The sequence below is a fragment of the Stigmatopora argus genome, chromosome 3, assembly GCF_051989625.1.
Source record: "Stigmatopora argus isolate UIUO_Sarg chromosome 3, RoL_Sarg_1.0, whole genome shotgun sequence".
Taxonomy (NCBI): Eukaryota; Metazoa; Chordata; class Actinopteri; order Syngnathiformes; family Syngnathidae; genus Stigmatopora; species Stigmatopora argus.
Genome location: NC_135389.1, coordinates 9,692,668 through 10,261,194, shown reverse-complemented (window position 1 = coordinate 10,261,194; position 568,527 = coordinate 9,692,668). Strand labels below are relative to the sequence as shown.

At 40.4% G+C, this 568,527-nt stretch overlaps 43 protein-coding genes, 3 long non-coding RNA genes and 1 other non-coding gene across 82 annotated transcripts in view; 19 read left to right on the top strand and 28 right to left on the bottom strand.

Moving 5' to 3' along the window:
* chchd3b (coiled-coil-helix-coiled-coil-helix domain containing 3b) overlaps positions 1-5,739 on the bottom strand; it is a 6,813-nt gene extending 1,074 nt beyond the window's left edge. Inside the window, exons 1-8 of one of the 3 annotated variants that reach the window (XM_077596648.1) lie at positions 5,494-5,739; positions 4,279-5,026; positions 2,912-3,175; positions 2,728-2,845; positions 1,925-2,105; positions 1,742-1,756; positions 698-781; positions 116-186 (exon numbers count right to left, since the gene is read on the bottom strand). In XM_077596648.1, the coding sequence (XP_077452774.1) occupies positions 116-186; positions 698-781; positions 1,742-1,756; positions 1,925-2,105; positions 2,728-2,845; positions 2,912-3,175; positions 4,279-5,026; positions 5,494-5,571 (1,559 nt within the window). In that variant the 5' untranslated portion in view covers positions 5,572-5,739. The remainder of the gene's footprint in view (positions 1-115; positions 187-697; positions 782-1,741; positions 1,757-1,924; positions 2,106-2,727; positions 2,846-2,911; positions 3,176-4,278; positions 5,027-5,493) is intronic. The other 2 variants (XM_077596650.1, XM_077596649.1) reach the window with 2 other exon arrangements.
* On the top strand, positions 709-5,173 carry LOC144071486 (uncharacterized). The gene is made up of 4 exons (XR_013299649.1): positions 709-807; positions 2,024-2,116; positions 2,808-2,868; positions 2,966-5,173. It is a non-coding gene; the product is annotated as an uncharacterized LOC144071486 (long non-coding RNA).
* A 1,088-nt stretch (positions 5,740-6,827) lies between the features above and the next one.
* On the bottom strand, positions 6,828-10,602 carry slc35b4 (solute carrier family 35 member B4). The gene is made up of 10 exons (XM_077596651.1): positions 10,357-10,602; positions 9,849-9,962; positions 9,642-9,744; positions 9,205-9,254; positions 8,854-8,935; positions 8,657-8,717; positions 8,413-8,522; positions 8,203-8,278; positions 7,404-7,479; positions 6,828-7,302 (listed from the first exon to the last, which is right to left on the bottom strand). Exons 1-10 carry the CDS (start codon positions 10,431-10,433, stop codon positions 7,074-7,076), a joined length of 978 nt encoding a protein of 325 aa, XP_077452777.1. The 5' UTR covers positions 10,434-10,602; the 3' UTR covers positions 6,828-7,073.
* A 687-nt stretch (positions 10,603-11,289) lies between these two features.
* On the top strand, positions 11,290-18,551 carry LOC144071879 (vesicle transport protein GOT1B-like). 3 transcript variants are annotated; one of them, XR_013299764.1, is made up of 10 exons: positions 11,290-11,492; positions 12,258-12,349; positions 12,417-12,595; positions 12,675-12,756; positions 12,929-12,961; positions 14,979-15,061; positions 16,167-16,233; positions 16,307-16,352; positions 17,357-17,422; positions 18,425-18,551. XR_013299764.1 is itself a non-coding variant. In XM_077597355.1 (6 exons), the coding sequence occupies exons 1-6, from the start codon at positions 11,468-11,470 to the stop codon at positions 14,982-14,984; spliced, it is 417 nt and encodes a 138-aa protein (XP_077453481.1). In that variant the 5' UTR covers positions 11,290-11,467; the 3' UTR covers positions 14,985-15,341. The 3 variants fall into 3 exon arrangements, 2 of the variants coding, with proteins under 2 accessions (XP_077453481.1, XP_077453480.1); XM_077597355.1 differs by lacking the exons at positions 16,167-16,233; positions 16,307-16,352; positions 17,357-17,422; positions 18,425-18,551 and having other exon boundaries at positions 14,979-15,341; XM_077597354.1 differs by lacking the exons at positions 14,979-15,061; positions 16,167-16,233; positions 16,307-16,352; positions 17,357-17,422; positions 18,425-18,551 and adding an exon at positions 13,978-14,146.
* A 4,001-nt stretch (positions 18,552-22,552) lies between these two features.
* Positions 22,553-94,364, top strand: LOC144071395 (uncharacterized). Of its 2 annotated transcripts, XR_013299625.1 has the most exons (5): positions 22,553-22,705; positions 22,857-22,980; positions 66,248-66,416; positions 81,277-81,481; positions 93,884-94,364. It is a non-coding gene; the product is annotated as an uncharacterized LOC144071395 (long non-coding RNA). The 2 variants fall into 2 exon arrangements; XR_013299626.1 differs by lacking the exon at positions 81,277-81,481.
* LOC144071715 (potassium voltage-gated channel subfamily A member 1-like) lies at positions 27,327-32,514 on the bottom strand. The gene is made up of 2 exons (XM_077597050.1): positions 31,917-32,514; positions 27,327-31,489 (listed from the first exon to the last, which is right to left on the bottom strand). Exon 2 carries the CDS (start codon positions 31,279-31,281, stop codon positions 29,803-29,805), a length of 1,479 nt encoding a protein of 492 aa, XP_077453176.1. The 5' UTR covers positions 31,282-31,489; positions 31,917-32,514; the 3' UTR covers positions 27,327-29,802.
* LOC144071810 (shaker-related potassium channel tsha2-like) lies at positions 38,250-39,656 on the bottom strand. The gene has a single exon (XM_077597228.1). The coding sequence runs from the start codon at positions 39,654-39,656 to the stop codon at positions 38,250-38,252; it is 1,407 nt and encodes a 468-aa protein (XP_077453354.1).
* On the bottom strand, positions 49,794-51,833 carry LOC144070954 (galanin receptor 2a). Its single transcript, XM_077595550.1, has 2 exons — positions 51,722-51,833; positions 49,794-50,731 (listed from the first exon to the last, which is right to left on the bottom strand). Exon 2 carries the CDS (start codon positions 50,703-50,705, stop codon positions 49,794-49,796), a length of 912 nt encoding a protein of 303 aa, XP_077451676.1. The 5' UTR covers positions 50,706-50,731; positions 51,722-51,833.
* Positions 54,111-57,632, bottom strand: LOC144071392 (parathyroid hormone-related protein-like). The gene is made up of 3 exons (XM_077596451.1): positions 57,144-57,632; positions 56,911-57,030; positions 54,111-55,445 (listed from the first exon to the last, which is right to left on the bottom strand). The coding sequence occupies exons 2-3, from the start codon at positions 57,012-57,014 to the stop codon at positions 55,058-55,060; spliced, it is 492 nt and encodes a 163-aa protein (XP_077452577.1). The 5' UTR covers positions 57,015-57,030; positions 57,144-57,632; the 3' UTR covers positions 54,111-55,057.
* A 14,812-nt stretch (positions 94,365-109,176) lies between the features above and the next one.
* On the top strand, positions 109,177-115,398 carry tmpob (thymopoietin b). The gene is made up of 6 exons (XM_077596449.1): positions 109,177-110,265; positions 110,361-110,475; positions 110,738-110,893; positions 112,077-112,186; positions 112,259-112,362; positions 113,312-115,398. Exons 1-6 carry the CDS (start codon positions 110,032-110,034, stop codon positions 113,688-113,690), a joined length of 1,098 nt encoding a protein of 365 aa, XP_077452575.1. The 5' UTR covers positions 109,177-110,031; the 3' UTR covers positions 113,691-115,398.
* Positions 113,166-122,445, bottom strand: LOC144071394 (uncharacterized). Of its 2 annotated transcripts, XR_013299623.1 has the most exons (5): positions 122,358-122,445; positions 120,897-121,175; positions 119,475-119,665; positions 118,679-118,796; positions 113,166-113,781 (listed from the first exon to the last, which is right to left on the bottom strand). It is a non-coding gene; the product is annotated as an uncharacterized LOC144071394 (long non-coding RNA). The 2 variants fall into 2 exon arrangements; XR_013299624.1 differs by lacking the exons at positions 120,897-121,175; positions 122,358-122,445 and adding an exon at positions 120,214-120,321.
* A 31-nt stretch (positions 122,446-122,476) lies between these two features.
* On the bottom strand, positions 122,477-129,364 carry gtse1 (G-2 and S-phase expressed 1). Of its 2 annotated transcripts, none has more exons than XM_077596446.1 (12): positions 129,218-129,364; positions 128,945-128,987; positions 128,812-128,869; positions 127,030-127,666; positions 126,800-126,958; positions 126,583-126,715; positions 125,823-126,188; positions 124,744-124,813; positions 123,466-123,669; positions 123,065-123,389; positions 122,886-123,002; positions 122,477-122,681 (listed from the first exon to the last, which is right to left on the bottom strand). In XM_077596446.1, exons 2-12 carry the CDS (start codon positions 128,964-128,966, stop codon positions 122,592-122,594), a joined length of 2,181 nt encoding a protein of 726 aa, XP_077452572.1. In that variant the 5' UTR covers positions 128,967-128,987; positions 129,218-129,364; the 3' UTR covers positions 122,477-122,591. The 2 variants fall into 2 exon arrangements, with proteins under 2 accessions (XP_077452572.1, XP_077452573.1); XM_077596447.1 differs by having other exon boundaries at positions 122,477-122,678.
* Positions 129,365-130,699: 1,335 nt separating this feature from the next.
* LOC144071102 (plasma membrane calcium-transporting ATPase 1-like) lies at positions 130,700-156,073 on the top strand. 2 transcript variants are annotated; one of them, XM_077595922.1, is made up of 21 exons: positions 130,700-130,973; positions 133,789-134,083; positions 135,560-135,757; positions 136,730-136,987; positions 138,435-138,560; positions 140,191-140,370; positions 140,442-140,468; positions 142,011-142,157; positions 142,256-142,470; positions 142,664-142,906; positions 146,006-146,247; positions 147,341-147,575; positions 149,049-149,228; positions 149,297-149,384; positions 149,582-149,688; positions 150,518-150,709; positions 150,771-150,984; positions 152,079-152,290; positions 153,713-153,820; positions 153,896-154,084; positions 155,251-156,073. In XM_077595922.1, exons 2-21 carry the CDS (start codon positions 133,888-133,890, stop codon positions 155,614-155,616), a joined length of 3,723 nt encoding a protein of 1,240 aa, XP_077452048.1. In that variant the 5' UTR covers positions 130,700-130,973; positions 133,789-133,887; the 3' UTR covers positions 155,617-156,073. The 2 variants fall into 2 exon arrangements, with proteins under 2 accessions (XP_077452048.1, XP_077452049.1); XM_077595923.1 differs by lacking the exons at positions 130,700-130,973; positions 133,789-134,083; positions 135,560-135,757; positions 136,730-136,987; positions 138,435-138,560 and adding an exon at positions 139,806-139,944.
* A 2,075-nt stretch (positions 156,074-158,148) lies between these two features.
* bet1l (Bet1 golgi vesicular membrane trafficking protein-like) lies at positions 158,149-160,413 on the top strand. Of its 3 annotated transcripts, none has more exons than XM_077595942.1 (4): positions 158,149-158,195; positions 158,505-158,590; positions 159,615-159,671; positions 159,777-160,413. In XM_077595942.1, exons 1-4 carry the CDS (start codon positions 158,174-158,176, stop codon positions 159,942-159,944), a joined length of 333 nt encoding a protein of 110 aa, XP_077452068.1. In that variant the 5' UTR covers positions 158,149-158,173; the 3' UTR covers positions 159,945-160,413. The 3 variants fall into 3 exon arrangements, with proteins under 3 accessions (XP_077452068.1, XP_077452067.1, XP_077452069.1); XM_077595941.1 differs by lacking the exon at positions 158,149-158,195 and adding an exon at positions 158,226-158,424; XM_077595943.1 differs by lacking the exon at positions 158,149-158,195 and adding an exon at positions 158,228-158,378.
* A 418-nt stretch (positions 160,414-160,831) lies between these two features.
* Positions 160,832-171,669, top strand: deaf1 (DEAF1 transcription factor). 2 transcript variants are annotated; one of them, XM_077595934.1, is made up of 13 exons: positions 160,832-161,261; positions 163,203-163,300; positions 164,853-164,976; positions 165,081-165,230; positions 165,516-165,655; positions 165,754-165,819; positions 166,354-166,389; positions 166,503-166,626; positions 166,712-166,840; positions 169,016-169,287; positions 169,945-170,043; positions 170,251-170,337; positions 170,873-171,669. In XM_077595934.1, the coding sequence occupies exons 1-13, from the start codon at positions 161,081-161,083 to the stop codon at positions 170,972-170,974; spliced, it is 1,608 nt and encodes a 535-aa protein (XP_077452060.1). In that variant the 5' UTR covers positions 160,832-161,080; the 3' UTR covers positions 170,975-171,669. The 2 variants fall into 2 exon arrangements, with proteins under 2 accessions (XP_077452060.1, XP_077452061.1); XM_077595935.1 differs by lacking the exon at positions 164,853-164,976 and having other exon boundaries at positions 165,119-165,230.
* Positions 171,616-179,304, bottom strand: LOC144071108 (D(4) dopamine receptor-like). The gene is made up of 4 exons (XM_077595939.1): positions 178,641-179,304; positions 177,501-177,613; positions 173,382-173,941; positions 171,616-172,039 (listed from the first exon to the last, which is right to left on the bottom strand). The coding sequence occupies exons 1-4, from the start codon at positions 178,881-178,883 to the stop codon at positions 171,807-171,809; spliced, it is 1,149 nt and encodes a 382-aa protein (XP_077452065.1). The 5' UTR covers positions 178,884-179,304; the 3' UTR covers positions 171,616-171,806.
* Positions 179,305-180,230: 926 nt separating this feature from the next.
* On the bottom strand, positions 180,231-185,289 carry LOC144071109 (cytosolic 5'-nucleotidase 1A). Its single transcript, XM_077595940.1, has 6 exons — positions 185,040-185,289; positions 184,322-184,429; positions 184,099-184,231; positions 183,221-183,343; positions 182,448-182,569; positions 180,231-181,352 (listed from the first exon to the last, which is right to left on the bottom strand). Exons 1-6 carry the CDS (start codon positions 185,073-185,075, stop codon positions 181,116-181,118), a joined length of 759 nt encoding a protein of 252 aa, XP_077452066.1. The 5' UTR covers positions 185,076-185,289; the 3' UTR covers positions 180,231-181,115.
* A 177-nt stretch (positions 185,290-185,466) lies between these two features.
* On the top strand, positions 185,467-196,288 carry LOC144071105 (GRAM domain-containing protein 4-like). Of its 2 annotated transcripts, none has more exons than XM_077595932.1 (18): positions 185,467-185,695; positions 186,567-186,745; positions 187,351-187,456; positions 187,524-187,635; positions 189,319-189,504; positions 189,585-189,610; positions 189,943-190,034; positions 190,121-190,212; positions 190,306-190,354; positions 191,021-191,092; positions 191,178-191,221; positions 191,305-191,414; positions 191,653-191,807; positions 192,335-192,440; positions 192,508-192,601; positions 194,438-194,522; positions 194,595-194,663; positions 195,504-196,288. In XM_077595932.1, exons 2-18 carry the CDS (start codon positions 186,641-186,643, stop codon positions 195,609-195,611), a joined length of 1,611 nt encoding a protein of 536 aa, XP_077452058.1. In that variant the 5' UTR covers positions 185,467-185,695; positions 186,567-186,640; the 3' UTR covers positions 195,612-196,288. The 2 variants fall into 2 exon arrangements, with proteins under 2 accessions (XP_077452058.1, XP_077452059.1); XM_077595933.1 differs by having other exon boundaries at positions 185,467-185,762.
* Positions 196,289-196,645: 357 nt separating this feature from the next.
* LOC144071103 (cadherin-related family member 5-like) lies at positions 196,646-211,608 on the bottom strand. Of its 6 annotated transcripts, none has more exons than XM_077595929.1 (15): positions 211,570-211,608; positions 205,304-205,470; positions 205,208-205,241; positions 204,201-204,290; positions 204,043-204,132; positions 203,877-203,978; positions 202,765-202,950; positions 202,513-202,603; positions 202,335-202,432; positions 202,008-202,211; positions 201,631-201,741; positions 201,488-201,554; positions 199,700-199,984; positions 198,317-198,492; positions 196,646-198,173 (listed from the first exon to the last, which is right to left on the bottom strand). In XM_077595929.1, the coding sequence occupies exons 3-15, from the start codon at positions 205,226-205,228 to the stop codon at positions 197,682-197,684; spliced, it is 2,013 nt and encodes a 670-aa protein (XP_077452055.1). In that variant the 5' UTR covers positions 205,229-205,241; positions 205,304-205,470; positions 211,570-211,608; the 3' UTR covers positions 196,646-197,681. The 6 variants fall into 6 exon arrangements, with proteins under 6 accessions (XP_077452055.1, XP_077452053.1, XP_077452050.1 ...); XM_077595927.1 differs by lacking the exon at positions 211,570-211,608 and adding an exon at positions 208,011-208,250; XM_077595924.1 differs by lacking the exon at positions 211,570-211,608 and adding an exon at positions 207,583-207,990 and having other exon boundaries at positions 205,182-205,241.
* On the top strand, positions 208,171-215,232 carry LOC144071111 (peptidyl-prolyl cis-trans isomerase FKBP3-like). Of its 4 annotated transcripts, none has more exons than XR_013299551.1 (5): positions 208,171-208,608; positions 208,800-208,895; positions 209,553-209,642; positions 209,732-209,857; positions 210,982-213,910. XR_013299551.1 is itself a non-coding variant. In XM_077595944.1 (4 exons), exons 1-4 carry the CDS (start codon positions 208,516-208,518, stop codon positions 209,750-209,752), a joined length of 300 nt encoding a protein of 99 aa, XP_077452070.1. In that variant the 5' UTR covers positions 208,172-208,515; the 3' UTR covers positions 209,753-210,864. The 4 variants fall into 4 exon arrangements, 1 of the variants encoding a protein (XP_077452070.1); XR_013299552.1 differs by lacking the exon at positions 210,982-213,910 and adding an exon at positions 214,884-215,232 and having other exon boundaries at positions 208,172-208,608; XR_013299553.1 differs by having other exon boundaries at positions 208,172-208,608; positions 209,732-209,859; positions 212,575-213,910.
* On the bottom strand, positions 214,632-223,182 carry LOC144071104 (ceramide kinase-like). The gene is made up of 13 exons (XM_077595931.1): positions 223,055-223,182; positions 222,005-222,222; positions 220,184-220,318; positions 219,751-219,873; positions 219,557-219,682; positions 218,861-218,927; positions 218,639-218,784; positions 218,324-218,398; positions 217,993-218,251; positions 217,044-217,123; positions 216,022-216,239; positions 215,724-215,941; positions 214,632-215,051 (listed from the first exon to the last, which is right to left on the bottom strand). The coding sequence occupies exons 2-13, from the start codon at positions 222,138-222,140 to the stop codon at positions 214,964-214,966; spliced, it is 1,671 nt and encodes a 556-aa protein (XP_077452057.1). The 5' UTR covers positions 222,141-222,222; positions 223,055-223,182; the 3' UTR covers positions 214,632-214,963.
* Positions 223,183-224,505: 1,323 nt separating this feature from the next.
* Positions 224,506-230,335, bottom strand: LOC144071107 (zona pellucida sperm-binding protein 3-like). 2 transcript variants are annotated; one of them, XM_077595936.1, is made up of 9 exons: positions 230,170-230,335; positions 228,690-229,021; positions 228,261-228,376; positions 228,017-228,120; positions 227,777-227,954; positions 226,424-226,541; positions 226,270-226,352; positions 224,725-224,834; positions 224,506-224,600 (listed from the first exon to the last, which is right to left on the bottom strand). In XM_077595936.1, the coding sequence occupies exons 1-9, from the start codon at positions 230,276-230,278 to the stop codon at positions 224,530-224,532; spliced, it is 1,221 nt and encodes a 406-aa protein (XP_077452062.1). In that variant the 5' UTR covers positions 230,279-230,335; the 3' UTR covers positions 224,506-224,529. The 2 variants fall into 2 exon arrangements, with proteins under 2 accessions (XP_077452062.1, XP_077452064.1); XM_077595938.1 differs by having other exon boundaries at positions 228,261-228,343.
* A 4,702-nt stretch (positions 230,336-235,037) lies between these two features.
* On the top strand, positions 235,038-243,041 carry LOC144071826 (chemokine-like protein TAFA-5). Of its 2 annotated transcripts, none has more exons than XM_077597255.1 (4): positions 235,038-235,436; positions 239,170-239,319; positions 240,057-240,184; positions 241,139-243,041. In XM_077597255.1, the coding sequence occupies exons 1-4, from the start codon at positions 235,346-235,348 to the stop codon at positions 241,145-241,147; spliced, it is 378 nt and encodes a 125-aa protein (XP_077453381.1). In that variant the 5' UTR covers positions 235,038-235,345; the 3' UTR covers positions 241,148-243,041. The 2 variants fall into 2 exon arrangements, with proteins under 2 accessions (XP_077453381.1, XP_077453380.1); XM_077597254.1 differs by having other exon boundaries at positions 235,038-235,487.
* Positions 243,042-248,871: 5,830 nt separating this feature from the next.
* fam113 (family with sequence similarity 113) lies at positions 248,872-253,569 on the bottom strand. 3 transcript variants are annotated; one of them, XM_077596881.1, is made up of 10 exons: positions 253,128-253,569; positions 252,865-252,943; positions 252,608-252,687; positions 252,320-252,552; positions 252,005-252,155; positions 251,657-251,900; positions 251,532-251,588; positions 250,791-250,928; positions 249,668-249,799; positions 248,872-249,601 (listed from the first exon to the last, which is right to left on the bottom strand). In XM_077596881.1, the coding sequence occupies exons 1-10, from the start codon at positions 253,128-253,130 to the stop codon at positions 249,486-249,488; spliced, it is 1,233 nt and encodes a 410-aa protein (XP_077453007.1). In that variant the 5' UTR covers positions 253,131-253,569; the 3' UTR covers positions 248,872-249,485. The 3 variants fall into 3 exon arrangements, with proteins under 3 accessions (XP_077453007.1, XP_077453009.1, XP_077453008.1); XM_077596883.1 differs by having other exon boundaries at positions 248,873-249,601; positions 250,791-250,925; XM_077596882.1 differs by having other exon boundaries at positions 248,876-249,601; positions 251,657-251,897.
* A 417-nt stretch (positions 253,570-253,986) lies between these two features.
* rpgrip1 (RPGR interacting protein 1) lies at positions 253,987-264,621 on the bottom strand. Of its 3 annotated transcripts, none has more exons than XM_077596879.1 (31): positions 264,482-264,621; positions 263,284-263,407; positions 263,155-263,208; positions 262,982-263,099; positions 261,243-261,448; positions 261,025-261,127; positions 260,823-260,954; positions 260,622-260,727; positions 260,530-260,553; positions 260,294-260,440; positions 260,157-260,230; positions 259,877-260,079; positions 258,961-259,046; positions 258,832-258,882; positions 258,596-258,769; positions 258,405-258,522; positions 258,169-258,332; positions 257,745-258,084; positions 257,479-257,639; positions 257,180-257,412; positions 256,989-257,104; positions 256,691-256,857; positions 256,561-256,617; positions 256,381-256,487; positions 255,519-255,585; positions 255,366-255,447; positions 255,209-255,276; positions 254,933-255,122; positions 254,762-254,846; positions 254,531-254,658; positions 253,987-254,438 (listed from the first exon to the last, which is right to left on the bottom strand). In XM_077596879.1, exons 2-31 carry the CDS (start codon positions 263,369-263,371, stop codon positions 254,248-254,250), a joined length of 3,840 nt encoding a protein of 1,279 aa, XP_077453005.1. In that variant the 5' UTR covers positions 263,372-263,407; positions 264,482-264,621; the 3' UTR covers positions 253,987-254,247. The 3 variants fall into 3 exon arrangements, with proteins under 3 accessions (XP_077453005.1, XP_077453006.1, XP_077453004.1); XM_077596880.1 differs by lacking the exon at positions 264,482-264,621 and adding an exon at positions 263,575-263,814 and having other exon boundaries at positions 255,531-255,585; XM_077596878.1 differs by lacking the exon at positions 264,482-264,621 and adding an exon at positions 263,575-263,811.
* A 587-nt stretch (positions 264,622-265,208) lies between these two features.
* On the bottom strand, positions 265,209-279,156 carry brd1b (bromodomain containing 1b). 3 transcript variants are annotated; one of them, XM_077596351.1, is made up of 12 exons: positions 278,851-279,156; positions 273,777-275,151; positions 273,362-273,521; positions 273,140-273,268; positions 272,741-272,869; positions 272,246-272,558; positions 271,388-272,083; positions 270,068-270,197; positions 269,745-269,875; positions 267,671-267,765; positions 267,254-267,411; positions 265,209-266,457 (listed from the first exon to the last, which is right to left on the bottom strand). In XM_077596351.1, exons 2-12 carry the CDS (start codon positions 275,138-275,140, stop codon positions 266,277-266,279), a joined length of 3,486 nt encoding a protein of 1,161 aa, XP_077452477.1. In that variant the 5' UTR covers positions 275,141-275,151; positions 278,851-279,156; the 3' UTR covers positions 265,209-266,276. The 3 variants fall into 3 exon arrangements, with proteins under 3 accessions (XP_077452477.1, XP_077452475.1, XP_077452476.1); XM_077596349.1 differs by lacking the exon at positions 267,671-267,765 and having other exon boundaries at positions 266,292-266,457; positions 272,246-272,609; XM_077596350.1 differs by lacking the exon at positions 267,671-267,765 and having other exon boundaries at positions 266,292-266,457; positions 278,851-279,155.
* Positions 279,157-279,458: 302 nt separating this feature from the next.
* ftsj1 (FtsJ RNA 2'-O-methyltransferase 1) lies at positions 279,459-284,260 on the bottom strand. Of its 2 annotated transcripts, none has more exons than XM_077597401.1 (11): positions 284,179-284,260; positions 283,755-283,886; positions 282,747-282,816; positions 282,535-282,646; positions 282,225-282,303; positions 282,096-282,148; positions 281,958-282,011; positions 281,065-281,167; positions 280,895-280,978; positions 279,996-280,099; positions 279,459-279,926 (listed from the first exon to the last, which is right to left on the bottom strand). In XM_077597401.1, the coding sequence occupies exons 2-11, from the start codon at positions 283,873-283,875 to the stop codon at positions 279,765-279,767; spliced, it is 942 nt and encodes a 313-aa protein (XP_077453527.1). In that variant the 5' UTR covers positions 283,876-283,886; positions 284,179-284,260; the 3' UTR covers positions 279,459-279,764. The 2 variants fall into 2 exon arrangements, with proteins under 2 accessions (XP_077453527.1, XP_077453528.1); XM_077597402.1 differs by having other exon boundaries at positions 283,755-283,889; positions 284,179-284,223.
* Positions 284,261-284,643: 383 nt separating this feature from the next.
* Positions 284,644-288,307, bottom strand: LOC144071809 (serine/threonine-protein kinase pim-3-like). Its single transcript, XM_077597227.1, has 6 exons — positions 287,168-288,307; positions 286,892-286,995; positions 286,446-286,496; positions 285,783-286,146; positions 285,543-285,719; positions 284,644-285,131 (listed from the first exon to the last, which is right to left on the bottom strand). The coding sequence occupies exons 1-6, from the start codon at positions 287,226-287,228 to the stop codon at positions 284,968-284,970; spliced, it is 921 nt and encodes a 306-aa protein (XP_077453353.1). The 5' UTR covers positions 287,229-288,307; the 3' UTR covers positions 284,644-284,967.
* Positions 288,308-288,439: 132 nt separating this feature from the next.
* Positions 288,440-288,513, bottom strand: trnan-guu (transfer RNA asparagine (anticodon GUU)). The gene has a single exon. It is a non-coding gene; the product is annotated as a tRNA-Asn (tRNA).
* Positions 288,514-290,307: 1,794 nt separating this feature from the next.
* Positions 290,308-292,012, top strand: kbtbd13b (kelch repeat and BTB domain containing 13b). The gene has a single exon (XM_077595870.1). The coding sequence runs from the start codon at positions 290,387-290,389 to the stop codon at positions 291,785-291,787; it is 1,401 nt and encodes a 466-aa protein (XP_077451996.1). The 5' UTR covers positions 290,308-290,386; the 3' UTR covers positions 291,788-292,012.
* Positions 292,013-292,230: 218 nt separating this feature from the next.
* Positions 292,231-297,950, top strand: LOC144071084 (peroxisomal succinyl-coenzyme A thioesterase-like). 2 transcript variants are annotated; one of them, XM_077595871.1, is made up of 11 exons: positions 292,231-292,495; positions 293,393-293,594; positions 293,998-294,097; positions 294,315-294,502; positions 294,815-294,984; positions 295,631-295,750; positions 295,831-295,913; positions 295,998-296,091; positions 296,644-296,724; positions 296,811-296,952; positions 297,453-297,950. In XM_077595871.1, exons 1-11 carry the CDS (start codon positions 292,493-292,495, stop codon positions 297,551-297,553), a joined length of 1,284 nt encoding a protein of 427 aa, XP_077451997.1. In that variant the 5' UTR covers positions 292,231-292,492; the 3' UTR covers positions 297,554-297,950. The 2 variants fall into 2 exon arrangements, with proteins under 2 accessions (XP_077451997.1, XP_077451998.1); XM_077595872.1 differs by lacking the exon at positions 292,231-292,495 and adding an exon at positions 293,039-293,191.
* On the bottom strand, positions 297,599-303,998 carry LOC144071085 (uncharacterized). Its single transcript, XM_077595874.1, has 4 exons — positions 303,651-303,998; positions 301,390-301,543; positions 299,588-299,734; positions 297,599-298,610 (listed from the first exon to the last, which is right to left on the bottom strand). Exons 1-4 carry the CDS (start codon positions 303,803-303,805, stop codon positions 298,341-298,343), a joined length of 726 nt encoding a protein of 241 aa, XP_077452000.1. The 5' UTR covers positions 303,806-303,998; the 3' UTR covers positions 297,599-298,340.
* Positions 303,999-305,763: 1,765 nt separating this feature from the next.
* Positions 305,764-335,040, top strand: LOC144071082 (metabotropic glutamate receptor 8-like). Of its 2 annotated transcripts, XM_077595868.1 has the most exons (11): positions 305,767-306,162; positions 308,334-309,006; positions 313,682-313,898; positions 324,960-325,095; positions 325,741-325,895; positions 325,983-326,120; positions 326,634-326,834; positions 329,613-329,752; positions 330,331-331,269; positions 332,230-332,476; positions 332,779-335,040. In XM_077595868.1, exons 2-11 carry the CDS (start codon positions 308,500-308,502, stop codon positions 332,826-332,828), a joined length of 2,730 nt encoding a protein of 909 aa, XP_077451994.1. In that variant the 5' UTR covers positions 305,767-306,162; positions 308,334-308,499; the 3' UTR covers positions 332,829-335,040. The 2 variants fall into 2 exon arrangements, with proteins under 2 accessions (XP_077451995.1, XP_077451994.1); XM_077595869.1 differs by lacking the exons at positions 332,230-332,476; positions 332,779-335,040 and adding an exon at positions 331,819-332,051 and having other exon boundaries at positions 305,764-306,162.
* A 9,500-nt stretch (positions 335,041-344,540) lies between these two features.
* On the top strand, positions 344,541-365,381 carry pot1 (protection of telomeres 1 homolog). The gene is made up of 19 exons (XM_077596714.1): positions 344,541-344,649; positions 350,108-350,230; positions 350,360-350,432; positions 350,811-350,902; positions 351,581-351,688; positions 352,769-352,843; positions 353,023-353,140; positions 354,863-354,993; positions 355,069-355,362; positions 356,286-356,441; positions 361,716-361,900; positions 362,037-362,140; positions 362,309-362,338; positions 363,320-363,476; positions 363,592-363,806; positions 363,971-364,109; positions 364,212-364,297; positions 364,689-364,783; positions 364,864-365,381. Exons 1-19 carry the CDS (start codon positions 344,572-344,574, stop codon positions 365,074-365,076), a joined length of 2,472 nt encoding a protein of 823 aa, XP_077452840.1. The 5' UTR covers positions 344,541-344,571; the 3' UTR covers positions 365,077-365,381.
* A 155-nt stretch (positions 365,382-365,536) lies between these two features.
* LOC144071522 (prosaposin receptor GPR37-like) lies at positions 365,537-370,518 on the top strand. Its single transcript, XM_077596715.1, has 2 exons — positions 365,537-366,420; positions 367,486-370,518. Exons 1-2 carry the CDS (start codon positions 365,746-365,748, stop codon positions 368,323-368,325), a joined length of 1,515 nt encoding a protein of 504 aa, XP_077452841.1. The 5' UTR covers positions 365,537-365,745; the 3' UTR covers positions 368,326-370,518.
* A 2,231-nt stretch (positions 370,519-372,749) lies between these two features.
* On the bottom strand, positions 372,750-379,364 carry LOC144071767 (hyaluronidase-5-like). 2 transcript variants are annotated; one of them, XM_077597163.1, is made up of 5 exons: positions 379,134-379,362; positions 375,599-376,253; positions 374,464-374,733; positions 374,311-374,400; positions 372,750-373,570 (listed from the first exon to the last, which is right to left on the bottom strand). In XM_077597163.1, exons 2-5 carry the CDS (start codon positions 376,244-376,246, stop codon positions 373,139-373,141), a joined length of 1,440 nt encoding a protein of 479 aa, XP_077453289.1. In that variant the 5' UTR covers positions 376,247-376,253; positions 379,134-379,362; the 3' UTR covers positions 372,750-373,138. The 2 variants fall into 2 exon arrangements, with proteins under 2 accessions (XP_077453289.1, XP_077453288.1); XM_077597162.1 differs by having other exon boundaries at positions 374,311-374,733; positions 379,134-379,364.
* Positions 379,365-385,388: 6,024 nt separating this feature from the next.
* LOC144071784 (hyaluronidase-5-like) lies at positions 385,389-390,446 on the bottom strand. The gene is made up of 6 exons (XM_077597186.1): positions 390,196-390,446; positions 389,365-389,511; positions 387,657-388,311; positions 386,732-387,001; positions 386,579-386,668; positions 385,389-385,810 (listed from the first exon to the last, which is right to left on the bottom strand). Exons 3-6 carry the CDS (start codon positions 388,302-388,304, stop codon positions 385,478-385,480), a joined length of 1,341 nt encoding a protein of 446 aa, XP_077453312.1. The 5' UTR covers positions 388,305-388,311; positions 389,365-389,511; positions 390,196-390,446; the 3' UTR covers positions 385,389-385,477.
* An 892-nt stretch (positions 390,447-391,338) lies between these two features.
* On the bottom strand, positions 391,339-394,449 carry LOC144071787 (hyaluronidase PH-20-like). The gene is made up of 5 exons (XM_077597190.1): positions 394,404-394,449; positions 393,933-394,117; positions 392,966-393,700; positions 392,741-392,830; positions 391,339-391,722 (listed from the first exon to the last, which is right to left on the bottom strand). Exons 1-5 carry the CDS (start codon positions 394,420-394,422, stop codon positions 391,393-391,395), a joined length of 1,359 nt encoding a protein of 452 aa, XP_077453316.1. The 5' UTR covers positions 394,423-394,449; the 3' UTR covers positions 391,339-391,392.
* A 1,307-nt stretch (positions 394,450-395,756) lies between these two features.
* On the bottom strand, positions 395,757-407,433 carry hyal4 (hyaluronidase 4). 2 transcript variants are annotated; one of them, XR_013299731.1, is made up of 6 exons: positions 407,345-407,433; positions 400,841-401,419; positions 399,915-400,322; positions 399,176-399,265; positions 396,949-398,393; positions 395,757-396,423 (listed from the first exon to the last, which is right to left on the bottom strand). XR_013299731.1 is itself a non-coding variant. In XM_077597189.1 (5 exons), exons 2-5 carry the CDS (start codon positions 401,384-401,386, stop codon positions 397,854-397,856), a joined length of 1,584 nt encoding a protein of 527 aa, XP_077453315.1. In that variant the 5' UTR covers positions 401,387-401,419; positions 407,345-407,433; the 3' UTR covers positions 396,430-397,853. The 2 variants fall into 2 exon arrangements, 1 of the variants encoding a protein (XP_077453315.1); XM_077597189.1 differs by lacking the exon at positions 395,757-396,423 and having other exon boundaries at positions 396,430-398,393.
* Positions 407,434-414,610: 7,177 nt separating this feature from the next.
* On the bottom strand, positions 414,611-419,335 carry hyal6 (hyaluronoglucosaminidase 6). Its single transcript, XM_077596295.1, has 3 exons — positions 418,395-419,335; positions 418,212-418,301; positions 414,611-416,851 (listed from the first exon to the last, which is right to left on the bottom strand). Exons 1-3 carry the CDS (start codon positions 419,316-419,318, stop codon positions 416,381-416,383), a joined length of 1,485 nt encoding a protein of 494 aa, XP_077452421.1. The 5' UTR covers positions 419,319-419,335; the 3' UTR covers positions 414,611-416,380.
* A 4,178-nt stretch (positions 419,336-423,513) lies between these two features.
* On the bottom strand, positions 423,514-433,015 carry iqub (IQ motif and ubiquitin domain containing). The gene is made up of 13 exons (XM_077596405.1): positions 432,038-433,015; positions 431,880-431,924; positions 431,418-431,552; positions 430,898-431,065; positions 429,761-429,936; positions 429,532-429,687; positions 428,393-428,603; positions 428,006-428,181; positions 426,943-427,113; positions 425,832-426,008; positions 425,462-425,710; positions 424,464-424,649; positions 423,514-424,385 (listed from the first exon to the last, which is right to left on the bottom strand). The coding sequence occupies exons 1-13, from the start codon at positions 432,921-432,923 to the stop codon at positions 424,248-424,250; spliced, it is 2,874 nt and encodes a 957-aa protein (XP_077452531.1). The 5' UTR covers positions 432,924-433,015; the 3' UTR covers positions 423,514-424,247.
* A 429-nt stretch (positions 433,016-433,444) lies between these two features.
* On the top strand, positions 433,445-444,741 carry wasla (WASP like actin nucleation promoting factor a). 2 transcript variants are annotated; one of them, XM_077596583.1, is made up of 11 exons: positions 433,447-434,136; positions 436,393-436,527; positions 436,598-436,684; positions 437,712-437,808; positions 438,312-438,335; positions 440,832-441,015; positions 441,281-441,323; positions 441,605-441,758; positions 442,192-442,808; positions 442,871-442,979; positions 443,989-444,741. In XM_077596583.1, the coding sequence occupies exons 1-11, from the start codon at positions 434,032-434,034 to the stop codon at positions 444,048-444,050; spliced, it is 1,617 nt and encodes a 538-aa protein (XP_077452709.1). In that variant the 5' UTR covers positions 433,447-434,031; the 3' UTR covers positions 444,051-444,741. The 2 variants fall into 2 exon arrangements, with proteins under 2 accessions (XP_077452710.1, XP_077452709.1); XM_077596584.1 differs by lacking the exon at positions 438,312-438,335 and having other exon boundaries at positions 433,445-434,136.
* A 238-nt stretch (positions 444,742-444,979) lies between these two features.
* Positions 444,980-450,661, bottom strand: lmod2a (leiomodin 2 (cardiac) a). Of its 2 annotated transcripts, none has more exons than XM_077596585.1 (4): positions 449,121-450,661; positions 447,906-448,764; positions 447,315-447,730; positions 444,980-445,146 (listed from the first exon to the last, which is right to left on the bottom strand). In XM_077596585.1, the coding sequence occupies exons 1-4, from the start codon at positions 449,424-449,426 to the stop codon at positions 445,132-445,134; spliced, it is 1,596 nt and encodes a 531-aa protein (XP_077452711.1). In that variant the 5' UTR covers positions 449,427-450,661; the 3' UTR covers positions 444,980-445,131. The 2 variants fall into 2 exon arrangements, with proteins under 2 accessions (XP_077452711.1, XP_077452712.1); XM_077596586.1 differs by having other exon boundaries at positions 450,523-450,599.
* Positions 450,662-451,635: 974 nt separating this feature from the next.
* On the bottom strand, positions 451,636-458,137 carry asb15a (ankyrin repeat and SOCS box containing 15a). The gene is made up of 9 exons (XM_077597487.1): positions 458,007-458,137; positions 457,150-457,202; positions 456,945-457,076; positions 455,346-455,507; positions 454,260-454,505; positions 453,475-453,646; positions 452,795-453,317; positions 452,298-452,451; positions 451,636-452,060 (listed from the first exon to the last, which is right to left on the bottom strand). The coding sequence occupies exons 1-9, from the start codon at positions 458,135-458,137 to the stop codon at positions 451,894-451,896; spliced, it is 1,740 nt and encodes a 579-aa protein (XP_077453613.1). The 3' UTR covers positions 451,636-451,893.
* Positions 458,138-459,756: 1,619 nt separating this feature from the next.
* Positions 459,757-469,225, top strand: slc13a1 (solute carrier family 13 member 1). The gene is made up of 14 exons (XM_077597481.1): positions 459,757-459,861; positions 461,259-461,387; positions 462,607-462,922; positions 463,692-463,725; positions 463,801-463,897; positions 464,714-464,856; positions 464,980-465,099; positions 465,172-465,270; positions 465,750-465,851; positions 465,926-466,017; positions 466,095-466,189; positions 466,624-466,785; positions 467,401-467,538; positions 468,982-469,225. Exons 1-14 carry the CDS (start codon positions 459,757-459,759, stop codon positions 469,114-469,116), a joined length of 1,767 nt encoding a protein of 588 aa, XP_077453607.1. The 3' UTR covers positions 469,117-469,225.
* Positions 469,226-470,224: 999 nt separating this feature from the next.
* Positions 470,225-561,080, top strand: cadps2 (Ca++-dependent secretion activator 2). Its single transcript, XM_077595662.1, has 29 exons — positions 470,225-470,831; positions 482,957-483,070; positions 492,253-492,585; positions 494,288-494,368; positions 495,030-495,263; positions 495,660-495,781; positions 499,590-499,701; positions 499,778-499,917; positions 503,628-503,694; positions 503,810-503,918; positions 505,189-505,392; positions 512,294-512,430; positions 520,320-520,507; positions 525,916-526,017; positions 526,826-526,889; positions 527,796-527,919; positions 528,002-528,102; positions 531,742-531,898; positions 536,549-536,690; positions 537,363-537,467; positions 541,425-541,580; positions 541,660-541,807; positions 542,302-542,316; positions 544,409-544,483; positions 545,115-545,198; positions 545,326-545,358; positions 551,789-551,899; positions 558,581-558,685; positions 560,097-561,080. The coding sequence occupies exons 1-29, from the start codon at positions 470,466-470,468 to the stop codon at positions 560,265-560,267; spliced, it is 3,900 nt and encodes a 1,299-aa protein (XP_077451788.1). The 5' UTR covers positions 470,225-470,465; the 3' UTR covers positions 560,268-561,080.
* A 1,111-nt stretch (positions 561,081-562,191) lies between these two features.
* The window catches only part of fezf1 (FEZ family zinc finger 1), a 6,913-nt gene continuing 577 nt past the window's right edge, over positions 562,192-568,527 (top strand). The window contains exons 1-4 of the mRNA XM_077597478.1: positions 562,192-563,382; positions 564,454-564,588; positions 564,740-564,872; positions 566,957-568,527. The exon at positions 566,957-568,527 is cut by the window's right edge and continues 577 nt beyond it. Coding sequence (XP_077453604.1) covers positions 562,612-563,382; positions 564,454-564,588; positions 564,740-564,872; positions 566,957-567,228 — 1,311 coding nt within the window. The 5' untranslated portion in view covers positions 562,192-562,611 and the 3' untranslated portion in view covers positions 567,229-568,527. The remainder of the gene's footprint in view (positions 563,383-564,453; positions 564,589-564,739; positions 564,873-566,956) is intronic.

Genomic DNA, 568,527 nt, shown 5'->3' with positions numbered 1-568,527 from the left:
TAGGAGAGGGCGATATAGTTTTTCCAATTGGGCTCTCTATTTTGGAGCTTTGTGCCTAATGTTGTAGAAATGTACACCAATATCTGCAAACGTGTATTACTGAATGGATCCTCACGCAAATCGCCGGTGTGCGTCCTCTTTGCCTTTCTGGAAACTCTCAGCAGTCGTTTTGTAGAACTGGGTGCACTGAGAACATTAAAGGTTACAATCAAAACAGAGTAAAATAACCAAATCAGAGACAATACAACTTTAAAGGGGATGTAAAGTGGAGTAGCCCAATTCATTTTGTTGATTTTCTATTTGCTCTGTTCGTTAAAAAAAAGTTGAGAAATTAGGGTTGCCTAATCAGTCTAGTTTCACGAATAGGACAAAAAGTAAAGAAGCAAATGCAATAGAAAATGAGTCATAAAACGTATAATTTCCGATTTTACGCCCCAGAAGTCTAACAAACGAATACTACATATTGTAATATTTTTTTTTGTTTCAATTCATTTCAATGAGGAAACATCTCTTTGATTTATAAATACATTAAAATAAGAGCTTGCTCACGGAATGACAAAACTAGTCAGTCAAAGTACCAGTGTATGTACATTTTTTCCTATTATGTGGCTGTGGTTGGCTGACCACAAAAATGCTATTTCTAAAGGATAGCGCCCTCGAGTGGCCAAACACGAATATTGCATTTCCAAAGACTTACCTTTACTTGAAGTTTGGCAATGCGTTCTTTGTAAAGAGCGTCTCGTTCCTTGAGGGCTTTCTCCTTCTCCTCCAATTGGTGAGCCTGCACCAGTCAAAATTAGTTACAATGTAAGTTAGTAGTAAGTAGTTACTATGGTAACAAAAATATAACTACCACTGAACTTAAGCATTGAGAAAGTGCAGTGGTAACTTGAACCAACTATGTTATACGGGAGACAAGCTTAGTTAGCATGAAGCTAACGTATTTATGACATGAGGTGAAATTAGTGATTAGTTGAACAGTTATGTGTTTAAATATACTTAATCTTCTCATTTTTCATTCATAAAGTTTAAGAGGTGAGCAATAAAGAGCCTGAAGCAATCACACTGTATTTGGAGACTAAGTGACCTTTGTGACAGGAGGCAAACATAACTAGCTAGCATTAAGCTAACAAACTCGTATGATTGTTTACACAGTTGTGTTTAAATATATTTAATTAATCCCTTGTGTAGTTATGGCTTTTAGAATAGTACATGACCAATAAACAGCTTGAATCTTTAGTTTTCCCCGCGTAAACACAAGCTTTGTTTTTATTTCTTCAAAGGGGAGATAACAAAATTAGAAATCAACAAATATACATGAAAAAAAAAACAGGTTTTTTTTCCAAATGTAAATGTGTATACATGCACGAGTAAAGGTGTTAGTTTTTTATTTAATATGGAAATTTATTTTAAGGTGCCCAAATCCATAAACAGGAGTTCACAGTTTAAGCCAATTAGGGTAAAAACTTGGGAAGAAATTAAATTGTATAGTTAATTCCTCAAGAAACGTCTCATTAATTCACTCCTAGACAGCCCAGGTACGTTGAGGTAGTTAGTAATTTTTTAAAATAAAAACACAACCAATAACGGCAATAGACATCTGATCCGTTTTGACAGTCAAATTGGATTGTGCGTCTATCGCTGTCAATAGCAACCAAAGAACGACGGGATGATCCGTTAGTTTGGATAGTCCAGGTTGAAATCAAATTATAAGCACATTGTTGCTTCTCTGCCATCCTACCTTCATCTCCATCCACTGAGATGGGAGCAGGGCGAAAGAGAAAAAAAGGGAGGGTAAGACAGGACAAAAACAAAATCTTTGGCTTGTGTCTGGATTGTCAATGATGCATTTTGGAGTAATCCATTAAGGTATATACAAGACAACCTTATTCCTTATTCTAGACTGGCGTGCGTGTGGGCTTACGTAAAGCTGCATCGTCAGCCGCTCGTCTTCCGTCCTGTGGCGCTCCTTGGCGATGGCTTTGCTAATGTTGGCCGCGTGCGCCGGCTCGTCTGCTTTCAGTGCCGCTTTCACCCGCGCTGCTACTTCAACCGCAGCCCATGATTCGGCTGCCGCATGGGTCTCCGCCTGCATCGCTTTCAGCCTACAAAACAGGTACAAACACAAATGCTAGTACCACCAGTTGCTCTAAAAGAGTAATCTAACGCTGTTAAAACTTATTGTTCAATTATGTAGAATTGGAATATTTTCTTGAACATAAATAAAACTTCAAAACATTTTACTGAACTGAAAACCAATATGAAAAGCAGAATTGTATGCTACTATGTTCAGCTTTAAATCTCATTATACTTGTATAATGACAATAAAATCATTCCATTTAATTCAATTCATCTCATTTTCTGAACCGCTTTATCCTCATTGGGATCACGGGGGTGCTGGAGCCTATCCCAGCTGACTCCGGGCCAGAGGCGAGGTACACCCTGAATTGGTGGACAGGCAATCGCAGGGCACAAGGAGAAAAAAAAACATTCACACTCACACCCATACCTAGGGGCAATTTAGAGTGTCCAATCAGCCTACCATGCATGTCTTCAGAATGTGGGAGGAAACCAGAGTACCCGGAGAAAACCCCCGCAGGCCCGGGGAGAACATGCAAAGTCCACACAGATGGACCGACTTGGATTTGAACCCAGGACTCCCGCTGTAAGGCCGGCGCGCTAACCACTCATCTGCTGGGCCACCCCAATTCAATTAAATTCAATTACTGCAGCTGTAGCTCCGCCCTCCTGCGCTCCGTCGCCCCCTGTAACTCTCTCTCCATCTCTTCCTTGATTTTCTGCCTCAGGTCCTTCTCAAAATCTTCCAGGTTCACCACCGAGGCAGCTTTTGGAAACAAAATCAGTAATGTAAGTAAAGCTGTTGTGAACTATAAGACGGTGGAATGCTCACCAGCCGCAGAGGGCGCCGCTGAGACAAACGCGCCGACTTCTTCCTCCGCATCAGGTAACAGCAGCGAGGTGGCGGCTGGCTCCTGCGCAGGTGGTGGTGGAATACTTTTGCCGGTTGCCTCATGGGTTGGCGCCACCACAGCCAGGTCCTCACCAGAACAAAGTGGTGGAGACGGTGGGTGTACAGGAGCGAGAAGAACGGACTCCAAATGTGATGGACAAGGTGGTGGAGTCAGAGGTTCAGCTGGATGGAGAAGAACGGAGTCTACAGGTGTAAAAAGACAGTGAGTACCCCTTGAATTAAAGTTAAAACATAATAAAATGAAAACCGAGTGAACAATACAATCACTGTTTTAGCTTTGAAGTCATAACAATCATTGGAAAAAACAACACAAGAAAATGTTCATCAATATTTAGAACAAAGGGAGGAATAAAACTGCATCCATTTTGCTTGTCTTTAGTCCAGATTCACCTTTCTTTTACCCTATCTGGCACCGGCACATGGCTTATTAAAAGTCCTATTAAATACGGTAGCAAGTGACTTTAAAATGAGAGCAGAGCATTTTTTGGACAAAAATGACAGAAAAGTCTTAATAAGAAAATTATATTCCAAATAGTCTTCCTTTACCAACTACACATTTCCAAACAGAATATTATTTCACATGCAGAAAAGGCTGAATTTTTTTTCCAGTCTGCTATCCATAGTTTTTATTTCCTTTGTTTTGCTGTGTGACTGTTTTGTCACTTTGTTAACATGTACTAGCTAGCCCGGGACTAGAAAGCTAGAAATGAACACCAATTCTGGTTGTGATGTCACAACCAGAATTGCTAAACAATTCGAGGCATTCCCTTATGCATTATTTTAGGTGGAATAACTACCAAATGGTAAAAAGCAGCCGGATTTCAGTGCCAAATTAGTTTTCCACTAAATTATTATTTTTTTTGTTTTGTTTGTCAGGGTAACCAAATGGTGATCGGACCTGATTAAGGCTAGTTTGCAAGCGGCCAATTGTATTACAGTCTGCAGTGTGTAGACTCCAAAAATAACCCGTTTCAGTTTTGGGACATGTGTGGCCCGGTCGAGCGAGTGGTTAGCGGGTTGGCCTCACAGCTCTGGGGTCCTGGGTTCAAATCCAAGTCATTTCCATCTGTGTGGAGTTTGCATGTTCTCCTTGGGCCTGCGTGGACTGTGTGAGGACCGTGGAACGAATTTGAGAATTTACATATACAGTACTGCTCTACTTATGAAATTTTCAAGTTAGGAAAAAAGTTCTGGAACCAATTAATTTTGTAAGTAGAGTTATGACTGTATCTTCAAACTGGTTAACAACCCATGCCTAATCTCTAATCAAGACGTAGCAGGCTCACCTGAAGTTTGCACCACAGGAGGAGGAGGAAGTGTACTTGGCACAGATGGAGGCTGACAAATGTGTGCTACAGGTGGATTAATAGATGGAGCATGCTGTGCTGTGTTTGAAGATGCAATATCCACTGTTGGAGGTGTAGCAGGCTTAGATGGAAGAAATGGCTCTACAGGAGGAGGTGAAGAAGGCTCCGCTGGAGGTAGAAGAACGGGCACAACACATGGTGGATGAGGTGTAGATAGTTCTGGATGTACTGGTACTGTTTCCACAAGAGGAGGAGGCTTCGATGGAGGAACTGGCTGGACAGGAGAAGGAGGTAGAATCGGTTCAGTTGGAGGTACAAGGACAGATATTGTAGGTAGAGGAGGAGGTGAAGCAGGAACAACTGGATGTCCAGGATTTACAGGGGGAAGAGGAATTTTATTGGGCTCTGCTGGAGGTAGTAGACAGGAGTCTACAGCTGGAGGAGGAGCGGGCTCAGTTGGAGGCGCAGGTGCATGTTCTTCGGGTGAAGTAGGGGAGTGAAAGGTGACACGAGAAGGTGGGCACCCGCGTGCAGTAGTTGCTTCTTGAGGAGGAGGTGGTGAGCCAGTACTGAAACCAGGAGGAAAAGGCTGCTTCACAGAGGGAGACGGGACAATAGGTGTTGTAGTGGTGCCAGTGGTGGAGTCAGCATGAAGTGGAAGACTCGGAGATGGTGACCAAGGATTGATCAGTTTCTGTCTCATTCGTTTGATGACTCTGTCTGACAACTGACAACACACATAAGGTGACAAGCTTTATTATTGCTCCATTTCAAAATAAACCAACTAAGTTGAACACACTATACGTGTGAGTATTTTATGCACGCAGGAGGAACTTTGTGACTCCTCCTCCTTTTGTGTTTGATTAATAAGATTCACATATGTATATTGTTACATTTCGAGAATGAGATGTATTTGTTCTCCATGTAAAAAGTACTATAGCAATAAAGTATTTTTAACATGGTTGCTGATGTATTTTTTTTTCAAACCTAGTGTATATGTAACTCCCTCTATAATTAGCTTCAACCCTGTACCCCAGTGTCCCTCCAGGGTCACACTGCCGCACAAAAAGCAATTTGAGGTAAATTAATAATTACAATCGTTAATATACAGGTATGAATACCTTTCGATATATGTAAATGAAGCTGAAGACGAATTGACGCTTAATGAACCAATTTATAAGGCTTCCCACTCACCCGAATGCCCTCCACCAAAGTGAGGCCTGCAAATTCCCCATCAGCAGGATGGAGATGACTCGGGCTGTTTCCACCCATGAAACCACAATTTGATCTCCACGAATGTTGTTTTGTAAATCCAAACACTTTGCACGTCCAAAAATCCAAATCAAGCAAAAATATCCGCCCGTCTCCCCATGCAGCTGAGAAAGAGTAATGTCGATTCCCATTGGTTGGTAAGAAACGTAACTCAACCTTGTGCGTTCTCATTGGTGCTCCAACCATTGCGCCCGGAAGAGAACTCCGTGTACATAGTAATTTGAAAGAGGAGCTCCATTGGTTAAAGACTCATGTCAATCAATGTTGTACCTCCTGATTGGTCTTTTGTTCTTCCGCCCGAAGTGATTGAGAACATCGTGTCCTGAAGACCTTTTGCTTTAAATCAATTTATTTAGAGCTGTTATCAAAACAAACAATCAAACAAAAAAACATATATACACACACACATATATACATATACACATATACACATGTATATATATACACACATATACACATGTATATATATATACACACATGTGTATATATATATACACATATACACATATATACACACATGTATATATATATATACACACACATATATACACACATGTATATATATATATACACACATATATACACACATGTATATATATATATACACACATATATACACACATGTATATATATATATACACACATATATACACACATGTATATATATATATACACACATATATACACACATGTATATATATATATACACACATATATACACACATGTATATATATATATACACACATATATACACACATGTATATATATACACACATATAAAAACACATATATACACATGTATATATATATACACACATATATACACATGTATATATATATACACACATATATACACATGTATATATATACACACATATATACACATGTATATATATATATATACACACATATATACACATACATACATATACATGTATATTTATACACATACATACATATATATATATACACATACATATACATATATATACACACACATATATACACATGTATATATATATACACACATATATACACATGTATATATATACACACATATATACACATGTATATATATACACACATATATACACATGTATATATATACACACACATATATACACATGTATATATATACACACATATATATACACACATATATATACACACATATATACACATGTGTATATATATATACATACATACATATACATATATATATATATACACACACACACAATAAATGTCACATGTATTCAATTGCTGGATTGATTTATATGTTATCAAGACAAACTTATGATCCTGATGACTAATGGGCACTGTTCTGTTTGATCACTGTCAGCAATAGAAAGTACACATTTTAAAATGTACAGAATAAAGGTAAACAGGGGTCAAAAATAAATACTCAAGTACAACTGTCTGAGAAATCTACTTAAGTACAGTAAAAATACCACCAGATGGTGGCTAGTCTAAAATCTAAAAATGTCCACAGCAGCCATGGTCACTCGGCCTTCTTCTTTGCCGCGGTGATGCCGCTCAAGACTTCGGTGTAGATTAGCGTGCCCATGAAAACCACAGCTGTGCCCACCCAATGCCACGGTGTGAAGGGGTTTTGGAAGTATAGGATGGAGAAAATAAGGCTCAGGAACTTCCTCAGAGTCACCACCAGAGTGACGGTGAGCGAGGCACATTCGGTGGTCAGGATGAACACTCCACGGATGCACACGTACCTTAGGGGTGGTTGGTTAAGGGTAACAGCGTGAGGAAAAGAAAAACAAAACCGATTTTTGCATTTGCATCAAGGATCCTGAGAATAAACATAAAAGGATACTGTGTGATGACGTTGATGAACAGGTAGACCCACATAATCGGAACGTTCATTTGAATGACAGGAACCAGCACGGGGGCTGGAAAATAAATTGTGATCATTTTCTTTTTCACAGGTCACATTTCAGTCGTTATAGTTCAGTGCGTTTACAGCAATATCTTTGCTGATAAATGTTATGCTATGTGTGTCAATGCATTTGTTTTGAAGGGCTATTTTTTCTCCTGCTTAATGGTCTCTTTAGTGCAGCATTTTCACATATGACTACATGTTAACATAAATCCAAATTGTGATTCTCCCCATATTTTCATATAGGACAGAGGTTTCAGACTTTAGGCCAAAAGGCCAATTGTGGCCCACGAGGCAACATTTTACAGCACCCATTTGACCTAAAATAATAGTTTTAGTGTTGCTTGCACGCAATAAATCATTTTTTTCCTATAGAATCTCAAATTAAATGAAACAATTACTTGAAGAATCAATTTTGGTGGGAAAAAAGACAAAAAAAGGGGCCAAGAGTAATAAAAAAAGATCTAATCAATTCTAAAAAGAAAACATTAAAAAAAAGTAAACTTAAAAAAAGGAATACATTGACTAAAGAATGAAAAATTCATATAAGTATAGCCTATATGTATTTTGCTCTGGAATTTAAGGGATTTATTTATATACATTTTTGTTTTGATTCATAGATCTCGTGACCTCTCATATCTTAGCTCTTTGGCTACCACTGACAGCAATCAATTTTTTTTTTTTTTTATCTCTCGGGGGCTGAAATTTTATGATCCTGTCCATAAATATGACTCACTGCTATGACTGAAGTGGACACAGTGGTTGTAGATGTCTGTGGAGAGGAGCAGGAAGCCCGGCAGTGGAAGAAAATGCTGCAAGGGACACACATTCACAAAAAAAGACTGGAATTAAGATAAACCCAATAGGGATTGTGTTGTCCCTCAAAACAAACTGAAAAAAACATACCAGTTTCATAACTGTATGCAAAATTTGACGAACTACTCACGTTATAAAATAGAGCCTCTTTTGAGTGTTTTCCAAACTTCTTGTACAAGGTCTCCTGGAAAATTCCCATCCGCGCTGACATGAGCAGAGCAAACGTCAACATGGCAATTCCTGAAAAGACAATGAGGATGTACTGTGGAACTTTGTGTTACGAGTATCCTAGTTTACAGTTTTTTGCAGTTATCAGTGGCTGTTTTTTTCCATTTCTGTTGCCCTTTGAGTTCCACTGTGGCTTGTCTACTTACCTATAAGCCAGCGCATGAAGACATAAAATCCTTGCTCTTCTGAACCCTCGTTATCCATATTCTGCAAAAATAAAATAAACAGCCCATATTTCTGTGGTACATATATATTTCTTTTTTTACACAAGACACCAAATGATCACTTAAAAATAATTTGCATTAGATGGAACTTTGCAGTGTAAACTGAGTGACTGTCTCACCACTTGCTTTGCCGACATGATAGTGCAGATGAAGATGCCAGCAGAAACTAAAGCAATGGACAAATATTTGCTGGGTGGATACCTGCCGAAAGACCAAAAGACACAGTATTAGTTCAAGTAGCTTGATTAGAGCTCTGAGAGATATTTGGTACCGTATTTTCACGACTATAAGGCGCACCGCATTATAAGGCGCACCCTCAATGAATGACACTTTTTTTTCCCCATTTATAAAGCACACTGGATTATAAGGCGCCCTGTCTATTTCGGAGAAAATTTAAGACTTTTAAGTGCGCCTTATAGCCGTGAAAATACGGTAGGCAGCGAGAGGGAGAAAGTTTAAGCGATGCGGACCGTTTCTTCAAGATGATGATACCCAGGATCATGTTGGCAATGAGAGATCCCTGCAAAACCACAACACATCACACAATATTGGCACTTCAAGGTGGTATATTATGACAACCGAAGTCTTTTTATATTGTTTGTCTAAGAAGTTGAACCGATTGATCAACATTACTCCTTTAGATTAGATTAGATAACGTTATTCATCCCGTATTTGGGAAATTTCATTGTCACAGTAACAAGAGGGTGAGAATACAGACACAGGAAAATACATTTTAGATATAAATATATGTTTTGTAACCATGTTGAAAGGTGACTTATCACCTGTATTGGCATCTCATCTGCTAATGCATTTTTTGATTTTTAATTATGATTATCTTCATCTTATTTGTATTCTATTCAACAATTGTTTCCATCATTTCCATTTCTATCTATCTGGGATTTCTTACCGATCTGAAGATCATGTGTAGCGGCATGGCGATGTTGAAGTTGAGAGCGTAGTTGTTGACCACGCTGACCGTGAAGAACATGGTCACCATGATCACATAGTTCCTTTAAGGAAAGATGCCAATAAAATTAGGACCCAAACGACATTATGGCCCAAAATTGTTGTTCAATATTCAATTCAATGAAATTTTATGTTTTAAATTGCTTACTTGATGGCGATGACAGGCTTCTTGGTACCAAACCGTGTTTCAAAAATGAATCCCTCCAATGCAATGAAAACAAACTGTGCGAATGTGACAATGTTGCCAGATCCTGGGAATTCTCTGAAGACAATAAAACAGATCAAATAAAAAAAATAATTTGCTTTCACGGAGGATGACAATAAATAAGAGAATATTTTCTTTTGGAATGTTAAAATTTCAAGGATTTTGAAAAATTGAAATCACACGTAAATGAATCGCAATCAAAATAACTGGCAGTTAATTTGATTATCGATGACGTTCTGCAATGGTTATTTAATGTTGAATCAATTATCCTATGATACAGCGCATTTTTTCTTTTCTAATTACATAGATTGAGTTAAGAGCTTGGTGATGAAAGAAATACAACTCTTAAATCGAGGTACCACTTGCATTGTATATGTAATCGAACGCTTCACTAATGTGCTGCATGGCATCTAAAATGCAAGAAGTCCTTACTTGTTTGCGTGTCACTAACCTGACAAGCAGCTCCAGGGTCACCACATTGCTACAACACCCAAGAAACACAAGAATAATGGCAAAAACGGTACCCATGGCGGTCCGATTGCACGGGTCGATTGCAAGCTTTAAAAGTGACGGGTTAATAAAGTCATGATCATTGACAAGCTCGCATTTAACTCCACTTCAGCGGCTGTCAGATTGCTTTTAAATATTCTACTGAACCCGTCAAGGAATACGCGTTTCCGGGTCCCCCAATGCTTATGGGAGTTGTAGTTCTTTTTCCCCCCACAATTATATTTTTGTGTGGCAATTTTCTGGTCATTTGTTATACTTTAAAATGTCGTCATTTTTGTAAAAAAAAGTCTAAACATTGGGGAGAACAGTAAAAAAATGTTGCAAAAAATTATATTTCTTTTAAACTGCGCATTCTGTTTGGCCCAGACATTCACTCTGTTTATGCATGTGGGATTTCTCCATAGAAATGACATTTATGGAAATAAATGTAAAAATTCAGAGGCAGTCATTTTGGAACAAACCTTATACCGTGGCAATTATTCAGACTTTATTATTATTAGTATTGTTATATTATTATTATCATTATTATTACTACTATCATTATCATTATTATTACTACTACTACTATCATTATCATTATTATTACTACAATCATTATCATTGTTATTATCATTAACATTATTTTTGCTACTATTATTATCATTATCATTATTATTACTACTATTATTATCATTATAATTATAATTACTACAATCATAATCATTCTTATTATCATTATTATTTTTTTTACCAACTCGATAAACTAGTTTTAACTTTGACTGATTTACATAAAGGAACAATAAACAATAGTATCATAAAATATTGCCCAGTGGACTGGATGAACTCATAGTATTATATACTATAGCAGGAGCATCGATTTGGCCAAAATAGACGATCTTTGGACACGAGGACGTGGCGTCACGGAACGCGTCAGCTCGTTAGCTTGCAGCTAGTTTCTCCCCAACCTATGCCCGAGGAATCAACAGTTTAATCCCCGCCAACGTCAAGTAGCCACGGGCTTGAATTCGCCTGGAGCCTCTTTAACTAAAATACACACGCCAGCCGTGGCCATCATGATTTCGCTCACAGACTCGCAAAGTAAGAGTCGTTGCTTTCGCGCTTCTTTGTTTTTGTATTTTGGCGTGGAAGCCGGTTAGCCCTGCATTAGTGTATAGTTTACTGAAACGCTATTGGCTGAAAGACTCGTGACATCACTGCAAACGCGGAAGTAAACGAGGCCGCGCTATGAATATTACATATTTAACAAATATATATCGGTTTATCTGGGATATTTATTCGATGGTTTGAGGAGAAAAATGCTTGTTTGGTTTAAAAGAAATTCTTAAATAATTTATGTTTGTTATGTTATTTGTTTTTGTACTCTTTTAGATTATTTGTAATATTTTATTCACAGAAAAATCCTATTGATTGTCAGGGGTTTGTTGCAGACTCACAACTGGTTAGGGTTAAGTGGCATTTTTTTATTTTTTTATTTTTTTAATCATTATCAGTGTCGCTTTTCTTCACGAGTGTTTCTGGGGTGCTGCAGCATTTTCTGTAAATATTAGAAGGTTGAAAAAAGGGTAAAATATTATTAAAATATGTTTGGTTTAAGCGATTTATTTGTCAAATACAGTGGAGGTTTACTGTAAAACTGGCAGTTGAATTAAACAGGAGTTATTTTCATGCAAATCATATCATTTTGGTTAAAATAGTCCTCTTACCTTAATGCTAACAGATAATGAGAAATCCTGTCGATGGGCGAATAGAAATAGCATTGATGTGGTATATGTCTGGGTTTGTCGTTGTCACACATAATTTGTCATGTCCTTTCTTGAACATATTGTCACTGTTTTCTTGCAGAAATCGGAATGGGGCTGACAGGATTCGGGGTGTTTTTCCTGATTTTTGGAATGATGCTCTTTTTTGATAAAGCTCTTTTGGCCATTGGAAATGTGAGTTGATTTGAAAGTTCCCGATTCATACAACAGCTTCCTCATCTTCTACTTTTGCCTTCTTCAGATTCTCTTCGTCGCAGGTTTGTCTTTTGTCATCGGCCTCGAGCGAACATTCCGATTCTTCTTCCAGCGGCACAAAGCCAAAGCCACCAGCTTCTTCCTGGGAGGAGTGTTTGTCGTTCTGATCGGCTGGCCCATCATTGGCGTGCTTCTTGAGATTTACGGCTTCTTCCTTTTATTTCGGTCAATTTTAAACACTGACAAGATTTTCATCTATTTCCGCGTAAACTCTTCTCAGACTTTGCTTCTCTGGTTCTGACAGGGGATTCTTCCCGGTGGCTGTGGGTTTTATCCGACGAATCCCGGCGCTCGGCTCTCTGCTCAGTTTACCAGGGATCAGGACTGTAGGTATCCCGAGCTACATCAAACTAACCTTGACAGTTTGTATGTAAAAGACGAGTTAAGTGAGACCCTGTGGCTGCCCATCACTGATAGACCCTCGCTCCATACTCCTTTTTCCAAGACACGTCCCCATCATAAAGTCTTTATTGACCTTTGTCCCTTTTTCTCTTTCAGTTGGTGGATGAAATTGGCGAGAGCAACAACATGGTATGACATCAGAAAACGCATTTTTGAGCTACTATTTATTTTGAGATTGCCAATCTGGGACTGATCCTGCACATCCAAAAACATTCCTCATTTTTAAATATGTAAGAAAACATTTTGCTTGTTTTTTTCTGGACTGAACCTTGCTAGGGCACCCGGATTGATCTGTACAAAATTCTGAAAGTTTCCCCCGAAAAGCATTGCTTGTTCTTTCTTATCTTATATATATATATATATATATATATATATATATATATATATATATATATATATATATATATATATATATATATATATATATATAAGTGTGTGTCCAGCACATTATTCATGACAACTTGCAAAATTAAGAAAATGTGTTACATATTTCTCTTCATTGTGACGGAATACAATGAACTTTTGCACATTTACGGTTTGGGACCCACAGATTCATTTATTTACAGATTTTATTTGAAATAAGTATTTCCTTTTCATTACATTTTTGTATCGTTAAGCCTAATTCTTAGTGGTAGTTTTTTTTTGCATTTATTTAGAAAGTTGCACCCATGATGTTTAAAGTTACAAATTTATATACTATATACATATTACCATGACATTACCACTCTCTTGGTTAAGAAATGGCGACTATCCCGGACAAAAATTGAGTATTGTCTTCCGAAACTGTTTGCTTAGAAAGAGACATTTATTAACACCAAAAAAATAAGTGCCTGAATACCGGACATGTGTTATGTATGGGTCCAAAAAAAATTAAGCTTTGAAAGAGTGATTTTTATTTTACGTATAATACACGAGTGCATCGTGCAAGACGAGAAATGACTGTACCAATATTGGTTTGTTTTTTCTTATTGGACTGTGAGCAAAATGTTACACTGTTGTTGAAATACTGTACAAGTCTTCAGATTGCAGTCGTATGATGCAATTATGACAATGTTACTGTTACTCGTAAAATAAAGTGTCAGTTTTTTTTTTTTTTTTAGAAATATCCGTTCTGTATTCTTAATAATGTATTTTCTTCCTTTCAGCGTGAAATGTGGCTGAATTCAGAAGTAACGATCTAGTGCAGGGGTGTCAGACTCGGGTTGGTTCGCGGGCCGCGTTAACGTCAACTCGATTTCATGTGGGCCGGACCATTTAAAAAATATATTTAGATTTTTTTTAATAAATGAATTAAAACAACTGGATTAAAAGCCCTGAATATTCCGTTTTTTATAGCTCTAAAACAGTTTATTTTACCTTTTTTTAAATATATTTTTAGATTTTACAAAAGGATTTTTGAACTAAAAACACAGAAAAATTTGATTAAAAAAATTACAATTATTGATTTAAAAGGGGGAAAATCATGAAAATTAATATACATCTATACTCTTCATTTTAATTTGATCCTAAAACAGAAAATCGGCACTCATGGTTCCCGGGCCGCACAAAATGATGCGGCGGGCCAGATTTGGCCCCTGGGCTGCCACTTTGACACCTGTGATCAAGTGTGTTTAGTTGTAATCAGCAGCAGATATATGCTATCCTTGTACATGTCTATATGTATATATATATATATAAATATATATATGAATATATGCATATATATAAATTATATATATATATATATATATATATATATATATATATATATATATATATATATATATATGCATATATATGTATGCATATATACAATATAAGAACATCAGACTGGTTTTATAATGTAAGTGTAATCAGCAGCAGATATATGCTATCCTTGTATATGTCTATATGTATGTATATGTATATATATATATATAAATATATATGAATATATGCATATATATATATAAATAATATATATGCATATATATATATATATATATATATATATATATATATATATATATATGCATATATATGTATGCATATATACAATATAAAAACATCAGAATGGTTTTATAATGTAAGTGTCCTAGGATTTTAAAAGAGAAAGAAGTCCAAATTCAATTAAAAATGTATTTTCCTGTGTCTCTCCTAAAACATAAATCCATTTTTTATTTCCTAGGACTGAAGTCATTTGAGCTGAAGTCACTGACTGATCCATTTTGCGGTTAAACTCATCTTAATGTGTGACTCACAAAAAGCAAGGTACACTAATGAAGCTCTAAATGAGAGGAAATATATATTCATCCTTCAGAAATATCACGGTCGTCATCACAGAAATTGTTTTCTTCACTGTCTAATTGACGAGAACAAACAGATGGAGACAAACACAGCTTTTAATTCAGCATTCTATTTAGATGTCCCTTCATAGCTGTCATTTCGTCAATTTTTTTGCCAAGGTTTAGATGAAAAAAAACACTACTTTTTAAAATCCAGGAAATAAATATAAAAAACTCAATAAGGTAACTAAGTATTTGTACTATATTCCTTCTTGACCTCCCCACAGACCTCACAAATGTGTGTGATTAATGAGGCAGGTCAGTTTTCACAGCTTCTGTCAAACATGTCAACAAATGTCCAGTTGTGACGTCAACTCCTTAATTTGCCTTCATAAACGCAAATTGGCTGCTTTTTTCTTCATTTTCACGAGCAGCGAGCAAGAGGGAGAGTACAAGTACTAGATCTTTACATACTGGTAAGATTTTAAAAAATATATAAATATACTTGTTGCTGTTATTTTTCATGTTTCATTTTTTTCAAAACCAACTGCTCGTGTTATACTGAGGAAAATTAAAACAATTTCTTTGATACTGTTTTGTTGAAATGTCAAATTTATATGAAAATGTATGCATTTTAAGAGTTAATGAATTACAAAAGCAGGCAAAGCTGGTTTTATTCTATTATTTTAATATTAACCCTTGCAAATATTTGCATTTATGCTTGAGATAAATGTATTTTCAATTTAAAAAAAAACATAATATGAAAAATTAAATATTCAATAATAGATCCATTTAGATATTCACTACAAATGTCTATATTCATACATGAGTAATATATTTCATGTCGCCCCCATTATTTTGATGATAGCTTCTATTATGCAAAAACATATTTCAAATATCACACAAAAAAAATAAAAATAAAAGATATTTCCATCTAGAAGGTAGGTTGAAATTATCCTCATATAAAGAAAACATTTCCCATCTCCTGTAACTATCAGCTAAATCCATAATTTTCAAATCTGTGCTGTTAAATTGTTTCTCCTATTTTCTTATTTTGGTGTTTTATGTCACTGTCCAAACGTGTATTTCAGCAAGATGACTTTAATAGCTGTGTTACTGATAGTGATGTTGGCGTCTCAGTGCTGTGGCGCACATCAGGTAGGAGAACATAACGTACACAACATTGATATCATTAATGGCATTTATTAAATGTGTATTTTCTTGTTCTCAGCGACGGAACTGGACACCCCAAGCCATTTTATACCTCAGAGGCACACGTAAGAAAAAACAAATGACATCTTTCACAGTTAATGGAAAAATTGAGGATTTAAGAATCTTTAGCAATACTCAAAATTTGAAAATTTCCCAAAAATATTTTTTGTCCTTTCCAGTTAAACCTGTTATAAAAATTAAAAAAAAATTAAACTCGGATTAAAATGGATTAAGAGTCACCTGGTTGCTCTTTTTAACAAAATCTACTTTAATGTCATCCAAAAATGGATAAAAAATTACATGTTGCATTTAAAAAAACACTCCTCGAGCTCAATTTTAACACATAACAAAGACCAGCTAAAAAATAGCATCTGTAAGATAACTGTTTTGAAACGGCCAAGCTGTTGAAGGTGGATCCCCAAAACAGATTCGGAGACAAGAAATAAAAAGCATTTATTACAAAAAAGGTAACAAATGTTCAATAACTACTTAAAAAACTTGAGAGAAAATTCTCAAATGTTCTCCTTCAAATTCTCATTTAGAAAGCATCGGCCTCACAGTGGGGGACCTGGGTTCAAATCCAGGTCGGTCCATCTGTGTGGAGTTTGCATGTGCTCCCCGGGCCTGCGTGGGTTTTCTCTGGGTACTCCGGTTTCCTCCCACATTCAAAAGACATGCATGGTAGGCTGATTGGACCCTCTAAATTGCCCCTAGGTATGAATATGAGCGTGAATGCTTGTCTGTCTCCTTGTGCCCTCCGATTGGCTGACCACCAATTCAGGGTTTCCCCCGCCTCTGGCCTGAAGTCAGCTGGGATATGCTCCAGCACCCCCCGCAACCCTAGTGAGGATAAAGCGGTTCCGAAAAAGAGAATAGTTGAAATTCTCATTTAGGATTCTAATTTGTCAAGGGGATCTTTACAGTGCTTATTCTGTAATTTATAGGTGTATTTATTAACAGGGTCAATATCACAAAAGAATGTGATACGTTTCACAATTGAAATGCGTCATATTGTTGATTATTCTGTGTCTATGTCATAAAAAGGTCTAAAAGTGGTTGTTGTTTGCAGAGGGAAGTCACTCACTGGAACACAATAGCAGCAAGACGTATGCAGATAAGGTCACCTTGCACTTGGGTGAGGGCGGCGAGTGTGCTACTGCAATGTACGCCAATGTGGCGTTCAGCTAATGATCTGACTTGTTTCAGTATGCAATACATAAAGACCTCCTGCCTATACTGTATTGAAAGATGTTGAGTGATGAAATACTTTTTGAGGAGTGAGTGTACCAAGTAAGTCAAAGAAAATGCTAGTTCAAATACAGCGATCCCTTGATTTATGAGTAAACTCACTGGTCCCCATTCATCTGATTAAAAATGAGGTATGTTTTATTGACGACACAGTAATTTTGGCATATTACCACTTACAATACTGAAATGAAGGAATCAGCAATCTTCCAATAATGTTGTAAGCGCCTAAAACCTTTTATTCTTAGTATCTGAAGTTATTGATGATTACGTATTGTATTTTTTTAAACATGACATATATATATATATATATATATATATATATATATATATATATATATATATATAATTTGTAAATTAAAACAATGTCCACACAGACTAAATTATTAAATAAAATTCATAAAAACAGAAACAAAATCTGGTTACGCCCCAAGTCTTACGATAAAGGTGCGTTTTTTCCCCCTTAATGTTTAACTTTAACTGTTCCATGCCATTGGCGTTAATAAAAGTCCAATTCATTTAACACTTCACTGCCCAAACAACTACAAAATAACTAACAGAAAATTAAAATTCTTTCAACTTTCATGGTGTCTCGGAACAAAAAGATTCCAACATTTTTAAATATAATATCTTATATTTTATGATATATCAGTTTTTATTAGGGAGAAAAAAACTTTAAAAATTACTCAGAATTCATGTATCAAATATACGTTGATACGTTCTTCTATATAGGGTTAAATTTGGAGGACTAGCTATGAATGATCACCGAATTTGCCCATTTTTGCTTTTGGGCTCTGTTGCTAATTGTTCATGAATTTACACTTTATATAGCACAAAAGCAGAATAACACTATTGGCGATTGGTGTAGTAATTTTTATTCTTATTTGCACAGAGACTACCAAACCGCATGACAGACTCCTGCTGACATCGTTAGTGTCCTCTTTTTACCAGAAACTCTTACAGCATAGGATGAGTAAAGGTAAAAACGTGACCCTGCACTGCCAAAAAGCAAGTACAGACACTCCTCAACTTACGAACGCAATTGGTTCCGAGCGATTGTTCATAAGTTGAATTTGTTTGTAAGTTGATTTAGTGCTATATTTTGTATTATAATTTATGTTTAAGGCCTATATAAGTATATTGAAGGTTTATATAAGTGCATTTGTATGTTTAAGGCTTGTATAAGTAACACGCATTGGTTTGTACTGAAAAAAAAAAACATTTAATAAAATGGAGAGAATATGTACAGTACTGTAGAGAGAGAGATAGATTTATGTATTAGAAACTGGCCAAAAGAAGCGACCTAATGACGATTGCAGTTTTCTTCTTTTTTTCATCATAAATGATGCAGTAGCACTGTATGGCATCATTCAATTGATTTGCAAACTTTGTGCAATGTTCAATATTTGGGTCCTGCTGCTCGATCTTTCTGTTTAGAAATGGTACTGAATGTGCAACGCTCAACCACTCTCACGCGCATCAAGCTTCGTTATTATTGCCACTCGTTTCAAATGAAATGGCTTGCCTCTCCCTTGCAACTCCCTCATAGAAGCCTTTAGCTTTTTACCAACCATATTCAATATTGGATGCATGAGATATTTAATGATACAAATGAAAAAGGTTCTTTGCACACTGGAGATACATTCACGCACTTCCGCATTGCAACGAAGAAGGTAGATGCTGGGTGAGCTGAGCTCTCACAGCGCCAGGCGTCGGTATTAGCGGCGGAAAGAAGTACTACTCCGAAAAAGACGCGAAATACAAAATTGGACTTGCGAACATTTTTGGACTTAAACGCAATTTGCAGACATGTTCGTATGTACCGTTGTTCGTAAGTTGAATGTTCGTAAGTAGGGGAGCGTCTGTACATGTTAAGTTTTTAATCAAATGTCTCTCCAACAGGAATAAACAAGCGGCGTGATAATGCAAATAAATATGATCTGCCTTTGGAATAATTTGTTCGTTGGAATTTCCTGATTTACTGAATGGCACCTTCAGTGTTTGTGAACTTGTATCGAAATAAAGGGAAAAAAATCATTGAAATATAAATTCTGCTTCTGTTCCACTTTAATAGCTCGATAAGGCAAAATTAGTAAGTAACAAAGTGTACATAGTTACTTCCCACCTCTGGTTTAAATGTTAGTACATAACACGTTTGTCACGATGTGTTATAACCAAAGCCCTGCAGCGACTATTTAGTTGTTGGCGGTATGTCGTGATCAACATGGATGCGGTCTGCGAACGTGATTGATTGGACATGGCAGCCAGAATTCTACTGAAATCTGTCGCGAAGACTTGAAATTTGTTTTTCATGTCAATGTAGTTGGTAACTAGGCCCTTAAGAAAACAACACACACATACGAACATTATGGACAATTTTGAGTGTCCAATCAGCCGACCCTGAATGTGGGAGGAAACCGGAGTACCCACAGAAAATCCACACAGGCCCGGAGACAACATGCAAACTCCAAACAGGAGAACCGACCTGGATTTGAACCCAGAACCCCAGAACTGGGAGGTCGATGAGCTAAACACTCATCCACTGGTTGTCCATCTCCTCGTACCCTGCAATTGGCTGGCCACCAACTCAGGGTGTCCCCCGCCTTGTGCATGAAGTCAGCTGGGATAGGCTCCAGCACCCCCAGCGAGCCTAGTGAGGATAAGTGGTTTAGAAAATGAACACAAGTTCTACTTTTCTCATTGAAAAATCGTTGCAACTGATACAACGTTGTTGTTGGTGTTTTATTTTGTAGGAACTAAAGTGAATGATAATTCATTGAGGGTCAGAATATTGAATTTGGAGTATGGTCATCAAACAAATTCAACTCCCAAACCAAGTTCGAACACTGCATTGAATTTGAATGAAACCGTTGAGTGCATGTGAGACGGTTTGTACGTGTCCACTCTCTAGAGAGGTATGCGAGTGCTTTCGCTGGATATTTCTTGCAGCGTGCACAACTCTCAGCTGAGCCTTTCCAGTAAATTCTGCCTGCAGTTGGCTTAATGTGCCCTGCATGGCCTGGAAAGCTTACATGCTCCTCCATCAATGGCCAAAATGGAATGACTAATAGCTACACTGCACTGTACACTATGTGAGCCCTGTCACAATGGTATTTTAGGGGTATACAGTCTTTTCACATGCCTATAACTAAGATTTAATAAATACACTTCTTGATAATTGTACTTGTGTACTTGTGTTTTTGCATAAGCACGAAAACATGTAGTATGGTATGTCGTAATTATAGATGTAGTTATAATAGAGGTGATCTTCGCGGTTTTTCGATTACCGCGGCCACGTCTGGTCTACATAATCCGCGTTATTCGAGGGATTACTGTACGTACTCATGTTTATACTCAGCACAGTTTGAAACTTGTTTCTTGTTAAATTCCAACTTCTTTGGTGTATAATGTACATTTTTTCTGCATTGTTTTCCTGACGTTTGCTCAATTTTCTCATTGCGCTGACGATGCACCTGTGCTCCGGACATCGTATGTAAACTGATACGTCGCAAGGACGTGCGGGAGGATCGGTCACACTGTTCCGTCCTGTATCCATACAAAAGCAAGGTTGGGAAGAAACTAAAGATTAATGTACTGGAGATATTTTTGGTACCTCCACTAAGGTTTCAAATCATATTTTGTCCCCATATTCTATTAACACTATTTCTGTTATGTGACCTAGGTATTTGTGATTGTCATCAACCCCTGTCCTTGTATTTAAAACCCGTGTTTTTGTACGTCGGTGAGGGAGTATTGTTATGATTTCGCCTCGGCAGCGGAGCGGAGTAGAACCCAGGGGCAGGAAGGAGGCAAACGTGAAGGAAGTGCTGGTGTACAATTTAGGATTTTAATGAAAAATAGCCATACAAATAATGAAAACCTGGACAAAAATGAAGAAAAATACAGACTTAACAGGCCGGATGCACACCGACGAACAGGAAAACATCACTCACCAGGAAACAATACACCCACACTGTCGTACAAAAACACGGGGTTTAAATACATAGACAGGGGTTGATGACAATCACAAACACCTGGGATGGAGAGCCAAAAGGGACACACCAGGTGAAACAAATACATCCACGCAGACAGGACACAAGGAAAACACCCATCCACCCAGAACCCCCGACAAAATATGACAATAGCAGGCAAAAAGAACACATGACACATGATCTTAATTAACGTGAGTTGCTTTCGCTAGCCGCAAAAAAAAGACGTAGTGGGCCAGATCTGGGCCCCGCCCGACCCTTGAATTTGACAACACAGAGCTCAGTGCTACCATGGCATGATGAAGCAGAAAATGGTCCAATACCAACTGTAAATTCAGACTTGCGTGCGTACTGTACAGTAACAAATTGTGAGCCGTCTGGCGCTTGCCTTTCAGCTCGCCGTGTGCATGCCAGGAAATGACGGTTGCGTTCTTAATTATTAAAAAAGTGTGTCAGCGAATGCAGAGACAAAGTGTCTCAGTGAGAGGACTTTTAAGAATGGGGGCTTCCAAAGACAGCAGGGACAGTGGGTTGTCCTCGATATACTGCCCACTCAGCACAAAATCAACTCCACTGACACTGTTGACAGGAATAGACGTCCAATATATTTTAAATGGGAGTTCTGGCATTGAATCATCAACTATTACTTATTTATTTATTTATTATTTATTATCATTATTTATTGATTTGTATCTGTTCGTTTGTTTGTTTTTGTCTTTGTGCACTTCCCTACTTCTTACAACATAAATAAGCACTTATTGTGTGACTGCTTATTTATTTGTTTGTTTGTTGTTGTTCTTTGTGCACTTCATATTGAAGCTTTAAATCTCATTATACTTACATAATTACAATAAAAGCATTCAATTCAATTCAATTCAATTCAATTCAATTCAATGCGAATGCACTTCAAACCTCCATGAGATGGGCGTGGCAAATCAGGCGTCTCAATTCACAGTTGCAGTGGAAGTGTAGCACCAGTAGATGGTGGTAGTTTTCCACCCAGCTGGTTTCCCAAACTCCACAGAAGAAGAACAGTGATGAAGAAAACGTGTGCAGAAATGTTTTTTTTTTTGAAGAACGTTAATGGTGTTTTCATACTAAAACTATTGAATGGAAATTTGTTTGTGCAGAAATGAAATTACGATTCATTTCAAAGGGGAAAGCTACCTTGACTCATTTGAGATGTGAGTGATGTCTTGCAATAATAGAAATTCGTATCTCAAAGTAAAACTAAAATGACTTTTATTGTCCTTTTGCAGTGTCGCCGAGCTAAATTGTGTCACATTTGACAATATTTCCTTTAGATTGTGTAACATATCAACCTTTTTTGTGAAGGTATTGTGTATATCTGCTGAAAGAGTGAGCACTGGAGGCTCTCACTTCATGTTGAGGTCAGAAAAAGAGAAAAAGAGAAAGAAAGAGAGACTTGTCATCCGCCGTTCTCAAAACATTACCACAAGTAGGAATGAGTCATTTTGCCACCTATTTTGTGTGTGTGTGCGCGTGCGTGCGTGCGTGCGTGCGCGCGCGTGTGTGTGTGCTTGCCCACACATTCTGCCCTTATGGTCGCATTTCCTCAAATGCTTCTATTTAAATACATAATGGGGCTATATTGTCATTTCTCATAAATAGGATTGATTTTTTTACTAAATGAACCCTAAACAAACCATGGGGACTATTATAAATGAGTTCATGCAAAATTATTAACACTTGCACATTCAATTGTCTGTCTACCTGTTTATATATTTATCCATATATTGTGTTCCACATTCTATTAATGATAGTTAGACAGGATGATAAAATATTAGCACAGTACGATCTCCCTCCCCACATTTCTTTTTTCATGTTATTTATTTTTAAACCACATTGGTTTTCATCACCATACTATATTATGTATTTTACTTTCTTGCAATGCATGTGGATATATTTCACATATTTGATATTGCATTGTTTTGTCATAAGTGTTCGTCCTTATACTTAAGTCTTCAGACTATGAGTATCTTTGCTGCATATCGTCAAATTAGCAGCATCAACATCTGGCTTGGCTAAACAAGTGGCAGAAATCTAGCTGAATATTTCATGCGGACAGCTGTTAGTTCGTCACTGAGTTGCATGGAGATGATCAATACGAGTACATTTGTCTTACATGACAAGCGTATTGATCGCTTGAAATGCTTCTGAGAGGACAACATGCTGACACAGGGATTCTTATAATTATAACTTTATTCTTTTGAGATGCAAATATATTCTTTCTTGATATTGAGCAGCTTTTATCTTCTATAAATATGTAAATAATTGTGCTAATAATGTTGCACAAATGTTTTTGGTAAATTGATGAAGCCGTGGGAGCATAACCTCATAATATGGGATCCACGGGATAACAACTAAGACCTTTTATCTTATAAATGACTGACTTTTAATATTCCAAATATGTACTTATTTCTATGTCAGATTTGTTGTGTGTAATTATACATTTTTTCCTCAGAATATAACACATTTTTAGACTGCCTAGAAGGGAGGTCTTAAGTTCTCAGTCACTTAGCCCTTGTTGTTGTTGTTCAGCTTTTTGGTAAGGACAATAGTAAATAAAAATGTTAGTCCTTTATTTAAAAATGCATCAGAATGAAATTTAGTTGGTACATTTTAAGAACGCATATGCAGCGATCTTTGGCGGCCTGTTTGATTATATTTTGTCTCTGGGCTGGTTAATCTGTTTAATATGGAATTTAATTACTATACTGCTGTTATTCGTGACAAATCAGAATGAAATTTCGTAGGTATATTCTTAAACATGTATACGGAACAAATTCAGAGGCCGGTTTTCTTTTTTTTGTCTCCGAGCTGATTCGTTACATTACTGAAATTTAGACTTATGGTTGCCTGTAGGTTCCGGGTTAGCAACGGTAGTGGTTTTCCTATTTCTGAGCTGATGATTAGGGAGCAAAGCCCGATGGTTGTATTTCATTTTGGACTTGTTTTGACCAAAGTTCCATTCTGTAATGCAACTATTATTAAACCACTCCCACAATCTGTTTTTGTTAGATTAGATTTTTAAATTCTTTTTAAAACGTCTTTTTTTGGAACATCACAATTTTTATCCTAGATTAGAAGTGAAATAACATCTTCATTTTTTTATGTGATATTCTCTCTTTTATGTGTTTCATCTATTTTCTAATCAAAGTAATTTTCTCGTGACATCACATATTAATACATCAATTTGTTGTGAAAATATCAAATGTATCACGACATCACATGATAATGACGTGTCTTTTCAAGAATATAAGATATTCACTTTTTACTTTCCCACTTCTTTTAAAAATCATTATTACTTTGAAACAACTAAACAGCAGCTGATCCTTAACAATTTATTGGAGTAAATAGAAGATGAAATTAAAAGTAATCTGTTAAAGAAGAAAAAAAAAAGGAAAAAAAGAAATGAGTACCCTTGCATAGATCACAGACCATGCCCCTGTCTTCACATACTATAACATAATCAGTCCTCAGTGAACATAACATGACAGTGGTGCTTGGATACAATCAGTTTGCTTTGCTTGAAAAGAAAAGTTCCAAAGTCCTTTTTTTATTATTGTCCCAAAGTGCCAACCGTCACCTCCGTCAAACGCCAAACTGCCCAAAGGACAAAGCGGCGTCGTTTGTATATTTTCCTGTAATTTTCATTTGAGAAAGTTCAGTGTGAGGAACTAGCCCTTTAACGTCCTTGCTCGCCTTTTTATGCTAGCGAAACCCTGAACGGACGCCACACTAGAAGTGCCACTGGCCTGCGTGCGATAAGGTCACAACTCCAGCAAGGTGGGGCTTACATGGGCGCAAGGGTTTCCTTGTCCAAATGCTAACAGGTGGAAAAAAGAAACCAAACAATGTGTGATAGTTGAAAGGCAAAGCTCATGCACTCTTCTGCGGACCATGCAGTGCGTTTCCGGAAGAGATTCAATACATTGGAGCAGCTTCAGTGACGGAAATATGCACAAAAAGTAAAAAATTACCCCCAGGGTAACATCTGGCTCATCCATGTAGGTGTGTCAGAACTGAAAAATCAATATAAGCAATACTGCCAAGCATACTGATCTTGTTGTTAAATCGGACTGCACATACCTCGACATTTTTATTATTTTATTATAATGACAATATTCCCTCCCTAACAGGTTTATTACACTGCTGATAAGTAAATATTGCGACGTAGTTCCCTTTTTGAATATCAGTTTTCTTCTTCTTCGAAACGAATCATCTGAAAATATATATATTTTTTTACCCTGCCCAATGATTTTAGAACACAACAAGATTGAAAATGATTTAAAAACTAGGGGCAGCTAAAATGTTCCTGTTTTCATTCTTCTTCTTTAGTCAAATGTTCACAGGGTTGTGATAACCCACTGCCACCATCTAGTGGTGCACAGGACAATTACATCAAAAATAAATGCAAGACACAAAAATAACACCGGAACCAAACTGTACAATAAATAAATTAAAATAATTTGGTAACATAAGGCCGACCCAATGCAAGAGAAATCCTTGTTTACAACAAGTATAAGGACAACTTGAGATACAGTAAATTGAGCAGCTGACTGAATTGGGAATCGTGAAGAAACATTGCCAATAAGGAGGTGATCGTTTTTATGAGGGTGACAAAAAGTCATTTGTTTGAAAACAGCCAACAAGGAGTTAAAGCCCACTTTACGTCTCAATTGCTCAATCCTACTCGGAAGCACTTGTTAGTGGCGTTTGGTGATGATGCAGCAATGTTTCAGCCGTGCTGCAGATGTGAGTAGCTCACACACTTTCAAGTAGCTCTCGCCCGCAGCTTTCAAAAATAGGTTTTTAGCTATTTTTTTCAGGGTAGTTGGACGCTTAGCACCATTCAAACACAATCGGAGCAGCTCAAGGAAAGAACCTATCCATCAAAATGACAGAATCACATGGATGCGATGTTGTCCATTGTACAAGGTTTTCCAATTGGTGATACATTATAAAGTTAAGATATAATACCAGGACTCCACACCCAGCTGACATTAATGTAAAAAAGTAGCGGGGATAAACAAAATATGATTCTGCTCGAGCACCATGAAGGGCATCCACTGCAGCAAGACTGTGACATTCAAATAACACTGCAGTCAATCTATTTTTATTTTATTTCTCCCTCCTATATATCAGGGACGTTGGTGGAAGAGTACATAAACAAAACCTGTCATTGTCATCAAATTAGCCTCACCTTCATCATTATTGTTAGGCGTATTTTATAATTGTTCTCATTATTATTATCACTCTTATTATTTGTTACATTTTACTACCTGCCTTCCTGGAGTAAGCTGAGCTTGTTTGGACCAAAAACATGACTACTGTAATCAATAAGTAATATAAAGCGGAATATAATAAGGGGGGGGGGGTGAGGTGGAGCCTGTTCCAGGTGACCACAGGTAAAAGGCGGACTAAACCGTAGGGGGCACAAGATACAGACAATCATTCGCGGTTACAATCACACCGCCATGATAGGGAAATCTCTCTCTTTATATAAATGCTCTTTCACTCCTTTTCCGTACCGCTTATACCTACATAGGAACCTGTTGCAGCCAACCGTGGGCAGTAGCCAGGGGACACACCCTGAATTGGTCGTGAGCCAATAGCATAGCACAGACGAACAACTATTCACGCTTATACTCATACTTGGGGACTTTAGAGTCTTCATTTTTTGGGGTATATATATATATATATATATATATATATATATATATATATATATATATATATATATATATATATATATATATATATATATATATATATATATATATATATATATATATGCAATTATGAAAAATAATTCACTTACAAAAAATTGAAATGCTATCCATAAAACATGTTACAGTCTTGCTGCAGGGAGTTTCCTTTTTAAAATATATAGTTAAAAAAATGTACAAAATACAAATTGCGAAAAACATTCAAAAGGAACACCTTTAAAGAACACAGAAAAAATACAGATATACAGGCATTGTTAAAGAATTAAAAAAAAAAAAAACTTCACTCAAATACAGAGCATGTGCAAAGTGTGCCCTGTTGTGTGTACTGTACTTTAATGCCCGACAGCTGCAGTGAATCATATCAAGCATGTGTGTGCGTACGAGTGTGTGTGTGTCTCTGCGTGTCACACACACTTGTGGGGAGCTGCTGTTGCCTTCAAGCAAGCAACGTACCAAACAGCCCCCCAGGGTGGAGGCGGTATGTCTTGAAATGAACATTCTGATTGTGCGCAGCTTTAGTGACAAAACGATGAAAAGATACACTGTGATGCAGATGCTATTTTCATTTTTTCTCTCGTTAAGTGCATATGTAAAGACGACCATGAAACTTTGGGATGCTCACATTCAATATTGCTCAGCTGCATTTTTGAGTGTTATGGCTGAAGGAAGCAAGGAAACAAGGTAAAAGGGAAATGATAAAAAAGGAACGAAGGAAGATTGATATATGGAAATAATGTGATATAAAGGAATGGAAGAAATAGTAAAAAAGGAAAGAAGGGACAATGTATAATAAAGGAAGGAAATGAGGGATGATGTAAAGAAGGAAGACAAGGGTAGAAGGAAGAAACCTTGGAAATAATAAAAAAGAATAAATGATGTTTTAGAAGGAATGAAGAAGCAGGGTGAGAATAAAGAACAGAAGGTAGGAAGGAAGAAAAAAAGGAAGCCCTGCATTGAAGCTTGCTTGCTTGCGCCTGTGCGACAAGTTTGCAATGACCTCTCTGAGGTAGAGACCCTGGAAGGACGTGCACAGCAAAATCAAAAAAGAAAGAAAGAAAGTAAGAAAGGCAGACATGAATAAATGATGACGCAAACCTGTAAATATTCCCTTTTGATTTGGATTGGTAAACATGGAAAGTACATTACGCCGCTGCTTAGTTAAGCGTCATGAAGCCAAACCAGCCTGTGCGTGAGAGCCTGGATGCTCTTTTGTTTTCATCTTCGGTCACTTGTCAGGCTCAGGATTGTTGTTCATATCCTTCATTTATGAATTAACAACTAAAATCTTAAGCAGCTCTGTTTAACCTCACACATCCAATGACTACGGAGAGGCACTTCCACTTGTCCTGGTGTGGTGAGCAGAATTAAAGGCACTAGCAACTCATGTCCCAAAAATTCGAATCATTCCGGAAACGTACAGTACGTCGTCAATTTGGCGTCCGAAACCAAAGCCGACGCGGAAATGGAGGCTCATTTTCTCATGGATTCAAGGCTCATGCACTGCGCTATTGTAACTTACTGTATGGTTAAATGCAGACTGGATAGTGGTTATTTAGATTTCTTAAAGTGACTAAATTGTTGCTTTGGATATATTTGAATGCAATGCATTTTGGGTTTCCTTAAGTTTCCCTGACCAAAAAAGGACACTGCAGAGTGCCTGAGTTGCAACAAGCTGCATACTCACGTCATGCATTAAATATGCCAGGATACAAAAGTACCTAATGTCGATAGACCATAATGCAGATTACTTTTTCTCATGCTATGATCCCATTTTTCAAGTGTCTGCTAAAAATTGAACCTTCCCCACTTCCAACGTCAACCCAAACCTTGTCTGGTGCATTAGGTGGGGGGAGGGGGGGGGGGGGGGCAAAATACAGAATTGGATGACGACCAGGGGTAAGGTGATCCAACTGAAGATCCTCTCCGTTATGGCAAGTGAGTATACGTCTGGTTACATGCGTCAAAATGGAAAGTCAGTCATCATGCGTGAAACTCGTGGGTGCTGTGCTGCATCTAAAAGGCATTCAGATCACTCGGCCGGCCTACGATTCCACTGCCGGTGTCCTGCAAAGCAAACAGATGTTTTCATCCATGTCGGTCGGTCTTCCTCCCATAAGGTGCTTTTTGCGGAACAGTTAGATCCTTTAAAGTTAGGACGGGGAGGAAGTGAAGTGAGATTGGGTGGCAGCGGTAGTGGCGGTGACGATCCAACGTCTACTGTAGTTTCTTTTTAGGTTAGCAATGACTTTTACGCTGCATTGGTTCTCGGTATTCCATGCATTGCGCTGCCTGACACGAGTCGGGTCTGCATCCTAACACCTAATTGTGTATATGTGAGCTAATGAATACTTCTTTATTTTGAGGAGACTGATCTTTGGGGGTACATACTTGCAGGGTTAAAATAATTGATTAGCCTATCTAACTGTTTTCTACTCTTAGATTGTTAGCTTCTCTATAGGGTATTTAGCAGGCCGCAAAGAAGCCTTGGCGAAGCTAACCTGTGGTCTACTCCACTGTGGTCTTGGAGCTTAAACATCTGTGAGCAGCTTGTTCTTGTTCACACAGTTCTGGTTGGCTATAGTGCAGTTGCCAGTTCTGAGGTTGGCCTCCCGAAAGTTGTCGATACTGTTGTTCAGGTCACCGTCAATCTCCATGTACTCCGATTTGCTGACAACGGAGGAGCTGCGACGACTAGAGTTGCTGTCGGACGGGATGTTGGGATTGCTGACGTTGAGCAGCTGAGCCTGCTCCTCTCCCTCCGTCTCCCTGTGGTAGAAGTAGTTGAAGTTGGACACGATGACGGGCACGGGCAGAGCGATAGTCAACACGCCAGCGATGGCGCACAGAGATCCTACGATTTTTCCGCCAATGGTTACCGGCACCATGTCGCCATAGCCCACGGTGGTCATGGACACCACCGCCCACCAAAACGCATCAGGTATGCTTTTGAACAAGGAATCCTCGTCCTCAACCTCGGCAAAGAAAACAGCACTGGAGAACAAGATGACGCCAATGAAGAGGAAGAATATGAGCAGTCCTAGTTCTCGCATACTGGCCTTGAGGGTCTGGCCCAAAATCTGCAGTCCTTTGGAGTGCCGGGAGAGCTTGAAGATCCGAAACACACGGACAAGACGGATCACCCTGAGAATGGCCAGCGACGTGGCCTGCTCTCCCATCCCTTCGGTGTCGGGGTCTTCAGCCAGTTCGGTGCCAAGTGTGATGAAGTAGGGGATGATGGCCACAATGTCAATGGTGTTCATCATGTTTTTGAAGAAGGCTGGCTTGCTTGGGCATGCCAGAAAGCGGACTATCAATTCGAAGGAGAACCATATAATGCATAGGGTTTCGATGACAAAAAAGGGGTCTGTAAAGATATTGGGCTTGTAGTAGATGGTGGTGTTGCCGACAGTCTCCATGCGGCCCATGGGGTCCTCCTTCAGCTGTGGTATAGTTTCCAAACAAAATATGACGATGGAAATAAGGATGACCATGACTGACACGATGGCGATTCCCCTGGCCATGCCCGAACTCTCCGGGTGTTCGAAGAGGAGCCAGATTTGACGCTGAAACTCCTTCTCGGGCAGGGGCCTCTCCTTCTCCCTGATGAAACCTTCGTCCTCTCGGAACCTCTCCATGGCATCCACCCCTAGTTCGTAGAACTTAATTTCCTCCGAGAACATATCCAAGGGCACGTTAACGGGCCTTCGCAACCTCCCTCCGGATTGGTAGTAATATAGAATGGCGTCAAAGCTGGGCCGGTTCCTGTCAAAGAAGTACTCATTTCGCAGGGGATCAAAGTAGCGCATACGCTTCTTAGGGTTGCCCAGCAGCGTCTCTGGAAACTGGGAGAGGGTCTTGAGCTGCGTCTCGAACTTGAGACCGGCAATGTTGATGACCACCCTCTCGCAGCACTCGTGGTCGTTGTGGTCAGGTGGCGGGTAAGCATCCTGGGGGTGGCCTGGCACGGCCGAGGTCTCGTCTACGTTATCTCCCGAGACCACCGTCATTTTGGGTGCGGGAATGCAGTTAATCTGGCAGGGCAGTTGTGCGGGTTGGGGGTGGATTGCGTCTTCCTCGGCTTCCTGCACCCCTTAAAGTGCTTGAAATGTCCCCCACCCCAGGGACACGAGGGGCTGCTAGGCTGAATTTGCCTCAGTGCGGCTCCACTGCGGTTCTCGCTGACTTGACCATTGCTGTTCTCCAACACCGCTGCCTCTGCCACCCAAAGGGAGAGAGAGTGAGAAAGCGAGAGAGGGAAGAGGCAGAAGGAGGAGGCGAGGAGGACGGCGGTGGGTGGGTGGGTGGGTGGATGGATGGGGGAATAATGGGATCAAACAGCGAACACAGAAAGATATTCGTTGGCTCAGCATTTTCTCCACTTTACTTATTTATTTATTTACTCCTCTCGGGTTCAATTAGTGAACCGCTTACACACGCTAGGAAATGCTTTGCAAAAAAGTGTCCCCGTCACTCCACCTGCCTCTTCGACACTGCAGTTTCGAGGCATGACACGACTAAAGTTTGGAGCTCAACGAGTACACGAGGGCCCGCCAATTTTTTGACGCATAACATTTGGCGGCGGAGCTTTGGCACGGTTACTTTCAAGCGACCAACATTTTAGAAACACTTAAGCGTGTCTTACCTTGGGTTGATGTTGGCGGACGGATGGGGGGTCTCTGAGGGGTCTACTCTGGTCGTAGCACCCATGTGAATTGTTTCACATGGCAGTTCCAAATCCAGTGGCGTGATGGGAATGGAAAAACAATAACAACAAGAGTAAAAAAACAAAACAATCACATGGCTGCCGGCCGGGAGAGTGGAGGAGGAGGCAGGATGCAGGCTGGAGCTCACTCACAGTGCACTGCGGGAGGAGATATGGCTTTTTGAGTGTGTTTTTTTTTCACGCTGCAATTCAAAAAGAGGGGAGGGTGGGGGAAGGTGGGGGATGGAAGCTGGTACGTGGGGGGGGCGCTACATTAAAGGAGCCATAAGCCAGCCCTTGACGTTATCCAGGCATCAGCAGAAACCGTTGGAGAGCCAGCGAGCGAGCGGCTTCCATCCACGCTGGTGGTGATGGTGTGTAAGCGTGTGTGGTGTGTGGGGTAAACAGATTAAAAAAAAAAAAAAAGGGAGAAACGACAACAAATGCAGTTGAGGGAGAGTTTCCGCGTAATTACACGCATGTGGACGCATCGACGGATGGATGGCTGATAACAAAAAGGAGGAAGCAGCAGTGAGTGAGCAAGAAGGGGAGAGGGAGAGAGAGAGAGGAGGAGTTGGAGCTTTCGACGCAATGCAGAGCGACTCTTGAAAGCTGCACAAGTTGTGTATGCTTGCACCATAGCACAGCCAGCAGGCACAGTATAGCACAAATGAGGAAATGAAACCAGTCTGATCCATATTTGTTGATGCACAATATTTGCTCTGGCATCTCTGTTGAAAATGACTGCGTTCAGGGTACGGGCTCGATACCCAAATTACTTTGAAATGACTGTTAATAGCTACATACATACAGTACATGATTCATAGAGAAAGCCAAAATAGAAGGACATTGGGAAGCTGGAAATCTCAGGGCAAGCAGTCAGTCATATTCATCACGTTGTAGCAGTATTATCAGTAAACCAACCTACCAATTATTAGCCCAGTCAATTAATAGGCCTGTATATCCCATTTGTATGTGTAGGCAGATCAATTATTCTGTAAAAGAATGCTTTGGGTTTTTGCATTGTTAAAATTACAATGCATCCTCATTCCAGTCTTTCTTTCCTGTTGATGTTAACCCAGTATCGCAGTGTAGCCTTTTTTATTTTGTACTACACACAATTTAAAAAACGAGGTTTACAATGATGTTTCCGTAGAAATAGTAAAAAAATATTATTACTTTTCTTAAAATAACTATAAACAAAAATACAGTAATTCCAAATAGAACAAAAATAAATAAATGGGTAATGCTAACTGATAAAAACCTATGGAGTACATAAACCCTTTTTTTTTTTTTGACTGGGCACATTTTAGAGAGCATATGGGTATGAGAGAGACTAAGTGTGATAGAGTAGTGGGTGCATAATTTACATGTCTATGCATGTGTGAAAAATAAATTTGTGCAGGTTTGAAGAGAGAGAGTGAATGTGTGTGTTCCTGTGTGTGTGTGTGTGTGTGTGTATGTGTGTGTGTGTGTGTGTATGTGTGTGTGTGTGTGTGTGTGCAAGTGAGTGAGAGTATTTTTGACGTTCAGTATTGAAGGGGATCGTGTGGTTGTGTGTGAGAGAGGCAAAGTGTGTCTGTGTGTGTCATTGCTGACTCATCAGGAAAACTTTGGCCAAAAATATGTGGCTATATGCAAGCTAGGACAAAATCATTCCACCAATGTCATTTTACAGTCACTTGTTCTTAGTGAGTGCATTTGTGTCATTTGAGGTGCAATCTCTGCTAATGGAAAAGAATACAATTTATTTCCACGCAGTCGGTGGCCCTAGGTCAAATCAACCTGTCGCCATTCATAAAAGATGATCAACATTTCTTATCCTACATACCTTTTTCTTTTGCTTTTTTTGCTTGACAATTGACAATTTTAAATATGAGTAATTGGAGAAACAGTCCCATGTCTATTAGAGTTGACCTTGCATTGGTCAGCACTACTGATTTGGCAGATAAGACAGACTTGACAACACAAATGGTTCTATTTCTGTCTCACCCATGCAGTGCAACCCAAACCACGTCGATTAGTTTGTTGTGTAGTGATCCCAGCCAATAAAGGCTTACCATCACAGCGAGGCTCTGCCCGTGACAATTTCATAGAAGAAAAGTGCATTTCTACTATAATGCTGGAGAAGGTTAGCGTATGGTTGATATTGCACACAGGTGTACAACCGCACAACACACAAGCAGACAACTTATGCAACTCAGCTGTCACGTGATGGTTACATCAACGCATTCCATTTGTAAATAGAGTCCATCGAAAGCCATGATTCTGTATGAATTCACACATTCATGAAATTATTATTGTATTTTTTTCTATTTTTAATTTCTTAAATTACCCTACTGATATGCGCAAGATTGCGGGTTGGCTTGGCAGGAGGGTCACACACGGACATCAGTGGTCATGGTGGAAGGCGGTCTAGAGTTTCCCATTTCATTGCGTAGATCTTATTGCCCAAATCAATGTGATCAGGTACTTTTATGTACTGTGTGTGTATCAACCTTGCACTGACCAAACCAATTTCAGAATATGCATTATTTAGTGGCACACTTGAATTCTTGGGTGTCATGTTGATTGTTGTCAGCTATTTCTATCTACTGTCTTTGTCTGTGTTAACAGTTGTTCCTAATAGCAAAGTTGTGAGTAAGGCCGTATTTAGTCAATTTCTTGAGGCTAACACAGTAGCAGTGTTCAGTGTTTTGCTTTTATCATTTTGTAAGTATTCTATAACCGTTTCGCATTTGTCATGATTCCATATTCCATTAAGAAGTTATTTGTCATGAAAATATCATTTGTATCGTAGTTAGGGAAAAATATCCCCAATTGTTGTATATAGTCAAATAGTCTCAATGTATGTTTTTGATTCCAATAATAATGCTATTTAAAATGTTATTTTGGGTGTCATTAAAGGGAATGGAATGAAACCTTCTTAACTACCATTAACCACTATTTCCATCCTCCTCCTTTCTCTCCCCCAAGACTTTCTGTACAGGGAATTGCCAAAATCTGGCCTAAAATAAAATGCCACTTATTTGGTGCAGACTAGCGATGTTTGGAATACAACAGTAGGGCAAATAAAACCTGAATCCCCCCAAATTCCAACATAATATAGGATTAGACATTCATACAATTTCCTGAAAAATATTTCATATCCCTGATGACTGAGCATTGATTTATTTTAAAAAAATCTTAAATTAAGTTCACATACACATTAGAAAAATAAATATGTATTACATCCACAGCGTGCTCTGAGAGGTATTTTTTGGTATTTAGCAAGCTGTGCCAAAATGTAGAAAATATGTACAATATTTAACAACATAAAAAAATCAAAAGTGTAGTCAATTGAGGCAATTTTTTTTCCATAGCATTCTTGTGATATGTCGTGATGATTCACAAGAAAAGTTTCCATATCTCCTCCTGTAAACAAGCAAATAAACAAACAAAACAAAATCATTTGGATAGTCAATCAATATGTATAGTGGCGTCCTTTCCACTACTTTGCAGTCACTACTATGTAATCATTTACTTTCTATCATCAAGCTATGATAAATGCTCTATTAAAGATATAGAATCAACAATCATTTCCTCATGATAGAGTTGACATGTTAAGCTTGAAAACATCCTGCGACCGACATAATCATAATACAATAAAAATGGAAACATTAGTATTAGAGTAAGTATTTTGTCCACAACTGTTATAGCCTCGACTGAAGAAAGACACAAACATGCAGTCCGTTTATGTATAGTTATATTAACTTACTCATATATTGGCCTATAATTAACATTCAAGGAAGGTGCCACTGTGTTTGAGTGGTCAGCATGTCTGCCTCTTGGGTTAAATCCGGTTCTCTTGCCTCCCAATGTTGTATGAGTGTGTGCCTAAATGTTGTTTCCCTCCTGCAGTTTATAGTGTACCCCGCCCAGTGCCCGTAGTTTGTTGGGAAAGGCTCTAGCACCCCTGCGAATCTGGTGAAGATAAATGGCGATGTACCGTATTTTCACGACTATATGGCGCATCACATTTTAAGACGCAGTGTCAGTAACGAATGGTATTTCTGTATTTGACACACACAAAAGACGCACCGTTTTTAAAGAAGCAACCAGGCATGGCAAAACATACACCAGCTTAAACATACGGACACACGCTAAAAACACGTTTTTAAAAAGCCAATGGAAGCAAAACTGAGTTCGGTTGTACTTTATTTAGCCATTTACAATGTACTCACGTCATCATCACCCACAAATCCATCAAAGTCCTCATTTTCTGTGTCCGAATTGAACAATTGTCCAAATGAGTCATCGAAAAGTTTTATACGTTCGTCCAGGCGGCCACAATCCATTCGCAAATAGTAGCTAGCTAGTAGCTAGCGTAACTAGCCCAGCGCTGCCTGCCACCGTTCGTAAAGCTGTGTTGATGTCGATGTCCAGGCCACAATCCATTTGCAAATAGTAGCTAGCTAGAAGCTAGCGTAACTAGCCCGGCGCTGCCTGCCACCGTTCGTAAAGCTGTGTTGATGTCGATGTCCAGGCCACAATCCATTCGCAAATAGTAGCTAGCTAGTAGCTAGCATAACTAGCCCGGTGCTGCTTGCCACCGTTCGTAAAGCTGTGTTGATGTCGATGTCCAGGCCACAATCCGTTCGCAAATAGTAGCTAGCTAGTAGCTAGCGGCAGGAGTTCTTTTGTAAATCCAGCCGGAATGACGGTGAGCACCAAATTAGTGTGCTCGCCGTCATACTGGGTGTATTGACAAAAGAACTATACATCCCAGCAGTCACTGCGCAGTACTTTTTCTACGGGGAAAATAGTAGAGTCGGGGGCTGCTTGCCGTAGTTGTGAGAGCTGTACAGGATGGTGTACCCTATCGACTGATTTATTTTATTTTATCGTGATAACAATTTTGCTATTGGTCCATATATAAAGCGCACTGGATTAATAGGCCCCCTGTCTATTTTGGAGGAAATTTAAGACTTATAGTCGTGAAAGTACAGTAGATGAAAATCTTTCAATAACCTTTCCTTACCAACTTGATTCAGTAAGCAATCCAACCTTGTGCAGTTTAACAAAATGTTTACAACAAACAACCACGTTTATTCAAAGCATTTAATTTCATTAATCCCTTTGATTTGTTTGTCTAACATTGTTATTTATTTAAAATCGGTCTTGATATTTTTTTCGATTAGATTTTTATGGTTCACATATTCTATACATTAATGTGATAGTTTTTAATGTTAATGCAACACTTCCAAGTCCTCCTTTTGCTCTAGTTGCACATCTTCAAATGCACATCATCGTTGTTGATTTTGGTACTGCTACTATGCCAACTGCACTGTGCTGAAGTGCTGAGAGCAAGAATCCACAGGGTGGTGCTCTCCCAACACTAATATTCTGCACAAGGTCACAAGGCAAACTGCAAAAACGACCTAGTCACGAGCACCATGTGGTCCGCTAAAAGGTGCAACTTGTACGCCTTTACTCAAAATCCAACAACCTGCAGTGAATTGTGTTCCTACAAACCCATTTTTAAAATATGTTCACTGCTTTAAAGATAAAGTCAGATACGGTCATGTACAACAGTTTAATGCCCAGTATTCATTGAATATCTTATGTATATTTATTAGCGGAGTCGCTAAAGAGCTAAATAATGTTTAATTTTATTTTATGAATACTATATGTTTCCCTTTTTAAACCAACGCAAAAAAGAACATGAATGATGCCACTTGGATTTTATTGGGATCCTACTTAGATTTTTGAGGTATACAACAATGTAAATTAATCCTTCGACTTCGTTTGACCAATGTGTAGTGATTGCAATTCCAATTTGACAATTTAGAGGAGTGGGAAATATTAAAGTGAATAGAATGAAGTTAATCATTTTTCTGTATGTATTGATTTTTAGTCATTACATGATTGAAAACTTGTCCAATTGGTGATGCACTTGAACTTTGATGGTACTACTGATTATGTAAGACCTGGTAAGTTACGATTGACATGACAACAACACAAACAGTAGGCAGCCGAAAAAAGAAAATAAAAATGTCCACATTCTTGTTCTGGAACAGCCAAGATAAAAGCTACCACGTGAAGAGATTGGACAGATAAAGATACATAAATCTAGTTTTACTTTGAGACATGCCCTGCTGTATAACCATAACCATTCCTGGTTCACTTTAATAGAATTCTAATAGCTAATCGTGTCTGATAGTGGAAGAAAAGAAGGCCTACAATGACAAGAACGGTTCATGTGACTTACCATAAAACTACTCGCACGTCTTCTCATACATCGGTCAACTTCCCCGTGTAGATCTCAATCTGCGTCAGGCTCTCCAGGTCGTCCTCCTGGTAGGACTCAGTCTTGGACAGGGACTGTTCACTTTTGCTGGAGTTGAAGTCACCGGAGGATGTTTGTGGCTGTCCACAAGTCACGTGCACGTACTGCAAGTTATCCTCATTATCATTCTCTCGATGGTAAAAGTAGTTGAAGTTAGAGACGATGACGGGAACTGGGAGAGCAATAGTTAGCACGCCGGCTATGGCACACAAGGATCCTACAAACTTTCCTCCAATAGTGGACGGGCACATATCCCCATAGCCCACCGTCGTCATGGTCACCACCGCCCACCAGAAGGCATCAGGGATGCTGGAAAAGCCTGATTCTGGGTCTTCCGCTTCCGCAAAATACACTGAACTGGAGAACAGGACCACCCCAATGATGAGGAAGAATATCAAGAGGCCCAGCTCCCTTAAGCTGGCGTGAAGGGTCTGCCCGAGGATCTGAAGACCCTTGGAGTGTCTGGAGAGTTTAAAGATCCGAAAGACTCGGACCAAACGGATAACCCTGAGAATGGCGAGTGACGCGGCTTGTTGGCTGCTGCCCTGGTGCTCAGCTAGATCCAACCCCAAGGTGATGAAATACGGTGCGATGGCCACCACGTCGATGATGTTCATGATGTTCTTGAAGAATGCTGCTTTGCTGGGGCATGAGAGAAACCTCATGGTGAATTCAAAGGAGAACCACACAATGCAAAGTGTTTCCACCATGAAGAAAGGGTCTGTGAAGGGACTGCGCACCTTCCCATGGGCGCTCCCGTTAATGTGGAGCTCCTGCACTAACACGGGGACCTCTCGAAATTCAGGCAATGTCTCCAAGCAGAATATAATGATGGATATCAGGATAACCACCACAGAGACTATCGCAATAATCCGGGCGGGTCCGGAACTTTCCGGATATTCGAAAAGGAGCCAGAGTTGTCTCTGAAACTCGTTGTTCGGCAGAGGTTGGTCCTCCTCCCTTGTCAGGCCCTCATCATCTCGGAAAAGCTCAATGGTCTCCTCGTCAAACTCGTAGAACTTGATCTCTTCCAGGAAAATATCCACGGGGACGCTCACAGGTCTCCGCAGCCTCCCCCCAGACTGGTAGTAGTACAGGATGGCGTCAAAGCTGGGCCTGTTCCTATCGAAGAAGTACTCGTTCCTCAGAGGGTCAAAGAAGCGCATCCTTTTGCGCGGGTCCCCCAGAAGCGTGCTGGGGAAGCGTGACAGGGTCTTCAGTTGGGTCTCAAAGCGCAGACCTGAGATGTTAATTACCACCCTCTCGCTGCACTCCTGCTCCTCTGAATCATCAGGCAACTGAGGAACAACCACCACCGTCTCGTCGCGATTCTCCTGGGACACCACAGTCATCTTTTTACCCTTCCAGAAGGGTCGCCACTCACCTGTCAAGTGTCCTTTCTCATGCAATTGTCACATGCATGTGAAGTCCCAAAGTTTTGAAGGTTCCCAAAGAAACTTCCCCCAGGAGAGGGACTTCTAGCCAGTACCACTGCGCTTGATTTACACTGTACTCTTGTCAGATTGGTGCCCGGCCGTGTCAGACTGATCTCCCCCTTGTATTAAAACACACCAATGGGCAGAGGTGCCTATCATATTCACACCATTTTAAACTGCTCGGCCCTCCCCAAGTTGGAAGACCAGATGACACTTACTGCCTGCCTCTACCGCTGTCTCTCCAGTAACGTTCGGCTTCAATAAACACGGAAGCTCCCACTATTGATGTTCTTCTCACTGACACTCCCAATGCCCGAGAGCCTTATTCTCGTTCGTGTTTCTGAGGGTCCCTGTGACAAATGTGCTCCCTCCTGGTTGCCAGTCCCTCATTCATGAAATCATGGTGCTATTCCTGTCGCAAGGGGAACCCGTCGGTGTCCCCTCGCTCACACTTTAAGAAACAGGACCGTCACCGCCATGATGAACTTATATTTAATGTGGCCAAAATAAGCTAAAATGGTTATGAGACGTGATTCCCCCCAACTGACTGGCGGGCCCTTGCCAATGGAAAATGCTAGCTTGACAGATACTTGAGACGTAGGGGCAAGGTTGTCTTCTTCAGGAAGCCCAGGGCCAAAATAACACAGCGCTAAAAGGGCTCAATTGTACAACCTGGATCACAGGGGGCAGTCGGTGGTAGGAGTGTGTAGGTTGGGGCGTACCCAATGAAGACAAGTGTCCTGGTGATTTTGGGCTTGGCTTTTCCACTTTCACTTTAATTCAGTCATAGAGCTTGGTCATAACAGTTGTCAATCATCCGGCAAGATTAGTCTTGATCCAGTATTCTTATGCACTCTAAGCATCCAGTCTTTCCAATCTCTTCACATTCACACTAGGGTATAACTACAACTTTTTGTTATTGTTTGTGTCTATGCAGGCAGCTCATTGCTACGGTTTATTCTTGACCATGTGTCCTGCATTCTCTGTACAAAGTTTACCAATTCTCATGCAAAATGAACCAAAAACACAGTTTCTACGTGTCACCAAAACAAAATTCATACTTGGTGAAGCAGCATGTGGCTCAATGCCCAAGATTGTTCTTGACCTTGCATGTTGCATTCGGCCATGTGCTTTTATGATAGCATATGGCTGTCAATCAATCAATGTTGCTAAAATTATACACCCATCTCAACTGTCTAGTACATGTCATCACACACTTTAATAGTCTGTTATTTGTATATGTCTATGCCAGCATGTGTGTGCTTACAACAATAACATTGCACTTTTCTGGCTTGGAACAAAAGAGAGTCTAGTGTTGGTGTAAGGAAGCATTGCCACTTACTAGTGGCTGCAGTTCTAGCAAATAGAGCGTGGGGATTTCGTTGAGTGTATCCAAGGTAACAAGCAATAACAAACAACATAGGAATGGACACGTGATTTATAATCTGGTAGGACGGGCGGGGTAAAGGCCGGTGTTATATTGGGGGTCTTCAGTCACACATTCATTCCGATGTTTTGCTGCCCTTTCTATGTGACACATGGACAGCCTTTTTTAAAGAGAAGTGTCTCATCAACTGAACTGAAATTACACGACAGCAGTAATTCCACTAGAAATCATCTTTTTTTTGTTTTGTTTTTTACATTTGAAAAAATATACAGTGGTACCTCGACATACGATCGTAATCCGTTCCGAGACTGAGATCGTATGACGAGATTCTCGTAACTCGAGCGGACGTTTCCCATTGAAATGAATGGAAAACAAATTAATTCGTTCCAACCCTCTGAAAAAACACCAAAAACAGGATATTGGATTGGAAAAAATGTTTTATTTCTTCTAATTCGCCATATATTGACAACGTAATAAATAACGAGTGTTTTAATAGTAATAATGTGTTAAATAGAAGTAAAATTAGACGCATTTCGCCGGGGATATAGACAGCGACATACACCCGGAGGCGGGGGGAGGTGTTGGGGGGGACTTTATCCACGGCAACGACGCACTCATGTAAAACATGTTTTATTTCTTCTAATTCACCATGTATTGACAAAGTAATAAATAACGAGTGGTTTAATAGTAATAAAATGTGTTTAATAGAAGTAAAATTAGACGCATTTCGCGGAGGGGAAGGCAACGACACACACGGAGGCGGGGGGAGGTGTTGGGGGGACTTTATCCACGGCACTCGTAAACGAACAAACACATTTTAATTAACTTGGATTAATATATACAGACACTCAACGTTTAATGTAACTTCACACAAAACTGAATTCTAATTTTGTTTTAATCTTTTTTACCTTTGTAACGGGTTGACCCCACCCAGACGTTCCGCCGGAGCCTTCAAAACGAACGCATCAAGAGTTGTTTGGAACAAGCTGCTTCCCCGTGTCTGATTACCAAGTGTATATTCCAGATCTTTTCTTTGCAAAACTCTGCCGATCCATTGTTGTTTACCTGGTATGTAAATGTAGACCAAAGTGGGGAGGGAACGGTTGTGGAAATGCAAAGTCCGCCCAGTGCGCGTAGATATATTTTATACACGAAAGAGATGCAAAAAAGACAGTGCCATGGCCACCTTGCTTGGTCGCATCACAAAATTTTGATCGCATCTCGGGCGAATTATTCGATCGAAATTTCCATCGTAAGACGAGAATATTGCATGACGAGCGGTTGTATGACGAGGCATGACTGTACATATACAGTGGTACCTCGTCATACGACCGTTCGTCATACGGAATGCTCGTCTTACGGGGGAAATTTCGATCGAATAATTCGCCCGTGATGCGGTCAAAATTTCATGATGCGACCAAGACAGGTCGCCATGGCATTTTTTTGTTTTTGCATCTCTTTCGTGTAAAAAATATGTCTACGAGCACTGGTGGGCGGACTTTGCATTTCCACACCCGTTTTCCCCCCACTTGGTCTACATTTACATACCAGGTAAACAATACGTATTACAATGGATCGGCAAAGTTTTGCTAAGAAAAGGCGACCGTTGACAATGGACATGAAACGCGAAATAATTGAAAAACATGAGCGTGGGGTACGTGTTACCGAGCTCGCTCGGCAATACGAGAGGAATACGTCAACCATATCCTCCATCCTTAAGCAGAGGGACGCAATTAAGGAGAAGAGGCCGACCAAAGGACTATCTATCATTTCCCACCGGCGCAGTGACATTCACGACGAGATGGAGAACCTTCTTTTATTGTGGATAAAAGATAAACAATTAGCAGGAGATAGCCTGGCCGAGTCTACCATTTGTGAAAAAGCCAGCCGAATTTACATAGATTTGATATCAACGAAAGGAGAGCCTTCAACAACTTCACAAACATTTAAAGCGAGTCATGGCTGGTTCGAAAAATTTAAAAAACGATCTGGAATACACTGTGTAATCCGACACGGAGAAGCGGCGAGTTGCAATTCAAAAGCTGCGGTGGAATTTATCAAGACATTTGCCTTGATTATCGCCCAGGAAAATTACACCCCCAGCAAGTTTTCAACTGCGATGAAACTGGTCTTTTTTGGAAAAAAATGCCCAGGCGAACATTCATCGTGGCAGAAGAGAAGGCATTACCGGGACACAAACCTATGAAAGACCGCTTAACGCTAGCGTTGTGTGCTAATGCCAGCGGTGACTGTAAAATTAAGCCACTACTGGTGTACAATTTATTCAAGAAATGCTTCGATGTGACAGATGACACAGAGCTAACCCTTCGTGAATTTTGGAAAGAGCACTTGATGAGGCAGATGTGAATGACCTAATCGCCGAGCACCACGAAGAACTCATGACACAGGATTTAATCGACCTACAGGAGCGTGAACATTTGTTGCCGGAACTTAGTAGCGAGGAGGCGGTGGAAGAGGCGACTACAAAAGATATCAAAGACATGCTCGCGAAGTAGCAAGAGGTTTCGGATTTTATAGAAACGATTCACCCTGACAAACTGGCAAGTGGTCGCACATCATCGTATTATGATGACATTTGTATGCGACATTATCGAAATATTTTGAAGGGTAGACAAAAACAAACAACTCTTGATGCGTTCGTTTTGAAGACTTCGGCGGAGCGGCCAGGTGGTGTCAACCCGTAGAACTAAGTAAGGTAAAAAAGATTACAACTAATTTAGAATTTAGTTTTGTTTGAAGTTACATTAAAGGTTGAGTGTCTGTTTTTTTTAGTTATCCAAGTTAATTTAAATTTGTTTGTTCGTTTAAGAGTGCAATGTTGCCGTGGAGAAAGTCACCCCGAACAGTCCCCCCCCCCCCTCCGCCTCCGTGTGTGTTGTTCTCTCCCCTCCGCGAAATGTGTCTAATTTTACTCCTATTAAACACATTATTACTATCAAACCACTCGTTATTTATTACTTTGTTAATAGATGGTGAATTATAAGAAATAAAACATGTTTTCCAATCCAATATCCTGTTTTTGGTGTTTTCTTCAGATAGTTGGAACGAATTAATTTGTTTCCCATTCATTTCAATGGGAAACGTTCGTTCGAGTTACGAGAACCTCGTCATACGAGCTCAGTTCCGGAACGGATTAAGCTCGTATCTCGAGGTACCACTGTATTTAGAAGATATAAGGTATTTTCTGTGTTCTGCTTAGGGTTGCCAACTCTCTTGAATCCTCGATCTCAGGGTTAGGGTCTACCGGTCCGCCTTCCTATTTGAAGTTGATTGTCAAAATATACATAAACAGACACATCTCATAGATTAAAACACCTAGTGTTATGGGTGGCCCTGTGGTTAAGTGGTTTACGCGTTTGCCTCGCAGTTCTAGGGTCGAGGGTTCGATCGCAGGTCCAGGTCCCGTGTGGAATTTGCATGTTCTTCCCCGGGCCTGCATGGGTTTCCTCTGGGTTTCCTCCCACATTCCATAAACATGCATGGTAGACTGGTTGGACACTAAATTGCCCTTAGGTATGAGTGTGAGCGTGAATTGTTGTTTGTCTCCTTGTGCACTGTGATTGGCTGACCAGCAATTCAGGGTGACCCCCGCCTCGTCCCCAAAGTCAGCTGGGATATGCTCCAGCAACCCCCGGGACCCTTGTGAGGATAAAGCGGTTCAGAAAATGAATGAATGAATATAATACAGTGCTCTTTTATTATTAAAGGAGAATTTGAGATTTGATTGTTTTGAGTTATGAACATAATCGCAGTGAAAAGAATTCCTCACTCAATTTACCACTGTATTTATGAACAATATTTATAACAGTATTTGTTTTGGCTGTTAGCATTCTCGTCAGAGCGAATACGTCACGCACGGATGCAGCCTTTGCTGCAGGTGCACATTTTCCAGAAGCTTCCGTACGTCTAGCAAATGTAGAAGGGTTTGTGCATGTAATGACGTGTTACGCGGGAAAGACGCGCATGCCAGGGAGGGCGATGTATATGAAGTGTGTGCCACTCAAATTTAGGACATCCCTGGCCCGCAGACCACACAGCCCCCACCCTCGTTGTAAGACTATATCACGAAGCAGTCGTGGGAAATACCCAAATCCCAATACTTGCTTACTCCAAGTTTTTTTAATCACATTTCAAGAGTTTGGTCTTTTGAACATTTATTAATATAAATCTTAAAATCAATGTGAATTGGGAGGATAAGTGTGTTAGTCCTCTGGAACTTACTGCATTCATTTTGGCATGAATTGGTCATAAAATATGGTCTGAACTCTAATCTAAAAGATTAGATAAAATAGATAAAAAAAAGATAACCCGAGTATACAGAAATTAGAACCACAGAAACAGTTATTATAATTAAATTTGTTCACATTTTAATATTGATTTAGATTAGATCACATTTTACGACCAGTTCATGTAAGAATTTTTTTGTAGTTGGTTGTTTTGCAGTTTATGGGCATTTTCATTTTGTTCTGCAAAGTTAGTTTCAGTGATATCAATCTAAATATATGTATTTATCACTGCTGTCAAGCAGTAATAATATTTTTATTACAATTAATCGCATCCCACAGTTAATACATTTTTATCCACCCGATGATGCAGTGGTTCTTCCGCCTGACTTTGGTGCCGGGCAGTCTGGGTTCGATTCCCACTCGGTAGCAGTGTGATTATGAGCAAAAGTGGTTGTCTGTTATATTGTGCCCTGCGATTGGCTGGCAACCAATTCAGGGTGTCCCCCGCCTGATGTCCGTCCGTGGTTGGCTGGGATAGGCCAACAGCCCCCTCCGTGACACTTGTGAGGATAAGTGGTATTGAAGATGACTAAATGAATATACTTTTTCAAATTATTACTATATATATATCTATATCTATATCTATATATAATCTCATTTTCTGATCCGCTTTATCCTCACTAAGGTCGCGGAGGGTGCTGGAGCCTATCCCAGCTGACTTCGGGCCAGAGGTGGGGAACACTCTGAATCAGTGGCCAGCCAATCGCAGGGCACCAAGAGACAGACAACCTTGCACACTCACACCCATACCTAGGGGCAATTTAGAGTGTGCAAGTTTTTGGAATGTGGGAGGAAACCGGATTACCCGGAGGAAACCCACACGGTTAGAACATGCAAACTCCACACAGATGGACATGACCTGGATTTGAACCCAGGACCCCAGAGCTGTGAGGCCGACGCGCTAACCACTCGTGCCAACCGGGCTGCCATATATAACCCTGGCGGGCAAGCGTGTGACAAGGATACGGCGAGTTGATTCCAAGGAAGCATTTCACTCTCGTTTCATTTTTCGCCGGGCGCCTCGATACCTTGGTGAAAAAAAAAACATCCTCCAGTGCCAATTTAGGAAGATAGCATGGTAAAAGAGTAGGAGAAGTGGTAAGTATATATATATATATATATATATATATATATATATATATATATATATATATATATATATATATATATATATATAACCTTCACTTACCACTTCTCCTACAATTTTACCATGCTATCTTCCTTAATTGGCACTGGAGGATTTTTTTTTCCACCAAGGTATCGAGGCACCCAGCGAAAAATGAAACGAGAGTGAAATGCTTCCTTGGAATTAACTCGCTGTATCCTTGTCACACGCTTCCCCACTAGGCTTAGCTTCTCAGGCCTTGATTAAGCCTTGGACTTTTTTAGCGGATGATGTCGTGCTTGATACGTGCCAGGGTTGGGGACTCCAGTCTCAGGAGGGTGGTGGTGTCTGTGGACACCTTTAAATCTTGCTAGTTTTTAACACTTTACTGCTATGGTAACAGGTGCAGTTAGAGTAGTGCCTGGACTTGAGTTTGATGAGTTAAAGGCTAATACTTCAACAACAAGGACAATGATTGAATGGTTGAAGAAAAAGTAAAACTTAAAATGAGGAATTAAATTAACAATTGAAACAGAATATAAAATACGTCATCATATTGAAAGAGGACTGCATAGAATACTCTTACTTGTTTTTTAAATGTAGTCAATTATTTTGATTAATTTTTTGGGGTAAATTAGAATCCAAAGAAAAATAGTAGCTAGTGAATTCAGTAAATTCATCAAAAGTCAGGTACAGATGTAATTTCTTACCTAAGATAACCATATTTGTTAATCTAATAAACAAACAAAGCTAAAAACATTTCTAATCATCATGATCTATTTGGTCTTCTTCTCTGTGCGGCAACTCTTTTCTCTCTTTCTACCGACGGCTTTTCCTTTTCCTGGCGAGTTGTCGAAGAACTCGCCGCCCGATCGTCAAAACATCGCGCCTGTGCAAATAATCGCGAAAATCCTCTGAAATGAACGGCGCTTTGCGATTATTTTCTTTCAAGGTAGCGGGCGAGGGAGCGGCGTGTTGACACTGGCACGCACAAGGCTTCGCTTGTTCAACATCGTCGATGGCTTTGCTCTGCGTTTTTGCGCTTCGTCACCCGCATGGCGAAGCAAGCCAAAATTAGGAGTAAAATCACAACTTGTTTCTCTTGAAAAGCCACAGTTTTCAGTTGCTTGGCGTTCGTTATGTGTTTATGTTATATCTTGCCTATTCATTTTCCAAGCTATCAATTACTAAGTAGTTGGACAAGTACTCATTCCTTATCTGCACTCTGGTATCCAGTTTTCACTTCATTGGCAAACATTTAAAGACTTTTTATAACACTATGAACAATTTTAAATAACCGACTGTCCGAGCTAAGGTCAAAGATACAACTCTTTTCATTACCATGTAATGTAACTTTAATTGCACTCTGACATTGCAGTTAATATTCAAGCCCTCCAGTTTAGATTATTTCCAAAGGAGGGATTTGGCCGTGTCTGTGGACGTTGTATTTTCAGCTTTCAGTGGTGCTGTAACCCAATCCCGTCCGAAGGCGGCGACTTTCAGGGAGTTCTATAAATAAACAGGCCACACTTGGCGACACGGCCCGCGCAGTGATTAGCTCATGGCAGCGCCCGTGTGAGCCCGGCGGCTCGCTCGGCCGCAAGTATTTTCTTCCACTCACTCGAGGAGTGTGTGTCAAGAATGCGGTCTCATAGGAATCCGCAAACTTCGCTTTATATTGTGTGTAGGGCTTTTAACACAAATTTGCTAATGAATGCTGCTTGTTAAGTGTCGAGCGGTTGGCTTCAAAGCTACCTGGCTTGCACGCATGTCTGCTTTGGTTATATTTGACAGCGTTGACTTTCGATTTATTGCCAGTTAACGCCAGCAAGGACCTATTTGCTTTAGACATTAACTTCATGTTCAGCTACATAGTAGTGACATGAGGCTGCATTTGAAGTCTGCGGGAAGCTTTAACTGCGCAAACAGTTACATCTTTGCTCAGGATAGACCCTTAAAAAGGCCTCATTCTTTGGGGGAGGTTGGGGCGGCACATGAAATGCACTTAAAAATTGGGCGTGGAATTGTTATTGTTATAACCCTTCAGACAGTTATTACTTTCCCCCATATTTCTGACCAATCCACTACTCTACTGTAGTCAGATCACTGTCACATCTAGCCAATTGTCTTGAATGGTGCACCAGCATCTTTTACCATTGACAACAATGACAGTATTTAGAGGACCATCCTTTAGGTTTCTGAGTTCTAACTACTGGGTGTGGCAAAAAGACGATCTGCTGCCTTTTTAATGTAAATCTAGGTATCAAAAGGTTAAGGGGCTAAACAAAAAACATGCTGCTGAAAACAGGCATTTTTAATGATCGCAACATTCATGCTCACTTATCACGCAAACGCTGAGACGGTGACGAAATGCGTTGTTAGGCGTCTTTTTCTACATTTTGATGTATCATCTTAATGCATTCAGTGTTTTGTGAGTGTGTTTGTCAAGGGGTGCAGCGATTTCATTAAGTTACATTTTGGCTCCAGCGTCATTGTTCTGAAAATAGCCTGACCAAATGGGATATAGATTTCTGTCTGAAAAAAAAGGAAATTACCGAATGTATTCGAGCATAACGCGCACCCATAATTTGTGACTAAAAATTGTCATGCTTTTTATTTTCTCACTATTTCTCAGCTCACACCAAGGATTGCACGGGTACTGGTAACTGGCCAATGCTGAACACATATCGCCATGACAAAACATTTATTCACAACATATAGAAAGGAAACCTGGTAAAACAAACTACCAGTATGAGCACAATTCTCAAATGGAATTTAGAGAGGACACTTCATAATAAGGCACAATGTGACATCACACTGTTACCAATTTCAAAATCTAATGTTTGTGGAATGAACTTTTTTTGCCAAAGCAATTACAATCAAATTATAAGGTACATAGATAACACTGTTAATTCAGGAAACACTCATGTTCTTATGCATGATTCATGTAGCATGGATGATTTTAAATATTGTAAAATGGGAAAAAAGTTATTTGTGTTTATTTTCTTATTTCACAGAAAAAGATCACATATGAATAAGAGCACATTTACATTTTCTATCCTTCCAAGGTTAAAATTTAAGATAATTCAAAGTCTTCAAAGAAGTGAACTGAATATTTCTAGAATGCGGGAAAACACAGATATGAAGTCCCTATCGCTGAACAGCGGTTTGAAAAGTCAATTATTTCTAACGATGCCCATTGTTAGTTGAAAACCAAATCAGTGTCCAATAAGGCTATCTTACTGGGGTGCCATCTAAAAACTGTCTGCATCCACACTGATGACTTGCGGATTCACTCTGTTCCCACGACATCCAAAGAGCCAGGCCGCCCTCCGGTGGCGGTATCGCTTGGCCAGCAATACGTACAGCACCGGGTTGATGCACGGGTGCAAGTACTGCAACACGGTACATAAAAAGTAGAAGAGCTCCCATGCCCACCCGTGGCGGTACAGGCCCAAGTAAAAGCACAGCTCCAGGATGTAGCCAGGCAACCAACAAACCGAGAAGGTGGCGGCAGCCAAGAACACCATCAGAGAGGCCCTCCGCGTGTTCCTGGTACTGGATGTCGACATCACCGGACTCCTGTGGAGAAAGAGAGCCAGCCGAATGTAGTTGAAGGCGATCACCAACATGGGGATGAAGTAGAAGAGCACAAATTGGCTGAGGACCACTTGGTAGTGATGCTCGTGGATGGTGGGCAGGCAGAAGGTGAAGCTGACAAGGCTCTCTTTGGTGGCGAACATCCGTAGTGGAAGACTGATGAGGAAGCTCAGGGCCCAAACCAGCACAAACATGAGGATGACCAGATCCATAGCCGGAGGCCGGTAGGGGTTGGTGATGATCATCGCACGAGCCACCGACACTGTGCACAGAGAGTAGATGCTGGCTGCCAGGCTGAACGCCAACATGAACTGGTAGACCTTGCAGGAAATGTTGCCCAGGGGCCACGAGTGGCTCATAGCTGAGTGTAAGGTGAATGGGATGAGCAGCAGAGTGAGGAAGTCGGCCAAAGACATGCTGAGGAGCAGGATGTCCAGACGATTCTTGCGCAACGTCTTGTACTTGGCAAACAGGTAGAAGACCAGCAGGTTGGCACCCAGTCCCACTCCCAGGATCACACCACAGGTGCAGGCGAACACCAAACCGTAGGTGTTGGGGATCGCCATGTTTACCTCTCGCTTGACTTCATCTGCTTGAAAAAGGAAGTGTAGACATTTCACATTGAGTGGCAAAAGTCACCTAGTAGCAAAGGTCTTGTGTGTCTCAACTATGACAAATGTCACAAAGTTAAATAGAATGTAAATCTAACAAAAAGATATTCAAGAGCTAATTCCATGAATTTTTTTTTGGCCTTTCATTATTCACCCGGAAAAATAATAGAGAGAGAGAGAGAGAGAGAGAAATTTGATTCAAGACAGATGTTTTGCGCTTTCATTCCAAGGAGGGAAATAGGAGTTACTTTTCTTTAACTAAACACATTTTTAAAAAAAGACTTGTTTTGCTGTTTCTCTGTCCTTGGTATTTATTGCAAGGTGGGTGGGTGTTGGGTTAGAAGAAATGGCAAAATAATGGTAAATTGATATCGGAGCAAATATTTTTAGGCCATATTACCCAGCCGTAATTGCGTGCGTTCAAAATGCACACCAGGAACTACTTATGTACGGGGTTTGGCAATGTTGCTCACTTCCTTTTAATTAACAAATGCCGAGTGTTTCGTCTGTCTAGTAAATTACTGTCAAAAGTCATAATCTGGTGCCGAATTACATCAAATAGACATATTAATAACAGATGTGATATGATAGCATATGTGTGGCGGCGCTTGCGAAGGCGCCACTATTTTTGATGAGCGGCTAAAATTCTGTCCCAGTATTCCTCAAACTTGAAACATTCAACATAACTGGTATGTTAGGAACTTCAATGTGACTTGCCAACGCTATGATGAGAACATATGTCATCCATACACCATCTTCAGAACACTAAGATACCGGCAAACATCAATACAATGTCACGTATTTCAACATTTCTCACACACTCAAATAAAATACACAGATTCTTTTCCTCATTAAAAGTGTTTGTGGTTGGAATAGCTTTCAAAGTCATTAGTATAACAAGAATCCTGCTTTTATCCTTTCATTTTCATACCATAAATCCTCTTGCAAATATGTAGACATAATACACTTACCATATCATCATTGCCATTGTCCCATTTTTCCAACAACACTTCATGATCAATTTCCTCACAGTCAGAAAAAGTGGGACTATTCATCCAATTGTAGGCCACCGGCTCTTCTCACTTCTCCGGATCACTGTGTGATTACTCAAAACGCGGAACAGCAAACATCACTAGGCTCCCATTGATTCTGGATGAGTGACTTTAAAGAGGAATGGCTAAAGCGCAGCTGTTAGGACGACAAACACCTGCTTCATTTCAGAAACTCGCTGAAGACAAATGTCCAAAATGTCTGGCTTGCCACTGATTTTTGACTTACATTAGAGCCTTAATAGGATTTTTAATAGCCTCATTCACGTTGCAATCCACAATCCAACAAAGCTACATCCATTCGTCATATGTCAGCATGCAAATATGCCACATACAATTCCTCATCATTGCTCCATCAATATTTATCTAGTAACAGGACATAAAACAGTATACAAAGCCGAATTAGAGACGTGATACTATCATATATGTTTATCCTTAAACTTTTCATTGACTATAAAGCAATCATTTTTCAGATGTGCTTTGTCAGTTTTTTCTCAGGGCTGGCATTTTGACTATTTAAAGAAAAAGTTGAATTTTTAATACAGTTTAAGCTACGTAAACCGCCTCTAGTGATTATAAGAGGCCCAAGCGGGATAGAGTGATACGGCAACCCATAGTGGTTGAAATTGAACTGGTCAAAATAGAAAAAAAGAAAATAGGCTATATGAACTTCATATAATAATCAGGGAACGCAAACTTCCTCAGAGCCTTATATCGATCATCCTTTTTGTTCCTCCCTTTTTTCTGCCGTTTGATTGATTTCCCCCGCTTTATCGGCCTTTTACAATGGCACGTTGCATAATGGCTGTTACTGTTAAACAGTGTACTATCCCTTGACTCAACACACTTCTCACTTTCAGTGTTGTTAACTCACTCGCTGCCATTAATAGGTGTCGACTCCATTTTAAAATGGGAGGGTTGGCAGTGATCAATCACTGATTAGCAGAGGCTAGGTCTTAGGTTAGGTTAGAACTTTATTTTATCCCGTATTCGGGAAATTTCTTGGTTGCAGTAGCAAGACAGACACAAGACATTGTAGACGTAGGTAAAAAAAAAAATATATATATATATATATATATATATATATATATAAATATATATATATACACATATATATAAATATATATATATATATAATATATCAAAAATATTAACTTATTCATTAAAAAAACACAAGAAAATCCTTGAATTTTCTTCATGAGTACATATTTAATGATTGCTGAATAATTGGACACACGTACATTAAGCTCTCAGTGCAAGTCAAGAACATTACATGACTGTGGCAGACTTCTATAAAAATAAACTATAGCGTGATGAGAGTGGGTTGGATGAAATATCCAATAAATTACATCCACTAGAGATCTTTAGTGGGCCCCAAACAAAAAAGAAAAGAAAGCAGGACCATTGAGACAACAACATCAACCACAAAAGAACATGTACATGATATAACTAAAGTGCATTATGGGATTCAGTCAGCAGCACCACAATACATTCACCAAATAAATATACACTTTCAAGATGAAATAAATTATGGCGGCAGAGGAGTTGGAGCAAATGTATTCAGTGAACGGTTTGTCCTTTCCAGGTTTGATTGGCAAGCTTCTCCATATAATGACAAAACTGCGAGTTGTTGCTGCGTGTGAGTTTGCCGTAAAACACTCAAATACAAAACTATTATATAAGCAAACAGGCCACAAAAGCAGCCTCGTCTTGCAGGTAGAGCCTGTGTCAGTGTCATAAGCGGGGTACACACTGGGGGTGTTAGCTCAATTTTACATTTTGGGAGAGGGGCCCGACATGACATCTTTGTAGTCCACAATCAAATCTGAGACATTTCGGTTTTGACCAGACAAATGAGGATTTGATTAAAAAAAAACATTAATTCATTTTCTGAACCGCATATCCTCACAAGTGTCACGGGAAGTGCTGGAGCCTAACTATTTAGGCACCAGGTGGAGGACTCCCTCAATTGGTGGCCAGCCAATCAGTGGGCACGAGGAGACGGGCAACCATTCACACTCAAACTTAGGGGGAATTTAGAGTGTTCAACCAGCCTACCATGCATGTTTTGGCATGTGGGAGGAAACTGAAATACTAGCTTCTCTGAAGAGAGGAAAATCTCCCAATTTGGACCAATTGTCAAGATGCATTAGTCATCAAAATTAAAAGACAATATTATTTTTGCTTCACATTTCAATTGACAATGATTCAAATGATATTAGAAGATAAATACTGAACAGGTTAAACATTGACGGCCCCTCTCACCCCCCACACACTCACTGAACAAACATCAACACATGATTCGGCTTCTGGTCTGAAGTATCAAAAGGGAAGGAAAATGCCCAAATTCAAAATGATTAGGAGATTGTGTGTATCCCGTTTCAGAAAATGAAAATCACAAAACAAAACAAAATCTCCAATTTACAATGTTATATGATTATAAAAGTTGAACCAGCTCAACAATTATGGTCTCACTTGTGACACACAGACACACAGACACACACACACATCACAACATGACATTAGTTGAAAATCTTTTCTAAGACATAATTGGGTCTTTTCCTCTTTAATCAGAATAGAGGGAAACGTTTTCAAATTTGCCGAAATTGCGTTTGTCCTTTTAACGTATAAAAATTCTGATGAAACACAACAGGAGGTTAAGTACTGTCTGAACTAGATCACGTACAGTAAAATGTTACCGTCATTAATAATGTAGAGGATTAATGTTAACATTCAAGATTAATTGCTTGTTTTTTCCAGCAGACAGTGGAAAGAGGGGAAAAACACTTTTAACACCCATCACTCCACAGACTAAGTTCTGAGGGTAATCTTAAAAAGACGTACAAGAATCGGGATTTTGGTCAAATTAATTGCAAGGGACAAAAGATTTTAAAATTGGGCCGGTTAAATGGGTGTATCCCGCGTTAGACATAAAAATACATATACATAAGTTTTGCCCCACATTCTGAAATAATTGTGAACAAACAAGAGATAAAATTGCAAGTAAAAAAACCCCAATGTTTTGTGATCGTAAATAATGGAGGAGTTTCAACATTACGATTGTCGACCTGTTTTCCACCTAGGCAGGAGTGATAATCAATCTGAGCATACAAAATACTACACCAAAAGACTTTAAGTCAGAATTGTCTTTCAGAGACATCTGAAAATCTGGCTTTTGGTGTGATTGGTAAAAACACTTTGGCCCAGTCATGTGTATCCCGCCATAGTGCAGCACCGCTCCGATGCATTCGTAGACTCTCACTCTTGCGTTTGAGCCGAGCGGGTCCTCCTCCGCTTCTTGTCGCCCTCCCTGCGCCGTCCCAGCTTGGCCTTTTTTTTCCTTTTGGTGGCCACCTTGAGCGGCTGGTCCTGGTCCTTATAAGCCATGGCCTTGTTGGTCTCCTGCGGCAGGACGGGGCCCTCGCGGTCCACCCCGAACCTGTGGGGCAGGTTCTTGGTGGCCTCCGGGGTCTTTTGGTGGAGGTCGTTCCCGCTGAAGTTAGGCGTCCTACTGTGAGTGGGCGGCGCCCGCTCATCGGCAGTGTGCACCTCCTCCAGGAGCTCCTGCAGCCACAGGCGACGCTTCAGTTCTTGCATGCTGCGACCTTTGTCGTGCATCAACTGGGCGTGGCTCACTGACCGCCGCCTGCCGCCAGAGAACAACTTGGCGTTAACACACACACACCAAGATAAAACTTACTATCTGCTCGAACCGAGTCTTTGCTGGGATTTTTAAAGGCCTTACTGTCGGGAATTCTGCCAAGTTCTAAGTATTATAGACAGTGTTTGCGTAAAATGTAAAATACATAGATCTTCAAGTTCATATCTTAATTGCTTCAGTTATCTGTTATAGTACATAGGTATAATTATTAGACATTTTTGCTGGGTCAGCTCGTGCAACGAACAAAAAATACTTCAGAAAAATAGTTGAACAGTAAATGTCCCCAACTGAGTACCACTGAGTTCTCAGTTATGAACATTACGCTAGCAACTAATATCCAAAATGTACAATTAAAAATTGACTTCCACTTTTCATGTGGTTTAGGAATCACGTATAGCAAACATTTGGCAATGACTCACAGCCATACTGAATTGATATTGGAAAAAAATATTAACACAAAAGTGTGTCCAGATTTTACTGCATTTAAACACAAATCTCGGAATTGAGTGCAAGGTCTTCAAAAAAACTAACAAATTTTGAGATGTACTGAACTACCAAAAAGTAAAATTGAACTTTTATTGTCAATCATTCACAGCATCTTGGCACATTGAAGGAAAAAATACATGTAACAATATAATGTCCCACTTTTATGAACTTTCATTGTGCTCGAACTGTAACGAAAGCACTGGACACAAAACGTTTCCATCGCTCTGCTACATTAAAAATCAAGTAACAACAAATGACTTTGTGATAGCTGTGAAATATGCATAATAAATATTAGCGAGTATTTTTTTTTTAATTTTATACTTAGATTATTTTGATTAATTTCTCAATACCAGTTTAATAATCCTCTATTCTCTAAATATGAAATAAATGTCCTCATCCATCATCATATTCTTTGAGGCTTCTTGGCTCATGCGGCACTTGTTTTAGTGCAATATCTTTACTTCATTGAATACCAACCTTGGAAATTTCACTAAAATGATTTTTCTGTGGTGGCTAATGTCCTACTTTGAATTATTTTCTGACAATTTTTTATTGACTGGGCTTTTTAGTTGTTTTTTTGTGGGGCTGAAATGTTTCCAATCACTATATTGGGATTTTTGCTCCGTGAATTACACAGTGTTTAACTTTACATCTCATACAAAGTTGTTACTTCGCACCCTCGCGTTTAGGTGTAATCAAGAGAGAGGTGGTTTAGACAGTTCAATACAGTAGAGGGCAGCAGAAACAAGTTTAAAATTAAACACATGACCACAAAAAGTCTGGGAATGTTTCTGTAGTCAGTCAATTCAATTTCCATTTGACGTATGAAGGAAAAGTAACGGTGGCCGAGCTAAAAAAAAAATAACAATCTGTGTCTTACATGAGGCAGATGACAAGTGAAAGACTACCAGCGGACTACAACATAAGCAAGTCAACAATTTTTGAAACTTTGAAAAAAACTCACATTCTGCTACTTAGTGCGTCAACTGGCCTCCCGTATGGCATCGCTGGAGAACACAGCAAGAACACAGCCAAACTCCATTGATGAAGTAGAACTATGGAGCACATCCTTCCACCCTAAGAACTATAAAACACACCATTTTTGTTAGGAAAAAACATGTAATTGATAAAAGACAATCTGTAATTGAACTGACTTTTTAGTTCCTAAGGTTGTAAAAACAACCAACTGTTACTTACATGATACTTTTGACAGTGAAAATCCCCCACAAAATCCGTCTGGAAGCTCCCACAGATGATCTCCTTGTTAATAAAACGATGTAAGTTTATTCGGGCTAATACAGAGAAGCCTGGGTAAAAGTTCTGTGTGTATCCATTGGTGTAAAGGCAGCCTGGGGAAATCCCCCGCTAGTCTTTTCCATTCATTTGCCTTCCAACGGTGTGCGCAGAGCTATTTATTTCTCCCTGATGTCCCAATTAGAAAAAAAAGCAGGATAAAGATAGTCGCCCAGCAGCAGTAGCAGTAGAAACAGTAACACTAAGTCACCCAAAGTTTCGGGCCAACCAGCTGCACTCCAACTTGAGGTGGTCTCATGAAGAGCAGAGCATCTTCTGCGGTGGTCCGCACACGAGCTTCTAAGAGGCTTTTTCACTCTGACTCAGCCTGTGTGTGTCTGAGAGAGGGGGGGACTCTAAACTCCTCTTCGGGTTTGAAGATGCCGGCACCTCCTCGGCTCCGACCCACAGAAGTTCTGTCCTTAACGCCCTCCCCGTCCTTAAAACCCGCACCCACCTCCTCCCATTTGCACTCACCTGCACAGACAAGTTGGTGGTGTCCTTACAAACAGCCCTACTCAGCCAAATGCTCATGTTCTTCAAACTTGTTTCTTTGGAGTCCTTATGACACCTAAGACATGTAGCCAAGGGGCACCAGGTTCGATTCTTACTGCGTTGCTGAATGGAGATGGTAAAATTTCCACATGTGAGTCATTTAACGAAGAAGAAACCCGTATGGGTTCGCAGGTTAGGGAAGTGCGACCAAAAACTCAAATTCAACGAACAGTTGTCAATGACTTGAGTTTTAGCCAATATGCAATCCCAGGAGAACTTTTTATACAGTAATTGTAAAGATAGTTAGGGATGGCAGAATTTGAGGCAATATCACCCTAAACTAAAACCACATTCCCAATTATACCTGCTTGGTTCTTTAAATAGTCTACAACTTCATTGGTGACCACTCCAAAGTGTTGGATTGGGTAATGCTCACCCCATGGACAAATTAAACAGAAAATGACCTCTTTCTGAAATAATCTGATCCATCTAAAATCCAAGCACAGAAATATTTGCGTATCCCAAACCACACTGATAAGTTACCCTTGATCAAGGCACTATTGTCAGGATTGAGCCAAAGAGGTATGACTAAATTTCACCAACTGTTTTACTCACATATATATAAGTGTCTGCTTTATGCAGACAGTTTTATCTGGTTTGACAACAGGGCATTTTTGGGAAAATTGCCAATTCCCAAACGCCCGCTCCGTCACTGTAATGAAGTGTCTTGTTAGATCAAAAAGCAGGTCATGAGTGACAGGTGTTCGACCACCGAGGTGGTCATGTGTTACCGTACAAGGCGGGGGGAAGGGCGGGCTTAGTCCAAAGTATACAACGAGGCCCTAACCACTTCCCCAGGGGAGAATGACCATAACCTCAGAGAAATCCAACCCATAGGCTCTCAGTGCCTGCCATTCAGTGGAACCCACGCTCCCCGCCACTGGTTACCTGAGCAAAGTGGCTCACCGCCACATGGTTAGAGCGGCTTCTGAGGTATCTCTCCATGCGGGTTGGGCAGAAAAGTGTGGAGTTTGACATGGACGAAACCGTAAAATGGCTCAAAATTTGACTCAAGCAACCTTTAGACCAACCCAGGAAAAACCACAGTATGGTCAACTCCCTGTGATGGATATCCACTTGATCATGTGGAATTAGATTAAAATAAAGAGATGCTCACTGATGTGTAGCGCTCGGCCGCGCAGGCTTTTGCATCTCCGATTTTTTGTCCAAAAGACATGCTGCTACGTAGAACTGCTTCCAACCTTTCCCTTTACTTTGGAGAAAATACCATGGTTTGTCATATCTGTTACCCAGTTTTCTTTTCTATTTGCTCCTGACATGCCATGTTTAGCCAGAAAAAAATTAAGGAGAAGTACCCTGTGACTCGTCACATGTCACTTTATTTTGAAATTAGTATTTCCCATGCACTTTAAATTTTTTTCTCAAAATTTCAGTTTGAATTAACACTATAGTACATCAGCCCAATACTTAATAGGTTAGCACGTCTGCCTGGCATTGTGAGATCAGTATTTCAACCCTGGCCTCCGGCCTTCCAGTATGGAGATTGCATGTTTTCTCTGTGCCTGTGTGGGTTTTTTATGGGTACTCCGGTTTCCTCCCACGTCTCCAAAAAATGCACGTTAGGTTGGTTGAACACACCATTTTTTTTCCTAGGTATGAGTGCGTGCATGAATATTGTTTGGTTCCTTATGCCCTGTGATTGACTGGCAACCAATTCAGGGAGTCTCCCGCAAACTGCCCGTGGTTGGCTGGGATAGCACAGAAGAGGAATGAATGAATTTCCACTTTGTTGTTGGGCAATTTGCGTTTTGTGCATTGCAGAGGGTAATGGAAACCCAGCTAATGTCTCCTTGGCATCCATGACTCCAGCAGGTCTCGACGATGTCGCAGAGATTTTTCCCCAGTGAGACAGAATAGTCTCGGTGACGAATCTGAAATGTCTCAGGAACATTGCAGGGAAACATCTCCCAAGAAATAGAAGAGTTACCGTGACTCCATGATGATCCAATAAGTGGACACTCAAGCTACACTTTAGTTGGCCAACTGGTCTCCAGCCCAGCGAAATAGACTTTGGCATCACGACAGACTAATAAAATCAGTTATGATTTTGTCAGAATTTTAGGAGACGCAATTCAGTCATAAGGGGTAATAAAATGATTTTAAAAGGATATTATGTAGGGAAAAAAAGGTAATTTCAAATAAAAAATCGATTAAGATTGTTCTCATTCATGATATATATAACAAAATTCATTCAAACTTTACTATCTTCTACGATGTAATGATTAAAAGTCTCAAATAAAATAACTGCTACTGGACTGAATATAGTGTTTAAGTAAATTACATTACTCAATTGTGATATGTTTTTAAAATAAAATAATTTAATATTTTTATTTTGGTATCATTATATTTTCTGGATTTTTGACTATTCATAAAATGTATTGCCGACTATTGTTAAAATCAATATCTTAAAACCAAGGGTTAATCTTTGTAGGAAAAAATGATGAACTCGTGAATTGAATTGAATTGCATTTATTGTCATTATACAAGTATAATGACATTTAATGAGGTTGTAATTTAAATATCAAATTTCGACTTTAGAGAATGAAGTATAGTATTTTTTATGTATAACCTAGAACAAAATGCTTAAGATTCTTAACCAAAAAATGAATGCATCTTGCCCATCATGACGTGAATACTGATTTATGATGGTGGGCACTCCCATAAGTGTGCAAAGTGTGACAGTGACATCAGCTCCCATCAGGAAGGGAGATGCTCGCCTCGCGCTAGGCGTCAACCAGTCTCCGATTTTATGAAAAACACTGTCTTGAGAGTCGAGACCTCAAACGTAAGAAGAAAAAGAATATTACAGTGATTTTTTTTTTTTTATAAGCTCAGCGGTCCTGGTCACTTCACATGAGCTTTGGACTGCCTAATGGGGGAGGGGGGTAGGAAAAAAGGAATTTTGCCGTGCTTCCCCAGTTGACTGCATGCCAAGTGATGTGTTGTTTTGTTTGGTCTGTCATGGTGACAGCCACCTGCTTCATGTGTCTTTACATTAATATAACTAACACATATTTTGCTAATGTTTTTGAAATGCTCATTTTGAAGGTCACTTAACAATGTGGTCCTTTTGACCCTCTTGGTGAATATGCAGTACAGTGGTACCTCGAGATACGAGCTTAATTCGTTCCGAGACTGAGCTCGTATGTCGATTTACTCGTAACTCAAATGAACGTTGTTAATAGAAATGAACTAAAGACAAATTAATTTGTTCCAACCCTCTGAAAAATCACCAAAAACAGGATATTGGATTGGAAAAACATTTTTATTTGTTCTAATTCGCCATCTATTAACAAAGTAACAAATAACTAGTGGTTTAATAGTACTGAAATGTGTTTAATATTACTAAAATTAGACGGATTTCGCGGAGGGGAGAGCGAGACGAAAAGAGAGAGTGGGGGACAGGAGGGGGTACTTTTTGCACAGCAACGCGCTCGTAACATAACATAAACAAATTTAAATGAACTTGGATTACGATGCCGACACACTCAAAAATAAATGTTATCTAACCTTACACTAAACTTAATTCTAATTATGGTTTAAAATGTTATACCTTTCTTCTCCCGGATTGGCTCTATTTGCCCCGCTTCCACCATGACTTTCAGATGCAACCTATCGAGGGTTGTTTGCTTTTGTCTTCCCTCCAAAATATTCCGAAAATGATGCACACAATAGGATAACGCATGACCACTTGCCAACGAGAAGTAGTCTTGTATTAGCGATCGCTCCGCCAAGGGGAGCTATCAGGCTAACGGGGAAAAAAAAACACTGAAAAAATGCAACGCTCAGCCCAGTGCTTGTGGAGACATTACACGAGGGAGTTGCGACCAGAGACATTACATGAGGGAGTTGCGGGGAAAGAGACAGTGCCCATGATGTTCTTATGAGCAGCCTCTCGCGTCCGTGGTATGCTCGTATATCAAAATTTGTCTCGTATCTCAAGATAAATATTTGCCCGAAATTTTACTTGTATCTGAAATTGCTCGTATGTCGGGGCACTCGTATGTCGAGGTACCACTGTACTGGGCAGAGAAAGGTATTCATCAGGCCCCAATTTCAAATTTTCATGATTATTATTTGTGCGTCATTTTCCTATGACTGCTTGGTTTAGGCCACCCAATGGTGTAGTGATTCTTTCGTCTGACTTTGGTGCAGGCAGTGTGGGATCGATTCCTACTTAATGGTGGTGTGATTGTGTGTGTGAACTGACTGGCATCCAGTCGAGGGTGTGTTCCACCATTTCTTGGAGGCCGCTAACCCAGGATTTTCTTGTTAAGAGCGGAAATCATGGTTCTGACGTAGGTTTGCAATTCTTTAAATGTTGTCCTGGGTTACGCTGATGAGTCGCGGCTGTGCTATTGTGGTCATTTTTGCCTGCCTGCCGGCCACTCCTGGGATGGTTTACCAGTGTATAAAACCAAACGCAAAGCAAAGACAACTTGTGGAATACTTAACGCAACATTCTGTTAGAGGTGAATCCTCTTGATAAATTGGCAGTTTAAATTTAACTACAGTTGGATTGTAACTTTGTGCGGACTGGGAGCTGGCAGTACATTTACTCAACTTATGAATGATTTATGCTTATGACCCCCATGAAACAGCTTCAATGGGAACTTTGCCTTTAGCCTTCTTTTTTGGTTTTATCGCCCACACTATCTTTTGCTTTCAAAATCTCACACTTGCTGAATCCTTTTCCACCTTTTTTTGCACTAATATTTTGATTGTATTCAAAACATGTGCTGCCCACTACAGTCACAATATTACGCAAACCTGTTCAATGTCTGAAAAGCCAATTAAAAAGCAGTAGTCAGGTTCATTTTTATTTGGAGAACAGTGGTGTCAGTGTGTCTTATAGGAAAGGTGTATTTAAAGATAATCAGCAATAACTATAAGAATATGCGTGTAAAATAAAATTATTTTCGAAGCCTTTTTTGTTTTAACATAAATGATTAAAATTGTTAGTACATATAAAAAATTCAACAAATTTTGCAGTTGCTGCCCTTAGAATAGGCTCCAGCTCCCCTGTGACCCCTGTGAGGATAAGTGGTACAGAAAATGAATGAAAAAGGTTGTTTTTCTCCAAACATTCAACATTCAATACAAATAAAGTCAGAGTTCGAACTCAAAGGACAAGACGAAAGTGTAGTAGTTGTAGTAGTAGTCATAGTAGTAGTAATAGTTGTTGTATGTATAGCTACACGTATAGTGTATGTGTATATGCATATCTATATCAGCCTTTCCTTGAATTTGTTTTACGAAAATATATGTTATATTTTGCTCAACTTGAAATCAGAATGTTACGTAAATAAAGAAATTATTGTTATGAAAAAGTCACATCTTTGTGATTGTTGGGAGAAATGGCATAAGTCCTCCCCTCCAAAATTGGCATTTTAAAAATAAATCCATATTTTTCTCATGGGAAAAAAGGAAAATAAGACCGAGTCAAATGTTTCCCAAAATATTCCCTTTTCTTTCCATGAAAAAATAACATCACTTTATGAAATTAAGAGAATTTTACAAGACTGAAGTCAAAATCAGCAATGTAAAGTCTCTTAATACACTTAGAACATCCCAAAAAGTTAATGAGTGTTTTTGTGGTTGTTGACATGTTCACCAAACATCCTATTCCTATTTCGCACAAGTCAAAGAATGAGGACATTTTTACGTTCTGCAGAACTTTGAGTTTCCTCCCTGTAAACAACTCCTTAATTCTCACAAGCTTTCGGCGTGGTCGTGCACCATCCCACACACTCAGGCGATTCCTCTCGTTCCTCTTGGCTTTTCAAGAATAAACCCTGTTGGAAATGTTTCCTCATGTTGTTGCTCTAGCTACACTACATGCACTTTATAAGTTTTTGAACTGGCTGGAATAACTTGATCAGGAAAATCCATCAAATATTGGCAGGAGAATGGATAGAATAGGTGAATGGATGCAGGCCAGATGCTGGAATGCTAAATGACTTGTGAGATTCACGATGTTGCCACCTACCATAATTCAATTTGGGGGATGACTACATGGTGGAGCCCACCACCAGGCCCCCCACTGTCTGTAGTGCAGTTTCCCTCTGTTTTCAATGATTTTGTTATTGTGTGTGTTTGGGTTTGCATCAAATATTTTACCTTGGAAAAAAGTTCATTTCCTGGCAGACGGTAGTGTATGACAATGTTTCCCAACCTTTTTTGAACTGCGGCACACGTTTTGCATTGAAAAAATCTCAAGGCACACCACTATCTGAAAATCTTTTAATTTAAAACTATGTTGCCTAAATTAACATTATAAAGCCATTCTCATCAAAGTTTTATTAACATGAATTAAATAACCCGCCCAAATGATTCGAAAATCTATTTTTTTCCCCACACCGATCTAACGTCATCAAAGTTGATGTCTGCAGACATCAGCTTTCAGTTCGACTTGTGTTAAAATAATTAATGCAACTTTTTTTAAACCTTATTTTAATTTTGACTTTTTCTCCCAATATTACGCAAAAAGTAATGTGCCCCTGAAACCAAACAACTTCTGTTTCACCTACCGTTAAAACAGGAAAATGACTTAAATCTTGTAACATTACGACTTTTTTTCCCTCCCAATATTACTTCAACCACCTAACATTACGCAAAGAGCTGTTTTGTGCTCAAACAGACTTAATGTCGACAAAAGTTGAAGCCCGGAAAACCAAAGAACTTCCGGTTTACTTTACATAAAAATAAAATGACTTTAATCTCATAATATTACGATTTTTATCTTGTTATAGTACAATCGATGATTTCCTATTTCAATTTTAACCCGTACTAGTTAGAATTTAATCTCTTAATATTGAAATTTCTCTCTTGGATTATCACGATGTGTGACGATGTGCGGCACACTGGTTGGGAAACACTGGTCTATGAAACTGGAGCCAGGAAAGCTACTTGTGTGTGATGCATGCTAAATTGCATTCAGAAAGAGTATCCAATGCTGCGCCCCATTCATCTGCTCCCCTGAACCCATTGCATCAATCTGGCGCCTTGATTTTGGCTGCTTGTTCCCCTATGTCGCTCCACCCTCTTATGTCATCAACAACTTTCGGGTGAAGGCGTCCTACGTGCAAAGTAGCCATGTGCGTCACAGTTTGGACTGGGACACTGGCCATTTAGCTATGTTCAAGTGATTGCCCTTTTTTGTTCATCTGAAGTGTGTGTTGCACAAATAAGTGTTTAAAAGTAACTGCACATAGCAAGAATGAAGTTGAAACCAGCATAATATTTTTATGTTATCATTAATTGGAACACGGGAGTGACAATTAGGCAGAAGGCATCATTTTGGGGGCGGCCCAGTGTATGAGTGGTTAGCGTGTCGGCCTCACAGTGGGAGACCTGGCTTTAAATCCAGGTCGGTCCACCTGTGTGTAGTTTGCATGTTCTCCCCGGGCCTGCGTGGGTTTTCTCCGGGTACTCCGGTTTCCTCCCACATTCCAAAGACATGCCTGGTAGGCTGATTGGACACTCTAAATTGCCTCTAGGTATGAGTGTGAGCGTGAATGGTTGTTTGTCTCCTTGTGCCCTGCGATTGGGGGGGCCTCAAGATCAACATCATCTTTTTTGGCCAATTGTTCCAGAAATACACATGGAATTAATCTTTTCAGCTACAACCCACCCGAAAACATCAGAAAAAAATTCAGTGACATATATCGGAGAAGACAGGCGACGAGTCTGCCAGGTTGCTATCAGTGCCCTGATTTCTTAGATAAGTCAAAGGAAAGTGTGTGTAGAAGAGGGAAAAAAAAACAACTCCCAAACTATGTTCATATGACGGTGGTGGTGGAGGGGGGGAGGTCAGAGAAACTGGAGGAAAGAAACACAAAATATTATGAGCAACAGAATAAGGTATTAATCGGCACAGTGAAGGCACAACGGCTATTGCTAACAAAGCATCGCATCTTGTGACTGTCAGTTCCAGTGATCCAAAATTGTAGATATTAAACAATTTTAACAGGTACAATTGCCAGGCATTTTACACTCAGATCTGAGAGGCGGAATAAAAAATCCCTCATAAGACACTCAAAAATAGATTCTACTGATAATTGTCAATCAGGGGCCACGCGCCAACCTTTTTCATTCGGCAAATAAAAAGTTCAAGCGATTCCCGGTGGTCGTGCTGTGCATAACGTGCTTGTATAAATCCATTTCGACCAAGGCCAAAGGCCTGTTATGACTAAACTTTTTTTCTTTTTTTTTTAACCGTATGTAACGGTGAACACGAGGCTGAGGTGTATAACTTTTTATGTTCCAGGGGGTACGTAATATTTGACAGCGCGGGTGAAGCTCGGACTCACTCTGCGATTTGTTGACACCAGAAGTCGGGGGTTTATTATCCTGGAAAACCTCAGCTGAAAAACGACGTTTTCACAATTGCTCCGGCCCACTCCTAATGGCTTTTTAACGGCAATTTTCAGGGCTCTCGCTCGGGATGATTGGACCGCCGGCGCGGTACAGACATGCATTGTGGGCAGCTGGAAGAGTTTTGGGCTCATCACTCACGACGACCAATCGTAACTGTCACCGCTGGAATGCTCCGCGCGCCCTCCTCGGCTTCGGCTTTTCCTGGCTCCTATGACTCAAGAGGTTGGTGATTTTCAACCATGGGAACACGCGCTGTAAAATAACACAATAAAACACAAAACAGTAAAACAGCATTACACCACAGTCAAACACAACAACAACAAGCAACATGTACTAAAAATAAGCAAAACACCACAACACTAAAATAAAGATGCCAGAACATAGTAAACCTGTCCAAAAACCACTGCGCTTACAAGAAGACAACAACATAGATCACAGTGAGGTTTTGAAATAGAATGACACAGTTGTCAAGTTTTACCAGATATCAGAATTGGAATCGTCCTTATTGGCCAAATACTGAACACTATGTTAGAAAAACATAATGATAAGGACACAACTCATTGCTGACTTAAAGAGCAGAGGTGGACTAACTGTTAGTCTGATGCCCGACTAGGGGCCATTGTTGGGGACAAGGTGGATATGGTAGCAGCTTTCAGGTTTAGATTCCTGGGCACCTGGGCAAGAGTTACCCAGTAGAGCAGGGGTGTCAGACTCGGGTTGGTTCGCGGGCCGCGTTAACGTCAACTCGATTTCATGTGGGCCGGACCATTTTAGACAAACTTAGATAGACTTTTTATAAATTGATTAAAAGAACTGGATTAAAATCCCTGAATATTCAGTTTTTTATAGATCTAAAACAATGTTTATTTTAGCTTTTTTTATATCTTTTTAGATTTTACAAAATGATTTTTGAACTAAAAACACAGAAAAATTTGATTAAAAAATTACAATTATTGATTTAAAAGGGGGAAAATCAGGAAATTTAATATACATCTATACTCTTCATTTTAATTTGATCCTAAAACAGAAAGTCAGCACTCATGATTTACTTTCCCGGGCCACACAAAATGATGCAGCGGGCCAGATTTGGCCCCCGGGCCGCCACTTTGACACATGTGCAGTAGAGGGTATCCACGCTCTACTTCTGCCTGTAGTGTGCTGTAACATACTCGTGCTTGTTGACCTCATTTAGATGGCGTTTTTGAAAATGCATATTGCATCTTAATCCCTGTGTAGAATAACTATTATTACTGCATCTTACTAAGTTATTTTAAAACTATCGTGTACATTATACTAAAACTAGGGGTCACATAAATCACAATGTTTGTTGAATTTGATTTTTTTCTTCCCATTCTCTTTTAATGTCATTAATTGCCCCCTACTCGCAACATGACTTAATCAATGTTCACAATTTGTTTGCTGTAGGGCTCTTACTTGTTTGAATGCCCAACGCCAAGTCAAACAAAAAAACTCAAAACCGGGTTCAAACATGACTTGTCACAAATGACCAAATCCTTGAAATGACTCCCAATGTGACAGATTAAGAAACCGCCTTGGGGTACAGTAGTGGGTTCACCTAATCTCGCCACAGGCGGCAAAATCACCGGCCAATCCAACATAGACGCAACTGCACGGCAAACGACAACGACATGCTCCATGCCTCTGCCTGTGCGTCCTAGCTTCTCCCTGATTGGCTATGAATTTGAAAGGAATTAATGTCTTTTTTTAATCAAAACTATGCAGAGGCAGAAGGTTTTGTGGAAAATAACAGATATTATTTCAAATTTAGCTGGATTAAAAAAAATAGTAATACAGTAATCCCTCGAATATCGTGGTTAATGTAGACCAGACATGGCCGCGATAATTGAAAAATCGCAAAGTAGGGTCAACCCTATTACAACTTTTTTTTTCTCTTCAGTGCTGAGTCCTAGTCGCAAGAGTGGCTTCCTCTTACGACTTTCAGCGTGGATTTTCACATTTTTATGAACTTAAAAATAGTAATAATTAATAGTGGAAAAAAATTGTGAAGTAGCGAATTTGCGATAAGTGAAGACGTGATAATCAAGGGATTACTGTAATCCTTGATTCAACTAGGATACTCAATGGAGAATACCAACGATTTTTCTATGCTCGCATGAGCTCGTATTCTTTCAAATGCACATGGAGTATTTGTCGCGTGTTGCTTAGCCGCGAGGGAGTAGGTGATATTCTTCTCATTGCGCTAATTCCATAAATTGAATACGAGCGACGTTGCCTCCCGTGTGTTTCACCTGTAAGTCCCATTTAGTGGCAGTGTGACTACGGTTGTCTGACTCTGTGTGTGCTGAAATGACTGACAACCAGTTTAAGGGTGTAGTCCACCTTTTGGTCAACGAGGTCAACGAGGATAGGCTCCAGAATCCTGTGATCCTGACAAGGATAAGAAGTAGTGTTGAAAATTGATGGATCGAGGGATGGCCAGATTTACAATTGGGACCAAGTCAATATATTACCCTACTGTGTTAACACATATGGCGTCTAAGGGAATAAGAAAATAACATTTATAGGAGCGATGGCGAGGTGTTTAAATTGTGACGCTTTTATTGAAAGGTACTGTCATGATGAATTCAATATTGAATGTCTTATTCAAACATTTCCAACTTGGGACACTATGAACAGGTTAGGTTTCTCCACATTCTTTCTCAGTTACGTACATGCACGCTGGAAAGTGTGCATCCACCTTCGAAAATGCGCACATCCTGCACATTACCTAACCGGTGTTCAGGGTTAGCCAAACATTTTTTGCCATTTATTTCATCCGAAAGCACCTCAGAGATTTGTCAGTCTTGCTACTCGGCTGCGTGATATATGATCATCCTCCTCCGCCTCCTCAAAGCGGCTTCTGGGCCCACTTCCTTATTTACAACTAAGCTTTTTTTTTTTAATGTTAACCATAAATGTCAGGCTGCTGGAGTCAGCGAGTCGGGGAGGTCCAAAGCAGGACAAAAGCGTGTTGTCCAGACTCAGTCTAGAGTGCAGGTACATTAAATCATTATTTTTCAGACAGGAAATATCTGCCAATGCACATTTTGCCTGTGAAATATGTTTCTAAGATGAAATGATTCCAGCTTGGCAGAGCTGTGCTCACGTCTCAACGGGAGAGTACTTTAAATCCAGTTCTGCTTCTTTTTAGGGAAACCTGAAGCAGAAGAAAGGTTGTTGTGCTTTTTTTCCTCTTTTTTCTTTAACCAGGCCAACACTAAGCGGCTACAATTGAGAAGTAAATAATGTACAACAAACAAAAATGTGTCACTTCACCTTGATAAATTTGTGGTTTAATGTGATATATGTCACATTTTTATCAAAGTTTCAGATTGTAATGTGATTAACGTCAAGATTTCAAACACTTGCGATTAACTCCAACAATTTTTAGCTCTCTGAGTAGGCTTTTTCAAGACTCGAGTTTTCATGGTTTCTATTTAAATGAACAGAATACATATGTATTTGCGCAAACATGTTTTATACCAGATACACAATTTTTTTTATGTATTTTAGTAGTTTTTCTCTGTGAGTAGGAATGGAAAGACAGCCAACTGCTTTGTGCATGTATTTATGATTTCATAGATAGAAGCCATCTGCTATGTGTGCATGTATTTATGATTTAATAGATAGAAAGATGGATGGATAGAAATATTCTTATGTTCTTTGTTTGAAAGAATAGAAAGAAATGCGGTTTGCTTCCTCCGATCCCGATTTTTGCACTCTTATTGAATATTTTTAAACTCGAGACAATCATTGAATTGCCTGTCAATAGAAAAAAACCCAAAAGAAAATATCTCTTGGGAATACTGAACAGACATAATGTCACTTTTTTTCAGGACAGCAATCCTGTTAAATAGCAAAAAAGAGAGTAAAAAACTAATTGTGATTTTTCGAACAAAAAATGTGATTTGATTTGCATTCCATTTAATAGATGCATCAAACAGCAATTTATTTGTTCTCGTACCTGCATAGGTTTTCTCTGGGTACTCCGGTTTCCTTCCACATCCCGAAAACATGGATGGTAAACTGATTGGACACTCTAAGTGCCTAACCAATAGACCGCGAGGTGTGTAGGAAACATTTTTTTTAATACTTTCCAAACCGATGGCGATATTGTGAGTGGACCCTTTCTTGAGGCAGTGAATTGCCTTTTAAAGACGAGCTACTCACTATTTTAAGGACACACCTTGGTGAGGATATTTTGAACACTTTCATGGGATTTGTTAGCGGGACAAAACTGCCGCTCTTCACATTTGATGGTGCGATGTCTATGGTGTGCCGCATTTAGGTTCATTGGACTGTGCAAAGAAAGTGAATCTTTCCTGGATATCCTGAACTATCATTGTGTAATTCACCAGCAAGTGTTGTGTGGAAAGATGTTAAATATGAAAGAAGTGAGGGATGTAGCGATGAAAATTGTGTGTTCAGTTGGAGCCAGGAAGCTGCAGAGAAGACTTTTCCGTGGTCACTTGGAGGAAAGTGATGCTGAGAGCACAGACCTGCTACTTCACACGGATGTTAGGTGGTTAAGCAGAGGTAGATTTTTGTACAGATTTCGTGGGCTGTTGCCTGAAATCAAGGACTTTCTGAGGCTTTCAAAACACAAGGATGATTTCACAAAGCTTGAGGACCAGCAGCGGCTTTTAGATTTAGCTTTCCTCACTGATCTCACCAGTGAACACAACCAATTGAATTTAGTGGGCTGCTGGGTGAGGCTGAAGATGTAGTCAACATGATGAGTTCAGTGAGCATGTTTAATAGCAAGATAAAGCTGATTAGGTTAGAACTTTATTTCATCCCGTATTGGGGAAATTTCTTGGTTGCAGTAGCAAGACAGACACAAGACACACAAGACACACAAGACATTGTAGACCTAGGTAAGAAACTGGAGCCACACACAGGAAGTCCACAAGGTGGGGACCTTCTGCAGACTGAGACTGAGGTTACCACACAGTCCCTCAGTAGTCTGGAGGTTTTAAGGTGTCAAACAGGCTGCACCTTGGTAAACTGTGCAACTTCCCTCACATGCATGCAGAACTACAAGGTTAAGGTATAGGTGTTACACATCTTGACAGTGGACGTTATGAGGAGCATGTTCAGAACCTCTTGTCAGGGTTTCAGAATGATTTACTGACATTTTCAAACAGAGACCTATCTGTTTTTTATCTGGACTATTTTTCAGTTTGGTTCATATGAAGGTCAGGTATGGCTATTGCTCATCGTGTGTGTGTGTGTGTTTGAGAGAGGGCAGTTTTGTGATGTCTTGTCGAATGGCTGTGTGACAACAAGGGTAGTTAATGCAGGCTGAAAATGATATGTGGAGCTTACGATGTTGAACTGGACAGGTGGATCGTGGGAGGTTGGCGACTTGAAAAGTAGCTCTTTAGACAAAAATGTTTAGACATTACTGCTCTAAATTGTTGAACAATCGAAATCTAATTCAGGGTGTCCCCCACGGTTGGTTAGGATGGGCTTCAGCACGCCCACACCCTGGTGAGGATAAACAGTACGGAAAATGAAGGAACGAATCAAACAAAACGGTAACGGTACGCAAATGAAACGAACATGCAAAACTAAAATGGTTCAATCCAACACTTGAACCTAATAGATACATATGCATGTAGATATGACATGCATGTTAGTTGAATATATATTTCAACATTTATGCCAGTTAAGAAAAAGCAAGAAGTTACTCGCTGCCCCTTATTGACTTGACCTCAAAGGCAAAGACCCATGCCCAGCAACTCGAAGAAAACCCCCACACAGCCACCACCGACCGGTCTGCCTGCCCACGACCCATCGCCCGAGACATTAGCATAAACCTCAGCCGGCCTGCCAAGCTACACACATTGGCAGACACACACATGCACACAGCCTAGCTTCTCGTCCCGCTGCAAAGACAGCTCTGTCTGGAGGCGGTGCGGGTGGGGGAGCACGGGGGGGCGAAGCTTTCGGTTTGTGATGGCATTTTACACGAGACGTAAAACCCCACTGTGGTGTTTTACGCCTTTGTGGCTTGCGGTGATGCCGTGGCATGGCCTGTGGAACGCTTTTTTTTCTGCACGCTGCAAATCGCTCACAGTCCGCTAAGGAGAAGGGGAAAAAGTGTCCGTCAGCGTGGATTCTTGCCACCGTTCGTGTCAAACTTAGGACCCGCGAGCGACAGTCAGTTTACTGGCGACATATTTTTTTTTATGTTGGCGCTAAAGCCAATGATCTATGCTCCACATTTCTTGTTGAAATCTTCAACAAAATTGTAATCTGAGCTGTTGAGAATTAGAGTGGGACATTTTTCAACATGTATACTGGTCTAAATAATGGGGTTTCTAATGTAGTGTTAGTCCGTTATTGGACTCTGGCCTTGCCTCTAACATTAGTATAACTTAATTTGCTTTTCTTTTGGACTGTTGTTATCTCTTTTAGATGCATCCATTGGGTTGGAGTTATACTTTTAAGAACTTTACTCCAAATATAAAAAAATTGAGTTGGCTCACACTGGTTTGCTACAACTTCAATTTTAATGATCCCTTGTCTTGCCTTATGAGTTCAAAACAGGTTACATCCATATTTTTTCCTTTGGAAAATTTGGATGTGCCAATTGTACATATTTTTCTACTTTCAGAATATTACAAGCACTGCAAGAAAAAAATGCCAATGTGGCCATGACCAAAATGCTTTTTTTTTGACTGAATGACCCACACATTTTTTGACAAATTCACAGCAGGACAGAATTAAATGTGCGGATATGCTGAAGTGATTCAACGTCTGCGTGATCTCCACACTGTAAACATCCCTGTGAGTGAAACCAGAGCTCCAGTGAAAATGGGCTCCTGCTTTACACGCTTGACAGCTCCCTGAGGTTTTTCACACGGTCTCAGTGAAGATAAATTCAATATTTCAAAAAGAGAAAAAAAGCCAAAAGCTGACAAATCAATAGAGGGATGATTGAGGAGGCCACACGCGTGCGGCGTTACGGTAATGGGGGGCCGTCTCGCTCTGTTTGTTTACACAAGTTAAGAGCAGGCTCAAATCATTAATGAGTGCTTTGCGTCCAGCGTGTAACCACAGCTAAGCCAGTGGGTCAACAAGGTTGGCCAGACTAACCACTTTGTGTGCGTGTGTGTGTGAGCTTGACTGTGTTGAAATCGTTGGAAAAATACGCCAAGTAAAACTTGAGAATGTAGATAATGTAGAATTTGCGTGTGAATACTGAAAAGATGACAGTGGACAGTGGACAGAAGGTTTGTGGAATGTGGGAGAAAGAAGTATACTATAATTTTATCAGGACAGAGATAGTGGAAAGGTTACATCAAGGGTGTCAGACTCGGGTTGGTTCGCAGGCCGCTTTAACGTCAACTTGATTTCACGTGGGCCGGACCATTTTAGATATAATATTTAGATTTTTTTTTAAATAAATGGATTAAAAGAACTGGATTAAAAGCACTGAATATTCAGTTTTTCATAGATCTAAAACTATGTTTATTTTATTTAGTTTATTTTAGCTTTTGTATATATTTTTAGATTTTACAAAATGATTTTTGAACTAAAAACACAGAAAAAAATTGATTAAAAAAATACAGTTTTTGATTTAAAAGGGGGAAAATCAGGAAATTTAATATACATCTATACTCTTCATTTTAATTTGATCCTAAAACAGAAAGTTGACACTCATGATTTACTTTCCCGGGCCACACAAAAGGATGTGGCAGGCCAGATTTGGCCCACGGGCCGCCATTTTGACATAGGTGGGTTCTTTTTGCAAAGTTGCTGAAATATGTGGATGGAAATATCTCTCTCAATGTCTCGATTGTTTCAAATATTGCAAAATGGGGAAGGTTTGTACTATTTTTGATAACTTTGAATGAGCTGGACAATTAAAGTTTGTTTGAGAATCATGAAAGAATTGACATACAGAAGGTAAATTATTAGTTCGTTTTATAACTTCATTGTGTAAAATTTGGGAATTTTGTGTTTGCTCAAATATTTGAATTATTTGTACATCCTGAATTAGTGGAAAGGGTTTGAATTAGTAGAAAAATCTGTGATGAAGGAAATATGGGAAATATCTACATTGATTTAACAATGTTGCCAATGTGGAATTATTTAAAAAAACAGCAACTCTAACAATCTTATTTTTTTAAATAATAGGGAAATTGTGGATTTTGGCATGATTTTTCGTGATGTTCATAATTCATTTTGGAAATGGTTTGAATAAGTCAAGAAATATAAAGAAATAAGAAATACTGTTGTGGAATTTAGGGACAGATATAATAACCCTCCAGTTTGCGTGAATAAACTCAACAGTTTATTATTGGAATGATATGAATTGGTGGAAAACTGTGGAAAGGAAACGTAAAAAAAAGGGGAAAAAAATCAGCTTCCACACAATGATAAGAATTTCCGCGGTCTGCATGTATATTTTAGTGCCATCGTAATACGCTCCTACATCAGCCATAAACACGTTCTATATTTAACTGCGCTCTATATATTTGGACGAATGCACGGCGTGACATACAAAGTGTCGTGTTTCCACGCCACGTACTGTACCTGCTGGGACCTTTCAGTGGGTATCCAAACACCAGAGAAAAGCTTCACTTTGACTTTCCAAAGGCTCCCAAATGCGCAGTGGAGTGTGCCAAGTGCACTTCAGCACTCGAAGCTGATCCATTTACTTTAAATGAGCTTGTCTCTGCTGGTTTCCTGGCCAATTACAGCACAGTCAACTTAGCTCCCCTGTTTATTTATCCATTGCTTATTTTCAATGGCGTGGAGTCAGCACGCAGACTTGTCCAACCGTCGGTCGTTCCTGGGACACCCGGCAGGGTGGCGGGTGCTTTGGGGTGGTACCGCTGTCTGTGCTTTGGACCCATTTATCATGCGTCCAACATGGGCCACCCTCTTGGCGCGGGTCTCGTTGTTTGAGTAACAACTACGCCTGATGGAATTTAATCGTTTTTTGTTTTTTTTAAGTGGGCATGCAACTCTGAATTTATAGTTTACCCCGTCCTGCACTAAGCTCTACTAGAAAAGATGTAGAAGAAGAAGAAGCTGAAATATATGTATGTATATCCATAACAATTTCTACTTGCCCTGTATATGTGGGTTGCTACTCCATTTGGTTTTATGTCACAGTTCCTGCAAGGCGTAGCATTTCTTGTCTATGACGTTTAGCATTTTAATATATATATATATATATATATATATATATATATATATATATATATATATATATATATATATATATATATATATATATATGTTTGCATTCATATTCTTTCAACTATGACGCTGGTTTTGATTGCAATGCTGCTTGAGGACTCAAAGTTCCAGTGTGACATTTGGTTTTGGCCTTGTTGCTTAAGTGATGGTAGATTTTTTTTTGTGAATAATTGTACATTTATTGTAATTAAGCAAGTGTGAACTGCAGACTGTATAAGTAAGCACTTGTCAGTAAGTATATTCCTAGAAAGTACAGAATCTGTATAGCATTTTCAGCTGAAATACATATTTATAGAACACCATAACATGCTTGTACAGACTACATACAGAAAGATCTCTGTCTTCAATTTAGTAAGTAGTGAGTAATGATTGCAAAATACTCTTCCAGTGTTGCTCGAATGCGTGCCTGACCAAAATGATTCAAATTTACTTCAAAAACGGAAACCCTAATGATAAAAAATTATGGATTCCAGTTGACATGAACTTGCACTATTCAGGTGCATCCCCAGAGTGAGTTAATTGTTAAAAGCTTGCAGAAATATTCTGTCCGAGACGGACAGAATTTGCTCCTTCTCGGCCACTTGCAAGAAAATTCTGCGTATGGGGCAAATGTTTACGACCAATTTGGAGCGAATCCAACCATGTTGGGGGTGTCATACCATTAAATATGCAACGTTAATATCTCAGATACTATAATGACACAAAACCTCATTTTAACAGCACAAAGGTGGCACAAACGTTTGGGACCATTTTGGAGCAAAATGGACAATGTGGGGGCTTGGTGGCGTGGTTTGAAATTTACAGCATGGCGGGTCAACCATTTATGGTCACACTCATACCCAATGGAAAGTGGAGTACCCAGAGAAAATCCACAAAATCCTGGGGGGAACAGGTAAACTCCACACGGGATGATCGAAACCCACCTGGGATTAAACCCTCGATCTCAGAACTGTGAGGCAGACGTTCTTAGGATTCGGCACCGTGCCGCTTATCCTTATTACAAATACAAAAAATGGAAGACACGACTGTTTTGGAAAGCGCATCTGAGTGCATTTGCTGGAGGCAGATGTGCAGAGATGGTGATAATCCAATCCGACGTCGGCCTGGTCTTGTCACTCAGCAGCATTCTGTCTTTGACCCCTGTCTTGCCAAAGCCTGGTGGCGTAACACTATACTATTTGTCAGTGCAAAATAGTCCCACCCTATGAGCGCAACTCTAAAATAAGCTTGGCTTTCACCAATTGAAAACACATGCCGGGCCCCGATGATGTAAATGTTCAAACGTGTTAATTCACTAATGAACAGTGAGTCCATTAGACATTGGATTACATACTCCGGGCAGGAGATAAATCAACACTGAGTGTAAGTCAAACATGGGGTTGGGGCCAGGCGGCTTGTTTTCTGTCCGCCTGCGGTTTTCCAACCGTCCCCGTCCGTGAAGCCCATTTTGCTCGCGACGGCCAACGCGCTCCTCCGATCTGCATCCCCTTGTAACGGGCCAGTGTTTGCTTTGTGCTGCACGCGTGCTGCTCACAGGCCCAGCTTTCATTGCTTCGCTGCCAGTGCTGGGAAGTAAGCGAGTACATGTTTCCTTCAGTAAAAGTCGCAGGTATTTCTATTTTGCAGATTTTTAAACAGTCGTTACAGGCTGAAGGCCTGTCAAGTCACCATTCAGGTTGTTGTCGTTCTTGTGGACACTCATTTCAAAGTCCTAATCCACTCTCATCCGTTAACCGATTGCCTTGAAACTTGATAGCTATGTAGCATGGGCTAGTATCTATTGATTCTCGGAGCCCGTTTATTTATTTATTTTTTTCATATATTTTTTGGCATCAGGTCTGAATTAATCTCAGAATGTTTCTTATAGTATTGGCCAGTGGAAGGAGACTCCTCTGAGTTAGGAATTTGCCAATAGTGTGGGCTTATTGTCTGTGACTCATGACTTTTTAATTTGAGGTCAGATCGAAATACAAAAGTACTAAATAAATAATACACAGTGGACCCGTTGTTACACACCATTTCGGGACCATATAGCGAAAGAATACGTATAGGAGCGCTGATCCAGAGATGCGGATTCAGGCGCTGGGATGGACCAGTGAGTCTGCACCACTTTTGCAGGTGGAATTAATGGATTGATTTTGTTTTTGAACACTAATTTAAAATGATTTTAAAGATTAAGTTGAGCTGGAAACGTTATTTTCTGTGTGAAAAGTGTAAAACTGAATAGCATAGTGAGATGTGAAAGAGAACTTCTATGTAGTTTTGAGGTTGAGGCATCACATCTCTTCATCAGCATTATTACATCGTGACGCAAATTCAGTCAGCAACCACTCTGACGCGGCTGGCAAAATTATCCCTAAGGAAGTGGCAATTGCGCCAAATAGCCATGAATGGAATTAAATTGCTCAGTTTGCATACTCAGCAATCATTAAACACATTTTTTACCACCTTATCTTCAACTATATTTAATATAGTATTCAGAAACAAATCGGGAAAACGACTTGACAGGGTCTATAAATTTCATTTTATCTTTCAACTTTACAGTTATCCTCAACTTAAAGAAAGTGACAGAATTAATGTAAGCAATCAGTGCGAGCTACTGAAAGCTAAGAATATTTTCAAGTACGTACAACTCAATTGACAATATTCAAAACAGTACATGAAAAACCTAGTGTTTATTTTAATACATTTTAATGTATTAGAGTTTGTGAGGTGCAAAACTAAAATATATTTTTAGAACATTCTGTCTTCACTGTACTTAGCTTGAGTATTTTCTTTTTCTGATGACTTTTTACTTTCTTGCTGCCGCCTGAGCCGGAAAAGAAAAAAAAAAAAGAGGGATTAATCTTTTGGAGTTTGTTTTGTGAGTGGTAAATAAAGCTTGTGTGATTCAGACAGCAGATCTCTTTTCTGTCAGATGGGCTTGTGTGGGTGGCTTCTGGAAACACTGAGGCACGCTGACTATGTTTGTGTTACACTGTCCCCAAGGAGAAGGGAGCCTTGTGGTTCGGATGGATTACGGGGAGGAAGGGGGGCTCGGGGGTGGTGTGCGGTAGATGCAGGACTGCTTTAAAGTTCAGTGTTAATGGCGGGAGTGAAGTGGCTGCGTGGGTGTGATGTGTTTGCTTCACAGGTCGCTGGCACCGTTCCCCACATTCAACAAAAGTGCCGTTTTGGAGGTGTTATAGAAGGAGGGGTCTCACGACCCGGTGGTAGAATATAGGTGGTTTTCATTTTTAAATGCGTCACTCACTCATCTTAAATGTGGAGTATCCTCTATAAAAGGACAAACTGGATGTTGGTGTCATTGTCAGGGGAATACGTGAGTGCGTGGGTGTCGATAAATTGACGGGTTCACGAGGGTGGACAGATTACGGTTGTGAGAGGAATGGAAAATAGTTTGTGTTTACTTGGGATAAGGAGACAGATCATGTTTGAATGTAAATAGGTAAACATTAGTATTGGGAGTGTGCGTGTGCATGAGAGGTTATTTGTTTCCATGACTCAGCAAACTGAATGTGAATAGACAAGCAGATGTTTCAGATATTTGTTTATATGCAGAGACAGATCTTTGTGTGTTTGTGAATGGAAAAAACATGTATTTCGGTTAGGTAAATGTAAAAGAACAGACACCTATTGTCATAAAGTATTAACTGTAAATAGAGGAACTGGTATGTTGGCTTTGTCTTTAAATGGACATCCACTCTATTAGTTTGTGTGAGTCTGTGTATATAATGGAAAAAACAGGTGTTGACATTATATGTACAGTACAGTATGCGTGAATGCAAGGAACCGTGTATTTGTGCAACTGCGATTTCCCCACCAGGAGCTAATAAGTTCGCTGGTTTGCATTGCTCCTTCCTCCTCCTACTTGAGCAGAAGCTGCCCGGCCGGCCAATTTGCTCAGATGGAAAAGTCAACAATTGCGGCCGAGCTGACCGATGCCAAGGCGCATGACAAACGGCGAAGAACAGAACCACAGACACTCAATGAATTTGCCACATTACGCTAAGCACACCCATTGCGAGTTGATGCATGCTTCGCAGTAGATGATCATAAAAGATGTCAATGGATTTATTAGGACGATGACCTCAGCTATACAGATCCAATAACAAACTGGAGTCCTCACTTCACCACTGTCTATCGCTATAAATAAAGTTATTGTTTATGGGAGTGTGTGTGTGTGTGTGTGTGTGTGTGTGTGTGGGAAAGCATGCCTGAGGTGTTCTGGTCGACATTCATAAGGACTTCCTTCCTGGCAGACTCAAGCAAACACCTGATCACTTAGCAAAGAGGAAGGACTCCAATAAGAAGGATCTGTGTGTTCTTTTGAGCTGTCGACATCCACTCTCAAATGCTTAACTGTCTGTGTTCTTTCCAGAGGTGGCAACAGTACTTCGACTCTGTACTCTGGTAGAAGTACACATAGTAGTTGCAAGTATTCATTTTACAGTTTATTGTTGGATTGTGTCTCACTTCGCTCAGATGATTTTTTCCCCACTTTAACTTTAAGCAAAGGTTTGCCTCCCAAACCATTCAGCAGACAGATTTGAGTATGTATACCTTCATTTGCTTTACCGATTATCGTAACAAAGGTGGTGGGGGGTGCTGGAGCCTATCCCAGCCAACTATGGGACAGCCAATGACAGACAACCATTCAAACTCATACCTAGGGGCAATTTAGTGTTCAAACAGCATACCATGCATATTTTTGGGATCTCTAGTCTCATTTTCTGAACCACTTTATCCTCATTAGGGTCATGGGGGGTGCTGGAGCCTATCCCAGCCAACTATGGGACAGCCAATGACGGATAACCATTCAAACCACCCTGAATCGGTGGCCAGCCAATCGCAGGCCATGAGGAGATGGACAACCATTCACTCTAACTCTCATAACTAGGGCCAATTTAGAGTGTCCAATCAGCCTACCATGTTTTTGGAATGTGGGAGGAAGCCGGAGAACCTGTAGAAAACCCACACAGGCACGGAGAGAACATGCAAAGTCCACACTGTGAGGACTGACTGGGGATCGAGCCCTCAATCTCAGAACTGTGAGGTGCACTTGCTAACCTCTCTTCCACCGGGCCGCCATCTTAGAGTATATGTAAACCAACTTGCAGTAAGTGCAATATCAAGTACTTGTTAGAAAAAAAATATTTGTACTTTATTAATTCCCACCACTGCTCTCACTTGTGTTTGCATGTAAGAAGATATGACGAGCGTTAAGCGCGTCCAGAAAGAAATACATGCGGCACCTCAAAAATTACAACTTTTCACGCCAAACGTAATAGAGTTAGACGTTTTTCAATAACACATGTGGCCAAGATACACCGGGGCAAAAATGTTCATTTTTACGACCAGCATAACCTAATTTTTCACTCTTTAAAGATCAGCTCTTTCTGTGCGCCGTCATTGTGTTGGACCGACTTGTCATTACGTGATGTCGAGCCAATGGCTTTTGCCAAAGGCGTGCCGAATTTGTTGCGAGACGAGATAAGTGAAGCTACGCCAAATGTCTCCTCCGATGAGTTTGTGACACATTGGCGGGGGGAAAAAATTGTTTTCCAGCTCAAACAAACATGCACCACACTAGTATCAGGTATCATTTAATAAAAGCTTGCGTTAAAATATCAAATGAAGTGCGCTTAAATCACTTGTGCATGTTATTAACTTAGCAAGTTGAGTTTATATGGTTTGTGGGTAGAGAAAAAGCATTTGAATGCAGAAGTGTGGCCGCAGCATGGGAGAGTTTTCACCACCGCAGACTGTCTGCTCTTCTCCACCTACGAGAATTGAATGTCACAATCCAACAAGGGGATTTTTTCTTTTTTTCCTTCTCTAGAGCGACTCGCCCATATTATTTGGTGCCTCACGTCACGATGGGAAAGTGTCGCCACCGATGATAAAAGTGTCGGATGAGTTACGAGTGCCTCGGCGTCAGATGATTTCCATTGCCTTAGAGTGTCATCATTAAAGATACAACAACAAAGCTAGATTTCCATATTGGAGATTCCCTCTGAGTGGAGACGGCAAAAGTAGTCACACTGGTAAGTATGCAGTCAAAATTCCAATTGTGGATGCGCTTTTTGCTCTTTTTTTAATCCCTGAAATTTTGGGTCCATCAACCCTAGACATACGAGTCTTTTATATAAAGGGTAGTTTTAATTTAAATTACAGTAGATAGCAGAGGGATATAAAATGGCAGCTCCCTGAAATGTCATTCCTTAAGCCGTAATTGATTAAAAAAAACATACCAAAGGGCTTCACGGACGCAATTACCTTAAAAATTTAATTTATATCACATCACCCTGTTAAATAAACAACAGTAAAAGAGTACTAGTAATGTTGAAATAATTAACTAAATAAGCAATTAAAATATTTTGTGTTGACACAACCCCAGGTGGGTTCTGACCTTCTTGAATGGAGCTCCAATGGGTTTTCTTTGGGTACTCCAGTCCCCCCCACATCCCAAAAACATGCACGGTAGGCTGGGTTGAATACTCTGAATTTCCCTTAGGTTTGAGTGTGAACGTAAATTGTTGTCCGTTTCTCTTTGAGTCTTGTGATTAGCTGGCCACCGATTCAGGGTGCCCCCCAAAAGTGGCTGGGATAAGCTCCAGCACCCCCTCGAACCTTGAGGATAAGAGGTAGAGAAAATGAATGAATAGCGAGTAATTATGAAAAATTACCCCCTAACTCACGTGTCAAAGTGGCGGCCCCTTCCTGATTTCTGTGTTTTTTGCAAGTTTTCAGATCATCAAACCAATTTCAGTCTGACACAGACGCACCCAAAAAATAGAAAATGCAGTTTCTAAATGATGATTTTGTTTACCAAGGCAGAAAAAATTCCAAACTTGTCTGGCCCTCTGTGAAAAAATAATTCCCCCCCTTTGTTAAATTACAAAATAACGGTGACTAATCACAATTGTAGGAAAGCTGAGTTCAATTTCACAGGCCGCACCCACACCTGATTAAACCCCATGTGTTGATTCAAGAAAACACTTAAATAGAATGTGTCAGACAAAGCGAAGTAGGCTACAAGATCGGAGCATCATGCCACAATCCAAAGAAATTAAAAAAGAAATGCAAAAAAAAAGGGATGGACATCTATCAGTCTGAAAAAGGTTACAAAGCCATTTCCAAGGCTTTGGGGTTCCAGTTTCATGGCACTCGATATATATTTATATATAATCAAAGTAAAACAAAACATGAAATAAGCAAAACTTAATGAGATTTATAAAATGCAAAAACAAAATTAAAAAGAAAGCACACCTAAAACTCATAAATTGAAAAGAATCTACATCACGTGTCAAAGTGTGTGTGCCGACTTTCTGTTTTAGGATCAAATTAAAATGAAGAATATAGATGTATATTAAATTTCCTAATTTTCTCCCTTTTAAATCAATCATTGTCATTTTTTAATCATTTTTTTCTGTTTTTAGTTCAAAAATCATTTTGTAAAATCTAAAAATATATATTTTTTAAAGCTAAAATAAACATTGTTTTAGATCTATAAAAAACTGAATATTCAGGGCTTTTAATCCAGTTCTTTTAATCCATTTATAATAAAAAAATCTAAATATTATATCTAAATTGGCCCGGCCCACATGACATCAAATTGACGTTAAAGCGGCCCGCAAACCAAACCGAGTCTGACACCCCTGCTCTAACCGATCTAGCGCAAAAGACGTGTTTTTACGTTGTTGTTGTTGTTGTTTTAAACGGGGAAAAATGGGAGACTAATCAAAGGGTCTCCACTCTGAATAAATTTGAAGTAGAATGGTGGGCAATGGAAATTGATTTGACGTCTGTCGCCGTCACTGGCAGCCAATGAGTCCAGAGGTGTATGAAGCGTATACATTCAAGGGCTAGGTAGCAAATGCAACGCTTGCCACTGCGTGTGCGTGTGCGTGAGGCTTTTCCACAGCCCCTCAGTTTGATTGGGGCGGCGCGCACAGGAGGTCCACTGCACTGCCACGCTGTTTTCTTTCCCTGCGCCCATACCTCTTAAAAACACACAAACACTTGGGTTGTAAATGACCTGTTCATCACACTGTGACAGCAGAGGTGATTCTGAACGCTTGGTGGGCCAGGTGCGCGGATCGGGACGGCGGCGTCGTGCCAAGAGCCCGTTGGCATGACGACGCGGCACCGTGGAAACTTCTGGAATCTGTCGCCGCCTGGCAGGGCCCCGAAACTCCCCGAGCCGGACCGCTGTTGGCTTTGCCTCCAGCTGTTTCTTTACAGACGGCGGCGGCGGTCGGGGGCCAAGATCAGCCCACACACGCGCCACTTACACGCACACATGCGTGCGCGCACACATGCTGAGCCAGAGTTACACAAGCGTGCAAGCAAAAATACAACATTTTCTGTAATCGCCTTGTCTTGGCCAGGGACTTCAGAAAAAAAAAAAGACCCAAAAATAAGTTTGCATGTCTGATTTCCTCACACGTTCATATTTCTAATTATCCACCTTGTACAAGAAAATATGGTTTTATTTACAGTGTGTTTTATTTGTTATGGTTCACCTCTCTGTGGTTTATTTAGTTTTTCAGGTTTTTTTTCTCCCCCAGCTTAGGGCAGTTTGGTTTATGTTTATAAATACAACATTTGTTCTATTAATTCTAATGTTGGCCGTGCTGTCCAGGGCAGGAAAACTGCCTGCGTAACTGCTGTGGTGACTCTCTGTAGATGGCGCTCTTTTTTTCAGCTTCTATATTGAATACACAGTAGGCTATAGATCCAGTTGCAAATTCGGTTTTAAGAAGTTTTATTGAGCCTTACTGGTAAATTCAAATGGGCTTATGTAAAACTATGTGGCAAAATTAAGTTTGGAAAAAAAAAAGTAGTTTAAGAAGGCATGTCCAACACAAGTGGGGAACGGTAAATCTCATTGGCTGGCAATGATAGCAACAGACATTTGATTAATAACCATTTGATGACTGTTATTGCATTAACTATAGGTCATTTTTAATATGATGATAATGTTCCAAAAACTTTTATCAATTGCAGTCTATGGTTTAGTGCACAACTACATCTCTAAATGAACTAGAATTGCTAGTATTATAAAGTGCTTTGAACAACATTTAATGTAAAGTATGATACTCCGACAAATTATGCTAATCTGACAGAATATCAAACACTTAAGAAAATTTGGATTACTGCTCAGGGTTTCTTCATGATACATTCTTGGACATTGTTATGACTTTTTGTTATTTAGAGAATATTAAATATAAATAGGAAGTAACGTTAGTGTAGTCTACAATTCACTTTCTTCTATATGTGCTTTGCATGAAGAGATTCCCAACAAAATTATTCAATTTTTGTCGCCAATACATATTTTAAATAGCTCTCTAAACCTGCTTATCCAAGTAAAGTACACATACATAAATCAAAATGATTATATAATATCACAATACCAAATATTTAAAATAGTTCTCTTCACCATGGCACTTTCAAGCTGAGCTAAAACGGTTAGTCCGAGGTTAGTAAAGGTAAAGGAGGCTAAACATAGACAACAAGGGTAAACTAAAAAGGTTCATCCAAAGTAAATTGGGTCCAGTAGATTGTCATTCTTAAGGTAAATAAGTGAGGTTGAAATAACTATTAAGCAGTGGCAGGCCGTCAGGGCCTTCAAGGCCTTCTCTGCTGGCCTAAGAAATATCTGAATCATATAGTATTATATTTTGTCCATCAATACTTATTAAATAATTCCAAATTGTCTGTTAGCTTCATTTCATTGCCTTTCCCCCTGGTTGCACTGCTTCCAGTTGTGTGTTTTCATATTGAAGCATTTAACCAATCACATTTCAGCCATTATTTGTCGCAAGGGTCAGAAATCCGTCTCAAGGCCTTCACAATCAGTTCTGCAGGCTCTGCTGCATTAAACAAGCGTCGATAAGACTGTTGCTTTAACCAATCAGATTTCGAGTTGGCAACACCACAATGCCTTGTCGCAGGCGTAGGGATACGTCATCGCTTTCACCAACTATGATTGGCTAGTGATTAGCCAGAGCTACCAAACTGTATCTGTAGCGAGCTGCACAAGCAAATATATTGTTGTGTTGATTTAAAGCCATTTTCAAGACGGACTATGCCAGAAATACGACAGGACAGGCTCGACTTTAATCATTAGCCTCAATGGCGATAGAAAAGAAGGAAGAAAGAAAAGAGAATGGATATTGTGTACAGTTAAAAAAGGATTTTTGGTGAGTAAAATATGGCTATATTCCTAAATAATATTTCAATTGTGGGCCCGGTTCTGATATCTGAAAAGCTCCAGTATTTGTATTTAATCATTAAATGCTGCTAGGAAGTGGATTTTACCCGTTGAAGGCGCTACGAGAAAATGCACGGGCCGCCACTGCTATTAAGAGGGGTAACAAGGCAATGTGAAACAAGCTTGACTAAGCTAAGTAGGCTGATCTAAATCTAATATTTATTTGTATTATGCGAGCTTAGTGTTGTTGTACTTTGCGAATTCAAATCTGTTTTATATGCCAGGACCACTTATGTTTCAAAGACTTTTCTGAGAAAGGCCAAGTATAATTTCATGAGCCTCCGTTTGCTTTTATGTTTTTCTTCACCCATCAAGATCCAAACAATGCCACTTTCTATTGCTGTTTATGTTTTCACATTGGCTTGCAATCTTTTCTGCTTGCTGCATTGACGTCACTTATTTTCACTTAAAGGCTGAAATGAATGCTGGCGTGCAGTGAAACCAGGTGTTCTGATCTCATCTTATCTGTCATCTTAGAATCCTTCTTTTGTGCCAGCGTGATATCACATGGGAAAAAAAGGACCAAAGCGATGATAATTACACTTTTTAAGAGTACACTGCCATTACTTTGGGACTTTTACGAATGCAGCAAATGGTGGCCTAATGAAAATGTAGAGCTTTACATGTGGGGAAAAGTGTTTTTTTCCAGTCATTTTCTGAACCGCTTATCCTCACAAGGGTCGCAAGGAGTGCTGGGGCCTATCCCAGCTAACTGTGGGCACCAGGCGGGGGACACCCTGAATCAGTGGCCAGCCAATTACAGGGCACAAAGAGACAAAGGACAACCATTCACGCTCACACTCATATCTAGGGGCAATTTAGAGTGTTCAACCAGCCTAACGTGCAAGTTATTGGGATGTGGGAGGAAACCGGAGTACCCGGAGAAAACCCACGCAAGCCTGGGGAGATCATGTAAACTCCACACAGGAAGGCCCAGGCCTGGGATCAAACCCTCGACCCCAGAACTGTGAGGCCGACGCACTAACCACTCGGCTGCCGGGCCACCATTCGAGAATTTTTATTACAGATTATTGTACAATTAAATTATGAAGCACCCTAGAATATTAATAAGTTCATATTGTTTCTAAATTATAACATATTTTCAGCTGCATTGTTAATTTAATGTATTCATCGGTGTATTATTTATAATTTCATATTTCATAACTAATTGAAAATAGGGATAGATTAGTTCATTATATATTGTATGGAATGTTTTGAAAGTCATAATCTAGAATGTGTAATCATTTTAAATTTATTTCAATGCTTGAATATTCAACACAATTGTGGAAGTGACCGGTCGTTTGTCAAAATGAGCCCTGTGATTGGCTAACAACCACTTTCGTTTTCGGCACCCCCTTGTACCATGTGAGGATAAGCAGCATGGAAATGAAGATGAACCATTCCAAAAATAATCTCAAACATATTTTTGAATGGATTCAATAATCCTATCAAATTTCAAAATGAATTATTTCTTTTTTCCAAAATAATGAACAACAACTGTAAGGAAACGCTTCGTAGGGATCCAGATTTCTCGGTTTCACAAGGTTTGGTTCCCTTTGACAAATGGTAGCTGGTCCTTAAGGAAGTCTGAGTGAAAATGGATGGCTGACAAATAGGGAACAATAAGTGTCAGGGTTTTTAAACAACCAGTTGACAAATCTTAAACACACATTTCTAACGCCCACGTGTCCCATTTAAAAATCCAACGTGACTCCAAAATTTGGCCGCCGCTAGTCGTCACCTTGATTGAGTAACATTTGAAGGCCGCCTCAGTGAATAATCGTCGTGTTGAAACGGGCCCACCGCAGCAAAATAAACTGGCCATCTTTTGTTTTCCTTGTGTGGTCTCCTCTTAATTCATTGAGTTTAAGAGGAACGGGAGGGCATTTTTTTTCCGAGTCCTTTGTTTTCTAATTCATTACCATCTCGAGACCAGAGCTTGCGGGTGTGTGAGTCCACAGGGAGATGAAGTGGCCACGGAAATTAAAATTTATTGAAATCTATTTCAGTGGTAAAGCTGGCTGTGTTTCTTGGAGCGGGTGGGGGGGGGGGGGTGCTTGGGGTGGCAAACTCTGTCCAATGAGGCATTGAGCCGCTTTTGTGGCTGCGGTGGGAGGAATGTGTACATTTGCGGCGAAGTGGAACATGCGTAAGGCTGAACGGCCGCCCGCCATGTTTTTCAGGAGAACGAGTAGTCGCTTCTGTGGCACCGCTGGAAGGCCTTTTTGTCATTTGTTATCAACTCGTGTAGAGAAAGCCATCATACAACCACATAACGCCAATCGATTGGTCCAACACAAGTGTGACAGAAAGTATTATCGTTCAGACAAATATTGCTTGAAATCTAGGTTTAGTTCCAATTTCAACATAGGCCACGCCGCGCTAAGAATTTGAATGTAGGTCTTGAAAGTTTAGTCAAAATGCTCTAAAATGGCTGGCAATTTCACTTCAATTTGTTCCATGGCTGACCTCACGACTCGATTTACTTGTACTCGTTTATTGTAATGCCAGCCAGATGTGGCATGTACTGACGCCATCTAGCGAGAGAGGATCTAAACCTCATTCTTACCGCAAATTTTGAAAAGGCTCTGTCTGTGGCTTGCAAGACAGATGTGGAAATGCACTTGCAAATATGGTTTGCCTCACTCATAAGGAAAGGTAACCATTGTGACTGGGAGTCCAAGACTATAGACTAGATGTCTTTCTCTTGGCTCACAGTCACTTTTATACAAACCCAAATGTTTTCCGGCAAAGGATTTCATCTCACCATTTCTTTACTTTTGGAATGGAGTGTAAAGCGGCAGCAGCAGACATGTTTTTATTGACTTAAACGTTGTTGGGTTGTGGTAATTAATGACTCTAGTGTGTGGCTGGGCTGTGGTTTCAAATACAGCAACTGCGCCTCATGGCTAACTCTTAAAACAGTGCTGTCAAGATAAAAATCCCACTTTCAAAAGTTTTTACACACTGATTAAATAGAATCTTGTCAAAGACTATTACAAAATATATGATCAAGACTCCAACAGATCCACAACTCTTGCCATTTTGTGATTAAAATATTTAATGCAACGGTTTTCCTCTGCATAGTTGAAACCGATAAGATAGTAGGAGGCTGAGATTCTGGCAAAGGACATATAAGTCAATGGAAAACAGTAGCCAAGACTTGTTGTCTTTATCGTGCAATTCGTCGGAATACAAAATTGATACAAATCTGGGGAGATTTTTTCATGCAAGTTTAAACCGGAGGCAGAATCATCTACCGTGGTGATAGAGAGGGAATCATCCGTTATTGTCAAATCTCAGGATGGTGAAAATGTTACGTTTACATATGCCCCTCGACTACAAGCGAGCACAGCAATTGGAATAATAATAATAATAATAATTCATTATCTGAAAATATTAAACCCGACATTTGTTTTTACTAATGCACTTTTGCAACGCCAGGGCCTACAACAACGGCTAATGTCATGTAATTGTTAACAGCCTTTCACTGGCAAGACATCATCTGTTACTTGGTCGAAGCAGTCTTTTATGAAATGTTTTGATCAAAACAACAGAATAGGCTACTTACTGGTTGCCCCACTTCTACGTGCTAAATCCATTTAGCTCACCACTTTGTCGGACTGAGAAAAATAGAGCCACTTATAGCCTCGGTGTTGGAGCAACTTCCTTCAAGACGTATCGATCATTATTCTGATTTAAAAAATAACATTTCCTGGAAAAAAAGAACTAAAGTGCGGCACATTGGAAGAGTGGTTAGCATGTCCACCTCACTGTCATTAGTGACAAAAAGACCCCGTCTAATCCATTTAGACCGGACAGTGATCATATACTGCAAAGCCTCCCAGTTCAATGGGTTTGGTCGTCTGTTGCTTTCAATGGCAGCCAACGAGTTAAACATAAACTACATGAAAGCAATGTAGTGCACTTTATTATATTTCACTTAGAGTATGATGAAGTAGGCGCTGACAGACTTGAGTGTCCCGCTCTCGCTTATGTGGCGAGCTGCAGTCATAACATGCATTTTTCATTAGTCTGATGACGAGCGGCGACGTCTTGAATGCGCTTCTGTTCTCCTCGGCGTGCACATACGCAGCTGGACAAGTCACGGCTTCCTTGCGAGTTTCGCTCAACTGACCCCAGTCGTTATTCTGTCACTTCGGCTTTAGTTGAATCGACTCTATTTCCAAGTGCACCGTTATGAGCCACTTAGAAAGCCCTTGACACTTACTGGAGTTCCTCAGGCAGAAAGAAGTACTGTGTGTATGTGACGTGACAAATAAAATGAAGCATGCCATTGTTGGGGATGCGATCCTTGTCAATGGCATCCCAGTTTACATGGATTGGACGTCCGTCCATCGTCTTTAATGGTACTGTGCGGCCCTCCCAGATTTTAATATTTGCTATTCTTCAGGAACAAACAGTAAAATGTAAAAGATGGTTTCGTCTAAATTCAGCTGATGTCTTCTCAGAAATCTCGTGGATTCAGATGTGGCTGATCTCATATCCAAATTAGTGCATTGTTGTCATCTGCTGGTGGTTGTGTGGCAGTAAAATTGGTTCAAACTTGAAATTGACACTGAATCAAACCTCAGATGATCCCCCAACCTTCCCCTCTGGTAAATATCTGATTATTCCATTGTTTTCTGTCACCTTTTAACCTATAAAGCGCATTAAGATTCTCTTTTTTTTCCAGATTCTTTTGCATAATGATTTTATGTTTCCGTCCACAGTTTCAGGAGAATAGTATACTTCTTCCTCTGCTATTTCTGAAATGAACTCAATAAGATGCTGTAATATTTAAAAAAAAGAATGTAGACGTTAATGACTATATTTCTGAGTGTTCTTAGATTATCTTTAGACATGTTTTGTTGTCCAAAATGCTCTGAATGATGGCCAAGATGTTAAAAAAACTCAAAACTGGGTCACTAAGACCCTACTTCATTTTACAAAAGTGTCTTTTAATAACTTTAAAGGGATATATAACTGACATACATGTAAAAAAAGCATTGCTTAAAGTAGTAAGTATCAAATGGTGTCTTTGAACGCTGATAGTGAAGAAAATAAAGTTTAAACATAGAAAAAAATGGCTGCTTGGGTGGCCATCCATTGTAAATTCTGGCTTTTATTTAGATTATTTTTCCCCAGATTTACACGATAGAAAATGCCATTATGTGTTTGTTAAATACGACGCACATGATAAAAATGTGTTGTGAGTCCCTTTCAGGACATTTGTATTGCAGGTGGAAGGGGAAAAAATAAGTGTTTATAAAACGGTGTATAAGCCTTGTAGTTGCGAGTCCTGTCCTAATTATTAACCCCATAGTTTGCTCTCGAGAGCGGCGCTAACGTGTATTTAGGGCCTTAAGTTGAGCTCTGAACGTTATAAAGCACCTCTTTGGCCGTGTGCTAATAAATCTGCAGCACACCGATCCTGCTTTTACTTTGTGTTGGATTCCTGTAGGAGTGATTTGAAAAACATCCCCAATTTCAACACTAATCCTTCTTAAACACAGAAAAGATTACTGAATTGATCCATTATGCTTTTTGGAGCATGTCAGACGCATTAAGGTTCTGTTCTGCCATCTGTTTTGATCGTTGAGCCTGGCTCAGGAATTCTCAAGGAACTCATTTGGCTCTTTATCAAAACCAGAGGTGCCTGTGAGACTCTAAATCCAGTTAGGCAGAAAACTAACTGGGAAGGATGTGATCCTGAAGGTAACTGGGTTAGCGTGCTTTAAGCGGCACGCGAGGTTCTATATCTCCCGCTCGTCATTCTTTCGCACCTGTGCGAGATTCGCCAGGAAAACATACGTTCAGCCCGGGGGGGGGCAATTCGTGTCCATCAAATATCGAGCAAAAAATTTAAATTGACATCCCCAACCAGGGCGGGTGGCAAAGTATTTACTGAAGCAGTCCTTCAATAAAAGTACAAAGGTAAATGCTGAAATGTATTCACGCGGGTACAAAGGCATGCAGCATGGCTTTTATAGACACAGGGGTCGCGGGGTGCTGGAGCCCATCCCATCTGACTTTAGGCAAAAGTCAGACTAAACGGGTCGCCAGTGAGTCATAGGGCACAGTTGCTTTATTATTACATCAAATCGGGGTCTGCAAATAGTTTTTTAAAATTATTATTATAAAATTCTTAATTGACCAGGTTTAGCCTATGAATTAAAACACAATAATTCGATTAGGCAATAACCTCATCTCTTTTGTGAAACGCTTTATCCTCACAAAAGTAGCGGGGGGTGCTGGAGCCTATCCCAGCTCACTTCAGACCGGAGGCAGGGGGCACCCTGAATACGTAGGTGGCATACCTAGGGGCAATTTAGAGTGTCCAATCGGCCTACCATGCATGTCTTTGGAATGTGGGAGGAAACCGGAGTGCCCAGAGAAAACCCACGCAGGCCCGGAGAGAACATGCAAACTCCACACAGGTTGACCGACCTGGATTTGAACCTAGGTCCCCCACTGTGAGGCCGACACGCTAACCACTCAGCCGCTGGGCCGCCATTAATAATAAAAATGAATAAGCAACATTTAAAAAAGGATCATTTAACATTGCGTCCCGGTGGCTGAGTGGTTAGTGTGTCGGCCTCACAGTTCTGGGGTCCTGGGTTCAAATCTAGGTCAGTCCACCTATGTGGAGTTTGCATGTGCTCCCCAGGCCTGTGTGGGTTTCCTCTCACATTCCAAAGATATGCATTGATTAGACAGTCTAAATTGTCCCTAGGTATGGGTGTGAGCGTGAATGGCTGTTTGTCTCCTTGTGCCCTCTGATTGGCTGGCCACCAATTCAGAGTGTCCCCCACCTCGTGCTTGAAAGTCAGCTAGGATTGGCTCTAGCACCCCCCACGACTTTTGTGAGGATAAAGCGGTTCAGAAAATGAATAAATGAATATTTATAACATTTCAGAAAATGAATGAATATTTATATTTAACATGAGAAAAGTCATGTTATTTGTTTTCACGCTCTTCGACAACATATATTTGCCAACCCTCAGTGTTGGCTTAATTTCTGATCGGTGGCCTGCCTCGAGACTTTCGACTTCCCGAAGTGCAGTAATGAAATATTTCGACTTCGTTCCTTTCCCATGTGCCACTGAAGGTTGTCCATTTATCACCGGAGCACGGGAGGCTTTTGTGTGTGCATACTGTGGCTACTCACGGGGCTCACGTTGAGTCAGTTTGATGCTCGGCCAGGGACAATATCTGAGCTGTGCCAGGAGTCCAAGCTGCGAACGCTTGTCTGAGAGTTACCGTAAATCCTTCGGCAGAAAGCCGCAGCCTCGCTCTGGACCACTCCTGTGGTCCGCGCAGGTAGCCGCTCAAATTTGGGGGATCTCGACGCATAGCGGAGAACAGATGAGCTCAGTGGAAGAGGGAACCTGCTGGCCTTCCTTCGCCACGGTGGACACTGTCACTTTTTCTCAGCTTTGATGAATCTGGAATTTTATTGGAGGTGATCCTGATGATTAATGGGATATTATCCTAAAAAAGGTTGGCTGGCTGATAAAACATCCAGCCTTCAGTTATTTCCTGGCCCAACGTGATATTTTTGGCCGTTTCTTCTTAAAGCGACCGAATGTGATAAATGCATACTTTCTTGCGCCTGATGAATCATTTCCACAGGCCATAAAGCGCCCCTTTTAAGCGGCCAGGAATATTGCAGCGCAGTCACGCCTTGTCATTCAGTGTAAACTGCGCAGAGACGTCAAGGCGTAACACGAGCGCCGCGGCCGAGGTGGTAACAACGTCTGCGGCAGAGAAAAAAAGGAAAAAATAGTCAGGCAGCTCATTAAGAGCCGCCACGCTGTTGTCGCAGATCTTTTTACACAAAACAGGAACCTTGGCAAAAGCCGTGCCTCCAGCTTTTGGGTTTTTTTTTTTGCATGACCTCATCTCTTTAGGCAGTCTCAGTGTCAAAGAGGCAATGGAAGCAGACTGAACTTGTTAGAATGCCATGCACCCATTCATCTGTTTTTATACTGTGCCGCTAAGCTTGTTAAATTTGGAGCCTATTTCATGCTAGCTTTCTTTGTCCCCAAAAATGCATCGATAACTTGCTGCTTCCCCAAATTTTTAGTTCGCTTTCGAAGTGAGAAAATGGTTTTTCGTTATCCCTGGGGATAATGAACTAGGATTCAACCGTCTTTTTTATTTACAGGTGTGTTGGAGACATGATTCTGATGCCTTACCTCTACTTTGAAGGATCGATTATGGCCTCTCATTTGAATTGGTAAGTATTTTCATTTTTGTTTCTTAGAATATAAATCCTGTGATTGGCTGGCAATCAATTCAGGGTGCCGCTGTTGTTGCCTGGGATAGGCTCCAGCACCCCTCGTGGCTTTCGTGAGGATAAGTGGCCTGGAAAATGTAAGGAAAATGTTGCTACTGTACCCATATCCCCAAAATTATCTAATGACAATATTTGATCAAGTAAAAAGTTGTCATCTTAGACCAGAGAAGTCCAAACTTTTTTCATTTTTCCTCAACTAAAATTTGACAGTTTACGACAGTTTTCAACATGTAAGGTTTTGACCCATGAGCTAATGTACGTGACTAGTTGTGGCTCAGAGGTGCAACCAAATATAGACTGAACTCAAGCTTCTTGCGAGGACCATATTCAATTATAGTTCCATAATTTGCTGCAGTCCAAATTCAATTGCAAGGCTGTCAGACTCGGGTTGGTTCGCAGGCCGCTTTAACCTCAACTTGATTTCACGTGGGCCGGACCATTTTAAATATAATATTTAATAAATGGATTAAAAGAACTGGATTAAAATCCCTGAATATTCAGTTTTTTATAGATCTAAAACAATGTTTATTTTAGCTTTTTTATATATTTTTAGATTTTACAAAATGATTTTTGAACTAAAAACACAGAAAAAAATGATTAAAAATTACAATTATTGATTTAAAAGGGGGAAAATCAGGAAATTGAATATACATCTATACTCTTCATTTTTATTTGATCCTAAAACAGAAAATCGGCACTCATGATTTACTTTCCCGGGCCACACAAAACGATGCGGCGGGCCAGATTTGGCCCCCGGGCCGCCACTTTGACACGTCTTCAATTGGGTGCACAGGCCATACTTCAAACTCCTGTCTTCGACCCCCAAAATTCAAGTTTTAAGAATCATTTTCCAGACCAAATTTCGGCACGCGACACAAAGGCCAAATGCGACCAACCGGTAGCTCGCAAATCAGAACGCTCACAAGTTGAGACGCTCGTAAATCAAGGTAGATTTAATGAGGAAAATGTGCGGTCACATGGGCAAGCCCAACATCGCCCCCAGCAGGAGTTCCCAGCAGGGTTCCGAGATCACACATACTGAGGTCTGTCGCTGGCCCTAGCCAGGCCTCAGTGGCAGGGCTTTGGGCCGGGGGTGGGTGGGTGTACTGAGTGGGTCGGCGGCGACAACACACCACGGCTGTGTGCGAGCGCACAGTGGCTCCTTTCGCTGGTTGCCACGCCGGAGCGGACCACAGGATTGCAGTGTTTACACAAGAGCCGGTGCATCAGAAAAAGGCGGACCACCGGCGGCAGACCTCCACCCGCCGGGCGCTGGGCTACGACCCGGGGGCTCATCTTTGTTGAAAATGGCTCTCGGACCCGGCGCCTCCCACTGGGCTGGCCTATATTTAGCAACAAGCCTCTTCATTCTTAAAAAGTTGTTTAGCTTTCCATTTAGGAGGCGGGTGAGCTTGTGATTCACAGGGGAACGGGTGGCGGTCTGTGGCGGGGGTCCGCTCTGCTCACCTGTGCTCTGTTTACGTTCATAACGTTCCGCACGCTCCTTCTGTGATGGTTGGCCAAGAGATGTGGCGGAATATACTGAGGATTCCCGGTAATAGGAAACACTGAGATGGACCGATTGCGGTGCGGTGTGGTGGTGGGGGGGGGGACCCTCTTAGACAAACATTAACACCCACATATCTGGCTTTGACATTGGTACCTTAAATTAGAAGTTTAATTATATGTATACATGACCATTAACCTGTTCTGCCCTGCCCTCCAAAAAACAACAACAAACCCAAATCCATGTTTTTTTAAAGAAAGATTTTCACTGGGAGCCCGGTGGAGCGAGTGGTTAGCGTGTCGGCCTCACAGCTCTGGGGTCCTGGGTTCAAGTCCAGGTCGATGCACCTGTGTAGAGTTTGCATGTTCTTGTGGGTTTCCTCTGGGTACTCCAGTTTCTCTTCATTTCTGCTTGTTTTTTCCCCCACTGATATTCATCATTACAGTTATGAAGTACAGGATTGCCTGGCGATTAATTAGACCACAGTCGTAACTCAGAACATCAATTCTCCGTGTGTGTGCTTTTTTTTTCCATGGCCTTTGAATTCATTTAAACGGGGAAACTGTACAATCAGACACTGACGCCAAATCAAAAATGTCAATCCAGTATTCCCAAAGCAACAACTAAGATGAAAGGAAATCTCCTAAGGACCTATTTTCACGCAACACACTCTGGTTTTCATCTGGTGATCTTTTCCCCAGCCACATCTGTTCCTCAGAAGACATTGTCAGAGAAACACTCGGCGTTCCCGCGATCTCTCCCAAAAATCAAGAAACCTGTCTTGCATGTTTTGGATCCTAATGACGTTCTGTACTAGCTCCTCCCACCCCTTTTTTCTAATCCAAGCCAGGACATGCGTGTTACATATTTTCATTTGCAGCCATGTATGCCCGAATCCTGAAACAATCCCTCTTTTCATGCCCGCACTTTCATTCAGTGGGTGGCGAGAGCACTGCGGCGTGATTGGGGATAAGGGGGCGAGAGTGAGCCTTTTTTCCCCCCCATTTTTTTTTCCAAGGTGAGCGCCTCATGGGAGATGACTGCTCGCTGCCATTAGTTTAAGTGCAGGAGTGTCAGTTAACCCGACACTGGCACCGGCGATACTTAATGCCAGATGGAGGGAGCTGTCCTTGAAGTCTTAACAAGCGCGGCGCACAGAAACAAGCCTTTATTCACAAGCGCGGGGAGGGGAAAAAAGGGATAACTTAGCAAGGTTACCACAAAGTGTATGTTAAATCCCACATAGGAGGCCGAGCGGAGATTGAAACGGCTCGGGGAGGGGGGCCAAAGTGGATGAAAACACCGTGTGCGATGTTGCTGACGGTCATTTTTTTATTGCGCGCAGAACACGGCGAGAATTGAAAACAAAGTGCTGCTTGTCGCGCCAAAAAGGGTCCAGCTGCTTAAGAGGTGTCAAATTATTGGAGCTCAGCTGGATACGCCAGGGGGCGAGCGGGCGGCCAAAACCAGCTGACTTTGGCACATTTGTCCTCCGACGCCGTGCCGCGAGGCTTTAGACGACGAGACCCCGGTCTAGTCGCTCCGGGCTGACTTTTTTTTTCGGTTTTCCCACGGGATGAGAGCGAATTTAGCCATTAATCGAGGGGGATTGGAAAGGAGTCGCGGGGACTGGAAATCATGATCACTGACTTTCAAGACGTGCATATCCCCAAATCCATTACAATAACAAATGGAGTTTTTCAAGCATTTCAAAAGAGGCTGCGTTCGTGCACGTGGATTCTGTAAAATGTTATTTTGGGATTTGACGGAACGAGGAGCTATTTCTCTGGGAATGGGAGGGAGTGAAAATCTCCTCCGTGCCAGCCTCAATTTCAGACCGTACGTTGGGCCAGGCTACCCAAGAGTGGAAGACGGGCTAGTACTTCACCATAGCACTTCCCTCAAAGACAGTCGACACCACAACAAGTGATTTTCCCACACGCCCCGCGAGGCCTTCAGGCGTATGAGCCAGCTCGGCCGTGCCAGGCAGAGAAAGTAATGAAGTGTTGGGCGTACGATAACATCAGCTGAGCAAGGACTTTTGTCTCGGAATGTGTGCTGACTGCTGGAGACGAGGAGGCGAGAGCTCCCGTACGCGTCACATAACTTAACACCACCAGGAGAAATAACTGAACATTGGCTACACCTGCGCAAATGCAAATTTTGCAGGGATGGCCAAACTTTTTCCACTGACGGCCATGGGCGGAAAAGTGAAAGGAAAAGGGGGGCTGACTTCGGGCCAGAGGCGGGGGACACCCTGAATCGGTGGAGACGGACAACCAATCCCGCTCACACTCGTACCTATGGGCAATTTAGAGTGTCCACTTAGCCTACCATGCATGTTTTTAGAACATGTGAGGAAACCGGAGTACCCGGAGAAAACCCAAGCAGGCTCGGGGAGAACATGCGAACCCAGGACCCCAGAGCTGTAAGACCGATGCGCTAACCACTCAGAAAAAAAGCATGATCTACATCACAGGTATCAAAGTGGCGGCCCGGGGGCCAAATCTGGCCCGCCGCATCATTTTGTGTGGCCCGGGAAAGTAAATCTTGAGTGCCGACTTTCTGTTTTAGGATCAAATTAAAATGAATGAGTATAGATGTATATTAAATTTCCTGATTTTCCCCCTCTTAAATCGATAATTGCTATTTTTAATCCATATTGTCTTTGTTTTTAGTTCAAAAATCATTTTGTAAAATCTAAAAATATATTTTTAAAAAGCTAAAAATAAACATTGTTTTAGATCTATAATAAACGGAATATTCAGGGCCTTTAATCCAGTTCATTTAATCAATTTATTAAAAAAAATCTAAATAATATATCTAAAATGGTCCGGCCCACATGAAATCGAGTTGACGTTAAAGCGGCCCGCGAACCAACCCGAGTCTGACACCCTTGATGTACATAATCAGAGCTTTCCTATAAGTTTATTGACCACAATTGGAGAAAAACTGAAACACACTTTTTCTGTGCTTGTATAATGAGAAAGTCAAAGAAAGAAATTCACAATTTTTTTTAGACTTGCTCAAGTCTGATTCATCCTTGGGTGGAATTTTCATCTAATCCACAAGCATACAGTCAATAAAATGTGAATGTCAAGCCATCATTTTTAGTAGGCCAGTTATAAATGTGTTTTGGTTGAAAATATGCATAGCAAGCGTTAAATAAGTAGAATCCCTTGTGAATGTTGATAAGTGTTGTTTGGTATACACATATACTCAGTGAATTATACCAATTTAGGCCAGTCTTTCAAAAAGGATCCATTCCACTAAACGTAGAATTAAAAAATATATTAGTACCTAAAAAGCACACGGGCACAACACCTTCATTTTGTGATCCGATGAACCACAAATGGAACAGTTTGGCCATAAATGACATTGACTGTATACAAAGAAGATGGCAAGCTCATGTCGTGGGGATGTTTTGGTGCATTTGACAAAACAGATGGCATCGTGAGAAAAGAACATTTGAGTGGAAATACTCAAGCCACATCTGAAGACATCAGCCTGGTCTTCCAAATTGACAATGTTTTGGAGTGGTTGCAAAGTTCTGTTCTCGGCTCGACTCAAACTTTACAGCCAGACCTGAAAAGGCAACTTGTTTTGTCTCAATTAAACAAGGTCAATTAAGGGTGAATGAGCCCAAATTCCTGTCAATTATTGTGAGGAGCTCGTGGAAGGAGACCCTAAAACATTAAAACCAATGAGTGTAAAGCATAAAGGCAATGCTACCAAATTCCTGCCAAGTCTATGTAAACATGTCATTGAAAAAAAGTCAGGAAGAAATGTCGAAACGCAATCATTCTCTCAGTATTCAGGCATTTAGAAAATATATTTGTTTTCTTAACCATTTTGTTTGATTTCATGTTGGACTGAGAAAAAACTGGATGTGCCTTTTCATATGCAGTAGTGTACGTAAACATCTGGTTTCAACTGTAGACGCTATTTGATCGCTAGTTTGATTTTTTTTTCTATAATTTGTTAACATGAAGCTTTCGGGGCATTTTTAAACCAAAGTTGTTTGCCAGCTTCAACCACATATTATGTAATTCTCTTTTACTTTAACACTAAACAAAAAGCAAAATTCAACTGGGATGAAATGAAGTTAGACAGCTTAAAGCTTCTTTTTCTCAACAATTGTTCCTATGAGCAAACCACTGCTTTTTCTTAACAAAGTTGAGCTAACTGAAGTTTGCGTTCTCAATTTGGGGTGGGGGGGGGTCTTTCTCCACGCCAACGCACTCCTAACCGAACAAACAAATTTAAATTAACTTGGATTAATATATACAGACACACTCAAACATATGTCTTATGTAACTTTACACAAAACTGAATTCTAATTTTGTTTTAATCTTTTTTACTTTTGTTTCTACGGGTTGACTCCACCCGGACGTTCAGCCGGAGTCTTCAAAATGAACGCATCAAGAGTTGTTTGTTTTTGCCTTCCCTTCAAAATATTTCGAAAATGACGCCCACAAATGTCATCACAATACGATAACGCGCGACCACTTGCCAGCGTGTCAGGGTGCCTCTTTTCTATAAAATCCGAAAACTCTTGCCACTTTGTTGTAATTTTCCTGGGTGATAATCGAGGCAAATATCTTGATAAATTCCACCGCGGCTTTTGAATTGGAACTATCTTTTATCCACAATAAAAGATGTTTTTCTCGTATCTAGGGCGAATTATTTGATCGAAATTTTCATCGTATCTCGAGCATCTCGTAGGTAGAGCTGCTCGTAGGTCGAGGTACCACTGTACTTGGAAAAACTCGTAAGTTGGGTCCGTCTTATCGCAAGGCAAATGGACGACGTTTTGCCGGAGCTTCTTTTATCGATCGGCTGTCCTTACATTGTGCAGCTGCGTTGCTTGATTTGAAAACGGAGCACTTAAAAAGTGGAATGTATCGAGCCGTGGGAAGGCTTCAAGACGCGTTGCTGCTTAGTCTCGCTCACGGTTGTCTGCCGTCTGCGAACAGCATCCGGTCAAAGCTAAATCTCCTGGACGGCGGCTCGCCCGTCATGAGCTCAGAACGCGGGCGCCCGCCGGAGAAAGGAAGCGGTCGCGGGCCACGGCGGTGTCACACCGACACTTCACAGGGGCCCTGTGAGGCTTTTGGCCGGTTCTACCGTCCCGCTACGCTACCGGCGTTACACCGCATGGACAGAAAAACTAAGCAGAGGCGAGCCTGCTTGTCGAAAGTGGCGGCCAAGCCAAGCACGGAAATGTTCTTTCCTGTTAACTCAAGACACTGGCACTGGCCTGCGTGAGGTCGCACTCCATGTTGATCACCCCCCAAAAAATTACTATTACGTACTGGTTGAAAGAGTACTCGCACTTATGTAAGTATAAGTACAAAAAGACTTGAAAATACAGACGCTCCCCTACTTACGAACATTCAACTTACGAACAACGGTACATACGAACATGTCTGCAAATTGCATTTAAGTCCAAAAATGTTCGCAAGTCCAATTTTGTATTTCGCCTTTTTCGGAGTAGTACTTCTTTCCGCCGCTAATACCAACGCCTGGCGCTGTGAGAGCTCAGCTCACCCAGCATCTACCTTCTTCTTCGTTGCAATGCGGAAGTGCGTGAATGTATCTCCAGTGTGCAAAGAACCTTTTTCATTTGTATCATTAAATATCTCATGCATCCAATATTGAATATGGTTGGTGAAAAGCTAAAGGCTTCTATTGACGGAGTTGCAAGGAAGAGGCAAGCCATTTCATTTGAAACGAGTGGCAATAATAACGAAGCTTGATGCGCGTGAGAGTGGTGAGCGTTGCACATCGTTCGACCGTCAGTACCATTTATAAACAGAAAGATCGAGCAGCAGGACCCAAATATTGAACGTTGCACAAAGTTTGCAAATCAATTGAATGATGCCATACACTGCTACTGCATCATTTATGATGAAAAAAAGAAGAAAACTGTGCAATTGTCATTAGGTCGCTTCTTTTGGCCAGTTTCTAATACAGTGGTACCTCGTCATACGACCGTGCGTCATACGGAATGCTCGTCTTACGGGGGAAATTTCGATCGAATAATTCGCCCGTGATGCGGTCAAAGTTTCGTGATGCGACCAAGCCAGGTTGCCATGGCATTTTTTTTGGCATATCTTTCGTGTATAACAATATTTACGAGCACCGGATGAGCTATTCAGACCAGGAAACGCACAACGCGCATGCGCGGTGAAAAGAGGGCTTTCTGGGTAATGAAGTATACTCGTGCTCGCAAAAGTATCCCCGGTAGCAACTCTATCATAGGCGCCGTTCGATGGGACGCGAACACAGATGCTACAAGCTAAAAGGAGCCGCTAGCCAGCGCCCCTGTAGCTCCCATGAGAAATCCGACTCGGATCGCTGCCGCCTGTGCGACGAGGAAACAGAGTCGTCTGAACACTTATGGCTCCGCTGTCCGGCCTTAATGACCGAACGCTACCATCGCGGCTTGGGCAACTCCCTGGATGAACTTATCCGTGTTCCAGTGGCAGCCCTAGCGCTGCTGAGGGTAATCCTCAGGCGCCTGAGGTGAAAAAGAAGAAGAAGAAGAAGATGAGCAGCGGGGCGATCGCTGATAAGACTGCTTGCTGCTCGTTGGCAAGTGGTCGTGCGTTCTCCGATTGTGAGGACATTTGTGTGCATCATTTTCGGAATATTTTGAAGGGAATAGTACGACAGCAAACAGCCCATCGATAGCGAACGTGAGGGTGGAGTGTTTGTTCTGTTTACGAGTGCGTTGTGTGGAGGGAAAAAAAAAAACGAAGCCCCTCTCCCCTCGGCGAAATCCGGCCAATTTTAGTTAGATTAAACACTTTATTTCTATTAAACCACTCGTTATTTATTACTTTGTCAATATATGGCGAATTATAAGAAATAAAACATTTTTTTTCAATCCAATATCCTGTTTCTGGTGTTTTTTTCAGAGAGTTGGAACGAATTAAATTGTTTCCCATTCATTTCAATGGGAAACTTTACCTCGAGTTACGAGTAACTTGTCATACGAGCTCAGTCCCGGAACGGATTAAGCTCGTATCTCGAGGTACCACTGTACATAAATCTCTCTCTCTCTCTCTACAGTACTGTACATATTCTCTCCATTTTATTAAATGTTTTTTTTTCAGTACAAACCAATGCGTGTTACTTATACAAGCCTTAAACATACAAATGCACTTATATAAACCTTCAATATACTTATATCGGCCTTAAACATAAATTATAATACAAAATATAGCACTGAATCAACTTACAAACAAATTCAACTTATGAACAATCGCTCGGAACCAATTGCGTTCGTAAGTAGGGGAGCGTCTGTACAATTTTGTGGGTTTTTTCTATCGCTAAATATCTAGATCAGGGGTGTCAGACTCGGGTTGGTTCACGGGCCGCTTTAACGTCAACTTGATTTCACGTGGGCCGGACCATTTTAGATATGATATTTAGATTTTTTTTTATATAAATGGATTAAAAGAACTGGATTAAAATCCCTAAATATTTAGTTTTTTATAGATCTAAAACAATGTTTATTTTAGCTTTTTTTTAAATATATTTTTAGATTTTACAAAATGATTTTTGAACTAAAAACACAGAAAAAAATGATTAAAAAATTACAATTATTGATTTAAAAAGGGGGAAATCAGGAAATTTAATATACATCTATACTCTTCATTTTAGTTTGATCCTAAAACAGAAAGTCGGCACTCATGATTTACTTTCCCGGGCCACACAAAATGATGCGGCGGGCCAGATTTGGCCCCCGGGCCACCACTTTGACACATGTGATCTAGATTCTTTTCAATTTATGAGTTTTAGGTGTGTTTTCTTTTTAATTTTGTTTCTGCATTTTATAATACTCATGAAGTTTTGCTTATTTCCTGTTTTGTTTAACTTTGATTAAATATAAATATATATACAGTGCCATGAAACTAGCCCCAAAGCCTTGGAAATTGCTTTGTAACCGTTTTCAGACTGATAGATGTCCATTCCTTTTTTTGCATTTCTTTTTTAATTTCTTTGGATTGTGGCATGATGCTCCGATTTTGTAGCCTACTTCGCTTTGTCTGACACATTCTATTTAAGTGTTTTCTTGAATCAACACATGGGGTTTAATCAGGTGTGGGTGCGGCCTGTGAAATTGAACTCAGCTTTCCTACAATTGTGATTAGTCACCGTTATTTTGTAATTTAACAAAGGGGGGGAATTTTTTTTTCACAGAGGGCCAGACAAGTTTGGAATTTTTTTCTGCCTTGGTAAACAAAATCATCATTTAGAAATGGCATTTTCTATTTTTTGGGTGCGTCTGTGTCAGACTGAAATTGGTTTGATGATCTGAAAACTTGCAAAAAACACAGAAATCATGAAGGGGCAAATACCTTTTCACGGCACTGTATTTAATGGTTTCAAATTTCAATTATGATGGAGGTTTTTCTTTTCTTTGGAAAACTGCAAGAAGTTATGTATTCAATTTTCTCTATCCTTTTTTTTGTGTTGATGATAACTCATGAACGGATAAAGAGATAATTACCAAACTTGCAATTACATGTTTGTAATAATTACATTTTGGGGAAATTATGCCAAAATTCGGAAAGAAATTTCACGGTAACTCAGCAACAATTATAATGAAATTTGTAGAATTGATTGTAATATAAAAAAAAACATGAGGTGATTAAATTTTCATCAGATCAGAAATATAATTTCACCATTAAAAAAAAATTAATACTTAAAGGGGGTGCCCACTCTACAAAATATGATATTTGTGTTCTCCCCTTTTGGATTTTTACTTAGTATTTAACAACTTTCCCTTCAGTTTTTCCCAAATATTACTGTAATTCCTTGAGATGCAAGTGACTCCACTAATTTTATTTATTTATTTTAGACATGCAGCAATGTCTAACAGATTTTTCTGCAAAAATTTAAAAACTCAATTCACTAGACCAAAAGCAAATGTGTGGCCAATGGCAAACAAGTTTTCAAAAAAGACGCATCAAGCCCTTTATGGCCATTACCATCTGATAAATACTCTCCCAAAAATAAAAACAAATAATCAAATACGACAATTCCATGGCTGCTGTTTAGAACTTTAACCAAACCAGGCTATATTCAATTAGCTAACAATGTTTACCTTTCCAAAGAAGTGTAGTTACGTAAGCCAATTATGCATGGCAGTGGAAAAGCTTGCACTTTATGTTCTTTTTTTTTTCAAGGGTGAAATAATGTGACTAATGTGGGCTGCTCAAAGGTTAACCCTGTTTTTATGGTGGCAAGACACAGTTTGACCCATGAACAACTTATTTGGCTGTCCTCAGTGGTTCCAAGATGAAGTTGAATTTTAAGAGCCATGCGCTAAGCAATCCAAACTACTGCTTTAAACGCAGGCTACACTTTCTTACACAAATGTGGCGCAATAATATTTAATCAGGGTGCTACATTTAATTGCCAAACTAATTAAGACAAGTCGTGAGTCGTTTCCTGTGGAGAAAAGTCGGTTCGCTTCTGAGCAAGGCGGGCGGCGCGGGATTTCAGACTTGTCAGTGTGTGTGTGTGCGTGTGTGTGTGTGTCCTGGCCTTGAGACAGCCCTTCCGCTCAAGTCGCACAATATTTTCATGTGTTGACAATCCAAAATTCGAGTTGAAAGGACACACGTCGAGTTGTAGACATGTCCGTCAGAAGAAAAATGAGACTCCCTTCCTGGCTCTCGCCGATGCCCATCGGGACGGCGGCCCGCTCGTATCATAAGCGCTCCTCCGTGTGTTTGCCAAACTATTATGATTTGGACCTTTTACGCTTTATTTGGCTTTCTAATACACAGGCATACTTTCTAATGTCCTTGCTGAACTTGGGGCAAATAGTACGGCGTGTCACTTTTCATGTAGCTGATGTTGAATTTCTATTGTTGGAGCATTTGAAAGGGAAAACTTTGTGTCAGGCATCAATCTTGTGTCGTCACGAACCGAGATGGAAGCAAATTTTGACATTGGCGGAAAGTGAAAGTGCCGGTATTGAAGATACACGTAGCAAACTTTGACGCGGAGGAAGTCCCATATGTGCAAGTCGTAAGTGTCAATTTCCACTGAGTCCGATGGAACGGTGGAAAATCAGACGAGTTAAGCCCCAGGCAAGTTTATTTGTAACCCTTAATCACAGAAGAAACTCAAAAGGCTTCACAGGCTGACTGTTCACAGAACAGAGGAGGGGTGCGTGCAGGGGTGATGGGAAAACAACACTAGCGTTCAGATGTGTGGGAAAAAAAGTCAACTAGCCAGAGAAAATGTGTGTAATTACGAGAAGCCGATTGAAAATCCACAGTGGAGCTGAGATTCATCTCCTAAATGCTGAAATTTTCTCATGTTCTCCCTGTTCTTGTGTTGCTTTTCCATGGGTACTCCTGCCAGAACACTTTTAATTGTCCTAATGTCGCAACGGTTGTTTGTATATATACTGTTCGATTAGGTAATTGGCTCCTCTAGCTTCACAATGAAAACATTGCATCGTGGTGTTTATCATTAATGAAGGGATGTTTTGAGATACAAGTTCAAATTGGCTGGGATCACACTCTTATCTCAAAGCGACATCTTCCATTGAAATAAAAAAATGTCACAACTTTTCCGTAAAAACTAATATATATATATATATATATATATATATATATATATATATATATATATATATATATATATATATATATATATATATTTTTTTTTTTTTTTTTTTTTAAATAACATATAACTGTAAATTTACTGCGATTGACTGGCCACTAATTCAGGGTGTCCCCCGCCTTGTGCCCGAAGGTAGTCGTGATTGAACCCCCGTCCCTGTGACCCTAGTGAGTATAAAACAATTCAGAAAAATGAATGAATGAATGTGCAAATTTATATTGTCTGTCTAGGTCACATGTGTCAAAGTGGCGGCCCGGGGGCCGAATCTGTCCCTCCGCATCATTTTGTGTGGCCCGGGAAAGTAAATCATGAGTGCCGACTTTCTGTTTTAGGATCAAACTAAAATGAAGAGTATAGATGTATATTTAATTTCCTGATTTTCCCCCTTTTAAATCAATAATTGTAATTTTTTAATCCATTTTTTTCTGTGTTTTTAGTTCAAAAAACATTTTGAAAAATCGAAAAATATATAAAAAAGCATAAATAAACATTGTTTTAGATCTATAAAAAACTGAATATTCAGGGATTTTAATCCAGTTCTTTTAATCCATTAATAAAAAAAATATATAAATATTATATCTAAAATGGTCCAGCCCACATGAAATCGAGTTGACGTTAAAGCGGCCTGCGAACCAACAAGGCCCCGTCTGACACCCTTGGTCTAGGTCAGGCATGGGCAAACCGGTCCTCGAGGGCCGGGGTGGGTGCAGGTTTTTGTTCCAACCGATATAGCACAGACAAATTAACAAATGAGATTCCTGCAGAAAACAAGAAGCACCTGACTGCAATCCACTGATTGCACTTGTAGGACACCGGATTGGTGAAAAGGTGCCCTCTCAATGGGTTGAAATGAAAACCCGCACCCACTGCGGCCCTTTGTGGAATAGTTTGCCCGCCCCTGGTCTAGGTTGTTATTGTTGTTCCTGCACTCTTTGTGTTCAGGCCACGGCATTATGCGAGCAGAATTAAAAGTTTAGTTTAATTTAGTTTGACAATAAATTTTAGTTTGAGCCTGCATGTAAAAGCAGAATTTAGCCCAAATGACTGCTTGTATCTTGGAAATGTCCTAAGTCAGATCATTCATATCTCAAGGCACTCCCGTATGCTGGTCCTGCTCTTGGATTCCGACTTGGAAAAAAACAAACAAAAACAAACACTATGGAGTTCATCCCTTGAGCCTTGCAGAACTGAGTTCTTGTAAGAAACACGTCTGGCGCGCCGGCGGCATATTTTTCCCAAAATATGTTTTTTTTCCACTTTGGATCAATGGATGCGTGCACATGGGCTGACAAGGTCGTGATCGTACGAGGAAATGTTCTAAGCTGAGGTGGGAACGGGTGAGAAGTTCTAATGGCTGACTGCTGTGGTTTTTTCCAACTCTCCAAGATCAACTAAATTGAGGAGTCTGACTTCATCGCTTCACCGGGGCGTTGCTTTTACACTTTTTTAATGAAAACGATCAATGTAACCTTCTCACTCCTGACCGCGCCGCCGTGTTTGTCTGCTTCCTAGCAGGCATTTAATTTGTTCCCCTGGTTTATTTTGCAGTTATCTGTCACGAAACATCATATCAGACCCACCGCCGGGGCCCATTTGCTTTAATAAAGTGAACTCATTCTGAAAATGGGACTGTTGACCATTCTAGAGTCAACTTTGATCATTTTTTTTTCAGAGGCCACGACTGTTATGCTTAAAGAGGCGCTCGCTATGATTCTTGGCCCGCACCTTATTTTCTGTATAAATTACACACAAAGAAAGCTTAAGAGGTGTTTCTCAAGGGCTCCACATTTGCAGCCTTTCGCTACACTGGCAGCTTGGCTGTGGAAAAGCTGAACTATGCTTCAAGTGCTGTATTAAGTGTGGTTTTGTAGCTCAGGGGTGTGTGCGGGGGTGTGGTGCAGAAGAGTTGTTGGTCGTGAAGGACAAGTGGGGAGCCACAATGCCTCAAACCACTGTCCCCACAGCCACAACCACACCACATGGCATGTCTGTCAGAAGAAGGGCTGCTGGGTTGTGTCAGTCGTGGGCCAGAAAGTTCTTTGCTGGATTAAATCCCATTGCAAGCAATGAGCTGGATTGACAACCTCGATTTGAACATTTCTCATGTAAAACTGTACGGATGTCGCCCTCACGCTTGTTTCTGTTTTTGGTTGTGTTTCATTGAAGAGGCTGTGGAATTGGATGGAGGTTACTGAAATTTCACGTGGCTTCAGGATCTGTAGTTATGGCTCGGCTCATTTCAATTACTATTAAATGTTGACTTAAAATCAGAATGACCTTTCAGATTTTTTTCTTGATAGATCCATTGCTTGGATTTTTTTTTTTTGCATGCTTGGACTGAGAAATTACATAGGTAAACTAAGCTTATGGGCAGCAGTTCTATAATGAGCAATTCTCCAAAAAGAAGTGTCAAGTGGTTGTTAATTTGCTAGTTAATTTTAGGATTAAAATTGCTATATGAAACAAAAAAGCACATAATTCTTTATTTTAATGCTAACAAAATATTCAAAGCAACATAGGATGGCTGTTGAACAGCATCCGTGTTTGAGTTTGATTTATTTAAGAAAGGGACAGCACATATTAATGATCACATTCATATTCATGTGAATGAACATACTATATGTAAATATGTAAGATTGTAGCTGGGGGCTAATTTCCATATATTATTCTCTGCAGAAAATTGTACTACTACTTTTGCGTTTACACAGGTACTTGAAGTAATTTTGCTCAAGTACAAATACATTTGCTCTTTTTTTCTTGTATTATCACTGTTTAAGATGTACACCGTATTAAGTGATGTTTTTGTTTGTCTTTTGGACCAGTGAAAGAGTAAAACAGGATTTATTTTTAATTTCAAAACGAGATTAAATCGTAGACATTTAATCATTTGGAAATGCTTATATTGCATATATGTTAAAAAATTAACTGTTCAGTTTAGTATAATTATTTTATTTCATTGTTGGCCGGAAGCAAAATATGACAAGCCAGAAGGGAAAGGAAGCGGCCATTTTGAAAACATAGCACGCACTGCTCTCTTCTGGTCAAAAGACAAGACTGCAGCTCAACATATTGACTCCGTACGTCAAAAGAAAATGCAGCGGTGTCTTTTTCAAAACACACTTAATGGCCCTCTAGCGGCTCCCATTTGAGAAACCTGGGGAGAATTAACACCTCTTTGACACTCCGAATGAAGCTTGCGTGTAGTAAACAAAAGGGCTGAACGCGCAGCCGCCATTCCTCGTCCGAGTCACAAATGGCGCGTTTCGTGGTAATGTTTGCGTTTGTCTAGCTGTTTTCTCAAACAACATAGATTAAACCAAACCCCATGTACAGTTTTCGAATATAAACAAAAGAAACTTGTGAAACGTCGACCATGTTGAGTGGGACCAAATGTAGTTGTAGTACTTTTCTTTCTGTCGGGCGGCTGGGCCTCCGCCGCACAGAGCGTCCAATTCAAAGAGCGCCAATCACAGTGTCGCTTACTGACACCGCTTGGCCAATAGCGAGGCGACAAACTTCCTGGTCGTGCTCCGAACACCGATAGACAAGAGACGAGTGGGCCGGTTGGAAGCTAATTGCTAACATCCGTTGGTTGCCATTTTTTGTCTTTCGCTTCTCTTTCCCACGAGGGAAAACGCGTGTAATTATATTAGAAAAATCCAAACAACCATAAAATACTGAGTTCGAGCGGCTAAAAGCGATTCGCGCGGATTTATTTGTCAAAATAAGCGAGACTCCTGCTAGCATCGGCGGCTAGGCGCCAGTCAATCCTGTTTGACAACAAGGCGCCTTCTCTTTCCTGTCGTTCCGTTATCCGCTAACACGTCCATAACACGATTAGTCCGGGCGTAAAAAAATGGCAGAATTTCTCGAGGATCCGTCGGTGCTCACAAAAGACAAGTTGAAGAACGAGCTGGCGGCGAACAACGTGGCGCTTCCCAGCGGCGAACACAAGAAAGAGGTGTACGTGCAGCTTTATTTGAAAAACTTGACGGTGCAGAACAACAAAAGTAGCCCGCCCGTCGACACCTTCTCAAGCGACGAGGAGCTACCCGCCCCCGTGGTCTCCAACAAAAGCCGTTCGGGGAGAGTGAGTATTACCATTGGAGTGGAACTTGATTTTTTGGGCATCTTTTGTCATTGAGCGCTGATTTAACCGGATCGATCGTTTTGAATGCCTCGCAGAAAGCTACCAGGAAGACGGATAAACCTCGCGTAGAGATTGAGGTGACAGATCTCACTGATGATGACCTTAAACATCAACTTGCCAAGTATGGAGTGGACGCAGGACCTATTGAGAGTAAGTAAAGCCTTTTGACCATTGGACTGTGACGTCAAAGAATCGGAAATATAAACATTCTCTGCTCCCTAAATAAATAGAAGCATGTACCAAAGATAGCTTTCAACAGAAATTTGTATTCCAGAATATATTTAGGTTTGGCTAAAATAGCATGTGACAATGGCAGTCGCTTGTTTTTCCACCTTTGGAAGGTTTTTAGCAGTGGCCGGCCATGCATTTCAAACCTACGCCTTCAGTGCTACCCCTTGTTGTCTCTGTGCAGATTTAACCCGCAAGTTGTATGAGAAGAAGCTGCAGAAGCTTCTGGAGGCCTCGGTAGTGGAGGCCGAGGTCCCTGCCGATGTCACCACCCTCCCAAAGGCTGACACCAACCAGAATGGCAACACCAACTCTGACCAGTATAGTGACAAGGAAGACGGTGACTATTCTTGATCTTGACTGCATTAATTCGTTGACACTTTGAGGGAACCTATTCCTGTATATTATACAGTAATCCCTCGAATATCGTGGTTAATGTGGACCACACATGGTCACCCCTATTAAAAAAAAATCTTTAGTGTTGAGTCTTAGTAGCAAGAGTGGCTTCTGGTTACGAGATTCAGTGAATTTTCACATTGTTATTAACTTATTAATAATCATAAATGTTTAAAAAATATATTCAATGCTGAGTCCTAATAGCAAGCGGAAGATGGGGAGTTGCTCCTGCTCTGGAGTTTCAGTGTGGATTTTCACATTTTTATGAACTTAAAAAAATAAAATAAATAATAATTCCCCAGAAAAAAATCTGCAATGTAGTGAAGCTGCGAAAGTTGAACCGTGAAATGGCAAGGGATTACAGTATGAGGCATGTACTGTTGTACCTCCTATATAGGAAATTTTTAGGTTCCGAAACCCTTTAATATGCAAAATACTGTTCCAATATACAAAAACAAAATCCAAGTTACGAAATCCCCCAGAACGTCAATACATTTCCTGTATCCGTTATTTTATTCTGAAATTGTCGCAGTGGCATTGCGTCCTGCTTGACAATCTCTCTCTGTAGCCTTTGGATAGAGGAGGAAAAAATTGCAGGACATACATGATCGATTATGTCTGAAAAGACAGCCATTTATTGCTAAATTGTTTTGAATTCATAATTTGACGTTGTTTAGATGTTTGTGTGCATGAGGTCATCTGCTTTGGCTTCCTTTTGACAGTTATACACCTGCGCACATAGAAATGTTTTTCTATGCTTGTTATTTATTTAATACATTCAATCATTTTCTTTTAATTTTCCCAAATTTTTGTTTCTTCCATTTTTCATACAAAATTGGGACATTGATCATTTTTAAAGGGTTTAATTGTTGTTGTTTTTTTTTGAGGACCATGAAACAAATTAGAGAATTTATTTTATTTATAATATACTTCTCTTGTTACGAAAAAGTTTTGGAATCAATTCATTTCATAAGTAGAAGTACCACTGTATTCTTTCTGTGACGTGGGAACAAAGGCTATTGAATTGGAAAAAAATGGTTCTGTCTGACACTGAAGGTCACAACATTTTTTTCTTGATATTACGCTGCATCACTAAAGCCGAAAAACTGAAATGTTATGTCTTTCAGAGGAAATTGCCAGCACCGAAGCGGAGGCCGTCCCCATCGTGGAGAATCCCGTGCGCAGCCGAGGAAAAACTCCGGTCACCGTGCGAAGCAGCAGCAGAAGACAGACCAAAGTTTGTCCATCTTAATGTGCCGTCACACGTGTGATGTACTGATATAAAATGGCTTCAAATCTGCCTGAACAGGTTATAGAAGAGGTGGCAGTGAGCGAAGGCACTCCCGTGAAGAACAGCGAGAGCGTGGTGGAAGATATTCTTGCCAATGAAATCAACACACCGACAGGCATCAGGTAAAAGGCGGTCCTTCTCCTTGTCTTCATTTCTTTTTTTGTATTCAAAACAAGCTAGTCCAATTTAAAATGCCCATAGAAAGAATATAAAAGTAAAATACATTATATTATACATCAAGAAAAATAGTTTCGAAATATTAAAATGAAAGTTTTTTTTTTTCATTAACTAAGAAAATAAAATATAAGAATTTATGGACTATAAATCGCATCTGAGTATAAGCCACACCTCCCAAATTTAAGAAATATAATCATACATGACTAAAAGCTGTAGTTGTCCATGTATTAATATTATATTTACATTGATTCATCTGCATTAAAATGTTTGATTGTTCAATAATATCTTTTATACACCAAATAAAGATGCGCACATTGATACCCATGGGAACTCTGCATAATGTGGTGGTCCGCCAAGCAAAATGAAATTTTCTATAAAAAATCTTAATTAACAAGAAAAATAATTCAAAAAAGGTGAAATCAGTAAGATGCTTTGTCATAAAAGCTGCAGGGTACCTATAAGTATAAAAAGATTTTAAGAAAAAATAAATTGATGTCATTTATATCAATCTTGTTTTGTTTTGATTTTCTTTGCGTTTAGCCTTCAACAGATTTCCTAACTAAAGTAAAAGTGTTTAAACAAATAGGAAAAAAATAAAATAATAGTCGGTGATAACAAAACAAAACGAAGTAATAGAACAAATTCATGAGTGTTTTTAATTTAGCTTTATGGAGACAATTTAGTTGTTTCATTTGACACATTCCATTCATTTTTTTACATGAATAAATGTAAAAGAAAAGACAAACAATAGAATTTTAGTGTCCTGTTTTTAATTTTTCATTAAAAAGGTCTTGATTTTGTAAGTAGATGAATGAATTGTCAGCACAATAACAGGCATCAAGAAATTAATCATTAATCCATATGGGTTGAATTTATTTTCTCTTTGACCCACAGCGCCACCTGCAGGCGTCCCATCCGTGGAGCGGCAGGACGGCCTGTAAAGCCCAGCGATTTCTGGCTGGACGAGTCCCGCGTGCGCCACAGCGTCTACACCGAGTCTCGCTCCTACTCGGAGTCGTTGTGCCGGGGTGGTGGCGACGTAGGTCTAAGCCCCTCCTCGGCCGCCAAAGCCCCGGCCGGGCGCGGGTTCCTGTCCCTCGCGCTCAGGTTCGTCGTCCTCTTGGCGCTCGTCTGTGGCTTGCTCTACTTGGCTCACCTGCATCTGGACGCGAGCCACCTCAGCGCCCTCGGAGGCCTCCTGGAGGGCGTGCTGGTTCCTCTACAGGATGCCGCCCAGAGAGCTGCCGCCTACCTGGGCCTCGGCGACAAGTGAAAGGTCGCTCCTGCCTCGGCTGCGCCCGCCTCCCCTGCCACGACCGTCACCAGCTTCAAACCACTTCCGGCAAGAACTGCGTCCGTCCCACCTGGAACCAAAAAAAAAAAAGAAAACATCAGGTTCAACCCACCACGAAGGAATTTGGCAAAATTGGGTTCAAACCACTCTCCACGGGAACTGGCTTTGAATCAATTCTCAGCAAAAAAAATAAAGACTGGCTACAAATCATTCTACTCAAGTGGATACAAATGACTTTGGACGCCAGTGGCTTCCGACGGATTTCGATTTACGGCTTAAAAACTTTTCCTCTAAAGCGGCTTTCTAAAACTGGCGTCAAACCCCTTTGAACAAAGACACTTAGTACAAAAGTGGCTTTTTGTTCAAACTGCACTTATTAAAACTGGCTTCCAAGCACACTCAAACTGTTTTATCCTCCCGTCCGTTGGGCGAGGGGGGGGGTCTATCCTTCGACACGAGCGGCAGGCAGGCAGGTGCCGCCACCAGAGACTGATTTTAATGTCCTCGTATTATTTTTCTAAACTTGTGAATTGTTGTCTTTTTGTGCTAGTAGAATCGAGTGGAGAAGGCCGCTGTATCCCTTTGCATGGTTGTAGTCTTCTGGCGGCCATTTTTGTAGTTTTGTGCGCGCACGAGTGACACGCCGCCGCGCCTAACGTGTCCATCGTGGGTGTTGAGACGTTTGTTAGTCTAGCCCAGTGTTTTGTAGAGGGGGAGGGGTTCATCTCCCCTTTTGGCTCCAAACATGAAGGTTGTTAAATTTAGACAGGTTTTATTGTAGGTTATCTTTTTACTTTCTGCTTAGAAGTTTCTTATACGTCATCATCACAAAAGGATTTGACTAAATTGTAATGCATGTGTAATCAATTTCGCCATATTCTATGGATAACGATTCGACTCTTTTCAATCTGATGTGTACACATTTAACATATTCAGGGGGATAAGTGGAAAAGTCCTGTATATGTCAACTGAAGTTATGGGAAAAAATACAAAGCAAGTTCAAAAATTTTGACAATTTCGGACATTTGAATAAAAATTCTTTTTTTTAACAGCACAACTTAAAGAAGGCGATGTTGATTGATTTTAATGTGCTCTGGTAAATTTCCATTCAGTTGTGCTTAACCAATCAATAGATTGATCCCGGTTCAAGGCCGAGTATATATATATGTATCCCTCAATTATCGTGTCTTCACATATATACATATATACGCGTGTGTGTGCGCGTGCGTACATACACACACACATACACACACACACACGCACACACATACACACTCTGAAATAATTTTTAGGTGGTGCTTTAGCGGCGTGTCTTTTTGTTTTGTTTACACTGCTTGGGTTTTACTGCTTTCTGCTTTTTGTTTTTTTGCTCTTGTTTTAAATGGCATTTTTGACCCTTGACTTCCACCCACATAGCTCATCACCTCCTCACTGCCAGGTTTATTGACTGAACCCATTTTTATATTTTTCTAAAACTTGTGCATCCCCACTTTTTTTCTAACACACCTAAAGGAGAAAAAAAGAGCAGTTTGACTTAACAATAAATTTCATCTCCGGGCAGCTTCCCCACAATGGACGCAATTGTTAAAAGTTATGTGGGTATGGATTTTTAAACGTATTTATGATCAAGTTGGTAATGTGTAAAAAAAAAAAAAAAAGATAAATAAACATCATCCGTAGCACATGATATCTTGTTTTCATTTTTTAAATCTGTCAGTAATTGAAAAGGTCTGGATATTCATATCCATTCACTAACAGAAATTTCAAACCTACACAAGATTAAATGTTTGTATATATAGTACGGCTTTTTTCTTTAAAAAATCGACATAGTATAGTAAGGCTAAGAAAGTCGGAGAATAAATCTGACTTCTGATTCTTCTCTTAGTTATTGCTGTGGTCCAGTGGCAAAAATATTGATTCAGAAATTGAGGTGGGAATCAGGAGTGAGTTCAATTCCACTCTCTGCAATTCACAAATTGTTTATTGAGGTAATGAAAAGGATAAATATAACTTCCAATCACTTCATTTCAGAAGTCACTGTGGTCCAGTTGCAAAGACACGGTCAGAACTTCTAGTGGACTCAAGTTCAAATCAGGAGTGAGTTCAATTCCACTCTTTGCAATTCTCAAATTGTTTATTGAGGTAATGAAAAGGATAGATATAACTTCCAATCTCATCATTTCAGAAGTCACTGTGGTCCAGTGGCAAAGACAATGGGTCAGAACTTCAGGTGGACTCAAGTTCAAATCAGGAATGAGTTCAATTCCACTCTTTGCAATTCTCAAATTGTTTATTGAGGTAATGAAAAGGATAGATATAACTTCCAATCACATCATTTCAGAAGTCACTGTGGTCCAGTGGCAAAGACAATGGGTCAGAACTTCAGGTGGACTCAAGTTCAAATCAGGAGTGAGTTCAATTCCACTCTTTGCAATTCTCAAATTGTTTATTTAGGTAATGAAAAGGATAAATATAACTTCCAATCATGTATAGGCGGGCCGCCTCGTGGTGTAGTGGGTAAGTCACCTGCCTGCGACGTGGGTGTCGAGGGTTCACGTCCCAGTGTCGCCAGTCAACGACTGTATGGCGTCGGCAGTCGGCCGCAGGCCGACTGTCGAACGCCACCAGGAACCCCCCCTCCCAACTGTCTTCCGGTCAGCCGAAGGGTGACCGGAAATATTGTTTTGCTGAAAAAAATGACTAAGTCTTTATTTGAATGAAAAAAGGATTACCCATTTACTGAACTACTAGTGTAGTGATTAGTCAAACGAGAGCGGGATTCGAACCCCATCTCCCACATGGCAGTCAAATCCACTAACTTGAGGTCTGTCTGACCCATTGTCTTTGCCACTGGACCACAGCGACTTCTGAAATTAGATGATTGGAAGTTATATTTATCATTTTCATCACCTCAATAAACAATTTGAGATTTGCAAAGAGTGGACTTGAACTCACTTCTGATTTGAACTTGTGTCCAACTTCAATTTCAACCCATTGTTCTTGCCACTGGACCACAGTGTCTTCTGAAATGATGTGATTGGAAGTTATATTTATCCTTTTAATTACCTCAATAAACAATTTGAGAATTGCAAAGAGTGGAATCAAACTCACTTCGGATTTGAACTTGAGTCCACCTGAAGTTCTGACCCATTGTCTTTGCCACTGCACCACAGTAAAGTTGGAAGTTGTATTTATCCTTTTCATTACCTCAATAAACAATTTGAGAATTGCAACAAGTGGAATTGAACTCACTCCTGATTCCCGCCTCATGTTCTGACCCAATGATTTTGCCAGTGGACCACAGCAACAACTAGAAGGTGAAGAATCAGAAGTCAGATTTATTCTCCGACTCTCTTAGCCTTACTTGCTATGTCATTTTTTAAAGAAAAAAAGCCTTACTATACTATGTCGTTTTTTAAGAAAAGAAGCCTTACTATACAATATCGTTTTTTAAGAAAAAAAGGCTTCCTCTACTATGTCGTTTTTCAAGAAAAAAAGCCATGCTATACTATGTCGTTTTTTAGGAAAAAAAAGCCTTACTATACTATGTCGTTTTTTAAAGGAAAAAAGCCATACTATACTATGTCGGTTTTTAGGGAAAAAGCCTTCCTCTACTATGTCGTTTTTCAAGAAAAAAAGCCATGCTATACTATGTCGTTTTTTAGGAAAAAAAAGCCATACTATACTATGTCGTTTTTTAAGAAAAAAAGCCTTACTATACTATGTCGTTTTTTAAGAAAAAAAGCCATACTATACTATGTCGTTTTTTAAAGGAAAAAAGCCATACTATACTATGTCGTTTTTTAGGGGGAAAAGCCATACTATACTATGTCGTTTTTTAGGGAAAAAGCCTTCTTCTACTATGTCATTTTTCAAGAAAAAAAGCCATGCTATACTATGTCATTTTTTTAGGGGAAAAAAGCCATACTATACTATGTCGTTTTTTTAGGAAAAAAAGCCTTACTATACTATGTCGTTTTTTAAGAAAAAAAGCCTTACTATACATGGTCTTTTTTAAACAAAAAAGCCTTACTATACATGGTCATTTTTTAAGAAAAAAGCCTTACTATGCATGATCTTTTTTGTAAATAAAAAGCCTTACTATACTTTGTCGTTTTTAAAGACAAAAAAGCCTTACTATACTGTGTCGTTTTTAAAGAAAATAAGCCTTACTATACTATGTCGTCTTTAAAGAAAAAAGCCTATACTATGTCGTTTTTTTACGAAAAAAAGCCTTACAATACTCTGTCGTTTTTTTTAAGAAAAAAGCCTTACAATACTATGTCATTTTTTAAGAAAAAAAGCCTTACTATACTATGTCGTCTTTTAAGAAAAACGCTTTACTGTACATGGTCGTTTTTTTAAAATAAAAAAGCCTTACTATACATGGTCATTTTTTAATAAAAACCCTTAATATACATGGTCATTTTTAAAGAAAAAAGCCTGACTATATATACATAGTATTTATTTTTTAAACAAATAAAAGCTTTACTTTACATAGACCACTTTTTTTTAAGAAAAAGCCTTACTATACTATGTCGTTTTTTACGCAAAAAAGCCTTACAATACTATGTCATTTTTTAAGAAAAAAAGCCTGACTATATATACATAGTATTTATTTTTTAAACAAATAAAAGCTTTACTTTACATAGACCACTTTTTTTTCAAGAAAAAGCCTTACGATGTCCAGCCATTCAAGTCATTTTGCATGCCAGCTTTACGTTTGTACCAAATCTTGGGGTATTCTTTGCTCAGTTATGAAGCACGTCTAATAAGATGAATAAATATTTGACATTATCGTCGACAAGGAAAAAGAGTGTCGCCAAACTTCCTCTGGATGTTATTTTTGAGTGAGCCTTTACCCAGCAAGTTTTTTTTTTCCATATGATAACGTTATTGGAAATCGGGCTGAGCGCATTTTTTTTTAAGAGGTTCGAAGTGAAAGTAAAAGATCTTTTAAGTCTTACCCATTGGTTGCGGTAGTTTGACGACTCCAGGCAAATCGGAATGGACGTCTATCACCGCCAGTTTCAGTGAGACATGATCGGTCGATGCTAGCCTCCCCAGTTGAAATAGATTTGACGTCTAGAAATGTGAATGGCAGTGAAGCAGTTAAGGGCAAGAAACATTTTATACAATATAGCAATTGTGGACCATCAGGGCCTGCAAGGCCTTCTCTGCTGGCCTAAAATATATCTGAATTACAGACTGATGTTAATTATATTTTGTCCATGAATACGGTGGGGCAAGTGGTTAGCGCGTCAGCCTCACAGCTCTGGGATCCTGGGTTCAAATCCAGGTCATGTCCACCTGTGTGCAGTTTACATGTTCTCCCCTTTGTGTGAAAACGGAACAATTACAAGTTGGAAACGGGTGTTTAGCACTCGCAGTGAAAACTATCATTACATACAAGACACTACGAACTAAGTCGTGCCTCTGGATGTTATTTTTGAGTGAGCCTTTACCAAGCAAACTGTCCGGCTTTGTTTGATTAGATTAAAAGTCTTTCCACACGACTCAATAATGGAGAGAAAACGCACAACATACTTTTAAGTCAAATTGGACGCTAATGCTAAGATAACTAGTCACACGCAACACACAGCCGGCGGGGAAAAGAAGCCCAAACTTAAATTATTGACGGTGTGTTCAACCTGGCATTAAACAAACACATTTGTTGGCATTTTTGGCTCAATTGATTCCTAAATAAATCTCCCGGTAGCGTGATAAAATAGATTTAAGCCAGTAAATTGCTAAACGACTTACCTCGTTGGCGTGATCGTCGTCCGTCAGCATGGAAAAGGCTTTTTGAAAGGATGAGCTACTGCACATGTGCTTAATTTACGCAGCTGCGTCAACAAGAGGCGTAACCACGCCCATATTGAATATGCAAAAGCTGGCATCCAGTTCAGGTTCACTCTGTTGGAGCCGGGATGGGCTCCAGCACCCCCACAACCCTAGTGAGGATCAGAGGTTTAGACAATGAATGGAGGAATTTGATAAAATCATTTAAATAAAGTAAGGTCAAAATATAATAAAAATAATTTGGAAAAAAAATCCTTTTCAAAAATTACATGAAAACAAACAAAACAAATGCTTTCTGTATCAATGTCCACCTTTTGCTAACTACCACAACACATACTCTGATGCCTAAACTGGAAGAGAATGAGTTAAGAAAACAACAACTTTTGAATACATGTGCACTGTAGTGACCGCTGTCCTCAAAACTGTTAAATATGTCCCTGACCACCGAGATCGAGGTGAATTCTTTTTTTTTTTTTGGCAAAGTGCCAAATGACAAACAAAAACGTCATGCTTAACAAGAAACATATTTTCCATTCTTTGGCAGATATTTAAGCACCAACATGATAATTATCCTTCATGAAATATTTTTCTAGCGAAGTGAACACACTTGTTAACTGATCAAAAATTTCATTTGAATTATGATGTCATGCAGATACAGGAAACATCATAGACAATAACAATAAACAAGAAAAAGACAGACCTGTAAAGTTTGATTCTCAATTGCAAGAAAACCCAGAAGATTGTCTTGTCTCTTTATTTGTGCGTCCATTTGGGAATCCCCATCGGCATACCTGTCAACCTCTGCCGATAACTGCCCTTATAAATGATTATTGATTCCCCTTACAAACCCCCAAAAAAACCTTACAAACACCGTACGAGTCGTACGGTGTTTGTAAGGTTTTTTGGGGGTTTGTAAGGGGAATCATAATTATTTATAAGGGCAGTTATCGGCAGAGGTTGACAGGTATGCATTGGTGAACCTGACACTGATAATGCACCAGCAGTACTAGGTGTCAACTCCATTTTCTTCCTTCATGGAAATCTCAGGTCGAAATGACCACACTCCAACTTCAAACTCTGCAAAGATGGGTGTCCAAAACGCTCAAGGGCTGCAACGAGTGCATGTTTCTATTCCAAGCAAGGACAAAGGTACATTTTCACCAATCTAGTGCCTTGAAAGTGGAATCAATTGATTGCAGTCAGGTGTTGCTTGTTTCAGAAGAAACTTAAATGGATGCAGAAAACGGTTAAAAACCTGGTTTTGAATATTCCACTCACTTTCTTGCACTGCTGACAAAATTGGTCAAGTAAGAATATTTAAATTGTGTTTTGACCTGTTCGTTTATAACAGACAATTGTGTTTTTAAGTGTACGTTTAGTCACCTGAAATGTTTCGGGCCGTTGCTTCCGCCTTCTTCAGTGCCACTGGTGTATTTGCAATGTGCCTTAATCAGCGGATGTGCCAGTCATCCGCACTGAAGAAAATAAACATCAGCGCTGGAAGCATCAGGGGGGCCATTGAGAGCCGCAAGCGAGGTTCGAAGACTATCAACAGGGACGAGGGGGCTTTCATGCTCTCTTCCACCTGGAGCAGCCTCCTGGGGGGTTAAATGGACAGTGGGGACGGGACTTGCCTGTCATTCCTGGCAGGTAAGTCGAGCCCTGAGGAAATAACAGATGATTCAGGCATGTTACAATAGGACAAGTGACACTCTGAAAAAGGCAGAAGCAACGGGCCAAAACATGTTATGACTAAACCTTAAAAAACCTGTCTGTCTGTTATAAACAACCAGTGACAACATAGATAACAAGACAAAAATTTCATACAACTAATATTTAAAAGATTTGCTAAATCGAAATAGTAAATATTATTACACCTAAATGGTAAATCCAAATGTAAATTCCAACTCTAAATGTTAAAACTCTGGAAATGATGCATGTTTTTGGAATGTGGGAGGAAACCGGAGTACCCAGAGGAAACCCACGTGGACCACATGCAAACTCCACACAGGTGGACCGACCTGGACTTGAACCCAGGACCCCAGAGCTGTGAAGCCGACACGCTAACCACTCACCCGACCACGCCATCTTACCAAATTTTATATTGCTAATTTGTAGTTGTTTCAGGAGTGAAAAAAGTCATCATGTAGTTAGATATTTTACACAAAGTAGATTTTCCTTTTTAAAATAAAAATATGTTAACAATGACAGGCTCTGGTTACGCAACAAAAGTCATGTACTAAAGCACGTGCATCACTTTAAATTATGCTTTATTTATTTATTCGCTGTACGCCCATTCCAACCGGTTTTCACATTGCCAACCACTTGCAATTGTAGTAATTATGGAGAAAGAACAGAGGGCATGTCACCGTCACATTCAAATTCTCAGCAATCCACTCTAATTCTAATCAGAAAACACCCGTTATTATTTATAATCATCTTAACTAAACAAATACTAAAAGGGGAAATAAATAAAAGTCATAGTGAAACAAAAACCTGGTGCGGCCTGAGGGATGAGTGGCTAGCGCGTCGGCCTCACAGCTCTGGGGTCCTGGATTCGAATCCAGGTCGGTCCACCTGTGTGGAGTTTGCATCTTCTACCCGGGCCTGTGTGGGTTTTCTCAGGGTACTCCAGTTTCCTCCCACACATTTCTGATGGAACAAGAAGCACCCGACTGCAATACCAGATAGGTGGAAAGGTTTCCTCCTATAGGTTGGAACGAAAACCCGCACCCACTGCGGCCCTTCTTGGAATAGGTTGCCCACCCTGGTCAAGCACCTTCAATTGAAGATGTTATGGGCCTCTTACCGATTAAGCATTGTAGCCTGCGTCCTAATACGTACCTTTGTCCGGCAGTTGAGTTAAGCATCCTGATACAATTTCATATACGGAAGGTTTCTATCTGATATCGGTTAAAGACTGCGAAAATACAAATCCTATAAAAACAAAAGTACAATGAAGATAAATGTACAACTTTTATTCAAATGAGAATTTTTAAGAGCAGCAAAACAAATAAAATCCCAAACAGCATTCATTGTTTTCACGGCGACACACACCGACCATGTCGTCTGTGTACTTTAGAAGGATAAATTAATGAGGGGAGCGCTGTTCTCCTTTTTGTCTTCCGGACTCCACTTGATGAGCGGTGAACTTAAATCAATCAGCTGCTGCAACACATAAAGAAACTTTGAATTAATCATATGTTACTTTGCAACCACAATGATCCAAGCTGAGAATGAGTTCGCAACAAAATTTGAAGAAGAAAAAAACGGCCGACAAAACAACTCAATTCAACACATGGATGGATTTACGAGTGCTGTAAACATTATAGTTCAAACTTGGCCACGTTACAAAATGAAAATATTTAGCACCTGCGTTCCGGCACAAGTTTTGCTGTTGTTGCGAATCAAGTCGGGAGTGTTGCTCAAGTCTATGAGCAGTTTCTCCACAGGTTGGGGCGTCAGCACGGGAAGGTCCAGCAGGAGAACCTGAGGACAAGGGGACACATTTAGAAACCAGGTCAGGTGGTCCAAAGTGCTCTTATGCCAACCTCTTGTGTGGCGCTTTCAGGCGGGATGATGGCTTCTTTGCTGGGCTCTGGTGGGCAGTGACCAGGGCGCTCCTCTGTCTCTGGACTATTTGGCCCACTCGGATTAGAAGGAGGCTGCTCCTTGGTCTCTGGACTATTTGGCCCACTCGGATTAGAAGGAGGCTGCTCCTCACACTCTGAACTATTTGCGGCGCTCGGTTGGACAGGAGGCTGCTCTTCACGCTCTAGACTATTTGGCCCGCTCGGATTGGCAGGAGGCTGGTCCTCCAGACAAAACGGTTGGATCTCTACAAGATCTGGCCCATTAGAATCTCCGGGAGCAGGACTACACAGGTGGAAAAAGAAATGTTAACACACCTTCCTGCAAAGAGTCAACCATCACAGTAGAATTGAACAGTCACCTTGGAGAGGTCCCGGAGGGGCCGTCGAAGTCACGGGTCACTTGCTTTCTGGAGGACTTGGAGGCTCTGGGGTGGCTGCCAAGCGTGTGAGCGGCGGTCTGACGTTTGACTGGCGTGGGGAGACCGGAGGGACGCTGGGAATGCAACTGCATGGGCCTGGTTACTCCTATAGGGGGTGACTGCAGGCCGTGCATTTGGGAAAGGCTAAAGGGGGCGGGAAGAACATGGGTGGTAATCTCATAAGAACCCAACCACAGGGATGTCACCATTAGTACTATGTACAATATGACAGTATGACTGACTGTCATTTTATTTATTTATTTATTTATTTATTTATTTATTTATTTATATATATATATATATATATATATATATATATATATATATATATACACACATATATACACACACATACATACACACATGTATATATATATATATATATATATATATATATATATACACATACATATATATATATATATATATATATATATACATATACATATATATACATATATACATATATACATATATACATATATATATACACATATACACATACACATACATATATATAGGGAAAAACAAACTTTCCATCTGCATTTTATCGGTTTATCGTCATTATGGCTGTTTTTTTAACTTTATTTTTTACTTGTCTTCAGTGATGGGACTCCATAATTCATAGTAGTAACACCAATCGGCCTCTTGGTGGCTTTGTCCCAATTTATTAGTTATACTCTTCATTTGTCACCAATTATTCTTTGTTATCAACATTTACACTGTCACCCGCGTATCTGGCTCATCCCTGGACATCATGCAAAATAAATATAGTATTGAAAGTCAAACACACAGTACGTTTTATGTTGCAGCACTACTTGATGAATTAGTCACAGGGGGAGTATAATGTCAATTCAAAAATAAAGTGGGGGAAAAGATTGGTTGTATAAACTTTCACCAAATAATGAAAATATATTGCGTGAAATAAAATGTCTAATATTGTAGAGCACTATAGTCACCGTTAGATGGGGCTAAACTATTGTCATAGAAAAGTAACATGCTCTAACAATTAACCATTTGCATCTATATGTAACAATAGTTAGCATGTCTAAAACTTGGGTCATTGGCATCACCTCATATTGGCTTATAGTTTGCATTTAACATTAAATGTTAACTTTTAAAAACGGTATCCAATAACAGTTAGTCGAAGCAAATATGTGCTAACAGCCATTATAATTGACTCAAGCTCCTGTTAGTTAGCCATTTAAAATAACAAACCCTTCCATGCAGGCCACCGACACCAGCCTCTTGGGTCTTAGCACCTTCGAGAGATCCGGAGAACAAAAACCTTAAACAAGTGAAGAGAAAAAAAACACGTTTTAGCAATAGCTGTAAAAGGTCATCATCTTCATTAATTCCTGTCGAGAAGGCACCATTGAATTGGTGGCCTTCTTCTATAACTTGTCATTTGTGACTTGGATCTTTCTTAAAAATCATTGTTTATGTCACATGGAAGTCAGAATTCTTTTGATTTTATATCAAAATGGATAGAGGAGTAAATACTCTTATTTGTGGATGCTGTCAATTCCAGAATGAAATATTTATTTTCCAGTGAGCTTATGTTGATAAGGAAAGTATTTAGTCATGGAGATAGAAACTAAACTCTGCTCATTTTAGGTTCTTTTGTCGGAAACACTGATTTGTGCACCGACTCAACGCTGGCGTGCGCTCGTTTCATTTTTGGCATGTAGTAGATAGGTTAAAGGATACACATGATCATTGCTAAGATTAATGTATAATTTGTTTGAAATACAACATTGTTCATGCAGCTTGAGTTGCAATTGTGTTAAGCTTATCTGGTAGCCAAAAACGGGAAGGTGAGGTTCTCCACTTTAATATTTTGATATGGGTTGCAGTACCACTTTCTTTTGGTAACCAATCTCAACGAATATGCCTCCTTGAAACAGGACAGTGACTCAATAAATGGCCGACTCGGGGAAACTGAAGAACATGGGGTCCGGATTCAGCTGGTGTAAAGTGAAGCGGGGGGCTCTGAAGAATTGACAATTTAACATTGTTTTGGTACATCTTACTTGCAATGATGCGATTGTTGCTTGTTTACTCTAAAAGTAAAAAGAAAGAGAAATAAGAACGCCATGCACTGAATTAATGTGACATCTTTGATCCACTGCTTTAGAGACTTCAAATCTTCTCGTCAACCTCTGACTACTGCCAGTAAGATTTTTTTTTAGATTTAGTTCATGTTTTTTTTTATGATGGAAAAAAATGCATGGATGGGTTCTCTGTAAGGCTATGTGAAAATGTTATAGAAAAACTTAAGTTGATATTTTCCTGACCTTGCCCTGATGCTTTTCCGCTGGATGCGACCATCTGATCTAGAGTCGTAGAGTGTCTTTTTATGCTCCGCCCACTTGGAGTCAGCATTGATGCATTGATGGGTGCACCAAGAGTCTTGTCCAAAGATGTTTTTGCAGGCGTGATTTGGCGTTGGGTCGGAGTCCTGAGACCCTTGACGGGCTCTGACAACTTTCTGTATTTACTGTTGGCTGAAGACAGCGGCGTCATTGTACGCTCTACGACCGTTGTGGCACCACCCTTGCTGGAGCGCCGTTTGCTTTGATTGGCAGGCCTGCTAACACCACCGGGGGCAACCGGGTTGGTGGAAGACCTCAGACACTGGTTCCCGGAGGAATTCATTTTACCTGTGAAGAGGACAAAGTTACTAAGATGGCGAACTATGAGCAGTTATCAGCTTTATTTCATTCAAATCGTTTCGATTAATTAGCACTTACCAGGCTAGCTGTACTTTCCTGAAAGTTGAACAATGGCTTCCTCATGCCCAAATTTCGAATTCCGACATTTTATATACAGTATTGTATATGCCAATAAAAGCAATCATAATTGGCCAGGCTAACAGATGGCCTTAGAACCTACAATACACACTAGCAAATAGCCTCAACAATTTGCTAATAGTTTCCACCCGGTGAAAAAATAAACAGCGTACCAGGTTTGGATTAGCAGTGGCACGTCATACAACACAACTTCAACATTTTCCGTACAGTTAATCATGAGTCAAGTAAGCAGCAATGAACAAACCAGCAGACGGGGACAAGGAAAGGCTGGAATTGAAGCTGGACACCGAGGACGAGGACGACGACGTGTTGTGCCTTTCTGTCGTCTTTCTGCTTTGAATTGGCGCCACCACAATGCCGGACTTCCTCCTAACCACCTTCAAGTGGGAGACACGACACACACATCCCAAGATGTTCACTAACCGTTAAAACACCATCAACAAATCGCAATGGTCAGGCACCTTTGTGGGCGGAGCAAGCGTGCGCTTCTTCCCCACTGCGTTGGAGTTGTGAGATGAATTGCTCATGTCGGATACAACGCTGGGGGAAACTGAAACAATATCAGTGCAGGACTTGGTCCGGCCGGCAAAATCAAGGCTTGGTTTATAACTTGACACGACCTGGACAAAGAAAAAAGTGTGAGGTCATCGCTTCTTGAGTTGTAGGATGAGGAAAAAAACAAAGAACCAACTTTGTTTGGCCGTTGCACTTTGATTTTTAGGGGGTCAGCGCCCTTGCTGACAGAAGACAAAGTCCTGGGCACGGTGGGCTTGCTAGGCAAGACGCCACCCAGTCCCGCTTTCCCCCGTAGCGGCGCACGGGTCTTGACACTACCAGCCGGGTTTGCTGTGCTGAGCCGAGTGAAGGCACGAGTGGCCGGGGCGGCGGAGGATCCCGAACTGGGGGCGGCACTTGCTCGCCGCAAGCGTTCTTGGAAAGCTGGGGGCAAGTCTTTCATAGGGCTATCCTGCACTAGGAAGGTCTGACGTTTGACAGGACTACAATGTCTGAGGGGCGTCGCCAACACGTTCAGTTTGGCAGTGGCGTCTTGGATGAAGCTCTCCTTATCTGCTTCGACTAGGGAAGGAGACTCCTGGGCGGCAGCCTCTTCCTCGCCGCTGGGACCCTTGCCACGCTGCAGCCGATCGGCTAGCCGCTTAGCCTCTTGACACACGATTTCAAGCTGGTCCCCCGAGAGCGGACTCCACCTTACTCGTGCTTCGCCAGACCCTTGCTCCAAGCAGGACACCAATTTGTTGGGCATAGGTTCAATCATATGGTGGGACATGTCCAAAAAAACATCATCCTTGTCTTTATCACTCATGGAGCTTCAGATGGAAAACATTGAAAAATATGCATTATCAGCCTCAGTATTGACTTACACTTTGCTATTAACCCAACCACCTGTGAGCATTGACACATTACAGTACCTTTTGTGACTCATTCGGTGAAAGTTTTGCATATATGATCGAGTAATCAATTAGACACGTTTTGCGGTATCAAATCACTGATCAATCATGAGTTTGGGGGGCCACTGTGACGAAGTGAGTGTGTGATAAAAAGCTAAATAAAGGGTAAAGCACCAAGTTGAATAAAGGGCGTAGGAAACCCATGCCTACATTTTCTGAAAAGTTGTCGTGTGAGGGACATTGTGAGACATTCTAAGGACAAGAGTGGTCTGAATGAAAAAGTCAAATATTCATTGAACCCTAACTTTGTGTTTTAAATACTTCAAAAATTACATACTGTATATCAGGGGTGCCCATTACATAGATAGCGATCTATCGGTAGATCGCCAAGGAACTATCGTCATCGCCAAGCTACTATTGGTAGAATGCATGACAATAACATTTTGATCCTCCCGTCTGTTGATTTCCTTAGCTAGACTCTAATGATTTTGGAAAGTCCATACATAATTGCTGAGCTTTGTCGGTGGCCTGTTCATACCTGTCAACCTCTGCCGATAACTGCCCTTATAAATGATTATGATTCCCCTTACAAACCCCCAAAAAACCTTGCAAACACCGTACGACTCGTACAGTGTTTGTAAGGTTTTTGGGGGGTTTGTAAGGGGAATCATAATCATTTATAAGGGCAGTTATCGGCAGAGGTTGACAGGTATGCCTGTTAAAAAAGGGTAGATGGTGGGAGGTTAACAACTTTAAATGTACGTAGATCTTGGAGCAAAAAAGTTGGAGCACCCTTGCTGTATATGATAGAAATTCGACCTAGAGTAAAGTGTGGCCTACAATTTCCTCCTACCACAGAAAAAAATGGCTGTTCAAGTGTTGTTGTTTTTTTGTCAAGATGTCATGTGGAGATAAAAAAATAATAATAGTAAGGATTACAGAGTGGAACTCTAAATACTACAGCTGTGATATTGTCAAAAATGTAAATTTGAAGAGGCGTACGAGTGTAGTCAAAGAGCTAAATATAGATCTTTTTTTCTGAAGAGGAAGGTAAAAGTTTCTACCTGTCAGGTGAGAGAGAAACATCAAAGTCGAATTTCTCGTCCATTAGAAAAATCACATCTGTGGAGAACACACACAAGAATTATTTAATCAGCCTTAGAATGATTTTCTGCATATGAAGAATGCTTGACAGACCGCTGTTAGCTCGATGCTCCATTTCGCCGGTGGCTCTCTTAGTCTGTAAATGTGCAATCATAATAATCACATTTTATTTCTTGTGACGATATCTCAACATATGGACCTTTTAATCAAACTCGACGAGAAACATGAATTTGGTGCCCACACAAGCTAGGTTGAACTGTGGTCTGTTAGTGGATTTACGTTAGTATTTCTCCTCCCAAAGTAAAACTACAAAATTCAATATCGACATCGAATTTAGCACACTTAATAAATTCAAGAATTACAAACCTTGTTTTTTAGTTTTGACGAAAGCTATTATAAAACGCTTTCTGCTCGAGACTCAACGATTCAAATCTGCTGCAACTGTGGTCACGTTACTATTGCGCTCGATAATTGGGCAAAAAATCGTGACGTCAGCGCAAGAAGAATTCTGGGAAATGTAGTTGATGTTAGCTTTTTAAGTAATCGTCGCCGTCCAAACCCCCCCTACGCGTGGGCAACTCGGCATTTGTATCTGTATTACGCGTTAAATGCTTTAATGTGAGAATTTTTCATCCTTTTTATAGTATTTTTAGAATTTTATTTGAGATATACTTTTAAATGTGATTTAGATGTTTTTATATATGTGAATACAAATCTAAATTGTTTGTGTTTGAATTGGTTGTATTCATTCTTTTATTTTCTAAACCATCCTCACAAGGATCCCGGGGGTGCTGGAGCAGATCCCAGCTAACTACAGCACACCCTGAATCGGCGGCCAGCCAATCGCAGGGCACAAGCAGATGGACAACAATTCACCCTCACACTCACAACTAGGGGCAATCTAGAGTGTTCAACAAGCCCATTCTGCATGTTTTTGGGATGTGGGAGGAAACCAGAGTACCCATAAAAATCCCACACAAGCACAGGGAGAAAATGCAAGCTCCACACAGTGAGGACCGACCACCACAAAGGCCCGCGGAGGGTGCAGGATTTTATTCCAACTACACATAACAGCATCTTTCACCAATCTGGTGTCTTACAACTCCAATCAGTTGATAGCAGTCAGGTGCTGTCCATTTTAGCAGAAACCTCATTGGTTTACCTCTTTGTGCTGGATCAGTTTGTATAAAAACCAGAACCCACAGTGGCCCTTGAGGAGCCGTTTGGGGACCCCTGTTTTAGACATTATTTCTTCATCCCCACTAAGTGTAAACCATGACTCTATAGACATGATTAGTGTTTTTTCAACTGTATTTTTAGCCAAAGAACCCGTAAATCAAGACCCCTTATACCTTGTCCATATTTACCTCTTTCTCATTAAATGCCTTGATGCATGTAGCCCTTAACCTTTTTAGAAGCTATTCCTTTCTCCCCAGTTGCTGCATACAAATATCTTGGAATCCATAGTCTTCAAAACGTGATCTATGTAGTGCTAGCTCTTGTCAACAAACTCCAAGGTGCCGTGATACTTGCAGATGTGGTTCCTTTTTCTGGAACTGTCTCTGTTTCCAGAGCAAATGGATTGTATCCTTTAGTCTAGACCAATTCCCTATACTAACCCTTTTTCTTGGCGCAAACTCCAACTCTTGATCCTTTCAAATGTAATTCCTTGATCCCAATACCTGGAGACCATGACCTTGGTATCCTAGTTCTGATCCCTGCGGACCAGGTCTGCCTGGTCCCTGTGGCCCTGGTGTTTGTGTACATGTGGGCGTTTCTCTAGGCAGTAGTGAGGCGGTGCCAATGCATCAGTGTTGACTGAAGCCACAGATTGTCTAATTAGATTAAGCGAGGCTTTCCTCAGATAATCATTTAGCCTCCTGTAGCTCCTGTTTTTGTCCTGGCCATGGAGAGCAGCCTGCAGGGAGCTCGCTGAAGGTCATATTGACTTCCTCACCCTCAACGGGACCACCTCGGACCCTCCGCTGAGTGGATGCGTGCATAGCTGGGGAGCATTGGCCAGGTTATGGGCAGTTGTGGGACGTGTGTGCGCGACCCTGCTCAGTGTAATCGGAACGCCACTAATTCCTGCTGCCCACCAGAAGCCATGGAGGAGGTTTGGGTAGGTAAAAGTACCTTCAGTTGTATTCATTATCACTTATTAAGAGATAAATTGGTGTTTGTTATTGTGGAGCTGCTTAGTTGACTGAGGTATTCCAGTGAAGATTTATTTCTCATGTCATACATGGTGACATGTACACTACTAAATTATCTTACCTACACATAATACATCATTATAATGCTTTCTTGTCTTTTAAACATGTTTTATGTTCTACTTCAAACCAATAACAAAAACAGTTAGAATAAACCCCAAAATATTGAGGTAATGTGATTGATTAAAAAAAAAATCCTATAAAGTGTTGTGTTGCAGGTCAAGGTAATCCGTATATAGTAACTGCTCCTTCTTTTAATGACTGTTTTTATATCCAAAATAATTTTTACTGTTTTCTTGCAGGACAAATCGACTAGTTTAACAATTCAAAAGTAAAGCATAACATCAACAATAAAAAAAAAAAGGTTTTTTTTAGGATAAAACATCTGCTTGCAAAAATATACTGCAATAGTTGTGTTTAATATATTTTAATTGGCATAGTAAAAAACATATCTCTTATTTTTACAGATTTGTGAACTCAGGAGACAATATTTTAAAAATTAAACTTGAAATCATAGCATGTTTAATTATTTAACTAGAAAATAGGAACAAATGTTAGATTATCATTCCCAACTCCTTTTTTCACGTGGGTGTGTTTGAATTGTATCTATGTGCAGCGCTAAGATTGCTCACAAGTAGAATACAAATAATATAGAGTTGAGCTCTTTTGACGTCAAGGAAGTGAAGGTACGTCTTTGCGCCTTCGTCTGCCGTGACTTCTCTCTCCCCTCCCATTTTTCGCTTGTCCATCCGTTTGTGCCCAGCTCAGATTAAGGCTGACTGATTGACACAGATTACGCCAGGTCACAGGCACCAAGTTAACATTGACACTAGTATTCAAGCCAAGGAATTTTTTTTTTAATGCGTCCCAAAAAAAGTCAGAGGATTAAAAATGAATCAAATAAAATAGACAAAATGTATGGAGGAGAGTACCTCTGTGATGGCAAACCTGTGTTGTTGGGACCAGAAGGTGTACACTGTACTGTACTGTATATTCAAACTGTTGGAAAGTCCATTTTGCTTTAGTAGGAGCAGTGTATGGGTTTGGTCCTGCCTATTTGAATGAAAGGGTGCGTGGAGATTATGGGATGCTGGACTCCAACATGCTGCCGATTAGGTCAGTCTTTACGAATTCAACTAGAGGTGTACATGAACATTAAGTAGAGGTATCTTTTTAGCAAAGACTATTTATTAACATGAATAAAACTGTTCCGGCATGTTCTCCCCAGGCCTGTGTGGGTTTCCTACGGGCACTCCGGTTTCCCCCCACATTCCAAAATCATGCATGTAGGCTGATTGGACACTCTAAATTTCCCCTAGGTATGGGTGTGAGTGTGCATGGTTGTCTGTCTCCTTGTGTCCTGCGATCGGCTGACCACCGATCCAGGATGTCCCCCGCCTCTGGCCCGGAGTCAGCTGGGATAGGCTCCAGCACCCCCAGCGACCCTAATGACGATAAAGCGGTTCAGAAAATGAGATGAAATGAGAAAACTGTTCCGGGCAGAGGCAGTTCTGGCAAATTTTGTGCCCTGGGTGGAAAAACCCCACACCCCACTCCCATTTTACAATGTTTATCGCACCCATGCTTGAATACAAATGTACATTTTCTTCAGTAGAATAAAGATTAGATTATTAGATTAGATTAAATTAGAATTTTAACTAATTCTAGCAACAACAACAAAAATCATTTTAACCCAAGAGATGAGTGTGCTGAATGTGACAACATAAAATGCACAGACAAAAAAAATAGAATACAAAATATTAAGATAATAATTAAAAAGAAAAATTAACATAATGAATTCAGTACCTAACCTGTAGTAGATATTTTACATTCATCCCTAACCTTAACCCTTGATGACGACGTGGGGAGGCATTGCTGCCTCTGCAAACGGTCCACACCACTAACTTGATGTGGAAATTACCTAGGTGTTTATAGTCTGGACAACTGCTTATACAATTGATAAAAACAATGGTGGTGCGCTCTCATGCACCCCCAAGAAGACTATGCCCTAAACAGTCACCCACATTGCCTAAAGCAAAAACCTGCAGCTGGCTCTGGGAACCAGGTGTGTTTTCTCAACTGACTACCGGATATATGCTCGAGCTCTGTCACATTTCTAACATTTGACTTTCAAAAAGAGAGGCACAGTGAAGGAGTGGTTGGCACGTCCACCTCACAGTTTGAAGATTGAGTGTTCAATCCTTGACCAGGTTCTCAACTTCCTGTGTGAAACATTCTCTCTGTCCATTTGTGGGGTTTGTCAGGGTGCTCAGGTCTCCCCTTCACCTCCCCAAAACTTGCATGGTAGGCGAGATGAACACTCTAAATTGTACCTGGGCATGAGCCCGAACCTGAATAATTGTTCATTTCCCTGTGGCTGGCAAGCAAATGAGGGTGTCCACCGCCTACTGCCCATAGTTGGCTGGGATAGGCTCCAGCACCCCCCATGACCCCTGTGAGCATAAGCGGTATGGAAAATGAATGGATGAATGACCTTCAAAAATCCTGTAATTTCAAAACTCCAATTTGCGAGGTCAATTTGTGGTGCAATAAATTTGAACCATGGCACAGCAAATTAATTCATAAAAAAATGAGTAAATAAATTGGAACAAATTCTAAATCGAAGAAATGTAACTCCCCCTTGTGTTTTTGTTATCAACATAATGTATCACAGGCTGTCACATACTGTAAAATGTGCAATTTGACTTCCCCACGTGTTCACAGTCACAGAATCCACGTCAACGCCTCACCTCACACCAAGACGACCTCTGAGTCTGACCTTCAAATTTCCCCGAAACGGCCGTCCGTTCACCCCGAGGCGACATGGCCAACAGCTCTTTCCGCGGTTCCAAACACGGGCGCCGTGGCTCGGCCTACCTGGAGGCCGAGTTCAGCTGCTCGCTCCAGGAGTTGCGCTCCCTCATGGAGCTGCGGGGGGATGACGCCCAGGAAAGGATACGACAAAATTACCAGGACGTCAACGGACTCTGCACCAGACTTAGAACTTCCGCTCTCGAAGGTCTGTACTCATACACTGTACAAATATCTGTGTGTGTGTATTTATAAAAAAAAATCTGTCAAACTGGTTAACACAACGTCATATGAAAATGCTTTTTTTTTTGTGTAAGTACAAGTCCGTAACTATCACTTATTTAGGTCTTTTGCCGAGTAAACGCAGCTTATGGAGAAGCACCACCAATTTTGTCACACGCAGTTTCTGGGTGTGATGACAAGTAGGCTTTTTGTGTTGTTGATAATGACGACAGGGCCTATGTCCGATTATTATTAAGTGGTCGAATATCCTTACATTATGCCTGCACAGTAATTTATATTTAATGGGGCTGTTAAAATGGATACAAACTGTCACCTAGAAAAAATATGATGTGTAAATAAATTTAAAAAAAGATTAAATATAGAAAATAATTTTAAAAAAGGAATATCAGATAAACAGACTTCACTCAAATAAATAAAGAAATACATTGATTTTAAAATATATTTTTACAATTGTACTAGTTTAATATGCTGCAGCCTAAACTACTTTTAAGTACAACATATCCTGGCTGTATTCACGTTATAGATTATTGAGCAGACTCAAAATAGCCCATCATATGTCATAGATGTGTGGAAAAGGTGTCTCTTCATCTTTGATGAATCATGTTCATGATATTGGCGTGTGACATTTTGCCTCCTGGTCAACATCATTAATTCATGTGCGAGAATCTCGAAGACGCTCAGTAAACACTTGCAGTCACAGTAAAATGTCAGCAACAGCTTGAAAAATCCATCCAACCCAACACATCACTTCCTCTGTCCTCGTACCAGTCCTAGACTGGTCATCAGTCACACAGAGACACACAAAAAAACATTCACACTCACGTTCTCACCGCCACCGAGCGGGAAATTATCTGAAGAGAAACTGACAGATTTATTATCTTGTTTGATGTCAGGTTAAAATGGTTACTATTTAAATTCATATACTGGATACTTTGTATTGAATCTGCCATTTTCAGTTGAAACAATCCTATAAAAATAAAACACCAATTTGTTTAGAGGCCGAATGATACCAATGGATTAAATTAGAAGTGAATAGAAATGTGCAGATTTTTTGAGGGCACGATATGTTACAGAATTAATTACCTGTAGATGGGGAATTGTGAATTGTCCGTTAATCAATTTCACCTTAGAGGTCCAAAGATTTTATTTGCCTTCATCTCGGTTGTTCCATTTTTTTTCAACGTGTTGCTACAGCAAGTCACAATGTATGAACAGGTCTCGCTCAGTAAAAGTCAGTAAGAAATGATGAGATATTCACTTCACTGACTTCATTGGGCTAACATGACAGTGAACAGTACCCAGCCGAATATTTGTGTATATAAAGCAAAATGACATAAAGGGCATAATGGAAATAAGCATATATACTGTATGAGATTGCAGTAGGTGGGAACATGTGCAAGATGTTGTGACATGCATGCATGTGTGTGTTGTGTACTTTAAGGTCTCGACGGTTCCTGGGAGGACCTGGAGCTTCGGCGGCAGGCTTTCGGGCCTAACTTGATCCCCCCCAAGAAGCCAAAAACCTTTGTGCAGTTAGTGTGGGAGGCGCTGCAGGATGTGACGCTCATCATCCTGGAAGTGGCCTCCATCATTTCACTTGGCCTTTCTTTCTACAGACCACCGCATGCCGACAGGGACAGTGAGTTCATCACTCTAGTTCGCTTTCCTTGTAACCACAGAACTGTGATTCATGATAATGCTTAACAAAAAAAGGAAAAAAAGGGCACAAAAGTGTCATCACACACTATTTACAGCTCAGGTGCTGCATTGATAAGCAGAAATAACATTATAATATTTGATTACACCATTCTAATTTTCTTTTCTAACATTTAAAAAAATCTGTTACATTTTATCTTTTCCTAATAGTAATATATTTTGTTTTAAAAAATATATAGCTGGCAGAGTAGTGTGTTAAGCACGTCTGCTTGAAATAATAAATAGTAAACAACACACAAGCATCTGGCCAGCACCTTTGTGACCCTTGTGACCAGCACAGGTAAAGGTTTTTTGTTTTTGTTTTTTTACTCTAATGCGTTTTTAATTTATTCTGGGCCACAAAACCTTGGCTAAACAACAGTAAATTTATATTTTAATTTTAAGGTTTTTTCGTTACTCATAAAGATTTGGTCATGTAACTTCTACTACTACTGTTGTTATTGTGTATTGTATTAAGAATCATAAGTAATGTTTAACCTGATGTACATAAGTCAAATGATAAATTAAACGACTATATCAGGGGTGGGGAACCTATGGCTCGGGAGCCATATGTGGCTCTTTCTATGGGTGCATATGGCTCTTCACTAACCTGTGAAGTCAAATATGGAAATCACTGGTGAGAGAGCTGAGTCCCGTGCATAATATAATTGATACTGATTTATTAGCAACAGCATAACAATGTTGTCAAAATAATTCAGACTTTTTGTACTTTAAAAGTGGTGAAATGACAAAAAAAAAATCACACATTTTCATGTATTTTTACTTTTCAATTCTGAGAATGGCTCTCAAGAAATAACATTAGAAAATATGAATTGTTTAGGGCTCTCTCTGTCAAAAAGGTTCCCGACCCCTGGACTATATGAATGTGTGTCTTTTTGTCCGTGGATGGGTATAGGTTGCGGGAGTGCGGCGGGCAGCATGGGAGACGAGGGTGAGGCAGAGACGGGTTGGATCGAGGGTGCGGCCATCCTGCTCTCGGTGGTGTGCGTGGTGCTGGTGACGGCCTTTAACGACTGGAGCAAAGAGAAACAATTTCGAGGTCTCCAGAACCGAATTGAGCAAGAGCAAAAGTTCAGCGTCTTGCGCGCAGGGCAGATGACGCACATAAAAGTGTCCGACATCGTCGTGGGCGACATCGCACACATCAAATATGGTCAGTATATTCAACAATAACAAAATACACAAAAACAAACAACTAAACAAACATGTTACAACGTTCTGGTAAAAACTACCCCGAGCAGAAAACTGGCTGTCTGACACAGCAACCAACATTCCCTCAAGAACCCCTCATCTACAAAGTACTATGACAACTAACTATTAGTGTATTGTCCCACAGAGAAACTAATATATTAGCTGATTAAATGATTCAAAGACTAACCAGAAAACATATAACAACTACCTAACAAAAACTGACAAACTTAAGCCAAACATTGTAACAACAACTGTTATACGACTACTCACTTTCTGACCAATGGACCGAATACATGAGTGACCAGAGAGTTCCTTATTACCTCACAAAAATTAAATGTCTACCTGACCAAATGACCAACAGGCCCACCATCAACACCCAACAAATGTCCAAGAAACAACTGACTAGTAGGCCACCCGGTGGGGCAGTGGTTCTTCCAACTGACTTTGGTGTGTGCAGTCTGGGTTCGATTCCCACTCGGTGGCAGTGTGAGTGGCTGTATGTCTCTCTGTGTGCCCTACGACTGACTGGCGACCAGTCTAGGGTGTAGTCTGCCTTATGCCCGAAGATATTTGGGTAAGGGTCTAGCAACCCCCGCAACGATTTCGAGGATGGGCGATATGGAAGATGAATGAATGAACTGACTAGTATCAAATTAACTGCTTGACTGACCACAAACAAATAAAATAATCCATCCAAATAAACAATTATTAACTCACTCACTGAGACCACGGGACTAAAGTCTTATGATGACCTACATATCTACAGTATCAAGAGTAAATGGCTGACTAATTTACACATAAAACAACTACCTGAAGGCGGCCTGGCGGCTGAGTGGTTGGCAGGTCGGCCTCACAGTGGGGGACCTTTGTTCAAATCCAGGCCGGTCCACCTGTGAGGAATTTGCATGTTCTCCCCGGGCCTGTGTGGGTTTTCTCCGGGTACTCCGGTTTCCTCCCACATTCCAAAGACATGCTTGGTAGGCTGATTGGACACTCTAAATTTCCCCTAGGTATGAGTGTGAGCGTGAATGGTTGTTTGTCTCCTTGTGCCCTGCGATTGGCTGGCCACCAATTCAGGGTGTCCCCCGCCTCTGGCCCGAAAGTCAACTGGGTTGGGCTCCAGCACCCCCTGCTACCCTAGTGAGGATAAAGCGGTTCAGAAAATGAGATGAGAGATGAGACAACTACCTGACTGGCAAACCAAGAACACATCCTAACCCTGTTACTGACTCACCAGTCATCCAACAGACCAACCAATCAACCAAACTTTTTACAGCAATCTACCTACCTGCCTACTGGCTAACCGACAGACTAGTGAATAAACCAAGACTCTTTACAGAATTACTAAGATAGTCATGTTCTTATCCCAACATATCTTTGTTACCAAGTCAATGCTCGTGGTTTTCCAGGTGACCTCCTTCCCGCCGATGGCGTCCTTATCCAAGGCAATGACCTGAAGATTGATGAGAGCTCCCTAACTGGAGAGTCAGACCACGTAAAAAAGAGCACAGACAAAGATCCTATGTTGCTTTCAGGTACTCTACTCTTTTTACATGACAGAAATATAGATGTATTGTATGGAGGGAGTCCTCGGGCTGTAATGTCTCCGAGATATGTTCTTTTAACATTACGAAGCCTGTTTTTTTTCTCTCCCTAAAACATTGTGCTGTTATAATGTTTTAGCTTAGCTAATGCTAGGGCTTGTCTGTGTTTGTGAGCCAGGACTATTTGTCTGCCTGTTCTTTGCCCTCTTTTTATTTTATAACGTGCCTCCAAGGAAGGTTTTCTGGTATTGCTGGTCTAGCCTAAGAAAAAGCCATTACGATGGAAATCAAGATGAACTTCATGAAAAATCAAAGAAATGAGACACCAAAAAAGATTGAAAAATTGTTAGGCCTCAGTCGATTGACAGTGGCGACCATTATCTAGGACAGCCCGTCAAGGGTTTTGTACCTGGAAGGCAGGGGTGGGCAAACCTGTCCTCGAGGGCCGCTGTGGGTGCAGGTTTTGTCCCGACCGATCCAACACAAAGAGTTCAAGCAATGAGGTTTCTGCTGAAACAAGAAGCCCCTGACTGCAATCCACTGATTGCACTTCTAAGATACCAGATTGGTGGAAAGGTTTCCTCGTATAGATTGGAACGAAAACCCGCAGCCACTGCGGCCCTTTCTGGAATAGTTTGCCCACCCCTGCTGTAAGGTCGTGAGTTTGATCGCAGTGATCATAAAGCAATGTTCTTTGACCTGTACTGAGGGAAAAATTACTTACCTCGCTACCTCATTGATTGAGGATCAAAATTAACATGGGCTCCATGTTCATTCAGGAAAAGGTAAGGCCTATTTTCTAAACTTTGAAAGGGCAAAAAGGCAAGAACGTGGAGGAGGAACTTACCGCTAGCAGGGGCTGGTTTATGTCATTTGAGGGCCATGCCAATCTTCATCATCTCAGGGTCAAGAGAGAAGTTCCTTCCGAAGATAACACAGGCTATGAATGTTATCCAGCCAAAAATAATTTGAGTGGTTGGGTATCTTGCGGTGGAAGTTTTCAACTAGGACAGACTCGATTTCACAATTCATGATAGAGGATTCCAACATCTAATGATTTTCTAAGGTTTTACTGCAGGGGTGTCCAAACTATTCCACAAAGGTCCACAGTGGATGCATATTTTTGTTCCAACTGATCCAGCACAGACAATGAGTTTTCTTCTGAAACTAGCAGCACCTGATGCTAATCAACTAATTGCACTTTTAAAACACCAAATTGGTGAAAGTGTATCCTCTTATTCAGTTGTAATGAAAACCGGCACCCAATGCAGACCGGTTTGGACACCTATGTTTTACGGGGTGATGGACAATGTACGGTACTACTGTGAAATCTGTGAGAAAAGAGGAAGATTTCTTACCATACAGACATCAGCAGGTACTTCCCCAAGATAGAGAAGCTTCATTCTCACCTTCACAGCCTCCTTTCTTCATCTTATTTTTGTATATTTTGCTATATTTGTATTTGTTTTGATTTTTTAAACATAAATTTCCTCTTTAACGGTGAAATTCGACTGATGGAGAAATTTGGGTTACGTCACTAGCATAGAAACAGAACTCTTTTATTAGTAAATTACCTAACAATAACTTATCCTGAGACCACAATGTCCCCATTTTGGAACAGGCACCCACGTTATGGAAGGTTCAGGCAAGATGGTGGTGACAGCGGTGGGTGTGAACTCTCAGACGGGCATCATCTTTGCGCTGCTCGGGGCCAATGAAGAAGGTGATGGAGATGATGACAAGACTGAGAAGAAGAAAAGGAAGGAGGAGCGCAAAAAGAGGGCGAAGAAGGACAAGAAAAGTACGTATGTGGACTCCCTTAAAAATAGGATGTAATAGAATATTTGCTAATATCCTGTTCCTATTTTGCAGGTAAAAAGGATGAAAAAGTCAAGAAAGGTGAGTGGCACTTCTTCCACCAGTCTAACCAGGTTTATCTTCAACTAACAGATACTGTCTGCTGGTGTCAAGTGGGAAACTGCTCCCTTTTGCTCAACCAATCAACAAATAGGTTGAATGATGAATGAAATGATCAGTCATGCCCCTTCTATCAGCTATCAAGGAGTCAGTCTATCACCAAATCTAGAAACAATCAACCACAAGTGAAAACAAAATGTACAAAAGGATTTATGACAAAAATGCCAAAAATAATCTATCAAGCCTTCAAAACAGCAGGTAACTAAAATGTGAAAATCAATCAAGAGGATTTTTTATTCCAAACATCAAAACAACTGTATTCAGGCATCAATCGACCTATCAGTCAGAAAAGCAATATACACTGAAAAATCAATCAATAGTCAATCAATTCCTAAATTGATCAAATTATCTTACCACTATATAATTAATCAGCCTATCAATCAACCACGAACCAATAATCCAATAAATCAATAAATTGATCGATCAATCAGGTAACTTCTAATTACTGATTGAAAAAAAAATACAAAAACAGTTTTTTCCAAACCTCAATTTCCTATTTAGGCATCCAAACTAAATCACCATCAGTTCATCTAAGAATCTGCTTAATTGAGAAAGTCACAACTATTAATGACGCCATCCATCAACCATTTATATGTTAACCCAAACAAACAACACATAAAGGAGGTGGTTGCTAATGCATTTTGGTCTTGTTTTGTTGGCATTGGACCATTTGCTTGAGCATAGTAACCAACCGAACATGACATTATTTCTAGGTCTTGGAATTTTCCCTATTAGGTTCTCGGTTGGGTTCCTGGGTGATAATGAATCACACGGCACCAGTTGACCCACCAATATCCCACCTAGACACAACTACCCCTCCCCCAGAAGCAGGTGCTCTTGACTCTATTGACGGTGATTAGGAGCAAGCAGATTAGCTTGCTTAAGCTCAGTGGCTTCTTTCTTTACTGTAGAACGGCCTGCTGTTGCTGCTACTTCTTCATGTCCACTAATAACCTATTGGGATCAAGACATACACACACAGGCACACACAACAGCTTGTCCTGTCACACCTGCTTAGCCAATGTTCAAACAGGAGAATGGTCCACTTTTTAGGGAAATGAACCATTGATTTATCTTCAACACATTGTCAGGGTTGCTAAAGCCTATCCCAGCTGGCTTTGGGTGAAAGGCGGAGAACACCCTAAACTGGTCGCCAGTCAATCCTAAGGCTCACACAGAGACAGACAACCATTCACTCTCACAACGCACCGCAAATGAGTGTGAAATGATCCAACACTACCCCCACCGAAAATAAGGCGAATGAACCACTGCACCACCAGAAATGATCCAATAGCATGAAGAAAAAAAGAAAACATACAGAGGAGTTAACTGAAGTGTTTTAATTGCTTCAACCTTCTCATGTAACCAGGGCACCAAAATATTAAGATAAATTACTATCGTCTTAATTGAAATAAACACATTGTTAAATTTCAAACCAAACACATTGCATTGTTTCCCTGGCAGGGAAGAACAAAGACGGGGCAGCCATGGAGATGGAACCACTTAATGAGGATGCTGAACCAGAGAAGAAGAAAAACAACCTGAGGAAGAAGGAGAAGTCAGTCCTGCAAGGGAAGCTGACCAAGCTAGCTGTGCAGATAGGAAAAGCAGGTACTAATCGCTACAGACTTTCTAACTAGGACCCCATCTTGAAATGTAGGCACAGCGTGAAGTTTAGTTGCACTGTGTAAAACCCTTTTCACCGCCAGGCCTCTTCATGTCAACACTTACCGTCGTCATCCTCATTGTTCGCTTCCTGGTGGACACCTTCGTGATTCAGGGCATTCCCTGGACCAGCGAGTGCATGCCTATCTATATGAAGTTTTTAGTCAAGTTCTTCATCATCGGCGTGACCGTTTTGGTAGTGGCTGTGCCCGAAGGTCTCCCTCTGGCCGTCACAATATCTCTGGCCTACTCTGTCAAGGTGAGTCCCAACCGTGCATAAAACTGTCCTCAAATTGAAGAAAGTCTGGTCACAAATGATTGGGGTACACAAAGTTGTAATTTTGCACAAGAGAAATGTAAAGTGTCAATCCACTCTTCTGCCATTAAAAAAGAACAACAATAATTGTCGAGTTCCTCACTAAAACTGCCAGAGGTCCTGTTTTTCTCTTTAGAAAATGATGAAGGACAACAACCTGGTGCGCCACCTGGACGCCTGCGAGACGATGGGCAATGCCACGGCAATCTGCTCAGACAAAACCGGTACACTAACCATGAACCGAATGAGGGTTGTACAGGCCTACATGGCTGGCTGCTACCACAAGACGGTGCCCGAGCCCAGTTTGGTCCCTGCAAAGATACTGGACCTCCTGGTTCTGGGGATTGGGGTCAACTGCGCCTACACCACTAAGATTATGGTGAGATGATAAATATAGGCTTTCTATTCAGGACCTTGAGCTAAGTTGATGTTGGATGGATGCCATCAGAGCTCAGAGAGACATTGATCGTAGATCAGTCTAGAGCAGGGGTCTCAAACATGCGGCCCGCGGGCCAACTGCGGCCCGCGGGACGATAATTTGCGGCCCCCGTCTTAATATGAAAGATCGATTTTTTTTTTTTTATTTTTTTTTTTTATTTTTTTTTTTTTTTTTACCCCTTTCCCCATGATGGCGCCGTTTAAGTGGCAGCCAGTGGCAGTAGCTCTGTCCACTCATGTTTTTCTTGTTTTACAGCATGTTTTACATGAAAAATTAGAGGGAACATTGACATGCACCTGCTTGTGGCAGGTGTGCCGATAGCGAGCAATGATGATGTCGTGACCGGATGATTCGCCTAAAGACGTTTCGCCGACGGACGTTTGACAGACGGACAGGTCGTACTAGTGTTTGTTAGTTTAATGATTAAATACAAATACTAGTATTTGTATTTAATCATTAAACGCTGTTTTCAGCTGGATTTGACCGAATTTGAGAGCATTTTGAGCCGTTTGGCGAATGGACGTCTATAGACGTTTTTTTGCCTCCATCGCGATATCATCCAGTATTTGTATTTAATCATTAAATGCTGTTTTAGGATGGATTTGACCCGATTGCTGTCATTTTACGGCTCGGTTCTGCTACATCTGCCTGCCCAAGAGTGCTTATTCCCGGACTGCCATTGATGGTAGACGAACATTGATTTTTACTATAATTTGGACAACACCGGCGGCGGGCCGGATTAAAAATCCTAACGGGCCGTATATGGCCCGCGGGCCGAGGTTGAAAAACTTGTACACACACGATCCGGCGGGGCGAGCGTTCGAATCCCGTTTCGGCGAAACCTCCGTTCGGCCGAATGAACGTTCGGTGGAACGTCCATTCGGCGACCTGCCCGTCTGTCAAACGTCCGTCGGCGAAACGTCTTTAGGCGAATCATCCGAGTACCGATGATGTCGCTCACACTGGTACTCAGTGCGCTCAGGGAGGTTGTCTTTCTGCTCAGACCAACAAAAAATTAGAGGGAACTTTGGTTCGGAGCTGAATGAACCAATCACGGTGAGGTATACGGCTCTGGAGGGCGGGACATCGGCCGGGCTGTCCAGTGCCTCGCTCACTCACTCATTCATTCCTCCAATCAGCTGGGCGGAGGAGAAGCCGTGAGGCCGATCCCTCCGCTCGGCGCGCACACTCCTCCGCTGCTCTCAGCATAGAACTGAATGAGGCGCTATGATCCGTGATCCAGCCTGTGTCAGTGTCTGTAGCCATCTCCGCGATTGAAACGGAGAGCGAAAGTGCACATGCGCCACAAACCCGTGCGACTGAATGTGAAAGATCAACCCGAGACTCATTCCAAGTGGAAAAACATATTACAGAGCCCCAGAGATGTCTCTTTCAAAGCCTGCCGTGAAGAGAAAGGTCGGTGATGAGCACAGACAGTTTCAAGAAAAGTGGGGAGTGCAATATTTCTTTGTTGAACACAGGGGCACCCCGACGTGTCTCATTTACACTGAAAAAGTTGCGGTGCACAAGGAATACAATTTGAAACGTAATTGTACTATGAGACATGCTGAGGAGTACGAAAAATACCAGGGAGATGAGAGAGCCAACCAGGTTGCCAGTCTTAAAACACGTCTTCTGAGGCAACAGGATCTCTTCAAGAAGGCTACCAAAGACAGTAATGCAGCAGTCAAAGCTAGCTACGCCGTTTGTGAGTTGATTGATCCTGTGCTAAGTGATCCCAAGTGGCTCATGGACTTGGCTTTTCTTGTTGATATCACACATGAGCTTAATGTACTGAACAAGAAGTTACAAGGCCAGGGGCAACTTGTCAGTGCTGCCTATGACAACGTGAGAGCATTCTGCACTAAACTTGTGTTATGGAAAGCCCAGCTCTCTCAGACAAACCTTTGCCATTTCCCAGCATGCAAGGCTCTCGTGGATGCAGGCACACCATTCAGTGGTGAGAAGTATGTTGAGGCCATTTCGAAGCTACAGGAGGAATTTGATCACAGATTTGCAGACTCCAAGACACACAAAGCCACATTTCAAATTTTTGCGGACCCCTTCTCCTTTGATGTGCAAGATGCCCCTCCTGAGCTTCAAATGGAGCTCATTGACCTGCAGTGCAACTCTGCACTCAAAGCCAAGTTCAGGGAGGTGAGTGGAGAAGCAGACAAGCTTGGGCAATTTTTGAGAGAGTTGACCCCCAGCTTCCCTGAACTTTCCCGAAGGTTCAAGCGGACCATGTGCCTTTTTGGGAGCACATACTTGTGTGAGAAGCTCTTCTCCACCTTGAACTTCAATAAGTCCAAGTACAGGTCCAGACTTACTGATGAGCATCTTCAAGCTCTACTGAGGGTCTCCACTGCTTCCTCCCTCAAGCCAAATGTGACTATGTGAGAAGAAGCGCTGCCAGGTCTCTAGCAGCAAGGAGTAGGCAAAAGAAGCCGTGTTCAGAATATTTCATGTTCAATGTTCCATTCAAGTTCAGAAAGTTAAAGGTTAAAGAGCTGTTAATACAGACATTTGAAACGGAATAAAAATAATTCATTTTCTCTACTTAGCCAGCCAGTGTATATCTACTGTATGCTCATTAGTATTATTTGGTTTTATATTACTGATTGATTTATTTTTTATTCATCTTTAAGTTAATTTATTTAATTCATTATTTTTTGTTAAAAAATAAAGATATTTGATAACGTTGGAAAGTTTTATCAGTGCTTTTCTTGTGGAAATCCTGATGCGGCCCAGTCTCACCCAGACTCGGCCTCTAGCGGCCCCCAGGTAAATTGAGTTCGAGACCCCTGGTCTAGAGGCTTCTCAGTCTTCTGCTTTTTTACGCTAAGTGAAATAGTGACCACCGATTAGGATCTCATTCTAATAATGGATGTCACACTCTGAAATCAAGATATGATGTCATACTTTGAAGATATGATATGATGTCGGAACCAATTTCATGATCAATTGACGAAAAGTGAAGCACTTGGCACGATTCACCTTCAAATTGGGAATTGTATTCTGATTCTTTGTTCTCCACAGCCCCCTGACAAGGAGGGCGGTCTTCCTCGTCAGATCGGCAACAAGACGGAATGTGCCTTACTGGGACTGAGCTTGGATTTGCGACGGGACTACCAGAGCATTCGCAGCGAGTTTCCTGAAGAGAAGCTGTTCAAGGTGTACACCTTCAACTCTGTCAGGAAGTCCATGAGCACCGTTCTCAAGAACCATGATGGCAGCTATCGCATGTTCAGCAAGGGAGCTTCTGAGATCCTGCTTAGGAAGTAGGTCCCACATGTCCCCAAGGAGATGATTTTTAGCATGCTGCTCTATTGATGTAGTCAAAATGAGAACAATAGAAGCTATAGTACAAAAACAAACAAAATCCTGTTGGGAAACATAATCAAAATGGCTTTTTTAATATTTCCTGAAGGATTTTGCTTTTGTAGATAGATAAAACCGTAACGAGTAAATTCTTCACCTCCTAGTACATTCGTATTAGGTCCGTTATGCACGCTTCCTATTTAACAAATATCATCTCCATTCCTGGCTCACGAATAGTCAATGGCCTGTCAATTATGGCTATTTGAAAATGGCGTTTAAAGTGGGAGATTTACGGTCTCGTTTTCTCAAGAAATAAACTGAGCCACTCAGTGAAAAATTGACAATTTTGACGCAAGATGCACTTTATACTACATCCTGGGAATTCATGCAAGTCCACCCTCTGCAGCTACAGTAGCGTCAGGTTGTCAGGAAAATCTTATTGGTAAATGGAGTTCATATTTAGTGCCTGATCTACATTTTTTTACACAATCAGAGAGATCAAAGTGTTTTAGGAATGCTCAAATTTACTTATTCACAGAAACTTTCGGGCATTTATCAGCTTCTGCTGTAATGCAGTGGGTTGGCAGGCTCACGAAAAGCAATTCAAGTTTACTTGAAGATGGTGGGCAGTTGAATTTGGCATTCGAACATCTGAGCCACACCCGTCCTTTTGTTGGAAATCTGTATATGGTCATTTTTATGACCATTTCTGAGGTCACATCTTGATATTGGACAAGACACTCGCAGGCTCTGCTCTGACTTATCCCAAATGGTATCTCTGTCATTGAGGTTGGGACTGTCTCATGTCAATCCACACCAACTTCTCATGTTTTTATGGACTTGCTGTGTAAATTTTTAGGGAAGGGAACTGTCCCAAATAACCTCCCTTCACTTGCTTTGTTTATTTTTTGTCTGAATAACCAGATATACCTGAATTCAATTTTCAATTTACTAATTGTCTTCAGACTGAAATACTCTCCCAACTTGCGTAGTGCCGAGAGCTGACGCTACCGCTCACATTCTGGTGACCGACCGGCTGCTCTGTTCTGACAGGTGTTGCAAAATTTTGACGGAGAATGGTGTGGCCAAAGCCTTCAAGCCTCGTGACCGTGAGAAGTTAATGAAGACAGTGATCGAACCCATGGCCTCCGAGGGCCTGAGAACCATTTGCCTCGCCTACCGGGACTTCACCTCTGATGACCAACCCGACTGGGATGATGAGGGAGACATTCTCACCGGGCTTACTTGTATCGCCGTGGTCGGCATTGAGGACCCTGTCAGACCTGAGGTACACGTAACAAATACTCAGTTTTCTGCGATACAGTGAACTGTAATTGTGCACTGTATTTTACGGACTATAAGATGATTTTTTTTTTCAATAGTTTGTCTAGGCTCGCGACTAATACTCTAGTGCGATTTATATATGTATTTTTTTTCTCTCTGACTACCAACAGCCTGTTATGTTTTTTTTGGTTTTGCTATAGTTATATGATTTTTTTTAACAGAAGCCTATTTAGCTTATTGTTCTCAATTTTACTATTGTTACCTTGACATATGTTTGTTCTTGATTTTTGATCAATTGAACAAAAATCCCTCCCAATAATTCAATTTATACTCCAGTGGGATTTATATATTTTTTTTCTTTTAATTGTGCATTCTTTGGCTGGTGTGACTTATACTCAGGGGTGATTTATAATCTGAAAAATATGATACATTTAGTTGAAATTCTCTACAATGACACTCACTTCGACCGCCACATACTGTATTCTTGAAAGCAAGTGACATCATATCGAAGACAGACTACCTTTAATTCATATAATGACCCAGACCATCAAATAGAGCAGAGGTGGTGAATAAGTTAGACACAAAGAGCAAAAATAAAATACTATGAGAGTCAAAGAGCCACACCACGCAGTGACCTGCCAAAACAGACAGGCAGACACACAAAAACACATATAAAACCATATTATTCACCATAACACTTTCTTCCCCTTACAAAACTTATAATAATATATAATTGATTATTTGTCGGGCGGCCCGGTGGAACAAGTGGTTAGCGCGTTGGCCTCACACCTCTGGGGTCCTGATTCAAGTCCAGGCCGGTTCACCTGTGTGGATTTTGCATGTTCTCCCTGGGTCTGTGTGGGTTTCCTCCAGGTACTCTGGTTTCCTCCCACATTCCAAAAACATGCATGGTAGGCTGATTGGACACTCTAAATTGCCCTTAGGTATGAGTGTGAGCGCGAATGGTTGTTTGTCTCCTTGTGTGCCCTGCGATTGGCTGACCACCAATTCAGGTTGTCCCCCGCCTCTGGCCCGGAGTCAGCTGGGATAGACTCCAGCACCCTCCGTGACCCTAATGAAGATAAAGCAGTTCAGAAAATGAGATGAGATGATTATATTTTTTTAATGGGCCCTGATGAATTTGAGTGGGTTTTAAGAGAGAATAAAAATAAGAGAGGCAAATATCCACAGTATCTACAAAATATAAGAAGCAAAGAGCCGCATTAATTTTGGCCGAGAGCCGCATGCGGCTCAAGAGCCGGGTGTTCGCCACCGTTGAAATAGTCTCGACTATGTCATTGGAGAGGGCAATGGTGTATGTCAGTAAAGGTTGGGAAATGTAATACTCTACTGTAATGTCTGACACTCTGTGGTGTTAAGAGTAATTTGTGCTGATGTTATGTGACAGCATTTTGAATTAATTCAATTTAATCATGTGTTGATGGTTCTGCTGTTGACCTTTCCGTGATGTCATCAGGTGCCAGAAGCCATCAGGAAGTGCCAGCGTGCGGGCATCACTGTGCGCATGGTGACAGGAGACAACATCAATACGGCACGGGCCATCGCCAGTAAATGTGGCATCCTGCATCCCGGAGATGATTTCCTGTGCTTGGAGGGAAAAGAGTTTAACAGACGCATACGCAACCAGCTTGGCGAGGTTCATGTCGTAGACGCCGTCAATCAAGTTGTATCAAAAGTCGTTTGATCGTTGTTTCTGTTGCACAGATTGAGCAGGAGCGTATTGACAAACTCTGGCCCAAACTCCGAGTCCTCGCCCGGTCGTCACCCACTGACAAACACACTCTGGTCAAAGGTCAGGCGTGCTCTCTTGCAAGTCTAAAAGAGCTCTGAAAACTTTTGCGAATTCTACGTACTTAATTTTGCCAATGAATTGATATGAATTTTACGGCTTGAGACGTGTTAGCAATAGTTGGTGTCAGTTTATTTTATAGTTAAACCTAGTACACAGAAATATCTCACTGTAAAACATGTGTATGCATTGGTCATCAGGTATTATCGACAGCGCAGTGCTGGAGCAGAGGCAGGTAGTTGCAGTAACTGGAGATGGCACCAACGACGGGCCTGCTCTCAAAAAAGCAGATGTCGGCTTCGCCATGGTGAGACAACACTAATTTCTAAAAAGTACTCACTCAAATGTCCGTACTCAATTACAAACCCTTTCACTGCTATGAAATGCCGGCATTTTAAGTAAATATATCAATACAATGTTACAAAAGGTACACGGTCGATTGGTCGCCGATCTTTTGGTGGCCGATCTTTTGGTCGCCGGTCTTTTGGTTGCCCGGAAGGTTATTGATAATTACCATTTAAATCGTTGCTCAAATTCCCTAAATACAAACTGCAAATTGCTATTTAGTCATACTTAATGCCCTAGTAATTATTAGGCTAAAGAAAAGCTCCAAATTTCCCGTACTTTTATTGTTTTTTGTTGGAGAACTTGTTAAGACTCTGACTGACGTAGCTTCTTAAAGGGACAACGCATGTACATACAAACTCTTATACACTCACACGTCGGCTCAGTGAAACTGCTCATGGCCATTGTTGGCTTTTATTGATGCGTAGACCGTGTTGTTTTAGCTTGTTTTGTCGCCGGTCTTTTGGTCGTCGGTCTTTTGGTCGCCGGTCTTTTGGTTCCCCGTTGTCGCGGTCCGGGCGACCAAAAGATCGCGACCAAAAGACCGGCGACCAAAAGACCGGCGACCAATCGACCGGACACGGTAACAAAATGACCACTCAATGCAGTTCGGCAATCCCCGAACCTATTGGTGGACTCCCGCTGTAATAGATGAAACTCGGGAAAGGCGTTATAGAAAATTGAAGTCAAGTCAAAGAAAATATAATTCCCCAAAAATACACCTTAATACTACTTCAAACTAAAACCAAATCACATATACTTGACTAAAATGATATTTTTTTCCTCATCAGGGCATCGCGGGTACTGACGTGGCGAAGGAGGCATCGGACATCATCCTGACTGACGACAACTTCAGCAGCATCGTCAAGGCGGTCATGTGGGGGCGCAATGTCTACGACAGCATCTCAAAGTTCTTGCAGTTCCAGCTCACCGTCAACGTGGTGGCCGTCATCGTGGCCTTCACTGGCGCCTGTGTGACGCAGGTGGGCGACTGCGCCCACTGCCGCTCGCTTTCACCTCACACATTGCCCTCCTCGTTTTTAGGACTCGCCTCTGAAAGCTGTGCAGATGCTGTGGGTCAACCTGATCATGGACACCTTTGCCTCTCTGGCGCTGGCCACGGAGCCACCCACTGAGGCGCTGCTGCTGCGCAGCCCATATGGGCGCAGCAAGCCATTGGTCTCCCGCACTATGATGAAAAACATCTTGGGGCACGCTGTCTACCAGCTTACCGTCATCTTCACGCTGCTCTTCGTCGGTTAGTCCTGCCGGGCCTAATTTGTCAGCGTTGGCCAAATCAATTCCAATCAAAGACAGAGAATGACTAACAGACTGTATAAAAGTGGGTTTACAGTAATCCCTCGATTATCGCGTCTTCACTTATCGCAAATTCACTACTTTGCGATTTTTTTCCGCTATTATTTAAAAAAGAAAATCTTTTTTTTAAATGTTCATAAAAAAATTGAAAATCCTGAAACTTGTAAGCGAAAGCCACTTTTGCTATTAGGACTCAGCACTGAAGAAAAAAAGTTATAATAGGGGTGACCCTACTTTTACTACTATTTTTTGATAATCGTGTCCATGTCTGGTCTACATTAACCACGATATTCGAGCGGTTACTGTACTAATTTCCCACAGGAGGGCCATTTCACAAAAGTCACAAAACAAACAAAAAAACTGTGTTAGTAAAAAAGTAAAGAAGTAAAAAAAATAGAGAAAAACAAAAGAATATTTTTTTAAGAATGAAAAAAATTAAGAAAAAGTCTTTGTAAGGAAATGTAAAAATGTAAATAATAGTTGGGGCTATTAACTTCCAAATATGCTGACAACAATACCAGAAAAATAAAATATAATTAGAATTGGAAAAATATAAGTCCATGAATCAAATTATTTTCTGTACCACTTATCCGCATAAGGGTAAAAGGGTGTACCAAGGACTGGTACACAAACAACCTTTTACACTTACAGCCAATTAAGCAGGTCAATCTTTAGTTGATCTACAATGAGTATTTTTGGAATCTGGAAAGAAACCAAAGTAGTCTGAGAAAACCCACACAGCTCCATGGAAAAGATCTCATCTCTGCTCAGGAAGGCTTAAAGCCTGGAGTTAAAAAAAACAGAAGAAGAAAAATAATGAATAAAAAATTAAATTAAATAAAAAATATGAACCAAAGATAATACAAGTAAAAATAAGATAAAAAAATAAGTAAAAATAAGGGCTGTGTTATGATGATTTTAAATCTGTCAAATTTAAATGGCAAATACAAAAACAGTAACAATAAAATTGTAAGCAAATGTTTAACTTCTAACAATTCCCCTGTCTTTGTATGATGCTGGGCTTTCTTCCCCCAGGAGAGATTCTGCTGGACATGGACTGCGGTCGAAACGCACCACTACACGCACCTCCGTCGGAGCACTACACCATGGTATTCAATACCTTTGTGCTCATGCAGCTCTTCAACGAGCTCAACGCTCGCAAGATCCACGGCGAGCGCAACATATTTGATGGCGTCCTCGACAACCCCATCTTCTGCTCAATCGTGCTCGGAACGTTCCTCATTCAGGTACTCGCCAAACAGATTCAAAATAGTACATGGTTGCTGTGTGAGTTTGTTTACATTTTACTCAAACCCAAAGCCCAATTCTGATTTAATTTATTTCTGAATAAAAATGTTTAATGAGATAATACAGCTCAGTTGATATTTTTGGGCAATATGAATTTTATTGACTTGACCAGACAATGGCGATGGTACTGTCTACATCAAGAGTGTCAGACTCGGGTTGGTTCGCGGGCCGCATTGACGTCAACTCAATTTCATGTGGGCCGGGCCATTTTAAATATAATATTTAGATTTTTTTTAATTATAAATGGATTAAAGGAACTGGATTAAAAGCCCTAAATATTCAATTTTCTTATAGATTATTTGAGCTTTTTTTTCTTAGTAAGAGAAAATCATTTATTTAATAATTGGTTTTCATTTCAAAAGGAAACCATTTTTTATTATGTTCCAAATTAAAGTGGAAAACAGAAAATATTTTTATATATTTTTAGATTTTGCAAGATGATTTTTGACCAAAAAACACAGAAAAAAATGGATTAAAAAATTGCAATTATTGATTTAAAAGGGGGAAAATCAGGAAATATAATATACATCTATATCTATCATTTTAATTTGATCCTAAAACAGAGAGTTGCCACTCATGATTTACTTTCCCGGGCCACACAAAATGATGCAGCGGGCCAGATTTGGCCCCCGGGCCGCCACTTTGACACCTGTGGTCTACATGAATAAACGCATGTCAAAATATATTTTTTTAAAACAACACAAGCTCATTTGATGTTAGTATCAGTTATTAACATTTTAGTAATGTAGGTATGATGGAATCATTAAATTCAAATACAGTAGGAATAAAATACAAAATAATTGCATGACATTAAAGTCGAGTTGAATCCGGAGGTTTACGTACACTGCAAAAACATCTGTTTTTGTTCCACTGTCTGAAACAAAAAAGACTACTTTTTCTGTTTCAACCCAGTAAAAATGACTGAGATTGTTTCATTTTAATAACAATCAGAGTATTTTGTGGCATTGCTTGGTCCAAAATACACTGTAGATTTATTTATTCCATCCGAGGAAGCCAGTATAATGATTTCATGACCAATACAATATGGTCCAGTTTCCTTATATTTGTAAAATCTGTGGTAGCAGAAATCTAAATTAGCAAAAAAAAAATCCTAAGGTTTTTTAAATATCTGTAAATGTGCCATTGCAATATAGTCAAATCTACCCAAAGTGAATGCATGGATACCTTTTCCCATGTTTTGTTTGTGCAGAAGACCTTTCATTTTGTCAGATTTTTAGGTGGTATAATAGGCAGTTGTAGTGATAAATGTGTCTGTCAAAATTCAGGTCTGAATAAAAAAATACAAGACTTACAAGATTTCTGGCTTGATAGGTGTGTGTGTTTTTTAAATGATCTATCAGGTGCTGATTGTGCAGTTTGGTGGCAAGCCTTTCAGTTGCGTGAGTCTGAGCATTGAGCAGTGGCTCTGGTGCATCTTGCTGGGCTTTGGCAGCCTCCTATGGGGACAGGTGAGACCACTGGGACTCCCTGCGATGGCGCCCTACCCTACTGGACTCTCTGACCCGTAATCCTATTTCTTTCAGCTGGTGTCCAGTGTGCCCACACGTTGGCTGAAGTTCCTGAAGACAGCGGGCCACGGCACCAAGCAGGAGGAGATCCCCGAAGAGGAGCTGGAGGAGATGAAGGACCCTGATGAGATCGACCACGCCGAGATGGAGCTGAGGAGGGGCCAGGTGCTCTGGTGCCGGGGGCTGCAGCGAATACAGACACAGGTCACTTTCCTTTAAAATTATATTTCATCATGATGCCAAATCATTAACAATCAACCATTACGGATTATTGTTACCGGGAATTCTACATTACACAAATACATCCACATTTACATATAAGTGTAAAAAAAGTAGTTCCAAGCAATATTTTCGGCGGACAGGTGGTTAGCATGTTGGCCTCTGAGTTCTGGGGTCGAGTGTTCGATCCCAAATCGGTCCTCACTGTACGGAGTTTCCATGTTTTCCGGGCTTGCGTGGGTTTTTTCCGGGTATTCCGGTTTCCTCCCACATTCCGAAGACATGCATGATAGGCTTTTAAGCATTCTAAATTGCCCCTAGGTATCTGAGTGTGCACGAATGATAGTCCCCTGCCTTGTGCCCTTAGTGGGCTCGGATAGGCTACAGCACCCCCCACGATTCTAAACGTTTCAGAAAATGAATGACTGAAATAATAGTCTGCTACTTTTTTTATTCCTGGTTTATTTTGGGTGTAGTTTCACTGCCAACCACTAAACAGCAGTGTGATTAACCGACGAGATTATTGAATGAGCTAATCCACTTCAATCCTGTTTATACTCCAAAAGAAACGTCTGTAACTTTATTTTAACTGATGAAAGACGTCACCGTGTAAGGGTCAATCTAAGTGAGAAATGATACTGCTTACAAACGCAGCCATTTTGCAATGTCTGTTATACAATGAGAAACTCAGGCAAAAAATGCAAGTGATTGTGAGTATTATGATGTCAGGAGGAAAGTAGACCATTTTGATCAGCTCACATTTAGGTGACTGTTTTTCTTCACCACTACACAACCAAAATAAGGTATTAAAATGTTCTTTTCGCTGGATTGCACATGATAATGGTGCTGTTCTCTTTGTAAAAATACTGTTGTATTGTTAGTACTTTTGCACTATTGGTAATGAGTAAGCAAATAATTTTAAGGAAAAGCCATGTCTTTTTTTTAATTGCAAACCTTAACTGCTAGTGGAATGATACACCTTAAAGGTGTTTCGAATTTTTGCTCTCAAGCCAAAGCCAAAAAAAATCACCTAGACAACACTTTAAACAAATCCTTCCAGTCACGTGTTTTAAGGCAGTATTCAAATCCCTCTAAAACAATCATGCACCAATAAAGTCAAGATCTCATGTTGTATTTTGTTTTCTTGGCAGATCCGTGTGGTAAACGCCTTCCGCGACAGCGTGTCCCCGTACGAGAACCTCGAGACCCCCGAGTCTCGCAGCTCCATCCACAACTTCATGAGCCATCCCGAGTTCCGGATCGACGACTCGGAGCCTCAGATCCCGCTCATTGACGAACTGGACGGCGAGGACGATCCACCAACGAAGCGCAACTCCACCGTGCTCCCCAACAACACCCTCGTTGCCACTTCACTGCCAGGGCGCCCCCAAATACCATCCCCACTCCTCAAGGACCAAGGCCCTCAGGCCAGAACAGCGGGGTTAATCTCTGCCAACTCTGGGGGGCTACCCCCCTGTCCCGGTAGCCCGCTGCACAGTTTGGAGACTTCGCTGTGAAGCAAAGGGAGCAGTTTCCTGATTGGCACAGAACCAGGAAGCAGCAGTCTTTGTATTACTAGACGTGAACTCTCGCAGATGTGCTTTAGAGGATTTGTAATCAATAATCTCTTAGATATTGATGTGATGGAGAAGTGATTTTGTGTTGGTAGACAGCCAGTTTGCTTGGTGTCTTAATTGTATGTTGTGGATTTTTTTTGTAAATAAATAAACAAGTTTTAGGTCATGGTCAAAGTAAGGGAATAAGATCAAATGATTTTATAAATTGGAAGTAAAACAGAAAAACAAACATCTTTCATAATTGAACACATGATTGACTTTTAAAATATGGGACATATAACGGATGCATGAAGTCAAGAATTGATTTGATACAAATATTTACCACGTATTGTCAGTGTCAACTTTTTCATCTTTGGATGTTTGTTTTTAAATAAATAGCTTGTCTGTTTAACACGGGCATTGTTGAGATTTTATCAAACATGTTTCATAGCTAGACTTTTTTGGTCATATGGTTAAATTGTTATTATTATTTGGTAAGTATAAATATTATTAATGATAGAATATGAATAGTAGGTTAATGGGCTTTAAATTGCCTGTTGATGTGAATCTGAAGGTTGTTTGTCGATTTGTATTTTGCGAATAGGTGGCAAAAAAATTGGTGTGTACCCCACCCCTAATCCACCCTACCATTCTGATGAGACGAATGATAGAGGGTGGATTATGGGATTTTTGCAAATTAAGGCCAACAAAAAAATGATGGTAGATAAATGATTTAAAACAGGTTAAATAAAAATATTTTAATTGTATTTAATAATTGCTCTGAAATAACCAGCCAAGTAATAAAATTAGGACATTTACGTACCAATAAATCAAACACTAATAAAGTTGTCTAATTTTTGGGGGATATTTTCATTAATAATTTATTATGTTTAAATACATCAATAATCAACAACATGGCCTATGCAGCCCTCTAGTGCAAGGGTGCCCATTACATAGATTGTGATCCATGTTGATAGAGTCTAATGTGAGGTATATCAACAGAAATAATTGCCGAGCCTTGTCAGTGGCCTGTAAAAAAGATACATGGGTTAACATGAAGTTAACATGAAGGTTAACTCTTTTAAAAGTAGATCTTGGAGCAAAAAAGTTTGAATAACCCTGCAGTAAGTCGTGGGTGATACCGTTCCACAAATGCGGATATATGAAGTTATATGTTCATATGTTAGAAGTGCAATCAGTGGATGATTGCAGTCAGGTGCTTCACGTTTCAGCACAGCCCCGTTGGTTAAAGTGTCTGTGGAACAAAAAGCTGCACCCAGCCACAGCGGCCCTCCAGGACCGCTTTGCCCACCCCTGAATTCGAAACCTATACTTCAGAGACATGCTTATTTATTTATATATTTATTCATGTATTTATTTATTAACTTACTTATTACCTATCTATTTATGTCTAAAATGCCTTTCCTATTTCTGCATCCTCACCCTCTTGCTACTGTGACAACGAAATTTCCCGAATACGGGATGAATACAATTATCCAATCCAAAATTATGTTAAAATAATCATTTTAAAAAGCTGAATAAAGTTGTTGTCTTAAAATTTCGTTGCATAACATTCACAATTTAGCACATCAACAGCCTTATCTAAATATTTACATAAATACATTATTCATTCAAGGGCGGCCCGGCGACTGAATGGTTAGTGCAGCGGCCTCACAGCTCTGGGGTCTAGGTCTCTAGTTCAAATTCACGTCACTCCACCTGTGTGGAGTTTTTTCTGGGTACTCCGGTTTCCTTCCACATTCCAAAAAACATGCATGGTAGGCTGATTGGACACTCAATTGTCCCTAGATATGAGTGTGAAGTGAATGGTTGTTTGTCTCCTTGTGCCCTGTGATTGGCTGGCCACCAATTCAAGGTGTCCCCACCCTCTGGCCCTAAGTCACCTGGCTTCACCACCCCCCGCAACCCTAGTGAGGATAAAGCGGTTAAGAAAATGAGATGAGCGAGAGATAAAACACAAATAATGTTATAGCATTTGGTGGGAAGCGCCACTCTAGGTGATATCATTGGCTAAAAAATATTGGAATTAAACTTAGTTATAATATATATCACTCGCATAGATAACACAAAGAGCATGGTGGAGAAAAGTCGGTAACAGGAGCGTAATAAATGACGGCCATCTTAGTGCAGTGGACTTCTCTGTCGGACTCCTTAGTAGCAAACATAAGATAAATGATTTTTTCCACTAAAATAAACTGGGCAAAATCTTGAAGCATTATATTTTACTTTGGTTCGTAACAAATTGTATGAGCAGGCTGCAAGTTGAACAAAAAACACTTTTAACTGTGCACTTAATAAAATACAGCTCTGAAGTTAAAATAAAAAATGAAATGTTGGAAAATCGGTTGAAAATTGAGCAATTTATACTTATTTTAATTTACAGTAACTTTTTATTTTACGTTTTTAATCGAGTTGTTTGTGTGAGTGACGTCACTTAACCCCCTGTCGAATCAGGTTTGGTTCCGAGCGTGAATTCCAGCGTGACGTCACCCCCAACATGGCGGTAGACTGGAACCGAGGTATATGTACTATTTGTTTTAACACGTCCAACCCTGGAAAATAACATCGACGAAAAAAATATTTGAAAGAATTTTATACGTTTTCACTTAACGACTATTTAGTAGCCGGAGAATTGATATGTCGTTTTGTTTGACGTATAATAAGACTCGGAAGTTGACGTGTTCCTTACCATCTGACGAAGTGTTCGTATGCGTGCTTTGACCATCTATTATTATTTTTTAATAAAACGTATGATAGGCGTTTTATGTGCTGTGTTTCATACAATGACCGCTTGTGTCACAGAGTGTGTAACGTGCTTTTTCTGATAGGGCATGGCTCCGTGGAGGACATGCTGGACGCTGATAACAAGCGCCTGGCTGACAGTTTGGTCACTAAAGTGTCCCGACTCAAATCTGTAAGTAACTCATGCTTCAAGTCAACACACAAAAAGACGTATAGGAATTATAAGTGTCATTATTTTTTTTAACCAACACCATTCATTGAAATGTTTAGTTTAAATTTCATGGTGTCAACAAAAAAAGCAGAAGAAGCAGTAAGAATATCAATTGCACATATAATCAATATCAGAAAGACCAATTAACACTAATCCCCAAATGTTGTATAAAAGGTAGTAGAGCGATATAAGAGGTGTTTTCAGTATAAAAAAAAATACAGAATTTGACATTTTCACCACCTAAAGTGTATGCATACAAAGATTTAGACAAGTAACAATCTGAGTAAGGGTGAAGGCCCAAAAAAAAGCAAACTGCATGCTTGACTTTTTTCCTAGATTAACCCGATAGCATTTAAAAATCAACAAATTTAAAATATGTTCTCAGCTTCGATCTGTCACCTATTTTTTTATTTAATTTTCTGATCCGCTTTACCCTCACTAGGATTGCGGGGGGTGCTGGAGCCTATCCCAGCTGACTTTGGGCCAGAGGCTTGGGAGACCCTGAATTGGTGGCCAGCCAATCGCAGAGCACAAGGACACAAACAACCATTCACGCGCATACTCGTACCATGGGGCAATTTAGAGTGTACAATCAGCCTACCATGTATGTCTTTGGAATGTGGGAGGAAACTGGAGTACCTGGGGAAAACCCACACAGGCCTGGAGAACATGCAAACTCCACACAGGTGGACCGACTTTGATTTGAACCCAGGACCCCCACTGTGGCCAGTGCTAGCCATTCAGCCGCAGGGCCACCCTGATCTGTCACCTGTTCTATATTAAAAAGCACTTGCACAGCATTGCATTCAGTTTTCACTTGGAATTTGTTCAGGGTCTTAACTTTGAATCTGGTTGTCTCTGTTATGCTATCAAATTATTTATTTTGGTTCTTATTATCACCATCAATTTTTCCACATTGTTACTTATTTTTCTATTAAGTAATGCACTCTCTGCCGTTTTAACTTTGTGGAACCTTCTTTGACAGCTGGCATACGACATTGACAGAGAGGCCGAAGATCAGAACGACTATTTGGACAGCATGGTGAGTTCAAACCATTTATCGCCCAGTGGACGTAATGAACCTACTTTCAGGATCAAAGTGGCAAGGTAAGATAGAACTTTTTAAAATGTTTTTCCTGTCCAACAGGACTCCAATTTCCTTAGCACTACGGGCCTGCTGGGCGGCACCGTGAAGCGCTTCTACAACACGATACGCTCAGGACGTGACAATCGGCGCATCATGTGCTTCATTGCAATGGGCCTGATTGTCTTCTTCTTCGTGGTCTACTACACCTATACAAGAATGCGCCGCTGACCAGCTAGGTATCTCTGAGCCACTCCCGCACTTGAGGACCCCAGGACTGAATGGCAAAAAATGAAGCTGAGGCAAGGAGATGACCTGCAGGGAGCAGCAAAGGAATGGAGTTAGCTGGAACCAAAAGACTTAAAAAATGTTTATTTCCAATTAGATTTAACAAGAACTGATGACACAAGAACATCTGTGGGAGAAATGTGGATTATTATTTGGTCAAATTGAAGATTTTTCTGTACATATGTAGTTTCCTACTAATACATTCAAAGATCATTTGTAAAAGGGAGAGTTATTAATTGTATATGTTTTTAATTCCGCATATGGCAGGTGACTGCTACATATTTATTAATGTTTTTTGTTCAAACCAACATGAAAATGCTCATTTCTTGCCAGATTGTTGCTATAGTTACCTTCCAATTTAATTCTGCTCTTGTTTACATGACTCTTCAAATAAATAGTTTTTATTACTAAATTACTGATTATTTGCTTAATGTTGTTATTTTCTTATGTTGTATTCACCAATGTGTAATGCTTACTTTGTTATGATAAATTCAGTTTCCCCTTGTTCAGTAGTTTCTTGATTTAAAATTAATATTTCCTGCTGGTTTTTCAGCAAAACTAGTTTTAAAAGATGACAAGTGCTACAAACTTGCTGGATTTGAAGTTTGTCTGGTTCCCACTGGTACAGAAAGCATGCATATTTTGCAGGGGTTTTATAGAAAAGCAATTTCCATTGAGCTGTTATTATGCATCTGTCAACATCTTGAACAAGTGTAAAGCAAATCATGACCGAGTCATTCGTGTAAAGAAGCACTCAATTCGGTTGCACTCGTGTGCGCTCGGCTATTTCCGGCGTGTCATGACGTCGTCATTCGTGTAAAGAAGCACTCGATTCGGTTGAACTCGTGTCCGCTCGGCTATTTCCGGCGAGTCATTGTTTCGTAGACTTGTAGACAAACAAGCAGCGTGGAGGCCTTTCCCGTCGAGCAACATTGTTTTGTTTCGCACAACTGTGCATTTTCGTTCATTTTACCTGCGTAGAAAAGGCAATATCGGCCACATTGTGACGGTGTGCTTCCTCGGCGTTCCCCGTGGCTCTTCGGTGGCATTCGGCTCTCGTCGTGCCGTTCGCCGGAGGAATGGACGAAACGGAGTCAGCCACGAAGGCGCTCGGGCTGGATGAACCGCCCCAGCGGGCGGGCTCGGATACCGAGTCGGAGGCCGAAGTCTCCACGATGTCTGTGATAGCGGCCCCGGTAAACATCGACATGGGAGCCGAAGTGATGCCGAACGCCGACGAGGCCGAGTCGGCTTTCTCAGGCAAGTCGCCCAGTTCCGAGCGAGGAAGCAGGCCGCAAATTCCGCAACGTCACAGCAATAGTTGCGGCGCTAAAAAATAAAAAAAAGTTGAACCACTTTCTGCATAACTCTTCCACGTTGTAGTATTGTAACACAAAATAAAACGAATTAATTTAGTTTTTATTTGAATGAATTACAATGACCTCGTTGTCATTTTAAGTTAGTTATTTGTCAGTGGAAGTATTTCTATAGACACCCTTTACTTTTTCGGTGATTTATAAATACTATTGAAACTACCTTTAGTAAGTATATTGTTATATTTATCTATAGGCATCAGTAAGCAGCTGCAATTACATTTTTTAAAGAGAGGATTAGAATCTGGTTTTTAAAATATAATTTACCTATAAGTATTGGTGACCCGAGTGGTTAGCATGCCAGCCTCACAGTTCTGGGATTGAGGGTTCGATGCCAGTGTGGAGTTTGCATGTTCTCCCTGGGCTTTTGTGGGTTTTCTCTGGGTCCTCTATTTTTCTCCCACATACCAAAACATGCAGGGTAGGCTGGGGTGCTCAACTCTGGTCCTTGAAGGCCCCCATCCCGTCTGTTTTTCATGTCCATCAACTTATACCTCAATCAAATAACCAGGATCGTTATCAAACTTCTGGACAGCTTGTTGATGCGTTGATCATTTAATGGTGTGGTAGAAGAGGGAAAACAGACTGGATTGGGGGGATAGGCTCCAGCACCCCCCGCGATCCTTGTGAGAATAGCCAGTTCAGAAAATTAATGAATGACTGCGATAGATCCAATTTGAATAGTGTCTAAATTGTTTGGACATCAGTTGATTACATTGGCAGTGAAACCGGAATTACAGCAGAAAACCGGAATAAAGCCATTATGTCCACCAATACTGGAATGACCTCAAACAACTTTTATGTTTCAATCATTATCCACACCCCCTATCCTTACAAGGGTTTTGGGGGTGCAAGGCGCTATTGTTTAATTACGGGCAAACTGAACAGTTTGCTAGCCAATTGCAGAGCTGTACAAGCACTCATCCAACACACTCATTTTTAGACTTACATTTTGGAGTGATCACTCAATCTAATATGCATGCATTTGGGATCAGAGAGGAAACAGGATATATCTGGAGACAATCTAATCAGAACTTGCGAAATACAATTGGAAAGTTATAAGTTTTATAACTGAATGTTCTTACTCAATCACTTTTACTTTGAAGATATCAATTGGGTTTAATAAAAAGAGATGGAATGCACGATTCACGCTAATAATAGTCAATGTAATTCATTTAAGATTTGCCAAAAACAAGAATGCCTGTGTTGTTCCCTGTAATATTAGATAACTAACCGATGTTCACTGATTTGGTCTTTAGAACATAACAAATCTTCTTGCTCTAGCGTCACAGGGTCTCGTAAAGAAACCCAGTCATTTACTAATTAGATCAAGAGTTCATTGCCATCTAGAGTAAATTAGCCTCATGCTTTGTCTGTAATGGTTAAACAAATACGATAAATAAAAAGGCTGCTTGACTGAACCATTTCCACACTGAATTACTACTTACCTGTAATTACATTTTTATTATAATCCTGAAAAAAATGTTGTCCAATCACGTTTATTTTGAAATTCCCCAATCTATGATAAGGAATTGAAATACTGCAAAAAAAAAAGGAATTAATGCGATTAGATGCACTGGGTGGGAAATATTTAGGTTTACAAATGTCCTCTACAGAGGACAAATTTGAACTACTGGTAGTCAGGAGGATAAATATAATTAGATTTAACTTCTCTGATGCAAACTATTTAATGGTACCATTCCTTTGTTTTTAGTCTACATCATGAAATAATGTTCGTGTGATATCCAAACCACAAATGTCATTGTGTTGTGAGGTGTATTTAACTTTTAAAGTACACTTTTTGTGATTTTATTATGTCCTTGTATAGAAGTGTCCACAGTAGCGGTGGAAGACGTTCAGGCTACAGACGACAGTGTTTTCACCAGCCCGGTGGACGGAGTGGAAACCCTTCCAGAACACGTTTTGGTGCAGCATCACACACGCACTTACACACAAATACATACAGTTCCATATTTGTTCAATTTTCGAATACCATACGTATTTCATGCCTGTCAACTTATACGGTTTTTGATCATTTCAAATTGTGTACCCCGTATAACAACTTTTGTACGGGATTTATGTTAAGTACGTTTTTGTAAAACCGATCTCGTTTTACCCATTTCGGCTCTGATCTGGATTGTCTCGGTTACGGGTAGCAGATGAAAACATCATCGTCGACTGCTAATTGTAATGTCATGCTTTAAGCATGATATGCGTATGAGCATTCCCCTTTCACCTGTCTGCCTTTTCACTATATAAATATAGCGCATCAGAAAATTTGGTGAACATTTTAGACTTTTACGTGCGCCCTCTGTGAGTAAATATGTGCCGCGTTGCATTTGTACGTTTATTTTTTTATCGCTTAATAAGGGGAATTGCAATCATTAATACGGGGAGCAATTGGCCAAAGTTGACAGGTATGATATTTGTTTGAATACTTTTGCAATTTGAATGTTTAAAATAGGGACCGTATTGATTATGGATAGAAGTTAAAAAAAAGAATAATTGAGTTCAGGCTTTCTTTAGATTTACATTTCTGTGATGAGACATATTGCAAGTTGTTGAAGCTTCTTGGAAAGCTTACAGATGTTTTTCCCCTCAAAATCCTGGTAAACATACAAACGTTTCTTGACCACCCTTTTGCCTTGGTTCCTTCTCTTTGTTGAATAGAGGCCTGTTTTTCTTTAGATGTAATTTGTGTCATCCTGAAAAACTTGTGACTGTGGTTCTGGTCATTTATGTAAGACAGCCACTCCTGGGAAGGTTTTCAGCTTTCATGTTTTGTCTAATCCTATTTGTGCCTACTAGAATTTTTGAAGAAACTGATTTTTTTTCATGGATTGGCCATACACACAGCTATCTCTGAACTCACTCCTTTCAAAAAATTGCTCAGGCTTGAGAGTGTGTATCAGGAAAGCTAGGGCTTGTTGCTTATCTGAGAATATACTGCACCCACTGGTAAACCTATTTGACATGTAGCAATAAAAAATACTGAAAATGTGGATGAATCTGGTTAGTCATATTGGACTGTTATTATTTTGAATACCATTGTGTAAACTGTAAACACTACATACATGTACACTGTCCATTTTCTGGACAATGAATTGCAGTTTTTTCATTTGGATAAGACTAGTAATACTCAAGTGCGACTGTTGTGTTTTTTTCTGTCTGACCACAGACACTTTGTTATGTTATTTTTTTAGGCTGAAAAACGGTTAGTCTAACACAGTGGTTGGAAAACTTTTGACAGAGAGAGCCATAAACAATTCATATTTTGAAATGTTATTCCTTGATAGCCATATTGAGAATTTAAAAGTAAAAATACATGAAAATGTGTGCGCTTTTTAGTCATTTCACCACTTTTAAAGCATAAAAAGTCTCTGGGTGCAACTTTTTGTGCAATGTATACTCAGGTGCGACTTATAGTCCGAAAAATAGGGTACATATGTGTATTTCAATAGAAGTTTGCGTGTGATAGAGTGGAAGGAGCAATCTTGAGCTTGGTGAAGGTCTGGGTAGCCCGAAGACAACACTGATGGTTGTCCACGCTGAGTCCGATATTGTAGAAGACAGACTCAAGTCCAACGCTACCATCTCAACAGGTGTCGTTTAGTTTTTGGGTGTGCATGTGTAGTTTTGTAATTATCTGTGTTTCCTTTTAAAATAATATATGTGCCTCACTAAGTCAGGGTGTTTTATTGTCCAGGACTGGTGACTCCACCCAACCTTCTGACTCCTCCACAGGACAAAGACCGCAACTCAAAGTACAACTGGGATCCATCTGTTTACAACAGTGAGCTTCCGGTGCGATGCCGGAACTCCAGTGGCATCCTTTTCAAGAGCCGCCTTGGTTCAGGTGATCACATGACCCACAAACTTGTATTATCCCAAAATGGAGGTATGCGATTCAAAATTGTGGCAATGATATACAAACCTGTAGGTAAACAACACAGCGTTGAGTGAAGACTCAACATTTTTAACAATTTTTGTATGCAACTGTGTGCTATAGGTTATGGGAATTCTTTGGATCTGTAGCATCATGGTGGTCCATTTTATACATTTGTACCCACTATGTCATGATTTGCTGTATCCACATGACCTCGTGTAGTTTAGCTAACCAAATGTTGTTTGTTGTGTTCAGGTGGTAAAGGTCGCTGCATCAAACACAATCAACAGTGGTTGACACCCACAGAGTTTGAGGGACTGGCGGGTCGTGCCAGCAGCAAAGACTGGAAGAGGAGCATTCGATATGCAGGAAGGCCTCTGCTCTGCCTCATACAGGTCCAAACATTTCTACTGTCTAACCACTTACATTAATGAGTAATCACAAGACTGGGACTGTGTGGTCTAATTCTTGGACGGCTCATGACTACGTACAGGATCGCATCCTGAACCCTCACGCTGCCTCGTGCACATGTGCAGCCTGCTCTGACAGCATGATCTTGGTGAGCCGCTGAAGTATCATTATATTCACTCAAATTTCACATGATGATTTATGGGGCGGGGCAGTCTTACGGATGAGTGGTTAGCGCGTGGGCCTCACAGATCTGGGGTCTTGGGTTTGATCCCAGGTGAGTCCTTCTATGTGGAGTTTGCATGTTCTCCACTGGCTTGCGTGGTTTTTCTCTGGGTACTCCGGTTTCCTCCCACATTCCAAAAACATGCATGGTAGGCTGGTTGAACACTCTAAATTGCCCCTTTGTATGACTGCGACCGTAAATGGTTGTATGCCCCCTCGGGCCCTGCAATTGGCTGGCCAGCAATTCAGGATGTCCCCCGCCTGGTGCCTGAAGTAACCTGGAATAGGCTCCAACACCCCCTGTGACCCTTGTGAGGATAAGCACTTCAGAAAATGAATGAAAAAAACGTGATTTGTTCCAATTGCCCTTCCTGGCAATTCATTCCCTGTATATTATTTATTCTGCTACCTGATATTCTCAATCATGCACATATGATATTTATTGTGTTTCTATTGCAAGGATGGAGACTCCATGGAAGAAGAAAATATCACAATGGTATTTTTCACTTACTTTTACTATAAATCTTTTGACTCTTGTTGGATTGTTTGTGTGTACCTAATATTGTGACTGTTTGACTCAAGTTTGAATCAACTTGTTATCGTCTTTAGAACGGACCAGTACGTCTCTTTGTCCCATACAAGAGGAGGCGTAAAGACACAGATCCATCGCCCGTTACCATCAAAAAAGAAACTCAGGCCAGCAAAAACATCACATTGACCCCAGGAACCACATGTGAGTTCAATCCCCAATGTCCACTCTCTCCCAGTGCGGTCACATGCAATCATACAAAAATGGTGTTCTCATGATTCTCCCGCAGTTACAGTGTCACCCGTTGGTCAGATCACCCCGTCAGGCACGTTGACATTCGAACGCTCGCCCACTGGCGACGCCGCCACCATTATCTCAGATCCCTCCGCACAGAGCGAGGTGTACGCGGACACAACAGGTAGAGTATAATGATTATGAATGCCATTTGTGAGACAAGTACCTCTAGATACAATCCATCTATCATATATTGTACTGCATTTTTTTACCGATTCACCAAAATTATAATTTATTCATCTTCCGTACCGCGCATCCTGGTAAGGGTTGCCGGAACCTGTCCCAGCTGACTTAGACCAAAAGGCAGATTACACCCTAGACTGGTTGCCAGTCAGCCGTAGGGCACACAGAGAGACAAACGACCATTCGCACTCGCAATCATACCGCCACCAGCGGGAATCGAGCCCGCGCTGAAGTCAAACAAGTGAACCACTACTCCATCAGGCTGCTACAATTACAATTCAATTAAATACAATACAGTACAATAACAGCATCAGTCACATTGAAGATTGAATATGCTTTCATTCATTTTCTGAAGTGCTTATCCTCACAAGGGTCGCTGGGGGTGCTGGAGCCTATCCCAGCTAACTACGGGCACCAGGCAGGGGACACCCTGAATCGGTGGCCGGCCAATCGCAGGGCAGAAGGAGACGGACAACAATTCAAGCTCAGACTCATGCCTAGGGGGCAGATTTAGAGTTTTCAGCCAGCCTAACATGGGATGTGAGAGGAAACCCGGAGAAACCCCACTCAAGCCCGGGGAGAACATGCTTTCTCCGCTACGACACCATTACACTAAGGGTGAAACTGTACTGTGTGTGGTTGCAGACTCAGAATTAAAAATGGCTCCATCTTGCCTATGTGCAACTGGAGTTTGTATGGAATGGATAGGGGACAGGAAATCTAGGAATTGTACTTGAACTCACGGCCCAATGACCTAGACGTGGGTAATTGGAAGAAAATGTATAGCTAGACAAATGGATGTTCTCCTGCAGTGGAGCACTTCTATAGGGTACTGCGTACAGAACATCATTCCTTTAGAAGACGCCTCGTCCTGATAGGTTACAGTCTCATTGTAATGAGATCTCGGGAGGCACCAGTCATGGACACGTGTCCCCTTGCTGAACGCCACTTGAATAATGAGATGTCATCTCATCACATTGCAAAGTGGACGACCCATATGAAACCTAACCTATATGAAAGATATCGGCGAATACCACAAGTTCAGAAGCAGAATTGGGTTTTGACTTTTAACAAACTACAAACAATTCTCTAGTCATTTTGTGGTTCAGGGTTCAAGGAATTGACTCGGTCTAGCAAATCTTTGAGTAGAATCTTTGTGCAAAAATTGTGTTAATACACCACCAAAGCATTGCTTTTCTGTGTTCCCGGTACTGATATTTTGCTTGAAAAAGCCCTTTCACACCATCCTTTTAAAAGAAAATGTAGGTCTTTATGCGTAAAATGTTGGAGCTGACTTGGAGAATGTATTAGTACATTGCTTGAATTTTTAGGGTTGTTTTTCCTGCCAGGAATGTCTGAGGGAGGGTATTGATTTAATGGATGATTTAATGCTGGACATCTGGTCAGGTCAGTGTGTTTGATGCCAAGAAGGGTACAGTTGCCAGAAGGTAGGTCAGCCAGCTTGGAGGCTGACACTTGAACCTGGATCCACTCTGGCCCAATTCACGCTATATCTCCATCAAATTGTAAAATTGAGAAAGTAGTCTAGTAGTTAAGTCAGAGATTCTTTTCTAAAGACATGACATGCATGAGGATAATTGCTGGAAATGTGCGTAGACTGGGGACTAAGTAAAAAGCTGATTTTTCAGTGATTGAAGGGTCAACGGTTGAAATCTCTGCACAGGCAAGTATCAAAGTTTCCTTTGGCACGACACTGAATCATAAATTACTCCCAGATCAGTGTTGTAAATGGGAATGTGTTCTTAACCTTCTTATCTAGTTTGAAAAAAGAACTATTTTTAAAAGGTTGTTTTTGTACATGAGTGCCGAGTTTCGTGGTCTGGTCCTATGAGTTGACTAGGGGGAGGGGTGTTTTGTTTCTAGTATTTGAACATTTAGGCTGAATATCAAATGTTATTAGCACCTTTTTTATATCAGTCATAAATCAAAGTAAAGGAAAATATTCCATTAAGTAAGTAAGATAAGTAGAGTTCAGAGCCTGACAACCTTGTTGATGATGAGCGGAAGTTCCTCAAAATTTCATAACAACTTGAGGGTAAAGTTTACGTGTAGACCTCGGATATGTCTTAAGATTTCTCTCTTTCTGTCTTCCCAGTGTTGACAGCCTTACCGGCATTGGCACTGTCTCCCCAGGCTAAGATGGCAGTGACATCCCCCTCAGCCTCACTGATGAGTACGCTGGAGATGAGGCCAATAGTGGGGCCAGTGGCCGGGGCCACCATGGCAATGGGGCCCCCGCTCTTGAGTGAGAGCCCAAAGAACACCTGGGTGTACCTGGAGGAGATGGCCAATACCCTCATGAGCAATGTGCAGAATCTCAAAGTCCTGATTGAACAGGCCAAGAGGGAGAATAAAGTACACAAGGAAGTAAGCATGTAGCATCAACACACCCTAAAACAGGATAATAACCACCCACAGGGCAATCACACGCATTAAAGCACACACACTAAAGATAACCATTCACAACGTGAAAAGAATCACTCTCAACATGGCCCGCATGGAAGAATAAATGCTCAAATTTGACACGATTATCATAGTGTATTGAATTGAATTGAACTGAATTGAATGCTTTTATTGTCATTATACAAGTATAATAAATATACTGTAATCCCTCGAATATTGCGGTTAATGTGGACCAGGCATGGCCTTTATAATCGAAAAACGGCGAAGTAGGGTCACCTCTATAAAAAATGAATAAATTACTTCAGTGGTGAGTCCTAGTAGCAAGATTGGCTTCTGGTTATGAGTTTCAGCGTGGATTTTCACATTTTTATGAACTTTAAAAAAAAATATATTTTTTTTTTCAGTGCTGAGTTCTCCGTCTTCCGCCTTTTTCCTAGTAGCAAGCAGAAGACAGGGGAGTGGCTTCCTCTTGCGAGTTTCAGCGTGGATTTTACATTTTTATCAACTTTTTAAAAAATCTGCAGAAATCTGCGATGCAGTGAAGCCGTCATATTCGAGGGATTACAGAACCTTCTACCTTGAGTACAAAGACCTCATTGGCTGTGCTTTTTTTCTGTTCAGTGTGTTGTCAGTCAGTCCTTCCAGAACCAGATTACATTCCAGACATCAGATGATTCTCAAACCAAACGCAGCACGGACATAACAGAGGTTATCCTTAATGTAGGTTTTTTTCATTTTTTAAAATTATTTTTAAATGTCCCCGTTGCTCAGCAACTCATCCAGAATTATCCAGAGTGATCTTGTATTTCTGTGTTTCCTATGTTTATACTAAAGCACCATGCATCCATTATCAATGCGTGTTTTTGTGATTATTTGAGATCTAATTAGACATCATCATCCAATGTGTCAAAATTTGTTGTCTTGCAGATGTGCGAGAATTGTGGCCGCTTGGCCCAGAGCGAATGTACGGGTTGTCGGAAAGTCAACTACTGCTCAACCTTCTGTCAGAGGAAGGTGAGTGAAGTTCATATGTACTGTATTTTCTGGACTATAAATCACACTTTTTCATAGTTTGGCTGAGAATGCAACAAACACTCAAGTGTGACTGGTACCTCTTTTGTTTTTCCCTGACCACTATGCTGTTTTTTTTAACTATACCTATTTGAAAACTGTTATGGTAACAATTGCCCATATATTCTGTTGTTTTCCATTTCACTATTGTTACTTCAACATATGCTTGTTCTTAGTTTCTGATCAAATAAAAACCACCCTCCTTTAAATTGAATAATTCAAAGATAAAGATGTACACTTGTAAGTGCTGGTGTGGTGTAAAATGTTAATAAAATTCCCAATAGTTAAAAAATATATTCCAAGATATATTTTTATCAATTAATTGGTAATCAGTAGAGGAGGGCATGTCCAAATTAGTGAAATTAAATCTAACCATGTAAAAATATGTCTGTGTGTGACCTTCTGTACTTGCTCTGCACTTTGATGTAACAGCGAGGGAAATTAATATGATAAAATCAAAAGTTGTGTTGCTGCACAGGACTGGAGGGAGCATCAAAATGCCTGCTGTCAATCAGGAGGAGGCGGGGTTATCCCAGAGGATGAGCCAATGGCATCTGTTGGCATGGACAAAATTAAATAAAAAGGACACCCCCTTCGACTTGAATTCTCCATTGATGTCAAGATGTCTACTGATTAAACCAAAGAATATTTATTTTTATGTAATTCTTCACAGAATGAATTTTCACTATTATAATATGATTATTATTAAATCCATTTTGTATTTTGTTTAATACCAGAGTGACTTTTTCTCCCTTACATCAGTTGATTCACGTTCAGTGTTTAGGATATTAAAAGCTTAGTGGAAAAGGTCTGTTAAAACCCAATTGCTTTAAAAAAATCTTAATATATTTGAGCAATAATTTAAAACACACACATATATTTTAAATACTACACATCCATATTTTCATCTATCAGTTCTTTCCATTGTTCAAAGGCTTCTCTAGTGCATATTCTTCTTTTGTTTCTAAATTTGTCATGATGGGAAAATCTTGAGTCAACCATTGAGAGCTGCGTTTGACATATTCCCCCCCCCCCCCCCCCCCCAAATGTTTCTTTAATGTCTAATGCGATATCAGGATTTAAAATATTAAATATTGGTCTTCTACAGATTGATTTCATTTTTGTCATTTTCTTACTGATGTCTTGACTTCCGTTTTATTTTTATCATCAGAAACATTATACATTGTTTTTTAGATGAACAGGAAGAAAGACAAATGCGGATTTGCGATGATTGCTTTTATTGTGAAGAGAATTAAAATTACAAAATGAAAAGGCGCACATCTCCATTGTTTCACTTTTTTCCTTCAACTCCAGCTTGTTTGCATCAAAACTTGCAAAGTAGGAATTCCAGACAGGAAGCGCTAGAAGCTAGAAAGTGGAAGAATATTCCATCTTATTAAAAAAAAAAAATCCTAACCCGCTGATGCGGCGTGGCAACGGAAGGTACAGCACTGTCGCAGAAAGTTTTTGAAAAAGCGTCGGAACTCCGTGTTAAAGACGGTGTAAATGATGGGATTGAGCGCGCTGTTGACGTAACCGAGCCACGTCGCCACACTCATGACGGCGGGCGGTATCTCGCACGCCTGGCAGCGAGCGCGCACAATGTGCAGCACGAAGAATGGCGTCCAGCACAACAAGAACACACCTAAGGGACAAAAATGAAAACAGGTGAGTAAAAAAATGGCGTTTCACAAAGGCTTTCTTTCCCCAATGAAGTGAACGTTAATGTCTGCTGTTCTGCAAAAAAACTCAATTTTTCATGCAATTAAAAAATTGAATTTATTCATTAATTTTCTGACACGCTTTATCCTCACAAGGGTCGCAGGGGGTGCTGGAGCCTATCCCAGCTGACTAGGCAGGGGACACCCCGAATCGGTTATCTTGATTTCATGATAGACTTCCTCTCACGGTGATAATTGAACAGGTCAATTAACAGAAACTAGAATTAAAGTGGTTTCCCGGGACCACTTTAAGGTTCCGTATGACGTCTGGGGGAAACCTTGATTTCCAACATTTCATACCTTCTGTGTCAGGTGAGTTCTTGAAATTTCCATTACATATTTTACATAGGGCCTGGCATTTGAGAAGCATTTACTTGATAATTGGCTTTGGGGATTAAAGGCCTGTAGGATTAGCCTTTTCGTGCTACAGCACTTCTATGCATTAGCGCCGACGATGACGACTATTCACGGGCGCACATTGATGGCTTGAACACTCATCGCAGGTGGAGGTGAGGCGTCTGTGCCACAAAGATGGAGGGATGACATTCAGTAGCTTCTATACGCAGGCACTAAACCTTTTCTGTCATTAACACTGAGTGTGGAAAATTGACGGTTTAGTTTCTGCCTTGCATTTCATGTCCATGACATTTACACAGAACAGTGAGAGAGAATATTCATTCGTTTTCCATATGACTTACCCTCACACGGGTCAGGGGGTGCTGGAGCCTATGATAATAAAAGTGATATTTTTATAAGCAGAGTGGAAACTACTACAGTATTAAGTAGTATTGAGGTAATATCAACTAGATTTGTAGTTGCTTATCATGTTGAGTACTTATTTATTGATTTATTACTTAGTCATAGTTTATCTCATCTCTCATGTTCTGAACCGCTTTATCCTCACTAGGTTCGCGGGGGGGGGGGGGGGGGGGGGGCTGGAGCCTATCAGTAGTATTAAGGTCATATCAACTAGATTTGTAGTTACTCATCATGTTGACTACTTATTTATTTATTTATTTATTACTTATTCATAGTTTATCTCATCTCTCATCTGTCGGATTGCCCACTTTGACAAATATGTACTTATAAAATATATGTATTTAATCATTTATGTACACTATATTGCACAACCGTATTATTAACTTTAATAAATACCCTCACAAGGGGATTATTTCAATTAACTACGGGCACGAGGTGGCCAGCCAATCGCAGGGCGATCCCAAAAAACAATCTACTAAAATGTCATAGTATATTATTCGTCCTCACCTACAACCACAGGTAGCACTTTCATGGCCTTCCTCTCTCGGGTGTTGATCTTAGCTCGGCTTCTCCGCCTTGGCTCCGGTTTGAACTTCATCTCGGCGAAGCTCACTGTCGGCACCCGGCTCGGGGGCGGGAACGCGGCGGTCCCGGTCGGGTCCGGTTCTTCCGCCGGCTCTCTCTCTATAACGGGCGGCAAAAGCGGCGGCAAGCCGGCAGGCAGGGAGGCGGCATTGGCCTCGTGGAGCTTGCGGCAAGCCTGGATGCTCCTGCGAAGCCTGGCCTTGCGCGCCTCCTCCCAGCGCCGCAGCCCGCGGAACATTCCACAGTAGAGCAGCAGCATGATGGGACACGGGATGAAGAAGGAGCACACGGAGGAGTAGAGCACATAGTCGGCGTTCTCCAGCTTGCACTCGCCAGGATGGCGGCCCGCCACGTTGTTGATGCCTAGCATGACAGGAGAGGCCACCGCCAGGGCCAGCACCCACGTGGCCAACAACAAGACAGTCTGCCGCAAGTCCACGTGCTTGCGGTTGTAGTTGAGCGGGATGAGGACCGCGATGAACCTGCAGACCAGCACACCATTGTAATCACTGTTCTTAGGCTTCACCATAGTCAGTTTTTGAGTTTCTTTAATCGCCCGAGTGAAGGCAAGCTATCTCTGAGTTTATTATGCCAAAAAATGCAGATAAATTAAGATACTTCATGTCATGTTCTCTCTTTTTTGTCAATGTGTGTGAGAACAAACTTATTATCAGAGAACATACTGACCCAGATAACATTTTTTTCCGCAATTATTTTAAAATGTTTAATACTCTTTTCGCACCCTCCTTTTTCCCCCCAAAAAGTACTCAGTGTGGTGCACTACAATAAATGACATTGTGTTTTTGAGTTAGAATTGTTTTTGACAAGCAATGAACTATATGGCTGCAATTCAGAGATGTCTATCCTCGACAATGGGGTTGAAATGGTACTCGGACGTTTCGTCGAAAGACGTTTGGTCCCCGGACTTTTGGTCGACCGGACGTTTGGTCGACCAGACGTTTGGTAGACCGGACGTTTGGTAGAACGGACGGTTGGTAGAACGGCCGTTTGGTCGCCGGGTTGTTACTGCTGAAACCAGCTCTCAAAATTATAATCATGAGAGAGAGAGAGAGTTTAATATCTAAATATCTAATATCAAAATATCAACAGTAAACTCTCTGTCATAATTTGACAGCAAGCGAACCCGGCGACCAAACGTCCGTTCTACCAAACGTCCAGTGGACCAAACGTCCGGTGGACCAAACGTCCGTTCTACCAAACGTCCGTTCTACCAAACGTCCGGGGACCAAACGTCTTTCGACGAAACGTCCGGTCACGGGTTGGAATGAGCGATTATTTGCTATCAGGCTTCCCAGGTAATGTGTATTGGACCTTTATCGCTGTCAATGGTAGTGAAAGAGTCCTCTGCCCCCCATCGCCATGTTTATCAAGTAATGGATCAGATACATTACTCCATCTTGAAATCTGTCATTTTATAAATGTTTTGGCCAGAGGGTAAAATGGAAATGTTTCCTGTTCAATTCTGTTTTCTTTTTTAATTTGCCATATTGCTGCAGAGGGCGCTCTGGGCGTATGTGGTACCGGACCACCCTGATAAAGGCCATTTGGTCCACGTACAGCCAGCGTCCGGTCTGTATTGTCGACAGGCATGCTGAAAGATTTATCTTATTTAAAGCTAAATCGTGATTTGCGACAACCTGATTTTGAAATTGCAAAACTTCAGATTTTTTTCATGACTTCTGACTGACACAGGATCGAAGCGTTATTTTAAAATTCATAATAGAGACGCTAGCAAGAGACAAGCCTGGGCTTCTCTGCACCTGAGTCCTGCGCTCACACTCATGCCTAGGGGCAATTTAGAGTGTTCAACCAGCCTACCCTGCATGTTTTGGGGATGCGGGAGGAAACCGGTGTACCCAGAGAAAACCCACACAAGACTGGGGAGAACATGCAAACACTGCACAGTGAGGATCAACCTGGGATTGAACCCTCGACCCCAGAACTATGAGGCCGGCGCGTTAGCCGTTCAGTTGGTGCTCCGCCTGGATTAGGGTTAATTAGTCCAAATTACAGGTGAAGTCATTAGATAACGACGCCTCTGTTTTTTGTTTTGTTTTTTTAACTACATTTAGACAAATGAAGGACTGGTTGCCACCCAATCATGGGGCCATATAGACAAACAAATATTGACGAATAAGTGTTCAGCTAACCTTTTTTTTATTAGAATGGATGACAAATTACAGTAAAAATCAAACAAGAACCAAGACCATTTTAGATATATTATTTAGATTTTTTTTTATAAATGGATTAAAAGAACTGGATTAAAATCCCTGAATATTCAGTTTTTTATAGATCTAAAACAATGTTTATTTTAGCTTTTTTAATATATTTTTAGATTTTACAAAATGATTTTTGAACTAAAAACAGAAAAAAATGATTAAAAAATACAATTATTGATTTAAAAGGGGAAAATCAGAAAATTTTATATACATCTATACTCTTCATTTTAATTTGATCCTAAAACAGAAAGTCGGCACTCATGATTTACTTTCCCGGGCCACACAAAATGATGCAGCGGGCCAGATTTGGCCCCAGGGCCGCCACTTTGACACATGTGCCTTAGTCCCTCAAACTCCCCCAATGATGCTCATCTGTCCTATTGGTATTTATCATCTGCTTGGCCACTGTCCGTCTGCGCCATAATCACATTTTCTGGCATAAGTGGTTAAGATTGGAGGCGCTTTTTTAGGTCCCCAGGCCGAGCGCCATCCCTCAACATGGCTGTAATCTCATTTCGCGCTCGCTATGTTTTTACAGGAAAAACATCCGAATGTTTTGGGGGCGGGCTGGGGCATATTTGCCGCCCCACCCCACCGCTACCAGCAAACGGTCTGCTTTGCAAATTCATTTAAGTGCAGCTGGTTTGCTTTGTAAGAGTCCTGATGGAATTGGATAAATAATAATACAGAATGTCAGTTCTGTATTCGCTCAGAAAATAAATGCTTTCTATTGTTGACCAAAACACTTCGCTTCTCTCCTAGCGCCACAAAAGTTATAAAACACTGCTGCAAGGATTTTTATTGACAATGTCATAATATATATAATAGTGCCCTAAAGGAGGAAGCAAGTGACAATGGACAGGTTTGTTGTACATTAGGTACACATTTATGTCTTTAAAGTTGTTTACGTTTGTTTATTGTGCCCTATGACTGACTAGCAACCAGTCCAGGGTGTAGTCTGCCTTTCACCCGAAAGTCAGCTGGGATAGGCTGCAACACCCCCTGTGACCCTGATAGGTGGTCTTGAAAATGAATGAATGAACATTTATTTGATATGCAGCACGGTGAGCAAGTGGTTAGCACGTTCGCCTCAATATTCAGAGATCTAGGGTTCAATCGCTGGTGGGTTCCTTGACAACCCGTGCCTTCGTGCTTTTTCTCTGGGTACTCCTGTTTCCTCCCACGTACCAAAAACATGCATGCAGATGACTGAGTGATCACTCAAAATTGTCACTAGGTATGACTGTGAATTGACTGTAATTGGTTGTACGTTTCTTTGAGCCCTGGGATTGGCTGCCATCCAATTCAGGGTGTACATATTAGCTATTGTGTGGTCATAGTTGGCTGTGATACGCTCCGGCACCCCTGCAACTCTTGTGATGTCATTTGAATTCCAATTCTTATCGAATCCCTGGATATATCTGACTCCATCAATACTCAGAACAGAAAAAAAATGAATTCCTTATTTTATTTGAGTGTGGTGTTTATTAATCCAGGATTGGAGTTAAACCGGGTGTTGTGTTTAACTGGGGCTTATCCTCAATAGTTTTCATGCTTAGACTGAAAAGGAATTTTCTCTGTTTTGCTCTTTTTCTGGCTTTCATTCTGTGTTTTTTGGTAAGCCACTTGTACAACTGCAGTTAAGTTTTTGGTGTATAATTAACTGACAGCTTTCAACTTCCCTTTAAACTAAGGAGAGACAAATTGACCAGCCACAAACACCCGCAAAATCTAGTGCTCATAGCTCAAGTTTCTGCCCAAAAGTCATTGGAAAGTTTTAATTGAGGTCACTTCCACATACCTGTCGACGCTGATGGCACACAGGTTGAAGATTGAGGCTGTGCACAGCATGACGTCCATGCTCATCAGGGCATCACACACACCGGTGCCCAGTGTCCACATGCCTCCCTGGAACTGGAACACACACATACACACGGTCAGTAGGGAGCACGCAAGACACTGTTCGCCAATACATAACATTAAAAAAACTAGCTTTTACAGGAAATGTACAACAATCAACAATCTGTGCACCATTTTGTTTGAGTCTTTTGAGTAAAGGTCAGCTGTACTAAACAGAAGTGTATTGGTGCCACGACAATAGGAAAAAAAACAATTTTATGTTGCACAGTAAAGTATAAGTAAAATTTTACTTCTAAATTTGGCAAAATAACCATGCGATTTCCTTCAATTCAGGTCACAGGGAGGTACAGTATTATATGGCTATTGAAGGCTTGAATCTTTAATTGTTCTTTTATGGAATTAGCTGAAATAGAAATTCCTGATTTGAAAAAAATGATAATTACAATGGATTAAACAATCTGGCAAAGTTTTGCTTGCATTTGTAAACATTTGTTTCCATGATAGCGGCCCGGCGACTGAGTGGTTAGTGCGTCTGCCTCACAGTTCTGGGGTCCTGAGTTTGAATCCAGGTCAGTCCTCCTCTGTGGAGTCTGCCTGTTCTCCCCGGGCCTGCGTGGTTTTTCTCCGGGTACTCCGGTTTCCTCCCACATCCCAAAAACATGCAGGATAGGCTGGATGAACACTCTAAATTGCCCGTAGGTATGAGTGTGAGCGTGAATGGTTGTTTTCGTCCTCGTGCCCTGCGATTGGCTGGCCACTAATTAAGAGTGTCCCCTGCCTGGTGCCTGATGTCAGCTGGGAGAGACTCCAGCACCCCGTGACCCTTGTGAAGATAAGAGGTTCAGAGAATGAATGTTTACATGGTCTAGAAACAAAATGAAGGAGAAAGTTATGGGTTGGGGTGGTCCGGTGAATGTGGTTAGCGTGTCGGCCTCGCAGTTCTGGGGTCTTGGGTTCGAATCCGGGAAGATAAAAGCGGTTCAGAAATAAATGGGTTGTGTTAGACAAATAATAGTTCAGTTGTTTGGTTAAATAACAGTGGAAGGAATTGGTAAAAGTTACAATTGATAGAAGTCATCACCTCGGAATAGACAAAAAGCGGCAGCACGAGCACTGCAAGCAGCAGGTCGGCCACCGCCAAGCTCACGATGAAGTAGTTGGTGGTGGTCTTGAGGGCTTTCTCGGTCAGCACGCTGATGCACACAAGCGCGTTCCCAGCGATGATCACCACGATGAGCAGCACGCCCAGCAGCAGCGCCGCCACGTTGTGCCCAGCCGCAAGGGGAGGAGAGCCCACGGGAGTGGCGTTGCCCGTCATCTCCATCCTCGCCGCCTCCACCACCGCGGCGGCGGAGGCCCCTCTGCTGCGTCCCCGGGGGCTCTCATGAAGGACGGCGCGGGTGGTGCTTGAGCTCCATGCCGTTGAGAAAGTACTCCGATTATTATTAGATGAAAAAAATCACCCAAAATATCCTCGTGGGCTCACTGGTGTAGTTCAAAAGGAACATTTTGACCGAGAGAAGTTGCGGGGAGTGAAAAAAAAGCTCCAGAAGACTCACGCTTCATGGGCTGAAAGTGCCCGGTGGAAAGTGCGCTCAACTCGGGTGTTATCTGTCGAGTCAGCCGCCGGCCACCGATGCCAGGGAGGCCAAATTAGCCGATTAAAGCCTCTTAAGAGTAGTAATTTGCGGCTGTCCTTCAGCCCTTCCACCCACTTGCAAACCCGCGCTCATGCACGCACATGCAGACACTCGCAGTGCGCATGCGCCCGTTTCAGTGCAAACCCACGACAACTAGGGAATGGCACATGCTTTATACTTTACTCTTTTAATCTTATTTATTTTATTGACTTCATAATGCAATGGAAAACACAGGCCATTTGTTTGGGTACTACTGTAAGATTGTTTCTAGTTTTAAAGTGATATTACCAAATAAGTCTTATTTATAATGTAGTTCTGAGTCTTTTTATGTTTAAAGTACTGTAACAAAGGTTATCATACATATTATCGCTAAAGTCTCCTTACAGTCTAGTCATGCATCAATTTGATCCTGTTTTTTTATTCATTCAATTTCTGTGCCACTTGCGCTCACAAGGGTTGTGGGGGTGCTGCAGCTGATCCCAGCTGACTTCGGGCACCTGCCGGGGGACACCCTGAATTGGTGGCCAGCCAATCGCTGGGCACAAGGAGACGGACAACCATTCACGCTCACCCTCATACCTAGGGGCAATTTAGAGTGTTCAACCAGATGCATACTGCAAATTTTGGGATATGGGAAGAAATCGGAGTACCCGCAGAAAATCCACACAAGTCCAGGGAGAACATGCAAACTCCACACAGCAAGATCCGGACCTGGGAGCGAATCCTCGATCTCACAACTGTGAGATCAATTTTCTAATCCAGAGGTTGGGCAAAACGGTCCTCGAGGGCTGCTGTGATCGCAGGTTTTTGTTGCAACCATCCAGCAAAGACACTTTAAACAATAAGATTTCTGCAGAAATCAAGAAGCACCTGACTGCAATCCAATGATTGCAATTGTAGGACACCAGATTGGTGAAAAGGTGTCCTCTTTATGGGTTGGAATAAAAAACCTCCACCAACTGCGGTCCTTTGTGGAATAGTTTGCTCTATCCACTCTATGGAGAGCATTGTTGAACCCAAATGCAGGAAAGTCATGGTCAACTGATGTAACTTTAATAACTAAGACCTATTCACAAAAACAACAAAGCCTTAATTACAAAAACAGGGGAAAGTGACAAATTAACAACGAAGACAAATGAACCAAACCTAAATGGAAAACACAGGGGCAATGAGGGCACAGGACGTGAATGTAGACCAGGTACAGGACTGAACAGGCATGATCGCCAGATAATCTGTCAAGAACACACAAATACACTGGGTTTGAATAGACAAACATGGGTTAACAAGACAATTAGAACCATCTGGGTGACATGAGAGGCAGTGAGCAGGAGAAACAACAGATTAACTCAATGGTCAATCACAAGGACAGGTCACACAGGGGAAAAACTCCAAACATCAAAACCCCAACAAAACATGACAGAACACATACTTAACACTGTTTTTTTCTTATTGAACAAAGGGAGAGCAATAGATGTGAAATTCAGTTCAACTAGAAGGGGAGGGAAGTGATCCTTCCATCGCAATGGGAGTTAGAAAATAAAAGATGAAATTCCCTGAGTAAAATACACAATGGCCGCACTCATTGGAATTTTAATGGTTTTATATGTATTCTATTAAAATTGTATTTCGCTTTATATATTATTGATTCAGTTGAATAAGAGTAACAAAAATTTTGACCAAGTGTGTGTACATACACAAACACTCACAAAAGAAATGATAAAGCAATACAAATGCTTAGGATTTTGTTACATCGCAGCGACAATAACAAGGACAAAACTCTCTTAAATCAAGACTAACATTCATATTGGCCTCAAAACAGGTACAGATCATTGATTAAAATCAAACGCAAGCAGCCATGAGCCATAAAAATTGTGGAAATGCAGCAAAGATAATGAGCGACATCGCCATAGACGTCATCACTTCAGGTCATCGTCACCAAGCAGGAAATGAGGCCGCAGCAAGTCCAAGACCGGCCCCTGAGGGGCCCCGGCCAGGGAGTAGGCTTCGTCGGCATTCACGCCATGGGAGCGAAGCGTCACCAATGTGTCGCCTAATTTTTGGCGTCCGCCGTGCGCTGTCATCACTAAAATGCTCACGGGACTGTCCAGGACACCGAAACGTTCCCGCATTGCGCCCAACTGGGTCCAGAAACGCTGTTAGGATTTGTTCAAACATGGGGCAACGTTAGCAGGTTAGCCTGTTACAAAGACAGTTTTATGTACTTATAAAAATATTCATTCATTATCTGAACCCCTTTATCCTCACTAGGGTCGCGGGGGGGGGGGTGCTGGAGCCTATCCGAGCTGACTTCGAGCACGAGGCTGGGGACACGCTAAATTGGCAGCCATCCAATCGCACGCTCACACTCATACCTAGGGGCAGTTTAGAGTGTCCAACCAGCATACCATGCATGTTTTTGGAATGTGGGAGGAAACCGGTGTACCCGGAGAAAACCCACGCAAGCCCAGGGAGAACATGCAAACTCCACACAGGTGGACCAATCTGGATTTGAACCCAGGACTCCAGAACTGTGAGGCCGACGCGCTAACCTCTCATCTGCCGGATCACCCACTTTTACAAATATGTACCCTTATAAAATGTATGTATTTAATCATTATATTGCACAATGTACAGCCTATGACAGTGTAAGATAAGATTGTAAGATAAGATGACAAAGATGCTTGGCAGTTGCTTGTTCATATTGTATCAGTTTTTGTAAGTATAGAAACATCGTAATCATAGAAACTTGACAGCGATTCATCAGACTTTGCCCAAAGTTTGGTCGTTGTCATGGAGACTTGCCACTGATTAATCAGACTTTGCCCAAAGTTTGGTCGTTGTCATGGATACTTGACACTGATTAATCAGAATTTGCCCAAAGTTTGGTCGTTGTCATAGAAACTATACTATACCCTGTTTTCCTATATAAGGACTGACCCACTGTTCATTCGGAGAGAGTTGCAAGGACAACAGACTGTGAGCGGTTCACAGCTGTTTGAGCTCTCTCCCCATCCTGCAGTCTGGTAATAAACCTATTTCCTATTAAATTGATCTCACTCTTTCTTAACCTGCTCTTGAAGCTGTTTTTACAGATCTATCAGACAGCACATTCAAAATCCATAACTTCAACTTTTCTTGGAAGAATTTGCGCATGTATCAAGATTGTGTGGGCAGAAACCTTTGTAAAACAGACTGGATAGGGGCCCTCTGGGACCGGAGTTGGTCACCCCTGCTCTTGTTATTGCTACCTGAGTGGCTGGCTTGAGGTTGGCTGGTGTTGTTGTGATGACGTCATTGTCGCAAAACAATACACGAAGCTGCTCGGACGGGCTCGACCAGCTTTGTTGGCCCAACAGCGCTGACAGAATACCTGCAAAAACAATAGGGATCAAGAACTTTTTCATGTATTTTGCAAGCTTCTAAAATTCCTAGAAAATGTACAAATGTACATCTTGGAATAAAAGTGTACGGTCAACAAAACAATTGATCAGATATGATTAATGTTGCTGATTTTTTCTGTAATCGGATTTTTGGGAATTATCTTTGTGTTTAGGGCAAATATAATTTTATAAACATTTCGGCTTGGTTGTAATTTTTAGAAAATTTATCAAATTTGATATAAAATGAGTCAGTGAGAGAACAAAAATCAGATATGAGTTTTAAATTTTGTGTTTTAGGGGAGGTACTGAACTAAATCTATAGGAATATTTTTGAAGCATTGACTTTAAAATTTGGTTACAAATACCAGTCAACTTTTCGAATGTTTTTTTAGCAAACCAAAAACAATGAAATCTATATTTACCACAAGATATTATCATTTTGGAGGATTTCATTACTGATTTGAGTGCATGTCGTAATTCGGAAGGTGGCACAAAAACACAACTTTCAAGACACTGCTGCACGTTTCACTGACTGTACACTGTTGTGAGAAAGGTCAACCGTTTTCCTCCATTTTAGAAATATACATTTGATTGCATTGTTTCTTTCCCGTGTTTCTGAAGTCACTGGTAGGTTTACGCACCTTTTTGCGAAGCCTGCGCCGCTTCCTGCGGTTCCGCGGTCAGGAAGAGCTGAACTTGATTTTCGAGTAAACTCTCCACAAAATCCTCCCTTCCCGAAAAACAGAAGCGGCTCACTTCTAGGCCTGCAACATCAAATACAAAACACAAAAGATGACAACTAATAAGAAGGGGCATATTAATTTGAATTATTAGTTATTCAACAGAGAACAGCTAGTTTATCCAACGACTACTTTGATAGATCATTAATCGTTTAGAGACAAAATTAACATCACTGCTTAAACCTTGGAATTTTAGTCTCTCAACGGTAAACATTTTCCAATTCCGCTGGTCCTCCAGAAACATGAAAGTAATCACTTAAAATACGACTTGTACTTTTACCATGATCAGTCGATTTTCTGACATGTTACTGACCAAAACAGTAATTGAATCATCATCAGTTTATATTTGTATTTTTTGGAACTCAACAAATGTATTTATTTTTTACATTCATTTTAAATCACATTTTTGAAAGATTGAACAACAATAAACGTATTAGTTCATGAAAAATAAAAATAAAAACAATCCTGATTTATGCCCATTATAATTTCACTGGAAATTTCAAAGTGACTTTAAAAAGTCTGCACACCCTTGTTTGAATACCAGGAAAAAAATTTAGAACTATTTTTTAACCATTTTTTGTTTTTTACCGTTACAGGTCATGTCGATTAAATTAAGCGAGGAAGTCAAAGTAAATAAAATACTGTAATATACTGTATTTTTAAATGAGGTTGTCCAGGTGGTAGGTTGCTTGAATGATGGAATAAATTATGGAAATTTGTGCCATTTTAATAGCACAAAGAGTGGATTCATTTGGATCAAGTGAATGCTCAGGGCGTACCGTGATGTTTAGTGCTGCTAACAATGCGAGCACTCTGCTGCTGACGCTCGTCCGTGGTTACCAGAAGCACATCAAAAAGCAGCGACTCGGCAGAATTCGCCGCCACGAGATGGCGATTCACAGTCTGCAGAGCCTAAATAATCATTTTAAAAGAGCAGAAATATAAATCTTGCTAATCTTTATTTAAAAAAAACAAACCTTTCTTCCTTCTGGTTGCACCTACCTCCAGCAGTGGAAGGGCCGCACCCAATTTTTGGCCATCACCTTCGTCAGTGTCCTCCAATACCGCCGAGCATGAGATGGCGATGACCAGCGCTTGGCTAGAATCTTTCTAAAAACATCAACAATACCATTTTTTTGATATTTAATTAACCTTTGTTTGATTTCAAAGCAAAAAAAAAGAAATTTACAGTTTGGAATTTGTGATGTGTGATATTTCTGGTTTTCCTTTCAAAAATGTGTCAACATTTTGAAGGACTTCTTTTACAGAACTAATATGAATTTTGTGAGATTGTGTGAAAGGTTGTTTGTCTTTTTGTGCACTGTGATTGGCTGGCGAACCTCTATAGAGAGGCTCCACCAGCCCCACAATCCTCGTGAGGAGAAGAGGTGCAAAAGATAAAAATCAGATATAGTAGCTTTAAAGGGCAAATCGAGAGCAAACATTTCTACAAAATACATTTAGAAGATCAGGTTTTTTTTTAATTAATTTGCAATGATGAAAAATAGCACGTCTGAAGTGGATTTGCATAATTTATCGACAATATAACATCTGAAAGGGGGAATCAAATCCACACCGATTTCTTGTATTCGCAAGCATGATAATAGAATTCTGCTTAATTCAAATATATCAAGAGAAAATAAATACTTATTTTTCAAATGCAGTTTGGTCGCGTGTTTGTTTTTGTTGTTGTTGTTGTTTTCTATTTAGGATTTCTCACCTGCTTCACGTCAACGTTCGCGATAGTGGAGACCATCTCAGCTCGTTTCCAGCAAAAGTAGGGCAAAAATAATGCAACTATTAAAAAAAAAAGTCACCCACTCAGTCTTGACAGATCCAACAGGTTTGGTTTCGGAAAGTTATTAAGAAAAGTTGCTCTATCACCACAAAAGTTAACTTCCGGCTTTATCTTTTCCACCTTGTTTTCTTCCTCTTCGTGATGGGCGTCGACCAATCACATTTGCTATTCAATACCACCACCTATTGACAAAGAATAAAAACGTGTTATTTAAAAAAAACATTGGTAACGTATAATATTTTAATATGGAATGATGATGATATGTAATTTCAGTTACAGAGAGAAAAATAAATCAACAGTTTAAAAAGTTTGGTGATGACGTCACTCACCCTATAAGACCGTAGCCACGCCTCCGAGCTGGCGTGATGGTTGACAGCTAAACTTGTTAGACGGGACTTTTTTTGTCTCCACGTTGCTAAACTTTTGCCACAACCGAGCTTTCGACCGAAGAAAAGCCGACTCTAAAACCTCCGAGTTGATATGGAGACTTCTCGGAGGCCCGATACTGAGATTTAAAGCAGACAAGTGTGCTTTGAAGAGACGACTTGTTTGCCTTTGTCCGACATTCTTCACTTCAGGTGTGTCCATTATGAGCGAGCACCAACTTGATTGGCTATTAACCACCATCAGCGGGCACAATTTTAGGTACACTTGTTCGGGTTTTTTGATTGACACTGTGTTAAGGGGTGGAATGGCGTGTAAAGTTGTTATTTTGTAACTGAGGGTCAAAATATGAGGAGCAATATTCATACATGGCAATTCATATTCAATACATGTAGCTGATATTGTAGCTTCTTCATCTTTGATTAATTATTCTGTGTGTAAAGAGACGTTAGAGAGGGTATTGGAGCCATATTAGAGACAAGTTTCTGGAAGAGCTGTTTCTGGAAATGTTGTAAATATTAGTATGTGGAGTAAACAGCCAACAGCGATTTCTTCCGCATGGTTGTGAAAACTCATGTTCTTTTGGTTTTTGTGTATTTAATACACCACAGCAGATGCTGACAGCATCTAATTTTGTTCATCTCTAAATGCTGTGAAAGTTCACTTAGTTGCAGATTGCTATCACTTATGAATCCCCTATGCCAGGGGTGCCCAACTCTGGTCCTTGAGGGGCACTATCCAGTCTGTTTTCGATGTCTCCCACCACCAACACCCCTGAATTAAATAATCAGAATCGTTATCAAGCTTAGGAGATATGGCAAACAGACTGGATAGGGTGATAGGGTCCCTCGAGAACCAGAGTTGGGGACCCCAACCCTACGCTAATTCCAAAATGACCAATAAATGAATATAGTGTATTTTAAATGAAGGCAACACAAGTTGATAGGAGAGTTTATGCTGCCAACATTCACTCAATTGATGTGGACCCAGGATATAACTCTTTGGAACACCTAACAAACAGTCTCTTCCGTCTAGTTCCGTCCTAATGTTAAATATTTTTTTCAGGGCCCCCTGTTGCTCACGTCCAAGCAAACAGTGAGCAGAGAGGTAGTGGCAGAGTTGGTCCACACGGCTGCACCATGCGGAGGCGTCTCCACCGAATTCGACATTGGAGCCACAGGCGGGGTGAAATAGTGGAACAGTCGGAGTCGCCCGACACGTCAGATACAGAATGCAGCGAAGAGGTGCCAAATGGAACACACCACTCACATGGCTATGCTAATGTTAGTGATGTCTCAAAAATGTGGCATAAGAGTAATCCCTGTTGCACATGGCTACAAATATCAAATATATTTCTCCGGGTATACCGGTTTCCTCCCCCATCCCAAAAACATGCAGGGTAAGCTAGTTGAACACAAATTGCCCCTAGGTATGAGTTTGAGCCTAAATGGTTGTCTTTCTCCTGGTGCCCTGCGATCGGCTGCCCACCAATTCAGGGTGTACTCTGCCCGGTGCCCGTAGTTAGTTGGGATAGCCTCCAGCACCGCTTGCAACCCCTGAGAGGATAAGCGGTTCAGAAAATGAATGTCCTTTTTTAAACGAATGTAATCAGTTTAGAAAATTAATATTGAATTAATTTTAAAAAAATGTTTTACATTTTTTTTCCCCACAATCCCACTGAAAAATACAAACAGTTTGACAATTTTATACTGAACTGGACCTACATGCTTTAAATCCAACATCAAACATGCTTTTGTAAAATTTGCACAAATTATTTTGTTGCATATTTTTTACTTACATTTTTTTATGTTTATGGTGATTTGACTTGACGTGTTATGTGTTAATTCAGGTTAATTCAGCAACACTTTCTGCAGCTGCTCCGGATGAACCTAAAACTTATTTGAATGAAGTGAAAAAAAACTTGGAGATCGCCTTGTTCGAGAAACACTTCTTGCGTGAGTAATAGATTTTTTTTATATTTTTTTTCTGCTGTATATTGTACATTACTACAACATTTTACAGAGGAGGAGCTAAAGAAATTCAGAGAGGAAGAGACTGGCATGGAAGTTCTGCGACAGGAGCTGGATCGGGAACGCCGCAGGAACAATGAACTGGAGCAAAAGCTAAATGACGGGTCAGGATCAAGACTGATTTTAAAGAGATCCCCATCCGTTTCACCCCAAAAATGACAAGACTCGTGTGTTTTTGGACATGGCTTCCACAGACTTTCGTTTGCTATTTATACTGATGATCAATGTTCCCTCTAAGCTGCGCGCGTGCGCAATTGCGCACTACTCTCGTCTTCTCTGCGCAGCAGCAATCATATGGCGCGCAGTAAAAAAAAAATATATATATATATTTTTTTTACCCCTTTCCCCATGATGGCGCCGTTTAAGCGGTTTACAGCATGTTTTACATGAAAAATTAGAGGGAACATTGACATTTAATGATTAAATACAAATACTAGTATTTGTTAGTTTAATGATTAAATACAAATACTAGTATTTGTTAGTTTAATGATTAAATACAAATACTAGTATTTGTTAGTTTAATGATTAAATACAAATACTAGTATTTGTTAGTTTAATCATTAAATACAAATACTAGTATTTGTTAGTTTAATCATTAAACGCTGTTTTCAGCTGGATTTGATCGAATTTGAGAGCATTTTGAGCCGTTTGGCGAATGGACGTATAAGGACGTTTTTTTGCCTCCATCGCGACATTTTACCGAGGAATTCACTTCCCTGGGCTCGGTTCTAATGTCCAAAGACCTCCAGTATTTGTATTTAATCATTAAATGCTGTTTTTGGCTGGATTTGACCGATTTTGAGAGCATTTTGAGCCGTTTGGCGAATGGACGTAGATAGACGTTTTTTTGCCTCCATCGCGACATTTTACCGAGGAATTCACTTCCCTGGGCTCGGTTCTAATGTCCAAAGAGCTCCAGTATTTGTAGTTAATCATTAAATGCTGTTTTAAGATGGATTTGACCCGATTGCTGTCATTTTACGGCTCGGTTCTGCTACATCTGGCCGCCCAAGAGTGCTTATTCCCGGGCTGCCGTTGATGGTAGACTAATAAATTGAGAGTGATGAGCGGCAAAGGGAAATGAATCATTGATTTTTACTATAATTTGGACAACGCCGGCGGCGGGCCGGATTAAAAATCCTAACGGGCCGTATATGGCCCGCGGGCCGAGGTTGAAAAACTTGTACACACACGATCTGGGGGCGGGGCGAGCGCGCGAATCCCGTTTCGTCGAAACCTCCGTTCGGCCGAACATTCATTCGGCCGAACGTCCATTCGGCGACCTGCCCGTCTGTCAAACGTCCGTCGGCGAAACATCTTTAGGCGAATCACCCGAGTACCGATGATGTCGCTCACACTGGTACTCAGTGCGCTCAGGGAGGTTGTCTTTCTGCCCAGACCAACAAAAAATTAGAGGGAACATTGCTGATGATAGACAAATGTCATGCTTAGCGAACGTCACATTACTGCGTTAACCTAGCTTCAAGTTTAAAGGCTTAATTTTCATAGATGTTCCAAAGTTTCATGGATCGTTGATGTGGCTTCTTGAGAATTTTGTGAGTGAACTCATGATGCACGTTTTCCAAATTTTATGTGACCAGGGGCTAAATTTTCAAATAAATGTATAGGCCAGGGATCTTGGAAAAATCTGCTTCAAACCAAAGTTATTCCTATTTATTTTAATCACAGCTTCATTTTTGTGGGTCTGTGTAGGCCACCCAAATTTCATGTGGCTTCGGCTATCTGATATCAGGGTTTTAATTTTTTTTTGTCAATCATTTTTTCAGATCTGACGAATTATCGTTCGTCACTCCGAAAACCCCACCCATTAATGATGTCACTGCTGGAAAAGTGGATACATACAATCGCGCCCAAAAGTTGCTTTTCCACTACTTGGGTGTCGACTTTAATGACTTTCAATTGCACCGGGCGGAGGAGGCGCCTGAGCCAGATGAGCAGTTTAGTGCCAGAAGGTGACATTTGGATTTTGAAAAGTAATACTGTATACATTCTGTTAATATTTCATAATCATTCCATTTTCACTCCTTCATAGGCTGACAGAAAACATGAGGCGGTTCAGTGAGTTATTTTTACTTTGCAAACTTTCTACTCGGTTTTGTAAGAGTGCTGAGAAAAACACATTGCTCGTCACTGACTGGTTAAGACCTTTATGTGAACTTTGACCCTGGTCAATGTCCGTTTAAGGGGATCAGCAGAAAATATTAAGGAATTAAAGCAGGAATCTTGAAAACGATTTTTTAACCCGGCTCCACATATTTAACTTTGATTCCTGAGTGCTGTTGACAATGATAGACGTCCAATCGTTTGACTCTTTTCATCCCTATGCTTTGAAATGACGTTAGTTTCCCACTTCTTTTACCAAGTGTTGTTCAACCCACAATGTTTTGCAGAAAAAGGACTCAGACCCATCACAATCTTTCTGCATGACCTCTCGGCCTTGTCCAGCTGGTACTCCGTATACACCACAGCCATCGCCTTCACAGTGAGCCTAACAGTTGGAAGCTTAAACGCTATCTACATGCTTAATGCTAACTCTTAGGCATTTGTGTGCGTTTTTGTCACTGGCAGATTTACATGTACGCTACATGGCGCGGCTGGTCTATCTCCATGTTCTTGTTCCTGGCTGTTCTCCGCCTCTCTTTGAACTACCTAATTGCTAGGTGAGACCACTCCCAGTCCTCTCAGGCAATCACAAAAAGGCAATGGAACAAAAAAAACAATGTCACAATGGCGTTCCAATCTTTCAATCTCAGGGGCTGGAGGATCCAGTGGTGTATTGTTCCACAAGTCTCTGATCCTATGGTAAGAAGATTGTGAGTTTCTGTTTTCACCCTACATGTATTTATGTGTGGGCGTCTGCATTTGTGTATGTTATGGATGAGAGTTTACGTATATACTATGCATTTGTGTATGTTTGTTGTTTTAGTGTACGTGTTTCTCTGTTGGTGTATGTCCGTTTTGTCTCATAAAAGTATAGTATTTACTGTGTATGTCTTTGTGTGTCTGTATATATTGTATATGTGAGCGCACCCTTTAAGTGTATTTGTGTGTGTGTTTGTATTTAATTTATGGGTGTTTGTTCAAATGTGTATTTGTGTACTTTATCTATCTATATTCTTTGCATTTGTGTATGAATGTTTACATTTCTGTAGAATAGAGTAAAATAAAAAATATTGTCATTTTGACAATGAACTACAAAGTTAACAAGCACTAACTAGTATTGTGCTTCAATAGGCTGAAGGTTGTGATGAGGAGTGTGCATGCCCTCTACTGGCTAACGCCTCACCAATCTACAAATATATGTGTGTATTGTAAGCGCAGGTGGTAGAATACAGTATATTTGGTTGCATGTTCGCTTGTGTATGTGTGCAATCATATGGGTCTAATTTTGTACATAGGTTGTGTTTGTTAGTGTGTGTGAATTTGACGAGAAGAAGTACAGATGTTCCCATTCTCCATCTTGTACAGGAGCCTCCCAGAGAAGAACTGACAATATCAAAGAAGTTCCAGCTAGTTCTGCACGTGGCCCAGAGAGCTCAGGTGGCTTCACTACCATCCTTGTGTTATGGCAACTAGCGTTCAACACAGCAACAGACTAATAGTGTTTGCTCTCCGCCCTTGACAGAATGTCTTTGGCAAGATGGCCGACATCCTCGAGAAGATAAAGAAGTAAGATTGTCTGTTCGATTGTTCTTTTGCTTCAGACTCAAGTTCATGTTCCAATTGACTTGTGTGTGTATACGGGCATGTAGTCTCTTTATGTGGGTGGAGCCTCAGTTGACAAAGAAACTCTATGTGGCTCTGTGGGTGTCCTTCATTGCTTCCTGCCTACTTCCTTACCAACTATGCGGATTCATCATTGGTATGATATTATTTTGTATTCATTTCACTCTCATGTTGCTTCCTGGAACACCAACATAACCACTAAACTACCAGAACACTAACCACACGTTAGAAATTACATCACAGTATTTTTAAAGGTACAAATTGGGTTGATAACTGAGTCGCATAACTCACCATAATATAGTAAACATGGCACAATATTACGAAGCGATTGCAAATCAGTCAACCGGAACACTATATGTTATCATTCCTCTCAGGTGTGTTTGTGGGCGTCAAGTTCTTCATCATCAATTTCATCTTCAGGAGTTGCCCCAAACTGCGTCAGCGTTATGACACGGTGCACATCATCTGGACAAGCCTGCCCACAGACGTCCAGATGAGGGAGCAAGTTACCTCCTCACCTAGCAGACGGGTTTGTAAACCGTCCAGCTCCTAATTGGTTTCTGTTATGACAAAAAAGGAGCCCACCTTAGCCAATATAGTGATTACAGTAATCCCTCTAATTTTGCAGATAATGTAGACCAGACATGGCCGCTATAATTGAAAAACTGCAAAGTAGGATCACCCCTATTCATTCTACCATACTAGATGTTTTCGCGCCCATATAAAAATACAAGTCCAGTTATCAGGAAGTGTATTTATTAAATGGTACAGTTATAGGCATATGAAAGAAAAAATGTTGTTCACGTGAATTGTTTTCTCATTCTTCTGTCATGATTGAATTGTCTATCATTTATCCATACTAGTTACCAAGACAAAATAAGTTGTTGGCGGTCAGAGTGGTAAAAAAAGACATACGTAAATCGCACTTGAGTATCAGTCGCAGGCCCAACCAAAGTGTGAAAACAGTGAGACTTATAGTCCGGATAATATGTTAGTTGAAATAAATCATCTGGCTTTGTCACACAATATTGTTTACATTATCTCCTTGCAATTCAGTTGCTTAGCGGGGTCGAGGATGGTGAACCAATTCGAAACCACAGCACCAAGCGAGGCACCTTCCACGAGGTCTTCAACCTACCCGAGAGTGAATGCCCCCTGCCAGGTAAACTGAATGGAAACATTCATTTTTGTGGCATTACAGCCTGGATAAAATGTTATTTGTTGTGTAGTGTGCATGAATGGCTGGCGCTGTTGCCTCATCAACCGTGACAAAAAGACGCCAGCTGACTACATCCGGAACGGCGTTCTCTACGTCACTACTAAGTATGTCGTGCATGCTTTGATGAACATTATAGTTTGACTGGTTATCGGCGCCGATATTTGGACATTGGACGTATATTGGTATTGGCCTTTAAAAAAAAAAATAAAAAATCTTAATTAATATAAAGAAATCCATTTAAAACTGGGTTATTTAACCTCAGATGCAGTCACTCCTCTCCCATCTCACACCAATTTTTACACTTTTTCCGCAAATCAGTATCGGTTCTAAATATCAGTTATCGGCCTCGTTTAACTACTACTAATATTTGGTATCGGTCCTGAAAAACCCATATCGATTGATCACTAGTGCAGTGTTTCCCAACCTTTTTTGGGCTGCAGCACACTTTTTGCATTGAAAAAAATCTCAACGGACACCACCATCTGAATTTTTTTTATGTAAAACTACGTCGCCTATATTAACAATAGTCATTCTCATCGAAGTTTTATCGGCAGGAATCACATAAACCTCCAAAATTATTCAGAAATCTAATTTTTTAGACTGACCTAATAATAATAATAATAATCGGACATAGGCCCTGTCGTCATCATCAACAACAAAAAGCCTACTTGTCAGTACACCCAGAAACTGCGTATGACGAAATTGGTGGTGCTTCTCCATAAGCTGCGTTTACTCGGCAAAAGACCTAAATAAGTGATAGTTACGGACTTGTAATTTGGCATTCTGCTGTTATGGATACAGGTCACTTACCTCTCACTGTCTTTCACTCACCTTCAGTCAGCTAGTAGGAGGCAGATCACCACCCAAACATCTTTTCATATTACCTCAGAAGGGAATGTGTGTTGTGTTACCGCAAATTTAGAGTTCTAATGGATGTGGGGGAAAAACTGTCCTTAAGCCTATTTGTCCGTACTTTGTGGGACCTATAGCGTCTGCCAGAGGGCAGCAGCTGGAACAGATTGTGACCAGGGTGGTAAGGGTCCCCTATGATGTTCCTGGCTCTGCTGAGGTAATTAGGGCTGGCAATGTCTTCCAGTGAGGGCAGAGAGCAGCCGACAATCCTCTGGGCAGTGTTAATCACTTAATGTCACCAAACGTTGATGTCTACGGACCCTGAACAACTTCTGGTTCGAATGATAGTTCAATTTTAATCTCGTTATATTCATATTCATTTTTCTCACTGGATATTACAATGTATGACTTCTTGAAATTTCTCGTGGTACACCTGACCATTGCTCATGACACACCAGTGTGGCACGGCACAGTGCTTGGGAAACACTGCTCTAGTGAACATGCGTCTCTGTAAAGTGATTTGATTGTGTGTGTCGGATTCAATCCATATACATTCAATAATTTCGAATCAGAGGAAGCACACAGAGGCAGCCGTGGTGAGATTTTCTAGCTTCAGCTGAAGGAGGGAGCCAGAGTAGCCAGGGCCAGAAGATGTGTCTATCCTCCAGCCTGACCAGTTTGAATCCCTGCCAGCCTCCCACAGCTCAGCTTACTTTATTGACAAAGATCACGTGACATAGAAGCGGGTGTTGGTACAAACTTTAGGTGGGAAAATGTGAACAAAGAAATGGGCGTGTCATGGTAGATGACACGCCCCTAACTCATAGGCGTCATGGCTGGAAATTTCCACTAGACTATGCAAAATTCTATTCTAGTGACTACACTAAATAAACCAATTGACTAATAAAAAGTATAAGAATACATTCCATACTCCACAGTGTGTGTATATTAAGAGCTGTGTCTGGTATTTGTACTCAATTTGCCATTTACACAACAACTTAAAAACCTCCAGGTTTAGGTTTGCACAAGTCAAGATTTTTTATACTGACACAAATCCATAAAGACCTTTTCTCCCCTCTCGTCCTCAGCTATTTGTGCTTCGAGTGTTCTCGCTCATCTTCCTCCAAAAGGGACAAAGTCATCAGACTGACGGACATCTCTGAGGTTCAGATGGTGCTGGCTCTTCTTCTACTCATTTTTTCTTACAAAAGAATATTATTTCAATGCATTGTTATCATCTTGCAGTACAAAGTCTTGTCCAAGTTACCTGGATTTGGGATGGGCTTAGCCATAACGACACCATCCACTCAGAAGGTGAAAAGTGCTTGTGCATGTTTGGACAATGTATGGTATGCCAATTAAGCATATACGTTAGTTGCTGCCTTTATTATGTCAATTTCCCCCTCAAAGCCGCTCTTCAAAATCTTTTTCTTTTTTCCCTTCATTCATCCAGCGCCATTGATTTTAATCCAAATAATGAAAGGCATTTAAAGAAAAATGGATGCATTATCAATTTGAAATAGCATTATCATAAATTATCTAAAGTTTACTTACACTTTGTCTATTTTTTAATTTTCATTTATGGTTATAGTATATGATAAATATCATTATTTTCTGTTAATGTCTATTAATAGTAAATCATAAGCTGTTAGTAAAGCGGGTAAAATGACTAAGTGATGAATGACTAAGTATTTAAAACAGAGGTGGGCAACCCGGTCCTCGAAGGCCGCTGTGGGTGCAGGTTTTTGTTCCAACCAATCCAACACAGACAGTTTAACCAATTAGATTTCTGCTGAAACAAGAAGCACCTGTCTGCAATTCACTGATTGCACTTCTAAGATACCAGATTGGTGGAGAGGTGTCCTCTTATGGGTTGGAACGAAAACCTGCACCCACTGCGGCCCTTTGTGGAATTAATTGCCCACCCCTGATTTAAAAGCATCATTATAAATAAAAATAGGTCAAACTATTTTTTTAAACAATTTTCATACATATTCTGTTAAATAAGCACTAAGGGTAATTATTATAAATATATTATGTATTCATGATCACATTTTTTCTCACCTTATTATAGACTATTTTTGATGACCTCACATTTATTGCCTAAATTTGCTTCTTAATAAATATTTCTTGTCTTTTTGTTTGATTCCTCAGTCGATGGTGTTCGGAGCCATGGCCAACACGGAAGAAGTCTATGACACTATTAATGCTCAGCGCAATCTTGCAATTGTCATGGAGGCAACTTCTAGCCTGGAGACGTAGTCAGTCACTCTTCCTGTCATCTCCTTCGACTTCCACACACTCCAAAATGCGCTGCTGCATCTCTGTTACGGCGAGGTAATAATTGGCGAACTGAAAAGTCGAAATGAACGGATAAAATTTACACTACTTTTTCGTCATGATGTTTAACAGATTCTTTTAAAATATCATAAAATGCACCCATTTAGATGAACACCTGATGACCACCCATCAGCCTGGATGTTGTCACTTTCATTTAATGTTGTGACCAAAAGGTACCAAGTGCAAATATCATATCAATACTTCAGGATTTTTGTCTTTTAATTTCTCCAACTTTTGATTGTTATTTTAGTACTGCAGATTATCGCCTTTGTGTCTCACCAAACTCTTTTAAGTTCTTCTGATGGTTTTACAATTTGCGCTGTACAGATGGCTTGATTTTTATCGTTTCTAAAATGAGATGTATAATTTCTATTTGATCTTTTTTTAATTATATAAGGCACACTGAATCGTTAAAACATTGCACTGTCAAGTTTTTGGGGGTTGTAGTAGTACCACTAGTCTGTCAGTAGAGGAGCAAGTAGCTGAAAGTTGTCTATTCTGCCATTGTAAAAGAAAACTACTATGCAGTACTTTCTGAATGTTTTCTCTTTTTTAAATAAGAATGGGAATACACCATAAAGTCATGATGGTAAGAATAATGATCACCTCTGCTCTGATTTTGTCAAATAGGGTTTTTACTGCAGCAGCTAACTTTTAATAACATTAACTCATTCATTCATCTTCCATACCGCGGATCCTCGTAAGAGTTGCGGAGGTTGCCGGAGCCTATCCCAGCTGACTTCGGCGAAAGGCTAGACTGGGCGCCAGTCAGCCGTAGGACACACAGAGAGACAAACAACTATACACATTCAGAATCATACCATCACCACCGGGAATTGAGCCCACGCCTGCCCGCACCAAAGTCAGGCGAGTGAACCTTTACAGTTTACTCCATCAGGCATCTCAGAAACAAAATGTTTCTCGTAATTTCAGATATTACATATGTCTGTTTTATTTAGACATAACTGGGAAACATCCACTTCTAAGTAGTCCTTAGTAACTCCAGATATTTACATGTAAACTAAGCAAACAATTGTGTTGATAAATACAAATGTATTTGTTTACTTAATTTCAAATATCTACAATTCAAAAAAAATCAAAATTACTCATTATAATTGAATCAAAAACAAAATTCCTATTGACTGACATTGCCAGATTTTTTGCTCCTAATATGGTGTTTTATTACAAAGATTGTGGTAAAGTAACAATTTCTGCAAAAATCTAAAACGTAAGCACACCTTTTCATATTGTTATAATTTATAGATTACAGAGATTTTCTCATTTCTCATCCGCAAACACCGTAATTTTATATCCATACATACTGTAACTGTGAACCTTAAATTGGTTGTTTACCTTGGCAATCAACAGAATATTTTGACATGAAATTAATATGTAAAAATGATAAAAGATCCACACGTTTGTTACATGCAGTATTTCTGGCCATTTAGATACAAAAATGCAGTAAAGCTATACCTGTACACGTGACTCATTAGTTGTACTTGCAAGGCTCATGGTATAATATTATTTCATTGTAAACTAAACAACTTGTAAAGATAAACTCTATATACACAGATTTAACATACTCAGTGAACAGCATCTGTTCATATTTCATTACTAACTACATAATCATTCTGTATTCGTTCACAAATTTGAATCGTACTACACGAGCTAAACCCCTCAAATTTACTTTTATCTTTGACTATATTGTAGGCATTGACTATATCACTGTAAATGATTGGTCTTGTAAACCCTTAATTTGTTTTTATGACGGTGAACTTTGCAACCTCACATTTACAAAAACAAACCATAACAAATCCATGTGCACTGCTTTTTGATCATGTAATCTTTTCACCTGGAAGCTGTTAAAATGACGATCTGATGACAATTACGTGACTTGAGTTTAGGCGTGGCTCATTTATAGTTCTATTTGTGCGATAAGGCCAACTCACTATTGATGAATCACCCGTTTTTATGACTTCCAACAATGCCTCCTCAGAGGTTGAGCTTCAAATTATTGTCACCGTCTGAGTCCTCTGCTGCGTCCTCCAACTTCACTCCTAGTCCGCTGTCCATATCAGATTCAGAAAAGACCACTTTTGAGGGTTTAGCGGGTCCGTCTTCATCTTCACCCTCGCTGTCGTCTTCTCTCCTGTCGGGAATGATGAGCACCTCCTCCTTGGCGTTTGGGTCAATGTCTTCCTTGAACCAAACAGCCTTGTAGCCTTCCTCCAAGCGCCGCTCTTTGGTCAGGATGGGCTTCACCTCCTTGTCCTTGTCGGAACTGGCTTGGCTAATATCGTCACCTTCGAGGAGAGAGCCCAACGCCGTCACGCTGGACTTGAAGACCAAATTTTCCGAAGGCCCCTCTTCCACCTTGGTGACGTACGGGCTTCCAGGACCTACGCTGTCATCATCTTCATCATGCTGGAAAGCTTCATTAGTGTACTGGACGCCCTGCTTCTCACCACCTAAATCCTGGCCCAGCTGTAGAAACAAAGCCATTTCAAGTGGTACACTTGGGTGAATTTGGGATAGACAAGATGGAAATATCCATTATAACACTGCTCGTCAAAGTCAGATTTTCCCTACTACAAAACCAAGACCAGCATAATTTGAGAGACACTCACGGAGCTTCGGAAATTGCTAGCTTCGTGGATCTTCTTCCAGTCTGCTTTTCCCCTCTGTAAGCGACAAGCTAGCACTCCGATGACCACCACGCACATGAAGAGAAGAACGCCCAGAGTCGCACCGAGTGCCGCCATGTCCCCTAGCCCAAAAGAACCCGGTGGAATAGGCACTTTCTCTGGAAGAAACAAACATGAGATTCAATGCTACATGTCCACCAAGTCAATAATAAATGTTACAAATCTACAAAGTTGAGTTGAACCTTCACTGACCTACAACATTCTGGTTGCATGGCGTTGAAAAGGAATGTTTATAGTTACTTTATTTAGGATCAAATAAGATATGTGAACTTTAATCTGGAACTAGAAGATGGAGAAATTGTGTGGTGCTTTTTATTCTCTTGAATGGGTCATTTTCTGTAGATTTTTGGTCACTACTATTAATTTGGGGCATTTCTGAGTCGCTTCCTAGAAATGCTGGGACCTCTTCAGGAATCTTCCTGTTGAGATCGGATCATTTATTTTCCAATTTGAAATGAAGAGAGGCCAGTGGGCAGGTTCGTTTCCCACTGCCAGCGGTGTGATTGTGAGCATAAGTGGTTGTCTGAAATTTCGGGTGTGCCCTGCCACTGCCCGTGGTTGGCTGGAATAGTCTCCAACACCCCTCGTGATCCTTGTGAGGATGAGCAGCATGGAAGATGAAAGAATGTATAGGGGCCATTGAAAATAAATCGAGATGTTTTTGTTAAATATTGGTGGAACAGTATGGTTTTGACCTTTTGTGCACCTAATGTCCTGATTTTTGTTTAACATTTTAACTCTTGGATAATAAAATCTGGTACATTTTGATATTTGGCCAAAATGTTTTTGCCTCTAGAAAAGTTTTTTTTCCTCACAAAAACTGTTTTGGATGCTACTGTAAATATTAGGGGGCACATTAATTTTTGAAGTATTTCCAACGTGGAATGGTGTCAATCGGTCAAAATCGGGTGGTTGTGCTGCTCTCCAAAAAGTGGACAGAAAAAAATACCAATATTAAATGTGGGGAGATTTGCAAACATCTCCATAACTAGATAATCTAATTCTGTTGTTTCACTTTTTCAGATGCTTTCGGAAAAAAACGCTAACAACACAAGAGCCCAGATCCAAACCTCAAATACTAACAATGGGAGACAGATGAATTAGGCCTTTCAACACCATGCAGCCTTGACCCCCTCCATCCATTTTCTATCATTATGAAAATGTAAATATTCTGTTCAGAGATACAGCTTTCTGACCCACTCTGTCTAACATGGAAGTCCGGTGAATGAAGTACTTGTAGTCACGCAGAGGGCAACCCTCACTGACTAGCCAGATGGCAATGAACAAGACAAAGCCAATCACCACCTGTGTCAGGTTCTGCAGTGCTGGTGGGACTTTCAGTAAAGGTTGAGGTCATTGACGATTCAGTTATGGCCGAAGTGACACTTTCGCTGATTGTGGGGATCCCAGTTGAGGTGCTGCTCACAGTGGGAGTAGTGGGGTTGGTGGTGGACTCTGTTGGTTCAGTTGTTCTGCTCTCTGTGGTGGTAGCAGGGTCACTGGTGGCTTTGTCCGTGGTTCTGCTGTCAGTGGTTGGGAAGCTGGTCACACTGTCGGTGGTGCTCAACGGTAAAGCGGTGGTGGTTTGACCTGAGAGGAGAGCAGATGTGAAGCTTAGGGTAGAGGGTTCACCTTTGTCCCAGAATCATGAGTTAGTCTTGCTCTTTTCTGGAGGCTCTGCTAATGACTGATGATCAAACAGTGAGTACCCCGGGTCTCCTCCCATGTCTGCCAAATCCGAGTGGAATGTACTCTGCCGTCTTTGAGTCCTCTACTTGTACCACTCTGAGTCGGGGTTTGATGACCCCATTCCATATCTTCTTTTCTTATTAGAAGAATCTAACAATTTTTCATACTCCACTAGCTTGTCCCCGGGTCCTGTATTTCTTTTGTGTATTGTGCTCGCTACTAGTTTCATTCCCCTGTGCTGGCCATCTAATGAGATCATTCCTGATCCTTTTCCTTTTCATCTTCATCACTCCAAGTACATATAAGCAACTCTACCGCTCTTAGCTTCGTCTCCCTTTTCTTCATTGCTACTATCTCCAACGCATACAACATAGCTGCTTTTCCTTCATCGTCTCACTCCACCCCGCACCCATTCTCTTATATTGGCAGCAACGTTATAGTAGTCCACAGAGACTCTTGCTCTCTCAATTGGCCCATCACCATACCAAAGTAGGTGCCCAGAGTCAGTCTTGACTATGTACTCTGAAGAAAACTGATGATTTCTCTTCAGGTATTTGACTTGAAGAAGACACTTTGTGATGTCTGTGTTCAGCAGCTTTTTCTGATACACGGAATGCCAGCTCATATTCCACCCCAAATGGGATTAATGCCACGAAACAGATAGGTGGCATTGATAAGGCAATAATGTAGGGCAGGTTTATTGGTTTAGTACCATTCATACTCAATACAAGTGTTTTCCAGAGGCAATAAATGATGTGAAATAAATTTAAATGAATGGGTAAAAAAATCTCCATTATAAAAACATCTGTTTTATTCTGTTAAAAATGTTTAAGGTCAGTGTTAAATGTACTGAGAGTTTTACACCGACATCTCGTGTTCAGGAAGTTAATTCCCCAGTTGAAAAGGAAAGAAAAAAAAGTGGCATCCCTTTGTTTGGTAAAAGCTCAACTCACTCTCACATGGGTTTAATATATTTTGGTGCTAAAAGGTTTGACGTACAACTATTCTTTCCATCAATCAAAGCCAGCAATTTCTGGCAGCTCTTTATAAGAGACCATGAACTTAAGCAAGGCTTTGGACGGAGGAGGAATTCAAAGTTTGTGATGTTGGTTATGTCACAATGAATAGAGAAACATTGAGAGATTAATGTTCTATGCAAGATTGGTTTCCATCATGTTCAGGTTACAACTAACAGATTGTTCTTAAGTAGTGGTGGTTTGTATCTGTTAAAACAATTTGTACATCAAGTTGAGTCACGTGGATACCATGTCAAGTTTAGTACTTGCTAAATTTTAGCCAATCAATGGAGCTTTAATTGAGTCTGACTCAAGTCAAGTCAGGTGACCACCAGCAATGTTACTTTCTCTTTTAGTGGAATTCTGTGTGAGAGCTTTTTTGCCTTACCCATTTTCACCTTCACAGAGAGCTCTGCTGTTGCCTTCTCTTTATTGGATGTGTCCACAGCCTCCACCTATAGAGTGAGGTCTGAGTTTAGCCAAAGGATTGGTTGACTTGCTGTCTGACTTGACTCTAGTTGACAAACCCACTTGCAGAGATAACGTGTCGTCCGGGAGGTCCTTGGTCATGAAAAGGTAACCTTGAATGATGGAGAAGTCGTTGCTTCCGATGATTCGATAGACAATGTGAGGGTTTTTACCCTGGTGGAAGAATATTTGGAGTTAGTCATTTTGGTAGATGTCAGAACACATGTACATGGAAGTAAAAAGAAAAAAGTCAGAAAGGAACAACTGTGGAATGGAACGTATTTGGTATCACATTTTGATGCATTCATGTAAAATTTCGTAACCTGTAAAATCTGAAGTAAAGTAACAGGTAGGTAAATGTAATTGGGATATTCAGATCATCTTCCGCAGCCCATACAAGTCATTTGGATTTAGAAAATACAGAATAATAACTGTTTTACCTCCATGCTGGCGTAATCCTCGTCTAAGGCAACAATCTGAAGTGGCTCATCATCGTTGTTTGGGTCCGTAGCCATTGCACCCACCGACGAGACCACGCTCTGGTAACTAGGCCTCTCAAATTTTGGTTTATGGTTGCTCTGTACTACAACACTGACCGTGAAGCTAGTGGTAGCAAACTGAGAACTGGTCGGTGTCTGGGCAGCCTACAAGACAAGAACAAAGGGGGCAATTTCTGAGATGCAAGTCCTAACTAATTTACATTGTTGAGATTGTCATAACAGTTTTTTAATTGACATTTATTTCCAAACAGAGTTACACAAATTCACCAGAATTGTCAGGCCGATGTTTCCTAGCACGTCGACTGGTCTTAGAACGCTGATGTTGCCAGTGTTTTCGTTGATTTGGAACAGGCCGTCCTCGTTTCCTGGTACAGACAACGGTGAGTTAAGCCGAGAGCATCACGTAGGAGAGGAAGGAAACTAATTGAGAATGGACCCAATTTACCCCCCAGGAAGGAATATTTTATGGCCTCATTGATCCCAACGTCGCCGTCAATGGCGTGAAGTGGACCCGGTGTCAGCATTAAAGGCTCTGCCTGGTATAAAGTGGAAATTAAATTAGAAGTTAAGTTCAGAATTTCCAGTAAAGAAGTAAAAACAAATTTAAAGCAAGTGAGGTTACGTTGGCAAACATCGACCAAGACGATTCGTCACTTTGGTTACCATAAGAAATTGAATCTTACTGAGGATTATTCACCTGCATTTCATTGAGTTTGACCAAGCTGCTATATCCAGTGTTCTGGCAGATGACTGCGCCAGCTACTTCGTATTTCTTGCAGGGCTGGAACCAGGGTGGTCTGTTGTCCACATCGAGGACAGTGACTTCAATGGTGGCAGTGCCGGTGAATGACACCTCACCATCTGATCCTGACAACGGCGTGTCCTTTTGGGAACAAAGAAAACACAATCCGGCTGAGCCACTTTCAGGTCAGAATGACCAACTCTTGTTCTTTAACTACCACCGTTATCTTAAACTCCATTGACACACCAACCCTCGAGATTAGACTGCACTGTAGGCTATTTGATGTTGGGCAGCAGAGAGATACTAAGCATTTTTTTTTTTTATTGCTCATCAGTGCATCGAGTGATGGATAGCTAGGGCTTCCCAACTGACATGCGCACTATCAGAAGAAGAGTGTACCCCTTAATCCTAATTTTTGTCATTTATACCCAATAGTCAACAACAGAGGTCTCAAACCGGTCTTTGTTCCTACCGATCCGATTAACCAATGAGGCGTCTTCTAAAATAATTAGCACCTGACTGCAATTGACGGATTACACTTGTGAAAGGTGTCCTCTTGTTTGATTTGAATGAAAACCTGCGCCTACCACCCTTTGAAGGACCCGTTTGAGACCCCTGGTCTACACAGAGAAGGCCTTACTGCAGGGGTTTCCAAACTATTCCACAAAGGGCTGCACGGGATGCAGGTTTTTGTTTCAACTAATCAAGCACATGCAGTTTAACCAATGACGATTCTTCTGAAACCAGCAGAACCTTACTGCCATCAACTGATTACTTTCACCGGATTGGTGAAAATCTGCACCCATTGCGGCCCTTGAGGACTAGTTTGGACATCCATGCCTTACTGTTCCTGACCCCAACTGTTTTTCAGTGAATCATGTTTTCGCCAGTCTATGCCAAACTGGTAGTACCCCCAAATATTTAGCTCGTAAGTGGTGGCAATTCTCTGCAACCGTCTATTTACACATTTGATTGAACAGCATTGTATTTCCTTCAAAACGAACCCACCGAAATTATTTCGAGCAGATAGTCTCCACGTAAAAGTGAAAAGTGTGAAATGTCCTCACTTGAGCCCGCAAGACCAGCTGAACGTTTTGGACTTTGTCATAGTCCATAATGTTGTTGATGACCAATCGAGGGTTTTCGTATGACTGCAGTCTGAAGTAATTCTAAAAAGAAAAATAGGTTTAGATGAAGTAATCAGTTAATCGACTGAAGACTAAAAGAACGCACCATTGCTGGTGTCAGAGTGTAGTAGAGGGTAGTGTCAGGATCACGGTCCGTGGCGGGAAATTGGTTAAGAAGCGCCCCCTCTGGTAGCAGCTAAAATTGCAAATGGCAATTTAGTCTGCGTTAGTTTTCCGACATAAAGATTTTTGGAAGTTGTTTACTTCGTTTACGCCAATCTGGTAAGTGGTCTTGTCAAAGACTGGGGCGTTGTCGTTCACATTCAGCACAATCACTACAATGACACGGTTTAGCTGAAAAAAACAACAACAAAAACCGTGATTAACTTATTTTAAACTACTGTTTTCAATCACACGCTATCTGTGGAATATCCGCAAATCTCGTATCTGTACTTTATGTACAGTTCGGTACAGTGGAAACTAGCAGATGCATACGCTATATAAAAATATATGCTTTTTTTGGAAGAATAGGTCTTCCAAATGGTTAATGACTCGATGTATATTGCTAAAGTGGTAATGAAGTCTAATTTAGGAGTGGCCTGAATCTTTGGCCTGATCTCAGTTTGCCACAAAACCGAAATGGAAGACATGAAAAAAGTAAACCGGTTCGACGATTCAGTCAGGCAGTTTAAAGGCAGCAAATACTTTAGAAATGAATGACTTTGAAAAAGTAAATTATTTCATAAATCTTTTGCACAATTTTCTGGCCTTTAGCAAAGTGAATTGAATGCTTTTATTGTCATTAGACAAGTATGAGATTTAAAGCTTCAGCACAAAGTGCACATATAACAACAACAAAAAAACAGACAAATAAATAATCAATAAAGAAGTAATAAACAAATGAGTAAACATAATACAACATACTAAGTAGTCAACAACATAAGTAGGGAAGTGCACAAATAAAAACAAACAAATGAATAGATAAATAATAAGTAATAATAAAAAATAAATAATCAAGAAATAGGTAATAAATAAATAATCATTTTGGTGATCACAATTCACCTAAAACTGTAATCTAAAATAATTTCCAAAGTTAGAGGAGCATACACGTCTTTATATAGCGTATGTACTGTACATTTCTGCTTTCAACTGCAGCCATAAAATATCATAAATATACATTATACAGTCTGCATATTAAATATAATTATTTTCATTTGTATTTGATAAGTGATGACGACATCTTACCGGTGAGATATTAGGGTCATCCTTACCGCAAAGAACACGGACCACATGTGTTTGGCTGGTCTATAAAGAAAGGCAAAAAAGTTGAGCTGGAGCCCACTTTGTCCCGTCAGGTGGGACCTTACCTCGAAGTCCAGAACCTCAGTGGCTAGCAGCCGATTTCCATCCAGAATGAAAGGGCCGGTGGGCTCGACCAGAGAGGCTGTGACGCCCTCCGCCAAGGTGAGGGTCTCCACCAGGTCGCCCACGACGTTGTTCTCGACCACCTCCACGGTTTCACGAGCGCTACAAACTGAAAGTGGTTGAGTAGGTTATAATCTTTTATTCTCATTATTTTGGTTAAAAAGGGTAACTTGTTTGGATTCTAAATTTAGGTTACAGGGGAAAATGTCTATTTATTTAGGAGAAAAAGTTGTTTCTTTGTTTTTTTAAAGGTTTATTCATGGAGAACAAAAATCTTTTAAGGTTTTTTTTGTATTTTGAAGTTAAGTTTGTTTAAAAATGTTTTATTTTTTAACTTAAAAGAGGGTCTGCTAGCCACCAATTTTAGGTGTCCCTAACCTGGTTCCCATTGTTGGCTGGGATAGGCTCCAGCACCCCGGCGGCCCTTGTGAGGATAGGCAGGACGGAAAATAAATGAATAAAAAAAACTAATGGATTTGATTTCAAGGAAAAAAAGTTGAATTTTAGGACATTCACCGCAAAATAATGGTGCACTGTATAAAAAACCCTTTAAAAACTAATTCTAATGAATAAAAGAATAATATATAAAAAATCATATATAATAGTAAGAAAAACAATTCAGAAGAAATGTTTTTGTTCTAAATTTCTGTTTGTTTGACAAGAAAATGACCCGATTATTTTTTTCTCCTAATACGTACTAAAAATGCATAATATTTATTTTTAGAGTATAAATAAAATGATAGAAAAACACTGTAGAGTAAAAAAAATCATTTTCTAGTTTATTTTCATTTTCTTGTTTTGAATACAGAAACAAAGATGCAAAACCTTTTTAACATTTTTTTTATTGTTTGTGAGTTGCTTGAATTTTACAATGTGTTTTTTTTTTTTTTTTTTTTTTAAATGAAGTGTAGTCAAATATCCACACAGTACAACATTTTCTGCCCGTTTGACCCCTTCAAAGGTACAAAACTCAAGCTTCATTGCTACTTTTATAAGGCAATGGAAAGGCTTTGAGAGAGTTCCAGGTTGCGCAACTTAGTACTTGTGCTTCCTCTCCTTTTTGAGTCCAACGGCATGCTAGGTAGATACACATGATGGCACCATCATTTTATGACCTCCACTCAAGTCTTACATAAACATACCTGTCAACCTCTGCCGATAACTGCCCTTATAAATGATTATTGATTCCCCTTACAAACCCCCCAAAAACCTTACAAACACCGTACGACTCGTACGGTGTTTGTAAGGTTTTTGGGGGGTTTGTAAGGGGAATCAATAATCATTTATAAGGGCAGTTATCGGCAGAGGTTGACAGGTATGCATAAATTACCTGAAAGCCACACTTGAAGGAAAGTATCTGAATGCATTGCAACTCTTGTAAATGTTCAAATCACGAGTGGAATTAAATATTACTCAACAAGTCTTTAAGTATCCAACATTTGCTGGACCTTATGATTGTAGAATACGAGTTGAGTATCCGTCCATTTTTACACCTGATCAGAGGCCCTGTATGTCAAAGTATTATGGAATAATGCAGGATTTTTTTTCCTCATTTGAGAATGTGTTTGTAATTTCTAAAAAAGATATTTAGCAAGTTTATGAATTTCACTTTATTGTTAAAAATATTTAGATTTGTTTAATATATATACAGTTTAAGTTAGCTAAAAAAAGGCTTTTGACTGTTTTTATTTTTTTATTTTTAGGTCTTTTCTTTGCTGTTTATATTTGTTCAATCCAGGTATATATTCATTATATAATTATTTTTTCAATGGATATTTTAGTATCCGGGGGGCGTTTTAGATTTTTTTTTTTTAAATAGAAGAAAAAGTCATGCTTTTAGACAAACATTAAGTATTTATAAGAAAATTGTATTTTCTCCTGCAATTTTTATTGATGTTAAAATTTTCAAGTTATTTTAATTTAATTCTCTCCTAAGAAATTTCTGGTTTAAAACAGTTCATTTTTTCAGCTTTCACCCTATTTGCTTGATATGAATATTATTCATTTTTACTTTTTCCATTAACCTTTTTTCCGTTTGCATGAGTGATCATACACACAACAAAAATCTTTTTCTAATATTGTATTGAGATTATGCTTGCAATTGCTTTAGTTTTAAACATGATTGTGACAAACACGCAAAATTTGTGTTTTTTTTTTTTCAAATCAAAAGTCATAACAGAAACACAAACAACCAAAATGGTTTGTCGATGAAATTACTCACGCTCCTCTGTTTTGGCAGTCGCCAGAATAGCGAGAAATAAGAAAATCCCGCGGGCGTCCATTGTGGTGCTTCTGCTTGTGCTTCTTTTTCAGGTTTTAATATCACCTTGACTTTATGAGCAAGATAGACTTTACCCTGCCATAAACCTTTTTTTGTGTGTGTACACAGGCCAACAAGATTTGATCAGGTACGCTTTTTTTTTAATTTGCTTGCTGCGACAAAATGTAACTTGCTTGTGATGACACAAGTGTGGAATTCATGAGCGTAAGGCTTTTGTTTAAAAAAAATATCAGAATCACAGACTAATGTTAATTATATTTTGTCCATGAATACTGTTATATATTCAAAGTATATTCTCACCAGCCTATAACCCTATTGACATGATTCACTGTAATCATATCATGTTCTTTTCCGTATTGAGAACTGACCTGGGATCCCATTTCTGGTTTCCGTGTCTTTATCAAATAAATCCTCCAGGACAAAAAAGAACACGTGGTGTTGTAAGTATGAGGTTGAAAAGGAACAAACGCCAATAATACTTATTAAACAATTCCAAATTGTCTGTCAGCTTCCTTTCATTAGTTTCCCCCTGGTTGCACTGCTTCCAGATGTGTTTTGATATTTAAGCATTAAACCAATCACATTTCAGCCATTATTTGTTGCCAGGGTCAGAAATCTACTTGGAAACCTTCACAAGCAGATCTGCAGTCCCTATTCCTTTAACCAATCAGATTTCGAGTTGGACTAGGGAAACGTCATCGCTTTCACTAACTATGATTGGCTAGTTATAGAGTGGACTAGCCAGGGCTACCAAATGTAGCGAGCTGCACAAACCCACAGTGAATGAAGGTGAAGAAATACATTTATGAAAACAATGCATTTGTTTGTGTCTATTTTTAATATGCATGACCGAGGTTAGAGGTCAAATGGCGGATGAGCGAGGAGCTAGTACGGGTGCAGCTCAGATGTGACGATTTACCGAAGAAAGCCCTGATAAATCTCTCCCAGGACAATGCAGCTCGTTCGGTACGTTGTCATTTGGGGATTTCGAAGCCCCATTTTTCATTTTATGAGTGCTTTTTGACGAGAGCGTGCTTCGTTCGCGTGATGTAGTCCACGTGGATGGAGACAGAAAAATGTTTGCTAACAAATTGGCTACAGCTACATTACGTTACATAACTTTGTTTGAAACTAAATCATTCCATTGTGTGTTTCAGGTCCACAACGAGCACAGACTTCTGGGAAACATCAAGAATGTGGTTAAAACGGCCCAAAAAGAGCAGCTTGTTGACGCCATAATGTTTGTCAGCAAAGTGAGTCATTTTCTATTTTCTCTATCCGTGTAATAATTAAGTCAGCGTCCAATATTCAAGGTGCTCAATTAGCTAGTTCTTTTTATGATGATACATTCAATTTATTAATGAAAACACTAACTGGTCTGGTGTTGATTTTTAATAACAAGTACCTGTGTGGATAACTCCCACCCACAAAAGTGCCATTGGTGGAGGTGTAAGGAATAAACACCACACTTATAGAATATACGCATACCTTTATCCTGGGCTTATTTTCCCATACCTGTCAACCAATCATAATCATTTATAAGGGCAGTTATCGGCAGAGGTTGACAGGTATGTTTTCCCTTCACTTTCTTAAAGGAAGACTTCAGGGCTTGGACCCTTTTCATTTTTAGTTTTAAATGTGGTTTGGACAAAACCTAAGTGAGACATTCATGCAACAATAGCGCAGGGGTCATTTTTGATCCGCTTAAACATGGTAAAATAACCATTGTTTTCCTCGGTGTATGAAGAGAAAAACGGAAGCAATGACAACTTTTTGGAATATTTATTTAAAAAAATGAATGAATGGGGAAAAACTAATCCAGGATGAAATAACATGGGGAAATGAATGTGGGTCATTTGTGAATCAAAATTGTTAAATGAGCAATTGCATAACCACGCTGTGTTTTGTAGCGGTTTAAAGCCACGGAGACGGGGGAAGAGATGACAAAGCAGGTGAAAGCTGTCAACATTGACGAGAAGACCAAAGAAGTCAAGGCCGAGGTAGGACCCAAATGTCTCAGGTTATTATTTAATTTATTATTTTCACATGATGTGCACTAAACCTAATTTTGCATCTTTCTTCTCTTCAGGGTTTACCAAATCAACGCTAAAGAAAGGTGACAAGACATACTTCCCCAAAAAGGGTGACACGGTGAGCTGCTGGTATATGGGGACATTACTGGATGGCACAGTCTTTGACACCAACATCCCCTCAGGTACTTATTGTTATAGAGCAGGGGTCTCCAACTCTTGTCCTCGAGGGCTCCTGTCCATTATGTTTTCCATATCTCTCACCACATCTGAATCAAATCAAGATCTTGATTATTTAATTTAGGTGTTGGTGTAGGACATAGGCCCTTGTTTTCTGGTCATGCAGGAAGACTTGCAACAACAAAAATCAAAAGTTATCATATATAGAGAGTGGAGATTGGATTGGATTGGATTGGATAACTTTATTCATCCCGTATTCGGGAAATTTCGTTGGCCCAGTCTTCTCTCCTGTTACCTCAAGGGTGCAAGTGTTCTGGGCACACAGGGAAAACTTGATTTAGCCAAGCTATTTGAGAGTTGCCAAACAATTATTACAGGAAAGAGAAATCTTACAAGAAATTTAATAAATGATCAAGATAAAGAATGAAAATAAGTTAGTGAGTGCTCCGTGCTATTTTCCCAGACAAGTAGATTAAATATACAGACTGACGTTAACATCTAGGAGAAAGTTGGCTTAACAATTTTTGTAGAAATTATTTTTGTGTGTGTGGAAACGGGTGTTTAGCACTCGCAGTGAAAACGATCATTACAGACGCTCCCCTACTTACAAACATTCGAGTTGCGAACAACGGTACATACGAACATGTCTGCGCATATGGCATATGTCGAAAAATGTTCAGAAAGAGATGCTGTAAGTTCGTAAGTTAGATTTTGTATTGCGCGCCTTTTTCCGAGTAGTGGTTCTTTCCGCCGCTAATACCGATGCTTGGCGCTGTGAGAGCTCACCCAGCATCCACCTTCCTCTGGGAGGGGGAGGAGGAGGAGGAGGAGGAGGAGGAGGAGGAGGAAGAAAGGCCTGTCCCCATGAAGAAATTCGAGACGAAACTAAATAAAGCCATCGCACTCTTCGAGCAGCAAGACCCAAATATTGAACGTTGCACAAAGGTTGCAAATCAATTGAATGATGCCATACAGTGCTACCTCATCATTTATGATGAAAAAAAGAAGAAAACTGTGCAATCGTCGTTAGATCGCTTCTTTCGGCCAGTTTCTAGTAAATCCTCCAAGGAAGATACTCATCAACCCTCATCTTCTTCTCTTCAACCCTCAACTTCTTCCTACATTGAAGTTATGGAGGAGGAAGTAACTTTTGAAGCCAATTCCAGCGACGACAAAGACCCTCAAGATATAAAATCCTCCTCTTCCTCCTCCTCCGCCATCATCTCCTTAAGCATCGAGTATATCTTCCAAAAGTAAGTTAAACTTCATTTTAACTTGCGAACGAATTCACCCTACGAACGATCGCTCGGAACGTAACTCGTTCGTTAGTAGGGGAGCGTCTGTACATACAACACACCAGGAACTAAGTCGTGCCTCTGGATGTGATTTTTGAGTAAGTCTTTACCCAACAAACTGTCCGTTGATGTCTCGGCTTTGTGTGATTAAATTAAGTCTTTCTACGTGACTCAATAATGGAGAGAAAACGGACATAATACTTTTTAAGTCAAATGGGAAGGGACACTAATGCTAAGATAACTAGTCACATCCAGCTCACAGCCAGTGGGGAAAAGAGCCCAAACTTTAATTATCGACGGTGTGTTCAACCTGGCATTAAACTAACAGATTTGTTGGCGTTTTGGGCTCAATTAATCCCTAGAAAATCTCCCGGTAACGTGATAAAAATGCACTTAGGCCAGTAAATTGCTGAACGACTTACCGCGTTGGCGTGCACGTCGTCCGTCTGCATAGAAAGGCTGTTTCAAAGGGCGAGACACTGCGCATGTGCTTAATTTATACAGCTGCGTGGAAAAGAGGCATAACCACGCCTATTTTGTCCCGCCATATTGAATGTGGAAAAGATGGTGGCTTGCTTACCGCGCTTCACGAGGTGGTTTGTCTTCCCAACTCAATGTTTTGAAGATGACATAGAACAGTGTTTCCCAAACTTGTTTGAGCTGCAACACTTTTTGCATTGAAAAAATGTCAAGGGACAGCACTATCTGATCATCTTTTAATTTAAAACTATGTCGCCTAAATTAACAAATAGTCATTCTCATCAGTTTCATCAGCAGGAATCACATAAACCTCCCAAATTATTCCAAAATCTAATTTTCACACAGACATAAAAGTTGATGTCTGTGGACCCTGAACAACTTCCAGTTCAAGTGATGCAAAAATAAGTAATGGCATGTTTTTAATCGCATAATTCAATTTTTTATTGAAAAATGATCATGTATAGCAAGGCTTTTATTTGTTGAAAAAATATAGCATGGTCTTTTTTCATTAAATAATGATCATTTACGGTAAGGTTTTCGTGGTGGGAAAAAAGACAATTTATAGTAATAATGCTCTTAATTGTTGAAAATGATCATGTAAAGGAAGGCTTTTATTTGTTTAAAAAAAGAGACATTATAGCAGGGTTTTTTTTTTCCATAAAAAAAGAGACCATTTATGGTAAGGCTTTTTTGTAGGAAAAATGACCACATATAGTAAGGCTATTTTTCATTTAAATAATGACTATATTAAGGCTTTTATTATAAAATAAGGCTGTTTGTTAAAAAATAAAACTATTATAGCAAGGCTTTTGTTCATTAAAAAAAGACCATGGGCTCCAGCACCCCTGAGACCCTTCTGATGATAAGCAGTTAAGAAAATGAATGAATGAAAATGCTTTAGGAACTGAAATGAACTTTGAAATATATTTATTTGATTTTTTCTGGGTGAGTTTCCAACTGGCAGATGGAGTGCATTGACGTCAAGAACTTGCATAGTAGCCCAGCAACTAGCATGCTAACCATAGCTAATTAGCATGCAAAGTGTGGTCGACGCCAGCGAGGTTGCCATTGTAACAATTCAAGCTAAATTAGACATTGCGTGAAACCTCGGAAGTGTTTCCATTGGCTTGTTCGTCCTGTTAGCCGCTAAGACATAAGGACACAAAAACACAAAGCGTGGAATGCTAACAGGTTTGCTGCTACTTCTCATCTTCATCTTGAGCCCAGCTCAGTCAGAAGAGATGGGAAAAAAAGATCCTAGACTAATACGTACACAAAGAAACAAATAATGAAAAGCGCTACATTAGTGGCATCTACAGAAGAGTTCCTTGGAGAACTTCCAACCTCATTCGTATAATAGCTAACTTTCAGGGGAACGTGGGGGGTGCTGGAGCCTATCCCAGCTGACTCCGGGCCAGAGGCGGGGTACACCCTGAATTGGTGGACAGCCAATCGCAGGGCACAAGGAGACAAACAACCATTCACACTCACACTCATGCCTAGGGTAAATTTAGAGTGTCCAATCAGCCTACCATGCATGTCTTTGGAATGTGGGAGGAAACCAGAGTACCCGGAGAAAACCCATGCAAGCCCGGGGAGAACATGCAAACTCCACACAGGTGGACCAGCCTGGATTTGAACCCAGGACCCCAGAGCTGTGAGGCCGACACGCTAACCACTCAGCTGCCGGGGCGCCTGCTAACTTTTATGGAGCCACCAAAAAAAGGTTGGAGTTCAACAAGACAACATCTCAAATCCGACTAGAAGCAGAGGTTCGGTTAGGTTTTGAGTAGTAGATTTTGTAACAGACACTAACAAATTGAAGCATTTTAAGTCATAATAGATATTTTCTCTGAAACTGTTTCACGGCAGAAACAACATTGTAACTATAAGCACCCAAACATTTGAAAAAAAAAAAAACTTTACACTAACCTCAATGAGAGTCAAAAGTTCAGCAATTGATCATAGTCATGTAACAGATGCTAACAGATTTGAAGAGCTGGATTTTAAAAAATATCTAAGAAAAATATGTCTCAAGAAAATGTATGTCTCATTTTTAAGCAGGAATTTTTGAAATGAGGTCTTACTGTTTTTCCTATTTCCCGACGTAAAACAGCATCATGGTTTTACCTTTAAAGGAATGATGGTCACTTTCGCGTAGCAGGCTCTAATAAATGACATTTAAAGAAACATTTTCTTAAATTCTCCATGTGAGACTTCTTGAAAACAGTCAATGATGCAAAAAAATAATAAGAATACGCAGCTGACATAAAATAAACAAAAATATATGAAGACTAAATGAAGAAATAAAAACATCTTTGGAGAGCCCCGAAATATCTGAACTCAGACTTAACTAAACGACAACATTAAGCAGACTAGACTTGATTTGCACTTGTTATTCATACTAGATTCTAGCAAGGCTTTCATGATTAGACTCAACAGTCAAACCTAACTGGACTCCAAATTTAGAGCAGACTAAACATGAACAAAATTTACGCTAGAGATAAAACTAGCAGGTAATGTACTTTACATGCAAAAGACTGAACACTACTTGTAGCGCACAACTAAACAAATGTGGACTTAGCACCAGGACTTGATTGAATTTGGACAGTGGTCTCTAACATTTCTTTCATATTTAAAATGACCTGCTTCCAAATTCCTTTATTTATTTATTAAATGAATGCTATCCTTCACGTCATTTTCGTCCGCGAAGCCCTTCGCTAAAAGGTCGCCAAAATATTTGGTGAACATAACGCAAAAATAAGTACTATTTTACTTCAGTCAATTTAAAACGCTTGTCCAAAAATGACTTAAAACTAATTTTACTCAAAGTAATTTTCTTTTGATACATTGCCAAAAGTCTCAGTCTATGAAACCAAACAACTTCTAATTCAAATAACATAAAAATAAAACTTTAATCTCGCAATACGAGATGGTATGATGCAATTCTCGTAATAGATTTACTTTAATCCCTTAATATTAGAATGTATGCCTTAATTATGACGACGATTGACTTCAATCTCGTAATATTGCCATATTAATCTAATAGTGGGATTTTTTTGTTCTCTTAGTTCCGGAGCCACAATTAATAAAATGAGAACCGATCACGTGACAGGAAAAGAATTGCGGCCGGCTTGAGCACAGCATAACGCTTCTCCAAATTCAAACTCGACTAAACTTGGGGCGTCAACCTAAGGCTGCCTGCCTTCTCCGTGTCCACGTTACCTTTCTGTTTGTTTTGCAAAAACACATTCAGCTTCCCTTGAGAACAGAATCTGATCGGACCACCCGAACCCGAGAGGAAAAGGCAGCGTCAGGATGTCCGAAGCGGTCAGTCTACACGGAGAGACCCGAGGCCAGCTCGTCGAACATGGGCGCCTCTTCGATGCCTCGGGCAAAGAGTTTGATCAGCTGGCAATGCACTCTGGGAAACCACAAGAGATGATGTCAGAGGGCACGTGTATGCAGGGGTGATGAAGCATCATGTGAGAGAGTAAAAAAAAAAAAAAGACAAAATAACGAATTAAGTTCATTTGATACACAGTGATCTCTTCTTTAGCTAAAATGGTTGTTTTTAATTAAAAGGTCTTTTTAAAAAAACGGCGTCACTTTTTTTTTACTGTTCTTGAGTTAACAAGTCGTAACTCTTCAAGAAGTAACTGTTAAAACGTGTTTAGAACAAATTATGGAAAAAAGATTTGGGTAAATTTTTTTGGAAGTAATGTAAGAGGCTAAATAAGATTTTGGGGGAGGTTATAAAATAACATTTTAAGTTAATCATTTTTCAGCGCTGCGGGTCAATATATATGAGTTGGAGAATATTGGACAAGTTAAAAAGCGCTCCCCGTTATATAAACAGGTATTATAAAGTTAAAAATTTAGATATTTTTCTTCGATTTTTAGATTCAGGGATTGAAAAAAAAAAAAAGTCTAACAAAATCGGTATTGTAAAATAAAGTTCTCTCAAGAAAATAAATAGTCTGTAGTCTGACCTGTCAGAATAGTCAAATACATTGCAGTTTGAAAGTACAAATCTGGAGTTTAAAAAACTTTCCAGGTGAAGTGAAAATCTCTAAAATTCAGAGGCGACAGTTACCTGACATCGATGGCGGTGTGCGGGAGGATCTCGCCGTCGCAGTTCCAGCTGCTAAAGGCGGGTGCGCAACCGCAGGCCGGGTGATCGCGACAGATCTGGCTGAAGATTTGGCGCTTCCCGTCCGGCGGGTTCAGTTCCAGCTCTGAGTCGCTGAGGCAGTGTCGCGGCGCGAAACTAAAGCGCCGCACCCGGTACACTTCCACGAAGGACAGGTCAAACTGGGGGTGGATGGAGGGAGATGCATGTGAGGTTGGACACCAGTGGCGACCGATTGCAAGAGGACGTCTCGGGCGCTCACCTGGTCATCCTTGCTGGTGTGGCGCAGGAGGTGTCGCAAAAAGTTGAAGCGGGAGCATTTGCGCACCAGGATGAGGTCGGCGGTGCCATCGGCCAGGTGGGCGGCGGGCGACAAGCCTTTGGGACTGCGGGGGCACGCGCAACTCATGCTGGCCGCGTTGATGGCCAGGAACTTGCCACGAATTGTCCGCCAACCGTCGTCATCGCCCGTGTCGTTTTCTGTATTGGAATCAGACTTTTGGTGCGTTTCCCCTCACAGATTCAACTGTGAAATCCTCGTCCGCTTAAACTGGCATGTTTGAACGGAATTTGAACTACCGGTAATCCTTTGATATGATCTCACTTTCTGGAAGGGGTTTTGCGATACGATTTTTTTTTCCCCGAGCTCATTTTCTCCAATACCAATATTTTTAAAAGCAGTAGAAATACAGTAATCCCTCGAATATTATGGTTAATGTAGACCAGACATGGCCGCGATAATCGAAAAATCGCAAGGTAGGTTCACCCCTATAACTTTTTTTTTCTTCAGTGCTGAGTCCTAGAAGCAAGAGTGGCTTCCACGTTTCAGCGTGAATTTTAACAATTTTATGAACTTTAAAAAATAAAAAATAAATTAATAAGAGCATTAATTAATAGCAGAGAAGAGAATTCACGATGAAGACTGTAATGCAAAAAATGGCAAACATTTTTTTATTCTATGGTGAGTCCTGCTGATACTTCAAGAAATGCTTTGTTTACAAATTTTACACGATACTCTGTTAACTATGGGGTAAATTCTAAAGAGAAGTACTAGTTCCACTTATCCGACGTGTTTGCCTAGTGGTGTAATTTACAGTAGCCAAAAAGCACGATGAAAACGTACACAACTACTGGATCAGATCATGCAATAGAATCCAATACCAAACTCAAACCACCGTGCCCTCTCCCCTTCCTCCACAAACACAAACCTTCTAGGCAACAATAAAAAAAAAATATATAAAAATGATTTCTAGAGAGTTTTGGAGTCAGCAACACCAGACCTACCGCTGTCGACATCGGAGTCCACTTGGTAGCTACTGGCCCTCTCCAACAAAACTTTCTTGTTGTCCTGACATACTAAACACCTGCAATAGAAAACAAAAATATAGTTCTAGTCATTTTATTTAAGGCACATTAATTTTCAAATCCTTAAAATCCCAAACCAGGATTTGTAACCTACCGTATTTTCACGACTATAAGGCACACATAAGTCTTAAATTTTCTCCAAAAAGGACAGGGCGCTATATAATCCGGTGCGCTTTATATATGGACCAATACTAAAATTGTTATCACGATAAAATAAAATAGATCAGTCGATAGGGTACACCATCCTCTACAGCAGGGGTGTCCAAACTATTCCACAAAGGGCCGCAGTGGGTGCGGGTTTTCATTCCAACCCATGAAGATGACACCTTTTCACCAATCGGGTGTCCTACAAGTGCAATCAGTGGATTGCAGTCAGGTGCTTCTTGTTTTCTTCAGAAATCTCATTGGTCAAAATGTCTGTGCTGGATCGGTTGGAACAAAAACCTGCACCCACAGCGGCCCTCGAGGACCGGTTTGGCCACCCCTGCTCTACAGCTTTCACAACTACGAAAAGCAGCCCCCGACTCTACTATTTTCCCATAGAAAAATACTGCGCAGTGACTGCTGGGATATGTAGTTCTTTTGTCAATGGTGTATGTTTTGCCATGCCTGGCTGCATCTATAAAAACGGTGCGTCCTTTGTGTGTGTAAAATACAGAAATAGCACTCGTTATTGACACCGCGGCTAAAAATACGATGCGCCGTATAGTCGTGAAAATACGGTAATTTAAAACCCTACACTATGATCGAATCCCAAATGAACTAAAACAATCAACATCAAACCTCTATCTTTCGCTTAAAACCCTAACCAAGGTGAAACCCTATTTCTAAAAATAATCTGAATAAATAAATCTGAAATAATCCTCACCCGGATCGACACCTGGAGGTGTCCCTGGGCGCCCCGACGCTGCTACCGGCGGGTAGGTAGGACACGGTGCCTTCGTAGTGATGGTGCGTGAGGAACATCTTGAGGCCGGCCAGATTGTATCGGGCGGGCCCCATCCAGCGCTTCCTCTCGCTGTCCGTCAACACGTCGCCATAGAAGCCGTACCCCAGCAGCGATACCGAGTAGCGCAGAAAGGTGTCGTCATGGTGCACCGAGCAGACGTCCATCGGTTGGCTGTCGCCTGTCCAAGTCATTACTTAGTTCGATTGTCGACATTCCGGTTGTCCTGCTCGACACGTGGCGACTGACTGACCCAGGATGATGTGCAGGGCAGAGGTCACGGGGTCATTGGTGCCGACTGTGGCGAAGCAGATGCAGTCTGTTGAACCTGTAGGATTTTAAAAATAAATAAAAAAGGAGGATGACGCGATAGTAGTGCCACTAATTAACTATTAATAACCACTGCTAGCCTTCACATTTCAAACAGATTTGACGAACATGTTTGTCAAGGGACAATGAGTCAATAGTAGTGCTGCACTATAAAATACATATGTCAAAAGCAAACAAAAAAAAACGAACGTGCAGATAGCCAGACATTAATTTAGTGGTGTGTACAAACAGCCATGACCTGCCGGTATAATTCCGATTCGCAGCGGGCAGGCGACGAGCGTTTGCTCAGAAGCGTTGACGTCTATGCCGGCGTCGTTTTGTGTCCTCCACACCAAGCCATGGACCATCTCGCTGAACATGCCGTCGCCGCCTACGCATACCACGCTGGGGGTGGAGGGCATAACGTTGTTCGTTAACGCGGGGCTGCGAGCTCAAACGGTAGTGGCGTTGGCACACTCACCCGTCATATTTGTTGAGCTCCGCTTCTTCCCGCAGGTGGTCCCGAGCGTGGTTGGCATACTCTGTAACTATAGCAACACATCCCTGGATGACTAAGACCAAGCCCCGCAGTGCAAATTTACCGTATTTATTAGAGTATAATGCGCACACGTCTATAACGCACAACCATCATTTGTGACTAAAAATTGGTAACATTTTTTTTTTCATTTTTTCTCAGGTCACACCAAGTATTACAAGGATACTGGTAATTGGCAAATGCTCTACACATCGCCATCACAAAACATATGGTACGGAAACCTGCTAAAGCAAACTACTAGTATGAACACAATTCTCAAATGGAATTTAAAATTTTAAATCCTTAAAGTCTAATTCATGATCATAATATTTAAAAAAAATTCAAAGTCTGATTCATCATCATCAGACTCACCAACAATTGATTCCATTCTTCTTGAATTACTTTTTTTAAGTGTGAGCACCGGCCAATAGAACGGGCTCTCGCGCCCCATCTGGCGGACAAAAACAGGTGGTACGTCTCCCATTAACACAGCTGCCGAGGGGACTTTTTCACCGGTGGAGGGCAGTGTTTCACCGGGATTCGTGTAAAACGCGCACCCGAACTTTGCCTCTGTTTTTTGGTACAAAATTTGGCGCATTATACTCGAATAAATACGGTACTTGACAGATACCACTAGCATACCCATGACGTGTGTGCCGATGCCAGCCAGGGCAAAGAGCGGCGCCACCTTCTGTTGGTAGATGCGTTTAGCCTGACGCTTGCCGCCATATGGGTTGATGTACACCAGAAGATGTGTGGGTCTGCAACCTGCAAAAAAACAAGAGCACATGACGCGCGACATCACCGGACAAGCGCATGCGTGTTGCTTTACATACTAATGGCTGCCAGCTGCTCTGTGATGGTGCTCACCCAGCGGCGGCACAACACCGCCTGTGGACACGTGAAGGTGACGTCAGCGCACCGCCAGCGGTGTTGCCGACACCTCTCCACGTATGACACTACAATGGGGAAAAACAAAAAAAATCAATGTGTTTAGCTAGGTGTCACTTTTTGGACCCGAATGTAAGACGACTGACACTTTTTCAGTCTTATTTCAATGCAAAAAAAAACCACCGTTGTATATTCGGGCCAATACAATATTTCTGAACAGTCTTTTTGTTCTTGTATGATTTTGTTGATGATATATATTCAAAGATGTGTAAATGATCAAGCGATTCCAGCTAAAAGATATATCCAACTAGATGATGAAAAATAATGTTGTACGTCTATTGTGCGTGGAGCAAGTCATTAAAGGTTTTTGATGGGCACCTGTGAAAGAATGGCTGCCTTGTTTGTTTGTTCTTTCTCTGATCTTCTTCCAGCTGCCATCTTCCCTGCTGATCTTCTCCTCTTCCTCTTCTTGCACGCTGATGATCTCTGACACACACACACTTTGACACACACCTGAAAAATTCACACAACAAAAACACAGCAGACTTCATTTCCTGGGAAAAGATCCACATTGCTCACGCGTGAAGTCACAACTTCCTCTGTTTCCTGATTGCGGAAATATATGTTTAATAAAGGGCCCAAGTGGCACAACTTTAATGTTGATTATTATTTAGGAAAGAAACCTTTGTCAAAATATAGGATCGATAAAATGAAGGCAAACTTTTAAAGATGATTTCTTACCTCTTTCTACAGACTAACAATCTAGAAACAAAACAATCCATGTTTTTCCTTGTTGATTTAATTGTAATATTAGACGGGTTGCTGTAGCGTAATCTAATATGAAAACCCAGCAGGTAGGAAGTGAGCAAACATTAAAGATTCACAAACCAGTTGGACTTTTTCAGGCTGTCGTCATGGCGACATGGCTGTGGCCAGTTAAAACTTTGTCGAGTGGAAAAGTCACCCTTTCATTAAGATTTTTTTTGTTTTGTTTGAATGTCCGCTATAGTTCCTAACCCCTTAAAGGGAACCGATTTAACCCAATGACAGCCATTGACGGCACTAGACATCCAATCCATTTTAACTAGGACGGGGTGACACTGAAACAGCAATGAGTTAAATACTATTAAAAAAACATCTTTAACAAAAAATAAGCACCTTAATGTAATTGAGGGATACAACCCAAGTGTATTTCTGCTTTTATTCATCTAAATTTTGAGCAAGGTTTTTATTGAAAATTAAAGACAAACTGATTAGGTGCCAGTGCATATTTTGGGCACAAATGGACACTTGACACCAAACTATGCTTACAATGTGTTTTTTCTTAAATAAATATTAAAATGTACTACTCGTTTACTCACCTAGGTACAGTTAACTTAATTTTAACACATTTTCATACCAGTCAACCTCGGCCAATTGCTTCCCTTATTAATGATTGCAATTCCCCTTATTAAGCGATAAAAAACATACAACTGCAACACGGCACATATTTTCTCACATATGGCACACTTAAAAGTCTAGAATTTTTTCCAAACTGGTGCCCAATCAGTATACACTAAATTCCAAGATTCTGTAGATGTATGACGCTGATGGCTTGACTGTCTGGGTACATTGCTTTCTGACGAACTATATTTATATAGTGAAAAGGCGCACAATTAAAATGGGAATGCGCGTGCGCGTATCTTGCCTAAAGCATTACAATAACAGCAGTCGACGATGACGTTTTCATCTGCAACCAGCGACCGAGACGATCCGAATTCGAGCCGAAAGGGGTGAAACTTGATCAGTTTTACAGAAAACTTACTTTTCAAAAATCCCGTACAAACGATGTTATACAGCGTACATAATTCGAAATAATAAAAAAACCGTTTAAAATACGGGAAAACGTATAAATTGACAGGTTTGCATTTTCGAGATGTTTTTGCTGTTATTAGCACGTGGCTAGTTACGTAAGCGGATGTTGGTAAAAATCCAAAAACAAATTTGAGACCCGTGGTATATATAATATGAATTAAATCTCCAAACACGTAACATCTGCAAATGGCATTTCAGATCTATTTTTTTACGACACAAATGTGCTATTTTCGTCTTGTTGTTAGCTACGCCAGAACGGCCAGAACGTTAAGAAGTGTGATTTGAGAGACAAAGAGGGACAACAATGGTGCTCGCTTCGTCGTTTCGGTTCGGCAGGGGTCTTACTGGGTCTGAACGGGTGGTACACCGGGCTGGAGGTTCTCCTCTTCCAGGTGAGCAAGGACTGGCACAGGCTAACCTCGTAGCCTACGTTGCGGACCCGCAGCTCGGAAAAGAGTCGCAGCCTCACCGGCCTCTCCATCAGACCACTGCGGTCAAGTGAGCCGCTGTTTTTCTCTTTCCGTAGTCAAGCCAGCCGCGCTTCAATTTCCGTTGCCCTCTTCCTTCGGGTTTTACGGTGGAGAGGAAGGACAGAGGAAAAAAAAAAAAAAGGAAGAGGAAGGCGTCACCGCCGAATCCAAATCGAGCGTTTCCGACAGTGGATTTCAACTCCCTCTCATTCAAATTGCAATTGAATTAAATGTAAAGATTCCCTATTAACAAATAAACGTCATTCTTTAAATAAACAAAAAGAAACTACTACGCCACTGATTTTTGTTCTCTACCTTGAAAGAAATTTCAGTGATGACGTCACTATGCCATTCCACCACAGCGTAATTCTTAAATCCACCAAAGTTTGAGTTTTATGTATTTAATAAGGGACAGCATATAAATTTACCTAAAATTGGTCAGATTTAATTCAATTTTATTTAGTGTTTTTTTTTTAATCTGTTGTTTAAAGGCAAGTTGAGAGTCAAGAGTGATTCCTACGTAGTATTTAAATTATTGAACTACATTGATTGTCATTATTCATAAATGGAGGGTGTCGTTGAACAGCTAAAATGTGTTATATTAACAAAATGTAATCAACTACCTTTTCTGCAAATTCGATGTCAATACGACAAAAGACTTGGGAGCTGTTGAACAAAATAGGTGCTAATAACAGTAATACATTAATAATTAATACAGTTTGTCATTGGAAAACCAACAGGCATTCGACTCGAAGGTAGGCACATTTTTCCTACACATCAAGATTTGTGTTGACTTTGTTTTATGATATATTTCAAATGAATATTATAGAAATATGGAGACTATTTGTTGTTTTTCCCTTTCCTTTAAAAAATGCATATTTTTTTCTCAAAATTGTAATATTCAATGGAATGAAGAACGGGTTACCTATGTTCGGCCATGTTTCAATTTGAGTCTCGTCCCGAACCCCGAAGAATTACATCGGAATTTTCGGATTCAATGGCCGCCGAGTAGCGGATTGTGCTTCAGATTGTTTTTGTCCTCCCGGATTGCGGTTCTTAACGGAAGTGGGAGTGGTCTAATGATGCCTTCAACTGCAAGCGTCAAACTCGTAGAGTTGTCTTAAACATCTTGAATGTACTTATACAGTATAATGTCGTAAAAAGGTACGTATTGAATATCATCTAGTTACTAGAATTTACTCGATTCTAGTAAACCTAAATGTTAAATCACAATTCATTGCCTGAAATAATTTCACTGAAATGGTGTCAGAGTTATAAGGATCAAATTTAGTAAGTATCTTTTTTAACTTGTTAAAACATTTTGAAACATGTCTTACTTTGGACTTTGACGAACGTAATCAGGAATTTAGTATCATTCGATGTTACCACACTGAACGCGAATCTGGAATTTCAACAATCCCACAGCACCTGAAAGCAACGGCAGTCAGTGTCAGACAATCACGTTTACATTTCATTTCATTTTCTCAACCGCTTTATCCTCACTAGGGCCGCAAGGGGTGCTGGACCCCATCCCAGCTGACTTCGGGCCAGAGGTGGGGGACACCCTGTATCGGTGGCCAGGTGATCGCAGGGCACAAGGAGACAAACAAACATTCACGCTCACACTCATACTAGGGGGCAATTTAGTGTCCAATCAGCCTACCATGCAAGTCTTTGGAATGTGGGAGGAAACTAGAGTACCCAGAGAAAAACCACACAGGCCTGAGTAGAACATGCAAACTCCACACAGAGCCGAGGCCGGCGTGCTAACCACTTGAGCTACGGGCCGCCCCACAATCACGTTTCACATCTAAAAAAATGATTTAAAATGATGACTTCAAATGAGTCTACAAAAAAATCTTAAACTAATGTTTTAGTTACTCGAATTGAAAAAAACATAAACAACTGAAGCTACTAGCATTTATGAAATAGTCAATTGAAATTTAATTACTCATCTCACAGAGGAATGAAATAAATTATTCAAATTTGCGCTTCATATTCAACCACAAATCATCCATCTATTTTTTGTCTTATATAGGTGCTATTAATCAATCTTGAATCCTAAATCATTATTTATATAGCTCCCTCAGATATATACTTTTTATACTACTTATTCCCGTTTAATTTGCTGTCCCTTTTTTTCCAGTGCTCAAAATTGGTTTTGTTGTTGACAAATGTTTACATGAGCAGACATTTTTCTCTTTTGGGATAATATGAATTATTTCAATCCCTTCAAAGGTTCATAGTGAACAATTTGCATTTTCCAGTATGGGAGTGTTAAACTGCGAGGCTTCACTACAACATCAGAAGGTGCTGTTGCCCCAAATTATGATCATCTGATATTTTATTGAGGCAAATAAAATAAAAGCCCCGTAATTAGGACATTTGATTTATTGCAGCTCAAGACATGTCATTAGGTCTTTCCTTCACTGTGACTGGACCGACAGCAATTTCTTCCTCCCATTTTGCACCTGAAATATTCAAAATTTAATTTTAAAAAAGATGCATTCAAAACACATCAACAAACTCAACAGAAATTTAGCAGAACCTCAATAGACACACCCCTTTTTTTCTTTAAATATATCCGAGACCTACCTGTTGGTTTCAGGTGACCCTTGTTTCCCATCACTCGCGCCCACCTTCCTGTTCCGCAATCTGTGTCGCAGCAGGAACATGCCTCATGCACTCCACTTGCCTCAGTCCACCTATAAATAGACACAGAAATAGACTGTTTTTTAAGTGAATATTTTACCCTTTTACTCATCATTTTCACTTACATTTTCATTTTACTACTTATATTTATGTGAAAGTCACTGATGGTGGAGAATAGATTGTGAATGGTAGATAGTCTAAAAAGTGTGTGAAGTTCAGGGTGTAGCCTGTCTTATAATTCATTCATTCATTTTCTGAATCGATTTATCCTCACTAGGGTGGTGGGGGTGCCGGAGCCCATCCCAGCTGACTTCAGGCCAGAGGTAGGGGACACTCTAAATCGGTGACCAGCCGATTGCAGTGAACGAGGAGACAGACAACCATTCACGCCCACACTCATACCTATGGGCAATTTAGAGTGTCCAATCAGCCTACCATCAATGTTCCCTCTAAGCTGCGCACGTGCGCATTTGCGCACTACTCGTCTTCTCTGCGCACAGCAAATCATATGGAGCGCACAAAATAAAATCCCTTTTTTTTAGCTGTGAGGACGATGCGCGGAGCACTCATCCGCTGGGCCGCCCATTCATAGATATTAATCATTACATTTTATTATTATTAAATCATTTATGTGTAGTAGACATGCACCTGCTTATGGCAGGTGTGATACTGGTGTGTGCCCATAGCGAGCAATGATGATGTTGCTCACACCGGTACTCAGTGTGCTCAGGGAGGTTGTCTTTCTGCCCAGACAAACAAAAAATTAGAGGGAACATTGCCTACCATCCATGTTTTTTTGGAATGTGGGAGGAAACCCGAGTACCCGGAGAAAACCCTGCAGACCCAGGGGAACATGCAAACTTCACACAGGTGGACTGGCCTGGATTTGAACCCAGGACCCCAGAGCTGTGAGTCCAACGTGCTAACCACTCACGCCGTCGGGCCGCCCCTGTCTTATAATATCAAGTATAGTAAAAAGAGCCCAAAATCATGGAAAAGAGAGCCTCCCACTTAAGTATAACATCCCTCCCAAGTGCCCATGTAAAAGCCTAAGAGTCCTTTGAGGCTTCCTTAATGGAGCTTGATGAATTTCTTTTTCTTTCTTCTCCTACTACACCAGTTCTGCAGTTCCGTCCATAATTACATAAAGTCCAAAAACAATAAAAATACAGAGGTAAGATACTGTATTATCTTAACTTTCAGGTATAGATTGAATGCAAAGTTATGAATTAAGTTGCAAATGTCTCAAAAATGATGACGCAGAGTATAAAGTAGAATAATGGAATTTGAGGTAAGATTGGGCCCCCCAAAAAAATCCAATATCGGGTTGCGCTGTGGCTTAAGATCTTTCCTCCAAATGGAAGGTTGTGGGCCACAAACCCAGGGCTTTTTTTCCATGGATTTAGAAACGTAATCAAAATTAAGGAATCAAATCCTCCACGTGCAATATTTACTAATTCAAGGACAATTCAGTGGGCGGCATCTCACCCATCAGCAAAGGAACAGGCCTTGTTGTCAGAATCCACCACGGCAGTTACAGGCATGGCTCTCAAGTTGCAGGTGATGTAGAGCTGAAGAAGAACCATAAGCCAAGAAGGACCAAAGCTCATAGAGAGCTCTTTACCTAACACTATTTTCTCACCACGCCTTGGTCATCCTGCTCAAACTTAAAAGCCTCCACCTCAAACCGCAACTGGTCATCCCTCAAACGAAAGAGGAAGAGGGAGCTCGAGCCGGTCACCCGACTGTCAAACAGGCACCTGAACACACAAAAGTCACATGAAATATGCAGTGGTGGAACATAGCCAAGTAAAAATATGTTTTAACCCTCACGCAAAAAGTCACATTTGATATGTTTGGACTTAAGCACCCTAAATTATTAATTTGGTTTCACTACACTACACAAGTTGATTTCAGTCCATCTTCCCAAAGAAAAACAAATACAGTGGTACCTCGACCTACGATCAGCTCTACCTACGACATGCTCGAGGTACGATGAACATTTCGATTGAATAATTCGCGCTAGATACGATCAAAATTTCATTGTAGCGCACTGTCTTTTTTTGCCGCATCTCTTTCGTGTATAACAGATATCTACGAGCACTGAACGATTTATTCAGACGAGTTTCTCCTACGTATCGACCAGGAAACGCACAACGCGCATGCGCGGGCAAAAAGAAGACTTTCTGGGTAATGAAGTATACTCATGCACACCACACCGATAAGCAATGGCACTCTTTCTCAGAATAAAACTTCATTACCCACAATCAATACGTGGGTAGACTGTTATTCCTTCTTTAGCCTGTTCTCTCCAGCGATCGCTCATTCAAGACTACTTCTCGTTGGCAAGTGGTTGTGCGTTATCCTATTGTGAGGACATTTGTGTTCATCATTTTCGGAATATTTTGAAGGGAATACAACAGCAAACAGCCCATCGATGGCGAACGTGAGGGTGGAGGCGTGCCAAACAGCTAACCCGCCCAGAACGAAGGTAAATAATTTTAAAACTAAATTAGAATTCAGTTTTGTGTAAAGTTACATTAAACATATGTTTTAGTGTGTCTGTATATATTAGTCCAAGTTAATTTAAATTTGTTTGTTCGGTTACGAGTGCGTTGTTGCCGTGGATGAAGTCCCCCGAACACCCCCCCCCCCCCCCCCGCCTCCGTATATGTTGCCTTCTCTACCCTCCGCGAAATGAGTCTAATTTTACTTCTATTAAACACATTTTATTACTATTAAACCACTAGTTATGTGTTACTTTGTTAATAGATGGTGAATGAGAACAAATACAACATTTTTTCCAATCCAATATCCCATTTTTGGTGTTTTTTTCAGAGGGTTGGAACAAATTGATTTGATTTTAGTTCATTTCAATGGGAAACGTCCGCTCAAGTTACAAAAAGCTCCACATACGATCTCAGTCCCGGAACGGATTAAGATCGTATATCGAGGTACCACTGTACAAAACATCACCAGCAGCAGAAGCACACACCCGTTGTTGCCGATTAAGGCGTAACGAGGGACCGTGTCGATGTTCTTGACCAAGGTCGCCACGCAGTCATCTACAGTCACCCTGAGAGGCATGTGGTGGAACTGCTTGACAGAAACTTCAAACTTCATCATGTTTCCCAGCAGGAATTCAGAAGATGGCCTAACAGACTGCCAGTCATCTTGAGAGAGGAAGAGCATCACATCAAACACGTCCAGTTTAAAATAAATAAAAGTAACCCACCAGTCATGAGTTTGAAAGAAAAGTAAAGGCTTTCCTCAGAGACTTTGGATTCGTGAAATGGAGTCCAGGTGGGATTCAGGAAGCCGAGGCTCACATTGTGTTTCCTGAAAACACAAAGCAAAGCTGGAGAAAAATGGACATGGATTAGATTGAAACTCTGCAACGTTAGCTTGACTTACAAAGACCCAAACTTACAGGTCTTTAAGTTACCACTGTACAGTTGTCCGGTTTAGGAGAGTCCCACCTCTGGTATTGACATTGGATGTTGACAGTGACGCTTCTGGTCCGGATAATGGGCGTGTCTCCCAGAGATGGAGTGTACTGCAACTTGAAGACATAGTCGAAGAAATCCTCAGACATCTACAATAGTTAAGATGAGGTCAGGGTCTTTTGTTCATTTAGTATCGTCTATGTCACATGTGTCCAAAGTAGCAAATCAAGTCAGCTTTATCAAATCAAAACAATGTTTTGCCCCAGAGCCCTAAATGTAAACAAACGAAATTTCACCCTAAAAATTAATACTATATGGTTCCTTTTAAGAGCAGTAGTCTTTTAAATGCCTCCAGGCTACTCCCATAGGAGGTGCTCCTGGATTGCCCAGGAGTTTTGGAGCCATAACAAGCTGTTTGGACTACTATTTCAAGTCTCAAGTCCGGGACCCCCAGAAACTCACCACGATTTGGCTTCCACACGCATGCAGCTCCGACTCAAATATCAAGACTTGGTCCTGTGTGTCTTCTCTGGTGGATGGACATGCTCCCAGGGTGATGTCCGCAGGCTTGATCAGCTGCCCGATGCCCAGAAGGTCTCGTTTGGCTTCCACCCTAATGGAGTTTTCCATGCAGGTGACCCGAATGCTATCGGGTGCCTCTGGGGGCTTCAGCTCAAAATGCGGGGGGAAGCGGGGATCCTCTTCCACGGGGGGTGGAGGAGGCCTCCAGGACAAAGGTTCACGCAAGGGTTGCTTCGTTAGTGTCACCGGAGGAATGGGTTGTTGAGCTTCACCTACAGACACAAACAGATTTCACTAAAAGCATGTGGTTTTCATAGAGGAGTCCCAGGCAATCAATGATGAATTAGGCTTAAAAGGTGTCTCTTTTGGAGGCTTTTACGCTCAAATAAAAAAGGACTCTTGTTATTCCGCTACTTAAACTTTAAAATTTAAAGGGCGATTACCAGACCGGGAAAAGAAGTAAACAAACAAAAGCTTTTCTTTAAACAAACAAAATTAACAATTCTGATGTTACCTTCCCGAGTCTAGTCTTTCTCACACTAAGATAAGGAGCAGATTGGTGTCAATACATGAAAAGTATATTGACACATTTGAATAAATATCTTCAGTAGACTGTGGGGTAACCTGGTCAGTTAACTGTTTGCTGCCATTGACAGCAAAAGACGTCCAATCTAATTGAACTGGGAACAGTGGCAGTACAGTAATCCCTCGCCATTTCGCGGTTCAACTTTCGCGGCTTCACGACATCGTTTTTGGGGGGAATTTTTTATTTTATTTTTTAAATAGGGATGACCCGCATTTTTTTCGATTATCGCAGCCATGTCTGATCTACATTAACCGTGATATTCGAGGGATTACTGTAATGGGACATGTTTCAACCCTGCTGATTCTTATGTTGTTTCAAGAGCCGAAAAATAAGTCACCTTTAGATATAATTTTTTTCCAAATTTATTATTGCTTAATATAATCAATTTTCTCAGTCGAGTATAAAAAAATATAAAAAAAGAGCTTAGAGCCCCAATTTCTATTTATTCATATTGTCAACTGCACTATGCATAGTTATCAAAGTACATATTTGACAATTAAATCAATTATCTAGTTACTCAATGAGCAACTTTTAAGCAAATAAATATTCAATTTGACTCCTGATAGCATAAACCTTTTTGTTAGCGATTTCCAAGATCAACGTTTGTATGCCGCTTAGCCAGGACCATCAAAAGGAATCATGTCTCTAAATGTTGCAAAACGAACGGAGAGGAACGCATAGGAAGACGTTCATCAAAGACGATGTTTGTTATAAAACCAGGAAACGGTAAAAAGCTTTCCCGTGTCTGCTTGTAAATGTTTAATTTAACGTAAAAAAAGTCATGAAATATTAACCACTGCTCAATTTATTAATGAGATCGTCAGAAATGCATACCTGCAGACAGCTGGACTTTAGGCCTCAACTCCAAGCCCTGTGAAGACATCAATAATGCTAATATTAATGCTGAAGCTACACATAAAGTAAGTGCATTGTTGGTAGTCATAGTAATGTTCTGTATTTCTTAAGGAACTGAGTCAGATGAGCAGCAAACTAATAAAACTATTAGACTCCGCCCACTTGGTGATCGCATCGCTTCTCCACCTGTACCTCGTTCACCTGCTGGTTGAAGAACTTTACAGGTGATAAAAACAGTTGGATGTCACATGCTGGAACTATAATGTTAGGTGGTTAGGTGGTCACTTCTTTCTTGTGTATTTTTGTAGGAAATTAACTACTGCATAGAGGCATGTCATAAATAAAAGGCAACAAAGGTTGACTGTTTTGAGTGAACAAATCTGGCTCACAATTTGCAGTAAAACTTTCATCTTAATAATGCACAACAAGTACACCTAGACAGCACACCTCACAGTTCTGAGATCGAGGGTTCAATCCCAGGAGGTTCTGTGAAGTTTGCATGTTCTCCCCGGTCCTGTGTGGGTTTTCTTTGGGTACTCCAGTTTCCCCCCACATCCCAAAACATGCATGGTAGGCTTTTTGAACACTCTAAATTGCCTCTAATTATGAGTGTGAACAATTGTCTTTCTTTTTGTGCCTTGTGGTTGGCTGCCACCAATCCAGGGTGCCTGTTACCCACAATTGGCTAGGATAGGCTCTAGCACACCCATGAAAGAAAATGAATAAATAGCATATTATATGCTAACGCACGTTTTAATGAATTTGATTCAACTGCAGTCAGTTGTGTTTTTTACCACCAAAAATAGCTTTTACTTCCAAGTTTTTCCCAAATAAGTCAAAGAATAATAACAAAAATCTGCCAAATAAGAGGTCGTATCTTGAAGAACTTGTTGATTTTAAATTTCCGTGCCGTCTGATTTAGTTGCAGTAATTTCATTGGACTCCTGGTATATTTGAATAGATGTGCTCGGTTTGAGTGACAGCTGAGACTATTTGGTGACGAGCCCGTGACATGTCGTCCTGACAACATGTCTGACGTGTCCAATCACCAGGCTGCCATCAAGGTGACCAGGGAGAGACAACATTAAAATACAGACCGAGGAACTTTCCAACATTCTCTGCAGTGTTGCCTCATCGAATGTGGTCATACTAAAATAGAGTAAGATTGCTTTTGCTACATTTTTGTTGTATGATTTACAGGTTTCCATTTTCTAACCCCTTGGATGACACACAGATTAAAAAATTTGGGTTTCTATTGAACCAATGAGTGCCAGCCATTTTGACCATGATCTTTCAAGGCCCATCGAATATTTTGTTCTATGACAATGTAGCAGCATATGTATATGAAAATACGCTCTTCCTTTTAATCTACCCTTTTCTATAGTATTATACAATCTAATGCAATAGTTGAATCTATTCAATTCAGTTATGTACCCCCTGAGGTGATCGTGTGACTTAAAAGGTCAGTTGTGCGTGTTGCTTAGGATTAAAAAAAAGACTTTCTGCTTTCCTGGACAATAAATGCTAACAAATGTTTTATACATTAGGAGAAGACTTACTTTACTTCTGTTCACTTCATCTTCAGTGACGTTATCAGTCTAAACCCCCTGGTGGGAGCACAAATAATAGAAAATGTAATGCAAAAAAAACTCAGTCTGAACGCACTTTATGTTGACTACTACTTATTTAGTATGTTGACTACTACATATCTATTTATTTACTAATGATTTATTGATTATTTATAATTATTTATTGATTATCTGTTTGTTGTTGTTATTTGTGCGCTTTCCTACTTATGTTGTTGTCTATTCTTATCATGTTGACCACTTATTTATTACTTAGGCCAGCCAATTGCAGGGCATGAGGAGACGGACAGCCATTCACTCACACTCATACCTAGGGGCAATTTAGAATGTCCAACCACGCTACTATGCATGTCTTTGGAATGTGGGAGGAAACCGGAGTACCCGGAGAAAACCCACGCCAGCCCGGGGAGAACATGCAAACTCCACACAGCACACCCTAGTGAGGATAAAGTAGTTCAGAAAATGAATGACTGAATTTATTTATTAGTTATTGTTATTATTTATTGATTATTTATTTGTTTTGTTGTTGTTATTGTGCACTTAGTGGTGAGGCTTTAAATCTCATTATATGTACTTGTATACTAATGACAATAAAAGCATTGAATTCAGTTCAATAAACTCAACACGGTGATATTGACGCATCAGCAATCGAAGACATCAGGGCCGACAGGTGAGAAAGTGCCCGCCCCCATCATGCTTTGCACCTCAGTGTGCCAGGTGATGTATCGAAAATATAAACAGAGTGATGCAACCACTGCCTCCAAGATGCGTCAATGGACGCTTACTCCTCCCTCCTCCACGGGGGGCTACCGCACACTATGAAATATTGACTGAGTTGAATATTCAGGAGGGATAACAGGAAGTTCCTTTGGGCGCCATTAAAAAAAAAAACTTGGTTACAACTGATATGAGAGTGAACTTGGCAAGAAAAATACAATTTTCTTTCACGGATCTATAGCCTTCCTCCCGGAAATGTCAGTTCTTTATCTCAAGGTTTCACCAGTCCCAGGAGATGCTGGGAAATGACCTCATTGGGACAAAAGCATGGCAGAGTGTTCAAATGTCACAAAGATGCCACCTTCTGGGTCATTGTTGGTGACATTTTTCAAAAACCCTCATGGGGTTTCTTCGAGTCTTTGCGTTGAGCTAATATATTAGCATAAAAGCTAACTCAGGAAGCAAATCAATGAGTATCTTCTAAGAACTTCATTCAATAACTGTTAAAACAATGACGTCAGTGTTCCAAAATGCTCATTATTTTAGCAGTAGAACATACTCGATCTCACGAAAATTAAATTTGTATCATTTGTGTGTAGGGGAATGGATAGAATTTTCTTGCTGATTGGTTATATTTGCTCTGTGTATTTAAATTTTACATGTTGCTACACCATGTGAAGGCATAAACATGTTTTTTGTGAGAGACAATGCACAAACCGACAGTGATTTTATGTGTGAGCAGATTGACCCAAGTGTGTCTGTGCGAACGATCCTGGTGGACTTTGTGGTCTTGCAAAGTGAAAACTGTGGCGGATTGTCACATTGGTCTGCAATGTTTGATGACCACACTTTTTTTCAGGTTTTCATTTCAGCAGTCACCCATTTCTGCACTTGACGGACATTTTCATTTCGCCGACTGGTCCAGTCCAGACTGGAGTGATGGCAAAACAGAACGTCACAACAACAAACCAAGGTGACAAGTCAATCATCGAAGTGAATGACAACCCACTTTGACTGTCAATCACTGTGATCAGCTGTCAGTCATTATCAGGACCCTGATAAGACATGTTTGCATTCTGTGAAAGGATGGACACAATAACTAATTCCTTGGCAGTGAATAATCATGTTTCACTGACATTGATGGCGGTAGACATTTATCCCATTTGAACTGGGAGGGGCTGGCAGTGAATGGTGATTTGAACTGGCAGGGGCTAGGCTAGACATCTATATCCAAACAATGACTTAATGTGAAGGGTGGAAAACCACCTGATAATCACATAAGCAGTATGCATCAGGAAAAACTGCAGTGTTTACAACATTTACTCTAAAGAGACCAATTGCTCTATTGCTGAATGGACCTTTCCGTAATTGTTATACCAACATCTCTGTGAATTTTAAAGAACACTTGGATATCAAGTGTCGCCATTCGGCTTCACTTTACCCTGATGCACACTTGCGTGGGCGTTCCCTAACATGCCAGTTAAGAGACCGCGCATAAAGAACAGGCTAAAAGTATCCTATGGAAAGTTTAAATAATTGATTCCTTTATGTAAAGCCATGAGTAATTAGAGCAGAATGGAGAGAGTGTCACAACAAAACCAGAGATTACAAAAGTAATATAAAAATTCCATAACCGTCGACCTCAGAACTGTGAGGCAGACCGATTAACCAATTTCCACCGTGCCACTAATTCATTTTTTTGTTTACCCATCGCTAAATATGTGTGGGCAACTCTAACACTACAATTGGATGTCAAATGGGGGTCCCATAAAATGTTCCCGATGCCACAATTGGCCAATGCACCGCAAGTTTGAGACTCCTGTCCAATATGACAGTAATAATAAAGAGGGGCTAAGCATATTTGTGCATGAAAGGGCCAATTTAAAGTTCTAGCCCTAAATGCATTATCCAATTGGCCCGAATATAAGACGACCCCCTTGTTTTTCAAGACTCAAGTTTGAAAAAAACATCTTTTGAACACCAAATTCCTGAAACAAATGAGTATAACAATATATTATAATAGACCTGTGCTACTTGTGTATATCTCATCGTTTCTATGCTATTTTCTGGTCTTTTGTCCTGTATTGTCTTCAACCTGCACAAGGGACTAAAGATGGAAATTAGCCTTTGGCTATAATCTTACATATATTTACATATACATGTTCATTAACATGAACATGTTTATGTTGATAATATGTATTGTCCCTTGAATGAACGAATCAAACTGCGTGGCTCTTTTAGGAATACTGCCGCCTAGTGGTTGAGATAGCAACAAATATTTCCGTCAGAGAACAGAATATCATACTGTATTTCTACTTATTTTTAGACAATTGGTTACCCAATTACTTTGTACAGTATGAAGGCGTTCTTCCTCTGGCCAAGATGCACCCTCCCATTCCTGTGTATGCGCACTACTGTGGTAGCCAAAAGGAGAAAGACAGAGAGAGAGGGAGAGAGAGAGAGAGAGAGCGAGAGAAAGTGAGAGAGAATGAGAGAAAGGCTGCTCCATTTTCTCGCTCAAAAAGCTCAGGCGTCTTACTCACCTCTACCCACTCGCTCGTCCTGCGCTAACCAGTCTGGAGGCCACCGGACCCGGCAACACCTAAAGAAAAATGCCCACGCCGGGGCTTCGGACTGGTGTTTGTTCCTCTGGGATTTGGGGGGAAAAATGTCTAGGAAAGATAAAAGTTGACACGTTTTTCTGTGTGGAGGGTGAACTTAAAAAAAAGTGAACTTAGAGCGTGGCATGCCGGTCACGCATACCTCCAACGGAGCGGACGTGGCGTCCAGTTGGTAACCCGCACTGTGGACTTCGGACGCCGGTGTCCTTTCTCCTCCGACCCCGGGCCTCCATGCAGCTCTACCGGCTCCTGTTACCTCTGAGTGCCGCGGGGGTCTGCTGGTTCCTCCTTTGCGCGCTCCACGGCCACGGCATCCGCCAAGGTACGGCGAGCTCACGGGCACATGCACGCGCACACGGCAGGGAGTCAACAGGTACCGCACAATTCTGAATTTCACTCACTCTACAAAACAACTCTTCACCTCACTTTACGGAAAAACTCTTCACATGGACTTACAAGTTCGATTCAAATAATCACGCTATTAAATATGCTCTGCATTTTTAAGTTCTTCAGACTTCAGAGGATGCGTCTTTTAAATTTTCTAGAAGACTAGGTTATTAATGGCAGGAAAAAAAAAGTTTCTTGTGTGTGAGACTGAAGAAGAAGAAAACATCCACTTTAGATTGTTATTCATTCTCTCTCACCTTCACTGTATAGTCCCTGCAGTTTACTAACTCACACAACCAAATACACCCTGGGGGTACTGGAGCCTATCCCAGCTAACACTGGGCACCAGGCTGTGGACACCCTGATTTGGTGGTCAGCCAATCACAGGGCACAAGGAGACAGTGTACCATTCACAATGACAGCCATACCTAAGGGCAATTTAGAGTGTCCAACTGGCCTACCAGTACCCAGAGAAAACCCATGCAAGCCCGGGCAGAACATGCAAACTCCACACAGTGAGGGCCCACCTAAGCTTAAACGCTCAACCCCAGAACCGTGAGGCCGACGTACTAACCCTTTGGCCACTGGGCCAACTATTAGACGTGACATATTTCAAAAGTAGTTATCAATCAATTGGGCGCTTTCATGTAATAGCAATATTTTTGTGGCCCAGAAAGAAAGGGAGTTTGACACAAATGTTAAAAAGTATTGACGACTAAAGTATATTCATAGTGTGTCTGCTGTTGAGTGCAATGTCTGTCTAAAAGCACTTCATTGGATCATACAGTACTTCATGTTTTATGAGTAAATGCATTCAAAGGATTCAGTATTGATCAGGCCCTTGAACTCTGCCTGGCAACAAGTGAGCACTAGAAGGGAAAACAATGTCAACAACAATATACATACAAGATACAGTATGTCCATAAATGAAATTAAATCATGATGTAGTTACTTCAGGATTTAATACAGATTAGCCCATCAATTTCCTTTCACAAGATCAGAACATGCAAAATTGTCACCTTTTATGAAAAGATGTTTGGGTGGTGTTCTGCCTCCTACTAGCTGACTGAAGGTAAGTGAAAGACAGTGAGAGGTAAGCGACCTGTATCCATAACAGCAGAATGCCAAATTACAAGTCCGTAACTATCACTTATTTAGGTCTTTTGCCGAGTAAACGCAGCTTATGGAGAAGCACCACCAATTTCGTCACACGCAGTTTCTGGGTGTGATGACAAGTAGGCTTTTTTGTTGTTGATAATGACGACAGGGCCTATGTCCGATTATTATTATTCTAACATGAAGAAATAATAAAATCCTTTCCCCCACAAAAAAACAATATATATTTTTTCTAAAAAAACTCATTTATCTTTATCATTGTTTGAACAGATTTTACATTTGGAAAGTTAAAGGGGAACCTTTATCGTGTCCATCCCAGTCCCCAAAAATCGTATTTATTAAATTGAAAAATCTCACTGTGTAGAGTTTGCATGTTCTAGCCGGGCTTGTGTGGTTTTACTCTGGGTACTCAGGCCAAAAACATGCATGGTAAATTGGCCCTAGGTATGAGTGTGAGCCTGAATTTTCATTTATACAAGGTGTTGAGTTACACTCTGAAATATAATAAATAATTATGACATTAAATATTTGAAAAGGTTTTGAAAAGTATGAAGCCATTTTGAGGGCATTATTTTAAGTGGGATCCAACATATACAACGTTGTTTAGCACCATAATGCTTTTTGTTGAATTATGTTATTTGACAATGAGAAGACAAAAGCGTAATCCTGCTATAATTCCTGCAAAATGAAGAATAGAAATAATTGTCTTTTTTCGTACGACAATTGCAATGGCCTTTGTACATCAACAGGCAAAAATGAATGACTTGTGCGTTAAAACTCGACTGAAAAAATACACTAACAAAGCGATTATTCTGCAGTTTTTTTCAAAATCAACCGCAAACATGACACAAATCTTTCACATGGGAAAGGACGAGCCCTTTCGCTCGATTTCCTGCTGTAAAACGCTTTACCGTTGACCCAGACGGCAGCATGGCAACTACATGTTCAATGCATCCTTGAATGAGTGGCTGCCACGCATGTGTGTACAAGCAGAACACCAGCAGTAGCCGTCGTCGTCGTCTTACTATTTAATGAGCGCTCTGAAATATGAACGAGCCGCACGCTGTCACCTGCGACCGATCCTCTTTGTTTCCTGCTGGAGAACGCGAAACGCTGCAGGTCAGAAAATGACACCCCAGCTGAATTATTGCACGACAACCCTCGTGCTTTACGATGCTGTCGTTGTGATGAATTATAAAACACCCCAAAAGGATCACATTTCGACTAACAAAAGCGTCACAGTTAGAGGTTCGCCTCAAACATTCAGGGCCTGGTTGTTTTAATACTAGTTTTGGGTTGTGAAATATGCTTTTAGGCTCGTATTAAGGATTTGAATTAGTCATAAGTAGGGTCAGGGTGTCAAAGTAGGTTTTAAGTTCATAGGTTAGGGTTTCAAATTAGAGTTTTAATAGTTCTTATCAAAGTTAGAGTTTCTGATTGGGATTTCAGGTCTTTCATAAAATAGCCATGAAGGCAAAATAAGGTATCAAGTGAAGTTAACGGTTTCAGGCCACAGTTAATGTCACATATGGTTTCAAGTTGCAAATCAAAACTTCTTTTACTTCTTAGTTGAAATACTATGGTTAGGGCTTTGTGCTAGAATAAGTGTTATAAACAAAGACTTTACAGCTAAAGTGTAAAAAAAAAAAAAAATCTACTGATTGTAAAGACATGAGATCGAAACATGTTGATTGAAGCCTTCTTAATACCTTGCAGAATATGCAAGTACTAATCTAGGGCTAGAAATCGGTTGGCCGAGGATTTATATTGTATTTATTTTCAAAACACTGCTAGCACTCACGTAACATCTATGACCAGTTGTACTGTTAAAAAACAGCAAGACTGTGCTCACCTGAAACTGTCAACGTGTTTGCAACCTTAAAATAAATGCCAAATTAAGTAGTGCTTTGAATTTAGATAAGCAAAGGTCAATTCGTCTTTCTGCTTGAAAAATATTCAGGCAGAAATGTTGCACTGTAATTGTTGTTTGTACCAACCTAATCCCTATTTTGTTAGGATACCAAAATAAAAGTAATATTTGTGAGGATTATTATTATTCTTTTTTTTTTTTTTTTTTTTACATTTTCTAACGTTTTTTTTTATTAAACAGTGCTCAGCAATAGGGTTAGTGTTTGCTTCCTACGGGCCAACCAAATCATAATTGTACTGTTATGAAGATAGCATCTTTGTATAGAATTGCAACCCAAATATTTCTATCATTAGGTGTGTATTAAGTTTGTCCTATGCCAAAAATTCCCAATCTGAAGGACTTTTAAGTCATCATTCTTTGGTTTTGTTTTCACATAGGGTTTTAAACCAGTATTTTTAACATTTTATATTGGCGCTTTAAAGGGCAAGGTGTTAAAAATCCATTTTCACAAAGATAAAAATGTCACTGGGTGGTCAAAATGTAAAAACAGATCAATTTTAGAGTAGTTCTGCTACGTCTGTCACTGCCAATTGTACCCAATGAGCTAGAATTTCAGTCAGAGGTTTTTTTGCCAACAAGAGAAATAGTCCAAAATTATAATTAGTGTTTTGTGCGTGTCGAGGTCACCTATGGACCGGTAGCTGCGAGATCGTCACACTGGAGCATTACGGCAGCCGGCCCAGACGGAACATCGCCCGCCAGACGGCTCGTTGCGCCTGCATTGAGGGCCAGACGGCCGGCACCATCCGAGGACGCCCAGCCTGTGTGCGCGGTGAGACACTAGCCCCCCCGTGCACCTACACAAAATAAAACTTGGAGATTTATGAGTTTGCCTAGTTGGCTAGCTTGTACAGATCATGACATTGAATTGTTAGGGCCCAAGCGGCGGTATATGAAAACTCGATAGTGGCCATTAGTGCCACCCATGAGATGACAAATGTGAAATTTTCAAGAGGTATGTATATGTCACGTGACATGGCGGAATGTTCCCGTTGGTCATGTGAAGGGCAGGATGAGAAATGGTGGTAAATAAAAACATTTATGACCTTTTCCACAGCGCTACTTTGGTATTTATGTCACTAGAGATTTACTTGTCTAAAGTACAGCAACACAAATATTTTAAGAAAGCATTTTTACTTTTGTCAGTGTACTCATCTCTGGCAAATTGGCCATACTTTTATTTTACACAAGCAAAGGGGCCCGGCTTCGAAATAGTAATATGTATAGATTATTTTTTTTCCCCATTTTCTTTCTTTCAATATTTTTGGCACTTTTCGCTTTGCTTGTGTCCCGATATTTTGGTGCAAATGTCCTATTTTAAAGCCTCCTCTGTTCCCAAATTTGTATTCTAGTTTTTTAATGGCATTTCCGCTGTGACTATCACTTACCATAAATGAGCATTTAGAAACAGGAAAAACTACCCAGCTTGCGTACATTTAGATTGTGGTCATCGTAATCCTAAGCAGCAATAATAATGTCAACGATTGGTCTCCCTTCCTGCCCCGTCAGCCGAAATCGTACTGAGTCGTCAGTGGTGTGAGATGAGTCCGTGTTTGGATGACGAGGGATGCGACCTGCTTGTCAACCAGTCGGGATGGACTTGCACGCAACCGGGGGGACGAGTCAAGACCACCACGGTAAAACCACTTCAACTTTAGTTTCCCAAATGAAAGCCATCAAGTCCACATTTATTCACTATGTCTGTCCTAGGTCCGGCACATTTTTGCAAAATGTTAATTTTATTAACCAATTTATTTTATTTCACCTTTATGAATTCAAATTTAAATCCCCAATAAAGTCCACAGGGCTCTGTTATAGGTTTGCTTGTTGATTTTATCAGTGTTATTATCACTTAAAGTCATAAAATTACCAAGTCCAGGGCATTAATGCAATTTCTATTCTTTATTTACCTTAACTTTCTATTGTATTTTCAGACTATAAGGAATCTTCAAACCCCTTAAGTTTCCCCCAAAATTGACTGTGAATACTTGTCGTACAAACTTATTTTGTTGGAGCACTTTGGCCGTTATCAAATGACTAAAATTAACGTATACAGCTACAGTAACGCAGAACATTTATCTATTAATACAAATGAGAATTATGTTAAAGCAGTAGAACTAGTTTAAGTAGTGTTTCCTAAACATGCATTTGTTAAAGCAACACAATAAATAAAAACTCAATCAAATAATTATGCTAAGAGATAAATAAAAAAAAGACACGAGCAGTGCATTAATGCATGTCTGAAAATAAACTACATCATTGCTGGTGTCCGCCAGAGAAATATAATCGTTCATTTTGTCTTCATAAAAGATAAAATTGATGAGCATAAAGTTGCTAGCAAAGGAGCAAAAAAAAAGCCATAAAAATGAATCATCCATTTATTTTGACCCTCATCTTAAAAAAAAAAAGTTGGGGGTGGTTATTATTTACAATAATCTTTCATTTTCAACTGTCTACACAAATCAAAGCTACACAATGAACAGGAGATCCCTCAAAACACAACAATAGATTCCATTCATCTTCATTTTTATGGGTAACGGGCACATTTTGAATTTGTTTGTAATCACCTATCGATTGGTCATGTCTGGCAGGTCTCCTGACAGTGGGGATGGGACCCAAGACTCTCATCATGCATCTCTAGAACTGAACCAAAACATTAAAAACCACACAAACCGGCAAAAGCAAGTCATCTTACTGGACCTTACTATGCTTTTCTGGAGGAAAAAAAATGGATTTTTGACAACAACTCCAGAAGACCACTGACCACCAGCGCCAATCTGGCAACAACAACAAAAAACAGGAGGCATCTCTATGGGCGTGGAAATGCCAATCATACTCTCACTCTCTTCCAATCAAAAGAGATCTTGCCATCATCCCCTATCAAATTGTGGCGCATCAATAGTCTCAATATGGCCAAGCACAACCGGACTTCACAAGAGAAAAAGAATGGATTTAGTTGTTTCATATTTCAAACCACAATAAGTATGTTTTTATATGGTCCTGCAAACAGACCTTTGCGTGGGATCACCAACATTGCGAATGAATCATCCTTCGATAACAGAGTTGCTGCGGTGCAGGAAACACTAAGGGACAACTATAAGCCTTGATCTCATCTTTCAGCCAACCACCATATACTAACTATAAAAGATCTCTCGCAATGGTGAGAAGATAATCTGAAGACCCGTCCCCACTACCTGACCGCCCTGACTGTGCCTAAAAGTGATCATTTTCAAACTATTTTAAATGACGTATTCCTGTATCGAACTCAACAATGATTTACGTATTTGTAAATTACATCCACGAGACATGTCCATGCAGTTGTATATTGGTCGGCCTGCATCTGGATTGCAGTCCCCATAAACCAGCATTGGAGTAAAAGGACACTTTTGGTTCTGGCCACGTTTCAAAAGACAAAGCACTGCGAGTTTATTCCCAGCTTCGCGCAGTGTGGTCTGACAAATTTAAAAACACGAGGCGTGAGGGACTTTCACTCAAATCTGTCTGGAGTCCATTTTACACAAGACGGCAACCTGGCAATACACAAATATTAAGCCGTGATAAAGAAGCAGTGACGTTGTATTTGGAACATAAGTGAATAAATAACAAAACGTTCAAATAAATCATGCCAACACCATTATTGATTATTATTACACATGCGGCATGTGGACGATGACTCTGCAGCCCAAACATGTGGAGTGATGTTTTTTTCTTTCTTTTTACAGTTGGAAAAAGATAATGCGGTAAACGCAGTAAGAATGGAGATGAAAATGGATCTGCCATGAAAAATGCAGCAGTTAGCTTTGAAAGAGCTTGAGAATGCAGTGTGTAGTATTAACATGATAAGATGCCGAATATATACACAAATGTGCACTTCATCAAAGACATACAGGCAGTAGAAAACACTTTTCCATTAGGCTGAAAGATGCTGCATTCTATGTACGGTATGAATGTGCGTGTGTGTGTGTGTTTGTGTGTGCTCGTGTGTGCGGAGAGAATAAACAAACATGCATCATATCCTGCAGACACGGCAGAGCTTCAACTCAATTATTCAAAAGGGAATTTCCTCCACTAACATGCACACATAATTAAAATTACTACCATAAAAAGTAAGACATTATGCAGGTTGAAACAAGAGAGCCATAAATCCCCTCAAAAGCCGTGCAATTTAAAACAAGAATATGTAAAAGACTCCAACGTTGTGCAGGCTAAAGACAGACTACTTAAAAACCTGAAGAAAAAAAACTAAACAGAAAAAAGTAGTATGTCTAAACTGTTTGAATGGGAGGGGCCAATGAAGGAATATTCATTCCTCCTTTCCCAATCAAAATGAATAAAAAAATTACCACACCTCTTCAATGGCAGACAATGGGTTAAATGAGTGGCCTAGAAAGGTTACCAAAAAGAAATCACTATCTGAGCATGAAAGGGTTTAACTTAGTTTTTTGACTTCTGATATGTTCCTCACTGATAAGAAAATAAAGAATTACTATGAATAAAAAGACCATGTTTTGAGCTTAATTTTGACTTTTGAGTGAAAAAGTTTCGCAATGTAACCTTCTTTGGGCTTCCAGCTATTCATAAAGCATGTTAACCAGTTTAAGCTAAGAGGTAGAGTATAAGGTATTTAGATTTTGTTGGAATAATGATTTAAACCTTTTAAATCATTATTAGTAATATTTAATTAAAAAAGGAAGAACATCTTTCAACAAATTCTGCTTACAACTTCGAAGGAGATGCCTTGTGACGTCGTCTCAGTCCACAGTGCATTCTGAATTGCAGTAACTGAATCATTGTATTTAATCGCGACATTCGAAAAACATGGTTATGTAATCAGTACAATAACACTCGATGGTTTAGAAAAACAACAGTGTGAGGAATGCATTATAAGGTCAACAAAGTAGTATTATAATGTAAGCAAAGCCGTATTTTCAAATCTCCTGTTGGAGTCTCGTCATAACAGTCTCATTGGGTCCTGCTTTGGCCTTGTAAAGGAGACGAGACGATGATGTGGAGGAAAAATGTCCATGTTCCCATGACTGTTTATAGCCTTACGACTTATTTAAAAAAATGCTTACAACACATATAGAATATTCCATAATAATTCTAACAGATTTCTTACAGTTAAGAGGACAAAGCTTAACTTTCTGAATTAAGATTTAGTGTTTGCGTGCGTGTATTGGTTGTTTGAGTGTAAAAACGTGACCAACAAGCTAATTGGGAGTATTTTGACGCTGCAACAGGTAATATTTTTTCGTTTTAATAAATAATTGATTGTATAAAAAGTTGTCTTTAGATATGATGTTTTAGTGGAAAGAGTAAGAAATGCGCTGCAACGTAAGAATTTGTGGAAATGAGGCGCTGTTTTATTTTTGTCCCGAAAAAGTAGGAACATCGGAGCATTTTGGCGACAATCTCAACAACCAAAAAGTTTGTCAGATCAACATGGAAAGGAGGCAAAACGCCAGCAAGGGATGCAAATTAAAATAATAATAATAATAATAATTAAAAATAATAATAATTAAAATTGTTAGTTGATAAAGCCAAAGTTGCCTTTTGCTTTTATCAGGTCGCCTTTTAATTTCTCGGGAGGTCCAATTAGTTCCATGATGGCGAGAAATGAAGCGAATGGCCAGTTGAGAGCCGCCAACACCTTGGCGGAGTGTAAAAAAAAAATAAAGTTCTAAAAGACGCTAAAAATAAAATGTTTCATGGTAACTGCGCAGCCAAATAAAACTGGAAAAAGTTTTAAAGTTTTGTCACACCGGCACGAGATCGTAACGTGACAACACACAATTTTTTCAAAAGGCACTGAATGCACTTCTGTCGATTTTTTTTACACAGGTGGCCGAGCGGCGACCATATGGCGACTTCACGGTGAACGACCGTTTGCTGCTACGACTCGCTTATGTCATCAAAGTTGTTTTCTCATCGCACATGCTGAAAACCGAATGAGCAAATGTCCCCTAGCCAAAGAAAATGCCTGAAAAAACCCCAATCGTAAATGGATAAAAATAAAATAGGATATTCTTTGCTACTGGCAAAATTGTACTTTGCATGGAGTTGAATTGGGGTATTGCTGCATTCCAAAACTTTTACAAGTCTTACTAAAAGTGTTTTCAAAATATTTTAGGTCAAGCGTGCTGTTTCAAGGCCTTCAAGAGTGAAGGTTTCAAGCCTCCTTCATGGTTTCAAAACAAGGTCAAGGTTTAAAGTAGATTTTGAATTATGGTTTCAAGACCGTGTCAGATTAGAGTTTCAAGCCAAGCGTAATGTTTCAATCAAAAATTGGGGTTGCAAGCCACGGCTAGGGTTTTAGGTTAACTCACTCACTGACACTGATGGCAATAGAAGTCAAATCCATTTTTACCTGAATGATCACTATCAGCCCTACCAGCCCCGATCAAAGTTTTCGCCCGAAAAATTGTGTTTGCAACGAAAAAAAAGTTATGACTTCATACCTAGCTTTCAGTTTTCAACAAAAGTAAAGACTCAAAGCCTTGTTTAAAATAAAACATCCACATACTAGTCGGATCGATTTTTGCTCATCGATCTCACGCTACAGCTTTGGAATGAGCCGCACTAAGTAGCAATTAATACCAGGAAGACCTTGTTAGCAAAGCCGCGGCTAAAAACAAACTCACTATTTATTGAGTTCACATTTACTTTGTCAAATTCTAATATGTTTGTACTCCTAGCTAATGAGATACCAGGCTTTCTTGTTACATAGACTCCATTTATCAATATATGGTATGCTGTCTAATACACATGAGACTGAAAATGTTAGCTGTGTTTCTAATTGGCATAAGTAAACTACAGTCCATGCTCTTCTGCCTCTCCCTCTGTGAACTTTGAACCCTTTCATTCATCCTTGCTGTGCTCAAAAAGAATTGCCAGGCAACCAGGAGTGAATAGCAACAAAAAGGAACCGTCTTGTATGGTAAAATCTCAAGTTCTTTTGGACTTAATTCTTCCTATAATCCCCTTTCAATTTCGTATACCAACTCATCGCACGATGAACACAACGAGTCTACTTGTCTACTTACACTCGGTTTCCTTGAAGTCATATGACCTCTGCCACAATCCCAACCTCTCAGCTATGCAGAGACAAACCGTTAAATACATTATTTCAAGTTATGCATCTGTCTTGATAATTTATTTTGGAATTTTCTTGGACAAGATAGTATCATTTAATTGGCGTGTAAAATGAGAGTGGGACTTTAAAAAACGTCTTACCTGTCAACAACTATTCACTGTAGTGAAAATGCCAATTAGGAGAGCAAGTCAAGTTACAGTTTTTCCTGTAAAAAGTTGATTACTGGCAGAGCAGATTTGGGCAAGTTCCGTCTAGGAGGCCATTTTCTGCATTAATTATAAGATTACGCAGTTTTTAATTGGCTAAGCACGACTGACTCCTGGAGGATAGAGCGCATATGTGTGCCACGTATTCCAGAAACAAACCATTCCCAATGGCTACCCCCATTGGGAACGCTCTGACCCCAATCAAGTTCCCAAACTTGTTATGGACACTTCATATTCACGTTTTTTACATAAATTACTACTAACATCTTGCAAACTAGGGTTTTAAATCAGGGTTCTGGACAAAGAGTGGATATCATGCTAATGTAAAAGTTTGAAGTTGAAATGATTGCGTGATCACCACCCTCCCTTGACCTCAAACAATTGAGATGGTAACGTCAACTACGCCAAATGCTAACATAGCTGCTAGCTTAGTCAAGATGTAATAATGGCGCCAAGTAACAACCTGCTTAGCATTTTTGTGCTCAGGCAGCACGAATAGGAGCCAATAACGGGGCCAACATCCCCACGATCTGCCATACTTTTCAGCGCAAATGGAATCCGATGTGGCTAACGTGGGAATTCAATTACACACCTCACTGGTGGCCAATCTTCATAACCTCGCTCTTAATTTTCGCTTCCAACGGCACAACCCTTGCGACCGCTATGTGGCACGCAGAAGGACAGCTCATTCGTCACGCCACCATAGATACGTACGGCTAATAGGTGGAGCAAGACCCCATCTATTAACCGCGGACGCTAAGGCTAACATGCTATGAGATCGAAAAAGAAAGAACAAGGCTGTGTTGGAATTGTACACAAGCTGCTCCAAAACGAAAGAAAAAAATTCAGGGAGCTGTTTTAACTTGTATAAATTGGACATCGTCATATGCAAATTAAAAGACCAACATAACATGGTAAGTTTCATTCATTCATTTTCTGAACTGCTTATCCTCAAGGTTTGGGGGGGGGGGGGTGCTGGAGCCTATCCCAGCTGACTTTGGGCCAGAGGCGGGGGACATCCTGGATCGGTGGTCAGCCGATCGCAGGGCAAAAGTAGACGACAACCATTCACACACGGTCATACCTAAGGGCAATTAAGAGTGTCCAATCAGCCTAAAATGCATGTTTTTAGGAGGAAACCAGGGCCCCAGAACTGTGAAGCCGACACGCTAACCACTCAGCCACCGGGACACCTTATGGTATGTTACATTATTTTGTTCAGTGATAAAACTCATGTTATAACATACTATGATTCAAATTGTTATGTAATTGACTTTTGTTAGACGTTTTGTTTTGAAACCGTAAATGGTAAAAAATACATTTATCCTACTTTTTGGCCTGTTTGCCCTAAATATAAGTGTAATTTTGACTTTAATATGGAGTTGAGATATTTAAGAAGGGAGTATACTCATTAAAGGCCACTGGTAAAATCATAGATTGTATAAAATGTTCATAGTAACTAAAAACCCTGTTTGTTTAATTGCAGGTTTTGTTTTCATATTTTCTTTTGAGTTTCCATGGCATTAGTTTTCAGATTCCATTTATTAAACAGAGTTTGACATTTAAACAGAGGAGTAATGATGCATATTAGCATAAAAGGTGATAAGAGCCTATTTTTTAAACATGGTTGTTGTAATAATGCCCTACTCAGGAAAACCAAAAGTACGACGTGAACCTGTGATAAATGTCCATTTGACAACCTTTGATAGGCATTCTTTGCTGAATGATGTGTGAGGCAGAAAAATGGTGTGCATGTCGATGTTCATGAGGAACGTTCGGCGGGGCTCACCCAGCCAACCCTCCCCAACCACCACAACCCCATTCCCTTTGAGCCCCTTCCTGTGTGCAGCAGATTAAAGATCAACGAGGTGTGAAATGGTCGAGATGATTGCTCAGAGGCATCCACTCCATTCTCGAACCCGTCAACTCCCTAATAAAGGCGGAGATTACACTCCACACCCAATATGCTGTCAACTCAAAGAACATGCTGCCACAAAAATGTATACCGGTATTTACTTGCTAACTTTTCCTTTAGAGTATCTTCAATACCACGTCATCGCAAAGGAGTGGTGATAATCATAAACATCATGTTTACTGAGATAGTTGTTTGACAATCTATATTAATATAATTAATGCGAGATGAGACAAACTTTTTTTTAATTTTCAGAAATTATGTTTCATTTCTTTGGCCATTTCAAGACACTCAATTAAAATCGCAGATACAAAAGTGAGGAGAACGTGAGGCGACTATGAAACAGCAAAAATAGTTGCACCACAGTTTTAAATGCAGTATATGTATGAGATAGTTGATACTTCCATCAGTGAAGGAAAATTCCACAGTGGTCACAAAAACATCCTCAATATGACAAAACCTGTTATTCAGGCATCCACTTTCGTTCCCAGGCGGGTAGCAACACTTGAAAGGAACGAGCCAAATAAGTCAGGCACGGCTTGCCTAGAGGATGAGCAGCTTGTCTTATTAGCAGCCTCATCAGCTAAGCCAGCTAATTCATTACCACGAGGTCGGAACTTGCCAAGGAGTTCCTGATTGGTTTATTAGCCTTCTGTCAAGTCCCATCATAATTGTCATTAATTTAAAAATTGTCACATGACTATTATTCAAATATTGATTCTTAGCATTAACAGTGGCAAACAAACCAATTAAGAGAAATGTCAATTAGTTCATTAAGGGAAAAATGTGTACATTTCTAAAGTATGAATACCATTATTAAAAAGTTTATATATGTTGTATTCAATTTTCATTCATTTTCCAATCTGTTTATCCTTACAAGGGCCGCGGGAGGTGCTACAGCCTATCCCAGCCAACTCCAGGCACTAGGCGGGGGACACCCTGAATCGGTTGGCAGCGAATTGCAGGGTCATATAATTTCAAGTTATAAAATTATTTCCAATATCAAAAATGCTAATAAATTTTATTAATTTAGAATTAAAATGAATATTCTTTGAAAAAAGTAGAGTATATTCAACACCAATCATTGTCTACATAACTATAATCCCTGGGGAAAAAAACTACAATTTGTAATATCAAGTATAAACTTTAATCAATAACATTCAAAATGCAATTATACATTCCTTAATGAGGAAAAGCATATCAGAAAGTGATATACTTTATTTTGAATATTGTCTAACACTATGAAGCTAAGCAATTGTAGCATTTTTAAAGTGAATTTATACTCTCCTATTGTTTGTATTCCAGGTTGTAGTATTCCTATTTTAACACATAATTGGAACTCATGACTGAAGAATTGATTATTTGGAATAACCAACCTTAAATGATCACAGTCAACATATTTTTAATGTAGAGTTTAAATTCAGACTACTAGCACCAAATACACTGCCTTTGTTTGTACAAGTTAACTGCAAACAGTAATCAGTTAAGAATAGTAGATGTGATTTGAACTTGCTTTGTTTGGGCCTCATTTTAAAAGAAGGTGTAATTGAAAACGTTATTCACACAAGTAATTAATGACCTTGCTGCTTGCATGATATATTTTTCAATGTGAAAAGTATATCAACAGGTGATAGACAATATTCAAAATGAACATTTTATAAAATGAAGCAACAATGTGAAAAAAAAATGCCCAAGCCCAATAGCTTTAAGTGTGTCTCAAAAGACATTTAGTAATGCAGGTAGGGCCTATGTTGAATATATGGCATGTACTTGTGTCTGGTGTACCTTGTCCTAACCACGTGTGGGTGCGTCATGGTATGAGCTCCAACATGAAGATGCCAGGCTGTAGAATGGATGCACAATGGCTGTCTAGCAGGCAGCAGCCGTTTTATAAAGAGGCAGAACTTACCATTTGAAAGAGGGCCATGATTCCAGGCATGCGCGTGATACGCAGCATCTCCGTAGTAATTTGGCGGTGCTCTGGTGTCCATGTTTCTAAGGGAGCCATGGTAGGGAAGATAAGGGTTCATTTCTGGTCTTACTGTGGAATACAAGAGAATCAAAAAAACAAATGTGAGATAGCAATATTTATGGAGGCAGGCGGAACTAGCGTTCAAAGTAGAGAATAAAAAACAAATGTGAGATAGCATTATTTATAGAGGGAGACGGAACTAGCGTTCGAAGTAGGTACTCAGTTTATGACACGTCACGTGATGGTAAGCCCCTGTGCTTAGGGTTTTTTCCGTTTAAAAAAATATATGTATAATCAAGAAATATTCAAATTGAAACAATATATAGTAAACAGGAAGATTGTTCTTTCTAGGCCATGCAGATGATTCAAGGCAAACAGAATGTTTAAGACTTCTTTTGAAATAAACAGGGCTCATTGAAAATGGTGTAACAACTGGCTCGGAGATGTAAAGAAAGCACGCAAAACTGCCTCAGATTTTAGGAAGCAGAGAAAACTAAGTGCACACCTGCAAAAAAACAACAAGAAAAATTTGATGATATTGAAACAGGTATAAGTGAAGCAGGTTTAGTACATTTGTACGCACGGGCAAGCACGAAAGCAAAAGGGATTGAGTTCACAAACACATGGGAACTCCATTATCAGCTAAGGAGAGCCATATTTTAGTAAGATTTAGAGGGGTTAATGACTCGAGTAACTTGCCATGGTACCAAGAAATTTAAACTCCCAAATTAGCACAATTTGAATTTTAGCATTCATCATTGTTAGCTGTTGTTGTAAACTGCTGTTTGGCAACCGGCAACGTAAGGATAAAGAGGAGGGAAGATATCTCTAATAGGGACGTGATCGGGCAAAGTGAGTAGACGCGCAATGCCAGTAACGTGGGGAACACAGGATTAGGGCACATCACCAATGAGCATTTATGACTCGATATCCTCCTTACGTTGTCTTGTTTTGAATGTGTGCGCCTTAACGATCACTTGACTGGTATCTTTAACCTCATAGGACTTCTGTTAATTCTACGGCTAAATATGTAACCACACAGAATTTATGCACAATATACCATTCCAAAGTGGGTAAGGATTTATCCTAGGTCTCTGGAAAGCAGCATCCCTTTGCCAATGTGGTGGCTCTGCATTAGCTTCCATGTTTAATATGTCGTTAGAGGATGGAGACCAGATGATTCTTTTAGGCATCACTGCTGAACACAAGAGAAATAAAATCAAGCATGCTAATATTTAATCCATTTTTTTCTAATTTTGAAATCTTTGTAGGCGGCCTGGCGGATGAGTGGTTAGCGCGTCGGCCTCACAGTGGGGGATCTGGGTTCAAATCCAGGTCGGTCCACCTGTGTGGAATTTGCGTGTTCTCCCCGGGCCTGCGTGGGTTTTCTTCGGGTACTCCGGTTTCCTCCCATCTCCCAAAGACATGCATGGTAAGCTGATTGCATACTCTAGGTTGCCAATAGGTATGAGTGTGAGAGTGAATGGTTGTTTGTCTCATTGTGCCCTGCGATTGGCTTGCCACCAATTCGGGGTGTCCCCTGCCTCTGCCCCGAAGTCAGCTGGGATAAGTGCTAATGCTAGTCTGCAAAGTCAGTCTAGTGAGGATAAAGCGGTTCAGAAAATGAGAGGAGATGAGATTAATTCATTGTCTATTTCAATTCAAGAGGAGTTTGGGTGAGTACAGAAGTACATTAACAGTACAAATCCCCCCAAAATGATTATTTTTATGAGTCATCATAGAGTTTTCAATACTCGTACTCAAATGAAATATTGATCACACTTCTAAAGGTTCCTCTTACCAACATCACTGCGAGCGCTCTCCAGGGTTGGCAGCGGATGTGCGACAGTTATATTTTCTAGAAGAACAAAGCTGAGTGAGTAAGCATGAATAAAACCAGCCGTATTGGCGATGCGTCTTCATCACCGCAAGCAGCAAGTGGCAGCTCCACGCCCCAGGCGTCTGCCGCATGGAGAGACAGCAGCGTGCTTATCCGGCGGTGGGCCAGAGCGTTCCAGTGGACGCCGTCTTTGGCGCGATGCTGCAGGGAGAAGCGAAAGTGGAAGTGGAGGTCCAGCACGTCCAAATTGTAAGCGGCTGCAAGGGTTCCGCTGTAGAAATTGGCTTCGATTACGTCGTGACGCAGATGGGAAGCCTTGTGAGAGATCTGCTGGAACAGAGTGACAACAACACTAAAAAAACCACAAGGAATACACTGTTTAAAAAAATCTATATATATAAATAATTTAATACATTATGAGGACCATGCTATACCTCAGGAACCAGGAATCCCCCCTTGATTCTCTCTCCTAGGGGCATGGTGAGGTTCCATATGACTAAGCTTTCTTCTGGAAGAATCCCTTTGAGTTCCTCAAACAATGTAATGAGGTTTTCCTTGTACGTGCTCAGCCATGTGTAATTGTACCTACAAGGAAGTGAAGCTAATGCTTAAGATTCCTCAACAGTTGTGAAATACGTAATTGCAAAGAGCGGCAGAAGGACCATTTACATGATTGCCAAATCATTCAACTACAAGTGATTGGATCTTTTTTTTTTTTTACTTTTGTGCACATATGATACACAACTTACCTTGAAATGTCCCACACACATGAGTTGACTATGACTAAATCTGGTTTCAACCCACGTCTGAAGTCCTCCAGGATACTTTTCATATAGTCAGAGTATATACACGTCACAAAGTAGAAGCGGACCAGGTGATGGTCACACTGGTACTGCCGGACCTCACGGTAATTTGTTCCATTGTGCATTGGGCTCAGGCAACCTCCTTCTACTAGAAGGTCCAGTTCAAAGCTCATCTCACCCTACAGAAAGACTCATGTAAGTAATGAACTGTAGGAATCATTCATCGTCACTTACCCTTTTTCTAAGCTGTTCTGAACAAAGGTATCTATCATACTGTAAGAGCAGGACAAGGTCTTTGTAGACGGACCTCTGGACTGGTGATATAAAGAGTATATGTATTACATAGGACAATTAAATAGGACAATAAGGCACACAATATAAGAGTAGTCATCAAGTAGGCCTCTCTGCTTTGGGGTTTTTATGATCAGATAGCTACTCACTCATTTTCACAGAAGATGGAAAATTTGTAAAAACATTTGTAGAATACTTACTAGAGTCCCCCAGAACCACGATGAATTTGTTGTGAAACAGTTGGCTGGCGTGCAGGTGGCTCACACAGTTAATTTTATCCTAGTCGTAAAATAAATATATATATAATTACAACAACAAAAAACAACACTTTGTCTCTCAATAACTTATTTCTAACATCAAAGCGTAAGCGGATCATTAGCGGGGACAAAACTTCGAGAATGGACCGTCAATAATTAATGATAGATTGTAATAGCAAACTTGCTATGAGACAATGCATACGTACCATTGTTTACGAGAAAAGCGAGCTTCAGCTTAGTTCAAAGTTTTCTGTTTGTCTCTTTGCCTTTAGCCGCACTTCATAAAATAAGGATTTATTGTGTTATCACCGTAAAAGTGGGCTTGATTTATCTGAGAACGTCAATCCTGCAGCATTGAAACTCCAATGTAGCTCATCTTGATAATTCAAAAATCAAAACCACAGGTTACTTGATTGGCTGAGAGGCGTTCATGGGTCACTGGGAAAAAAAAACATTTCCGCTCACACTCATACCGAGGGGCAATTTAGTGTCCAATCAGCCTACCATGCATGTGTTTGGAATGTGGGAGGAAACCGGAGTACCCGGAGGAAACCCACGCAGGCCCGGGGAGAGCATGCAAGATCCACAAAGGTGGATTGACCTGGATTTGAACCCAGGTCCCCCACTGTGAGGCCGAAACGCTAACCACTCAACCGCTGGGCCGCCCCATAAAATATTAATAAAAGTCAAATTGATAAAACGTAAAAATTATTGGACATCTAGCGCCGTCATTGGCAGCCCATGAGTTAAGTACTCGCCTATACTGAGCGCAATACCTCATAATGCCATTAAATCTTCTAATTAATATTTTAAAAAGACAGTTGTATTTTAAACCAATATTGTTGAACATTTCATAACATTGCATATATTTCATTTATAATTATTAACTATACCACATTTTACAACAGGAGCAATTTGTTTTTAGTTCATTAACTTATATAAAAGGTAACAATGAAATAATCGGTAAAACGTTTTCAGTAGATCTGTGCTTTTCAATTACATATGTCCACTGGCTTGAAGGAGTCTTTAACCACATTTTTCTAAAATGTCAATTATTATCCTCCATGAGTTTCCTCCTTTATATTTAGAGTCAGGTGCTACAACATACTCATTTCAGAAACAGATCTCTAATGTGCACCACCACAGTATTTCTAGCTACTGCTTATTTCCTACATGCATTTATAGAAGGACTTCAAAGTGTTAAGATAAAACAAGATAGACTAACGCATATACAACAAGAGGACAGAGACACATCCCCCTATGCAGAACAAGGTCATAGGCCTGGTTGTTAGTCAACCAGTTTTTTTTGTTTAATTTTAATGCCATTTATGTTTGCTCCTCCTCTTCACCCTCTTCTTCTTTTCCTTCCTCATGTTCTTCTTCCTTCTTGTCGTCATTGTCATCTTCAGTGTCGTCAGTCTGGTGAAACTCCCTATAAATACCGCTCAGGGTTTTTGCAGCCTCCAGTGACACTTTCAGGAATCCAATCACCTCCTGATCTTCGTCCACACGCACAACTGGACACAACAAGCAAGGAAACTTTCATTTGTTTCTCGAGCAAAGGGGCATCGACATCTTCGACAGCTAGAACCGATGAAGAAACACCTACTGTCAATTTGCCGTTCAAAGACATCGTTTCCTGTCAGTAGCAGCTCCTGCAGATCCAGAGAAGCATATCCAACATCCGCGCATTCCTCCGAGTCATCCATTGGCTCGCTGACAATTGTAAACTTTAACCTGCATGGACAGGCATGCAAGCTCGAATGAAGATATAGAATGATAGAATAAAGCTACAGGAAAGAAATAAACAATGCTTTTTAGATTATATAGAGGACTTTACCAGCGCTTATTGGGGTCACTGCTCTCCAACATGGCGTACAGATACTGTCGGAGTGGAGCCGACAGCGAACCATCCACGTAGATGACTTGTACGACAAGGGAGAGGCATGCCCGTTCAGCAAAAAAGCAAACTTTGAAACCGCACTTCCTCTTGATTCCTCTCTGCTCTCACCTCGAGTGAAGTTGTAGTGAATCTCTTCACCCTTGGTGGGCTTGCGGAGGGACATGGGCGTTTCGGTGGTTTCCATGGGTACACCGAGCAGGCGATATTCCACGTATACACGTTGTACCGAGTCATCCATCGCCACACAAGAGGAGGGTTCGAACGTCAAGGACAGGATCTCCACTCGAAGTTTATTGCCCTGCGCATTGTTTACAAATGAAGGAGAGAAACGGAATTTACCATACGGTGCTTTTGACATGTAGGCGCAAAATAGATGTACGTTACCATTCTTGTCCTTTGTTTGGATGGGAAGATGAGGAAGTCGCTTGTTGAAGTATCTGAAGACTCTGACCCTTTTTCACAGTAAATGAAAAAAATAAAAGATGTATTTTCCCTAGTTGTTTCAATGCAAAAAAAGAGCAATTGATAAAATAAGTTTTACCACTTTTGCGCCCATTCTCTTTTCTCTCTTGCTCCATCTCCTCTACTTCATCCACCGACACCACATCCTCAGAAGGAATGCTCTAAAAAAATCGCGAAACAATGGATATCATTTCTTACACTATCATTTAAGAGATTTCCCAATGATTCTTACAAGAATACCAGCCTCAGTAGCGAAGCTTTTTCTCAGCGATGACTCTCTGCAGGAGGTTTCTGAAGATCTAAAGAAATCAATGTAAGGTAGGAGTTGTGTTTTGTTGAAATGTCTATCTCAGTGTTTCCCAACCTTTTTTTTGAGCTGCGGCACAATTGTTGCATTGAAAAGAATCTCAAGGCACACCACCATCTGAAAATCTTATCATTTAAAACTATGTCGCCTATTGTAACGATATAAAGTCTTTCTCATCAAAATTTTATCAACGGGAATCAAATAAACCCCCAAAATTATTATTATTGTGAAAATAAGTCATGTACTGTCAGTAATCTCATAATTTTATGACTTTTTCTCCAAATATTCTTAACTATTATGCAAAAAGCAACTTTGTGCCCACACAGATTTTATGTCGCCAAGAGTCAATGCCCTTGTAACCAAACAAATCTGGTTCAAGTAACATAAAAACAAGAAAAAGACTTAAATCTCGTAACATTATGACTTTTTTAACTCTCAATATTACTTCAATATCCTGACATTACTCGAAGAGCAGTTTTGTGCTCATGCAGACTTAGTGTCGATAAAAATTGAAGCCCGTGAAGCCAAAGAACTTTTGGTTCACCAAACATAAAAATATGCAACAATATGACTGTTTTACGATTTGAATCTTTTCATAGTACGTATAATCTAGGATTTAATGATCATCTTTCTACTTCAACCTCGTAATAGTTCAATTTTAATCTCGTAATATTACGATTTTTCACTCGGAATATTACAATGTCCGACTACCCGCAAATAGTGGTTGGGAAACACTGTTCTATACTATGTATTTATCCCATGTTCATTTCCTACAGCTGTAACTCACTTTGTTGGCGACTCTGTAGACCTAATAGGGGGTCTCTTGCCATAAAGACCAGCTGACCTCTCGTCGGAACTTTTGTTCGTGGCTGTTTTCGTGTGGAGGGATGTCGGCTATTAAAAGAGGATTCAGGAAGTGAGCACTATTCCGATAACGTAGCATCATTTTGTGCTTCTAAAACCTCACGCAAGTTTTTGCTTTCTTCTGTCTCTGTTTGGGCTCTCCTGGCACGAGTTGTTGTGGCTAGTGGGTAGTAAAGCACGTGAATAGACACGCCGAATGGTTAATGTCAGTATGGGAAGAAGTGAGCAAATACCTTGACCCTCGGCTTCGCTATGGGCCTCTGAGACACTTTTGCTTCGTCTCGCCTCCTCTCTCTGTCTCCCATTGCATCTGCTAGTGGTTGAAACGGGTATTTCCATTTAATCAGCACTCTTATCGTCCCCCGAGGCCCTCCTGCTGGATCGCGCAGTACATAGTCGCCTAGAGAGGTAGAAGGTTATTGACCCCAAAAGCAGGGTAATTATAATAAAGAAAAGCATCATTTAGTTTCCGCCAAATTGTAGTCAATTGCATGGTTTGAATAAGTATATTCTTTCCTTGCGTGCACGCACCTGTGATGTCCTTCCCCGTCGCCAGTGCTCTCAACGGGATGGGTGTTTTAGCCAGGTAGGCCGGTGGGATCTGATCGTCGCTATCGTCGTACACGTACACCCAAAGACTGCTTGACCTGAACAAGTGAATGTACGTTTTTAGCCATCGCAAAAAGCCACCTTTTCTCAGAAATGTCGTTTTCCCTGCATACCGCAGATAACGCAACACATCTGAAGTGACTGCCAGTGGATAATTGGCGGTGTCATGGAATACCGGGTCCATTCCCCGGACAGTTTTGGACACGTGCGGCTGCAGATCGTAGAGCCTGTAGGTCAGGTATGCATCTGGAAGTAACCCCGGCCATCGCCCGCTGAGGCCTTCGCAGTGCTCCAGTAACAGAAGCACCTCATTGGGGACTCCGCTGCCATAGTCGAACAATTCTCGCTGCGGGTAAAAATTGACAAATTAGAGACGGGTGTCTTATTGTCAAAGTGAAAAGATCATATTTACCGTGTGGTTCCCTTCGTGCCAGCCCAGAGAGAAGTGAGCTGGCATCATCTTTGTTGCTGTAATTCCTCCGCTATCTCTCGCCACCATGTGCTCTCTGGGCTCGGCAGGTGGGAACAAGCGCACCCAGAAATCCACAATGCCAACGATTTGCCCTTCAGAGCCTTGAAAAGAGACAGAAGAGTACGAATGTAAACTTTTGGGTATTCACAGGACGTCTTCGGTCGCTTTTTTTAGCTCTGTGTCCCCCGATAATACCACTTCTGCACCTGTGATGTTGACAGAGTCATTTGTGCGTTCTCCTATCCTGTCCATGGCACCTACGAGGGACAAGTGGCCACTTCCGTGGGTCACAAAGCGGACACCTCCCAACGCCTGGTGGAGCTCTACTCTGATCCTTGAGCCTTGGACCCGAAGCCTGGCTAGATCGTGGACTGACAAAGCGTAGCGGGAGTTGAAGTCATACTTGGGTTGGCTTCCCGCAACCAGAGGCGTGGAATGAACTTCAAAGTCTAAAAGGCTGTAAGTACAGAAGGTCACCATGTCCTCCTTCTTGGCTCCTTGAAAATTGCCCATAATCTGAAGGCCACCTGGGGTAAAGGTGGCAGCCTAAAGTGAAAAGAGAGCAAATTCTGAACTCAAGATCCATAACTCGCGGCTCCCACCAAGACATTAATCCATGGATTATTTTACTTTAATATGAAGTTCCAAGAGGGATTCACCAAGCCTCAGTGGAGCGCACGAAATGTCGTCTTCAAAGGCCTGGACTACTTCCTGGTCTCCTGCTGGCCACGTGTACTGTACTGGCATGGTCCCTTTGTGGTTCTTGGTTCGATAAGCAAACGTCTTCAATTGGGCTTTATGGCACAAAATAGGAGCGTTAAAATGAATTTTCCTTTCCATGAATGTAAAGCTTAAGCAACTCCTACCTTGTAAAGTGTTGATCTGGAGCGCTCTTTTGGATATAATTCTGTCTTTCTCTTCCATTGACATCTTCACCTCCTTCCGTTCTAGTTCCAGTCTTTTTTTGAGAGTGTCCAACTCCCCCTTTGAGTAGAAATACATTTGGTTTAAAGGGAGCAACGATGGTGACTTTGTGAGATAGAGGTCGTGAAGGCACCTGAAGGTCTTTACTGATGTGGTGCTCCAACAAAAGAAGTCTCCTGGTCTTCTGCAACTCCAACAAGTTCTCAGCATGCGATGCCTGGATGTTTGTCAGCGGGGGGTCCCCATTCCCGCTGTCAGGCCCAATGAAAAGTAAACCCTCCCTGTTCTCCTGCTGCATTCGGAACGCCTGAAAATGGAAAAGTATCGGTAGAGATCCTACGTTCAAGGAAGAGAGACTTTCTTACGCACCTTAATTTGTATGAGTGTTTCACTGAGTTCCTCATCGGTCAGGTCGAACTCCTTGACAGCGGGAGAAAGAGCCAATGGATTGTTTTCAAAGAGGCAATGCAATGTGTCAGTGTTGTGTTGTGTATTAACCTTAGTGACAGAATCCAGTCTGGTCTGCAGGCCTGATATCTGTCCTTGGTACTGGAGAACCTCCTCTTCCAGGCGGTGTAGTTTGACTTAACAAAGGAATAATAGCTGAAACCCTTATAGGGCAATTATTTAGCTCATTATCTGCCATTGACAGCTGAAGACGTCCAATCCATTTTGGACATCTAGCACCGTCGGTGGCATTGAAAGATGGGAGTTCACTGCCAGTCCTTCGATTTTCTCATTTTAACGGCAGCCATTTAGTTAAATACTATGAAATTAAATCAATCAATCAGTTTTAGAGTGTATCGGAGTCAATAATTATTTTGATGATTTTATATCGGGATTTGATTATTTTAATTTGATTAATTTTCTTTTTATTCACATTTATTCATTCATTTAGCACGGATGCTGAACATATTCTGAAACCAATCGCATGCATTTGTATTTATGTACACAAACAATAACAACAACAAAAATACTGTTAATTAAAAAAACTTCATAATATAGACCTGGCATTCACATACATTGTCCTCACATTTTGAGTCATGTAAGACACAATGTGTGGCATATAAAGTTAACGTACGTGGACGCCGGGTCTTAATGGGGTTAATTTGATTTTTTTTAATGGCCAAACACAAATCACCTCCACTCGAAATAATTAGAACATTGGGTTTATTTATTTTCTGAACCGCTTTATCCTCACTAGGGTCGTGGGGGGTGGGGGGGGGGGTTGCTGTAGCCTATCCCAGCTGACTCCGGGCCAGACGCGGGGGACATTCAAACTCCACATAGGTGGGACGTGACCTGGATTTGAACCCAGGACCCCAGACCTGTGAGGCCAACGTGCTAATCACTCGCTCCACCGGGCCGCATTGGGTTTATTAATAAGGAGGAAATCTGTAACAGCTCACTTTACCATTGTAATGATCCTCCAGCATCTTCTTCTCTTTTATGAGCATCTCCATCTCTGCTTGCATTCTGCTTTTCTCCTCTCTCTCAGTTTGCAGCGTTCTGGCCAGATCGTGGCTCTCCTCCTCGCAGACGTCCTTTTCCGGATCCTCTTCCACGTCCCCGTGTTCTTCGATGTGGCTGTCACGGTGGTGGTAATTCGACAAAGTACTAGGACAGAGGAAGAAATACACTATTAATGCAGATGAAGCGTTATCAAGTGTGTTGAATATATTTTAAAGTTTTACCTCTCAAGCAGGGTGTCATAGTTTTCTTTTATCCGATCCCTCTCTCCCTCTAGGTCTGTTATGCGCTCTTGTAACTTTAAGGGAAAAAGCCTCGTTATTGAATATCTTTTCCGGTGAATTACTGGGTAACTCCAGACCTCGTCCAGGTTTTGTAATGGCAGGTTGGCGGTCGTATTCTGAGTCTCCAATTTGAGTGCTCTGTCCCTTTCCTGCTTCAGCTGCTCACTCAGTTCTTCCACTTTCTCCAGAAGAAGAGTCTGACTTTCCCTCAGGGGCCTCTGACTCTGGAACACCCCCCAAAAAAAGACAGCAAATGCGTAAATAACAAATGCGAGCAGTCGGGGTGATGCATTCATCAAGTGTGTGCATTTACCTCCTCTAGCTGGTTCTCATAGGCCTGAAGAGCAAAAGTGCAAATGATGTATTATTACATGTTCCTAAACCTCCTCGGCTATTTCATCCCACCTGTTGTAGATCAGCAAACTTCTCCTGCGTGACCCTCAGACTGGCGCTTTTCTCCGAAAGCTGCTTTTGGAGACAGATGGCATCCACGTTCTCTCTGATGTGTGTCCTAGTGAGATAAATAAATGCCATTTTTCGCCATCCTAAATGTGAAGACCTGACCTGTGCAAATTCTTAGTATCAGCATAATACAGCAGTCATCACCTGTGCCTTTCCGCCTGTTGCCTTTTCATCTCTCTAACAGTTCCCTCCATCTCTCTCTCTTTATCTCGGAGTGTGTCCCGGAGGGTCTGAGTGGTCAGCTCGAGCTCCATCACCCTCATCTGCTCGCCCGCGCTGCCAGGGGAAGGCGAGATGAGCCAAAGAGGAGTGGAAATGAATGGGTCTTATGATCCTTCCCACTCACAATTTGTCCGTGACTCCTTTGGTGTCCTCCATTGTGGGACAGTAGCGGGGTGGGGCTGTGTGGGTCGCCCTTCGGCCTCCCCCGTCTACTTCTGTACTTTTACCTTTATGGGAGGAGAAAAAAGGCAGTAGGGTCAAAAAGTGAGATTGTCCTGACAGGTTTACATTGTATTAAACCATGTGACCCATTGGGTCAATCAAGAATAATGAACAGTGTACCTTTGCTGAACTTATAAGGAGTGCGAGCCCCCAGGTCCAAAATTTGTTGCTTGGCCAAGCTGAGTTTGTTGTGTAAAGCTGCTTTCTGGCTCTCCAGCGTGGCCACACGGGTTTCTAGCTCCTGCAGTGTGTCCTCCATGTCCTTTTCCTTGGCACTGCTGGAACTGGGGTAAGTCTGACGCAGGCGTATAAGTCTGGTGGACATCCTTTACGAAGAAATGCAGGCATGTTTTTTTTCCATATATCAATGGAAACAATATATTCTTTGGAAGTTTCAACACATTATCTCTTTCAGGAACAGTTGTCACCGCAATAAACAGCTATTCAAAAGTTGTTACTGAGGAACTTTAACCCTTTAAAGGCAAAGTGACTACATGTGGTCATTGAAAAATAACTATTAGCAATGATATGTATTTAGTTATATTTTATTCATTCGTTTTCGGAGCCGCCTATCCTCACGAGGGTCTCAGGGGTGGTGGAGCCTTTCCCAGCTAACAAGGGCACTAGGTGAGGTACACCCTGAATTGTTTGCTAGCCAATCGCAGGGGACAATGAGACAGAAAAAACCCGCCACGCTGAGAACTAGGAACAATTTAGAGTGTTAAACCAGCCTATCACAAATGTTTCTGGGATATGGGAGGAAAACAGGCACGGGTTGACCATGAAAACCTCCAAACAGGATGGCCAGAACCCACCAGGGATTGGACCCTTGATCTAAAAACTGTGAGATGGATGTGTTCACCGCTATTCTACCGTGCTGCCCTGATTATTCGAATTTCTTCATGTTATTCGTATATAACTTTAAATTCATGTAAACATTATTGCAATGTTAATAAAATCTAAATTAAGGAATTCAAAATGAATAAAAACTCAAATATAGACCCTAACACCTTTTTCTTCCATTGTATTGTACTCATTGCAAGTCCAAGTTATTTAAATTTGGAAGACTGACAGTAAACGCTCATATTTCAGAACCATGGACAGCGCCAGACTTCCACTCCATTTTAACTACAAGGAGCCAATGAACGAATGACTGCCGACACCAAGGGTGTCAGACAAGGTTGGTTCGCGGGCCGGTTTAACGTCAACTTGATTTCACGAGGGCCGGACCATTTTAGATATAATATTTAGATTTTTTTAAATAAATGGACTAAAAGCCCTGAATATTCAGTTTTTATAGACCTAAAACAATGTTTATTGTAGCTTTTTTTAAATATATTTTTAGATTTCACAAAATGATTTTTGAACTAAAAACACAGAAAAAAATGATTACAAAATTACAATTATTGATTTAAAAGGGGGGGGGGAATCAGGAAATGTAATATACATCTATACTCTTCATTTTAATTTGATCCTAAAACATAAAGTCGGCACTCATGATTTACTTTCCCGGGCCACACAAAATGATGCGGCGGGCCAGATTTGGCCCCAGGGCCGCCACTTTGACATAGGTGGCCTATACAAAAAAACAAAACAAAAAAACTCCATTCGCCCCTGTCACTCTAAACGGATTGGACATCTAGCATTGCCCATGGCAGCCAATAAGTTAAATGACAGAGGAGGTAAAAAAAATCATAATTCCTACATGAAAGGTTAATTAAAAAAACTGTGAAGATGATTCATCAGCTACTTTTCCTGCCAAATAAGGCAAAGAATTAAGAAAAACGTATAAAAAACAATTAGATTGGACAATTAAATTGAAGACTCATTATCTGGTGCTTTTTGATTACATGGATCACCTGCGCATTTTCTGTTCCTGTGCTCGCGAGTGCTTTCTCAGAACGACATTCTCTTCTTGCACGTGGAGGCAAAGATCTTCCAGGTGCTCCCTGGGGAGGCGAAATAGCCTCTGGGGATCTGAGAAAATGTGCGTTAAAATCTTTTTTTAAAAAACAAGAAGAAGTGGTCTCACCTTTTGTAATCATAATGTGATGCTTCTTCCATGGCCTCACTTCACTTAGGGCAGCTGCTCAAACAAGACTAAGACGTGTTAATATCTGCAGTAATGGCATTTTTAACCTCGGTGAACCTCAAAACAAACCTGGAAGGGTGGGCATAAGTCCACATCTCATGAGACCCACATCTCGAACTGGGAGATCCCCCGCAGTTTCATCCACCATAGGCGACATCACATCAGTGATACCCAATCAGCCAGTTTAAAGGAGCTTAATGGGGTATTAAAAGACAAAAATACACCGTAAAGTCAAGTAGAATAAATACAATCAATAACTGAATGCTGATAGACGCAGTGTTTCTGTCATGGAATTCAATTAAATGTAAGACACTGTTCTTAGTCTCCACAAAAAGCAAAGTGGATATTTGGGAAACTCACCCTACTTTGTGAACAATTCCAAGATTTTCCTTCTCTGTTTTATTCTGACGGCGTTAGCATATTACGTTTGGACCATGTGCGTTTTTAATCCATCTTCATCTTGCTCTCATTGGCTCAGATGAAACCTGGAGACCACCTCATCGGTCCATCTGCTTCTGAGGGTAATCCTGCCTCTACACTAATCTGATTACATTTCTGTGCTCTCGGATCAGTTTGGTGGCAGCCAGGAGTTGCATTTTTAAAGGTGTGCTGGTCTTGGGTCTGTGTTCAAGCGGAGTTTTCTTCCAAGAGTTTCAATGCAGCAAACACAGGAAATAGCCACATAGAAAAGGAGACTCCAATTTTTTAGTCTAAAATTTTTTATGAGAAATATGTACCAAAATAATCTTCAGTGACAATCATTGGAAACAACATTTTACCGTATTTTCTGGACTATAAACTGCGTGGCCTGCGACCAACACTCAAGTGCAATTTATGTTTCTCTCTCTGAACACTAAAAGGCTGTTTTTTTAAAAGGCTAAAGTTATCTGAATAAATAAAACTAATTTAGCCAGTTTTTCTCCATTTTACTTTTGTTACTTTAACATATGTTGGTTCTTGGTTTATCATCAAATGAAATATTGCCCTCCTAAAAGTGTAACTTACTTTTTTTCCCTCTTCAGTGTTTTATCATAATTTTACAATATACCATTTTTTTTGTATTTTCGGGTTGTTGAAAGTATTGGTTGCACAAATGGCCAACAAAAGACTGTTTGTATTTAAATTAGTGCTGTGAGAAGCTTGAATTAAAATCAATTACTGGATTGTTTTTGTTTTTTTAATTGTTTTGAAGATGAAAGGCTCCAGCACCCCCCGAGACTCTTGTGAGGTTAAGTAGTTCAGAAAATAAATGAATAAATATACTTACCAGTCGGAAACTTGTGACAATCGTTAACACGGCTAACCACTAAAGTGATAAATGGACGTTTTGGAGTGGAAATTTTCAATTCTAAATAGTCAGATAGATCACTATCGCCCCCTGGTAGTCAAAAATAGACATCAATCTGCCCCCCCCCCCAAACATTTTGTCATTCTTTCGAGCAAGGATTAGCGTTAAATGAAATTAACACATTTCAAAGCCTCATATGTTCAATGGTTGTGATTGTAGACCTGGCCAGCAGGTGGTTTCATTAGCACTTACTGGCACAAAATTTTGAGGTTTAAAACTTGCCGTTACATGTAAATACTAAACTTTAAAAAGGCTATTTTAATATAAATCACATTTTTAACCCTTTCATGTACGATTTTTTTCCCATTAATATATTTTTTTCTTTATAGAGGAGGCATCTCAACTTGTGCCCACCATTTTTTAATGTCACCTGCTTTAAGTCTTTGGCTGCAATTGACAATAATAGATGTCCAATCCATTTTAACTAGGAAGGGCTGGAAGTGAAAGCAATTGCCATCTAATAGGCATTTTCAATACACATACATCAGTTTCCCTCTTTTACTAACTACCACAGCACATAATCTGACATGGGGTTGCAGTGAATGAGCAAAACTAAAAACTTTTGAATGCTCACTGAAAGGGTTCATTTATGTGGTTGGTGAAAACAGCTATTAAAATATATGAAACAATCCAATATGAGACACAATTAGTGATTCAATACAGGCTTTAATTTTTCAGTGTTTAGTATAAAAAAAAAGTCAGCACGATGGCTGGTTTCCACTCCCGTTGGTTATAATGACTTTGTTGTGTTTAATTCCCAAAGCTAAAGTACCAAAACTATTTACACACGCACTCAGGGGTGGAGAAAAACAGTCAATTGACCCGCCCAGCGCTCTACCCTGTCAAAACAAAAGCCAGCAAGCTACCGAGCGCCTAGTTTGAAATGTTTCTTACTATCGTCTATAAAGTCATTCTTATACATTTCCATTTATATATGATCTTCTTTACAATAAATAAGCACAGCCACATTTTGCTGCTTCCTATAGTTCTAAGACACACACACACACACACTCACACACCAAGGCCCAAAAAATGACAGAGAAACAGAAGTACAAAAAGAATGGAGAAGAAATTGTAAGGAGGCTGCAGAGTGTGAGGGATGAGAGGAGGCGTTAATTTATAAAACAAACGTGTTCCTATAAATCTGATATAAATATGTACAAACAAGTAGTCCTGTCAAAGCATATTTCAAAAAACAAAACAAAAATAATGCCAAAGATGTCATAGCTTGAGAAGTCAATAACTTAAAAAGTTTTTTAAAAAAAAGGTACAGTATGAATGAGATAGCACCACAAGATGGCGGCGGCCGTCGTCGCCTCAGTGCCGGATTAGGACGAGAAGAAAAACCAAATAAATTAGTGTCGGGCACGACTGTATTTACACCAATTGATACGCACATGGATTGTATGTATGAAGACCCTTTCACACACGGATGCGTGCATACATGCACGCACACACACACAAGCACACGGTCGTGGCAGTAAACTAGTTGCAGCACATGTGAGGCGGTCTTATGGGCACAATCGTTCGTTGTCTTTCTCCCGTCAGAAAAAAGTGTTACGGCGTTGCATAGCTTTTGGGACAAAACAACATGGCCGCCGCAAGCTACAGTATATCAGACGTTTGTGCGTAAAGGAGGCAGGCGCGGTTTTCCTGGCGGCTAGAACAAACGAAAACCGGGCGGGCGGTGACGCCAGGCGGCCTTGGTCAGTGTTCAGTTGCCGTCGCCCTCCCGCTGGCCGCTCGCGGCGCCGTCTTTGAGGTGCTCCATGGCCCGTTCGAAGGCTCGCCGCACCGACTTTTGCAGGTGAGGGCGGCCAGACTCCAGCAGCTTGATACGGTCCAGACTGCGGTCCAAGCCGAACGGAGACATCTTGGATCTAGGAAGCCATTGCCTGAATGAGGACAGGGGTCAGAATCAAATGCGTATAAAAACATACATGTGAATAAATAACATTACACTGCGTTTGTGCACCAAGCTTTCAATATGTCAGTCAATTAAGCTCATCTTAGGCGCACTGTATAGAAATTTTTCATTTTTTGGACATGACATATTTTTACAGAATGGGTCTACAATGGTCTACATTGTTATCATTTAACTTTAAATTCAGATGTTTGTAGTTCTTTGAGAAAAAAAACTTAAAATATTTTTGTATAAGAATACTATATTAATAATCATTTCAATATTTTGTACTTTAGTAAACATAACATTTAAATTTTTGTTGTGCTTGTTACAATTAACTAATATTGGACTCTTTTTGGACACTATTGGCTATTCACAAGACTATAGTTAATTTGCATCTACACAATATTTGGCTAAATATTTTGTGGCTGATGATGTCAATCTAAAATTGGCCAGCTCTCTAAATCTCCAAACTGTCTGCATTTGTGTTAGATATAGACAATGTATATCGCTTAGTTTTATCGTTATTTGCCGACACACAAATTTACCGGCACAATGAGTATTCATTCCACCTTGAGGAAAAAAAATGATACTTTTGAAATGATCATGCTAGAAAATGTATCAATTTTAAAGTGCCCAAATATTTTTTGTTCCTGTCGAACCTCCCCTCAAGGTTTCAGCCCATTTTTCTAGCAAGCGTCATGGCCCTCATTAGCTTATTTGCAACACAGAGCAAAAACAAAGTACCAATAAACTGGACCCTGTAGCTCGAACATTTTGTGTCTCACCAGCTGCGCTTGCTGTCGAAGAAGTGGACGAGGAAGAGTTTCTCGGCGGACCTGAACTGCATCCGCTCGCCGGTTCGCAGCACGTCCCGCGGTGGGAGGGGAAGCTCCACCGCCCCGTGGTACCGCCGCCTCCTCCTCGGTGCTCGAGGGTCCATGATCTGCACAAAAGGAAAACAACGCCCCAAAACATTAACACACCGAAACATGTGAGGCAGAAAGTCGAAAGTCCAAGTCCGGAGTCACATGCACGCAAAGAACGCCGAGTGAGCCAAGAGTCACCACCACAACTCCCGCCCGGCCGAGGGTGACCAATCACAAGCACTCACGATGGCACGGTGGGTGGTATGGTTATGGCAAGGGGGATCTGATGGGTAATGAGACAGGGCGAGCGGGCAGGTGGCTTAGCAAGTCACTCACCAGGGCAGGATAGGAGGGATATCCACTACACTTAGCCCAAACTAGCTTAAGAGGCTCCACAACAAAGGGGAAGATGGCCGAGGGCTTCCACGCCTCTACAGGAACAACACAGGTCAATTACGAACCCGTACACAACACGCACACAGGCGCGCACACACAGACACATAATGATGCACAACTCTTTTTTTGATCCAACCCACCAAGCATTATCATAAATGTATTGATTATTCTAGAGGGGCAACAATTAATCAGTTAATCACCTAATCGATTACCAAATTAATCCACAACTATTTTTAGATGAGCTCATTCAAGACCACATTTTACTTAAATTTGCAGGAATTTAAAAGCCTCTCAACAGTAACTCCCCTGACTTTTGTCGACCTCCATGAAAGCAAACTGATTATCCTTGCATTTGCAAACACCTGCCTTAAATTTGCAAAACAATGCTCGATAAAAAAAAAAAACAGTAACTCAAATTAACAATTGTGTAATAAGTTCTTTTTCTGCAGAGTCAATTTGAAGTTGTTAACATACAAAATTAGATTGCAAAATGAGCAAATAACCAAAATGTCAATGTCATTATAATGCCTTTCATATGAATTTGCCCCCTCCAATAGGGATGACATACAGGCAAGTCAGTTAGCTGAGCTACTACAACATTTTGGCCTGACTAATCTTAGGTCTTTTTGACAAGGAACTTTTCTTTCATACTGGAGTAAGATGGCCCACAAATAAATTAAGGACTCATTTAATTCTTAAAAAAAATGGAACCTGAATACAAACTTTAGGCCAACTTTCTTTAAGGTTGCTCATCTAGTAAAGTATAAATAATTAAAGCCATGGTCCATCATTAAAGTAAGATCCTGGAGACTAAAAATAATAATGAAGAAAATACTTTAGTTCTACAGAAAAATATAAAACAGTATTGCTAAACCGCACCAAGCATATGCCCTTATCAAAAGGCTGTAACATGAGTGCACTAATTGATTTACATATTGCATGACTATAAAAAAACTAAAAATAACTGCACAAACGCTCAGTGGTGTTACCAATAGCATTATCCGCTCCCCTCTTGTTGCTGCTCAGGGCACCGCTGTGACAGCCACAGTTTTTCGTTGAAACGCAGTTAAAGGGTGTTTGAGCGAGTACATTGCTTTCATCATTCCTACCAAATCTCTATTGTGCTCAAGGTTAAAACTGTACATTCAAGTTTAATTAGTTGCAAGAAATTATGAACAATGTAAAAAATAAAAAAAATAAATGAAAAAACAGACAGTAACGAGGTAGCGATGACGACTAAAATATAAATTTCCCAAATACGGGATGAATAAAGTTATTCAATCCAATAAACCCACCCTGACCGATTACAATGCCATGAAGCTATGATGTTACCATAAAATTTCAAAGCTTGTATCAGGCTCATCCTCATTACAGTCCAGGGCCGCCTTACATCTCTTCCTGTAATAAGTAACATCATTCAACATCTCAACAGCCACAGGAAGCCAAAGCAGAGGGATGAAAGAGCTACGTGTTGTTTCAGAGGCGTGGGATGCCAACCCCTGGTACATTCTATATAAAACTGCTTTTTTTAAAACAAAAAATAATAATGGTCATATTTAAAAGAAGAAAAAAAAATTCTACAACGTAATACAACAATATTTTTATCAGCCGTGAAATACTCTTAATGAGTCCAGATTTTAAATATAAAAAGGAGGTTTTGTTTCTATTAAACGTGGCCCTTTTTCTGGCTCAAGGATAGATAAAGCCAGGAAGGACAAATAGCCCAGTGCATTGTTGTTTTGTGTTTACGGAAATGGGAAAAATGTTTAAGTCCCGTAAACTTGCTTGTTGTATTTTGCAGGTTTGCATGAACAGGTGTTATTTTATTTTGATTTGGAATTTTCAAATGTTTACTTCAAAAGGAAAAAAAAACCTAATCCGGACTAAAGGTAAATCTGTCTTGGCAAGGAACAAAAAAAAATATACCAATGGATGGAGGAGTCAAAATGAGAGACCAACGTAGTTGATGTTTTAGTACGGAAAAGGGATGAGGACAAACAATTTGACTGATCACCTGACGACATCTTGACAGCGTGGCTGAGATCGCCATTCTCGGCGCAGGACGTCAGAGCACTTTTGTCATCCACCGTGTTGCGTCGGGGTGCCGCCGGTCGTCCTTTCCCGCTTTTGGAGGCCCCCGCAGTACTAAAAGTGGAGAAAATGTGTGGGTGATTGTTCAGTTGGATTCACAATGTATTTTCCATATCCACTGTAAATCTGATACACTATCCACTTTTCATTCACAATTGAGTGATATCCGATTCCAATATTTTTTTTAAATGACTGGTCTTCCAGAATGATGGATGCAGAGTACAAAGAATAAAGTAGGATGTTCACCTGGCCCCAGACAGGACACTGCCTCCCGAGGAGATACTGGACTCAGAGGCGCAGCGGCGTCGAGGTTCTAGTAATCGAGGCAGCGAGGTTTCCTCCTCCTCTTCCTCAACCACAAAACCATTGGTAATCCCTGCCAGGATAAACAAGAGGAAGATGATTCAGAAAAGTATGTTAAGGCAAAACAAATGTATAAAAATCCCCAAATCAAACATTAGCTGCCATTCATGTACAATGAATGTCCAATATATTTGAACTGAGAGGGTTAGCAGCAATTGAAGGGAGCGCTTAACTGAACATTCGTTGACTGTAAGACCTGCCAGTTCAAATGGAATGGAAGTCTACTAGTAAGGGAGTCATTTGAAATTGTCAACAGAAAGAGACACGTATTTAAATCTCTATCTTGGTCAATCGCACTGAAAGAGTTAAGCACCTGCACTGAATGTAAACATGCTCTTAGTCATTGGTCCCTTTATTGGCCTTGGGTCGTATTTCATTCATGTATTTTCCGTTCCGGACGTGCCAACCACTCGACCACCATGTCAGCACAGACTGTATTTCAATTTACGAATTTGAAATGTTAGATATATTGCTGACAAATAACATATTAAATTCAATAAATAAAGGCATACCTCTACTTACGAATGCCTCTAGGGAATTTTTTTTTATATGCAAATGAGCGCCTCAAGATAAGAAAAAGATCCAAGTTACAAAATTCCCCCAAAAATAAATGCACTTCCTTATCAGTTATTTTGAAAATATTGTCACGGATGCATTGATTCTCAGTTTAGAACATTGCTACCCTCTACTGGACTCTCATTTCATCGCTCTAATTCTATCTCATATAATGACAATAAAAGCATTCAATTTAATTGGCTGTCTCACGACAACCAGTATACATGTTTCAAGATTCTCTCTTACATACCTATCTACCTTGGCTGAATACTCCCCTTGTTAATGATGAAACATGGGTATTACGTCTCCCATAATAATGGTCCCGGAGGGAACTATTTCAGCGGTGCAGGGCACATTTTCATATGCTTTACAATTTTCTCTCATTTTTGTGTGTTTCCTCACATCTTTCATACAAAATTGGGACACTTTGACCAATTTTAAAGGGTTTAGTTGGTAGTGGTGTGAGGGCCGTGGAACGGACTAGAGAATTTACCTCTACTTACGAAATTTTCAAATTACGAAAAAGGTTCTGGAAACAATAAGTTTTGTAAGTAGAGGTACGACTGTATATGCTGACGCACCCTTTTCACAAACATATTGATATTTCTTTCCACTATTCTGCAATAATTCCATCCCATGAAAACACACCTGTTCCCAGACGCTTGATGGGCGACTCATCATCTTCACCGTCGACACTGCTACTCCTTGGCCGCTTCTTGGGCAGCAAGAGGGTCTCCAGTCGAGGGATGACCACTGAAAGGAACGTTTTGGTGCCCAGCGGCGAGGGAGGCGACTGCGAGGGGGTGGCGGAAACCTCCTTGCCTTTGGGTGGTGGGTTCTGTGGGCTGACGCTCTTGGAGGTGCACAATAGGACATTGTTCTGTTCCTCGGGTTCGTCGCCATTGGGGAGGTGCCCATTGAGCTTAGGGCAAGTTGGTGAGGTAGCTGAGGTGCAAGTGATGTCGCCTGGCTTCGTGGGGGTGTGCTCCACCGGCTTCAAGGAAGGTGGTCCCAAGTCAGGTGGTGGCGACGGCACATCTGATTGCATCAATTCCAGCGGCGCGTCTAACGTCGGAGGAGTGGAAGCGTTCACCTCCAGAGCTGGGAGAGACTCCGAAGGTTCAGGAGGGGGTCTCTGTACGGCCGTTTCTGTCGGCAGTAGCGATTTCTTGAGGCCCATCTCACTTCGGACCTCCATGATGGACTTCTTGAGGAGCTTAAGCCTCTTGCTACGAGACGGACTGTTCTTCATGGCTGTGCTGAGGTCCAGCTTTTCTAGGAGTTCCTTTAACTGATCCTCCAGTGGCGTCAGGCGGCGGTAGGAGGGGGTCAGCAGATGGTCCACTGGGGGAGAGGAAAACAAAGCCATCAGTAGAAATACTCTTGTCTTATACACTGCTACATTCAAGTATTTCAGTTATCCCCTTTGTTTATATCAAGTTAAAGGCTCAAAGGTGACCGCCGGGTGGAGCGAGACAATAAAGTAGTTCCTGGAGAATGACTCACCATTCTCCCAAGTGAAGGGGGAAGGCACCTCCACTTTGGGGGGGTCAGCAAGCAACAGGCCACTGGGGAAGTCGAAGCCAATCCTTTCAATCTCCTTGCGGGCACGGCGCAAGATGACTCCTCCATGGTCCTGCATCCTCTGGGCCACCTTGTAGAAGAAAGTCTCCTTGGCGTTGTACTTCATGCAGTTGGCAATGACCAGATCAAAGTCAGCCTCAAAGTCGTCCAAGTTGCGGTAGGCATGGTTGTCGATGCGTGACCTCATGGTGGAGAAGTCCATTGGGTGCTCGATGTGGTCCACGTAGTCTGGGACCTTTGTGAGAAGAAAATGATTGGTTTCAAGTGGCCGGGAAAACAGTCGGGCCTTGAAGAAGAAATTGCCAAAAATATGACAATTACAATTAGATAATAACAATCACTATGTAAAATGCATCAGACTGATTCGGTTAAATCCATCTCAATTAGCACCGGTCACTTTTATGTGTTCTGACTGACCTCCTTGGCGCTGACAGGCTGGGCAAAGACATTGTAGTGGTCCTTCTGCTGCAGCTGGCTAAGCACAGCCCTCAGCAAGATGTTGAATGGCGTTAATTGGAGCTCTAGCGCTGATTGCTGCAGCTTCATCTGGTGAAACAGGCTCGCATGAATATCGTTACCTTTTTATCTTGAATTTGCTGTGAATACGCCTGAATGACAGTTATACAGAATGTATGGAGGTGGTTGTTATGTTGGAACTGGTAACAACTCCGTACATCTTTTCCAATGTATGTATAATCAGCACTTTTGTCTTACCATAAACTTTTTCAGCATTTTGCACAACCAATTAAATTGTATACTAATATTAAACAAACTATATCCCCGTCTCTGGCATTGTAGATTGGCGCTGCTACCTACCTCCTCCCTCTTGAGCTTCTCTCTCTTCCTGATGAGCTCCAGCAGCAATCGTGCTCGCTCCAGGTCATGTCTGAGTCGGTGCCACTCCTTCAGCTGCTCTTTCAGCTCTTTGTTGGTCTCCGAGCGATCCTAAAGAAACAATTGTTGATCAAAAAATATAAAATACAATCGACAGTTATGTGCCGAGAGCTCAATTGATAGGATTTGTTGGTATCCCCTCACCGTTGACGAGGACTTAGGGGTCTGAGGTGGATTGGCCTGCAGGCGACGAATGAGTGGCACATTATTCCTGGACTGCCGCTTCAGCACCCAGTAGCTAAGAACACGTTCCACGAATGGACGTTTCCTCTGGACTGCCACTTGGTTCAGGATCGTGTCCAAACTGAAATGGAAGTTTTAAAACACATTTTGATGGTAATTCTGGCATAACATAATCCGTCAACCGCTTCGCTTTAGGTTAAACAACTGATTGTGTTAAATGTGCTCTTAGGATTGCGTTGAGCTGATTTGAATCCAAGCAAACTTTGTGATATCGCCAATTATATTTTATAATGGTAATATATTATAACTAAGAATGGATATCATATCGGTCACCCGAAACCTTTGCAAAAACATCCCTACAAAGATTTTGGCCTACCTGGAGGCCTTGATACTGGGTCCAGAGCTGCCGGGGCCCCCGGGCTCAGGTTGGGGTTCGGGCGGGGGCTCCGCCCGCTTGCTGCGCTTCTTGTACCAGGCCTTGGCACGAGCCCTGCCGCGCCGTTCCGTGCGCTTGTGGCAGGCGCCGTTCTTGGGGTGGTGCTCCTTATAAATGTTGAGTGGGCGGCGGTCGCAGCCGTCTGGCGTGTGGCTGCAGCAGTATGCCGTTTTCTTGACAGAGAAGGTGCCCGGGGGTGTCTCTTCTTTGATGGGTTCCATTTTCATGAAGAGGCCTGCCTTCTGGGCACAGCTGACATGAAAGGCGGCATAGCAGTTCACGCGGTCACACTGGATGCAGGCGCCCACCCCTTTCTCCTTACAGAGGTAGCACGTCAACTTCCAGCGGGCAGGTGGGATGTTGCATACGCCGTCAATGGGCTCAATAAACACAGTGTCCGAGAAGCCCACCTCAGGCACCCACAGGGCGCAGGCCACGTGGCCCCAGCGGCCGTCGTCCGTCTTCTTGAGGGCGCCTCCCCGGTTGGGGCAGAAAACACAGTCAGCAGGCCGCGCCGGGCGTTGTAGACAATGGCGGCACAGCCACTGGCCTTCGGGGATGTAGGGCACGCCATAGCACTCCTGGTGCACGGCGATGTTGCAAGCATCACAGAAGAGGATGACGTTGCTGTCGGCGCCGTCGCCGTCCATGCACACGCAGCACACGGCGTCCTCGTCCACCAGCGACTGCGCTTCGCTCTGGCCCTGAGTGGTGGCATACGACTCCTTCTCGAAGCGGTCCATGAGGAACTCGAACAGGTTGCTGGACACCTGGCTGATGCCCTCGCTCCGGCGCTTCTCGTTGAGCAGCTCCAGCCAGGCGTAGTCCTCCTCGTCCATGTCGTACTCCACTTCCTCATCCAGTTCCTCCTCTGTCCGCTCTGTATATGTATAGTATGCAGCTGGCCTCTTGGGTACCACAGGCAAATTGTACTCCACTGTTCTCACATTGGGTTCCAGCAGGGCGGCAGGGGTGTGCGGGGCGCCTTGCGGGGGCGCCAGTGCAGCGTTCTTCTTGCGCTGGCTGTTTTTGAGCCGCACCGAGCGCACCAAGACCTGCTGGGGCTTCTCGCTGTTCTCCTTATTGCTGTTGCACTCCAGGATCTCCTGCGCTGTTGGGTCGTCGTCGGTGATGACGTCCAGCTTGTCGAAGATGCTCAGCCGGTGCACACGCCCGTCCACTTCCAGCTCCACCATGCGTTGGGCCTGCGCGTATGTCAACGTCTCCCGGTTGGGTGACGGCTTGATAGGCGACGATTCCCTTTTTAGCGCCGCCGGGCGCTGGTGGCGGGCTTTTTTCTTCATGCTGCCAGACGCTGACAAACAGAAGTGGGGGAAATTGGTGAATGTGTTCGCTCATCATTAGATTTCAATACATAAAAATGGTTATTACACCTTAGAGACACCTGCAATTGGTTTAAATCTCCAATATAGACATTGTGGAAAAATATCCTGTCAACCTTCTACCCTAAAAATGTTCTCTAGCGCAAGGGGTAGGCGATATGGACTTAAAATTCGATCATGATATTTTAAGGAAATTTACGATGAAGATGTATGTAAACAAAAATACTGAAAAATAAGTACCTATTCACTTCACTTCATTGTGATGTGTTACTACACTAAAGAGGAGAAAGCCCCAATTGCCATGAATATTTTCCACATTATTTTTTAACATTCGCTTGAAAAAACAAGAAATGGCCCATCTAGTCGAGGCTGAAACCACAATGTAGCGTGAGCATGCTGTTGGTAACAGGTTAATTTAATTGGGACACAATGTTCATTGTGGAACCGGAGACCTGAGATGTGTCAATGAGGAAGGCCAACAGGCAAAGAATGGGGGGAGGGGGTCGTCATAGGAACTGTTGTTCGGCGGCTTGCAATACAGAGTGCAGTGGCTCTGACTCCTGGAGGACAAGTATCATAAATTCCAACCCCTGGCCTTTCCTGGGTGGAACAGGAAACTGGCTAAACCCACAACTAAAACTCCTTTCTTTGCACGTTTTTTTAACCTGCATATTATATTCACTTCTCTCTGTCCGAATTGGTTTATGGGTTTGTACACTTCAGTCTGTTACATCGTCGGGTTTCGACACCTGAAAGCACCACACGGCGTGTTGCAAAAGATTTTGTGTCAAAACTTAGAAATACAAGCCAGCCAAATGAGAGAAAATAGATGCCAAAATTTGGAATAGGCTATGTTAAGATATCCATTAGACCTGCTTTAAAAACTATCGTGATAAATGATAGTAATGTGGATTTTTTCCCCCCGTGCTGGCATAACACTACTATATCGGCATCGGATCGGCAATACTTGCCCGGAAGCCCTAATTTGATTACACAGGGGGAGAGAGAACAAGGCGGCATGAGTGAATGTTGATGAGATGCAATTTATTAAATTTATTGTGTCCAACTAAATAAAATTGCACCAATTTATATATTGAACGGCGACTCATAAAAACTATCATTAATTGTAATGTCTTATTTCCACATATATAAACAAGAAACAAGCCACCAGTTACCTGATGTGGCTCAAGTTGTCCATCAATATTTCTTTTATAAATGTATATTTTTGCAACATGGCGTAAGCCAGGGGTGTCAGACTCGGGTTGGTTCGCGGGCAGCGTTAACGTCAACTCGATTTCATGTGGGCCGGACCATATTAGATATAATATTTAGAATTTTTAAATAAATGGATTAAAAGAACTGGATTAAAAGCCCTAAATATTCAGTTTTTTTATAGATCTAAAAAAATGTTTATTTTAGCTTTTTTTTAATATATTTTTTAGATTTTACAAAATGATTTTTGAACTAAAAACACAGAAAAAAATGATTAAAAAATTACAATTATTGATTTAAAAGGGGGGAAAAAAAATCAGGAAATGTAATATACATCTATACTCTTCATTTTAATTTGACCCTAAAACAGAAAGTCGGCACTCATGATTTACTTTCCCGGGCCACACAAAATGATGCGGCGGGACAGATTTGGCCCTCGGCCCGCCACTTTGACACAGTGGCGTAAGCTATTCTGTCAGAGCTGCGCCATTTTTTTCATAATATTTATATTTTCAACTACCAACCGTGAGGTCTACTACCACACAATACCTCAGTTTGCGTGTTAGGTAACAAAACTTGTCAGACTTGCAGTTCTGTCCCTAACGATTCGACCTTAAGGCGTTTTTACACTAGCGACAGAGCAGTGTGAAAAAGTCCAGAGGTGGTGGCGGGCAAAATGACGGCAACGCAAAGCAGTGAATTGGCTGGATCAGGCAGTAAAGAGAGGGCACTCCAATTCCAAGAACACAAGAATGTCTTGACTTGTCATTTTAAGGCGGAAGGGGAGATTATAGCAGCCATAAAAAGGGGCAAACTAGTTTTAGCGGGAACGTGGAAAGTTCGTCATTCAAAAATTACAGTTCCATGCAAAGAGCATTGAGATATGATTTGAGCCAAATAAATAGAGGGTTTAAAGCCCCTTTCCCAAATTCACTCATCACTTAATGCGCCGTCAAGCTTTGTTTTTTTTGGCTTGGGATTTAAAGTTTTTCTCCTCAAATATTAAATAAAAAATGATCCAACACCACCATTGTAAAATGATCAATGCTCATTACAGCAGTTTATGAAATTGAATTTTACAGACAAGCTGGCTGGGACCTTCTGCCACTCATAATTAACATTTTGGTAGATTTATTCCCACAGACTAGCATCTAAGTATTGTTGTATGCTGGTTTATGTGTTCAAGATATTAGCATTAGCTTAAAAGACGCACAACTTCTATAAGACGTGTTTATTTCCTGTCTATAGTGTTTCAATTAGATATCAAAAGACGAGTTGATGGAAATTTGGTGAACATTTTAATGTTAAGAAGATATAAACAATATTTGATATATTGTGTGTTTCCTGTTTCCATCTTATGGATTCACATCAGCTTAAAAGACATACATAAACAGTTGGTACCTTTTATGTAGTTGTGCTAACAACTCTTTGGCTTTTTAAGTGTTGTCATACATACAATAACCTCCCATCTATTGACCACAATTGAGATGGAATTGATGGCCTAGGAGTACGTTAAAGGCTTTAACATCTATTTTAATAAGTTTACATTTGTTGAATAGCTAAAGCAAAAAAAAATCTTGGAATTCGAGTTTGTGGATTTCAACCGGGGAGCGCGACCGCCATAAACAAATTATCGGATACATCACTAAGATGATTACAAGTTTACTGGGTCAGTCCCATGAGTCTGCTTCCTCACTTGGCATCTTGGGCGTGTTGTGGAGGCAGTAACAACAAAGTGTAATCTTAATACTTCAAATATGACCCTAATTACCCTCACAATTCCCATACCCATATATTCACAACAAATACTCACTTCCAACAAGTTGCAGGACTACGTTTATTATTAAGCCTGCTGTTTCTCCAAATGCATGAAGCATTTTTGTTCCTTTTTTAACGCAATGTATAGTAGAAATATTAGAGGATTGTGTTTCTTCAAAGAAATATCTTGCATGCCGCAAGCTACTGGGATATGTGAGTAAAGAGGGAGGCGTTAACGCATTGCCCGGATGAATGAAAGGAGGCGGGGAGCTCGGCACCTCCATGCCGACCTCAGCGAGTCGATTCGGGCAGCGGGTCGCCCCCACCCCCGATCGACTGTGGACAAGCAACTGCTCGCAGATGCGGCTAAGACACGGCGTTTTGTGACGAAATGGTCCCTACGAACGGTGTTTCAATAAAGCCTGACCAGGAGGTGCTTGTTTTTTGCTTTTATTATGCAAAAAGGAAGCCGCAAAGACTTGGATAAAGGTCTAAAAACACACAGTTCACATCATGAGCATTTTTAAAGGAACAGAGGGGGAGGAAATATGGCGACTAGCACAACAAGAAAACCCACGGGGGCTTTAAAAAAGTTGTCCTTTCCTCGCAGCCGTGGGTTCTTTTGTTGTGGTAACCACAAATGTTAAGAGTCAAGGTGCTGTTTTGAAAGGAGGTACGCGGGGCAACGGGGACGAACCTACCTTGGGTTTCTCAAGAATTCAGCTTTTGGAGAAGCGGAGGAATATGCAATAGCAATGGCGGCGGCGGTGAGGCCTGCGGAGACCAAGCGGTGGATAGGTTAAGTTAACATCCAACCGATGCTTGGTGGTGATCCAAACGAGGCACGATTGAGGCCACCGAGGATCCAGGGCGACCGAAGGCCCTGGTCGGGGGGCTACAAATTCGATGGCGGCGCTGCCGATCGCTCTCGGTCGCTGCAGTGCTCGGGCTGAGCCGACTAGCTGAGCTGCTTCTCTTCCCCCAACAACAATGCGGCTGTGAGTCTCGTGCGTCATGACGTCACGCGTACGATTCCAAACCAGGAAGCGCTCCGACTAAGTCGGTTCGACAAAGTATAAACCTGAAGAGGCCCGACTTTTAATTAAATCACTTTTTTTCATCCAGATGTTAAAGAGACCATCAGAATTTATAATACAACACCCACCATCTAAAACAATTTCCATTGCAGGTTGGGTTTGTCAATGTTGTATTTTTTTCATAAATGATTTAAAAAAAAAATCACATTATACTCAGTAACAACATATTATTGTGTGAATGTAAACACTTCATAAGGAACAGAACTAATCCATCCATTCAGGATTGCCTTTAATCACCCATTATATTTTTAACATCAGGGACCCTTTAGGGACCCCAACATAATGTCTCTGTTCCTGTCAGGGCACATAATTGTGAGCAATTGAGTCTTCAATAAATGGAATTTCGATCTGCAAAAATAGCCAGATAAGACCAGAGATGCTTGCAAACTCTGCAACGGAATGACAGGATTTGATCTAAGACCGTTAAAACTGTCAGTGCAATCCACATCTACTATGCTGGCGATATTAAAAAATATTAAAACAATGTCATTTTACAAATAATAATAAAACTTGCTGGGCTAATCAGTCTTGGTCTGGTCTCCGCTCTGCTGTGATCCCGAGATGGAAGATTCTTGTTTGGAAAGCAGGTTATTTTTGCGAAGGTGACAGGCCTGCTGGTAAGGGGGGCTGATGGGCGGCTGGGTAGGCGGCGTGTACTGGTACTCTTTTCCTGCTTCCAGCTGAAGAAATGAAACAAAGTTGAATTTTAATAGGGGCTAACAGATTATTTTAATGAAATTTGACCTCACCTGCAGAGGGTAGGTTCTATCCGAGTCAAAAGCACTCAGGTCTCCGCATGCCAGGAAAGGCACGATGATGCGGTTCGGGCCTTCTAACTGGTTGAAATCGACATCTGTTTTAAAAAAAAAAATTGGGTGTACCCAATAGAGCACAGGTGTCAAAGTGGCTGCCATGGAACCAAATCTGGCCCACCGCATCATTTTGTGCAGCCCGAGAAAGATCATGAGTACCGACTTTCTGTTTTATGATAAAGTTCAAATGAAGATTATAGATGTATAGGGAATACTTCCTGTTTATGCCCTTTTTAAAACAAAAATTGTAGTTTTTTAATCTTAAATTTTCTTTTTTTCTTTTAGTGTTGTTTTTAATTTAAAGGCATTTTTAAAAATCTGTTTAGATCTATAACAAATTGAATATTTAGGGCTTTTATCCAGTTCTTTCAATCCGATTTTATTTTAAATATCTAAATATTATATCTAAAAATGCTCCTCTTTCCCCTTTATTTTTCCCTGTAAATAAACCGATTTTTAAAAATGCAATATTTACTCTTTTGTCTTTTTAAATAAAAAACAAAAGGTTAAAACATGATAGATTTAATATTTGCCTTTTTTCCTGATAATTTTTTTTAAATACATTTTAAAAATCCACTATAAAAGATAATTATTATTAAGAGGCTCAAAGAGGAGATTTGTACTCATTTTTAATGTCCAAAAATGATCCCTCCACGATCGGAAAAGCTGACAATTCAGAAATCGATTAATTTTGGCAACCTAATTGGAAGACATAACGGCCCTCCGGATAAAGCGAAACTACAACGTAGCCCACGACAAAAAAAAATTAGTTTGACACCCCTTCAATAGGGCAACACATATCAGGATATCTATTTTTGTTTATCAAAACGACCTACCGTAGGAGTGATCCAGGAGAGGATTGGACATGTTGGGCATGTAACCGTCTGGAGGATGGTAGTTCTGACACACCACAAATGCTTCTGCAAGCAGAGAGAACATGTTTTCAATTATATATTAAAACAGATGCATAAATATCTTGAAAAAGTTGACAAAGGTGGTCACTAACCAATGCTGGAGTTGCGGCTGCTACGAGGCTTGGCGCATGTCACGCCGCTGAAAAAGATCTTAAGCTGTGAGTACAGCAGCGTCACATCTTTGCCCCGGAAAATCTGTTAGAGGGTGAGACAAAAAGAAGGAAGAAAACCATGTGACTAAAATAGGTACATTAATAGATTTTATAGAATAAAGTGAGTTTAATTTGGCTTTGTCTTTTTGCCATAGTGCAAAAATCAGGCTCGAACTATCAACATGGCTGCAAACAGATAAGAAAAATCTGAATTCAAAGCACACTTGATGTTGGCACCGTGAAAACCATTCCAATCCCTTTATAAAGAGTGAAAACAAAAAAAGGGAGTGCTGACCTCACTTGGCCTACTACGATTATTTATTTGTCTGTGTTATTTGTGCACTACGTGGTGAAAGCTATGAATTTTATTATAGTTGAATAATGACAATAAAAGCATTCAATTCAATTCACATACAATGCTGAAGAAGATGCAGCGTCAGTGGGTTGCAGTTTGTCAACTCATTTTGGGCCGCTGACATTTTTCGATCCAAAATTATTTTCAAAATAAACTTATAAAACCAGCCTTGACAAAAATGTTAGGAAATATTCATTCAAGGCACATCCTCAAGATTGATCAAAAAGTAGTTTAGTCGTATGGTGACAAGCCAAAAGCCTCTAGGAGAATGTACAACAAATAGAGAAGAAAGAAGTACATACTACTACAACTTAAAAGACCTGAGGGTTGTGTGCTTTTGTTTTCACAGAAAGACAGAGACACTGGGACTTGAATGATTACTCAAAATGCTCTCAAAGAGCTGAAAAAATGGAAAACTCATCTGTGAAAACAGCTGAAAGTCAATGAGTCAATAGTTGATGGATATTAGCTGACTAACCTTGGCCACAAATGTTCCACCTGGTTTAAGTACGTGAGTAGTGATATTCAGCGCCTGAGGTAAAACAAACAAAACTAGTTCAAATCACTGAACTCGGTCCTCTTTCTTGATTCAAACAAACCCTAGCTAGTGACTTACAGCTAGTAGCAGCTGAGCCTGGATGTATTCGTCCACATCATGGAGGCCCGTAACTATGACGGCAAAAAAAAAAAACTTGAACAATGCATAATTTGCGGCAATGGCGGTGGACGCGGCTGAGGGTCTCACCATCAGGAGCGCCGTCACACACTACCAAGTCGGCCGGGTGACCCTCAAAGTGGCGCACAATCTCCTCGGCTGTCAACACCTAAGACACCAGGGAAGAGGATGTCATTTCAGTCACGTGACCCTGGTGAGTTTATCACGTGATCAAAAATAACACTAAATACGTAGAAACACATTCACTATTTGAATTGTGCGTTAGTTTTAAGATAGCTGACTTTTATTGGGGCTACGTTAAATGCTTTGGTTACTTCAACTATTTTAATGTTTTAAGATTTTGACAAACCATATACAGTGCATATAGTTCAAATGGCACCTTGGTGATGTCTCCTTGAATCTGAGTGACTCCCGGAAGAGGAGCCATTGCCTGCAGATCCACTGCCACAATCTTCACATCTTCGCCACTCTCAGACTTATCGCCATGGCATCTAAACAACAAACCTCATTCAATGACAACCTAAGCCAATGTTCAAGAGTGGGTGACCAACGTTCTCTATCAAATCACGATGAGAGTCAAACTCTGCCTACCTGAGTTTCCGACTGAGAACTTGACTCCAACTGCCAGGAGCAGCACACAGATCCACAGCTCTGTTCACTCCTAACATCGGCACAAATATTGCAACAGAAATAAGACAATTATGACATTTTACAGGACATAATCTAGCCTGGCCTAACAAACTTAACAAAACGCAATTTTCTTCATATATGTATTTATATTTTCCACATATAATTGATTCCTCTTCCAAAAATGTACAAAAATTTTGAGGACTCATAATTATTCGTTTGGCGGACCGGTGGAGTGAGTGGTTAGCACATTGGCCTCACAGCTCTGGGCTCCTGGGTTCAAGTCCAGGTCGGTCCACCTGTGTGGGTACTCCGAATTCCCCCCACATTCCAAAAACATGCATGGTCGGCTGATTGGACACTCTAAATTGCCCCTAGGTATGGGTGTGAGTCTGCATGGATGTCCGTCTCCTTGTGCCCTGCGATTGGCTGGCCACCAATTCAGGGTGTCCCCGCCTCTGGCCCAGAGACAGCTGGGATTGGCTCCAGCACCCCCCACAACCCTAATGAGGATAAAGCAATTCAGAAAATGAGAGAGACTGATCCTCACAAGAGTCGCAGGGGTGCCACAGCCAATCCCAGCAAACTGTGAGGAGCAGGTGTAGGACACCCTGAATTGATTGCCAGCCAATCGCAGCACACAATGAGATGAACAACCACTTACACTCATACAATTAAGTGTTGAACCGGCCTACCAGGCATGATTTGGAGATGTGGGAGGTCAATTGAAGACTGAATGTCAACCAAATGTGTAAAAGTGTGCAGAACACTACATAATGAAGGCCAACCAAAGCCTATTTAGTTGGTAAAACACATGATATGCTTCTCTCAATAGTGACTCTACCAAAACTGCACTACTAAAATAAAGTTGAGTGGTATACCTTGATTTATGAATTTCTGCCCACATCTATAATGCGTAAGTCAAAGCAATAGCTCAAATTCATTAACCATAACCATAACATAACAACAGACCAGCAAACAAGTTGAACTCCTCGTCCAGCTGTAGTAGCTTGAAAGCGCTTCTCGCTCTCCAGCCTTCTTCTTTGGCCAGGCGGTAGTAAATATCACGTTTGTCTTTGGATGAGCGACCCATTATGACCAGATCTGCTGAACATCAATACATACGTTTAATGGTGTTGTGACTTCATTCGGTATATAGCATTCCACTTCCACAATGGACACAAAGTAGTAAAATTCGACTCGATACATTAAAGCCAATACAACGGAGGGATTTAGTATTTTGTTTTTTAAAATGTAGTTTTGTCTTTCAAAAGTTTTCTGTTATCAATAAACACATTAAAAATTACCCAGACGTATATAATACAGTAATGCTAGTTTACATATTATACTTGTATTCCTCTTAACAATACATGTATTTTCGAAATATGTTACTTACAAAAACCACAATCGCATTAGATTTCGTGCATAGGTGTCCCATACGCGCCTGTTCAAAAAGGACAAAGTAGCAACGACATCGCCTAACTAAAATTAATCATTTTTATAAACCCAGAAGCAAAGACACAAGCAGATTAGACTATCTGTCCAAAATTGAAAGTATGTGGCCGAAATTGAAATTTAAAAAAAATACAAGTACATCGTTCTCACCCTGTAGTAACTCACTATAGCCACGTGGTGGCACTGCATTGTGCAGCTGCTGCACAATCAATCGATTTTTTGCTGTCAAAAGGCAAATTTCCACTTATTATTTTTAAAGTGTACCACTCCTTATATTGAACGTGGCAAGAAAATAAACTGATTGGTCTGTGACCTGTCCAGGTTGATCAAAGAGAAAACGAAAGATTAAAAAAAATACATGCAATGACTTTTTATGCAAAATATTTAATTGTAAAAAAAAAATGAATGTTTAAAACAACAACATTGCACATAAAACAGAATGTAATTTCAAAAATCCAAAAGACGCTCAGGTCAGCAAGAGTAAAAAAAAATCATTGTAACTTGAAACTCTTTTAGAAAAGTAAAAAGAGTATAAATAAAGAATGTGGAATATTCTCTCTTTAAATACAACAAATGTACAAAATAGAAATGCATAAAAAGCAAATACATACAGTAAATACACCAGTTTATCTTTGCATTGACTGTGCATGAAAATCTGCGAATTGCTACAAAATGAAAAATAAAAAAAAGCCCTGAGAACTCCAGCCCCCGCTTTCTGGCTTTAATGCTATCAGAGGCTATCCTGGGATGGGCCTTCTTGTGTGACACTTCCATCCTCTTCCTCCTCGTTGGTGCTACTATTAAAAGTCACCCATGGGTGCAGGAAGATTTGCTCAAGGGTTGGACGGTCGCACGGCTCCAGGCTAAGGCACCAGCCAATTAGCTGCTGGCAATCTGTTACAAGACAAGAGCAAAGTCTATGGATGGCATAAACCAGAAAATAAAAACTAACGATCGCTTGCCTTTAAAAAAAACATCTTTGAGGTCCTTTTATTGGGTTTCCAACATAATTTGGGTAGGAAATGCCATTTATGCATGCCCCTTTTCAAGATATTCTTGTTGGCAAAAAAAGTGATCAGAAATATTTTTCAGTATATTTGTATGTTAGGAAGCACATCTCCATTTGATCCATAGGTAAAAACAAATATATATATATATATATATATATATATATATATATATATATATATAAATATAGTCTCCGCTGCTTAAACCCAAGAAGTGTTTTTTTTTTTTTTTTTTTACATTTACGTACAGCTCAGTACAACTTCTCAAAGTGACACTTTGTGTAGTGGTGGTAAATACCTCCAGAAACGTTGGGGCTGAAGCATAGTCGCCTATTGACGATGTCATGATCATGCTCAAAGGGGATGTCACCGCAGACCATGTCGTACAGAAGTACCCCCAAAGACCAGATGGTGGCAGAGCGGCCATGGTAGCGACGCAGACGTATCCACTCCGGAGGACTGTACACACGAGTACCTAGACACAAAATAAGCATTAATTTGTATGAACTAGTTATAAACATAACTTTAACAAGCTCACCATCAAAGTCAGTGTAAATCCCATCTCGCAGCAGGGCACCCGATCCGAAGTCGATGAGTTTGATCTGGCCGGTGCGCAAATCCACCACTAGGTTCTCGTCCTTGATGTCGCGGTGGACGACACCGCATGAGTAGCAATGGCGCACTGCCTCTAGCACCTGGCGAAAGAAGCCGCGCGCCACTGCCTCATCAAGCGCCCCGCGCTCCGTGATGTAGTCAAACAGGTCCTGGCCCGACTCAGGACGCTCCAACACTATCAACCAGCCATCGACAAGTTCCTGCCAGTCCAGAAGTTGCGCTACACCACTGAACGCTTCTCCCACTTTCTTCAGAAGCACGATCTCCAGCGGAACCACACTGCCACACTGGCAGATTTATAGGGGTCACAAATAAAATAATTAAAATTAAAAAAATAAAAAGCATTCTACGCATCACTCACAGCTGTTCAAGTTCATGCTTATATTTCTGGCAAAAAGAAATGTGCAATATGCTAGAAGATTCATGGTCATTTGAAAGCACCGAAACCAATGAAAGGGCATATATTAAACTTAAATAAACGTGTGCTTATATTTCTGTAAAAAACAAATGCTGCAAAATAATACTAGATGATTTACGGTGATTTGCAAGCATTGAACAGGCATTCTTTAAACTTCATTACACTTACCAAAGTGCCCCACTCAACCACTCTGTCTCTGCAAACGTGTTTCACTGCCACCTGCAATGATGCAACAAAATAAAAACAAAAGTTAAAAATGACGGCAACCAAAAGTTGTGTTCGCCATTGTCAATATTTTCATAATTTGCTCCATTATGATCTTGGCAGCGGACCCCAGGTGGCCGCAAAATGTGGCATCACAGGAAACCACCGAGCCTTCAAGATAAAGGCAAAACGTCGTAACGTGACGACGTTACTACCCTTTTCCAGCCACTACTTATAATTCTTATATAAAACTCATAGGTAACATGACATGACCACAAGCAGGTCAACATTAAGTAGTGAGTTTTGGATGCGCGGCGATGTTGTTATTGTAAACCGGAAGTCTTGTCGCTAACCGCCTCGTGTTTCATATAATCCCACGTGCTCCGCATCAAAACAAAAGCAGCACCTACCGGCAAACCGTCTGCCACGCGGACGGCCGAGTAGACTGTCCCGAATCCACCGCTGCCAAGCACCGTGTCCAGTCGGTACACTTTCTCGAACGCTGTTACGTCCTCTGTAAATGAGGAATACAGCAAATTACACAAAAAACAACAACTTTAATATATAATCAGTGGCTAACAAATTTGAGAAAATACGGACACATAAAGAAGTATACGTCCAGCAAAAGCAATTCATAGCGAACTGTATGTTAGTATTAACATGGCGCTAGAGAAATGTTATGTTACCTTGTTTTACCGGCGGCAGGTCCACGCTACACGCCGCCGAGCTCAGTGTGGAGAGCATCATAATTCCTCGTCCTCTCTCCAAAACATGTGCAAAAATCAAACTATCCTTTAATAAAAGGCAAAAGACTCGTGCGGCAGTGAAATAAAATAAAGTTATTATTTATAATTCGTGTAAAGCGCGCCACCAGTGTAACCACGGCGACCCGCAGGGTGGAGGACTTTCAAAATTATCAATGCATTGTTTACAACTAAAATATCCCTCCGCTACAACACGCGCGCGGGACATCAATACTCATGGCTGTTTCTTACATGAACATGTGATGTGAAAAAATAAAGCAACGAGGAAAAATATGATTATTGTCTTGATTGTGTTTAATCCAAACTGACCCTTAATCGACAGTGAGTAACTTAATCGGAGCAACCGGACTACTTTTCTGGACTAGGATAAACGGAGGGATGGCGGAGGCAAGTGAAGGGTTTCGTCTGGACATTTAAAAAAAATACTGTCCATATTGAAACTGAAACCAATCAGTAAAATGAACGTAAAACAAGAAATTAGATTAACCACAAAGACAAAGTGTTATTTAATTAAAACAACTACAGCAATACGACTTTTTATACGGTAATTGTAAATAAAACAGACGTTAATTTGGACGACCATAGGGCCAATTGCGTTCGCTGATGTAGCATGGATTGACCAATGACGTTGCTTTTCTTACAGCAGTGTGACGTTTTGACCAATCGCAGGCTGATACTTGGGCTCGCGCACTCAGAATACGAAAATAATGGAACATGGGGAGCGGGTTTAATCCCTCTAAACAAGTCCCGGGTTGCAACAAGTAGCCGACTAAACATTTAATCTCCTAACTGATACAAATGATCTGTAATGTAATCAAATTCGGTATAAAGATGTTATTAGAGAGATGCCGACACCCCTCTCTGTTAGTACGTATTTCGCACGTTCGTTGCTTTAAAACAGGGGCTGAGACTTACTTGATTTCATGCACTTGTGTCCCAGACTTTAAAAGGAAAAATGAAGGTGGATTGGTCCTCAATGCAAATAAAATGTCCAAATGATGCCTTAAAACTTGATCTGAGATAAATAATTATCATATATTACTGGGTTTATAGGGGGCAGACTAGCCTTTGAAAAATGAATAGGCGTTGATTGTTTTTCAGCACCCCACAAAATGGCTAAATGAAAAAAGTGATTGAAGCTGTCATAAAGCTTGATTTGAAAGCGAACGTCATACATAGAAATACAAAACGGTACGTCCCTGGGTGGGCTCGAACCACCAACCTTTCGGTTAACAGCCGAACGCGCTAACCGATTGCGCCACAGAGACATGCTACCATTTGGCAGATAATTGCTTTTTATCCGATAAATAAAATGAATGTCTCATTACATGATCTGATGCTTGGCCTGTCAGTAAATATGGATTTGAAAATTAGCAGAATTTGAAATTACGTACTTTGATAGCTGTTCTTATAAACTGCTATTTCATTACCTTTGTTACGTATTTAAATGTATACTTTTACGAATTTATAACCCTTTTGACGTAACTCACAATGAATGTATCTAGTTTGTATTATAACTCAAATCATGTATGTGTTCACACTTTTATTTTAATGCCTAATCTTTGTAGCTGCTTTTTAACACAATGTTCCTTTGCTCTGCAAATTCAACCTTGTACTTTAGGACTCATAATTCTTCGTTTGGCGGCCCGGTGGAGTGAGTGGTTAGCACGTCGGCCTCAAAACTCTGGGGTCCTGGGTTCAAATCCAGGTCAGTCCACCTGTGTGGAGTTTGCATGTTCTCTCTGGGCATATGTGGGTTTTCTCTGGGTACTCCGGTTTCCTCTCACATTCCAAAAACATGCATGGTAGGCTAATTGGACACTCTAAATTGCCCCTTGGTAAGAGGGAATGGTTGTCCGCCTCCACCGATTCAGGGTGACCCCCAGCTCTGGCCCGAAGTGAACTGGGATAGGCTCCATAGGCTTCATAAAAGGAATGAATGAACAAATGAATGAATTGCTCGTTTGGAGCTCTGGTTGTCTCAAGCTTGAGATAGGATGGAGCGTGGAACGTTCCAGCTCTGGCATTGGTGCCAGGTACCATGAGAAGGTCCCTACCATTATTTCCTTCTAAACTGAAAAATGCCTACTAATATTTAAAATAATGCCCACTTTGGCTTGCTGGAAAGAAGATATATAGACTGGATCCAGATGTCAAATCAGTGTGTGCTTTTTTCACTAAAGCCTTCCCTGATGTGTCTGAATGCACCCTGAGAGTCTCAGTTTTCTTTTTTGTCTCTGTTTATCTTCAAATCCCCCAGAACAGAAAACGAACCCATGGCGTTGTGGGTTCTAGGGGAAGAGCAAACGGCAACACCATGTCTAACAGAAGTTTGAAATTGTTTCCTCTTACCATAATATCGTCAACTTCATCTGCCATCTGCCGTCTTATTTTAAATGTGTGCATTTTTGCAATCATGGGACTGGTGCTTTTAAGTAAATTAATTAATAGTTAAGGATCCTAATATCTGCTTGTTGTACATTGAGTCATTTGATTAGCAAAATCTGCACACCCTAAGTCACATGCAAAGTGGCGGCCCGTGGGCCAAATCTGGCCCGCCGCATCATTTTGTGTGGCCCGGGAAAGTAAATCATGAGTGCCGACTTTCTGTTTTAGGATTAAATTAAAATGAACAGTATAGATGTATATTAAATTTCCTGATTTCCCCCTTTTAAATAAATAATTGTAATTTTTTAATCATTTTTTCTGTGTTTTTAATTTAAAAATCATTTTGTAAAATCTAAAAATATATTTTAAAAAGCTAAAATAAACATTGTTTTAGATCTATATAAAACTGAATATTCAGGGCTTTTAATCCAGTTCTTTTAATCAATTTATAAAAAGTCTATCTAAGTTTATCTAAAATGGTCCGGCCCACATGAAATCGAGTTGACTTTAACACGGCCCGCGAACCAACCCGACTTGGACACCCCTGCCCTAAGTGAAAGGACATGTTGTCAGAGTGGCGACAATGTCACCTGATTGTGTTGTAAATGTGACTCTGCTCAGTTGTTGACTTCTATGTTTAGCCACTCTATTTTAAAATGGAGTCTCCTGTCAGAGTAAAGCCGCTCTTCTCTGGCCCCTCAACAGCACATCAGCGACCCACCCACGTAGCTCGATCCCTTTGAGGATATCTCAATGGCGTTAAATGAGAGTGAATCCGATGGCGACAACCGGTACGTCAATTTCGGCGGCGATCACCTAACAGTGGTGGTGGAGGACATTCGTTTTTTTGAGAAGAAGGCGCTGCTCGTCAAGGGCTGTGACTACTTTGGTGCCCTCTATCGCTCCGGGATGAGAGAGTGTCACCAGGAGGAGATCCGACTCCAGTGCTTACGCGCTCGCGGTTTCTGTATCGCCTTGGCTGTTATGCGGGGTGAGGTGCCTGGTTTAGATGCTGACAACATAGTAGAGGCGATCGAGTGTGCCGCTTTCCTCCAGGCGATGCCACTCACCAGGCACCTGGTGGAGCTCGTAGACTCCGACAACTGCTTCCTGATGTTCCACACCGCAGCAACTTTTGGCCTCCAGGAGCTATACTACGCTGCGGCACTGTACATTCGGAATATGTACGCAGACATGGAAGAGGAAATTAAGCAGATTTTGCCGTCCGAGCTCGTTTCCTTTGTGGAATCGCTGAACCCAAGTGTTTTCGTGGCCGTTGGCGCCCACGTCACCTGTGGAACAACTGAAAGCGTGCACGCTGCTTCCAGGACTGTCTGCTACCTGGATGAAACCGCAAACACATGGAACACTTTGACTGACCTCCCCCTTCAGGCTAGCACATCCATGGCGGGTGTAACCGTCCTGGACAACAAACTCTACATTGTCGGGGGTGTCCGTGGTATCCACCAAGGTGTAGTTGATGCCTGCTTCTGCTACGATGTTAACAAGAACATCTGGACAGAATTGGCTGGTCCAGCCCAGCTACGGTTCAACCTCAGTCTAATAGGACACGATGCCCACCTCTACGCAATCGGAGGTGAGTTTGAGGGTACAGTGATGTCGTCTGTGGAAATACTGAATGCTCAGACTGGAAGGTGGAAGTTTGCCGCCCAACTGCCACGGCCAGCGGCGGGCGTTGCATGCGCCAAAGCCACTGGAAGGATTTTTGTGTGCTTGTGGAAACCCTTGGAAACCACCGAGATCTACGAGTATATCCAAAGTAAGGACGAGTGGCGTCTGGTCACCAACCTTATTCGACGCCAGAGCTACGGCCACAGTATGGTGGGCCACAGGGACGATCTGTACGTGATGCGCAACGGGCCATCTGATGACTTCCTGCGGTGCATGATGGACTGTTATAACCTGAGCACAGGCCAGTGGACCGCTCTCCCAGGACACTTTGACAACAGCAAGGGCTCTCTCTTCACAGCGGTAGTTCGAAGCGACTCAGTTTTCACGCTCAACAGGAGTGCCACACTGGAGTACGTCATCCATGCAAAGACCTGGAAACCCCGCCGCCGGATGAAAGGTTTCCCCCGCAGTGGATCAGTGTGGACTTTCTTACTCAGGTTGCCTGTACATAATCCAGAATAGACTTTCAAGGTGATTTCCTTCGTCCGATGCCTTTTTGTATCCGCCACAGCTATCCAAAGTGACTAATACCCCTTTTCCACTCAATGGGAAAACCTGGATGTGACACATAACTGGCCAGCAGATGACTTCTGGAGTTTTTGAATCCTCGGGCCTGGACAGCTTTGTCTACTAACTTGTTGCAAAAGATAGAGAACACCATGGCCTGGTCACTTGTCTCATCCACGGAGCACCACGCTTCTTCAAGGGAAGAACTGTAAATACTGATGATAATAATGCATTGTGGCGGCCCGGCGGCTTGAGCGGTTAGCGCGTTGGCCTCACAGCTCTGTTCATTGTTTTCTCCGTGAGTTCTTATGTTTGCATTCCTACTCTTGTTTGTCCCATCTGACTTGCCATTCCACATGTGCAGCTGCGCGTCATTGAGAATTTGTTCCTGTTTTGTCTATTTAAAGCCCATGAATTGTTTTGCCAGTGTTGGAACATCCCATGCTCCCTGTTCCATGTTCTATGTTCCTTGTTTCCCCATGTCTTCCCGTCAGGTTTGATTTTGTGATTTGATTCCTAAGTCGTTGTTATTTTCTAAAGATCCTGCCTAAGTTATCAAAGTTTTTGTTGAAGTACTACTTCCCTCTCCTTGCCTGCTTCCCTGCAATTGGATCCTACTCCGTGTCTCCTTGCCTCAACGTCGACGAAAAGACGTAACACATGGTAGGCTGATTGGACATAGATAATCAAAATATAAATAATCACTAAATAGTAATAGATAAATAAGTGGTTAACATAATAAATAAGTAGTACAAGTAGTAGTAATAAGTCCTAGGTGCAGAACTCGAGTTGAGTATGCAATACTGCTTACGCATGGAGCAAATTTACTTCCAATTTTCTCCAAATTTAATCTGTAAAATTGCATAATTTTGAGTATATGAGTAAAAAGAGAGGTGTACTACTAGGATTGACAGACCAGGGTGGATTTTCACATTTTATGGACTTTTTTTCCCCAAAAAAATATCCACAATGTAGTGAAACTGCAATATTCGAGGGATATATATATATATATATATATATATATATATATATATATATATATATATATATATATATATATATATATATGTGTATATATGTATAAATGAAAACTACAAAAAGTTCAATAAAAATTTAAATAAGCCATGTGGCCCATCCCTTCACGCTCACCTTTTACAGGAAAAGTGGACTTCAGTCTGTCTGTTAAACATAAACTTGCCTGTTTGCTTGCATTGAACTTGGTACAACCAGCAAGATGAGTCTTACTTTTTCTAACTTTATCTGTCAAATAATATTTTACCTGGTGTCAATCTAACTCCTATGAATCAGTGACATTTTGTCATAGAGGGACTTAATTGCAACTTTAGCCAAGGACAAGCGGTAAGTATTTATTATTATCGTAAACTCAAAGCTTTACCAAAGACTTTTTTCCCCTAATAAGATCTTTTAGTCTTGAAAATATTTACACCACCCATTCACGAGACTCCTTTCCTTCTATCAGAAAGAAAAGTTATTTTATTTCTTGTAAGACACTACTTAATTCTAGTATTGTTTTCAAAACTTTCCTTGGTCCTGTGGCAGGTCATTATGTCATTTGGTCATTGCAACGTCAAGCTGTCGCTGAGTCCATGCAGAGGCCTGGTGGACGAGAAGTTGGTCATTTTGGTGCAAAGTGCGCTTCCTGGAGCCAGGCTTACTCTCCGTGCCTTCCACCGTTGTGAGGACGGACATGAATGGGAGGCGTTCGCTCACTACCTGACGGATGCTACAGGCTGCCTTGACAGTATGTCGGACCATCTGATGTTTTTTTTAAATGTACAGGAACATACAAGTCATTTGAAAGAAGTTAAGGGACCATTAGAATATTGCTAGTTCACTCATTCATTTTGCATACAGCTTATCCTCGCAAGGGTCGCAGGGTTGCTGGAGGCTATTCCAGCCTACTGGGGGCAATAGGCAGAGAACACCCTAAATTGGTTGCCAGCCAATCCCAAGGCACAAGACGAACAACCATTCACACACAAACACATAATAACAGCTATGGAAAATTAAGAGTGCTAAACCGGTCTACCACGCAAGTTTTTGGGTTGCGGGAGGAAACCGGAGTACCTGGAAAAAACTCACGCAGGCACATTTATCTGCTACTGGTTCCAGATACGTTTTACAGGAAGCTTACTGTCTTTCAGTATCTGAGGAACCCAGCCTGGGGGGCACGTACAATGGGGTGGAGCAGATGGGTCTTCTTTGGAGCATCAGACCCGTTCCTGGCAGCAAACCTGGACTCAGGTAGTCTAACACCTGCAATATCAAAGTTTAAAGACACGTTGACATAAACATCCTTAAAACTTCCAATGTCAGAGTAGATATAGAGCTCTGGTTCTCTGGAAACTTGTGGTTCATTCCACCATTTATTTTGCGCAAAACCATTATATAGCAAGATAATGGGACAAATCGGGATTTGACAAGCAGAGTGAAAAGGCCTAACTATGAATGTAATCACTAGGATGAGGAAGATGAATGTGGAGACCCCTATGGAGTTTACAATCTCCGTCTATCAGGACCACCTCACGGAATTCAAGGAGAAGGTTGTTTTGGCATCCCAGCTAGTGGAGCGCTGGTACATGGCACCTGGCGTCCTCAGGATGCCCATCGTGGACCACGGACTCACGGCGACCCTCTTCCTACCCTCAGGTATTCACACCACACTAAAATCTCTTAAACTCTGAATGCTGCTTCCGAGGTGTTACTTAGTGGTAGAAAAGTGGATGACCGCCATTTTCTGAACAAGGACGTCCTTTCCATGTAAAAGAGCTTCTATCAACCTTGAGGAAATGACTTAGGAACATAATTCCCCTTTTTAGAAGCCACTCAATCGTGAAACCCAACATAATGTCCCAGTTGATTGATCGTTAAACTTGTTTAAAAATTGTATTGTCATTGTATACATAACTCGGTACACAATGTTGATATTAGTATGAACAAAATCAAATGGAAAAAAAATAGGTCCTGGCCCATTCCCTGCCATCTTGGACCTGTGGGGTGGCGGAGGCCAGCTGGTGGAGTACCGAGCATCTCTGTTGGCATCACGTGGCTTTGCCTCGCTTGCTCTTGACTACATGACTCCAAAGATCAGCTTGGAGACTGGCAAGCCAGTGGACAACACTTATTTTGAGGTGAGGTCTTTTCCATGTCCTGATTGTTTTTCTTGGTGGTGGTTCGAAACCATTTATTGAATCTAAAATTCTTGTAGTAGGATGGTAGTAGTATTATGATGTACTATCTTATAATAGTAAATCAGTTAAGGAATACATGTTTTGGCCCTGGAACATGCCATACACCTAGGCCATATTCAAATTTGTTGTGATTTTTTTTTTTCGTGAGACCTTTCCATCCATGACGTAAGTTAGTTAGATATTGAAGTCTTATAGTCAGTCTATTGGTGGTAGCCTTTTATTAGCACAGATGACACTGGAATGGCCGTGACTATGAGTATGAGCCATGTTTTTTATGCCTGTCCTGATGGTGATCTGGGTCCATCCGGATATTCGTTCGATTCTCTGTCCTGGACCTTATTCTGGATCATGTCTTGTAGCCTACCTTAGTCTAATGTTAGCAGCATAGCTTAAGTTTTTACAGAGATACATATAGAGGTGGCGATAACATCAGCATAGTGTTTTACTTAGTTCATTGAAGACTGAATTCCTCGGCTAGTTCTTTACTGTGCTGTAATTGGCCAATCTGAGTTTCTGGATTGTGACCAAGCCTTATGCTGTTTTGTGTTGCCATATAAATTGATTATATCACATTCTATGCACACAGAAAGCATTCACATTCCTGCAGCAGCACCCTAGGGTGATGGGCGAGCGCGTGGCCATGTTGGGTCTCTCTTTTGGAGTCAGTGTCACGCTCAAGATGGCCGCTTACTCACACGTCCTAAAGGTCGGGTGATCTTAGGTCTCAATGTGTGTGCATGTATGTAGTTGTATTTTGATGTGCATTTGTGTGTGTACGTTTTACAGCCTAGGTGTGCAGTGTGCATCAGTGGAAGTCATGTGCAGCCCGTGGAAGGAACTATGGCGGACATTTTATCATACTTTGATCGGTAGTACAGTCACCATTGGAATTTGTCATTTTGTTAAGAAGAGATTTTGTGATTGTTAATATTATTTGTTTTTTGTCCAATTAGAAATGGACACAAGGCTCAACTGAACGACAAGAACCAAGTCATCATGAGAAACTTGCTACTGCCAATCCCTGCTGACCCTGCCTACAAAGTCGATGTGAGTTCTTGGTTTGATCCTGGTCAATTTAATGGTCTTATTTATATCATTGTTTCTAATCCAGTGCCACCTGATTTCTTATTCCTTATTTTTGCTGTGGTTCTGGTTCCTGGCCAAAACCTGATTCTTTTGTGTTCTGATGCTATTTTTGTTATTTCTTTCCTGACCTCTGCTTTTCTTCTTCTGGTATATATCTTGGTTTTAGTTTCTGGGTTTGTCACAATTTATGGGCTTGTTCTGTTCCATGCCTTTTAAATATCCTGGTTCTCGTCCATGTGCTGATTCTTGACTTGACCCTCATCTTGTTGTGGTGGTCACCCTGGTGCCTTTCTTGGTCAAGGTCTATTTATCTTTTTGAACGTGGTCTTGACCAATGCTTTGATACTGATATTGCTCATGATTAAAGTTTGTGTCTTTGTCCTGATTCAGGTCTAGGCCATGTACTGAATATAGTTCAACAGTTCCATGTTCTTGTCCATATCTTGATTCCGATTTGATTGTATTTTTGTAGCAATTTGGTGATTGTGTGTACAATATTTTGTGTTTACTAAGATGGGACGTGTGAAATGTCCTCTGTTGTTGGTTGTGGGTGAGGATGACCAGAACTGGCCCGCCTGTGAATCCGCAGCAGACGTAAGGAGCACAAGTTCCAGGATGGCATTCAAAATTCATAGTGATGTTGTTAATATGGACAAACAACTCCTCAAATTGTGTTACAGATGAAGGAGATGATGGAGCATGCTGGAAACCTCTACCTGCTGACCATCCTGTCTTATCCTAATGCAGGACACTTGCTTGAGCCTCCCTACTCCCCACACACCAGAGTCAGCTCATTCAGATCTGTAGGAACTCGGGAAAAGCGTAAGTTCTCAGGCAAACTCAGCAATTGTACTCAATAGTCAGTTGTTGTGTCATGGTTCTGATTCCATATATTTTGGTTCATGTCCTTTAAAGTTGGATTATGTCAGAGTGATTTGTCCTGGTTCAGGTCTTTGTCTTTTGTTTATGTATCTGTTTTGGTCAGTGTCTTCGACCACGTTCTTGTTCATACATGTATATATTTCCTTGTAATTGTTCTCACGTTATGATCCTTGTCCATTTCTTTGTTCACGTTCTAATTTATTTCCTAGTACATGTCTTTGGCCCTTCAAGATACATGTTTTATGCCTGCTCAAGATCCCCAATCTTGTCCTGTTCTATGTCTTGATTCAAATCTATATTGCAAGTTTCCAACCTTAAGTAGCCGGACACCTACGAAAGAAGACAGCGACACAACAGTTCTCAGAGAAGTTCCCAATCTAGTTTGTGTTACGTATTTTATAAGTTGGAAGTGATAATGGAGTTTTGTTGTGTGTTTGCAGTTACAGCTCTGTGGGGAGGCGAGTGTGTGGCGCATTCAGTGGCTCAGGAGGACGCCTGGAGAAAGACCTTGGAATTTCTACGCCACCATTTGTACGCCTGAAGACAGAACACAAACAATGTGTGTACTCGAGGCATTTAACCAATCTCAAGTGGACTGTCCATGATTTAATGCAAACAATTGACTTTGGGACAGTGCCTGTGTTTTTAATCTGCTTACACTTACATACAGGCATCAAATGGTTTTAACTGGTCAAATAAGGATCAAGAGAGGAAAGTTTGGAAAACTATCAGACAGCAGTTTTTCTTTACCCCAGGAATTGGGAATATCTGGAGGATAATGTGTTTGTACAGAAGCAAGAGGAGTAGCAAGTTAGTGTGCTGTTAATAGGAACACAAAGTGAGTGATCTGTACAAAAATGATAATGATATATCTACTCATGGTAAACTGGTTGGTTCCAAATAAAATTACAAATTAAAGATCATAATCTTTAGTATTACATCTTTGGAATTAATTATTAATTCTGCATATTATACTAGTAGTATATAAATTAACAAATTTAAAAATGTGAACAATATTGGGTGCAGGTTGCGACACGAGTTTAAAAAAAGACATCATTTGCATTTTTCAAAATTCTGTATTATGTATATGTATATGTATTGTAATGTTATGTATATGTATATGTATATGTATATGTATATGTATATGTATATGTATATGTATATGTATATGTATATGTATATGTATATGTATATGTATATGTATATGTATATGTATATGTATATGTATATGTATATGTATATGTATATGTATATGTATATGTATATGTATATATATATATATATATATATATATATATATATATATATATATATATATATATTACGATTCAAAGTGGTTTGATAAGAACGCCATAGGGCCGAATGGCTTTCTCCACCAACTCTTGCTCCTCATCCGCAGGAAAATCATCAGGGACAGGCAACAACCAGTACTTGTCCATGTTGTGTTTTTGACGGTATGCTGGGTTGACGCGATTCTGCATCACCACACGATACATCTTGCCTGTAGCTTTGGACTGGAATGTTTTCGTGTAGTCTACTGCATCCTCCAGGTAGGGTGTTGAATACACCCCACGACCATATTTTTGTCCAGGACCAGGCTGACAATGAAACAAATGTTTTTAAATAACAAGCCAAATAGCTTAATTCACCACAAAGAAAAAAACTATTGAACAAAGAGGTAAATGACTTTACAGTGTGCTATCAGCTCTACTCCCTCCACACTAATATTGTAGTTAGAAATATGCAAACTATGAAAGTTGGCATGATGAAAAGCTGGCAGACCGAACAATTTGAGTTAAAGATAGAAGTTTGAGGAACTTCCATTTTAAATCAAGAATTCATGGCTCGAACAAAATGTATAAATATGATCTAGTTGTTACATTTAAAATCACTGACATTTGCAGAGGATTTAAAAGAAAAATATACCAGTTAAAAGCTGTTATAAACTTCAGACCAACTTCATTCATACCGTGGGTCGTTCGATTTTTTTTCTTATATGCCAACATTTTCATGCAGTATTGTTTAGCTAATGTTTTCATATTACAGCTGTTATCAAGGCTGATATTTTAATGATCGACCATAAGACCTTCGATCAGCCTTAACAACTATTCCGACGTGCTGACATGGTAAACACTACAAACACATCTATCAAGGCTACTTGCGTCCAGCCAGTCAGAGCATGTTTAAGTACGGTAAGATGGCGACGCCCTGAGCGAGCAGTGGCAGGCACAAGTTAATGAGTTTTTTCACGTTTTGTGCAAGATACGATTTTTTCTTTCTTGAATTTCATTCATAGATGTCAAGATAAATTTTCTTTAGCGTTTTATTTGCTCATCTTTTCTCTATTTTGAAATAAATGTAGTATCGTTCGCATTGTCTTGCATTATGGCATTTCATCTTTGTTACCTTGCAGTTTCGGGCATGTCAAGTCAAATTTATGCACATAAGCCATACCCTGGATTCAGTCATCATTTTTTTAGCGACAAATACGGCTTATATGCGAGAAAATACGGTATGTGTGCACAAAAACAAAATCATGGGTTCTCACACAATGTGTCCAACAAGGTTAGTTAACCTTGTAATTGGTGACAATGATGGCCCTGGCTCCGTTCTTGGAGGTGCCGTGATAGGAAACAGGCCACTCTCCAAGTTTGGAGTGCGTGGTGGTGCAATGGCCACGGTTTCCCAGCCATGCGTTACCATCTGGATATTTATCCCACACCTGTGAAGATACAAAAGAAAAATGTGGTCCGGAATGTGTCGGTAATGAACAGCGAGCTTCCCTTAGGATGCCCAAAACTGAATATTTAACATTTAAATAACAGATAGTCCCAACACTTTGTTTCAACAAATGGTGTACAATGGAATTTCACATTTAGCTGCCAATCTCTAAAAGGTGGCTCTCTATGATTTCCAATGTATTAGGAAACTGTAGAATTTGAATGAATGACTAAATGTATTCATTTTTTATTTTTATATTTTGCCAATGTTCTTGACGTTTTCATTTTTCTGGAAAATTTGTTTCAGTAATGTAAATATTACCGCTCTCAAGCAATTATTTTTTAAATTGCTATTAATCACATGCAGTCAAATGTTCACTTCAAAATAATCAATTTTTTTCATGTTTTAAATGCCAAAAAAATGATATAGATCTATATATGTATATATATATATTTTAAATCCTACCCTACCCCATCACCTTGTGGATTATTTTGTTGCTAATAGTCCTTAACTCATTAATTGCGCTAATAGTCCTTAACTCATTAATTGCTATAGAGTAATCAAATCCACTTAAACTGCGAACTTGCTTTCAACAATTGTTTCACTGCCATTGACGGCGATAGACGACATTCATTCATTATATTCTGTACCGCTTATCCTCACAAGGGAGATGCCGGAGCCTATGCCATCTGATTTCTTGCGAAAGGCGGACTACACCTTTGACTAGTCGCCAGTCAGCCGTCGGGCACACAAAGACAGGCAACCATTCACACTCAATCACATGATCTTGAGCCCACGCTTGCCCCTACCCAAGTCAGGCAAGTGAACCACTACTCCGTGCCGATTGGACATCTATCACCATCGGCGACAAGCAATGAGTTCATTCTTAAAATGTATTCGAAGAACCAGATTTTTTTTTAAATCCAGGTCCGATCCTCCCTTTAACAAATGAAAGTGGAGGGATTTCATGTTGGCCCTTGTATCCTTTGATTTTTTGGGGGAAAGCAGCCCTCAGAGAAATAAGTTTGGACACATTTTCACTACAGACACTAACAAACATTCTGTATTCCAAGGGTGTCAGACTCGGGTTGGTTCGCGGGCCACTTTAACGTCAACTCGATTTCATGTGGGTTGGACCATTTTAGATATAATATTTCGATTTTTTTTAAATAAATGGATTAAATGAACTGGATTAAAGGACCTGAATATTCAGGTTTTTCGTAGATCTAAAACAATGTTTACTCAAGCTTTTTTATATATATATTTTTAGATTTTACAAAATGATTTTTGAACTAAAAACACAGAAAAAAATGATTAAAAAATTACAATTATTGATTTAAAAGGGGGAAAAAATCTGGAAATTTAATATACATCGATACTCTTCATTTTAATTTGATCCTAAAACAGAAAGTCAGCACTCATGATTTACTTTGCCACTGACACGTGCTGTATTCCATTCTGGGGAAGAAGACGCACTCAAAGACGGAAGCACACCCAAATGAGCATGCTTCTCCCAACTAAATTCAAAGCCAAGCAGTTACAGAGGGCAAACAGATTTAAAGAAACATTGACAAGTGTTTCTCTAAATCTCAAGTCAAACATTGAGATGCATATATACTTTAGACATGCACTTATACTGAGGTTGAGTGAAGTCACCTTGAGAGCAAAGCGCAGCCACCCGCACGGTCTGTGGTAGACTTCTCCTCCTCGGTAGTAAGTGCAAGTGTCCTTTACCTTGCTGAAGTCGAAATCAAACGCTTTGTCGAAGAACTCCTCCTCGTCAATCACCAGGCCCTTTTCGTCAGCACCGCTGCACCCAAAGAAAAATATTCTTACAAATATTTTCACTACGTTTCAGTCTCTCGCTCAATGCCAGTGTATCATAAATCATAGAAAAATGTTTATATTTCCCACTGAAAGGAATACTTGCAATGAAGGAAATAGCTGTGAGTGATCAAGAGATTCAATCTAGTGTCTTTTTACCATACTTGTATGATTTAGGGCAAGGGTGTCAGACTCGGGTTGGTTCGCGGGCCGCATTAACGTCAACTCGATTTCATGTGGGCCGGACCATTTTAGATATAATATTTAGATTTTTTTTAAATAAATGGATTAAAAGAACTGGATCAAAAGCCCTGAATATTCTGGTTTTTTATAGATCTAAAACAATGTTTATTTTAGCTTTTTTATACATATTTTTAGATTTTACAAAATGATTTTTGAACTAAAAACACAGAAAAAATTGATTGAAAAATTACAATTATTGATTTAAAAGGGGGGAAATCAGGAAATTTAATATACATCTATACTCTTCATTTTAATTTGATCCTAAAAGAGAGAGTCGGCACTCATGATTTACTTTCCCGGGCCACACAAAATGATGCGGTGGGCCAGATTTGGCCCCTGGGCCACCACTTTGACACGTGATTTAGGGCATATCCACACGTTAAATGCTGCTCAAAGTGCTCTATAAATATTCCAGTTGTTGATTTATCTTTGTAATTAATTGTAGACTAAGGCTGAACTGAATTTCATAAAATTTGTGGCCACCACAGTTTCTGTATTAACATCCTAAGACCCAGACTTTTGCCAGGCATGCATTTTTATTTTCTCTTTGATATTTAGGCTAATTGGGACCTGATGAGTGCAAAAACAAAGACTTATATCCATTTACATGATGTAGTTTGAGAAAAATATGTCCACACCATAAGTGGACGCCAGGCCCTTACAGTCAAAAATGTAACATTGTAGTCTTTGACAACCAAAAATGTGATGTCCACACGTGGACACCAGGTCAAATGATCTTAAACTGATCATTTAAATCATTGTTGTTGCATTGTTTTTGTTTAAATAACCATTTGATGACTGTCATGGTATTGGGTATATGCCATTTTTGTGGTCATCGATGTTCCATAAATCTGCATTTTTATAACAAAATACAACTTTGGGAAATTCAGTCTAGTGTAGGGCTCACAGATTAGTGCAGAACTATCTATAAAAATCTAATCGCTATAATTTAAAAATTATTATTAGTACAATATAGTTCCTTAAGCAACATTTTAAATGGGAAAAATTTACTTAGGATTTTTCTTCTTTTTCTAGGTCCACTTTCAGCACAATCCTGGGTTTGCACACCTCAAAAGAAATGTATTCTATTGTTCTTTAAAACAAAACAAAAATCATAGGCCTCCTGACTCTCGAAAGCCATTATCTCCCCTTTGTGTTGACCACCATTTTCCAATCATCTCATTCCTTTGCTGTTGACAAAAATACATATTTAAACCTTCTTTCTAAACTTCCTCCAGTCTTCAGTTGTGAAAGGGTTGATATAATAGGAAAATCTGACCAACTATTCTTTCATATCTTCACTGCCTGCCATTTTTTTGGGCTACTTCTTGCCATCCAACCAACCAACCACACACACACACTGAAAATATGTCAACAAAAAACTCTCCTGTAGCATCAAGATGTTCCATTTTTCACTAAAATGCTCACTTGATGTATTTTACGATGTGAAAAAGGAAGCTGCTATGTCATTCTGATTTCAAGAAATCTGCAATTATTTACCTCTGGAACATGCATTTTGCTGCAGGTAAAAAGATTAAATGCACTAAATTTATAGCTGGATCACATACAACAAAAGGAACAATTCTATGGTGCTCCCATAAGTTGACAACAAACCAGCAGTGTCTTTAAAAAAAGTATCTAGGTTTTTATAGAAAGACAACTTTCAACTATACCAGTTGCAGCATGTTTGTTGCTCACAACCGTTTTTGATCGAAAATAGACTCCAAGATGGTACCGGCTGGTTGAAGAGGAGAAAAAGTTTCAGCACATCCCTAATGACAATGGCTGTGCAAGGCATTTAATTATTTTAAATTTTGTGTTTTGATTTGGTCCACTGTTGTAGTACTAACCTGCGGCCCATGGCTGCGGACACAAAGCCAATCACGGACATGGGAAGCGCAGACACCAGTTGTGGGCCGCTGCCCAACACTTGAGCCTGGCAGGATGTAACTTGAGTGTTACATAGTGCAGACAGAGCCTCCAGGCGAATGTCACTGTCGATCATCTTGTTCTCGATCTCTGCTGGGATTTTAGGTCAGTCCCCATAAACAGTTAGACCTCTCGTATCAAGGTAAACTTGTAGATTTTCAAAGACACACATCTGTTTGTTCAGATAATGAGCACTCGTTAGCTCCATTGACAAAACCTGAAAGGGGCTGGACGTTCACATATGCCAATCTCCATTGAACTGCATCAAATCCAAATCTTGTTGTCTCAATGTTTTTTGGGGGGTCTTTGATAGTGTAGTGGTTCATTCGCCTGACTTTCAGTGCGGGCAGACTCAGTGGGAGTGTGATTACGAGTGTGATTGGTTGTCTGTCTCTGTGTGTCTTTGCCCTATGATTGACTGGTGACCAGTTTAGGGTGTAATCACCTTTAGTCTGATTGAATGTTTTTCCTTGATTAAAGTCAATTACAATCTCAGTCCAGTTCTTACCCTCAAAATATATATTTTTAATCTGTGTCTTTTTTCATCTCTGGATTAATCATTCGTCCTCCATGCTTCTTTTCCTGACAAGGCTCACTGGAGCCACCCCACTTGATTATGAAATGGGGGATGCATCATGAACAAAGAGACAATCAACAATTCATATTATTAGCAGCATTCAATCCAGAATGCCTGGAGAAAATCACACAGGCATGGAGAGAACATACTAATCCTACCTAGGAAGGCCAATTGATTATAATTAAAATACATATAAAAATAAAATATTTTCATTTTTCTATTTAAACAAAAAATATCAAAAACTGCTTTGCTATTCTTATTGAATGTAACTAATAACTAATTTTCAACAAATAATTTCTTCATCCTTCTCTTATATTTGCAGTACGCAAAAATGTTTGCTATATATATATATATATATGTATATATATATATATATATATGTATATGTATATATATATATGTATATGTATATATATATATATATATATATATATATATATATATATATATATATATATATATATATATATATATATATATATATATATATATATATATATATATATATATATATCTTGATCACACCAGCAGAGGACAGCAGCTACATATCTAATGCCCTCCAAAGGTTGCAAGCACCAAAAAGGAAATGTATTTGTGTTCTCCATTTAAATATGACAAACTAAACATGTGGATTAAAGAATATTTAATGTTGAATAACAAAACAAAATCAGTACAGAAGACATGTCATTACTATGATTATTTGGTTTCCAGTATGATATGTACATTGAATACAACAGAAATTTTCGATAAATATCATTGGAAGTATTATTATTATTGTTATTACTATTATTATTATTATTGTTGTTCTTCTTCTTATTATTATTATTGTTATTATTATTATCATTATTATTTTTATTGTTATTATTATTATTATTATTATTATTATTATTATTATTATTATTATTATTATTATTATTATTATTATTATTATTATTATTATTATTATTATTATTATTATTATTATTATTATTATTATTATTATTATTATTATTATTATTATTATTATTATTATTATTATTATTATTATTATTATTATTATTATTATTATTATTATTATTATTATTATTATTATTATATTAGATCATCGCATGAGCTGGTGTAACTAAATGAGTAACCATTGGATGTAAGTAAAATCTAATTAATGTATATAGGGAAAACTCAATAATAGTTAATATGGCAGCCCGGTGGCCAAGGGGTTAGCGCACCAGCCTCTCTATTCTGGTATTGAAGGTTCGATCCCAGGTGAGTCCTCACTGCGTGTAGTTTGAATGTTCGCCCTGCTCTTGCGTAAGTTTTCTTCGGGTGCTCCAGTGCCTTCCCACATCTCAAAAACCTTGCGTCGTAGGCTGGTTGAACACATTAAGTTGCCCCTAGGTTTGAGTGTGAATGTTTGTGAATGGTCTTGTGCCACCAATTCAGGATTTCCCCCGCCTGGTGCACATAGTTAGCTGGGATAGGCTCCAGCACCCCCGGCGACTGAATTAATGGATGACTTGGGAATGTATATACGTATTGTATTCAAATTCGAACGTGGATGAATGAGGCGAAATGTCATTGTCCTCCCTCTGGGGGTCGCCAGTCACGGGGGATTTTCCTTTCAAGAAAGCGTTTTTTTCAACCCACCTGTGCACGCGCGCGTCACTTTCAATGCTCGCGCCCACTCACGAGCCCATACCACCCCTTCAACACGCAGTCCGGGTCCGTGGTGGTGTCCGAACCGACTTTAGTGACCTCATTTTTATTTGTTTGCCATACCAAAGTCTTTCATTTGTGTGTGATTGTGAGGAGTGGCGGCGGAAGAAATATACGTGGATAATAGCAGCAGAGGCACTGGAAAGTCTGACAGGGGACAAGAGGTACGTGAACACACCATTTAACTCACTTTCAGTTAATTCATCAGCACGCATAATCAAATCTCATCTCTCATCTCATTTTCTGAACCGCTTTATCCTCATTAGGGTCGCGGGGGGTGCTGGAGCCTATCCCAGCTGACTCCGGGCCAGAGGCAGGGGACACCCTGGATCGGTGGCCAGCCGATTGTAGGGCACAAGGAGACGGACAACCATGCACGCTCACACTCATACCTAGGGGCAATTTAGAGTGTCCAATCAGCCTACCATGCATGTTTTTGGAATGTGGGAGGAAACCGGAGTACCCGGATGAAACCCACGCAGGCACATGCAAACTCCACACGGGTGGACGTGACCTGGATTTGAACCCAGGATCCCAGAGTCAGTGGCCAATTTATAAGACACACCTGTCCAGCTGCTCGGCAACGCAAATTTTTAATTGGCCAATCACATGCATTTTGGCTTGGAGACAGGGTTAAGATTTGCAACATTTCAAACAGGGCATCAGAATAAGGAAGAACGAATGGTGGTTTCAATGACTTTAAATGTTGCATGGCTGTAGGTCTGAGTATTTCAACAACTGCTGATCTAGTGGACTTCTCATGCACAACCATTGCCATGGCTTGCAGAGAATGTCCCGACAAAATAATTTAAAAATGACTTGTTAATGCTTGATGTATCATTACAACGCCCCATCCTAAATGAGTATTGTTCCTGACCATGTCGATTACTTAATGACCACAGTCTACTCATCTTATGATGCCTACTTCCATGTCATGAAGCCTCTTAGATTGGGTTCCTGAACATGACAGAGTTGACTGTACTCAAATGGCCCCCACATCAACAGATCTCAACCCAATAGAGAACCTTTGGAATGTGGTAGAAAAGAAGATTTTCATCATTAACGGGCAGTGGACAAATCTGCATCAGCTGTGGGATCCTGCCATGTTAAAATGGAACACAATTTTGCAAAATGTTTGCAGTACCTCCTTGAATCCTTGTCAGAAAGGATTAAAGAGGTCTGAAGGTAAACATTGGTCCATCTCTCGACAAGCAATGTAGTATACCTAATATAGTGGCCGGCCAGTGTGGGTCTATTGCTTTTGCAGACCTTTCTCTTGAAATCATTTGATTGAAATTTGAAACACTATTAAACAAGAGTATGGTTAAAACACTCGCTAGATTTGAATGAAAAAGGGCCATGTACAGCATATACGGTAAGGACCAATAGAGCATGCCCTGTTTATGTGGGCAAATAGCCTAGTAACTAACTGCATGCGGTAGTGGTCGAACTGGGCCACATTATTATGAATGAGTAAATAACCATTGCGGTCAATGGCCACAATTGGAAGAGTCAATTGCTGTATATTGGAAATTTTGCACCAGGGTTCCCAGTGCAGAAAGACAGCCTCCAGCTAAAAAACCAAAAACAAAAACAAAAAAAATACACTAGTTCAATAAAAAAAACACCCCAAATTACAATTTCTTTTCAAGATAAGACATTTTCCTGATAAACCTCAACTTGTATTTTGACATTATAATCAGAAAAAAAACAGTTGGAGATCATTGTAGAGCAGCACTCCCCAAGCATTTTCTCACTGCGAACCGGTAAAGCTCTTTCGATTTTCCTGTGGGTAAAATACTACTATTGAAATCGGCGTCAAATCCACCTGTCACAAGGAGTTGATTAAAAAGGATATATGCATCAAGTTCATTTTAATGTTACGTCATTTTTAATACAATTTGGTTGAATTTACCTACACACCTACAAATTACCTGTAGTGCACAGATCCAGGCGCTGTGAGGTGCTAAAATGCCAGATAAATTTAGACTGAAGTTGTTCCTGTGAAAAAGCAATGTATAGTAGCTAAACTTCAAGGTGTAGATTTTCAACTTTAACTGTTTTAACTCATCAAAACCATTCCTCCAAAACCTCCATATTTTGTAAAAAGTAGCTCAAATTTATTCAATCGGCCCAATGTATTTTATGTTGTATTTTTGCATCTGTGTGCATGCAGACATGCCCAAACAAAAAAGTAAAAAAAACGCCTCTTTTGCGTTTTTGCATTGTTTCCGTCTAAACTTGGCTTTATAATTTTTCACAAAAATTCGTTGCTTTGATTAAAATTAAATTATTGTCATCCAAAAGTTGCTGAGTTTTATTCCCTCTGTTTCAGGAAGTATGTGAAGCAGGTCCCACAAAATGTCCATCAAGAGAACCAGATCTTCAGAAGAACACAGAGCTCCAAGTTTTTAGGTGTGAGACCCCCATTCTAGATCCTCGTGGGGTGAGGGGGCAGCTCCCATGGTCCCTCTGGCTTCGTGCCCACTGACTACGCTGAGATGGCCCGTAACAGGCATTTCTTCCTGTCTTTACTGATAATAAAGAGCTGCCTCCTGCTGGGTTCCACCGCCCCCTCCCCAAACCCGGATTTTCAGCAGGAGTATGCGCACTCCATTCGCCTAGATGGGGACATCATCTTAGGTGGCCTGTTCCCAGTGCACGCCCGGGGTGAGCGAGGGCTGCCCTGCGGCGAGCTGAAAAAGGAGAAGGGCATCCACCGTCTGGAGGCCATGTTGTTTGCCATCGACCTTGTCAACAAAGACCCCGAGCTTCTCCCCAATGTCACTCTGGGTGCGCGTGTCCTGGACACGTGCTCGCGAGACACTCACGCCCTGGAGCAATCACTCACCTTCGTACAGGCTCTCATTGAGAGGGATGCGGGTGACGTACGCTGCACCAATGGACAGACGCCCATATTCGCCAAGCCCGACAAGGTGGTGGGTGTCATTGGGGCAGCGGCCAGCTCTGTCTCCATCATGGTGGCCAACATCCTTCGGCTCTTCAAGGTAGGAACACTGTAAAAAAAAAATCTAACTTCTTGTTTGTCAGGATAATTAAAGCTTCTGATAGACACAAATTATTCAGTTTCTGTATTTTCCCGAATATAAGACAGTGTTTTTTGCATTCAAAAAGAAAGAAAAAGTGTTGGGCGTCTTATATTCGGGGTCTAGACAATATGCACGCTAGATGGCACCAGATATTTTTATTTTACATATTTAAATGTTCAGATAGAGTAATACCTTGACATATGAGTACCCCGACATACGAGGAATTAGAGATACGAGTAAAATCGACATACGAGCTCAGTCCCGGAACGCATTAAGCTCGTATCTCAAGGTATTACTTTTATACGACAGGTCAGGCGTAGGGAACCTTTGTATTGGGAGCTTTATGTGGCTCTTTTGATGGTGCATATGATTTGCCCCTAACCTGAGAGGTAAAATATGGAAACTGCTGATGAGACAGCTGATTCCCGAACGCACCAATAGGAGCATGATGTCGGCACTGTGCCGTTGACACTACCTCTAGCACCTTTTAAATCATAACTCTTTTTTTCATTACTTTACTGCATGCAGGTTTGTTAGCAATGGTATAAAACTGTTTTCAAAAGAATTCAGACTTGTGGTGGAAAGTGGTTAAATGACTAAAAATGCACACATTTTCATATATTTTTACTTTTAAATAATAATATTAGAAAATATGAATTGTTTATGGCTGTCTCTGTTAAGAAGGTTCCTGATCCCATCAGTAGGCCAATATATATAGTATGTATTATATCGTATATATAGTGACATTATTTCATCCAAAATTAGCAGGAGTAGTTAGCAGGCTGGGTGTGGAAAATGACTAGATTCTGCTGATGTTTTCTCCCAAGCTTTTTTGAAAATGTGTTTGTCCCCCTTGAAAAAGTTGGTGTTGTTATAAGTGTCGCTAGCACTCATCGGGTGAAAATGAGTCGCAATGTTCACGCATCTTTGCAGTGTGAGAAGATCTGCTTACCGCAATAAATTTTCATCTTCTCTCTGTTGGTATTGTGAACAAGGAAAAAAGAATGAAGAATCTTTGATGCATTGCTTTTTAAACACATTTGGATAAAAATCTTTTCACGACTTCGAATAGTGAGATTTTTGCCCCAGGATTTGTAAGACTCAAAAGCTTTATGACTTAAGATGCTCCTGCTCCTGTTACTGCATGTACTCCTTGTAAAATGCTGTATAGAAAGAATTTGATTGAATAATGCCCTTTTATAATAACAGGGCTTCTCAAACCTTTTTCATAAAAAATCTTTAAAAAAAAATTACCATTCAAGTACTACCACCCAACCCCAAAATTAATTTAAAAAAAAGAATACTTTTTTGTAAGCCAAACCCACATAATGTAGAGTTCAATATCACGACAATATTAACTGTAGGAAATAGAAAATGCTGCACTTAAAAATTGGATTAAAAATCTAATTACTATGAACGCCAATTCTGATAAAGTTGATCGTCAATCATTTTCCATTGCCTTTATGTTCCAAAGCTATAGGGACGGGCAAAAAAAAAAAGACTGGGCAAAGCTGAGGAATGCTCAATAACAGCTGTGTGAAACATTTCTCAGGGGAGGTTGACAGGAAGCAGGGGCATGCCATGACTGAGTAATAAAGGAACACCCACTCCTAAAGGGTTCAGTTGCTCATAAGCAAGGATGGGATGAAATTCAAATTTTTCTGAACAAATGCGTGGGAAAATAGTCAAACAGTTAAAACAGTTCCTCAATGCACAGTTGTAAGGATATATGGATTTTCTCATCTACTCTCCATAATATCATCAAAAAAAATCAGAGAATCTGCATATGTATATATATTTATTCATTCATTCATTTTCTAAATCGCTTAACCTCGCAGGATCGCTCGGAGGGTGCTGGAGCCTATCCCAGCTCACTTCGGAACGGAGGCAGGGGGCACCCTGAATACGTAGGTGGCACACTCACACTCATACCCAGGGGCAATTTAGAGTGTCCAACCAGCCTACTATGCATGTTTTTGTAATGTCGGAGGAAAACGAAGTACCCGGAGAAAACCCACGCAGGCTTGGGGAGAACATGCAAACTCCACACAGGAGGACCGACCTGGATATATGTATACTATATATGAGCTATTGTATGTAAATTATTTTTTTCAGTCCAAACATATTTGTTGGCTTGAATAGACTCCAGCACCCCTGCGACCCTATTGAGGATAATTGGATAAATGAATGAATGAAAACACAACTAGAGCTTTTTTTTCTTCTTAAATTAAGAGCAACTTGGAATAATTGATTCTCTCTTCCAACCAAAATTTGTATACACTGAGATATTCACATCAACATACAAAATAAGTAATTATGAAGCCATTCAGAGATTTTTTTTTGGAGAATACACATTAAGGAATAGGAGAAATGCATCTTTCATCTTTGTTTCATGTAACTTTTTTTGGGACATATAACAGAAAATACATTGTGGCATTCAAAGTGTAAAAAAAGCATGAGTTTGAGGCAAATGTTTCCCTTTAGAAAGAATTATTGCTCAAAGTAAATGCAATTGAGCAGTCAGCTGTCACATTAATGATGCAACAAAGCGTAAAGGAAGTGATTTAAGTCAACTGTCTTGGACACAAGCTCCAATGGACATGAAATAACACAAACTTTTTTAACATCTATCATTTTGTTTGACAGTTGTTATTTGTTTAGAATTTTCTACGTGAATGCCTCAATGGCTCATTGTTTGACCACAGACGCCAATCCAACTACACTTATTAACTGCATTGATACATTTCTCCACATTCACGCACACACCCTTAACACTGGCGACTTATCTGCTCCTCTAACTAAGTCTTGCACAACACATTAAGTTTAATGTCAGCGTACTTTTTATTTTTACATGAGATCGCTCCTTTGCAAAAATGCTTATTTCAAAGAGTGCTCGAATGCGTAAGCCGTTGAAGTGAAGCAAAGGTTAACTTCTCTTTTATTTTCTGAATAGCTTATCCTCACAGGGTTGTGGGGGGTGCTGGAGCCTATCCTAACTAACTATCGGCACTGGGCAGGGGACAGCCTGAATCGGTGGCCAGCCAATCGCAGGGCACAAGGAGACGGACAACCTTTTACGCTCGCACTAGAGGCACTTTAGAGTGTTCAACCAGCCTACCCTGCATGTTTTCGGGACATGGGAGGAATCCGGTGTACCCCGAGAAAACCCACACAAGCCCGGGAGAACAAGCAAACTCCACACAGTGAAGAGGGACCATGGATCGAACCGTCGATCTCAGAACTGTGAGGCCAGCGCACCAACCACTGGACAGCCCGGTTAAATTCTCACATCATAAAAATTGGAAGTCTAACAAAATTTGTGAGGGGGGTTTATCCGTCTTTTCTTCACTCCTCACTACCCTGTTTTTTGTTTTGTTACTTGATGCATCTTTTGGTTTTCTTATTGTTCTTCTTTCACATCTTCATATTGTGGTGTTTTGTAAGCACACTTCACGCTTGATTTGCTTCCCGCCTTCGCCGCCCACATATGCTGCGGCCGTCACATCTCAGCGTGTCATTCTTCACTGTGGCCGCGGGGAGGGTGGAAAGCGTTCCCCTCGATGCCCGCGCCTTCATCCCTGTTGTGTAGAGTTCTGACATTAGCTCATCGCTAACGCTAACTGAGACGGCTGCCGCTCGTAACTCAGTCTGTCCCGGCGGTTGAATCACGGGAGCGACGACGGCCGGGTGTCAGCAGGCGCCTGTCAGTTGCCATCATGTCCCATCCTCCTGCAGCTTAACCCTAAAATGTCAGAGTGACTCACATCGACTTGTCATGGAACATGCCGCCTCTGTGATGATGTCATTGAACTCTCAGCCTCCTCCTGCTATGATGTCATCACCGCATCAGATGTAGGCTAAAAAGTCAACTGTACGAGGATGTGGAAGATGGTTAAAAAGTCAGTCAATACAACTGGTGGTGGAACAACTGTAGCCTAGCAGGCTCAGTCTCTTGCTTGAGTCAGCAAACACATGCTAATTGAATTGAAGGTTTATATTGTCATTATACAAGTATAATGAAATGTAAAGCTTCACCATAAAGTGCACACATAAACAATCAATAAATAATAATAAATAATAAATAAACAATAAATGAATAATCAATAAATAATAATAAATGATAAAAAACAATAAATAAACAATCAATAATAATAATAAATGATAAATAAACAATAAATAAATAATCAATAAATAACAATAAATGATAAATAAACAATAAATAAATAATCAATAAATAAGTCATAAATAAATAAGTAGTCAATATGAATAAGTGGTCACATAAATAAGTACAAAAAGTGACTAAAATGGTTAGCAGTCTATGGAGTTTTAATGTAAGTACACGAGTCTTGATTACGTCCTCCTAGGTGCTGAACTCGAGTTGAGTATGGTGACGGCTCTTGGGAAGAAACTGTCCTTTGTTTTGGCTGTTATGGGCCTGTAGCCCCTGCCAGAGGGCAGCAGGTTGAAGAGATGAAAGCCTATATACTGTCAGATGAATTAAAAACCTCATTTTAGCGCATCATCACTACGCTTTACAACAGCACTGCAAAGTGACTGAAAACTCAATACATAATGGGTATGAAATTATTTAGAAACTCAGAAAGTATGTCAAGTTATTGGTTGTCTCCCCCAGATTCCCCAGATCAGCTACGCGTCAACAGCCCCCGAACTGAGTGACAACACTCGCTACGACTTCTTCTCGCGTGTGGTTCCTCCAGACTCATACCAGGCTCAGGCTATGATGGACATTGTCACAGCAATGGGTTGGAACTACGTCTCCACGCTGGCCTCCGAGGGCAGCTACGGGGAGAGCGGCGTAGAGGCCTTTGTGCAAATCTCCAGAGAGTCGGGTAAGAACACAATGCTCAATACTTTTCAGCCATCTTCATTGTCTTGTCAACACTATTTTCTTAATTTTTATGTTTTTGGGTGTATCGTGGGCACCAATAGTCGTATCGCATATCATTTTCAAAATGCGAGACATGATTTTATGTAGTAAAAAAAGCACGATCGTGAACTTTTGAGAAGCATTTGAACACCTGAAGACTGTATTTCATGTATGAATCTTGCCTAATTCAATTTGAGAATTGTGGCACATTGGTAGTACCGTATTTTCACGACTATAAGGCGCACCGCATTATAAGGCGCACCCTCAATGAATGACACATTTTAATTTTTTTCCATATATAAAGCGCACTGGATTATAAGGCGCCCTGTCTATTTTGGAGAAAATTTAAGACTTTTAAGTGCGCCTTATAGTCGTGAAAATACGGTAGTTTGTTTTACCAGGTTTCTGCACCATATGTTGTGAATAAATGTTTTGTCTAGGCGACATGTGTTCAGCATTTGCCAGTTACCTGTACTGGTGCAATCCTAGGTGTGAGCTGAGAAAAACTAAAAAAAGATGTATACCAATTTTATGTCACGAATTATGGGTGCGTCTTATACATGGGTGCACGTTATACTCGAATAAATACGGTATTAACTGGCCTCTTTTGGTTAGCACTGATGGCGGGTAGTATCTGGTTGCTCACGACAGCATTTACATTTTGTGCGTCAGCCTCAAACCTTTCGAATTCAACCGCATTGTGACAAATCATTTCAATTTCTACCCTTTCATGTCCACGAAACAATAGACACTTGCTGTCTTGTAGTGTGAGAAGCAGCCTCATGGTATTTGGATAATGGTCCTAAAGTCTAAATCAGTCTTTCAGTTGTTTTTCAATCTTACAGTTGTTAAAATTCATGATGTCTTTAGCTGTCATATAGCATTGTAGTTCTTTGGAGTTTCTACCAGTCTGATCGTCTTTTGGTCTTTTGCCATTCACTCTTAATGTACTGGGTCTCAACTTTTTAGTTTTTTTAAATATATTTTATGTTATCTTATTTCAAAAGTGGTGCATTCTGCGGTGAACGGAGACGATCAGTACAAAATTCTGTAAAGGTTAACCTTCATATGTGACCCATATGGAAGTTAAAGTCTGCAGAGAGTCCCCGCAGAAATGGATACCATCACTGAGATGTCAGTCCTCACCCGACGAGCACGTCACCATGGTGACAACTGGCCAGGTCTCCAGGAAAACCCGCTGTGACCTCCTCTCAAGCCTTTAGCACAGCTTGGTGACAGCCGGCAGATGGATGTAACAACCCGGGGTGGCAATCTTAATAGCTGGCACAGATGTCATTATACTATGATCAACTGAAATACTATATAGTATATGCTGGTTGCTATCCGATGGCAGTATCCATGCAAATATGCAATTGGCAGGCAACAGCGTGTAAATATGGAAAAGTGATTATTCATTAATTCATTTTCCGAACCACTTATCCTCACTAGGGTCGTGGGGGGCCCTGGAGCCTATCCTAGCTAATTATCGGCACCAGGCAGAGGACACCCTAAATTGGTGGTCAGCCAATCACAGAGCATAAGGAGACAGACAAACATTTACGCTCGCACTCATACCTAGCGGGAATGTAGTGTTCGACCAGCCAACCCTGCATGTTTTTGGGATGTGGGAGGAAACTGGAGTACCCGGAGAAAACCCACGCAAACCCAAGGAGAACATGAAAGCTCTACCCTCAACCTCAGAACTGTGAGGCTGACGCACAAACCACTCGCCCACCGGGCCGCCCGTAAAGTGATTAGCAATCCCATATATTCTGTTTTGAATCAAACGAAATGAATATTGTTTTATATTTAGGGACAGTTACTTGCCCTCCAAATCTTACATGGATTTGTTGTTATGGAAATCAGAAATTGGTTATGAAGTGAAACTGTGAAGAAGTTAATCAATAAAGCCCGAGCCAGCAGGACGTCTATGCTTCCAATTGAAGCCTCTTTAAGCAATGGCGCTTCGAAGCCAATTCGTTTGCACATGGTTCAAAGATTCCCAGTGGTTTAGAAACCTAAGGGGTGTCAACACTGTTGAGAATTCTAGGGTTGTTTGAGAAAATTATATGAATGTGCTTGTGTTAGAATGTAAACAAAATGCAACACATGTTATAGGAATAATTATTCATATTTATTAACAAATAATAGTTTTCATCCAGTTTTTGACTTCAAAAGATTTTCTTTTTGGGGGGAAAACACTTTGGCAGCTTTTGAAATTATTCTTTCACAGCATGTTCTCAAAATGTGAGTTGGCAGGCGATCACCGTTGCATTATGCTGCTGCTTTTTTCTGTAGTCTGTAGTCTGCACAAGCAAGGCTTCACACGTCATCATTTCCAGGTTTTGCCCAAATGATGAATTTTGTTCCCATCATTCATGGAAGTGCAAAGCTAACAATCCTTTCTATATTCTTCATCCTAATTTCCTCCTTTTTCGGTTCGCTACTGCTTCCAAAAAATAGACAAAGGTGATGTGGTCTCACCACCACATCTCATTTCTCTTGAGAAGTTACTTTGACATATATAAGTTATATAATCTGTTTCAAAATTTAATAATTATTTTAAGGATCAAGTCTATTTTTAGACTGACAACATGGATTACACATGAAGCATGTTACTGTCATTCTGAGGAGGCTGCCCGGTGGACTCACAGATCTGAGATCGAGGGTTCGATCCCAGTTTCTGACCACAGTTGTAAAATGGAGGAATGAATTCTGATAATGTCAAGAAATAGTGGTTGAGGTTCCTGTGTCCGTATATATGCTCTAAATGTTTTATTTAAACGAAATTGCACATGGACATCGTTGGTCAAAAGAATTAATTAGTCGACTGATTTGCTAATGGCGGCCGTGCTGGCGAGCCACGTGACCAGGGTGCTGCCTCTAGAATTGCTTCAGCAGGACCAAAAGAAATGTCAAACACTTTGCATTGACTTCATTGCTACATTTCAGTTGTAAACTCCCTCATTCTTTGATGCCTAACACTGCGCTTTGGAAAGTGATGTCACAGAGAAACAATGATGGTTGTCACTTAGCCTTCTTTGAGGAGCTAGTGAGTTCGAGCCATTACATGATGACAACAACAAAAACAACAAGACAACAATGTACATTACGTCAGTCCTTCAGCCTGACCTCATCACGTCACACTTGGCTCGGCCAGCAGCAAAAAGCCCGACATGAATCAGACGGGTAGGTGTTGCCATAATTTGAAATATTAAATGCATGTGCACAATGTCAAGCGTGCAAAACCAATAGTGCAACAAGTAATTTATGATAATATTAGGCAAATTTGGCGGGATTGTTGGCAGTAAAGCTTTCAAATTAATATGGATATAGTTGCAATGCAGCTGGACGTAAAGAAACTGGAAAAAACAATCCCGACGTCCATAGCTTGATGTTTTTAACAACATCACACCACAAAGGAGGAGGTCTAATTTGCTTTGAGAGACACCCTAGTTGTCTTAAACATCCTCTAACATTTTGTTCATCCAGCTAATATTGATGATCATTAGTATGGTTTTAAAAATACTCGAAATTGACAAATATCCTCCCCCCCCCAAATCTGTAGATATTTAACACATTTCCACTCTTTGTCCACGCAGATGACTTAAAGATGTACAAAGGGGTGACACTGGGTGGAGTACATACCGTGGAGGATGTACTTGGCGAAGGTACCTTTGGCGTGGTGGTCAAATGTCGCAATACAGAGACAGACACTATGGTGGCCATCAAGGTTTTTAAGAACAAACAGAACTCTGTCAATGATGCCAAGGAAGAGATCTCCATCCTGAAGCAACTGTGGAGTCTGGATCCTGATAAGTGCAACATTGTCCGATGGGACGGCTTCTTCTTCCACAAGGAGAACATCTGCCTGAATTTTGAACTCTTGGATCAGAACCTGAGGGAGTTCATGCAAAATCACAGTGCACTTTCAGTCCAGCAACTGAGGCCCGTTGTCCACCAATTGGCTACGGCACTCTCCCACATGAGCAAGATGGGGCTCGTCCACGCTGACATCAAACCTGAGAACATCATGGTGGTGGACCGCCATCTTCAGCCTCTCAAAGTCAAGCTTGCCGACTTTGGCTTGGCCAAAAACGTGTTGGACATTGCACCAGGAGATTGCGTGCAGACATTGTGGTACCGAGCACCCGAAGTCATTCTGGGGATTCCATTCAATGAGACAGTGGACGTGTGGTCGCTGGGACTGGTTGCCGTGGAGCTTGCCACGGGCCAGCCGCTGTATCCCGGGAAGACAGAGTACGAAATTTTGAACTTTGTCACAAACACTCAGGGACAGCCGGCGGATTACGTGCTGGACCGCGGAAAGGAAGTGACCCAATATTTCCACAAAGAGTGCAATGGGGTACAGAGGTGGAGGCTCAAGTCACCCGAGCAGTTTGCCAAGGACACAGGATGCCAGCCCAAAGGTGGGAGATCACTCATACTCACCTCCCTGGATGAGTTGAAACTGGTTATGGTGGACGTCGTAGGACAAAAACGTACCGAGCAGCTCTTTGTCCGCCTTGTGAAAAAGATGTTGGACCTGGATCCCAATCTGAGGGTCAACTCCCAGAAGGTTCTGCTACACCCATTTTTCCATTGCTGCCTTTCTTGTAGCTGCCAGTCTGACAACTCCACGGACATAGTGTCTGATGCGGAGACCCAAGTAAACCCACGGGCGCAATCATCCGTCAGACACTCCTTTATTCCCGAAACACCCCTGACCCAAAATGATCCCGCCTCATTGGAGAATTTGAGGGACAATCCGGTTGGGTCTAAAACGCATGCAAAAAAGGGGACCTGCCTGGGAAGGTTGTCCAGAAAGATTGTAGCAGCCATACGGAAGATCACTTCAGTTTTTGCAAAGATCAAACTCTTTAACAACACGAACATTTCCTAACCATAAATTGTCATTTAACAGAGTAATATTACAACAAAAACACAAATATGGCTAAGTGGCTTTTGGAGAAGTTATAGTGTCTGCAGGTATTGGACTTGCAATGTGAACGGAATGTGGCCAACTGACATGCATGGTCAATGCAACGTGTTGCAGTCTTTGCGTAAATAAGTATTGGATTGGATTGGATAACTTTATTCATCCCGTATTCGGGAAATTTCATTTGGGTCCCTTTGGGTGGTCTTCGCTTATAGTTGTCTGGCAATTTTGAAGATTTTATGCCACCTGAGTCCATGTTTTTTTTTAACCCGATAGTCTCACATGCGGTCTCAAGAATGGAAAGTTATTTTACCTGCCTTTGTCCCCCATTGTTTAGAAGTAGAAGGATTTTCTCTGTTTTATTTGGTATTGTGACAGTCAAAATGCTCTAAATATTGTGAACTCTGCCTATTGTTCCTTTTGCCGAACAATGGTGATGTAGTTCATTCGTTTATAACATACAGGTTGCATTTTTGGGGATTTGCCTTTATACTGCAGAGGCATCGGATAAGTATACTATTTTCAATCATGTAAGAATGAATCTAGGTCTGATTTGAAAAATCGTTTCACACTGCATGAAAAAAAACAGGTGTCGCTTATTGACTAAGAAACTATTATTGGCTCGTGTGAACATAGCTTTGGATCCCTGCTTCCTGATTACTACCAATTGTCAGTGAATATTGATGAATTTTTTTGCAGGTAGCTTTTGATCATTGACAGTTTGAAAGCAAGTGCGAATGATTGTCTATGTGACTGATTGCCAGTATTTCCATAAACGCATTTGTTGGGCTACTACAAGCGCAATATGTGGGAGAAAAAAATGAAATAAAATAAAAAGAATGAGCAAATACTTTTTTGAGGCACTGTATAGAGAAGGTGGTGACAGTAAATGGTTGGATTTCAGTTGATGAATATAAATGCCCAGCAGTGAATTAATCCCTACCTATATAAGCCTGCATGCCTTTAATGTAAGGAGGTGCAGTGAGAACAGTGTTTAAATAATGACAAGGCGCGATAGGATTTTAATGAGCTGTGACGTGAAAATATATATTTTTGAAAGTGTTAAGCAAAATGAAGATGGCGAATGAGAAATCACTTGAACTCAGTGCTGTCATGTCAAATTTGCACCTGAAGATTCAGAAGCGAGCCGACGTCCCCGAGGGAGGGAAACCGATAAGGAAATCCTAAAAGTAGAAGGATTTTCTTTAAGCTCCACAGCAAAAGAGAGCAAATGAAGGGTGGAGGATGGTACAGAGCAGGCAATTTACTATTGAGCTCTCTCATCTTTCTTTACAGAAAAGGAAAAAGTCAGTTAATCTTCTAAAGGAATATTTAACATTCCTCCACTAGTTCCCGCTAAACAATGGCCATTTTTGAACATATACCACACAAAATGCTTACATTAACACTAAGAAATATTTTCTCTGTCTTATTTGGTATTGTGACAGTCAAATGCTCTAAATATTGGGAACTCTGTGAAGAATGTCCTCCTCTAGTCAAGAATTTAGCTGCCTTTTCTTTTCAGAGCATGTATTGGCTCTGCAAGACAAAGCTCCTGAGAGTTCAAAGAACTTCTTAAGACCATGACAATGACGTGAAGCAACTTTTCAATTAGTCTAAGCGAATGTTTTCCTAGCATGCAGCAAAAAGGTACATGCTGAGAACGTTCAAAGACAGGCCTTTCAATTGATGCGTCACTTCACTAACTGGAATTTATCACCACGTGGCAGTGAAGGACACCAATCGTTTCTGTTTTGTTGATGCAGCAGGAGCTTGAAAAGTTTCCCAGGTAACGGCAGCACGATTGCCTTGACAGGACAAAGCGCAGCACAAGTCAAGTGTAGTTTATTCATAAAGCTCTGAATCACCAAAACATCTCAAATGACTTTACAAACATATTTGACATTGAAATATTAAATGTTTTTTTTTTCAATGAGTAAATTTATTTTTCAATTCATTCACAACATACAGTTGTGGTCAAAAGTTTACATACACTTGTGAAGAACATAATGTCATGGCTCTTTTGAGTTTCCAGTTATTTCTACAACTCAGATTTTTCTCTGATAGAGTGATTGGAACAAAAAACATTCATGAAGTTTGGTTCTTTTATGACTTTATTATGGGTTAACAGAAAAAATGATCAAATCTGCTGGGTCAAAAATATACATACAGCAACACGAATTAGCAATTTTGGTGACTTAGAAAGTTGTGTCAGTGAAATGAAACCATTATTACTATTATTTCTCATGTATTGTACGAATCCTGTTTGCTCAAGTACAGTGAGAAGATTGCATATTAGTAACCACATTTGATGCTGGGAATTGCAAAAATACATCCTTTTCAAAGTGTGTGGTTAGCCATGATAACAAAGCTGACTTGTCTTCTTATTGATGATGAAGCAGAAGGGTTTTATCTTTTTTATTAATGACAAACCAACAGGACGAGATGTTAAATCTTCTCGTTGACGATAAAGTGAGAAAAGCAAGTGCAAAATGCTGATTGGTGCGTTTTGCCGCCTGAAAGCTGAGAAGTTAAGAAGGTTGAGACTCAGCCAGTTTCCAAACGAAATTCTTTTTTTCCGCTACTTTGTTCCTGCTATTTTGTTCCTGCTATTTTGTTCCTCTGAGAATCAGCAGTAGGCGAACAAAGACGTTTCTCTGAGCCAATTAGCTCAGAACGGTCACCGCTCCGATTTACCCCAGACTGGACATATGCCGCTGGTCTTCATGTGCTCTTTCACGCTTGATTTTCTTTGATGTCCTCAAAAAGTTGTTTTGGTTTTACAAGTCATTGTTAAGTTAAAAATTGCTTCTGAGTTCAGGACTCAAATCCACATTTTAATGTGGTTACTGCAAAATAAAGATGGAAATATCAATCTACTATTTTAAATTACTAAGTAATCTTAAAGTCTAAATTCATTTTATCTTGTTCATCTATTTTTTTCAATTTTGATAGTAGTTTAATTTTACCTTGTTTTCCCCACTAAATTTCTTTGCTTTTTTAAAAAGAAAATTCTACATTGACATTGAATGATATGATTTGAATTTATTTAAATTATTTGACATCACAAATTTTACACATTATTTTTTTTTATTTTTCTTGACCCTTTTTTAAAAATCTTTCCGTATTTTTAGAACATATTTCAAAAATATGCTTGTTTTTTTGCCCTAGACTCTAAATAAAATTGCCACTCCTCCGCTAATTTTGGACAGAGCGTAAGAATTAAATTTGGCAGCAATATTCTATATTTATAAGCATTTAAGGCTGTTTATTACATTAATTTAAAGTGGCGAAGTTCTATCCTTCCGTAATTAGTTGACTGATCTCAATAAAATTAGATGTATTCCAATGATGTACAGTGGTACCTCGTCATACGACCGTTCGTCATACGGAATGCTCGTCTTACGGGGGAAATTTCGATCGAATAATTCGCCCGTGATGCGGTCAAAATTTCATGATGCGACCAAGCCAGGTCGCCATGGCATTTTTTTGTTTTTGCATCTCTTTCGTGTAAAAAATATGTCTACGAGCACTGGTGGGCGGACTTTGCATTTCCACACGCGTTTTCCCCCCACTTGGTCTACATTTACATACCAGGTAAACAATACGTATTACAATGGATCGGCAAAGTTTTGCTAAGAAAAGGCGACCGTTGACAATGGACATGAAACGCGAAATAATTGAAAAACATGAGCGTGGGGTACGTGTTACCGAGCTCGCTCGGCAATACGAGAGGAATACGTCAACCATATCCTCCATCCTTAAGCAGAGGGACGCAATTAAGGAGAAGAGGCCGACCAAAGGACTATCTATCATTTCCCACCGGCGCAGTGACATTCACGACGAGATGGAGAACCTTCTTTTATTGTGGATAAAAGATAAACAATTAGCAGGAGATAGCCTGGCCGAGTCTACCATTTGTGAAAAAGCCAGCCGAATTTACATAGATTTGATATCAACGAAAGGAGAGCCTTCAACAACTTCACAAACATTTAAAGCGAGTCATGGCTGGTTCGAAACATTTAAAAAACGATCTGGAATACACTCTGTAATCCGACACGGAGAAGCGGCGAGTTGCAATTCGAAAGCTGCGGTGGAATTTATTAAGACATTTGCCTTGATTATCGCCCAGGAAAATTACACCCCCCAGCAAGTTTTCAACTGCGATGAAACTGGTCTTTTTTGGAAAAAATGCCCAGGCGGACAGGATTTAATCGACCTACAGGAGCGTGAACATTTGTTGCCGGAACTTAGTAGCGAGGAGGCGGTGGAATAGGCGGCTACAAAAGATATCAAAAACATGCTCGCGAAGTGGCAAGAGGTTTCGGATTTTATTGAAAAGACTCACCCTGACAAACTGGCAAGTGGTCGCGCATCATCGTATTATGATGACATTTGTATTCGACATTATCGAAATATTTTGAAGGGTAGACAAAAACAAACAACGCTTGATGCGTTTGTTTTGAAGACTTCCGCGGAGCGGCCAGGTGGTGTCAACCCGTAGAACTAAGTAAGGTAAAAAAGATTACAACTAATTTAGAATTTAGTTTTGTTTGAAGTTACATTAAAGGTTGAGTGTCTGTTTTTTTAGTTATCCAAGTTAATTTAAATTTGTTTGTTCGTTTAAGAGTGCAATGTTGCCGTGGAGAAAGTCACCCCGAACTGTCCCCCCCCCCCCCCCCCCCCCGCCTCCGCCTCCGTGTGTGTTGTTCTCTTCCCTCCGCGAAATGTGTCTAATTTTACTCCTATTAAACACATTATTACTATCAAACCACTCGTTATTTATTACTTTGTTAATAGATGGTGAATTATAAGAAATAAAACATGTTTTCCAATCCAATATCCTGTTTTTGGTGTTTTCTTCAGATAGTTGGAACGAATTAATTTGTTTCTCATTCATTTCAATGGGAAACTTTACCTCGAGTTACGAGAAACTTGTCATACGAGCTCAGTCCCGGAACGGATTAAGATCGTATGTCGAGGTACCACTGTATATGAAGTAATCCTCTGGGCCCAATATATATATTTATAGAGTTAAGAGTTAGCCACTGTCTTTAACAACTTTCCATCTATACTTCATACATATGTCTTAACCATAAATTTTTGGCTTTCAATCAATAGTCAAACATACCAGTTGTCAATTTTAAAAAATAATTTATCAATCTATATACTAGTTCTTAGTTATATTTAAATATATGTTCAATTTTATTTAGTCCTAAAATATTCATTTTCATTTTCCATCTGATTTTAACATACATTACTGTATATCAGGGGTGTCAGACTCGGGTTGGTTCGCGGGCCGCTTTAACGTCAACTTGATTTCACGTGGGCCGGACCATTTTAGATATAATATTTAGATTTTTTTTATAAATGGATTAAAAGAACTGGATTAAAAGCCCTGAATATTCAGTTTTTTATAGATCTAAAACAATGTTTATTTTAGCTTTTTTTAAATATATTTTTAGATTTTACAAAATGATTTTTAAACTAAAAACACAGAAAAAATGATTAAAAATTACAATTATTGATTTAAAAGGGGGAAAATCAGGAAATATAATATACATCTATACTCTTCATTTTAATTTGATCCTAAAACAGAAAGTCGGCACTCATAATTTACTTTCGCGGGCCACACAAAATGATGCGGCGGGCCAGATTTGGCCCCCGGGCCCCCACTTTGACACTTGTGCTGTATATCCTTAATATTCTAATCTCTGCAGGTTTTTTTCATTCTTATTTTACATCATGGGGAAAGCAAAAGTTCTAATCAGCCAAGCTATCGGGAACGTAATAGTGACTTTCATAGTTGTTCTTAACATTTGTGTGAAATTTCCAGGTACTATTTAAATTCTGCCATTTGGCAAATAGGGGTAATTATTTGGGAAAACGAGGAAAGGTTTAGGCTTTGTTTTTACATAGTGAACATAACCTTTGGTTCCTCATATGAATTTGATTGAATCCAAAGACTTCAAAAGTACTTTTTTCTTCAAGTGGGAGTCTGTGATGTGTTCAGGGAAAGTGGAGAAAGTGAAGTAGTATTTTCCTCTTTGTCTAAACCAGTGTTTGTGTGTTCTGCTGCATCAGGTGACGTGTGCATCGCTCAGTCACTGAAGATTCCTCGTGAGCCTAAACTAGGCGAGTTTGACAAGATGCTCCTACGTCTTCTAGAGACGCCCAACGCCCGCGCCGTCATCACCTTCGCCAATGAGGACGACATACGGTATGACTCCCGCCACACATGCGCAGTCACACACACTTCAAAATAGTACCCGGACATTTCGTCGACGGACATTTCGTCGATGGACAATTTCCGTTTTATTTATTTCCTTTTATTTTAATGCCAAAGTTCCTTTAAAAAATCTGATGTAAAAACTCTCTCTCATGATTATAATTTTGAGAGAGAGAGATTACCTGGTTGATAATAATTATTTATGCAACAAAACAATCGTTCGCGAGGTTGAGGTTAGGCTAACCCTAACCCTAATCTTAACCACTAACCTTAACTACTATCCCCTAACCCTAATTCTAACCACTAACCTTATGAATTGTCCGTCGACGAAATGTCCGGCGACGAAACGCCGGCGACGAAATGTCCGGTCGACGAACTGTCCGGCGACAAATTGTCCGTCGACGAAACGTCCGATCACGTTCAAAATTAGGCACACTTTGAAAATGTTTGAAAATTAGATGTGTTTCAGTGCCCTCACGGGTGAGCATGGCGCTATTTTACCATATGTTTAAGCATCATTCTAAGTATGTATATCCATATGCAATGTTCATTTTCAAAAACAGATATCTCCATTTTTATGACTTTAAAAAAAAACTTTGTTTCGTCTAATTAGCCGTCCGTCTCTGTCCCCACTAGTCGCATCCTGGGCGCGGCTAAGCGAAACAACCTTACGGGTCACTTCCTGTGGGTGGGCTCCGACAGCTGGGGCTCCAAAATCTCACCGGTACTGCACCAGGAGGTTGTGGCCGAGGGTGCCGTCACCATCCTGCCTAAGCGGGCGTCTGTCGACGGTCAGGACATAAACTACTAAAAATTACGAAAAATCTGAGAAGAAAGGTCGCCCCGGTGGTGACTGTCCAGTTTTGTTTTCATCACAGCGTTTGATCGATACTTCAAGAGCCGCTCACTGGCCAACAATCGGCGAAATGTTTGGTTCGCCGAATTCTGGGAGGAAAATTTTGGCTGCAAACTGGGGACGCATGGCAAAAGAACAGGAGCACCCAAAAAGTGTACAGGTGAGTGAACACATCAGTTGATCCCTCACATGGCCTGGTGGAATACAATTGTCAACAATGGGGCAAAAAATTCAGAATGTAATGTTTTTAAAATTTTCAAATATGTACAAAACACTTGGGTTGCCAATTGAAAAAGTACACTTGGGAAAAAAAAAACATTAACCGAAAAAAGGAATAAAGAAATACATCGGCAAATTGGTTAGTAAAATAATTTGTTTTTAAAATAATTTAGCAAATGGTTATTTTGACTGTTATATATTTGTGGTATTTGAATGTATAGTATGGTAGAAATGGCATTTAAAAAAAGATGATTTGCCTTGAAACATGCAAAAAGAGGCCCACTAATTATGCGATCAATTAGTTACTATCATATTTAATGTGCTCTGTTTTTTAATTCCATCTCTTCATTTTCATTATCTTACTTTTGTTGCCTTTTGATAGAATTTGTTTGGGCTTCTTGTGCTTGAATTGTGCGGGATGGAGGAAAATTGTCCGTCAACTTTATTCCAACAGGCCTGGAGAAAGTGGGTCGTGACTCTGCATATGAGCAGGAGGGAAAAGTCCAGTTTGTGATGGACGCTGTGTACGCCATGGCGCATGCTCTGGACCGTCTTCAGCGGCAGCTGTGTGCCGGCCACCCGGGTCTCTGTCCACGGATGGCTAACGTTGATGGCAAGGAGTTGCTGGCGCACATTCGTGCTGTCAATTTCAACGGTAAGACACAACTATGCATTATTTTCAGGAGAATATATGGACTAGTGGTTAACATGTTTGTCTTGAAGTTAGAGATGCTGCTCGCTCAGGGCGTTGACATCGTACCTAGGGCTACCTTAAACGTGCTCTGACTGGCCAGATGCAAGTAGCCTTGATACATGTGTTCGTAGCATTTACCATGTCAGCACATCCCAAAAGTTGTTAAGGCTGATCGAAGGTCTTGCGGTCGATTGTTAAAGTATCAGCCTTAATACCTGCACAATGTGTATCTCATGCTATTATTGGAGCCAGAGACTTGGTGAACATATTCCTGGTTGTGCGTTATTTTCCTTTTGAATTTGTCTAGGTGCAGGCAACACCCTCGCTTTCGGAACACAGAAAGGAAATGATTGTACATTTGTGATTATGAAATAAAACAAAATTCCGCTTTTCTTTTTTTCTTTTTATTTCTTGTTTGAAAGTGACAACTATTGCAGTAATATGAAACATCGAAAAAAAACCGAGATATTTCGCCATTAGAAGCAATTTGGCCGCCACAACATCTTAAACTTGTAAGAAAATTGTAATTTCTGTCATTAAAAAGAATTCTCATTAAGATAGACTTATTTCTTTTTTAAATTGAATAATTTGATATTTTGCATTTACAAAGACAGGTATATTGACTTCCTTTTGATATTGACCCTAATAATGTGCTTTTGATTCATACATTATCTCAGAAATACCACGTGCGATGATTTTTATTAAGATTTTCACTTCAAAATAACACATTTGTACTCCTTATTAAAACCATGAATATGGAGGTGAAAATTATGAAGCATGGCATGGCTTATACGCGAGAAATTGTAAAATTCAACGATTTTAAGGCAATTTTGAAACCGCGGCTTATACAGGGGCGGCTTATATGCGAGTAAATACGGTGTTTATTTTTTTATAAGCGTTTTTCTACTCCCGATAATCAAACCGTTCAAACAGCGCATTTAAGGCTTCCCCGGCGTTGCATGGCTGGCTAGGGTTCATCAAAGCGTTGAAGCGAACTAGAGCGAACGTTCTTCTTCTGTGCCACTAGACTGGGCGCGCTACTTACCCATCATGCTTTGCAAACAAACTAACAGAGGGCCGCCTGACGCTAATGGCTTATTGCTACTTCATCCATGCTGCTCGCCCATGTGTTTATTTCTAGAGAGGCATGCAGGGGTGTGCTCCAGTTGACCGCTAATGTTCGCACATTAGTTTGCGGTCGAGTTCCACGATGTGATTGTGTTGGACAGCTAACCGGGAGGCAGTAAAACGAAGAATCGTCTTTTTTTTCTTGTTGACTAGGGACAAGAAGTCCAAGCATAAATGCATATATTTGAGCATGTTGCTAAGGAAGCAGGAAACGCGCAGTAACGTACACATTTTTGGCAGAATTTTTTTTTTTTAGAGTAAGAGAAGGAAATTAGAATATGTCACATTTTTTACCTTCGCAATGCAGAAATATTATTTGGGTAAAATTCCTACGGCTCTATCAGATTTTTAGAAAAAATATTTCAAACATTGTTATCTCAGCTCAATATGAGAGGGTTGTTAGATGCATTTCTGGTAAAACATCTTTTTTTTGGTATTTGTTTTACCTACCAAGCCTAATTGTTGAATTTAGGACATCATTTATTTAAATGAGTTCTCAGCAGAAATTCCAACTGCTTTTTTCATGATTATTTTTTAAATACATTTATTCATCTTTCGTACCACTTAGTTTTTAAATACAGCCCAAATAGAGATGTCAAATTTGTGACATAGACAATGTTTACATTAATATCTATTGTCCCTTTATTAAATAAATCATACTCAAACTCAAATTACTGCAGCTTATTTCGTGAAAAATATTTGTATTTATATTTATTTTTTACTCTAGCTCAGTGCAAAAGATTGTTTGTCCACTTGGTAAGTATCCCTCCCTGCAGCTCCCTTGAGAGCGTCCTCTCAGCATTTTAATGGTAAAAGCTCCAGTTTATTTTATGACCTTATGGTTGACCGGAATGCTGGACAATGTTGTGTATAAATGAATTATTGAACTCTGATGTTTAATGTAACATCCAATGTACATGACGTGACATATACCACAAGTTGAACACATTAAAGCAGCACGTATGACTTTAACGTTAATGAAGGCACCTTCGAGGTCAATGGAGTAGGCTTTGATTTATTTATAAATCAAATGATGTTTTCCATTTTGCATTTTAGTAACATAAAGAGTCTCAGGGTGCCATCATAATCCCCAGTTCGCATCTCAACAGCTTTGTCTTTCCACATTATTTTACCTGTCTTGTATTTGTGAGAAAATCTGCTTGTTTGTTTGTCACTGCTCAACTATAGCAGTCACTTGACTTCCTTGATCTCCATGACCTTCCCTGATTTGGGGGTAATGCCACTGCACTTTTGATTTAAAGCGATGTTGAGGTCCTTGTAGCCAAATTTGTTGAGGAGGAACAAAATTATTGTGTGTGCCTGCTGTGAGCTCGTGTGCATCCAACATATATCAGCTATCGTAGATTGGCAGCGTTAAAGTTTTTATTCATTCATTCATTTTCTGAACTGCTTATCGTCATTCCCCATTCTTGCTCTTTTTTGGCGTGCATGCACGCAACACACTGATAACTTTGCCCCTTCCAGCTTAGTCTTCGTAGGCCTCTAAGTTCAAAGATCTTGTGTTTTCCATTTCATATCGCTCACGTTCACAGCTTTAAAATACTGTTCTTTTTTTGGTCATCTGTTCTAATTTACTTCCTGTCATGACAGGAAGTGCTGGCACACCGGTGATGTTCAATGAGAACGGAGACGCTCCCGGGCGCTATGATATTTTCCAGTACCAGATCAGTGAGCATTCGGGGCCAGAATATAAGGTCATCGGGCAGTGGACCAATCAACTGCACCTCAATGTAAGATCTGTCTTTTTTATCACCATCATCCAGTTATTCAATTTCTTTTCGGGAGCAAAATCATTTCAAATTTGAACATTTGTCTCTTTTTACAAAATCCTGTGATATAGCAAAAAATCATTCATCTTCTTAACTGCTTATCCTCACAAGAGTCACATAGGGTGCTGGTCACTTCGAACCGGAGGCGCGGGACAGCCTGAATCGTGAAGAAGGACAACCATTCACACCCACACTCACATTCATACCTAGGGGCAATTTAGAGTGTCCAATCAGCCTACCATGCATGTTTTTGGAATGTGGGAGGAAACCATAGTACCTGGAGAAAACCCACGCAGGCCCGAGAAGAACATGCAAACTCCACACAGATAGAGTGACCTGGATTTGAACCCCGGACCCCCAGAACTGAGGCCAACGCGCTAGACACTCCGATATTGCAAAAATGCACTATAAAATAACATCATAAGCTATTAAGTCAACGGGGGACAAATTCATTCACACAATTGAGTTTTCACAAGACATCTTAACAGGGTGGAATCTCTTGAATGGCTTACTAAGTAACATTGTCGCTCCCCCGACAGATATCTGCGCTGAAGTTTGACTCAGTGGGCAGTGTCTCACCCCCTGCTTCGTCGTGCAGCGTGCCATGTGGGCCAGGCGAGCGCAAGAAAATCGTGAAGGGCGTTCCGTGCTGCTGGCACTGTGAGCGCTGCGAAGGCTACCATTTCCTTGCTAGCCAGTTCTCCTGCCAGCTTTGCCCGTACGAACAGCGGCCCAACTGGAACAGTAGCAGTTGTCAGCCAATCCCAGTCATTCAGCTGGAGTGGTACTCACCCTGGGCACTGGTGCCCGTCCTCATTGCCGTCCTGGGTATCTCCGCCACTGCCTTCGTGATGGCTACCTTCATACGCTACAATGACACGCCCATTGTGCGGGCGTCTGGGCGGGAGATGAGCTACGTGCTCCTGACGGGCATCTTTTTGTGCTACGTGGCAACCTTCCCAATGATGGCCCCGCCAGGTGTCGCCGTGTGCTCCCTTCGCCGGATTTTCCTGGGTCTTGGCTTGTGCTTCAGTTATGCGGCTCTGCTTACCAAAACAAACCGCATCCACCGTATCTTCGCCCAGGGCAAGACGGCAGTGGCTGCACCCCGTTTCATCTCACCGACCTCGCAACTGGTGATCACATTTTCCTTGGTGGGTGTGCAGCTGGTAGGAGTGCTGGCGTGGTTCGCGGCCGAGCCGCCGCACGCCCTGGTGGACTACAGCGAGCAGCGTACGGCTGACCCCCAGCACGCGAGGGGGGTGCTCAAGTGTGACATTTCGGACCTGGCACTCATCTGCTCACTGGGCTACAGCATTCTGCTGATGGTCACGTGCACAGTGTATGCCATCAAGACACGGGGCGTCCCGGAGACGTTCAATGAGGCCAAGCCCATCGGCTTTACCATGTACACGACCTGCATCATCTGGCTCGCCTTCATACCCATTTTCTTCGGCACAGCGCAGTCGGCTGAGCGGGTGAGTGTATCATCTGGGGAAAAAGTTTAAAAAAATCTTTATTGGATTGGATAACTTTATTCATCCCGTATTCGGGAAATTTCGTTGTCACAGTAGCAAGGGGGTGAGGGAAATGGAAAATTAATGGAAAATAATAATAATAATGAAAAATGTAATGAATTTCCTTCATTCCTTTATTATTAATTGGTACATTCACTGCTCCACACAGTGATTTGATCTATTCATAAAGTGATATAGTTAAACCTCAATTCAACCGACACCAAAATAATGGCATTACAGTGGTACCTCGAGATACGAGCTTAATTCGTTCCGGGACTGAGCTCGTATGTCGATCTTCTCGTAACTCGAACGAACGTTTCGCATTGAAATGAACTAAAAACAAATTAATTTGTTCCAACCCTCTGAAAAAACACCAAAAAGAGGATATTGGATTGGAAAAAAAAGTTTTATTTATTCTAATTCGCCATCTATTAACAAAGTAACACAACAAAAAAGTGATTAAATCTAACTCAGTATGAAGAAAAACATGTCTCAAAACTTTGATTGCAGGTCCATTTATCCATCCAGACATTGATACAGCTGCCTAAACCTCCAGTGATTGATCCAGATAGTATTCCACATATCTGGGTATTCATCCATTATTCAGTCATCCAGTGACTGTTCCATCTTGTGATACGTGTACCAAGTGATCCATCCATTCATCCACACATTCTGTGATTCATAAATCCATGCATTCACCCACTCAAACATCCATTAGTCTTACAGCGGGTGTTCCAGCATTACACTCAACATTTACCCATTAGTGGATCCAACACTTTACCTTCATCCATCAATCGACCTGGCCTGTGCATGTAGTATTCAGTAATGAATTCATCCATCCACTCAGTAATCCAGTGATACCTTTGTCAAATGTAAAGGCATAAGGTCCTAACATGACCCCTTACACGCCCCCTTCCTCAGATGTACATCCAGACGGCCACACTGACCGTGTCGCTTAGCCTCAGTGCCTCTGTGTCGCTGGGGATGCTCTACGTGCCGAAGGTCTACATCATCATCTTCCACCCGGAGCAGAACGTCCCCAGGCGCAAACGCAGCTTCAAAGCCGTCGTCACCGCGGCCACAATGACCAATAAACTGTCACAGTTGGCAGCTGAACGACCCAATGGCGAAGTGAAGACCGAGCTGTTTCAAGGCGTAGAGGCAGGAGGTTAGTATGGGTTCTCGTCCGGTAACAATTACTTCTTATTTTAGCAAAACAAATGCAAAAAGATTGTTTTGAGAACAGAATGTTGCCTCGCCAATCAAGAACTTGCATTTTAAAGTACAGGACTTTAAGGTTAACTTTCCTTAAACATTACATAGATTCAAGACCGCTGTTTAGCCTTAATAGTCCTTCAGAGTGAACTGAGCGTAGTTAATGTTCTTCTCAATGGCATCATATCACTTTGCAGTTTTACAGACATCATTTCTACTGGTTGAAGTTCTTTCATGCCCTTTTCCTTTCTGCAGTCTTACCAACAAAAACCACCTACGTCAGCTACACCAACCACGACATCTGAACCAAACTCAAATAAAATTTATGGGACCATCTCCAGCCAGAATACGGAAAGTTACCATAACTTAGGTCTACTGTGAAAAGCGAAAACAAACATGAGTCAAAATCCAGGCGAGTCACAAGAGAAAATTGTCTGAGAAGATAAAAAAAAAGGAGAATTTTTTTTGGAGACCAATTGTATTTGATGTTATGGTCATTGTGAGTGGAAAAATTGTGTTATTAGATTTTGGAATCTTGTCCCACTTTTTGTCTGTATGTTCTGATGAATCTGTTGTTGTTGTGGAACATGTACAAATGGAAATGAAGTGAAGCATGCTGAGTTTTCTACAATTGATTTCGATTTCTAATTAAAAGGGAAAATACAACATTTGTTTCTTACTACACTTCAACCATACTAAAGTGAACCAGTTTCTCTCTCCAAGCACTGAGCAATCAATATAATGTGCCACAGCTTTGCCCATCTAAGGAAAGTATTCATGTAATGATGTGATCTTGTCTACAAATGATCAAATTTTAATAATAAGCTAGCTCTGCAAAAGCATGACAACAATCCTGATTCTTTGACTCAGGCGTGTTGGAGGATGGAGACCTAGAAAACAGGCTGGATATGTCCCCTTGAGGCCTGGACTCTGGGACCCCTGATTTAAATCAAGACAGCAAGGTGGTCGACTGACCTCATGGGCGAAGTTGCTCGCAAAAACTGAGGAACAGGAGACGATCAACATTGAGACCGTAGGAAGTAAAATGCAAATACAATTTTCTGTTAAGGCAGAGTGTTATCATAACAAACTTCACATAAAAAGTGATCAGATCAGGCTGACGTGTCAGCAGCACTATTGCTGTGAACGTTGATATTCCTCTTCACCACCCAGGGAGAGATCAATTGCTTTCTTCAATGGTCCTAACAGCCAGTAATCAATCCACCCATTGTGCTTTCATGGACTTAGCATCCCTCAATTGATGGATCAAGTTTTCCATTTATCGAATTATCAGTGTAGTATATCACCGTCTAGCCAGTCTCACACATTTTCCTGTGAACAGCATTACCGGATAGCCTTTCAGTCCTCATGCCATCGAATGATCTACTCCCCAAGTGATCCACCCAGCAAGAATTCTAGACAGAGATCCACTTCTGTTTAAAGATAATGACTTTACATCCCAACAGCGAGAGCGGCAAGCAGCTGGACTTGACCTTAAACAGAGCCAGCGGGAAGTTGGGCGTGCTGCGGGTCCCATTACAGATGAGGAGGAGTGACCAATCTATACAGTCGATTTTGGTGGTGGAACAGGAGCGCCAGATCAATACACTCTGCCAGCGTGAGCTCTCAATGCTTGTAATGAATATTTCTGCATCTCCTGGCAGCACTGATGAAGCTTTGCTTCTTCATGACTTGATTTCCCCTGACTCGGCTCCCATTGCTCGTACCGGAGAAGAAAAGCTCTTGCAGCCATGGAAGTGAAACCACATTCTAGACAAGAAAATTGTAAGTGAAGAGTGCAAAGTTAACGGTTATCTTGGTTGAGATGTTCTTTCTTAAAGACACCGTCAAGTGAACTCAGAGCTAAATGCATCAAACAATAGCTGTTTGAGTTTGATTTATTTCATAAGCGACAGCACATATTAATGCACATATTCATATTCATGTTAACATGAACATATATATGTAAATATGTAAGATTGTAGCCGAGAGCTAATTTACATCTTGTGCAGGTGGAAGGTAAACGATGACACATACTTACATACATACTCACGCGCACACACACACACTCACAAGTAGCACAGTTTTAGTCAGCGTTGTGATCGCAATTTTTCTAACAGCCAGGCTTTAAGATGATTGGCGAAGAGATTCAGAGACGGGAGTTCACGTATGGTAATTGGTATTGAGTTCCAGGTATGTGAGGCACGGACAGAGAAGGTACTTTGGCTGAATGCACTCTTTTTGAAGGGAACTACACAGTCACCTCTAGAGCCAGCCCTTGTTGATGTGTTGGAACTTTTTTTTTCACAAAATCTTGCAGTGGAGGAGGACCTAATGATGGAAGATTTTGTAAAGGTGGCATCTTCATATTTAACAGTATTGTTCCAGTTCAGGTGTTCGTGTTTTTGAAAATAGTTGCTGAATATAAGTAGGAATGAAAACTTTGTAGTACTCGGTTATGGAGATAATAGCCCTAAAATGTTTTCAAAAGACCCTAAAAGAGCAAATTCAAATGTGTTCGAAGATTCCATCATTTTGTCGATGCTTAAAACTTATCATATCAGATGTTCTGAAGGAAAAGACTAAATCTTTTCTTTATTGATGTCGAAACGACAAGAACACTGAGATTTATGACTCGAGATACCACAACACCACATTGGATTAGGCTTCACCCAGCATTTGGGGATTCGTTGCATTCTTAATTTTATAATAATAATAATAATCGGACATAGGCCCTGTCGTCATTATCACAACACAAAAGGCAACTTGTCATCACACGCAGAACTGCGTGTGACGAAATTGATGGTGCTTCTCCATAAGCCACGTTTAATCGGCAAAAGACCTAATAGTATAGGTTACGGACTTGTAATTTGTCATTCCGCTGTTGAGGATACAGGTCGCCTATGGCACTATCTAAAATTTAAAAGCTGAGTTGCTGCTTATTATTGAAGGACAGGCTGTTCTCAGTCAAATCTGTGGATTACCTGACAGTTATCAGCGAAACTGCAAACTGAACAACCAAGCCTTGGTGTCATTCTATACCACCATCATCTCCCAAGGTGATATGCTATGACATGTTTTATGTTATGAAAGATTCACTTTCACTTCTCATTTCAGCATTGTATTGTCACTTAACCTGGAATTATTCAACTTCTATACCGCTTATCCCAGGGGTGTCAGACTCAGGTTGGTTCATGGGCCGCGTTAACGTCAACTCGATCTCATGTGGGCCGGACCATTTTAGATATAATATTTAGATTTTTTTATTTATAAATGGATTAAAAGAACTGGATTAAAAGCCCTGAATATTCAGTTTTTTATAGATCTAAAACAATGTTTATTTTAGCTTTTTTAAAATATATTTTTAGATTTTACAAAATGATTTTTGAACTAAAAACACAGAAAAAATGGATTAAAAATTTACAATTATTGATTTAAAAGGGGGAAAATCAGGAAATGTAATATACATCTATAATAAAAATTTAATTTCATCCTAAAACAGAAAGTCGGCACTCATGATTTACTTTCCCGGGCCACACAAAATGATGCGGCAGGCCAGATTTGGCCCCCGGGCCGCTTATCCTATATGTATACGCACATGTTTCACTATACCAAATAGGTCTATATTTTTTGTACTTATCGCTAGTAAAAATGTGTGTGGGGGCTATCTTGGGGAAGCTATCAGCTTGTGTGTGACTATTCTTAATTGGGCCACGGGCACGGGCCTCAGGAGGGCTGCAGGCTTCAGACACGGTGGCTGTCTGTCTCACAGTTCAGCGGACTCCTAGTGCGAGAAGAAAGGGGCCCCTTCCACATATATGGTCTATTTTTAGACACATTTTCTTTACACGCATACACCTGTATATAGTCTCAGCATACAGTGGTATCTTTCCTGCGCCATGACCCAACTGATGACACACAAATGCTGTTCTGTTCAATTATTTAGTGTTAGGTTGTTGTGTGTGTGAGCACGTGTTTAAAACTGAACTGTGTAAAATCTGACACACAAAATTAACAGAATGGCTCTTGTTTGGTTTAAAAAAACATTTTTAAGTACAGACGCTCCCCTACTTACGAACGCAATTGGTTCCGAGCGATTGTTCATAAGTTGAATTTGTTTGTAAGTTGATTCAGTGCTATATTTTGTATTATAATTTATGTTTAAGGCCGATATAAGTATATTGAAGGTTTATATAAGTGCATTTGTATGTTTAAGGCTTGTATAAGTAACACGCATTGGTTTGTACTGAAAATTTTTTTTTAATAAAATGGAGAGAATATGTACAGTACTGTAGAGAGAGAGAGAGATTTATGTATTAGAAACTGGCCAAAAGAAGCGACCTAATGACAATTGCACAGTTTTCTTCTTTTTTTTCATCATAAATGATGCAGTAGCACTGTATGGCATCATTCAATTGATTTGCAAACTTTGTGCAACGTTCAATATTTGGGTCCTGCTGCTCGATCTTTCTGTTTATAAATGGTACTGAATGTGCAACGCTCACCACTCTCACGCGCATCAAGCTTCGTTATTATTGCCACTCGTTTCAAATGAAATGGCTTGCCTCTTCCTTGCAACTCCCTCAATAGAAGCCTTTAGCTTTTTACCAACCATATTCAATATTGGATGCATGAGATATTTAATGATACAAATGAAAAAGGTTCTTTGCACACTGGAGATACATTCACGCACTTCCGCATTGCAACGAAGAAGAAGGTAGATGCTGGGTGAGCTGAGCTCTCACAGCGCCAGGCGTCGGTATTAGCGGCGGAAAGAAGTACTACTCCGAAAAAGGCGAAATACAAAATTGGACTTGCGAACATTTTTGGACTTAAACGCAATTTGCAGACATGTTCGTATGTACCGTTGTTCGTAAGTTGAATGTTCGTAAGTAGGGGAGCGTCTGTACTTAAGATTTTTTTTCTTGAAAAAAGGGAGGCAGAGGTAGAAAGAGCAGAATTGTAATCTTTTTTTTAAATTTGTTGAAAAATAAATCAATATAATGAATTCGCTGGTTAATAGTGGAGAAAAAAAATCAATAAAGCCCAAATTTACAAGAAATATGCAACATTGTTTTAAGCTGCCATTTTAAATGCCAGAAGTGTTTCAGTCAATCAGATGCGAGTATCTCAGCCCGCATCGCTCGTGACGTCAGATGATGTCAAATGCACCCAATATTTCTCACGCTATTGAAATGGCAATGCTGTTTGCCATACTTTGATTTGGTGTGGCCATCTGCCGCTCGCGGGCTGTTGCTCTACAGCTGTGCTACCACTCAGTTGTGTAGTGTAGAGTAATTGTTTTATGCACAGATGCTATTTGGAAAAATGACAAAAAACGGAGAAGGCAGTTTTAATAAAGCTTGTAGCTGGACCATTGTAAACACATTACAAGGAAGGCAACGTGCAGAAGGAAAAGCGATCTAGAATGGAAAAATGAAGGTGGCACATGAAGAGATATTGTAACTTTACTCAGTGGTTTACATGGTCATTTAAAACAAAAAGATTACAGTTTTTTTGAGGCAAAAAGAAAATGTTTGCCAAGAAGGAAATACAACAATGTTGATTTCCTCAAAAGGTATGAAGAGAGCTGCAAAAGGTACTTATGTGGGCATTTTCCCCAGCAAATTGACTTATTTCTTATATTTTAAAAATGGGTGTGTGTATGTGAGAGATGAGATAGGGAGAGAACATGCGTGTGTGAAATAAGCAGATGGTGACACAGTCTGTTCCCAAGAAAGTTTTCAAACGTTCCATCATTTTGGAGCCCAGCAATGATTAGGAGAATGTCTGAGGCCAGAAACTTCTTCTATCACATTCTTTTTCCTTGTTTTTTCCAATCATAATCATCTTTTTTTGTTAGCATATTTTTGGTCTCGGCACATTTATCTTGTCTGCCATCTTTTAACAATCAATGCATTCTTATGCCTTCTTTTGTCACCCTTGTCTATTTTTCCTTTTACATTGTTTGCCTTAGCATATTTTTCATATTTTTACCACATTCTTTGTGAATTGTCAAAAAATGTATATTGTTTGACCGTCCAAACACGTGACCGGACGTTTGGTCCCCGGACGTTTGGTCCCCGGACGTTTGGTCGACCGGACCGTTTGGTAGAACGGACGTTTGGTAGAATGGACGTTTGGTCGCCGGGTTCGCTCGTTGTCAAATTATGACAGAGTTTACTGTTGATATTTTGATATTAGATATTTAGATATTAAACTCACTCTCTCTCTCTCTCTCATGATTATAATTTTGAGAGCTGGTTTCAACAGTAACAACCCGGCGACCAAACGTCTGTTCTACCAAACATCCGTTCTACCAAACGTCCGTTCTACCAAACGTCCGGTCGACCAAACGTCCGGTCGACCAAACGCCCGGTCGACCAAACGTCCGGGGACCAAATGTCTTTCGACCAAACGTCCGAGTACCGTCCAAACATGGCTTTTTTCTTTCTTTCCATGGCTACTTGCCTTCATTGTGTACAAGCATTGTTTATTCATTCAACATATTTATTTGAAATTGTCCAAGGTATTGCTTTGTTCTTTTTATTTACCCTTTTTTCATTATGAAGATGCTTGTGCCTGGCAAACACTCGGGAAGTTTTCATGCCAGCTTGACAAATGTGTTCAATTTACAGATATTGTGTCAAATTTGTCTGGTGGCTGGGAGTGGGCGGTGGCTGCTTGCAAAGCATCGTGATGCAAATGCAGATCTTCCCACGCTAATACTGCTAAACAGGTGCAGGGGAAAAAACAAAACATGGAGAACAAATTATTAAAGTGAAATACTGCTGTGTTTGGTCTCTTTGATTATTGGCTTTATATTGTGGCACCTTTCAAATAAGTATCCTTATCATGCGTGGTAGTATAACAATACAAAAGGTGCAATTGGCAAAATCAATTTGTCTCATTTTTAGGGTCCGTCACAATGCCACTTATTTTGTTTGTCTTCTTTTTAGGAAGGTTGGAATTCAGTTACTTAGTTTCTTCTGTGGAAAATTCAACCTCAATAACTTGAATTCTCCTTAGAAAAGTGTAGTCCTAGCAGTAAATTTTTGAGGAATGAGCAACATTAACTGTTTTCTGTTCATAAAAATGCAACATATTGTCAATCTTTTTAGGAACAGCTCAAAATTAGCAGTTTGTCACCATTTTAGGGAAGTGCGACATCAATAGTTTATTTTGTGGAAAAGATCCATCACTTTTTGTCTTTCTGGCAAGAGCCTCAAACTCAAACTGTTCATAGTGATAAAGGACCAATCAGCACATTTCTAAGGATGCTATCTATTGTTTTCTTTAATCACGGTTGTGTGACAACTTGACAGCTTCCACCACTGTCCAACACGACCATTTTCGTCAACGTCTTATTATGTCTTATGTCTGTATTATTATCAGGGCGCCTGCCAAACAGCTGATGATTTTGTATTTATTTTTACAGCAGGCAGCTATGTAATTTTTTTGCCCATATATTTTGCCACCATCCATTTTTTCTTAAACCCGTTAAACTGACCTGTTTTGAGTGTTATTTCTTCTCCTGACGGTCAGGAAAGTGAAAAATCGCAGTAATGTATAACTGGGGAATAAACAGCACTCATTAGCCTGAAAAATAATAAACCTTGTTGTCATGTTTTTGTTGCTGTTTATTAGTCAGCCTTGTCAAATGTACCTTTGCACATTGGGGAGTGTGTTGAGTTCCTGCACAGGACATCTGGGTGGATACAGGAGCCTCGTTTAATCCACAATGACAGATTTGGAACGGTGACATTGTACTTCTTTTTCCAACAGTAAATCTTTCTGTTTTTGCTGCAAATCATCATCTGTTTGTCAACATGAAAGTTAGGTTGGTAAATGACTTGAAATGTTCTTTGATGTTTAGAAAATTGTTGTCCTCAAACACTCATTTGTCTTGGATGTTTAAATCCTATTAAACCCATAGATTAGATCTATTTGCACTTCTCCGCTTGATTGAAGGAGAATGTTGCCTGAAATGTGTAATTTGGAAACCATATTTATGGGGAGGATGACATACTAATTTAGAGAGAACAATTCCAAAGCCAGGATGATTACAATTTTTTTTAATGAAATACAATATATTAACAATATTACACAAATGGAAGTTTTTTTGATGGAAGCTTTTTTTGGGGAAGTAACAGAGAAACTTGAGGGACGACTGAGGTGATGAAATAATTATTGCAGTACCCCAAAAATAGACATTGTTTAATAATAAACATGGTAGGCTGCTTGATGCTCCCTTATTACAGCAGTCTCCTACTTTCCCTTTTCCCCACATGAAGAAATATTTTAATGACTAAGCATAAAAAGGTTGAATAATTGACTAATCATTATCCCTTTATAGGGCACTCATTTGCTGCAATTGACGGCACTGGATATCCAATCCATTTTGAAGTTGGAGGTTGAGAGTAAATTATCAAATTTCTTAACTTTTTAATACTCAAGTCAGATTGTGACTTTTACTTTAACTTTACAGGGCACTTATTTAACTCATTTGCTGATGTCTAAGCCATTTAGTCTGTGAGAACGTTCATTCATTCACCCTTCCCAGTCGAAATGGATTGGACGTCTAGCGCCGTCAATGGCACTCAAACTTGAGCATTTGTACCCAGTTTTCGTGGTTTCAAAAAATTGGATGTCTATCGCAATCAATGGCATGCAATGAGTTCAATACCTCCGCGAAAAAATGTCATTTTGAATCTTTCTTGGGGCTGTTTTTATTCTATTCATTTAGCATTCAATTAACTTACTAATGTTTCTAGTGTTATTTATAAAGATAATAACAATTGTTTTTATTCAAGTTTCTTTAAATAGTCATTTATAAAGAGGCAAAGATCGTAAGTGTCAACCTTTGAATAGCCTTCCATAAGTAGTGAACACTTGGGCTCCGTCCGAATTGTTCACAAAAATCTGAGAGTTCTTTATTGTTGTCTTTGTCCTCGCAATAAACTGGCTACACTGAATAGTCTCTGATGTAAAACGCTGCTATTTCGTCGGTCTTTCTCTCCTGCCATGTTGGTTGTCCTCTGGGAAATGTTGAGGAGTGTCTCATCAGATGTAAAGCTTTGCTGATGCAGTCACCAGATCATTCCAGGGACTCAGATTCCAGCACTATCAATTATTAATCATGTTGGAATTAGAGACTGCCTTCAGACCTTTTTTTAGGGATTACGAACAGAAATAAACGAGCAGCCGCCTGACTGACAGACAGGAAGAATTCACCAGTGCTTTTATTTTTTTGCACCTTGAGGCCTTGACACTGCATGCACTCGCACTTGATGCAAGCGCGTACATCCCACCTCTGTGCTCCAGTTATATACGCACCACTTGTCATATCAAGACCTGGCTTGTGTCAGCCTGCGGCTTTACGCTTGTCACTAGGCTGAGGAACACAATTTAGCATCAAGAAAGCAGTAAAGTGTGAAGCTTTTTTTTTTTACCTGGAAAGAAAAACTGCATTTTTCCCCCTCCCCTTTGTGTCTGAACCAATTGTGTCGTGCGTACGCTTCAAATTATTTATTATTCATCCTCATAGGGTCACGGGGGTGCTACAGTCCATCCCAACCAACAGGTGGCCACCGAATCGCAGGGCACGAGGAGACAAAAAACTATTAATGGTCAGACTCATACCTGCGGACAATTTAGAGCAGGGGTGTCAGACTCGGGTTGGTTCGTGGGCCGCTTTAACGTCAACTCGATTTCATGTGGGCCGGACCATTTTAGATATAATATTTAGATTTTTTTAAATAAATGGATTAAATGAATTGGATTAAAGGCCCTGAATATTCAGTTTTTTATAGATCTAAAACAATGTTTATTTTAGCTTTTTAAAAAATATATTTTTAGATTTTACAAAATGATTTTTGAACTAAAAACACAGAAAAATGGATTAAAAAATTACAATTATTGATTTAAAGGAGGGAAATCAGGAAATTTAATATACATCTATACTCTTGATTTTAATTTGATCCTAAAACAGAAAGTCGGCACTCATGATTTACTTTCTCGGGCCACACAAAAATATGCGGCGGGCCAGATTTGGCCCCCGGGCCGCCACTTTGACACCTGTGATTTAAAGTGTTCAATCAGCCTAACATGCATGCTTTTGGGATGTTGGAGGAGACCTGAGTATCCGGAGAAAACCCACGTAAGCCTGTGGAGAACATGCAAACCCCACACATGAAGGTCCGACTCCGAACACCCCTGTGATTCAACCCACAATCTCAGAACTGTGAGGCGTGCTAACTACTCTTATCACCGGGCCAGTGGAGGAGGAGCTTTGTGATGGAAGATTTTGTAAATCAACCATTCCATTAGCATATTTAACATTGTTGTCTCAGTTAAGGCGTTTGTGTCTTTTCTTTCCAATACTGTCAGAGTGCGGCCCGTTGGTGCGAGTGTTTAGCGCCCCGGCCTCACAGCTCTGGGATCCTGGGTTCAAATCCAGGTCACATCCACTTGTGTGGAGTTTGCATGTTCTCCCGGGCCTGCGTGGATTTCTTCCGGGTACTCCGGTTTCCTCCCACATTCCAAAAACATGCATGGTAGGCTGATTGGACACTCCAAATTGCCCCTAGGTATGGGTGTGAGTGTGCATGGTTGTCCATCTCTTTGTGCCCTGTGATTGGCTGGCCATCGATTCAGTGTCCCCTGCCTCTGGCCCGGAGTCAGCTGGGATAGGCTCCAGCACCCCCCGCGAACCTAGTGATGATAAAGCGGTTCAAAAAATGAGATGAGATATATGTATATAAATATATATATTATATATTAATCACGATCGACCACCATTTTTTGCATAACCACAGTGTACGTTTCTGCATGTAAGCAGTAAAAGGTTCTGTATGATCAAAATACTGGTTCTTCCTGTCTCTTGTCCAGCACACTGGTAGACGACTGATGCCCCTGCCCAATATGGAACCGATTTTAAATGATGTTTTTTCTCCTTCACGTCACCTCTGCATTTTATTGGCGACATTCTTCATGGTGGCCCAGCAGTGCCTGCTGGGCGAGTGTTGCTGCTGCGATGGGATAAAGTCATTAATGCTGTCCCCTGATTGACGATGAGCTCTCGCTAACCCACCGATGCGCTCCATCACCCCCTTCAAAAAGTGTGGGGTGTTTGGGAGCATAATGAAACACTTATGTCTTGCAGTTATGGCTTTGTAAAGTCTCCAAAAGATGCCCATTCATTACCATAACAATGACAAGCCATTTTTAAAAAAATATATATAATCATTTAATCTGTTTTTGCAGATGAGAAGATACCAAAGATTACATTTTCAAAGATTTTCTTGGTTGTCGTCTTAATTGAAATATGCTTGCTGATAGGGTGCAAACTCAAAACTTTTTCCATTGATGCAAAGACTTGTTTTTACGTGATTTTGGGGCGCTTAATAAATGAAGTCTTTTTTATTTGACTTTAAAACGGGCTCAAAAGTAACAATATTCATCAAAAATGATATTATGCCACGTTTTAGACAATTGCCAACACAGGAGACATACAGGGGCAATTGGCTGTATTGTATGGCACTGCGGCAAAATGTGTGAATCAGTCAACCATGACAAATAATGTTGACAGCGTTTCAGAAAAAAATATATCTAATTATTACCCTGCAAAAAAGACAGTCCTTACTGATTCTGTTATTCAACACACAGAAATATGAACAGAAATATGAACAAAAATCTGGCATGCCAGGTTAAACAAATGTTTGAAAGTGACTGGCATGGGGTCAAAACGTATGAAGAATCCGTATAAAATACTATGCCATTAATACAATAATGTATAAAATACATATTGCATACAGAAAAAAAGCTGATAGCAGGTCTAAATTGAGCAAGAGAGAAAAAATAAAAATCGTGTGATATTCTAAAGACGTCACGATTATCTAAATTGTTTCTTCCACCAAATAAAATCTAATTTAATTTAGTGTAATGTCAAATGTTGTGAAAAAAATATATTATTTAAAATATATGACCTGCTATCTTCTAATCGCGGAGTCCTGGGTTTCTGCGCATGCGCATTTGAGCAGCTTCCGCATGTCATTGCACATGCGCAAACATCTCAGAAGCCTGCTTGTCTGTTTGAAAACAAAGCGGGGGAAACAAGCCTTAAAGGTCAGTTTTATCATTTGAATATTTTTACACATTCAAATGATCCGTGTTTACGTATAGTTGCATAGCAAAAATTGTCAATCATGTCTTTATTTTGTTCACAGATGAGAAAGCATTCATGCTAAAGTTAGCGCCAGACTTCATCCAAAATGTGTTTTCCATTTTGCTGTGAAATTGTTGTCGTTATTAAAAGCAAACACATCAAAGTGTTTTTCGTGGGTTCAAAAATCACAAGAAAAGCCACCGGAAGTAATAGAACCACTGTGTTCGTCTTTTGAGTGTCACGGCCGTCTGAATAACATAAAACCTATTACTAACTATATATGTAATAGCTGGTAGTTTAGAACAATATTTCCCTATCACTGTGCCGCGCGGAATTATCTGACACGAAATGTATGCATTGTAATATTCTGAAGGGATAATTCCAACCCCAAATTCTAACCCTAAATTGTAACCATAACCCTACATTGTAACCCTAACCCTAAATTCGAACACTAACCCAAACCCTAAATTCGAACACTAACCCAAACCCTAAATTCGAACACTAACCCTAACCCTAAATTCGAACACTAACCCTAAATTCTAACCCTAACCATACATTCTAACCTTAACCCTAAATTCTAAGCCTGACAGTACATTCTAACCCTAAATTCTAACTCTAACCCAACATTCTAACCCTAAATTCTAACCCTAAGCCTACAATCTAACCCTAAGCCTACAATCTAACCCTAACCCTAAGCCTACAATCTAACCCTAACCCTAAGCCTACAAACTAACCCTAAGCCTACAATCTAACCCTAAGCCTACAATCTAACCCTAAGCCTACAATCTAACCCTAAGCCTACATTCTAACCCTAAACCTACATTCTAACCCTACGTTCTAACGCTACGTTCTACCGCTACGTTCTAACGCTACGTTCTAACGCTACCTTCTGGCGCTACCTTCTGGCGCTACCTTCTGGCGCTACCTTCTGGCGCTACCTTCTGGCGCTACCTTCTGGCGCTACGTTCTGGCGCTACCTTCTGGCGCTACGTTCTGGCGCTACGTTCTGGCGCTACGTTCTGGCGCTACGTTCTGGCGCTACGTTCTGGCGCTACGTTCTGGCGCTACGTTCTGGCGCTACGTTCAGACGCTACGTTCTGGCGCTACGTTCTGGCGCTACGTTCTGGCGCTACGTTCTGGCGCTACGTTCTGGCGCTACGTTCTGGCGCTACGTTCTGGCGCTACGTTCTGGCGCTACGTTCTGGCGCTACGTTCTGACCCTACGTTCTGACCCTACGTTCTGACCCTACGTTCTGACCCTACGTTCTGACCCTACGTTCTGACGCTACGTTCTGACGCTACGTTCTGACGCTACGTTCTGACGCTACGTTCTGACGCTACGTTCTGACGCTACGTTCTGACGCTACGTTCTGACGCTACGTTCTGACGCTACGTTCTGACGCTACGTTCTGACGCTACGTTCTGACGCTACGTTCTGACGCTACGTTCTGACGCTACGTTCTGACGCTACGTTCTGACGCTACGTTCTGACGCTACGTTCTGACGCTACGTTCTGACGCTACGTTCTGACGCTACGTTCTGACCCTACGTTCTGACCCTACGTTCTGACGCTACGTTCTGACGCTACGTTCTGACGCTACGTTCTGACGCTACGTTCTGACGCTACGTTCTGACGCTACGTTCTGACGCTACGTTCTGACGCTACGTTCTGACGCTACGTTCTGACGCTACGTTCTGACGCTACGTTCTGACGCTACGTTCTGACGCTACGTTCTGACGCTACGTTCTGACGCTACGTTCTGACGCTACGTTCTGACGCTACGTTCTGACGCTACGTTCTGACGCTACGTTCTGACGCTAACCCTAAAATCTAACCCGAACCCTAAAATCTAACCCGAACCCTAAAATCTAACCCGAACCCTAAAATCTAACCCGAACCCTAAAATCTAACCCGAACCCTAAAATCTAACCCGAACCCTAAAATCTAACCCTAACCCTAAAATCTAACCCTAACCCTAAAATCTAACCCTAACCCTAAAATCTAACCCTAACCCTAAAATCTAACCCTAACCCTAAAATCTAACCCTAACCCTAAAATCTAACCCTAACCCTAAAATCTAACCCTAACCCTAAAATCTAACCCTAACCCTAAAATCTAACCCTAACCCTAAAATCTAACTCTAACCCTAAATTATAACCCTAACCCTAAGTTATAACCCTAACCCTAAATTCTAACCCTAACCCTAACACTAAAATCTAACTATAACCCTAACCCTAAATTATAACCCTAACCCTGCATTGTAACTCTAACCCTAACTTCTAACCCTAACCCAAAATTCTAAACCTAACCCTAAATTCTAAACCTAACCCTAAATTCTAACCCTAAATTCTAAACCTCACCCTAAATTCTAACCCTAAATTCTAACCCTAACCTTACATTCTAAATGTATTTTAAGAGCCAATGTTTTAAAATCACTTATTTAGCATATTTTAGTGTGGTTTGTGATTTTTACTTGAATTGGTTTAATTTTTTATATACGTATATATTTTTTATCTTTGATTGTAGTGGGCACTTTTTTTTTAAATGGCCTAACTAGCCCGATGCGTGTCTCTCAGCCTACGTAAAGATTATTCCCTCTGTGTTGGCAGTACTTTTTTAGATTATTTTGCAGATAGTAATGCAGGGGGATTTCTACCATGTACCAAACGAGCCTTGTAATAAGGCCTTTATTACATAACTACTAGATAAAGGAGAAACAATACCTACCAATGAAAAGATGGAAAAAGAAACATTAAAACAGATATTTTGACTTGTTGCCCGTGTATTGAATGTTTTTTAAACATTCACTCTTCCCACTACCTAACCCTAATTTCTAACCCTACATTCTAACTCTAAACCTAACCCTAAATTCTAACTAACCCTAACCCTAAATTCTAACTCTAACCCTAACCCTACATTCTAACTCTAAACCTAACCCTAAATTCTAACTAACCCTAAATTCTAACTTTAACCCTTCAATCTAACCCTAACACTACATTCTAACTCTAAGCCTACATTCTAACTCTAAGCCTACATTCTAATTCTAACCCTACAATCTAACTTTAATCCTAAATTCTAACTCTATCCCTAACCCTACATTCTAACTCTAACCTTAAATTTTAATTCGAACCCTAACCCTACATTCTAACTCTAACCCAGTGGTTCTTAACCTTGTTGGAGCTACCGAACCCCACCACTTTCATATGCGCATTCACCGAACCCTACTTTAGTGTAAAATAAAATATGATTTTTTTTTCAAATTCCACTCAGCATGATATTTATCATTTAGTAGACGTTTTGATTCTGTTTACAACAGATGTCCCGCTCTCCACCAATCAGCCAATTATGAGATCAGGTATTTGCTACGTAAAGCAAGTTTGCTACAATTCATCGTCTACCAACAGAGCAAAAGAAACTTCCGAATATCAAATAAGTTGTGACAAATTCAGAAACAAAGCATGGATATGCATTGGCGATACCTTCAATCGATGTAAACAACTTGAAAATAATTGACGAGTTGTACGCCTCCACCTCGACAGGTGGTCTCCATTCGACTCTAAATTCATTGGACATCTATCATTGTCAGTGTTAGTCAATGAGGTACTTGTGGAAAAACAAGTGTTGTCCTTACTCAAATTTATCATTTAAAATGGATGAATCACGCAGCTATAGCTTGATGTCTTTGTGATTTTCTTTTTTTCGCGGCAAACTGAGCGGAGAGAGTGACTCTTAGCATCCGGAAGGTCAGAGGTCGGGAACAACGCTCCGAGCGCAACAATGACTCCTTCCTTCTCTTAATTCAGCCTCTCGGCTATTCTCCCGCACTGCAAAGCACCAATGTTTACCCCATTAATTCATTTCTCTGCCCTGGCTTTTCCACTCAAGTGAGTCAGCGTGGTGTCGGCCTCGCAGGCTGTTCCCGTCGCACGGACCTCAACTTGAGTGACTGTGACAGGTTGCCACTCGCTACCTGCCGGGACCACTTTTCCGGGTTATTCTCCCAATTTCTCTGACACACCCCCACTTCCCTGTGATGTTCTTCTCAACCTTTTTCCTTTTAAGACACCATCTGTAATGCCAAGACGCCTGGAAAAAAAGGCTTGTCTGTTTTCATCCGCAGTGGTTCAGGTGATGAAAGTCTGTAAAGGTTGAATGGAGTCAACTCCTTTTTGTTTGTTGAAGATTTTTTTACGAACCTCTGCCCTGTACCTCCAAGAAACTGCTCTCTGGTGATCGGCTGATAATCGGTTTTGGCCGGTTCTCGGGACTGATATTTGGACATTTGACCGATATCGTTATCGGCCTTTTTTAATCCGACCGGCCGATATGATCAATTTTAAAACTGGGTTATTTTGGCTCGAATCTAGCTGCTTTTCTCTCTCTTTGCTTGGCTCAAAAATTAATGTGCAGCTGCTCGTTAAGTTGAGGGCTTTGACGTTGTTGCGACCGCTATGCTTCAATTCGCGTTGCCCTTGATTGGTAATAAACACACACCAGCAACAATGCAAATTTAACCCCATAACCTTCTGTTGCCTTGCCGCCATGTGTTTAATTGTACATTCAATAACATACATCAACATATATATTTATATATATATATATATATATATATATATATATATATATATATATATATATATATATATATATATATATATGCATATATATATATATATAATGAAGTTCTGTGCTTGAATTATTAACACAAATGTTACACTTTTACTGCAAATTTATATCGGCTTCCTCTAACTACTAATAATCAATATCGGTCCTGAAAAACCCATATCGGTCAATCACGAGTGATCTTCACCAATTTCGTCATACGCAGTTTCTGGGTGTGATGACAAGTAGGCATTTTTGTTGTTGATGATGACGACAGGGCCTATGTCCGATTATTATTATTATTATTATTTTGTAATGTTGCTTGTTCTGCCGAGTGTAGAAGTCATTGCACTCTTCACGACATCGGCCTGCAGAAAAATACACTTTCGGCTTGTCCCGTGAGGTGTCGCCTCAGCCAATCAACTTTTTTTTATTTTACCTGTCCTTTGCATCATCCTCCCCTTCACCGGGCACGTTCATGTCCTTTTCTCAATGAGTCCATTTTGGAGTATACAAAACTAGGGCTTTATGGGAACAGCTGTTTTTTTATTCTGAACATCTCATCTTTGGTTTTGTCTTAAAGCGTATTTGTTGCTTGGGGATGCAGCAAATCGCAGAAAGAGTACCATGCAACGTGTTCTTTGCTCGCTCGACACCGTGGGATTTTTGAATTTTAAATCTTTAAAAGCTGTACACAAAACATCAATTAAACATGAGACATGATGTAGATTAGAAGATGCTATTTTGTGTGTGTGCTGTAATGATAAGAAATATTTCTCTTCACATGATCAAGTTGTTTTCCTTTTTTCTTTTAGTTTGATACCGCAACCATGCCTGTCATCGTATTGCTGAAAAAGCCTTCGGCAGGCAACCAACCGGACATCATTCCAATCTCCCAGATCAGCTCAGGAAAAAACCATGGCCACCACTCGGTCGAGGTGAGTTCTTAATGCTCTCAAATGTAGTGTTTTCACAAATATATCACGTCAAATTACGTATTACACAAACTCAAAGAATATCAATTGCTCGAGCAAGTTTATTCTAAAACATGGCCTATTTTCACTTAGGGCAGAGTGGTACACAAAGGACCTCTTGTGTCGTCATCAAATTACCACTTCATCCTGAAGGGTGTCATTGAAGGTAAAAAAATGGGATTTATCTTGACATCATCTTGAAATACAGCAATTCCTCATTTATCGGGGTTAATGGGTTCTAAGATCTGCTGCAATAGGCGAATAACTGCAATGTAGGGGCAGTGTTTTTATGTTTTTTATTTTAATTTTATTATTATTTGAACTTTTAAACCCTCCCTGTACTGATCGTAGACACTGCATGCTAGTGGCCATTGAAATCCTCTCCAATTGTGCCTTTCCCCACCATTTCATGTTTGTATTAGTGTTCCTACACTATAAACTTTTCCAATCTATTTGGCAGCTCCAAGCAGTGATTTGGTGAATCCCCGATAATCGATTGTGATGTGGCGAGATATTACTGAACGTTTTTTCCTTTTTTCTTCAGAAGACAACTCCAAGCCCGAGGAGAAATCGTCCATCAATATCATCATGATGGGCATGCTGGCCAAAGAGTTCTCTCAGGCTGTCAATATAGGGGTACGTTTAGTTCACAGCTCAGCAAAGTACCACTCGCCAGCCATATCTGGCTCTTTTGTGTGAAACTGGCTTGTCTAACATAAGTAAAGCATTCAATTGATTTGTAGTTTGTTTAATCCAGGCAATTGGAAGGTACAAAGTGCTTTTTTTTACCGACCTAGGTTTTCCCAGACCGATGCACTTGAATCTCACAGCTCAAACCTATTCCAATAGCTTTCTCTGTACACCTGTAATTTGTAGCTAACGAGAACATTTATTGTAAATTGTCGTATTTCTATTGCGACCGCTTTTGACACTACTTTCCAAACTAATACTTCTGTTATTCGAGGCGTCTCCCATTACCCTTCAATTATTGACAATGATTTCAAAATATAGTGTCTTTTGAATTGGCATCAATGGTGACTGATTTTACAAAGTCAATATCCAGGCATGTTATCACCCTTTTAGCCGATTGCTCTTTCTTTTGTGTACACGTGCCCGCGGCCAAATGAGACTTGACTGTTTGCGGCAGCTTATCAGCGATGCCTTGTTCTGGAGTGTTCCATCAAACCTTTCAGAGTATCACATCTGCCACTTCAATCTACCCTCCTGCAGCGAAGGAGGAAGCGTGTTTATCTCCCTGCGATCGTTTGCTTTTAATCCACACAATCCTTTCTCTTTTTTTGTGATTCACATCAGGACCTTGTGGTGGCCTCAGGCTTCATGGTGGGCAAATCTCCTACGGCGCGCCAAGACAAACGGCACGTGTGCAACCTGATGCTGTCAGGAGACAAAGCCCTGATTCACGTGAGGATTTTAATTATGTCGTTTATTCACGTCGCCGTTGGTGTTAGAAACGGCATCAAGCATTGCCAGGAAGGAGATTGAGGAGGATCACAGAGCTGTTTTACTGCTGCTACTATTAACGACACAGTAATCCAATTAACAGTGAGGCCCTAATTAGCCTTCAAAAAGACAGTCTTTAACTCTCAAATCTGTAATTCATCATTGTTATTAATAGTAGTTAATATTGAATCAAAAATATAAGTGGCTCTTAAAGTATCAAAGCATGAAGTATATTTGAGGAAAGAAATAATTGACACATTTATACTATATTTAATAATAAAGTAATGCATAAATACCAGAAAGTAGCTAAATGAATTGTCTTATGCTCTTGATGAGCAATGCTGAGGTCTTGGCCATGAATGAATAAAAAACAATATACAGAGTTTTACAAAATAAGGAAAAATACAAATAGATGACAATAAAAAAAGGGTCATATGGAAAATAAAACAAAATGGTACAGATGAAAGCAGATATCAGAAAAGTAATACAAAAACATTTAAAAATGAATTGCCAATATTTCAAAATGATATAAATGCCATGAATAAACACAAAATATTTTAAAAGTATTGAAAACTCTTACATAATAATATCAGAAGAAATAATATAAAAAAAATGATTTGGATTTGACAAAAATATGAACATTTAAGATAATTTGACAAAATGCTAGATTTTTAGACAAAGCCAGACACTGGATGGAGAATAGACACATTTAAAAAATAACCTATATTCAAAATGCTGATATATTACACAGAGATATAAAAAAAAAGCTCTATTTTAGAAAAAAAGGAAACAATTAGACTGAATTGAGAAAACTAACACCAAAACACAGAAATATCAGTTCAAAATTGAAAAATTATTGGTTAAAAAATATTTTCTAAAAACTACAGAATTATGAGATAAAACAAGATACATTAATAGACACGTTAACTCACACACTATTGCTTGGATTGACTATTTAACATAGCATGTACTTTTTGATCACCAGCTTCTTGTCATGATTGTACTGCGCCATAGCAAATACCACTAACTTTTGTGCTTCAGGTTTGTCGGCATTCCCCCTGTGACCTCCCACCTCCTGGCCAAGCCGAAATGAAAAAACCTTCGCCCCCTCCTGTGGTAAGAAGGCCAAATCCTGATGAGGAAAATTATTCATTAATAAATGACTTAAGCCATCATTTTAGGGAGGGAACAAAAATTGAATGTGCCATGGGCAACGTTTTACTTGAAAACTTAAATGTAATGAATCCCTGCACCATAATGGTATTATTATGTTACAATGGTGCTTTCCCCCACAGGTTTTAACTACTCCAAAGTACACATACGTCAAACTCCGTGACTTAAAAGCTGGACAGGTCTTCAATGTGTACGGTGTGGTGTTGTTCTTCAAACAGCCCTTCAAGAGTCGCGGCACAGGTCTGTGTTTTAATGTGTGTGTCAATCGTGTGTCATTGGCGAAACCATGATTTCATAATTGAAATGAATGGTATCATCCTGCTCGGTAAATGTAGTGTATTTTAATATTATTTAAAAAAGAATAGATGATGTATATCATACTGTCATGATCAAAGTAACTTATAGTGTAAATAGGTCTTGGGGTAACGGGTAATGAAATAACTTATCGAAAAAAATTCAATTGTCTGGTTACGTTTTAAAAGCATATTGGCAGCTCTTACAGGTGAACGTTGGTACTACATGGGCAGTGTATAATAAATCACCTTAGGTTATTGCAGTGTTTCTCAAATAGTGGGACATGAAAATACCTGGGAGCATTTGACTTCGAAAAACATACCGTACTTTTTTTTACTAGAATAAAGTGAAATTGCACATTCACTCAGTGGATGGAAGTGGCGCGTTCACTGTCAGCGTTGGTTATTTTAATAAGGATACAATCTTATGAAGAAGTGTACATGGAATTTTAAACTAAAACTATACTATTTACAGTAATGGCAGAGTTCCAGGGCCGCATTTTTTAAAATTCTTTCTGGCGTGGGGGTGCAATAGAAAATAAATGAGAAGCACTGGGTTAATGTGAATTGTGATGTGTCTCACACAATTCCCGTTTTTCTATTGACTGAGTGACAGAGATTCAAACTGGGTGAGGAAGAGCCGTACTGATAATGAATGTAATATGACTAGATTAAAAATTACATATGTAAATTATTTAACTAGGCTAATTATATCCTTTATTGACAATGGATTCATGTGTTACAGAAGTTAAAATAATGATACGAGATTAATGATTACTTTTAGACAAAAATGTATCTCTTGAAAAAAATGTGAATGGTAATGAAGCAGAATTGAGAAATAACTTCATACACATCGAGAAAATCTGTACGGATATCAGCATTGAAGGTGCTTTTTATAATCTGACTGAAGCAGATGTTTGCCTGGATGTAAATCATCATCGCCTGTGAAGTGGTGAGGCTTTGGGGGTACGCTGTTATGGCAAGATGTATTTGCACTCTAATTATGAACGTGTGTGTATGTGTGTTAACAAGCCGCTTGCTTGGCATTCACAGATCCTGCTCTTTCTCACACAGTAAAAATAATCTTATCTCATAAACCCGGCTGAGTTTTTCCCCCCACGGTGACTATAACCAGGTTCTTTGTTCACATTAGGGCAAATGAAGTTCAGTCTTTGTAAACTATTTGAAGGCCTTGGAATATCTGAGTAATGTTTTGACATACTAAGGAAGGGACACTTGTTGGCAAGAGTCATTCATTTTTATTCATCATGAAACAGGTATTAAGGTAATCTGTTCCATTGCCATGAATTTTCATCCAAATCCAAATAGTATCAGAGGCGTGCTGGCATTATCTTAAGTGAAATATAATATTGTGTTTATGTCTGTAATAGACTTTCTGCAAATGTGAGGAATATCTGAAAAGGCTAAAAAGTTGCAAGCCCTAAAAAATTGAAATAAAGGCCTTCAAATGTGTGAAAAGTCATTGGATTCACTGATTTCTTGCCCCAACAACAGCAAAGACAAGGATCTAAGATTGAGGGATTTTTAAATTGTGCTTTTTTCAACCCCAGTATACTGTCCCTTCCCTTTGTGAACAACACTTTCTTGTTGGCGTTACAAATCAATAAAACAACCCCCTCTTACCAAACCCATTCTATCTTCTCTCCAGATTTTTTCTCCAGTCTGAAGATCACTGATCAGTCTGAGCAAAAGATACGCTGCACCCTTTTCTGTAGTAGAATGGAATCACACCCTCAAATCTTCCAGTCCGGCGACATTGTACGCTTACACAGAGTCAAGGTAATACATTGTTTTTTTTTTATTCATTGAAAGCCTGATTGCTAATTTCCACTTAACCGAAGTTTCTATCCACAGGCTCAATCTTTTAATGATTCCTTAACACTGATAAACACCTTCGGCTTTTCTGCATTGACCTTTGACGGGACTATGGATGCTGACACGGAGCCTCGAAGCTCCAGCAAAACTTTTCATTTTACTGAGGAGGACCGTCGTACAGTGACAGAGTTGCGCTCCTGGGCAGCAAGCCGGAATCTGGTATCCCAAGATCTTAGCATCCGTCTCGCCAACGCCCAACCCAAAATGTATTTCAACCTTACGTGCCAGCTGCTTGCCAAAGCACCTATTGACGCCACCTGCACGCTACTCAGGGTAAGCACTCAGGGTTTTTTGTTTTATTTTTAAATGGCCTGCAAAGGTTAATTATATTTCTTTATGAATGTTTAGCAGTTTTTCGTATGTACACTGTAATAATCCACAAGAATATTTTTAGAGTTGTGTTTAAAAGGCTAAGTCATTTCTGAACATCTTCCACTGTGAAACTTTGCTGAAAGTCTGCCTTGTATTTTCACCCCGCCCCTTAGAATTAGGACGTCCTAGTAATTAGGGCCCTCGAATGTAATAAAACAGAAAAGATGTGTAAGGTCAGAACGTAATTGGGAAGCTGTCTTAACGGGCGTTCTTGCAAGTAAAAATTCCAGAAGACTGTCTTTTCCTCTTTATTTGTGCGTGAATTTGGGAATGTCTAATGGTGAACCTGAAAATGGGAAAGCTGAAATTCAAAAACTTGGCAGAATTGTGTCAGTTATGAAAATACTGACCCTTTTTTAACAGATTTCACTTTCCTTCTAAATTTCAAATGTCATTTTCTCAGTATCATATTTGGTATGAATGAATACACATCACTAGCGATCAGGCAAATCTGTAGGTTTCACATAATTATTGGAAACAAGTCAAAATGCTAATGAGGATTATCAGTGTTTGTTTTTCTCTCTCCCAGTAAACCTACTGTGATAGAGGGATCCAATTCTGATTTTGTCTCCATATTGTTCTTTGACTTAAAGAAAACACAAAAAATGGGTTGGAAATTCCTATTTCAGAGTAGGTGGCTCTGCATTTTCATGATTGAAGTTGATAGACAAGGTCAATTTTTACCTTTCATTGTTCACCACTAAAATTTGACCATGTCTGGAGCCCTACTGTGGGTGCTGATCTTTCTTTCCGGACTTTTTATACATCGTCATAATTCTGTCATCTGTCATAATTTATTTATGATTTTTTTTTTTTTTGTACAGGTGTGGGATGGCACGCAGTGTCCTCATGCTCTGCTAAAGGTGACGGTGGATGCCAACATCATTGAAGGGATAACCTCCTTCTCCGAGGAACGTGAGAAGCTCATCGCTAACGTGCTGGTGTTTGACAACCATGTACAGTCCACAGAGCATCTCAAGGTTAGAATTCTCAGAGTTCAACCTCCGGTTTCTCAGATGTATGATAATGTGAAGTCGTAAAAGAGATACATTTTTACACAATTCCAAATATTTGTCAAAAGGGTTTCATAACATGTCAATGGTATTCCTTGCTGAAAATACCTCAATGATTGAGAAGTGAAACACTCATTTACAGGAAAAGAAAAAAAATATATACAAGTAGAGGAAAAAAAATACCTAAGAACTGCTCATTGACATTTCCCATTCGTGCATGTGTAGCATGTGTGAGTGGTAATAAGTGTGGTGGAGTGTCAATATCTGTTAAGCTCTCGGAAGTGTAAATGCCTTGCTCGATGTTGCAAAGTCACATTCACAATAGAGACACACAAGAAAAGTTTATTTCACTAGTGCTGCTGTGTTAAACCGCTCATACCTGGGATTATCTCTACAATTGGTTTTGACCTAGATTCAATCAATTCAGTATCTACTTTGTGGCATTCCTCCTCCCCCCTCCATCACGCATGCTTTTTTCCCCTCAATTTGCTAAAGTTGGAATTGCAAATTAGCAAATGTGTTTCATGCTCATTAGGTTTTACAACAGCTCAACAGCGTTTGATTTGAATCTTCTCAAAGAAGCTTACAGATTTGTCACAGAATTTCACGATTTGTAATTTATTCATTCACCTTCTTCAAAATTTCAATTAGACATCAACCATTGGTGTGGGAATTAACAGGTACAAGTCGGACGGATCATTCAGTCTTGAGAATATTGGACAGATGAATCAATTCTTAAAATATTTTTTTAGTTACCGGCCAGGTTCTAGTATTTATTTACCCTATTCTGCTAACCAACATTATAATATCAATTCTGTTCAGATCAGTATCGATTTGAAAATGTCCACTGCATCACCATGAGACCTGTTCCCAAAGAATGGGGGTCTTTCTCTTATCTGACTCACATTGGCCCTGCGGCTCTCATTCATTATCTCCTGTTTAGCACTCATGCTTGATTGGAGCGTACTCGGTGTTTCTGTGTCATTGAATGCTTTTGGGCTGACATTGTTTTTCCAAGTATTTCCGCTAAGATAATGTGGTACGCCCCCTCTTTCTCGTCTTGCAAGTACGGTTTAATATAAATGAGATTTTATGTCAGCCTGCCGGTGCAATTATTAGCCGGACAATAAAAACAGCCAGCAATAATGAGGTGACACCAAATGCTACCTACCGCCTGTGTTGAGGTTAAAGGCATCTTAAATTTACTTTGGAAAGAGGAAATATTTACTGTTTTTTTTTTTACAGACGATAAGTCACTCTTTTTTGTCTGCGATTTATTCTCAAGTGCGACTGATATGTCTTATTTTATTCACGCTGACCATCAACAGCTTGTTTTTTGGGGTTGTAGTTATTCCCCAAAACTGATTATGTTAACAGGTGCTTAGTCTGTCTGCTGTTGCATATTTTACTCTATGTTTGAAAACCATTATGAAGCTGCGGGAAACTTTAATTAATGCATTCAAAGCAAAAAAAAATGCTATTGACGAGTTTATTCGTCAATAGCATTGAACGTTTCAATTGGAAAAGAACAAAATTAAAATGTTAATGGCAAGTATAGTTGGTTTAATCTTTATCTAGCCAATCCCATATGTGTAAGGATCACCCCTCCCCTTTTTGTGCTATATTGGCCTGGCACTAGTTATTTGCATTGGAGTATAGATTATACTCCAGCATTGCCATTTCTGGAGATGGCAAATTAGAAGCATTCACTCCATACTGGTTGGTCCACAGGATGTGTCGGCAGTTGTGAGTTCACGTTTAGTCACGGTTAAATATGAAAATGGTTTATTGGCCTCAAGCAAGGCATTTTCCTGTCCAGCTCATCCCACCATCCCCAAACTCTTCCCCGGGGTGCTAATCTGCTCATTATAAGTAAGCATGGTCCCCACTGAACCTTCTTTATTGGCCTTAAATCTCCGAACCAGCCTAGGTAAAGCACTTAACATGCTGCCCCGTTGTTGGGTTGCCATGGAGATGCTCCGGTGACACTGCAACACCCCCATACTCTTTTAAAAAGATGTTCTTAATCCCTCACAGGCGGGAAGGGGAAATATGCAACAAAAAAGTAGGACATGCATAAGACATTTTATTCGGTACTAAGGATGTTACAGTAGAAGAAAGAAGGTTGGAATGGAAGTGATTTTTTTTGATCAAGTGCATTCCAGAAAAAAATAGTCTTTAAGAATAAAAAAAAAATCAGAAGTGCCTTTTTCTGATGTGTAATTGCAGAGAAAAATGTCAAAAGGCCACTATTTCTAGGAAGTAGTCAACATTACTGTGAATAGCTATTTTTGAATGCCTGAAGTGTTTAAGCCAATCAAATTTGAGTATTTCAGATAGTCTAACATTGCCTGTGTCGTCAGAGGCACCCAAAATTTGCTAGCTTGATAAGAACATTTAGTTGTTTCCTCACCTACTAGTCATAAATACACTTTGTGCAAACAAAAATGATATGTAAGGAGAATGTTATGTATTTGTCCTATTATGATAAGCGATTGGACCTCACATTGATTTCTTGGTCTATTAGGCTGGTTCTTCTCCCAATAACAATAATAAATTCAATGGTAGGCTCAGTTCTAACTGAGAAGCTTGAGGAAAGCCTTCTCGCACAAACTAAGAAACTTTCTTTGCCATTTTAATCTGCCTCTAGCCTTCTTTGGCATTCTAACATTGTGGCTAAAGGTATGGAAATTGGCACAAAAGAGCTTGATAGTATTTGATGTCAAGTTTGTCCCAAAATGTCAGCCCTTTAACGTGTTATTTTCCATTAGAGATGATTTTCTTCCTTATCATAGTTCGAAGAAATTCCTGATTTGCATATTTTGATTGTTTTACATGAAGGTTATTCATACTACTACAATGCCTTCTGGTCGTTGTTAGCAGGGATAGGCTCCAGGACCCCTGTGCATCGCAACCCTCATAAAAATAAGCGGTTCAGGAGATTAATGGATGAATATATAACGATTAGTATTGTGCTAATGTAACAAATTTTCATTCACATTAGGTTCATTCATTCATTTTCTGAACCGCTTTATTCCTCAAAAGGGTCACGGGGGGTGCTGGAGCCTATCCCAGCTGACTTCAGGCCATAGGCGGGGGACACCCTGAATTGGTGGCCAGCCAATCGCAGGGCACGAGGAGACGGACAACCATTCCCTCTCACACTCATACCTAGAGGCAATTTAGAGTGTCCAATCAGCCTACCATGCATGTTTTTGGAATGTGGGAGGAAACCGGAGTACCCGGAGGAAACCCACGCAGGCAAACTCCACACAGGTGGACCGACCTGGATTTGAGCTGTGAGGCCGACAGGCTAACCACTCGAGTCACCGGGCCGTTTGCTTGCAGTAAATGTTGATAAATAATAAACATTGAATCATTCATACAATCTAAAAATATTTTATTTTAAAGAAGGGGCTATAATAAAAGTGAATTAAAAGGTAAACATCTCAAGCTCATCTTCATTGACTGTCATAGTTTGGTTTTAGGGTGAATTTTGTATAAATAGTTTTAGTTAAGTGGAATGTCTATCAAGTTTGTCACCGTGGTAGGAATGTGGAATAGGTTTTTAAGGCAAGTGTTATGTTTGTTTTATTTTAATTATTATTTTGAGAACGTTTTCCCTGGATCCGCTTGTCGTTTCCTGACAGGTGTTCTCAGACATTTCCTAAGCACTCTTAATACGCCCAACTCAGCGTGTGCATGCTGGAAGCTGACAATCAAATACATTCAGTCTATATTTGTCTTCCCCCTGTATTTAGTTTCTGTGTGTGCCTCCTGAGAAAAAGCTTTTCTGGTGCTTTTCTCTCTTCACTAGCTGCTTAAACACTTGAGCTCTCCAGAGATGGCTCTGGAAACACACGCACACACAAAAATGGATTAGGAGACTAAAATTGTGTCTTCACGTCCCAACTGTCTTTGCTGTGATAGTGATGAAGGTACCGAATTCCGCTCCCCTCCACTGCTTTCTAGGCCTGGAACGCCCACGTTTTTTTATGGGGGTTACTGCATTAGCAGCAGTATTCAGGCTTTTGTGCCTATAGGCGACAAGGCCGGCCTCCAGCCTTGACGTGGGGAACATACATGACGCTTGGTTGAAGATGACTCACTTTTTCTCTTATTCTGCTGCTCCTCGGCTCTGATGCAATTACACTTCCAAGTTTGTGCCTCACTCGAGCATGTTAAGCGAAAGGCCGAAAAATGGCAAGGACAGTGTTTTATTCTTTCTGACAGCCAACATGATGCTTTAAATCTTCACAATGATGATGGGGAGGAGGAAGACATGTTTCTGTCATCTTCATCTTTTCGTGACAAATAATTGAGGGGGGAAGCAAGTGCTCTCTGGGCATCTGACTCACTCGGCACGATGCTCTGTTTGATGCAACAGTGCAGTCTGCTGGGGGCCGTAATAACAGCAGAAGGAAGCGATGAGTTTCCCGCAGTAGTACATCAATTCACACAATTGATTGCACTTTTCGAAGTAGGACATTTTCAAACAAGAAAACCAACCTTTGAAATGACAACATACTGTGAAATACAAAATGTTGAAGTTGAAAAGGTGACTATTTTTACATTGTCGTCTTAGAAAATAAACTTTTATTTTTACTCTTAAAATAAACTGAACGGTAGACGATAGGCGTTTAACTCTTTCAGTGCCATTGCCGGTGATAAGACGTCCATTTGTGCCTTTTTTCATTCTTCTGTAAATTGGAATTAGTTTTTCAGTACTAGACGTCCAATCCATATGAATTAAAATGGAATGGCAACCGATGAGTTGAATATCCGAAAAACAGACAAAACTATTAATTTTCTCCAATATAACACTAGGTTAATTTTGCACTCGCCTAAAAGAATGGGTGAAAAGTATTTTTATTTCACTTTCTTCAAAAGAGGAACTAGTCAGGGTTCATTTTCATTAAAAAAAATGGCAATCTATTATTAATCACTTTCCTGAAACAAAGTCATGCTAATAATGTTTCACTCTCCTAAGTACAATGTCCCAATTATTTTAAACTGAAAACCATGTAGAAACAAGGCAAATGTGTTTCAATTTCTTAGTAAAGAAAGTCAAATATTAACATTTTCTGAAAAGAAAACAAACTTGGAAGTAGCATTCTCCTAATTAGAATTGGAACTTCTTAAGTATTAAGATGAGTTTGAACTACACTGTTTAAAATGAAACTAAAGTGAGTAAACATTGGTATAAATGACCGTATATTCTTCTTGGATGTCTTCCCTTAGCCCGGAGACTTCTTGAGAATATTCAACGTGCGAGCAATCCCCGGTTCCATCAAGCGTCCCGGGCTGAGCAGCAACCAGGTGGAACAGAGCCACCACCTTTCCTTCCACCTGCACGGCGGCACGACGTACGGCAGGGGCATACGCATTCTGCCCGACAACTGCCCGGACGTGCAAGAGCTCAGGAGGTGAATTTTCAAAATCCCTGACAGTAGTTGACTATAATTCCTATGAAGAGGCTCCTTAGTGACCACTCTTCCTACTGTGTGAGTCGATGATCCGTAGATGGAGACAATCTTTGTTGACTTTCTGCATTGTGTGCAGGATAATGGATGTTGTCCACGAATCCATAGAGATAAACCAGCCTGAAGTCAACGACTCAGTTTTGTGGCACGCGTGGAACACGCCTCCACAATCTCCGAATAAGGGTAATGAACACATTTATTTAAATTTACATTTTAAATTTCTATTTCAAATCATTAATATGGTTGGCCAAAAGCCAAATATTGTCAGCGTATGAGTAATTTTGCAGATGTCAATGCTCTGGACTGAGCAACCACCACAAATGCTTTTTTTTTTGTTCCTTCTGTTTTTAGTGAACGAAGCTTCAGTGGGGTTCACAACAGGTATCAAACTAATCTTTTTAATTCAATTAATTGGAGTTTATTTGTCTGGGTGAATTAGGTGCGTATTGAGGATTTGAAATACTCAAAAAAGCCAATAGCAGCTCTAAAAAATTGTCTTTTCACTCACTGTCATCCTTCTGATTATTTTGAGCCCTTTTTAAAAAATCTTTTACAAGGCCTTTGACTTTGGATGTCCAAGTAATTCCTATTTTTTTATTTTGATTCATCCCTTTAACAAGCTTCAATGTTATTTTACCTGTCCTTAGTGTTGTATGAAATGATTACATCCAATCTTTTGAGTGGTAGTTTATGTAAAACATGTTTTCAATGATTTGGGTTTCATTCAACATCTTCTATCTAGGTAAGCACATTTCTCCAGTAGTCACTGCAAATTAATGCTCAGAAAAAAATCCCAAAGGTTGTTTGTATAGAAAAATCTCATCTCAAGACAAACAACCATTCACGCCCACACTCATACCTAGGGGCAATTTAGAGTGTCCAATCATCCTACCATGCATGTCTTTGGAATGTGGGAGTAAACCGTAGTACCCGGAGAAAACCCAGGCAGGCTCGGGGAGAACATGCAAACTCCAGACAGGTGGACTGACCTGGATTTGAACCCGGGTCTCCCACTGTGAGGCTGACGCACTAACCACTCTCCCCACTGGGCCGCGTACAGAAAAATAGATGAATAAAATGCTTGTAAATACATTTTTAAGGGAACATTAATTTTGGAGGAAAAAAAAACTAGTGCTCATTTGATATTTTTGTAATAAGCAAACACTAATAAATAAAAATGACTTGAGATTAAACTAAAGACTTAGCCCTCAGCTACAATCTTACATATGTTCATTAAAATGAATATGTTCATCAATATGTGCTGTCCCTCATTAAAAAATCAAAAATCAAACTCAAACGCTTGGAGACACGCACTCTATTTACATTTTTTTGGTCTGTGTCTGTGTTTGCATGACCATCCAGAAAGAACGTGTGGTCACGGACTTCAGCCTGTGTCTGTGAGCGAACTGAAGGTTTGCAAGCCAGGTGGTTACCATCATGTCAAAGCGCAGCTACGATCCTATGAACCACTGAGACTGCACCGAGCGCTCAAACTTTTCTGCAGCAAGTGCAAATCTATGTATGAAAACTACTGTGTATCATTTCAGTCAACGTAGCATCTCAATTCAAGTCATTTGTTTGCATGAAGTCATTTCAAAACAATTACTACCACTCCTACTCGTGTCGTACTGCAGGCAGGACGTCCCCGACAACAGGCTTGTGACAAAAGTGTTTTCCGACGCTTCAAACGGCGCAAGTGGTCTCTCCAACTCACCGCCCTGGTCCCTCTCCGGAAAGGTTCACTTGCCAGGGTACCTTCAGGCGGGGGGAGAAGGCCGCACGCTTAACGTCCACCTATCCGCACAGCTTGTGTCCGAGGGAAGGACCAAAGAGCTCATTTTTCTCTCGGGTAAATGATGTCAAATGTCACAAAGGGTGCAGGCAGACAGATTTGTAGCTGCGCTGCCGTTTAAAGAAAATGGTCGTCTGTCAGTGTCAGGCTGTGTCCAGACATGGTAGACCGATCGCTAGTACTATTTCTGCAGTAGACTCAGCATTTCTATTGTTTTTCAGGTTGCACGCCAGATGAAGCTTGTCACTTAGCCGCCACATACGCCAATGTGATCCCCGTCAGGCCGTTGCCTGGTGATCAGCTAGATTTTCTTGACCTGACGGTGCCGTTCCTTTTCCGAGGAAGCAAGCGGTTCTACGGGTCAGTGGTTCCCACATGACATCACTCCCGTTACATCCCCAAAGGAAATTATCATATGGTGAACTGACAGGGTTCTCTCTCTCTGTTTTTTACGGGTATCAGATGTAAGCAGTGTTCTAAAGGAGCTGTTGTCAGAGAACCAAAAGCAGATGGAGACAAAGTCTTAGATGAGCAGAACATCGCTGAAGGTTAAATTGCTATCTTTACAACTCTAACCGACACTCACTTTTTGTGGATTTACACTTTTGATCAAAACAGTTTCATTTATCATTCCTCCATATGCATACCTGTCAACCTCTGCCGATAACTGCCCTTATAAATGATTATGATTCCCCTTACAAACCCCCAAAAAACCTTACAAACACCGTACGAGTCGTACGGTGTTTGTAAGTTTTTGGGTGGGTTTGTAAGTGGAATCATAATCATTTATAAGGGCAGTTATCGGCAGAGGTTGACAGGTATGCATATGTCCCAATTACTTTTTCACCTCTTGTAATTATCCCAATATTACCACATTTTCTTCACTTTTTACAGTAAGTTGGTGTCCCAACATGTTCCAATGTTTTCTGTCATATATAGTATTTGGCATTCAGCTCCTGAAGTTTGTCATGCTACTGACGTTCTACCTGCAAGATGCCAGTGGCATGCTGAAGGTCTTCCTGTTGAGAGAGGCGGTTAGTTTAAACAGATGGGGCCATTGGAGGCATCGTCGCAAATCATGACGTGTCCGTTAACCATTGTGTCTTTTGATCAGGAGGACTTCTTCAATGTGTCTGCGGATGAGGCCGCGACCCAACAGGAAGCTCAAGACCGAATCACTCGAACGTTGAACTACTTTTGCCCACCAGAGGGCAGAACAAGCAAACGGCCATGGCTCGACTTTTGTTTGGCAGCATACAGAACTAATGCGGATAATAATCATCAAGACTACTATCAGATTACAAACACAAGGACACGTGAACTATGACCCAACATCGTTCTATGTGTATCATTTAGAAATTTGTAACTTCGTCTTAAAAATGTTCTTCGTCTTGAGGGTATGACCTGTCCATTTCGGGGTATGAGAATGTTAGGCAATAGCACTCTGACAAGCAAGGGAAAGTTCCTTTTAAAAAAAAAAAATCCAAATTTTTATGCTTATACGATAACAACTGAATAGGAAATGGGCTTTTATGTGTGTGGTTTATTGTACCCTGGTTACTTCATTTTTCCAAGTGTCAGATTCAACAATGTTTTGATATCATAGTCACATGTACAGTAAATAAAGGAGTTATGACTATGGCAACAAATGTATTGAAATGAGAATGAAAACCAATCGGAAGTAACACTGATCTCAATTAACACCCCCCTCCACTACCACCCCTACTGAACCTCACCCTCTGTAGTCCGCCCCCAATGTGCCCCTCCATTTCACCAGTCTTTTCCGTTTCGCCACACTGATCAGCGAGCGCCTCTAACCGGCTGCGCCTGCTGAGAGCCCCCGCCTCCGGTTCACTTATTTCATAGGTGCAAATGTAATAACGGATACCATGAGCTTTTTTCGAGAGATGATTTAAGCCAACTCCCCTGAAATAAAGTTAACATGGATCACGCGTCGTGGGACTCACGCCGTTTTTGGGTTTAACGGAACCGCGACATGGTGCCCCTCCTAACCCGGCTGCTATGCGTGTGGATCTGCGCCGAGGTCGTGGCCACACACGCGGCTCCGCACAATCCACGGTCGCGGGATGTCCTCGAGTCCGTGCCAGAGGCGTCCAAAGCCGCTACGGTCCGTCTATCGACGCCCGTGCGTCCTCCTGTTGGACAACCGGCTTTACGCGCGGATGTGGCGGTGCCCAAGAAGCCGAGGAGTAAGCGACTCCGCCGGCGAGCTGCCGCCGTCGCCTCGCCTTCCATCATGGCGCAGGAGCAAGACCCCGACGTTCTCGGGGCCACCAATGCTAGTGACTACGACGACTACCAGCCGTTGGGGTCGACCGGTGCGCCACCGTTCGATCCGGGAACCCCGCGGAGCAAAGTGAAGCGGGTGAGGAACCCCTTTTACCCCCTGGACGCCGCGGCTTACGGGGCCTACGCTTTGTTGGTGGCCGCCTTGGTGGTGGTTTGTGCGGGCGTGCTGGGCAACGTGTCGCTGATGTGCATGGTGTGTCACAACTACTACATGAGGAGCATCTCCAACTCCCTACTGGCTAACATGGCGCTGTGGGACTTTTTGGTGCTTTTCTTGTGCCTGCCGCTGGTCCTCTTCCACGCCCTCACTGACAACTGGATGTTGGGGGAAACGGCATGCAGACTCGTCCCCTACCTGGAGGTGAGCGCCTCGTCCGGCTAATTTTGAGCCCAGGCGGGACAAATGCAATTCTTTCATCTCAACTCATCTAATTTTCTGAACCCCTTTATCCTCATTAGGGTCGCGGGGGTGCTGGAGCCAATCCCAGCTGTCTCCGGGCCAGAGGCGGGGGACACCCTGAATCGGTGGTTAGCCGAACGCAGGGCACAAGGAGACGGACAACCATGCACATTCACATACCTAGGGGCAATTTAGAATGTCCAATCATCCTAATCATGCATGATTTTTGGAATGTGGGAAGAAACCGGAGTACCCGGATGAAACCCACGCAGGCAATGCAAACTCCACACAGGTGGACGTGACCTGGATTTGAACCCAGGACCCCAGAGCTGTGAGGATCTGACACACCTGCGCACAAGACTGGTTTTAACATTATGTTTCAATATGGCTATGCTCATGAACATTGTCATTTTTTTGTGTTTAACATGATTTTCTTTAGCCTACCAGAGGCAGTCAAACGAAAACATAAATGATTTGCATACTTCAGATAATTGATGGCAGGATGCATTTCTGCACATTTTTTTAAATGACAAAAGCAAAAATAGATGTTAAAATATTTTATTGTGATTATCATTCTCACTATCCTTGATCACAGAACCACTAAATTGGGCAAGGAGGCTCCTCTTTTCTTTTGGTGGGATGTTAATCCCCCCTGTTAAACAAGCATTAAGGCAACAATATTATTGTGGCCATTGCAAGATGGCAGACAGCATTAAAGCAGATTTCCCTGATTAATCTGATCAACATGAGGATAAGCAAAGCGCACACCTGCTATCATGTGATGCGCTACTGGGCATTCACAACACAGATAACAATTAATGAGAAGCACATCGAAAACAATCCTCCACTCAGATGTATTTTTTTGGTCTTTGTGTTTTAATCCTTCAAACCAATGTTAAATATTAAATGTCCTGTTGAGATAAACATTGAAGACTCTTTATTGTTATATATGTAACACATTTTGTGTTATTTTTGGCCTTTTTGTCATTTTTCTGATTTGTGATTTGGGTCCCTCCTCTTCCCCAGGTGGCATCTCTTGGGGTGACGACATTCACTCTGTGCGCACTGTGCATCGACCGATTCCGAGCTGCCGCCAATGTGCGTTCATACTACGAGATGTCGGACAACTGGGCGTCCACCACCGCCAAACTGGCCGTCATCTGGGTGGGAGCCCTGCTGCTGGCTCTGCCCGAGCTTCTCATCCGCCAGCTGGTGACAGAAGAAACCGACACCTCCGACGACGGCGTGAGGGCGGTGTTTGAACGCTGCGTGGTGCGAGTGTCCACCCACCTGCCGGACACACTTTACGTGCTGGGTCTGACGTACGGTGGCGCTCGCCTGTGGTGGTTCTTCGGCTGCTACTTTTGCCTCCCCACGCTATTCACCATATTCTGCTCGCTAGCCACCGCACACAAGATCCGCAGTGCCGAACGGTCTGAAGCGCCCACTCGCGGCACCAAGAAGCAGATACGCTTGGAGAGCCAAATGAACTGCACAGTGGTGGCGCTTGCCATCCTCTATGGCTTCTGCCTCATTCCCGAGAACGTGTGCAATGTGATTGTGGCCTACATGGCAGCGGGGGTACCGCCTAGGACACTGGACATCCTGCATCTGCTGAGCCAGCTATTATTGTTCTGCAAGTCGGCCGCCGCCCCGCTGCTGGTCCTGTGCTTGTGCGAGCCTTTTCGGCGAGCGTTCCTGGACTGCTGCTGCTGTTGCTGCCGAGAGTGTGCCAGTCCAAGCCCTGGGTCCAACGCGAATACTGGTGGTGACGCCAACAACGCGCTGGAATTAACGAACTGTGATACCGTGCCCAATGATGGGGAGACGTCCACCACCTATGCAACTGTGGGGACACACTGCTGAGAGACTTATCGGTTCGCCTTGATAGATCATACAATTTTCCCTTGATGTTATTTGACAAAAATAGTTTGTTTACACTTGAAACAGAAAGCATCCGTTCCTCTAGTTCAGGGGTGTCAGACTCGGGTTGGTTCGCGGGCCGCGTTATAACGTCAACTCGATTTCATGTGGGCCGGACCATTTTAGATATGATATTTAGATTTTTTTAAATAAATTGATTAAAAGAACTGGATCAAAAGCCCTGAATATTCCGTTTTTTATTGATCTAAAACAATGTTTATTTCAGCTTTTTTTAAATATATTTTTAGATTTTACAAAATGATTTTTGAACTAAAAACACAGAAAAAAATGATTAAAAAATACAATTATTGATTTAAAAGGGGGAAAATCAGGAAATTTAATATACATCTATAGTCTTCATTTTAATTTGATCCTAAAACAGAAAGTCGGCACTCATGATTTACTTTCCTGGGCCACACAAAATGATGCAGCGGGCCAGATTTGGCCCCCGGGCCACCACTTTGACACATCTGCTCTCGTTAATAACGGTGCCATATGGCAGGACTTGGAAACTGGTAGTCAAACGCGGGCATAAAGTCAAGCAGAAGTCACATAGCAGTCAGTCATTTTACAAATCACCGCTCTCATGGTCTGCAATCGCTAAAAGAGCAATTTTGACCTGTTTCACTCAAGAAAATTTACTTGGAGCTATATCAATGATATTCATTAACTAAAATCGTCCCTTTGTGCTTGTTTATATTTGTGGTTTATCTAATTACAACCAGACAAAAATGAGTTAAAGAGGAGAGACAGAACTAAGTAGAGAACAGGAATAAACATTACATGAGAATAGGCAGTGTGACAGAGTATGACACATAGTAGTCATAATTTTAATTTATGGAGCAGATTACCAGTGAGGAAGTTGCACACCAGCCAACTGATTGACCCGATTGAGGGAGGATAGAAAAGGATAGATCAGATCCAAAAGGTATTCACACCACTTCACTTTAACCACATTTTTTTGTGTACAGCCTTATTCCAAATGGATTTGCGGACACATCAGCCTGATCTTCTTAGTTATCTATTTGTTTTTTTTTGGTGGGGGGTGCCAGGTCATCTCGTCACTGCTTGGACCATTTTTGAACTCCACCCAGCTGGCAGTGTGAGTACAAGGCCCACCATTGTCCTTTTGGCCCGCCCGCCACCGTGTGAACGGGCCCACAGAGCTCGGACACTGATGTATTGTGTTCCTTCTGGATGGCAAACAAGCACCAAAATATCCCAAACAAGCATTAGTTGGCATTGAAATTGCAGCACTCCATGTACAAAATGTCTGTGCTGTGACTCACACAGAACACATTCAAATGCTGAAAAGTTATTGTTACCGTGTTAATTGGTTAATAATTATTTAATGGGATAAAATTCTATTGAGAGCCATTGTTGTGGCTTTGGAAAGCCTGCGTGGTTCGTGTTTGAGTCTTTGTGGTCCTGGCTGGTGCCCCCCGCCTCTGCTCCAGCAATTAGACAGGCCCCATTTATTGGTTTCAATGAGGTGCCTGGGACAGCACTTGTTGCTCATACATCGCCACAAGCACATGGAGGTCCTAGTAGGTACAGTGGGTTGTGGTCTGAGGGAGTGTTCACACGAAGCGAACCAGATGGTGATACACCTGAAAATCAGAATCAGGTGAATGTCCATTTTTTTTTTAAATCTTATAACTTTCAATGACCGGCGGCCCGGTGGTTGAGTGGTTAGTGCGTCGTACTCACAGCCATGGGGTCCTGGGTTCATATCCAGGTCGGTCCACCTGTGTGGGTTTTCTCCAAGTACTCTGGTTTCCTCCCACATTCCAAAAACATGGATGGTAGGCTGATTGGACATGCTAAATTGCCCCTAGGTATGAGTTTGACAATGAATGGTTGTCCATCTCCCTGTGACCTGCGATCGGCTGGCCACCCTAGTGAGGATAAAGTGGTTCAGAAAATGAATAAATGAGTGCCAAAATGAGCTATGCACCACAAGCTCAGTTTTTCCATTTTGTCCTCCCTATTAGCTATTACTTTATTATTATTGTTATTATTATCATTATTATTATTATTATAATTACTATTATTATTGTTGTTTTTATTCCACATATGTACTTGAACTTCATGGGTGCTAATAATGGTGAGGCTGTTATTAAACCTTGAAGAGAACGTTCCTGTTGTTTTCACAAATAAATAATTTTAATAAGCCCCAGCACCCCTCACGATGCCCCTCCCGCCATGATAAGCGGTTCGGAAAATGAATGAATAAATATATATATAAAATAATGTCACAATAAACCCTACATACTGTCCTTAAACATTGGCAACTGAAAATGGTTAGTGCATTGTTAGATTCATTTCTCAATATGGGACAATATTCTAACAATACTTTAAAAGCACAGCAAAACTATGTACAATCATGTACAAATTAAAGCAGGGATATTAGGGGGGTAAAGCTATATTAGGCTATTTCTAAACCAGCAACCTGGATGCAACTTTTGTCTATCTTGCCATGTTTGATTCCCAAACCAGCATCCTGCCAAAATAGTTGCACATGTACATGTCAAAGCTGCAATATTGCAATATTTGGCCTCTTATTTTAGCAGCATGATCAAACACCTTCCCTCTGACCCACCCTGGTCCCCCTCCAGTGCTGCATCGAGGCGTAAATCAGTTTTTGTGCGAAATATCTGTGGGAAATGTTCCGACGGTCCTATTAGCACATGAAAGAAACTTGCAAGGAACAATGGTCACTAGTGTATTCGCTAGTCCTTCTCTTGTGTTCTTCTGGATTCATGATGGTGTCACCCCTCTCTAATGGTACAAGTGGTTTAATGATGGGGGTTGGGAGGTAAATTCCCTTAGTGGAGCATCACTTTGGGCAGCTGGTGACCTAGAAAGCTTACCGCCAAAGAAGAACGGGGACAATTAAGCTCTTCTAGAGCCCCAACGACCCCATCATCTTCTCAGAAGAGATTACCCACAATTTATAGATTTAAATAACACTGCTTTTATTGGAAGCATTCATGAAAGAAATATTGTAGTCAATGATTAAGATGAAACTCATGTTCTCTGATAAACAAAAACTACACTGTTGTGGACTCTTAGGTTTGCTAACTATTTAAATAAGAACAAAAGAGAAAAAGTCAAGTGTTCTGTGGAATGTCATCTTCATGCTCTCGAACAAAGACTGTGTTTCACTACAGTTCATACATTCTATAAAGCAAATCCTTTGTTTTTGTCTGCGGTTACCCCACCATCTTTGGGGGAAAAAAAATCTAACAAGTTGCATAAGAAAGGAAGCGTTCATTTACTCTTTGGTAAAAGCTTATAAAAACATAAGAAGTTACTGCTGGGGTGAAGCTCTGTCTCCCGCTAGTGGACATAAATCTCCATTACAAGCTCTGGTTTCTTCTAGCAGAACTTTGACACCGAAATCAAACTACTGTGGCTAACGCGTCATTCATGCTCAGAATACATTTCATTTTCTAAATGCCCTATGTGAGTAAATATGTGCCGTGTTGCATTTGTAGGGTTTTGTATCACTTAATAAGGGGAATTGCAATCATTAATAAGGGGAGCAATTGGCCGAGATTGACAGGTATGCCAGAATATAATATATTATGCTACTTAATGTTCAATGTGACGCTCCTATTGGTGCATTTTTAGGCACGAGTATCATTAGATGTACTATTCACAATTCAAATGTGTTTACTACCTCTATAAAAAGGCGCTGCTGTTGGTGCAGTGGTTTTTCACCTGACACAGCAAGGGATCGATTCCCTTTGCTGGCAGTGATTGTCGGTGAGGATGTTAATATGTATGCAGTATACTATGTAGTATGCCATACAACTGACTGGTGAGCAGTTTAGGTTGTAGTCTGTAGTCTTCACTCGTGTTTTTAAAACTAATTTATACCAAACAAAACTAGAACATGTAAATATTGCCTGATGGCTAGACACCAGGCCAAGGTCTATTCCACCCCTCGCCCAGGATTGACTACATTATGCATAGTACAGGGGTGGCGAACACGTAGCTCTCGGGCCACATGCAGCTCCCGGGCAAAATAAATGCAGCTGTATGCTTATATTTGGTATATACTGTGGCTCTTTGCCTCGTTTTATTTTCTCTTAAACCACTTAAATTCAACATATCCATTAAAAACAAAAATACATTAGAAAACTTGATTGCATTTTTTATGATGCTTCTGGCATAGGGTGTGGCTTTTTGACGGTTTAAAGTTTTGGCTGGGTGTCTAACTTGTTCCCCACCCTTGGCACAATGTGAACATACTAAGAGATCGTAGCGGGAAGTTACCAAATCATTAATTCTTAAGTCTGCACATAATTCAAGCAGTGGTGTGAATGCACACGTCAAGGTTTTCCATCTAAGAGACGGGCTTTAGTTCAGAGTAAAATGCTTTTATTTGGGGTCAGAGCATCCTAAAACAGAAATTGAGTTTGTCGCCTCATCTACAGAGATTAGAATACATCCTTGCAGTTCAGCTTTTAAGGTCAAATGCATGTACAATTAAGTGCATTTTTGACAGGATAGAACATTGCTGCACATACAACATAAAATAATCCTTAGAAGCAACCAGACTGCCAATAAAAGAAAACCCAAGTTCAGAACCATACATAAATATTTTTAAATAGGCTTCAAAATAAAACACTGGACACAAATTAGTAAATAGGAGCAACATGGAAGACCAATATCAGATTCAGAGAAGCAAGAGAGAACAGATGAAGTGAATTTGCAAAGTAAGCAGAAACTAAAAAAAAAAAAATCATCATCCCAACAGATGCTGGGCCCAAAGCGTAGCAGCAACAATCAGGATGAAGTGAGGCTCTACGACTGGAAGACACGAGCTTGAGTGACTTCCAGCATAGAAGGAATTGTCATGGATGACATTCAGAATCTTGGGAGAATAGCATGGCAACTCGTTGTAGCACATGCAGTCAAAATGGTGACGGAACCAGTCCACATCATCTTGGGACAAGCCACCGCCGCTCACTGTAAGCGGGCCAAGACGGTGCCGTTGCTCGATGCGGTAGCGGCGCCGGTCCAGGTGGAGGTAGACATTCTCATCCCAGCGCTTACGCACGCAACGGCCACGACTCTGGCATAGTGCTTCACTGCACAGCCTGGTCGCCGTCGTGACGTTGAGGATGTACGGGTTCATCACGTTCTCCAAGTGGCGACGAGCGTCAAAGCACGAGTCCTGCGAGACCGACGAAATGGTGTCAACTCAAGGTAAAGGATGCTAAGAATGGTCGCTTTTCAACTTGCTGCCATACTTTGTGTTAATCCGTTAGGCATGTGGCATGAGCTGTGGCCCTGAGGTTTATTTATTTATATTTGGCAAACAGTCCCATGAAGTCCCACCTTCCTATGCCAATCAAGAGAATGAGATGGTCCAATCTTCCATTGTGAGAACTAACTGCATACCTGTTTTTTTTTGTTTCAGTAAACATAAAATTTAAAGTTCTTAGATCAAGGGTCACCAACTCTGGTCCTCAAGGGCACTTATCCAGTCTGTTTTCCATATCTCTTATCTGGCTTCTGGAAAAATTAGTCCTTTGATTCAGGTGCATTTGAGGAGGGGAAACATGGAAAACAAGACGTGCCTTCGAGAACCGGAGTTGGTGACCCATCTTAGAGCGTAGCGATTACAACAAATTCGGGTTGAAAAGTCTCACTGGAACTCTTTTGACCTGACTGTGCTCACATCCTGTTTGCTTTCCATTTACAGAAAAAAACATGTCTGAAAAGCCATGAAAAATGTGTCTGATGGTTAGCCAAGTGCATCGAAAAGGGTCATAAATCTAAGGTGATGTCACTTTGCGTGAATCACGACCACACCTGACGCCCACCTTGTGAGATAGATTCACTCAAACTTTTGAACCTAATACAATATTTGCTTTGTAGACATCCGATAAGAAAGGTTATGCAACTTGGTACCTCGGTTTCAGGGACGTCCATGTCTCCCCAGGAAACCACACCAGCGGCACCTAGCGCTGCCGCCTCACCGATGGTGTTCACCAAGTCCATCTGACAATGAAATAAAACCGATGAAATGGGGTGGCTAACCGTTATTTTTGGCAACACACTAACCTCTGACATGTATACGTCTGTGCTGTCCTTGTAGACGGGACGAATGTAGGGATAAACAGGAACGGAATAAGAGTTGTTTGCGAGCGTCGACACCCGGGCTGCTTCGGCCAGACGATGGCGCACAAATTGTCGTGCTTGAACCGAGTCTCTCAGTGCCACCTCCAGGTAGATGGACGGGTAGAGGGCAGTGGACTCTCCCCAGAGCCACAACAGCTCATCGTTGCGCTCCTTTTCAATTTCGGGACACTCGCCGCTGAACTCGGTCATGTCCTGTTTGTAAGTAGGTGTAGAAGTTAATGATTTCATGCCGTTCCCCTGACAAATCTTTGTACAACGATACAATCTTTTTTTAATATTACAGTTTGACACAATGTTGCCTTTAATACATCTAATACAATTTCGACCTTTAAGCAATTGCTTTTTCAATCCAGATGGCTGCATTGTTACATTTGTACTAAATTTATCATTGTGTTTTTGGATATTAGATAAATACTAGGGTTGTGTATTGACTCATTTCTGGCGACATGAGTCTCATCACAATTTGAGCCTTATACTATATTTTTAGACAATTATATTTTTAATATTACAGTGTGACACAATGTTACCTACCTACCTAATCAATTTGATACAATTTTGACCTTTGTGAAGCAATTCATATTTCAATCCAGGTGAATGCATTGTTACATTTGTACTAAATTTATCATTACTATTGTGTTTAAATACTGGTGATGTGATTCGCATCACAATTCGATCCTTCTACTATATTTTTTAGACAATTGTGATTTTTCTAGATTACCTTGGAAAAAAAAGATCAAAATGGACAAGCAAAGATATAGCAGTTCATTTCTAAAACTGTATTTGGCATTAAAGTAAAAAAAAGTTTAAATTTTGAACTTATAACCTTATAACTATTTTGTGCAAATCATCCTTGTTCCAAACCTGCTTAAATTCCAAGTATGAAAGGATGCATTAAAAAATAAAATTAAGTTATTCAAGTTAGAAACATCTACATTGTTTACTTCGACCAAAAAATACACAAGTTTTCAGATGGATTTTGAATCCATACAAGAATTGTGCAATGTATCGCAGAATCAACTTTTTAAAGCCACTTACATACGGAAAGTACTCTCCTTACCTGGTTGTAGTCGTAGTTGTAGCAGTCGGGGTAAAGGTAGTAACCCCACAGCCGATTGGGCCTGTAGCGCTTCCCGATAAGCAGCGAACGCAAAAAGTAGCGCTTGGCAGCACGCTCAAACAGCATCTTGGCCCGCTCCTCTGCCTGCTCATCGGTCAAGCTGGCATTTCTAGCCTTAACCCTGTCGATGGAGATTTGCCTGTAGATATCTTTGCTGCCCCAGTTGCGAATCCACTGCGGGCGCCACTCCTCCAAGTCCAGCACGGCCAGACCCGGAGAGTCATCCGGGATGTAGAAGTCAATATCGTCCTCGGCCAGCTCGCGGTGCTCTTTGAGGTCCACCAACTGGGGCAGGCCCTCGTCCACAAATTCCCCAGTGTCTTCGTCCACGTACGGGACGATCCCAAAGCGGTCGGTGTAGAAGATGGAGACACTCTGGTTGGTGGCGGATTTGAGCGTGCTGCTCACCAGATGGAAGTGCGATAGGTCGAGCGGTAGACCGAAGCGACTCTCGCATAACTCGGTGGGTGCGTTCCACATGAACAAGAACGGGTGGTTGGACTTGATGGGCGGAGATGTCCATGGAGATGCCCCACAGGAGCCCAGGAAACAACACATTGCAAGCAGAACTGCCAAATTTGGCTGCATTGTCAAGCTGCACAGAAATAACACATTTTAGTTCTTGAAAGCTCCAAGATTATTAAGGTTGCCTTATTAATCGATTACTTTGTGTCCAATTGGATGAAGATTTCCTATAGAAAGTTAGACTTGTACATTACCTTAGAAATGACTTGCGTCTTTGTGGAAGAATTTTTGCCCCATCAACTTTTAATTACTTTTAATAATAGAAATGAATGTTCCAGGTACAATTATGAATAAATAATAACAGATCTGGTTTTGTTTTGGTAAATGAGATCTGTGCGAGCACAAATCTTAGCTGTTTTGTCCATGTTTTGGAAAAGCTCTTGTTCCTTGGATGATTTGTGGAGTATAGACAAACCGATTTATCTTTTCATGTTGTATCCCAAAAAATATTTTGCACTTCGGCCTCCCATACACTTGAATATTCAGAATACCCATAATTGTGTAAATAATAAATCTTAAAAATAATAAACATCCAAGTCCATAATTGATTTGCTGATTAGTAGCTACTTTCCACAGTCAAATTCATTATGGATTCATATGCAAAGTTTTACTAGAAAACAAGGTGATTTCTTTTTATTTTTGCTCTTTTTCAATTTTTTTTTTTTTTTGGGGGGGGGTGTTATTGGTAATTTATTTATTAGTTATTGTTATTTTTCATTAGTTATTTGTTTGTTGTTATTGTGCACTTTAAGGTGAGGCTTTAAATCTCATTCTACTTGTATAATGACAATAAAAGCATTCCATTTAATTCAATTCTATTCTATTCTTTGATTCTAAGGGAGAAAAACATGAGTCGAATGACTGACTTGTAAAAGCAAGTTTTTCTATTCACCACTTTAATTGTAACCATTACTCACTCAAATGAATATTGAGTGATTGGTGCCACAAAATAAAAAATATTAGGCCACGGATGTTCCCTAAGTCGGCATTTTTGTGGTACATGCCTGAACATAAGAGCTCACATTTATTTCATACTTTTTGCCTCTGGCAGTGTCTCACACAGTTAGTCGTAGAAATCCTCCCATGTGTATTGCCAAACAAAGAAATAAATGTGAGCCCTGGGGAATAAAAACTAGCTATCCAAGTCTAGTTAGCGGAAAAAACACTTAAGCATTGCTGTATTCCAATCAACGCTTGAGTGACTTCAAAGCGGAGGTCGTAAATTCTGCATTGCAGTATTTTTTTCCTGAGGGCTAAACAAGACTGTACATGGCAAAATTACTAATGAATTTTTAAATTAAAAAACAATGTATTTCTATTTATTTGTTTCCGTTTTAGTGTACTAGCACAAAACTTTAGTTTCTTGTAAAACTTATTTACTGGGAAAACCCGCTTTGTAGCACCACCAATTTCGTTATACGCAGCTGTGTATGACAACAATAAAGGCTTTTGATTTTAATTTGATTTAATTTGCGCACTTGATCATAGTCACACATTATTTTTGAATGCCATTTTTGGGAGCTTTTTCCTCTCATTCTAGACAAGTTAAATTTTACTGAATTTCATCAGAAATAAAAGCTTATTAGTTAAATTAGCAATACACTGATTTCTTTAGTTGTTTTTATTTTATTTAAAATGCTCATTTTTATTGTTCTAGTCAATTTATTCAAAACGTTTTAATGCCCTTAATATTTGAGCACTCCCATTATGTAATTATTAAAATTCATTTTACTCAAGTTTTAATTGCTTTGATTGACCTTTTTTGCTGCTAGTAGGAGGCATGTCAATTAACTCATCACTTAATCATTGTTGTTTGGGTATATTGCTTAATTGCAATTAGATTTCTTTTACAATGTTGAACTTTATAAAAAGCTGTTCACATTAAAAATAGCCCAATATAACAGTTACACAATTCCTGATGAAAACATTTATGCCAGGGGTCGGGAACCTTTTTGACGAAGAGAGCCATAAACAATTCATATTTTCAAACATTCATTGAGAGCCATACTCAGAATTTAACAGTAAAAATACGTGTGCATTTATTCATCATTTGCCACTTTGAAAATAAAAAAAGTCTCTGAATTCTTTTAAGAATATGTTTTCACTGTTGCTAATCAATGAGTATCAATGTGAGTATGCATGCAAAAGAGTACAATGAAGAAAAATTATGATTAAAAAGGTGCTAGAGATAGTGTCAGCGCCACAGTGTGAAGCTCCCATTGGTGCGTTCAGGGTTTAGGTGGTCTCTCACCAGCGGTTCCCATATTTTATCACAACTCGTATGGTGTTTGTAAGGTTTTTGGGGGGTTTGTAAGGGGAATCATAATCATTTATAAGGGCAGTTATCGGCAGAGGTTGACAGGTATGCACAAGTTAGCAGAGAGCCATATACACCCATCAAAAGAGCCAGATATGGCTCCCCAGCCATAGGTTCCTTACCCCTGATTTATGCGTTTGTAAAAAAAATGTCTCCTGCAAGCCAACCTTTTTTTTTCTTTTTTCAAAATTGTTTTCCCTTCCCAATGTTAAAAGTCTACTAAACTTCAGAGTTTAGTTCTATTGAATTTTATTTCATTTCTGCCGGATGTTTATCAAACAGTATTCATTTATTTTTACTGAATGGCATTTCAATTAAAATGAGCCCTTTTACTGTACCCCAAAATAGAAATGTTGTGCTCTACGCTTGTAATTGAATGCAAATCAGATTGCAGTCCAAATCTCATTTTAATTATGGACCAATGATTTCCGATCATTATATGGCAATAAATATTCATGCTATGAGGCAATTGCATATCTTGACATTTTAGGGGTGTTTATAAGGTCATGGGATAGGCCCCGTAACAGGAGCGATCATGTCTCTAGGCAGATAACCAGACCCCCAGGCCCCCACTCTTAAGTTAACTTCAACTAATTAACCAATCTGGACTTAATCAAAGAAGTCATTACCAACCTGCTGTTGGTCTCACGCAGAGAATCTCACAAGCTTGGAAGTCCTCACTGAGCGAGCACTTAGAGACAGTTCTTAGTTCTTTTGCTAGAATGTCCTTGACGCGCTCCCCCTCCAAAAAAAGTGAGACGAGATCAAGCCTTCCTCGTGCTCTGCGGGAGGAGGATGTTGAAAAGATGAGCTCCCACAGGACACAAATTGTGTGGACACATCAACACGTTTGTCCAGACACGTTAGGAATGTTAGGAAAGTTTGGTCAATACCAGTAAGCAACAGGAAGTGGGAACAAAAGGAAAATAAACATCTCTATTCAAACTTTAAAAAGAAAGAAAAGGGGAAGAACACTAATTTCCAAATAAATGTCTGTTAAAAATTACAATGAGAAATAGAGAAATGTTCAATTTATTTTAGTTTCAAGTGAGTATATCTAGAATTACTGAAAATTCAGCATTCTAAACTATTTTAGACCAATGATGAATTGATTTTAGTTTCAAGTGGCCATTATGAGTATTCCGTGACTACTGAAAATTCTCAATTTGAAACATTTTTTTTCATTCATTTATTCATTCTCCATACCATTTATCCCATTAACATGCACTTTAATGTGAATATCTGTCATGAAAAGACCCCCCAAAAGCCAGGTGTGAAAAGACAATAAATTAATCAAGGAGCTTTAGGTTCAGTTATCAATGAAATCTTCACCATTATAGAGGTTAATTAAATCAAACACAAAGAAGATTTGTGTTGGAATTATCAGTCAGGCTTATTGTCCAATATCATCAAATAAACTAATAATTAGTCATTCAAACAAAAGCATAAAATCCTCAACTTATCTCCTTACCGCCACTGCAGCAGGCTCAGCTGTTGTGCATCTGACTGATTGAGGACTTTTGTTGGATGTTTATAAGGCTGTTAAGCTTTTTCTAACTCAAGCTTTGTGATAACATAAATAGGAATATAAAGACATAAAAAACTGTTCTAGTCAAGCCTTGTGGCATCATTGGTCATCAACACCAAAACATTTTCCAATCTTTCTTTTCAACTTTTTCTTATTCCAACAGGCGGGTTTGACAGTTTTTTTACTTGCACTTGGATTTCTCAGAGCAACCTCAAGAAACGTAACAATTGGACTTATTGTTTTGAAGCAGACATTTTGTGGTCATTTTTGCAAATTGTTGCCCAATTTCAAGAGGAAAGTGTGATCAATAAAGTAATCCTGAATTGATGGACAAAACGTTTCATGGAGTCATATCCAAAAATAAACAAGAATTTTATGTGTCAAATGCCTTTCCTGTATCTGCATTCTCACCCTCTTGCTACTGTGACAATGAAATTTCCCGAATACGGGATGAATAAAGTTATCCAATATCCAAGAAGTCTTTCTTTGTGGCTTGAAATAGCCATATAATGTAATCTGTTAATAGGCAATAGCGTCCTAGTGACGTTTCTAGAGAATTCTGTGACTGTTGGATGAAATAAAATAAAAATTGAAAGACATAGTTGTCATGAGATTATTCCCTTTGGTTTGTTTGCTAAATAGTTTGAAAACATTGAGAGTATAGTGAAAATGAAAGTGTTTGCTGAGTAGAAAAAAAGTGACAGATAAATATGTACATACATTGTTTTTTAAAATCGTGCACATAAAATATTTTATTTATGCAAACCAAAATACTAACAAACTTTGATTTACCAGTGATTTGCCTAATATCTCAAATTGCCTGTTTATCTAATCAATTTCCAAGGAAATGCCACATAAACCCTTGAAAAAAAACCTATATTTTTCTTAGAACTATTTAATGAAGGAAATATTTGAATTTTATTGCGCAAACATAATAAAACATAAACCATGTTGGGTGCTCAAACCTTTTTTGCTGAAGAAGCTATTTTTCTAGGAGGCAACCATCGCTTGCATCACATCTCAGCTCCCAACACGCTTGTTCTTGTCACCATGACAACAACCCAGTCGTTGTTATGAAAAACAAAAAAAAGATGAAAAAGCACAGTGCTTTAGGCTGTGCATAAAGAACATGCATTGTTTGACTGTGGCATTAAAATGATGGAAAAATGTGGTCCCTATGGACATGCAAAACTGCATGCAGGTCGTCATTTTGTTGATCAATAGGGGGAAATCTCGAATAAAGTGTGGACATGCAGTAATTGTACTTAGACGCACAGTAGCGCTGTTTAGCAGCTCAAGTTCTACATCAAATTTGACTACACTGATTCAATAAGGGCATCAAATTTTAATGTCATGCGATCTCTTGGTGATGCACTTTGTAAATAGCGATCAACATATTGACCACCCCTGTTCTACTTTTGTCTAAATTAACTTCAATTAAAACGGTCTCTCCTTGCCGCAGGTGCATTGGAATGCTTTAACTCATTGTGTGCCAATGACATTTACGCAGCGGCGGTCCGTGAATTTCCTAGCGACGCCTTCAGCGAATCAATCCAACCCTCAAAAACTATTTTATGACTATAAAACCTCTACTGCAGGTACAGTTTGCGACACATAAAATAATCATCAATAATAACCTCATACAATTGAAATATTATTTAGGAATATAGCCATATTTTACTCACCAAAAATCCTTTTAACCTGTACACAATATCCATCCTCCTTTCTTTCCTCCTTTTCTATCGCCATCGAAGCTAATGCTGAAAGTCGAGCCTATCCTGTCGTATTTCTGGCAAACGTTTTTATCCAATTTAGTGCTGAAAATGTTCGTGTGACAGGCTTGCTTGCTTTGGAATTGACCAACCTTTCTTGATGTCCAGCTTTTTTTCTTGAAAAGTCCGTCTTGAAAATGGCTTTGGCAGTAAATCTGCAAACAAATCAATTTCTTCTCCTCCTTCAGCCATTGCGGGTTGACAAAACCGCTATTAAATCAACACAACAATATATTTGCTTGTGCAGCTCGCTCCAGATGCACTTTTGTAGCTCTGGCTAGTCCACTCTATCACTAGCCAATCATAGTTGGTGAAAGCGATGACGTATCCCTACGCCTGTGAGAAGGCCTTGGTGTCACCAAATCGAATTCTGATTGGTTAAAGCAACAGTCTTATCGACACTTGTTTAATGCAGCAGAGCCTGCAGAACTGATTGTGAAGATCTTGAGGCAGATTACGGACCCTGGCAACAAATAATGGCTGAAATGTGATTGGTTAAATCAGGGGTAGGGAACCTATGGCTCGGGAGCCATGTGTGGCTCTTCTGATGGGTGCATGTGGCTCTTCGCTAACCTATGAGGTAAAATATGTATTTAAACTGCTGGTGACAGAGCCGAGTCCCGAATGCACCAATAGGAGCGTCACGTCGGCACTATGGCGCTCACACTTCCTCTAACATCAATCATCTTTTTTTTTTCATTAGACTTTTCTGCATGCATATTTTCATTGATTAGCAACTGCAGAACAGTGTTGTCAAAAGGATTCATTTATAGTACTTTAAAAGTGGTAAAATTACGCCCAAAAAATCACATCTCATTTTCACATTTTTACTCTTAAATTTTGAGTATGGCTCTCAAGGAATAAAATTTGAAAATAGGAATTGTTTATGGCAGTCTGTGTCAAAAAGGTTCCCGACCCCTGGGTTAAATGCTTCAATATGATAACACACATCTGGAAGCAGTGCAACCAGGGAGAAAAGCAATGAACGGAAGCTAGCAGACAATTTGGAATTATTTAATAAGTATTCATGGTCAAAATATAATTAACATCAGTCTGTGATTCAGATATTTCTTAGGCCAGCAGAGAAGGCCTTGAAGGCCCTGACGGCACACCACTGCATTTACGACAATAACGATTGCATAAAAAACTGCATCATATGGAGTATTGTTCTATGTACTGCACTACTGATCACTTTTTTGTGAACAAATCTCTTCATCACTTGTACCTCTCTAAAGAATACCTTTGCACTACTTCTATAATGGGTGGTATGGTGTATGAGTGGTCAGCGTGTTGGCCTCACAGTTCTGAGGTCCTCGGTTCAAATCCAGGTCTGTTCACCTGTGTGGAGTCTGAATGTTCTCCCTAGGCTCGTGTGGGTTTTCTCCGGGTACTCCTGTTTCCTCACACATTCCAAACACATGCATGATAAGCTGATTGGACACTCTAATTGCCCCTGGGTGGGTATGAGTGTGAGCGTGAATGTTATCCGTCTACTTGTGCTCTGTGATTGGATAGTTAGGCTCCAGCACCCTTCTCGACCCTTGTGAGAATAAGCAGGATCAAAAGTGAATCCCAAATTGTGTCTAATATATAGTACAATGAGTAGAGGTGGTATAGACATGAGTGTTAAAAAAAGATAGACATCCTCTGAAATGGCTAGTTATTGTTTTGGAAAATAACTGAAATTGAAGAGTTCCTCCATAACTTATTTTGACTTTGACCTATCCAAATAAACTCTTAACACAATTCACAGTTAGTAATTCAGAAAAAATAAACCATCAGAGTCAAAGTAGTATGTTCTTATGCTGTTTATTTCATCTTGCTAAGCACATTTATTTCCCCCTTCAGCTTTTGATGACCTGGATGCCAGTGGGTGGCGTTAGATTCGACATGCATTCTTGCCCGGCGTAGCACTGACAAGTGAAATTTGGGCCCAGGCATCCAGGTTTTGGGCAGAAGGGAGTCCCACTGCCATATACTTCCTGTCTGCTCGCAAGATACTGAAGCGGCTGGCATCCAGGTGAAGATAGACAGAAGAGCTGGAGCTACGCCGCACGCAACGGCCGTGCCCCTGACACAGGGCCTGGCTGCACAACATGGCCGCTGCTGTCACGTTGACCAGGTATGGATTGTGTGTGGACGTTAGGTAGTTGGACAGTCACTCGCAGGAAGCCTGGAAGAGGCGCAGAGAGAAAAGTATAGAAGTTATATTGAATGCAATTTGAGATTGTGTTCTGTGGAATGTCATCTTCATGCTCTCGAACAAAGACTGTTTCACCACAGTTCATACATTCTATCAAGCAAATCCTTTGTTTTTGTCTGCAGTTACCCCACCATCTTTGGGGAAAAAAATCTAACAAGTTGCATAAGAAAGGAAGCGTTCATTTACTCTTTGGTAAAAGCTTATACTACAAACATAAGAAGTTACTGCTGGGGTGAAGCTCTGTCTCCCGCTAGTGGACATAAATCTCCATTACAAGCTCTGGTTTGTTCTAGCAGAACTTTGACACCGAAATCAAACTACTGTGGCGAACGCGTCATTCATGCTCAGAATACATTTCATTTTCTAAATGCCCTATGTGAGTAAATATGTGCCGCGTTGCATTTGTAGGGTTTTGTATCACTTAATTAGGGGAATTGCAATCATTAATAAGGGGAGCAATTGGCAGAGGCTGACAGGTATGCAAGAATATATCATATTATGCTACTTAATGTTCAAAGTGATGCTCCTATTGGTGCATTTTTAGGCATGAGTACTATTAGGTGTACTGCGGCACCACCGCAACTGTAAATAGTTGTGCTTGATGTCATTTGGGTTCAACAGTGGTGTTAAACAAGTGTCTTATGTGCCTAATTATGGGAAATTAAATCATTATGGCATTAACTACAAGCACCACAACATTTTTGCATGTGCTATCTTCACCAATACCGACCCGACACAGCAAGAGATCGATTCCCTTTGCTGGCAGTGATTGTGGCTGAGGATGTTAATCTGTCTCTATGTAGTATGCCATACAACTGACTGGCGAGTAGTTTAGGGTGTAGTCTGTAGTCTTAACTCATGTTTTTAAAACTAATTTATACCAAACAAAACTAGAACATGTAAATATTGCCTGATGGCTAGACACCAGGCCAAGGTTTATTCCACCCCTCTCCCAAGATTTACAATATGGTCTACTATTTGGTATAGGGCAGGGGGGGGCAAACATGCAGCTCCCGGGCAAAATAAATGCGGCTGTATGCATATATTTTTATATACTGTAGCTTTTTGCCAAGTTTAATGTTTCTCTTATTTATATTCTCTTAAAACATTCATATTCAGCAAATTTATTAAAAACAAAAATACCTTTCAAAATTTGAATGCATCTTTTTTATGATGCTTCTAGCATAGGGTGTGGCTTTTTGACAGTTTAAAGTTTTGGCTGGGTGTCTAACTTGTTCCCCACCCTTGGCATAATGTGAACATACAAAGGGATAGTAGCAGGATGTTACCAAATGATCAATTCTTATGTCTGCACCTAATTCAAGCAGTGGTGTAAACGCACATCACAAGGTTTTCCATCTAAGAGATGGGCTTTAGTTCATTCATACAGAATAAAATGCTTTTATTTGGGGACAAAGCATCATAAAACAAAAATTGAGATCTACAGAGATTAGAAATCATTGCAATTCAGCTTTTAGAAGTTGTCATGGAGGACATTCAGAATCTTGGGAGAATAGCACGGCGACTCGTTGTAGCACATGCAGTCAAAATGGTGACGAAACCAGTCCACATCATCTTGGGACAAGCCACCGCCGCTCACTGTAAGCGGGCCAAGGCGTTGCCGTTGCTCGATGCGGTAGCGGCGCCGGTCCAGGTGGAGGTAGACATTCTCGTCCCAGCGCTTACGCACGCAACGGCCACGACTCTGGCATAGTGCTTCACTGCACAGCCTGGTCGCCGTCGTGACGTTGAGGATGTACGGGTTCATCACGTTCTCCAAGTGGCGACGAGCGTCAAAGCACGAGTCCTGCGAGAGCAACGAAATGGTGTCAACTCAAGGTAAAGGATGGTAAGAACGGTTGCTTTTCAACTTGCTGCCATACTTTGTGTTAATCCGTTAGGCATGTGGCATGTGTGAGCTGTGGCCCCGTGGTTTATTTGTTCTTTTTTTTTATTTATTCATAACATCCAAACAGTCCCAAGAAGTCCCACCCTCCTCCACCAATCAAGAGAATGAGATTGTCCAATCTTCCACAGTCAGAAACACCTGTGTCCTTTTTTCTTCTTCTTTTGTTCCAGTAACATATTTAAAGTTCTTAGATCAAGGGTCACCAACTCTGGTCCTCAAGGGCACTTATCCAGTTTGTTTTCCATATCTCCTTTTATCTGACTTCTGGAAAAATTAGTGAATTGGTCCTTTGATTCAGGTGAGTTTGAGGGGAAACATGGAAAACAGGGCGTGCCCTCAAGAACCGGAGTTGGTGACCCGTCTTAGATAGTAGCGATTGCAACAAATTTGGGTTGAAAAGTCTCACTGGAACTCTTTTGGCCTGGCCGTGCTCACATCCTGTTTGCTTTCCATTTACAGAAAAAAACATGTCTGAAAAGCCATGAAAAATGTCTGATGGTTAGCAAAGTGCATCTAAAAGGGTTATAAATCTAAGGTGATGTCACTTTGAGTGAATCACGACCACACCTGACGCCCACCTTGTGAGGTAGATTCACTCAAACTTTTGAACCCAATACAATATTTGCTTTGTAGACATCCGATAAGAAACGTTATGCAACTTCGTACCTCGGTTTCTGGGACGTCCATGTCTCCCCAGGAAACCACACCAGCGGCACCTAGTGCTGCCGCCTCGCCGATGGTGTTCACCAAGTCCATCTGACAATGAAATAAAACCGATGAAATGGGGTGGCTAACCGTTATTTTTGGCAACACACTAACCTCTGACATGTATACGTCTGTGCTGTCCTTGTAGACGGGACGAATGTAGGGATAAACAGGAACGGAATAGGAGTGTTTTGCAAGCGTCGACACCCGGGCTGCTTCGGCCAGACGATGGCGCACAAATTGTCGTGCTTGAACTGAGTCTCTCAGTGCCACCTCCAGGTAAATGGACGGGTAGAGGGCAGTGGACTCTCCCCAGAGCCACAACAGCTCATCGTTGCGCTCCTTCTCAATTTCGGGACACTCGCCGCTGAACTCGGTCATGTCCTGTTTGTAAGTAAGGGTAGAAGTTAATGATTTCATGCCGTTCCCCTGACAAATCTTTGTACAACGATACAATCTTTTTTTAATATTACAGTTTGACACAATGTTGCCTTTAATTCATCTAATACAATTTTGACCTTTAACAATTGCTATTTCAATCCAGATGGATGCATTGTTACATTTGTACTAAATTTATCATTGCGTTTTTGGATATTAGATAAATACCAGGGTTGTGTATTGACTCATTTCTGGCGACATGAGTCTCATCACAATTTGAGCCTTATACTATATTTTTAGACAATTGTGATTTTTGTATATCACCTTGGAAAAAAATGATCAAAATGGACATAAAAGCACAGATAGTTTTTCAAAAACCTTATTTGGCACTAAAATCAGTTTTTTTGTTTATAGCTATTTTGTGCAAATCATCTTTCGTCCTAACCTGCTTAAATTCCAAATATGAAATGCATTAAAAAACAAAATTAAGTTATTCAAGTTAGAACTTAGTAGAACTAGAGCCATCTATTGTTTACTTCGACCAAAAATATACAAGTTTTCGGATGGATTTTTAAAATCAATACGAGAATTGAGCAATGTAATATCACAGAATCAACTTTTTAAAACCACCTTTACTACATACGGAAGGTACTCTCCTTACCTGGTTGTAGTCGTAGTTGTAGCAGTCGGGGTAAAGGTAATAACCCCACAGCCGTTTGGGCCTGTAGCGCTTCCCGATAAGCAGCGAACGCAAAAAGTAGCGCTTGGCAGCACGCTCGAACAGCATCTTGGCCCGCTCCTCTGCCTGGTCATCGGTCAAGCTGGGATTTCTGGCCTTAACCCTGTCAATGGAGATTTGCCTGTAGATGTCTTTGCTGCCCCAGTTGCGAATCCACTGCGGGCGCCACTCCTCCAAGTCCAGCACGGCCAGACCCGGAGAGTCATCCGGGATGTAGAAGTCAATATCGTCCTCGGCCAGCTCGCGGTGCTCTTTGAGGTCCACCAACTGAGGCAGGCCCTCGTCCACAAATTCCCCAGTGTCTTCGTCCACGTACGGGACGATCCCAAAGCGGTCGGTGTAGAAGATGGAGACACTCTGGTTGGTGGCGGATTTGAGCGTGCTGCTCACCAGGTGGAAGTGCGATAGGTCGAGCGGTAGACCGAAGCGACTCTCGCATAACTCGGTGGGTGCGTTCCACATCAACAAGAACGGGTGGTTGGACTTGATGGGCGGAGATGTCCATGGAGAAGCCCCACAGGAGCCCAGGAAACAACACATTGCAAGCAGAACAGCCAAATTTGGCTGCATTGTCAAGCTGCACAAAAATAACACATTTTAGTTCTTGAAAGCTCCAAGATTATTAAGGTTGCCTTTTTAATCAATTACTTTGTGTCCAACTGGATAACAATTTCCTATACAAAGTTAGACTTGTACATTACCTTAGAAATGACTAGCATCTTTGTGGAAGGATTTTTGCCCCTTCTATTTTTAATTACTTTCAATAATAGAAATGTTCCAGGTACAATTTATAGAGCAAATAAATTACAGGTCTGGTTTTGTTTTGGTAAATGAGATCTGTGAGAGCACAAATCTGAGCTGTTTTGTTCAGGTTTTGGAAAAGCTTTTGTTTCTTGGATGAGGAGTAGAGTATAGAAAAAACAATTTTATCTTTTCATGTTGTAGCCAAAAATTATTTTGCACTTTGGCCTCACTTGAATATTCAAAATACCCAAAATTGTGTACATAATAAATCTTAAATGATAAAAATCCAAGTCCAGAATAGATTTGCTGATTAGTAGCTACTTTCCACAGTTAAATCCATTGCAGCTTTTTTACTCAAAAACAAGGTAATTTCATTTTATTTTTGCTTTATCATTTTTGGATTTTTTTTATTGGTTATTTATTTATTTGTTATTGTTATGAATTAATTATTTATTTGTTTGTTGTTGTTGTTCACTTTAAGGTGAGGCTTTAAATCTCATTGTACTTGTATAATGACAATAATAGCATTCCATTTAATTCAATTCTATTCATTGATTCTGAGGGAGAAAAACATGAGTCGAATGACTGACTTGTAAAAGCAAATTTTTCTATTCACCACTTTAATTGTAACCATTACTCACTCAAATGAATATTGAGTAATTGGTGCCACAAAATAAAAATCATTAGGCCATGGATGTTCCCCAAGTCGGCATTTTTGTTGTACGTCTGACATAAGACTTTAGGAGTGTTTACAAGGTCATGGGATAGGCCCCGTAACAGGAGATATCATGTCTCTAGGCAGATAACCAGACCCCCAGGCCCCAACTTTTAAGTTAACGTCAACTAATTAACCAATCTGGACTTAATCAAAGAAATCATTACCAACCTGCTGTTGGTCTCACGCAGAGAATCTCACAAGCTTGGAAGTCCTCACTGAGCGAGCACTTAGAGACAGTTCCTAGTTCTTTTGCTAGAATGTCCTTGACGCGCTCCCCCTCAAAAAAGTGTGACGAGATCAAGCCTTCCTCGTGCTCTGCGGGAGGAGGATGTTGAAAAGATGAGCTCCCACAGGACACATTGTGTGGACACATCAACACGTTTCTCCGGACACGTTAGGAAAGTTTGGTCAATACCAGTAAGAAACAGGAAGTGGGGGAAAAAAAGAAAAGAAAATAAACATGTCTATTCAATCTTAAACAAGAAAGAAAAGGGGAAGAACACTAATTCCTCAATAAATGTCTGTTAAAAATCAGAGTAAATAGTATAGAGAAATGTTCAATATATTTTAGTTTCAAGTGAGTATGCCCAGAATTACTGAAAATTCAACATTTGAAACTATTAGAAATATGTTTTAATTTATTCTAGTTTCATGTGGCCATTAGGAGTATTCCTTGACTGCTGAAAATTCACCATTTTCTTTCATTCATTTATTCATTCTCCATACCATTTATCCCATTAACATGCACTTTAATGGGCATGTCTGGCATGAAAAGACCCCCCAAAAGATCCCCAAAAGCCAGGCGTCGACAAGAAATTAAGCAAGGAACTTCAGGTTAAGTTATCAATGACATTTTCAACATTATATAGGTTAATTAAAATCAAAGACAAAGAAGATTTGTTTTGGAATTATCAGCCAGGCTTATTGTCCAATATCATCAGATTACCTAATAATTAGTCATTCAAACAAAAGCATAAAATCCTCAACTTATCTCCTTACCGCCACTGCAGCAGGCTCAGCTGTTGTGCATCTGACTGATTGAGGACTTTTGTTGGATGTTTGTAAGGCTGTTAATCTTTTTTCAAACTCAAGCTTTGTGATAACACAAATAGTAATATAAAGACATAAAAAAAACTGTACTAGTTAAGCATTGTGGCATCATTGATCATCGACACCAAAAATAACTATCTGTACTCACACTCTCATGAATGCATGTCATTGCTTTTCATAACTTTTCTTATCTTGCCTCTGTGTGTGTCCAAATTGTGAGCAGGTGGGAGATGGTGATTGGTTGACTCGGCCTGATTGCCATTTAATTATTGGTCAGAACAACCACAAGGAAATCATGGCTGTGGGGGGGCTTTCCAATCTTTCTTTTCAACTTTTTCTTATTCCAACAGGCGGGTTTGACATGTTTTTGACTTGCATTTGGATTTCTCTGAGCAACCCCAAAAACGTAACAATTGTTTTGAAGCAGACATTCTGTGGTCATTTTTGCAAATTGTTGCCCAATTTCAAGAGGAAAGTACGATCACTAAAGTAATCATGAATTGATGGACAAAATGTTTCAGGGAGAAATCCCAAAAGAAACAAGAACTTGTTCTTTGTGGTTTGAAATAGCCATTTTATGTAATCTGTCAATGGCAATAGCGTCCTGGGGACGTTTCTAGATAATTCTGTGACTGTAGAGAGTTGAATGAAATAAAATAAAACTTTATTTTAAAACTCACTTTATTTTTGTGAACAAATCTCTTCATCACTTGTACCTCTCTAAAGAATACCTTTGCACTACTTCTATAATGAGTGCCCTGGTGTATGAGTGGTTAGCAGGTTGGCCTCACATCTGGGGTTCTTAGTTCAAATCCAGGTCTGCACCCTTCTTAACCTTTGTCAGGATAAGCAGGATCAAAAGTGAATCCCAAATTTTGTCTAATATATAGTACATCGAGTAGAGGTGGTATAGACATGAGAGTTTAAAAAAAAGCTAGAAAACCTCTAAAATGGCTACTTATTGTTTTTGAAAATAACTGAAATTGAAGAGTTCCTCCATAAAGTATTTTGACTTTGACCTATCCAATTAAACTCTTAACACAATTGACAGTTAGTAATTCAGAAAAAAATAAACCATCAGAGTCAAAGTAGTAGTATGTTCTTATGCTGTTTATTTCATCTTGCTAAGCACATTTATTTCCCGCTTCAGACTTTGATGATCTGGATGCCAGTGGGTGGCGTGAGATTCAGCGTGCATTCTTGCCTGGCGTAGCACTGACACGTGAAGTTTTGGGCCCAGGCATCCAGGTTTTGGGCAGAAGGGAGTCCCACTGCCATATACTTCCTGTCTGCTCGCAAGATGCTGAAGCGGGTGGCGTCCAGGTGAAGATAGACAGAAGAGCTGGAGCTACGCCGCACGCAACGGCCGCGCCCCTGACACAGGGCCTGGCTGCACAACATGGCCGCTGCTGTCACGTTGACCAGGTACGGGTTGAGTGTAGATGTTAGGTAGTTAGACAGTGACTCGCAGGAAGCCTGGAAGAGGCGCAGAAAGAAAAGTACAGAAGTTACATTGAATGCAATTTGAAATTCATCCTGAAATTTGACCTGAAAGCCTCATTTGACAAATTTTCTAGTTCAGGGATGTGAAACTTGTTTTTTTTGTCGTAGTGTCGATTTCATCCGGAGGGCCATCATGTCTTCCAACTAGCCTTCATCATAAAAAAGAAAGTTGCCACTCATCATTTACTTTCTCGGGCCATACACAATGATGCGGCGGACCAGATTTGGCCCACGGGGCCGCCACTTTGACACCAGTGTTCTAGTTCATGTCACAGTAGTGACAGATGACTGGCTGGTTGCCACATACAGACAACAAAACAACCGATCACCAGTCTATATAATCAGGGCACATCTGGATGAACAACAGACTAGTCGCCAGACCCGCAGTCTCTAAACTTCTGGCCAGGGGTGTATATCAGGGAAGTGGCCGCCAGTTGAAAGCTGAACAACATAAACAACTTGATGGTGGATTGCCGAGACAAATGGCGGTGCAGTTGCCTCTCAAATTACTCAGAATAAATGTTGTCTTTTTCAGCAACTAAAAACAGGAAGAGATTGTCTAGACCAGGGGAGCCCATAAGGTACTATAGGTAGATCGCACGATAATAACATTTTAATCCCTCCACTCTGTCGATTTCCTTAGTTAGGCTCTTGTGAATTTGGTGTGTCCGCAGTAAGCTTTAATGTGAATTGCTAAAGCCCCCATACATGTTGATAGAGTGTAATGCGAGGTATATCATTATATAATTGCTGAGCTTAGTCAGTGGCCTGTTAAAAAGATAGATCGTGGAAGGTTAACTCCTTGAAACACAAATCTTGGAGCATAAAAGTTGGAACACCCCTGGTCTAGACTGTAGACTCTAGAGCACAGCAAGGAGTGCAGTACTCGTGCATGATTGCATCTGAGGTCCTTCATTTTTTTGTCTTGCATATTTTCTTCTAATAGTCTGATTGTCAAGTGGTTGTTGTTGTTTTTTTTAATCATGGTTACCTTGTTATTGTAGTCTTTCCTTCCGCCCCACATGACCACACCAGCAGCCCCCAGGGCGGCTGACTCACCAACTGTGCTCACCAGGTCCGTCTGGAAAGTCAGTCACATACTATTGTTACTAACTACCATCTAAACCAGAAAGTTAAACCATTACCAGAATAGTGAATCATGGGAAGTGCCAAAGATAACAAGCTGTGTGAAAGTAACTAATGCATCGGGACTTACAGGAGTCTCAAAATCCTGATTCTGGCCTCGATACAGGGGTCTAGAGTAGACAAAGGTAGGCACTGCGGACGGCCGTTTGGTTAGCGCCGCCATCCTCAGGGCTTCGCGGACGCGATACCGCACGTAGAGTGCCGCTTGGGGGGAGTTTTTCAAGGCTGGGTGCAGGTATATTGATGGGAATAGTGCAGTGCTGTGCTCCCAGAGCCACATTAGATCCTGGTTCTGCTTCCGGGACGTGGTCGAGCACCGTCCTGTATAATTGGGTCGGTCCCAGTCATAGTTGTGGCAAATGGGGAACAAGTAGAACCCCCAATGACGACTTGGACGCTCCTTCACCCCGAGCTCAATGGTCTTCTCCATAAAGTTTCTCCCGGCCCTCTGGAACTGATCCGCAGCTAGCTGGGAAATCTTCTTTAGGGATGAGAACGGGGAGTCTTGCAACGCATTGGCGATTGACAGCTTTTGATAGACCCGCTTGGATCCCCAGTTTTGGGCCCAGAGGGGGCGCCAGGACTCCCAGTCGATGACTGCGAGGCCAGGGGTTTCATCCTCAGCAATGTAATGGTCAATTTGGTGCTTCGCCTTGAGCAGGTGTGCCGTCAGGTTGCTGCTTTGAGGAACGCCACCCGCACGGCGAATACGCCTCACTGGATCTATCTTGGGGTAGAGGCCTAGACGGCTTTCGTAGAAAATGGTCAGGAACTGACCTGGAACTGCGGCCGGCGTGGTCACTGCCTGGAAGTAGTGATGACCAAAGGGAGATTCGTAAAGCGATCAGACAGTGAAGTTTTGCAGGTATATAACTGAAAATCTCTGGAAATAATCAAATTCTCGAGATGTGAAGATGGAACAGTTTCGATTGGCCATGAAATGTGGACAAAATATTGCACATAATTTTATGAAAAAGCTATTCTTTTATTAACTGTATTTTGAAGGAGAGGGAATGTCTAGTAGTTCTGTAATCTACCTGGAAGGCTTCAGTGTCCAGTGGAATGTCCAGCCGCTGGCACGTCGTGGTGGGGGCGTTCCACACGGTGATAAAGGGGTGCTTGGGGATCAGGGGAGGTTCGCTGGGTGGCAAAGTGGCTGCCAAAGGTGTGATGCTCAGGATTATGTAGAACAGGTATTGAAGGAACATTTTGATTCGCCGGGCTGAGTGAAGAAGACAACAATTTTACGTCCTCATATTTGCATGTGGGAAGCTGAATATGAACAGTTACACAAAAGTGCCTTGGGAACCCATAAACAACAAACAATACTTCAAAATTACTTCAAATTTTAGAACAAATCAATTGTGAAAGCAAGTACAAAAGTCCTTATAAATGACTCAAGGCAATCGGATTTAAAAAAAAGTTGTGTTATAAAACTATTAATATTTTGAATAAATCACCCATCATAATATGTGATTGGTTTGGCCATTGCTGAAAGGAATTCATACCTGCGTCTCTCCGTTGCATCAATTATGAAGTTCACTCTGGTTCTTTTCTGTTGCCTTTCTTGAAAATCAGGAAACACTGGGCTAGTTAGCCATCTAGTTGTTTATCAGTTTTCGTCCATCTGGTGTTGGTTTATAATATCTTCCTCTTTTCTTCAACCCAGCCCCAACATGACTGGACACTTGTAACATTCACATTAAATAAGATGACCCTTTTTTTGTAGATTTTTTTTTTTTTTTTTAAGTATAATTGCCAACATAGTTAATTTGCAGTGCATTTACATTCATGTGCTGCACGTTATACTCCACAAACATGACATTATAAAAACATAAACAGTTATTGTTGCAGTTGATTCGTCACCACGTGAGATAAAAACCTGTTTAAGAAAAAACATCCATGACAATCAAGTGCTATATGTTGAACCAGCCAGTTTTTTTTGGCTTGTTTTTTTAAGCTTGTTGCTAGCATTTGAGATACGTAAAGAAGAAAACTTACTGTACTTCTGTTAAGAAAGTTCTATGTTAGATATTGGGATTTTTTAAATTCTCCTTTATTTCTGGCATTTTACAATGAACTACACAACCCTAAACCCTAAATCCGCAGTTATGTACAGGACTCATTTAATAGTTTCCTATACATTAATGGATCATGTTTGTGGACTATATTAACTTATGTGGATCTGGAAGATGAATGACTGAATAAATGAGGAAAAAAATACAAAGTTAAGAAAACAAGAATAACGGGATAATAAAAAATATTTTAAAAAAACTAACTAAGGGGAAATAATCAGTTGAATATTTTTTTAATATATTGCACTATATTCTCATTAGTCTTCACGACAGAGCAAGTTACAATCAATATTTCACATCGTTCATTACTGCGTAAATACAGAAAAGCATTTTCTTTCCAGTTTGTTTCTTTGGTAAAAAGACAAAACAATTTCCTGCCTATCTAATCAAAGAACATTAATAAACCTCGAGGGGTACACTGACAGGTTCACATACACTTTTTTTTTTTTTACAATTTTTGGAAGAGAGGAAGTCAAACAACCACAAAAAAGCATCAAGTCATGACTTGAGTTCAACTATGTGCCTATTTCGACGCCCTTTTCAGTGTTTTTTTGCAGCTACATTGACACTAGATATTTATTATGTCTATTTGTCCAATATATATATATATATGTATATGTATGTATGTATGTATGTATGTATGTATGTATGTATGTATGTATGTATGTATGTATGTATGTATGTATGTATGTACGTATGTATGTATGTATATACGTATATATATATATATATATATATATATATATATATATATATATATATATATATATATATATATATGCTGACATAAGTGTTTTGTAAATGTCAAGGTAAAATTAAGATGAGAGAGAGATGTTTTGACTGATAGATGTTTTCAGTATTGTGTGCTTCAAAACCATTAGCACCACCAGCAAATGAAAGAAGCTAACATTTTTAAAGATCTACAAACGTCTATGAGCTAACACGCCAGTGGGCTCATTTCTAGCACATAACTGCAAGTATTGACAGGAAAGTAAGTACTTCTCGCGATACCTTTACTGTGGTAACCCTACTTAGAGGTGCTTCAATTTACATATCTTTCAGGTTACGAAATGCTTTCACATGTAAATTATTGTCCCAAAATACGATCATTTGTCCAAGTTACGAAACACCAAAAGAGGTATAGCATATAAATATAACAAGGGAATTCTGCAATGCATGTAGTGTTCACTTTCTGCAGCCACCATGCAAGCCATAATCACTAGTTATACCCCTTCTTCCAGCAACACCCACACTAGATAATCTGTATAATGATCTGCACAACACTAAAGCCAGGGTGGACACCCATCAGCCTTGCACCCTCGAATGCTCAACGAGGAGCATCACATGGCCACCTGGCAACAACGTGAATGACGATAGAGTTTTGAGCTAGGCCAAGCCCTTCAGCGATTTTATGTTTGAACTGAGGTGCTTTCGATTTGTTTGGTTCGGTGTGCTGGCATCATTTTAAAGGCTTAATAATAAATAGTTTTCTAATATTTTTCCTGTTTTTGCATGCGTACATACTTTTGCATATATATTTCATAGACAATTAGTATCATTTATCATTTTTTAAAGAGTTTATAGTGAACAGTATTAAAGATGGTGGAACGAATTAAACTAATTCAATGTGGAATGCTGCTCCACTTACGAATAAAAGTTATGAAACAACTTGTGGAACCAATAATTTTGTAAGTAGAAGTACCACTCTATTTTGTATACAACAGCTGTTTCGGATGATCCTTGTGCCCTAGTTGTTAGCAATCACAAGCTGTCGTTTACAGTTTCGAGCACTTTTTGCTGTCATTAGTAATGACATCAGTGTCTGAGTAAGGATTTTGGAGCATATTATAATTAATAATGCCAATAGGTCCGAATCGTCTACCATTTTCAACAACACATTGCATAGAATTGTTGGAACTATAAAGAAATACGGCTGAGTGTGAGACTTCCAAAGTTAAGTCTTAGTCATGTGATCCACATAAGGTGTTGTACAGAAGGATATTCTTTCACACTCCTCTCCTAAAACTTAGAATTGAAGAAGTCTTTTGGATTTAAGTCTTTTTTGTTGTCTTGTAGTTTATCCAAACAGCGGAGATTAGACAGACTACTGTGGGTATTGGTGTTAAAGCTCAATTAAACAAGTTGACATGCCCCTAACAAGGAATGATATCTTTTTTGGAATGCAAAATGACAACTATTGAGATGGTTTGCAGAGAGATTATTCTGAGGCAACAAGTGGTAATTGGTTGAAATCTCATTAATATTACATTCAGCTCGAAGAAGGTTGTGGATCTGTCCCTAAGTCACAAGAGGCTGCTTCATTTGCTGGAGACAAAATGAGCTTAGAAGGAAAAAGAATGAGGCAATGTGGAATTACGAGACACCCAAAGGAGAAGCGGCCCGGTGGTGCGAGTGGTTAGCACATCGGCCTCACAGCTCTGGGGTCCTGGGTTCACAAATCCAGGTCACCCACCTGTGTGGAGTTTGGATGTTCTGGGTGGGTTACTTCTGGGTACTCCAGTTTCCTCCCACATTCCAAAAACATGCATGTTAGGCTGATTGGACACTCTAAATTGCCCCTAGATATGGGAGTGAGTGTGCATGGTTGTCTGCCTCCTTGTGCCCTGTGATTGGCTGGCCACTGATACAGGGTGTCTCCCGCCTCTTGCCTGGAATCAGCTGGGATAGGCTCCAGCACCCCCTGCGACCCTAATGAGGAAAAAGTGGTGGTTCAGAGAATGAGATGAGATGAGACGTCCGAAGGAAAAGAAGCTTTCTGCAAATGTTTGATGCTCTCAATATGTTTGGTTCAATCCTCAATGTACTTTGGAGTTAACGTGAACATGATTACATTCTTATGAGCTGTGTTTTGATCTGCTAATGTTAGCATGTTAGCATCACTGTTAACATCGCAAGTGTCTCGAGTGATTCTCGAAAGTTCAACAGGAGTATAAAGACGATCAAAAGGCCATGGGAGCCGAGGCTGGGCATTGCACAGCTACGACCTTCTACAGCCCTTCCATTCTGCTCATCTTCCCACTCGTTCCTCATTCGCTCCTTCTCGTTGTCATCCTCGCCACCTCCAGGTGGTCCATCATCATCCTCCTGCACTTTGTTGGCGCTATCGCAATGTTCCCCCTGGTGGCCCTCATAGCAATGGCAACGGAATTCTTCGCCAAGCAATCGAAGGTCTCGGGGGGAGTGCCACCCACTGACAGTGAAGTCTCCGTCGCCCCCAGCAGGGCGAATGCTGTAGGTGGCGGCGTTAAGGTGGAGGTAGTGGCGTGCCTCTGGGTCACGGCGAACGCAGCGTCCGTTGTTCTGGCACAGGAAGTCGCTGCAAAACTCGGCAGCCCGTGTCACATTGGTGATGTACTGACCCAGACGGTGTTTCAGGAACCAGTGGACCTTTGTGCAGTTATGCTACAGGAAAAACAAGAGAATGAAATATTCATCTAGCTAAATTTCATTCTTTCTTTTTTTTCTGAATGCAGTGACATAGTAAGCAGTCCATTGTTTCTTATCCATCAGTGCGACAGGCCAGACAGTCCAGTCTATTTGTTTCTTAATTGTACCCTAACATTGAATGAAGAATCTTCTATTGTTTTGTGTATACACACCCTGCAATTGTCTGGCGGCTCCATTGTTAGTCCACGGCAGCCCAGACATTCACTGGTTCAATTTTTGTTTATACGGGTCACAATATTCATTGGCGACCATTCCATTGTCTATGCATCCTGTTGTTATCTAGCAACTATGCCCAACATCAGCTAGGATAGGCTTCACCTCACTTGAGACTCATGACTATAAAATACTATTAAAAATGAATTTATGTCATTTTTTAGCCTCACACGCCTTTTTAAACAGTGCTCTCTTGTACAGAAGCTTTTTCTTTAAGAATGACTCATTTATAAAACTCTTTTTTTGATGTACACAAGAAGAAAAAAAACAAAAGATCAGACAAAATGAACATGCGTGTGTGTTCCAGACACCGCAAGAAAAGCTGTCAAATAGAAAAATGGCTCTTGGTTGACAAAATGTGTGACTAACCAACAAACACAATGGGCTTTTTATTTCAAGGAACATATGAACTTCATAAAAAAATGTTGTGAAATATAAATCTCCTTTAACGCTTTTTGGCGTTAGCCCCAAAAACACCAGGATTCCAGATTGTAGTGCAACATGGGTATGAGTGCGTTCCTCACCCGTGATGTAGTGAGGTTCAGATCACCCCAGATGACGAACCCTGCAGTTCCCAGCGCTGCACTCTCGCCAATGGTATGAACCAGATCCTTCTGCAGAGAAGATAGGCCAAGTTCAGGGTTAAAGTGAGTCTGCGACATCATGCATCTCTTGAGCATTTATCTGACTAGCATTTAGCCAAGTATTTTAGTTTGTTTAAGTGTTTTATTTGGGAAAACAAAGAAATTCAACACATCTTACTGTACCACTTGATGGAATGGTCGCTAGTCACGTCTTACTCAATCATTTGGGTTGTATTCCCTCACAATGTCATTTTGTAATTTGATGCAAGAACACCCTAAGAGTAATGGTATTTTGTGATGAGTTATAATTTTCAACACCCAAAAAATGAGCAGGCATCTTAGCTGAGCCCTGTACATACACACAGAATAAATGTTTTAGTTTGTCTTTTGTGGCCCTGAATTGAGCTGCATTGGCTGATGGGAACATTGCCTTGTTATCAGAGTGTGTACCGCCCTTTCCTTTATTCATTTATCATCCATATCACTCATCCTCGCAAGGGTGGCTTGAGCCTATCCCGACGGGCTTCAGGCAAAAGATAGTCTACACCCTAGAGTGGTCACCAGTCAGACCCAGGGTAACCAGAGAGACAGCCAACCACCCGCACTCACAATCAAAATTGTGAGGTACAGGGAAAATTGCCCTAGATGGATTGAGGGTTGTTGAGGCAAAAGTTATTACCATTGTAAGGAAGGTAAGTGGCTCGTCGCGGTATCCCAGCCTCAAGTAGACGTACGTGGGGAGATCGTAGTCTTTGGAGGTGAGTGATGCCACACGTAGTGCTTCGCGTATGCGGTGGCGGGCAAATTGCAGGGTGCCCAAGCTGTTGGTGTGCGACTTGCGTATGGCTACCGATGGGTAGAGAGCCGTGCTGCTGTTCCACAGCCAGCGCAGCTCATCGTTCCTCATACTTTCTAGCAGCGGGCAAAGGCCGGTGTAGTCGTCCTCGTGGAGGTTGTAGTTGTGGCAGTCGGGGTAGAGGTAGAAGCCCCAGAGGCAATTGGGGCGCAAGTGCGTGCCCAGCTGCAGTGTACGCTGCATGAAGGCTCGGGCGCTTTTCTCGAAGCGGCGCCGCGCTAGCTCCTCTACCTGAATGCATGCAAGAACAATTCATTCTTATTAATTCTTACATCATATTCATGGTAGCGCGGCCCAGTGGATGAGTGTTTTGGGCGTGGGCCTCACAGTTCTGGGATCGAAGGTTCGATTCTGTGTGGAGTTTGCATGTTTTCCCCGGGATTGCCTGGATTTTCTCAGAGTACTTCGATTTCCTCCCACATCCCAAAATTATGCACGATAGGCTGGTTGGACACCCAAAATTGTCCCTAGATCCCCGAGTGTAAATGGTTGTCTGTCTCCTTGTACATGCAATTGGCTGTCCTCATGCATGGTGCCCATAGTTGGATGGGATAGGTTCCAGCAACCCATGACCCTTGTGAGGATAAGCGGAAAATGAATTAAAGAAATATTCATGAAGGAGCAATAATGGTGACAACCACCTCATGAACCTCTACACACATTGGGTGCAAATTACAATATTGTGGGCTAACATTAGAGAATTGTAGTGTATGACAATTTGTTTTTAAAAAGAGGGTGAAGGTCCTCACTTGTGCCGCTGTCACATTCAGGTAGGCCTTGGCGGTCAACTCTCGCGACATACGCCGGTAGACATCCTTCTTGTGCCAGTTGCGACTCCACTGCGGTCGCCAGAATTCCCAGTCAATGACGGCCAAGCCACGGAAGTCTTGCGCGGGGATGAAGTGCTTGATGTCCTGATAGGCCTTGAACAGGTGTACATCCAGGCTACCGTTCTGCGGGACTCCGCCGTGCACCGCCTCGCCCTGTGGCGTGTAGCGCGGATAATAGCCCAGTCGATTGGCGTAGAAGATGGTGACGTTCTGGCCGGTCCAATCAGCACGGGGGCTGCCGCGGATGTGAAAGAGGTCCAGATTGATGCTAACGTTGTACTTGATGGTGCACAAATCCAGTGGCGCGTTCCAGGCAGCCACGAACGGCTTGCGGCCAACCAGAGGCAGCCGGGCCGGCTTCTGGGCCAGGCAGGAGCCCAGGAGGAGAAGCAGCTGCGAGAACGTGAGGAAGACCAGAACAACGGGCGGCGTGAAGGATGAAGCACCCGCCGGCCCCGCGGGCATGCTGGTGCTCAAAGTCTGAGGCTTTCAGTCATTCTGAGGAAAATTGAACAATTGTTTAATACATGGGTCTGCATGGGTATTTTGCTTTAGTAAGATAAAGTTTCTGGACTGTGTTCCCTCATGGATTGGAATTCTTTTTATTGGCAATGCTGATCGAAAAAGCAAATGAAAATCTTTACATCTCTTGAAACAAGTTTTTCTGTCTTATCTTTTTTTCCCCCTACCGTATTTCCGCACTATAAGGCGCACCACCAATGAATGGCCTATCTTAATAATACCAGAAGCACTAGATTATAAAACACCGTAGTAGTAGGAGATTGTATTATACATGGAGCTGTGCTAAAGGGAATTTCATGCAATGATTATTTTTAATATCAATCCATATATTAGGCGCATCACATTATACGGCAGAGTCCAAATTGAAGTCTTTTAGTTGTGCCTATTAATAAATGGGGTAATTTTCCAATGGGAGCCATACGCTGACAATGTTTAATGACACTTTATAATGTAAGTTTGATGTTCAAATGTGACTACTGTCACCCTTTTATGTGATTGTCACATTTTAGCAAGATACTTCAACATGTTAAAACATTCATAACTTGACTTCAACATATGGCCTAACAAAACAAAGAATTCCTTCTGGTTCAGATCACTCCTGGAGCCCTCTTTACTTACTGTGGTTTTCTGACTTTTTCCACAGCATTAATTTGTATACAAATAAAGAATTTTTTTGTGGACCACTGCATATTCCGCATCCTGTAATTCCACTGTATATGCTTTTTTCCAGGTTAAAATAAAATAGCGAGAAATATACTTGAATTAAGACTTTTTTACATGTCCTTAATGTTGTGTGTTCCCTAAAATTCCTAAGATGATTCCTTAGTCCTGACTGTCTTTTGGAGAATTTTAATAACAGAGTGAAATGTCTGCAGGGAGAATCACTACTAGAGCATGATGAAAACAAACACTCTAAGAGGGCTCCAAAGAGGATTTTATGGAAGTCAAATCTGGAAGAATTTAGACAGTCTGACTACAACTCATCTGGCACTCTGCAGAGCATCAGATTAGAATCTTAAAGGAACAGTTTTTTTGACATAACGTACTGCTTTTTAAGCTGTTTCATTTTTTTGAGACAAACTAAAGAGGCTTAAGATAGTCTCAGAAAATGATAAATGATGAAAATGTAGAATGTAGAAATAGAAACCTGAAAATCAGATTGATGGCAATGTAAACTGAATAGACTCTGGAAAAGGCAAATGTATAGTTTGGAAATAAAGTACCAGGACACATGCAAGTACTATTGGGACACTTAAATGAATGGAGAAAAATAAACGGTGCCGTTTAGACAGAAGTATTCAGACACCTGCAGGAAGTAAAGTGTCAATACAGGCACGATTTTGTGGGAAACTGCTGTAAAGTAAAAATAAGTGAATGTAGTAATCTGTGTGTAAAATCATAAGCATGTCAAATGCTGTAAAAATGTGAAGGACTTAAATTGGTTATTTTTATATCAGGGATTTCACTTAATTCAAGGATTTTCTGTAAGGCAGATGATGCGGTTTATGGAGTGAGCAACATGAGCCATATAAAAAGGACATTGACGTTCAACACGAGCCATGTGGTCAGTGAGTGTTACATTCTTAATTATATATTTGTGCATTATACTTTTGCCATCCAAATCGCTTAACCGGTCTTGTTTTTGTTGTTTTATAGTTGGAGGTGTCAAGGAAACCAAAATATTTGCATCAGTCTGCTTGTCAATTATTGTTTGGACAACAAGACTGAGAAAGTCATGCGGCATCCAGAATGAAAAGACAACCTCTTCTGCCCAGAATTGAAGCCTCAATGACAGACAGTCCCGCCAAGAGTCTCCTTGTGGTTTGACGCCATCAGGCTCGCCAGACATATCGCCCACGACGCCTATGAGCCTTGAGTCCTCCGTGGTGTGAACATCCGTCCTTGTGCGCCTCCATCAGGAAGCCAGTCGTAAGGAAAAGAGTTCATGGGGAAGGCCAGGAAGTCCATGTGGAAGTGGGGAGCCTCCTTAATCGGACTTTCCACCCAAGGCGGTCACTTCCTTTACTTTTTCTGACATATTCCATCTGGGGTATGGACATTTTTTGATTGCTTTTGTTGAAAGTGGGTGTTTCATTTCAGGAGAGATTTTCTTTATTAGCTTTTTAGCTGGAATCACTACAGAAATAATCTTTGGTTAAGAAAGGAGAGTGCTGTGAGAAACTGTATTTCGTCCATTCGCCAACTCAAATTCTTTTTTCTCGCATCTGGCTAACCCTTTTTTCAGTGGGCAGTGGTCCCTGCGGTGGATAGCTATTCAAAAGTTATCCTTTGCATAACTCAGGTATGAGAGTGTGTTGTGGTAGTTGGTTAAGTAGGACATTGATATTTATAATATAATATTGACGGCAAGAGACGTCCAATCCATTTCAACTGGGAGGATCTGGAAGCGATTGTTGACATTCCTGTTGAAATGCATTGGACATCTATTGCCCTCAATGACGGCTAAAGAGTTTTGTAATGTGAGGTTACAATATTTATTTTTATAAAACAAAACAAAGAAAGAAATGGATGTGTATTTCTATTTATTTTGAAGCTTTAATTTTCAATTAACTTTTTCAATTTAAATTAGATTTACATATCTATATATTTTTTTATTAATTATTGCTTATAAATTTGCATTTGTTTTATTATTATTATTTTTGTTTTACTATTTATACTATTTGTGAATTGGACCCTCCAAATAATTCATTTTACTTAAAATTATTTCTATCTTTTTGCTCTCCATCACATTATATAGTACATTTGTACAGGCAACTCACACTAAAATGGGGGCTATAAAATGTTGTCTCGTGGCCCAAAATTGGTCCCTGAGCTGCAGTTTTGAGACCTTTGTCATATGAATCTAATGAGAGAAAAAAAAGAAAAAAATCAAACTAAAGCATGAAAGGATTAATATATAAGGTTTAAGAAATGCAAATATGTCCTTAGCCTTTGTCACACAGGGTTTTAAAAAATATTTACATAAAAAAAAAACTTTCACGGTTGCAGGCTTAATACATTGTGCATGTGTGTTTTTCATTACTATTATCTGGTTATAACTGCAATGCCATTTTTTTGCACATGTAACAAGTGTAGTAATTACAATAAAGGCATTTCATTGGTTTAAGGCAGTGCAAGAGATGCACCATTGATGCCATTTCAAATGTGTATATGCAAGTTATAATGGGATACATTACCAGAACAATTGATATCACACAACACATAACCCGGCCTGGAATCTCGCATTTACATTTTGGCTTAATGTCAAAGTCATAAAAGAAATAGGCCGGCAAGGCAACCTCCTTACAGAACCTCCTGGTCAGCCTGGAAGTGATTAGCAAGCGTTTGTTGCCGCTTGCGGTTCTTGTGGGCTCTCCTTGTTCAACAGATTGACGTGAGAGAGGCAGCGACGCCGTCTGATTGTCTCTACTGGAAAATTTTGTGTATTTGAGAAGTGCTTTGCCAGGAGCTTTGGATCGTCCGCTTGCCAGGCTGCTTAAGGAGGGGAGAGGGGGTGTTGGGGGTGCGGGGGGTTGTTGCTCTAATGGACTTTTGGACTCTTCACTGAGCTACAGCAAAGTCAGTGATATTAGTCTATAAACAGATGACAGCCAAAGACTGGTTGGGAATTCCCGATTCAAGACCATTTAGGACAAAGTGGCGGCCCGGGGGCCAAATCTGGCCAGCCGCATTATTTTGTGTGAATCATGAGTGCTGACTTTCTGTTTTAGGATCAAATTAAAATGAAGAGTATAGATGTATATTAAATTTCCCGATTTTCCCACTTTTAAATCAATAATTGTAAAAAAAAAAAATTAATCAATTTTGTTCTGTTTTTAGTTCAAAAATCATTTTGTAAAATCTAAAAATATATTTTAAAAAAGCTAAAATAAACATTGTTTTAGATCTATAAAAACGGAATATTCCGGGTTTTTAATCCAGTTCTTTTAATCCATTTATTTAAAAAAATCTAAATATTATATCTAAAATTGTCCGGCCCACATGAAATCGAGTTGACGTTAACGCGGCCCGCAAACCAACCTGAGTCTGACACCCCTGATTTAGGATATGTAGAATGTTTTCCAATGTCAGTATGTGTATTCTCAACCGCCCTTTATCATGTAAGATACATTCCAGACCCAATGGATCTAGTTTGAACTCCAATTTTTCAACAGTCTTGCCAAATGTATCTGCGAATATCTAGTTTGAAAACCACTGCAATGCTCAATAAACAGCTTTAAGGACAACAATGGATTGAAGATCAGCACAGCTTTTGAGTGAGAGATTAAAACATCTATAGTATTTTTTTTAAAATGCATTATTATAATTATTATTTATTTTATAATTTTCACGTTTTTGACATTGGATAACTCATACAAAAGAAATATTATTTCTACTCATTATACCTATTGCTATATTTCTATTATTATTTAATCTTTAAAAAAAAACCTGCAACATAGAGGAAAAATACTCATAGCATGCTTCAAACACACCATCTGTCACTGAAACACCTTCCAAAATCATACTTCCTTCCTCGGGTATCCAATCATGGAAGTTGGAACAGATATAATAGCACCACAAATACAAAATTGACTGCATAGACAAAGACATTAGGACACTTGGATGGTGTAAAAAGTTCTTACCAAGATTACAAACTTTCCACAAGATGTTGAAGTGTGCTTATGGGCAACAATGTGATAAATTATTCTTAAACTCTTAAATGGCCTTGTCTGTCTTTTCCCAACTTGAGCCAAGTTTGATGACATTTTATGGAGAAAAACCCAACCTCTTCCCACAGCAATGTAAATAGTGGAAATCCCACAAATATACTTGCCTCCAAAGCATAATATAGGCCATAAGTGAACTTTTAAAAGCCTTTCAAATTTGAGATTTCTCATCTCATATCAGCTGACCTCATCTTATTTCATCTCATCTCATCTTCCGCCTGTCCGAGATCGGGTCGTGGAGGGGATTTGAGATTTGATTTGTTTTTATTCATCACTCATAGGTAATAAATAACTAATGGCAAAATGGCTATACCATTATTAAATTAAGCTTTTGATTGATCACGACAGATGTCTTTAATTTTGATAATAATGTTATGAAAAATATTTTACTTTATATAAAAAGTTGATATTGTTTCAAATGTCTCTAGGTTAGGATTTTTAAGGACATCTGATATAAGGAGGTATCATGTCATGATTATGGCAGTCTTATGAATCTCCTATGACATTCAAATGAAGTAGTAAAAAACAAAACAAAACATACACTAGCATGTTTGAAAATTAACTCAACAATGATGGGACATTGTGAATTTTTAGTAAGTTGTAGAAGTGATCATTTTAACACTGGCAGAGATTTATGTATAAGAAAATGTTCCAAGTGTTAAATTTCTTAAAGGGTTTCCAGATGTTTTGCATCATACAGTCCTTGCATTGTTAGTCAAATCTTATATTATGGTGGCAGTAGGGGCAACTGCTTTGAAAACGGGCCTCCTTTCGTTTCATTTCTTTTTTATTACCACTTTTAGGAGTTTGCACGTAAAAAAATGAATGAGTTTGTCATTTTGCTTCTCCAGGCAACTTCCCTGCATGCCACCTGTGTCGCCACTTATGTGACCTCAGCCCATGTCAGTCATCACCACAATTGCACCATTAAATGTCTCACCTCTAAAAACAAACCCCTAAAAAGTACCACTTTTAGCCTTTTAAAACACAAAAAGGGTGAGCCAGCATTCCTGCAATGAACATTCCACCCTCTTTCAGTTGTACCGTGACAGCCGGCACTCCCAAAATAGACCACATGGTAAACAAAAGCAGAATAAAAACAACAACACATAGGCATCCTTACCCTAAATGCCAATCCCCCCCCCCCCCAACCCGTCCCCCAGCGATCACCTACCTGTATATGATAGGCGGTTCTCGCTTGCTGTCTCTCATGTTGGCCCCAAATTCATTCCTCTCATCTAACAGTGTGTGAATGACAACCCGCTGTTCTGGGTTTTATAGCGCCAACGGGGAAGGAGGAGGAAGGCGTGAGGCAAAACAGTGAGGAACGGAGGGAGCAAGCGAAATGGGCACTACGTTGAGGGAGAGAGAGAGAGAGAAGTTAGAAAAAATATCTCTGGCAGTTCACACTCCAACCAGCACGTGGCAGTGTGTTGACAGACCTCTGAATATTACTTTACCTAAACTTTCAGGTGTTTTCCTTTCCCTACAGGTGTAACAAAAACTTATTTGAACTGAAAAATTTGATGTGAGTGGATCGGAGACGAGTTTACTAATTGGTCTAAAACAGCTGCCCCCAACCTTTTTTTCACTGCGGCTTGGAAAAGCTCTTCCTATTTGCTCGCAGACCGGCGTATGGTGAGGGCAACAACTTAATACAATGTGTGTGTGGTTAATGGTGCACGGACGACGGACACAACGACAAAAAAGTCCCATGTATAAGTACAATTATTTAGTATTTTTGCTACAACTTTTCTCATTTCAATTAGGAGGGGGTTAATATTTATTTCTCTGACGGACCGGCACCAGGTCGCTCTCGGAGCGGTACCAGTCCATGGACCGGTGGTTGGGAACCCCTGATCTAAAAGATTGTGCTGGCTCATCTGAATGTTATAAGTCATTTTTAATCACTGCATTTCTTCCTTTGTCAATCGCTCTATTGATACTTTTGCAAAATGTGCTGAAGCTCGCATGTGTTTGCATGTAAGACAGAGATATGTGCAGTTCACATAGAGCAGGGGTGTCAGACTCGGGTTGGTTCGCGGGCCGCGTTAGAACGTCAACTCGATTTCATGTGGGCCGGACCATTTTAGATACAATATTTAGATTGTTTTTAATAAATGGATTAAAAGGACTGGAATAAAAGCCTTGAATATTCCATTTTTATAGATCTAAAACAATGTTTATTTTAGCTTTATATATATATATATATATATATATATATATATATATATATATATATATATATATATATATATATATATATGTTACACCCTGCATTCGATCTTGACACACAGGGGGAAATAATCAGAACAGCGAGATGTTGTTGTTACTTCAATCCAAACTTTTACTGTAATGATTCAACACACCTCCCGTGCTTCAAGCTATTTGCTAAGACATCAATAATCGAATACCGATCTACTTTAACATGCCCCACACTTGCCATGTGGATCCAAGGATCACCAATCGAACACCGATACACACATTCAATCCAAACTCGTCATAGCTTCTTTACATGCAATCGTTAATAAATCAAACACTCTAGCATGTCACACTAATAAATCAAACACTCTAGTATGTCACACTAATAGATCAAACACTCTAGTATGTCACACTCTCCCCCACAAAAACAAATGTCGTCCCGACATCAGTATATTCCAAATATCTTCCCCTTGTTGGTTGTTATGCTGAACAGTCTAGCGAACTTGTCATTTCACATCCTCTTCTGTAAACTGATACTCATGAAAACTCCAGGCGGCAAGGGCCACAGTTCAAATATAATCCACAACTCGTACGGTCCACGTTCACTGGATGGAAACTGTAATCACAGTCGTAACAGTCCATGTTCGCATAATACATGCCACCCTTGTAGGCTCAAGCCTGTTGGAGTCCATACATAAAGGGTGGTTGAATGTAATATGGCTGCAGGTGTCCTAACCAAGGAACCACTCCTGGTGCAGGGTAAGAAGGTAGCAGCTGATGTGGTGACTGAGTACTATAACAGGAGGGGACACCAAGCTGATCATAGGTTGTTCGTCGTGGTGGATGTCTCTCCCTTCTTGGCCGTTCATAAGTCAACGCCTCAGGTTCATTCACAGTGGTTGGCGGAGAGGTCTCTGATAAATGATCATCACGAGGATCTTCAACAGCCAGATTTGTTCCCTCACCAGGCAGGTCCTCCCGCTGATAGTCATCTTCTCGTTGTACTGGTCCGGAAGCAGGGCCCTTCACTCCGAGTCTCTGATTCGCTGGCAGTGGCCTGTGCTCAGACTCCATCCCTTGGGCATCTCCCTCATTTAGCACCTGGAGGGGCTTGTAGTGAAAGTCATCTTCGTAACCACTGTCTTGGTCTGTCTCTTGAAGATGAGATACCGGCTGCTGTTTATTTCTCTCCATACTCTTGTCAATTTTTCCTCCTTCTGGTGTCAGGTTTTTTATCAGGATGCGCTCTCCTGGTTGTAGCACGGAGCTCCTCACTTTGGTGTCATAGTGCTTTTTACCTCGTTCTGCAGCTTTTCGTACACTCACGGTGGCAATGGTGTACGCCTCCTCCATCCCTTGTCTCCCTTTCTCCACTTTGGCCTTGTATAACTCCAGCTTGTCAGCTTTGATTGCGCGTTCTCTCAGCGCATCCAGTTCATCGCGATAGGCGCGGGCTGCACGGGCGTCTACGAGCAGCTTCAAATTCTCCTGCTGGAGCCTCTTTATTTCTTCCTCCATGTTTTCCTGCTGGTGTCTGTTGTCCAGCAGTTGTTCATTCCTCTCTTCTAGCTCTTGTCTAAGTCGTCTGATCTTTGCCTTTGAATCGGCAGGTTCCACCATCAGGTGTTGCTGAGTTCCCACCTGCTGCTGTTGCATGCTGGGAGGATTGACGATGGCCAGTGGACTGGGTGTGCCACAAAGCACACGAACCACACCTTCCCTTTCCTGAGTTAGCTCTGCTATAGTCTCTTCTTTTAGTGGTCTGCCTCCTCGGATTTTACATCCAGCTTGGAAATGTTCTCCACTCCCACACCGATAACAATGTGTGCACTTCACATCTCGCCCTCCCTGCTGACAAGCAAAACACCTTCTTGGGACATAAGCAGGGCAGCTAGTGTTCCAGGGGGGTGCTGGGGGCTTGCTGTAGTAATTTTGTTTTGCAAAAGGTGGCTGGGGCTCCCTAACTGGTCTTCTAACTGAAGGTGGGAGGTAGGACTGAGGCTGAAACATAGCCTGCTGTAGTGTCTTTCTGATCTGAGCTATCTCTGCACTGAGATCTTTAAGAGAAGCAACACTTGCCTTAAGTTCAGTCAACTCCGCTCGTACCTCACGGGACACTTTTGGTTTTTCTTCTCCAGGGCAATTGGTAGGTCGTAGTTCTTCTGAGTGCACCTTGCTAACATGTGTCGCTGCCTGTGGGGTACTAAACTTCTTTTTATTTCTCCTTTCTGTTTCATTAGCACAGGCTACATTTAACCTCTCTAGCAAAAGCTCATCTGAAGTCTTACAGTTCAGCAAGAGAGGCTGCATATCTACTCTAACACTGTCACTCTGGAGACCAGTGAGTATCGTGTGCAAGCACATACGCTGGACTAAACTTTGGTTGTACTGGATTCCTGATTCTGATTCTCGAGATGCAAACAGTACCTTCTGCCTAAGAACTAAGACTCGCATTAAGAAACTTTGAGGAGTCTCTTTGATATGCTGCACTTCTGAAGCTAACTGCACATAGAGGTCGGTAGCACTCCTTTCCTGAAAATGAGCGCGTAGGATGCGTTTGAGTGTGGGAAGAGTGAGGTTAGGTTTCTCTTCCAAATAATTACGTAGCTGCAAACTGGGGGAGATAGCTCTGATAACTGCATCAATAATTTCCACATCTAGGTAACCCCTATTCAGTCCATTTTCAATTTGATGAACAAGGCTGGAGAATGTCAGCTTGTCCCTTTGGCCTGGTTCACCTATCTGGCCAGCAATTTTGAAGTCCTTGCGCCAGTATGAGCTTGGCTGGGGCTGGGGAGACACACCCCCTTGAGGGTCCGCAGCATCTGGTAGCTGGGGCAAAGTTATTGGAGTCTCTTCCAATCTTGATCCTTGCTTTTCGTTTTCATCTATTTTGACTTCATGCTTCATATCTGATATTTTATCTTTCAGTTTCAACAATTCAGACATGCCTTCATCCTCTACTTCCTCTAGTTCTTCTCTTTCTAGGTACTTTACAATGTGAGCCACTAATGACAGACGCGATTTCCGTTTAACACTTCTTAATATGTTAAGAAAATCACATATTTCCAGTAGGTTATTTTCCGTCAGGTTGTTCAATGTTCCTACCACCTCTTCGAGTAACTGTTCCATTTTGTTGACGATCTAGGAGCTCTGTTGACTGTACAGGAGTGAACTCTGAACTGGCACGTCTTTACTGTCCCTCTGATGATCTCGTAGGCCTCAGATGACAAGTACTCAACCGCCAACTTCCAGTTCTTCTTAAACAGCAACACCTCCTCTCACTGCCATCTGCCTGGTTTGTAGTGTTTGGGGGGATTTAGCTGGCTCAGAATTCAGTGAGCAGGTCTTGGACACTGGACATCTGAACAGCAATCCCAGCGGTGCCTCCAAAATGTTACACCCTGCATTCGATCTTGACACACAGAGGGAAATAATCAGAACAGCGAGATGTTGTTGTTACTTCAATCCAAACTTTTACTGTAATGATTCAACACACCTCCCGTGCTTCAAGCTATTTGCTAAGACATCAATAATCGAATACCGATCTACTTTAACATGCCCCACACTTGCCATGTGGATCCAAGGATCACCAATCGAACACCGATACACACATTCAATCCAAACTCGTCATAGCTTCTTTACATGCAATCGTTAATAAATCAAACACTCTAGCATGTCACACTAATAAATCAAACACTCTAGTATGTCACACTAATAGATCAAACACTCTAGTATGTCACATATATATATATATACACATATATATATTTAGATTTTACAAAATGATTTTTGAACTAAAAATACAGAAAAAATGATTAAAAATTTACATTTATTGATTTAAAAGGGGGAAAATCAGGACATTTAAAATACATCTATACTCTTCATTTTAATTTGATCCTAAAACAGAAAGTCACCACTCATGATTTACTTTCCCGGGCCAGACAAAATGATGCGGCGGGCCAGATTTGGCCCCCGGGCCGCCACTTTGACACACACGTAGAGTAACAGCGTTGACAGTTGAGGTGTGAATCATCCAATTTCATAATGAGAATACCATATCATGTCATAATGAGCCTTTGGGCAGTGACGGAATATATGCTGATGTGACAGTCTCTCGTAATTTGATTTGATTAGGTCCAAGGGAATAGAATCGATTTAATATGATATCAGCTGCACATTTACCTCAATCAGTTTTTATTCATAATTTGGATGTTTTTGACATTTTTGTTGTGAAAACATCAGATATTTGAAAAATGAATGACAACCCTTTTTTCCCCAAGAAACTGTCATTTTAAAGATGACAATGTTGAACAATGTATTGCATTTCCATCAATCATGAATATTATGGAGATGTGGGAGGACACCGGATTAAAAAATCCACATAGCTATGAGGAGAATGTTCAAACTCTACACAGGAAGGCCCAGAATTAAACCCATGATCTCAGAACAGTGAGGTGATCACGCTAACCACTCCACCAGTGTTGTGCTCATCAAGTATTTGATTTGTTGTTGCAATTACTTCAGTTCTTCATTTCTTTTCTTGGGCGACAACTTTCCCAAAGTTGTTGTCAGTCTGAGGTTTCCAATGTTTCCCAAGGTTGGTACATGGGAAAAACACATTGGCTGTGGGGTTCAGTCGTTTGTTGTGACACCGAGCAGCTTTTTTTGCTGAATAGCAGAAAACGTGTTGTTTCTTTATGTGGAGCGGACAGAGAAGATGTATGTATGCATTCAGAAGCATGAGCGCAGACCACATTCTGGACATCTATTCATTTTGGGGGCCAATTACACGGCCCGCCCCCTGGGCCTCGCCACGTTGGAGCCAAAGAGTCAGCATACGCGTCGGCCGACATCTCCGCGCCACCGCTGCTGCTGGATACGCCGCAAATTTTCTGCGGCGACGTCGCCAAGACAAAAGTCTCGGCATGTAGGCGACCCTTGTAACGTCTCTCAAAGCCTGGAGATTATGTGAGATGGTAACTGCGCGTTTATTTCCACCCCCTCTGAGGGTGAACGCGCTTACTCCCTCCATGGCGTTGCCATCTTTCCCACATGTGGATCGCGTTACAACAGCTTCTGCTCTAGACGAGCTGTATGAAGAGACGCTTGGCCCGCTGTTTACGAGCACTTCTATCGGTGCGGGACCATGATCGACTCAAATTGAATTTGCTAGAAGTTCATCTTTGGCTCGTGAGTCGAAGGTTGAGCACAGGTCACAAAGTTTACATTACAGCTCAGTGAGCTTTTCCGATTTAGAACATCGTCGTCAAGTTTTGTCCAAACATTGCACTATTTTCTTTTTATTAGTTATGAATTTTGTGGACGGCTGCAAAAAAAGTGAAAGCCAAAATACTTTTTAAAACGTGAGCCCTTTTCTGTTCACTAGAGAGAATAAGGTTTTTTTTGCATTAAGATTGATCATTTTCAGCTCTCAAAAATAGCTTTTTCTATCCATGTTCGGCCATGTTAGAACTGTCATGTTCACTCAGAGCAAAATATAATCAGCAGTGATTTCGTTGAAACCAACTACAGTACGAATATTTAAAAAAATGTCATGAATACAAATCAAACTTGGCTTTAAAATCTTACACTCTTGGGTTGAAGATGGAAATGAAATAAAACACAGAAGAACAAAAAGTATTTTCACGTAATGCGTGGTTTACTTTTGTCTTCTCACTGTTGTCATGCCAACCAACAAACAAAAGAACATCTTTTCATTTTTTTCCACCGGTTTCCAGTTCTCAAAAGCTTGCAAAGTTGCCATGTTTTTGTTTGAGCTGCCATGTTTTGGGGGGTCTGGCTCTTGAGAAGTGTCTTTGATGCAAAATCAACTGATGTATAACGGGCAGCCATTATGCCGACCTCCTTGCTCTTCTTGCACCCGCTTGAACTCACTGAAATATTCACACTTCCAAGATTTATATGTCCGTGTTGATTCCTCAGATATTTCCACACATCTACTTTTATGTTAAATTGTTTTTCCCCCAGGTCTCTTGTTTTTCCAAGTCCTTTTTTTTATCCTTTCAGTCTCGAGTCTCAAAATGTGATTTGAAGTAAAACACTACAAAATATGCAAACATTTATGCGTTCCTGTAATCCACCACAATGGTAAATAGTTACTGCAATCTTAAGAATGTAAACCACAATAATAATAATAGTTGACTTTTTGTTTAGGGGTCGCCACTGAAACATGATAACATGATATATTTGGCACAAGTTTTATGCCGGATGCCCTTCCTGAAAATATACATTTTTCATTCATTCATTTGAACCACTTATCCTCACGGTACCGGGGGTGCTGGAGCCTATCCCAGCTACCTACAGACACCCGGCAGAGGACACCCTGAATCGGTGGCCAGCCAATCGCAGGGCACAAGATGACATACAACCATTCACGCTTACACGTAAACCTAGGGGCAATTTAGAGTGTTCAACCAGTCTACCGGGTAGACTCTACCCAGTATGATTTTCCATGCAAGCCCAGGGATGAACATGGAAACTCCACACAGTAAAGACCGAACTGGGATCAAACCCTCGACCCAAGAAGTGTGAGGCCGACGCAATAACCACTTGATCACCGAGCTGCACTCAATATATATTTAAAAAAAAGAAAAGAAACAGATACAATGACACAGGGCTGAATTAAATGAAATGCTTTTCTGCCTTTTATTTTTTTCTTGCATGACCTCATGGTTTATTTCTAGGGTAGTAAAGTTGAAGTTAAAATGTTCATGTTCAATAGTGCAATGGTGCTCTTAACGTTTTGCCAAACTGAGTGAGATGATGAAAATATGTGAAAAATGTCTAAAATGTTGGCTCAAACGGCTTCAAGCTCAACATTCTCCAGCCTCCTCTTGGCGCTTTAAAGTGGCCGTGGGATGAGACAAACACACCACCACATGCATTGACCATTACTGTGTTGCTTTTTTGGACTAACGCATCATGACACTTCGACCATTTGATGACTAACAACCAGATTTAAGCCTCAAAACCTACTTTCAGTTTTTACAATGTGACTTAGAAAAAGCTAATTATGGTCATTTAAGAGAAGTCTGGTTGTTTAAATTGCAAGTGTTTGCCTTCTGTTTGTCTACACTCAATAAAAGCCGCCTTGAAAACCAGAATTAAGTTTAGTTTGTGAGTTCACTATGATTGACGTCAACTTTCAATGTGGCCACTCATTTTCCTGGCTGTCGCTCACCCGAGGATAATGCTGACATCGGCTCTCAGATATTTGCTGATTCTTCAACCTCACTCAATTGACCCTCTCTCTTTTTCATCAATGTTTAGGAAAGTAGACAGGACACTCACAAAACTACTGTTTCAGAGAATGACATATTTATATAGATTAAAATGTTATTATTGTTATCAATGACATCTCATGTAATTTCCATGTCTTACCATAAACATTTCTTAATGTGTACAATACTCCCAAATTTGGAAATGTTGAGCAAATTCACGGCAACAAAGATTCAATTGTTAAAACACGATGTTAAAAGAGGAACCTGAGCACTCAAGTTTAATTACTTCATCGCAAAAATAAAGGTATTATTATGTGTTGGTACTGATTACATGATAACGTCAGGTAAATGTCATTTGAAATAACTAATATATGCATATAAAAAGCTCGGATCTTAATAACAGGTTATTTTTGTCAAACCTGCCAGTCTTTGATTATTAATGAGTGGAAAAACCGAAAAACCATTTTTCTGTTGAAAGAATAATAGTACATACACTCTTTCTTATAGAAGGTGAGGTTATATTACATTATCACTGTAACCAGTATTCTCTGGGTGTTTGAAAGACCAGTCAAAATGCTCAAAAACAGGATGCTGTCAATTAGATTATTGTTCATTCATTGTTGTGTGATGTCAGATTTCTCTTTATAGTCATACATACATTTTCCTCAACAGAGAATGGAAACTAAATTTGGGACTTTCCAGTTTTCTGAATTGTAGCAGTGTAAGATGAGCTACCAGGAAGTGACTTCAATGTGAGAGGCGGTTTAGACAAAGAGACACTTGATGACAAGACAGATGGCCAGAAGCGTAATGATGCACAGGCAGGAAAAGTGAACTGAGAGGAGGATCAGTAAGTCCCCCAGCAGACTGTCAAGCTGCAGGCCAGGGTGAGGCCCAGTGGGCCATTTGGGCTCCACCGTCTGGGGCACCTCGCAGTGGATGCCAGTCCAACCTTGGTAGCACTGGCAGGTGAACTTGTGCTTCATGTCCAGGATGTCCTGGTGGTTCAGGTGGCCGCTGACCTGGAAGTGGGAGCCCGACGGCCACGCCTTCCGCCGGATGCTGAAGAATCGCGGGTTGAGGTGCAGGTGGGCACCTGAGTCCAGGCTCTTGCGGATGCAGCGACCATTCTTTTTGCACAGCGCTTTACTACATAGCTTGGCAGCAGATGTGACATTGATCACATAATGGCCCAGTGGGCCGTCAATGTATTTCTTCACTGTTAGGCAGTTTCTCTGCGCAAAAAAGTGGCAGTTAATACCGTAAACATCTTTAAATACTTAGATTACCCGTAGTTAGTTACTATATATCCTTGTGTACAGTATTCTCTGATGTGATACATTAACCCTCACAAAACTGTCCTTTAAAAGCTGATTCTCTTTAGTACGCATGTATAAATGCCTCCTCAGTTTGCTAGTATTCGTATTCCAAATTTTATTTGCATTGGAATTGATAGATTGCAATTTCATATATTCAAACATGTATTTCTTATGTAGCCTTATATTCCCTTACCGGTACTTAAGGTTCATCTGTCAATATTCCGTTAGTGAGTGGCATGAGCATTACCAGAAATGTGTGCTGAAGGTTAATCAGTGACAGAGGTAATAGTGATATTCTATTATCAGATATAAATTTGTAACATTAGACATGAATGCCATGGAGATTTTTATCTATTATGTATTTAAAAGTTTCTCCCCCAGTGCAACAGAGCACTGTGGCTTGCATTTCAAAAAGCGCCCCTGAGTTGGTACGATAGACAGTATATTTCAAAGTGTGTTTGTATCAAAGAGGAATAAAGCCAATAAGTTGAAAAAGCAAAACTTTTCCTTCCTGAGGGGCATTTAATTTCAAGGCCACATAACAAACCAAACACACATTGTCTCAAATAACTGCTTTTCTTTCCTAACACACTACTTGGATTATATTGAATGCAGCTGCAAAATATGGAATTGTTCATTCCTTAAAACTTCATCCAGACCACAATTGAAAATCACCAAAATCAAATATTTTGTCCTGTAACTCTGAATAAGCCAAAGTGAAATTGGATATTTGTTATATCAGTTCCAGCCGACTGTACTATGTGGGATTAAATCATGGAATTGTTATACATTTCAGAATTTGAACAACCCAGTGACCTGAAATCAGAATTCATGCAATAATAGTCTCAATCAGGTATGGTCAATTCATGGTGTTACTCAGTGAGCTGTGCATGTGCATCACTTTATTACTCCATGTAAACAAAATCATACCTGTCAACCTCTGCCGATAACTGCTCTTATAAATGATTATGATTCCCCTTACAAACCCCCAAAAAACCTTACAAACACCGTACGAGTCGTACGGTGTTTGTAAGGTTTTTTGGGGGTTTGTAAGGGGAATCATAATCATTTATAAGAGCAGTTATCGGCAGAGGTTGACAGGTATGCAAAATATAAATTGCATCCTGTAAAGCCACACATAAAGATCAGTGACAATCAGTAGTCTGAATGTAGCTTTATTGTACTATTGGTCTCTTGTTTGAAAAAATAAGTAGGTTAAAATGTTAATCACAATTTATTTGATCGTAGGCTATAATCTTTTCATTCATTTTCTTACCTGTGATCTAGCGTACTCAGACGAACCCCACAGGACAACGCCAGACACTCCGAGGGCAGCACTTTCACCTATAGTGTGCACCAGGTCGCTCTGACAGAAAATAGAGAAATGGACATTTTTTCCCCAACTCTAAGAATGTGCCTGGCAGACACTGTGATACCTGAGACTGCCTAAAGTATTTACCTCTGAAAGAACCACAAAGGTGTAGGCGTAAAAGGGTCTGGAGTAGACAAAAACTGGCAAGGTGATGTCTGGCCGTGCAATTGAAGCAATTCTCATGGCCTCCTTTACCCGGTAGTGGACAAACTTGACAGTATTGGTTGATGACTTAAGCTCATAGTCCAGGTAGATGGATGGGTACAAAGCCGTGCTCTCTTTCCACAACCACATTAGGTGGTCGTTTCGAACGTGCTCCACATTGGGACATTCGCCAGTGTAGTGTTGCGGGTGCTGTTTATAGCCGTAGTTGTAACAGTCGGGAAATAAGTAGAAGCCCCACAAGCCGTTCGGACGACGACCCTCAGCTAAGGCCAAAGTCAGATTCATAAATGCCTGTCCGGCTTTTTCAAAGCTTTCCTTTGCCTCCTTCTCCACTTTGCTCTCTGGCCAGTTGGGGTGAAATTTACGGATCTGTTCCTTTGACTTGTTGCGGTAGATGTCCTTGCCGCCCCAGTTGCGCACCCACTGAGGTCTCCAGTTCTCCCAGTCGATGACTCCTAAACCTCGAAAATCCTTGTTAGGGATCAATTTGTCAATGTCGTTGCGGGCCTTGCTCAGGTGTTTGGAGATGCTCTGGTTCTGTGGAAGTCCGCCATTGATGGGATAGCCCGCATTGGTGTAGTATGGATAGTAACCCAGGTGGCTGTGGTAGAAGATGGTCACGTTGGGTCCGCTTAGGGTTTCGTTGAGGTTGGCCACAATGTCAAAGACGCTCAAGTCCAAGTCCACTCGGAAACGGAGACGACACGACTCAGTGGGAGCATTCCAGACGACCACGAAAGGCCTGTGAGGGATGAGGGGAACTCTGGCCGGCTTGGGCGCATCTCCTTGAGCTCCGGCACTCACCCACAAACTCAACACTAGTATCCGGAGCCCCGTAGGCGCCATGTGCCCCTGATCCTGGTTGTTCGGCAATTAGTGGGTGCATGGCAAAGACTCATGGAGCCCAAACAGACACATTAGAGGCTTCATTGAGCACACATAATCAAATGGAGGACACATGATGATGAGGAGAATGATGAAGGTGAACTATGTGTTGCAGTTACACAACCACATTGGGAATGCCTAGCTGGAGAAAACCATTCAAAGTAGGCTTAAAAAATAATTTCTTTTAAATTTGGGGTTGTCACTTCATCTGTTTTGTAGAGATTTTAATTTTACTGCATATAATTCAAACATTGTTGTTTTGCTTATGACAAATATTTTTCCAAGATCACTGTGACTAAAACTCTACATAAGGAATGATGTATAAAGTATGTCCATATCAGTCAGTCTGTTGAGATATGACCATAACAGTAGTCCGATGCTCAGAGTTCTGCTCGAGTACATATCTTATCGATTATCCTATTATCTTATCTCATCTTATTAATCCTATATGAACCATTTCAAACCTTGAAAACCTTACATGCAAGCCTTTTGCAGATACATGGAGTCAGAATTCAAGAAGGTGACAGACACTATGTCTCATTCCATAACTGCTTTTTTGATAACATGAGACGTAACTTCATAACCGTGCTTATAAATGGCATAAAGCCAGATAGTTGGTTACCAGCATAACCATCATGGTTTTGCTGTGTTTCCTGTTTTGCTTTTGTCATCATTTACCAGGAGCAAACACGAGCATGCTGGTCTTGTTAGTTGTGCCAGACAGACATTTGACCGGGAAGGCTGAATGTGAAAAATGTTCAAATCTTGCTTTAAGACTTGACTCTACACTTTGGATCTGAATTAAAATCATATGTTGGCCATATTCACTCCTGTGCAGTGGATGCAGTAAATGTCAATTGTGGGCCTGTGAAGCCTTTTCAGACTTTTGTTGTGATTAAAGGCTACATAAATAAATGTGACTTGATAATTTTGGAGCAAGCCACAGTAAGGAGCCTGACTTTTATACAATGTTGTTATTGCAGACCTTCACAGCATCTCAAATTTGTAGAGATTGGGGCGAATCTGGCCCTTTTTGGCAGTGAGGGTGGAATCACTGCCAACTAAAAGTCATGAAAGTAAGAATTCATTATTAAAACAGACCTTTGAAGCATACAGTGTGTATGAAAGTTTGTGTGAGGTCTCACTCAGCAGTATGGGATCATCACCACATTGGCATTTTATTTAACATGTACAACAGCCAGGTCTTTCTTGTGTAGGAGGCCCTCAAGGGGCTTCAAATCCTGCCTATCCATTTATCTCGCTCATATGCAAGTAATTCACATTTTCCAGTAAGTCATGAAGATAAACATGGAGATGTCTCCAAGGATATCGAGGGGGGAAAAAAGCTCTGACGGAGGAAGAAGCTGGGAGCCGCTTCCTCTTTGAGCTTTTTCAACCATGCTTGGAGCCCGTATCTCTTGATGACAATAATGGTTGGAAGATGTAATAGAAGAAGGATTCTTACTGGAAAGTGGAGCCTGCCAAATAAAGTTAAAAAAAATCCTACTACTGATGCAACTCCATGAAAACTAAAAAGTGCAGACCAAAGCATTCTGTATGTGCAAAACAAGAATAAATAATGGTGCCTCATCAGGGCAAGCTTTTAACAAATCACACTTATAATCACCATATTTAGAATTTTATACCGTGGACTATGTAGTGTAGTATGTAAGCTGAGTCTCATTTCTGTGGTCAGAAAAAAAAGGTTATGTACATGGACAAAACTGCACGGCATGATAATGATGATGGCCGAATGGTGTGAAGTTTCGAGTGGCTAACTGCGACATAGTGACAAGTCCAACTTTAAGATAAAAAATAAAATAATTAACTGAGATGTGTAGCTCATATCTCCAAATCTTCTACACTCTGAGTACTTTTGAGCCAAGACACCATTATTCTTTGTTACATGCCAACATTTCTGGAAAGCTGCAATTAATTACAGCGTTCCGTCATGTTGAGGAAAACCTCAAAAGGAGGTTTTGTTCTGGTGCTGCCCAGCCCGAGTGCGGCGGGTCCAGCCAACCGCCCGCAGGCCCACAAAAACCAAAGTGAAAGACTTGCAGCGCCAGACCACAAAAAAAGGAATGAAGACACTAAGAGTTCACACCGGTTTGTAGCACTGACGACATCCGGATGAGGCGTAAGGGAATGGAATTTTGCAATATTTCAATCCTCGTGCTATTCATCAGCGTAATTATATTTTATGGGAATTTGGTGGATCAACCCCCCCAAAAAGTTATAATTTAAACAAAGACTTTGTGGCACACACGAAAACAGCTTCCACGGAACAGACTGTGGCAATATGCACAAACTAAGAAATATCAATAAAATTAAAATGACATTCAACATGGGGGGGCGACCCAGTGGATGAGTGGTTAGCTCGTCGGCCTCACAGCTCTGGGGTTCTGGGTTAAGATCCAGGTCACGTCCACCTGTGTGGAGTTTGCATGTTCTCCCTGCCCGGGCCTGCGTAGGTATCCTCCGGGTACTATGGTTTACTCCCACCTTCCAAAAACATGCATGGTAAGCTGATTGGACACCCTAAATTGCCCTTAGGTATGGGTGTGAGTGTGCATGGTTGTCCGTCTCCTTGTGCCCTGCGATCGGCTGGCCACCGATCCAAGGTGTCCTCGGCCTCTGGGACAGCTTGGATTGACTCCAGAACCCCCCCGACCCTAATGAGGATAAAGCGGTTCAGAAAATGAGATGTGATATCAAATCTGTGGGAAAACACAGTAGTAAAGAGCAAAGTTTGAATGAGTTTTTCTATATATTTATCATTCATGTAAGGCTTTTCAATTTAAAGCTTTTATTTTAATAAGCCTTTGATTTTTCTAATTTTACTGGTGTTGGAATAATGATTCAAACCTTTTAAATCATTATTAGTAATATTTAATTAAAAAAGGAAAAACATCTTTCAACAAACTCTGCTTACAACTTGCAAGGAGATGCAATGTGACGCCGTCTTAGTCCCCAGTGCATTCTGACGAGCGGCATACTCTTCGGTACATTTAGCGGCACATAACCAAAACATTCAAAGGTAATCTGATTTAAACAATTGCCATTGAAAGAAAAACACCTGCGTAAGAATTTGCAGTATGAGCATAATAATTTCTTTATAAGGTAAACTGCCGGTGTCCCAGACAAAACAATTTATGAGTCCTTCGTAGATCTCCCAGTAAACAGTCCTTGGAGGGTGAGGTGTTATGTCAACAAGCTGGAGCCAGCAGGGTGACCTCGAGTTTGTCCCAGTCTCAAACTAACGACACTCTTATACAAAAGTAATTAAAATGCATTATTACTTATTAAAAATGCTTACAAAATATATAGAAACACCCCATAATAATTCTAACAACTGGACATGCTAACAGTTGCTGTATATTCCAGCCCAACTTGTTGGATTTCATTTACATGAAGGCCCACACAAGCAGAATGTATTTCCTGGCACTCAGCTGCCAATGTGGAACACATCAAAATGCTGCTTAGACTGGAAGGTTTTAAGTGTGTCAGTGTGTTGACATGATGGAAAATATGAAACTGACACTAAACGTCTACAAAAGACATCATGATTAAAGGGATGGAGCTTGTGGAATTCAACTAAACAAAAGAATATTAAAAGGCCGTTCAAAGTGTAACAAGCTGCTTATACCCATTTCATCGATGATGTGCATTATTGATGGGGTGGTTTTCAATTTACGGTTGCATGACTACACTTTCCAGATGTGATTTTTTTCTTCAAATCCTCGTATTAAGTGCCGCCTGAATGGAAATAAACTGTTACATTTGGCGACTGAAATACTTAGAAATTGTGCACTTTTCTTTGATGCTGGACATGTGGTATGAACTTGTAGGAAGTCTAAAATGTGCTAAATTTGACCAAAATTTCATTTTTCAAAATTGTCAGCATTATCAAAATACATATTTAGCTGACTTGTCTACCTAACCCTTTATTGTGTTGGAAATCTGCCTATACCTTTGCTACAGGAATAAATTGGCTCCTTGATTTTACTCACTCTTAAAATACTAAACCTCTGTAGTATATATTTTTATTTGGGTCAAGATTGACCTTTTTAATTTTGGGTATGCAAAAATAAATTGTATATTCGCATACCCAAAATTGAAAACAGGTCAATCTTGACCCAAACAGGCACCCAGACACAATATAATGGCTACATCTCACTCTCTATTCCATTCACCAAATTCTAAATAAATATAATTGGAATAGTCAACAGCAATGTTGCCCCAGCTAATGTATTTGGTTTAGGGTCAAACTGGTGCATGCGTTTCTCTTTTTTAGAGGGAAAAATGGATTGTTAAAGGTTATGGTCACGAATCTCAATGAAACGGCTCCAAATATTTAACACAATAAACAATGTTTTCCAATGTTAATGGGAATTGACATGAAAATACGTCATTTTATTTTCCAGCAAAAACCTAGCAGTGTCAATTAAATTTAGCAATTAAAGGAATTGCGTTCAATCTGAATTTGGGCTTTCATCATAAATGACAAATACAGGCTAAATAGAGCTTGAGGAAAAAGAGCGGACCCAGAATGATAAAATACATACATCACTTTATCCCATACATTTGACCTATAATATTACCTAACAGGGTGATTTTTTTAATATACACACAACTTCCCCAACCATACCAAGTGTGTAAAAATTGTATTTTTGCTATGGTAAGCCACCTTCTACTGGTCTCGCAAAACCATGGAAGCACCTTAGGGCCAAAAACACATAAGAACTACAGAGAAAGAGAAGCCAGTCTGACTTTCGCCATGCACAGGATACATGTCAAGTCACATCTTCTGTGGACTGACTTGCCATGTATCTTGAAAGTCATGTTGACTTGCCAGTCCAGCGCCTACGAGCAACAGGGAGCTTTTTCTCATGGAATCCTGCGAGTTCCACGCTTTATAAGGGCCTCTTTAGCCGATTGCGTAACCATGGTGGGAATCTGGTTATAATAGCGGCGGGCCAGCAAGTGTTTGTGTTCGATGCCGCTGATCACAGGAAAGTCGTACACCTGAAGGAAACAATGACTTTGTTGAATATGTATACTCACATGAAGGTTTTGTTTATAATTGTTGAGCGATTGTCTGACCTCGTGTATGTTCTGCACCTGGAGGTGAGCGTCTATTTCGTCTGTGCAGACCAAGACACAGTTCCAGGGGCTCCAGTCCTTGTCCCGTTCCCAGCGGACTAGAACCAGGCTGAACAAGTCACCGTTACCGCTCAGGGCCGAGCGGGTCCCCCAGATTACCTCCACCAGGTACTGAATGTCCTCCACCTGATCAGAGATACAACAAACTGGCTCAACAGAGGTTGCAATGCATGCGAAAGGGTGAGAAATGGGAGCGATTGAAAAACTGATTTTGAAAATCTATTTTTAAAAAAACAGGAGATGAAGAGGTTTTTTTTCTATCATGTTTTGTATTTAATATTGGCCCGGCGGACGAGTGGTTAGCGGCCCGGCCGCACAGTTCTGGGGTCGAGGGTTCGATCCAAGGTTGGTCCCATGTGTGGAGTTTGCATGCTCTCCCCGTGCTTGTGTGGGTTTTCTACGGGTACTGTGGTTTCCTCCAAATTCCCCAAAACATGCAGAGTTGGCTAGGTGAGCACTAAATTTCCCCTAGGTATGAGTGTGAGCCTGAATGGTTGTCTGTCTTCTTGTGCCCTGTGATTTGCTGGCCACCAATTCAGGGTGTCCCGAGCCTGGTGCCCGTAGTTAGCTGGCATAGGGTCCAGCACCCCCCATTACTCTTGTGAGTATAAGCAGTTCGGAAAATGAATGCATTTTTTAAATAAAAAAGTTGTAGTAAATAATGTATCAAATACAACAATTGGGGATATATCAGTTTGCTCTATTTATTTCGTGTCATTCTGTCGCTCTCTGAGAGTTTGTTGTCTGTTTGTTGTCACTCTAATAATTGTCAAATTATTATTTTAAATTTTTTTTTTTTTTAAATACTTCTTAAATATTAAAAAACATCTTTTTTAGTGTATGGTTCCTGAAAAATATGGAAAATAATGGATAATAATGACTTGAGTGATTATTTTAAGAAGGTTTTGTCTCAAAGTTTGTTGTGGGCAAGAGATGACCTGCAAAATAAAGGGAATGGTGTTGTCCTTGTTGAGTAGCAGCTCGCCATCCCTCAACCTCTTCAGCATGTTCCTGTAACAGGAGAAGTCATCTCGATTCCCAGCAATGTTCTTCAACCGGGCGCAATCCTGACAGCGGCGACCCAGGTGACCCCGGGTGCAGGACCGAAAGTGGCACGAGTTTAGGTAGCGCTGGCAACTGTGGCAGAGGAACAGATCGTTCTTCAGCTGCGTGGTGCTCTGGGGTACCTTGAAAATACACATTTTATTTCTTATGAGCCTGAAATAATAGGTGTAGTCAATTCACTTGTAAAGTACTGTATTATTATTATTATTATTATTTATTTATTTATTTTTTATTTTTTGTTACCTTGAGGTGCTTGGCCACCTCTGGGTTGAATCCTGGCGTGCGGATGAACTGCAGGAAGAGTGTGGACATTCTCTTTCTCAGGCCTTCCAGGTTGAACTCCTTGACCTGCCGTTTCATCAGGTCTTCCTCCCTATTGATCAGCTCTACAATGTCCTGAGTCAGTTGGCATGGGTACACCTGCAATATGATAAGAGGATTTGTGGCACGGAATTTGCTCTTTGATTTCACTCCATATCACCATCCGTCCCCTTTCTGCTTCTGGCAAAATAAATAAAATGAAATAAAATAAAATAAAATATATAGCAACACTTTACAAAGAAAGCAACAAGAAATAATGCTTTTTGGTTCATAATCAAACCAGTTTTTTTATGTTGTTTAAGTTGTAATTCAGTTTCTATGAAAGCATAGCGGTCTCACAATAGAACTTTTTAAAAATACATTTAATGATTGCATGATACCGAGTTCTAACGTGATAAATTGTCACTTTATCCATGATAAATTTGACATTTTAATGTTTGAACACTGAAATGGGTAAAGTTAGATTCTGGGTCTCTGTAGTCACAGTCTTTGAGTGACACTAAGAGGATGTTGAAGGAAACTGCACAAATGCTAGTTCACTGGAGTGGAGGTAACTTTTATTTTGTGGCAGGAATCATTGACTGAACAGACAGACAAACTAGTTCAAATAGATTGAATGGCTATCGCCATCACTGATTGTAAAAGAGATTTTTCCACTCGTATCAAAGTCTAAAGTCAAAGTTACAATTTGTGTTTCTTAAAAATAAAGGTTGCATTTGATCATTTTCTACTATCTCTTCTTATATAGTAGGTGAAACCTAGTATAAGGCTTTGTGAACTACGTTGCAGTATACATTTTAATGCCATAAAATGACTTTATACTTGTAAAGTGCAGAAAATATCAGATACATGAGACTGTATTACTAATTTTCCATTAAGACTTGAACATCTACTCAAGTTATTTTCTTATCAAGTGTGTACTTAAACAACCTTGGTCAAATATTTTGACTTTTTCCCCTTTCAACGGAATTGTGAAATGTCTCAAAACTCATGACCAGGCATGTAGCCACCTTCTGCAACTATGGTCTCGTACCTCCACAGTTTCTTTGAGGCACAGCAGGATGCTAAGTCTCTCTTCATGGTTGATGGGCGACATTGCCACACAGTCGTACAGATCGCCCAGCTCTCTAGCTCGGATAGTGTTGGGCGTGTCCATTTCGATCATCCGACCATCCGCTCCCCTCCACTGATGAGGTGCCGATGACTGGCATGAACACCGCATAACTTATTGTTAGTACTTGATATTAACTACTCACTCTTCTGTGTGATTGCTCTGATGTCAAAAATTAAAGCGAGACAACAGCTTCATCATGTGCATCACTAAGGAAAATAATCAATGTTTTCTTTGTGATGTTTAAAAGTAGAGAAAATCTTGATCATAATAGGTCATTTCTGAGTTCTCATTATGCTAATGTTCATTCCGTCATTCTCTGTAACGCTTATCCTCATAGGGGTCGCGGGGAGTGCTGGAGCCTTTCTCAGCCAACAATAGGCAGCAGGCAGGGCACAACCTGAATTGGTGGACAGCCCAAATGCACAAGGCACGGGACAATCATTTATGCTCACACTCATACCTAGGGGCAATTTCGAATACTCAACCAGACTAGCATGCTCATTTTGGGGATGTGGGAGGAAACAGGGGTACCCGCAGAAAACCCATGCAGGCCCGTGGAGAACATGCAAACTCCATACAAGAAGATTGGAACCCACAAAGGGTGAACCCTCAATCTTAGAACTGTGAGGCAGACGTGCTAACCATAAATACTCTTACACCGAGCTGCCTCCACTAATGTTAAAATTATTTCTTACTTATTGCTTGATTATTTATTGTTATTATCTATTGATAATTTATTTGTCTGTTTGTTGTTATTTTTGCACTTGGTGGTGAAGCTTTAAATCTCATTCTACTTGTAAAATGACAATAAAAGCATTGAATTCAAATCAATTCAATAATACTTCAATATGTTTTTTAGAATAGTACTCTTAGTAGAGAGATGCTGCAACTCTAGAGGTAATTGATACTCCTTGAGGTAGTACGAATATTTCTGAAGAACACTACTGCAACTATTTCCCAAACAAATACTGTTTGCATTGACCTTGTCCAGGAATTTCCTGACAGTTTTGTTGTAGTTGTTGTTCCAGATGGCGATACCGTGGCGTCCAATGGTGGCGATGTACTGTGTCTCCTGCTCGAGGAGCGAACACAGGGCCGCTTTCCTCTCGGCCCCTCGCATTGTTGTGTTGATCTGATGCTCCTTGTCAATCCTCCACTCTGCATAAAACAAAAGGACGTCGTTATTGATTCATGCATTTGTCAGGGAGATTCAACAGAGTCAGTCAAGTCAAGTAGTCATACAATTATAAAGGGAAAGGATGAACATATTTTAAATGACGAGCGTGGTTAGGGAACAAATTAAACTTAAATCAAGGCGTCATGTATTTTGCAAGTTATTCCACGAGTTATATTACTCATCCGAGCTTACTCTCCAGGGCGTTGTAGAGCAGGTTAAGGTCCTCCCTCTTCCGCGGTTGCATCCAGCGATTGTGGCAATCTTGCATTTGCTCCGCCCTTTCCTGGTGCCTCCTGCGCTCCTGAAGATCTAGCCAGGCAAGACGACGGTCACGCTGTCGTCTCAGACGGTCCACTGCCTGACAGCTCAGCCACCGACGGGTGTGTGCCTGCAGTCGGATCACCTGCCGGAGACACACCGCAAAATTCATTCGTTTTCTGAACCGCTTATCCTCACGAAGGTCACGGGGGGTGTTGGAGCCCATCCCAGCTGACTTGGGGCACCAGGTGGGGTACACCCTGAATTGGTGGTCAGCCAATAGCAAGGCACAACCTTCCATGCTCACACTCATACCTCGGGGCAATTTAGAGTACTGCATGTTTTTGGGATGTGGGAGGAAACCGGAGTACCTGGGAAAACCCGGGCGAGCCCGGGGAGAACACCCACTTGACTTACTAATTAATACTTGTGTTAAATGTATCTGAGCTGACACACTCTAGTGCACAGGTGTCAAAGTGGCGGCCCGGGGGCCAAATCTGGCCCGCTGCATCATTTTGTGCGGCCCGGGAAAGTAAATCATGACTGCCGACTTTCTGTTTTAGGATCGAATTAAAATGATAGATATAAATGTATATTATATTTCCTTATTTTCCCCCTTTTTAATCAATAATTGCAATTTTTTAAACCATTTTTTCTTTGTGTTTTTAGTTCAAAAATCATTTTGTAAAATCTAAAAATGTATAAAAATATTTTCGTTTTTCCACTTTAATATGGAACGTAATGATTAAAAGAGATTTTCCCTTACTAAGAAAAAAAAGCTCAAATAAACATTGTTTTAGATCTATAAAAACTGAATATTTAGGGCTTTAGATCCAGCTCTTTTAATCCATTTATAAAAAAATATCTAAATATTATATCTAAAGTGGTCCGGCCCACATGAAATCGAGTTGACGTTAATGTGGCCCGCGAACCAACCCGAGTCTGACACCCTTGCTCTAGTGTCATTTTCTCGAAAGCAATTTTGAGTACCCCAGGTGACTACTCCTGCACTCTTCATTTCTTCATTTTTGTAGCTTGATGATGGTGTCTCTTGTGCATTTGGTTGAACTTACAGCATTGAGTCTGGCCGCATGATACTCATCTGCGGTGATGTAGCGCCCCGGGCTGACAAGCTTGTCTGTCAGGTTGGAGATGTAGCAGCCCACGCTTGTCATCTGTGTGGTAACGCTGGAATGGCACTGCTGCGCCTGAGTCACCTGCTCTGCTGTCTGAAACGCAACGTAAGCTTTGAGCCCGACAGAATAGTATGCATTTTGAGACTGGTCTGTCCAGGTAGTATACCTGTGTGTCACGGGTGGCAATGTCGACCCCCCGGCCAGGTCTGGCTCTACGTGGGGTCTGAGCACTGGCGTGGTGGTACTCTGTGCCCGTCAGCTTGTGCCTGTAGCCGCCCAAGAAGGGCTTCCGCATGAGAGGAAGCTCAGTCTCGCCCAGCAGTTCCTGTTGCATGCCATCATCTGTAAAAAGGTTACAAAAATAAACCTTGGGTGGACAATATTCTACAATAGATCATATGGGTAAATGCTACTACATTAATATCAGACGTTTTAAATAGCCAAATGTTGCATTTCATCATAATGCTATGAATATTTTCTAACAGGCATGATGTGCAAAGCAACTTTACGTAGCAGCTTGATACATGTGTGTGCATCCATTCATACAACAATCGGCTGCTGCTGCCATGCAAGGTACCACCAGACTCACTAGAAGTTGTATCTTGGCTGTATAAAGAATGGGAAACATCTAAAGGGACTAAGAAAAATGGCATCAAAGTGGACAAAAAAAAACAATTGCCAAAAACATAAAATTTGTTTTGTATTTATATTGCTTTAGGTAAAATGGTAGTGTTAAATATGTACATAATATTATATATCAACTTAATCAAAGGCCATTGAATTAAATTGAAGTGTACGGATTGTGGCAGACATTATAATAAGACTGGTTCCCAGTCAGCCGTTGGGCATACAACTATGTTGACTACTACTTATTTATGATGTTGACTACTTATTGATTATTTATTTATTATTATTTGTTGATTATTTATCTGTTTGTTGTTACTTGTGCACTTCCCGACTTATTTATGTTGTTGACTACTACTTATTTATTATTTATCGATTGATTTATAATTAATTCTTATTTATTGATTATTTATTTGTTTATTTGTTTGTTGTTATTTCTGCACTTTGTGGTGAGGCTTTAAATCTCATTGACAATGAAAGCTTTCAATTCTATTCAATTAAACAGCAGCAAAATCAGGGAAAGTGAACCTCTACACCATCAGATGACCAAGTTCACTTCTTAATGAGACAAATTTCATCCAGAAATGCAAATCATTTTTTTAAAACCTAAATTTAGCTCTGAAAGTCTTGATTTGCTTTTAAATATAATCCTCTTAATTTTACCACAATTATCCTTTACCAGTTATCAGGCTCACATTAGGGACGTGAGTCATATCGTCTCGCTCGGAGTCCGTAGTGGCGAACAGCAGGTTAACATCGGGGTCTGATGACATCATCTCCATGGTGATGGTGCTGTGCGGCTGAACGCCAAGTTCCAAAAGGCTCTGGTCATCCTGAGATTCTTGCCCTGAAACACAATCGCACAAGCACACACACTTAGACACTGCTTTGGTCGGTACTTACAGCCACATTCCATATTTACTTTAATACTTTAACCAGAATGATTCTGTATTTTTCTTTCTTTTTCTTTTTCTTGGTTGTGCAGTCATTTGTTAAAACCCATTTTGGATCATTTTTGGTGTATCCAACAATTTTTTTTGCAAGTGCACAACATTTTTTTTACAATAATATACCAAAATGATTTTGATCTTATAGATAAAATGCAGGTCTGAAGAGGGAACTGCAAAAAAATGAAAGCAGAAATCAAAAGAAGTGCAAAAGCCAAAGCAAGTAAAACATTTTTTTAAAATTATTCTTACCATTCAAAGTTACATTGAGGACCTCTGTTGGGACATTGAGCTCAGTGGCAAAGTGACGCTTCAGTTCCTGGACTCTAAGGCTGATGGCCAAGGTCGCGATCATAATGTGACCCCCAGGGATCAACAGAACCTTAACTGTAGACGTGCACCAATTACTATCAAACGACCTTAACCTCCTGACTACCAGTAGTTCAAATTTGTCCTTTGTAGAGGACATTTGTAAACCTAAATATCTCCCACATAGTGCATCCAATCACATTAACTGTGCTCTATAGATGACATTCAGAGCTTTCCAATGATACCAAATTTCTTTTGCAGTATTCCAATTACTTCACATGGATTGGGTAATTTCAAAATAAATGTGAGTGGACAAGATGTTTTTTTCCTGGTAGTCAGGAGGATATGTGAGATGGTTAGGAGACTGAATATTTTTTCTAGACGTGAAAAACAAACAAACCTCACCTGTTGCTGTTGGCTCTCTCTCATCATTGCCAGCATGCTCTTCAGCTGCACACGTGAATGAATATGTATTAAGCTTTTGTGATATTGATAAAACAGTGTTTAATGAAACCAATGTTAATTAAATAATTATAATGAGTCTAGATAATAATCATACTGACCTGGTCTAGAGCTATTAGCCTGTTCCTCTGTAGTTGGTGTATCTCCATCTGAGGTCTTTACTCCTGGTAAATTTGCCTTATCCTCGTTCTCTTTAGCCCCTAATCCTACCTGGTCATCCAAGTTCTTTACTTCTGAAGGAATCTCTTTCCCTTTTTCCTCTTCTGTATCTTGTCTACCTTGGTCCTCAGAGACACTTGTTCCTGGTAAGGCTTCATTGTTATTTCCTGGTTCTCTTTGATCCTCTGAGATGTTCCCTTCTGGTGCATTCACACCATCATTCTCTGCTTCTCCTAGGCTCTCTGAGGTGTTTACTCCAGCTAATGGTTGATCCGTGTTTGCTGGTTGTCCTTGCTCCTGGGTGCTGTTAACTCCTGGTGGAGTTACATCATCATTACTAGTTTTTCCTTGGTTCTCAGAGGTGCTTACTCCTGGTAATGGTTCATCTTCAGATTTTGCTTCTTCTTGGTTCTCTGAGGTGCTCACTCCTGGTATGAGTTCATCCTTGTTCCCTTGTTCTCCTTGCTCCACAGAGGTGCTTACTCCCGGTAATGCTTCATTCTCGTTCCCTGGTTCTCCTGGATCTACAGAGGTGCTTACTGCTGGTAATGATCCATCTTCAGTCCCACCTTCTCTTTGGTCCTCTGAGGTGCTCAATCCTGGTAAGGGTGCATCCTCGTTCCCTGCTTCTCCTTGATCATCAGAGGGGCTTAGTCCCAGAACGGTTTCACCCTCGGTCTCCGGTTCTCCTTGGCTCTCTGACACTTGCAATGCTTCATCCTTGTGTTCCTCATTCCCTCCTTCTCCCTGATTCTCTTCAACTTGTGGTACTCCTTGGTTCTCATCCGACCCTGGAGGGACACTCGTTTCACTCTCCTGCTCTGACATTTGATTTAAAGCACCAACTGTGCAGAAGCAAAAGCAGTTTCAACGAGCACTATGCAGCGCTCCGTTTACACGTCGCCATGGTAACCAGGAGGCAAACCCTCTCCCTCGACACGGACGTAACAAAATGTGACGTAGCGCAAATATGTCAGGACGGTGACGAATAACTAAAAAAATCGATTGTCGATAGCTCATTGTTTTATAACTAATTAAAAATCGTTTAAATAAAATGAACGGACGATTATATTCTGGTATTTCAGTGTCGAAATACCATTTGTGTTTGCAAATGTTCTTCATATTTTCAGTTTTATGTCACATAATACTCTTTGATGGTAATATAAGAATTTCTTATCTTCATTAAATTTCTGGTGAAATTTGTAAAAAAAACAACTGAGCGGTTGTAAACATTACATTAATATTTTAGGACGGTTTTTATTATTTGCATTGAAGGGTCCACCATCTGGCCGTGCAAGTGACGTCACAACGATGCCCCTCCCCTCCCCTTTAAGTCCGCAGAGAGCTGCATTCCTCAGACCAAACCATTTTCGGCTAAAAAATATTTTCAAGAATGAGTAAAATCTCGGAGATTTCACTTCCATGGGGCCACTTGTTTAACTACGCTTGAAAATAATAAAGTCAAAATTTAGGCTATACCGTTTGTTTTCGTTCTGTGCTTTTAAACCACTCCGAACATCGTTGGCAACTCGGTGCTCTCCTCTCTGGTCATTTGCAAAGTGGTACGCTCCATGTAGTTGCCATGTTGGATGACTTTCGTCGCTGCGGCTGCTTCACTTTTAAAGATGAAGACCTCTCTTTTTCCCTCTTAAAGACACAAACTCAAGTTGATTTTTTGACCCTTTCCCCCCACAAACAGAAGAATATTTCCGATTTGAGAATCAGGTGGTGCCTCAGGAGACACGCCTGATCCTTGACCAGCCAAGCCTACCCGCAAATCGGCAGAGATGATCCGGCTGATGGAGGCCACATTGCCCGCAGCCCGCATGGACGTCGTGTAAATTTCGTCAATATTTATTTATTTATTTATTTATTATTAAGCGTTTCCCCGGACTACCCCTGCGTCCTTTCGGGGGAGGCCGCTACGAACAAGGCGATGAACAGCCATCCGCTGCCCCGCCGGGTCGCCAACGTGGGCTCGCTTCTGCTGACCCCGCAGGAGAACGAATGTCTGTTTGGCTACCTGGGGAGGAAATGTACGGTGAGTAATACTGCACCTGCGCCGCATCCCGTGATCCACTCAAGTGATGTTCGCTTCAAAAAACCTGCATCTTTTAGTTTTAATCAATCACATCTTTAATCTTCCCCCATATACTCTTAATTCTAAGAGATCTACCCAGTGCAAAGGGCTACTGCTTTGATATGCAGTTCTAAAACAATGAATATAATGATTTTTTTTGTTATTCTCTCTCATTTTCTGATCCGCTTTATCCCCACTAAGGTTGCGTGGGGGTGCTGGAGCCTATCCCAGCTGACTTCAGGCCAGTGGCGGGGGGCACGCTGAATTGGTGGCCAGCCAATTCCAGGGCACAAGGAGACAAACAACATTCATGCTCACACTCAGACCAAGGGGCAATTTAGTGTCCAATCAGCCTATAATGTAGGTCATCTGAATGTGGGAGGAAACAGGAGTACCCAGAGAAAACCCATGCAGGCCCAGGGAGAACATGCAAACTCCACACAGGTGGACCGACCTGGATTTGAACCCAGCTCTCCCACATCTTTTCTTACCCTAGGGTCAACCTCAGATAAGATCACAATATCCCCAATACGTCTACAGTGAAGTTTTTCCAGAGGTTCCACTGTATTTAGGTGAATTTTACATCCTATTGAAGTATCAGGATTCTTGTTGCCATATTTGATTTGTTATAAGCCACAACTATAAATACAGTACAATCATAACTCTACTTTTTTAGTGACTTGGATTTTTTGTAAGTAGAGCAGCACTAAAAACCCTACCAACTAAACCCTTTAATAATGATCAGTGTTCCAATTTTGTATGAAAGGTCTGAGAAACACAGAAATATGGGAGAAAATGATAAGAAAACGATTTATTACTGTATTAAAATGAACAACAAGCATGCAAAATTTTATTCATGCAGGTAAGGAGGAAGCTAACGTTAGCACACAAACATGCACATAAACACGCATCTAAACAACTTCAAATGATGAATTCAAAACAAAGGATTATAGCATTAAATATAACTTCAAAGGAGTAGCAGTCTGTATTTACTTGGATCTTGTTATCAAAATATTTCATAACCTGAAAATGTCTAATTTAGAGCCTTTCGTAAAAAGAGGTACCACTGTATTTTTTGCTTGAAGTTGACCTTGTGACAGATTCCATTATTTTGTCCAATGTATCAGACATACCATGGTGTGTTTGAGATCCAGCTGACTTGTCATTTATGTGGATTGTGATGTGATTGGAATTCCTTTGGTAAGTCAAATTGCTTTGAAAACGAGCAGATTTGAAATTGGTGATGGTGCAGTCTCACATTACATTGTATTATGTAAGTATCTGCCAATTGTGTGCTACCTACTCGCCCACTCGCCAATGGCCGTGTGAGATTTTAAATACCACCATTTAATATTTCCTCTGTGTTCATGAAGCCCATGTTTGGGGTCTGCACTGGCTGATACACGTTCTCTACCTCTGCATTATTATTATTTTACAGATATAGATTACATTTTAAAGACTTCATTTTGAAAGACCAGCGGTTTAGCTTTGAGGGCAGTACCAACCCTCTGAAAAATTGGACTATTATGTAATGTCAACTTACATATAATTATTTAAGCATCATTTTAAGAAGTTGTCGCTGCAATAGTGCTGTTCGTACAAAATATTAAAAATAGAAACATGCACAATATCAAACAAAGCATTACCCCTTTGTCATAGTAACAATAAAAAGTGGACATTATTGTATTGGATGTTATTAATGAAGTGGTCACCACCTAGTAGAAAATCCCCCCCAATGATTGTAACTTTTGGAATTAAACCCCCTGTGAATCTTGTAATCCTCAACCAGAGCGGATTAATTGCTGGCCTTTTGCTTTGTTACTCACTCTATGAAATAAAGTTGTGACATTTGTATTTAGGTTTATTTCAAAAGAAACACAAGTTTTGGGAATAAAAATATATTTTGATGTGCTATTTTTCCCTCCTGAATACATTTCCAAGGTGTCAGATTCACTTGTATGTCAAGGTATTATTGTACTTGTACAACACACACTGTTTAAATGTGAGGTGTCTGACTTCCAATGACGCGCTGGCGTTTCTCTCCCTCACCTTCCCTTCTACTACTAAAGTTAGTTCTAGTTCCAAAGCCAAGGTGATGTTACCACACCAGTTGTGTAAACAAACACTGGATTTATTATACTTTATATTCAGATATATCGACCGGTACACAGTCTACATGTTAACCTGTCTATATTCTGTTTGTGTATGTTTTTGTAGACTCTGTGTTCTGCGGTGGTTCAGGTGTATGCCGCCGACCGCTCATGCGGCTGGCTAAAGAAATGCTGCGGAGTGGCATGTCTAGTCAAAGACAACCCACAGAGGTCCTACTTCATACGTGTCTTTGACGTCAAGGTGAGACACGCTGGTCTTTGCTGACGTAAAAAACATCTGCTAATGAGCTGTATCTGTGTTTATGTTTCAGGAGGGGAAGACCATGTTTGAGCAGGAGCTCTACCACAACTTTTCCATCAGTTGCGCCAGGTCCTACTTCATCTCCTTTGTGGGGGATGTGAGTATGAATCCTTATAATTATAGTAAACGGAAAAATATTTACATAGGTCAATAATAATTTAGATAGCATGAAAATCTGTCTGGTTAGAAAAATAAATACAGCTATGATACTGAATAAGCTATACTGTTTGAACTAGTATAGAAATAAAATTTATCGGATTATGAATAATGAACACTTCAAATGTGTGTGATTGAAATCAAGGTACAGAAATACCCAAAAAGTAATGTAATAATCATTTCAAAATGTTTTTATTTTTTCTTATTTTTATTGTTTTATCACAGTCCAATTGACGGAAACTCTAACACTAAGTTTAACAGTAAAACTAAACACAGATAACAAAGAAAATTACATGTACTGTACTTTAAACCACAAAACACAATTGCCGTCCCTTAGTTACGAAAAAAACGGTTAGCAATTTACATTGGAACATATCATTCATGCTTTGACAAAAATTCAGCTTCAACTGATGAACAGTGTATATTATCGGGTCCTCTCTTGTCTTAGTGGGGCAAAAATGCCTACGTAAGAAATATGAATACTGTATCTAACGTAACGTATGGTAGTTTGAATACAACTAAAACAAATATCAATATTTCAGTGCTAATGATTCATTATGCAATTATTCTAAGACCTTTTACTTCAATGATCTGCAAGGGAAATAAATATTAAAGTTTTAAACCTCACGCATACAAATTGGTGACCCTCAAGTATGTAGATCATGAGCCAATGGCACGCTGCACTTCAGAGTTGCCAGATTAGAAAGTTACCAACCAAGCCCAATCATACCATATATATAACCCACCCAGTTCGCCGGAAACCAACCCAATTTGTCAACACTGCTGCACACCTACATACGCACACACTCCCTTATGCTTTCTTCCTACAAGAAATATGATGGATTGACTTGTTTTCAGGACCCACAGTCAAATCCATAACGCAAACAAGGATGAGAGAATGGAATAAAAGGGATTAGACCAAAGGTCTGAAGAATTTCCAATGTGTTTTTTTGTTTTTTCTCCCTCAGACCAACCAGATCGGTTTGAACTTCGCCAGCGAGGAAGAAGCCAAACGCTTCCGAGTAAGCGTCAATGAATTGCTCTGCCGCCGACTACGCAAGACCGGCAAGTTCTCTCTCCCACGTCGTTTTGCATCCGATACTCGCTCGGTCTCTCTTGGCGCCACTTCCGACCACCACTTCTTGTTCTTGTCTGGGTGCACTACATCCACACTCACAGGGGCCATCTTGCTTCGTTTTAAACTTTTGAGCACCTAAATGGACTTTTAAACACTGCACCTTAATTATTCACTCTTTTCTGTCTTAATCTTTCTTCTCCTTTTTGTTGCTTGTTTTTCTTTTCCTTTTTTGTTGTCATTCTACTCCTTTCTTCTCCCTTGTGTTTTCTCTACTTCTTTTTTCTTATCCATCTACTTCTACTTTCTGTTCTTACTTACTTAGTTAAAATCTTCATTTTCCCCATCTTTGTGTTTTCATCTCTTCCCCTTCTCCTTTTATATGTCTCTTGTCCTTTCTTATTTTCCCCTCCTATTCTTTCTTCTCACCCTCTTTTTTTCATGAGCACATTGCTCCACTAGTAATTGTCTTAATTTTTCTTTTGTTTTGCAGAGAAAAATGGTGTATCTAAAAATGGTATGTTAACCTTTTTGTGCAGCCAATTTCCACGTTCATGCTTGAAAAATCTCACTTTTTTACAAGGTGAACTATTCTCTCTGCTTCGGATATCATTCTGACATGAGGCACCAATGTTTTTTTATAAGCACCTATTTTCTTGGTAATGACCCGCAAATTAACTTTGTAGTAGTATTGAAAACTTGTCATCTGACAAAGGTTTGACAAGGTCCATGGCCATCACAGTACAGTTTAGCCTTATCATTGTGAAGTTTCTTGAAATAGAATTTGTTCATGGCAGGCCTCAAAAACGAAGCCCTGCTGGTTGTTCAGTGATGCAAATTCGGAAACTCCTCAAGCAGGCGTTTGCGCAGTGTTAACTAAAAAAATCACAACCAACGAGCAGTACCGTGGACCTAAAGCACTAATGACCACCAATACATTGATCCTGAGCGACTGAGATTTCACAGACGATGTCAGTCGATCACATCATTGTTTGGGGGGAAAGAAAAAGGACAGTCTGTTTACGTTTTGTATGCTGTGAGTCGATCGTATTCTTGTTTGTGGAAATAGTAGGGCGATAGTCTACCTTTTGTATGGCATACAGAAATAGCTGGTAATAGTGGAAGAACCAATCATCTACCCTAATTGGTGTGTCTAGCTTTGATTAACGTGCCGTCAGCGAGCCCGATCTCTCTTTTTTTGCATGAATTAAGGCATGGACACAATAGCAAATTCTTGCTGTACAACATGGAATGTTTTATATGGTTAGTGGGTAACGCACCGCGGCGTGTCGTGCAGGTTAAGCCTCATCGCGGGAAGTCAGCCCATCTGTGCAGCATGCGGCGCAAATGCTAACCTGCTAACCTTATTTTAGCACAGCTAATCTGTAAGTCTCAAAGCCGCCACAGTGTTGTCATGTGAGCAGCGAGTGTAAACACTTGTTGTCAAGCAAACCACACATTTATTTATGTCATCTCTGCGTTTAATGTATCGTACCAGGGGGAAAAAATTAGAATACATTGCGACACCAAATTTTCTGTTATGAGGGTTAAAATTTAGGATTAAGTTAGGGTTTTGGTCATTACGTTGAATTAAGGTTTACGGGTCCAGTTAAACAGTATATTTAGCGGTTTAGTACAGTGCTTGGTGAGGTTTATGGTTTTCAGGTTAGGTTATAATGGTGCATATACACTGGCTTTGAATTTGACGATTTGCACGACTTGCTTCAATGAAAAGTGAATGTCAATTCACTAACGGCTGGCATGGAGGGGAAAAAGAATTGTTGCCAAGCAGCCAACAAAGGCACCCTTGCCAGAAGACTGAGGTGGAAGGAGAATATCAATGTAGCGTAAATGATTTGTGTTTGGTGTGTACACAACTCCTGCGGTTAAAACTCATGAGCGACGCGAGGCAAAGATTCGCTTGAAGTCTTGTATGAAAGTACAAGCAAGTCTTGGGTTTGGCTCAGGTTTTGGGTTTATAAAAGACCATATTTTTTGCAAAAGATTCTGGGCCCTTGGTCCCTTATCTAGATTTTTTTACGTTATCGCTTTAAATGTCTTCACTCCTCCAATTCCTCATAATCTTTATAAAGTGCAGAAGCATCCTTAATCCAGAGCAGCTAATCCTTATCCAAATCTTTTGACAAGCGCCACAGCACAAGCAATTTACAAATTCGAATTAAAAATCAAAGTCTGGTTAGCTATTCACCCAAATAATTTTCATAATAAAGAATAATAATAATTATAATAATGATCATGGGGCATTTGGGGATGAATTGCTTGGATGCAATATGGTTTTCTTTTTTTACATACTGCTGAACTCAATGTCTCGCGGTAATGTCCTGAATTGTCAATAATATCTCAATTGCTCAGCAAGTTATATATATATATATATATATATATATATATATATATATATATATATATATATATATATATATATATATACATACATACATACATACATACATACATACATACATACATACATACATACATACATACATACATACATACATACATACATACATACATACATACATACATACATACATACATACATACATACATACATACATACATACATACATACATACATACATACATACATACATACATACATACATACATACATACATACATACATACATACATACATACATACATACATACATACATACATACATACACATATATATAACGGATCAAACAGTTTGGCATACAAAGAGGTGCTCAATATGTCGATCACAAAGATGGTCAGTCAAAAAAAAATAATAATTCCGCTACTCCATCATTTTGCTCTCGTTTTTGTCTTTTGAGTTACATAATAGATTAGTCAGCTTTAGCGTAGGAACCAAGGTCAGAACCTCTTTTGCACATCCTCCTAGGGCGTTTGTTGACTTACAGTACAGCAAGTCAAGCTAATTCTTCGAACGGGCGTTCCTCTATCTTGCGCATTTCTTGCTTTGTTGTTTTTGTTTCTTTGTGGCCATAACCAAATTGCTTTCTGTAGGTCCCACACTGCACATGGCTACGGTGGACATCAAGAACCCAGAGATCAATAACGTGCGGCTGATCAACTCCATTGGCTCGCAGTACCATGTCAACAACATACTGAGTCACAGGAAGGACAAAAAGAACAAAGTCAAGAAGAAAAAGCTGACAAAGGCTGACATTGGCACACCTAGCAATTTCCAGTTAGTTTCACCTTCATCTACTTGTCAGAGTCTGTGAAAAATCATTCACTGCCGGCTCTTCAATTTTAAAAATGGACTGGATATTTGGCATGATAAATGGTAGCGGATTACTTCATTTTTAAGACCTGGCTTACAGCTATAGAATATTTAATAACTAAACCTGTCTACCTGTGATTTAACTACCTAGCTCATAGCTATTAAGCATGCAGCTGAGGTAGAGTGTGTTGGCTGGACAACAGTCTAACTGCATCTGTCCTTTCTCCAGGCACATCGGTCACGTGGGCTGGGATCCAAACACGGGTTTTGATGTGAGTAGCACACACACGTGGGGTAAAACAATAAGCACTTTGTATGTGTTGTGGTGGCTGAACAATGACATCCCTAAACAAGAGCTGTTGTTGTCGCACACGTAAACATTCCTCTAAAATATATCCACTTTCTGTCATGGTGATAAACTATTGAAACTGACAACAGATAAGCACAAGCAATGTCTGTAAATTAGCCGTTGACAAGTTAACATCAATGATTCAACCCCTCCTTTCTTCCTGAAAAACCATTGTTTTTTTTTTTGTTTATGCCTACTTTTCAGCTCAACAACTTGGACCCAGAGCTGAAAAATTTGTTTGACATGTGTGGAATCTCAGAGGCGCAACTGAAGGACAGAGAAACTTCCAAGGTCATCTACGAGTTCATTGAGAAGAAAGGAGGAGTTGAAGCCGTCAAGAATGAGCTCAGGAGGCAGGGTAGGTGTGTGTGTGAGAGAGTTTGAGACAAGAGAATGAGCTTGAGTGGGTTTAACTGCAAGCAATAAAAGATTGTATGAGATTAGGATGGCTGAGTTATGCGCAATGAGTATTTTCACAAAAGAGGCTGTAAAACAGGCAAGTGCCATTCCAGTGCCCATGATTGACTGGACTTTGAGAAGGGCAATATTCATCACAGCATGGATGGAATGAGACTGTGAGCGGGAAGTGAATCGGTGTGTGTACTCAATTAAAGTGGAGACATGGTCGAAGGTGGAATATGCCCACGCACCGAAAAGTGGAGCGTTTAAGTGAGTGTAATCCGTGAGAGGAGCGTGGCTGGCCTGAAACTTTGTGATCCTGCATGCTAAAAGAGTCGCTTTGGTTTACTGCTTTACCTTGTTGACATGATGCTCGGTGTGCCCTTCTACAGCACCCCCTCCGCCTCCCTCACGGGGCGGCCCTCCTCCGCCTCCTCCACCACCCGCACATGGCTCCACCCCACCTCCTCCACCTGCACACAGCTCCACTCCGCCTCCCCCTCCTCCCCCGTCCAGAGGAGGCCGTGGGGCTCCCCCTCCTCCCCCGCCTCCTTCCCGCGCCCCTTCCTCGGCCCCTCCTCCTCCACCGCCGACCAGGCCGGGAACGTTGGGTGCGCCGCCCCCTCCTCCAACCAGGGGAGGCCCCCATCACCCACACCACCCTCAAGTTGCACCTGCCCCGCCTGCATCAAACTCTTCCCCACAAGCGCCACCCCCTCCTCCCCCACCGCCCCACCAATCCCCGGTGAATCGAGCCACCGTCGCCCCACCCGCTCCTCCTCCACCGCCTCCTCCGCCGGGCCCCCCGCCCCCGCCGGAGCCAGACTCCGTGCGGGGCGACGTGCCTCGTTCGCCACTCCCCGCTGGGAAGTCAGCGCTTCTGGAGCAGATCCGGGGTGGTGCTCAGCTAAAGAAGGTGGAGCAAAACCACAGAGAACCGCCTCCAGGCAGCAGCGCCAGACGGGACGCGCTGCTGGACCAGATTCGCCAAGGCATTCAACTCAAAACGGTACCACCCACTCATGATGACGATTTCATCGCAGATTTTCGGTGACATGTCTGTCTTGGCAGGTACCGGATCATCCGGAGTCCAGTCCCCCTACGTCAGCTCCCACAGTGGGCATTGTGGGTGCCCTCATGGAAGTCATGCAAAAGAGGAGCAAAGCCATCCATTCTTCAGGTATGGTCCCAGACAGATAATGCGAACACTGTGACTTCCTGCTATTTTTTTGCCTCTACAAGTTTGACACATCTTCAAAAGAGTAATGTCCCAAAAGTTTTATATTTACAAATAAATGCTGTATACCATAATTTCCCAACTATAAGAGGTCACCTAAAGTCCAACTGTAAAAGTTGTTTTTTTTCTTCTGTACCCATGGAAAAAAATGCTTCCCCTCACTTGCTTGTTCACATTATATAAATGAGTAAATAAATATAAATTATAAATATAATAATGCATTATCATATGCTCATTTAAAAAATGAAGCCATGTAATATCTGCTTGCACAGTAATTTTTACTTGGTGTTTATATTTTTAAGTAGTATTTTTTTAAACTAATTTTCTGCAAGTATTGAAATCTTGAAAATCACAAATGTATACAGATCTCAGAAGACGGCCACTCTATAATATCCCTAAAACAAAAATATATGTTTTGTTGACAATTGATTACATTATGAATATCATAGCAGTTATTAACACACACACAGAGCTACTGTTTTCTGATTGACAGTGAGTTGTGAGTGTTATTATAAATATACAGGGAATATTTCAGTTTCTCCAAAAAATCATCTGGAAATTAAATTTCAGTGAGTAAAAAATGTCATTCATTATGGAAAACTATTTATTTCACCAGTCATTTATTTCCCAAAAGGCTGTGAATTATTTCCCCGAAAAAGTGTAATTTTGACTAAGATCATATCATTAGGAAAAGAAAACATATCAATGGCATTTATTTGTGGGTCCATTCGCTTGAGATGTGACTGTATTCGTGTTTAGTTTTTTTTAAAATAACCAAAAATATAGTTAATTACTTAAATGTCTGATACTTAAAAATTCTTGGATTTTTCTGAAAGTCAAATTTCTCAAGTGCTATACTTAGAACAAGGTCGGATACCAAAAATCTATAGCGCTGAAACCCCGAAGTTGTTTATTTCAGAAAAAAATCTGACATTTTTTTTCCTTCTCTCAGACGACGAGGATGATGATGATGAGGAAGAAGACTTTGAAGAGGACGACGAGTGGGATGACTGAAAATACTAAAACAGAAAACAAATCTTCCAGGAGGCAAATTCCAATTTTACAAATTTTGCGTGTATTTATTTTTCAAACTATTTTCATTTCTGTTCGCGTTCCAGCCTCTTCGTCGTAGTTTGGCAGCCATTTTGAGAACACACTTTCTCCTTCGTTAAGGTATTCCAGCGGCTTCCCTACGTTGTTTTTTTTTTTTATACGTCTTTTTTCTCCCACAATTTTTTTCCTTGCCTGCAGAAACTCTAACCTGCCAATTTACTTTCCCTTCATGACCAAAATGTTCCGGTTAAGCTACCTTTTTTTCATCATTATTATTATTATTATTATGGTTGTTAATATGTAACTGAGGCGTTCGTTTGCACAAGCATTTTGTTTTGATTTCCAATGTCCAATGACATTTTATTTCCAGCAAAGTTCTATCTTGACCATTCCATAGCTTGTAGCGACTGACACTCTGTTGAAAATGTTTTGCAGCATCTTTCCTCCCCCTTCTCACGTCTTATTGATCACCTAGGCGGACAGTGACGTCCTGCTCTTATGCAAAGCAAATGACCGTGAACCAAAATGTAGACAGTGAAAAGATGTAGTCAAAGTTTTAAACTGTTTTGGTTTTAACTGCGCCAGTCAGCCAAACTATGTGTGGACAGATGCTAAATTGTATAATTAAATAAATGTTCATATTTACAGTGCAGCAGGTCCTGCTTATTTGAACCATTCATTAATTTCCCCTACTGCTTATCCTCACTAGGAGTAGGCATGTTTTTGGAACGTAGGAAGAAACTGGACTACCTGGAGAGAACCCACGCAGGAACGGGGTGAATTTATTGACCCACTCCAAAGCAAAAGGCTCAGGTACAGCTGTTGTCTTTCACGTCATCTACTGGTCGCATGCAAGTATAGCTTATTTTATTTATAAGAATTCTCATTGGTGACATGAATTGTATTTAATATTGTTTCAAAATGTAAAAAGACCTGACACACATCACAACCACACCAGCGTATGAGAATTCTGCTATACATTGTTTTTGCGTTTACCTGACATTTACACAGTAATCCAAACGTGACAACATGGTGAGTGTCTCTATCTCTGTGACACCTGCAACGAGAAGGACACATTCAAAATATTTAGAAAAAATTAAACTCTTAGTGTTATATTATTAATTGCATATTTTAATGGACCCAAGACTGCCTAAATACAACAAGATTCATCTGTTGTGAGGAGGAAAACAAAATGAAATACTCAAACACACATCTAATATCTTGTTGCACCTCTTCATATAATTTGGCACCTGCCTATCCGTGCTGAAAAGCCCTGCTAGTAATGATGTTTTATCCTTTTTTAGCTCTAACAAATTCAGTTAGGCAATGTGAACCAATTTAACTTAAAAAATGTACGAAAGGGAACCACAGAGACTTTGTTAGATTTATTTTTTAGGTGGAAAGTGAAGAATTGTCTCGCAGCTGTTGTTGAAGCCTTTCAAGATGCTAAAGAAGAGTCATGACCACTGTTCCCTCTAAGCTGCGCGCGTGCGCAATTGCGCACTACTCTCGTCTTCTCTGCGCAGCAGAAATCCTATGGCGCGCAGTAAAAAAAAAAAAACGGATTTTTTTTTTTTTTTTTTTTTTTTTTTTTTTTTTTTTTTTTTTTTTTTTTTTTTTTTTTACCCCTTTCTTCATGATGGGCTCGGTTCTAATGTCCAAAGAGCTCCAGTATTTGTATTTAATCATTAAACGCTGTTTTCGGCTGGATTTGACCGAATTTGAGAGCATTTTGAGCTGTTTGGCGAATGGACGTATATAGACGTTTTTTTGCCTCCATCGCGATATCATCACGACATTTTACCAAGGAATTCACTTCCCTGGGCTCGGTTCTAATGTCCAAAGAGCTCCAGTATTTGTATTTAATCATTAAATGCTGTTTTAGGATGGATTTGACCCGATTGCTGTCATTTTACGGCTCGGTTCTGCTACATCTGCCCGCCCAAGAGTGCTTATTCCCGGGCTGCCATTGATGGTAGACTAACATTGATTTTTACTATAATTTGGACAACACCGGCGGCGGGCCGGATTAAAAATCCTAACGGGCCGTATATGGCCCGCGGGCCGAGGTTGAAAAACTTGTACACACACGATCCGGGGGCGGGGCGAGCGCGCGAATCCCGTTTCGGCGAAACCTCCGTTCGGCCGAATGAACGTTCGGCGGAACGTCCATTCGGCGTCCTGCCCGTCTGTCAAACGTCCGTCGGCGAAACGTCTTTAGGCGAATCATCCGAGTACCGATGATGTCGCTCACACTGGTACTCAGTGCGCTCAGGGAGGTTGACTTTCTGCTCAGACCAACGAAAAATTAGAGGGAACATTGGTCATGACTATTTATAATGTGTTGCAGTGATGAGAACTCTCATCAAGCTTTTAAGCTTTATTAAATGCTTAGCTTAGCAAAGCTTCCAAGCCTTATTGGATTGGATTGGATTGGATAACTTTATTCGTCCCGTATTCGGGAAATTTCGTTGTTCCAGTGGCAAGAGGGTGAGGATGCAGGAATAGCAAAGGCATTTTAGACATGAATTATGAATTATGAATTATGAAATATGAATTATTGGTCCAGGAGACAAGTATTTCCACCCCACATACTCCTATTAGTACCTTGTGCATGAGGAATTGAAAAATTAGTAAGTTAAGAACACAAGAAATAGTCATGCAATAAGTGATTCACACACATTGTGGAAAAAAAACAATCTCTAAAAACCAATAAATTGTTTAAAAATTAATGTGCATTTTTTTGTTATTTGATAAAATAAGACATTGTAACGCCTGTTAATACGTATAGACATAAAAATACATGTACAAAAAATAAGACTTTCAAACTGTCGCAGTGTGCTTGTCTTGGGTTGCTTGCTACTTAATCAGCTGGATGAATTTATGTGTATTAAAGAGAACAATGAATTAGGCTGTCAACCACAAAATCTTGGTGACCATTCATTAGTATAGTTGCCACATTCCAATTTCAAGTACTCTTGGATTATGCAGCAACCCAAAGCATACCACAGACCCCTTAAAGTTAAAAAAACAAAAAGGAATGTTTCACTTAAATCCAATTGTGATGCTGCGGTATGACCTTAAAGTTCATGTTCTAAAATCTCAAATTGGAAAGGCACGGTTAACATTACAAATTATTTAGCTGACCCCCTAGATATGACATGCAGACCTTGCTGGCCACAATTTGGGTAGCTCTACATCAATGCCTCCATATTGAGGTCTTACCTTGTTCAAGGACCTGATGCCGCTCATCCGAATTGCCGCCATCAGGTCATCACGACCGGATCTCTGCAGGGGCGGCGGTTGGGGATTTGCTGACTCGTCTTGCCTCCTCTGTGAGGACGGTTTCAAGGAGTTCTTCAACTCTTTTAGAATGTCCACACTCTCTTTCTCGTTGGTGTCGTTTTTCAGATTCTTGTACTTCAGCTTCCTTTGATTGGTCGCAGCACTGTAGCCTTCGTGGTGTCTGACCATCTCACTGATTCTCCTAGTGGGCATTTCCCCAACAGAAGGGGCGGCCGTAGTAGGGTTTCTGTGAAGGTTTATCTTGGAAGTCGGCTTCTTGGGTGATGTTTGAGTAGATGTTTCAGTAAGACCCTGCTCCTTCTTGTGTTGAAGGAAAAAACTAGGAGAAGATGACACTAAAGGACAACACTGAATGAGTGACTAAACTGGTAAATTAATAGAACAGACAATTTTAGGGTGAAAACAATTAATAGACAGCTAATGCATGCAAAACTATTCAACTGAACAGAATAAAATTTGAAGTAGTCAAGGGGGGTGGGACAAAGCTATTCTGACAACTATCAAAACTACCTTCTCCAAGATTCCGATGCTGCACATCCCTTTGAGGGCCAACTGTGGTAGGGTTTTTGTGAAGGTTGATATTTGAGATTGGCTTCCCTGTAAAAATTTGAGTAGACACCGCAGCCAGACTTTGATCTTTTTTAAGTTGAAGGCGCCTTTGTCGCTCCTGGTCCTGGTTCCGAGTCAGGATCCCGGTTGCTGCCATTCTAGGACCTGGGAGATCGAATTGGTACCCAAGCTTGAGCAGGGTGGTGTTCTCTCGTAGGAGCCGGACCATTTCCATCTCCACTTTTCCACCACAAATGTGCCTCTGATTGTGGAAGCGGAGTTCTACTAGGGTGGTGTTGTGGGTCAGAGCCTCCAGCAAAGCCAGGACTCCTTTCCCTGTAACAAAGTTGGACTCGATGTTCAGGTTTCGAATAGAGCGGTTCTGGCAAAGACTCTTGGAGAGAGCCAGAGCTATTTGGTCATCGGCATGTGTGTTGGCGATGCTGAAGACTTTAATGTGGGTGTTAGAGGTCAGTGCCTCGACAAAGCTGAGCAATGTTTCCTGGGAGATGTCCTGCACGTTGTTGAGGTTCACTTCACTGGTGCTGGGATCGTCACGCAGAACTTTCTCCAAGGTTTCCTTGATCACGATGGGGTTTTTGCTGTCTTTGTCAGAGACCATCGTGTCTAATTTTGACACCTCCATTGTGTTTAAAGGACCCTTCTCCGAACATTTACTCTTCGACTGTGTTTGACATTCTTCTGTCTTCTCAACACTTTTCCAAGGAAGATTCTGGAATTGATTTTGAGATACCTTGTGCAAATTCTTTGGCGTCTTGGCTTCCTCTTGTTGGGCTCCACTCTTATTCGGGCGATTACCCTATGGACAATAACAAGGCATGAAAATAGATTAGATGAAAGATAGCTGTCGTTAACAACAGCCTTTTTTGTGGCTGTGTCAAAACACACTTTTTTTTGCCTGCGATACTGTGACAAAGAAGGCAGGTTCTGATTTTCATTGTCTTCGGGGCCTGTTTTACTGTATGTATGTACATGGATTTTTTTTCTTTCTAAAAATTACTAATTCAAATATAGAAGGATTGTTAGCGGTAAAATTGTTTCTGTATTATTTCAAATTCACGAGACATATTTTTGTTACTTTACAAGGTCAATTAAAGAACAAAATGCATTTTTAAGATATTTCCAGACCAGCAACTGGTTGCAACTCATGCTCACCTGTCCGAGATTTTTAGTGTTCTCATCCTCCCAGTACCTGAACAATGCGTCCCTGTCAAAGTTCCCTGTTGGCTCCTTGGCTGTCTGGTCCTTTTGCCTCAGACCAATGGGTACGCAGCCGTCTGTGTGTAGGTCCTCCAGTTCCTTTTCCAGTTGTTGGAGTTCTTCACAGGACAGTGAGGCCAATAGCTCGTTTTCGTCCGCGTCCTCATATGTCTTAGGTTTTCTCGGTGAGCCGTTCATTTTTAACAATGTAATAACTTTCCCTGTCACTGTGGTGATTGATTTTTTTGCAAGCTCCTCCATCAGGATGCAGCAGATACAAATGCGAGATTTCTTGTGGGTTCTTCATCAACCGACAAAGGGGAGGGAACATTAGGCCTCTGATAACTAATCTTTTTTTAGGGTGTTGGCCCTTGGGTGATGTGAGTGAGTGCAGCTTAGTGGTGGAATGTGAGTCCTCTGAGTGGCCTTTGCTGAGAGCTCCACGAGAAACTGTCACTAATGAATCTCCTCGTTGCATAACATGTCGGGGGACATCCAGTAAAGTACTTAAAGATATGCTTGAAGAAAAGTTTCTATTACTTGAGGGGGTGACATGCAGCCAAAGCAGATCTGGATTCTTCCTCAAAACAGTACAAGTCTTTTATGTAGGAGTACAAATTTACCAAATTGGCAGGTAATTTTGCTTCAATCAAACCTCTGCCAAGCAAGGTAATGAAAGTGAGTGGATTCGCACCAGGAAAGTCAATAGTTCGCTCTCTGGTGGGGACTACAATATATTTTGGTGCGGTTCTTTTTCACATTTCGAGATTTGCAAGCGACCCAGGATTTGATAAGAAAGCGTGTGCAGACAATACATTTTTATGTGAGCGTTACCAGATTGAAAAGAAACAGAAAAGTGAAATTTGATTCCTAGCAGAGGTGAGATCAGGCCGAAAAAACAAACCCGGCCAGCGGGTCCAAAAACCCAACCCGGACCGTACCCGAGAAATTAACTTGATTTGGAAGCCCGAGCCCCAAGCAAACCCGAAATTTCTTTTTTTTGGGGGGAGGACTTCGGATTTACGATCTGAGTCGGGAGGAGGAATGATTTATGATCACAGATTAAAACCTGTCTTTTGTAACAAAATCTAAGTTAAACAAGACTGTGTACACATTTACATCTTTTATATGATAATATAGATGTTTGACGATTTCAACTGTTTAAATGCCTGCTCAGCGAGGTGCCAGTCTTTTTGCTCTCGTATGATACATAAAAAAAGATAGTCCGCAATGGTCATGTGACACCGCTTGTCAATATTTACCAACAGATTTTAGCAGATTGTAGGTCATCCAAAGTTGTTATGCCAGACAAGCAGAAATTCTGACATGGCATGGTTGTAAGGGCTAAATAACATACATAGGTGACACTACACCAGGTGATTGGCATCTCTCGAGACATCAAACAGGACCGATCGTTTGCCAGCGATGTGTCTGTAAGGCCAAAATCAAGATACAATTAGTTTGGTCTAGTCTAGTTTGGCCTCAGCTGGCGCTGACTGCAGTGATTGACAATGGAGGGAATTTTGACCCTCGCTCACTCACACTTCCGGAGAGATTAAGGAAAAAATGTTTGCCTCCAGGTGGTTGAGTTTCTGCTGGCTGTTAGGTCGTTGATTGATTTGATAGTATGCCAATTTGGTTTGTTGCTTAGTTAATTGGCAGTGCCTGTGTTTATTGATTGGTTATTATGCTGGTTTCTCAGTTAGTTTGAATGTCATTTGCTTGTTTGCTTAGTCATTCAATTGACTAGTTTTAGTGGTAAATTAGTTGGTAGTTAATTAGGCCCTCAAGTGGTTGATAATTTGGTTGGATGTTTATACAGTGTGTCTTTGGGGTTGTTAGTCATTTGATCAGGTGGTTAAGCGTTGCTTAGCAAAATAGTGATTCCATGGCTCCTAACAAGATTCTTGGTAGATTAGTTGGGCATTCACTTTTGGCAATGTTTGTTTGATTATTTAATTTATTACTCGATCATTTCGTCCATCAGTTCATTTTCCACTTATGTAAAGCTCTTATTTTCATTAAAGCGGATTACGCCGCCTGTGCTTTTGTTGTCATGTTGCCTCGGCAACAGGCAGAGCCTGGGGACCTCTCTTGTATCTCATTACTTGGTGCCTCATAACTGCACTCTTAGCTGAAAGCTGCTGTGAATGTGACCTTTGAACTGCATCCTCCCTGATAAAGAGCCACAATGGAAACTTTGTTTAACCCTTTTGATGTCACATGGGAGGATTCTGTTCAATTCCTGTTGATATCTTTCGTTTGTATTCTACTAGTCACACCATGGACCAGTCACTATTTTTCTCCCCAAGACTGAAGGTTTAACAAATCTGATGGTGAACTATAGTCTGAAAAATGTCCACACTCTGTGAGAATATAAAATGCAACTGAATATTAACAAGTTTATTAGGATTCATTCCACGTTTGCTCACACCGACGCACTCTTACTCTTTCACTCTTTGGGCCTCTATCCGCCCCTTGACTTCTTTTTGTCTGCCGTCTAAAAGGTCATGTTTTGAAAGTTGACCTGACTAAAAACTGTTTTGTCAACAGTTCCGAGTCACATTTTTGTAGTCATTAACTCCCTGCTTGTCCGCTTATTGGTTCAGTTTAGGACAAAACGTTCCTTTGTTGTTTGCATTGCACACTGTCTTTTTCAAATAACAAAAAAGTACATACAGTACACGTGTATGAAAACATCAATGGTGAAAATGGAATATTAACATGGTCATGATTGTTCTTCTTGGAGGAGGTCATTCTCACGGTATAGGATGAAGTTCCGCAGGAGGGGAGGGAAAAGTAGAGAGTTCATAATCTCGGCGTTGTTCAATCGCTTGAGGGTCAAACATCTTCGGATCAAGAGCCGGCACAAATGAGACAGTGAGCGAGGGCTACCTGTGCATCAACACATATGAACAAATGAACATGTGATCGTAGAAAAATGTAAACCTAAGAATTTGTGAGCATATGCATCAATTCATGCAAAAGTCAGAACTTTTTGGTGTGAATTCATGATTATTTATAGGCGTAAAGATTCGATGCCATGACACTGGAGAAGGTGAATACACAAATACATGAGGAGGAGGATAAACTGTAAAATGTATGCATGAGGCCACACAGAACGCCACTGACTGAGAACGTTGCAAATGTGAGTCCACTCGGGTTGCTTCTGGAGGATTCTTGAGAGTTTAGAGCAAATGCGAACTTGGTCCACGTAATCGAGCAGAATCTGCACGACGCGGCCGGCCAAGTGCACGAGACAGCACAGACTCATAAAGTCACAGAACTGGAAAGACATTAAAAAAAAATTATGTGGCCAACCTGCTGCTTCGAATGCCATTTATCAAATACATATGAAAATAATTTTGGGAGATGAATATACGTGTATACACACGCATTCATTTTCAACAGTCATCCTTGTCAGAGTCACAGGTGACTGGAGCCTATCTTATAATAGTAGTTTGCCGTAATAATTGATTTTAAATTATCAAGCTGATTTCCTCTTGCCCGCCTCTGTAAAACTTCTTGACATTTCAGTCTTATCTGAGTACAATGAAAGCCCACCCCAAAAAGCAAGATCTTGTTTTTGACTTTAGCGAAAAACGACGAAGAAAGGAGCTGGCACTGACTGGTATCTTTTCGTCATCCGGGTCACGGCAGCCTTCGTCGTCATGGCGACAAAGAAAGCACTTCTCGACCTTGTAGCCGGCGTTGAGTAGCATTCTCATCATGGTAGCATCCTTAAGGCAGTATTGCAGCGCGGTAGGGAAGCGCGTGTCGCTCACGGCACCAAAGTATCGGTTGACGTCGGCCTTGGCCTCAATCAGCATGCGCACAATGCGGTGATGACCTGAGCGTACCGCCACCAGCAGACAACTGAGCGGGTCGAGGTCAGGCTTTGCGCCGGCATCCAGTAGCTGCCGCACGCAATCGGCGTCACCATTGGACACGGCAAAGTAAAGGGCACTCTGGCGCATATCGGCGTAGTTCTGCGAATGGAGGGCGCTCATGCGGTAGTTGACGTCGAAGCCGTGCGAAAGCAACAGCGACAAGCAGCGGCTCTGGCCGCCCTCAGCTGCCGAGTGCACCGGACTCTGGCCCACCTCCTTCATGGCCCGCTTGCTCGTCGCCTTCAGAAGGAGCTTCACCGCCCTTTAAACAAAGGCAGGCTCAAGTTAGACACCTGAGAAATCATAACTGTCAATCGTCCACATGATTGTCCGTTCATCATCAATGCAGCCATTCTTCATGCAGCATTCATTGTACAATATTCCAAACATAGATCCATCCATCCATTAAATCGACTGACTCGTAGTGTCCTGAGTAGGCAGCCTTGTGTATGGGTAGATGTCCATTGGCGCTAGGCAGGTTTGGATCGGCGCCGTTGTCTAACAACAGCTGAATACAGAGGGTGTTCCCTGAGCCAGCCGCATCCAACAGAACGCTTTCACCATTACACGCCTGAGAGTTCACCCTGCTGCCTGAAAAATAAACAGTCTGTAATAATCTCTTCCCGGTGGCTTCTGGCCTTACTGTGTAGAATTAGCATGTTCTGCCCAGGCCCATGTGGGTTTTCTCTGGTTATTCCGGTTTCCTACTACAATCCCAAAACATGCGCGGCAGACTGGTTGAACACTCGTGATCGTGATTGGTTCTCCGTGTCCTTGTGCCCTGGGATTGGCCGGCAACCAACTCAGGGTGTCCCCTACCTGGTGCCCATAGTTGACTGGAATAGGCTCCAGCACCCCTGCGCCCATTGTGAGGATACGTGGTTCTGAAAATGAATGAATGAATCTCTGTGGCAACATTAACAACACAAAAATAGGATGTAAATTAAGATTAGTATGTCTGCCTCATACTATAGTTCTGAGATCAAGAGTTCAATCCTGGATCTGGATCCTGAAGGCTCTGGCCTTGTTGTAAAAAGTTTGCATGAAGTTTGTCTTCCTGTTAAATATACAGCAGGTGGCACAAAATGTACAGAAATGGACTGAGAATGCCCCCAAAATGATCAAGAATTGACTGCAAACCAACAGGAAGTGCCTTAGAAATGTCCCAATATGAAGATACTTTTTAATTACAAAATGAACATACCGCAGTTAAGAAGGATCTCCACGATGGCCACGTGTCCTTGCTCGGCGGCCGCAGCGAGAGGCGTGACTCCATTGATATCTCTGTTGTTGACGCGTCCGCCGTTCCTGAGGAGCAGCATCAGGACTTCGACATTTCCAGCCTGTGCCGCCTCGTGCATTGCCGTTCGCTTCTTTGCGCACACTTGATCTACCCAAGCATTGTGACGCACCAGTGCAGCTGTCATCTCGTACAATGATGCATGTGCCGCTAAAGTGGAACACAAAAAAGCGCATTGTAACTAATTAGCGTTAGGGCTATTTAATTGCGATCTAATCCAATAGGACAAAGGTATGTTGTGATACGGGCGGTAGTTGAGTGGTTAGCAGGCTTGATCTCAGGTGGGTCCTCACTTGTGAAGTTTGCATGTCCTCCCTGGGGCTTTCGTGGTTTTTCTCTGGGTACTCTGGTCTCCTCCATCAATTTAGGGTGTCCACTGGTTGGTGGTGGTAAGTATTTCTTGGAGCGGTATGCCATACCCATATTTTGTCATTTAATTTCCCAATATGCCAGTAACATTGCCCAGGTCTATGTACAATACAAGACACTACATATATATTATATTATACTATATCTATAATTACAAATACGTGTCGTTAACATTTATGTGAAGGGCCTCTATTGCCAATGTACACATAAACGTTTTTCTTCAAGTATTTCTTTCATAATTAATTTAGTATACGTGGTAATACAGGGTGAATCCCCCCCCCCCCCCCAAAAAAAGGAATTTTTGAAGTGTGTATTGGCAGACAAGTGACAGCACAGCAAGCCAGCGACATTTAAGTAACCATGGTTAATCCAGGATGAAATTCACAGTACTCCATCTGATATGTTGCAGCGATCAATAAGGAATCTCAACAGTAGATTTAAAAGTGTATTCATACAAGAAGAAGCCATCTGAAATATATTTCTTAAACGGCCTTTTTTAAAAGTTCTTTTTTTTTTACCATGAAGAAAATATGTTTCTTAGATCACCCTTGGTTTTTATCGACTTGTTAAATTGTTTTATGTGTCCTAAAATATGATCATGACAAGCCTTATTCACATTACCTAGCAACAATGGTGCCTCGTTCTTGGCGTTGACTACGTTAGGCTGGGCCCCATGTTCCAGCAGAATCCTGACGTTGTCAGTGAGGCCGCTTTTCACAGCCATGGTTAGCGCTGTCTCGCCGCCCTCCACCGCTCTGGTTTCCAGGCACAGCTCACCTGCCACTGACAAGTCAAACAGTCTCCATCTAAACCCCTACAGCTAATCTAACCAAGCAGGGGAGCTGACAAGTGTGTGAGTATGCGATCACACCCCAAAATATGAATCAGATGTTATTATTCCACCTGAGATCTTTTCAGCTGTTATCCAGGAGCAAACACACACACACACAAAGCTCGAAAGCACTCCTGGAATGCTATTGGGAAATATTTCGCGGGTTATGCTATTGACTCATATAGACAGTGAGTACAAAGATTTCTCACTTCTGAGGGGTATCGCAGGGGGGAAAAACAAGTAAATGCAGCAAAAAAAGTGGAAAACAAATTTTCATCTCACAGCAAACAATCTTAAAAATGCCCATTGGAAATAAGAACCAATGTAACCAATGTAGATTAGACTGTTACTTTGAATTAAGGACTATTTAAAATTCAGTATCCAAACCCCCCAAAAATCTACGTACAGTACAGACGACCTTGTTTCATATTAATGCCAGATATTTCAGATTGTCTAATTTCAAAACAACTTTCCATGTGACTATGCACTGACAGCAAATATAAAGTGGATGAACATTTCCGTCCCAGGTTCGAGTCCCACTGTTGAAAATCATATCTGTCAGCAGATACACAGAAGGTTAGGCTTAAACAAGTGGGCACTACGCTCCCATCTTGCAGTCCACAGAGGCCGTTCCCCGGTTGACAATTTAGTACTTTGTAAACTTTTAAATCTTCGGACAAAAGGCAGACTACGCCCCAGCCCCTGCACCTGCAGTGGCCCTACATGACCGCTTTGCCCACCCCTAACAACAAAGTAGATCGTGGGAGGTTGGCTCATTGAAAAGTAGATCATGGAGTGAAAATGTGTGAGCGCCCCTGGCCGATACCATCAGGCGGCAGAAGGTAATCATTCTTTCATTCATTCATTTTATGAACCGCTTTATCCTCACTAGGGTCGTGGGGGGTGCTGGAGCCTATTCCAGCTGACTTCGGACCAGAGGCGGTGGACACCGTGAATCGGTGGCCAGTCAATCCCAGGGCATGAGGAAATGGCCAACCATTCACTTTATCTCTCATACCTAGGGCCAATTTAGAGTGTCCAATCAGCCTACCATGCATGTCTTCAGAATGTGGGAGGAAACCGCAGTACCCGGAGAAAACCCACGCAGGCCGGGGAGAGCATGCAAACTCCACACAGGTGGAACGACCTGGATTTGAACCCAGGACCCCATAGCTGTGAGGCCGACACGCTAACCACTCATTCAATTAATTATCTCAAATTATTTCACTTCTGGTAACTTGAAAATTGTAACCACCACAGGTTTTTTTTGCAATAAAATAAGTGAATGCTATTCAAGATCTGTCATGGCATGTACTGTATATATTTGACCAAGTATTTGAACATGGATGTAACGCTTGTAGTTAGCCCACTACTGAGCGGTGCCTTACGTGTCAGGATGGTTTCCAGGACCTCGAGGTTGGGCCGACAGGCAGCTCGGTGGAGTGGAAGCCAGCCGCGTCCGTCTGCCTCCCGGAAGGCCCTCGGATACTTCAGCAGTGTCTTCAGTGTGGAAGCGTCACCTGGTTGCCATGGCTACACCATATGAGCAGCAACACCAAAGAGTGACAGGCATGCCTTATTCTTGTTTCTTACCTTGCTCGATGACGACAAATAGTCGAAGGTTCACCTCAGTAGTTAATGCTAAGCTAAGCAATGACAGGGACAGAAACAACACCAGAAGTGTTTAATGTATACATGAGCCAAGATATATTATTTAAAAAATCCCTGTGTAGTGTTTTGAGGGTATTATATTCAGAGTTTTTAACTATAAACACTTAACAGGCCATTGAACGATATATAAAAAAGTACACTTCCAGAGCCAATTCAAGGTACATTCAGGCTAAAACCTTTCTATTGGCATTAGGGTCGAAAGCAGTAAATCCACTCAAATCAAACCAGAATACACAACAATATCCTCTCACCCAAACAAATAAAATTGCAAAAAAATAGGAAAAAAAATACAAAAATTAAGTTCATCCAACGCATTTTATTGGTATGCAATTTGTTTCATTTTTTTTGGTTGAATTTTAATATCCACCTCCAAATGAGAAATGATATGCAGTTCCCAGGTCCCCGCACTGCAAGGCGCTAAAATGCCAGTTATTATTTTAGCAAAAAAAAAATGTTGAAATAAAAATGCAACGTAGCTTAACGTCCACGTATAGACATACAAGTTTAACTATTAAAAGTGATCAAAAACCTGCCAAATTTTACAGAAGTAGCTCACATTTTATCAGCAGCCATAGCCATAGTAGCTATTTTTCAACAAACACAGTTAAAATAAAGCTGCCTAATAATTTCATTCCTTTTTTTCTGACTAAAACAAAATATTACAAAAAAAATTATGTATTTTTCACGGGGGGGGAAATGCTAAATTAATTAGTTCAATGTACCCAAAAATATTAATGAAAAATTCATATCGTGAAAGATGTGAATTTGGAAGCATTTACCTGCCAGGCGACTTGATGAAGATCTCACGACATGTGTTGTAGATGTCATGCTGGATGTTATAGGAGTTGAGATCATCATTGTCCACATCATCATCCCCATCATCAGCCACATTGTCGACATATGAATTCATTATGCTGAGAGAAAAGTGTACCCCATTTCAGTGCAACATTGCAACGTTTTGAGGGCTTTGGGGGTTATTTTGGTATTCCTATGGTATTTAATGTTGTACAGGAGTAACAGTTCTTTAAATAGATTTAGATAAAAAAGTTTAAAAATGTAAAATAATAATTTAATGAAGAGGGGAAATAGATTTGCTATATATATTTTCTTAAAAGGGCCTTCTGTCACCTTTTGGTTTTTGTGTTAGCAAATAAACTGTGTTATGACTGATTAAGATACTATATAAGAAGCCAAACAGTTCAAACAATCAGTATTACGAGCCGTCATGCCGGGCATGATGCATCACAGTTACTATGACGATGATGAGGCGTGAACATTACCATGTGATTGCATCAAATTCAAAAGATACCCAAAACGTCCAAATTCCAGTAAAATGTCTTACCTGTGAGTTCTGACGGCAGCAATCAACAATGTTCAAATGTCAACACCGTTGTTGCACATGCACACAAAAGAGTGGTGGTTTTATATTTAGGTGTTGAGCCCCGTTAGGACACAGACGGGGGTGAAAAGGCTGCGCGGCGGCGTGATGCCTTCTTATGAAATATGGCCGGGTGACGCTCTCCATTGTGTGGGATAAGCCGGGTAGCTTTGGGTCAGGCGGCAGTCCGGGCCTAGCAGGCATCTTGGGTTTCAATGGCGCCATTTTTCGACACCTGGATGAGATTAAGCGTGATGGATGATGGCAAAATTGTTTGCTGACATGCCGAAATGCTGCATGATGGCAGAGCAAACAACTAAAAGTCCAAACAAAAGGCGTGATGTGATGTTTGTTTGAAGGCTTCACTTGAATTGGTGCTCTTGACAACAATTTTGGATTTGATAAACAAATTCTCAAAAAAAAATTAAAAAGATTTTTAAATAAATACTTCCGCGATTAAAATTTCAATGGCAACTTCATTTGCCATTTTTAACGTAGGTCTTTTTTTTTTATTTCCATAGGAAATTACCTCCAATAATCTATTTTGAGAGTTTAAATTTGTTAACGTTTTTCAAAACAGATTTTTATCTTTTTACTTTAAATTTGAATATATATGTTCAGTTTTAATTATTTATAAATTATTTCTGTCATAGACAATGTACAAGTGTATGCAATAGATTAATGTACAAAAGTGTGTTTTATGAAACATCGTACATAAGACAGAAAACACTTTGCATGACAGTTAACAAATCTGGATTGTAGCTCGTGGTTTTCCCGTAGAATTCTTGAAGTGTGGGAGAGATGAGACAAATTTCAAAGGTCATCGGGCTGGGAGCTGGCAACTGTTTAACTGGGAATTTAATGATAAGAAGCAGAAAAGACAAGCTGGTGTGTGGACCAATGCCTTTAGCCGACCATCAAGCTTGAAAGCCATTCTACCACAGCTGAGGTAAGTATAGACCTTCCCATTGCACAAAGCGAATGGTCCTTGATATTTGCTCTATTTTTTTACCGATGAATGCCATGAATATGCTTATTATAACACATGTTCTGAAAATGCAACTCAGATTAACATTGTCCTTATCGCACAGTTGGTGTGCACTCATGCCCCGTGAAAAGCACCAGAAAGAAGAGAAGAAGCGGGAGGCAGGATGTGGGGGAAATTACGCAGCACGATCTGGAATTATCGGCGTGTGGTCTTCATCTTGCTGTTGCCGCCACTGCTACTGCCTCTTCCTCTCGTTATCGCCAACAAGGTGAATGCGACATCACCATATGAGCAAATCATCTAGTTCCTAAAATGTCCACTAAAAGTCCCATGATAGTGATTATATACTATTGAATAAATCCTTTGTCATTCTTTATGCTCTTTAATCACTATTCCGAGATTTTTATATCTTGGACCTCAAGAGTCCTGTGCTCATTAGGCAACTTAGCAACAAGAAAAGGATCCCAAAACTACGAAGATGAAGTGAAATAAAAGTAGCCAGAAAGAAAACAAAATTGAATTGAATTGAATGCTTTTATTGTCATTATACAAGTATAATGAGATTTAAAGCCTCACCACACAATAACAACAACAAACAAACAGACAAATAAATAATCAATAAATAGTAACAATAACTAATAAATAAATAAATCATCAATAAATAAGTAATAAATAAATATGTCTTCAACATAAGTAGTTAAAACATAAATAAATGGAAAAGTGAAAAAATAACAACAACAAACAAACAGATAAATCATCAATAAATAATAATGGCAATAAAGTCATTCCCTTAAAGACTTAGCCGAACAGGAGGAATTGAAGAATTAGAATATAATATCAGCACAAGAAAAATAGGAAGCATTTTTAGATTTTAATTTAGAAACTAAGTACTCAATTTGACCAACATAAGTGGTTAGCATGTTGGACAAGTGGTCAGCACATCTGCTTCATGGCTCTGAGATCGAGGCCTCATTCCTTGATGGCTTTTGACTTTCCTGTGTGAAGGTTGCCTACCCCTGCCTGCATAGTTTTATTCCAGATACTCTGATTTCCTCTCTCGTCCCAAAAACATGCATTGTAGGCCGGTTGAACTCCCCAAATCAAGGGTGGGCAAACCAGTCCTCGAGGGCTGCTGTGGGTTTTTGTTCCAACCGATCCAGCACAGACAATTTAACCAATGACATTTCTGCAGAAAACAAGAAGCACCTAACTGCAATCCATTGATTGCACTTGTAGGACACCAGAGTGGTGAAAAGGTACCCTCTCTATAGGTTGGAATGAAAACCTGCACCCATAGTGGCCCTTTGTGGAATAGTTTGCCCATCCCTGGTCTAAATTGTCCCTAGCTATGAGTGTGTGGGTGAATCGTTTTTCGTCTCTTTGTGTTCTGCGATTGGCTGGCCACCAATTCAGGGTGTCGCCCCTCAGCCGATTGTTTACTGGGATAGGCTCCAGCATCCCCACGGCCATGGTGAGGATAAGTGGAGCAAACCATGAATGAAACATTAGAGTGAGAGAAAGACAAAAGGCTGTCAAAATTGTTGTCAACAAATGACAGAGAATCAGAAGCAGCACTACATCGACTGCATCAATAGACTAATAAGCCAATATCCAGCCATAATTTTTTGTAGAAGTCACATTTTTAATCGGCTTTTTACACATTAGGAGTCATGCTGTGCCTTTGTTCTTCTTCTGATGGCCATCTTCTGGACCACTGAGGTCATCCCGCTACCCATCACCGCCATGTTCCCCGGCATCCTTTTCCCCGCCTTGGGCATCATGACGTCATCACAGGTCAGTTCCAATTTAAGATCATAAAATAATTTTGAAACAATGTACATTAAACAGCATATAATATGTGAAATACACTAAACTGTCCTTGAATAACAATCACAAGTTATGCACTAATTTTTTTTGACCAACAAAAGTAAATTTTAAAAATCCCCATCGTTGTAGCAAGTGGTTATTTTGTGTTACTGGACTGTGTTCAGTACAGTATTCATGGATTAAAGTTTCCCATTGTATAACGGAAGCTCGTCAGGGGGTGGTAGAGGTCAGGCTATACATCTACTGGAAACCCCTCAGTTACCATTCCTTTCCCTACAGTGTATTTTTATGCTTAATTTTGCAGCACTGTTGCAATTGGTTTGCACCAGCACTTTTGATTATTACTGCACAAGTTATCATATATTATTTTTTTTAAAAGACATTTACAATGGGTGACCCGGCAGCTTGAGTGGTTAGCACGTCACCCTCACAGATCTGTGGTCTTGGGTTCAAATCCAGGTTGGTCCACCTGTGTGGAGTTTGGATTTTATCCCTAGGCCTGCGTGGGTTTTCTCGGGGTACTCCGGGTTTCCTCCCGCATTCCAAAGACATGCATGACATGCTGATTGGACAATCTAAATTGGCCCAACGTATGAGAGTTAGAGTGATACGTTGTCCATCGCCTCGTGCCCTCCCTGGCCACCGATTCAGGGTGTCCCCCACCTCTGGCCCGAAGTTAGCTGGGATAGGCTCCAGCACCCCCGCAACCCTAGTGAGGATAAAGCCGTTCAGAAAATGAATGAATTTACAATGAAAACTATTTTTTGTCAATGTGGATGTACCTTAAGTGAATTAAGCACCTCGAATACCACCTCGAGAATACCTAATTCAGTTGCAAAGTAATGCCTCCCGCATTGTAGGTCCATCATTTTGTGACAGATTGAAAGCCTAACAAGCCGCTATTCAAGTGGTTCTTCTTTTCCTTGTTCTTATGGACACTAACATTAACGTCCAACTCCACCGTTATTCGTCAGTTGGCTTGAAACTCAGTAGCTATGCAGCATGGGCCAGTATCCTTCGATCCTCAGGGGCATATTTTTAAATTGTTGTGTGTGTGTCAGGGGTGAATAATTAATTACGAACTTTTAGTTAGCTGTAGGTTTTGAGTCAGCTAGTGGGTTTGTACACTTTTCATTATGGCCTTCAGCCTGTAGTTTGCTGTTGCACATGCTTGTTTGTACAACAGGTGGCGATGGCATTCTTCAAGGACTTCCACTTCCTGTTGGTGGGTGTCAGCTGTCTGGCCACCTCCGTCCAAAAGTGGGGTCTCCATCGGAGGCTAGCCCTCATACTAGTAGCTGTAGTGGGCGTCAATCCGGCTCGGTTGACTCTAGGCTTCATGTCAGGATGTGGATTCCTGTCAATGTGGGTGAACAACACCTCTGCCGTTACCATGGTTATGCCCATCGCGGAGGCTGTCCTCTGTCAGATCCAAAGAGTCGAAGACTGGTCCAATGAGGGACCTGACCAGGGACACGAAAACCATGGCCTGCAACTGAGCGGTAAAATGAACAAAAGACGTAATATCTCATTGCAAAGTTTTAATTGAATACAAGCTTTGATCAAATACGTATTCAAATTTTGGTTAGGTCCAGAAAAAGACAATGCTGAACTAAAGTCTGTATGAAAAAACTGAAACAGAATACAATTCTAGGGAGAAGCATTTAATTTTTCAGTTGGGTGTTTGTACCCAAAGCGTGACCGGACGATTCGCCGAAAGACGTTTGGCCGACGGACGTTTGGCCGACCTTTCGGCGAATTGTCCGAGTACCGTTCAAAGTCCAAGGGGTTTTCATGACTTGTTTATTACGTGTATAAAGCAGCTAATGGTGATTAATTGGGAATAAAATTATGTGAAGGAGTGAAGAGTTACATAATTTCTAGTGTGCCGGTGCAGACTATTTAGAATGTGATTTGTCAAGTTTGATTATGTTGGAAAATGTGTACCAAATGTCATTCAATAACATGGAAATTGATTCATTAATTCCTTTTCTGAACGACTTAGGCTCACAAGAGTCGCGGGGGGTGCTGGAGCCTAGCCTATCCCAGCTAACTATGGGCACCAGGCAAGGGTTCGGTGGCCAGCCAAACATGAACATGGAATTTTTGCATCTGATACACCGCTTGATTTCAATCAAGAATACTGTTCTGGTTGTTATCGGTTGGCTGATGCACCTGATGACTCATTTTTCTGTTGATTGTCATAAAATCATATCCGAACATTGAAGCACTCTCACCTACTGTCTGTATGTGTCTGTTTTTCACATACAGAGGTGAATGTTAACACAGAGAATGAAACTGTGGGGTAAGTATGTTTTCTATTTATTTCTTATCAAGCTAAAATATCCAGAAGACACACACTAATCTCTCTTTGTTTCAGGGATACGCATAATCTTCCAGAAGGAACATTGTCATCATCATCATCATCAGCAGCAGCAGCATCATCATCAGGATCAGAAGAGGCAGATGTCACTCAGGTTAAAAAATGCAAATTATTGCATTGTTTTATTTGTTCCTTACACACATTTTCTAGGCCGCACAGACTTCACATTAAAAAGGGACACATTTCAAGTATACATCTTTACCAGTACGAGGGGCCCCTGTACATTTTTTAATGTTACGATAAAACCAAGAGTGATGGACGACCATTAGGATATTCATAGTAATTAAAACTTTAAAACATACCATTTAAGACATTTTGGAAGTTGTATTTTTTTATTTTAATGATGGCCTTTAACTGGCGTCCACTTGTACGAATGCATTCTTGAAATGTGCTGTTAAGATTTAATATTGACTGCTGCAATATCCCAGGTGAGATACAGTGAATTTTATACTGAATTCACCATGAGTACTAAAAAGGCAGCATTTCCTTGCTCAATGTCAGTCTTGTAGTGCTGCCACTTATTCTCGTCTAATATCGTCAAATATTCTTGCTTTTTTCAACAGTGATCAACAGCAGATTTAAACAATGCATTTGTAGAGGGGAATTTCATAATTGTGTGTCAAATTCATGTTTGAAAGTTCCAATTATACTACTATGACTGAAATATTTTTCTTCCATCACTCTTCACTTATTGATAGTTAAAATTTCACGTTTTTTGGGAGCCACCATGTATCTTTTCAGAGTAAGATCTTTCTTTCACACACAAAATGAAAGACAATATCTGGCTCAATGAGTCTTTTCAGGAATTGTTTCTTGAAACATTTTTTTGCAACTGATGATAAACATTCTAACCATGTTGTTCATTGAAATCGGCTTCAGCTGTCTTGTTGTCTTCAATGATCGCTGGCAGGTGGCGTGTATGACAGCGCCCGTTAAGGAACTGATGGTGGGCAAGGCCATGTGTATCGGCGTGGCCTACGCATCCAATATCGGCGGCATTTCCACTTTGCCAGGAACTTCCGTCAACCTCATCTTCTACGAGTATCTTCATCAGTGAGTCATCCATGTCGTCATACGTGTTAAACATTTTAATAATAGGATTAAAAATGGACTCATTTATAAAATGTCCCCCTATTCAAAATATGCTTTTATTGCATCATCGTCATCAATATGGAGGATTTACCCAGATTGCAACAGCATCAACTTCGGCAAATGGCTCGCATTGTGTCTTCCTATTAGCGTGCTATCATTGTTTCTTACTTGGGCATGGCTCTGCTGGCTCTTCATTGACACAGAGTAAGTCACATGTCTAGTATTATGATAATTGTGAGAGTTAGCAATCTGTCCAATGACTGTCACCGCACTTAGCTTCCGGTTGTTAGGACAATGTGATGGAGACCATTCCCAGAGGGAGAAAGCGACTAGGAAAATTATCCAAGAAGAGTACAGAGCACTTGGACCCATGAGGTGAGGACTCATTTGTTCAATTGTCTTGTGGTCTTTCAACATTACTATGACTGATTCATTCACAGTACCTGTTCATTTTAATCCAATTCTTTACTCTATTCATCTTTTCTTCACTTGAAGTAATGAAGCCGAGGAAAACTAGGAAAAAAAATATAAAATACAAACTTAGGACGAAAACGGGGGAGATGCACACATGAAAGGCAAACAGAACAATACATAGAAAATACTCGCAAACAGACGCAGAAAAACACAGGCTTTAAATACAGAGACCGGGCTTGATGACAATCACAAACACCTGGGTCACACAACCAATGGAGAGCCAAAAGAGACACAGCAGCTGAAACTCATAAAAATCACGTGGACAGGACCCACAAGGAAACACATCCAAGAAAGCAAAACCCCAACAAAACATGACACATCCGATCGAGCCATCCATAATACTGTGTATCATAATTTATTCCCAACTATAATGTCCTCAGTGGTCAAGAACAGTTCACCCTGGTGGTCTTCTGCCTTATGATCCTATTGTGGTTCACCCGAGCTCCGGGCTTCATTCCAGGATGGGCCTCCCTCATCCCTCAGTGAGTTGTAATGATTTGATTCATTTTATATGCTGAAAATGTATTGTTTAGAACATTGGCCTTTCTACACACAGTCACTCTGACTACATAACCGATGCCACCGTGGCTCTCGTCCTGGGAATTCTCTTTTTCTTGGTGCCCGCTTACGGACCCTCACGAAAATATGGTAAAAACGGAAAATCTAAAAATATTTAAAATGGGAAGGATGAATAATGAACATGACGTTGATGCGTTTTGTTCCAGAGAGCATGATCTCATGGGCGGAGTTCCAGGCATTTATGCCGTGGAAAGTGTCCCTCCTTGTGGGTGGAGGATTTGCTTTGGCCGAAGGTACTAAGGTGCGTAAAGAAAAGTTGTTGTGTTCAGTACTGCTTTAGCAACATCGTTTGGAATTTATAGGAAAGTTTGTCTGTCGAGTTTAATTCAACCTCAAATTGTCTTTCGTTATTGAAATGAATGGAAATGCCATGAATCTGCTTCATCACTGCCAAAAACAACATAAAAATTGTTTGCAAAAAAATTCTAAATAAGGGAAATAGTTTTCTGTACTATTCTACTTTATATAAACATGTATTGACAACAGCTGGCATTTTAAATTAACTTCAAAAGTCACACCAAAAGAGTTTCTGCCTATAGGTAAAGATTCAGAACTCATTTGTTCTCACCTTGCGCCCATGTTTTCAGCACTCATTGTCAAATAGATTTCATGTATTTAAAAGAAAATCATCAAAATGAACTTACAGCATCTTTACCATCCCATGTGCTTGTGTAGGAGTCTGGTTTGTCCCGGTGGGTGTCTGAACTTCTGTCCCCTCTGGGCAGTCTCCCTCCGCTGGCCACAGTGACTGTGGCATGCATCATCGTCACCATGGTAACCGAGCTGGCCAGCAACGCCACTACTATCACCATATTCCTGCCCATCCTTTCGCCACTGGTGGGCATGCACACACTCGCATGCATGGATTTACACACTAGTATTCACTTATCACATGATTTTTCAGTTATATATATGTACTGTGCATCATAATCGTTTTAAAAGACATTTATTACAATAAAAACGGAAATAAAATAATTCTGCATTCTCATGTCACAATTAATAGTAGTTTCAAGTATCATAGTGTACAGCCATCTAGTGGTTGACAGTGACTCCAAATTCTTTATGCAAGTATAGAAGGGGTCCACAATTCAACGTAATCTCAGATTCTGTTATGGAGTAGAGATGACTGGACAAAAAGTATTTCATTTTCTTCAAATTACATTTTTTTTCACCGCCACCACATGGTACACATCTTGTGTGGAGAAAGCAATTGGGAAGACACTTGGCTTGAAGCATTGACTCCAACCTGCAAATCTGTTTTGAAAAGCAAAGAAAATTAACACCAACAATAGTTTTACTGGAGAACTAACTCCAAGCTGTGCCATTGCCGCGGATATTTTTTCACATTATTTTGTTTTGGTTTTTTTGTTAGGATTTTTTTTGCTGTTAATAAAAGTAGCCTACTCACAGGATATAATTTCCGTCCATGTCTTCATGTTCCTTACTCTGCAGGCCGAAGGCATCCGTGTCAACCCACTGTCCGTGCTTATCCCAGCCACTTTATGTACATCATTCTCCTTCCTGCTGCCAGCATCCAATCCTCCAAATGCTGTGGTTTTCGCTTACGGATACTTCAGCATTGCAGACATGGTGAGATCAATCAATCAATCAATCAATTTATTTGGCAAGAAAAAGCACCAGGCTAAGGGCCATGTAACAAGATACAAGAAATGTGCACAAAACGCGGTGTAGTCACTGGTTCACGGCCAAAAAGTCATCCAGAGCCCGCTTGAACTTGGCGACCGTCGGCTTCTCGACCACACCCTGCGGAAGCCGGTTCCAAGGACCGGCGATGCGCACTGAAAAAGCAGCCTTCCGCCGATTCAACCGGAACCCGCGAGGGTACAGCTTCCACGGATGACCCCTCAGACCACGATCAGGTGCGGGCGTGAAGAAGAGGTCGCGGGGCACGCTGTAGATACCGTGGAGGATGTTGTAGGCCAGTATCAGGTCCCCTCGCAGACGCCTAGCCTCAAGGGTCGGCAGGTTGAGTCGCTGGCATCTTTCCTCGTAAGACATTAAGCTGAGGCCGCGGACCATCCTCGTTGCAAGCCTCTGGACCCGCTCCAGATGCTGGATGTCCTTGGCGAGGTACGGTGATGCGGCTTGGATCCCATACTCGAGAATGGGCCTCACCAGGGAAACATACAACGGAAGGAAGATGTCTGCTGTGATGACGGCAAAGGACCGGAACATTAGGAACAGTACTCCGCGAGCTTTGTTGGCTGCTTGGATGCATTGGGCCGTTGGTTTGAACGTGTCGTCGACAATGATGCCCAGATCTTTGCACCGTTGAGTTCGCTCCAGTTCGAGGCGTCCCGGTTCAAAGTCAAGAGGTGAATCAGGAGGAGCCCCAATAGCCAGATGACTGCATTTCGTGATATTGAGCCACAGGTCCCACAGGTTCGACCAACTCCACACATGATGAAGGCACCTACGCAGGTCCTCGTAGTCGCTCCGGGGAGCAACGAGCTTCACATCATCGGCGAAGAGGAGAACCCGCTGGGAGATGTGCACTGGCAGGTCGTTTACAAACACCACGAACAGCAGTGGTCCAAGCACGGAGCCTTGGGGGACACCGCTGGGGGCGTTGTGAGTCTCTGAAAGTATGCCGTTGACTTGTACTTGAAAGGTGCGGCCAGCCAAAAACGCATCAATCCACCTCACGACCGCTGGGTGAATCGCATACGCTTCCAACTTGCGGAGTAGCAAGCGATGGTTGACCGAGTCAAACGCTTTGGTGAAGTCCAGGAAGACCAGGTCGGCAATTTGTCGATCGTCCATTAATTGAGTGACCCATTCCTCCATCATCAGCAAGTTGGTGAGGCAGGATCTCTTGGACACGAATCCATGCTGACTATCGGAGATCGCCGCGATGCACCAAGTTACAATGTCACTCCACATTTAACACTTAAAAAAGCTATTGGGAAGTTACCATTTCCTTGTACTAAAGTGTACTGACTGGATTGTTATGCTTCTACTTTCTTTCTTTTTGACCTTTACTTTGACATCTATGATTTCCCTTGACTTCAGGTGAAGGCAGGTCTAGGGGCCAACGTGATAGGCCTTCCCATGGTGCTATTGGCGGTGAGCACGTGGGGTGTGCCTTTGTTCTCTCTGGATAGGCTCCCTGATTGGGTCCCCTGCTTCAATGCAACCACGCCCTAAAGACGGTGACAAACTCCACCCAAATATTCTTTAATGTGTGTTTTAATTGTCTTTTTTTAACATTTATATTCGTGCTTTGTTACTGTAATAAAATATGGGGGCAAAAAGAGTTATGGAATAAGAATGTTGTGTGAGTGTGAGAAATACATGAAAAGTCTGAAAGCTACTGACTTAAAAAGACAATTTCTATGATGAATCAATTTTTTTTTTTTTTGCTATTTTAACTCTATCCATGAAAATGGTTAAACAAAAACACTGGTTATTGAGTCCTGGTACAATTGCATTGAAAATTAAAAACACAAAGTTATCTTAAATGATGGATACATGTGTTTTACACTGAAAAAAACTTTTTGGATAAATTTTTTTATATGTTAATAGGTGTAGGTGGTCACACTACATTTTAGCCCTTTGCAGACGTTCTCATAGTTACACACTCAAAATACTTGGCACAAACTGACTGCTAGCGGCCACTGCGTCAAGACTAAACTGGACTGAACAGTGGCACAGTTGGTTAGTGATGTCATTGATAATAAAAGGTGCTTTAAAAATACAATTTTGCATTGCACGATTATCGTATCGATTCAAAATTCATCTGAATCAATCATTATACTTGTGTTTTTGGTGGAAATAATCACTAGGGCGCTGTTTCCCAGATCTAGTACCATAATCAAATCCCATATTGTGTTGTATACATCCTAGGTGTTTTGTTTTCTTCATTTAGAATCTTGGATTCAAGCAAGTTCGGACTAAAGCTGGTTTGCCCAAACAGATAATTATACATTGAAGGCCATATGTCGTTAAAAAATAAAACATGTTTATGTTAGTGCTGAATTAGGTTTCAGAAATGAATTAATTAATAAAATGATGAATGTATTTTTATGTCCAGTTTGATTAGTTTTAGATAAAAGTGATATACACCCCAAAAATCGCAATAACCGTCCATGTAGTATCGGGATTAATCGGTATCGTGGCCTGTGGATCGTGATACGCATTATGAGAGGCAATACACACCCCTATTTGACACCACATGTTTGTGTTTTTCTCGTTGTCAATGTATGCCTTATTGCGGTCAGAGTGATCTCTCTTCGCTTCTACAGAACCATCTTTGACTGCAGCCACAGGTTGCTCACCTGTGTGTCGGCGCGTTCGCTCATCTCCTTTCGCGTGCACGCGCCCCCATTCCGACAGTGTGCAGCTGCGTGAAGTAGGCAAATCAACAAAACTGACTTCCAGTCGGCGTAGCCAAGTCGTCTTCCGGATAAAAACAAGCCACTTCCTCGCGAATACAGTTTGCGCCACGTCGACTCAAGAAAAGAGAAATAACAATCGCTTGAGTTGACGCACCAGCCATGCTGGACCCGTCCTCCAGCGAAGACAGCGTTGGGGATTCCGACCCGGAAGTTGCCCGGGAGCCCGCTGGGAAACCAGACGGCTCCTCCGCGGGCAAGCCGGGAGCGGAGAACCGAGCGGACGGCCAAAAGCGACAGCAGGCTCCGCTGTTCAAGCGCCGACAGCCCTCCGCCGGGCAACTTGCTCACCACCACCGTCAGGGTAGTTCAACAGGTGAAGAAGAGGAAAGACGAGAACGTGATCGACTACAGCGGGAAGAAGAGGAACACAAAGTCAAATTGCAGATTTATGTCTTCGTCCTGAGGTGCATCGCTTACCCGTTCAACGCCAAGCAGCCCACGGACATGACTCGGCGGCAGCAGAAGGTGAGTTGGCCCCGTCGCCGCACCTGATACCCCGGGAGTGACTTCGTAGTGAAGTCCAAACAAAGCTCCTTTGAAAAACTGTCGCTCTCTGGAATTAACATACATTTAAGGTAAACATATGTTTATCTCATCTTGTTACTATTAGAAAAGCTAAAATAATTTGTCATAATAGTCACCCAACACAAGTTAATATATTAGTGTATCTATATCTATATCTATATCTATATCTATATCTATATCTATATCTATATCTATATCTATATCTATATATATATATATATATATTATATATATTATATATATATAATAACAATGTGGCATAATGCAAGATTTTGGCTGTAAAACGTTGTGCTTTTTTGGTCTCAAAAATCTCAGGGCGGATGAGTGGTTAGTGTGTCGGCCTCACAATTCTGGGGTCCCGGGTTCAAATCCAAGTCGGTCCATCTGTGGGGAGTTTGCATGTTCTCCCCGGGCCTGTGTGGGTTTTCTCTGGGTACTCTGGTTTCCTCCCACATTCCAAAAACATGCATGTAGGCTGATTGGACACTCTGAATTGCCCCTAGGTATGAGTGTGTGTGTGTGTGTGTGTGTGTGTGTGTGTGTGTGTGTGTGTGTGAGAATGGTTGTGAATGGTTGTCCGTCTCCTTGTGCCCTGCGATCGACTGGCCACCGATTTAGGGTGTCCCTGGCCTGAAGTCAGGTGGTCAACTCATATTGTCAACATTTGCTATTTATTTAATCTAGTGCCAATTGTCATACTGTAAAAAAAACTCAAAAGTTGAGGTAAGTTACTGATTTTCCTAGATTTTTTTTTAAAACAAATATCACGAAATAACCCACAATATAAAAATGTTGATGTAAATGTTCAGACGTCAGTGTAAATCCAGCCCTCTCCTTTCGCTTATCTTAAGAATTGACATGAATGGGAATATTTTTCTATACTATGTTATTTTTAAGTGCAAGTGTAAAAGAAGAGTTCAGAGTTAAATCCTGTAAAGTTAAAAATATATTTTATTTTACTCTAAATACACTGTTACTTGTTGCCCTAACATCCACAAGCAGTCTCCTATGGGTTACACGTATTGGCTCCTTCATGGTTTCTCCACACGTGAATGCACTGATTGGTGCATGCAGTTGCTCCAGACGTAATAGAAGCCATGTTGTTGTCACAGCGTCCCGCCGGGAAGTCGTTAATGAGCCTCACACACCGCCTGATTTCAATATGCAGACGAGTTTCCCGCTTGGACGAATGTGCAACACAGACGGCACGCGTGGGAGTTTTTATGTGCGCACCCGCAGAATTCAATTAATGAGACAGACCCTTGACCCAGCAGGAGGGAATCACTCTGGATCGATTGTTGGCATGATGACGAGTCTTGGATGGAGGCCACCTGGGGCCCCATTTTGGATTTATTTCCACCAGGCAGTCCTTTCTCTAATGTTTGGAAATGTTGCTAGTTAAATTGTGATCCATAATGGTGGTGTGATAACGAGTGCAATGACACCAATCAGTTCACCAAGCCTAAGAAAGTTGACAAAGATGGCCAGGAAGAGTCACATCAACCAAACCATAATTGGGAAAGGAGTCATTCAAACTTGGTCGCACACCAAAGAACGACAATTTATTTCACATCTTAATATCTGAACATTTAAATATGTAAACTACACTTCAATCACATTTGTAAATGAATGGCTTCTGGTTTTTGAAATGTTAATTAACCAATCTACAGTGATAAAACAACAAAAATGCAATAACTGTATTAACCATCAGTGTTCAGCATTCACTTTAAAGATATCTGGCGCCATCTAGCATGGTGAATGGGTATAATGTCTAGACCAGGGGTGGGGAACCTATGGCTCGGGAGCCATATGTGGCTCTTCTGATGGGTGCATGTGGCTTTTTGCTAACCTGTAAGGTAAAATATGTAATTAAACCGCTGGTGACAGAGGTAAGTCCCGAATGCACCAATAGGAGCGTCACGTCGGCACTATGGCGCTGACATTACCTCTAACTTCAATCATCTTTTTGTTTTTCATTAGACTTTTCTGCATGCATATTTTCATTGATTAGCAACTACATAAGTGTTTTTAAAAAATCATTTAGTACTTTAAAAGTGGTAAAATGACCCCCAAAAAATCACATCTCATTTTCACATTTTTACTCTTAAATTCTGAGTATGGCATTGGAGCAATATCATTTTAAAATGGGAATTGTTTTTGGCTCTCTGTGTTAAAATGGTCCCCGACCCCTGGTCTAGACCCTGAATATAAGACGACCGACACTTTTTCAGTCTTATTTCAATGCAAAATAACCACTGTCTTATATTCGGGCCAATACGGTACTTTTCAAGAGCAAATCAGCCAGCTTCCGTCAACCAACGACCGCAGGCAAGCGATACCTCATGCAGCATTTGCCATCAGCAAATGCATATGTTTGGCTACAAAGTAGCGACTTCATACATCTACCACAGCCTGCCACAAAAGGAAAGACCTGGCTGTAGAGATATTGTGTTGTTGCTCGTGGGGGCCATCTGCTACCCTATGCAATATTACACAAAGTCCGTATTAGATAAAACACATATGAAGCCGACAGAAGATGGATTTCAGCGAAAGGGGTTATTATTTATTTACTGCTACCCCCAGAAGTAACAATACAAATTTAGCGGATCCTTGGTTGAGGCCTGCCAGCGATGCTTTGTTGATGCTCACAGCTGCACAGTTACTAGACAAAGCTCAAATAATATAAAATACATGAACAAGCAAGAGTTTGTGTATTTGGAAGATAGGGGGCTGTAACATGTCATTGATGGTTAAGTCAATGAATAAGTTGCAGAAAGTCCTTTTTAAAGTTCAACCAATGAATTGTTGCTGCTGCGATAAAGAAAAAAGAATTTGTTTCTGTAACTCTGGGATTCACTAAATTATTCTCAGGCTATGTAGTACATATTTTCAGCTCGTATTTTCAACTTCAAACAAATCAAAATGAGTACACAGTCCCTTTTAGGGTTTGTTGTTATAGTGTGGCACCGACCTGTGATCGAGGATAATCGCAGTTACAGATGCACTTCACTTGCTATTTGAGATGCAGAATGGCCAGTCATACAAGATCGACATACTAATTCAGGGGTAGGGAACCTATGGCTCGGGAGCCACATGTGGCTCTTTTGATGATTGCATATGGCTCTGAGCTAAAATATGGAAACCGGTGGTGAGAGAGCTGCGTCCCGAATGCACCAATAGGAACGTCACATCGGCACTGTGGCATTGACTTTTTTTTTCATTAGAGTCTTCTGCATCTATTCTCTCATTGATACTCATTGATATTCATTGATTAGCAACAGCGTAAAAATGTTGTCAAAAGAATTCAAAGACTTTTTGTACTTTAAAAGTGGTAAAATGACTAAAAGATTGGCACATTTTCATGTAGTTTGACTTTTAAATTGTGAGTATGGCTCTCGAGGAATAAAATTTGAAAATAGTAATTGTTTATGGCTCTCTCTTTCAAAAAGGTTCCTGACCCCTGTACTAATTGATTCTTTTCCCCCACATTTGTTCCGTTGTTGGTTTCAAAACCTATTTTTGTCTTTTCAATAAATCCCGAGGGGAAATGCCCACTTGCTGCTTGTCATGTGGTGGTGATGTATTGGTCTTTTTGTGGCATTTCTCTGTAGCCTGATAGAAACCCTCGTCCTCCTCCAACTCCACTTGTGGTGGCCCACGCAGCCCCCCACCCCCCAGTCGACGCCTGGCGTTTACTTCCCCTGGCAGCTGTTTATTATTCTGAGCAGTTCAGCGACAACCCAAATACCGCTTATAGACGTTTGTGCTGAGACTTGACAATACTTGTACAGGTCTCGGGAGGAAGGTTTGACTTGATTAATTTGCTTTGCTTTGAGGACGGCGACCAAGCCGCATATTTTTGTCATTTAGTTTGTCCATATGTGAATACGCCTGTATGTTTGGTTGGTTGTGATCCCTTGATTCTCTTTTTGCAGTGGGTTTAAAACAAACTACATCTTCCTCCCATCTTCCTCAAGGAAGTGGGAATATTTGTAGGTCGGATTGCAAAGGAGCGCAACCTCTGCGGTCCATTATCTTCTGGGATTTTGATTAATCAAATTAAAACTTTCCACATCATTGCCTGGGAATTTTCCCCAATTGAGGTTGATTTAACAAAATGACTGGCAGCTATTTGCTCACATATCCTCTCATATGGAATGGAATGGAACCAAACATACCGAAACAGAGTTGGCACTTCTTTTTCATGGGAAAAAGGATTTTGATTGTATAATCTTTTCTATTGAGAATTAAAATATGTATTGTTTTCTCCCAATACACCCAATATTATAAATTTGTTATGGAATCCATCTCAACTTAATCACAAATTCATTAATAACCAAGAATTAGCCGCACTGTTGTGAAATGGTTAGGGTTAAATATGTGGGGGAAATAATGCATGTCGGATTGGTCCGACATTATTAGTTGTTAGGCTCCAAGACAACTTTTTTTTACCCTTCTGATAAAAAAAAATGTAAATAAAAGATGTTAGAAATTGAACATTAAGACAAAAATTATTTTGATTTGTGACAATATATTCGCAAGTCCCCCTGTAAGATCTAGTGTGATTGTTTTTTATTTTATTTTTACTTTTTGTGTGTGAACATTATTGTGTGTTTGATTTAGTTGACTTTGTCACGCCGGCCCACGTTGAAATAGCATCTGTGTTCCGTACCTTTTTAAAAACAACCCCCATGTTGGAAATATTGCCTCCCACACCTTGTCATGTGCTTGTCTTCCCAACATTAATGTTGAAATCCTGTATGATGCCAAGAAAAAAAACATCTAAGCACCTAAAGCAAATACATTTGCACTGTACACTCCTCAAGCACTAACAAGGAAACATTCTTGAAAACCTCAATGACTGCGCCCTAAGACACTGGCATTGTTGAATGAGTGAACAACTTTCCACGATAACGCACTCGTAACGGAACAAACACATTTAAATTAACTTGGATTAATTCATACAGACACACTCAAACATACGTTTAATGTAACTTTACACAAAACTGAATTCTAATTTTGATTAAAAAAAATTTACCTTCATTTTCTGGGTTAGCTGTTTGCTACGCCTCCACCCTCACGTTCGCTATCGATGGGCTGTTTGCTGTTGTATTCCCTTCAAAATATTCCGAAAATGATGCACACAAATGTCCTCACAATAGGATAACGCACGACCACTTGCCAACGAGAAGTAGTCTTGAGCGATCGCGGGAGCTAGCAGGCTAGGGAAGTAATAACAGCCTACCCACGTATTGATTGTGGGGGGGTAATGAAGTTTTATTCTGAGAAAGGGTGCCATTGCCCATCGTTGTTGTGTGCACGAGTATACTTCATTACCCAGAAAGCCCTCTTTTTGCCCGCGCATGTGCGTTGTGCATTTTCTGGTCCATGCGTAGGAAAAACTCGTCTGAATAAATTGTTCAGTGCTCGTAGATATCTGTTATACACGAAAGAGATGCAGCAATAAAAGACAGTGCTCTACAATGATAAACAGCCTCTCATGTCATGGCCACCTGCCTTTTTCGCATCTCGAATTTTTTCTCGTATCTAGGGTGAATTATTTGATCGAAATTTTCATCGTATCTCGAGCATCTCGTAGGTAGAGTTGCTCGTAGGTCGAGGTACCACTGTATTAGTACAGTGCGATATACTTGCCACTATTTTGGCCGCAAAAGTGTGGGCAGCTGTAACCTTCTTGAGGCAGCTCAGAATTTGCCACAAAATTGTGACGGCTATGATGGAGCATTTTAAGTTCTGTAAACAATGCAATGTATAATTTTACTACAAGTATGTGTAATAGTACAGACGCTCCCCTACTTACGAACATTCGACGTACGAACAACGGTACATACGAACATGTCTGCAAATTGCGTTTGTCGAAAAATGTTCGTAAGTTCGATTTTGTATTGCGCCCCTTTTTCCGGGAGCGTCTGTACTACAACTACGTGGGAAAATCCATGTTATACTTACTGTATATCTGACAAAAAATCCTCTTGGTTATTGCCCCTCGACATTAGTTGTTACTCTTTTGCAATCGGCTGGCCACCGATTCAGGTGGGATAGGTTCCAGCACCCTCTGCGACCCTTGTGAGGAAAAGCGGTTCAGAAAATGAATGAATGATTACAGACGCTCCCCTACTTACGAACGAGTTGGGTTCCGAGCGATTGTTCATAAGTTGAATTTGTTTGTAAGTTGATTCAGTGCTATATTTTGTATTATAATTTATGTTTAAGGCCTATATAAGTATATTGAAGGTTTATATAAGTGCATTTGTATGTTTAAGGCTTGTATAAGTAACACGCATTGGTTTGTACTGAAAAAAACATTTAATAAAATGGAGAGAATATGTACAGTACTGTATAGAGAGAGAGAGAGAGAGATTTATGTATTAGAAACTGGCCGAAAGAAGCGATCTAACGACAATTGCACAGTTTTCTTCTTTTTTTCATCATAAATGATGCGGTAGCACTGTATGGCATCATTCAATTGATTTGCAAACTTTGTGCAACGTTCAATATTTGGGTCCTGCTGCTCGATCTTTCTGTTTATAAATGGTACTGACGGTCGAACGATTCAAGTTGTATGCCCGTGAAACGCTCACCACTCTCACGCGCATCAAGCTTCGTTATTATTGCCACTCGTTTCAAATGAAATGGCTTGCCTCTTCCTTGCAACTCCCTCAATAGAAGCATTTCGCTTTTTACCAACCATATTCAATAATGGATGCACAAGATATTTAATGATACAAATGAAAAAGGTTCTTTGCCCACTGGAGATACGTTCACGCACTTCCGCATTGCAACGAAGAAGGTAGATGCTGGGTGAGCTGAGCCCTCACAGCGCCAGGCGTATTAGCGGCGGAAAGAAGCACTACTCGGAAAAAAATACAAAATTGGACTTCCGAACATTTTTCGACTTAAACGCAATTTGCAGACATGTTCGTATGTATCGTTGTTCGTAAGTTGAATGTTCGTAAGTAGGGGAGCGTCTGTAAATCCCAACTTGAATTTAGTGCATCCCAAATAATCATTTACTAAAAGTTTTTTTTGACATTGTTAAGAATTTCTTTGTGTCCTACGGGCGCACGTCTGCCGAAAACTTTGCGTCTCTGTCAAAATTCATACATCAGGCAGGCATAGATGTGTGGAAATGAGAAGCCTGTTTTACACGTTAAAAATGTGCCTCAATATATCAACTGTACAAGCTTTAGACAGCGTATTTGCGTTCCTGATGCTCCGAATGAGCTATTTACATTCTTAGTCGTCTTACTGTTAGCTCTTCGAAGCTTCAAAGTCTATGTTTTGTGTTTGTACATAGGGTTAATTCCGCATATTTAACACAGTCTTTGGTGACGGAGCTACATTGTCTTCAGGGTTTGTCACGGCTGCTTCTGCTCTCTGCTGATAAAACACCCACGAACTCATACACACTTTGCCATCTGCAAGTTTATGATGCGTAGCCTCATGCAGAGGATGCGAGTCTGCCTCCCAGTTAGTAAAATTCTATATCAAACCGGAAGTGTTATGAATGATGAATGAGGGGGAGACTCCAGAGATTTTATTGGTGTAAAAAATAAAATGTAAAAGAAGAGCTTTACTTTCACATTTAATCCATGCAGTGGTATGTCAAATGAATTTCCTACATTTTATTTTTAAATGACACATAGCAAAAGGCTTTGTGCCAACTGTCTTTCACATGCAGGTTATGTACGTATGCATACTAGGACTTGCCTGTTGCTTAAAATATTGCAGATTTTCACATAGTTTGTGACGACCACTGATGAGATAAGCCGAACGTCAGTCACATAATAGATATACCATACATGAGCTGACAACTGGAGACATTGTTGTGAGCCTGTAGATTAAGGTTGGCTTGTTATTGTTGCTTAGTAAGGCCATGTGTGGTCCAGGTGCAGTTGCTGATATAATTTATCTACCTTTATAAAAACATTCATCACAGTATGATTAGTCTTTTCTTTTCTTCTGCTAGTCTTTCCTTGTTTTATTTCCCTTTTTTTCTCATTAGACTGTTTTGAAATGTAAAAGTCAGAGGGGCTTTGAACAAATCCCATTGTGGCAATGAGACACCCCCGAAACCCCAGATTTTGCTGTTGGCCAGAAAACTACATTTGTTTCCGAGCTACGTCACTGGTGTGCTGCAGCTTTGCACACTATGTACAAGAGTACATAGTTTAGTTCCATTACTGTCATAGCCAGCGTTTTAGCTTTTTTTTCCTCCAAGAAAATTGTTAATACTTGTGTAGAAAATTGGAACAAAATGACCACTGCCAATGTAAGCCTCTATTTTCTTCCAACCAGAATTGGTGTGAATTGAACACATAGAAGCAAGTAGATGCAAATGTTAAGTATTCTATTTTGTTCTTTTAATCTGAATTTTCCCTAAGACAGCTGTGGCAAAGTTAAAAATGATGTGTGGCGAATGTTGTTTTAATGGGCTAAACCACAGTAAAATATACTGGTGTTAGATGGTTAGCGTAATTCTGTCACTTACACGGCTGGAGTGGATCAATGTTTTGTACTGAAATGCATTAAAAGAACAATCTGATTTTTTTTTGTGATTTTTTTTTTTTACTTTGTGGAAAGCTATTCTCTGCTCAGGGATTCTACATATACTGTTTTAATGTTTAGATTGTTGTGATGGTGCTCTGAGGGTTAAATTCTAATAATAGACTTCTGACCCCACACAATTGATTAAATGACAGCGGCGTGTGTGGGAGGCATGTTCCCATTTTTATAATTCTGTGATGCTCAAGCAGAGCTGTCATCTATGCTTTGTTCGATTCTTTTTCAAACTCATTGCCGCCTTTCTTAGCTCCCCATTCTCTTCTCCTACTTCTCACTGTCATTCAAAGGGGTTCTTTTCTTTTTTTGTTCCCATTAGAAAGAACATGCTTGTGCAGCAGGGTTATAACCACCAGGTCGCAACGATGAATCATGCTTCCTGCTTTCATAAGTGACCTGGGTTCTTGCTATGTCTGTCACGTTCATTGTCAAAGTCAGCCATTTTTCCTTTTTGTGTGCCAACAATGCCAGGGAAGAGCTGTTGAAGTCAAAGGCCTCCATCTCTTGACCTCTGACATGGATTTACTGTCTCTCTAACCGTATATTGCCATTATTTTTAAAGCATTTTGACTGATCTTTCTGTAACAATATAAGAAGCGAAATTAGAGTATTTTCCGTTTTTATGTCACAAAAACTTTTTCCGTCATTTTGACATTGAAGGATTTGGGGGTTAGTCAGCCTTAGAGACAACATTCAAGGGGGTGTGACCGAGAGTGCTTATGGCTGCGAGGGAGTATGTGTATGTGCATTTGTTTATGCTGCTAGGCTTTAATTTAAGATGTTCCTTCCACTCAAAGGAGGTGATCTGTTATCGTGGACACTTAGCATTGGCGAGCACGCCATCACACATCGATACACATCAGCAACATGAGACTGAGACTAATGACATGTTTACGTGTGTGTGCGTGGTTGTGCGTCAGCATTGTAGAAGCTATCTGGAATTGAATCAAGCTAGAAAACCTTTGGTTTTTAGTTTTTACCCTATATCAGGGGTGTCAGACTCGGGTTGGTTCGCGGGCCGTTTTAACGTCAATTTGTTTTCACGTGGGCCGGACCATTTTAGATATAATATTTAGATTATTTTTTTAATAATTGGATTAAAAGAACTCGATTAAAAGCCCTGAATATTCCGTTTTTTATAGATCTAAAACAATGTTTATTTTACCTTTTTTAAATATATTTTTAGATTTTACAAAATGATTTTTGAACTAAAACACTTTGAAATTGATTAAAAAATTACAATTATTGATTTAAAAGGGGGAAAATCGGGAAATGTAATATACATCTATACTCTTCATTTTAATTTGATCCTAAAACAGAAAGTCGGCACTCATGAATTACTTTCCCGGGCCACACAAAATGATGCGGCGGGCCAGATTTGGCCCCCAGGCCGCCACTTTGACACAGTGCCCTAAATGATTAAAATTACTGTCATTTTCAGTCTATAAAATGCTACCTTCAATCGCAATCCGAGCCCTGAGGCGTTTTTAAGTGGCATATTTTTGGATATTTGGAGAAAATCAGCTAAATATATCAAATAAAAATATATCTCACATATTTTGCTCCACGGCCTGGCACATTTGCACTTGAAGGAGGTCGCCATGACATCCGTGATGGTTTTCTCTCTCCATTCTTGAAGCCTATAGTTGGGGTGTTTGGGCAGTACGCATTCTCCATGTCAGTCTACGGGCAGGAACCTGAACGTGGCGCCGAGTGGGTAAAAATTGTGAGAAATAGAAAGGCAAGCGACCCCCCTCAAAATTTATCTTTGATATAAAAAAAATCTGCCTCAATCTAAATCCAAAGTTTGTACAAGGTAAAATCGAGCAGTTTCAAATGGGGTATCAATGTGAACTCCTCCTCTCTGGAGCCAGAGGAGCCAGATCCTGTGGCCAATGTCCGGTAATGGATGATTAATCAATCTACTGAACTACTGTAGATTAGTATCAGTCTTTTTAGCAGTGTTTTTCCTATATTGATATTGTACTTAAGCAAGAGTCTTTAACGTCCCTTTTCACTGTTCTAACATTTTATAGACTGTTTTCCTAATTTTCAGACATAAAAAAAACATTTTATTGCATTGATGCGGCCCACCTAGATAAGAAATAGTCTCATCTTGCTTCATGATTCCCGGGGGTGATTCAACACCCCCACCTGCATCTTTTTTATCGTCCAGATAGTCTCATGATAGACCCCCTGAGACAAATCCATGTTTATTTCTGTATTTCTTTCTCACCTGGAAAGAGGCAAAAAACACAGAATCTTGCATCAAATAGAGAAGAAATATTCCTATCTGAAGAGTAGAGAAATTAGATTAAATTTGACTTCTTTCCCAAGAGATAGAGTTCCCAGGTATTTTAATTAAAAATTAAAAACCTACCACTTCGATAGCAGGGTTGAGCAATTCTCATAGATGATATAAATCTGTGTACACCTTTTTAAGATATAGAAAATGCGACTCCAGAGAAAAATGAGGATAAAATTGGCCACACCATGAGAAAGCCAAAGTTAATAGCTTGCTGTCAAGTAGGCCCTTTGAAAATTAGATGCATTTTTTTAGGTTCATGGGGCTGTGCGAGGTCTGATTTCCCTATGAGGGCATGGTAACCCCACTATGTTTGGTAAGCTAAATTCACGGTGATATTTGCTCAAGCTCTTAAATGGGGGAAGTGGCAAGCCATTCCAGGCTCCAAAAGGTGTCTCGGTCATTGTTTTTCCAGGTCCAAAAACCTCAGGATTAAGGGAAAAAAACATCCCCTGCCGTAGTTCTTAATATAGTTTTAAGCATGTTTTTTTTGTGTTTAGAAAATTAAAAAACTTCCTTGAAAAAGCCAGTGAAGGTTTGGAAAAGGTTCACAGCTGCAAAACCATGGTATCACTTATTTTCATAGTGCCATACTTTGACTCCACAGCAACAACAAGAGAAGAATGTTTTCATTTTCGTGGCTGATGGTGGCTCATGCATATGCATCATCGAGCAGCCTCATACCTGCAGGACCCCGCAGATTTATGACAATTATTTTCTTTTCCCCTTTTGTAAATATGTATTTTATGCACTGCTTGCAGCCAGTACTTTATTGCTGGAAATTTATGCATGCGTGTACAAGTGTGAGGGGGAGCCGGGCCAAGTGATAGATGATAGTCGAGTAAGAATCCACCACATGGCTGCTCTGAATCAACACCCAGAAAGAGCATTAGTCTTCATGTATGTCATTTTGATGTTCAATATGTATCACTAGACTTAAAAAAAAAAAAAAAAACTATACGTTGCTTCGCAACAACACACTTCCTCCACTTCCAATCAAAGGTGTCCAAGGAAAATAGTATGTAATGTTATTTTACATAGACCATGACAGAGTTATAACTTATCTTTACCAAATCAACTTTCCTTATTAAAATTCATGTTTTTAATGAAATAAAAAGCACTCTATTCAGGAAAAAGACCTCTGTATTTATTAACTATTGTTGTGCTTGGGTTTCAGGTGAACAGGCAGCAGCTCCAAGCAATCAAGGACCGTTTCCAGGCATTTCTCAATGGGGAAACTCAAATTATGGCTGACGAAGCCTTCTGCAATGCCGTGAGGAGTTACTATGAGGTAAGACCACATCCCTTTTCCTTTCTTTTTTGCCCACCTACTAGCTTTTCCAAACCATGTTGGATCAGATTGTTGCCGTATAATTTTCTTCCCCCAGATAACCTTGGAATTTTGTTCCATGAACCCAGAGCAGCTGCTTCCTAAAGTCGCATACCACACTGCACATAGGGAACTAACTACATGCTCTACAGCAGGGGTGGTCAAGTCCGGTCCTCGAGATACACTATCCAGTCTGTTTTCCATATCACCCTCCTCTACCACACCTGAATCAAATGATCAACTCATCAGCGAGCTGTCCAGAAGCTCCATACCGAAGCCGATTATTTGATTCAGGTGTGTTGGTGGAGGGAGACATGGAAAACAGACTTTCGAGGACCGGACTTGCCACAATATTTTTGTTTTTCTTCATTTTTTAACTCTGGCGTCTACATATTGTTACATTTTGACTAATGTTGGGCCAGAGTATCAATATCTGTTATACAAGTGTGGCCTATATGACTCCACCACTATCTGCAGCCAAGTGAACACACACACATACATATTGCTTGGAGGTGCGCTTCATTTGCGTGCCCGACACTTAAAACTGGGTGAAATGTGGCATGAAGCTGGCCTAATGGTAGACAGAATTGATGGCAGTAGTAAACCCCTCCTCATTCCGACAATCCGAAATAGAGCTCAGAGCGAAAAAGCCATGGAAGGCGTGATAAATAGATGGAAAATGGCAGAGATCGGCCACGGAGTAGTCACTTCCTGTCCTTTATTTGAAACATACATTCTATGCCTGTAGACACAGTATCATAATTTCGGTTTCGAATTTGCATATAGAAAATCATCTATCAAAAGCCTTTTTTCTATTGTTCTTGAAAGCCAGAATATACAATTGTATTCGAGAAATACTGTTGCCTTTAGGAACCCCTAGACTTAATTTCCTGTTGAAACAACTCATATGTTAACTAGATCTTCATCGTGCATAAGCTTGTGTAGAGGCTCTGCACATATACCGTATTTTCACGACTATTTGGCGCATCGTATTTTACGCCGCAGTGTCAGTAACGAGTGCTATTTCTGTATTTTAGACACACAAAGCACGCACCATTTCATTAGACGCATATATATTATATATGGATGAACATTGAAACGCAATAGCGCTGGCTACCGGAAGCAGCTTATTTCCGGGTTCCGGTGCACAGTGACTGCTGGGAAATATAGTTCTTGCGCGCAACACCTACACGCTAAAAACACACTTTAAAAAGGCAACGGAAGCAAAACTGAGTTCGGTTGTACTTTATTTAGACATTTTACAACTTACTCACGTCATCATCACCCACAAATCCATCAAAGTCCTCATTTTCTGTGTCCGAATTAAACAATTGCCCAGATGAGTCTTCCAAAACGCTGGGTCCCGCGGTTGTAGTTCTTAAGCCTCCGGGAATGACGGCAAGCTCCGAGTTATTATATATAATATATATACATAGTTCACAGTCTAGCTTTGAATGCTCTGTTGACGCCAACATTTAGCGGCAGGATTTCTTTTGTAAATACAGCCGAAATGACGGCCAGCACCAAATTAGTGTGGTCGCCATCATGCTAACTGTATTGAAGAACTGGGTGTATTAAGAACTCTATATCCCAGCAGTCACTGCGCAGTACTTTATCCACGGGAAAATAGTAGAGTCGGGGGCTGGTTTCCGTAGTTGTCCTATCGACTGATTTATTTTATTTTATCGTGATAACAATGTTAGTATTGGTCCATATACAAAGCTTTGGATTATACGGCGCCCTGTCTATTTTGGATAATTTTTTTGACTTTTATGCGCGCCTTATAGTCGTGAAAATACGGTAGTTCTGTGCCTAATCCACGTAGGAGCCCGGTTTACCCAAATTTTGAACCTCTATCCTACCTGGGCGCTCTATCCAAAACTTAACTTTCCTGACCTAATACTTGGGTTGGTCAACAATGGCAAAACAGTGTTGTTGGGGGCAAAAAAATGTGAGAAAAAATAATAGTCTTCTTTAGAAATAAGCACTTTGGAGAGACCTTTTAGCTCCCACCACAACCCCCAAATGGGTTAACAGTGATATTTAAGTGTGGAACCCCCTGTGCTGTAGCAGTAATTTAATGTTGTATACAGCAGGAGTCCTGCCTGCTCCTCAGGTGTTTGACATTTGCTGATACCAGAGGGGAGAAATCTCTGTCTTTCTGTCTGTCTTCGTCTCTTTCCGTCTGTCTTCGTCTCTTTCTGTCTCCCTCTCCATCCATCTCCCCATACAAAGTCTCTTTCCTCTGATAAATAGTTGTTGGTTGGTTAGAGAGTGGTTCAGTTAGTCAATTCATAGATTTTAAGATACTTTAAATGTGTTTGTTACATTAGATTGACAGTTGGCTTTTATAAGTTTTTGATTAGGTAATCAGGCTTACAAGACTTTTTTTTAATTTAATTTTATTTGATTGTTTTTTTTTTGGCTTGTGCATGTTTAGTTTGATGTATTTTTACATTTGCTTTTTGGTTACTCGGCACAATTTGCTCTGATGACTATAACTGATCTAACCTATACAGTTGTACCTCGTCATACGACATGCTCGTCTTACGACGGAAATTTCAATCGAATAATTCGCCCGAGATACAATCAAAATTTCGGGATGTGACCAAGCCAGGTGGCCATGGCACTGTCTTTTTTGCATTTCTTTCGTGTATAAAATATATCTACAAGCACTGGGCGGACTTTGCATTTCCACAACCGCTTTTTTCCCCCACGTTGGTCTACATTTACATACCAGGTAAACAATACTATGGATCGGCAGAGTTCTACAAAGAAAAGGCGACCGTTGACAATGGACATGAAACGCGAAATAATTGAAAAATATGAAAGTGGGGTACGTGTTACCGAGCTCGCTTGGCAATACGAGAGGAATCCGTCAACTATATCCACCATCCTTAAGCAGAAGGACGCAATTAAGGAGAAGAGGTATTCCAAGGGACTAACTATAATTTCCCACCGGCGCAGTGACATTCACGACGAGATGGAGAACCTTCTTTTATTGTGGATAAAAGAAAAACAATTAGCAGGAGATAGCGTGACCGAGTCAACCATATGTGAAAAAGCCAGCGGAATTTACATGGATTTGATAACAACAAAAGGAGAGCGTTCAACAACTTCAGAACCCTTTAAAGCAGGTGTCTCAAACCGATTCCGCCGAGGGCCGCAGTGGGTCTTGGTTTTTGTTCCAACCGATCCAGTGCCGACATTTTAACCAATCAGGTGTCTTCTAAAATAAGTAGCACCTGGCTGCAATCAACTGATTAACTGATTACACTTGCAAAAGGTATCCTCTTGTTGAGTTGGAATGAAAACCTGCACCCACTGCGGCCCTTTGAGGACCGGTTTGAGACCACTGCTTTAAAGCGAGTCATGGCTGGTTCGAAAAATTTAAAAAAAGATCTGGAGTACACTCGGTAATCCGACACGGGGAAGCTGCGAGTTCCAATTCGAAAGCCGCAGTGGAATTTATCAAGAAAGTTACATCCCGCAGCAAGTTTTCAACTGTGATGAAACTGGTCTTTTTTGGAAAAAGATGCCCAGGCGGACATTCATCGTGGCAGAGGAGAAGGCATTACCGGGACACAAACCTATGAAGGACTGCTTAATAATAATAATAATCGGACATAGGCCATGTCGTCATTATCACAACACAAAAAGCCTACTTGTCATCACACGCAGAAACTGCGTGTGACGAAATTGATGGTGCTTCTCCATAAGCTACGTTTAATCGGCAAAAGACCTAAATAAGTGTAAGTTACGGACTTGTAATTTGTCATTCCGCTTACCTCACACTGTCTTCCACTTACCTTACTTCAGTCAGCTAGTAGGAGGCAGATCACCAACCAAACATCTGTTCATATACCGCAGAAGGGAATGTGTGTTATGTTAGCGCGAGTTTAGATTTCTGATGGATGTGGGGAAAAAACTGTCCTTAAGCCTATTTGTCCGTGCTTTGTGGGACCTATAGCGTCTGCCAGAGGGCAGCAGCTGGAACAGATTGTGACCAGGGTGGTAAGGGTCCCCTATGATGTTCTTGGCTCTGCTGAGGTAACGAGGGCTGGCAATGTCTTCAAGTGAGGGCAGAGAGCAGCCGACAATCCTCTGGGCAGTGTTAATCACTTTCTGCATGGCCTTTTTGTCTGCCGCCGTGCTTCCAGCGTACCACACTGTGATGCCGTACGCCAGGATGCTCTCTACAGTGGTTCTATAGAAGGTTATCAGAAGATTGGTGCCCAAGTTGTTCTTCCTCAGTACCCTGAGGAAATGGAGTCGTTTCTGAGCCTTCTTCACCACTGCCGTGATGTTTGTAGACCATGAGAGCTTGTCCGTGACGTGGACCCCCAGGAATTTAAAGGACTGGACCCTGTCTACACATACTCCATTTATGAGGAGTGGGGCCAGATCTGTGCCGTGTTTGCGAAAGTCCAAGATTATTTCTTTAGTTTTCGTGGTGTTCAGTGTGAGATTGTTGACCTCATCTCTGTAAGCCGACTCATCCCCTCCTGAGATGAGTCCGACCACAGTGGTGTCGTCAGCGAATTTGATGATGGCGTTGGACTGGTGGGTGGGTGTACAGTCGTAGGTGTACAGGGAGTACAGAAGAGGACTCAGTACACAGCCTTGAGGGGAGCCAGTGCTTAGTGTAATGGAGGAAGAGAGGTGGGGACCAAGTCTAACAGTCTGTGGTCGGTTGGTCAAGAAGTCCTTTATCCAGGAGCAGATTGAAGAGGATAGTCCAAGGTGGGAGAGTTTGTCAGTCAGAATGTCCGGTTTTATGGTATTGAAGGCTGAGCTATAGTCAATGAAGAGCATCCTCACGTAGTTCCCAGGGTGTTCCAGGTGGCTCAGTGCTGTATGAAGAGCAATGGCAATAGCATCATCAGTGGACCTGTTTGCTCTATAAGCAAACTGGTGAGGGTCAATTGAGGGAGAGATTGTATTCCTGATATGACGGGCTACCAACTTTTCAAAGCACTTCATGATCACAGGCGTGAGGGCAACAGGCCTATAATCATTCATGCTGCCAATGGTTGGCTTTTTGGGGACAGGGATGATGGTGGCAGATTTCAGACAAGATGGAATGATGGATAGTTGCAGGGAACAATTGAAAATATTTGTGAAGACTCCAGCCAGCTGGTCAGCACAGGCTTTGAGCACCTTCCCAGGTACTCCGTCTGGGCCCGTAGCCTTCCTGGTGTTCACAGACCGCATTACCAGTCTCACTTCCTGTTCCCGGAACGTCAGTGTATTGCTGCAGGGTGGTGGTGGGGGTGTTGAGACTGGGTCTGATTTGTCAGTCTCAAAGCGGGCAAAGAAACGGTTCAATGTCTCCGCTAGTGAGGCATCTGCATTAACAGACATATTATTGTTATTGTAGTTGGTAATATGTCGTATTCCTTGCCACATCTTCTTTGGGTTATTTTCTGTGAAGTGCTCCTCAATTTTTTTGGTATATGCTGCCTTGGCCTTTTTAATGCCTCTTTTCAGCTCAGCTCTGGCAGCGCTATATTTTATCTTGTCCCCTGATCTAAAGGCGGAGTTACGGCATTTGATGAGTGCCTGTGTCTCATTGGTCATCCAGGGTTTTTGGTTAGGAAAAACCCGTATTCGTTTATCTATAGTGACGTTGTCGATGCAGTTTTTTATGTAAGAAAGTACAGAGTCCGTGTAGTCCTGGAGGTTGTCGTGTACAAAAAGTTCCCAGTTGGTGCGGGAAAAACAGTCCTGCAGCTGAGAGAGTGCGTTGTCGGGCCAAGTTTTTATTATATTTATTTGTGGCGTTGTTTGCCTCCGGAGTGGAGTGTAAGCGGGGGTGAGAGATAGGCAGAGGTGATCTGATCCAGCTAGGTGAGGGAGGGAAGTGGCTTTATAAGCATGTTTGATGTTAGAATAGACATGGTCAAGAGTTTTGTCTCCTCTAGTATTACAATTTACGTATTGAATAAACTTAGGTAAAACAGTCTTTAAACACGCCTTGTTGAAATCACCAGCGACAATAAAAACTCCATCGGGGTGGTCAAGCTGTTGTTTGTTTACAGCCGTTAGCAGGAGGTTAAGTGCCGTGTTAACGTTAGCATTCGGAGGTATATAGATAGCCGTTGCTATGACGACGTTTAGCTCTCTTGGTAGATAATAGGGCCTACATCGTATTGCTAATAACTCTAAATCCGGGGAACAGTGAGTGTCAATAATTTTACTGTCACAACACCATTCATTATGTATATACATGCACAGTCCTCCTCCCTTGCTTTTGCCTGTTAATACTTTTGAACGGTCGTTTCGAAAAAGCGTTCGGCTAGCTAGCGATACCGCCGCGTCGGGGATATGCGGGTGTAGCCACGTTTCTGAGATGATAATAACATTACAGTTTCTAACAAAGCTGTTGGTAGCAATACGAAGTTCCAACTCATCCATTTTGTGGGTGATGGATCGGGCGTTGGTCAAAAGGATACTAGGAAGCGGTGCTCGGTGTGGTTGTTGTTTCAGCTTAGCAGCAAGGCCCGCCCGGCATCCGCGCTTCTGTTTTCTGTCCCTTCGCCGCCTTCGACGTGCTTTTGGTGGGCTGGCTAGCCACGGAGATCCCGGAGAGTGTGTTAAGAAATCGGATGTATCGCATATCCTTCGGATAGTGAGTAAATCCTGGCGACTGTAAGATAACGAACGACACCGAACTGGAGAGCTCGAAGCCGCTGCGTCAGTGCGCGCCGCCATCTTATCTTTCCTAACGCTTGTCTTGTTGTTAACGCTAGCATTGTGTGCTAATGCGAGCGGTGACTGTAAAATTAAGCCGCTACTGGTGTACAATGCGGAGAACCCGCGTGCCTTCAAGACACACAACATCAAGAAAGAGAACCTACAAGTGATGTGGCGCGCTAATTCTAAAGCTTGGATTACGCGTCATTTCCGAAACATTTTGAAGGGGAGGCAAGTTCCAAACAACTCTTGATGCGTTAGTTTTGAAGACTTCGGCGGAGCGTCCGGGTGGTGTCAACCCGTAGAACTACGTAAGGTAAAAAAGATTAAAACAAAATTAGAATTCAGTTTTGTTTGCAGTTACATTAAACGTTGAGTGTCTGTATATAGTTATACAAGTTAATTTAAATTTGTTTGTTTACAAGTGCGTTGTGGATAAAGTCCCACCGAACATCCCCCCCTCCCCCCGCCTCCGTGTATGTCGCTGTCTCTACCCTCCGCGAAATGTGTCTAATTTTACTCCTATTAAACACATTTTATTACTATTAAACCACTCGGAATTTATTACTTTGTCAATATATGGCGAATTAGAAGAAATAAAACATTTTTTCCAATCCAATATCCTGTTTTTGGTGTTTTTTCAGAGGGTTGGAATGAATTAATTTGTTTTCAATTCATTTCAATGGGAAACGTCCGCTGGAGTTACGAAAAGCTCGTCATAAGAGCTCAGTCTCGGAACAGATTACGATCGTATGTCGAGGTACCACTGTACATTCCACCTAATTCCAGGATTGTTACCTTTAGCAAGGTGCCTTTGCTTTTATCTACATGGACTTGTTAGTTTTATTATTTTTTTCTGCTTGTGCAACCTCCTTATTCTAATTAAAGTCCACATTCGATTATGAGTGATAAAAACGCTAGCATGTCAAACCACAGCAGGGGACTGAAATTGACGGCAGCAGTTAGTAGATGAAGGCACTTAACCATTTGGAATGGCTTCAATTATCCCTTCATTCTGGACACAATGCATTTCACACAGAAGGTTGCAAGTCCTTTTATTAATTCATGAGAACATGACTCATTTGCCACAATAGACATTGGAATTCAGCTTCTTTTTTGGTGAATCGATATAAATCATGGGACTGTATAATAAATGCATAGGATAACGATTTTTTCAGCATGGCACTGTGGAATTATACCTGAGAAGTTACAAAATTTAAGTGCCCTGTCGATTGATTGGGTTTGTTGAATGTATGTTGGTGATTTAAGTTGTGTAATTGGGTAGACTGGTGGGTAATGAGTTAGTTTGTTGTTTATTTAGCTCACTAGTTCATTGCTTCATAGTTATTTAGCTTGGTCATGAAATCTATATTTTGCAAGATGCTCTGTTTTTTAGCGGGTGAATGCTTTTCACCTTCTTTCAAAATTGTTACCTTCAATAAAGAAGCATTTGTTTTAATTTATATGGGATCAGTTAACATTCATTCATATTAGTGATTTTCAGATACTTTTTTCCCCGCTAACTCCTATTTGAACCTTGTGATGTTCAATAATATAGACCTGTTACAGAGAATTTTGATTTTAGCATTTAACGATAGGGCCCGTTTTAATTTGCTCTCTTGCTTTGCTGTCATGTAAATAATTGAGTAGACTTTTTAAAGGGCAATTAAAAGGAGCGGCGGGAAAGGGGTGGGGTGGCGTCTTGCTGCTCTATTCATTAGTAATAATCACTGACATTCACAAAATACATGAAGCCATTTTCTCCATGGCATACAATACTTTATATAAACAAAATTTACTACCACACATCAGAAAAATCTGTCTTAAAGTAACATTTTTGGACTAAGGCCACACTTTTTTTGGTGTTGTATCTATTGAGTTTGTATTTAAAACTACTCATTTACATTCATAAAACCTGTAAATTTAGAGCACCCCAATATCCTTTGTTTTCCCGAAATTGTATAGAAAGACTAAAATGGTACACACCAGCATTTTCATGGTTCATTTTCTAAAGGAAAAAAGATATTTCCTATGCAACTAAAATTAAAATCTCACTTTAAAATTATTACAAAAATAGTCATCAATTAAATTATGTTGGATTAAAAAAACATTTTTTCAGAATAGGCAGAAGGTCAAAATTTTGAGAAAAAAGTTAAAATTTTAAAAGTTGAAATCCATTAAAATAAAAAAATAAAATATAGCAAACTGAAGAAAGGTTAAGCCATATTAGAATTTAAGGTGAAAAGTTTTAATTTTATACTCAGATACTCAATACTTTTTCCCAGGAAGAATTATATTTTCCAAAACCAGGAGAAAAAAAACTACCATTTTAAGAGTGCAGTAATAGGTTGTAATAAAACTAAGCTTTTTTTTTCATAAAAGTGTTAGTTGGACAATGTCATATTCTATTTTAATGTTAATTTTGCATTGATTCCTTTTGTTTTCAGGGTTTCCTGAAGACCGAACGAGTATGCCGCATGGTACAGAGCGGCAGCTGCTCGGCAAGCGACTTCCGTGCGGTGTTCAAGAAAAACATCGAGCGTCGTGTCCGCAGCCTCCCTGAAATTGACGGCCTAAGTAAAGAAACGGTGCTCACCTCCTGGATCGCAAAATACGACGCTATCTACAGGGGAGACGAGGACATGCGGCGGCAGCCCCAACGTGCACAACTTAGCACGGTGTCAGAGCTGATCCTCAGCAAAGAGCAACTATATGAGATGTTTCAGCACATCCTTGGAGTCAGGAAGTTCGAGCACCAGTTGCTCTACAACGCCTGCCAGGTTGCTTTATTCTCATTTTTAAAATCTAATTTTCTATTAACTTTCAACATTTTTTAAAAATAAAACTTGAACGTAACCTTTTTGAAATGAAATTAATTATTTAACCAAACCATAGTACGATTGGCTGGCCACCGATTCAGGGTGTCCCCTGCCTCGTGCCCGTTGTTAGCTGGGATAAACTCCAGCACCCCCGCGGCCCATGTAAGGATAATCGGTTCATAAAATGAATGGGAAAAAAAATACGAGTGGGGCTGATTACAGAATAATGTTGAAATCCTACCATTCTAGAGTCAAAGACAGACAAAGTGAAAAATAACTTCTTTGAATTTTGTGAGACAGAAGCATTGCATTGGATTTGTATTACATCTGGCTAATACTGAAGAGATGAGTACTATTATGTCCACTTTCTTCCGCATTTAGAAGAGGCCTCATTTCCATATAAAGACTTGTACATGACACAAATTGTCCCCTTCTAGAGCAAAATGTGGTAATTTTGTTGATTCAAGTGTTTCCATCTTGTTCACCTGTCTTGTTTTTGATTGTATTTCCAATCACTTGATTTGCTTCTCTTCACATAGTCCGTGTTGGTCACGGCTTGCAACGATCACCTTATTATGCCGTGCAGATTGTGTATTTTTTTCCCCACGGAAGGTGAGATGTACTCCTCCACTGTTAAAGCTTCCTAAGTACTAAAAGCTGGTAAACATAACCGTACATCAACCTCCATATATCCCTTTACGAGCCCTGCAGCCCCTAAAAACATTTTATTAGTCTAGAGTCATCTTCTTGCTTGTCCTCAGGTTGGAATGGATGCTTTTTCACAATACACTGGCACTTTCTGTAGCAGAGAGGTTACATTCCATGTCTCAAGAGCTAGCTTCCTACCATCAGCCACCACCATTAACCCTTCCCATGGGATGTGAGCCCAACTTAAAATCAACTGTGATTGGTAGATTCCCCTGTCACTCTCCAAACATACATAGCTTGGCCTTCCGTGAAAATCATGAAGGTTGAGAATTCTGATTTGATGAAATGGTTTCAGGTTAGTAGATGTTGTGCACTTTTAAATGTTATATAATTCATTCTTTTTCTGTACCGCTTATCCTCACAAGAGTCACTCGGGGTGCTGCAGCCTATCCCAGCTGACTTTGGGCAACAGGCGGGGGACACCCTGAATCGGTGGCCAGCCAATCGCAGGGCACAAGGAGACGGACAGCCTTTCATCCTCACACTCATACCTAGGGGCAATTTAGCGTGTTGACCCAGTATACAGTGCATGTTTTTGGGATGTGAGAGGAAAACGGAATACACGGAGAAAACCCACGGAAGGCCGGGGAAAACATGCAAATTCCACACATTGAGGACCGACCTGGGACAAAACCAACCACCCCATATTGATGAATGCTGTTATTTAATGTGAAGCAAATGTTTAGATGGAAATAATGCCGCTGGAGATGGTCTTTAATTGTTCGGTGACCAATCATGACCAAAATTTGTGCTAATTGACGAAACCTGGCACATATTCCCACATAATGTTAAATTACTAGCAATAGCTAAATTCACAGCACCAGGGGAAACGACTCATCAGGATTTTCTTCAGTCACTTCTGCTTTCTGATTATCCTAATATTCACCTGTGTAGTTTGTTATTTATCTGCCAATGATTGGCTCATCATATTTGTTTTAATTTCTGAACATTTCAGTTGGACAACGTGGACGAGCAGGCTGCTCAGATACGCCGAGAGCTGGATGAACGTTTACAGCTGGTGGAACCAATCTCCAGGGTGAGAAGCAATCCAATCTAACACAATACGCTTTACAATCTATTCAATTCCAGAATGAAGCCACTTTTAATTATACCTGCTTCTGTTATGTAATTTGCTCATTCATTTTGCATGCTGCGTACCCTCACAACGATTGCATGGGTGATGGAGACTATCCCAGCTAACTGGGTGACAGGCAATGTACACCCTGATTTGGTTACTGCAGAGCACAGTGTGACAAACAACCATTCACCCACACACTCATACCTACAGACAAGTTGGAGTGTTCAATTGGCTTACAATGCATGCTTTTGGGATGTGGAATGAAACCAGACTATACCTGGATAAAATTCAATAAGTGGACATTCAAACTCCACACAGCAAGGCCATAGCCCTGGTTTGAACACTTGGTCTCAGGACTGTGAGGTGGACGTGCTAACCATTAATTCGTAAATACACAAAATTGGTGGGACCAGTCAACCATAAAAGGAGACACAACAACGTTTCAAGGACCTATGGCTTGCATTGAATAGAAACTCAGAATTAAGGGTCATTCGGTCCACTGATTTTGACTCATCTAGAATTCCCATTTAATTATAGAACAAAGAGTTTGACAGCATTGAAAATGGTAAAACACAAACGGCTTGCTAACAATTGATAATGGATAATGCTTGTCTTACAGGAGGGAAGATGCCCCAAGTTCGTGTCACCTGACATGGATGGCCTCTATGCTGAGGAGCTGCGTTCATCCATCAACTTGTTGATGGCCAACCTTGAGAGCCTCCCCGTGTCCAAAGGAGGGCCTGACTTCAAGCAGAAGCTCAAGCGCTCCTCCATCAACAACTCCTTCATGGAACTTGTTGATGAAGTCAATGTGTTGTCAAAGTCTGATGTGTTGCTCTCCTTCACACTTGAAGTGAGTCCAGGTTAAATGGAAATTTACTTTTGCGTGTTAATTCCAATGAATATTTGTCAGAAAAAAGATATTTTCTTTGATGAGGGGATAAGCAGTATGATATAACATTTGATTTATTGTACGCAAAAAAGCAATTACTTTTATACCTAGTCTGGAAAATTTTGTTCCTTGAGTCATTCACACATGACATGAAATTTAGAAGGTTAGTGTTATTGAATATGACTCCTCTTTGTGTGCTTCATATTATTAGTTCACTTTTCACATGTTTTACTTATTACTTTTTTCAAGTACAATAGGCACATCTACTGTATGAGACAAGGGTTGTCGGTGCATGGCTACCAAACTCAATAACCCAGCTCTACAAGATCTATGGACTTCTGTGTCACGTCTATTTAGGTGCTGATCATGGAGGTTCAGGGGCTTAAGTCTGTGGCTCCAAACAGGATTGTGTACTGCACCATGGAGGTAGAAGGAGGCGAGAAACTGCAAACAGACCAGGCTGAAGCCTCCAGACCACAGTGAGTCAATTTGACATCAAATTGCTGGAAAACAGTGGATGTGACAGTCATTTTCTATATGTTACCATTTACATGTTTCCATGTATTAATATTTTGTTGTGGTAGTGTACTTGTCTGTTGCCCTACATGTGTTTGAAAGGTTAGAATTGTTTCTTGAATGTGTAGATGTTTGAGACCTTTCAAAGTACTTTGATTTAACTGTTTAACATTACGAACAAAAATGATATAATAAGTGCATGGAATACTCAGTTGGCGGTATACTATTATTATTATATTATTTCAAAAAACTATTTAGGTGTACACCTGGGTAAAGAAGTTCAAATGGCTCAGTCCATTTGTTGGTTATATTATTACCTCTGATGTGCATTTGTCCACAGATTGTACAAAAAAATTTTGCGAGTGCGTTATACTTGATTCTTGACCAGTGGCGGTCCGTGCATTTTCTCGTAGCACCTTCAACGAATCAATCCAACCCTCAAAAAACTATTTTATGGCTATAAAACCTCTACTGCAGCCACAGCGGCGACACAAAAAAAAAAAATCAATAATAACCTCATACAATTTAAATATTATTTAGGAATATAGCCATATTTTACTCACCAAAAATCATTTTTATCTGTACACTATCCATCCTCCTTTCTTTCCTCCTTCTTTTCTATCACCATCGAAGCTAATGCTGAAAGTCGAGCCTGTCCTGTCGTATTTCTGGCATACGTTTTTATTCGATGTTGTGCTGAAAATGTTCGTTCCCGGTTGCCACAGGCTTGCTTGATTTGGAGGTGTCCGACCTTTCTTAATGATGTCCAGCTTTTTTTTTTTTGAAAAGTCTGTCTTGAAAATGGCTTTGCCACCAAATCTGCAACCAAATCCATTTGTTTTCCTCCGTCGGCCATTGTGGGTTGAGTTTGCTCACTCTGGCTTTGGCCCGCCTACTCTATCACTAGCCAATCATAGTTGGTGAAAGCGATGACGTATCCCTACGCCTGCGAGAAGGCCTAGTGTCACCAAATCGAATTCTGATTGGTTAAAGCAACAGTCTTATCGACACTTGTTTAATGCAGCAGAGCCTGCAGAACTGATTGTGAAGGCCTTGAGGCAGATTTCTGACCCTGGCAACAAATAATGGCTGAAATGTGATTGGTTAAATGCTTCAATATGAAAACACATCTGTAAGCAGTGCAACCAGGGGGAAAGCAATGAAAGGAAGCTAACAGACAATTTGGAATTATTTAATAAGTATTGATGGACAAAATATAATATATGATTCAGATATTTCTTAGGCCAGCAGAGAAGGCCTTGAAGGCCCTGATGGCCCGCCACTGTTCTTGACCATCCATCAGCAACTTGTGTAGACTTCCTACCTATTTCTAAATATACTCAATTCATTTAGAGTGAAAAAGTATTCAATTTTTCCTGTAATCATTAGTTTCTGCTTTTCAAATGGTGAGCTGCTTGCTTCCTTCTGGTCTGTGGGGGTCCAAGGAATAATGAGGCTGCCCTTTCATGCCTCCACCACCAACACTGTGTGCGCCCAGAATATCCCAATTACAAGTGCCTACCTGTTCTTACGGGCTCCTTCAGCCTGGCTACATTTAGCAGCCACTTATTACAGTTATTTTTTTTAATTAGTAACACAACAGCATAAGCTGTGATTATAAACTTCCATTTGATCTAATCACAACAAAAACCCTTAGAAAACGAAATGTCACCTATACAGAAATTACATTTAATAATCACATACACATCCGCATAAACACAATCTCATCCTTTCTGGTGAAACCTGAATAAATTGAACAAGAGGTTGTCCTGATTCAATCTCATATGTGGAGTCACAGAATCTAAAAGATGTAGACCCGGAAGACATAAATACTGATAATAACAAACCTCCACCTAAAGCTATGGAACCCATTTTACAGAAAAAGTAGCTTTAAAATAGAACCTACCTAATACTACCATAAAGAACTACAGTCAATCTAAAATAAACTTAGACTAAAGCGGACCTGCAGTCAAAAAACAGAACATCAAAAAATGGAACAAGAATATATACAGCCCAGAAAAACACAACACGAAAAGCTGTATTTAAACAAATGTAACCTGATATTAAGAAATACATTTTGAATCAGGTGAATTGGAGTTTTATAAATCATTACCAGAGTACAATGCCATCAGAGAGAGCCTAATGTAAACACTGAGCTTGAGTAATTAGAATGTATGCTTGACATAAAACCTAAAGGAATCAAACCTTCTTTAATAGAAACTATTTTTTTACAATATTGTGAAAATGAAATTTTTTTTTTTTAAAAACAATTAACATGACTATGAATATGTTCATTAATATGTGCTGTCCCTTATTAAATAAATCAAACTCAAACTCAAATAGAAGCTAAAAATAAAGATCAGGAAATAAAAAAGCCCGAAATAGAAACTTAACATTTGATTCAAAATAAAAATAAAATGCAAACAAAAGCATTGTATAGAACTATTAGAACCCGAAAATGCTATTTTTGGGTTAGAGGTCAGAGGTAGTGTATATGTGCATGTTTATATGGATGGGAGTGCGCGTTGGTCCAGTAACGCCTTCTCAACTCAGTTACCATGGAAACTGCAAATATGTTGGAGAACGTTTTGACATTTCATCTTCGTATCCGATGCCTGGTGGGTTAGTGGTTCACCCGCCTGACCTCGGTGCAGGCAGGCGTGCGTGGACTCGATTCCCGCTGGTGGTAGTATGATTGTGAGTGCGAATAGTCGTCTGTCTCTCTGTCTGCGGCCTGTGCTGATTGGCGACCGGTCTAGGGTGTAATCTGCCTTTTATATGAAGTCAACTGGGATAGGCTCCAACAATTATTCTATGCACGGAAAAAGAGTGAATGAAGGAGTATCTTTGTATCCGAAAAGAACATACTGACATTTACAGTCACGTCTCATTAATAGCGTAAAGCAGGGGTGTCAGACTCGGGTTGGTTCGCTGGCCGCGTTAACGTCAACTCGATTTCATGTGGGCCGGACCATTTTAGATATCATATTTAGATTTTTTTTTTTACAAATGGATTAAAAGAACTGGATTAAAATCGCTGAATATTCAGTTTTTTATAGATCTAAAACAATGTTTATTTTAGCTTTTTTATATATATTTTTAGATTTTACAAAATGATTTTTGAACTAAAAACACAGAAAAAAATGATTAAAAATTTACAATTATTGATTTAAAAGGGTGAAAATCAGGAAATTTAATATACATCTATACTCTTCATTTTAATTTGATCCTAAAACAGAAAGTCGGCACTCATACTTTACTTTCCCCGGGCCACACAAAATGATGCGGCGGGCCAGATTTAGCCCCCGGGCCGCCACTTTGACACATGGCGTAAAGGTACATCATCGCTTGCTTGACGCTGGACCCTTGCACAAAATTGAACGCAGTCGGCCATTTTGTTACAACGTATGTTTTATAATGTTCAGGCTCATTCATTCCTACATTTTCTGTAGTGTTTCTCTTCACAAGAGTCACAGGGGCTGTTTGTGGCTATTGTAGCCAACTATGGGCATCAGGCGGGGATACCCTGTATTGGTGGCCAGCCAATTGAAGGGTACGAGGAGATGGACCACCACTCACACTAACACTCATACCTAGGGGCAAATTAGAGTGTTCAACCAGGCTAGCATCCATGTATTGGGGATGTTGCAGGAATATCATCTTTCAGTGTCAGAGGCATTTCTTGTCACGACATCAATTGTTTCCATCTTAAAATACTATTGTTGTTTCCTAGCTTCAGGTCAGCATTTGTGATTATCTTATGTATTTTAGGTGGGCAACACAGGGCGACTTCAGTACAACGCATCCACTGCCCTCTGTCAAAGTCAAACTTTTCATGGAAAACACGGCTGTTCTGGCACTAGAAGACAAAGTGCTAGGCCGCGTGAGTCTATTTGGATTTTTTTTCTATTTTCAAGGGATTGTACAATAAATGTACCAATCTTATGCGTCACCTTTAGGTGGTCCTAAACCCTACCACCAATGGGCCCAAACAACCTGAGTTCCACCGCATGTCGGTTCCCAAACACAGCCAAGACACGGAACTGAAGATCAAACTCGCTGTGCGAATGGACAAACCTCCCAACATGAAGCACAGTGGGTGAGTTGGTAATATACTTACATAGAGTACTCTCTATCCTCAGATAGTCATACCAATCTAAATAGCACTCCAATTCATTGTTGTATGCTTCTTTGCTTTAAGACTGTCTCCTTTTTCCCCGAAAAAGAAACGATTGTAACTTTAAGAAATGCAACTTGGTTGGAAATTACTTTGTGAATGCCTCTGACCTGAAAATGAACTGAAATGTTGCAGGTTTAAATTAACTCACTGATTACATTTCAAAGCAGAGTAGCCATTTTTGTTAATCATTTTTGAAAGTCAGTCACAGTTTTTTTGCAGTTTCCCCTGAAATGCTTTAAAAACATCAAACCAATATGAAAGTCAGACAGCAATAACCTTAATGATCACACAGTCATTAAATTGTGATTTTGTGTGTTTGTTTTTCATTCATTTGTTTTGGTACCGCTTATCCTCACAAGGGTACAAGGGGGTGCTGGAGTTTACTCCACCAACTATGGGCAGCGAGAGGGGACACCCTTAATTGGTTTCCAGCCAATTGCAGGTCACCCCGAGATGGACAATCATTAGCACCCGCATTCGTGGAATTTATAGTGTGCAACCAGCCTACAGTGTGCCATTATTCCTTTAGGATGTGAAATTTGAATATTTGCACATAAAACAATAATACTATACTTTAAGGGAAATCTGTAAATGGAATAAGGTAATGGTATCATAGGCGGCCCGGCGACTTGAGTGGTTAGCGCCTTGGCCTTAACAAATGACCTGACAACAGAACACTAATAAACAAAATAAATATTAAGACAATAGTTCTCACATTAAAATTATCTTATAATTGTATGAATTGTAGACATCTTGAGGCTTTAATCTGGAATTGATCTAAAAGCATGAGCTAAATGAATTATTGAATATAACTAGATACATAAATACTTATCATAGTCCTATTTAAAATCTTATTAATACTTGTATAATGACAATTTAAAAAAAAATCAATTCATACATGGTTGTCCAGCGTTTTTACCACTAGATAGCAGCAAAGGATCACTGTGTTTACCTTGGGGTTGATGCTAAAGAGAGCTGTCTATATATGCGTTTTTGTGTCCCTTTGATTGTGTTCCTTGGTCTTCGACATTCTATGTTGTCATGACGACGCCAACATAATATCAATGTTTCTAGGTTCTCTTCCCGGATGCAATTAATGCTCTTGCATTGACTTCGTTTTAATTGCATGTTGTTTTTTTAATTATAATTAAAATTGTATGAGGCCATCAATGTATGAGGATGATGTCCTTCTTCTCTCTGATTTGTTTAGAATCTTTTTTTAAATGATGTTCACCTCCTGCCTGGTAGCTGTTTGTTTTTTTAGCCTTTTGCCCAAGAAAATTAACTATATATTTATAGTAAACTAAAAACATGGAATCATTTTATTCAGTTATTGCTCTATTGCAATAAATAAATCTTCAGATGCCCAAATTGACCTTTTCAAAAAGAAAGATATTTTTTAAAGGTTTTTATAAAGGGTCTACTATTGACAACTATTGAGATAACTTAAGCAGATCGCAATGTTTATTTTGAATATAAAGGCAATCATATGAGAGGCTGCACGGTAGTCGAGTGGTTAGCACGGCCACCGCACAGTTCTGAAATCGAGGGTACAACCCCCGGGTGTCGGTTTTCTTCAGGTACTGTGGTTTCCTCCCACATCTCCAAAACATACATAGTAGGCTGATTGAGCAATCTAAATCGTAACTAAGGATGAGTGTGAGCGTTAATGACTTTGTGCTCGTGCGGGATGGAAAATGATTGAATGAATGTAAATATATGAGCGACAAAATCTTTTTATATAGAAAAAAGACATTTGTCATTTCACAATGTATTTGAAACTCCCTATAGAAAACCTCACTGTAAAGTAGTTTCATTGAAGGATTTTTTTAATTTCATAATTGATCAATCCCCGTTTTATATTTAAAAAAAAAAAACGGAATTCTTTATATGTTCCAAATCGGCTGTGGCTGGTTTGCGGTTAAACGATTTTCTTGGAGTGGCTGAAGAGCTGACACGTGTTGACCCGCTTTACGCTGTGGCCTTGACTGCCACGAGTCTTTTTACTTCTTTTTTTCCCCCGACCATTTGATTGATTTTCTCTCTCGCTTGGAGTCATACTGACAGCTTCGGCTTTCCTAGCAACTACTTTTACATGCCTAGATTTTTTTTAGCACAACACATGATATTTTTGCATGAAATACAGAAGATATAGAGGGCATTCTTTAAAAAAAAATGTGATGTGACAAGTATTGGTTTAAGGCAGTGAAATGTGTAAAAACTGAGTTTATTGAAAGGTTTTTAATTTAGGCTTGATAGTAAACATTTTGTAAAAACATTTCATTTTTTAACAGGAAAAAAATGCTGGTAACCGATTGTCTGATTAAATTAAAGAGTATATAATACATTAAACAACATTTTTGGTCACTTAACACTTGAAGTGACGATGAAGATGTAAAGTTGACAATATATTATAGTTTGTCTTTTTTTTTTTGGTATAGTAGACACATTTCAGACAAATTTAAATATAAATGTTGTCTGAATGTCATTTCTGTTCATGTCTAAAACAAAAATTGACAAGTAATTTGTAAAGAGAAGAAAAACGGCTCTTACAAGCATATTGAGTCTTCTGGCTGGTTAAACAATTGAGCTGAATATCTAGATCATTGACTTATTCTTATTAATTATTGTAATCATAATAGGAGTTTGTGTGCTTTTTGTGGATTTACATATAGCTCAAGTGATCATGGTGCAATTTGACTTGATGTCTGACAAAAGCAATCAACTGTCATCAAAATCTATACAAATGCATACATACATATACATGCCTACTTTAACCCATGAAAATAGTTTGAAGAGCATAATGTTTTTCTAGCCTCAGAAATTTCCTTAAAATGCAATCGGAAATTGTTATGTTTAAAAAAATAAGTTCTGCAAATTTCTTTGAAAAATCTTAAATGGATCTGCATAAAAGATTGCCCTTATATCACAATGCAATTGTATTGCATTAGAATTTATTACAATGCAATTTTGTTGCATTAGAATTTATTACAATGCAATTCTCTTGCATTAGAGTTTATTACAATGCAAATGTATTGATTGCATTGTAATAAAATCTAATGCAGCATAATATAATACCATTCTTCAGAATGATTTTATGGGTGCTTGTTATATGCAAGAGCGTACGGTCTCCAGCCTGTACGTTTTTTCTGCAACAAATTTGGAAGTAGATTTTAGGCATGTATTCGCATTCATCTTCATCCCAATTTATTTTCTTTCTCAGTGTTTATTAAGTAGATTAATTAATATCCAACTGTCACAACTTTATTCATGGAAGGCCCACAATAGAATTTGCTAGGTATATTCTAGGGATTTATTGTAGTTAGTTTTTTTTGTAGTTTGTCTCAGACTTGAATAATTAGATTAATTAAATTCACTAAAACTCAAATTCCTCCACCTTTGTTATTTGTGGATAGATCATAGTGAAATTTGATAGGTTCTGTATATTGTAGGCATGTATACGTATTTTTTTGCTAGAGACTGATTTCTAATGTTTATTTGTCAAATGTTGGATTAATTGCATTAATTTATAGTAGAAGAGGGAGCCGTGCGGTTCCGTAAATTTTCCACTTGTTTGAAATTGATTGACACTTACCAACAGTTTAAGTCCAAGTGATTTGTATCCTTAGATATTTATACGCACTGGGACAGCGCGTGTGGAAACGCTGGGAAAGAAGATACTTTGTTCTTGTACAGGTAAGAACATCCTCAATGAATCTGCAGCTAACGCAGATGGCACAGTTATCATCACATAGCTTTGTTGGCATTTTGAGACCAATATTTAGATGCAACAATGTTTTTGTGCCGGAAGGTCAGCCAGTACACGTTTGCCATGTGCAGCTACAAAAAAAAGAAGGCTGAACCTCATGAGCTGATGCAGATGGAAGGCTTCACGGTGGACTACTGCATCCCGCAGCCAGGTAATGGCTCTTAAATCACTTTGCAGTTGATTAGTTAAGGCACACTACTCCGAAAATCCAAGGGTTTGAAAAAATTCAATTCAAACAATCTTTGTGTAAACTATTTATGCATCAATGATGATTTTAATAACCAAACCTTTTCAAGATAAAGTGGACGAGGCAAGGCTCGAGCGTGAATAGCAAAAATCCATGTAGAAAAGACACCCATTATATAATAGGTGAATTTGCAAGTTCTGAACCTTGTATAAATTTGTTCATCCACTGTCACAAGTCTTCGAGCTGTAAATGTAATACCATATTAGTGGGACTTGGCATTGGATTGGATAACTTTATTCATCCCGTATTCGGGAAATTTCATTGTGGCAGTAGCAAGAGGGTGATTAGACAGAACAACAAACCAAAAGCACAAAGTACAAAGCAAATCAAAGTAAATGGGATCATTGAGAATCACCAAATCAAATTATTAAGACAGAAAAGCAGCAAAAACACAAAACGAGCAAGAGTGGACGGAGCTACCGCCGCCGGCTGCCACTTGAACGGCGCCATCTTGGTTGCGGTAGCTAAAACGGATACAGACTCAAAAAGACGTTGTAAAGTTGGACAAAAACTGGAACCACACACAGGAAGTCTTCCATAAGATGGGGAACTTCTGCAGACTGGGAATGAGGTAGAGAATATGCAGAGTCACTCTTCCAAGCTTATCTGCACAGTTCCTCAGTAGTCTGGAGCTGAAGAAAACAGCAGCAGGGCAGAACTCCTTGACTCCGCTTCCGGCCTGGTAAGCGCCGACAGCTCTTCCATCTTATCCCATGATGGATGGTTGGTCAGAAGCGTTGCTTCTTCTCCCGGCACTTTTGTCCAGCTCCGAAACTCCGGTGGCACCGAGGTGTTGCTCCTTCTGCTGCGTACTGTAACAGCTAGTCCCATGTGTATGACAGCGTAGGCATGGCTGAATGGTTCCAAAAAAGAAGTAGCAGAAAGAAGCCAAGCTAACGGAACAAAGAAAGTTGTAAAAACATTAAAGTATAAAGTACAAAGCAAAGTAAAAAGGAATGTATTAAGAAATATTAAAATGTAATTTTAAAAAAGATAGAATGGCTGTAAAACACGAAAAACATAAGAGTGGACAGAGCTACTGCCGCTGGCTTCCGCGTGACGGCGCCATCTTGGGCCACATTCCTACAATGTTTGCTGTAACTTGTACATACAGGTCTGAAATATGTTTCTTCTTACTTAAGTGTACTTTTTGTGCATTTATACTACCATGCAGGCTTACAGGGTGGTCAGGTGTTCTTCAATGCGTTGCGCGAGGGTGACCAGGTGGTGTTTGCATGTGATGATGAACAGGACCGAGTCCTTTGGGTCCAGGCCATGTACCGGGCCACTGGGCAGTCATACAAACCCACACCTGGCCCTTGCAGCAAGAACGCCAACAACTGCAGGTCCACCAAAAACCAGCCCACTTCACCAATCAGTAAGTGCAGATTCTTGTGTGATTTGTCAATTATCATGAATAACTAGCTGGTGAACGGGATCTTACTCTGGAAAATTCCAATCAGAACAAAACAGGAAAAGGGACGACGTCGTCCTCGGCCTTTTATATTATTCGGCGCGTCATTCTTCTATGATGAAATTAGTTTTTTTCTTCGTTGAGTTGGGTGGCAGTGCCCTGATTTACGACATTTTTTTTTATCTCCTGTCTTCCGCTTGCGAGTTCCAGTGTGAATTTTGAAAATTTTAGGAGCATTTTTGATTTGAATACTTAATATAAAATACCGCAATGTACTGTAGCCGTGAATGCTGAAACCGCGATGTGGTGAAGGATGATAGTATGTGTGCATGGTTGGTTAAGGTATACTAATCTGTGCTAGTGTTGATGCGCATAAGGACGTTTAACGTGGTTCTGACAGAAAAGTGGAAGAAAATGGCGATGTAAGTGTGCATTTGTGTTTGTCGGTAAAGCTAATGAATCACAGTGCATATTTGACCCTCATGACCTGTCTTGTTTTTTTTAAGCTGTTTTCCACTCTTCGGCAATCATCATGGCAACAAAAATTATTTCACTTGAACAGCTTTATATAGTCTTTTTGTTTTCTTTTTGTTCAGCTTGCAAATGAATTAATGATTAAATACCTTGGTGATGTTGAACTCTGGCCTTTTTCGAGGTTTGGAGTGTTGTAAAAGGAACTTTTTAATTCAGAGTAGTTAATTGTGACATGAGTGTGAAAAGCTATATTTCAGAAAACCAATTTGTAGCACCTGTGCAACTATTCAGATGTTAACTATGGTACAAATGACAGTTTTTGCTTCTTGGCGAGTTAAACAACTTTGCTTGGAACAACTTGACATGTATTGGGGATTTCCGAATGAGACAGGACTTGTTCGAGTCTTGATTTAAGTCTACTTATCATTGACCTGTCCACCAAATTTCATGATGCCAGGAAACATTTGATTTCAGCTGAATTCTTACAATAGCGAGAAAAAAGTGTCTCTGGGGAAAGCAAAGCTACAAAATGGAGCGCAGCTTTTAATTTCTAATTTGTTCTGGTCCGCTTATATAAATTATTTAACTTCTCAACCAAATTTTCCATGAAATATAAGCTCCTTCTTTATTCATCTTTCTTGCCACTTATCCTCACAAGGCTCGTGAGGTTGCTGGAGCATATCCCAGCTAACTATAGGCAGTAGGCAGGCACATCCTGAATTGGTTGCCAGCCAATCACTCTGCACAACAAGGAAAACCTCCATTCATGCACGCACACATAGCTATGGACAATTTGGAGGGGTTAATCAGCCTACCACGCATGAACGCACCAGCGTACTGCATTTCTTCATTAGGTTTGATGAATGTAAGTCTTGAGTATGTTACTGTAGCAGTATAATGCAGTTATGCTCCAACAAAATATCTTCAAGGTAGAATGACACCATCAAGAGACTGGGATCTGATTCAAAAATCCACATACATCAATACAGGGAATAGTACAGACAAATCAAAACTGGCCAATTCCTTGACTTTGAGTTTGATTTATTTAATCTGGGACAGCACATATTAATGAACATATTCATTCGTATTCATGTTAATGAACATATATATATGTAAGATTGTAGCCGAGGGCTAAACATTTTTATAACTCATCCCTTGCGGATGAGGCCACTGGAGGGATGTAGTATGTAGTACGTGTCAATTTCTGAAATCCTCCATCTTTTCTCAACTAAACTGTTACCCTGATTTGGATCATGTAATTAATTTGAAACATTATAAATAACCGTCTTAGATTTATTAAAAGGAATTTTGATTCACAACACGCAAAAAGGAACTTTAAACTTCTCATCTCATCTCTTTTTCAGAACCGTTTTATCCTCACTAGGAACCGTCTTATCCTCACTAGGGTCGTAGGGGGTGCTGGAGCCAATCCCAGCTGTCTCCGGGCCAAAGGCGAGAGACACCCTGAATTGGTGGCCAGCCCATCGCAGGGCACAAGGAGACAAGGAAACCACCATTCACACTCATACCTAGGGGAAATTTAGAGTGTCCAATCAGCCTACCATGCATGCCTTTGGAATGTGGGAGGAAACCGGAGAACCCGGAGAAGACCCACGCAGGCCCAGGGAGAACATGCAAACTCCACACAGGTGGACCAACCTGGATTTGAACCCAGTTCCCCCACTGTGAGGCCGGCGCGCTAACTACTCAACCGCTGGGCCGCCCAAATTTAAACTTATTTTTCTAATATTTATCATGATAAATTGCTTAACTTTCATCATCAAGCTAATATTAGAATTGGGTTTGTCATTTTTTCAAAAACACCAATCCAAGAGTTCTTTTTTGTTGTCTACAAGCTCAGGTCAAAGCTTCGGCTGTCCGTTTAAAGACATCTTGTCATTTGTTTTGGCCGCGACATTCACCAGCTGCGTCTTCGCGTCTCAAACTTTTTTCTGCAAAATTCAAATTTGTCGCTCGGAGAACATCCAACACGGGCTGGTGACCTGTCTGTCCTCATCTTTGTCTCCGTCTCGCCGGATACCACGCTCCGCCGGTCCATTCGGTTCTCATCTCTCACACTGCCGCACCTAAAAGTGAAAGGTCGTGCATCGATAAGCTGCCATCAGCCTCGCCGCTGCCTGTCACATGGATGTGACCATTGCCGTGAAGACCGGCGCACGGCACACATGGGATGGAAATGAAGAGACAGCGCGCTAAACTGAACTATTACACCTTAACACGCCCGTTTGTTAAAGCTGTAATATTTGACATGGGACTAGTATGGCCTGAAAATAATATATGTATATATGTATATATGTATATATGTATATATGTATATATGTGTATATGTGTATATGTGTATATATATGTATATATATATGTATATATATGTGTGTGTGTGTATATATATGTATGTGTATGTATATGTGTATGTATGTGTATATATATGTATATATATGTATGTGTATATATATATATGCATATATATGTATATGTATATATATGTTTATATATATGTGTATATATGTGTATATATATGTATATATATATACACACACTTCAAATAATTACATAAATAAATGCACAAATAAAAGGATCCCTTAGTGATTAAATTTAAAAACAAAAACAGGAAATAGAAACTGATTTTCAATTAGCTAACTGGTCGTCTAACTAACCATCAACTTTGTGTCCTGCATATAACTGAAATGCATGTCCGATGTTTGTCTCATCTTGTCAGACTAAGTAAAAAGGGCAATTGTTATATCACAGTCATCCAAGAGACGTTTTTAGCTCGTCATTGTCGTAATAAAAAATGCTCGGCAACAAAATATTGTTATCGTCGTTGTTAACGAAAAACGGTACAACTTACAAAGTATATACTTACTGTAGGTAACACACTTCCAGCAGGACATATACCCATTTTCACCTATATCTTACCTATCAGCAAAAAATAGAGGCAAATGACTTTCGTACCTTTTTTTTAATTTAGTACGCAGCATGAAAATGTAAGAAGTGTAATAGAACACTTTTTTAACAAATTTGTGGACCTATATTCCTCTCTTCCCCGTTCGCTGCCCTGATCTTGTTTGCGGTAATAATAGGCCGTCAGCCGCTAATCAATACCTTCATAAGACTTTGACCTTGTCATAGCCTGGAGTTGCGCCCGTCCCACTTTAATTGTTCTTGGGCGCCTCAAAACGTCTCCGACATAGTGAGTGGGGAAAGCCGCAGACAATGTGGACCAAAAGGCGCCATCTGGGCCACAAATGCCCTCCACCACCCCCGCTCTATCTATCCCCATCATGCACACACGCGCTGTATGATAGCTGAAAGTTGAAGTTGACAGGCTGCAGCAGCATCAATCAATACCAGGCCTCCTCGCTCGGGCTCCCCCCGCTTTGTTTGTCATTGCCACCGATCCATATTTCTTTGTCTCTTACGTCTTTTCACGGTTCCTTCAAATCATCAACACTACACAATCCTGACGATGTAAAGTGACCTACATCGGAATTGGAAAAGGAGCCCAGCTTATCGGATGAAAAAGTTGATTGTGGGAAACGGGACTTTTGATGGCTTTTTACTTCCACTCCAGACAAAATTAAAGAGAATGCTAATTGTACGTGACCGTTTAGTTGAAAATAAATTTTCAATTTAAGGTCAACAAACTGCACACATTTTAAATAAAAAGTAAAAATAGAAATCAAAATGTACTTAGACATTTTCATACACACGCAGGAATACTGTATATACATTTTGGAAATGTAGATTGTGTATGATCTTGTGATATACTATGTGTGTGTATAGTATATATTTGGAATGTGGAAAAGTATTAAGTCTTTTCAAAGTTTTGATCTTCAAATTTTAGTTTTTGCATATAAAAAGATGAATTGCAAACGCATTCTTAAAAAACTTTCATTATATATATTATTATATACATATTTCTTTTTATTACATTTAAAGTGTAAAGACATCTACGAGATCTATGAGAAAAATAGATTCAGTTCAGTCTCTCATTGAGTAATGTCCATTTCATGTGTAAAATCATGTTTAGGAAAAAATGCATTAAAATATACAATTAAAAACTACTTTTACATTAATTAGACTATGTTCAGGGCTAAAAAGATGGCGGGCTGAGGCTGTCCATGCAAAGTGACCTACATCGGAATTGGACGTGAATCAACCCCCCCATTGACCCCTCCCCTTGCCAAAGGGCACAGCGAAAGAAAAAAAAAAGCTCATCTCGATGAGTAGCTGATTGTGAAAATTTCACTTTTGCTGTCTTTTTCTTCTGCGTGGGACAAAAGCCACAAAGACGCCAAATGTGTGAGGGAGGGAGGAGGACCCCACAAATGACTGGCGGGGGCTTCTTCATCGTCGTCTTGCAGACAAATACAAAACAAAAAAGTGGCAGTGTCGCAAATGAAAATCCAGCCGCGGGCGTGGCGCTTTCCTCGCTTGCTCGTCGCTTTCGTGTCTTTGCGTCTTTTGTGCAACCACGTGTGCTGCTCGCCCGCTTCCCATGGCGATAATGCGGAGAATGAGTGTTAGGCTTTTGATTGGGCGCGGCCATTAATGGATAAGCCTGCTAGGACTGCAAATGAACTTTAAACTATAAGAGATGGCCTCGACTTGACCAGCATCATCTTTGCCGTTTGGCTTTTTTGTAATCGTCTTGCCGCCGGCTACGCTAATGCTCATGTCGATGCTCCACTTTTTCACTCAGATTTGCCTTCCTTTCGTAAAGCTCAACTTGGCTTTGTTGTTGCTAAATTTCGAAATATTGCCACTAATAAGCAAATAAACAACGAATTGTATTTATGTCAAACTCTTTGTTACCCTTAATGAGGTAAATGAATTCTGCTGAGTTACAATGAACATTTGAGATTTATTTTATGTGAGTCTACATCACCTATTCTGTATACCAGGCAATTTTAGTTTGGAGATAGTAGATTTTAGTTCCATTTTAGTGATCAGCCTTGACATCTTTGATCTACCAAAAGCGGTAAAAATGCAGTCTGACTAAAGTTTGTCAGAAAGTGAACAGTCACCTCAAAAAAGTAGGTTTGGTCTTTTTATATAGAATAGAAAATATTTGATCTCTTTCTTCTACTTTTTTGTTATTAGTTTTAATTTACCCTATTGTTTTTTTTCCACAAAATGATACTTATTACTTACGTACAACTGTTAGAAATAAGATTAAAAAATGTCATGTTATTCTGAGTATCTTATCCTATAGCAATTCTATTTTTAATTGATTTAGTTTTTATTTTAAACCTTTTCATTTCACTTAACATGAAACAAGAAAACAAGGAAAAAACTATAGGATGGGGAATTCAGAATGTTAACTAACACTAGTACTACTACGAGTACACTTTTGGCTTCCATTTATCTTATTTTAGCAGTTTTCATGTGATGTCATTTAATTGAGGTTCTATTTTTTAAATTTGATGCAAAGGATATCACATAGAAAGTAATTTCATCTTCCTCCCGGTCACTTCTTAGTGACCGTTTTTCGCTTCTACTGTTTTCCCTGGCGCTGTGGTCATGTTGGCTACTTCACCGTGGATCCGTCGCTCAACGAGGTGACAAACGCTTGGCTGCCTTGGCACTGCCAGCTTCTTATGTTTACACGAGCTCAGAGGGAAGCGCTAAATGTTGCCAGCGGCTGTTTTTTTCTCACTTCCTCCCTCATACCAATGTAATACCATACATACGTAAACAAATGAAAAATAATGCAATGTGTTCCTGTGCTACTTGATCTCAATATCTTTGTCGATAGCTGCAAACTGCCTGAAGGTCAGAATTAAGAGCCTTATTTACCTAAGAACCATTTTATCGATTCATAAAAGGACATCACAAAATATGACATGGGTTGATATTGTCTTGCTGAAGGTACACGGAAATGGAGAATGCACCTAAATTGTTGGGTGTCATCTGCTTTTCTGACTGTTGCACTTGCCATCACTCATATTTTCAGTAATATGGGCAGTTTGGGTTCGATTCTCCCCTGAGGGTTGTCTGATTATGAGCGTTTCATTTTATCTCTATCCTAAATTACTCGTCTTCTTTTTTTTTAAAGAAAAGTATTCAAGTTGTTAGTAAATATCAAATGTTCAACAAATGGTTCATTTAAAAAATATATATATATTTGAATAACATCTTCAATATAAAACATGCTTATTGTCTTTTTAAATGTGATACTGGAGTGTATGAAGTATTTCCTTACACTTAAAAGTTGTTTTATTGTCACCATTATTCATTTTATTTGTTTATGCATGTATATACACCCTTTGGTGTTAATATTCAGTATTTTACAAGGCATTGGCTTTACAGGCACTTCTAGAATTATGAGGAAATAAAGCTTTTGTTGTGGTTTGTTTGTTAATATCAGGTCTTGATCCGTCTGAGCGTCAGGGTGTCGAGGAGCTGGTGGCGGCGTCTCCAAGCCGTTTTAACCATGCACGCCTCTTCAGCATTTTGCAGAAGCAGACACTGCAGCACCGTATGAACGACTCCTTCTCCTGCCTGGTATGCAACACGTGCAAAAAATAGTTTTACACTTCATAATAATATAAAATAAGATCTTAAGACTCAAGTGTCAAATATTAACAGGTCTTGGACCTTCACAAATAGGTTAGTGTGGCCTGCTAGCAGTTGGGCAAGAGCAAGTTTTTCAACAGTTTGTGTTTTTTTTTCATTTCTTTTTTTAAGGCCACTCAGTTTGAATCAGATTAGTTAGTTTTGCTACATAGAACTTAAACTCAGCTATAGCATTTATGAAGGACAGGTCTTTTTGTTTTTAAATAAAAGAAAAGAGCGAGAAAGAGAGCGTAAGGAAACTCAAAGTCAATATTAACGGTATTTTGTGATGAGAAGTGACACAATGCTCACATCGCAATACAACGTTTGGTCTCCAACATATTTCTTGAATATATTTTGGAGAAATGCTTCATAATCAACAACTTATTTTTCTTTATCAATGAATCTCAAAGACACCATTTTACCATGAGGTTTCACAGGTCGACGTCTCACAATTCTTGTTTATAACAAGTCATACATCCATAGACGGTATATATTAAAACCCTAAGTGAATTGGCTATGACAGATGCGACTACAATCATCATAATCCCTTAATTTGAGCTCGCTAGAATCCTTGAAAATTATTTAGTATCATGCAATAAATAGAATGAATTACACTTTATTTTCTTCTTTTTCATTCATCTGTAAATACTATTTGACATTCCCATTTATAATATATATATATATATATATATATATATATATATATATATATATATATATATATATATATTATCATAATGTTTTTTTTTCCTGTGATGGTCTCTGTCAAAATTATATGTGCGGATAAACAGTCTCTTAGGAATTATAAAATTGTTATGTGCAATTACCGAACCTTATTTTGAAAGGATGACGTCCCGTGGCGCACCCTTAAAAGACAAGTCCAATGAAAAGAACATTTTTTTTAAAGTAATACAAGTTAGGAAAAGATTAACAGCATTTACATGAATTCATGTGCATTCAATGGAGAAAAAAATATGCTGCATTATTGCACTTGATTAGGGCTCTTGGTCTGTTGGTACAGCACTTAATAAGCTCTAATGTGGTATTTTTTCCCAAATAAAACAGCTAATATGACAAAATGGGCAGCTTTGAAGGTGCCAAGCATGCTTGAATTGCCCGGAGGGATCCTAGGGAGAGGTGGGGCTGTCGTGGAGGGGCTTTTATCATTTTCTTGTTCTTCTTGCTGCTCCACGGGGGGTGTTTGTTCTAATCAATACTTTCCTTGTAAGAACATGAGCCTTATACACAACTGGGGGTACCTCTCAATGGAGAGGGAACCGGGTGGGCGTGGACATTAGGGCCTTTTGGGGCTTTTTGTGTGAAACCAAACAATTACCTAATCCAACAAAAAATCAAAAGCCCCCCTCCCTGATACTCTTTTACTCAGTTCACACCCCTTTACACACTCATCATTTCACTTGTCAGTCACACAGCAAACACGAGAAATAAACGTTCAAATCACATTCCTCGCATTTAATCGGTAATTAAACAAAAAGAGCTGTATTTTCTTCTCTGAGTTAGACACTTGATGAATAAATTCGTGACTGCATTTGTTCTCTGGCCAACAACCACCTAAAAATAAATGTTTGCCCTCTAAAAAGCACCATTGTTGAAACTTAATTATGTAGTAATAGGCTTATAAATTCATATAGATTCAAAGGGTTTTGATTTTAAGAGGGAAAATTAGGTCATTTTCCAAGATTAAACTCGATTGGAAAAACTTCATATTACATTATACATACATGTTGTCAAAAACAGGGAAATTATATTTGCATAATGTTGTGATTTTGTACGGTAGGGGACAATCCTATATATGACAGGGAAGAAAATTCCTTTAATATTATTATTATGATGGTAAAAAACAACAACATTATCTAAGATTTAAGATAGAAATGCTAATACAAATCCGCACTAAAAAGGAAGAAAATTGTAAATGGATAATAGTCATATTTTTACATAAAAACTCATTAGAACAATGTCTTCACTTTTGTTTCGCCGACAGGAATAAAGTCAAATTTAATTGGAAGTAGAACTTATGCACTCCATAATGACAAAGTATTACCTCAACATTATTTATTTTATTTCAAATGTATTTAAATGTCTAGGTTGCATGTAAAAAAAACTGAAACACAATTCATATGTACGGAACCGTATTTTAAGAAAATACACTTTTTTCTCAATTCATTATTTTAACAATGTTAAACGAAAGGAATTGCACAAATCTTGTGAAAAATGTCAAAGGGCTTAGCATTCAGCTTTCTTAGCAAAAAAAAATGAAAACTGTAAAAATTCCATCAAAATAGATATCTTTAACATAAAAAATAAACAATTTTATCTATCATCATGAATCTGATGTTTATCTTTATAGTAAATTCTTAGAGGAGTGGTTTTAGGAAAGGATAAATGAAATATTTTTTTTTTTCTAAAAAGAAAAAGTGCACGGAATTGAACTACTCCTGCTGCTACCAGGGCACATCAGACTTTGGCAGCGTGTCGGCGTGCAGGCCTTTTCGTGTCCTTCCGTCCTCGCGGTGCTCTTTTGACCCGGCGCTTCACTTTCCTTCGCGCTTATTGGCGCGCGTGTCTGCTCAGATTACGGCAGTGCGACAAGATGTTCCTCTGCCACAAACAGATGGCGCACTCGCCGCTCGACACCCGCCGCTCACAATTAGCTGCGAAGCAGACGCACTGCCTGCCAGTCTTTCCGCTGTCCCTTCCCGGGAATGCCGCGACCCCATCATAGTGGAGAAAAAAAGAAAAGAAAAGAAAAACAAATGAGGTAGCAGCAGGAGGTGGGCTGGGTAGCGCAGACTCCGCAACTCATCACAGGGAGTTGACCTCCACAGTGACATCACCATGGCCAACTGCAAGCTGACACGGTTGTTCGATGCCGATGGTGGACAAACTTTGCTTCTCGTGGGCTACATATGGGTTAAGAAAAAAAAACTAAACGGAAAGCAGTCCACCTTCTTTATAGATATACACAAGAACACATTTGAATTCTTTTCTTACTTCATATAAAGGACCTTTCCCATTTTTTGCAAATGTTCCGAAAATATTACAAAGTCTAAAATCTTTTAACTAATATGCAATAGGCAAAGTGTAGTCATTAAATTACAATAAAATTCATCAACTATTTTATTGGAACTAACTTCTTTCTTTACAACACTACAAAAGTTGCTCAATGCATTTGTTTCTTTTTTCAATTTAAGAATATTTTCATTGGCATTTAAAAAAAATATTCTAATTATAACAATGATAAAAAAAGATCACTCAACCTTCCTAACTTTAAACGAGTGGGCAAGCACCACAAACTGGTACTCACAAATTGGTCTGAATATCAACTCTTAAATCACGCCTCACTGCCAGATGTGGGCAATTGTGTTGCGCTAATATTGTCTAAAAGCTTAGAAATCAAAGTATAGCCTCTTACAAAACATTAAAAAAAAATAGCACAGAATTTTTGGACGCTAAAGATCTTTTAAAATGAAAAAGTTAAAGCCACACATGCATAGTACACTTCAGAATGTACAATAATTACACTTTCTGTTATGCTATGTTAGTATAAATTGCTGGAGTATTTTTTTGCATTGCAAATATGCTTTAAATTTTAGGGGGGTGGTTTTCAGAGGGACTGGGTAAGGACTAAATTCATTATAAAGAGGAAGTTCTATTGGCTATAAGAGTAACATGAGTTACAAGCATAGTCATGGAACCAATTCAACTGTCAATTCACTGTCCAAACAGAAAAAGCCAATTTGTACATAAAACATCTTCTGGACCGTGGCTACTAGTCGCCAGCAGTGTTTCTCTAATTGGCAAGCGATGGGCAGAAAGTGCCAAACGTGTGCTCGCATCCAAGGCAAACATTAAGGCGTCGACTTTGTCGGCGACGGGGCATTAATGCACACACTTGGCGGGGCATTATTGGACAGCGGTGGGGGGAGGGACTCGCTCGCACACTTGTCATCAAGTCAAGGTAGGGACTCCTGTGGATTGGAAGATTGTCAATGGGTAAATATTTTCAAACATGCCGTGGAAAAAAAGGAATGGGCTTTCTGTGGTGACTGCTCACTGTTATTTGAGCCTTTCAACATTTTACCAGTGAACAAACAGCCAAACCTGGGAGTTTATTTATTTATTGTAAAAGTGGCATTTCAAGGATGTTTGAATCTTAGTTTTTTGAATGTAGTAACTTTATAACAGAAAATTGTTGTATCTTCTTATTTAAATAATTAATGAATACATTTTAATCCATTTCAAACTTCTCAAAATAGCAGTAGAAATAATAATTAAATACTACATAGTTTTTTTGAGCCTCCTAATTATTCAGTAAGCTAAAATAAATGAGGACAAAGATTACAACAGTTTATTAAGCTGCAGTAAAAGTAATTTTTCACAGTGTATAGAAGAGAGTGGTGCTGCTATTAGTAGAGGCAATTAATTTTTTTTTAATTGATGGGGCAAAAGTGCTCAAAGTGGAAGCGTGTGGATATATTATTATTACAATCTATCATCATCATACATAACAATCATGTAAGTGTTATTTAGTTCCCAAAATATCGTCCACCACAAATTTAATTAATACATAAGTCGCACTGGAATATAAGTCTCATTTTTGGGAGAGTGTTTTTTTTATCTTATCTTACCAAAAACCAAGAACAAATCAAGAAAAAAAACATATATAGCGTGATACATCTATTTACGAAATTGATTAGTTCCAGAAGCTGTTTCATAACTTGGCTTTTTGTAAGTAGAAAGACATTTTATATTTAAAAGCTTTCAATTTTTTTTTTTTACAAAATCCTAATACCTCTTTAAAAAAATCAAAGTTTAGCAATTTTGTATGAAATAGGCAGCTGAGTAAATATAAACATATCTTTCTTTGGGCCATAATGAACACTAAAGAGTCAAACTGCATTAGGCAAACTAAAACTCAAACGTGGTAAAACTCCGTGATGAATGAGGTTCGCAGGCACACGAATCCTCGTAAATATTAAAGAACACATGAAAACAAGCTATTTCAGTAACAAATCTGCTAATCGCAACTTGTATATCAAAGTACAGCTATAGTTTTTGTGCATTTGTAGGGTTACTTTTTTATTGTTTGATGTGAGAACATGCTTGTGCAACTCTTGTTTCTAATCGTATTTGTATGTTTGTGAGGAAATGCAGGCTTCTTGTGACCCACGGTATTACCAGAGCGAAATGTCATGAAAAAATGTATTCTCCAAGCTTGTTTGAGTGTCTTTAAAAGGCGGTTGTGAATTTTTTTCTGCCTCCCAAAACGTCCTTGAGATGTTATTGCAGTCTTTGTATTTACCGCTGCTTATTTGTGTGTTGTGCACGCTGACCTCACTCGCTTTTGTGTGCCCGTGAAGCACTTTGTGACCTTTTGGCAGGCAAGCGGAGCTGAGGAAATAAATTGCATTCACTCCAGCATGGAGTGTCAGAATTGAAGCACCTGTTGTACTTGAATATTTACACAGTTGAAAAAGACATCAACCAAGAAACTTGAAGTTAAAAAATGAAACTCGGGAAATTTAGCTTGACGTTTTCAATCCACTTGTTAAGAAAACATCTATTTGAATACTTGTAAATATCTCCCAACATAACACTGAAGTGGTTGGAGTCTTTTGCTACTTTTATTTGTCATTTCCTGCTGAAGCGTGCAATAGGCATAACGATTATCCTTCCCTGCAATGAAATTGGACAAAACTGTGGCCCGAACGCCAAGATACTGTATCGTGGGTAAATGTATACTGTCATTTTTTATATTTGATAAGGAGTGAGATTTATAAAAAGTAGAGTCACCCCTCAAGTGACATATGCGCTTCTTTCAGGCATACATACCTGCCTTTCTGCAATTAGAGGCAGCTTTTCTCTGTTCTCCTTTCTTCTCAGCCTTTTGTGGACATGCTTTGTGCTCCAGAAACTAATAGCAAGAGAAGTGAGAATGGTGGAGGCAATGGAAGACATCTGTTGAGAAGTGGCTGGGATTGGTGTCGGGGTCTCTGTTGGCGTTGTATTCTGCAATACAACAGTGGGTGAACCTCAACAAGAATCTTTAGACGACAACACGTTTGTCCAGTTAAGACTTTTCAGTACAATAGAAAGCAAGGCAGCAAGAATGGTGTCACATCTTATTTGTCGTAGCCATCTGTCCAAGTCAACCACCATCAAAACAAAATTTATGGCCCACAGTTTAAGATCATCCTGCCAGGATTAAGTGAATTTTTGCCATTCTGGAATACTCTTACTCTTCACTTTCCTTGATTTCACTAGAATATTGTTGTTCTTCAAAATGAGTCATACATCTAGGTTTTGTACAACTGACGCTCTAAAAAGATGGACTTTTGAGCCCCCAACTGTTGCCTCATAAATATAACACTTCCAATTAACAATAACCAATATTATTTTGTTTTTGAGACGACAATATAAGAAGAGTCACAGTTACAAGCTTATTACTTCTTTTGGCTCAGAATTCTGAGCGAAGTGGTCAATTGCTAAGAACATGGACATTAACATGGCGGAACCTAACATGTCACAAGATTTAAAGCACTTAATGTTGGCCTCTTCACCAATCCTGTTTGGTTTTTGATTGAACCCGTAGCACAGCTAATTTACTAAACAAAAATTTGACAGTAAACAGACCTGATCAAGACAACCCAAAACTTTTTGTTGCCGATGGTGTCATTTGTTACGATATGCGTCAAAGTGTATCAAGTACTTGGAACATAATTCTAATCACTACAATGACAAATTTGTGTCTGTGAGTTTGTGTGTGACGTCTCTGTCAAAAAGATATGAGCATGACTAGCTACCTTTAATTTTATTGGGCTATCTATTCTACTTGAGTCAGAGAAATCGATTTGAGTTGAATTTTCATTCCATTCCATGTGAAAGCAAATCTATTATTTGCATTAGCATAATTTAATTGGAAGTGCAACTATAAAAGCTGGGGTTGAAAATGTCTGTGAACAAAACTCAAATTTCTACTATGGCGAGTCTATTTGTGTGTTTACGTGCGTAAAAGAAAGGTCAAAAAGATGTGCGCATGACTTGCCTTATATTATGCTGTCTACACTCAAGCCTAAGAAATTTGAGTCCGATTTTCGTTCTAGATAAGTACAAATCTATCAAAGTTACTTTGACACCGCACCATATTAATGTGGGTATGATTCTAGCAGAATTTGCTTCGTAGAGGAGAGATTATTTACAGACATAATAAACCCTGAAATATTGTAGCATCATTATTTTTTGGAGTATGGATGAAAAAGTTTTGAGAAGATTTGCCCTCTTTGGTGATATTTCCCCATTAAACAACTTTACATAACAATCAATTAAAACACCAAATAACAGAAAAATGAGTGTTTATATCAAAGTTTATGATTAAGGCAAGAAAAAAAGAATGTTCCCATATTGCAAATTTTACCAGTTGCGGGGGAAATTTTGAAACGTAGACCCTGTGATATAGTAGTAACTGCTATAACAATATAAAGCTATGACAAAGGTTGTGAGCCGCAATCTCCATCACAATTATAGGAATAATTAATATGTCACATTTCAAATACTCTAAGACGAATAATGTGACACACTGTGTGTAGAGTACTACACTACATTGAATAATGTCTCCCATGGCAACAGCTCTCCATTTAAACATGCGTAAGAAGAGACATGAAATATTTCGCATAATTGCTTAAATATTCTCAAGGATTAGAGGCACTTTCAAGTGCTTGAGCTGTCTACTTGAATTCTTCACAAGCGTCTTCAAAATAATAAAAAAACCTTATGAGAGTTAATGTACTGAATGTAAGTGATTGTCACTTTTTCAGGGTTGGTTTAGTCCCGGTCAGGTGTTTGTCCTGGACGAATACTGCGCCCGGTATGGTGTTCGCGGCTGCCATCGTCACCTTAGCTACTTGAAGGACCTGATGGACTTTTCAGAGGACAACACCTTGGTAGACCCGATGCTTCTTCACTACAGTTATGCATTCTGCGCCTCACATGTACACGGAAACAGGTACAACACAGCACTTTATTTTTTATAATGAATGTCCAGGTATATTAATCGAGTAATTGACAGCTGATCGATTGTATAATCAATCAACAACTATTCATAGATTAATTCTACATTCCTTGAATTTCACCATCTCAATACGTATCGGAAATTTTCACAATTCAGTAGCCCTCAATGGCAATCTTTGTTGAGTCACAATTAGACCAAAGATTGTGGGTCATACTTGAGAAAGTGTGTTGTGTTGACATGAGATTTTTTTGTTTTAAATTCTGAAGCATTGACATCCTATATCAGAGGTCTATTTAAAACACATTTCCTAGCGTCTACATGCAAGGTGCCAACACATAGAGTAAAATGTTTCTAATTAGGGAGTGTGTACATTACAATTGCGTTACATGCATGATCAAGATCAAGTGTGTGAACCACTTGTTGCTTTTGTCCCGCCTTGATCCTCCTTGCCTGCCAGTTGCCGTCTGGGAACATACTCTATCTTTGTAATTGTTCTTTTTCAACCTGTTTAGTCACTGTCATCTTCCACGCCGCTTACCGTCCCAAGCGACAAGGGGGTGCTGTTAACTTATCCCAACTGACTATGTGCAGTAAGCGGGGTAGACCCTGAATTGGTTCCCAGCCAATTGCAGTTCACCATGTTTTGTGAAATAGTCTATGATCATTAGCTCCCGCAGCTAATTGGGTAGTGTGTGAGTTAGAGAGGAGGGTGTCTGCTCAGTGGCTTACTAACTTTTTAGCTGGAGCCGTAACTCAAGTAATTGCTCCTCATTGAGGGTCACAGCAGGGTACAGTGGATGAAGCTGGTTACAAAATAGAAAGGAAAAAAAATATTTACCTGTGTGTTCTTTCCCCCAAGGAAGGATAGAATTTTCTTTATATATGTATTTAAAGAAGCTGGGTTGCAACAAAACTTGCTGCAGTAATGGAATTTGGAGTGGCAATCTACATCTTAAATCTATTTTTCCGCTCCTCCAACTTCTCCAGAGGTAATGCAAGCACACTTTTTCTCTCTTTCCCAAGTGGGTACTAGGCTGCTAAAGTAGTATGCCTTACCTGGAAATGTCTTTCCACATGGCTCTTTTTGTTCTTTGACAATTTATCACTACAGAGCAAACATTCAGACAATCCATCCTCATTGGCAATGCATGCAAATAATTCAGTCCAAGAAACGTTGAATCCTCTGATTTCCTCAGTTATTTTCCCCTTGGAATCCATGACCCATCAAACCGTCGCCGGTTTGTTTACAACAGCGACGTGCCTAGCATCTCGCCCTGCTGATAGAAATGTGTGTCATGTTTGTCCTCCTACAGAAACCCTATTAAAACAAAAAATATATTTCTCTCCCCCATTGTCAAACATTTTTGAAAAGGCTCTACGGAGCCAGTACGGCAGCACTAAAGAGTTGCATGCAGCTCCACAACCTATAGTTGCTGTCCCATGGCCTAGGGTTTGTCCATGAGCAGGTCAGGTAATCGAGGCGCAACAGATACAATACTGACAAGGTGACTGCTGTGTCCCCAGTTTATTTACTGGTCGATGTTTAGGTCACATATGTTTTGTTATTTAGTTATTCGGGAGGCCAGAACAGATTGAGAGAATTTCCATTTATTTCAGAAGGGAAATATGATTTGAGATAATTTGCTATGAGTGTGGTCAGTAGACATAACTATACATTTCTCTATGTACCTATTGATCTTGTTTGCACTGAAGATTTTTCATAAGATTAAAGTGGGTCGGGTTGTTGGGAGTACCTGAGGGAAGCGGTAGTCTTTCCCCCGGCAGATTTGCTGCTTATCGCTTACACTTGAGCCACTTTGAGTGTAAACACAAACAAAATGAAGAACATAGGCAGCCCTCCTTCCCTATTAGTGCCTCCTCCTCCTCTGCAGCCTTGGCAGCTTGGTCGCTTCATTTAGCAGCAACAATGTGTCTGAAGCGCAGCAAGCTGTCGCACCCCACTTAAAAACACCAACCCCTTACACCCCTCCTCCTTGGCCGTGAGAGTGCTAACGTGAACACACATGTGGCACTCGCTACCAAATCAAACACCACTTCGTGTTGCGTCTGCCATTAAACCTCTGCCAATATACTTCGCATATTTAGATAACCCATCCCTTTTTTTGTGATCTGGCAATTCAATTACACATGTCCAAAGTCAGTAAAAGAAACACCTTGACAAATAAAACATGTTTTATACATGTGGCTTCATCCTGTCATCAAAATATTAGTTGAAATCAATGTGTAACAGTTCTTCAAACAGCGACAATTGAGCGAAAAAATCCTGTATTACCTATAAACTGGGGCAGTAACTAACAATTCCTTTAATGATGGCTTAATCATTCCAGTATTCATGAGCAATTTACAGCTTCACCCCTTTTTTTGGTCCAATTTTCATATTTTAAATCCGCAACAAGATAAAAGAGCTGCGGTCAGAAAGGACTACAGATATCGGCAATTAGGTCCTCATGAAAACCTAAAATTCCAAGAATTTGGACCCTTTAAAGATGAACAAGATTTCTAAATGAGTATCCAAAATCTTTAAATTATTGTCTTTTTAATTAGGTGAAGTCACCTCTGATTACCAAGAAGCAAACTATATTGACAAATTAACACGTCACAATACTTTTCCTTCTCAATTTAAATATTGATTTAATAAATAACCAGAATTGATGTACTCATGGCTCGTGACAGAACTTGGCATGTGATTCCCTTTGTATGTCCGTGAGACGTACTCAACCAAACAACAAGTAAATGGCAACTAAAAAAAGGTACCTTCAACTTTTAAATAAGATATTTGGAGTCATTTGGAAACGCTTTCTTGGTAAATCTAGACTAGGTGCACGTAAAAGCCTGCCCAGCCACGACATCAACTAGAAAAAGTTTGTGTTGCTTGTCCGGGTAACCTCCAGAAATTCCGGTGAAGTTGGCAGCTCTGCAGATGGAGCGGCAACACAAAAAAAATATGCAGTCTCTCTCTTCATAGGTAACAGTGACCATTACTGTAGTTTAGTTGGTCACACAATGTAACACAAAGATGGTACAAACAATCAAAAGCAGTTAATAGGGAAAATAATATACTTTACAGAAAGCAGGAGTAATCAGAATGGAACCAGCTCTACCTCCTTTTGATCAGGACAAACCTACACATCAACACAGTAGTGTATTACCGTAATTACTCGAATATAACACGCATATTTTTGCTATATAATTAATTCCAATAGTTGGGGGTGCGTGTTATAATCAAGAACAATTTTTTTTTTTTTTTTTTGTCTTGTTACATGGCCCTTAGCCTGGTGCTTTTTCTTGCCAAATAAATTGAATTGAAATTGAATTGAATAAAATAAATTACAAATTTTCGATCGAAAAAAGCATTGTCAAACTCACTTTGACGCACGGATTTTACGTCATCTCGTAAAGCCAATCGGATGATGTGTTGTGGGAGGAAGAGGAAGTGGATGAAGGAAGCGTGGACGTTGATAGGATTCTCAACGAAGAGATGTATGAGAGGACAGACAAAGAGAGAGAGGAACTCTTCATTTGAAGGATTCTAATGAATAAATTTGTTTGAACAAAACAATCGTGAAACAAAGAAAAAAAGGTAAGATTTCTGATTTTCGTCAGCGGGAAATTTTAGGTGCGCACTATATTCGAGTACTGCGTTTTTCCAGATTTTTTTGGCCCAAAATTACCTGCGTGTTATTTTCGAGTGCGCGTTATATTCGAGTAATTACGGTATTTCAATTTCTTTTTTCAGTGTGGACAAATCAACGATAGCATTCATCTGATCTTCCATTCAGGTTTGTCGACTCTTGCTTGTGCGCGAAAGACAGACAACAAGAACAAAGGAAGAAATGGTTGAAGAAAAGCGGCAGTGTGTAGCCTTGACTTGGATACCATTTCAAAGAGAAGAATTAACCTCCAACAAGAAGAAATTGGCTACAACATCAGCAGCAAAACTCCTGAGTCCATAAGAAGGAAAAAAAATAAAAGGAAAAGAAGCAAGACATGAAGAAAAAGAAATTCTGAAGTGGCAGTGGTTAATCCCAGAATTAAACAAGTAGGACAGGAATGTTTCATTTACCTGCTTCACTGGCTTTGGCTACTACCTATCAGCGGTGGGGAGGATGTCATTGTTTTTGCAATTCACAATTAAGTTGCTAATCGATGCCCTTGTCTCCCTAGTCAAATCCTGGATCAAAACTGACAGGCCTTAAGTCAATTCGAAGGTCCTACACTTTGAATTTGCGGTCCTTTCAAGTGATTTTAACAACAGAGTAGAAATATTCTAGATTGTCCATATATATATATATATACATACATACATATACATACATACATATACATATATACATATACATACATATACATATATATACATGTGTATATGTATGTATATACATATATACATATATATATATATATATATATATATATATATATATATACATATGAGTGCTGTAATGGTGGAGAGGAGCTATTCAAGTATGTCAATTTACCATCGATGGATTGATGGATAGATAAAAAAGCACTTTTTAATTTAGTGCATTGCAGTTCTACAACTTACCCAACGTGAAATTACTTGAACTATAAATAATGGCAGAGTAAGCAAAGCTAAAAGTCGTATTTGGAGCGTAAAGGACAAGCCGAGTGTGTCGCCATATTGCCTGCTCTTCATGATTTTTGTGGACATTAGTGTGACATGCCGACATTGACCCTATGAATGTAAAGGTCACACTGACCTCTGAACTTGTGAACTTTGGGAGTGTGAACACTTGCACCCAATTTGAGGAAATGAAGGGAAAAGCCCCTCTGGGCAACATTCAAGTTCTTAAGTATCCACACACATTGCAAGCACCAAAAAGCTGCAGGACACTCATGGAAAAAAGGTCAAGGATGACACACTAAAAGGCCTTGAATGCAAATCGGATTTTACTTTATTTCAGCAAAGGGATTTGTTATTTAGCAAGGGAATTTTCTCTGGGACTCGAAAAAATATGTCACAGCTCTTTACTGGCGATATAGGGTTGACGTTTCTGATAATGGTTGGCAGGTAAAGAATAAAAGACTAGTTCACTATATTTACATGGATTTTATCATGTAGGAAAGCATTTGTGTTGCAATCACCAAAATTGTCAACGTAAAAATCCTTCACTGGTGGCTCTCTCTTTAACTTTGACGGTGTATCTTTCATCTGTTTGCGGATTAGCGCCATCTGTGGATGGCATGTCTTACCGCAATTCCAGTGCCAATTTTTCATGAAAAAATTACAAGTTCATTGAAGTTTCTGAAGAAGCTTAAGGCAACTAATGCAGCGAATGATTGGATTGCTGGAATATATCAAGCAAGACAATTTTATTTTTGGAAAAGTTTTCTATCTGTTGACTGTTTTTGTTCCTCAGGCCCGATGGCATGGCGACGGTGACGCTGGTGGAGATGGAAGACTTTGACTCCATCAGGAATCGACTCATGATGCTCCTTGAGAAGCAGATCACACATTTTAGGTACAAAACACTTTACCTCAGAAACTACCATGGAATACTAGATGGATGCCAGTCACCATCTAAAAATAATTATTTAGAAAAAAAAAGAGTTAAAAAAACAATTAATTAAAAAGAAATAAATAATTAATTTGAAAAGCTTTAGAACATTTTTTTAATTTTTACAGTAAATGCAATTCCCTTTCGTAGCTTAGTACAGGTTTTTCATTTTTTACTCCTCAATAAATTTTTAACTTGATGTTGAAGTTATTATAAACAGTTACTGTGTGTATATATGTATATATATATATATACATATATATATATATATATATATATATATATATATATATATATATATATATATATATATACATGTATATACATATATATACATACATATATATATATATATACATATAAACATATATATATATACACATACACATATACATATATACATATACATATATACATATACATATGTGTGTCTACACACAGACACACATAATTTTAGCTAAAACTTTATTTATTTTTTAAGTGCAGTGATGACAAATCAACATGTAGGTAGTTGGCATGGGTGAGGGTTGGTTTGGGGGGCTTTAACCTTGAAGCTTGTCCCTGGGTGTGTGTGTGGGGGGAGGGGGGTGCAGTCTTGAGTGGTTTATTCACTTGTCAATTCAGAAGGTGAAAAAAGGGGGGGGGGGGGAGAAAAATGTTTTTCTTGTTTTTTCTCAGCATAATTAGAGCGAAGGAGGCGCTGCCATCTGTTGAAGAGCGCTCGTATTAGTACAAAACTCCATCCTTCTCTTGTCCATTTTGTTTGTTGCAGGTACTGCTTCCCTTTCGGACGACCAGATGGTGCCCTGAAGGCCACGCTCTCCCTGCAGGAGAGGGTAATTCGCACCCACCCATATTTTTTCTTCTTGTACAACATTCATCACATACTGAGTATACTGCTGGCACACAAAGGGAAAAAAGGTTCATGTTCACGTTATAAATTCCACATCCTATTTAATATTTGGAATGATAAGTTTCCAGGTTTGAGGTCAATACATAAATAGCTTTCACTATTTAATCAACACATTAATATAAAAATGCATTTTGATGTTTTGACATATTACATTTAAAGTTTTAACACAATATTTATGTAACTAAGAATAAAAAAAAGAATGAATGAATTTTCATGTCATTTTTTTAAGGGAATGCAATATACATCCCATTACAGTCATGAATGTTGTTCCCAATCTATCATGCGAATTGACTCTTTCCCTGTGGTGACCCCTGATAGAGATAACCCGAAAAGTCAGTCTTAACTACAGGTCGGGCCAACCTTTCCTTTAATCTGACTGGCCGTTATGAAGAAATAGATTTAAAACTGGGTTATTTCGGCTCAGATGCAGCCACGCTTCGCCTCTATCTCTCTCATTCCTGTTCTCTCCAGCTCTAACATAAACATCTAGCTGTTAGTTAATTCGAGGGCTTTGATGTTGCTATGATTTAATTCTATGCCATTTATTGGTAATAAACACACACACCAGCACCAATCCAAATTTAACCCCCTAAACCTCTGTTGCCTTGCCTCTATACAAATAAAGTTGAATTGTACATTCATTAAAATACATCAACATAAGTTGCAAGAATCCTCAATATATTTCTTAAGTCCTGAAAAACCCATATCCGTCGATCTCTAGTCTTAACTTTTCCTACATTCTTTCCCCGTTTCTTTACCTAGTTCTTCTTGAGATTGTTTTCTTTTTACACAAGTTCCATGTGTATTTCTTATTACACTCTGGTTACAGGTTTTAATGAAGGACATGACCACGCTAGTTCCCATAGAGGAGATGAGAAGGTTGGTGCAGAGATATTTGGAGAAAGCAGCGGGCATCAACTACAGCCAGCTTATTGAGTACGCCAATATAAAAGGTGAGGGCATGAGTCACCGGCACATGTAGTAATATTCATATTTGAACTAATTATGACTTGACGGGCTTGTGATCGTTTCCAGCGGAGCCAGAAGTGGACCCTGAAAAGAGGCTAGAGGACGGCATTAGGCTGGCCGAGCTTGTCATAGAGGTCCTGCAGCAGAATGATGAACATCATGCAGAGGTTGTTGTCTTATTCCAATTTATTTTTTTACTTTAATTATAATTGTGTGCCTGTGTGGAAATGCATGTATATCTATTGAGGGCTTATCATCTGGGTTTCTTGCTTGTGAGATATGCTCAGCACATTACCGACACAATGATTAGCTTTAAAATGTTGTTTTACTTAGGATGAACTAATTATTTTTTTAAGTCACCTACCGAGCCAAAAAGAAAACCTGTTTGTGCACAACAGAGATATAAACCAAATCGTGCTTTTTGTGAATCTTGTTTATATATAACCCCCAAGCTGAAATACACTTTTGCTATGACTCAAAGACTCGAATTAAAAAATAAGGCCGATACCAAAACACGTCAAATGTCCAAATATCGGCCCGACCGATTATCAGTCGATCACTAGTGTATAATATTGCAGATCCCTATTACTTTACAAGATATCTTTGTCAGCCATTGCCGTATGCAAGTGCATGTGTGTAGATCACACAACACAGAAGAGGCCCACGCAACGCATATCGCACTTGTGTAAAAGGGATCAATCGCAGATGTCGAGTTGTTGGTATTAGTTATTCTTGGAACATGGTAACCGTGGAAACCAGCTACTGATATCACCTGGAAAATTAACAACTCGGCACCTAGGTCAAACCAAGCTTCATGCACGCAAACACGCACCTTTATTGTTGTTGTGTGATCAACACATTGTGTTTTTCAAGTCATACTTTTCATATTATTGCAAAAAAGTAATGACAGACTCATTCAATACAATTCTGGAGAACCTGGACGCCATTCTTTATCTGGTCCCTCACCTGGACCTTTTTTCCATGTCTGACCATGCCAAGAGGTCAAAGCCCCTGACAAACTAGCTTCTAGGATCATTCGGGGACCCCCCCCCCTCATCACCACCACCATGACAAGGTGATGACTCATGGGGAGAGGGGAGGTGCATTACCTCACTTCTCCCTAAAATGCCTATATATTCCTTATTTTCCATTATATAAAACATTCACGCACTTGACGCCAACACATCACATCGCATTGCAGATGTTCACAGGCGACCCACAGGAAAAGCTAAAAATTTCAATCGGGAACCAGGAGTGGTGGTCAATTTTTGGAGCAAACAAGCCAACTGAAGTGCCTTTCAGCTAAGTTGTGGAGGTCAGGAAAAAAGTGACAAAGACAGGAACAAGTCAAGAGTGTAAAGTATTGAACTAAACTAAATAGAAATAGACTAAATACATTAAGACTCCTCACCACTCCTGGTAATAGTCTGTCTGCATGGAGGGAAAATGAACACAGCAGGTAGTTGCATAATAAGTCACACCATGATCAATTTAAAAAAGGCCCCCTGAAGAGGCAATCAAATAAAATAATTTTCAAAAAGTACATTGATAGCACACTTCAACCATTGTCATTTTTATGGCAATAGGTTTCATGACAAGTGTTTACTACTTGATATTGTAAAAAAGTGTACAAAATTGTTGATTTTGTGTAAATTGTGTTTCTTTGTGCTCCTCGAAGGGACGAGAGGTAAGATTTATATGTTTTGGTTGTTGTGTGATGTCAGTTTTTGCTGTTGATTGCATTTTTTTTATACAGTATACAATTTGTATTTTTCAGAAGTTCCGATTTTTTTCACTCACAACCACATTGTTTTGCCTTTCCTTTTGTTTCTTTTAATCTTTCATCAAGACAAATAGTTGTAAACACATGAAATATTCTGTGATTTTGTCCTTTAAATTAGAACTCGGCTGAAATCATTGCAAATAATTGACAGTACAAAGTGTAATCACATACTATAGTAAAGGAGGGAAAAAGAAATCACCTTTTTTTCCCTTTAGAACCATGCATAATATGCTGTTCCAAATTGGTGATATACATGGATTGTGCATGTGCATGCGTTTGAGCCTTTTTTTCCTCTTCTTTAAATCTCTGCTGTCATACTGTAATGTTACATATTAGGGCAGTTAATTTTCTGGGGGTCATACTTTGCACATGCATGTATTGCAATCCATAATTTTATCAAACCAGCTCAATGAAAAAATTAAAACAAACTCAATTTTAAAACCAAAATTCAACACCACATAAATACTAAATAGTAAATATTAAAGTGTTTGAAACAGAAGCAAATAATATACAATGAACCTGTTTTTCTATCACTTTGTTTAATGGAGGATTAGTATTTCAAATTGAAAGTGCATAAAATACACAACCACTCAATACTCTGGCTTTATCCATAACATCCTTCAGAAAATGCGCATATCTTTTATTGTTTTCTACAGTATAAGCAGATATTTTTATAGTGTCTTTGTTTGGTAAAACACAAATACAGTAAAATCAAACTGCTTGCTTTCATGGATTGCTTTCACAAACCTGAGCATATTTATAGTTGAGAGGTTGACATTCTGCCAATTTGCAGTGAAACAGCAAAAATATAAGAACATAGATGTTGATTCATTTAATTATCGATTCATTAGTTGACCAAAATCATTGAAACATCTAGACTGAACATTTGGACATTTTAACAATTCAACTGTTTTTCCTTTTTATGTACATTATCTGTAAAGAGACAGGTGTTTTTGTTTTCTCATCTCATCTCATTTTCTGAACTGCTTTTTTAGAGTGTCCAATCAGCCTACATGCATGTTTTTGGAATGTGGGAGAAACCGGAGTACCCGGAGGAAACCCACGCAGGCCCGGGGAGAACATGCAAACTCCACACAAGTGGACGTGACCTGGATTTGATCCCAGGACATCAGAGCCGTGAGGCCGATGAGCTAACCACTTGCCCCACCGGGCCGCCCGTGTTTTTGTTTTTCCATCCAAATTGGATGATTGATTTATTTTCGCTGACAGTATGTGACTGTGATAATAACAATCACATCCTCATATTTGTATTGCATCTTGTATTGTTGTCAGTTTCAACTGGCTGCTCGGAAACGCTTCTTTGAGTGGACCTCACACCATCCTCTTTCTGTCCATGTCTTTGTCTCTACTGAGCACATGCTGCCACGTGCCTGTCGAGTGTTTGCCTTCTCCATCTTTGGAGGTGGCTTAAAGTGCGATGGGGCACACAGTTAATGCCGTTTTTTTCCTTCCGAGCGCCGCCTCACTAAGCCTGATGCAAAGTCCAGCAAGGCCACAGCCAAAGAGCTGCCGAGGCTTTTCATTCTTCCCCGACGACGACGCTGTCTCTTCGTCCTCGCCGCCTTTCAAGGCTGGTTGCACATTTCTCCCGCGAGTCCTTTAGACATCAAAAGCAAGCAGGCTGACCTTTGAACCCCTCGCCACAACTACGATGCTCTTCCAACCCAAAAGATAGACTGCAGGCGAAGACTGTTAGGGCAATACATCAACTGCACTTAATAGATGACAAAAGAAAAGTGTACTATCAATGGGTGAAAAAGCATCCTTTTTAATTATTAGGCCTCTTGAAACAGGTCGAAAATGAGGATAAAGCGGTTCAGAAAATGAGAAAATGAGATGTGATGAGATGACAGGATGTATCCGAAAGTTTGGAGGACCAACTTGAATTGAAGAACACAATTTTTCGAGCATCTCTAAACACTGGGAAATAAATGAGCAAAGCTGGGTGCACCCAAGAAGTTGCCATGTATTTATAAATGACCCTTCCGTTTGTGTTTTGCAGGCATTTTCATTATGGCCTGAATTGATGTGTGAGCATGCCGAGAGCTTCCTGTCTCTGTACCGTGTGGACATGGACTCGTCCCTGCAGGTGCAGCCTGTCGATTCGTGGAGCAGTTTTCCGCTCTTCCAACTCCTCAACGAATTCCTCAGCTCTGATCGTGAGTGACAACTAAAACCCTTGTTAGCAAACGCATACTCAGACATTTACGGTAAATTCAAACAACTGTTTTGCATTTCAAAATTCCAAAAGTTTGATGAGATCCAGATTGCATGTACCCTGCGTTGACTAAGCATTGAATAATTGACTATGATACATTATGTACTGAAGGGTTAGTTCTTATGGAATAATCTATGTAAGCACAGTTTTCATGAAAAATTAGCATACACTGCCATATTTTTAATGGTCACACTACAACACTCTATGTATAACTTGTATAGTAATGTACAGACAATACAGTAGTACAGTAATCCCTCGAATATCGCGAGTAATGTAACCCAGACATGACCGCACTAATCGAAACACCACGAAGTAGGATCACCCCTATTGATACTACCACACTACAGTGGTACCTTGACATTCGATCTTAATCCGTTCCAGGACTGAGATCGTATGTCGAGCTTTTCGTAACTCGAGCGAACGTTTCCCATTGAAATTAACTAAAAACTAATTAATTCGTTCCAGCCCTCTGAAAAAACACCAAAAACAGGATATTGGATTGGAAAAATGTTTTATTTATTCTAATTTGCCATCTATTAACAAAGTAACACATAACTAGTGGTTTAATAGTAATAAAATGTGTTTAATATAACTAAAATTGGGCAGATTTCGCCGACGGGAGAAAAAGACGCACAGAGGGGGCGGGTTGGGGTTTCGGGGGGACTTTCCACGACAACGCACTCGTAACGGAAAAAACAAATTTAAATTAACTTGGATTAATATATACAGACTCACTCAAACATACGTTCAATGTAACTTTACACAAAACGGAATTCTAATTTTGTTTTAATTTTTTTCCCCTTCGTTCTGGGTGGGTTAGCGGTTTGCCACGCCTCCACCCTCATGTTGGCTATCGATGGGCTGTTTGCTGTTGTATTCCCTTCAAAATATTCCGAAAATGATGCACACAAATGTCCTCACAATAGGATAACGCACAACCACTTGCCAATGAGAAGTAGTCTTGAATGAGCGATCGCGGGAGCTAACAGGCTAAGGAAGGAATAACCGCCTACCCACGTATTGACTGTGGGTAATGGAGTTTTATTCTGAGAAAGGGTGCCATTGGCTATCGGTGTTGTGTGCACGAGTATACTTCATTACCCAGAAAGCCCTCTTTTTGCCCGCGCATGCACGTTGTGCGTTTCCTGGTCGATGCGTAGGAGAAACTCGTCTGAATAAATCGTTCAGTGCTCGTAGATATCTGTTATACACGAAAGAGATGCGGCAAAAAAAGACAGTGCGCTACAATGATAAACAGCTTCTCATGTCATGGCCACCTGGCTTGGTCGCATCTCGAAATTTTGATCGTATCTAGGACGAATTATTCGATCGAAATTTTCATCTTACCTCAAGCATATCGTAGGTAGAGCTGATTGTAGGTCGAGGTACCACTGTACATGTTTTCACACCTATACAAAAATACAAGTACACAAGCACAATTCTAATGAAGTCTATTTATCAAATGCTACAGCTATAAGCATATGAAAAGACTGTAATGTATTAATAAATATAATCTATATATAAAAATGGTAAATTAAATACTATACTTGCAGCAAAAATAGTTGCAAGGTATAAACATGCCATCATGATTATACTCTGGCCAGAACACAGGCAGTATGGAGATTGCCTCTACCTGTTAATACACTGTCAAGGCTTATATTTGTTTGTTACCATCCACACTCACTCTCATACCAAGGGACACATTAAATTTTAATGAGCAAATAAGTATGATTACATAAAATTATATTTCCGATCTTGCTCCGTTGCCTCTCGGGATTTCTTTTTAACTTTGATATATTTTTTACTCTCTTCTTCCAAAGTACTTTAGGTTTATGGAGCTTTATATCACATAAAGTTACTTTTTGTACATTTATTACACAAAGCAGAAGCAAAACAGCAACACCACACATCCTCGGAGAGGTAGTAATACGTCTCGCAGAGGCTGCAAACGAGTCAATCTGCAACCCAAATGGTTTTATAGTTTGTTTTTTTTGAGCGTGTGGGGCGGGGGGTGCTCAAGGTCTTTAACATGAAAACTGCAACCATTGTTGGCGATGGGCTTTGTCTGCGCCTTTTATCCCAGCACGATGACAATGCGGCGCGCTCCCAAGGGCGCTTGCAGCAATAAAAGCTCTAGTCGCTCTTGGCACCGGCGCCAACATGTTGATTTTTGCATGTGGTTTTGTGGGTGCTAATTATGTGAAGGCGAAGGAAAAGAGAAGAAAGACTCCACTTGGCAAGCCTTCGAAATCTGTAGTGTAACGAAGTGTAAAACCTTGAGAAGATGGCTTTTTCAAAGGCTCGCTTCAAACACGCCGACAACTCAGCAACTCCGCCGCACTTTTCGCACACTTTGGAAATGCTCACTTGTTTGGCGATGTTGCTGGCAGCCAGCCGGGGGAGGGAATACGGGTTGGCAAAAGAAAGGCTGGTGTCCAATTGCTACTTTCTACTGCTAACTGTAATAGCTTGTTTTGAAGCACGATTTGGAGGACATTTTACCACCGAAATCATGGTACATTAGGCTCCCTTAAATGTTTTGTACTTATTGTATTTTTAGTGCTTACTTTGTTGAACCTAATTTCTCATGCTTTTGGTAGATTACAACAGCGCTTCAAACTCGAATCTTCTCTTTTCTACTAATTTTTCTTTGCAAATGGGAAAAAAAAATCCCAAGATACGAAAAAAAATCAAAGATTCCCCGAAACGAAAATACACTTCGTCTATACATTTTTTTTATTGTCCTGGGAGATAGAGTCACTTTAACATTGGCTATCTCCCAACACCTCTGGCCTCCTAAACAATCCATTGTAAACAGGTGCTTTTTTTTTTAATATAAAGGGAACATTAAAGGCATGTAAAATCAGACAGAACATTAATTACAAGGTAATCCGATTTACCATTCTCCGTGTTTCAGCAGCTGAGCAGAACAGGTACAGGAAAAGACAAATAAATACGCTAGTCTCTCACTCTCTGGGGGGCTAAAAAGACGAGTGTTAATTGCAAGACGGATCTCGGACTAATGAAGCCCACAGAGACTGCAAGATGAGAGAAACTCACTGCTGTTACTGTTGCTGTTAATTCATCAAGTGAGGACAAGGGTTGCACCAGGACACTGGTTTGTCTAGCTCACATTATGGATCTGAAGTTTTATGTTTGATATTTTCTTTACTCATCTTGTCATCCTTTTCAATCCAAATGCAAATGATGGGAAACATTTAAATACAAAAGGGCTTAACATTAGAGGTTATTATATGATCTCTTATGATAACTGAATGCATTTCAATCATCATTACTATAACTAATACATTTTTGTTGTAAGTGCCAGTAAAATAACTATAGCAATTTTGGTGCTATTAATGTTTATGATAATTTCTGTCGAATGATTTTTGTATAGTTGTTCCCGCCCACCCATTGTTAGAATTTTTAATCCAAACATTTTTCAATCGAGACAATTTATTTAAAATTTTAAATAAGATACTTATTTGTGTTCATAATTCACTCTATTAATACAACAGCTATCCATAATCTTTCACAAAGCATACACTGCATGAATTTGATTAATAACTATTCTTTGCTCACTCTCATTAGCTATGAATGAATCTCTTTTTTACATACTGTAGTTTGGCTGGATTTATATATAGTTAGGTGTGACATACAGTATTCAAATATACATATATATATATATATATATATATATATATATATATATATATATTTATATATATTTTTATATATATATATATATATATATTTATATATATTTTTATATATATATATATATATATATATATATATATATATATATATATATATATATATATATATATATATATATATATATATATATATATATATATAAATGGTTTTAAAAAACTAAACTCTTTCTAGAGGAGCTTGCAGACTTGGTCTGTTTCAAACGCAACATGATGATGAGTCGCTCGCTGTCTACCAGATTTGGACTATTTACCAGGGTTAGGGCAAGCCAAATATATTTGCTTATACAGCAGTGGTTCAATTTTTCTTAAATTTTTGAATCTGGATACCAGCAAATTTGGTATTTCATGATCTTGTTTTGTCATGTCATTATTAGCTTAGAGCACATGTGTCAAAGTGGCGGCCAAATCTGGCCCGCGGCATCATTTTGTGTGGCCCGGGAAAGTAACTCATCAGTGCCGACTTTCTGTTTTAGGATCAAATTAAAATGAAGAGTATAGATGTATATTAAATTTCCTGCTTTTCCCCCTTTTATATCAAAAATTGTAATTTTTCAATTTTTTCTGTGTTTTTTGTTCAAAAATCATTTTGTAAAATCTAAAAAAATATATAAAAAGATAAAATAAACATTGTTTGAGATCTATAAAAAACTTAATATTTAGGTCTTATAATCCAGTTCTTTTAATCCATTTATTTAAAAAATCTAAATATTATATCTAAAATGGTCCGGCCCACATGAAGTCGAGTTGACCTTAACGCGGCCCGCGAACCAACCCGAGTCTGACACCCCTGGCTTAGAGTGACCAAAAGTGGATTTAGTTGCTTGATTTTCTGATGCCTTGACGAGACTTGATGTCTCCTGTTGTGCCCACAGCCCATATGTGCAACGGGCCTTTCCACAAGCACCTTCAGGATCTTTTTGTCCCACTGGTGGTGCGCTACATAGACCTGATGGAGTCGTCCATCGCTCAGTCCATCCACCGTGGATTCGAACAGGAGAGCTGGCAGTCCGTCAAGTAAGAAGCCTACACCTTATTTGGAAATTTAACAGGTCTTACATTTTTTACTTTCCTTCTATTATTAAAACTACTGTTAACTCATTCACTGACGTGAACATTAGTATTCATTTTTAAAACAGTTTAGTTTCTATTGAAAAAATATTTGTTGCGGCGTATCAATGAAATTCAGGTTTGGAAAACATTGTGATGAAAAGATGGTGTTGTTGCATCACTTTGCATTTGAGAGAGCACGTCATTTCTTCCATGTTCTACTGGCATTTTCTTTTATATCAATATTGATCTAATGATGATTGTCTTTGACAACTTTGCATAATTTTCCTAAAATGTACAAGCCACATGTCGTCCAACTGGGTGATGGCATGACTCGTGAACACTTTGATAGCAGTTTTCACAGCCCATGATGAAAAACAAAGAAAGCATTTTTACAGTAAATACAGTTCCTTTCAGTTAATTAACCCTCACTGGCATATAGAGTTTTAGCAAGTATGACATGTTCTGCCTCATTCATGATCAAATCATATAAGAACTTAAGTGTAATACAGACAATAACTGTCTTACACAAAATCAAAACATTGTTGCTTCCTGCACACTGTTACTTTCTCGGCTTTGTTTTGTCTTCTTCTACTTTTCTTTTTTTTACTCCTGTCTTCTTCTCTTTGGGGATGTCAGGAATCTGACTACCAATCTTCCCAAAGTGCCCACTTTGCCCGTCTCGCTACCAACTATGCCAAGTTTCTCAACGCCAGCCTGGATGGCACCTCTTTGCCACAACACGTATGTATGTCGTCAGGGGGCGTAACATCCGAGTTCAAGGCTATATATACTTTGTACCTTCTCTGCTTTGTTTGGTTCTTTTTGGTCCATTCTTCTTTGTTTGGAGAAATGTTTCATTTAAGAAATTATTTTATTCTCAGCATTCTGCATGCTGCACTCGTTATTATACTTTCTATTTTTTTTTACACACATGATTATTTTGTTTCTCCTGTGAAAGGTTCAGTGCTTTGGTCGATACATAAGTTTAATGTCAGGCCTTATGTTTCGTTCCATTAATGGAACTTGGCTTGGTTCTATGTAATTTTGGTTTTAGACTTTCCTATTTAAGTGTGTCTTCCCTGCTATATAGCAGATATTTTTATAGTTTGTTACACAATTTTGCCTTGCCTCTACTCCATTTCTAGTGTTAAGCCACTGTCAATTAGGAGTGTAACGATATTTAAATTGGCCCTCTCTACTGACCGGGAAAGTTCCGGCTGGTAAATGTCTGAGTCAACCGACCCAGGTAATTGCTTTCAGACACAAACTAAATTCCGGAACGTACTCACACCTCAGAGTATGTGTGAAAAAGTACTCACTGGCTAATATTGGAACTAATAAATAATTCCGAATGAGAGAAATGTCCTTGCCACCATTCACTCCTATAATGTCCAAGGCAAATCAGCTGCAGGAAGAGTGGACATTTATCTCTCACTTGTCAGTAACACATTCTAAAGAATAAGGAGATTTACTGGTTGCACACGAGTAGTGGATAAGATATATACTGGCAGCAGCTCAAGTTTTAGGGGCAAGATCATGCACTGGGTGTATGGCGCCTGTTCTCATTCTATGACTTATCTCGCCGTCTACAAGTGAGCTCTTTTACCCGTGTTCGAGTAACAATTAACTTTTTGTAAACTCACAGACCATTCTGAGAAATATACAGATCAGTACTCTGTACAATGTTATTTTATACATTGCTCAGCCTCCCTCCCAGTGTACTGTATGCATTTGTATAACCATAAAAGCAGTGGCGGTCCGTGCATTTCCTAGTGACACCTTCAGCAAAAACTATTTTATGGCTATAAAACCTCTACTGCAGGTACAGCTGCGACACATAAAAAAATAATCAATAATTACCTCATACAATTGAAATATTATTTAGGAATATAGCCATTTTTTACTCACCAAAAATCATTTTTAACTGTACACAATATCCATCCTCCTTTCTTTCTTCCTTCTTTTCTATCACCATCGAAGCTAATGCTGAAAGTCGAGCCTGTCCTGTCGTATTTCTGGCATACGTTTTTATTCGATTTAGTGCTGAAAATGTCCGTTCCCGGTTGTGAGAGGCTTGCTTGCTTTGGAGTTGTCCGACCTTTCTTAATGATGTCCAGCTTTTTTTTCTTGAAAAGTCCGTCTTGAAAATGGCTTTAAATCAACACAACAATATATTTGCTTGTGCAGCTCGCTCCAGATACAGTTTGGTAGCTCTGGCTAGTTCACTCTAACACTAGCCAATCATAGTTGATGAAAGCGATGACGTATCCCTACGCCTGCGAGAAGGCAATGATGTATCCCTACGCCTGCGGAAGGCATTGTGGTGTTGCCAACTCGAAATCTGATTGGTTAAAGCAACAGTCTTATCGACGCATGTTTAATGCAGCAGAGCCTGTAGAACTGATTGTGAAGGCCTTGAGGCAGATTTCTGACCCTGGCAACAAATAATGGCTGAAATGTGATTGGTTAAATGCTTCAATATGAAAACACACATCTGGAAGCAGTGCAACCAGGGGGAAAAGCAATGAAAGGAAGCTAACAGACAATTTGGAATTATTTAATAAGTATTCATGGACAAAATATAATTAACATCAGTCTGTGATTCAGATATTTCTTAGGCCAGCAGAGAAGGCCTTGGAGGCCCTGACGGCACACCACTGCATAAAAGTGCAGTTAAATACTAGTTAAAAGCCCCACAGTTCTGGAGTCAAGGGTTCCATCCCAGGTGGGTGAATGAATAATTATAAGCCCTTTAGATGCTACTTAAAATGCATTGGATCTATTTAGATATGCTATCTTTGTCACAGATTTTATTTTGCACAAGGGTGATCTGCAAAATAATAAAAGTAGTCGAGGAGGGATTAATCTATTCCTTAAATTGTTGGTTTTACCATTGTTCGTATATCAGATTGATTTTAATCATTATTTGGAGTGTTATCTATTGCTAAAAGCCAATTGAATTTTTTTCCATCGCTATTTTTCTAAAGTGTGGAAGAGCACAGTATGAGGTCATCACATGAGCAGAAAAAAGTAAACTTTGGAGCTTCAAGACATTTGAAGGACATTTTTATTTAAACGCATGAAAAGTAGAAGCCATTAAAAGCCATAAACGTGTTTAGTGCGCAGCAAGGCCGGCAGGAAAGAGAACGATTGTGCTTTTGACAATAGCTAATAGCCCTTAGCTGCTATTTAATTTTTTGGCTTTATTTCATCATTTTGTGTGCTGCAAAGCAGACAAAAAGTAGCTTTTGAAACTAAAAGTGTCAACATGTCAATGGTGGATTCTTTTTAGATTTTCACCCAATGTTCTAAACTTGTTGAAGTACTAAGGTAATATCATTGAACTGAACTATGTGTTTGCAATTGATGATCCGGTAAAGTTGACTTCAGATATCGATGAAAACGTCTCTCTCTTTTGGGATGCTCGTCCTACTGTCTGCTTGGATGTTTAAGATATGTTTTGGACCAGGGAATAAATTTAAACTTTCTGCAAATTAAAAATTCTACAATAAACGTCACTCAAAAATCAATTTTACGAAAAAAAAAAAACATTTTTTAAAAAAGCAGCCTATATGATGCATTGTGGATGTGGGCCTTATCCAAGCGCCCCCTTACATGCCTACGTGTCATCCATTTTTTTGGTGCGCCCTCTGTCTCATTTCATTCTTTCTCTCAGGCTTGCGTGGGTTTTCCCCAGGTACTCTGGTTTCCTCCCACATCCCCAAAACTTGGATGGTAGGCTGGTTGAACACTAAATTTGCCCCTAGGTATGTGTGAGCCTGAATAGATGTCTGTCTCATTGTGGCCTACAATTTGCTGGCCATCCATTCTGGTCCCCATAGTTAGCTGGGATGGGCTTCCAATTCTCATTGTTGGCATTTTGATACGCTGTCTGACCAATTGAGCAAAAACTTGTACCATTAATTAAAGACATGAGGAAGTGACACGCACTTTATTCCCTGAGGGATTTTCAACTAGGGCTCAGGGATGGAACTCCATCTGGTTACCGTGGTTACCACACGACTAAGATACTAACTCCCTGCTCACTTGAACAAGAACTCCATTGGCAACCATGTTGGTGGCTACGTTGGTGGCGTTATGGTAGTGAGGTCCATTGGGGCTGTATTTGTAGTGGGGAAAAAACTCGGACCACACTCGGAGCTCTGTAAAAACAGTATAGAGGTGAAAAAGAAAACCAAGCTAGTACTTCATTATCGAGCACAGACGGGTGAGTGGGATCTGCTTGTTCCCTGTGGAGGGAGGTTTGGCGGTGCTTTAGTGGAGAGCCCCACTAATTAGACATAAGGGGGATAGTCCAAAGCCCCTAGCTGCCGCCGCCACTTGTTGGGGTGATTGTCTTTTAAAGGCCAAGTGAGAAAAGTGAGGGGCATTTATTTTAACCCACGGAAGTCCCCCCCCCAATCCCTCTCTCCGCCCTCATTATCCTCTTCAGCCTCTCGTGGCTCCCGTCCTAGCCACCTGCTGTACACTTGCACGCCTTGTTGTCACCTGCGTGTAGTGGAGGTGACAAGATGTCCATCTGTCCTTGAATGCAACACAACTTCAAGCAGATAGACATGAATTTCAGTCTTGCTGTTGTTCTTATTGTTCTTGCACATATGTTGTGTGTCAACACCATGTACAGTGTGACGTAAAAAGGGGTTTTATTTTTTTACTGTCACGTTCTTTTAATGACAGGAACGGATCAGCCACGTCTGAAGATCTTTTCTGGAAGCTCAGCGCACTTCAGATGTTTGTGTTTGACCTGAAATGGCCTGAGGCTGAGTTTGCCAGGCACCTGGAGCAGAGGCTCAAGCTGATGGCCAGTGACATGATGGAGGCTTGCGTTAAGAGGTCACCCACCCACCTGCTGAGTAAACCTCAGAACAACAACCATCACATTCTTCCAATCAATGTTTATCTCCCTTCGCAGGACCAAATGTGCATTCGATGCCAAAATGCAGAAATCCAACAAATCAACAGACTTCCGCGTGTCTCTGTGCGTATGCACAATGTTGAACATCCTCATGGATGCCAAGAGGCAGTGCTCCAAACTCTGTGTGCTGGACACTGGGCAGGAGGTATGCAATACACGCCTAATCGAGCCAACTCTCACTGCAACTGTTACATGGTTCTAACGATTGGATTAAAACCAGCGCTTCTCACTTTTTTTTTTTGGTACGCCTCCACCAGGAAAAGAAAACGCATGCCTAGAAATAGTACCAATTGTCTATAAAATTGTCATTATTTCACATACATTGCATCCTTATTATATTTTGTTCCTCCACTGTTTTCTTTCTTAAACTAATCTTCCTTCAAGCATAAGAGGATAATGTCTTTGTCACAGCTGTCCAGAAAGCACTCTATGTGAAATGCCTTTTCCAGTACCTTTAATTTTTCTTTTTCAAATAGATTTCTTTATTATATTACTTTTATTTATTTTTATTTTAACTTAGGAATGTTCAAAATGTGCCTAAAATGTTAATATGACTTTGATTTCATGTTTAACCAGTTTGTTACCTTATGTTGTGTCCTCATTTGTCTGTCCAAACAAATGTCATGGTCGGACTCCTAGACGGACAGACAATGGGTAAGTGTCCTTTTTTCATACTCTTTTATCAACCTGCAAATTATTTTCAAAGATTATATATTGCTGATGAGCCGGCCCGGTGAGGCGAGTGGTTAGCGTGTCGGTCTCACAGCTCTGGGGTCCCGGGGTCAAAATCCAGGTCAGTCCATTTGTGTGGACTTTGCATGTTCTCCCTGAGCCTGCGTGGGTTTCCTCTGGGTACTCCGGTTTCCTCCCACATTCCAAAAACATGCAAGGTAGGCTGATTGGACACTCTAAATTGCAAGGTAGGCTGATTGGACACTCCAAATTGCCCCTGGGAGTGTGCATTGTTGTCCGTCTCCTTGTGCCCTGCGATCGGCTGGCCACCAATTCAGGGTGTCTCCCGCCTCTGGCCCGGAGACAGCTGGTATAGGCTCCAGCACCCTCCGCAACCCTAATGAGGATAAAGCGGTTCAGAAAGTAAGATGAGATTAGATATTGTTGATGAATCCAAGTATGAAAAAACTCCAATTTATAGTCCAAAAAATTTCGCAATCACTTTATGGACGATTGGCCTTTTTAGAGGCGAGTGATTTAATTTGTTGACCCAGTTCACAAATTTGACAGCATATTACTATTAATAAGAGATTAAACCACACTCTTTGTTGCAGTATAAATTACAATTTCTTGCCCCATACCTATAATTTGTTGTTTGTTTTAAAAGCCCTATAAAATAACCCTAATAAGTAAATATTATTGGTGAGAGGCTTTCTGGACAAGGACATTTCTGGACAAGGACATTTTAGATTTGATTGCGGGGGATGGCGCCGTTAAAGAAAACAATAATAAAAGGAGCTAGAAATGGGAGACTCATCAAACCTGCAATTTGTCAGCGATCCTCACGCTTTGTTAATTGACATTTTCTAATTTGGGTTCTCTTTATGGAGAGTCTGAAAGGCCATTGTGGAGCCATTCAGCAGGGGTCCCCCTCACCCCCTTATTCCACAAGAGAAAAGGTGTCTTGGGGGGTGCCAAAGTGGACATGAAATGGCAGATTAATTGAATCTGGTGCGCAACTTTGCTCTCTGATGGCGCCTGAACGACCAGGCAAGGCTGCGCTAATTGTGTGCTGTATACAAAAAGAACGTAGCCTTCACATTCCACAGTGTCATTCAAAAACCCAGGGATATTTTGGGAGTATACGATATAGATGACTCTTGGGTTGAAACGATTAATTGAAAGCTCCCTAATTAGAGTAGTAATTGGGTTTTTAAATGGGGCATTTCATAGTTGACTCTGACTTGAAGGATTCATTGAAAACTCCCTCGTGTATATATAGAAGCATATTTTATTTTGTAGATATAAGCATACCTGTCAACCTCTGCCGATAACTCCCCTTATAAATGATCATGATTCCCCTTACAAACCCCCAAAAAACCTTACAAACACCGTACGACTCGTACGGTGTTTGTAAGGTTTTTTGGGGGTTTGTAAGGGGAATCATAATCATTTATAAGGGGAGTTATCGGCAGAGGTTAACAGGTATGTATATGTGAACTTCACCCTAGGAAGAAAAATATAAATATGTATATTAGACGAAATAAATCGGTAAAAGGTTTCAAAAACATTGTCAGTGTAGTTGAGCCATGAATCAATAAAATGATAGTTATAGCTGACTGGCTTCATCTCGTCGTTCTCTTCTAAGAGAACTATGTAACTAAGCTAATTTGAATAATTGGTTAACTATTTCACACTAGCAGGTGGCCATCAATGTTGTTTGGATACTATCAATAGTTTCCTCAGATTAGCAACAGAGTTGGCACGGGCCAAATAATCAGGTGAAATTCAATTTTTTTTTTTGTCTTTTTGTCATATATTTTGTGTAATTTGGGTGGTGTGGGTTATAGTCAAGTTAGAAATCTGACCCAGGGCTGCAATATTTAATGGCATATCCCCACTTAATCAGATTTTTTTCTTTTATATTTGGGACTTCATAGTTCAGAAAATGTTTTGAAACACTAATCTTCTAATTAGCAAGAGAACAGTAAATAACATGACCATATCTCAATTGGATTCTGATGTGTTTTTCAGGTTTTCCAATTGAATTAAATCTGTTCCCCCTTTGTTGCAGCAACACTACCACTCCAAAATCGACGTGCTTATTGACGAAGCCTTCAAGGACATGATTTCTGCACTCGTGTCAAAGGTGACAGCAACACTCTGTATTTTTATTGGAAATATTTCAACAGTTCTATTGGTTTTTAGGATTTCTACACTTCAGTGAAACTTGGTTTTGTAACTTCAGAATACACTTCAAGTGCTTTTTCTCCAATTTATGCAATTATGCGAATTTCCTTCCTGAATGAGTTAGTCTCTGATTTCTTCTCCCGTTTACATGGATTTAAACCTAGCTAGTCATTTAATAAGGTTACTATTTTGTAAATCATACCCTTTCAAATGTTTTCAAATCAAATGTAATCAAATAAAACATGAATTAATTGGATGAATTACATTCTATTTTTAATGTTGTATTCATATAATACCTATTTTACACATTTGAAAAATTGACAATTATATTACAATGGAATGTGACAAGTTCAGGTATTAACCAATTTGTTACATAAAATATGTTAAAAAAAAATGTATGTCACGGTATGTTGAACGTATCTACCTATTGCAATATATTGTGTTATTTTTGTCTGATAACAAATCCCCAAGCCTTTGCATACCCATGCATAGTTTTTACTTTCCATGCTTTTATTACCCTTTTCTCCAATTCTAATATGTTTAACATGGAAACTAGCTGATATTATGTGCTAATTGGTTGTGTTGTCTAGTTGTGTGCAGTGTTGGACTCGGTTCTTTCAAAGCTGTCAAGATACGACGAAGGAACTTTCTTGTCATCCATCCTCTCTTTCACGGTTAACACACGCCAACTTTGATTTTTTTCTTTGTATATATATATATAAAATGAAATGTTTTATACTCATTTAACTGTATATTCTTTCTCCTCCTCTTCTTCCTCGTCCTGTTCTTTCTCCTGTGAAGGTGAAGGCAGCTGCCAAATATGTGGAAGTTCCTGTAAGTTGCTTTTTTTCACCTTTTTTAAAATATTTTTTTTCTATCCGTGTGTTAAATCCGTATCATTTGGAGCATTTGGACCAAGTATGGCCTAGGGATCCCATTTGGTCCACCCATTGTAATATATTATATATGTGTGGTGTTTGTGGAGGGGGGTGAAGGAGGGGTGGGTGGTGGGGTGGTTGTGCAATTGAACAAAGTTATATGTTAAAAAAAATACAATAAAATAACAACAGATCAAGAAAATGACAAAAATAAAATTTGACAAAAACTTAAGTCCTTGAAAATGTCAAATGTTAGTCGGTCAATGAATTCATTGTTTGGCTGCAAATTCCATCTATACATTGAGAGAGGTGAACGTGATACCTAATTCTTTTCTGGTTTAAAATGGAAAGAGTAGATTAAAGCACGTGATGAGCCTCTTTGCATGACATCTGCTGTAATCCATTTGTTCATCTCTGTCGACACCCAGGTGAGTAGTGTATGATTAACCATCTGACAGAATGTGAAAGAGCTGCCATAACCATCCTTAATCCCCCATCCTGCCACCACAAACCCCACACCATCCTCCATTTTGTTCTCGGGTTCCCGCGCAGACTTCCTGTTAAATTATAATGTAACCCGCACCTCGTCTTCAACCCCGGCCCACTCTTTTGTGCGCCAGCAACCCGAGGCGGCTGAGCTGCCGGGAAGTAGCCACGGGACACCGTGAATGGTTGCAGGTGCAGTGCAGCAGTTGTCTTTAAAAGAACCTTTTCCCATTGCCTTGAAAAGACAGTTTTCCCACCTTTTGTCGTGGTTCAGTTTGTCTGGAAACAGCACAAAATGGCTGACTAAGTCTCCACTGAAGTAATCAGAGCTAAAACAGAGACAGTGTGAACACGACTAGTGGAATGCCCCAACAGAAAAGTATAATTTTACACCTGACACTAATGAAGGACTTGACAGCATATATATGGTACACTGTATATCAGGGGTCCCCAAACTTTTTCTTGTGAGGGCCACATAACTTTTCCCTTCTCTGATGGGGGGCCGGTGTCAGTTTGTAACAGAAAAAGTGTGACGATCGTAGGGGAGCTTAATTTTTTTTTATTGTTTTCCAGAAAGCCACACATAACCAAAAAGCCCTTTCCAGGTTCTTTACAGAAAAAAAGTCAGGAAACATATAATAACACTATTAATGAAATAAATAATAACTAAATAACCCTCTCTGAGTTCTTCACAGAAAAAACAGGAAATAAATAACACTATTTATGAAATAAATAATAACTAAATAACTCTCTCTGGGTTCTTCATAGAAAAAAAAGCCATGGAACATTAACTTTCTGTTGTGCCATGCACAATCTTCTCCCTTTGCTCTGAAGTTTATGCACGACACCACAACCGTCATTACAGAATCCCACGTCAACATTTTGCAGCACAGCGCTTGGTGGTGAATTTGGCAGTGGACTCGTAGCGGGGCGGTGAGACCCCTTTTTTCCAACTCCCGGTTCATGCGTCCCATTATTAGACCGCGAGTTTCGGCCACCATGCTAGGAGCCCCGTCAGTCGTGATGCTAGCTAGCTTTGACCAGTCCAGGTCCAACTTCTCCATGGTTTGGCACACTTTGTCAAAAATATCCTCTCCCATTGTAGTCCCTTTGAGACTTTGGAGGGCTGCCAGATCCTCGCAAATCTCAAAGTTTGCACTAACTCCACGAATAAAAATGAGCAGTTGCGCTGTGTCTTGCACGTCCGTGCTTTCATCCAGTGCTAATGAAAAAAAGTCAAATTATTTCGTCTTCTGCTGCAGCTGGGCATATACATTACTCCCGATTTCTTCAACGCGTCTGGTCATTGTATTCACCGACAGACTTACGGCATTAAATGCATCTTTCTTCTCGGGACACACCTCCTCCGCGACAGTATCCATACATTTCTTAACAAACTCTCCGTCAGTGAAAGGCTTACCGCTGCTTGCTATCAATTTAGCAACCCAAAAGCTGGCCCGAACGGATGCCTGGTTCTGCTGAGATAGTAGTCCACTTTTTCGCTTTGAGAGTTTGTCTGCTCGTATTTGGCCTTGCAATCTATCGTACTTGTCTTTGTGACGGGATTCATAGTGTCGGCAAAGATTGTATTCTTTGAATACCGCCACCGTCTCTTGACAAATGAGACAAACAGCCTTTTCTTTGCATTGAACAAAAAAATAATCGTTTGTCCACTCCAGGTTAAATACCCTGCATTCTGAATCAATTTTTCTCTCACCTAACTTTTTCGCCATTATTCCGTTCTCAAACAGGTTGCAGTTTTAATATGCTTGAATAGTCCGCGATGGTCCCAGGGCTCCGCCCTCACCTGCGATCGTCCAGATGTCTCGGTAACACTGCTCGTGCATGCAACGGTGGACGTGCCCGCATGCATCAAAGGGAAACACTCTCCCCGCGCGTGTCACCAAAGAAGCAATGCGAAGCCCCGCTTCACTGGGATGATTTGTGGACTCAGCAGGGGTGCAATGAACCAAACACAAGATTAAAACGTCCCAGTCTTCAAGGCCAAATAGGAAAAAAAATCCGATAGCGTCTCTGGTATTGTTCAGAGGGCCGGTCCAAATGTGCCGGCGGGCCGCATCCCCCCCCAAAAAAAAAAAAAAAAAAAAAAAAAATTAAAAAAAAAAAAAAAAAAAAAATCCGATAGCGTCTCTGGTATTGTTCAGAGGGCCGGTCCAAATGTGCCGGCGGGCCGTATCCGGCCCGCGGGCCGTAGTTTGGTGACCCCTGCTGTATATATTTGGCCTATTGTAGGAATTTGGACCCTATCAATCAGAACTGGGTAACGACTGTTGATGACCTTTTCGAAACGGACCTCCACACATTGCCAACTGTTGTACTGCCTTTTTTCGCTTTTTCTTGTGAGAGTGACCAGACCAGTGTCCTACTTTGCGGCATAAATCATAAATGTCATGATGACACAATATCATATTGATTCTTTGGCCAGCAGTACAAATATTTGCCGAAGTTAGTCTTTCCTCAATTTAATTTGATCCTCGAACTTCAATTTAATACACTATTTTGTGCACATTTAACATGATCTTTTAGTCAAAGCAATATAAAAATACAAAGCATGGTTGACATTCGTGCAAATTTTGTATTTACATTAGATGTTTGAAAAAATAACTAATTAATACAGGTCTTGTAAAAGCACGTAGAAGTAGCAGAGTTTGGTACCTTTAGCAAGCTAATGTTAGATGTTCTAATTTGACTGGCATAATAAGGTACAGCTCTTAAAATCTCCTGGAAATGTATGCATAGGTTGAGTACTGATTGTGAAGTTTTTCCAACTCACAACTGTTAATGTGTGTGCATACAGATACTGTATTTATGTCTGTCTCTATGAACAAGTTCATGAAGGCTGGAACTGTGCCCACATTACGTACCTGTCACACATCTTTGTCACCTTGTCACCCTGAGACAACAGCCTAAGGGTGGGGGTTGGGGATTGACACCCCGCCTTAGTGGGGGGTTTACGACTTAGACAGGGATTTAACGTCTCACATGACACACTTGATTGCCGTATATCGTGCGATGGTGTCTACTTATTTAAAAAGTGTGTTAAAGTGTGCATGCCTGAGTGTTATGTTTCTCGTTCTAATGTTGACATCTGAAGCATTTTAATTAAGTTTCTCACGAATGTTGCTGTTAGACACGTCATTCCAGTCATACTAATATTTCTTTAGCATTCGTGCATCATTTTTGAGGCATTTAAACTGTGATCAAAGTAGATAAATCAAAGTCGTCATTCCTATAAATGTAGAAATCTTATAAATGTAGATATCTATAGAATTCCTATAAATGTAGAAACGTATAGAAATCCCCAGCTCTGAATGGACTGGAATCGAAACAAATCAGAACAAACTTCTAATTTAAAAATATACCTCAGAATATGTCTATCATGTTTTTTTAACTAGTGCTGTAATTGGGTTTCACACTAGAGGACCTATTTACAGGTAGAAAACAAAAAGTGAAACTTTTTTTTTACTGGATCTAATGACATTTTGCCCTGCCATATCCATACCTGTTAACTTATACGTTTTCCAGTATTTTATTCGTTTTTTGACCATTTAAAATTGTGAAATCTATCACAACCCTATGTCTCTCTGGTGAAAAAGAAGCAAAGAAAACATGCAAAAACAACTCCACAACTCATGAGCTGCAGTCTTTATCCTAAAGAACAAGATTACAAAAAAAAATTGCCACATTCAGTTCAAGGGGGGCTTTGGCTGTCTTTTAGTGTGAGAGGCAGATATTTGATAATATGGGAGTTGCTTGGAATAGAGCTTTTTTTTGCTTCTGACACTGAAAATAACCAATTAGATGTCTCGCATATTTGTTTAGGATACCCAGTGACTGAGAAATTTGATTGTTGTTTGTATCCACCAGCTTTGTCATTTTTTTTAAACTTGGGTCTTGTTTTTGTAGACTGGAACAGAAATTTGCATATCAAAGTGTTCCGTAACCTAAACATTTCGTATGGTGAAGCTTTTGTAAGTAGAGGTACCACTGTACTGCGTAGCTGTTTTTGTAAAAACATGGTGTCTTCAGAGTAAGTGATGACTTTTTCTTTGACATTTTGACAATCGAAAGCACAAAGCTGTGATCTCTTGTGTTGTTCGTCTACACCAAATGTATCTTTGATCTATACAATTCGCCTGAGAAATTTGGTCCTCCTTCCTGGTAGGTTGTCTTAGTAGTTTGTGTTCATAAGAGTTGACACACTCTGCTGAGATGAGTAAGGACACTTGATGACCGAAAAGAAAAGTTGTTAGCAATCTTTGTATTTATTGACCTCAAACACGACTACCAGACGTCAATTTGACGGGTGTCGGTGATACTCCAACTCTTCCGTCCTCTCGATGACTGTTCTGGCAGACGTGTCACCAAACCCCCCCCAACCCCTATCCACCGCATGGACACCAGTACAACAGATGCCCCTCCGGTCATGTGACCCCACTTTAACCTCTTTTTCCCGCCTGCTGGTCCGTCTGAATTACAAACGCCTGAATGACTGCTCGCAGCATGTCACTCCATGTTAGACCCTCCATGTTTGTTTGTGTATGTGCATGTGCCTGTGTGTGCGTTGGCCACACAGACCTAAAGAAGCAACACAACTTTAGTGTTGTTGTGCTTGACAAAAGAAGTCCACCTGAAATCCTTCAACTTGCCTTTTGGCTTGTCCGTGTGAAGCTAAACGCTTTGCGTGTTTGACTTGTGTTGGCTCTCTCGTTTAGGAACTGACATGACGCTTGGTGGTGATATACCGATGATACCCCCCTCCCTCATCACCCATCCCCTCCTCACCTTGTCAACCCCCCTGAGGGCAACACAGACTGCAAAAGATGTCAAAGCAATTACAAAAAGCATTAGACTTGTAATCTCCCCTGACAACGAGTGTGAATAAAGATAACACTAGTGAGTGTGGCGCTGTCAGTCAGTATGCTGCACACACACATAAAAGCATCAGGTCTTTGGTACATCTTAATGTTCTTTAAATGGCACTCACTTGATCAGGGACACCAACTAATGACAGTCTGTTAAAGGAGAAAAAAAAGAATGTGCTCCACCACTAGTTTCATCCAGTGATTCAAAATTAGAAGGATCTGTCAGTCATGTTTTGGAGCTTTTTTCATTCATTTTCTGAACCGATTATGCTGACAAGGATCACGGGGGGTGCTGGAGCCTATCCCAACTAACTTTGGACCAGAGGCGAGGGACACCCTGAATTAGTGGCCAGCCCATCGTAGAGGACAAGGAGACAAAGGGCAACCATTCACGCTCACACTCATACCTAGAAGTTTAGAGTGTTCAATCAGCCGACCATGCATGTTTTTGGAATATGGGAGGAAACCGGAGTAACTGGAGAAAACCCACGCAGACCCGGGGAGAACATAAACTTCGCACAGTGAGGATCCTGGTATCGATCCTAGAACTGTGTGGCAGATGTACTAATCCACCGGGCCGCCTTCGTCAAGGACCCATAACAGGAATTGAAAAGGCAGACTGTCGCAATAGTTAGAAATAGCCGAATTAATTACCTCGGTCATGGCTCCCGGAAATTTTAATTAAAGGGAATTTCAAAAATATATTAATAATTTAAAAAAGCAATCACTAAGTTTACAGATGGCCATGAAATTGCATCATAAGAGGTTGTCTTAATCACCAATGCCTGAAACTGAACAGTCGGCCAGCCATTTGGTCTGTTGTATGTAGTAACCACTTTCCTTGAAAATTGCCTTATATCAGCTTTCTAATAGTAGATTTGAGAACTATTTTTCTTTTTTTTTGTATTGAAACTTGACTTAGTCATTAAACAATTGGTAGTTTATTACGATCAATAACATATTCAGAACAAATGTATTAACTCATATTACCCTGGTTTGGTCTACTCTACACAGAAATCATCGGGAATGGACCTGGCTGACACATACATCACGTTCGTCCGTCAAAACCAGGACATTCTCCGTGAGCGCATCAACGATGAACTCTTCATTGAAAAAGTCTTTGACGTGAGTCTTTTTTATATTATTTTCTTCTTCCCATTTGGCTTTCGAAAATTCCCCCTTGTCATTCATAGTAACAAAATCTTTACTCTGGATTTAGCGTAAGAGTTCCAAAAACTGTAATTTCTTGATAATAGTGAGCTTTTTGCATCTCTGATTCTTTACCCTTCGTGGATTTTGACACAAGAAAGTAAAAAAAAAGGTGTCAAACACGTCTGGAAAGTCCTACATCCTGAAATGAGAAACGGACGTGAGCTATACTTATTACATTGCTTACATTCACCATGCACACACTCACAAATTTGGTATAGAAAGACATACACACAAGTCCCATGCTGTTTGTTTCTCTTCCTGTAGCTTGGTGCGTCAAAAATATTATAGCGAGGAGTTGTCCAACAAGCCTCGGCGCTCGATATGTCAGACATGATGCCCAAGACCTCGGTGTGCATTAGTAACACAAAGCGACTTGGGGAATGGATTGTAGCCGCTATTCGTGTGAGTGTGCACACGGGTGTGATTGTAGAGTCCTAGCTAATGGGCCCCACTAATATCCAGTCACGCTCCGGGTAGGAGGCGACGGCAGGGAGCGGGCAGGCCTCTCGACCCGTCTCAGCTCATTCTCTCGCCGTCCATCACCCTTAAACAAAACAGCCGTTTTGTCCAAGTGCGATGAAGATAATGAAGCACATCATCATTGTCGTCAATTTGAAGAGTGGGCGTGTGATAGGCTGAATGGGAGCAAATAAAGAAGATCCTTCTTGCTTGACCCTTCACTCAACACAAAATCATTTCCGCTTCTGATTTTCTTCTTCACTACGTTCCCTTAACTTTCTTCGTTCTTATCTTTAAAGGGGCTGTATGTAAGAAATGGAATTCATTTATAAATTAAACGGCCCTAATATTTCAATAGACAATAAAGAAGCCAGTTTTTGAAAATACTTCTATCATGGTTCTCATTGGTAAAGCCTAGATTTTGCCATTTTCAAAAGTCAATTTGCCAATCACGAGATCACTTTTGTGCCTGCATCCAGGTTGCCAGAGCTCTTTAGGCTACTTAATCAAAGTCTGCTCCAACATAGTCCGAATTAGCAATTTTGTCTACCACTAGACCAAAAAAATGTATGACTTTCAAGTGACTCATGACAAAGTCAGAAATATGACAAGGTTATTCAAAGAAGATGCCTTCGATAAATACTGAAAATGAACAAGAAAATTGTGACAGACAAGCGGTGTACTTTGTGAATTTTTTTTCAATTTTATCTTCTGTTTGCTTCTGTCAGGAGCAGCTCGTTTGTCCCTCCTGGCTTGCCGTTAGGTTCGAGCAACTGCGAGTGATTCATGATTACTTCCGGATGTGTGTATTTAACACGATTGAATTGGTATTCATTGTCGGATCATACTCCGTGAAACTGCATACATCGCTGCAAAGGTACTGTTCTCCATGCTCCGGTTTTGTTTCGTTTTGGGATTTACAAGTCCTTGTTATTTTGTAAGGCTTTTTGAGTCATTAAAGTTATTATCATGAGCACAATTCGCCTCGTCCCCTCCTGCTTCCCCGCTACTGGGTCCAAATCCCTCCGATCGCGCCACGACGTCTCGGCGTGATCGTAACAGCTTCTCTACCTCCTAATTTTTTTTCTTAAAATTCCTCAACTTTTCTATTTTTTACTCTGTCTCTACTTCCCTTTACTTACCTATTTAAATCTGCTTTGCTCACTGTTTATGTCCTGAATTACTGTACTCACAATTTATTTGGATGTTGTTTTAGGATGTGTGTGTGTGCATGAGTGTCTGTGCGGGAAGTCAAATGTTGACGAGACATCCACATGTCTCATCTGTCAAGTTCATCACGGTCTCTTCAATTCTCCCTGCTAGCTCTGTGATGGCGATGATGAAGATAACAACACACACACACACACGTCATTAACGCCGTCTTAGTAGAGTAAGGAGAAGCTCCTTAATTGAGCAAATTAGCAGATGACAGTGAAAGCAGATGGTGGGAAGGACGGAGGTGGGAGTGAATGGCTTCTGATTAGACAGGAAGGAGGGGCTTGTTCTTCTCAAAAATAATGTGTGTATGTGTTGGGGGGGTGTAATCCCCCCTCTCCCGCTGGTGTCATTGTAATGATACAATTTCAACACATTGACACATGTTGGCGTTTTGACACAACAACACACACTTTTGACAACAGACTGTTTACTTGAAGAAATAGTTACATGGAACCACACATTAGTGAAAGAAATAAAAAATGCACATTAGTATTTTAGGAAGAAATCCTCCATTGAATTTTTTTGTGGGAGGTAAAAGCAGGGAAACATGCTTTTTTTTTTTTTTTTTTTTTAAAGAAATGAATGAATCACAAATTTTTACATCCTTTTTTTACGAATGCATGTGTATCTTTCAAATCTACAATGCAGAAACAAAATATCTAATGTATTTATTTATTTCTCATATTGTGTGATAATGTAGCCAAGTCCTGTACATTTCACACTATCAGTTGAAAATTATTTTAAAATATTATCACATTTTTGGAGGAGTACATTTTGTATCACATGATAATTTGAGGACTTATATAACCTATAAAATCATTTGAGAAAGTATTTTCCATGTCTCCCTCACCAACACACCTGAATCAAATAATCGGGATCGGTATGAAACTTCTGGACAACTTGCTGATGAGTTGATCATTTGATTCAAGTGAAGTAGAGGAGGGAGATATGGAAAACAGACTGGATAGGGGCTCTCGAGGACCAGACTTGGCCACCCCTGATGTAGACCCTTCCCTTCATCGTCGTTGACACTTATCACTTAACACACCTTACACTTCCCTCCACTGTTTCTGGATGTTGCCCACATACGGTTGCTCACTTCCTTTCCACATTTTCTATTACCCTGAATTGCTAATCCTATGTACTTGAAGTTCTCTACCTGCTCTACATCTACTCTTTCCCCCAGGGATCTTCTCAATTATATACTACATGTATTCTGTTTTACTCCTGCTCGTCTCCATTCTCTTTTTTTCTTGAGCAGACCTCCACTTCTTTAAGTTCTCCCCTAGTTGATCCCTTTTTTCCAAGATGGCGCTGTCACGCGGAAGCTAGTGGCAGTAGCTCTGCCCACTCTTATTTGTTTTTCGTGTTTTACAGCCCTTCTATCTTTTTTTTAATTAAATTTTAATATTTCTTAATACATTCATTTTTACTTTACTTTGTACTTTATACTTTTTACTTTAATGTTTTTACAACTTTCTTTGTTCTGTTAGCCTGGCTTCTTTCTGCTACTTCTTTTTTGGAACCATTCAACCATGCCTATGCTGTCATACACATGGGACTAGCTGTTACAATACGCAGCAGAAGGAGCAACACCTCAATTACCACTGGAAATTCGGAGCTGGACAAAAGTGCCGGGAGAAGAAGCAACGCTTCTGATCAACCATTCCATCATGGGATAAGAAGGAAGAGCTGTCGGCGCTCACCAGCAATGGAGTCGAGGGGCTCTGCTCTGCTACTGTTGTCTTCAGCTCCAGACTACTGAGGAACTGTGCGGATAAGCTTGGAAGAGTGACTCTGCATATTCTCTACCTCAGTCCCAGTCTGCAGAAGTTCCCCATCTTGTGGAAGACTTCCCGTGTGTGGTTCCAGTTTTTGTCCAACTTTACAACGTCTTTTTGAGTCTGTATCCGTTTTAGCTACCGCAACCAAGATGGCGCCGTTCAAGTGGCAGCCGACGGCGGTAGCTCCGTCCACTCGTGCTCGTTTTGTGTTTTTGCTGCTTTTTTCTCTTAATGATTTGATTTGGTGATTCTTAATGATCCCATTTACTTTGATTTGCTTTGTACTTTGTGCTTTTGCTTTGTTCTCTCTAATCACCCTCTTGCTACTGCCACAATGAAATTTCCCGAATACGGGATGAATAAAGTTATCCAATTTTCTCACTGCTGATCACAATATGATTTGAAAACATCATTATGCTTCCTCTCACACCTGATCCCTAAACCGAGGTTACACACTAGTAGCATGTATGCGGATCTTTGCTTCTTATCGTATTTTGTATATATTGTGGCTCTTTGCCTCGTTTCGTGTTTCTCTTATTGTTATTCTCTCTTAAAACACATTCAAAATCAACAGGGCCCATTAAAAACAATTGGCAGATTAGATTTGTTTATGCTGCTGCTGATGTAAGGTGTCGCTCTTTGACTCTCACAGTTGAAAATTTTGGCCCTTTGTAACTTTTTCGCCACGCCTGGTCTAGCTAATCTGTCCATGGACTATGTCTCCGGCAGGTCTCTAAAGCTTTTTGGTCCTTTCTATGGAACGCTAGAAAGTTGCGCTTGATGAAGTTTAAGATTTTCTGTTGGGTTCTTGGTGCTAGAGCTGTAGTGTTGCTCATCTATTTGGTATTTGCAGAAAATCTTAGAAAATTCAAGTGAAGGACTTTCTGTTACTCCTGTGGAGGTAGGAAACAAAACATACATTATGTTCATATCGTCATTGTGGTTACCTTGACGATGAAGAGTCATTTGTCTATTCCGTGGGTGAAAAGTTAAGTTTAAAGACTTTTGAGTCACACCAATAACATTCTCTGTTTCTTCTCTTTCACTGCCGTAAACGGCTTGATTAGTTTGTTCAAATAATTAAACATTTAGTTTAAATGGGAGGTGACCCCCGACAATAACGGAAATCAAGTATGGGCGACCTCACCAATGTTTGGGCTTTTGTGCAATGTGTTAAATAACCTGTGGGCTGTTTTTCTTGCGCTGCAGTCAGAGTTAATTAGAAGTGCGGGCGGCTGTAGCCTCTTCAAGCACGTCAGAATTTTTGGGGTCAGCATGGTGTCATGGCAATCTCCGACACGTTGAATGAAAAACACACGAGCCACTTGCTCAATGCATTGCAAATGCTGTGCACTCTTCAGGTGAGAAAAGATATGTTAGATTTGTACACGGGCAGGATGAAGAAGAAAAGCAGATGTGAACCTGACGGATGATTTTGGTGCATCGCAATCTTTTCATGTCGTCGACTGACGACGTCGCAATGCAGGAAGTTGAAGCACTTTCAATTGATGTTTGCTGTTTCAGTCACAAAAAGAGACCACGAGCATAAAAATATGTTATAGCGGGTTATTTATTGAAGCTGCTTGGCAAGGTTTTCAACCTGTCTGCCTCCTTCTGAGGTACCAGTTCTTTAGAGTTCACAAGAAAATAATGTTAGAAAATTGCTGTATTTCCTTGTTAGTTCCAAATCTGTTATGACATTTGAACTACGTACAACGCAAATTGAACCTTTGGCCTTTAAAGTTCCCTCCTTGACTTGACTACTAATCTTTTTGCCCTCTGGACTTGGAACGCCCTCTTGATCTTCAATAATTATCCCTTAGTGAAGATTCCCTTTATAACTTGGGAGACCTCCAGATATTTTGGAGGATTTTGGTGATACAGGTCCTAGAAGACCTGGAGTGAGTGTTAGGGTTAGAAATTCCAACCTTTATTTGGAATGATTTTCAGTCCTCATTAGGAGAGTTTTCCTTATCTTTTAGTGATCTTCAAACATAGCCCCTGCCCTTTTAAAAATTCATTCTTTAAACTCAAGTGGTCTTACTGGACTTGGAATGACCTGCATGCCTTTTGTAAAGTTATCATTCTGTAACATGTATCTCTCCATCTCTTGCCAAAGACTCAGTCATCGACTTTGTGCCTTGTTTTTCAGAATGATTTTGACTAGTGGCCTGATATTCAGCTGTTGATGTGGAGCAAATGTTATTCCCTTTGTGTGATTTTCCTTTGTGATAAGAATTCTAGGTTCATAGGAAACATCTTTTTCTACAGGTGAATCCTTGCAATGTAGTAGACCAAGGGTGTCAGACTCGGGTTGGTTCGCGGGTCGCTCTAACGTCAACTTGATTTCACGTGGGCCGGACCATTTTAGAAATAATATTTAGATTTTTTTTTATAAATGGATTAAAAGAACTGGATTAAAATCCCTGAATATTCAGTTTTTTATAGATCTAAAACAATGTTTATTTTAGCTTTTTTGAATATATTTTTAGATTTTACAAAATGATTTTTGAAATAAAAACACAGAAAAAAATTGATTAAAAAGGTACAATTATTGATTTAAAGGGGGGAAATCAGGAAATGTAATATAGATCTATACTCTTCATTTTAATTTGATCCTAAAACAGAAAGTCGGCACTCATGATTTACTTTCCCGGGCCACACAAAATGATGCGGCGGGCCAGATTTGGCCCCCGGGCCGCCACTTTGACACGGGTATTAGACACTGGTCATGGTAATGTGACAAACAATGGGTATTGGCTAGTCACTAGCCGCTAGTGGATGTCATGGTAGCCAAAGGCCTTATTTCTGTGTTCAAACAGGCAAAGCAGAAATAGCGGCTTTACCCAAGAGTAAAAATTAGAAGATATGACTTAAACTGACATAGTGAATTGGATCTCTAATCTTGAGAAATTCCTTTTATTGTACTCTAAGGGTTAGTTACTTTTTAGCTTTGGGGTTTAAAATGAATTCATAATTTGGGACGTAATATACAGTTAAGTTTGTAATGTATATATTGGATAACATGTTTTTCTTTACTAGTTTAAACATGTCACGTTTAAAAAAAGAGGGAAATAATCGTCACTATCCATCATGCTCACGTTGTGTGTTTTATGTGTGTGTGTATGTGCAGCAATGGTACAGCGTTTCAATGAAGGCAGTATGTGTGTGGTTGGCAGACCGACTGGACCTCCAGCTGCACCTCTTCCAGCTCAAGACCCTCATAAAGATTGTCAAGGTATCCAAAACGTCGGGTTGTGTCAACTTAATGTACACATTCAGCCTTCTTTGCCTGGGAGGGGGTGAGAAATTACCTAACAGGAAGGGTACAATATGTAAAAATGAGGGAATGATCATCAGAACATCTCAGTATCTTTTCACAGAGTCCCTCGGGGGTCTACTTTGGGACCCAATTTATTTAATAGCCATGTTAATGATGTATATAATGCATCTACATTTCTAAATGTAGACTTTGTGCAGAAGGCACAATCATATTCAAGTCAAAATGAACTGGTAACTACTTTAAATGAAGAATTAAGTGAATTAAAGAAGTGGATGGATGGATGACAAAAAATTATCATTAAACTTAAATAAGACAATTAACCTGAGAACTAACCCAGAACTACAGATAATGATAGTTGGGTTCCCAATCGAGAATGTGAATAAAATATTTTAGGACCAATATTAGATAGTAGAGGGGCTGTGGAGCGAGATTGAATGAAAAGTATTTAGTCTTTCTTTTTTTTAAGAAAGCATGACGTTATTTTCTCACCCCCAAAATCCATAAATAAGCCACTTCATTAAGAAAATCGCAGGGTTTAAATGAGGAGGAAAAAGTTGCGTTTTACAGTCAAAAAATTGGGGCAATTAACAAGTAATACTTTGATATAAATTCATCATTGTTTTACATCCAATAGCTAATTATGGAATAAATCATAACTGTTATGATCATCGTTTCATTGTTTTAAGACATTTGACTTTAAATTGTCTTAAACCTCAGGAGTTCAGCCTCTCGAGTAAATATTTTCAATTTTTTTGTTTTCGGCATGAACTCAAACCATTATCATTTTTATTTTTGATGAAAATACGACTTCTGGAAACATCTGCTTTAACCTTGGAAAAAATTGTCAAAATTTTAACACAGAAACTAAAACAGTATGTGAAGCGTGAAATCTCTGAAAGCCAAGATTATGTATTTCGTGCCGTTGGTTTTCTGTTTTTTTTTTCAAAATAACTAATAATTAATAAAAGGATTATTAGCAAATTTGCAGGATATATTTGTATGATGAAACAAAGAGGATGAATCAACATTGTTGTAATGAGGTCAAAAATCACAGATGAGAGAAATGGAATTTATGGTCTTCCAGTTGTGAATCTTTTAATATTTGTAATAAAAAAATAAGATATTTTGTAATCTTATTAACCTAAAAACCATTGCCATTAACTTATTACATTACAGCCCTAGAAATATTTCACCGCAAATTTATTTTTCCATGGTAAGGTAAATTCTTTTTAAGTGGAGTCTTTTTTTCTTGTTTTTAATTCATGCTATGCCACATATTGAATCATGGCATCAATGTGATTCATGAGACAAAGTGCTTAAACTTAATAAATCAACCACTCATTCTGTCTTTTTTCCACATCTACAGAAAAGCTATCGAGACTTCCGTCTTCAAGGCGTCCTGGAAGTAACACTGAACAACAAAAGCTACGAAACTGTCTACAACCGTTTGACGGTGGAGGAGGCCACGCTAGCCGTTAAAGCAGGACACGGCCTGGACGGTGTTAGTATGCGAGACAGCGACCAGGAGGACAATTGAACATTGCCAATCCCGTTTCATAACTTTAAAACATCCAGGAACTGAGCAAATGTAGCATCATTGTTGTTATACTGCAGCGAAAACTACTAATAAGCTAAATGACGTGGTTACTTGATAGAGTGGATGTAAAATTTCTGCACATTTAAAACAAACAAATGCCTTTCCTCGAATATTTAATGATGTCAGTGGAAAATTGTTGCTAATGAGGAGGGAAAAAGCAGCCAATCAACAGTTTGGGATGAATTACAATCATCCAGTTGGACAAATTGGCACCTCCTCCCTCACAAAGACGTCCACCTTTTTGGAATATTATTGTTCAGATAGAATTTCCAAAGTTCCTATTGTCCTAAACAGCAAGACCACAACACACAGATAAATTATGTGGAGCCTTCTGCAGGATGAAATCTGGAATACGCCCCCTTGTGGATAATTGCGTCAACTGATTGCATTTGACATCAAAACTATTTGGGCTTGATCATGTTGTCAATGGCAGGCAATGAGTTACAGGAACATTAAGATCACATGTTCTTGAAATGTACGTGTAGTTTAAGATGATTCATATTTCAAAAATCTCCAGTGAATGAGCATTTTGTCTTTGTGAGTCACCCACGTGCAGGATTCAAATACTAAAGTATTGGTATTGATTAGTGTAGTTGTTGTGGTTTCGTCTTTTATTGGAATGTTTTTATTGTTCCTGAAATTGTGCCAACATTTGCTTGTGATTTTGTCTCCAAAGAAGAGTATGTATAGCTTCTATATTTCAAAATGATATTCTGCGTTTACGTGTTGTGCAATAAAAATGTTTCAAAAGCAGCTGTTTGTCACGATATGTTTAAAGAAAAACTGATTCCAATTCGAAAAGTGGACTCGGCCACATTAAAGGCAAAATCAGACAATTAGAATATAAGAAAGATTGCGGTATGAGAATGTCAAAAAAATGTAGGCAATTATTTTTAAAATGATTTAAAATATATGTTGATTTTTACTTTATCATGTAACTTCATGCGAAAATATAAATTTCGAGTATATATTGATATATATATATATATATATATATATATATATATATATATATATTAAAATATATAAATATATACTATACTTTTACATAGAAACAATATTTTGATTTGTTTTACCTAAATGACTAGAATCTCTCAAGGAGAATGTTTGCATTATTATATCATTTTTTACATTTTAAACTCATCTGCCAAGTGAGATAAAACCAAAGCAACTACATTTCCTTCTGTTAATATAAACGTTCTAAAAAAATATTTGGAGAAAAAGTGAGGATTTTTTAAAAGATTGTCAATATTGAAATATGGTGTTATTTTATCACTCAGGCTTTTTTTTCATTTGACATGAAATAATTACAGTTTAATGTTGTGGAGCAGAGAAATTCTGTTTCGTTCCGTTATTATTATTATTTTCAATTATGTGAGGTGCACATTTATCATGGAACATCAGATGAAAGCCCCCCAAGACTAAGCCACATTTGAAAATGAACCCATTTCAAATCACAGTCTACATTTCTCCAGATTGTGAATATCTTTAAATATTTCTATAACACAATATGATTTTGCAGCCATGTGCAACAAACCCGTCTACCTTTATCAAACATTAATCGATAACATGCTCGATATTCCTATTTGAAAAAAATCCCTAACCGTGTTTAAATCTCACTAGTTGAAGAGACGATGTTCAAATGGCTCCGTGAGCCCCAAAAGACCATCCAATAACGATAAATGAACATGCCTGGGTTTCTCGCCGTAATACCGGTCGAATGTGGAAAAAAAAGTTGGGGCGTGATGTGTCCCTAAAGTGGCCCCCCAGCCGAGTCACGTGCTTCTTGCCTCTACGCGGGTCCGAGCGTCGGCCTAGTCGAGGGCCCGTTGACGTCACGCAAAGGCACAAGGGGTCTCGAGAGCAGCGGTCCTTCACTCGATTGCGCGCCCCGCCGCGCAACGCAACGCACTTCCTCCCTCCTCTGTCTCTTCGTCCTCTTCATCCTCTTCGTCCATCTCTTCCTCCTCCTCCTCCTCCTCCTCCTCCTACCGCGCGTCAACGTTCGGAAGGCGATGCGCTTGCACCCGATCGGCTCGGGTTCCACTCGTTCCTAACGATCCGAGAGACCGCGGGGTCCCGGCTCTCCGCACGCCGCCATCGAGCGCCAATAAGCGGGCGCAGAGAGTGGGAGGGGTGGGTCTGGCGAGAAGGGGCGGGGGGGCTCCTTCGTTCCCCGGGACGGACGGGTGATGGTGATGGTGACGGTGATTGTGACGGTGATGGTCACCCTCCCGGCGGGCCGCTGAGTGACGACGCTCGGCTCCCCGCCTTCAGGCGTCCCATGCAGGACGCGCGCCGTGGCGTGCTGGGCGCGCCCCCGGCCGCCGGGGGCCAGGCCACCACGCCGGTCTCCTCCACCTCTTCCTCCGCCTCCTCCTCCTCGCACTCCAAATCGCTGGCCTTTTCTATCGAAAGAATCATGGCCCGGACGCCCGAACCCAAAGCGCCCCCCATGCCCGGATGGTTTCGCCCGGCGACAGCGTTGGCACCAACTTCCGGCTTACCTGACGTGTGTCCTTCGTCGCTGCACTGCATGATCCCGCTGGTTTCGCTCGGCTACGGGGACGCGGCCGCCCAGCACCGTCTCGCCCTGCACGGCGGCCTGGACTCAATTTCGGCGGGGGATGCCCCGCCGGCGACGGCGACGGAGCTCAGCGGGTTCGGACTCAACGAGGCCGCCCGCCAGCAGTCCGACGGCGGCCGCTACAAACTGTTCCGGCCCCGCGTGGTCACGCAGTCGTCGTTCCCGTCCCGAGGCACCGTGTGCTACCTGAACTGCGGGGGTGGAGCCGCTTCCGGGGACGCGGCTTCGGCTGGGCTCCTCAACCTGCACCCGATGGCCTCCTACCTGCTGGCTGGCAGGCACAAGCCGGGCCCGATGCCCTACCAAGCGACGCAGAACCAACTGCAGAACCTGATTAAGGAGCGAGACTTTGGGGAGAAGCTTCTCAAGAACTCTTCCTCCACCGCGGCAGCGGCGGCGGCGGCGGCAGCAGCGGCGAGACTCGGAGGAAGCAAACCCAAAGTGTTCACTTGCGAAGTCTGCGGAAAAGTACTTTGCCTTCATTTATTTATTTATTTACGCTCGTTCACTGTGTGAATAAAAGTGAAGCAGGTTCTGGCGTTCGATTTCACTTCGTTTAATTCACATTTTCCTCTATAAAAAATGTATGTATTAATAACGAATTTTACGCTATGTTATATGCTTCACTTTTAAATCCAAAATTGTGTTGATTCATTTTTTTCAATGAGTAATTTTAAAAAAAGATAATAAACCTAAAACATACAGGGAGTATTTTATTAGGAAAAGGCCACACTAAATGATTTTTTTTAGGATATTGAATCTACACCGAAAAATATATAGTGCTTTAAGACCTTCTTAAATTGTTGATTTCGTTTTAAAATCACGTTTTTGTATATTAAGGATTCATAATGTGCTTTTAGAAACATTTCAATAGAGTTAACATCAAGTATTAATACAAACGTGTTTCAAAATGGCTTTTCACAATGACATAAAAAATGACTTCAGAAATATATTTAAAGACCAACATTATGTTTTAGACGTTTGGGGAACATTTTCAAAGGATTTTTCATTTTTATACGTAGATCACATTATTGATGTCCTATAACTTATCCTAAATTTATTTTAAACAGTTCCTGGTTTTGCTTCTACAGATTCTCGTGCTGTTTTAAAATGAAAAGTAAAACAACTGAAACAGCACCAACCATGTTTTAACTGTAACAGACAATTAAATAAAACTTTAATTTAAAACATAATCCTATCAATATTTCAACCGTGTTAATTATTTAGGCACGTCTAATAAAGTGGGGTGTTTTTTAGCATATGAAGGTAGACTTTAAAGTTATTTTAAAATGAAAACAATGGAAATCATTGAAGAATGAAACATGTAATCTTAAATAATGTCCAAATTGATTCTTAAATTTGAATTATAATTTAATTATAAGTCAGGAGACATTTTTAATAATGTATTAATGTCTTTTTAGAAATGTTAAACTGAAATGGCTTAACCAAATCCGAATGCAAAAAAAGGCGCTTGAATGCTAATATTTTTTTCTGGCCATGATCGCAAATTGATGTTTAATTACATTGATGTATTTTCAGGTATTCAATGCGCATTACAACCTGACTCGTCACATGCCTGTGCACACGGGCGCCCGCCCGTTCATCTGCAAAGTCTGCGGAAAAGGCTTCAGACAGGCCAGCACACTCTGCAGACACAAGATCATACATACTCAGGTAAAAAAATAAAAATAAAGACTTTAAATAATCAATGTTAATTCTCCCTTCATTCAAATTTAACAGCATTCATTAAGATTCCTTAACAGGATAAGCAGCACGTTTTGTCTCTATGTGGAATGCTGAGGAAAAAAAATCATGTGTTTTGCAGGAAAAGCCTCACAAGTGCAGCCAATGCGGCAAAGCATTCAATCGCAGTTCCACGCTTAACACGCACACACGCATCCACGCCGGCTACAAACCTTTCGTGTGCGAGTTCTGCGGGAAAGGATTTCACCAGAAAGGTAACGCATCAGTTCACACAGCAAGTTACTCTTTAAGTCATAGTAAGATTTTATCATTTTCATGTGTCATTCACAGAACAAATTATTATTAGATTCTGTGATAATATAAAAGTCTAAAGCATTCATGCTTTTTGGAAACCTGTATGGGTTCAGATAACAGTCATCACTGTCCCCTCAAGTTACCATAGAGTTCAGCATCAACCTTAACTTAAGTGATTATTCTTTTTCAATCCAAGGCTTTTTTTTGAGACTCAAAGAATGCCAAGCGCAAGCCGTTGTGTTATATCCGAACGTGTTCAGACCTTGATTAGCTTTCCAAGCAGTCCAAGGGCCAGACTCAGCTGTAAGGTAGTTGAATTTGAGTGGGTAATAGTACCTGACACAGTGTATTGGAAAGGATGTGATCATGTTGGCGTTGGATGTTGACCGGATTTTGTTTTCAGTTTTGGCTCCAGGACACCTTTTCTTATTTGAGTCAATCTCTTTGAGTAGGGTCCAGGTGACCTGGGTGCCATTAAACGCCAGGATTCCTCCTACAGTATTTGATTGTGATGACTACCATATTTTCTCGCAGTACGGCGTATTTGTAACTGAAAAAAATGACGACTGAATCAAGTGTACGGCTTATATGCGCACAAATTAGATTTGACATGCATGAAGGCGACAGAGACAAAACGCCATAACCCAAGACGATGCAGACGGTATGGTCATTTATTTCACAGTAGAGAAAAGATAAACAGATAAAACGCTAAACAAAATGTATTTTGACGTCTATGAATAAAATTCCAGAAGAAAAAAAACGTATCTTGCATAAAACGTGAAAAAAACTTACTTGTGCCTGCCATTGCTCACTCATACCGTAGTTAAACGTGCTCTAACTGGCCAGATGCGAGTAGCCTTGATATATGTGTTCATAGTGTTTACCATGTCACCACAACATAGTTGTTAAGGCTGATCGAAGGTCATTAAAAAAGATCATTAAAATATCAGCCTTGATACTTGCGTAAGGTGTATCTCATGCGGTACTCGGCCGTTTGGTCGCCGGACTTTTGGTCGCCGGACTTTTAGTCGCCGGACTTTTAGTCGCCGGACGTTTGGTCGCCTGGAAGGTTATTGATAATTAGCATTTAAAATTGTTGCTCAAATTCCCTAAATACAAACTGTGAATTACTATTTAGTCATACTTAATGCCCTAGTAATTATTAGGCTAAAGAAAAGCTCCAAATTTCCCGGAATTTTATTGTGTTTTGTTGGAGAACTTGTTAAGATCCTGACAGACATAGCTTCTTAAAAGGGACAACTCATGTACATACAAACTCTTATACACTCATACGTCCGCTCAGTGAAACTGCTCATGGCCATTGTTGGCTTTTATTGATGCGTAGACCGTGTTGTTTTACCTTGTTTTGTCGCCGGACGTTTGGTCGCCAGACGTTTGGTCGCTGGTCTTTTGGTCGCCCGTTGTTTGGGTCCGGGCGACCAAACGTCCGCGACCAAACGTCCGGCGACCAAAAGTCCGGCGACCAAAAGTCCAGCGACCAAACGTCCGGTCACAATCTCATGCTCCTGTTGCACCCAGAGAATTGGTGAAAACTAGACCGCCACGGACACACTCCCTGGTTGTACTGCTCACGTGACTTCCTTTTTTAAATTGTCTACGTGCAGGCAACACCCTTTCGGAATGGGCAATCCAGCAGACGATCCTTTTGATTGATACAGTATCTCATAAATACCATGTGTGATGATTATTCTTAAGTTTTCTTTCAAAGCAACACATTTGTACTCCCTATTAAAACATGAATGTCGAGGTGAAAATCGTGAAGCAGGGGGCGTCTTATACGAGAGAAATCGTAAAATTCAACGATTTTAAGGGTATGGCTTATACGCGGAGGCGGTCAATATGCGAGAAAATACGGTGTATTCTGTCGACCAATACTAGTATACAGTTAGAAAAACAAATAAGACAGTGGGAAATTGCTAGCACAGATGGACAGAGTATAAGCAACGGCGTAAAAGTCTGTTACAGTGTGAATCGGCGAATTGGTACCGACTAAACTTTGTGTCATTTTTCTAATTCCACGCAGGAAACTACAAGAACCACAAGCTGACGCACAGCGGCGAGAAGCAGTTCAAGTGTTCCATCTGCAGCAAAGCCTTCCATCAAGTGTACAACCTCACCTTCCACATGCACACCCACAACGACAAGAAACCCTTCACCTGTCCCACTTGCGGCAAAGGATTCTGCCGAAACTTTGATCTCAAGAAACATGTCAGGAAGCTCCACGACCACGCCGCCGCCGCCATCGCCCCCTCGCGGACTGCCACGCCACCGCCCATCAGTTTGCAGCATCCGTGAGGCCTTCATTTGTCCAGGCTTCTTCTTGCTCTTTTCAACTGGCAGAACAAAAAAGAAAAGCACAAACATGTTTGTGTTTAGCCTTTTGGGGATTGACAAAACAAAAATGACAAAAACCAAGGTAACATCATTCCATTAAAAATCCTCCTATATGTCGACATTTTGTGATAGTTATAAGAAAGTATTCAATTTATCATTTTAGCTCTACATTCAAAGATACACCCCTTTACAGAAAAGTCCCAATATATAGGAGTACCCCATTAATCATTTAAGCCATAATCTTACAATGATTAATAATGGGTTCTTTGCATAAACACTCCGCTTTTGTCCAAAAGCGGAGTGTTGTTTTTTTCTTGTCTCTGCTCCTTTTTTTTCTCGATCTTGACGTTCCATAAAAAAAAATCAAATTTTCAATGTTAAATTGCTAGTTGAATAGGGCAAGAATGATTTTCACCTGGATTTGCCATTCTCACTTCTTGCTGATTTTTCATTTTTAAACTAATCGGTATTTATGACCTACACCTTACTTTGCATCAGAAATTTTGGTCAGGAGAATTCTTGGACTTGTTTGACTGACTCACCTCAAAAAAATGTTGATGAAAAGATGCCTTGGCTGGACTTCCTGACAGGCCTTAAGGAGTGCACGAGCCTCAGTGGTTTTACAATACTTGTCGTCTCTGAGATTTAAAAAAAAAAGCTCCCAATCAAATTACCTATACATCACCCCACCAGAAAGATTCCTTGACTTATCAAATGTACAGCAAAAATGACTTATTTCAGTCCTGAAATGCCTCTCCATATCTACAGATACATTTTTCCTAGTTATTTCCCAACCAACTTGATAGACCAGAAACTTGAGGTTCTACAAACTTGCCATTGATTCAAGTCACTATGGTATTTTTTAGTTCCTAGAAATCAAATGATGCAATTATTGTACAATATGCTCAGAGCCACAGAACATAAATGAAAGCTTTCAGGACCTCTCAAATGTACCCTACCTCTACCCTGACCGTGTCTTCTTTCGACCTCCATCAATTTCTCCAAAAGTAATTTTTTGCATTGTTCCGTCTAAAAACATTTGTAGTTCTCCCTCCTGAATGCTGGAAATTGGATAATTGTATGTATTTGTAGTTTCTTGAACGCAAAGATTCCACTGAGATACTTTCATGGTTCCAGCTTCAGCTCCAAATGTTCTAGCCAACCTTGCCATCCTTGTCAGATCTTTTTTAGGACCCAGAACCAAAAAAATCCCTCCAGTAGAAATCCACAAAAATATAGTACGTGGTAATTAGCGCTGTT

Bases quoted from the DNA above. Each gene is read 5' to 3' on its own strand.
- slc35b4 (XM_077596651.1), bottom strand. From the start codon at position 10,433: ATGGGTACCGTTTTTGCCATTATTCTTGTGTTTCTTGGGTGTTGTAGC. The intron at 8,523-8,656 runs GTAAGTAGACAA...TTGTCTTTTCAG, and splicing joins CTTCATGCGCTGGCTTATAG to GAATTGCCATGTTGACGTTT. The intron at 7,303-7,403 runs GTATCCTTTTAT...ACCACCCCTAAG, and splicing joins TTCATCAACGTCATCACACA to GTACGTGTGCATCCGTGGAG.
- LOC144071879 (XM_077597354.1), top strand. From the start codon at position 11,468: ATGATTTCGCTCACAGACTCGCAAA. The intron at 12,596-12,674 runs GTCAATTTTAAA...TGGTTCTGACAG, and splicing joins GGCTTCTTCCTTTTATTTCG to GGGATTCTTCCCGGTGGCTG. The intron at 12,962-13,977 runs GTATGACATCAG...TCTTCCTTTCAG, and splicing joins TTGGCGAGAGCAACAACATG to CGTGAAATGTGGCTGAATTC.
- LOC144071715 (XM_077597050.1), bottom strand. From the start codon at position 31,281: ATGACGGTGGTCTCGGGAGATAACGTAGACGAGACCTCGGCCGTGCCA.
- LOC144071810 (XM_077597228.1), bottom strand. From the start codon at position 39,656: ATGACTGTGGTGTCCCAGGAGAATCGCGACGAGACGGTGGTGGTTGTT.
- LOC144070954 (XM_077595550.1), bottom strand. From the start codon at position 50,705: ATGGCGATCCCCAACACCTACGGTTTGGTGTTCGCCTGCACCTGTGGT.
- LOC144071392 (XM_077596451.1), bottom strand. From the start codon at position 57,014: ATGTGCTCCATAGTTCTACTTCATCAATGGAGTTTGGCTGTGTTCTTG. The intron at 55,446-56,910 runs GTGAGTTTTTTT...CTCTGGCGGCAG, and splicing joins GACGCACTAAGTAGCAGAAT to GCGGCGGTCAGTGAGCCACG.
- tmpob (XM_077596449.1), top strand. From the start codon at position 110,032: ATGGCAGAATTTCTCGAGGATCCGTCGGTGCTCACAAAAGACAAGTTG. The intron at 112,187-112,258 runs GTTTGTCCATCT...CTGCCTGAACAG, and splicing joins GCAGCAGAAGACAGACCAAA to GTTATAGAAGAGGTGGCAGT. The intron at 112,363-113,311 runs GTAAAAGGCGGT...TTTGACCCACAG, and splicing joins AACACACCGACAGGCATCAG to CGCCACCTGCAGGCGTCCCA.
- gtse1 (XM_077596446.1), bottom strand. From the start codon at position 128,966: ATGGAGCATCGAGCTAACAGCG. The intron at 127,667-128,811 runs GTAGAAACTTTT...TTCCATCTGAAG, and splicing joins GTTTCTCTCTCACCTGACAG to CTCCATGAGTGATAAAGACA. The intron at 123,003-123,064 runs GTTGGCATAAGA...CCTTGTCCTCAG, and splicing joins CTGAAAGCGCCACACAAGAG to GTTCTCCTGCTGGACCTTCC.
- LOC144071102 (XM_077595922.1), top strand. From the start codon at position 133,888: ATGGCCAACAGCTCTTTCCGCGGTTCCAAACACGGGCGCCGTGGCTCG. The intron at 136,988-138,434 runs GTCAGTATATTC...GTGGTTTTCCAG, and splicing joins CATCGCACACATCAAATATG to GTGACCTCCTTCCCGCCGAT. The intron at 142,471-142,663 runs GTGAGTCCCAAC...TTTTCTCTTTAG, and splicing joins CTCTGGCCTACTCTGTCAAG to AAAATGATGAAGGACAACAA.
- bet1l (XM_077595941.1), top strand. From the start codon at position 158,385: ATGCGTGCTTTGACCATCTATTATTATTTTTTAATAAAAC. The intron at 158,425-158,504 runs GTATGATAGGCG...TTTTTCTGATAG, and splicing joins TTATTATTTTTTAATAAAAC to GGCATGGCTCCGTGGAGGAC. The intron at 159,672-159,776 runs GTGAGTTCAAAC...CCTGTCCAACAG, and splicing joins ACGACTATTTGGACAGCATG to GACTCCAATTTCCTTAGCAC.
- deaf1 (XM_077595934.1), top strand. From the start codon at position 161,081: ATGGACGAAACGGAGTCAGCCACGAAGGCGCTCGGGCTGGATGAACCG. The intron at 164,977-165,080 runs GTGTCGTTTAGT...TTTATTGTCCAG, and splicing joins CAACGCTACCATCTCAACAG to GACTGGTGACTCCACCCAAC. The intron at 165,231-165,515 runs GTGATCACATGA...TGTTGTGTTCAG, and splicing joins CAAGAGCCGCCTTGGTTCAG to GTGGTAAAGGTCGCTGCATC.
- LOC144071108 (XM_077595939.1), bottom strand. From the start codon at position 178,883: ATGGAGATGACGGGCAACGCCACTCCCGTGGGCTCTCCTCCCCTTGCG. The intron at 177,614-178,640 runs GTGATGACTTCT...TGTGTGTTCCAG, and splicing joins CGCTTTTTGTCTATTCCGAG to TTCCAGGGAGGCATGTGGAC. The intron at 172,040-173,381 runs GTGAGGACGAAT...TTTGTCCCTTAG, and splicing joins AGTGCTACCTGTGGTTGTAG to GTGTGTTCTTGTTGTGCTGG.
- LOC144071109 (XM_077595940.1), bottom strand. From the start codon at position 185,075: ATGGTCTCCACTATCGCGAACGTTGACGTGAAGCAG. The intron at 184,430-185,039 runs GTGAGAAATCCT...TGATGTTTTTAG, and splicing joins CGAACGTTGACGTGAAGCAG to AAAGATTCTAGCCAAGCGCT. The intron at 183,344-184,098 runs GTACGCCCTGAG...TTGATGTTGCAG, and splicing joins TAGCAGCACTAAACATCACG to GCCTAGAAGTGAGCCGCTTC.
- LOC144071105 (XM_077595932.1), top strand. From the start codon at position 186,641: ATGCGGAGGCGTCTCCACCGAATTCGACATTGGAGCCACAGGCGGGGT. The intron at 186,746-187,350 runs GTGCCAAATGGA...GTGTTAATTCAG, and splicing joins ATACAGAATGCAGCGAAGAG to GTTAATTCAGCAACACTTTC. The intron at 191,415-191,652 runs GTATGATATTAT...CATTCCTCTCAG, and splicing joins ACTATGCGGATTCATCATTG to GTGTGTTTGTGGGCGTCAAG.
- LOC144071103 (XM_077595924.1), bottom strand. From the start codon at position 207,643: ATGGACGCCCGCGGGATTTTCTTATTTCTCGCTATTCTGGCGACTGCC. The intron at 202,951-203,876 runs GTGAGGACATTT...TGTTCCCAAAAG, and splicing joins AGCTGGTCTTGCGGGCTCAA to GACACGCCGTTGTCAGGATC. The intron at 201,742-202,007 runs GTAAAACAGTTA...TTCTTCCACCAG, and splicing joins AGGATTACGCCAGCATGGAG to GGTAAAAACCCTCACATTGT.
- LOC144071111 (XM_077595944.1), top strand. From the start codon at position 208,516: ATGAGCGAGGAGCTAGTACGGGTGCAGCTCAGATGTGACGATTTACCG. The intron at 208,896-209,552 runs GTGAGTCATTTT...TGTGTTTTGTAG, and splicing joins CCATAATGTTTGTCAGCAAA to CGGTTTAAAGCCACGGAGAC. The intron at 209,643-209,731 runs GTAGGACCCAAA...TCTTCTCTTCAG, and splicing joins CCAAAGAAGTCAAGGCCGAG to GGTTTACCAAATCAACGCTA.
- LOC144071104 (XM_077595931.1), bottom strand. From the start codon at position 222,140: ATGGAGAGGCCGGTGAGGCTGCGACTCTTTTCCGAGCTGCGGGTCCGC. The intron at 220,319-222,004 runs GTAAGACCCCTG...TGAATTTTTCAG, and splicing joins GTACCACCCGTTCAGACCCA to GTGTGTGTCAAAGTGTGTGT. The intron at 215,052-215,723 runs GTAACTGTCGCC...GTGGTTTCCCAG, and splicing joins CACACCGCCATCGATGTCAG to AGTGCATTGCCAGCTGATCA.
- LOC144071107 (XM_077595936.1), bottom strand. From the start codon at position 230,278: ATGACTACCAACAATGCACTTACTTTATGTGTAGCTTCAGCATTAATA. The intron at 228,377-228,689 runs GTGAGTTTCTGG...TAACTATTGTAG, and splicing joins CGTGTGGAAGCCAAATCGTG to ATGTCTGAGGATTTCTTCGA. The intron at 228,121-228,260 runs GTGGGACTCTCC...TTGTGTTTTCAG, and splicing joins ATCCAATGTCAATACCAGAG to GAAACACAATGTGAGCCTCG.
- LOC144071826 (XM_077597254.1), top strand. From the start codon at position 235,346: ATGCAGCTCTACCGGCTCCTGTTACCTCTGAGTGCCGCGGGGGTCTGC. The intron at 235,488-239,169 runs GTACCGCACAAT...GTGCGTGTCGAG, and splicing joins ACACGGCAGGGAGTCAACAG to GTCACCTATGGACCGGTAGC. The intron at 239,320-240,056 runs GTGAGACACTAG...CTGCCCCGTCAG, and splicing joins ACGCCCAGCCTGTGTGCGCG to CCGAAATCGTACTGAGTCGT.
- fam113 (XM_077596881.1), bottom strand. The intron at 252,688-252,864 runs GTAAGTATTCTA...TTATATCACCAG, and splicing joins CGTGGTTCTGGGGGACTCTA to TCCAGAGGTCCGTCTACAAA. The intron at 251,901-252,004 runs GTATAGCATGGT...ACTCTGTTCCAG, and splicing joins GGGGATTCCTGGTTCCTGAG to CAGATCTCTCACAAGGCTTC.
- rpgrip1 (XM_077596879.1), bottom strand. From the start codon at position 263,371: ATGTCGCCTATGGTGGATGAAACTGCGGGGGATCTCCCAGTTCGAGAT. The intron at 258,523-258,595 runs GTGCCTTCACGA...TTCTACTCAAAG, and splicing joins ACATCAGTAAAGACCTTCAG to GGGGAGTTGGACACTCTCAA. The intron at 255,586-256,380 runs GTGAGTTACAGC...TGATTTCTTTAG, and splicing joins TCTACAGAGTCGCCAACAAA to ATCTTCAGAAACCTCCTGCA.
- brd1b (XM_077596351.1), bottom strand. From the start codon at position 275,140: ATGAAGAAAAAAGCCCGCCACCAGCGCCCGGCGGCGCTAAAAAGGGAA. The intron at 273,522-273,776 runs GTAGGCCAAAAT...CTTCCATTTCAG, and splicing joins CCCAGTATCAAGGCCTCCAG to TTTGGACACGATCCTGAACC. The intron at 267,766-269,744 runs GTGATCAGTCAA...TTGTTCCTGTAG, and splicing joins CGCTGTCAAGATGTCGTCAG to AGGCGTGGAAGCCCTCGGCC.
- ftsj1 (XM_077597401.1), bottom strand. From the start codon at position 283,875: ATGGGTCGCTCATCCAAAGACAAACGTGATATTTACTACCGCCTGGCC. The intron at 281,168-281,957 runs GTTAGTCAGCTA...ACCCTCTAACAG, and splicing joins GTGGAACATTTGTGGCCAAG to ATTTTCCGGGGCAAAGATGT. The intron at 280,100-280,894 runs GTAGGTCGTTTT...TTTTTAAAACAG, and splicing joins TCTCCTGGATCACTCCTACG to ATGTCGATTTCAACCAGTTA.
- LOC144071809 (XM_077597227.1), bottom strand. From the start codon at position 287,228: ATGATGCTCTCCACACTGAGCTCGGCGGCGTGTAGCGTGGACCTGCCG. The intron at 286,497-286,891 runs GTAGGTGCTGCT...GCATCATTGCAG, and splicing joins GCGTGGCAGACGGTTTGCCG to GTGGCAGTGAAACACGTTTG. The intron at 285,132-285,542 runs GTATTTACCACC...GTCTTGTAACAG, and splicing joins CAGCCCCAACGTTTCTGGAG to ATTGCCAGCAGCTAATTGGC.
- kbtbd13b (XM_077595870.1), top strand. From the start codon at position 290,387: ATGGCGTTAAATGAGAGTGAATCCGATGGCGACAACCGGTACGTCAAT.
- LOC144071084 (XM_077595871.1), top strand. The intron at 295,751-295,830 runs GTCGGGTGATCT...TACGTTTTACAG, and splicing joins CTTACTCACACGTCCTAAAG to CCTAGGTGTGCAGTGTGCAT. The intron at 296,725-296,810 runs GTAAGGAGCACA...ATTGTGTTACAG, and splicing joins CCTGTGAATCCGCAGCAGAC to ATGAAGGAGATGATGGAGCA.
- LOC144071085 (XM_077595874.1), bottom strand. From the start codon at position 303,805: ATGATCGACAGTGACATTCGCCTGGAGGCTCTGTCTGCACTATGTAAC. The intron at 299,735-301,389 runs GTGACTTCACTC...GTATCTTCACAG, and splicing joins GGCTGCGCTTTGCTCTCAAG to GTGTGGGATAAATATCCAGA. The intron at 298,611-299,587 runs GTTAACTAACCT...TTTCATTGTCAG, and splicing joins TCATTGTCACCAATTACAAG to CCTGGTCCTGGACAAAAATA.
- LOC144071082 (XM_077595868.1), top strand. From the start codon at position 308,500: ATGGCCCGTAACAGGCATTTCTTCCTGTCTTTACTGATAATAAAGAGC. The intron at 325,096-325,740 runs GTATGACTCCCG...TGTCCCCACTAG, and splicing joins GCCAATGAGGACGACATACG to TCGCATCCTGGGCGCGGCTA. The intron at 326,835-329,612 runs GTAAGACACAAC...CTGTCATGACAG, and splicing joins TCGTGCTGTCAATTTCAACG to GAAGTGCTGGCACACCGGTG.
- pot1 (XM_077596714.1), top strand. From the start codon at position 344,572: ATGTCATTGCACATGCGCAAACATCTCAGAAGCCTGCTTGTCTGTTTG. The intron at 362,141-362,308 runs GTAATGAACACA...TTCTGTTTTTAG, and splicing joins TCCACAATCTCCGAATAAGG to TGAACGAAGCTTCAGTGGGG. The intron at 363,807-363,970 runs GTAAATGATGTC...ATTGTTTTTCAG, and splicing joins AGAGCTCATTTTTCTCTCGG to GTTGCACGCCAGATGAAGCT.
- LOC144071522 (XM_077596715.1), top strand. From the start codon at position 365,746: ATGGTGCCCCTCCTAACCCGGCTGCTATGCGTGTGGATCTGCGCCGAG. The intron at 366,421-367,485 runs GTGAGCGCCTCG...CCTCTTCCCCAG, and splicing joins GACTCGTCCCCTACCTGGAG to GTGGCATCTCTTGGGGTGAC.
- LOC144071767 (XM_077597162.1), bottom strand. From the start codon at position 376,246: ATGCAGCCAAATTTGGCAGTTCTGCTTGCAATGTGTTGTTTCCTGGGC. The intron at 374,734-375,598 runs GTAAGGAGAGTA...ACTTACAAACAG, and splicing joins ACAACTACGACTACAACCAG to GACATGACCGAGTTCAGCGG. The intron at 373,571-374,310 runs GTACCAAGTTGC...TCGGTCTCGCAG, and splicing joins TGGACGTCCCTGAAACCGAG to GACTCGTGCTTTGACGCTCG.
- LOC144071784 (XM_077597186.1), bottom strand. From the start codon at position 388,304: ATGCAGCCAAATTTGGCTGTTCTGCTTGCAATGTGTTGTTTCCTGGGC. The intron at 387,002-387,656 runs GTAAGGAGAGTA...ACTTACAAACAG, and splicing joins ACAACTACGACTACAACCAG to GACATGACCGAGTTCAGCGG. The intron at 386,669-386,731 runs GTTAGTGTGTTG...TTTCATTGTCAG, and splicing joins CAGACGTATACATGTCAGAG to ATGGACTTGGTGAACACCAT.
- LOC144071787 (XM_077597190.1), bottom strand. The intron at 392,831-392,965 runs GTAAGTCCCGAT...CTGACTTTCCAG, and splicing joins ATCAGGATTTTGAGACTCCT to ACGGACCTGGTGAGCACAGT. The intron at 391,723-392,740 runs GTAACCATGATT...CGCCTCTTCCAG, and splicing joins GGAAAGACTACAATAACAAG to GCTTCCTGCGAGTCACTGTC.
- hyal4 (XM_077597189.1), bottom strand. From the start codon at position 401,386: ATGCCCGCGGGGCCGGCGGGTGCTTCATCCTTCACGCCGCCCGTTGTT. The intron at 400,323-400,840 runs GTGAGGACCTTC...GCATGCATTCAG, and splicing joins TGAATGTGACAGCGGCACAA to GTAGAGGAGCTAGCGCGGCG. The intron at 399,266-399,914 runs GTAATAACTTTT...TCTTCTCTGCAG, and splicing joins CACTTACCTTCCTTACAATG to AAGGATCTGGTTCATACCAT.
- hyal6 (XM_077596295.1), bottom strand. From the start codon at position 419,318: ATGGCGCCTACGGGGCTCCGGATACTAGTGTTGAGTTTGTGGGTGAGT. The intron at 418,302-418,394 runs GTAAATACTTTA...ATTTTCTGTCAG, and splicing joins CCTTTGTGGTTCTTTCAGAG to AGCGACCTGGTGCACACTAT. The intron at 416,852-418,211 runs GTAAGAAAATGA...TTTTTTGCGCAG, and splicing joins CTGAGTACGCTAGATCACAG to AGAAACTGCCTAACAGTGAA.
- iqub (XM_077596405.1), bottom strand. From the start codon at position 432,923: ATGTCAGAGCAGGAGAGTGAAACGAGTGTCCCTCCAGGGTCGGATGAG. The intron at 429,937-430,897 runs GTAAAGGATAAT...ACCTTTTTACAG, and splicing joins TAATGTGAGCCTGATAACTG to ATGATGGCATGCAACAGGAA. The intron at 428,182-428,392 runs GTAAGCTCGGAT...TGTTTTATGCAG, and splicing joins GCTCTACAACGCCCTGGAGA to AGTGGAGGATTGACAAGGAG.
- wasla (XM_077596583.1), top strand. From the start codon at position 434,032: ATGAACAGCCATCCGCTGCCCCGCCGGGTCGCCAACGTGGGCTCGCTT. The intron at 436,685-437,711 runs GTGAGTATGAAT...TTTCTCCCTCAG, and splicing joins TCATCTCCTTTGTGGGGGAT to ACCAACCAGATCGGTTTGAA. The intron at 438,336-440,831 runs GTATGTTAACCT...TGCTTTCTGTAG, and splicing joins AAATGGTGTATCTAAAAATG to GTCCCACACTGCACATGGCT.
- lmod2a (XM_077596585.1), bottom strand. From the start codon at position 449,426: ATGGAGGAGCTTGCAAAAAAATCAATCACCACAGTGACAGGGAAAGTT. The intron at 448,765-449,120 runs GTGAGCATGAGT...TATTGTCCATAG, and splicing joins ACACTAAAAATCTCGGACAG to GGTAATCGCCCGAATAAGAG. The intron at 447,731-447,905 runs GTAGTTTTGATA...GTTGTCCTTTAG, and splicing joins GCATCGGAATCTTGGAGAAG to TGTCATCTTCTCCTAGTTTT.
- asb15a (XM_077597487.1), bottom strand. From the start codon at position 458,137: ATGAATTCATATGTCGACAATGTGGCTGATGATGGGGATGATGATGTG. The intron at 453,647-454,259 runs GTATGTTCATTT...TTTATTTTTCAG, and splicing joins GGAGATCCTTCTTAACTGCG to GCAGCAGGGTGAACTCTCAG. The intron at 452,452-452,794 runs GTCAGTGCCAGC...ATGTCTTTCCAG, and splicing joins CGGATGACGAAAAGATACCA to TTCTGTGACTTTATGAGTCT.
- slc13a1 (XM_077597481.1), top strand. From the start codon at position 459,757: ATGTGGGGGAAATTACGCAGCACGATCTGGAATTATCGGCGTGTGGTC. The intron at 466,018-466,094 runs GTAAAAACGGAA...GTTTTGTTCCAG, and splicing joins CGGACCCTCACGAAAATATG to AGAGCATGATCTCATGGGCG. The intron at 466,786-467,400 runs GTGGGCATGCAC...CTTACTCTGCAG, and splicing joins TGCCCATCCTTTCGCCACTG to GCCGAAGGCATCCGTGTCAA.
- cadps2 (XM_077595662.1), top strand. From the start codon at position 470,466: ATGCTGGACCCGTCCTCCAGCGAAGACAGCGTTGGGGATTCCGACCCG. The intron at 495,782-499,589 runs GTGAGTCAATTT...TATGTATTTTAG, and splicing joins GCTGAAGCCTCCAGACCACA to GTGGGCAACACAGGGCGACT. The intron at 528,103-531,741 runs GTTGTTGTCTTA...TGTGTTTTGCAG, and splicing joins ATGATGAACATCATGCAGAG to GCATTTTCATTATGGCCTGA.